The 517421-nt window shown below is 42.3% G+C and overlaps 2 protein-coding genes and 1 long non-coding RNA gene across 3 annotated transcripts; all 3 read right to left on the reverse strand.

The window, feature by feature from the left end:
- Positions 1 to 1764: 1764 nt before the first annotated feature.
- Positions 1765 to 4311, reverse strand: LOC126235112 (uncharacterized). Its single transcript, XR_007544789.1, has 3 exons — positions 4216 to 4311; positions 1917 to 2068; positions 1765 to 1813 (listed from the first exon to the last, which is right to left on the reverse strand). It is a non-coding gene; the product is annotated as an uncharacterized LOC126235112 (long non-coding RNA).
- Positions 4312 to 43244: 38933 nt separating this feature from the next.
- LOC126237094 (short transient receptor potential channel 4-like) lies at positions 43245 to 361244 on the reverse strand. Its single transcript, XM_049946938.1, has 11 exons — positions 361044 to 361244; positions 347481 to 347809; positions 337756 to 337979; positions 295128 to 295273; positions 284807 to 285077; positions 261169 to 261274; positions 209424 to 209725; positions 122365 to 122604; positions 96280 to 96395; positions 57072 to 57230; positions 43245 to 43343 (listed from the first exon to the last, which is right to left on the reverse strand). The coding sequence occupies exons 1-11, from the start codon at positions 361242 to 361244 to the stop codon at positions 43245 to 43247; spliced, it is 2193 nt and encodes a 730-aa protein (XP_049802895.1).
- A 46872-nt stretch (positions 361245 to 408116) lies between these two features.
- On the reverse strand, positions 408117 to 462930 carry LOC126235120 (uncharacterized). The gene is made up of 3 exons (XM_049943857.1): positions 462800 to 462930; positions 420189 to 420407; positions 408117 to 409868 (listed from the first exon to the last, which is right to left on the reverse strand). Exons 1-3 carry the CDS (start codon positions 462836 to 462838, stop codon positions 409704 to 409706), a joined length of 423 nt encoding a protein of 140 aa, XP_049799814.1. The 5' UTR covers positions 462839 to 462930; the 3' UTR covers positions 408117 to 409703.
- Between the last annotated feature and the right edge of the window lie 54491 nt (positions 462931 to 517421).

The raw sequence follows: 517421 nt of genomic DNA on the forward strand, positions 1-517421 counted from the left end.
CTTCTAAAGCCCACCCCATACATTTCATCAAGACAGATTAATGGACTAGTCATAACTTTCTGGCATTTTATCAAAACCCCACTCTGGGTAAAAAATAAAGATTGCACAGAAATGCTTGCATGGGTATTTATATCTCCGAAAATCTTCACATATGCAATCTGGTATATCAAAGTTTACAACATAATTACAGTTTTTGGACTTTGCACTCTCCACACAAAATGAACCATCCGATCTCCTACTCACTGATCTTGCAGTTAACTCAACTTTTGCTGATGCATATCGCTGCATGACATGTTTCACAAACTTGTTTGTTTTTTTATGCAAAAACAGTGGAACATCATTGTTATAAGCTTTGATGGCAGAATTCTGCAGACAGTACTTTCTAATTAGGCTTGGAAGAAACTGGTTTATTATAACCTTAGTAACCCCAGTTAAAGTCCTGTCTGAATTGTGTTTAAGGAAAAAATGTTTTACAACCTTGTTCATGGCTCCAACTCCATTTGTAGTGTCAATAGTTGCAAATCTGCCCTTGTCCTCATACGCTTTCACCCATCTTTCACATACCGTTAGCCATTGCTGCTGAAAGTATGGCCATGCACGCTCGTTTCTCCGAGAAACCTCATGCGTACGCAACTCTTCTATGCGATCTCTAAATTCTCTCTCTGTTGGTGATTCTGAAATTTCTTGCCACATATCCAGAAATGTCTTCATGTCATTTGGTACACGTAGATTATCCTTTTTTTTTCAACCATCTTCCCCATGCCTGTTTTCGATGGAAAAGGCACAAGTAAACTTTTGTCTGAGGGAATGCTTGCTCAATTGCATTTATCTCTGACTCCGAGAAATCAGTAACCCAATAGAGGCGATTCCAATCCTTGTTCCAGTCCTTGAAAATGTCTAGTGCTTCATGAATGAATCTTGCATTTTCAATCTGAATGAAAAAAAAAAACCGACAACCAAATAGCCCACATTACTCTTCACAGCTATAAAAAATAAAGGAATATCATACGTTGTTGTTTTGTATGTTGCATCTAACAAACAACTACCCCCATACTTCTTCAAAAGATCTCTCTGCCAACTGCTCTGATAGCAAAAAAGTAATGGTTTCACTTCTCCATTGGCTCCCGTACAATGTCTATAATAAATCATGTGATTGTTCGAGTCTTTGTGCCACTCATCAACCTGATTCTGCAGTCTAGTCTCGTCAAACAATACTTTATTTGTACCATAAAGGGTCCGATAAATGTGACTGTAAATAGTTTTCTCTGTGGGGTAAAAGGTAGTATTCATTTGACCTGGCATGTGTGTCCCAGTGAAATTGATTTCAACAAATCTGTCTAGATCCAACTTAATGACTTTGAGAGATGTCATGCCACTGAGTACTAAGTTTTTGATTTCCTTTACAAGTGAAGGATGTATGTACCCACTTGCTTCAACACTTTCAGTAGCATGTGTGTGTGCACTTGCTGGGGAAGCAGTCAAATAATAACAGATAGCTCTTAGGCGGGCATGGCAATGCCAAATCTTTCTGTAGACTTGCAAGAACCTGTAAGACAAAAATGTATCAATTATTTAATTAAGAGCATTAAAAACAATAGATTTTAAAGTATACCGTCAACTGATCATGTAAAATTTTCTCCAAGCAGAACCCAAACTGGATACTTACTTTTGCCTTGGTATCCCTGTGTTCAGTTTCTGAGTGCATACTGTAATCAGGATACACCCTTATACACTTCATATTTAAAGTTGCTGGGCAGTTAGAATTTCTAGTATCCATGATCCTCAATCTCTTACGAGGAGTCACATGGTCTTCCTAAAGAGGGTAAAGAACTACTATAAAATTTATTTAATAAACTTTCCCTGTAACGAACTTGTTTTATGGAAAGTAAGTATATCTTAACACAGCATGATATTACCAAGTGCTCAGGTACACTAGACTCTTTACTTTTATAGTATTTTGGCCCCAAAACACAGTGCCTCGACCACACACTCTCCACTGCAAATGCACAACCAAAAAAGGGGATAGGGACATGTCCCTGCATTTGCTTGAAGAAATGCTTTGTTTTACCTGGAACAGTTAATATATTTCTCACAGACAAAAAAAACATTGTTATTGTTAAATAATTCACATATGTTATTTTAATTAACTAAATACAATGTGAGAAAACATTTCATTCATTTGACAGGTATTGTCAAAGTTCTGAACTGATGGAAGCAGATTATCTATCTACTTTACATAGTACTGGAGCAAACTTTTACAGGATGTCACACCTATTGTATCTAGCAAAGAAATGGAACTGTCTGCCATGTGCAATGAGGATACCATACTGATTTCGGGCAACTGAAGTGCTTTATTGTGGTTCCAATAAATGTGGAATTAATATTCTTTGTAAACAAAGGAGATGTGAAGAACACTTATGTAGAAAAATGTAATTACTATAAATGTGGAATTACAAAAAATAAACTTAACTAGGAGACAATAAAGCTAAACATGCCTGTCAATAGGTTTAATGAGCTGACTACTGTTTTACATATCAACACCACAATTATCGAAAACCATAGAAACCATTTCAACATATTTGTTAGTTGGCATCTGTCACTTGTTGCTAAAGTGTTGGCACACCGGCTGCTACTGTATTATAGGCAACAAACAGAGCAGGTCACTCAGCAAGTGCTGTTCAATTTAATTTTCATGTTAAAAAAAGTAGGTTTAGCTCAATAGAGGCAGAGCACAGGTTGGGATTACGAAAGGATGGGAGACGTATACATGTAACTCTGGACAGTTTTGGAAGTGGCCATTATGAAATAACATGAATATGACATGCTCTGCTGACAACTGGTTTTGGAGTGACCAATGGCATAACTGTGGCAGATACGACATTTTATAGCCCAGAATTTAAACTCATTTGATAACCTAACCATAACATGATGTGCAATATATCCTAGAAAATGGCATTCAGCATTCTACAGAAGAACTGTTAATCGTACTTTGTTCACAACAATTAATACACTGACCACGGGCAGTCGCAGCAGAGCCTCACACCTAATGCTGTTGCCTGGCCTGGCTTGATGGTGAAACATCCAACACTAAGCATGTGGCAGGAAACTAGCTGAAGCTATTCTCTATAAGCAAACTCAAGGGGAAAAAAAATATTGTATTTCAATGCTAAAAGCAAACTAATTTCTTCCTTTCATTAATTATGGCACCTGAAACTGTCCTCACACAAGCTGCATGGACTGCCAAATTACCAACTAATGAGCAGTCCTGGTTTGTATTAAGTTACAGGTTATAGGTGACAAGCTGATTTCAAATGAAATAATGATATGAAGAAGAAATATAAGGAATTAAAAAGTAAATACAATGTCGAAAATGACACAGCAGAGTGTTAGAAATAAAACTGCATCCAAACCTATTAACTAAATAAAAATAATGAAGTAATTTTGATAATATTTTGGTATAAAAAATATGAAAGAATCTGTCAAGACTCAAATCCACAACTTTATATGGATCAGGAATGTTTCTTATCCGTTGCACTATGCCACCACTCTACATTACACTAATGTAAGATTATTTGGTCCCAACGATCATGTGCTACCTTCAACCAGATCAGCCTTTCACATTATGTTACGATGTGAAAGCTAGCTCTAGCACCATAAAGATATTGTAAGGATACGTAGTTATGCCTACTGTCTGAAAATGTTGTTTAAGGCCAATCTTGTTGAAGGCAGCAAATGATTGCATGGCGTTCAAACACATCAAGAAAGGAAGTCAGACAAGAAAATGGAAGTGGATTTATCAGCTGTTGTGGCAGTCAGGAAATGGTGAACAGAGATAGTTTGGACCTGACGCATTCAGCACTCTGGAGGAAACCAGCTCCGACAGGAATTGTCAACCAACTAATAATTTTAACCAGCCTATTATCAAATGCAAGTGTGTAAAAATTACTGAGTGTATGGCTGTGAAAATGGATAAATGACAAATAAGTCAACACAGAGGAAAATAATTAATACAATTCTGCCTTGCATATCAACTATTAACAATAACAAAAACAGTCAATTCCATCAATTGTTAGTGCAGCTTAGAAAGAAATGTCCATTTAAAGTAGCCTATATATACTATCCCTAATTCCAGCAAACTAAGTTCTTCCTTCAAGTATACATATATGAACTAAAATGGTAAACCACAGAAAGTAATTAATGCAGCAGTTCACTTACTTTTCATAACATCTGAAGAAGGCTCTTTAAAACGACTACTTCTAACGCAGTATGAAAACCCCACAGTTTTCAGCTGATCGAGAAGTGTTTCCACCTGAGAATAAAGTGACCAGTAGCATAAACTGAGGGTAACTACACTTAAGGTTAACTGGGACACATGAATGAAGAGGGAAATTTTAGGCTTTACAAAATTCAGTTATTTAATGTTCACAGCCTTTCATCACATCTGATGTTTTTGACAGCTAAAGTAAGTAAGTGTTATGTTATTAATCATGGATGAGTTAACAAAATTGGGAGTTCATTTGTTTGCTCTTTTGCTTTTATTCCATTGTTATTCACTGACCACAAATTATGTTACTGTTGACTTCAGTTAAAATTGTGATCATAAAATGTTCTTTCAGTTGTGATTATGATGATGAAAAATATTTTCCAAGTGCACATGAAGTTTAATGACCTAGTTTTGGGGTTAACTGATCAGTGCTTCAGTTAACCTCATTTCAAGCACGCCTTGCCTTATGTCAACAAAAGCTTTATTAAGCATAATAATTATGCATACTATGAATTCCAGGTTGTATATACTAAGAATAAGACAATCACCAATCAAAACTATCCAGTACAACTGATGAAAGTTGAAACTGGTTAATACATCCATGAAAATTTTTTTGTAAAAATTACAAAATGATTTCTCTCCTATAATTGAAAAATATCAGTTTTCAGCTGTCAAACTCTTAACAAAAGTGGATGAAAGACCTCTGACTACATTACTTCAATACAACGTCCATTAAGCTTAATCACAAAATCTGCAAGCATCTTGGTACATTAATTTGCAAAGGGATTGAAATCTGTGACAAAGACCTGGGAAAGAGAGCATGATACGACGAATTGCTCACAGAATTCATGAAACTTCCATCACGTACATGAGACACTCCCCTCAAGGACCACAACTTATGATTCTGCATAATCATCATATGAAAAAAAAACAGCATAATTTTGCATACTCTGCCACATCATACAAGCCATAAGCTATGACTTCTTGTCTTGAAGTCTTACTTAAGTTATTGTATGATACAGGAAATTATCTAATGACAAATAGAGCAAAAACAATCACGATCTGGGCTGGTTAGCCAGAATTCCTCCTTATCACCAACAGAAATAATACAGCACTTTTAAGGCTTATTTGACTGATACACTCCAAACTTAAAAATAATTTGCCATCTATTTCTACTACTGGTATTCCTGACAAGGTTATAGATGCAGACCTCAACATTTCTCCTCCTCGAGAAGTCAACACTATCCAGTAGAAGAACTGAGATAATATCTCCAGAAGACATTTTGCCTCATCCCAAGTCCTATGTTGTGAGACGAAAAACTAAGAAAAATAAATAAATGACTTAATAACTCACTCCCATCATCATTATCTCCAGTAAAAGCCAGATCAATAGAAGAAATTAAAATAAAATCTAGCAGGGCAATAAGAAGAGTGTAGATGTGAAAGAACACCTGTAAGAGAAGTTTAACTTTGAGGGCTTCAAAGTGTCATAACGTTCTATACCCTATGAGGACCCATATTCACCAACGAGTATTTCTAAAGACTAAAACAGCTTACATTATCATCAAAATTTCAGTGTGGTGCTGAGAAAATTTTAGATCCTGACAGACTTTGTCTACCAATATAATCCAGGAATCCCAATAGAGTTCCAACATTATCCACACATACTTAAGCAGCCACCTAAGCAGTGGTAATAATTGAAACATCGTAACATGTATTAATTAAGTGGACAGTTATTACTGAGCAATGGTATCCTGAACAAAAAGCTCTCACTCAGCATCCATCAACAATACACCTTTGCTCAGAATTCAGTAGGGAGGCCCAACGTGGTCATGTTGCAACATTTGCATAAAGTGGCATTCATTACAGTGCTATTGATGAAAACAGTTGTTTCATAGTTGATGTCACTGACCTTGCTGAAACTTTGGTGAGAAACTAAGGATCTTACAGTCATTTGAATTACAGAGCTCCATATCCCTGCATAGACAGTTTTCTAGTTAATCTCTGAATTCAGTACCTCAATGAAATTCAGCTCAGTGCCAGCACAAAGAAAACAGCAGTAATGGATTTTTGCAATTATGCACTGGAGCTGATATTGCAATTAGAAAGAACTACGTAAAATTCCTGTGAAAATGCAGGATACATTTATGTGGAATACAGAGCCCACGCTCTGGCAATGACATTAGCTGCAAATATACTGCTTTTTATTTTCCTTTTGCATGATTGTTCCCAGGCCCTGAGCCCCATTTTCATGTGTGTGTCTTCTAAATTATGCCATTTACTCGAGACGACGTTTGCGCTTGAGCTGCTGCAATGTTCAGTTTCTCTTACTGTAATACATAGATGACGAACTCACAAACGGCGAATTTTGAAACAAAGTTGCCATTAACTCCCTAAACACCGATCATTAATTACAATATTCCACGTGTATATGTTACAGTAAAGGTAATGTAACAAAGCAGCACCTCACAACGAAAACAAAGAAAAAACTGCATAATACATAAAAAACTCACTTAAAAATTGGAATCAGATCGCGGAAAGCGACATATAAAATTTATTAAAATGAAATCTTAACTGGCAGCAGAAAAAAAGTTATTTTCTAAGGCGCATATTTTTGCCAGCCAATTCTAACATAAAATTATTATTACCTCCTCCAACACTCTGAAATCTTTCAGAGCGTCACGAAAGATGTTTTCATACACCTGAGACATTTTGCTCGATAGCGAAAACACAACCACTCAAGATACACGGTCAGTATGACAGTGCAGAACAAAGCAGACGCTTTTCCCACTAACTCGATTCGACCACAGATCTCGATCAGTCGACAAGTGTGCAGCGCGTTTGCGTACACGTCGTTTTGACGTCACTTCCGAGTGGTTTTGGACCACAATGATGTGTCTGTTAGGCTTCCCGTCTGTTAGGCTTCCCTTCTGTGTATTTTTTCCCCTTGGTGGTCTTGTCCCCAGCGGCAAAGAGATGTTAATTCATTAGCAACTGAAGGTCAAAGATAACACAGGTGCAGCCAGAAGTTTTTCACCACTATCCAATTAGAATCGTCTTCTGTAACAATGATGTCATTGTTATCTTAGTTATGTTTTCACATTATGGTGACTCGTCGAATTTTGAGCACATTGTAATAGTGTGGACATTGACTCTCCCTAAGAATATCGACTGGCATTTAGTAAAGGTTTTTAATTACAATAATAAAGAACGTTCCTGAAAAACTTTTATTTATATTGCAGATTGAGTAATAATATGTATCACTACCAAAGAACATTTCAAGCAACAATTACAAAACGGAATACAGTTTCACATTAATATAATACAAAAATCAAAGTTGTCTGTAATGAAGAAGTAAGTTGAATTAGCGCAGTCATTGTTTTGAAGAACCTGGCACTGCACTCACTGCCTCCAATTCATTATAAACAAGCTCTTGTATTTTAAGTTTCACAAACATTTGCCGCTGAACTGGAAGGGAGTTTATTGCACTCCTAAGACTCATGAGGAAGTGGTATGTATCATCGTTTTGGGTCATGTCTTAAGTGCCTTCATCACAGCTAATTTGTCCTTTTCGAGCTTTAAAAATTCTTCTTCAATATTTGGCCCACTACTTCTCTTTTTTTTTCCTTTGTGATACTGTGCTTGCCAGTGGCGACGTTTCATCAACTGCCACTAATGATGATATATCAGGCTGATCTCGTTCATCTTGTGGACTAGAGTGGTCGTTAGACGAAAATTCTGGAGATAGTTGAGATTGACTTGCTGGTTCTGTTTCTGATGACAACGAACTCTGCTTTGCTCTTGGAATTAAATTATCCCTTAGGAAATGCATGTGTTGGAACCAAGGCCAAGTGGAATTGCGTTTCTGTGGGCTTTTTCCTGGGTCACCTGATATAACGTTACCAAGTTTTTTAAGTTCTGCTCTGTAATTGTCTCTCAGATGTTTCCATTTAGACTTCGCCGTTTTAAGTGAAAGAACAATAAAATGGCGTAAGAAAAGAGTTTCCTTAGTTCCCTACTACCACAGAAGTATGAAAATAGACTAACTACGTAAATGTGTATTATATTCTCTAATAAAACTGTTAAAAAGCATTCCACGTTGCCCCATTTGAGTAGCAAGTTTATCAAGTTGCTTCTCAGGTATATTTCAACTGGGATATCCTATCATGCACTACCATGATAATTGTGAATAAAAATGTCAATTGTATCATTGGTTGTGAAAAAAAGATTGAAAGGCCATATGGTAAGCACGTACTCTTATTATTTTAGCAATGCTGAATGTACCCTGATTTAAAGAAATATTTCAATGCGTCTGACATAGGATTTCCCAAACTGCGTATGATATTTAGATGGGAAACACATACATACCCAGTGTCCTAAACATTCTGGCAACATGTTCTAAAATTACAAAATATGTTATTAAATTGTACTCCAAGCAGTTGCTGGTCACACATTTTTAGGCAGAAATATTGGCGTCTGTACTAAACAGAGTGATGGAGGTCTGTTCAAACAACGTGCTTAGTGTAAAAGGCCTACCAATGGAGAACTTCAAGAAATGTCACATGAATCACCATGTATTTTTGGAAGTTGAGGCTTATCCATTTTTAGAGAATTTGATGATACCTTTTCTTTGCATATAATTGAGCAACAGGAAGAGACTGTACAGAAAAATGCATTCCAGAGCGAGATAGGTTGTTCAGTGCACATCCGATAATATGAAAGATCCATGGAAACCACTGAAGAAGGAAACTAAAATACCCATTGACATTGCTGATCAAATATCTAAGTGCATTTGCCCTTTTAATATCGTCATCGATAGAGGAGGATGCATCATTGAAACTGAACAGTTTTCTAACAATGCTGGTATGCAAGCTGCTGGTACCACAATCAACAGACATTCTACATTATGTTCGAAGGCAGTCAGAAACTCGTTCGTTGAACATTTATTTACAAATAGAAATTAAAACATTGCAATAATCCACAACAAAATAGCTCATAATATATACTAATTTATTACATTATATCTGCATATCGGTTCATTATAAATAAAAAAATTAAGAATAAAGAAAGAATTTGTTTTCATGCCTACCATCTGAACAGCACTCCTGTGCCACTTCATTCCATAAACTGGAAATTACGTCACGGTTGTGGTATTCGCCCAGCCTCTGGTCCCAAATAGCTGGGCGCAGCTTAACTTCATTTATAAGTTGCTCCACATCCATGATGACAAGAGCAGTATGAAGCACGTAACAAAGAACAATGATGTTGACCTGCTACTGCCTGACTGCAACTGGATCGAATGGCTTTCAGGGAGTCCCCACCACCTCCAAACCCTCTCCCCACCATGCACGCACGCCATACACACATGAACCCAATAAAAAACCTAAATGTATCGTCTGTATGTGCGCGCGATTGCGCACATGTACAGGTAGAAGTGTCAATGACATAGGTCTGATAAAATTTGGTGTAAAACTAATCACAAAAACAAACTGGAGATTTGTGATACGTTTACTGCAGAAACTGAAGCGCAATTCTGCAGTCTCGTTGTCTACTTTGTCAGAAAAAATAATGGAGAGTTAATGTAACTACTGTACATCGACACAGATGTGCGTTTCATTGTTCTTCATTGTTTTTTTTTTTCTTCCTTGGCGGGCTGCTCTGCACTGTCAAGGTAATCACCACTCTTTGGCTAAATGGCTGTCAGCTGCCGGAGGCCAAATAAATAAATTTAAAAAAATCCCCACCCTTCCACAGCTGACAAGCAAGTCAGTAGAAAACGCAGCTGCAGCCAACAGCTGCTCGCCTTTAGCCAGTCTGTGCTGTTTTGTAGAACAATGTCTCCACTCTTTTATTCGTATTGTTTTGAATCTGCTGTAACTCGTCGAGTTTTGAAGTACAGAAAAACTAGGAGATTATGGATTAATCCCATAAATAGCGACAGACATTTAGGAGAGTTTTTTTCTTTACATGAAGAACTTAAAAACTATCCTGAAAATTTTTAGTAATATTACAGAATGAGTCATAATACATTTCAGTATGTGCTGCAGAACATTCAAGACAAAATTTCGAAACAGAACACAAATTTTCGCAGAAGTATAACAGCAGAAGAAAAATTGTGTATAACGATAAGGTAAGATTCGTTAGTACACCCTTTTTGGTCTGCAGTAGAACTTTGTACAGCATTCACTACCTCCAATTAATTGTAGTCATGCTTTTGTATTTTAAATTTCACAAATGCCTACCTCTGAGGCGAAGAGAGTTTATGGGACTCCTGAGAATCATTAGGAAGTGATTAGCTTCGTCATTTTGGGTAATGTCTTGCTGTGTCTTCAACGAAGATGCAGCAATTATAGATTGATGCAGCGCTTGGCAATGGTGATAGTTCATCATGTGGATCCACTGATGACCTCACAGAATTCTTTTCAATACCTTGTAAGATAGGCAGATTGATAGGTGAAGAGTTTTGAGATAATGCCCTTTGACTCAGTGGTTCTATTTCCACTGATAAGGAATTGTGCATAGCTCTTGGAACTTAGGAAAATCATATGACAGAACAAAGCCTGAGTGGAATTGAATTTTAATATACTATTTCCTGGATCACATGATCTATTTTGCCAAGTTATACAAGTTAACCTCTGTAACTGTCTCTCAGCCTAACGCTTCGATTTCCTTATTTTAATTGAAAGAAGGGTGCAAGAAAATGTTTCTTTAATTATTTATTGTCGTATAACTGTGAAATGACATGGACTAAGTAAATATCTACTGTGCAAACAAAACTGTAAAAACTTCGCCCAACACCACACTTGAGTAACACATTTTACGATTTTTTTTGCTCAGATATATGTCCACTGGCATCTCCTTTCATGCAATGCATACGAGATGGGGATTTCCAAACTGTGTCGGATGTATAGACGGGAAGCACATACGTGTCCAATGTCCTAAACTTTGTGGCAGCATGTTTTACAATTACAAACAGTATTATTCGATTGTACTCCAAGCAGTTGCTGACGCAAATTACAAATTTATAGCTGTAGATGTTGGTGCCTACGGTAAACAGTCTGATGCAGGCGTGTTTAAAGAAAGCATGTTATATAAGAAACTTACAGATGGGGAGCTGTTATTACCGCCACCAATAAGACTTGAAGGAATGTGTCAGGAACTATCGTACGTCATTTCGGGAGATGAAGCTTACCCCTTATTAGAGAATCTGATGAGACCTTTTCCTCGCAGAAATTTTGACAACGAAAAGATTCTATACAATGATATGCATTCCAGAGCAAGAAAAGTTGTTTAATGTGCATTTGGTATAATGACCAATAAATGGAGACTACTGAGGAAGGTAACTGAAACATCTATTTACGTAGCTGATCACATAGTCAAGTGCATTTGTCTGCTTCATAATATTGTCATTGACAGAGAAGGATGCAATGTTGAAGCTGAAAAGTTTTGTAACAATGCTGATATGCAGACAGCCGGTGCCACATTCAACAGAAATTCCACATTATGTTCGAAAACTGTCGGGAACACTTTTGTTGAATATTTCGTTAAAAATTCAACTTAAAATAATTAAAAACCCTTTCAACAATAAATTTTGGAATTGAAAGTACTTAGCTATTTGCTGTATTTTTGTGTATCTCATTTCATTGTAAATGAAACAAATAAAATTATAAAGGAAAATAATTTATATTTGTGCGTACTATCTGAAACACACTCCTTGGTTACTTCGTTCCATAATCTGGAAACTGCATCATTACTGTCATACTAGCCGAATTTCTTATACAAAATTGATGGATACAAGTTAATGTCATGTATATGTTATTCTGCATTCATTAAAGTAAGAACATCGCAAAAAGATGTCAGACAACAGCTTATAGTAACATGCCACAGCATGACTTTACAATGCATTGTCATCTGGTAGGGACACATTTCCGTCCCTCAGTGACACTCATATCTGTCTCCGTTTACAAGTAATGCGCCGCGATCGCTGGCAAGCTATTGTTGTAAATGCATGTAAATACGGTAGATTAAATAAGTGAAATAAAAGTAATTTCTCATGTATCATTATAATAAACGTAATTTTTCCTCACTGATTGTGAAATGTGAGGTAACATCTTAAAATAAAAGACGTGTGCAGTCACACTTGTGATGAAAGCAGAAGGGAGACGTGTGATGCGTGTACTGCAGAAGCTGTAGTGCTGCTCCACAGGCTCGCGCCTGCGGTCGCTCGCGCCGGCAATATTAAACACTCGAGATGTCGCCGGCTCGGCTCCGGGAGGCTGACACCATGTCGACACGGCCCGGCCGCCAGTGTGAACACCGCAATTCAAAACCATGTGTTTGATATCAAAGCGGGCGGCGGCCCGGCCAGGCTCGGCTCGGCCTGGCCGGCAGTGTGAACGCAGCCTTAGAATTCATCGTCTTCCAAGAGTGTAGTCGTGACGTCATTCTCGGATGGGCCTTTTTGAAAGCTTCTCAGGCAATTATAGATTGTGGTCGCTCGAAGATTATACAAGACGAGATGCGATACTGTGGACAGGAAGATGCGCATCTGAGTGTGTGGAGACTATGTGTGCTGGACGAAGTGATCATTCGTGCAGTCAGCACTAGAAAGGTAACTGTCATGTGTCATGCCATGCATCAACCCACTCTTACATGTAGTGGAATGTAAGAGAAGAATACCACTGAAGAATAACTTGGTTATACCAGCCTCTGTCGTCTAGTTTAAGACAGATTTGGTGAATTGTGGATGGTTAACTGTAGCTGAGAACCACAGATCCTTCCAAGATGAGCGTCATAGAAACCTCCGATGCTGAGTCTGTGGGTGAAATTAGCACTATCACTACTAGACAAGATCTTATAGCTCGACTATCACCAGATCTCACTAAAGAACAACAGAAGAAGCTACTTGCCATTCTTCAAGAGTTCTTTGAATGCTTCAAACCACAGGTGAAGCATTGACAAATCGACAGTGAAGCACCGGATTAGCACTGGAGACCATCAAACAATAAGCCAGAGAGCATACAGTGTGCAGCAATGGAACATCGAATAATTCGCGACAAGGTAGAGAAATGATGAAGAATAACATCATTCAGCCTTCGCAGAGCCCATGGTCATCACCAGTAGTTCTTGTCAGCAAGAAGGATAGCAGTTGGCGCTTTTGTGTTGATTACAGGAAGCTTAATAAGATAACTAAAAAGGGCGTTTACCCTCTTCCACGAATGGACGATACACTAGATTGTCTGAAGGGGGCTAAGTTATTCTCAACCATGGACATGAACTCGGGATACTGGCAAATCGAAGTAGATGAGGCTGATCGTGAGAAAACTGCATTCATCACTCCTGAGGGCCTGTATGAGTTTAAGGTGGTGCCATTTGGTTTATGTGATGCACCAGCAACTTTTGAACGGATGATGGATAATCTTCTAAGACACCTGAAGTGGACAATGTATCTTTGTTATTTAGATGACATTATAGTGTTCTCAGAGACATTTGATGACCACATAAAAAGACTGAGGGCCGTTCTTAAGTGTCTCCAACAAGGTGAACTGAAACTTAATCCAAGAAAGTGTCTCTTTGGAGCAAAAGAAATCAAAATACTTGGAGACCTTGTGTCAAACAAAGGTGTGCGGCCAGACTCAGAAAAGGTGAGACCTATAACAGCATTTCCTATTCCTAAAAGTATTAAAGATGTGAGAAGCTTCCTCGGATTATGTTCTTAACACCGTTTTATCAAAGGCTTTTGTATCAATGCCAGGCCACTCCAAGAGTTGTTAAAAGCTGATGCTAAATTTATCTGGGGTGGTGCTGAACAAGATTCTTTCGATGTACTGTGAAAAGATCTGATGACTGACGCTGTACTTGGTCTGTATGATGAGAGAGCACCTACAGAACTACACACAGATGCCAGGGGGTATGGGATTGGTGCTGTTCTGGTGCAAATTTCGAATGGAAACGAGAAGGTTATATAGCCTATGCTTCTAGGACACTTACAAAAGCCGAGAGAAACTACTCAACTACAGAAAGAGCATGTCTTGCTGTGATCTGGGCCATGTGCAAATTTTGACAGTATCTCTATGGAAGGTCATTCACAGTTGTTACAGACCATCACATTCACTTTGTTGGTTGACAGGTCTTAAGGATCCAACAGGACGACTCGCCAAGTGGGCACTACATCTTCAAGAGTATAACATTACAAAGTGTACAAAAGTGGAAGGAAACACCAAGATGCCGACTGTCTGTCAAGAAAACCTGTCCAAGACCATCAAGACTTTGATGAAGATAGTACTGTCTCACTACACTCCAGGATCTCTCTGCTGAGCAGAAGAAATACGCCAAGATATCTCAAATTACGCTTGCTTTAAATCGGTCAGAGGATGTGAAAGGACAATTTAAGGTAGTTAACGGATTACATTTTCCAAGAAAAACTTTGATCCGTTTGGAAAGAGTTGCTACCAGTGATTCCTAAACACATGCGCTTAGATGTTCTACGGAAATTCCACGACACACCTGAGGCTGGACATTTAGGATTTGTTAAGACATACGATAGGATCCACAAGAGATTTTTCTACCCAGGTTTATTTAGGAGTGTCCGTCACTACGTGTCGCACTGTCAAGAGTGCCAGAGGAGGAAAGCAGTTCCTCATAAACCACCTGGCCAACTCATACCAATTCCATCAGCCGAAACGCCTTTCCAGCGTGTTGGGATTGACCTTCTCGGACAAATTTCAATGTCTGCTGGTGGCAATAGATGGATTATCGTTTGCACTGATTATCTGACACGCTGTGCCTCTACAAAAGCTGTGAAAACAATTGAAGCATCCGAGGTAGCCAAATTCATCATGGAAGACACTGTATTAAAACACGGTGCTCCAAGGTCGTTAATTACGGAAAGTTTTTCAATCGAATCTTGTGACAGAGATAAATCGTCAGTGCAACATTACTCATCACATGACGACTTCCTACGATCCACAAACTAACGGGCTTACTGAATGCCTTAATAAGACGTCGGCCGACATGCTATCAATGTTCATCAGTTTTGAGCAGAGCAACTGGGATGAGGTGCTACCTTTCGTGACGTTTGCCTACAACACTGCCAAACAAGACACCACAGGATTTACGTCATTTTTCCTGGTGCAAGGGCATGAAGTGACTACGACGATGGACACTGTGTGGACTGATGATGTGGATGACAACTACATTGGCCAGGTGTTAACCAGAGCTGATGAAGCTCAGCAGTTAGCTTGACTCCGCATGCCGATCGCTGAAGGTATGACACGAGCCACCGCCCTGTTATCTACCAGCCTGGTGACCTTGTCTGGATCTTCACTCCTGTTAGGAAGGTTGGTCTCTCTGAAAAGCTCCTCAGGCGCTATTTTGGATCTTATCAGTTTGTAAGACAGTGGTCTGATGTTACTAATGAAGTTGAAGATTTCGACCCCAACACAAGAAGACGAAAGATCAGAGATATGGTCCATGTCCTTCGAATGACCCCCTATAAGGATCCTGCAACCCAGGGTAAATTCGAAGCTCCAGCGACAGGCAAGAAGCGGAAAGGTGACGAAGAGCCTAGCGACAAAGTAAGTTCTAAGAAGATCACCACCAGGGCGAACATCAGTCATCAGGAGTTGGAGTATAAAGGACCAATGACTCGTTCCCGGACTATAGTCTGTCGGTAAACTGAAGAGCGAGCGAGCGAGTCCCCACTCTGCCAACCCAGCTACGTCACTGGGCTCTTCTACAGGCTGTTTCACAACGTAGTACCGGCCCTGCCGCGGCGCGCGCTTTAAATATGTGGCGACGCCGTGTACAAATACTTCGCGGCTGCGTTTATTTTTAGACAAATGCATTAAGACCATAAGGAATACAAAAAATTATAGCTTCTTTCGAAACACAACATTATAGAGTAAATAATATTAACATAAGAACGGAAGTGACGATTCTACTACAAACATAGGACCAAATGGCTGTTCATGTGAATGTATGTTCGTCTATTGCTATTCGTAATGCAATCAATATGTAGAATTTAAGGCATGTTCCTACTTTGTGTTTCTACTAAGAGGTAGAAGTTTTCTTTGAAGGACTGCGAGGTGGCGCAGTGGCTAGCACAGTGGACTCGCATTCGGGACGACGACGGTTCAATCCCGCGTCCGGTCATCCTGATTTAGGTTTTCCGTGATTTCCCTAAATCGCTCCAAGCAAATGGCGGAATGGTTCCTGTGAAAAGGCATGGCCGACTTCCTTCCCCGTCCTTTCCTAATTCGATGAGACTGATGACGTTGCTGTCTGGTCTCCTCCCGCAAACAACCCAACCCCAACCCAACTGCACTGAAACTTAACAATCCTTGCAACACGAAGAGTGTTTAAAAAGTAAGCAGAAATTTATAATTTTGTGTGTTCTATTAGTCCGAATCGCACTACTTTTTTTTCACTGTCTTCGAAAACATGTCTCAAAAGTATGTGTACAATGTTATGCGTATTGGGTATTTCCTCTGTTGTCAGCTGTCAAAAAGGTTACATGTGTTGTGGTAGCATCAACGAATATTTGTTTTGTATAAAAATAGATTAGAGAACCTGCATTAAATTTTGTTGTAAGAAATGAATAAAGTGTATGAATTTTTTAGAAATGTTAAATATTGCTTTTAGTGAACCTGTTATGAGTAAACCAAGCGCATACAAGTGGTACAAAAATTTCAAAGCAGGCCTTAAAGGACAGCGGTTTTACAAGCATGGATGAGATCAAAAATGCACGATTAAGAGACCTATAAACTAGCCTGAAGAAACAGTTCGTAAAGTGTTTCAGGAATTGGGAAAAGCACTGGCATAAGTGTACAGTATGTAATGAGGAATAGTTTGAAGAGGATAGCATTGCTGTAGATTACCAAAGTTCCTACCAAAAAAGTAAAAATTAATATGTGAACGCACCTCGTAGGTCAAGCTTTTTACTTAGAAGTCCAGAATCGGTGTATGTGTTTCGAAGAAACTTTCAGCAATGTTTGAAATAGCTATTGGGCACTTGTTTTAACCAATTTGTCTTAGAATCAGGTGAATAATGACCGAGATAGAGATTTAGTGTCCCGTAAGCATAAAATGTTTTACATGATTTTGAAACTGTCTATAACGATGGTTTTTCTCCAAAAAATTATTAGTTTCCTTTCGTGGCGATTTCAGTAAACCATGCGGCCTATTTTCACGTTCCTTCCTTATGCGTCCTACTGCGCGAGGCTGACGTTAGATAAATTGCCGCCCTTTGATTGAGACTGGTAATATTATTATAGTTATAGTTCCTTTGGGGTCGCCTCTTTAATGCATGCTGTAATAACATTAGAGACGATTGAACGCTCGTTACTCCGCAAATACCTCCTCTTCTTCGTATTCTACACATTTTCTTGCAATGCTAGACGATTCTTCATCACCTCCAGATATCGAAGCATATCAGTAAGTATACAAAGTTAACTGACTGACACTGGCAACTAACAACGGAACCTCCCCATCGCAGCCCCCTTAGATTTAGTTATAAGTTGGCACAGTGAATAGGCCTTGAAAAACTGAACACAGATCAATCGAGAAAACAGGAAGAAGATGTGTGGAACTATGAAAAAAATAAGCAAAATATACAAACTGAGTAGTCCATGCGAAAGATAAGCAACAACGAGGATAATATCAGCTCAAGAGCGCGGTGGTCCCGTGGTTAGCGTGAGCAGCTGCGGAACAAGAGGTCCTTGGTTCAAGTCTTCCCCCGAATGAAAATGTTTAATTTTTTATTTTCAGACAATTATTATCTGTCCGTCCGTCCGATGCGAGATAACTGCGCCGTAGTATGGGGACGCTACAACTAAACAAACATCGAAACACACGACGTCAGTCGACTACAGCGCACGGAAGAGAGAGTTTTCCTGCTAACGAGGCTCCCTGGCTGGCAGTTGACTGTTCGCTACTTTGGACGAGAGTGCATTAAATACGTGAGATGTATTTCGTGGGCAATATGTTTTCGGTTCCCATTGGAGAGGCACGTCCTTTCGTCTACTAATCACACGGTTTTGCGGTGCGGTCGCAAAACACAGTACTGAACTTATTACAGTGAACACAGACGTCAATGAACGAACGGACAGATCATAACTTGCCGAAAATAAAGAAAGTAAACTTTTCACTCGCGGGAAGACTTGAACCAAGGACCTCTTGTTCCGCAGCTGCTCACGCTAACCACGGGACCACGGCGCTCCTGACCTGAGATTATCCTTGATGTTACCTATCTTGCGCATGGACTACCCAGTTTGTATATTTTGCTTATTTTTTTCATAGTTCCACACAACTTCTTCCTTTTTTCTCAATTGATCTGTGTTCAGTTTTTCAAGGCCTATCCACTGTGCCAACTTATAACCAAATCTGAGGGGGGTGCGATGGGGAGGTTCCCTTGTAAGATCCCACTAACAGAAGCGACGTATATCATCGCACGCCGATCTACACCGCTAGACAGGTAACGGGCCACAGATTTTTGGTGCCCCTGTAGACCGGTGGCAGCGTTCTTCCGGGAAAGGCCGCTTCCCCCACCAAAAGCGTTGCTCGCTCTTCAGTTTACAGACAGATAGGAGGAAGTAACACCCTTCTTAAGGAGGGGGCAATGTCGCAGAAGAAGCTGTGGTGTAATGGTTATGATACTAGACAGTTCCGTTTCAGCTGTGCTCGCGAGTGGCCGCTGTTAACTGTTGCGCTGCACGTCAGTGTTTACATCGCTGTACTTGTGCTTCACCGAGTGCCGTCCGTCCGTTAATCTGCGTGTTCATTCCTATTCCTTGTGATCTGATCGCTCTTTCTGGTCTTGCTGCTGCTACTTGGAATTTCGGTTGTTTAACCGAAATTGCTTCGCTGGATTAACCATGGCTACAAACCTCAGGAAGAATACTTTCGTATTTGCTTTTGACAAGAAATCCCGTCTTGTTCAGCTGACATCCCTGGAAATAGATGACTGGATTACACAGGTCATTGGTCTAAATTCTGAAACCGTCCATACCTGGCAACTGGATCAGGATAAATACTATGTTTTTGTCAAGTTAATCAGTGCTTCGACTGTTGATAAAGTGTTACGAAAGTGGGGCTATGAAGTAGGTTTGTACATAGGAATGGTTATAAAAGTAAGGTTTCCATCTATAGAGCGGACATTCATTACAAAACCGTTCGTGTCTTGAATCTTCCCATTGAAATTGAAAATGATAAGATTACGGAAGCTCTTTCAAACTACGGAGACGTTAAATCAATTGCAAATGAAAGATGGTCGCCTCGCTTTAAACTGCAGTGTTTCAACGGGGTCCGCTGTGTACAGATGGACGTTAAGACGAGTATTCCGTCTCACATAACTGTTTGTGGGTATAAGGCACAAATTGTTTATACAGGTCAGGAAGCTACATGTCATATATATAACGAAACCGGCCACTTCAGACAGGAATGTCCGCGGTGAACTGTTGTGCTTAAAAGTAATTTGATACAGCGTCAGAAGCTTACCTTAAATGATCTGTTACCAAAGAATAGCCCGGAACAACTGGTTGAGGATGTTAACGCAGCGGGCCAAGCTGATGTCTCCCTTCACGATAACAGTCAATTTCCCCCGTTAACAACAAAAGGAAACCCTGTTGCCACTATTCGTGAAACTGAAACGCAACCGAAAAAACGACCTCTGGAGATAACTGATAGTTGTTCAGAGGACGAGCTGTCTTGTCCCACTCCCTCACTTCGCCAGCAGAAACAGTGCGATGAGGAGGCAGAGGAACATGAAGGCAAAATGCGAATGGAAACTAATGAACAGAAAGATAATACACATACGGTACCAGAAAATGAAGGGGGTGTAAGCAGCATTAATTTTCAAGAAACAACAGGTGCAATAGCCGATTGTAAAGATCAGAATCTATCTGTTAATAAACAAATTCAGGGAGAGGTTGGAAAACTGCGGTCTCCAATTGTTTCCCTCGATAAGGAAGTGAGTGAAATTAATAAAGAACGAGGAAGTGGTGGCCAAACTGAAATCACGGTCAACACCTCAGGGCAGGCGCCGGCAACCGAAATTGCGAAAGCGTCTGCTGCTGCTCCAGATAAGCCGCGAAGTAAAATACTGACGCAACCAAATGAGAATGTAGCTCGTATACAAGGGAAGGGAAAATCCAGTAGGGGCGCCCCAGCCCAAAGAATGTTCAGTCCGAAACGGTCGTACACGAATCACTGGAGGAAAAATCAGAAAGTTTACCAGGAAATCAGTCTACTTGCGGTACAAGAGAAAACATCAGAAGCAGAAAAAAACGGGACAGTAACTAATAAACTGATTGAAGTGTTATTCCATGTTCAGCCTTCCGAGAAAACTATTACAGCTTAACTGAACCCTGAACCACAGGAAACTAAATTAGTTCATCAAAACAACTACATAGTGCACAGCACAATGACGCAATCTTATTCTGTCACCACTATAAACATAAATAAAATCAAGACCGGTTTGAAATTTTCGGCCCTTAAGGAATTTTTGTACGAATCCGCGACTGATATTGCCCTATTACAAGAAGTTCTAATTTCGGATTTGGTAATTCCCGGTTTTGTCAGTTACATGAATGTGTCTCCCGAAACAAGTGTTGGAACAGCTATTTTGGTGAGGGAAGGGATTACTGTAAGCGAAGTGGAACGACTGGAATCCAGAAGGGGAATAGGACTAAATATCTATGATGTAACTATCATCAACTAGTACGCCCCTTCAGGAAGTTCTCATCGAGCTGACAGGGCACGTTTCTTCGAAGATGACCTGATATATTTGTTAAGGAAATCGCCAAGACAGTAATTACTTGGAGGTGATTTTAATTGTGTTTTAAATCGAGAAGATCAGTTACCTAATTTTAATTTCTCAAGTGAACTAAAACAACTAGTTACTGGTTTAGAATTAAAGGATATATGGGAAATCAAATACCCCTCCACTGTTGAGTTCACTTATGTCACGGCAACATCACGTAGCAGGATTGATAGACTATATATTTCTAAAAATCTTGAAACTTCCGTGACGAAAGTAGAAACCATTCCTACGTACTTTTCAGACCATTCAAGTGTCTTAGTTTGCATAAATCTAACAAGACAGCCGGTTCGCCGATTCAAGAATCAGTGGAATTTGAACACTTCCTAGTTAGTAAATCATGATTTAGAAGATCTGATTAAAGAAACATGGGCAATATGCCTGCGAGCAGGTAGTAGATATGCCACTGCTATTGACTGGTGGGTTAGTTGAGGAAAGTTCTTATTCAATACAGTGCCCAGAGCGCAAGGGAAATGAAATGCACTATAGAGTATTACTATTCCGTTTTGAGAGATCTATCAAACCAGTCTCAGCACTGAAGACAACAACAACTTGATCAAGTCTTCAGCAGGTTCCTCACTTCGGATAGCAGACATCAAAAAAGACAAAGCCAAGTTACTTAATATCAAGAGAAGTCAAATGGAAGGGTTGAAAATAATATCGAAGGGAAATTCGGTGTCAGAAGATGAAACTACTTCCCTATATCATTTAGTGAAGCATTCGAAAAACAGGAGAAGGACTTTTATTGATGAAAGTCGAACAAAACACGGTACGATTCTCAGAACCCAGCAGGATATCATGGGCGAGATTTATCGCTATTATTGCGAGCTATATTCTGTACATCAAAGTAGTGATGCTTCCTTGGAAGAATTCCTTGACATCCTAGCCCCACAGCTGACAGAAGATGACAACGAAAATTTTTGCGAGGTTGTCACTGAAGAAGACGCGTATGAGACTCTGTGCACCTCACCACCAAAAAAATCCCCAGGACCGGATGGTCTGCCAACAGAGTTTTACATCCGTTACTGGCCAATAGTAGGTGCGAAAATCACGGACATTGTAAATGAGGTTATTCAAGGTAAAATGATTCCGGCTGAGTTTAAGGAGAGTAGAATTGTTCTGGTGCCAAAAAATAATGGAAACAAAGATTTAAATAATTTTTGTCCAATTTCACTGCTGAATTCTGATTATAAATTAATAGCTACAATAATAAACAAGAGAATTTCATGCCTTACAGATAAAATTATTAGTCAACATCAGAACTGTGCGCAAGGCAGAACCATTTTTCAAAATCTAGCGGAATTCAGGGATATCATTGCAATAACTTCTGTAACAACCATAAAGTGTGCTTTATTGTTTTTAGATTTTTATAAAGCGTTTGATGTAGTAAATCATGAATATCTTCTACAGACATTGAAGAAAACAGGTTTCACCGATAGGGTCATACAGTTGATTAAGAACATAGCTGAATTGTCAACATTCCAGGCCGATGCAAATACAACGAGGTGTTCCTCAAGGAAGCCCTCTGTCCATGTCGCTCTTCGCCATTTCGCTGGAACCTTTCCTCCGTCATGTCCATGCTAGATTAAAAGGCTTAACATTATCAGGAAATAAAACAGTTATAAGAGCCTATGCTGACGATATAGGGGTCATTATAAGGAATAATGACGAGGTAACCACGCTAGCAACAGTGATTGATTCGTACTGTGGAGCATCTGGAACCAATGCAAACGAAAAAAAAAGTAAGATGTAAAATGTCAGAGGTTTTGGTAATATCAACGTCGAGTGGGCAAAACTGTCCGACAACAAAAAACACTTGGGATCACCCTGACAGCATGCCCTATGAAAATGACGGCTTTAAATTGGAAAGTTGCAGCAGATAAAGTGCAAGGAGCCATTGTAGAGAATTTAACTCGATATATGAACCAAGTTCAAAGAACACAGTATATCAACTCATGCATCCTTGCTAAGGCTTATTATACTGCCCAGCTGTTTCCAATACCGAGAATGATAGCGAGGAGAATAATGTCCAAAATCACCAACTTTAGGTGGAGAGGTGAAGTGTTCAGAGTACCTGCTAAAGTAGCCACTTTAGATCCTAAAAATGGTGGACTAGGATTAACTGATATAATGGATAACGCCTCTGCTCTTTTTATCAAAAGGCAAGTTAATTTAATAAGAGACTCGCGAGAAAGCATAACCAGCCAACTTTTCGAGATCATTAAACCTCCAAGCCTGCTTCCCCCAATTGTCGTGCAGAATATCAACAGTCGCTTACAGCACGTGAGGATTTTCTATGTTGAGTTTAGTTATGTCAGTGTCGAACTCAGGCAGTCCTGACACTTGACATCGAGAGCCATAATGCGGAAACGAAAGAAAAGCGAAGGAAGAAACAAAATATAACGACAGTTTCCAAACATTGAGTGGACTGAGATTTGGAAAAACATTAGTTCTAATGTGCTCACGTCTAATATAAAAACGTCATGGTACAAGACAGTTGACAACACAGTTAGCACCAATGAAAGACTGCACGCAATCGGACTCTGTGAAACAAATTTATGTCAACAATGCCATCTAGTTGACACAGTAATTCATAGATATACTTTCAGTGGTCACGTGAATAGTTGGAAGTGGATCCGGGAGTAAATAGCTCTGATTACAAGAACATCCCCTGAGTATATATCGCTGTCATTGATACACATGCCTGGTCTCTCCCGCCGTCCTTCCTATGTCACCATCCATAACACAGATTCCTACACCTTTTTCCCCTCTGCCGGTGTGCCCCAAGGCTCCGTCCTCTCCCCCCTCCTGTACCTTTTGTACACGGCGGACATGCCGCCGCCGTCAGCCCCCGTCCACCTTCTCCAGTTTGCCGATGACACCGCCTTCCTTGCCCTTGCCCCCACCCTACAGCGCTCCCAACACCTTCTCCAATCCCATCTTGACCGGTTCACCGCTTGGTGCAACCAGTGGTTGCTCAAGGTCAATCCCTCCAAAACCCAGGCGATCATTGTAGGCAAAACCACCCCTTCCTTCCGCCTCCTTGATTTCTATCTCACCATCTATGGCCGTCCTATCGCCCTCACTCCCACCCTTAAGTACCTTGGCGTCACCCTCGACCGTTGCCTCTCCTGGACTCCCCACCTCCGGACAATCCAAGCCAAGGCACGCTCCCAACTCAGTCTCCTCAAGCTCCTCTCTGGCCGTACGTGGGGTCTGGACCCCTCCACCATCCTCCACACCTATAAGTCCCTCATCCGCCCTATCCTTTCTTATGCCCATCCGGCTTGGATCTCCGCCCCTCCTACCTTTTATAAATCCCTCCAAATCCTTGAACGTCATGCTCTCCGCCTCGCCTATCGCATCCGTCTCCCCTCCCCCACACGGATCCTGTACGATCTCATCCCCTTCCCCCACCTCCTCCTTTTCCTTGAAAGGATACAGATCCTGTACACCTCCCGCAAACTCGATCCTCCTCACCCGCTCGTCTCCCCGATCATCTCCCACCCCCGCCCGCTGCCGCACCTGTATTCGCACGTCCCACCCGGTCTCCATCTCTCCACCCTCCTTACCCTCTCCCAAGGTGGCTTCCGCCAGCTCTCCCTCCCTGATGATGCCCTCCTCCCCTCCATCTACCCCTCCTACCAACTTTGATCCTCCCTCCCTCTTCCTGTTTCTGTTCCCTTGGGCGCCCTCCATCCCTCCTCCCCTTCTCCTCCCTCCTCCCCCGGGCCTCCCCTCCCCTGTCCTTCTACTCCTCCTCCCATCTCCTCAGCCATTGGCATCTCTGTTCTCTCCTCTCCACCCTCTCCGCCCACCCTCACCCTTCTTCCCCTCTTGGCAGGTCCCCGGACTCGCACACGCTACGTGGACTTTCGCGCGCCGGAGATCATCGCCTTCTGTGTCTCGTGTGTGTGACGTCGTTTGTGTTTTTAGTGTCCGCCGTCACGCTTCTACGTTCACTTGTGCCATCGGATTCATCAGTGTTATGTGCGCCGTGCCAACGTGTTTTCAGTGTCTTTCTCGTCGAGTGTGAACGGCTCCGTGTTTTTTGTGTGTCTGTGCCTACTATTTTTTGCCCGTCACTCTGTTCATTTTCATTCTCCATTATTGTACTGTGATTGTCAACTCTATGGCTGAAGAGCGGCGTAGCATGCCGCTGCCAGCCTACCTGATTGTTCAGGTGTCGCTATTTCCCATAAGCAAAAAATAACGCTGTGTACTGGTTGCTGGGAAATTTTGTTAACTACATCCTTAACAAATTAGGATCCGATAGCATCATAGAATTCAAGGTACACATGCTGTGTGAGTTCCACAAAATTGGAAGGTATTCGAATCACGATAAAAAGTTTGGTAATATGTTAAAAATTGTATTTGAAAGAATGGGCATTGGTTAATATAAAAAAGAAGACTGTGTTGACAGTGATGTATTGTAGTTACCTTAACATATGTGACATTGAGATTGTGTGTCTAATAGTGTCAAAACACAAAACATTAACGGTGCATTATTGGCTTATACTAGAAATTTGGAAATAGACAGTTTTTATAGAAATGTCCTTATTGATTGGTTAAACCCGTAAGATTCTATCTGATAAATGTAATATTCAATGGCTGGCACATTGCCCTGTTCATTTTTGCACTGTGATGTGTAAGTCAGTTTCGCAGTGAAAGACTGATTATATAGATCTGATCACTTCAGATACTTAAGATTCAATTAATATCCAGAAAGTGTAGTTGGAAGGCTAGTCAACATTATTATATATCTCCTTTCCGCCATTCTCAAGTATTTCAGAGATTGTCCAATATGATTATTAAATTGTTTTATATTTAAAATTATCCCACCAACTTGCTGATATCCATCATAAAGAACTAATTATGCTTCTGTAAAGATTGGAGCTCATGTAATTCAAAGTGCAGATTTTACTTCTTCAGGTTGAAGTTTGAATGTCTTAAAAAAAAAAAAAAATCATGATGTTTAACTTAATTCTTTCTGGTAATTTAGTTGTCTTTCCTTTACGTCAGCATAATTGAAACTATCAAACCGTTTTGTTTAAATAACTTCATGTATGTATAACTGAGTATGTATTTGGAATGTGTAACATTGTTTCTTAAATAAATGTTAGAAAGAAGAAAAAAAAAACTGTTGCATGGAGGGTGATGAGTTCAAAACTCAACCTCAACTGTAAAATTTTTATTTCTATATTCGGTTCGAGGACATTCTAGAAGTATCTACAAGTATCAAGAATCATTGTACTGGAATGTTCTGTAACTGTATATATACCACATGTGTTCTGGCCGGAGGCAGTTTTCTCCATGCTCTTGTATGTGCAAGTGCTGAATAAACCTTCATTAAGTGAAGTTAGTGTTTGTCACTCATCTAATTACACCTTCCTCTACATGAAAATATTATGTGTGAAATCTTAACTTCTCTTGCAACTTAGTAATCTTCGAGACCAATATTATATGTTTAAGCTTTGCTTTTCTTGTAGCAACACTGTGTATATTAATTTAAACCATTAACTTTTCCAGTTTGTTTATAAGCGCTACTTAACAGTGATATTGATATTGGCTGATTACATCTTGTGTCCTATGCTCTGAATATCTGCTGTCATCGCCTGGCGAGATCACATGATATGAGCTATGACTGGCTAACAAAAGCACATTGCAGTCTCGATTTCAATGCTTCAGGAAAGTAACATGTGGTGTTGGTGGAATTCAAGTTTATACTTTTGTGACACAAAAATACGCAGCATGTTGCTGCGCATCAAAGATCTTTCGAAAACTTTTTTTTTTCTGAAGGGCCGGGAAATTCTATGCTTGTGTACAAAACCATAAACATTCAAAGGGTTAATAAATTTTACAGTTCCGAGGAAAAGTATACCGTCACTTAACACTGAAGAAAAAAGTATTTCTAATTGGGAAATCTGGGAATTTTTTCTCCTGTCTGTGTATACACCATGTATATAACTTGTTTAAAATAACGTTGTATGTAATACATATATATTCTTCAGAAAACAAAAAGATAATTCTGCTTGGTTTGTTGTTTTGATCAGCTGTAGAACACATACTTGTCACAACAAGTGTTTTTGCTTGACTGAGCAAAGTGGGTGGCTAATTTTTAATTTATAAATTTTTTAAATGTGCTTGATTTAACAACTAGTTTAAAAACTCTTAATCATTTTTTAAATTGTAGTGTAAGATAGTTTAGATAAGACTTGCGATTTTTGGATTTCTCCCACAAATAAAACATGATACCTAGGGAGGCTGTTATTTTTCAAGTTTGCTTGGTTTGTTTGTGGTACCCCTTTTGTATTTACTTCTTATCCCAAAAAATATTGACTAAATATTTTTTACTTCCAACTTAGTTATTAATGCCATACTGTTGCATTAACATTAATAATATGATCTATGGCTGTACTATTTATATTTCTACATTAACTTTAATAATACAACCTTTAAACCTACTCTTTACTAAGTGTGTGAGGCAAATATGACAAGAAAATCAGATTTTATTTGAAGTATACGTTTTCTTTGATAAAGTCTCTTTTTTTTTTTACCCTGTAACATACTCAGACACAAACTTAAGTACCGGTATATATATATATATATATATATATATATATATATATATATATATATATATATATATATATATATATATATATATATATATATAATAGAGGGAAACATTCCACGTAGGAAAAATATATCTAAAAACAAAGATGATGTGACTTACCAAATGAAAGTGCTGGCAGGTCGACAGACACACAAACGAACACAAACATACACACAAAATTCAAGCTTTCGCAACAAACTGTTGCCTCATCAGGTAAAAAGGGAAGGAGAGGGAAAGACGAAAGGATGTGGGTTTTAAGGGAGAGGGTAAGGAGTCATTCCAATCCCGGGAGCGGAAAGACTTACCTTAGGGGGAAAAAAGGACAGGTATACACTCGCACACACACACACACACACATCCATCCACACATATACAGACACAAGCAGACATATTTAAAGTTTGGGCAAACTTTAAATATGTCTGCTTGTGTCTGTATATGTGTGGAAGGATGTGTGTGTGTGTGCGAGTGTATACCTGTCCTTTTTTCCCCCTAAGGTAAGTCTTTCCGCTCCCGGGATTGGAATGACTCCTTACCCTCTCCCTTAAAACCCACATCCTTTCGTCTTTCCCTCTCCTTCCCCTCTTTCCTGATGAGGCAACAGTTTGTTGCGAAAGCTTGAATTTTGTGTGTGTGTTTGTGTTTCTTTGTGTATCTATCGACCTGCCAGCGCTTTCGTTCGGTAAGTCACATCATCTTTGTTTTTAGATATATTTTTCCCACGTGGAATGTTTCCCTCATATATATATATATATATATATGTTCCTCATTCTTTTCCTAAATTATTTAATAAGGTGTTCCATGAGTTTGACAACTGTCTCACCAGGTTAATTTATCACTTTTAGTGTAGTAACAAGGTGCAGAGGTTGATGACATTTTCCTTTTCACATCACTGTGAAGAATGGTTTAATGAATTTCGTCACTCAAATCAAATCTTTTTAAGGATACTCTTATTTTACTACACACAAACTGTTCATACTCAATAGCCATAATTTTTGGGATTTGATTGATTTCTCCTTGAATTCTTATATAATTTTGTCTGTTGATTGGGCTTCACAGTTTAGTGTAGTGATTGTTTTCATTTTTGATTTAGAAGATTAGGGCAGCAGGACAGGAGGCAAGAACCATAGATGATTTTTCAGGTTTTCTGAAACCGTATGCAGAGTATCGATTACCTGCTATACATGTATAGAGTTTTGAAAGAATTCTGACATACAAATAGGGTTCTGTGGCTTCTGTAGCACTACAGCCTCCTGTGTTGACTTACATACTGGTAAGGAAAATACAAATAGAACAAATTGCAGTCTCTTCGTGTGATCACGATTCAACTTCTTCACAGATCATAAACTTCTTCAATACACAAATGGCTTTCACCATTCACCTAGCATTACGGATACCCTTGGAACATGGAAAGATACTCCATGAGATGATTCTTTGAGTAGGGAGTTCACAGTTAATTCAAAGCTATCAATATAAATCTCGTACAAACATTTCGTACCTGCAAGGTAAATACAAGACCCTTCTTCCAAAATGTTTTCAGTCAAAATGCACACATCTCTAAAAGTGGTCCTATTATATGCTGTTGGGGTGGTGGTGGGGGGGGGGCGAGGGGAGGGGGGGGGGGGACTTATTTAACTAAACAGCTATTCAGCACAAGTTTCATCGACAACCTTGTCCTGCCCATTTCCGTACTAAGTTAAATGACCGAAATATGTGAAAAATTATCGGCATTGATCTAGTGATGTTTTATTTTATTTTCAAATATATTTGTGTGTGAAAATTATGTTTTAAGCACATTTATGTGTATTTAATGAATTGTTGAATTTCATATTTGTTTTTGGCTGTGTATGTTCGCTCAGAAGTTCTCTACATCTACATGCATACTCTGCAAGCCACCTGACGGTGTGTGGCGGAGGGTACCCTGAGTACCTCTATCGGTTCTCCCTTCTATTCCAGTCTCGTATTGTTCATGGAAAGAAGGATTGTCGGTATGCTTCTGTGTGGGCTCTAATCTCTCTGATCTTATCCTCATGGTCTCTTCGCGAGATAGGAGGGAGCAATATACTGCTTGACTCTTCGGTGAAGGTATGTTCTTGAAACTTTAACAAAAGCCCGTGCCGAGCTACTGAGCGTCTGTCCTGCAGAGTCTTCCTCTGGAGTTTATCTATCATCTCTGTAACGCTTTCGCGATTACTAAATGATCCTGTAACGAAGCGTGCTGCTCTCCGTTGGATCTTCTCTATCTCTTCTATCAACTCTATCTCGTACGGATCCCACACTGCTGAGCAGTATTCAAGCAGTGGGCGAACAAGCGTACTGTAACCTACTTCCTTTGTTTTCGGATTGCATTTCCTTAGGATTCTTCCAATGAATCTCTGTCTGGCATCTGCTTTACCGATGATCAACTTTATATGATCATTCCATTTTAAATCACTCCTAATGCGTACTCCCAAATAATTTATGGAATTAACTGCTTCCAGTTGCTGACCTGCTATTTTGTAGCTAAATGATAAGGGATCTATCTTTCTATGTATTCGCAGCACATTACACTTGTCTACATTGAGATTCAATTGCCATTCCCTGCACCATGCGTCAATTCGCTGCAGATCCTCCTGCATTTCAGTACAATTTTCCATTGTTACAACCTCTCGATACACCACAGCATCATCTGCAAAAAGCCTCAGTAAACTTCCGATATCATCCACCAGGTCATTAATGTATATTGTGAATAGCAATGGTCCTATGACACTCCCCTGTGGCACACCTGAAATCACTCTTACTTCGGAAGACTTCTCTCCATTGAGAATGACATGCTGCATTCTGTTACCTAGGAACTCCTCAATCCAATCACATAATTGGTCTATAGTCCATATGCTCTTACTTTGTTCATTAAATGACTGTGGGCAACTGTATCGAATGCCTTGCGGAAGTCAAGAAACATGGCATCTACCTGTGAACCTGTGTCTATGGCCCTCTGAGTCTTGTGGACGAATAGCGCGAGCTGGGTTTCACACGACCATCTTTTTTGAAACCCATGCTGATTCCTACAGAGTAGATTTCTAGTCTCCAGAAAAGTCATTATACTCGAACATAATACGTGTTCCAAAATTCTACAACTGATCGACATTAGAGATATAGGTCTATAGTTCTGCACATCTGTTCGACGTCCCTTCTTGAAAATGGGGATGACCTGTGCCCTTTTCCAATCCTTTGGAATGCTACGCTCTTCTAGAGACCTACGGTACACCGCTAAAGAAGGGGGGCAAGTTCCTTCACGTACTCTGTGTAAAATCGAACTCATCGAATTCATTGAACGCCTCTCGCATAGCCCTCCTCACACTACATTTCGCTTCGCGCAATTTTTGTTTGTCTGCAAGGCTTTGGCTATGTTTATGTTTGCCGTGAAGTTCCCTTTGCTTCCGCATCAGTTCTCTAACTCGGTTGTTGTACCACAGTGGCTCTTTTCCATCTCTTACGATCTTGCTTGGCACATACTCATCTAACGCATATTGTACGATGGTTCTGAACTTTGTCCACTGATCCTCAACACTATCTGTACTTGGGACAAAACTTTTGAGTTGAGCCGTCAGGTACTCTGTAATCCGCTTTTTGTCACTTTTGCTAAACAGAAAAATCTTCCTACCTTTTTTAATATTTCTATTTACGGCTGAAATCATCATTGCTGTAACCTCTTTATGATTGCTGATTCCCTGTTCTGCGTTAACTATTTCAAATAGTTCGGGTCTGTTTGTCACCAGAAGGTCTTATATGTTATCACCACGAGTCGGTTCTCTGTTTAACTGCTCAAGGTAGTTTCCAGATACAGCACTTAAAAAAATTTCACTGGATTCTTTGTCCCTGCCACCCATTATGAACGTTTGAGTCTCCCAGTCTATATCCGGCAAATTAAAATCTCCACCCAGAACTATAACATGGTGGGGAAATCTACTCGAAATATTTTCCAAATTATCCTTCAGGTGCTCAGCCACAATAGCTGCTGAGCCAAATAACTGGTGACTGATAAAATACATGAGCCTTGGGGCCCTCTAAACAAGTGAATGATCAAAAACTGTTTACCTTTTCAGCTGTTAAGATCTTCAAAGCAGTGATGTGATCTAAGTCATGAAGTTTTTTTTGTTATTTTTTTCTTTTCTTTTCCTTTTTTATCCCTTTTCACTTACAAAGTTCCAATGGCCTCACAGCATGTTTATATAGTTGCCATCATTGCTGATACAAAGCTTCTAATTTTAGCACACAATTTCTCCTCTCCTGTGTCGGAAGTAGTGATTTTTCCAAATAAATATTCACTTCCCCTGCAGATACTATGGTTTGAAGCATAGTTAATTTACACACCCATACATTCTAAAAGAGAACTTGTAGTTGTTGATAAAAGAGAAGAAGAGAAGAAAAGAAAAGGTTGAAAATGTGGGAAGAAATGGTGTATAAAAAGGGGTTTTAAAATCATTAATGACCGTGAAAAAGGGAAAGAATTAAATGCAAATCGGACTTCGTATTACAGAAAAGTTATCAGACTTCGTGATTCGGAAAAGCTATTGTTGGGGTGGTCCTTGTGACGTTTCTGAGCAAAAGTCAAACCATTCCACTACAAAAATTATTTGAAAAAGAACAGAGAATAACAAAATGTGATTAACAGGGGGAAATGGCGTAGATAAGAGTTCATTCTTTACCATGTTAACATGTCTTCTTTCATGTGACGTCCAGCTCTTCAAAAATCTCCTCCTTCATTTCTGCATGAAAAGTAGTAGCTGCTCCAAAATCTTGCAATCATCAAGGAATCACTAATTTATACAAATCAAAATCATCTTGATATTAAATGCAATGTATTTTATGTTGCTGCTTCCATTCTCCAAATTTCACACAAACGTCCACAATACGTCTGCACAATAATAAGTTTTTTCATCTTAATTCGACCAAGACTAGCTAATAAGTAAGTTAAGCTTCCGCTCTCAAGAGACAAAAGACTGATAGAAAACAAAAAGGGTTACAATTTCAGTACCTTAATTTTCTTATATATTTTCTCTGCCGTCGAGTGCTCATACAGCTGCAACAGTGTAATTTATATCTGAGGGAACGAGTGTAGCGCGACAAAATTCAGAGTCCTGCTACAAACTGTTAATTGTTGGTTTGACGATTGACAGTTTACTTCCAGTTATTTTGTGCTAATGGTGCAGAAACACATGTGTACAAGTGATGTTCTATAAAGACTGCCACTAATGCTCAACACTAACGCTCATACAACAATTTATTGTAAAAAAATAACTTGTACAGGCTTTTGTCTCCCTTGCTAGGCAGGATAATAATGAGTAGTGTTACAATTTATTTGCAGAAGGTGTGTATAATTACTTAAATCAGTGGACAAAACAATGTCACCATTAGTCAGTAACATCTGTTGGCAGAACATCTCACTATTTGAACAACTATAAAAAGGCTTTGGCAGACAGTTACAATCTGAAAGATAAGCTCAGAAAAGTGGTACAGCAAGGGCAAATGCCACGGTGAGAGTGGAATACATTTTAACTGTTACGACAAGTGTGGATTGGTCTAGACATCGTTAGAAAATGGGTTACTTGCAAAAAGTTTGGAAATAAACAAAAAGAACCTGTACTGTTATCCTTTTGAAACATTTTTCCTCTTAAATTTGAACAACTTTAATATTCATGAAGTAATGAGAGACTCTTTTTGTATTGGGCAACACTGTCAAAATTCTTTCAGCAACAAAGCATGTGCTCTCTGTTAACCATCCTATACCCATGTCCAGTCACCACAAAATTAAGTTATAAAAGGGAGTCTATAAAACCTTTAAACTTTGTCATATTAATTAAGAGTTGTCTCGAAGAAATTGGATGGAGATAGTTATTGGCACTTGTTACTTACATAACCTGTAATTTCCTTAACCTAAATTTACAGATCAGAAAATATATTTCAGTCTTTGCCAATGTGGGTGTTTTAAGAACTCATACATCACTATTTACATTTATACAACTTAAAAAAGCTGTAACACTGTAGTGCGAGCACATGTAACCAAACAGCACATGACACAAGTGCCTTCACAGCTGGCCCTGAGAGGTCACTTCCCAACCTGGACAGATGGCGCAGCAAGCACTGTGTCTTGTGCAGAACAGCCCAATATAAGCCCGGTGTGCTAGGGCCTCAGCCTCACTTATGTCCACTTACTTTCTGTATGCTCAACTACGGGACTGAATATTGGTGTGTTCTGTAGTTGTGAGACTTTATACTGTTCTGTACTTCATTCAGTGTTACTGTGAATCTTCCCATGTGGAAGCACAACTACTCTTGGTTGGCATTAATTCTGATATTGTGTTTGTACCATGTTATAAGACACCTGATGATGAGTACGAAACATTTCAGTGAAAGAAATTCTTCAATCGCTTGCCAGCCAGCAGCAGGCTCTCTCTGTGACACTAAACAATTTGGTAGCCCCAGTGATATGCCAGGTTCCACTATTGTTGATGCAACCCCCACCATTTCCTCTGTATGATGAGTCTGCAGAAGACTGGGACATACATGAAAAATGCCTTCAGCAACATTTTCAAGCTTTGGAATCACCTAACCCAACTTGTATAGTGCTTTATTTCCATCATGGATTTCTCCTCCTGTTGATCACCTTTTGTGTCAGTTAACTCATCTTCAGGAACCTGCAGGTCTCTCTTTTGATGAAATTTATCATTTGCTTTCCAATTGTCACTGCAAACACGTTCATGTTGTTGGTCCTTGCATAGAGTTCTACGATTGTCAAAAGTGGCCCCAGCAGTCAGCAGTTGGGCGATGGAGCTTCATGGCCTTAGCCACTGTTGCCAGTTTGTTACTGAGGCCCACTGGGACTCATATGCTGATGTGGTGGTTCGAGATGCTATAATACGTGTGGCCACTGATAGTGAAGTTTATGAACATGCTCTACAATGTGAAAATCCCTCTCTCACAGATGTACTGAAAATTGCTCAGTCTTTTGAAGTATCTAGGGCAGCAGGAAATCAGATAGAAGCATGGTGTGAAATAGCTGCTGTTGCTTTTTCTCCTCCTCGGTTGCCGTTGGTTAGCTCACTTGGGGAAGACGACGACATGCCCATGTAACCACGGCCTCCATGCTGCATGAGGCAGTGCTGTGCTAAGCAGCAGCAGAAGAAGTCAGTGTCTCAACTGCTGCCACATGCTCCTCTTCATTGTGCCCTTATTGTTTTGTTCAACAGGAGCGAGCTGTGTGCCCAAAGCATTGGGAGACATGCAACCATTGTTAAAAAAAAAAGGGGGGGGGGTGGTGGTGGTGGTTGTTGTACCTGTGTGCAAATCTCAATCTCTTTCACCAGAGAGGAACATCAATATGAACAGTGTTTCCCAAATGATGGTAGGCCCAAACAAACACTTTATTAAAGTAAGTGTGATGGATAAGATGCTAAAAGTGCAAGTGAACATGGGTGCAGCAGCGACTTTGTTAAATTCTCAAACCTATGTGGATTTTGTATCACCAGTGTTGGCCCCTGTCTCTTGTTGGTTGGTGAGTTATAAAAAACAACACTCTGGAACAGCTTCCTGCTCAGTATACGAAGCAGTTGTTTGGCCTTTCGCCTTTTTAGTAGTGTATGATGCCAACACTGAAAACTTACTTGCTTTAGACATCTTCAAAACTTTTGTGTTTTCTACTTCTGATGAAGTGCATCTGTAATCGAATCAGGTTCCATACAAACAACTGGACATGCTCTGCTTGGAATATTCCTCCTTGTTTTATGAATGTTCAGGGTGTGCTACCAATTTCTAGGCGCACATCACAATGAAACTGACGGCATGCCACTGTTTCTTTTATGCCCGTCCAGTCCCAATAGCTTTGTTATCAATGGTCTGTTCCATTTGCAATTGTCAAAAAACCTTACAGCAACCTTCAGCTCTATTGTGATTTTTAGAGTGTATGTAAATTCACAATCTATAATTGATACCTAATCCTTACCCCACCAGAATGAATTCTTAGCCCAGTTTTCTGAGGGCTGATATTTTTCCAAATAGACTAGTCAGAAGCCTACTTAGAACTGTCTCTGGATGATGATTCCACGTGTGACCTTGTAGTGAATATTCCATTCGGGTTTCATCAATACCAGTGCCTGCCATTCAGCGTGGCTAGCACCTCTGCCATTTTCCAATGATTTCTGGAGTAACTCAGGCATCCTTGCTGTGGTGCATTAACTGCCTGGATGGTATTGCAGTCTCAGGTTCCTCAACAGATGAACATTTGCGGAACCTTCGCACCTTATTCACGGTGCTATAGGCTGTGGGCTTGAAATATGACTTGGACAAATCTCAAATTTTTCAGCCGTCTATTGTCTACCTTGGTTTTATAGTCTCATGTGATGACATCAGGCCTTTGCATATTGATGCAATTATAGCTTTGCTGCATCCTATATCATTGTCAAAGAGCTGCAAGCCATTCTTCCAAAGGTTGCATACTGAAATAAATTTCTTCCTCGTGCAGCTATGTTAGCCTAGCCACTTCATGCTCTCTTCCATAAAGATGCTTCCTTTTCACTGGTCTCCACCTTGAGTGTGCTTTTACCATATTAAGGTCAAAATTACACTCAGCACCTTGCTTGGTTATCTTCCAACCATGCCAACATCTTGTTCTGACCACAGATGCCTCCCAGTAGGGCCTTGGGGCCATTCTTGTGCACAGATATGGAGATGTTTCCAAACACTCTATTGCGTATGCTTCCAAAATTCTGAATCAGGTGCAACAACGCTACTTGCAGATAGGAAAAGCAGCCCTTGCTATTGTGTACACACTAAAAAAATTTCACATTTTCCTATAAAGTTCTAAATTTCATTTGATTACTGATCATAAATCTCTGGTTTCTCTTTTCAATCCTTCAGCATCTTCACCAGAGAAAGTAGCCCATTGTCTGCAATGCTGGTCTTTGTTTTTGTCACGCTATAACTACAAAATTCATTTCTGACCCATAGCATAAGAAACTAATGTGAGTGATCTTTTGCGATTGTGGATTGGCTCCCTTCTAGCTTTTGATCGGAATTAAGTACTGTGTTTCCATGAAAATGCCGTAGCCCAAAACAGCATGGATGGTTTTCCCACTAATAGTTCTCGAATTTCAGCAGGGGTCATGGCTGGTCCCATCTTATGTCAGGTTGTTCAATTTGTGCACTGTGGCTGGCTAGATAAACCATTGCGCCAAGCATCGTACCCTTTGTGTAATTATTATGCTCTCTGCCAGCGCCTCTTGGATCTTGATGGTGTGTTACTGTTGGCTACTGAAGGGTCAGTGCTCAGGGCAGTGAACTTGTCCGCATTGCAGCAGGATGTCATGCATCTTCTCCACTAGACCATCAGGGCGCTTCTCGTACAAAATTGTTGGCCAGCTGCCACATCTTTTGGCTGGGTATTGACAATGAGATCAGGTACGTTGGACAATCTGCCCACAGTGAGCCACCCACCAAGTGGTAACATGGGCCTCTCTCTCCCCGTGCCCCCCTCCTTCCCCACCCATACACCCCTGGGAGCTATTCATGCTGATTTTGTGGGTCTGTTCATTAACTCCTTTCGGCTTGTAGTGGCTGATGATTTCTCAGGATTTCCTTGTGTGTTTGTTGCCTGTCCACATTCATGGCAGCTATTGTTACAGCCCTCGCAAATATTTTTTTGTTAGGGGACAGCCATATAAACCATGATGGACAACAGCCCACAGTTTGTGTCTCAAGATTTTGAAGATTTTTGTACAAAGAGGGGCAATGTGGCATATGATGTGTTACAGCCCCTCCCTTTCACCCCCCCCCCCCCCCTCCCAGTCGAATGGAGAGGTGAAATGGTGGGTGGTCTGTATATCCAAAACCCAGATGAATTTTATTTATTTATTTACACGTCAAGTTCCATAGGACCAAATGGAGGAGCAAATCTCCAAGGTCATGGAGCATGTCAGTACATGAAATTACAACATAAAAGTAATAACAGATAAAAAGAAAATGTTTTATGAACCCGAAAAAAGTCAAGCTATAAGTTTAAGTAAACACAATCAACAATAGAACAAGAATCAGCTTAATTTTCCAAGGAACTCCTCTACAGAATAAATGGACTGACCCAAGAGGAAACTCTTCAGTTTTGATTTGAAAGCTCATGGATTACTGCTAAGATTTTTGAATTCTTGTGGTAACTTATTGAAAATGGATGCAGTAGTATACTGCAAACCTTTCTGCACAAGAGTTAAGGTGATCCAAATGCAGGTTTGATTTCTGCCGAGTATTAACTGAGTGAAAGCTGCTTATTCTTAGGAATAAGCCAATACTGTTAAAAAGTGTATATCACTCAATCTTCTCCCAAGGAAGCCTTCGATAAGTTCTTGAGTTCATATAGATTAATTCCAGTCAGTGACCATGGCCCCCTGGAAGTGCTTCATGGTTGCCAGCCGTGTATGCTACTTCATCTGCTCTGGCTAATGCTTGGCCAACTGCTGGTACCTGCCTTGCAGTGATTCCATCTATGCTCCACCATCTGGCCCACAGGTTTGTCTGGTGCCCTAAGTCCAAACCAGCAACCGTCCATCACTGCCAAGGCCATCACCTGTGTCATGCGCCTCAGATGGCGTGGTGTCATGACACTACAACCAGCTCTGTCCACGCATGACGACTGTGCACTGGCCCCTGTGGCATAGTCCACATCTCTTCTGGCTCCAGTGTAGTCTTCGCTCTGCATACCCCAGCTGCCAGATAGAGTATTCAGTGCTGGGACACCTCTATTTCCACAGCCCTTGCCTCTGTCATCTTCTCTGCTGCCTACATCACCAAGTGCCTTCCCGGATGTGGATATGGATACAGCACCAAGATGACCAGAACTCCATTACTGCCTAATGTCTGCACCATTTCAGACAGAATTCTCCTGTGTCAGCATGACACCAGCTCCAGCAGTTGTCACCTACTGATGAAGACATCAACATTTCCACCATGAACACTTTTCTGCAAGCGGGAAGAAGTGTTGTAACCCTACAGCGTGAGCACACATAATCAAGCAGCCCACAATACAAGTGCCTCAGTGGCTGGCCTAGAGGTCTCATTGCAACCTGGACAGATGGCACAGCAAGTGTAGTGCTGCATGCACAACAGCCCAATATAGGCCTGGCACACTGGGCCATCCTCCTCACTTACATTTACTTACTAATTTTATGCTCACCTATGAGACTGTATATTGATGTGTTCTATAGTTATGACAGTTTTTACCATTCTATACTTCATTCAGTGTTATTGAGAATCTCTTTATAAGAAAACAGAATGAATCTTGGTTGGTGTTACTTCTGATATTGTGTCTGTACAATGTTACAAGAAAAACACAATCCATTCCTTTATATTACAGTATCAGTAGTTGTGATCTGATGATTGTAATTGAACTTCAGCTTCTATATCTGCATCTATTATCTACATCTATACTCTGCAAACCACTGTGAGGTGCATAGCAGATGGTATATCCCACTGTGACAGTTGTTAGGGTTTCTTCCCATTCCCTTCACATATGGAGCTCGGAAAGAATGACTGTTCGAATGCCTCTGCATACGGAGGAATTATTGTAATTTTTATCCTCACAATCCCTACGTGAGTGATATGTAGGGGGTTTTAATATATTTCTAGAGTTATCATTTAAAGCCGATTCTTGAAACTTTGTTAATAGACTTTCTCAGGATAGTTTATGTCTATCTTCAAGAGTCTTCCAGTTAAGCTCCTTCAGTATCTCTGCGACACTCTCCCACTGATTAAACAAATCTGTGATTATTTGTGCTGCCCTTCTCTGCATATGTTCAATATCTCCTGTTAGTCCTACCTGGTATGGATCCCATGCACTTGAGCAGTATTCCAAAAGTGGTCACATTAGTGGTTTGTAAGTAGACTGATTGCACTTCTCCATTAGTCTACTAATAAACTGAAGTTTACTGCCTGCTTTACCCACAACTGAACCTGTGTGATCATTCCATTTCATATCCCTACAAAGTGTTACACACAGGTATTTGTATGAGATGGCAGATTCCGACAGTGACTCATTGATATTATAGTCATAGGATACTACATTTTTTTCATTTTGTGAAGTGCAAAATATTGCATTTCTGAACATTTAGAGCAAGTTGCCAATCTATGCACCACTTTGAAAAGCCATCAAGCTCTTACTGAATATTTATGCAGCTTCTTTCAGATAGTACTTAATTATATACAACTGCTTCACCTGCAAAAACCCTGTTTTACTATTAATACTGACTGCAAAGTCATTAATATACAATAGAATAGCAAGGGTCTCAACACATTTCCCTGTAGCACACCCGAAGTTACTTCTACATCTGAAGATGACTATCCATCCAAGATAACAAGCTGTATCCTCCCTACTAAAAAGTCCTCAATCCAAACACAAATTTCACTTGATATCCAATATGATCATACATTTGAAAAGCATAGGTGTGGTACTGAGTCAAATGCTTTTAAGAAATCAAGAAATACTGCATCTACTGGTTGCCTTGATCCAAAGCTTTCAGTTTGACATGTAAGAAAAGTGTGAGCTGGATTTCACATGATAGGGATTCCATCAGGGCATGAAGTTTTGTTCAATTTTAACGATTTCAGCTGTTTCTCAACATCACGGACACTAATACTTATTTCATTCATCTTTTCATTGGTATGAGGATTAAATTATGGTAATTCTCCCCGTTTTCCTTTGTAAAGGAACATTTGAAAATGGAGTTAAGCATTTCAGCTTTTGCTTTGCTACCCTTGATTTCAGTTCCTGTCTCATTTGCTAGGAACTGGGCACTAACTTTGGTGCCATTACCAGCCTTTACATATGACCAGCATTTCTTTGGGTTCTGTAAAAGATCACTTGACAATATTCTGCTGTGGTAGTCATTGAAGGCATCACACATTGCTCTCTTGACAGCCAAACACATTTCATTCATCATCATCATCATCATCTCTCTCTCTCTCTCTCTCTCTCTCTCTCTCTCTCTCTCTCTCTCTCTCTCTCTCCCTAGCCCTATGCTTTGTTTTACATCTATTATGCAGTAATCTCTGTTTCTTTAGAAGTTTCTTTACATTGACTGTATATCATGGAGGTTCCTTCCTATTATGAACTGTTCTACTGCATACATATCCATCCATTGCCTTCTCAACTATTCTTTTGAAGCTGAACCAGAGTTCCTCTACATGATTCTGCCCTGTGCTGAAAGTTTCAAGTTCCTCATTGAGATATGACACTGATGATTTTTTTTATCAAATTAACTTAACATATGTACCTTTCTGCTTGTTTTAGTTGTCCTTTATACTTTGGTAATCACTGTTGCTACAACTGCGTCATGTTCACTGATGCCAGTTTCGGTGTGGACATCCTCAAAGAGGTCAGATCTATTTGTTGCCATTAGATCCAATATATTTCCATCATGAGTAGGGTTCGAAACTATATGTTCTAGGTAGTTTTCAGAGAAGGCATTTAGTAAAGTTTCGCAGGATGACTTATTACACTCACCACTAACAAAACTTTAATTTTCTCAATTAATTGTTGGATGACTAAAGTCTCCACCTACGATTGCAGTATGATTGGGAAACTTATGTATAAGTGAACTGAGGTTTTCTCTGAAGTTTTCAGTTACATCAAAAGATGTGTCTGGTGGGCAACAGAAGGATCCAATTATCATTTTATACCCACCCCTGGTACTAAGCCTTGCGCAAACAGTCTCACATGCAGCTTCAATTTCTACCTTGGTGGATCTGAGTTTCTTGTATACTACAACAAATACACCACCTTCATTTCCCATTTGCGTACCATTTCAATGTACACTTAATTTTTCCCCAAAATTATTAAGTGAGCTTCACTGCTTTTGATGAGCACTTCAAACACTGACACTTTGTTGCAAATGCTTTGGCAATTTACCATTAGGAGTTTAATACTCTCACCTGTGGGAGGCATTTCTTTCGCTACTTCTGGGTTTCCTACAGCTATTGTTATCTGGACTGGATGGAGAGTTGCTTAATCTAAAATACCTTTGTGTGCACCCCACACACTTGAGTTGAACAGTCAAAGCTGATTGCATTTCATGGCGAAATAATACTTTTTCGCTTCTCTAAGGTAAACTGCTTTATATAATCAGCCCCAAGTCTAGTCATTACCTTAGTGTATGTCTTGCCTTGCAGATTTCTGATCTGAAGATCATTTTATATACTGTCAAATTCTTATGAAAACTGGAATGACCTTTGCTTTTAGCCAGTTTCTGGAAATTTTCATTTACCTGTTGGGTTTGTAAGGGAATTGTAAGTGCTAGTGCATGCCTGTTTTGATAGTGCTGATGGCAGTCACTAGAAGTGATGAGTCAGGTAGATATTGGGAGTAAAATGTTTTGGTATGGTACTCAATTTATTTCAGGACCATAGTGTGATGGTAAGTTAAATGTTCTGTATAATTTTAAATTATGAGACCAATGTATTGTTTACCTCACATGCTTAACTGCAATCTTGATTTATTTCTGGGAAAGGAATCTATAAAATCAGATTACTTTTCCTTCTGTTGGCAACCTCAGCTTCTAAGCGATATAACATGCTGCAGCTTTGTAGGCACTGTGAATGCTATGGTGATTATAGTATGCTGTCTGCCCAATGAGAAAGAGGCAGGTTGTGGTTCTTCTACACCTCTTCTCTCTTGCAGCAGCCTATAAACTAAATGGTGATAGCATGCTTATGCTCCCAGCATACCTTGCAAAAGGGTAAAGTTACACTGTACATATAGTATGGTTCAGTAATTGTAGGTTACTAAACTTTGGAATAAACTGCATTTCACTGTGAGATTTTTGGGATGTGTAATCAGCTGTTTGTATCCCAGGATTTTTTTTTAAAGGGAGACTGGAGCAACTTGCACTCAGCCTTATGAGACCAAATGGGGAGCTACTTGCAAGAAAAGTAGTGGCTCCAAGCTCTGGAAAGCTGATAGTGGCTCTGGGAGAGCCATATAGCTATATGTTGCACTTATTCCCCTCCGTACCAATTTGAAAGATACCATTTTGCCGAGACTGACACAATGATCTGTCAGCTTCACGTGTCCTTTGTTCTGACTTCAGGGCCTTTGTTTTTTACTTTACATGTGTTTAACACTTTTGTAAATCCTTTTATTTTTGGTTTCATAGAGCTGAAAATGACTTGTTTCAAAACTCGTAGCCAGTAAAACTACTGTATGAACAAGATAAACTGTTATTCTGTAATAAATTCCCCCGTGAACACAGTTTCTCACTGAATCAGTGTATATTTAAAAAAAATAGACCTTAATTATTGTTACAAAACTGAAACAACTGTTTTGAATAAAAATCCATATAGTCAATGATGCAAATGCATAGCAGAGGCAGATCAGATTACAAGGGGAGTGCAATAACATGCTTCAGTATGAGATATTTACTATAACGGATCCTTTCCACCTACAGTATGCCTAAGTATAACTTATTAACATATATTTCATCAAAGCTATTTAGCTTTGTGCACTAGTATATAAAAGTCCTGCATCATGTTTCAGTCATGTTTCTCTGTCTCGGAAATATCTTTGTGCCAGCTGAGACATCAGCAATCGAAACTCCTTGTCTTGCTGATCATCAGGTAATCCCTTTTCTTCCTCCTAAAGACAAAATAGCAAAAAAGGTTATAAGAATTACAGACCTTCAGACAAATTTTAATCACAAAACTGTCGGGCTGCTACTGTGTAGCATAAGTGACCAATTGAGGTAGTACACAGATCAATTGTAGATGAACTGTGATGTAAACAGCCATGAGATAAGATGTAGACATTGCCTAAAACTCATATTGGGCTTTGCAGTGATTCTAAATGTACAACAGAACGGAAATTAAAATTTATCTGGGGAAATTTTTATGGTTGTTTTGGTTTTACATTTATTTTAATACTGGTAGTGAATCCAGAAAAAATTGTAAAGAGAGAATAATTTGTTTTGTAACATCAAGTGCTTATTTTTGAGCACTCACCTTTCATTTGTATTGGGAACTCTTACCGTTTATAGTAAAACTTCCAATTCAGTGGCATATGTGGTCATACGAAAAGTTTCAGGTAGCAGAAAAACTGTAATCTCTAAAAGAGAGTATTGGAAAATGAATCAGATGATATGGCATTGACAGTAGCAGCTGTTTTCAGAGCAGGTTCAGTAGGTGTAAGTAAAGCAAATTCCCTTGATTACTGTACCATGAGCAGGCCGCCATTAACACTAAAGTAGCAGATAGAAGCAGCTTACACTCAAGAGCAACTGATTTAAAAATAGTTGCTGTTACTGTAGCAATTTTTTTAGCTTGCTGCATGGGTTGCTCTATTTTGTCCTCGACATCAATTAACACCCGAGCACAGGGTCGGAAGAAAGATAATAACACATTTTATCAGAACCAGATGGTGGGTGTATGACACATGGTACACTGCATCTGAGGTCATGCAAGCACTGGGTTTTCATCATGCCCTCATCTCAAATATGTTTCATACGTAACAGGGAAAACTGTTGCCACCATAATGAAAGTGGACTGCTGTTGCAACAGTATGTTGACATGTTTACAGTTAACTGTCATTGCAGTAACAGAAGATCACAGGGCAGGAACTGCCACTTCAGTGCTGGACAAGAACTAGCTATGTTCATGTGTATCATCTGTAACTCCTCGCATACTATAGCTTTATTGGGGTCATAACCTCTGCAGCCACAGTTATTTCCATTGAAATAGTATTTATGGAAATTGGTGCAGTTGATCTTTCACTTTTCACAGCTGTGCAACATGTTGGGTGACCTATCTTACTCCACTCTTTCACTCCAGCCTTTCTCACAATTAACAAAGTTTCAACTTTTTGTGTGTGGGTGACATCTAGATGTGGTTTTTAGGTGGTTTTCCACATACACTGAGGTATATATGAAGTTCGTTCGCACATCTTGCCTCAGATACAGGATGCACAAACATTCTGAAAAGTGATGTCACATTTGACATTGTGATTACACTAGATACGACAGAAAGGGGTACGTGGATTCCTCTCTGGGTAAATTGGCAGTAGCTTAAAGAAAGTCTTTGGGAATGGCAATTCCATTATAATAATAGCCTATATACAGGTGTGGTTGCTTCTCCGTGAATTTGGAAAGTACCATTACCAGTGCCAACCCAGCAATGGTTGGTTAAAGGACAGTGGAAAGGAAGGAAGGAATTAGAGAGTGACTTACACTTTCTTCTTGTTTTCTGTTTCCTTACCTAAGCAAGATGGCACAATGGTTAAGATCTTGACTCTTATATTAGTAGTATTCAAATCACCATCAGCCTTTCAGATTTAGGGTTTCTTTATTTTCTTTAAACTGTATAAGGTGAATGCTGCTGTGTTTACTTCAAAAAGGACATTGACAATTTATTTCACCTTCCTAGTCCAGCCTAAGCTCTTTCTCTAATGACCTTGTTAAATCTGAAACATTCTTCCTCACTTTTTACTTTCATCCTTGTCTCTCATTGGTCACCAATTGTAATTAAGATGGCCGTGCACTACTATTTTCTTCAGTATCTAGTTTTTGGCTCTACTATCTGTTCCTTTCAGCTCTTTTTCTGTGAGTAAAGTCCCACCTACTGCTGTTGTTTGTGAGAAGGGCATTCATTAACTAATTAGGCAAATTCTGAGAGTTTTAATTTTGTATATTAATAAATCTGAAATAATTTTTTCAGGTATAAGTTTGTGTTATGATTATGACTTTTTCCTCATCTCTGTCCTAGTTTTGTTACATTGGTAATTCAAACTTCAAAGTGTTCTATTTGATTACATCTACAAATTCCTTGAAAGGGTCTAACAAAGTGTAATAATATGAAGTTTCCAAACTAATCATTCAAAAATCCCAGTAATTAACTGAGCAGAACACAAGAAGTATCCTGGAGGAAGAGCACTCGTTTCCATCCTAACTCTTCTACAAAACTGAAATATGTTTTCTTTATGATGCACTATTACTAAAATTTCTTGTTGAGGTTTCAGTTTACTGAAGGTGAACAAACAGGTGGAGATGACTGGACATTAGGTTCCATTATCATTTACCAATGAAATATGGTGGCAGATGTATTAGGGGCTGCATTTCTTTCCATATAAACACCTCTCACATAAAAGTAGCTCCATCTCATGTAGTTTTTAACATACATATACCTGCCATCAGTCTGTACCATGAGTCTTCAATCCAGGTTTCTTTATCCACACTTAAAACATGCAAAGGATGGTGCCTTTGACAACTAGTAGTGATGTGATGGTTCTAGGTATTATAGCTTATCAGCTTTTGTTGTCTAGCATTGAATTAGCGAGTGATTTTCTGCACAGTTAAAGCAGTTACTGTCATCAACATGTATGTGGTTGCCCACAGAAGCTGACTCTGACAGCTTCAGCTTTCTCCAAATAGATGAGATTAGATTCAACTTTTGTTCCATAGACTCAAAAATGAGTGTGGAACATGTCAAAGAGCATAACATAAAAAATCAAGGTAGCACATTGCTGACACAGTGGGATACGATGGCCCAGTGTCTGAATGACTTTGAAGATTAAGTGTCACATATTTTGACCATGGCCAGATTTGCTGAAATTGCATGTTTTGCTCACCCTGTGTTTGACTGTCATGTGAGGTGACCAGCATGTGGTCTGAAGGCATTCCAGACATGATAAGCTGAACTACTCCATTTGCAAAGGCAACAGAAGTGTTTTCTCCACAACACAGTAGGTGCCCCTAAATCAATTACTCCTGTGTGAATATTAGTTCATCGTAAAATTGACAGCTTTACTATGAATTTTCTCTAATAGTGTACCTGGAAAACCAATGAACAATTCATGAACTTGTCCAACAAGAGTCTTGAAATTTGAATACAGTCCTATTGAGATGTAGGCCACATCATTCTGGAATACTAAGAACAACTATAAAACCAATGTTACGACTGTCTTTGCAGTGGCACTCTTTGCGAATAAACTGCTGCTTTTTGAGGATAGCCTTCATTATGTACTGTCCTGTTTATGGCAACTGAATGAGATGGCCCAGTGATAAGACACTGGACTCACATCTGGGAGGCTCACATCCCCATCCTGCAATCCAGAATTATGTTTTCCATGGTTCCCTAAGTTTCTTAAAGAAAATGCTAAAATAGTTCCTTTAAAAATTCAAACCTGTGCTTCATCTCTAATGACTATTATTGATGGGGTGTTAAATCCTGACCTTCATTCCCTCCCTCCCTCCTTCCTTCCTTCCTTCCTTCCTTCCTTTTTTCCTTCCTTCCTCTTTTCCCTTCCTTCCTCTTTTCCCTTCCTTCCTCTTTTCCCTTCCTTCCTCTTTTCCCTTCCTTCCTCTTTTCCCTTCCTTCCTCTTTTCCCTTCCTTCCTCTTTTCCCTTCCTTCCTCTTTTCCCTTCCTTCCTCCTTTCCCTTCCTTCCTCTTTTCCCTTCCTTCCTCTTTTCCCTTCCTTCCTCTTTTCCCTTCCTTCCTTCCTTCCTTCCCTTCCTTCCTTCCTTCCCTGTACTACCATCTAAACAGTAATAATCATAAGTTCTTGATAGAATCTGACCATCCCTCTCCAGAGGACACTGCCTTGGTGTAGCACTGACTGTGCAAGTGGAGAGGTTTGCATCTTCACTTGAAGCTGAGAGCTTGCTGGCTGTACTGCAACTACTGCCAGGGTCTCCAATGCTGAACAGGCCACAGCAGATGAACCAGATGAAGTGTGGCCCACAACATCCCATCCGTTCCCACATTCATTCCCATAGTCCTTCTCCAATTCCCTAGGTACTCAACTGAAGGTGTAATGTTATCTGTGCTGATGGGCGTGTGGGTGTGGCACATACGGGTTGTCCTGGTGCATCCCCAGTTTTTCCCCAATTTTTGTGGGACTATAATGGAGAACACAGAAAACAACATGAAAGCTGAAGGACTCGATGAGACCTCATATACCCAAGCATCAGGGTTGGAACGGATGGGACCTGTCTCCGCAACAAGATTGGATGATAGGTGAGTCCAAGAAATGGGAAACGTCAATTCAGGAGGGTCTATCTGGACAAAGGTGCCCTAATCTTTGTCTGTGATGAGATGGGAACTATGGATTGGCTTAATGAGATGATGCTCAAGATATCTCCATGGGAGGAGGTGAAGCTACTGGTTAAGACAGCAGCTACACTCTTCAAGACTGCAAAGATATTGATGTTCCTCTGAAGACTCGTTCAAAAATTTATGGTTGCAGTACCTGAAGACCTCAACAGAGGAGTGGAGGGCAATCCACTGGAAGGTTGCATCTAATGGCCAAACCCTTGTGGTGGAAGTTGGTGAAGAATCCCTGAGGGAAATGCAAGAACGAGACCTAAAACTGAGTTCAGTGTTCTTGCAGGTTACCATCAGGGTAATTAAGGATACTGGAATTGACCAAGGTGGCAAGTTGGTGGCTGGAAGTGTTGCACATAAACCTCCTTGAGTCATCTTCTGGGAAGAAAGGAGGTGGATGAGGCCCTGCTTGATGAACCCTGTTTATATATAAGAGGGATATATCAGATCTTGGCAGAACTTGAGGTTAATGGTAGACTTCCGTACAATGGATTTAGTGACTATCAGGATGAAACAGCATAAGGAAGGAAGCTTGAGGTAATTTGTATTTGCCCTGGCTTACCTTCCTTTCAAGGACAGTGCTCCACTTTCCCAGGTAGTGAGGAAACTGATAGAGAACTGCTCGCACCTGTACGAACAACTATTGGTTGGTTGTGATGCTAATGCTCACAACCTTCTGGTAGGGAAGCAATAACACCAATAGAAGAGGTGAACACCTACTTGAATTGGAGAGCAATGTAAAGGTCTTCAATAAGGGTAGAGAACCTACCTTCAGAAATAGATCAGAAGAAATGATTGCCACAACTTTTGGCTCCATTTAATGGGTAGCTGGATCAAACAATGGCATGTGGTGATAAAACCACCCTAATTTCACCATGTTTATATTAAGTTTGGGGTTGAAATTTATGTTGAACAGACCATGGCTTATAGGAATTCTAAGAAAACAGACTGGGGCTAATACAAGAAAAACTTAAGCTCATGCTTATCTGAAGTTAAAACTTTGATAAGAAATTCAGATCTTGAGGAACTGCAGATGAAGTGATGTCCGCCATTATGATCTCTTACTTAGAAAATGGTCCAGTCTCACTAATAAGCACACAAACAGAAATATATCCTGATGAAATAATAATCTGGAATTGCAAAGGAAGCACGTAAAAAGTCTCTTCAACTTTGCAAGAAGAAAAGGACAATGGGCAAAATATTGGGCGGCCTTTGTTAAATACAATCTTGCTATTGAGCAAGTGAAACTATCATCCTGGACAATACCCTGTAAGAAGGTGAAAGGTACAGTTACTAGGGCTAGACTTCATAAGAAATCTCACAAGAATGTCAACAAATTCAGAAGGTACCCTGAGGAAGGGGGATGGTGGGTATACGACGACAGCACTTGAGATACTTGATGTGCTCTTCAAGACTCACTTCCCTCATTGTACTCTGGCAGATCTCAAAGAACTGGGAACCTGTCAGAGAATGTGTTGATTTTTTTTTTAAGAAAACGTCTGGTCAGTAGGAATGTTTCAACTGTTCAACTCACCTGGTACAGTTGGAATCTTTCTGGCTCTATTGCAACAGGCAGGGGAGGGATCTAGCACACTCCTATGCAAACTGTTCAGTCAGTGTAGGAGAAGGAGTCATCCCTAATGTAGTAACACTGTTCATGTTTACGTCGCACTTCACTTAGCGTAGACCGGGACTGTGTCCTAGGCATGCCCGATGTTAACTGACTGGGCACGGCCCGTGCTGCTGGAGTTGTTGTTGTTGTTCTTGTTGTTACGCTGGCAGAGGTCGCGTCCGAATTCTCGCGTGCCCTCTGGTGGACGGGACTCTACTTGCGGCAACTACCACCCGTGACGCGCCGTGCCAATGTGCGCCTCCCGCGATCTTTCTGGTGGCTACTACACTCCTCCTCCTTCGGGGGGTGAAGCCACTGTGATCCACTGCGTCGGAAGGTGGAGCGTCGGGCAGGAGCGATGACCTCCACATCCATTGGATGGCCGGAGTCGAGGGGATCTGCCAACCCTCGAGCTGGAACCTTCGAATACGGCTGGAAGTGACCCACACGAAGAGGCCCCCGTCGTCCCACAACCGGAGCTCGGGACAGAACGGGTGACAAGCTGTCGAACTCCGGATCCCGTTCCACCTCGGGAGGGGCAAGACCCAGTGGTGGGGACGAAGGGGAAGGGACAACCACAGGTGAACTAGCCCCCTGAGAAACCGAACCTGCTAGGGGGGCCGGCTCTCGCTGGGGCATCTCGAATGATGGCGATGCCGGTGCTGGAGCTACTGGAGGCTGCCAAGGCTGAGAACCATCGCAGTGCGGCAGAGTCACAGCGGGGAGAGGAGGTAACGTCCCCTGTGAAACCAATACAGGTGCCGGAAATGGGGAAGCCGGTGTCCGAGAGGTCGGAGGGTAGGTGCCCGAACGTGGACGTAGCTGATTTTGGTGACGACGTACCACCCGATCCCCCGCCTGCAAGGTATAGAGCCGGCGGCCATTTCGGCGCAGGACCACCGCCGGTATCCAACGTGGATTGCGACCAAACCCACGGGCCCAGACCGACATACCCAGTGGAAAGCCAGGTACTTCGTTTTGTGAAGACTGGCGAGGACCAGGCCGGAGGAGGTGCAGCAGAGTCCTAGGTTGACGCCCATGGAGGAGCTCTGCGGGGCTGCGGTCGCCCATTGGCGTGGTCCGGTATGCCGTCAAGAAAAACGTCAAGGCTTCCTCAGCAGGAAATTCGTGCACATACTTTTTCATGCCACATCCAAATGAAAACACATAATCTCCTCTCGATCGAACGTAGGATCCGGGCCCACCGGAAGACGGGAAAGAGCGTCGGCGTTGGCATGCTGTCCTGTAGGGCGAAAATGAATGTCATAATGGTACTTAGAGAGGAACAAGGCCCAGCGCTGTAGTCTGTGGGCCGCCCTATCCGGAATCCGAGAGGCGGGGCCAAATAACGATATTAACGGCTTATGGTCAGTGATTAACTGAAACTTCGTGCCGTACAAGAAAGGGTGAAACTTGGTAACAGCGTAGACAATGGCCAAAGCCTCTTTTTCCACCTGGGAGTAATGGGCTTGCGCGGGACTAAGCATTTTAGACGCAAACGCCAGTGGTTGCTCGGAACCGTCTGCGTTGCGATGGGCCAGGACCGCCCCCACCCCATACTGCGAAGCATCTGTAGCCAGGACCAACGGCTTACGGGGATCAAAAGTAGCCAAACAAGGGGCTGAAGTGAGGAGGCCCTTCAACGAGGTGAACGCTCGCTCGCATGCAGGCGACCAATCAAAAGGAACACCCTTGTGCAGAAGGCAGTACAGGGGGTGGGCTATAGTGGAAGCCCTGGGAATGAACTGGTGGTAGTAGGCTATCTTGCCTAAAAAAGCTTGTAACTCTTTCAGCGAAGTGGGCCGAGGAAGGTTGACGATACCTTGGACCAAACTTCCTAGTGGCTGTATGCCATGCCGAGATATGGTGTAGCCCACATACTCAATGGACGGTTGGAAGAAGGTTGACTTATGCAGGTTGCAACGCAAGCCCACAGACCTGAATTTGAGAAAGAGGGTGCGAAGGTTGTGCAAGTGTTCCTTCGTGCTGTGGCCTGTGACAATTATGTCATCCAGGTAATTAATACAATGAGGGATTGTCGACGTGACATGCTCAAGATAACGCTGGAATATCGCCGGGGCACTGGATATTCCAAAAGCCAACCGCTGGTATTGGTAAAGGCCAAACGGGGTGTTGACGACCGCCAGCCGTTTGGAGTCCTCATCAAGAGGTATCTGATGATAAGCCTCCGACAGATCGATTTTCGAAAAATATTGGTCACCCGCCACAGCGGAGAACAATTCATCAGCACGAGGCAAAGGATAGGTGTCCACCACCAATTGGGAATTAATGGTGGCCTTGAAATCGCCACAAAGACGTAAGTTTCCTGAGGGCTTCTTGACAATAACGAGGGGCGAAGCCCACTCACTGGAAGAAACGGGAAGAACGACCCCTAGGGCTGTCAACCGGTCTAGCTCTTCCTTTACCTGAGGGCGGAGAGCCAAGGGGATCTGTCTCGCGCGTAGAAAACGCGGGCGAGCCGACGCCTTCAACGTTAAGTGAGCTTCAAAATCGGAAACACGCTCCAGGCCCTCCTCAAAAATATCTGGAAAGTCTGAGATCAAAGATTCCAATGAGTGATAGGGAACGTCTTCGGAGACCAACTGTATGGTGTCAGCAATAGAAAAACCGAAAGCTTGAAAGGCATCCAGGCCAAAAAGGTTAGCGGAGCTCGCATCACTGACAACAATAAAAGTAATAGGCCGAGTGACTGATTTGTAAGTCACGTCGGTAGTGAATTGACCCAGTAGGGGAATGAACTGTTTACCATAACCGCGTAGACGCTGGTAAACTGGCGCCAACGAGGGCGATCCAAGGTCGGAATAAGTTTGTGCATTCAACAACGAAACTGTCGCCCCCGTATCTACTTGCAGTTGTAACCGGCGCGACCGAACCGACACCTCGATAAAGAGTTTGTGGGCCGATGCGTCGGGAGCCTGGCCCGATGAAACTTCCTGAATGTCAACGTCCATGTCCTCTGTACTTGCTTCCTTCGATGCCTTTGAGGCTGAGCGGCGAACTTTAGCAATGTGACCTTTTTTATTATATTTGCGACAAACGGCCCAACGCTGGGGGCACTCTGACCGATCGTGATGCATATAGCACGACGCACAGGACGGCAACAGGGGCCGGCGGCCGGAATTCTGTTTACGCGATGTGCGGGAGCGGCCGTAACGGCCGGATTGTACCGCTCGCACGTCGTCCACCCCGGACACAGTGGACGCGGCCGCGCCACCCTGAACCTCCGCGACGTCGCACCACGCTTCCAGCTGTTGACCTGCCGCGTGAGAGACTTCATACGATTGAGCAATGGACAGAACTTCCTCGAGGGAAGGGTCTTCTAACTGCAGGGCCCGTTGCCGGACCTCCCTATCAGGGGCCGAACGAACAATGACGTCGCGTACCATAACGTGGGCATACGACTCTCGCGACTGCTCCGTGACAAAATGACACTTGCGACTAAGACCGTGCAGGGTAGCGGCCCACGCCCGGTAAGACTGATGGGGCTGTTTCTTGCATTGATAGAACTCGACCCTAGCTGCCACAACATGCGTGCGGCGGCGATAATATGAAGACAGCAACGAACACAATGCGTCAAAAGACAAGGACGAGGGTTCCTGCAACGGAGCTAGCTGCCGCAATACTTGATACAGCGAGGGAGATATCCAAGACAAGAAGAGAGCACGACATACCTCCGCATCGGCAACATGAAACGCCTGGAAATGCTGCCGAAGGCGATGTTCATATGCGTCCCAATCCTCCGCCGTCTCGTCATACGGGGGAAAGGGAGGAGGGAACTGCGCCGGAGCAGACGGCGTGGAGAGCAACGCCGGAAGCACTTGTTTCATGGTGGCCATGAGTTCCGTCTGCTGCGCAACCAAAACTCGCACCAAATCCTCCATGCCGTGGAGAAACTGCGAAACTGGAACAACGACGCAACACGCGAAAGAACGACCCTACTCGTCGCCAATTGTGTAGTAACACTGTTCACGTTTACGTCGCACTTCACTTAGCGTAGACCGGGACTGTGTCCTAGGCATGCCCGATGTTGACTGACTGGGCACGGCCCGTGCTGCTGGAGTTGTTGTTGTTGTTCTTGTTGTTACGCCGGCAGAGGTCGCGTCCGAATTCTCGCGTGCCCTCTGGTGGACGGGACTCTACTTGCGGCAACTACCGCCCGTGACGCGCCGTGCCAATGTGCGCCTCCCGCGATCTTTCTGGTGGCTACTACACCTAATGCTTGGAGGACAGTTATGGTTATTTTCATTTCTAAGCCAGAGAGAACTGATCATACAAAAGCTATGGTTATGAGAACGATCACTCTGTCCTCCTTTCCAATGTGCACATTAGGTAAATGATGTTATCTAAGGTTCCTGTACATGTAAAACAATATGCATACCAAGAAGGCAAATTATGTGAAACAGCACATCACCAACTTGTAGGAAAGGTCAAAAAAGCTCCACACTTTCAGGAAACTGCTCTCTACATCTTTCTGGGTATTGAGGGGGCTTTTGGCATCACTGCTGCTTAGTCATAATAGGTGAAATTAGCAGCACAACCACTGCTGGGTGCTGTACATGTCCCCATTACACCTTTGGGTTATGATGAAAGCAGCAACAGGGGCATACAGGTTAAAAACTGTAAATAACTGGAAACCTTTAGAATATCCAGAGTCCCACACCATTATAATGAATGTGGCAAATGCAGGAATGGTCAGGGAAATGCCAGTTTATTAGACAGTAACTTCCAGCAGCTTCAGTAAATCTGTCAAGGTAACAAATGGATGCAGGAAGCAGTGGCACAATGAACCACAGTATCATTCAGTTGATGCAGTCTGGTTTCCTGATGGGTTAAAAACAGACAAAGGTGCTGGGATGTATGGCTTACAGCCTGGACTAGTGAGAGCAGTATTTCTGGGGAAGTTGGTCACAGTATTCCAGGTGCAAATATTTGCTATCAGAATGTACATGAAGGAGCATCTGCATAGTTGCCACAAGGATCGTGGCATCTGCATTCATTCAGACAGCCAAGCAGTTCTGAAATCTATCAGTCCCTGCTATGAGATTGAAGTTCATTGCAAAATGTCATGAAGCACTTGTGAGGTTAGGGAAAAGCAACAGGGTAATCCTGCTGAGGGTCACTAGTCATTCATGAATAAGTGACAATGAACAAGCAGATAAGCTGGCCAGGACAGGAAATTGCCCTAACCATCAGCAAGGTGATGGTAAAATCAAAATTACACAGATGGATCAGTAGGCAGCATGCAAAATATTGGACTAAGATACAAAAACAAAAACATGACAAGCGAATGTTGCCAAAGCTGCATTTTAAGATAAGTGCTCCAGTCCTGGGCTTGATCAGGAGACAGATTAAACTCATGGTAGAACTAACGACTGACCATGAGAAATTTAAGAAACACCTGCACATGATGGGTATGGAGAAACAAGCCCATAATTGTAGGCTCTATGAAGAGGGGGTGAAATCCCACCATATTTAATCTTCCAGGGTCAAGCATTGGAGGCCAAAAGACACAGAATATTTTGGCCAATCATTCGTGGAGAAATTGTGTCTAATAAAAGAGTCTCCTACTACTCTTTAAGGGTACTGGCTGATTAACTGGAATGATGGGAAGAGAAACCGCACAATAAACTCAATTTTGGTGTGGACAATGATGGGCTAAGATCATTATTGTTTTGTCTCCCTGTGCAAATCAGATCAAATAAAAATCTGAACATTCCTCTTTGATGCACTGTCATGATGTTTTCCTTTTACTCAAAGGATAAATTTTTATGCAAATAAAAACCTATTGTAAGAGTGTTTGTAAAATATTAGTTTAGAGATTTACAGACTGTCATTTATTGGTTATTTGTGTAACCCTTTGCAAAATATCATCTTGACAGAAATTTGATGACAAACTGAAAGTCAGAAAGTGCCAGAGTCATGCAGATTTAGCTATTTTGTAAAAAGCAGAATACTCTACATAAATCTGTAATATACATGTCACATTCTGATAAATTCAAAAAAGAGTTAGCAAAGTCAAGAGAAAATGAAATAAAGAATGAACATGAAAAATGTGCAGAAAATATAAGACTACATGTAAAAGTTTGATAAGAAACCCTGAAGGAAAATGAGCTGAATATTGAGTAAAGAATAAAATTAGAGAAAGGTAAAGTAAGAACTTAGCATTTACTCTGCCCTGGAGTGTGTGCTATTAGGGAATCTTGCTGATTAAAGCCGTGAGGTTCATTGTGAAGTATGCCATGGGAGCTCACTCTGTAATGGCATTGTTGCCAAAAGCAGAGGTCTCGGTTTGTGTTGTTGATTTCATCACAGAGTTTTAGTGATCAGTTATTTAGCAGCTTCAGGACACACTGCTAGCTTATAATTCACAGTCTGTCTTTTTATCACACATACAGTAGGTGGAATGAAATTATAATATGTTAAATAGAAGTCACACAGTCACCTGCCATTGGGCAGTTAGTTCTTGTACTGGTTTAGGAAGTGAGCCTCAAAACTGCCAATGCCATGTATTTAGCACATGTTTTGCAGATTAATGAAATGCTTTCCACTTGAAACTCTCCTTTGCAACTATAATTTATCATCATTCTTTATTATTCTTTTTTAAATCTTGTCCCATTGCAGTGTGGTGGGATTCACATAAAGGAAATTATCATTAGCTGCTTCTCTTCTTCCTCTGGGTTTATTCACATTATAGTGGAAAATCCCAGATAGAGTATAAGCAACTAAAAGTATTCTCTCTCTTTATAGTTGAGACTGAGTGGTGGGTAGGTACAAAGACAATAACTGTCCTGTCATTGTGGTCTATCTGGAGGGAGGGTGTAATATATCTTCATCTGTTTTTATCCAATTTTCAGTGGCTGCTAAGCTGGCTGTCCTTGAAACTATATCAATATGATTATAGCATTCTCAGAAATGTAGGCATTGTATTTATGGTATAAACTTACATTTGTTCTAAGTGAAATAAGATACAAATTTGACTCGGCTGCAGAGCTGTATTTAGGTCAAGTGAGTGCCTAATCAATTTTCAGAACAAAAAAAGTAATAAAGAATAACACTGCATAACAACCACAAAAAAGGACTTTGTTATATTGCAACCAGTGGAGGCATGATATTACAAGAGGGGAGGTGAACTTGGAATAGGTGAGAAGAATGGAGCATTGCAGGAAAGAGAGGGGCAAAGGAGAACAGGAGAAGGGGATGAGGGCATGACAGAAGAAATGCTGGCTTTCTTTGCTCAGCTGACACTAGCAGTACCCTGTTACTTAAACTAAAAAGCAATAACCTTTGCTGAGGAGTCACATGTATCTCATATACTTTTAAATCGTGCACCCTGTGTCCTTTGTATTTACATATTAAACTATTGGTATTTTATATTTTAAGACTGAAATGAAGAAAAAGAAGAAGTAGTGCAGTTTCATGTACCAATATAAAAATGAACTTTTATCATACAAGTTACTGGAAATCTGAGTGGGATACTGGGCCACTAGTTGCTCACTCAGATTTGAACTTTATCTGGTTCATCAACCTCTCATGAACTAACAGCTTCATCCACTTATCTGTCCGAGTGAATGATTCTGTCTTGAAATATTATTACTGTATCAAAATATTGGTTTAAAAAAGGACAGTAAGAAAATACTCACAAGATAGCAGCAGTTTGTCATAGAGCAGCCTGCCTTCTCTCCAGGCCGTGGACTACACAGCGCACGCATCCAGCGACCAGCCAGCTGCATTCCTCTTAGTGTGGGCAATAGGTTGAATGGTGGGGGAAGTACTGTCTGTGACATGTACCTCAAATAGACCTGTGAGAAATAAACATGCTTAAACACGTACACAAAATAATACTGCCAATCATAAATTAAGGGAAAACTAGACCAGGACCAAAAAGTCACCATATTTGAAAAACATGATTTACATACAACTGAATGAACATTATGCACACTGTTGTTTACGAGTTTTTCCACTACATCAATAAAAAATTGCATAATTTGACTGTTTATTTGCTCAAAAGAAGTTTCATTTGATGTATATTGCTCAGCATCAGTTGTAAATCTCTCTGTGTTCTCAGAGAAGTCCAGAATTTGTGATATATAGTCTTCTGGATATTCTATGTCCAGTCAAATCTAGAACAATCCAGGCATATTTTAAGTTTTGAGAAACAGAAGTGGTCTCTAGATGACAAATTTGGTGAATGAAATAGAGGCTTGGTCCTCAGTGAAGAACTGGCAATTCATTGCTGTCTAATGAGCTGTGTTATTACTGTGCAGCAGAAAAAAATTAAATGAGATGAAGAGTCCTGAGAGGTTTTTTGAGTTTGAGAAAGCAATCATTTTTAACACTTGCTGATAGAATTCCCTACAAGCTACTATACCTTGCCACACAAGGTCCTTGTGATCAGTGGCACTGCAGTCAGGAAACATAATCAGACTGCATGTTCTTCATCTTTGATTTGAAGATATTTCACTGACCCATTTTAGAAAATTTTGTTTCAGGATGTTAGGCAAAGCATCAAGTTTCATCACCATTAATAATGAAACAATGGAAAACCTAGGAAGGAATGTTACAATATTATGAAAAGGAAAGTAGCTACTCACCATATAGGGGAGATGCTTAATCACAGATAGACACAACAAAAAGACTGTCACAAGTAAAGCTTTTGGCCAGTAAGGCCTTCGTTAACAATAGATGACAGACACACAGACACACACACATGCTCACACAAACGGAACTCACAACCACAACTTAGCATTTCTGCTATATGGTGAGTAACAACTTTCCTTTCACAATATTGCAACATTAATAATGTTGCCTAAAATGTTCTTGTCATGATGAGTCATGTATATCAAGTCCCAACAAGACTTAACTCAATCGTCTATTTTTCTCTTATCAGAGCACATGGAAAGAAAATTGCAGATTACTTTTGCTTGTTCAAAACTTCATGCAGGATCTGAAGATATCTTTGAATCTTTTTTAGTCAGTTCAGTGACTTATGCATTGTTCTCACTGCTCACTGTGTAAATTGTCCTTAACTGTTTCTCAACCCTAACGGAAACATTGTACCACTCAAAAATGGTTGTCTGGCTCAGTGCTGCCTTAAACATACACTTTCTGAATCAGTCCACATCTTTTTGCAATTCAAATGAGTTTTGTAGCAAATTTAGTTACTACCTGTAGTTTCTTCTCCTTTTCTACCTCCTCAGTCTGACATACATCTTACATTCATACAGTCCAGGGACAGCATCTATAATGATGCCCCAGAACACGGCTGTTCAAAAGCTTTCAGAATACAAAAGGCATCCACTAAAGAGGGTTAATGAAAAAAGAAAAAATCAGTCCAAGGACCTAAACTACACTGCATATATACAAAATGCATCGATAAAAAATTAAATAATATTTTTAATAGAAAATAATGTTTAGTAAAGCTGACTACTGTGGAAATCATGGTCTGATTTCATATGCATTATTGTCTTTGTGTCTGCTTTTGTCTCATTGCTTTCGGATGATTTATCTATTGTGATAATCCAAACTTATATTTATATGGGGGTAATTCAGAAAATAAATTTCTTACACTACCAAAACATGATACAATAACCATTGTAATAGAGAAAGCCACAGTATGAGAGATTCTGGAACTGATTATCTTTTGACACTTTCCTGCCGTTTGCACTGTTGCTTTTGTACAGGTGAAAATAGTGATTATGATTCTTCTCCCATGAGCTGCTAGATGTGTGCCTCAGTGACATATGATGTTGGATGGCAAACCCAGTGGTTCAGACTCAATCCTCAGTCATTTGTAGGATTTTTCTGACACTTGTCACTTTTTTCACATCTGACAGAGATTAATGTATGTGAAAAAAAGGCCAAGTTGTGCAGTAGTTTGGAATTCTTGTTAAACTGTAGGTCTCTCTGCATCTGGATGGGTAAGTCAGTTCAAAGGAAAGTCTACGTTTGAACACCATGATTTGCAATTGTGTGCTGTGGCTCTGTGCAGTACATAATTTGGTTACATTTGAATGTTGTCTCTGGCCAACAAGTAAGTTTATGGAACTGCAAGTAAAATGTCATTCTTGAGAAGAATAACCTTGAAGGTCTGCCTTGAAAGGAATACAGGAAAGCCTTGTCCACAAGCTATTCATAAACGATTAATAAATTATGTAAAGTTGCTTGATGTTGAGGTAATACATATTGAGATTAAAACACTGTTAATGGTGTATATGTAAAACATATAAACAATCAGATATTTGAAGGTCTAGCTAGGAACACTAACAACAGCATTAAATTTATGCCATAATGGGAAGTTCATTAGATTAGGTCAGACAATATGAAACACTTCATATTGTTACAGAAAAAATATCTACATCTACATCCATACTCCGCAAGCCACCTGACGGTGTGTGGCGGAGGGTACCCTGAGTACCTCTATCGGTTCTCCCTTCCATTCCAGTCTCGTATTGTTCGTGGAAAGAAGGATTGTCGGTATGCTTCTGTGTGGGCTCTAATCTCTCTGATTTTATCCCCATGGTCACTTCGCGAGATATACATAGGAGGGAGCAATATACTGCTTGACTCTTCGGTGAAGGTATGTTCTCGAAACTTTAACAAAAGCCCGTACCGAGCTACTGAGCGTCTCTCCTGCAGAGTCTTTGACTGGAGTTTATCTATCATCTCCGTAACGCTTTCCCGATTACTAAATGATCCTGTAACGAAGCGCGCTGCTCTCCGTTGGATCTTCTCTATCTCTTCTATCAACCCTATCTGGTACGGATCCCACACTGCTGAGCAGTATTCAAGCAGTAGGTGAACAAGCGTACTGTAACCTACTTCCTTTGTTTTCGGATTGCATTTCCTTAGGATTCTTCCAATGAATCTCAGTCTGGCATCTGCTTTACCGACGATCAACTTTATATGATCATTCAATTTTAAATCACTCCTAATGCGTACTCCCAGATAATTTATGGAATTAACTGCTTCCAGTTGCTGACCTGCTATTTTGTAGCTAAATGATAAGGGATGTATCTTTCTATGTATTCGCAGCACATTACAGTTTTCCACATTGAGATTCAATTGCCATTCCCTGCACCATGCGTCAATTCGCTGCAGATCCTCCTGCATTTCAGTACAATTTTCCATTGTTACAACCTCTCGATACACCACAGCATCATCTGCAAAAAGCCACAGTGAACTTCCGATGTCATCCACCAGGTCATTTATGTATATTGTGAATAGCAACGGTCCTATGACACTCCCCTGCGGCACACCTGAAATCACTCTTACTTCGGAAGACTTCTCTTCATTGAGAATTACATGCTGTGTTCTGTTATCTAGGAACTCTTCAATCCAATCACACAATTGGTCTGATAGTCCATATGCTCTTACTTTGTTCATTAAATGAATGTGGGGAACTGTATCGAATGCCTTGCGGAAGTCAAGAAACACGGCATCTACCTGTGAACCTGTGTCTATGGCCCTCTGAGTCTCGTGGACGAATAGCGCGAGCTGGGTTTCACACGAGAATCTTTTTTAAAACCCATGCTGATTCCTACAGAGTAGATTTCTAGTCTCCAGAAAAGTCATTATACTCGAACATAATACGTGTTCCAAAATTCTACAACTGATCGATGTTAGAGATATAGGTCTATAGTTCTGCACATCTGTTCGACGTCCCTTCTTGAAAACGGGGATGACCTGTGCCCTTTTCCAATCCTTTGGAACACTACGCTCTTCTAGAGACCTACGGTACACCGCTGCAAGAAGGGGGGCAAGTTCCTTCGCGTACTCTGTGTAAAATCGAACTGGTATCCCATCAGGTCCAGCGGCCTTTCCTCTTTTGAGCGATTTTAATTGTTTCTCTATCCCTCTGTCGTCTATTTCGATATCTACCATTTTGTCATCTGTGTGACAATCTAGAGAAGAAACTACAGTGCAGTCTTGCTCTGTGAAACAGCTTTGGAAAAAGACATTTAGTATTTTGGCCTTTAGTCTGTCATCCTCTGTTTCAGTACCATTTTGGTCACAGAGTGTCTGGACATTTTGTTTTGATCCACCTACCGCTTTGACATAAGACCAAAATTTCTTAGGATTTTCTGCCAAGTCAGTATGTAGAGCTTTACTTTCGAATTCATTGAACACCTCTTGCATAGCTCTCCTCACACTACATTTCACTTCGCGTAATTTTTGTTTATCTGCAAGGCTTTGGCTATGTTTATGTTTGCCGTGAAGTTCCCTTTGCTTCCGCATCAGTTCTCTACCTCGGTTTTTGTACCACGGTGGCTCTTTTCCATCTCTTATGATCTTGCTTGGCACATACTCATCTAATGCATATTGTACGATGGTTTTGAACTTTGTCCACTGATCCTCAACACTATCTGTACTTGAGACAAAACTTTTGTGTTGAGCCGTCAAGTACTCTGTAATCTGCTTTTTGTCACTTTTGATAAACAGAAAAATCTTCCTACCTTTTATAATATTTCTATTTACGGCTGAAATCATCGATGCAGTAACCGCTTTATGATCGCTGAGTCCCGTTCTGCGTTAACTGTTTCAAATAGTTCGGGGCTGTTTGTCACCAGAAGGTCTAATATCTTATCGCCACGAGTCGGTTCTCTGTTTAACTGCTCAAGGTAGTTTTCAGATAAAGCACTTTAAAAAATTTCACTGGATTCTTTGTCCCCGCAACCCATTATGAACGTTTGAGTCTCCCAGTCTATATCCGGCAAATTAAAATCTCCACCCAGAACTATAACATGGTGGGGAAATCTACTCGAAATATTTTCCACATTATCCTTCAGGTGTTCAGCCACAACAGCTGCTGAGCCAGGGGGCCTATAGAGACATCCAATTACCATGTCTGAGCCTGCTTTAACAGTGACCTTCTCCCAAATTATTTCACATTTCGGATCTCCGTCAATTTCCTTCGATACTATTGCACTTCTTATCGCTATAAACACGCCTCCCCCTTCACTGTCCAGCCTGTCTCTGCGGTATACATTCCAATCTGAGTTTAGGATTTCATTACTGTTTACGTCTGGTTTCAGCCAACTTTCTGTCCCTAGTACTATATGGGCGTTGTGACCGTTTATTAATGAGAGCAGTTCTGGGACCTTTCTATAGATGCTCCTGCGGTTTACTATTAGCACATTAATATTGTTATTCCCTGTTGCATTTTGCCTACTCCTACCTTTCCGCGGCTCATGTGGCGTCTTGTCGGGCCTAGGGAGGGAATTCTCTAACCTAAAATATGGTCAGAAAGCTTTTGCCATAGAAAGTTAAATACAAATTAATCAGCACAGACAGACTTACTAAACCATCTTCCATCATATGTGACTGCATTCAATCATAGGGTGTACTTTCTGCAAGTTAATCAAACCCTTTTGTTTAGAACAATTGATGGAAAACTGTGACCACAGATGATCAGTGAAACTGCCCATTGAAAGAAGTCAGTTAAGAGCAATGATGAAAGTAATTCTTCTCTTAGAGTGAAAACTCCACCACACAAACATCAAACCTTTTAAAGTGCGCATAATACTGCCAAGAGCTGTGATGCATGTAATGTGGTATAGTGGTTAGCATCATTAGCTGGTGTGCTATTGGTCACTAGTTCAAACCCAACCACCAGCTATTATTTGTTGTTTAGTATTTATTATTTCTAGAAAGTTCTTAAAATTTCTTATGTTTCTAATGGGGATATAGTCTCGAATATTTGATGTCTGTATAAACAGCAGCACTCCTTGTTCAGGAGTTCAGCTTGTTCTGTCTGTATGTTGGGGTTCATAATAAACATGTTTTTGGTGTTAAATGTTACTCCTCATTGGTGACCTTGCTCTAGGATTTTGACCTGATTGTGGTTATGAGGTGACACTGTTTGGCGGAGATGCTGAAAAGTGTACATAATCATAGTTACAGTTATGCAACATAAAAGACATCACCTACATAAGCAGTAACTGAAATACAAGCAGTATTTTGTTCCCAGTGTCCATATATTCAGAAAACCATTGGATTCTAAAATAGCAACAAGTCAGCTACCATTAGACTTCCATCAGTGTTTTCCACAGACGCTGATCGGGATCCACCAAACTTGGTGAGACGATTTGACCAAGTCATCAAATACAAGAAGTAGGATGACTGATGTTTTTGGCAAATGTGTATTTTTGCTTGAATAATACAGCCCAGCAGTGGTTCAAGAACAATGAAGAGAAGCTCCATAGTTTGAAAAAATTCCAGATCTAACTGAAGAAAACATTTGGTGACAGTCAGCAAAAAGCCTGCTTAGTGCAGAAACAGAGCCGAACACCATGCGAAAACAACATAGTCTTGCATGCAGAATGTTTTGGCCCTGCGTCACATAGTGAATGCAAATGTAACAGCAACCAACAAAATTTCACACTTGATGAAAGGAGTCATACAAGACATGTACCAAGCTCTTCTGGTAATTGATGTCACAACAACTGAAGAATTCATCAAGTGGTGCCAAGACATCAAGAAAATGCAACATAAAAGAGTCAAACATAAACAGTGGAACCTGTAATAGATTCCCTTTGGCAGTTGTAGAAGAATACCATAACCTCACCTCTCTTATACACCAGCTAGTGAGAGAAAAGACACAGCAGTTTATGGTAGGCAGAACTGTTGGTCCAAGTAAGCAAGAGATAGCGGCCATGAATTGTGATCTTGTACATCAGCAGGTAATAAAGAATGATGATGAATGTGTATACTGAGTTTTAGCACTCATATAATCTCTGATCTTTCATGGTCTTGTATTGGGGTCGAAATCTTCAACTTCATAAGTAACATCAGACAACTGTCTTACAACCTGATAAGGTCAAATGTAGCACCTGAGGAGCTTCTCAGAGAGACCAACCTTCTGAACAGGAGTGAAGATCCAGACGAGGTCACCAGGTTCACAGACAACAGGGCGGTGGCTCGTGTCATACCTTCAGCGATCGTTTTCTTGAGCCTACAGTGAGTTGAGTTGAGCTAACTGCCAAGCTTCCTCAGCGCTGGTTAACACCTGGCCAATGTAGTCGTCGTCCATGTCATCAGGATGTAATGGAAACACAGTATCCATCGTCGTCATCGCGTCACACCCATGCACCAGGAAAAATGGGCATAAATCATGTGGTGTCTTGTTTGGTGGTGTTATAGGCAAATGTCACGAAAGGTAGCACCTCATCCCAGTGGCTCTGATCAACATTGATGAACATTGATTGCATGTCGGCCAAGGCCTTATTAAGGTGTTCAGTAAGCCCGTTAGTTTGTGGATGGTAGGCAGTCATCATGTGACGAGTAATGTTGCACCAACAGTTTATCTGTCACGAGATTCAATTGAAAAACTTCCCTCAATCTGTAATTAACGACCTTGGGGCACCGTGTTTTAGTACAATGTCTTCCACGATGAATTTCGCTACCTCAGATCCTTCAGCTAATTTCATGGCTGTTGTAATGGCAATGTGTGTCAGCTGTTTTCGTGGCTTTTGTAATGGCATAGCGTGTCAGATAATCAGTGCAAACAATAATCCATCTATTGCCAATAGCAGACATTTGAAATCGTCTGAGGAGGTTAATCCCAACACGCTGGAAAGGTGTTTCAGCTGGTGGAATTGGTATGAGTCGGCCAGGTGGTTTTTGAGGAACCGCCTTTTTCCTCTGGCACTCTCAACAGTGTGACACATAGTGATGGACACTCCTAAATAAACCTGGCCAGAAACATCTCTTGCAGATCCTATCACATGTCTCAGTAAATCCTAAATGTCCGGCCTCAGGGGGGTCATGGAATTTCTGTAGAACATCTAAGTGCATGTGTTTAGGAATCACTGGTAGCCACCTCTTTCCAAACGGATCAAAGTTTTTCTTGCAAAGTAATCCATTAACCACCTTAAATTTTCCTTTCACATCCTCTGACTGATTTAAGGCAAGCATAATTTGAGATATCTTGGCATCCTTCTTCTGCTCAGTAGAGAGATCCTGGAGTGCAGCAAGACAGTCACTATCTTCATCAACGTCTTGATGGTCTTGCACAGGGTTTCTTGAGAGACAGTCGGCATCTTGGTATTTTCTTCCACTATTGTACACTATGATAATTACATAATCTTGAAGACATACTGCCCACCTGGAGAGTCGTCCTGTTGGATCCTTAAGACATGTCAACGAACAAAGTGAACGATGGTCTGTAACAACTGTGAATGACCTTCCATAGAGATACTGTTGAAACTTGCACATGGCCCAGATCACAGCAAGACATGCTCTTTCTGTAGTTGAGTAGTTTCTCTCAGCTTTTGTAATTGTCTAGAGGCAGAGGCTATAACCTTCTCTTTTCCATCCGAAATTTGCACCAGAACAGCACCAATCGCATACCCCCTGGCATCTATGTGTAGTTTGTAGGTGCTCCCCCCTCATACAGTCCAAGTACAGGGTCAGTCGTCAGAGCTTTTTGCAGCACATCGAAAGAATCTTCTTGAGCACCATGCTGTATAAATTTAGCATCAGCTTTTAACAACTCTTGGAGTGGCCTGGCTTTCATACAAAAGCCTTTGATAAAACTACGGTAATAAGAACTTAATCCGAGGAAGCTTCTCACATCTCTAATACTTTTAGGAATAGGAAATTCTGTTATAGGTCTCACCTTTTCTGGGTCTGGACGCACACCTATGTTTGACACAAGGTGTCCAAGTATTTTGATTTCTTTTGCTCCAAAGAGACACTTTCTTGCATTAAGTTTCAGTGCGGCTTGTTGGAGACACTTAAGAACAGCCTCGGTCTTTTTATACGTTCATCAGATGTCTCTGAGAACACTGTAATGTCATCTAAATAACAAAGACACACTGTCCACTTTAGGTGTCTTAGAAGATTATCCATCATCTGTTCAAAAGTTGCTGGTGCATCACACTACCTTAAACTCATACAGGCCCTCAGGGGTGATGAATGCAGTTTTCTCACGATCAGCCTCACCTACTTCGATTTGCCAGTATCCCAAGTACATGTCCATGGTTGGGAAAAACTTAGCCCCCTTCAGACAATCTAGTGTATCATCAATTTGTGGAAGAGGGTAAATGTCCTTTTTAGTTATCTTATTAAGCTTCCTGTAATCAACACAAAAGTGCCAATTGCCATCCTTCTTCCTGACAAGAACTACTGGTGATGACCATGGGTTCTGCGAAGGCTGAATGATGTCATTCTTCATCATTTCCTCTACCTCATCACAAAATATTTGATGTTCCATTGCTGACACACAGTATGCTCACTGGCTTACTGGTTGATGGTCTCCAGTTCTAATCTAGTGCTTCACCATAAGTTTGTCTAATTTGCTCTTCACCTGTGGATTGAAGCATTCAGAGAACTATTGAAGAATGGCAAGTAGGTTCTTTTGCTGTTCCATAGTGAGATCTGGTGATAGTTGAGCTAGAAGATCTTGTCTCATAGTGGTACTGCTAATTTTGCCCACAAACTCGGCATGGGAAGTTTCTATGACATTCAGTTGTTCTGCAATTTACGGTTCAGAATTTGCTATGCACATGCGCCTTGGAAGTATCTGCGGTTCTCAGTGACAGTTAACTATCCACAATTCACCAAATCCATTCTTAAATGAGATGACAGAGTCTGGGATAACCAAATTAATTTTCAGTGGTATGCTTCTCTCACATTCCACTACAAGATCCATTGGTTGATGCAAGGCATGACATGTGACAGTTACCTTTCTAGTGATGACTGCAGGAATGATCACTTCATCCAGCACACAGTCTCCACACACTTGGATGCGCATCTTCCTGTCCACAGTATCTCATCTCATTTAGCATAATCTTCGAGCGACCACAATCTATAATTGCCTGAGAAGCTTTCAAAAAGTCCCATCCGACAATGACGTCATGACTACACTCTTGTAAGATGATGAACTCTAAGGGCTGTGTATGGCCAATTATACCCACACTAATAGTACATCATGCTGTAGGTTTTACATATTTCTCATTAGCCACCTTCACCAGAGCTGTTTTGTTGTCAACGAATATGGTTTTCTGCAACTGGCGATTGTTCTTCTCTGAAATGATAGAATATGATGCTCCAGATTCCACGAGCTTGGGCTGGTCATGAGGATATCAATGCAGTTTCCTATCATTTTTGTAGTGATTGACAGGGGAGGAGTTTTCTCTTTGGTTTTCCAGGTTGGGGTGATTAGGTGATTGGCTGGAGTTTCTAAACTGTGTTGGAGACCTGGATCGGCATGTTGGGGAATGTCCTCTCCAGCGCCTAGCTTGTGCCGATGGTGACATACGTCGTCCTGCACCCACATCTTCTTGTTCATCTTCGTCGTTCCGGAGTTGACGTCAGCTAAGATCAGTCTGTTGTCTTCTGGCACGGGCATAATCAAATATGCACTACCTTTCTCAACAATAGTGCACCACATCTCGGTCGTCTGCAGTGGAAACATACTGGTTGGTTATCTTGGGTCCTCCAGACATCAGTCTTCCTTGGTGCCCAAAAAGGTTGCTCACACGGCATTGTAGGAATGTAATTCTGCTGGGGGGTCGACATTTTTACCATTTTTAAATGGAAATGAAGGACAAGAGATTGGGTTCAATATCTGCTCCACTTCCTCTCTTATGACCTCTTGAAACGTCTCAGTTTTTTGCTCGTCGTGCAATCCAAGTGCCTTCTGAACTTCCTCTCTCACTGTCTGACAAAGAACACTTGTGGAATCAGTTCCTCCCTCCATCATAGACATCGATACGACATTTGGAAGCTGTTCAAACTTCTTACATGTAATTCTTTTTTGATGCATTGTCTCGATATACTGGCACCACTTTGTGAAGTCATCTGCTGTCAAAACCTCCTTCAGGAGTAGGGCTTGATACGTGTCCTCAGCAACACCCTACATGAGATGTGCAACTTCATCTTCCTCCTTCATTCTAGGATCCACTATTTTACACAGCTCCAAGACATCTTGAATGTAGGATGCTGCAGTTTCTCCTGGACGCTGTGCCCTGCATTTTAATTTATCTTCAGCCTTGTACTTCTGTCACTGTGTGTCACTGAAATACTTGCACAGTTCCACCTGGAATACTTCCCAGCTTGTGAATTTCTCCTCGTTGTTCTCATACCATTGCTTGGCAGCGCCCTCCAAGTAGAAAAATACGTTAGCCAAACACACGGTGTCATCCCAGTTGTTAAATGTTGCTGTATGCTCATATACCTTCAGCCACTTGTTTGGATCTTGGCCATCGTCACCAGAGAAGCCGGAAGGATGTCTCATGTGGTGGCACACAGCTGCTGCCATCGTAACATCCTCTTCTTCTTCTGTTACTGATAGATTGCAATCTGTTGAATATGGCTCGAACTCAGGTTTCTTACCACATAAACAGCGGCCCTGTCGTGGCCTGATGGGAGCCACTGTGTCATCGATAATGTGCACTATCACAAGTTCCAATACCCTGCGCCTCCACCAGATTAATGCCAAGTAGAAGAAGGTGTAATTAGATGAATGACGAACACTAACTTCACTTTACGAAGGTTTATTCAGCACTTGCACAAAAAGAGCGTGGAGTGAACTGCCTCTGGCCAGAACAGATACAGTATATATGCAACTACAGAACATTCCAGTACAATGATTCTTGACATTTGTGGATACTTCTAGAATGTACTCGAACCAAATATAGAAATTAAAACTGTACAGCCCAAGTGAGTTTTGAACTCACAACCCTTCATGCAACAGTTTAGTTCATAATCACTACACCATGGTGCTACTCGGCTTCTTCTGTGACGGTATGGTGTACTGCATGTATTTCCACTTTTAAGTGCATTAGGTTATCAGAGTATCTCATGCTACACTTTATGCTTGGCTTTCACTCATGTGCTAAATGGCAGTCACTGAAGGTTAATTGATGTGTGTCTGCACAACTTCAAATGTATGTAATGGAATGTTTCTTCCCTCACCTCATAAATTCATAAAAATTGTGGGATTATTCTGATAACTGAGGACGGAGTGTATAGAACTCACCACGTTCTTTATGAGACAGGAAAGCTCATTCACATGCATTTGGCATCTCTTTAATAGCAGAAGCCGGTATGCAACACTCTTATCCAAGCACAGAGGTGTCCCGGTATCCACCTCACCCTTAAGATGTTAAAATCTAACCTACATCAGAACAGATTCTGACCTAACCTAATCTCCTTGACTCTGCCAAAAACTGACAAATGAAATTGGATGCACTATGATCATGTTGTCAGCCGATGTTATTGGGGGACCTCTGGTGTTGGTGTCTGATGACCGTTGTTGGAGCCACTGTCAAATGCTGCCTTGGTGGTTTGAGCTGGGTGATGGTGAGTTGGTGAACCAGTCTGGCCCTATTCCAGCCCCTTAGTGGTCGAATCTCCAAAAATACTTTAGTAGCTCTTTAACAATGATTTATTTTCAAACAAACTTTCACCTACCAATCTGCCCCCATAGGGTCTAAATTTCCAAAAAAGCGCTGAAACACATATTTCTTTATTTCTGATCGAGAAACCATATATCGATTTTCATAGGTCTAGCATCAAAATTGCCTTAATAGTGACATGTTTTCAAGAAACCTTTCATCCTATATCGCACACCCCATAGGGGTGGAATTCTGCAAAATCCCTTCTTAAAAGATGCCTACAGTACAAGATCAACACCATCTGCAAATTTCAAGTTTCTGTCCTTAAGTTGTTTGGGCTGGGCGATGATGAGTCGTGAGTGAGTGAGACGATCAGGACATTGCTTTTTATACAGGGTGTCCCACCTAAACCTTTCACCACCAATACCTCTGGAACCACAATAGATATTGACAAACAGCTTTCATGGGTATGAGTGTATGACAGTGCCTCACGGAAGAAAATAGAATGCGACATTCTAAACTTGTGTAAATATTGGTTTCAACACAAACTTATGTTTTGTTTTCAATGGACACTCCATATTATTTCATATGCTAACAGTAACATGAGAAATCACAGTAACAATGGTGTTGGTTGCATCGCAATGCAATTGTTACATCCCAAGAAATTGAAATGTGGGGGAAAAAAAAGAAGAAATGTGTGGCTAGGGCTTCCCGTTGGGTAGACCGGTCACCTGGTGCAAGTCTTTTGAGTTGACACCACATCGGCGACTTGTGCATCAATGGGAATGAGATGGTGGTGATAAAGACAACACAACACCCAGTCCCTGAGCAGAGAAGGTGACGCGTGAAATAAACAAAATGTGTTGCTATTGCAGTTCCCGTGATGCAGGCATGAACTGCATATTACTTGTAATCAAGATGTGATTGATGTTCGTATTCTTACGTTCACTGTTACAACAGGAGACAAAAGTAATAATATGGATCCCTGCCACAAGCACTGATATGTACATAAAGGAGTCCCTCATGCATGTTGTACTTATCTACGTATAGACTTCAGAACAGTACCGGCCAGTGTACGCCGCCCCGTTACACCGCACACGTCAACCCTTTGCCTGTGTAGCTGTATAGAGGAACGGGCCGCAATTGGCACTGTGTGTGGGAATGGCTCACTATGAAGCAGGTTGTTCTGTGTGGAAGTATGGTGTACTATACACTGTAATTAGTGTCACTGTTGTAGTTGTGGTATTAATTACCCTGTCCATCTTTTGTAGGTATTCAACATGGTATTCACAAATGAGGAAGTGGTCAACATAATATTACTGTATGTAGAATGTCACAAAAATGGCACATTTGCGGCACAGGTGTATGTACAGTGGTATCCTAATAGACATCATCTGACCCGCCCTACCTTCATGATTATTGTTAGCAGGCTTCGTGTGACAGGGCAGTTGTCTCCATGAACGCAGATCCAGAGCAGAGGCATAACACATGAAGGAGCAGAGGTAGCTGTTCTGGTGGCCACTGCAATAAACCCTCACCTCATGCAAGTGTTTGTGAAATAGAGAGAGAGATACAAATCCCTCGAACAAGTGTGATGCGTATTCTGCATAGGCATATATACTACCAATGTCACAAGGCACTACATGAAGGCCTCCATGGCAATGACTTTCTCAGTCACCTGGAATACTCATAGTGGATTCTGTGGCAAGGCTGTTGACTTCATATGTAGGGTACTGCTTACTGATGAGGCAATGTTTACAAACCATGGAAACATCAACTTACACAATAGGTCCCACTGGTCACCAGAAAACCCACACTGGATTCACTGGGTTGAATGCCAACGTCAGTGGAGTGTCATTGAATGGTATAGTATTGTAGAAAACCACATCATTGGCCCATATTTCATTGATGGCACTGTTCACTAGTGACAGTATGATCAGTTCCTGAGGTATACCTTACCTGGACAGGTGGAAGACCTACCCCTTCATTTGCATCAAATAATGTGGTATCAACATGATGGATGTCCTGCACATAATGCCATAGTGGCATGACAGGCACTAAACGTTTCCCACACCGGTGGATTGGACCGGGCAGTCCCATTCAGGAATTTCCAGCATGGTTGCTGGACGTCACCCCCATGGACATTTTTCTCTGGGGACATGTGAAAGATGTGGTGTATCAGCAAGTCCAAACACCAATGGTCAACACGAAAGGCCATATTACTGCAATCACACCACAAACACTGATGGCCATAAGTGGGTCCATGGTGGAGAGCACACAGTGGTGTTGCCAAGAAAATGTTAATCTCTTCAAATATATGTTGTAGAGTTTCAGCTGTGAGATGTGTTGATTGCACACCAGGGTACATTTTGTGTATTATTGAGAAGACGTATGTTTGTTTTGCTGGTACTACTGCACGTTTATGTATGCGTTGCACTATTTGCAATGGTTGAATTGTGTCACAGTCATTAAAGATGTTCAATGACATGTACCATTGCGTAACTGATGTACAACTATCCACAAATAGCATGTATCCCTCTGTGCAACCCTTTGACAGCCATTAATTTTGTTTACTCTGGCTGGTGGTTGTCAGTATTTTGTTACTGTTATATCCATTGTAGTACTGACGAAAAGTTCAATAAAGCACATACAAGTAAATCGTGCCCTTGTTTTCATTGTAGGTGACTGGGCATCTGTACGTTTCCTAGGCCACGTACTAACAGTGTACATAGCAATATGCAAGTACAGTGTTTGTTGCATTGTAGTACATCAATCACATTGTGATTACAAGGAATGTGTAGATCATGCTTACATTGCATGTTTCATTCATTTCACATGTCAAATTCGCATTTCAATTTCTCGGGATGTAATGGACATATTGCAATGCAATGAACACCATTATTATTGTGACTTCTCATATTTTTGATTGTGTATGGACTAACATGGGGTGTCCATTAAAAAAAGACAAGTTTGTGTTGAAACCAATATTTGCACATGGTTTAAAATGTCTCATATTATTTACTTTCATGAGCCCCTGCTGTACTCTCATACCTATGGAAGCCGTTTGTCAATATCTCTTGTGGTTCCAGAGATATTGGCAGGGAAAATTTAAAGTGTGACACCCTGTATATAGAGATTACATTCATTGTGGAAAGGGACGTCATGATGTTATGAGTTGTAAATGTTGTGTGACTAGGGTCTCCCGTCGGGTAGACCGTTCGCCGGGTGCAAGTCTTCCGATTTGATGCCATATCTGTGACTTGCACATTGATGGGGATGAAATGATGATGATTAGGACAACACAACACCCAGTCCCTGAGTGGAGAAAATCTGTGACCCAGCTGGAAATTGAAACCGGACCCTTAGGATTGACATTCTGTCATGCTGACCACTCAACTACTGGGAGTGGACTATTGTGAGTTAACTTTTTGGGTTAAAGTGGAGTAGCCATTCATGTTTGTGGGAGGGCATTTGGCTACAAAAATGCTCATTATGAACTACCATCAAGAAAATAAAAATGACTGATATGCTAGAAGATTTATGATAATATTGAGTGTGTAGCTTGTAAGAAATAAACTGCAATAGGTGGAACATATTGCTTTGACATTAGACATTTGGATGACAGCTAATAAAAAATGTATATGTAAATTGAAGGGGGATTACTACTGTCAGCTGCAGCGAGACATTAAGTGGAATCAGCAGCAATGAGCGAAAATGGGTACTGGACTGGTATTCAAACTCAGTAACTCTTGCTTACTAGGCATGTGCAGTAACCCCTGCGCCATCCGATACACAGCATTACCGCAACTGCATGGACTATCTTGGCACACCTCATGGCCGATTCACACTCCCACCAGGACAGGGAGTGTGGATACATAATCGGTGCAGTTGTGATAATGCTGTCTTGCGGATGGCACAGTGGTCACTGCACCTGCCTAGTAAGTGGGAGATCCTGGGTTCAAATCCCGGCCTAGTACATATTTTTGCTCATCGCTTAATGTCCCACTGCAGCTGACAGCAGTGACCCCTTTCAGTTTACATATAATGTTTCACAGCTGCAGATTTGCATGGTGTCACCATGCATTCATATTTAATAATAGTAAAAAAAAAGTGTTTTCACTTCCGATTTCATATAAGGAACAGAACTGCAATCAAAAAGGTATGCAAACTGTGCAGACTCTAAAAAGAAAAATGAACAATAGAAGAATTTTTCTACCAACTCAGTTTGGTTACTGTATGTTAAGAGAAAACCCGAGCAGATGTGAATGTGACAAATGATTTCAAATGTTAATTTTGCTTTCCCTGCCAACTTGGTCTGAACAAGCTTGGGCTCAACTCAGGTTATGCAATGGGTTAACTTGCATCGGATTATTATAACTCGAGTTGAACGCATTGCATGGTGGGCAGTGCTGAGTTACAGTTTGTTTCATACAAGTTGAGAGCTCTCCTCCACTTTCGCACTGACTGGATCCGAGTATCCAAGTCAGATGTCTATATCTTCATTAATGCGTGTGAACTGAACATTATCAACAAGTCTATCTTCAAAATTTGAAGCCAAAAGGTGAAAAATTGCGCCCTGTGCAGGTTCCATCACACTTGTGACTGAAACATATGTAACCATCGACTGGGAAATGGCGAATCTCAGGTTGGGCAACTGAAATGAACCATAATCTGCTCAGAACTGAAAGAGAGATGGCGTTGAATGTTATCTCAGTTTTCTTTTCATCCCAACTCAGTTTGAACTTGGTTTATGCAAACTTTCAACTCTGTTAACTTGGTTTGGCATATCCCTGGTTGGCCCATCACTATAGTCAGTGCTACACGATAAAAAAAAAAAAAAAACACACACACACACACACACACACACACACACCTGCACCACGAGTACTAAAGAGAGCAAGACAAGTTCCAAAGAGAAGCAGTGATTTTTTATGGCTGGCACCTTCACTACCACAGCAACTTCAAGTGGATAAACCTCCAAGTTAGGCCACAATACAAAAACCCAGCTCGAAGTGAACCAGTGAAAGATGGTGCATATGTAGAAAAGGGCCATCGTCAGGACAGTGAAGGTAGCTCAATCAATCTTACCATTTTTTGCCAAAATATCAGAGGTCTCAAAAATAAATGAGATGTTTTATGTCTTACTGAGTGCCATATGACAGTTGATATTGAGGGGTTGCAACTTGATGGGTATGGTTTAGCTACTCACTATTGCAGATCAAGCAGAGAGAAAGGTAGTGCTGGAATATATACATACAAGGTGTGATTGGAAAGTTTTAAGAATGGGCTTTTAATGATACAGTGGTGGTACATACGTGCTACTGTGATGCATCTCCATCAAAATAGTCCCCTTCTGACTGAACACACTGACTCCAACGGTGTTTCCTCTTTTGGAAACATCCCTGGAAATTTATTTCCTGAAGTGTGTTAATGACGTTCTCTGTATTTGCCTGGATGTCTTCAGTTGAGTCAAATCGCTTCCCTTTCAGTGAAAATTTCAGTTTAGGAAACAGGTAGAAGTCCACAGGGAAAAAATCAGGGGAATATGGTGGTTGTGAAAGCACAGGAATTTTGAATTTGGTAAAAAATTCAATGATGGAGAATGCACAATGAGCCAGAGCATTGTCATGGTGTAGTACCCAACTCCTGTCTTTCCACAATGCAGGCCTTTTCTTCTGAACCTTTTCGCACAAACACTCAAGGACACATTTTTAGTATTCCTGGTAAATTGTCTGTCCTCCATGATGCACAATACCCCTAGAATCGAAAAAAGTCGCCAACATTGTCTTCACCTTTGACCAACTTTGCCGTGCTTTTTTCAGTTGTAGTGAACTTGGGAGTGCCTTCCACTGTGAAGACTGCACTTTGGTTTCAGGATCATATCCATATACCCATGGTTTGTCACCTGAAATCTGGGTCATTTTTAGTCCAATTCATCAGTTCTTGGCACACTTCAAGTCGGTACTGTCTCTGGTCATTTGACAACATTTTTGGAATGAATTTTGCGGACACTTGATGCATGTTCAGATCTTCAGTTAAAACTGACTGAACTGCATGGAAACTTAAATTAAGTTCATCAGTCATCTCCCTATTTGTAAGTCTACGATCAGAGTGCACTAAGTCACAAACTATCAAAACATTTTCATTCGTTTTTGAGGTGGAAGGACGGCCATACCGTGGTTCATCTTCCAAAGGTTCATGGCCATTTTTAAATCTGTTGAACCAGACAAAAACATTTGACTCACTCATACAAGTATCTCCAAAAGCCGTTTTTAATAGTTCGTAAGTCTCAGAAGCTGATTTCCCGATTTTAAAACAAAATTTCACACAAACTCGTTGCTCCATTTTTACGCAGACAGAATCCAGCAACAAGTCCTAACAGACCCGCACTCAACCAGCTGCCACAACAAACTGAATTAAGGAAACACAGTTTCCTGTCAGAGGGCGTTCAGGGACCCACTCCCCGTCCTCCGTGTACCTGCCTGCCAAACCAGTAAGCAGTAGTGGATCCATTCTTAAAACTTTTCAATCACACCTCGTATAATACACTTATTTATAAACTGCTAGATTTAAACAAATATTGTACAGATCAACACTTTGAAGTCTGTGTTATTGAAATTACCTCATAGGACATATTGGTCACAGTGCTCACAGTTTACAGAGCTCCGGCTGGGAAGTTTTGTGTCTGTATGAACAAATTAGAATCTCCTTTGGCCAAACTTTTTTCCAGAACCAGAAAGTTACAGAAGACTTTAATGTTAACTTCTTAACTGATAACAACTGTAAGACTGACTGTGATGGAGCAAGTTGGGATAATTTTAATTCCCCTCTTGTTTTTCCATCTGCCTCCTTAAATTCATTTTGTTACTTTTAACTATTTAACATTAACATACGTGAATATAATCTGCATTTTCACAAAAGAAAAAGGTTGGTCCTTAGTCTTAATGAATATAACAGCAGATCTAATTTTGTGCTTAGATTTATGTACATTATTGATTTTCTAATTTATTTTGGCTATTACTAGTTAGTACCTTTCATTATAGGGTGAAATCAGTAATTGTTTTGTAACTTAAATTATATTGTTGACATATAAACAAATATAAATTTTGTACTAGTTACAAACATTTGGAGGAACAACTACTAGTAATCTTAATGTATCTATTTGGCTCTACTCAAAAACATATTAGCAAAGCCAGCTCTTAATTAATTCCAAAGTAATTGATGGTTTTGTCAAAGGTATTGTTTGTGTAATGATATTTGTTAATTTCATGATTTAAACAAATAATTCAGCCTAACTCTTGTAGTAGAAGAAGCTAATAAAAAGATGGAATTTTTCGATGTATACAGTTAATCAACTTAGTTAAGTTTTAATTGTAATTTCTGTAAATTTAACTTCAAACAATAAGTAGTTTCAGCACCTATTATTGTGGCGATATATAAGGGCCCGGTTTTTGGTCACGAGACAGTCAGTCCATGGCTGAGTTTTAGACGAGAAATCTGTGTTTCTTAGAACGACAACAATGCATCAATTTAACAGTGAAATAAGTGTTACACCAATAGGCTGTGTGTTAAAAACGCTGACAGTGTCTGCTCCATATGTTCCTTTCTATTCTTCAAGAACTGTGAACTTTGTGGTTATGTTTTTACTGCTCGTAGATGTTCAACAGAAAACTATTGTAGCAGTATGTGGAGGACTGCTTGCAAACTAATAATGAGGCATATGGAACGTTTAAACAATAGTGCACTGGCCATACATATATAACTGTGTATTATTGGGGGGTTGTGCAAAGTGAAAGTAAAAGACAGTGAAATGCAACTGAGCATCTGTTGGCTACATTATTTACCATAGTCAGTGTCCAAATTACAAACCCCATTTTGCAACCAGTGTAGCAACGCAGTACGTTGACACCGAGGATGATCAATGAGAGAAATAAAGCAGGTGGAACCACTATTTGATGTTGAGCATTTAATGTCCCCATGAGAGTTACAGAAAATTGCAAAAGTCTTATAGACAATATTTTTACTGACAAGAATAGAATAAACAATGCAAGTATAAGCCAGGTGATAAATGGTCTTTATGATCATGATGGCCAACTACGTAAGGTCAGAAATATCAATGTGTGCAACAAATTTTCCCACGCCTAGATGTATAAACACTGAAACTCTTTCAACTTTTAATCATCATTTGACACAGACTGATTGGGATTCAGTGTATAGGATAACTAATATATATGACAAATTTAATATTTTCTTAAATGAATTCCACTCTATATTTGAAATGACTTTTCCAGGAAGAATTTTGACGAAGACCATTAAAGTTTCTTCCAGGAAGTCATGGATTACCGTAGAAATTAAAATTTCTTGTAGGACTAAGAGAGAATTACATGCCTCATTAAGACCATAAAATTAACCCCTTGAAAGATCCTATTATAAATTGTACTGTAAAGTAGTAAAAAGGGTGATAAATCCAGAAGCTTACATATTAAATCTGAAATTGATGACACTAGGAACAAAATAAAATCAGTCGGGAATATCATAGAGAGTACGGCAGAACAATAAGAATGAAAAGACCATATAGGTAATCTATAATGACAAAGGTGATGTACGATCCTGTATCAATATCTAGCATATTTAACCATCATTTCTTAACTGAACACAATATGTGGGCTGTAAGGGCTCATTAAATATGGCCATTAATTTATTACAACAAGGTGACCAAAACTGGTAGGTGGATTGCATCATATCTACACAATAGAGAGTAGAAGGCGGTACTTGATGGTACTGATGGCTGTCTTGTTTCATATGACTGGAGCACATTAAAATGTGGAGTGCCACAATGCTCCATCTTGGAACTGTTTCTTATTCTCATCAATGATCTTCCACTTTTTACAAACACTAAGAGCAAATTCACTTTAGAGATTAGATTAGATTAGATTAGATTAGTACTTCTTCCATAGATCATGAATACGACACTTCGTAATGATGTGGAACATGTCAAGTTAATAAAAGGTGTCTATACAAGGTATTACATTGCACAAAATATTACATGACAATATGACATTTATTTTTTATTTGTACTTTTTTTTTGGGGGGGAGGGGCACTTGGGGAAATTGCCCACTTACTATAGCCAAAAATTCATCTAATGAGTAGGAGTTGCCATTAAGAAATTCTTTTAATTTCCTTTTAAATGCTATATGGCTATCTGTCAGACTTTTGATGCTATTAGGTAAGTGACCAAAGACTTTCGTGGCAGCATAATTTACCCCCTTCTGAGACAAAGTTAGATTTAACCTTGAGTAGTGAAGATCATCCTTTCTCCTAGTGTTGTAGCCATGTACACTGCTATTACTTTTGAATTCGTTTGGATTGTTAATAACAAATTTCATAAGTGAAGGCTACAGTGAAGATCTCTAGCTCTTTAAATAAGTGTCTGCAGGATGATATTGGATGAGCTCCAGCAATTATTCTGATTACACACTTTTGTGCAATGAACCCCAGAATATGATGCCATACGAAAGCAGAGAATGAAAAGAGGCATGGTAAGCTAATTTACTCAGATGTATATCGCCAAAATTTGCAATGACTCTAAAAGCATAAGTAGCTGAACTCAAACGTTTCAGCAGATCCTCAGTGTGTCTTTCCCAGTTCAGCCCTTCATCAATGCATACACCTAGAAATTTTGAATATTCTACCTTAGCTACAGATTTCTGATCGAAGTCTATATTTATTAATGGTGTCATTCCATTTACTGTGTGGAACTGTATATACTGTGTTTTGTCAAAGTTCAATGAGAGCCCATTTGCAGAGAACCACTTAATGATTTTCTGAAAATATATACTTGTATCATCGGCAAAAAGTAACAGCTTTGCATCTTCGTGAATATAGAATGGCAAGTCATTAATATATACGAAGAACATCAGAGGACCCAAGACTGAACCTTGCGGCACCCCATTCTTGATTGTTCCCCAGTTTGAGAAATCACCAGTTTTTTTGCATATTATGTGAACTGCTTATTTCAACTTTCTGCACTCTTCCAGTTAGGTATGATTTAAACCACTGAAGCACTGTCCCATTCACAGTACTTGAACTTTTTGTTGATGCCACTACTATTCTGCTTGAAAACCAAACAATGAGCGGACTATAAAATAAATGTAATTCTGTACTTGTAGACATCTTACACCAGTTAAAATTGATCGACTTAATTCTAAATACTGAAAAAACTCAATATATGCAATTTAATGCATCTTGACAGGAAAATGAAGTAATCCACTTGAACTGTGATAATCAAAATATATTACTTTGTGAATCTGCAAAGTTCCCTCGGCATTCTAATCTATGGCAAGTTAAATTGGTCTGGGCATATTCTTCACTTTCAAAAAACACTCTGTGCAGCAGCTTATGCTCTACATGTAATTACCGCTGTTGGCAATATGAATGCTATGAAAGCTGCTTATTTTGGCTATTTTCACTCTGTTATGTCATATGGTATAATTTTTTTGTGGTAATTAACCTTCAGCCATAAAAATCTTTATTGTATCAAAAGAGAGCAATTAGAATCATTAGTGGCATTTACCCAAGATATTCTTACAGATACCTGTTCCATAATCTCCAAATATTAACAACCACTTTTAAATATTTATTTTCTCTGATGATTTTTGTCTGTAATAGCCATTCATTCTCTGTTTACGTCTAATAGTGCATACCATGACTACAAAACAAGGTCTAAAAATGATTTACATAGGGATCTAAAACATCTAAGTCTTGCACAAAAAGATGTTCACTATTCTGGCACATAAGTTTTCAATTCTCTTCCGTCAGATATTAAATTCCACATTAATGACCCACCTGCATTTAAATCTAAATTAAGAAAACATCATACAGAGAAGTCAGTTTACTATTTGATGAATATATGAAGATTAAACAGTGATAGTCTTCATAGTATTGTCATTTGTATTTATGTTTTGAGATTTTTATTTTCTAATGTGCTAACCATTATTTGTCTTCCTGGCATATGATAGTCAATGTATAAACAGTCTTTTCTTTTTGTACCTTAATATATTCTCAGTAATGTACAATATTTTATTGTTCACTGTTTATTGTATCTATATAATAACATAAACCTAACTCATTCCACATCCTTGTGATTCACCACAATATGGATCTATGTAATTTGAAATAAATAAATAATTTCAGTGCTTATAATGATTTGAGCATCAGTTTTTTTCTGTTAATACTTAGAGTTCTGGTACTTTTCCAACATAGCTATGACAATTTACAAGTGTTAAACCAATTGTAGAGATCTATGTTCTTCCTGTGTTCAACCCACATCCTATGAGACTGGAGCCTTTTCTGTTTTTCCCTGAGGCCCTCCAAAAACTAAATCATCAAACAGCCCTCAACACAACATTTCATTTTGAAGCTGCTGAGGTGGGCTGCAATTTGGTGTAAACTGGCCCTCACATTTCTGTTGAAGTTGTGGTTTATCATATTTTGTTATTATCATGAAACTTTCCATGAATAGGTCAGCATTTGTAAATTAATTTTAATTATTGCATAGATGTGTAAGTATAGACTACAGCTTCTAAATGCCTAAATAATGTAGGGAAATTATTTAACCAATAAAAAGAACAAAATTCACCAAAAGCATACTATGAGGTACAACTTTGCACCACCGGTTTTGCTCCATTCTTCACAACTGCAGCTCCCATTTTCAACAAACAGTTTTCATTATGTTGCAGTCCACTTATAAAATATATAGCACTAAAAATTATTACTCTTTCATTATTAATATTTGTTATTATTGATTTTAATATTAATAATAAATAGTTATTAATGCCTACTTGTTATTATTCATTACGCCCTACAAAACTGTATCTGGTAAGAGAACTACAAGGAAAATTTGTTCACTTTCTTATGCAAATTACCCCAAAAAGATTGCAGAAGCTCTTAAAGAGATAAAAATTGGCTAAACTGCCCACAGCGTTGCAAATGCACAGTATAGCATACCAAAGTGCATGTTAAATTATAAAGATGAAAAATTATGGTTGTTTCAGTAGAAGGATCTGCATTTGTAGATCACATTAAAGCTGTCAGCAATTTTGGATTTTCTGTTGATGAATATGATTTGAGATCCATTGTCAAGAACTACTTGGACCGATTAGGTTGCACAGTGAAGGGATTCAAGAATAACTTTCCTGGTATGGGTTGGATCAGATTATTTTTGCTGTGGCATAGTAATCACTTGCCCCAAGTAATGAGCAACAACATAAAATTAGCACATACTGCAGTTACCAACAAAATTCTGAAAACATATTTTGAAAACCCAAGGAAAGAGCTGGATGAAGTGCTAGCTACAAACACCTGGAATTATGATGAAACCTGTCTTGTGGATGATCCAGGCATGAGAAAGGTGCTCCCAAAGCTTGGAGTAAAATATCTTGAACAAATTTGTAATTCACCCAAGGCAAGTACATCAATAACGTTCTGTGGCAATGCAAATGGTCAGGTGGCCCCACCACATGTCAGCTATAAGTTGGAAATATTATGGAATTTGTGGACCATGGCTGGCCTTCCACAGACGAGGTACAACCACACTAAAAGTGGGTGCTTTGATAAAGAATCAGATTGGTTCTAGACAGTAGTGTCCTTTAAGAAGAAACTGGATGAAAAGACAGTCCTAGGAGACAACCTTAGCCACTATATTAACCTCAATTGTTTCAAACTTCGCAAGGAAAGAAATATTTCTTTTCTGTATCTCGTGCTGAACTCCACTCATTTAACATAACTATTGGAGAATAGTGTTTTTTGGCCCATGAAAATTGCTTGGAGATGTATCCTAGAGGTGTGGAAAGCCAACCCTTCAGGAAGATGCTGCACCATAGTCGCAAAATGTAAGTTTCCACATATCAGCGCACACTCTGCTACAGAGTTTCCACATTTTCTTCATCTGCTGGTGGAAGAACTCAACACTCATGTGACCACAAATTTGAAGTCAGGCTTTCTAAAGGCTGGAATTCATCCACTTGGACCTGATATTGCAAAAATCAGCGGCTAGAAGTGAACTCATGAACATCTCTCTGTTATATGTTCACTACCATGTAAAATATGTGTTTAATGTCTGTAGTTAAAATATGTCAGTCTGGTAAATTACATACCGAGCTCCCAACATGTATAATTTTTTGTTCATTATCGTGATCCATGATGCATGAAATTGTCACTAAGCACCTGCTGTTCAAGAAATTGTATGCCAGGTGGCTGCTGAAAAAACATAACACCCAAGCACAAAACTGTTTATTCATCCAGCATACAGTCCTGATCTTTCTCCCAGTGATTTCCATCTTTTCTTGCACCACAATAAATTTGTGTCCTCTGGCCAGTATTTCATTCACAGGCAGCAGACACAGGAATACAAAAGTTGATCCCATGACCTAGTGTCTCAATTCTTTTGGTGACTATGTCAAAAAATAGCTCAAACATTGCTGTACTTGTTGCCAATAAAGCTTTTCATATAACTATGTTGTCTGTGTTTAAAAAAAAAAAAAAAAAAAAAAAAAAAAAAAACGGGAAACTTACTTTCCTGTTGTGCCTTGTACAATCAACTGTAATTTCTGCTGCCAGTGAAACGGCATCTCTTCAAGCCAACTGTGAGATGTTTGTAAAGGAATAAAACATCCAAAATTACACCAATTCATAGAGAAGAATCAGAAGAACAAGTCAGATTGTGTGCCTGATACAACATTTGATGGGCTACCATGTGTGAGGATTTCTCAGCCCCCAGAAATATCTCAAAGAAACATAAGAAATTGACAGGAGAGCACAGTAGTAGTGGCAGATCAATCACTCAAAGTATCTGTAACAGCAGCACCATCATCAGTGAAAACAAAGATGGAAAAAAACAGCAATGGCTGCAGAAAGCTACTTGCTGCAGCACAGAGAATGACCTGTGAGGTGCAGGAAACCTGTGCTTCTCAAGGATTTTTTGGAACCTCGCCAGGACACACACACTGAGATTACAAAAGTAGTGACCAAGTTCTCAAACTCTAAGAGCTTGGACTACTCTTCATTGTTCAATTATACAAACATCAAAAAAAGTTTTGCATTACCACATTTCTCAGAACTCCTGAAGATAGACATTGAATGTGGATATTGTATCACAGACACAGTCCCTTTGACTGTTCAGAGATGTCACTAAACCCACCCAAAGATGTAAACAACCATGCATGAGCAGCACCTATTAGACAGAGGGGGTCTGACAGCCAATCAGTTCCAGTCGTTCCACCAACAGGGAGGTACATGGCTCATGTTGTCTTTAGTTTAACTATGCCTAGACAGTCAGTACCATGGTTTGATTGCATCTGCATTGTTACACTACTGGCCATTAAAATTGCTACACCATGAAGATGACGTCGTACACACGCGAAATTTAACCGACAGGAAGAAGATGCTGTGATATGCAAATGAGTAGCTTTTCAGAGCATTCACACAAGGTTGGCGCCGGTGGCAACACCTACAACGTGCTGACATGAGGAAAGTTTCCAATCGATTTCTCATACACAAACAGTAGTTGACCAGTGTTGCCTGGTGAAATGTTGTTGTAATGCCGTGTGTAAGGAGGAGAAATGCATACCATCACATTTCCGACTTTGATAAAGGTCAAATTGTAGCCTATTGCGATTGTGGTTTATCGTATCGCGACATTGCTGCTCACGTTGGTCAAGATCCAATGACTGTTAGCAGAATATGGAATCGGTGGGTTCAGGAGGGTAATACGGAACGCCGTGCTGGATCCCAACGGCCTCGTATCACTGGCTGTCGAGATGACAGGCATCTTATCTGCATGGCTGTAGCGGAGCGTGTAGCCATGTCTCGATCCCTGAGTCAACAGATGGGGACGTTTGCAAGACAACAACCATCTGCACGAACAGTTCGACGACGTTTGCAGCAGCATGGACTATCAGCTCAGAGACCATGGCTGCGGTTACCTTTGACACTGCATCACAGACAGGAGTGCCTGCGATGGTGTACTGAATGACGAACCTGGGTGCAAGAATGGCAAAACGTCATTTTTTCGCATGAATCCAGGTTCTGTTTACAGCATCATGATGGTCACATCCGTGTTTTGTGACATCGCGGTGAACGCACATTGGAAGCATGTATTCGTCATCGCCATACTGGCATATCACCCGGCGTGATGGTATGGGATGCCATTGGTTACACCTCTCGGTCACCTCTTGTTCGCATTGATGGCACTTTGAACAGTGGACGTTACATTTCAGGTGTGTTACGACCCGTGGCTCTACCCTTCATTCGATCCTTGCGAAACTTTACATTTCAGCAGGATAATGCACGACCATATGTTGCAGGTCCTGTACGGGCCTTTCTGGATACAGAAAAAGTTCGACTGCTGCCCTGGCCAGCACATTCTCCAGATCTCCCATGAATCGAAAACGTCTGGTCAATGGTGGCCGAGCAACTGGCTCGTCACAATACGCCTGTCACTACTCTTGATGAACTGTGGTATTGTGTTGAAGCTGCATGGGCAGCTGTACCTGTACACGCCATCCAAGCTCTGTTTGACTCAATGCCCAGGCATATCAAGGCTGTTATTACAGCCAGAGGTGGTTGTTCTGGGTACTGATTTCTCAGGATCTATGCACCCAAATTGTGTGAAAATGTAATCACTTGTCAGTTCTAGTATAATATATTTGTCCAATGAATACCCGTTTATCATCTGCATTTCTTCTTGGTGTAGCAATTTTAATGGCCTGTAGTGTACTTTGTGCCAGAAATGGCTCTCAACAAGGGAAGTGTTCAGGTGTCTTGGAGTGAACCAAAAGGATGTTGTTCAGACATGGAGGAGATACAGAGAGAGACAGGAACTGTCGATGACATGCCTCGCTCAGACTGCAGTGGTTGACCATTAACTATGGATTATGGCTTGGAGGAACCCTGACAGCAACGCCACCATGTTGAATAATGCTTTTTGTGCAGCCACAGGATGTCGTGTTATGTTTTAAACTGTGAGCAATAGGCTGCATGAAGCACAACTTCACTCCTGATGCCATGGCGAAGTCCATCTTTGCAACCACGACACCATGCAGCATGGTACAGATGGACCCAACAACATGCCAAATGGACTGCTCAGGATTGGCATCATGTTCTCTTCACTGATGAGTGTCACATATGCCTTCAACCAGACAATTATCGGATATGTGTTTGGAGGCAACCCCGGCAGGCTGAACGCCTTAAACACACTGTCCAGTGAGTGCAGTAAGGTGGGATTACCTGCTGTTTTGGGGTGGGGCTGGCATACGTCGGTGGTGGTCATAGAAGGTGCTGTAATGGTTGTCCCATACATGAATGCCATCCTCCGACCGATAGTGCAACCATATCAGCAGCATATTGGTGAAGCATTCATCTTCATGGACAATTGGTGCCCACATCATGCACATCTTGTGAATGACTTCCTTCAGGATAACAACATCACTCGACTGGAGTGGCCAGCATGTTCTCCAGACATGAACCATATCGAACATGCTTGGGACGGATTTAAATGGGCTGTTTATGGACGACGTGACCCACCAACCACTCTAAGGGATCTATGCCGAATTGCCATTGAGGAGTGGGACAATCTGGACCAACAGTGCCTTGATGAACTTGTGGATAGTATGCCACGATCAATACAGACATGAATCAATGCAAGAGGACGTGCTACTGGGTATTAGAGGTACTAGTGTGTACAGCAATCTGGACCACCACCTCTGAAGGTCTCGCTGTATGGTGGTACAACATGCAATGTGTGGTTTTCATGAGCAACATGGAGACTACAAGTTCATGGCATTTTTTAAACTGTGCAATGACAGTATTACAACCTTCAAGTACATTTACCATGAAATTCAGCAACATTTTGTGTGGTCAAAAGGAAAATACAAAGTGCTTTGGACGCATCTACACTGTCAATCCAGCCCACACTGAAAGATATCATTGGATGTGAGACCCGCCTGTTATGCAAAACACCATTTTTTCTCAGTACCCACTTCATTAAGGTGTTCCTGTATTTGTTGTAGAGCTTGCTAGGGAATGCCTGGCTGGGCAACGAAATATTCATCATTTTGTTTTGCAGGTCCTTATATTGGCCATGTTTGCAGTTAAAATTGTTGGATGTGAGGTCCACCAGTTATGCAAAACATTGTTTTTTCTCAGTACCCAATGCTGTTGGCTGGGTACTAAGAAAAAACAGTGTTTTGCATAACTGGCAGACCTCACACCCAACAATTTTAGCTGCAAACACGGCCAATATAAGTATCTGCAAAACAAAATGCTGAAAGATAGTACCTCCAAGTACTACTTCTGCACATTGAGGACATGCAGCCATTTGACAATATATGCACAATTGATGGAAGACTCTGGGACTCATTTCTCCAAGCTGCAGAAAAATTACATTTAGTCATTAATGATACCAAATGGAAAGAATGGTTACAGGAGGCTGTCATACACCAAATGCCGACAAAGTTGAGATGGCTATTCGCCATCATTTATATATGAGATTCCATTCTCCTGCTAATATACTTGTGTTGCAGACAAAACTTAAGGATGCATTTTAAGAGACAGCACATGTCCCCTGAAACCCACAACCTACTGCTTCTAGAATTGGAGACTGTTTCTGAATATAATGGAAAAGCTTTCCAACAATTCAGCTGGCCAAAGAACAGACAGCTTACGAAGAGCTAAACAGAGAATAGAAGGCAATAGCTGACAGAGTCTTACATTCAGTAAGAAATAAGATTCCAAATTGTTACTTCACTGACTGACTAGGAGGCTGCAGTAAAACGTTTGTTTACAATACTTTGTATCACACGTTGGGATGAAAACAAAATTGCTTTAACAGTTAAATGGACAGGCATTACTGACAATCTACAACTGGGGGACGCACATAACATTCGATTTTCAAACTACCTGTACCCATCATGAAACATCAGTCTCGTCTGTTTGCACTCACACCAAGGACGCACAACTTCTCCATGACTCTGATCTCATCATTTGGGACAAGATTTCAGTGTTCCCAAAGATGCGCTAAGTGCTATAATCTTTTAAGGGACATTATGAATGATAATCTCTCCTATGGAGGCAAAATAATTCTGTTTGGTGGAGATTTCTGTCAAGTATTACCCATCATCAGACATGCCAGTAGAACAGCAATTGCCAAAAATACAGTTAAATGATCACCCTTATGGTCTCATGCTAAAATTCATAATATGACTCAAAATATGAGGGCAAATGGTGATCCCATTTTCACTTGGTCTCTTAAATTGGATAACAGTGGTTTGGAAACCCAAACAGATTACTTTAATAAAGTGATCAAAATTCTTAAACAATGTTATTGTAATTGCAAAAGTTTTATTTCTTTCAGACTCTATGCCACAGAAATCAATGAACACAATTTTTTGCAGTTCTACTCAATGGTGATTCTTTGTCCAAAAATTGTGATAGTAGAACAATTAATGAATATACTTGAAAAGGCAGTTCTGACTCTGTCCGATTTGAAGAAACGACCTATGTTCAATTGTATAAAGTAAAAGTTTTGAATTCTGTGAATCCATCTGGTTTATCATGTCAGCAATCACTTTTAAAGACAAATGCTGTGTATTACATTAATTAGAAATCTTAATACTAATCATGCAATAAATAGTGGTATAAGATTAGTAGTAACTCCCTTAGATGAGTATATTGTCACTGCTAAATTCATTGACACTGATAAAACTGAGCCCATACCCTGCATAACATCACTTCTTCTGATCCAGCCATGCCTTTCCAAATGCTAAGAAAACAATTCCCATTAAAAGTAACCTTCACTATGACCATTAATAAAGCACAAGGTCAGACACTTCAAAGGGCAGTATTGTATTTTCTAGAACCTGTTGTTTGCATGGACAGTTATACATGACTTTCTCATGAATTTGCACATTCAGTGATGTTTACATTTATCCTAAAGACACATACAGCCAGATAGTAAAAAATGATCACATTATAAATGCTAATGTTATTTTCAAATAAGCTTTTTAAAGTAATTTAAAAAATGATTAATACCTGTTTTTTATATGTTTTACAATTAATCATAATGCATATAATGATATCGACTTTTTACAAGGAGACTAATATTTGTCACTACTACTCGAAATATAATACTTTTTATTATATTTGTCACTACTACTCGAAATATAATACTTTTTATTAATAAGTACTTGCATTTACTTATTTCTCCATTACTATATTACCTACTTGTAACTGATCAGTGTATAGTGCGAATTACTCTCACGGGTCAACTAGATGATGAGAATTAGTTATTTCATGACATCTTGATTCATTCCATGAAGGTGTAGGTAGTTGATATCATTGATAGGCTACATCCTGTCTGCATGAAAATAAAAATGTGTTGAATATAAGAAAAGTATTCATATTCTTTTCTATTCATCCAGGAATGATCCAATTCATAGGGAGCCAATAGAAATTGGAGGCAAGCCAACTGAACAAGAGAGTCTAAACAAGAAAATCTAACTTTGTTTCTCTGTGTGTGGATATTAAAATGAAGTGCAGTTTTCATGAGGAAGAATTACCAAATCTTCTTCTCCCTGAAACGTTTCTTCTTCTGTGGGTCATTCACTGAGCCTCTTCCAAGCATCTCTTTTCTTCCACAGTCTATCAGGCAGTATCTCCTCCCACAGCAGACCTCCTCAGTTCACATCATCCTTCACCTTGTCCCTTCATCTTGTTTGTGGTCTTCTTATTGGTCTATGCCCAGATTCTGTCCATTCTAGCGATCTTCTTGGCAGTCTTTATTGTTCCATTCTTTTAATGTGGCCACACCATTTGAGCCTATTGCTTTCCATAGTTTCTTTTAGGGGCTTGATCTGGAGGATGTTTCATTCCTTACCTGCCCCTTCTCATCTAACCCAGGATACCTTGTAGAAAGTCCAGATCTTTCTTTGTTCCAATCAAACATTCTGATCCATGGGTCAAAATGGGCAGATAACATGACTTGTATATCACAATCATTGCTTTGGCAGGTATTTTCCAATTTCCAATTGAAGGGGTCAGAGAGATATAGTCATAAGCCACATCAAACTAGGCCTGAAGGAGGTCTGAAAATATTTAATACAAAATAGAAACCTTATTTCTACTGCAAACACTTGCTTAATACTTGCAAAGCATGTTGTTAAATAGTCAACTCTCTGCTTGCTATAAAATATTAGTTTTAGAATGATTCTAGTTAAGATGTAGTCAATGTTTGCTTATGACTATATCTCCCAAAAATTGTTTAAAACATAAAGTATGAATTTGTAAGGATTTATTTTAACTACTCTTACACAGCAAGCAGAATATATAATTTTTACACATCAGGTATCTGAGATGTATAAATTACTTTTTCATTGATACAGTTACATCAAGGAAGTTCCTCTACCTCATCATTGTACACGTTATTTCCAGTACATGACCGAAAGAAATCTTGATTTGCTGCAGGTATGTACGGCATAAGAGACAGTACATCATCAATTTTTTTCTGGTTAATTGGTAGTGGTTTTCTGAACTTTATTGGCAGCTGATATGGATTTGGTTCAACTAGCCTTCCTTTCTTTTTGACACGAATATCAACTGACATGAAAGCTCCTATGTCTGAATAAGAGTGCTTTACACTTAGCTTGAAGGGATCTTCAGACTCAGACTTAAGCTGAGTAGCTTCACTGAAATTGTAGGGATCTCCAGACATGGATTCTGTACATTTAGAGATCAATGTCTTCAGGCTTTCCAAACTTCTGAAATCTTCTCTTTCCATTTTAGTTACAATGAAATGTTTTGAACTCGCAGATTTAATTACTTCTGCCCATTCATCTGGAGTGTACACTATTGGACGTCTGTTTCTTGCATACCATTCAATGCTACCAAAATCATGAGCGCAAGGTAGCATGATGTCACCTACCACAGGGAAGTAATACTGGACAGAATCAAATCTTTTGGTAGCAACAAGGGACCTTTTCAAAGCAATAATAGTCCAATTCTTTGCCTGACCCTTGCAGTTGTCTATGATTATGTGGAGATGTTTTGTCTGAGGATTAGTTATCTCCAAGTACTTCAATAAGCAGCTCCCAACCTCATCTGAACCCCGTCCTCCATCTTTCTCGCTCCACAGAAACATACAACCCTTATCTGATCCACAGTCGTGGATACCATAGTTGTATGTCCATGTTTTCCTCTTGTAAAATGCTGGACCAACTGTTAGTTTAGGTGTGGGGAACGTTTGCTGCATGTCCATTGCTATCACATGATGCTCTTTCAAATTTTCTTTAACCAGAGCAGTTAAAGACGCAATCATATTTTGTCCTTTGTCAGCCTTTTTGAGATGCAGTACATATTGTTGTTTCTTTTCTGTGACTTATTCTGCACATAATTCTGGGTTATTTATTGCAATTAAACATCCATCACATTTTGAACAGGTGTCACTTTTTGGTAGTTTGAAGCCTATGTTAAATTCAGATACGAAAATTTCTCTGAATTAACTTTCAGATACTGCAGGATCCTGCTTTTCCTTGCAGTATTATGAGTATTTATCTTGAAATAAGGAAGCAATTGTGAGATCACAATCAAAATACACTTTATTGGGGTTCTGTTGCCTACTGTAATGACTGTTATACTTCGGTATGGCATTGAGAAATTCTCTAACACTTTGTACAGCTTCGTCTTGAAATTTATGTGGGTATTTTCCATGTTTTCCTGGAAAAAAAAAAAAAAAAAAAAAAAAAAAAAGAAAAAGATGAGCTTATATCCTCTTCCTAATAGAAATATTTGTATAGTACTCAGTTCGAGTACATCCCTAACTTATAGCACAGAGTAACATACAAACCTCTTCCATCTTCTTTTGGCACTGCAAATCCCTGCTTCATTTGATATTGCAAATTCCTCACTCTTCATGCATGTATCTGTAAGCCATGAACCCTTAGGAAAGCTTCCTTGCAGATCATGACTTCTATTCCGCATACCCTCACATTATAAGAAAATGTAACATCCCTGGATGATATTTTCTTGGAAGTCTTTTTTGGATAGCTTTGAAAGAAATTATGACAAATATAACAAAATGAAATAAATATACAAAATATTAAACCATTTGTATTTAAATAGTGAACAAACCTCCACTTTTTCGGTTCCATTTTCATACAGCTCATCAGGTAAGTATTCTGGGCATTAAAGTTTCCTATGTCCCAAAATGAATGAAAAATGTTTTCTTCATCTCCAAGCAGTTTTGTGAAGCATTTATTTAAACAAGTACACGGACTTCCTATAGTAGCAGCCTGAACAGTCTTGTGGGTTTTTAAAGACTTATACTGCTGACCAGCATTTCGTCGACATTTTGCTTTATGTTTCTTCCACTGATCAATATTTTGCTTTCTTTTCCGTGAAGGCTTTGGTCTTTTAGATGATTCTTCATTTATTCTACTTATTTCAAGCTCACACAAAACATTAAATTTTGCTAAAATCACATTAATGAGAAAATATTTTTTACACATCTTTTGCCTTTGAAACTACATTATTGCACCATTAAGCAGTAATATAAATGTGCCCATCATGTTTCATCATTAACACACAAGATGGCTGTCAAATGCGTTGGCAATGTTGAGAGAAACAAAGTCACAAGCCACAGGAAATTAATCACCAGAAATAAACCGTTTTATATACTTACCAAAACATCATCTGAGCTGGAACTGCTGGTCGATGGATACCAAGATTCGTCACTGTCAGGATCCAAAGGGTAAAGCTCTTCACTTAGACTACTGTCTGTGTCAAATATGCGTTGAAGACCCGAAGACGCTTCAGATTTTCCTGACCCACCTGCCATTTTGCCGTGGCTAGTGACTATGTATCTTCTGAAACGACCACCAGATGGCACAGCATAGAACTGCACTCCGTCATAGCCTGCCATCTGTTGCAGTAACACAGAACTTTTTCAACATGTTGTGAAGAGGACATTGTTAAGAATGCCGCAACATGAAAACTCAATTTCGTGGAAGATGTGGCTTATGACTATATCTCTCCGAGCCCTTCAATTATGTCCAATACACAATAATAAAATTTCGAACAATTTTCTGTTCTCTCCACATTTAATCCTTGATGTTTCCTTTCTTGTTTAATTTACTTCCTAAATACTTGAAAGCATCTACTTCTTTAACAAGTTTTCAATTATAACTTACATTCCTCATTTTTTCATTTTTCCTGCTGATTTTCGTAACTTAACTTTTTGTTAAGCTTACTTTCATGTCTGCTTTTTCAATTACTATTATCTCTGCCAGGTATTTAGGTGGTCTTCCAATTTATGTTCATTTTCTTCCCAAATAATCACATCATCTGCATACGCTATGATTTTCATACCATCTACCATTGACCATTGATGAACCTTCCTTGTGATGATGTCCATGACAATATTAAAGAGAACAGATGAGAGCACACTTCCTTGCTGAACCATTCTATCCATTCCAAACCATTGTGATTGTTTTTCATCTATTACAACACAGTTCAGCAATTTCTTGTACATGTATTTGATTCTCAGTTGCATTCCTTTGACAATTCCACTCTATCCAGATCTTGCCATATCTCTTCCTTTCTAAAAGTGTTGTGAGCCTTTTTTTATATCTATGAATGCAGCTATGATGCCTTTCCCAAATTCCTTCTTCTTTTCTACAACCTGCCTGGCTGGAGATATGGCATCTATTGTTGATCTTCCTCATTGAAATCCTTGTTGTTGTTCTCTTAATTGTGGTTCTATCCTATTCCTGATTTTCTGTAAAATTATCTTTTCATAAATCTTCATGCAGTGACACTGTAGTACTATGCCTCTGTGATTCTCACAGAAGATGTTGTTACTCTTCTTAAAGATAGGTACAATAATTGCCTTTGTCAAATCATCAAGAATCTTTCCAAATGCCCATACTATCATTGTTCTATATAGCCATTGGTTCCTGAGCAGATGCTTTAATCATTTCCACGTAATGTCATCTACTCCAGGAGATTTGCCATTTTTCGTTTCTAATATAGCTTTTCTACATGCAACATCCGCAGACCCTCTCTTCCTATTTCCTCTATGATGGTGTTATTAAATATATTGAATAATTTCCATTATTCATTCAGAATATTCAGTCAGTCCTGTGACAGTCATTATGGCATAGAATGATGAGTCCTTTGATATGGTTTCACTCTCTGAGGTTCAACATAAAAATATTTTTGTAAATAAACAAGTAAATAAAAAATAAATTCAAATGAAAAATGAAATTCTTAAACTTATAAAAAATATGCATCCACAAGTTGTCATTAAACCAGTTTTCTGTGGCTAATTTCATTGCCTGTTTCTTGCAACCATATTTAGGGAACTTTTTAAATTTAGAAAAACTTCAGTTGTTTGATGTAATGAACGTAAGAATATATACAGTCATAATATGCACCAACTAGAAACTTAAGTAATTATCAAGCTGAAGTGAAAAATTTGAACACTCTGATTTATAACAGACGTCCCATCACAGCCAAAATGAGAAAGAAGCATTAGGGAAACGCAATTTAAACAGTCCTCTGCTGCTGAGTCACTGAAGAAATATTCTCTATGTCATGCAGTTACAATATGTAAAATCACATTAAAATATGTTTGTTTATTGCACACTTAATCCATTTTTTGTAACTTGTATTTCAGTTTGTTACTTTTTTGCATTAGTGTAACAGTTATTATACAGTGCTCATTTTTAAGGATTACTTTATTTTTGGGTTGCTAAAACAAAAAGATATGGGATGTTCTAGATCTAATTTAAGCCCATATTGCATAATAATTGAAGAGCTGACGTGGAAAGTGATGTAAGTGCCAAAAAGTAAATTTTTCAGACGCTAAGAAAATAAATGGGACTTAAGAAATGGTTCATTTCTTCTAATTTTTAGGTACAATCAGTTTAGTTATGTGTTTTGAACAACAATCACTAAAGATATTAACGAAAGTTATTGAAAGAATTGTTATACGCAACAATAAAAAGTTAGGAAGAACAGATGTCCTTGTAGAACTGATGATATTTTGGATCTAGGCAATTTCTTCAAATTTTCCCTTCTTGAAAATAGTATGATGCTCCCATGCTTCCATTTCATTGAAGGTTTTCTTTGTTTTAATTCGTGGTAAATCTGTCACAGACACTTTGATCCATAATTTGTCAGTAATCTTTAATGGCACTGTGTTCATAATCTCATCACAGGCATGGAAGACATCAAAGAAATCAGATTTTGTCATTGTCACCACCTGAAATTGTTTGTGTAACAGGAAGTTCTTCTGGCACCATGGCTTTGCAAACACATTTTCGTTTCTCAATAATGCCAAAATCTCAATCACAAGGTGTATAAGAATGTTCAGAGACCTGAAATTCAGTTCAATAGAATCGTAGTATCCCCTCTCTACTGGATACACTGCACCATCTTGTTCTTATTCTGACCAGCGCAGTTTTCACACCACTGACCAGCGCAGTTTTCACACCATATTTACAGCTGGCGCTTAGGTGTGAATCGATATCTCCTTTCTTTAAACATTCCAAGAGAAGTTATTTTTCTTTTTCAATATTCTGAATACTGCTAGGAAGGTATTATTACAGACCCGCACGGTACCTTGCTGTGTTGGAATAGTATACGCAGCTGACAGTTGTCTTCTGCTGTCTGCTGGGTCTTCATAGCTTCCGTGGCATCTTATTGCAATGTTCGTCAAATGAATATGACTCAGTAAATACATGCCTTGGGCATCTTTTGATAAATGTGAGAAATCCTCATACAGCTTCTGGATGTCGCTATTGCTCAATAATAGACATACATATCGGCATTTGCAGGAAGCCTGGATAGAATGAACAAAGCAGAGTCAGCAATAATAATGAAGGAGTTTAATACAAACAATGAGTTGGTTATGTCATTATATTTAACAAAGAACTGATTGACGCATACCTTGTCTGGAGGTTTATACACTTCCTTCACTTTTGGGATGTCCCTTGACATCTTAGCTCTACACAATTCTTTAGAAAATGTCAAAATACGCTTAAATGAGTGGTGAATATAACTCAACTTGCAGACTTCACCAAGCACAGCATCAACTCTCACTGAATACTGAATGACATATAACCTTTTCCATGCCAACAACTGTGGAGTTACATCAGATGCCATCTATCAGTGTCAGTGGGAACTACAAGTAATCGCTCTTCACTTAGATCTCTCTCAAGGCCATTGGCAATGGCATGTAGGACATTTTCAATGCAAAATTGGAATATTGACCAGTTTGGCACTTACAACCTTTTCCATTTCAGCTCTTTAGTTATTGTATAATTTTCATTTAATTACGCTTGTTATTGTATTTGTAAAAGTGGTGTATAAGTTGTTCTGTATCTTGTACATATACACAACATTAGATGCTAGATGCAACTGCAAATGAATAAACATTATTACTGGTTAGCTTCATACTTCAGTCTTGCCAAAAGTCCACTCGATGGCAACATTGTCCGTCACCTTCTGGAAAGTATTGGACATCGTAGCGATGAGCATGTTGAGCATCACGATAACTGAAATGACTTCAAACACTGTGAAGATAAAACACATTGTTTAAGCACCATTATCTTTATCAACTATTTCTTTTTCATAAAAATATATTGACAGTTCTCACTTCATAAAATAATCTCTGTAATTTCTATGAAGTGGCATATAAACTATATAATCAATGTTATTTTTTGAACTGTTATATTAACTAAACTATTCAGTTAGGTGTGGTAGTATGGGGTTGATGTTTCAGAGAGATGTGATGTTGTTTCATATTTTAGTAACTCTGTTGATATTGTTCTTACAGTGTTTTCCTAACCAGTTCAGAAGTCTGTTGTGTTGATCACCAGGCAAGGGCATACACAAAAAATTAACCGAGGGATGTGTTGTGTGTGTGGATGTGGCGGTGGTTGGATAGGGGAAGGGAAGAGGAGGGGGGGCGGTGGGCAGTATTCTAAAATTGTCATTTTTGTATAACTGGGTCAGTTAGTCTGAAAATACACCATGCCTCCAGAACTTAATTTTGCATGGAACACACAAAACTTATTATACCCCAAAAAACAGACTAATCTACACAATATTTTGTAGCTGAGATATTTAAAAAGTTATATGTCATTAACAAACATTTACACAAAGTATATCTTTTTTATATGATTATTCCTCATACCAGTAAATATAGCAAATATCCAACAAAAGTTCTGAAAGTTGGTAAATAGTTATTGACTAGCACTCTTCAAAAATAGAGAAGTAGGAATTAAATGAAACGAAATGGTGATTGAGCTTTGATGCAACCTATAGATTGTTTCAAAAATACTTTTAGAAACATTGGGTGGCATGCGTCGAGAACCATTTGTTATTGAGTTATTATGAATGTTTAAGACTAATGTGTTCTTTATGAAATGTAAAAATGGAAGTTGGTAGCCAATACTTAAAACTAATTTTGTTCGCTATTCTAGTGAAAATACTGATACAAGTGAATGTGTTGAAGCACTCATTGCAGCATTAGTGGTGATTTATTGTTATGCAGACAAGTTTATGTTTGACATTTATGTAACTTCGAAATTAATCTATCTTGAATGTATCACTTTCCAAATGTGAGTTACCTGATAAGTGTTCCAATTAACCATCACAGAATCTTATTTTAATGAGTAGGTAGAGATTATTTTTATTTATGAGTATGCAAGTGGTGATGGTTGTGAAGCTTCACAACTGTATCAAAATGCATATCCAGAGAGAACACAACCAGGTCGTTTAACCTTTGTGCTGCTACTTATTGCCATGTAGCTGAGACAAAAAATGCAGTACCACAGATGAGGTGTAAACATAGAATAAGTTTCGCTAATACACTCGACCGAAAAAAAACATGTTCTGCATTCAGTTTAAGAAGATCCAGATTTTAGTATGTCACATGTTAGCACAGCATACGATCCATCACTTAATACAACAAGGGGGGAAACTTCACAGACATTTTGACGTACTGTACCTGAATCATCTTCAGTATGTGCAAGGTCTTTAGCCTACCAGTCACTAAACATGGAAGATTTTTTTGTCTACTGCTTTTGCTTAAACTATTCGGTTCACAGAAAGTTAGAAGATGAAAACAGATTTAAAGTAGAATTTAAAGAATTTCTACTTGAACAATGTTTTACTTGGTAAATGACTATTTAGGCCAATAAATAATTCTAATAATGTTTATATTAAGGCAAAACTGAAAACACTGTCTTTCATCCCCTAAGGTTTCTGTTAATTTTTAAATCTGATGGACAGTTGTTGAGTGTTTAAAATCTGTACTGAATTATTGTAGTGAATATAAGGGCTTTCTGTTTAGGGAAGACAAAAGTAAAGTCTTAGGGCAAACAGACAATGCACTTACAATACAGTTAGTATACAAGTATAAAAATTTGTATTACTGTATCTTGTATGACAAAGTATTATTCTGTGTACATTTTTCTGTACAATTTTGTATGTATTATTCTTTGTACTACTTAATGTAAATTTTGTATGTTCCTTTTGCACAGATAGTTTCCTATAAGTTCACATGTACTTTTGGACAACATCCATACAATATTTATTGTTTATGGATGGATAAATAAATAAATCTTCAGTCTTGTTCACAAATGAGGCAACATTTGGAAGATATCAAACAGCACGTTTTCACATCCAGTTCTTGTGTATGAATGAAAATCCTCAATGTACAATGCTGGCTGGACATGAGCACCAGTTTAAAATTAATGCGTAGGCTGGAATTGTGGATGACTATCTGCTAGATTTAGACTGTCTTCCAACATCCTGATGGTGCTGTCAAATAAGAATGAGCAAATTTCCAAATTTTGGACACATTGTTTGGGATGCACAAGATGATATCTTTGATGACAGTTGGTCCAGTTCCTTGATTTAAACAATCTCCTGATCCCACTTCTTTGTAATGTAATCACTGGGGTAATTAAATAAATTGGTTTATGCAGCAGATATTCTTAAAGCAGAGGTGCTTTGCCAAGCTGTCATGGGAGGCTACGAAGCCACTGACACAGTGCAAGGAATGTTTCAAAATATGCAACAGTCCATAGTCCAACAAGCACATGTGCATGTGTGTAGAGGCTAGAACAGACCACTTTGGACATTTAGTATCAGTTTCTGGCTTCAGAATTTTGAAAACTGTTCTTTCATTAGTAGCAGAGAATTGAAGGATTCTTGGATATGTGTTTCTACGAATTTTCTTCACCTTTTGGTGTGAGAAATCTGTATCTTGACGTTTGTATGGGTATTTCTGTCACACACTGTATTAAACATTGACAAAAATTAACGTGTTGAATATTCCATAATGTTTTCCTACTTCTTCTGCAAATAACAGTATGTACTATTTACAACTGATCACATAGGATCTGTAGACAAATTACAAAAGAGAACTCTTACTGTATCACGTGGGCATATTCTGCAGATTCTACTACATGTTTTTCTGTCATGTAAAAAACTGAATGTAGTTTCAGCAAGCTTCCACAGATTTGGGCTGTGAATGGAAAGAGTATACATAATTACGGTGATATAAGTTGTACAGGGGCAGAGAGAGTTTCATGGGAATTGCTGACAGAGGGTTATTCTGGTATATTGTTATGATGATTCTGTTGTACTGGTGAGGGAGGAGACAGATGTGAAAGGAATTGGTGACTGACTCAATATGCTGGGTGTTTGACCAATTGGGAATTGCATGATCCTATTTTTGTTGAAGAAATCAGAGATGCAATAACACTGAATGCTGCATATTATTTTGAAATGCTAAACGTTTTTTTCTGCACAAACAACTTATATCAGTCCAGTCAACATGAAAGAAATGTGATTCTGAGAAGATAGAGCCATATGTAGAAGATAATTTTTTTTAATACCAAATATTAATAAAGTTATATCTAAATGAAAAGTGAACATTCACTTTGCACTGTTTAGCTGAATGAAATGTTATTTTTATTGTTTTGTTTATAAACTTCTTAGTTGGCAAGCCTTTCAGCACTTGTATCTAACTGATTAACCATAAATATTTAAATTATTTAAAAAGAAAGGTTATATATATTGCAAAGTTACATTGCTATTACCTCCTATTACCCAGAGTACCTGCTATTTGCAGTACACATAGCAGCTAATAAAGCTAGATGTGACTTGTCCAAAGATCTCTGGAGGTACTGGGAACCATGCAATCTGGGTGCATATGGTGGAGTCATGTAATAAACCCAATGATCATAGTAGTATCATAAATTGACAAATTGCCTGTTTGTTTCTGTTCAAAAATGGTTCAAATGGCTCTGAGCACTATGGGACTTAACATCTGTGGTCATCAGTCCCCTAGAACTTAGAACTACTTAAACCTAACTAACCTAAGGACATCACACACATCCATGCCCGAGGCAGGATTCGAACCTGCGACTGTAGCAGTCGCGCGGTTCCGGACTGCACGCCTATAACCGCTAGACCACCGCAGCCGGCGTTTGTTTCTGTCCTGGATTCTTTGGCTGACATTTGTTTGATGATTTTTCTGATGTTTTGCCAACCCAAACAGCTGGCACTGTCAAAGCTTCACCCTCTATTGCTGGTGGTGGACTGGAGTCAAGCTCATAGCCACAAATTATATCTACCTGGCATGTCAATGTCCAAGGGCTTTTCTATGGACGTTTCTCACTTTTCTACCTGCAATGGTTGTGTGCCACAGCACAGGAATCCAGTATCAGTTTGCCTTGAGGCATTCTTCTTTTTTCAAGGTGGACAGATCCTGGATTCTTGTGCAGGTAGCAAGGGGAGAGCCCCAGTAGTAATGACCGTGGTAAAGCCCTTGGACGATGGGACATCAGGTACCTATCGTCTGTGTCCATGAGCTGATTCCAGTCCATCACCAGCAATGGAGGGTGAAGCTCTGACAATACCAGCCACTTGTGCTGACAAAACATCAGGAAATTCATAAAACAACCATTGGCTAAAGAACGTGCATCAACAGGCATTTTGTCAACAAGTTGCCGTGAAACCATTAACAATTTTGTACTTCCAGCTTTGTGGAAAGGAACATCGTGTTGCTGATGTCATGACAATAAATCGTACCTCAGTGAACCATCCCATAATCCAGCTGCTGCAACAATATACAGCGAGTCACATTATCATTTTATTTTAGTGTTGGTTAATGAATGCATACTAGTAGAAATTTAAATTGTTTTCTACACTACATGAGGATGGCCAGATGTAATCTTCGCAGAGTTGATGGCCATGCAGCAGAAGAAGATGCCTGATGCTGAATTTAATTTCTGTGATGACTGTTATAGTAGTGTGGACAAGCCACATGGTGGGAACCCAGCAACAGCCACTGACAAGGAGACTACAAGAGCAATTGTGGGATTGTTAGTGAAAAGTCCACCTCGCAGTACATGCCAGTTATCAGCAATATCCAGTGTATGTCAGTGTTCAATCCTGCTTTTGTTGTGCACACACTAAGGCACCCATAAAAGCTACAGTTGCAACATCATCTCTTGGAGGATGACCACGATCGATGGTTGCAGTTTTCAGAATACGCTCTGAACCAGTGTAATAGGAATCCAAACTTCATATGACAGTGTTGTTCACTGATGAACCTAATTTTTATTTGCAAGGAGAAGAAAACAAAGTGGTCAGATGCAAACCCCTTGTGGGTGGATCCCTGTAAAGGTGCTGGTGGTGAAAAAGTGATGGTTTGGTGTGGGATTTTGGACAAAAGAATCATGGGTCCAGTGTCTATTGATGGAACCTTGACTGGGGAGAGGTATCTTAACATGCTCTGTGGTTATGTGCTTCCAACACTGTTGAATCCACAGGGTGATTTCCCAACGTTCTTCCAACATGACGGTGCACCTCCCCACCATGATACTGAATTAAGGTAGTTTCTGGACGAACAATGCTCCTATCAAATGGCCACCACAATCCCCTGATCTTACACATCTTGACTTTTATCTGTGGGGATATTTGAAATCAATTGTGTATAAGATAAAAGTCAAGAATTTAGGCCATCTTTGCTGGCATAAAGAGGAAGTGTGTGCCACCGATTGAGCAACATGTGCAGCAGGACCAGCAAAAAGGACTGTGATTGTGTGGCCAGTGCAAAGGCAGTCATATTGAGCAGTTGTGCTGTGATGCCGACTCTGACAGGTGTTCTAAACTTTAACAGGTCATAACTTCTACACATGTAAAAATATCTTAAAACAGATTTCACATGTGCGTTCCTGAGAAAGAGACAGTTCAAAATGATGTACCACATGACCCCTTCCCATCCGAAACATGTAACCCAAATCCAAGATGGCAGATTTCAGTATGACTGCTGCTGCCACCATAGTAGCAGATGCCACTATGATTCCTCATACTGTTCAACTTTTACAGGGGTGTATCCAGACTTTTGTCTAACTCTGTAGATAGCACCATGAGTAATTAATGCCTATGAGCTATCATGAATATTAAAAGGAACATAAAATAATCTGAAAAGTTAAGTCTAGATATGAAATTTTATGAAAAGTGCAAGATCACTAAAAATGAAATGATCATGTGGCATTGTTGGCCGGGAGGCCCCAGATGGGGAAGTTTGGCTGCCAAGTGAAAGTCTTATTTCATTCGACACCACATTGGGCAACTTGTGTGCCGAGGTTGAGTATGAAATGATGATGACAACACAACACCCAGTCCATGAGCGGACAAAATCTACAATCTGGCTGGGAATTGAATCCGCACCCGCTGCATTGTAGGCAAGCACGTTACCACTGAGCTAAGCAGGCGGACACAAGATTTGTAATATATTTGAGAATCAAATATTAGATAAAAGCAAGTTTTCGTCAATAAATGGACATTTAATAGAATGAAGAAAAACAATGTGTGTTCTGCTTGAAAAGTTACAATAATTGTTAATTGATAACAGTGATTAAAGTAAAAACAGGGTCTATAAGTATCAATATAAATGTATTTGAAATCAGGAATTTCAAATATTTGGGCACAATTAAGGGGCTTTATTCTTAAAACAGAAACTTTTTTGATAGCTATCAGCCTGTTCTTAAATTGACATAGTGGCTGTATCAGGCTTTCTGTGGTTTTTTGAGATATTATTTTCTCAAAGACACACTCTGTCATTAACCTATTGTAATGTGCATCGTAGTTTTGTTCAGCACTTGCATAGGTTTATACAGTTTTTTATAGGTTTTGTTGTGTTACTATTTCTGTGATATTATTCTAATGTAATTTTATTAACATGTCAGCTATCTTTTGTGGTTGGCACTGCCTCCTATGTGAGCATCACCTGGGCATAAGTTTGGTGCTGGGTTGTCCCTCCTCTCCTTTAGTTGTCCGTTTATGTGTATGATGCACATGGCCTTAGATTTTAGATGGATCATCTTAAATGTAGACTACGCCTTATGGCTATGCCATGGCATTTCTATGGATCATTTTACTGCTAATGAAGCCTTATGACTCATCATCATCATCATCATCATCATCATTTAAGACTGATTTTGCCTTTCAGCGTTCAGTCTGGAGCATAGCCCACCTTATAAAATTCCTCCATGATCCCCTATTCAGTGCTAACATTGGTGCCTCTTCTGATGTTAAACCTATTACTTCAAAATCATTCTTAACCGAATCCAGGTACCTTCTCCTTGGTCTGCCCCGACTCCTCCTACCCTCTACTGCTGAACCCATGAGTCTCTTGGGTAACCTTGCTTCTCCCATGCATTTAACATGACCCCACCATCTAAGCCTGTTCGCCCTGACTGTTACATCTATAGAGTTCATTCCCAGTTTTTCTTTGATTTCCTCATTGTGGACACCCACCTGCCATTGTTCCCATCTACTAGTACCTGCAATCATCCTAGCTACTTTCATATCTGTAACCTCAACCTTATTGATAAGGTAACCTGAATCCACCCAGCTTTCGCTCCCATACAACAAAGTTGGTCGAAAGATTGAACGGTGCACAGATAACTTAGTCTCGGTACTGACTTCCTTCTTGCAGAAGAGAGCAGATCGTAGCTGAGCGCTCACTGCATTAGCTTTGCTACACCTCGCTTCCAGTTTTTTCACTATGTTGCCATCCTATGAGAATATGCATCCTAAGTACTTGAAACCGTCCACCTCTTCTAACTTTGTTCCTCCTATTTGGCACTCAATCCGTTTATATTTCTTTCCCACTGACATTACTTTCGTTTTGGAGATGCTAATCTTCATACCATTTCTGATCTAGCTATGAAATATTACTTTGCAAACTTTCAATTGAATCTGCCATCACAACTAAGTCATCCGCATATGCAAGACTGCTTATTTTGTGTTCACATATCTTAATCTCACCCAGCCAGTCTATTGTTTTCAACATATGATCCATAAATAATATGAACAACAGTGGAGACAGGTTGCAGCCTTGTCTTTCCTCTGAAACTACTCTGAACCATGAACTCAATTTACCGTCAACTCTAACTGCTGCCTGACTATCCATGTAATGACCTTTAATTGCTTGCAAAAGTTTGCCTCCTATTCCATAATCTCGTAGAACAGACAATAACTTCCTCCTAGGAACCCGGTCATATGCCTTTTCTAGATCTATAAAGCATAGATACAATTCCCTATTCCACTCATAGCACTTCTCCATTATTTGTCGTAAGCTAAAGATCTAGTCCTGTAAGCGGCCTAAACCCACACTGATTTTCATCCAATTGGTCCTCAACTAATACTCGCACTTTCCTTTCAACAATACCTGAGAAGATTTTACCCGCAATGCTGATTAAAGAGATACCTCTGTAGTTGTTAGAATCTTTTCTGTTTCCATGGTTAAAGATTGGTGTGATTACTGCTTTTGTCCAGTCTGATGGAACCTGTCCTGACTCCCAGGCCATTTCGATTATCCTGTGTAGCCATTTAAGACCTGACATTCCACTGTATTGATGAGCTCCGACTTAATTTTATCCAGCCCAGCTGCTTTATTGCACTGCAATCTATTGACCATTTTCTCCACTTCCTCAAATGTGATCCTATTTCTATCATCATTCCTATCCCATTCTACCTCGAAATCTGAAACATTACTGATCGCATTTTCACCTACGTTGAGCAGCTCTTCAAAATATTCCCTCCATCTGCCCAAGGCATCCACAGGATTCACCAGCAGTTTTCCTGACCTGTCCAAAATACTTGTCATTTCCTTCTTACCTCCCTTTCGAAGACTGCTAATTACACTCCAGAATGGTTTTCCAGCAGCTTGACCCATAGTCTCCAACCTGTTTCCAAAGTCTTCCCAAGATTTCTTCTTGGATGCTGCAATTATCTGTTTGGCTTTGTTTCTTTCTTCAACATAACTTTCTCTGTCTACCTGAGTTCTAGTATGTAGCCATTTTTGATACGCCTTCTTTTTCCTTTTACAGGCTGCCTTGACTGTGTCATTCCACCAAGCTGTTTGTTTCATCCTACTTTTACACACTGCTGTTCCAAGACATTCTTTAGCCACTTCTAGTACTGTGTCCCTGTACCTTGTCCATTCCTTTCCCAATGACTGTAATTGCCTACATTCAACTAACTGGTACCTTTCTGAGATCGCTGTTATGTACTTGTGCCTGATTTTCTTATCCTGAAGTTTCTCCACTCTTATCCTCCTACATATGGACCTGACCTCCTGCACTTTCGGCCTCACAATCCCAATTTCACTGCAGGTTAAATAATGATCAGTGTCATCAAAGAATCCCCTGAATACACGTGTGTCCCTCACAGCCTTCCTGAATTCCTGATCTGTTATTATATAGTCAATGACAGATCTGGTTCCCCTGCCTTCCCAAGTATACCGGTGAATGTTCTTATGTTTAAAAAAGGAGTTTGTGATTACTAAGCCCATACTGGCACAGAAATCCAAGAGTTGTTGCCTGTTCCTGTTGGCCTCCATATCCTCTCCAAATTTACCCATAACCTTTTCATACCCTTCTATTCGATTTCCAATCTTGGCGTTAAGATCACCCATGAGCAGAACACTGTCCTTGTCCTTTACTCTAACAACTACATCACTGAGTGCCTCATAAAAACTATCTATCTTATCTTGATCTGTCCCTTCACAATGCGAATATACTGACACAATCCTAATTTTCTTGCTAGACACTGTCAAATCTATCCACATCAGTCGATCGTTTACATACCTTATTGCAACTATGCTGGGTTCCATTTCTTTCCTGATGTAAAGCCCTACACCCCATTGTGCTATTCCTGCTTTGACTCCTGACAGGTCGACCTTGTATTCTCCCACTTCCTCTTCTTTCTCACCCCTTACTCGAATGTCACTAACAGCTAAAACGTCCAGCCCCATCTTACTTGCAGCCTCTGCCAGCTCTACCTTCTTCCCAGAGTAGCCCCCAATGATATTAATAGCTCACCATCTCATTACCATTTGTTTGCCAAGTCGTATCTTAGGAGTGCCTGGTTTGTCAGTTAGAGGTGGGACTCAGTCACCTCCAAAGGTCCGAGGCATTTTGCTCTGATTGTTGCCAGCATCATATTTAAAGTACCAGGGAAGCAGGTTGCTAGCCTTACTTGCCCCGAGTCCCATTGGGTTTTACCCCTAACGGCTGAGGGACTAACCGGTGGATTTGGTAGTCTTTGCCGTATGAGCACAAAGGTGACCACGACTCAGAATATGTCCGAGATGCCCAGCCTTATTCCAAGGTAACTGGTATCCCGACTGTCGGGACCACTTACTTGGCCACTCATACGTTGCCCGTGGTTCATGAACTAGGACATGACTACAGGAACCCACACCATGAACCAAACCTTGACTTTTCACACAATATATAACACATAATTTTATTTTACATTTCCAATGTATGTAATTTCTGATGTTCATTTTGCACATATGGCTTCTTGTACTAGTTATAATATATGCTATTTTCAAGTGTTATTACTTCTTCTGAGAGAGACAGGTTTATATATGTCAAAGGCTGCATGATTCCCATTGTATCTATAATCCTATCGTTTCTTAGTGGTGCCCTGTTCAAGATTTTAAAGAATAGATCTTGGTAATATAAAAGTACAGTTTAAAGATCTATATATGCTTCAAGAGCAAGAAGTTGGTTGGAATTAAGAATAAGCTCCAAACATTTAAATGTAGCAATAGGGTACACAGCATTGTGTTTTTATTAACATTTGATGCTGCTTTTCCACCCTGGTGGAATAATAGTACAGAGATTCAATTTGCTATAGGGTATTTATGGGGAGATGTCTCAGAATGGTCTGTGTTGAACCAGTACTAATTTTGTAGATATTTAAAGAAAAATATCGATCCACAGTGGGACAGCAGAAGCTGTTCAGAGAGTTAACAGATTGAAGTCCACATGGAAAGAAATGGGGAAGATATTACTTTGAATAGCATATGAATAAAGTGAAACTACAAGATACACCCATTGCTGAAAGGCAGTTAGTAGGGGTATTGATAAACTACCTGCCCATTCAAGTGAGGAAAAATATGTTAGGGAAAGATCTGAGCAAAGTAAGCAAGTTATTAATCAATCTAGAACAACTCGATGGTTTGGATACATGAAAAGACAAGTGGGCCCACAGGAACAAATATGGGTTTCAAAATGGAAATGGGAATCTAAAAAGGAATTCAGAAGTAGTGAACAGTTGTTACTGTGAAACAAAAAGAACAAAATTTAACCACTAAGGACTCATAACCAAAATAACTATAACCATTACATACAATATCACTGAAGCCCCTCCAACAATCAGCATCCAGTCAGGATGATTATTACTGAAAATTCAGAAATGAAATGTCACTCACTAATGAAGCCATGCAATGCTTCTCAGTCAGCAAGATACAAGTGTGGTTATCAGCTGGCATATTCAGTGTGCTGGTCCACTGTAGCATGACAGTTGGTCTTCATGTACTGTCTTAGTATAGGTTCACCTTGGATATTAATGGGATTTGTATAATGGCAGTTATGTATAATAGTTGCTTTAGTTAATTTATGATATAATTTTAGTAGATAGACATGCAAACTTCTCAAAAATTTTTGCTTTTCATAAATATTATCCCTTTGTATTGAAAGCCAGTAACTGTCCCTCTTTTGCATCTTGGACGAATTTCTTCAATTACACATGACAGTCCTCTTGGCTCCCTAGCTTTCTGCCTGAAGGCATTAGGCAATCCCCAATCACTTATGTCAGTATCTGTCATTCTGGCTTTTGTGCAGTCAGCATTTATGTGATGATTGGTAGAAGAAATCATGGTACAGTTTTCCTCAGTGACAAAATTCTGGAAAATGTGGCATTCTATGTTATGGTGCCAGTATGCTCGCATGTGATGAAACTCTCTTTGGTTTTATAGGAACTACCTAATGTGACCATTGTACCATGGATTTTCATCCCTGTCCTTCATTAACTTACTCAGCAAATGTCATCATCAGAGGGATAACAGTTAGTGGTATGCAGCTCTTGACTACTACTTTGTGTACAAATGTCCTTCGTGTACCTTTCCACAATATTTTATGTTGTGAGGACATGTGACCTGACAATGATTAATCGATTGGATGAACAATTTAGAAACCCTGACAGACATGCAAATGTAAGATACGGATGTATTGATGTGTGTAACATCACCCATGTCTGGTAAGGGCATATATGGCAGGAATGTCACTGAGAGCACAGACCATTCACATAACTTCCATAGCGGGCAAATATATAGCCACCTTGCGGCAGATTCTCTCAGTTGCTATTACCTGACTTCACCTTTACAAGTGTCACTGCTATTTACTTGGACCAATTTAGACTTGTGTAAAATGCAAACTTTCATGGCTGGAAATGTCACAATTAATCCAGGCTATTATGCCATGGTCAAATGGATTTTACTTTAAAACCTGACATTTCATCCCCATCTGTGGAGGACATTTTCAAGGGGGATTGTAGCTTTGTTGAATGTCTGAGTCACACCCTGGATTGCTGATGACTACAGCAATATTTCGCTCCCACAAACTTCTGCACAGTGGTGTGATGTCACATGTTTTGAATACATGATCACAACTGGCCATTGTTGACTGCCGTTGTCTGCTGTTGCTATCATCCCATGGTAGAAGACTGGTACACACCTTCTTCAGCACTGGAATCCAAATGTTATTCAATTTCATGCCCTCCACCTTCCTACTGAAATTCCTGGTGTGTTTTTCAATCTCTGTGGCCTCTCTGTATAGTTTTTCATGGTATCCACTTGTGGCTGCCAGTACTTGAGTCCTATCAAAATGAATGTAGTGGTCTTCTGACTGTAAGGTATGTTCTGCAACAGCTGATCCATCTATCTCCCCTCTTTTGCAATTGCCCTTGTGCTCTTAAAATAGTTTTTTGACAGTCCTTTTTGTAGTACCCACGTACACCTTCCCACAACTACACAAAATCCTATAAATTCCAGGTTTTTTTCAGCAGTTGGCAAGCATTCTTGGCCGATTTTAGGTGATCTTGTATCTCCTGCGTGGGTATGTAGATTACCAGAATGTTCTGCTTGTTCAGGATTTTTCCTTTGCCATCAGTCACGTGCTTAATGAACGGCAGGAAATCTTTAGATTTCACTAGTGCTTGAGCATCGCTATAATTTCTATGTGGTGGTCTTAATGCTCTTTTCACCTCAGTGAATGAATAACCATTCTTGAACAATGCATTGGTGAGATGTTTTAATTCTGTATCAAACAGCTCTGGTTCGCAGATTTTCCTTGTTCCATCCACCAGCATTTTTATGACGCCTTGCTTTTGTTGTGGGTGGTAGTTCAAATCTCAGTGTAAGGAATAGTCTGTGTGCATGGGTTTTCTGTAAACTGTGTGGCCCAAGCAACCATCTCCTTTCTTGAAAACTAGTACATCAAGAAACTTTAATCTTCCATCTGCCTCCGTCTCCTTGGTGAACTGAATCTTCAGATTGATCCTGTTCAGATATTTGTGAAATGATCCCCTTGCATTGCCAACACAGAACAAATGTACTGTCCACATAACAGAACCAGATATTCGGTTTCTTGTTCACAGTTTCCAATGCCTGCTCCTCGAATTTTTCAATAAAGAAATTTGCCATAACCAGGCTTAAGTGGCTCCCAATAGTGACACCTTCCACCTGTTCATAGAACTCTTCATTCCATTCAGTAGTGAGCCAGGTTGTGAATTGGACATTCAACAAAGCTATGATCCCCCTTGGAAATGTCCTCCACAGATGGGGATGAAACATCCGGTTTTAAAGTGAAATCCATTTGACCACGGCATAATAGCCCATGACATTTTATTAATTGTGCATTTAGACTTGTGTTGTATAGTGCTCTGATTTATGAGCATGTGGCTTCCACCACTGCTGACTTAAGGGTTTAGATCCTACTTACAATGTAAGTACATAGTGAATTAGTAGTGCTTGGACAAGTTTCAGTCAGGAACTTTTGCACATTAATTTCTGTTTGGAATTATGACTTATATTGGATTCCATCAAGAACTATTATTGTTCAGTATCAAGGAATAATAGACAATTTTCATCTGTTGTTATAAATGTTTATTTGTGTTCAGTTCATGTAGTTAGCTGTAAGGAGATGGTTACAATGTGGCAAAGAGGAGGTACCAGTTTTGGTTCACCAAGCACTATTAGAGATGCAAAATTTCTTGAGTTTTGCCAGCACAACTAAACTAGTATCAGCAATTGCTAAAGCAGTTAACTAGTTCAGTGTTGCAGTGGACACTAGTGCTGCCAGCTGATCACACATTTCAGCTATTCAATAGCTGAGAAGTATATTCAAAACATTTTGACAAATGATATCAAAATTAATATCCGGATTGTCAATGGGCCTTTTAGCTGTCTATGAATACACAGTTATATTACTTTGTTCTAAAATTTGCACTGTTGCTCCATCTGTGTTACAACTGTCTCACATATTCTCTTTATTATCCAATTATTTTTCCAACAAAATGTGTGAAGTAGTTCTCCTTATAATACTGCAAGTTAAATACTGTGAGTTATGTATCTAGGATTGCAGATGTTGCATAGAAAAACACAAATTGCATTTTTGTGTGGTAAATCAGAAGCAGGAAGTTTGATATGTGGTTCAATGATTCTTTTAGTCTCAGGTAAGGAGATTTGCACAAAACCTTTAAGATAGTCTGACCTCTCTCTGGCTGAAGTGCTGCAAATTGCATGTGCATTTGCAATATTGTAAGCTGTGCAGCTAACTTTTTCAGCAGAGTTTGATGTTTCACATGTGGCCCAATGCTATAGTAATGCAGTGTAGCAGGTTTTCATAACAGAATTTAAAGTGGTAGACAAGTTACATTTGGCTGCATTCACCCAGCTGCATTCTCTGCAATTGCAGGCTAATACCAGGTGTTGTCCACGGCGATACGTTTTTTTCCAAGTTGCCGGGACTGTTTTACTGAACATTCCAGACAGGAATATCCTCATAATGAGGATGAGTGTTATAAATGTTTATGTAGAGCTCATATTGCAGAGGTATGCCATTACATTGTCAGCATCAGGCATCAGCAACAGCCAATTCACATCAATAACATATCAGGCAGTGATCATGTGCTAGCACCATGTAAAATTTTATTACATGGAACAGTGCAAGACATTTCAGTGACTTTTCTTTCCAATAGTGGTGCTTTGGTTTTAATTATTAATAAGTCTTTGTACTTTAATGTGGGTGTTCCCTGGCTTAGCAAAGTGTGACCAAAGTTTTGGGCATACAACCATCATGGGGTGCTTTTTGAGGGAGTTAATCTAGAAGAAGGTATTAGCAACCATAATGTCATTGTGGCTTCTATGTCAGTGGGGGGGTGGGCGGGGGGGGGGGGGGGGGGGAAGCATAGAGTTTTCCTGTTTGGGAAAGCAAATAAAAGTGTCATTAATGAATATCTTCACAGTCAGCTCCAAAAGTGTCATTAATGAATATCTTCACAGTCAGCTCCAAGTATTCACCACGCGACACAAAGATATTGAGCATCTTTGGTCGGAATTTAAAGGTATTGTCCACCATGTGCTAGAGAAGTTTGTGCCTAGCAAAAATATAGGGGAGGGAAAGGATCCACCTTGGTACAACAAACGTATTAGGAAGTTGCTGAGAAAGCAGAGAATTTTGCACAGTCATTTTAAATGTAGTCACTGCCCCAATGACAAACAGAAATTATACAAAATGAAAGCAGCTGTCAGGAGGACAATGAGAGATTGTTTTAAAAAATTTGAAAGCAATATTTTATCTGCAGATTCTAAAAATAACCCCAAAAAAATTTTGTTGTACATAAAATCTATGAACGCTACAAATAATTCAATACCTTCTCTTGCTGACAGTATGGGTAATGTAACTGATGATGATAAACAGAAGGCCAAACTTCTAAACCTAGTTTTCATAAACTCATTTTTGGAAGAGGACTGCAGAACCATTCCTCCTTTCAATTATCAAACACAAGGATGGCTGACATAGTGTTTAGTGTATCTGGGATTGTAAAACAATTAAGATCCTTAGACCCCAGGAAGGCATCTGGCCCTGACAGTATCCCTGTAAGATTATATGTTGACTATGCCATAAATATAGCACCATTCTTATCCATCATCTATTGGAAATCGTTGGAACAGCAGAAAGTTCCATGGGACTTGGAGAAGGCCCAGGTCACAGTAGTCTATAAAAAGGGTAGAAAATTGGATGCACATAATTACTGGCAAATTTCACTGACATTGATTAGTTGTAGAATCATGGAACATATTTTGTGTTCAGACATAATGACCTTTCTAGACTCTGAGAAGCTCATCTGCAGAAACCAGCATGGTTTTAGGAAACAGCAGTCATGTGAGACACAGCTGGCCCTCTTTGTGCATGATATACAACAGGTTCTAGATACCGGATCCCAGGTTGATGCCATATTTCTCGACTTTCAAAAGGCGTTTGACTCAGTTCCACGCTGTCACTTGCTCCAAAAAGTGTGCACTTACAATCTGTCCAATGACATATATGGTTGGATAGGAAGTTTTCTAACAGACAGGGAGCAGTATGTTGCCCGAAATGGGGTGACTTCAATAGAAACAAGTGTAACTTCAGGTGTGCCCCAGGGCAGCATAATAGGTCCGCTGCTTTGTACGATTGACATAAACAATCTGGTTGATGGTATTGACAGCGGCATTAGACTGTTTGCTGATGATGCTGTAGTCTACAGGAAAGTCGTATCACATGAAAGTTGTGAACAAATCAATGAGGATTTGCAGAAAATATATGCGTGGTGTAATGACTCAATATTAGTAAGTGTAACCTACTGCGTATAATAAGGCGAAAATCCCCATTAAGGTACGAGTAGAAAATAAATGCCCAGTCTCTGGAAGTTGTAACGTCTGTCAAGTATCTGGGTGTGACTATTTGATATGATCTCAAATGGAATGATCACATTGCACAAGTAACGGGTAAGGCAAACTCTAGATTGCAGTTTATTGGTAGAATCCTGAAGCGATGCAGTCCTTCAAGAAAGGAAATAGCTTACAATACATTAGTTTGTCCAGTCTTAGAGTACTGTTCGTCTGTATTCGACCCTTACCAGTTGGGTCTGATTCAAGAGTTTGAGAAGGTCTAAAGAAGAGCGGCAAGATTAGTGACTGGTACATTTAGCCATCGCGAGAGTGTTACAAATCTCATAGAAAGTTTGAAGTGGGACACACTTGCAGATAGACGGCGCGCTAAACGGAAGGGGCTGCTCACTAAATTCTGAAATCCGATCTTCACCGAGGATGTAGAGCATATATTATTACCACCAACTTACAAATCACGCAATGATCACCATTCAAAGATAAGGGAAATTGAAATTACAGCTCGTACTGAGGCATTCAGACAGTCGTTTTTCCCTCGCGCACGATCCTCATGTGGAACAGAGGAACAGTGGGGGGGGGGGGGGGGGGGATGTGACTTTGGTGCGAATTGTGGAGTATATATGTAGATGTAGATACTATGGTGTGCAATAGGTGGTCATTTATACAGGCTATATCCTGAATGAAGAAGGCATTTGACCCACCAAAGGAAATGTGGATGCTATTCAGACCATGCCTGTGGCTAAATCCATTAAGTACCTTCAAGTATTTATAGGAAAAGTTAATTACTATGTGCAGTTTGTTCCACAGTCAGCCTCCATACTCCACCCACTAAATAGTGTCCACAAAAAGCCATCCTCTTTCAATGGTCAGAAGAGTGGCATCTGGCTTCTCAGAAGTTAAAATTGGCCCTCCATTCCTCATTCTGCCTTATGACTTACCAGCCCCATTTTCTGTTGTTGTTGGTGGTGACAGATGCATCCCACACAATATTAGGGCTTTTCCACCAATAGTCATAGATACTTCCTCCACCTCAATGACATCATTTACAGAGCAAAAAGGAAATGTTGGCCACCTATAAACTTTGCATTTTGTTATATGGTCACATATTTCATTAGATCACAGAGCATAAACTTCTCTCGTCTTGTTTTGGACCTAAGGAAAATTGCCAGAGTGTATGGCGTATTGCCTTCATTGTATGGCATACTGCCTTCATTGATGAGCTCTCTGTTCCACTAAATTCCCATACTACATTCACCCCTAGCACACCTATGGTCACGACTCTAATACTGATACACTTTCTTGCCTTCTGGTAGGTCTGGACCTCAAATCCAACCATGAGGAGATAGTTTGTTTTCAGTTAGATAGCCATCTGGACCAATCACTTGATGAGTTCCCTTTAACTTATTGCAACATTGCTACAGTGTCTAGGTGTGACATGCTTCTTCAAAGGATTCTACAGTAATTCCACTTGAGCTGGCTTACCAACCTCTGAGATGCAGAACCACCTGCTCTTTACTGTTTTCTTCATGGCACCAACTTCAGGTTTTGCAAGTTGTGATGCTCCTTATGGAAGAGGAACAGAGCTGGGTTGTGGTGCCATCCTCCTGCAGGGTTTGCTGCTCCAAACCCTACACCCTATCTGCAGCTCGTGGCCTGGCGGTCGCATGCTCGCTTCCCAAACACGTGGTCCCGGGTTCGATTCCCAGTGGGGTCAGGGATTTTCACCTTCCTTGAGATGACTGGGTGTTTGTGTTGTCCTCATCATTTCATCATAATTCATGAAAGTGGCGAGATTGGACTGAGAAAAGGTTGGGAATTTGTACGGGTGCTGACGACAGTGCAGTTCAGTGCCCCACAAACCAAACATCATCATGAACCCCTACACCAGTGTTACTGGGGAATTCCCAAGATAAAGCAGCTGGCACATTGCTAGATATATTGGCCTTGAATAGATGATGATGTTGCATGGATGGTTTGACAATATTCCATTTGTCAGGCACACTAGTCAGCCAGGGAACCAAGTTCTGATTGACTTCAAAGGTTTTTCTTTGTGTCCATGTGGTTGACTGTCATGATCCCCTTCTCTCAGTTACTGAATGCCATCCACCTCCATCAGGCAATAATGACATCCAATAAGGGAGCCTTGGAGCAACAGAGGGTCCACCCCGAACACTGGTGGCCAACAACAGCCCCAATTCGCAATTATTGATTTAAAAATGTTTAGCACACTGTAACGTGACATCTTTGAATCCATAATTAACTATGAGATACATAACTTTTAAAGTAATACTCAATACACAACTTTTAATGTAATACCCAATACATTCTATTGAGTATTAAAATGTCTCATGACCACATTTTACATTTTATTTTTCATTATTTAATATGGAAGAATTGTAGATTATATAACAACTGATACTAAACACACTATCATCAACGTCATAAATTTTAATAACCTGTAAAAAGGTTTTTGTAATTTTATAGTTTTCTGAAACAAGACAGTCAAATCTAAAGGAACATTTTACTTGATTTTGTAGTACAGTTGCTTTCATATGAAATTATCATTTTGGAAGTTCTAGATTATACTGGCATAGAAGTTTCAGTAGTGTTTAAAAATGCATAACATAAAGTATTAAATGTTAGTAATTGAAATAACTATGAAATTTAATAGCAAATTAGAGATTTTTTGTACTGGTTGTTAATAATTCATATTTTTATCAATCTATATATGAATAACTAATCGTTTAACCCTTGACTTCCTAGGTTACTTTTTGGTCACACACTGCACCAGGTGCAGTCTGACTGCCTGCTATATTTAATCAGCAATAAAAATTGCATTCAGCAATTCAGTGAAACTGTTCAGATTTTATGTAAAAGGTTACATTGATAGCACACAACAAGAAACATGTATTCAAATAAATTATAAAGTTTATTAAAAAAAAAAAAAAAAAAAAAAAAAACATTTACACAGAAAACTACATGAAATGAACATAATATTAATTACAAGATAACATTAATGCTATGGATATGCCATGTACTCCAAATTTTACTTTTTACTATATTTTTATTGTTTATTACACATGTAAAAATAGAAACATAAAAAACTTCCACACAACATTTAAAAATGAAAATTGCACTAATACTTTTTAGGTGTTTAGTTTTCTTCTCAGAGGTTTTCTTTGTCCTTGCTGGAAATGTTTGTAGAGATTTTAAGTCGGATTGGTTTCTTGCAGCAATGGCAAATATAAAGATGTCTTGAAATTCCGTGGCAGATTAAAACTGTGTGCCGGACCAAGACTCGAAACCCGTGAAGTTTGGAAGGTAGGAGATGAGGTACTGGCAGAATTGAAGCTGTGAGGATGGGTCGTTAGTCGTTTTTGGGTAGCTCAGCTGGCAGAGCACCTGCCTGCAAAAGGCAAAGGTCCTGAGTTTGAGTCTCGGTCCAGCACACAGTTTTAATCCGCCAAGAAGTTTCATATCTTCGCACACTCAGCTGCACAGTGAAAATCTCACGCTGGATACGATGTCTCTCTTTTCTTTTTTGGGTCACAGGTGGAGCATGTTTTGTGTTTTTCCCATCATTCTACAATGAATTCTAGTTTTGGTTTTGCTACACCCAAAACACAGTGAAGGAAAAAAGAAGTTCATGGGGTATGTGATACTTGTTGACTTGCTCTTTATCTGTGGTGTCACCAACGAGTTTACAAGCTTCTTCAAAAATTAAAATGGTTCACCTGAGTATTGTCTTTGTAGGAACTGTGAAGGAAAATGCATTTACCTCACTTATGTCCAACACGCTGAAAAATAATGTCATTGGCCGTCTTTGGAAGAGGCTTCAATGTGCAGTAATATTTGTTTCAACCTAATGTATTTCTAACAGATCTTCTAGCTACAGATTGTCTCCACACTTCTGTCATCATCACTTTGATCACTTATTTCACGCAAGGAATTCACAGCTGGCAAAGTAACTTTGTCTTTACTTTTGCACAGTTCCTATACTGTATTATGTTTACTTTCAATTTTGTTAGCACTACCTGATCCAGCACCACTTCCTACACTGTCCTTATACTGTTTTCAAACATTATCCCCAAAGTTAGGACCCGTTAAACATGAATAGTAGATGTAGACCTGTCTACTGAATCCATAACGCAAAGTCTCAGAGACCACTAGCACAAAAGCAGCAGTAATAGTATGGGTCCAAATCATATTCGAGTGGCTACTGACAAAGGAAACCATGGCAGCTTCAGCAAAGAGTAACTACACAATGCTGTAATCTCCTATCCCATCATTATGCATTAGCAACAGAGGAAAATAAATGCTAGTGGTCTGTGAGACTGCAGCTGGGACATTAAGGGTTAAGAAAACAAACTGTATCGAACATTTTCCTCATTATTGTAAAGCATAATATTACACTTAAATGTTTGTGAATATGTAATTTTCATTATAACTTTACAAAAGTATTGATTCTAATAAGGAGTATCGCAATAGAGATTGTTATGTTTTCATAGAGGGCTACTATAAATGATTCATTTTCAAAGATCTGCATTTTCCAAAGTACATGTACAAATATTTTTTGGATTAAAGCTCTGTCTCTACATGGTGACATCTGGACAAACAGTGCCAATGCTCTGTTTTATGGCAGGTGAACTGGTTATGGTGGGTAGTGTCGGGTAGGGTGTGTAGTGGGAGAGGAAGCCTGGGATACGGACTGGGGATGACTGGCTAACAGGTGGAGGGGAGCAGTTGGTTTGCTGGCTAGGAATGCAGGAGCGAGGTTAGCAGGTATATGGACTAGGCATGTAATGCACAATTGTAGGAATTGGTGGGTAGCAGCACATATTAAAGGTGATTTTGGGACTGAATTGGTTGTGGTTGACAAGATGGAGGAAGGGAAAACTATTGGGCGAAGGGTGCGGGGACAATGCGTTACGTGAGATTGAGGCCACGACAATTACAGGAGCAGATGGTGTGTTGTAAGGATAATTGCCATCTGTGTAGTTCAGAGAAGCTGGTGGTGGAGGGAAGCACCCAGATAGCGAGGGTTGTGAAGCAGCTGTTTAAACTGAACATTTTGTAGTCAGCTGCATGTTGTGCCACTGGGTGGCCAACTTTGTTCTTGGCAATAATGTGGCGGTGGCCATACAATCTGGTAGATAGCTGGTTGGTAGTCTTACTTACAGAAAAAGTTAGACAATATTTGCAGTACAATTGGTATACATTGAGATGACAAAAGTCATGGGGTACCTCCCAATATCATGTTGGACCTCCTTTTTACCAGCATAATGCAGCAACTCGACGTGGCATGGACTCAACAAGTTGCTGGAAGTACCCTACAGAAATGTTGGGCCATGCTGTCTCCATAGCTGTCCATAATTGTATAAGTGTTGCAGTGCGGGATTTTGTGCCTGAACTGTCCTCTTGATTATATCCTGTAAATGTTTGATGGGATTCATGTCAGGTGATATGATTAGCCAAATAGTTCGCTTGAATTATCCAGAATGTTCTTCAAACCAAACACAAACAATTGTGACCTGGTGACATGGCGCATTGTCATCCATAAAAATTACATAATTGTTTGGGAACAAATGGTCTCCAAGTAGCTAAACATAATGATTTCAAGCCAATGATCGGTTCAGTTGGACTGGAGAACCCAATCCATTCAGTTGTTCCAGTCCAGGGTGATACTGGGTGACAAAGTGGCACTCTTTTGTCATTAATTCTTGGGAGTGGTGAGAGGATAGGGTGTGTGTGAGGATTGGCACTGCCCCCAAGGATCAGCTGCAAAAGAGTGCCCCCTTGTCACCCAGTATCATTCTGGACTGGAACAAGTGAACCACATCCTTCACCAAGGATTTGATTATCTCTCATCCTATCCTAATTAGGGACATCCTACTCAAGATCCTTTCCACCCCTCCTCAAATGGTGTTCCACATGCAGATTGGAGTTATTCTTACAACATATCTTCCGCTTGTATAATCATCCTGGCCCCAATTTCAAGTTACCCACTGTCCCTGCACCCTCCACCTAACAGTTTCCCCTTCCACCATCCTGTCACCCCCTACCAGTTCACATCCCACATTGCTTTCAGTGTAGACTGCTCCTCCCTTCCCCTACAATTGTGCATTACTTGCCTAGCCCATATACCCACCACCCTCCCCCCTGCATTCCTAACTGGCAAACTGACTGCCTCCCTCTGAGCTGCTAGCCACCCACTTACAGTCCCTCTCCCTCTACCCACCCCACCTCACACTGCCCCCCAACAACCATCACCTGCTGAAAAACAAAGCATTGGCACTGTTAGTCCAGCTGGCACCATGCATGTATATGCATGTGTGTGTTTTCTGTGTGCATTTTACTCTAGTTCATCAAAGGATAACTCTGGAAGCTAGCAAGTTTTCTTTCTTTTGCATATGCCTAACAACTACTCAACAATTCTGCTTTCTGTTGACTGGCCTCCTTTAATCCAAAAGCATTTACATTCTAAAAGAATTTTCCTACAACACTTGCACAAATGTGACTGGTACATGAATAGGACTGTAAAGTTGCCAAGTTTGCATTTTGCGTTCTACAATTGTTTTATAAGTGCTTCCCTGGCATGTGACACGTCCAAGCAGTAGTCAAGTTCATTCCATACCTTATGTATCAACATCATGTCAATGCTCATCACAGCAGCATTGATGCATTCTCTGAGATGTTCCAAAAGCAGTGAGGTACAAAAATGTGATCCCAAAGGGAAAAGTCACACGGTGTTACGTTAGGCGACATCAAGCGGGATGATGGCAGGGCAAGGGAATGGAGCTACATCACCTTCACCACTACACCTAATCCGGCGAAGTGATAATTCATTGTTTAGGTAGTGACAAACATTGATGCTCCAATTGTGGGGTACTCCGTCTTGTTAGAAGATGAGTTCTCAGAATCAGCAGTCAGTTATGAAAACAATCAAAACTGCAACATATCAAGGTAGGAAGTAACTGTCACAGTTTTCTCACAGAAGAAAAGCAGCCCATACAGCTTTGTCTGTTACAATATCTCGTTAATGTACCACAATTTCATGATGCTGTTCAGTGCCTCACCCTCTCACACTGTTATGATTAATCTTTTCAGATAAATAGGTTACTTCATTGCTGAATGTCAGCTCTGAGATGAAATTATCATCCTCCAGTGCTTCCTGCATTATGATATAAAATTGAAGGAACTGGCCATAATCTTCTGGTTTTAACTCTTGCACAGGCTGCAGACAGTATGGTATGAAATGTAACTGCTGTTGTGAAATCTTCCACACAGTTTGCTGCAGTATTCCATGGACCATTAATTTTTTGAACTGCATATGCTGTAGTATTTCAAGTTTGTGGCTTGCATGGACCACTGATTGTTTTTGGATTGCATATTCACCCTCTCCATGGTTGCATCACTTAGTCAACGGGTACTATCCTGCATACAGAGAAAAAACGGCACCCCTGCCTAGTTGCTGATACCAATGCACAATGCTCTGTTTCCATGTCAGTTTTTTTCCCATAATTCTTTCTGAATGCCAGTGCACTGTTGTGACAGTGCAGCGTGCCATTAGATCAAATTCATCAGTGTTTCCCTTATCCACTACATGTTGGACTACCAGTGGTTAATAGATCTCTACCCTTTTACATCTACCTCCCCTTGACATGGGATACAGCATGTTACACAACTTGGGTCTCACTGGCTCACTTTCAGTGAAAGACAACATCTCGAGCTTGTTGTTTAAGGGGACTGGTGTAACACCCTGCATTCTCCCTGGTCCCTGACTCCCCTGTACAGGGTGCTTAGCCCTAACACTGACATGCCACTCACAGTCGAGTGGTCTAGTAATGACAGACGCAGTACTTCCTGTCAATGGGAAGGTATTTACAAGAGGGGGTAGTACTTGAGGTAGCTTTAGTATATTTTGAACATGACTTTCAGTAGCCCTTCCAAAATGCCCACCCCAACTGCCTTACAGTAGTCAGGGCACATCCAGCTGAAGTCACTCATTGTTGAACAGATCCTACAGAGCTACCAAACTACGGGGATGTCGACTGCTGTGTTTCACTTGTTGCTTTTAAAAGTCCCAGACTTTCAAATGCCATTAAGATTGCATGATTTAGGGTGCCAGCTGACGTGCATTAGAGTGCCTGATTTCTCATCCACTCAGGAACATATTTTTGCAGCCCTGTGATCATAGCTGTTATCACTTGGAAGTTGTTAGTGCCCATAGCATACTCATCGTGAAGATGTAGACAAAAAGGCTACAATTGGTCACCAAGAATGTTGAAATAAACGTTCTGGTTCACATTCATGAGTAGATCCATACAGCACGGAAGCTTTTTCTGCCCGAATGACATATTCCACATACTGCGGATTCAATTCATCACTGGGCTTTTGGTGCACTCTGCATCTTATGTCATTTGAAAAGAGTCAAAATCAGAACTCATTGGACCACACTATATGACTCCAGTCAGCTACTGTTCAGTTTCTGTGTCATTTGGCCCACTGGAGACATGCTGCTTTATGTGCCACTGTGAGGAATAGCCATTTGTGAGGTACCTGATTCCAAATGTCCATTATATACAGTCCCCTTTGCAAAGCTTTCTCAGATACTGGTTGAGATGGATCTACATTCACTGAGAGCAGCAGCTTCTGTTGGTTTTGAAACTGATTGACACTGACAATACATGACACTTGGCTCTGGTCCCCATGAGTTACGATCTTTTTAGGACCACTGTTCCTACCCATGTTACATGGCTTTAAGTGCTACTACATTCCTTAAAGATATGTTAGACAGTCCACATTGATATACTAATAAACTAGGTAAGCTCTTCACAGTGTGACCGTGCACTTGCAAACAGGATGGCTCCTCTATACCTTACAATAAGTCAGTCACAGTTTTACAAATGGGATGTAGTTTCTCCCCTTTATTTCATTTTGTCACATCTCTGTGTTGACCCATGTTACTGAATTGATTCCACACAACTGGCTGGCACATGGACACCACTTCACTGTCATGAGTGCCTGGTACCAGTTTTACACCATCTATAGTGTTTCAGAGAAACCAATGTACTCTATTAAGCAGGTGTTGAATATTTACATTCCACACAACATGAAATAGACAATGGTATACTGAAATCAGTAGTGGATCCCATCATTATACAATATACAGCATTCTGTGAAATACACGTGTAGATAGAGATACTTACATGCAAAAGCTATGTATCCAATGGTCTCAGTGAAGTAGTGGCGGTTGATGACGTCTGTGTCTGGCAGGTTCTGTATCACAACATCAGCCGATTCCAGGGGTGACATGGTGAACAGCGCCCAGAAAAGCGTCTTGAGCGTGGCTGTGGGGTTCACGAAGCTGCTGATCTGTGCCGTGGTTGTTTTGCTGACGGGATCCACACGCACCATACCCTCATAGTACTGGTAGAACCGGCACAGGCCTACAACAGAGTGAGGGCTTAGCTGTATGGTGCTTTGAGCCAGTGGTGGAGGGTAGTTAGTTGTCTGTATAGTCTAACAATCAATACACTAACAGTTATTGGATATGATCAGTAAGGCACTGGAAAACTCGTTTGTGCTAAGACAGAGAAGAAAGTTTAAACGAAATGAATGTAAGCAAAGGTTTCAAACAAGAAGAACGTAAGAGCCAAAATGGGATCTGTGACATTCACACAGTTTTCAGTTACATTTCATGTTGTGTTGTTGCCTTCAGTCAGGGTACTGGTTTGATGCAGCTCTCCTCCTTTGTCCTGAGCAAGCCTCACACCTCCGCACTACTACTACCACCAGCATTCATTTGAACCCTCTTACTGTAGTCAGACTCTGGCCTCCCTCTGCAGTTTTTATCCCCAACATTTCACTCCATTAATTTATCTATTCTTTGGAGCCTCAGGATGTGTCTGTCAAGATATACCTTCTTTTAACAAAATTGTGACATAAATCCCTTTTCTCCCAATATGTCTCCATTAATTATCCAATTTGCCCATTTAATGTTCAGCAATTTTCTGTAGTACCACATTTCAAAAGTTTAAATTCTCTTTAATAAGGTGTAAAGATTAAAAAGACAAAATAATAAATGACATTACATATCAGTGTGTTGTTACCATTGATGTTGGGCTCCTCAATACCTGTGTCATAACCACTCATGTATGTGTAACGTAAGATAAGCACTCTTAAAGGTATAACATAAAGATACACAAACTTTAGAAGTTTGTAGAAAAGTGAAGAGTTTAAAACAGGTTTCTCTTTAATGAGATAGCCTTCTTTCTATTTGTTCATTTATTTGGTTTTTGTATTATATTATTCATTTACTCATCATGTTCCATGGATACCACCATGATGGAGAGCATTTAAGGATGTGGAAGTAACAAAGAAAAACAGCTGTTAGAAGTCTTAACAACTGTTCATTAATCTGCTGGTACTTACTTTGTCCACACAAACTAATTTTAACACAGAAAAATCAACCAAAGGTGTTTGTGTGCTTTAAGAATAGAAGCTTGTTTACAATGGACATTGTCATATAGCTAACAAGATTCCTCAGTCCGTGAACATAGATAATCAGTTAATTTGGATATGGAGTGGTTAATAAGTTAAGTTATTCAGTTTCTTTTGAACTGATAGTCATTATCAGTTTCTTTGTTTATATCACATGGAAAATTGTTGAAGAACTTTTGATCAGAATACAGAGCATACTCATAACCCTACACAAAGTGACTACAGGCACATTATACCTTGTATAATGGTTGCACGAATCTCAAGTGATCAAAACTGATTTTTACTATCATAAACAAATACAATTAAGAGAAAGTTTATGGGGAAGTGAGTCTAAGAATTCCAAGATATTCAATGAGATCTCTTACTTTATTCAGTTTTCATACTGCTTACATTTGTCTAATGAATACTTTCCTTGCTTTAGTTGCATCCCCCAGCAGCAGATAATTCCGTAAAACAACAGGGAGTGAAAGTAAGGTTCAAATGGCTCTGAGCACCATGGGACTTTACATCTGAGGTCATCAGTCTCCTAGAATTTAGAACTACTTAAACCTAACTAACCTAAGGACATCACACACATCCAGGCCCGAGGCAATATTCGAACCTGCGACCGTAGCGGTCGCGCGGTCCCAGACTGAAAGTACGGAAAATAAGACAGTATTATGAAAAGAATAGACTGCTACTCATCATAAAGTGGAGAAGCTGAGTTGCAGGTTGGCACAACAAAAAACTGTCAATGGAAGCATCCGATTCCACGCGTCTCTTTTGACCTAGTGGTGTTGTAGTGTGTGACGTCACTACGGCATGGAGTTTATGAGCTGATTGTGTTTGTTGATGTCATCTTGTGCCTGATGGTGTCCTCTGGTGGTGCATGTGTATATGCTGAGGGTAATGTATTTTATTGTGTTCATTTGAGCCTTGGTGTTGGATGTGTGAAGTCGTTGGCAGTATTTGTATTTCAGGGCATAAGGTTTGGAAGTTTTTTCAGTGAGTTATCAGTTTTTTTGTTTTAGTTTTTGTGTTTGGCTTTTTCGTTAGATGTTATTGATTTGCTGTTTGTGGTGCAGTAAGACGTTGTGTGGCTTCTGTTGTTAGGTATGGATATGTCGATGAAATATAACAATGCTGCAGACAGAGATGGGGGAGGACATGTCCTTTTGTAGTTGATCTACACTCCTGAAAAATGAAAAACGTCAGTGCTACTCCCATGTGTATCCTCCTTTTGCAGCAATACAGGCTGCAATTCTTCCATGGAGACGATAACAGAGATGCTGAATGTAGTCTTGTGGAATGGCCTGGCATGCAATTTCCATTTGGTGCCTCAGTTTGGCCAGAGTACGTGCTGAACATGCAGACTGTGCAAGATGACGTTTTATCCAGTCCCAAACATGCCCAATGGGGGGCAGATCCGGGGATCGTGTTGGCCAGGGTAGTTGACGTACACCTTCAAGAGCACACTGGATGGCATGGGATACATGTGGACGTGCACTGTCCTGTTGGAAAAGCACATCACCTTGCCGCTGGTAACATGATTGGCTGGATGAGGGTTTGAATGTACCGTGCATTTTTCATTGTCCCCCCGACGATCACCAGAGTGGTACGGCCAGTATAGGATATTGCTCCCCACACCATGATGACAAATGTTGGCCCATTGTACCTTTGTCATATACACTTCAGATTTTGGCGCTCACCTTCACGACGCAACCATGGAGATGGTTGCAAACGGTTCTCGTTGATACTTCTGGAGCAACGGTCTCCCTAAGTTATTGTGAAGCGACAGTGCATTCCAGTATGGCACTTCATATGATGCGGCAGTCTTGGCGTGCACCTGTGTGTCGCTGCTGCCCGGACCTAGGTCGATGTGTATGTGCACCTTCTGCTGACCACTGGCAACAACATGGATGCACTGTGGAGACCTCACGCCCCATGTGTTGCACAATTCTGTGGTACGTCCGCCCGGCCTCCTGCACGTCCACTATACGCCCTCGCTCAAACTCCGTGAATTACCCAAACAGTTCACGTTCACCCTGCTAACAATGTTGCAGATACAGATGGAGCTCTGTACACCAAGGCAAACTGGCTCTGGCGGTGACCAACCGCTGCGCAGCTAGCAACATTCCACAGCTGATGAAGGGGTTTCTGATGCGTCCGCAGTGCTGAGCATTTGATCATCGCATGTACTGCCGTCTTGCAATATTCAGTGCAAGTATGAAGGGTCTTATTCACTCGCGTCAATGTGTTCAGTTTTCATCTTCCAGGACTGTATATATGTAAGGGAAATGACCAATTCCAATTTTTGTAGCTTTAGTTGTACGTATTGGTGTTTTGGTATCGTCAGCTGTGGTTGACCTATATAGCTCAAGGGAAATGTTCAATTCCAATTTTCATAGATTTATCTGTAGGTGTTGGATTTTGGTATCGTCAGCTGTGGTTGACCTATATAGGTCAAGAGAAGAGTAGATTTGGTTGGTGTAGTGGAATGTTTTTTTTAGCATTTTGGGATCATGGTGTGTTTTGTTTTTTGTTATAGTTAGCTTGGCCCCACCCTAAAACCGCCAATTTCCCATGGTTGTCCTATTAATTTGAATGTATTTTTGGAGGGAGATGTTATTTTCTTATTTGTATGTATTTTATTGTTCGTTGTTGTTGTGTGTGTAGTGACGTCATAGGTGCCACATTGGAGATACTTAGAATAGCCATTTCCCCCATATTGATGGCGTCGAGGGACAAAGTAGATGGGTGATATCGAACACTTCTGTAATCTTGTAAGCTTGCGGTCAAAAAGGCCTTGGCAGCCACAAACTGTGGTCATGTCTGTGTCAGTTGTGTTTTCATGAGTATGTGCATGTGTATATGTTGTCTAATTCTGATGAAGACCTATTTGGCCAAAATCTTTCTTGTTTGACAGACTTTTTGTTGTGCTTACCTGCAACCCAGCATCTTGGCTAGATGGTGGGTAGCAATCTATCATTTTCGTTATACTGTCATTATTCATTTCTGTATTTTCCATTGTTTGAAAATAAGACATGGCATGAGTAATTGCTGTTAGATATTAAATTTAATGTCTTACACTTACCAAGCATACATTATTGTGGTGCATTATGTTCTGCAGCACCATCATTCCCAGGACACGGCTATTCAAAACTCTGTGTTTGTCATTAGAAAGTATGCACACATCACATGTGAATAAGTGTAAAGTGCAGACAAAATTTGAATAACTATATGTGGTGCAGGATTCTCATCCCCATCAGCATGCATGGTGTCTTGATGACGGAGATTTTACAATATAATTGTAATTTTTATTGGTCCCATGAATTATGATTTGTACAGATATGTAAATTTAACATGGAACATATTATGCTTACAATCTAAAATGTATATACACACGTAGTAGCTTACACAATAAATGCATATAACAGCATAATCACAGTCTAACATAAAAGTCATGACACTGCTGTAAAAGTTACCGTTTGACAGCTGAAGTGACACTAGTGCTCCAAGCGGCAAGAAAGGAGTATGTCAGATGCAGTGTAAGCATAATGTTTGTTTTGCATCCCTTTCCTACACTATTTATGAAATATTTGAATTATTTTTTTGTCTCCAAGAGTTTGTGTAATATCAGAAGACACAAATGTTACCAAAAATGATTCTAAAATAATCGCAAGTAGGCATTGCGATGTTTGGGGGAGGAGACCAGATAGTGAGGTCATCGGTCTCATCAGATTAGGGAAGAACGGGGAAGGAAGTTGGCCGTGCCCTTTCAAAGGAACCATCCCTGCATTTGCCTGGAGCGATTTAAGGAAATCACGGAAAACCTACAACAGGATGGCCGGACGTGTGATTGAACCGTCATCCGCCGGAATGAATCGCAAGTAGGCATAAAAATCTTGACTCCAGTGGCAAGTTACAACACATTCACAAAGAAACACTTGTGATGCTGGATAGAACTGCAGATTACAAAGTTGATATCAATGGAATATAAACATATCGATTCACATGTAAGAAACTCAGATATGCACCTCTACGTGCAAAAGGGATTGACGCCCCATTTGTCATTCCGTAGGCCTACTGTGTTTCAGCCATTGTCACCTGTTGCTACAAGTACGACCTTCAGCTTTATATTATTCTAATTGGGACAAGCAACTGCCAAATAGTGGGAGAAACATACTGTGAGTGTAAATCTCAAGTCCTCAAAGCCAATGACACTGTCAGAAATGCTGTCATATGTTAAATTTGCCATTAGAGAGTTTTCATCTAATGACATATGCACTAGTTTATCAGGATCAGAGAAATGCTGTACGTTCTGCTTTGAAAGGTGGAACTTATTGTCACTTACCCCACATTTTATTTGTATGCCTTCCACGTACGTCTGTAATGTACGAATTGATGGAGATATCTGACAAAATCTCTATGCCTGAGTGCTGTAATATAATAAATTTAGTGCAAACAGTTCACTTTTGTCTTTCCATCTTGCAGATGGCATGCTAATCTGGCTTAACAAGAAGTCACAGGCATCTTTCTTTAAATATCTGGATTCTTGTCATGTCCTAGTTCATGAAACACGGGCAACGTATGAGTGGCCAAGTAAGTGATCCTGACAATCAGGATACCAGTTACTTTGGAATAAGGCTGGGCATCTTGGACATATTCTGAGTCATGGTCACCTTTTTGCTCAGACGGCAAAGACTACCAAATCTACCGGTTAGTCCCTCAACCGTTAGGGGTAAAACCCAATGGGACTGGGGGCAAGTAAGGCTAGCAACCTGCTTCCTTGGTACTTTAAATATGATGCTGACAACAATCAGAGCAAAATGCCTCGGACCTTTGCAGGTGACGGAGCCCCACCTCCAATTGACAAACCAGGGACTCCTAAGATACGACTCGGCAAACGAATGGTAACGAGATGGGGAGCTATTAATATCAATGGGGGCTACTCTGGGAAGAAGGTAGAGCTGGAAGAGGCTGCAAGTAAGATGGGGTTGGACGTTTTAGCTGTTAGTGACATTCGGGTAAGGGGTGAGAAAGAAGAGGAAGTGGGAGAATACAAGGTTTGCCAGTCAGGAGTTACAGCAGGAATAGCACAATGGGTTGCAGGGCTTTACATCAGGAAAGAAATGGAGTCCAGCGTAGTTGCAGTAAGATACGTAAACGAACGACTGATGTGGATAGATTTGACAGTGTCTAACAAGAAAATTAGGATTGTGTCAGTATATTTGCATTGTGAAGGGACAGATCAAGATAAGATGGATAGTTTTTATGAGTCACTCAGTGACATAGTTGTTAGAGTAAAGGACAAGGACAGTGTTCTGCTCATTGGTGATTTTAATGCCAGGATTGGAAATCGAATAGAAGGGTATGAAAAGGTTATGGGTAAATTTGGAGAGGATATGGAGGCCAACAGGAACGGGAAACAACTCTTGGATTTCTGTGCCAGTATGGGCTTAGTAATCACAAACTCCTTTTTTGAACATAAGAATATTCACCAGTATACTTGGGAAGGCAGGGAACCAGATCTGTCATTGACTATATAATAACAGATCAGGAATTCAGGAAGGCTGTGAGGGACACACGTGTATTCAGGGGATTTTTGATGACACTGATCACTATTTAATCTGCAGTGAAATTGGTATTGTGAGGCCGAAAGTGCAGGAGGTCAGGTCCATATGTAGGAGGATAAGAGTGGAGAAACTTCAGGATAAGGAAATCAGGCACAAGTACATAACAGCGATCTCAGAAAGGTACCAGTTAGTTGAATGTAGGCAATTACAGTCATTGGGAAAGGAATGGACAAGGTACAGGGACACAGTACTAGAAGTGGCTAAAGAATGTATGGAACAGTAGTGTGTAAAAGTAGGATGAAACAAACAGCTTGGTGGAATGACACAGTCAAGGCAGCCTGTAAAAGGAAAAAGATGGCGTATCAAAAATGGCTACATACTAGAACACAGGTAGACAGAGAAAGTTATGTTGAAGAAAGAAACAAAGCCAAACAGATAATTGCAGCATCCAAGAAGAAATCTTGGGAAGACTTTGGAAACAGGTTGGAGACTATGGGTCAAGCTGCTGGAAAACCATTCTGGAGTGTAATTAGTAGTCTTCGAAAGGGAGGTAAGAAGGAAATGACAAGTATTTTGGACAGGTCAGGAAAACTGCTGGTGAATCCTGTGGATGCCTTGGGCAGATGGAGGGAATATTTTGAAGAGCTGCTCAATGTAGGTGAAAATGCAATCAGTAATGTTTCAGATTTCGAGGTAGAATGGGATAGTAATGATGATGGAAATAGGATCACATTTGAGGAAGTGGAGAAAATGGTCAATATATTGCAGTGCAATAAAGCGGCTGGGCTGGATGAAATTAAGTCGGAACTCATCAAATACAGTGGAATATCAGGTCTTAAATGGCTACACAAGATAACTGAAATGGCGTGGGAGTCGGGACAGGTTCCATCAGACTGGACGAAAGCAGTAATCAATCTTTAAACACGGAAACAGAACAGATTGTAACAACTACAGAGGTATATCTTTAATCAGCATTGTGGGTAAAATCATCTCAGGTATTGTTGAAAGGAAAGTGCGAGTATTAGTTGAGGACAAATTGGATGAAAATCAGTGTGGGTTTAGGCCTCTTAGAGGTTGTCAGGACCACATCTTGAGCTTACGGCAAATAATGGAGAAGTGTTACGAGTGGAACAGGGAATTGTATCTATGCTTTATAGATCTAGAAAAGGCATATGACCGGGTTCCTAGGAGGAAGTTATTGTCTGTTCTACGAGATTATGGAATAGGAGGCAAACTTTTGCAAGCAATTAAAGGTCTTTACATAGATAGTCAGGCAGCAGTTAGAGTTGACGGTAAATTGAGTTCATGGTTCAGAGTAGTTTCAGGGGCAACACAAGGCTGCAACCTGTCTCCACTGTTGTTCATATTATTTATGGATCATATGTTGAAAACAATAGACTGGCTGGGTGAGATTAAGATACGTGAACACAAAATAAGCAGTCTCGCATATGCAGATGACTTAGTTGTGATGGCAGATTCGATTGAAAGTTTGCAAAGTAATATTTCAGAGCTAGATCAGAAATGTAAAGACTATGGTATGAAGATTAACGTTTCCAAAACTAAAGTAATGGCAGTGGGAAAGAGATATAAATGGATTGAGTGCCAAATAGGAGGAACAAAGTTAGAACAGGTGGACAGTTTCAAGTATTTAGGATGCATATTCTCACAGGATGGCAACATAGTGAAAGAACTGGAAGCGAGGTGTAGCAAAGCTAATGCAGTGAGCGCTCAGCTACGATCTACTCTCTTCTGCATGAAGGAAGTCAGTACCGAGACTGAGTTATCCGTGCACCGTTCAATCTTTCGACCAACTTTGTTGTATGGGAGCGAAAGCTGGGTGGATTCAGGTTACCTTATCAATAAGGTTGTGGTTACGGATATGAAAGTAGCTAGAATGTTTGCAGGTACTAGTAGACGGGAACAATGTGGCAGGAGGGTGTCCACAATGAGGAAATCAAAGAAAAACTTGGAATGAACTCTATAGATGTAGCAGTCAGGGCGAACAGACTTAGATGGTGGGGTCATGTTACACGCATGGGAGAAGCAAGGTTACCCAAGAGACTCATGGGTTCAGCAGTAGAGGGTAGGAGGAGTCGGGGTAGACCAAGGAGAAGATACCTGGATTCGGTTAAGAATGATTTTGAAGTAATAGGCTTAACATCAGAAGAGGCATCAATGTTAGCACTGAATAGGGGATCATGGAGCAATTTTATAAGGGGGACTATGCTCCAGACTGAACGCTGAAAGGCATAATCAGTCTTAAATGATGATGATGATGATATAGTCTTCAAAATTGTTTGTCCTCCGTCAATTGATCCTTCTCATACAGTTTCTGTTGCTTAAAATGAATAGGGGATCATGGAGCAATTTTATAAGGGGGACTATGCTCCAGACTGAACGCTGAAAGGCATAATCAGTCTTAAATGATGATGATGATATAGTCTTCAAAATTGTTTGTCCTCCGTCAATTGATCCTTCTCATACAGTTTCTGTTGCTTAAAAAGTCTAGCAATCTGCACATTCTAGATACTCCACATGCTTTTTCTAGACACGAATAACTGCACTTAATTTCATTTCATCGTCAAAGCAGGTATGTTGGCAATTCAGATGAATCTGGCATTGATATATGGAGAGTTGAACTCGCTGCTTCTGTGCCACAGGAGTGTTTTACAGCTTTACACGGCTTGTCTTTGTGGCAGTTTCCTCTTCATCGTCAGTTGAGGTGGCTTATTTGGGATGTCAGCCAGTGTGGTTACTGCATTCCACAAGATTTTATTACTGTCTGCATTCATGAACTGGTTTTGTTCGATGTGTGGCGAATAAAACTTAAAATTATTATAAAGGTAAACAGGATCTTTTTCATAAGATCTTGTCTGCTATTGACTAGCCATTTTCTGCTCCTAAAACGAAACATTAATCATTAATTTAAAAAAAGACAGATGTGGTACCTTCTTCTTGTTACTGCTGCAATTTATTGCACTATGCTACGCCCTCATTTGTAAAAACCGTTGTAAAAATCAAAACAAACAACTACTCTTCGCTTTCGCTTTCCCGACCGCACCGAACTCAACTGTTTCGCTTATGGACCGATTGGCGCGCCGCTGGTGCAGTAGGCAACAAAATCGAGGCTAAGTGTTGCAACTGTTATGTTAGGCCGGTATTACACTATCAAATTTCTTTGTCAAAGATCTTTGATGTGGTGCTAAAAAGGCGTATTACACTGTCATTTTTCGTCAAAGTTGAAGATGGCTGAAACCAAAAACAACAACTTGTTATTAACCACAGCAGTTGTATGTAGCACAATTGCACAGTGTGCACATGTGGAAGAGAAGTGGGGGATAAAAAGGAAACTTACGTGGGTGAAGCCGTGGGTTTCAGGACGTGACGATAAAAGCATTGAACAAAACTTGTTACATGAGCTTGTAGTGGAGGACGTCGAGTCGTACATCAATTACATAAGAATGGATGAGCATACATTTCAGTATGTGCTCAGTGAAGTGTGTCCTCATATCACAAAGCACAATACTCACTTAAGAACTGCTATATCGGCAGAAGACAGGCTCACTGTAACACTCCGATTCCTTCCTACACGAGAGAGTTACTCTAGCTTACAGTACAGCACTCGAATACCACAGTAAACATTAACGAAAATAATATTTGAAACGTGTGCAGCAATTTATTAAGCACTAAAGGACCAATGTTTGAAGGTACACTCTTTGACATAAAACTTGACCGGCGGCCGGCCGCTTCAGAGGCTAAGTCCGCGCCGATCGCGACATGGGACAAAAAAACTGGCCAACTCGCTAATTCTCTAAGTCCGGTTATCTGCACAATCTGGCAACACTGTAGACTGCAGCACTTCCTGGAGGAAAACTTGTCCCATGATAGAGAAACTCTAGGCTGATTACGCCTGTGGTCTAGCGGTAGCGTGCGTTGTTTCCGTTCATAATGTCAGTGGATCGAGAGCAGCTGGTATAAAATATTTTTATAGCCTCTTCTGTCTGAATGCTGAAGACGTGAATGTAATGGTAGTGCAGATTCAATCTATTTCGCTTTGTGACACACCGATATCAAAATTTTATCCAGTAACGATTTTGCGGCAGATTTCCTGCAGACTGTCCTCCTCTGGACGCCGTATGCGGCAAAGCTCCGGGATCCATTTGCTGGCTACTGGCAGCGGCCGTGGCGACAGCAGCGGCGCTGCACTCTCCCGTTCTTTATCGAAAGCGCCTGCTACCACTCATCGCTTTTGATGATTTAAAACGCTTTATTATTAAATGTTGCTCCACAGAAAATTTCTACAATTTCCATTCACGCTCAAAAGCAATGGAGACAGACGCCCTGATTAGTAGGCGGGTATTATATTACATTAATCGGCAAGAGCTGAGTATGGCCCGAAATTAATTTTATAGACTGGGACGAAATTAAACCACCTCACTACATTCGATGAATTTATAAATGCTTCATACCTCGTTTCTTTTCCTTTCAAACTCAATTATTTGTGCAACTTTTGGTCAATGTTTGGATGTTTTCGTCAAGCTAGAGTGAGCGTCTGTGGTGTAAAGTGTATTACAGTTCTTGTTTCATTCCTTATGGTAAGTCTATGCGATAAACTGTGTGAATACCTTGCAATGTATGCTCTGTAGCAGTGCAGGAACACTGCACATTTGGAGTTCCATGTATGGGTTCATGAAGTATTTATTGTTGATCGGAAGTGATAGTTAAGGTCATCAGATTTAAACCAGAAAAATTTGTCGTTTTGAAGGTTTCAGAGAACGGAAAGGAATTGCTGACGCCGGTGTGAGAAAACGTCTACAGTTAAATGCTATTGCAAAAATTTAGAAGAAAGGAACTACATTAATGAACATGTGCACTTCATAAACAACCTTCTGACATGTTAGACCTATATGACGAACAAAGCTCAAATTTATATCGTTGACAGTCGGTTTGAATCTTTTCAGGGTCTATTTTACAGTGAAGCACCTTGGAATTTGCAAAGCAGAAATCCATGATATTAACTTAATTTACTAAGTCGAAATCGGACGAAGATTGATGTTTAAAGGCATTCTTCAGATTTCGCATAAGAAATTTTTACTAGCAGTTTGCAACTCCATTAATTAAAATGGAAAATAAAAGGTTGTAGTCAGCGGCTTCTACCGTGATTCGAACTGCTATGTCTTATAGTACAAGCACTGCAACGCACAAGGGAACCTCTTTTTTTTTTTTTTTTTAATAAAACCTTTATTAAAAAACAATGTTACACATTGCAAATACATACTAAGTTATACATACATGAAGTTATTTAAACAAAGCGGTTTGATCATTTCAATTGCGCTGACATTAAGGAAAGGCAACAGAAGATTGTGTTACTGACTAAATCACCAGAAAAAATTAAATTAAACATAAATACTTGAGAATGGCGGAAAGGAGATATATAATAAAGTTGACTAGCCTTCCAACTACACTTTCTGTACATTAATTGGATCTAAGTATTTGAAGTGATCAGATCTATATAATCAGTCTTTCACTGCAAAAATGAACAGGGCAATGTGCCAGCAATTGAATATTACATTTATCGGATAGAATCTTATGGTTTTAACCAATCGATAAGGAGATTTCTATAAAAACTGTCTATTTCCAAATTTCTAGTATAAGCCAATAATGCACCTTTCATGTTTTGTGTTTGGCACTATTAGACACACAATATAAATGGCACATAAGTTCTGTACATTAGCTTATAAATTTAAAAAAACTACTCTCTGAAGTAGAGAAAGCACACATCATAAATATACTATAAAATCTTAAATAGTATCCTTAGGGTAACTACAATACATCACTGTCAACACAGTCTTCTTGTTTATATTAACCAATGCCCATTCTTTCAAATACAATTTTTAGCATATTACCGAACTTTTTCTTGTGATTCGAATAGCTTCTAATTTTGTGGAACTCACACACCATGTGTACCTTGAACTCTATGATGCTATCGGATCCTAATTTGTTAAGGACGTAGTTAACGAAATTTCCCAGCAACCAGTACACAGCGTTATTTTTTGATTCTGGGAAATAGCGTGCTTCAGGCCTATGTATCAATGACAGCGATATATGCTCAGGGGATGTTCTTGTAATCAGAGCTATTTGCTCCCGGATCCACTTCCAACTATTCATGTGACCACTGCAAGTATATCGATGAATTACTGTGTCAACTAGATGGCATTGTTGACATAAATTTGTTTCACAGAGTCCGATTGCGTGCAGTCTTTCATTGGTGCTAACTATGTTGTTAACTGCCTTGTACCATGACGTTTTTATATTAGACGTGAGCACATTGGAACTAATGTTTTTCCAAATCTCAGTCCACTCAATGTTTGGAAACTGTCGTTCTATTTTGTTTCTTTCTTCGCTTTTCTTTCGTTCCCGCATTATGGCTCTCGATGTTAAGTGTCGGGACTGCCTGAGTTCGACACTGACATAACTAAACTCAACATAGAAAATCCTCACGTGCTGTAAGCGACTGTTGATATTCTGCACGTCAATCGGGGGAAGCAGGCTTGGAGGTTTAATGATCTCGAAAAGTTGGCTGGTGATGCTTTCTCGCGAGTCTCTTATTAAATTAACTTGCCTTTTGATAAAAAGAGCAGAGGCTTTATCCGTTATATCAGTTAATCCTAGTCCACCATTTTTAGGATCCAAAGTGGCTACTTTAGCAGGTACTCTGAACACTTCACCTCTCCACAAAAATTTTGTGATTTTGGACATTATTCTTCTCGCTATCATTCTCGGAAACAGCTGGGCAGTATAATAAGCCTTAGCAAGGATGCATGAGTTGATATACTGTGTTCTTTGAACTTGGTTCATATATCGAGTTAAATTCTCTACAATGGCTCCTTGCACTTTATCTGCTGCAACTTTCCAATTTAAAGCCGTCATTTTCATAGGGCACGCTGTCAGGGTGATCCCAAGTGTTTTATGTTGTCGGACTAATTTTGCCCACTCGACGTTAATATTATCAAAACCTCTGAGATTTAACATCTTACTTTTTTTTCCGTTTGCATTGGCTCCAGATGCTCTACAGTACGAATCAATCACTGTTGCTAGCGTGGCTACCTCGTCATTATTCCTTATAATGACCCCTATATCGTCAGCATAGGCTCTTATAACTGTTTTGTTTCCTGATAATGTTAAGCCTTTTAATGTAGCATGGACATGTCGGAGGAAAGGTTCTAGCGAAATTGCGAAGAGCGACATGGACAGAGGACTTCCTTGAGGAACACCTCGTTGTATTTGCATCGGCCTGGATTGTTGACAATTCACCGCTATTTTAGCATTTATTCCAGTTGCTATGTTCTTAATCAACTGTATAACCCTATCGTTGAAACCTATTTTCTTCAATGTCCGTAGAAGATATTCATGGTTTACTACATCGAACGCCTTATAAAAATCTAAAAACAATAAAGCACACTTTATGTTTGTTACAGAAGTTATTGCAATGATATCCCTGAATTCCGCTAGATTTTGAAAAATGGTTCTGCCTTGCGCACAGTTCTGATGTTGACTAATAATTTTATCTGTAAGGCATGAAATTCTCTTGTTTATTACTCTAGCTATTAATTTATAATCAGAATTCAGCAGTGAAATTGGACGAAAATTATTTAAATCTTTGTTTCCATTATTTTTTGGCACCAGAACAATTTTACTCTCCTTAAACTCAGCCGGAATCATTTTACCCTGAATAACCTCATTTACAATGTCCGTGATTTTCGCACCTACTATTGGCCAGTAACGGATGTAAAACTCCGCTGGCAGACCATCCGGTCCTGGGGATTTTTTTGGTGGCGAGGCGCACAGAGTCTCATACACGTCTTCTTCACTGACAACCTCGAGAAAATTTTCGTTGTCATCTTCTGTCAGCTGTGGGGCTAGGATGTCAAGGAATTCTTCCAAGGAAGCATCACTACTTTGATGTACAGAATATAGCTCGCAATAATAGCGATAAATCTCGTCCATGATATCCTGCTGGGTTCTGAGAATCGTGCCGTGTTTTGTTCGAATTTCTTCAATAAAAGTCCTTCTCCCGTTTTTCGTATGCTTCACTAAATGATATAGGGAAGTAGTTTCATCTGCTGACACCGAATTTGCCTTCGATTTTATTTTCAACCCTTCCATTTGACTTCTCTTGATATTAAGTAACTTGGCTTTGACTTTTTTTATGTCTGCTATCCGAAGTGAGGAACCTGCTGAGACTTGATCATATAGATCTCTCAAAACGGAATAGTAATACTCTATAGTGCATTTCATTTCCCTTGCGCTCTGTGCACTGTATTGAGTAAGAACTTTCCTCAACTTTGGCTTTGCCATTTTAACCCACCAGTCAATAGCAGTGGCATATCTACTACGGGCTCGCAGGCATATTGCCCATGTTTCTTTAATCAGATCTTCTAAATCATGATTAACTAACAAGGAAGTGTTCAAATTCCACTGATTCTTGAATCGGCGAACCGGCTGTCTTGTTAGATTTATGCAAGCTAAGACACTTGAATGGTCTGAAAAGTACGTAGGAATGGTTTCTACTTTTGTCACGGAAGTTACAAGATTTTTAGAAATATATAGTCTATCAATCCTGCTACGTGATGTTGCCGTGACATAAGTGAACTCAACAGTGGAGGGGTATTTGATTTCCCATATATCCTTTAATTCTAAACCAGAAACTAATTGTTTTAGTTCACTTGAGAAATTAAAATTAGGTAACTGATCTTTTCGATTTAAAACACAATTAAAATCACCTCCAAGTAATAACTGTCTTGGTGATTTCCTTAACAAGTATATCAAGTCATCCTTGAAGAAACGTGCCCTGTCAGCTCGATGAGAACTTCCTGAAGGGGCGTACAAGTTGATGATAGTCACATCATAGATATTTAGTCCTATTCCCCTTCCGGATTCCAGTCGTTCCACCTCGCTTACTGTAATCCCTTCCCTTACCAAAATAGCTGTTCCAACACTTGTTTCGGGAGACACATTTATGTAACTGACAAAACCGGGAATTACCAAATCCGAAATTAGAACTTCTTGTAACAGGGCAATATCAGTCGCGGATTCGTACAAAAATTCCTTAAGGGCCGATAATTTCAAACCGGTCGTGATTTTATTTATGTTTATAGTGGTGACAGAATAAGATTGCGTCATTGTGCTGTCACTATGTAGTTGTTTTGTTGAACTAATTTAGTTTACTGTGGTTCAGGATTCGTTAAGCTGTAACAGTTTTCTCGAAAGGCTGAACATGGAATAACACTTCAATCAGTTTATTAGTTACTGTCCCGTTTTTTTCTACTTCTGATGTTTTCTCTTGTACCGCAAGCAGACTGATTTCCTGGTAAACTTTCTGATTTTTCCTCCAGTGATTCGTGTACGACCGTTTCGGACTGAACATTCTTTGGGCTTGGGTCGCCCCTATTGGATTTTCCCTTCCCTTGGTTACGAGCTACATTCTCATTTGGTTGCGTCGGTATTTTACTTCGCGGCTTATCTGGAGCAGCAGCAGACGCTTTAGCAATTTCGGTTGCCGGCGCCTGCCCTGAGGTGTTGACCGTGATTTCAGTTTGGCCACCACTTCCTCGTTCTTTATTAATTTCACTCACTTTCTGATCGAGGGAAACAAATGGAGACTGCAGTTTTGCATCCTCTCCCTGAATTTGTTTATTAACAGATAGATTCTGATCTTTGCAATCGGCTACTGCACCTGTTGTTTCTTGCAAATTAATGCTGCTTACACCCCTTTCATTTTCTGGTACCGTATGTGTATTATCTTTCTGTTCATTAGTTTCCATTCGCATTTTGCCTTCAGGTTCCTCTGCCTCCTCATCGCACTGTTTTTGCTTGCGAAGTGAGGGAGAGGGACAAGACAGCTCGTCCTGTGAACAACTATCAGTTATGTCCAGAGGTCGTTTTTTCGGTTGCATTTCAGTTTCACGAGTAGTGGCAACGGGGTTTCCTTTTGTTGTTAACGGGGGAAATTGACTGTTATCGTGAAGGGAGACATCAGCTTGTCCCGCTGCGTTAACATCGTCAACCAGTTGTTCCGGGCTATTCTTTGGCAACAGATCATTTAAGGTAAGCTTCTGACGCTGTATCAAATTACTTTTAAGCACAACAGTTCGCCGCGGACATTCCTGTCTGAAGTGGCCGGTTTCGTTACATATATGACATGTAGCTTCCTGACCTGTATAAACAATTTGTGCCTTATACCCACAAACAGTTATGTGAGACGGAATATTCGTCTTAATGTCCATCTCTACACAGCGGACCCCGTTAAAACACTGCAGTTTAAAGCGAGGCGACCATCTTTCATTTGCAATTGATTTAACGTCTCCGTAGTTTAAAAGAGCTTCCTTAATCTTATCATTTTCAATTTCAATGGGGAGATTCAAGACACGAACGGTTTTGTAATGAATGTCCGCTCTATAGATGGAAACCTTACTTTTATAACCATTTCTATGCACAAAATCTACTTCATAGCCCCACTTTCGTAACACTTTATCAACAGTCGAAGCACTGATTAATTTGACAAAAACACAGTATTTTTCCTGATCCAGTTGCCAGGTATGAACGGTTTCAGAATTTAGACCAATTACCTGTGTAATCCAGTCATCTATTTCCAGGGATGTCGGCTGAACAGGACGGGATTCTTTGTCAAAAGCAAATACCAGAGTATTCTTCCTGAGGTTTGTAGCCATGGTTAATCCAGCGAAGCAATTTCGGTTAAACAACCGAAATTCCAAGTAGCAGAAGCAAGACCAGAAAGAGCGATCAGATCACAAGGAACAGGAACGAACACGGAGATTAACTGACGGACGGCACTCGGCGAAGCACAAGTACAGCGATGTAAACACTGAAGTGCAGCGCAACAGTTAACAGCGGCCACTCGCGAGCGCGGCTGAAACGGAACTGGGGTAAAGCAGAAATCCATGATATTAACTTAATTTACTAAGTCGAAATCGGACGAAGATTGATGTTTAAAGGCATTCTTCAGATTTCGCATAAGAAATTTTTACTAGCAGTTTGCAACTCCATTAATTAAAATGGAAAATAAAAGGTTGTAGTCAGCGGCTTCTACCGTGATTCGAACTGCTATGTCTTATAGTACAAGCACTGCAACGCACAAGGGAACCTCTGAGCTAACGACACACTGGCGGCCAGAGGCGGAATATAGTCACTGCGATGTTGCCTGAGCCTCAAAACGCAACCTTAAACACACGAACAGAGGAGGTGGAGATTACTGTTTCAACGTCCCGTCGACAACGATGTCATTAGAGACGGAGCACAAGCTCGGATTAGGGAAGGATGGGGAAGGAAATCGGCCGTGCCCTTCCTAAGGAACCATCCCGGCATTTGCCTGAAGCGATTTAGGGAAAACATTGAAAACCTAAATCAGGATGGCCGGGCGCGGGATTGCACCGTCGTCCTCCCGAATGCACACACAAACAGGTGTTACTTATGTGAAGAACGCCGTTCTTGGAGTCCAGAAATTAAATATACTTTCTAATTGTGTCATCTTGCAGTGGATTATATCGTACGAGTCTTCGATGTGGAAAACGAATGTCAAGTGAATTTAGCGAGGTAACGCCGACCTACACCCGGAAGTAAATGCACTATCAGGGTGTTGACAAATACTTGCTACGACGCTGCCATTTCTAGGCTCTCTGACGAGGCAGCTCTTCAGCGAAATGCTTGCCGTGATTCTCCGATACGGTTCTTCAGAGTGGAGACGCGCGCGCACGTTTGGTTTTTATGCGGCGTTCTCCCCTGATGGTTTCTGACGTCGCCTTGTGGGCTATGTATACATATGAGACATTCAATTATCATTAATCCAGAATGATACAAGTTGCAGCTTCCGGCGTGGAAAAAGGCTGTTGACGCCGACATTATATCATTTCAACGTAGAGAAAGCAAAACGGATCATTCAATGTTTCTCATTCAACATAAAGCATGTGAGATAATTTTCCGTAACGTTCATAATCATCTAAAAATACAAACGAAGCTTATTCGAATTGAATATAACGCTTTGCACCTCGATGTCGAATTTGTCCACTTGCAATCTTTTGCAGCATACACATAGAATGTCATGATTACCACGAAAATGAAGAAATATGTTGGTAAGGATGGAAGCAAGAAGAGACGCAGTCAACAAATATTCTATTCCTCATGGCATTCATTTCATTTGACACGTAAGAAGAGGTAAAGCGGGAATTTACTTTCGTTAACACGAAAGATATGCCGCACATATTGATAACGAGGAAGTCTGCGTCTTCATACGTTTCCTCCTTGAAATCTGTATGCTCTATTATATACTAAGTAGCCCGATCATTGTTTCAGTAATGTTACCCTCTTGTTTGACCCCGTAACGATGAACAGATTCCAAATGCATGTCTCCATTCCTGGGTTGTTTTTTGTGTTTTATTGCTTGGAATTCCTGAAGCAGACCACTGTGCCTTCCCCACTCGTGGGTTAGGTCTCAAAACTAAACCGCTTTGTATCCAATGGCATAATTTATTCAGACAGCATCAGCATAAGACTATCAACCAAAGCCTTCCATTTACAGTTGCAGCACTCTAACCAGCACTGACCAAAGTGTAATCCACGGTCATGGTCCTAAATTACCAGCTGTCTGCTACTGTGGCAAAGTCCGTACTACACTGTCGATTCCGCAGCACCATTTTATACGGTAACACTGTGTAGTTGCACAGTTGTGCTACCAGGTCTGTCCTCACACTGTCAACTTTATGTATCTCACTTCTCCTGTAGCGTAGATCACGAGGAGCCGAAGTAAATGAGTGTATTCTGCATGACGTAACATTCAGTATTCCCTTCTTTCATAGCCACTCTTCATGTGCATCGATACCAAATAGGAATGCGAAAACTCTTGCGAGTGAGTGAATGACAATAACAATCGTAACAAGAACAAGCAAATAATGAATGATGTTTATTCCAACGCAGAACGAGAATGGCTTTAAATATAAAAATCTGTATCTATATCTATATCCATATCTATTGATCTTTGAGTTGGCACAATGCAAATATATTCTTAGCATTTAGTTACTGAATTTAGTTCTGGATGTTTGCAGAGAAAAGGAAATGTCGGTACTTCTCGCTAGTGTAATATAATGTGAACCAGCAACTACCCTTTCCTTAGAACACGACTCAAGCAGGTCCTCAAGTAGGTAGCAAGGCACTGCTGCATTCTGTTCCCTGACATTGCTCTGATGACGGTTAATGCAGATAGTTACAAAACGTATTGCAGGTTAGTTCCTAGGATAGTAACATTAAATTTGCGTTGTAGACGGCACATGAACGTGACGACTATCCATATTACTCAGCAATATAAAAAGACATTATTTTGGGAATTTAGCAGGATTACTCAAAATGAATTCTGAAATTGGGTGACTGACTGCACAGGTGCTAAACGTCGTCAAGAGTATACGATGTCCTAATCGCATTATGAATATGAAGATCGTCTTCGACAGTTCGCAACTTTCACATTGCTATCTCCACCCTACTCCAGACAGCCCTCGGTGGAGTTGCACTACGTTGCAGATGTTATGGAAGGCCTTCAAACCGACAACAGTCCACATATTGAAAAATACAAGCGAATTCTCTTGCAGCGTAAGCTTATTGTAACTAATCTAAAAATTATTGGAGAGGAACATTGTCCTATTCAAAAAAAGTAAAATGTTACACACTGTTGACGTCAAACGGACATTATCTATGTCCTGTCTTGTGTCCTACTCATCTATAATATCAAGTGTACTATGAAAATGATTATATATATGGAACCGCGTGACCGCTACGGTCGCAGGTTCGAATCCTGCCTCGGGCATGGATGTGAGTGATGTCCTTAGGTTAGTTAGGTTTAAGTAGTTCTAAGTTCTAGGGGACTGATGACCTTAGAAGTTAAGTCCCATAGTGCTCAGAGCCATTTGAACTATTTAACACAAAATGACATTAAAAATTAAAGTTATTCACGAGCAGCTAGTTGAGAATATGTATGAACATTAAATGACACGACGAACTGAAATAATATGACGAAGAGTTCAGCGCTCACTGGGAATAGAGCCCCACACATATCGTTGTTGACTACACACAAAGAGACGTCAGCTACCGAATTTTTCTCCACCAGCTGCTCAGAATAGCATCTTGAACTTACAGTCATCTCGCAAATAGTTCTGTGTCTCACTGGGAGTTAAAAACGTCAGATATCGTTAGTGTTGACAACGAATGAAAATACATTAAAAATCAAAATTATTATCCACCAGCAGATAGGTGTTCTCATGATAGAGCTTGATAATACATAATTAAATCTTTAGTGCCGGGCCAGGATTCGATCCCATTCACGCGTAATATGTGAAGGTGTTGAGGAATCTGCAGTTTTGAACAAACAACAAATTGTAGCCGAGCTGTATTGCAACGAAGGGATCAAATTCCGCGTTAAGGGCGGTCTGAGTTGCATTCCCAGTTTAGAACCAATTTTATCGACATACAGAAGCTCAAATAAAAGATGGAATAAGTGTCCTGTGACCATACATAGCGTTTGTGTCGTCACTTGAAATAAATAACTAGTATAAGAAAGGTTACTGGTGATAGAGTTTCTACATGTCGCCACTCCAGACTTTATTGTGGTTCAACCTACCATCTACTTGGTAAAGAAGGAATATCATCTTTAATGTGAATTTTCAGACCACGCAGCCATTATATCTCCTTCACTTGGTGTAGCCAGGAGAGAATGGAATCTGTCTCTCCCTATCTAAAATCATTGACGGAAGTGGGAATCGAACCCAGACCATAGGTATAACAACCTACCATCCGTCCAACAGACTACGAAATCCTCTTCTCTGCGAGTCATTTTCCTATCGTAACGCAGTTGCGCCACACTGGATGAGAATTCTGACACACAGGCTCCCTGTAGTAATTTGCAGCATGTTCAGTAAATTCATTTACTTGGTTGACCGAATCACCATGAACTAGCTGCCTCGGCTACCCAGTGCATACATTCGACTATTTTGTAATCACAGAAATAAAATCACGTAGCTGCCACCTACACACAACTGCCAACAGTGTAGGATGCAGAAGTTTAAATAGGAAGTGTTCCTTTCCACTTGAGCTATTCTATTGCGCTATCTGTTACTAGAAAACGTCGTTCAGTCCAAAAGAAAAGCTGTAACTGTTTGTCTCTCGGAAGTCAAGACCTGGCCATATGCATAATCTCACAGTGCTGTGGAATCCAAAAGTTCTGGAGGAATAGTTGCCGAGCTCTGGAGCTGCTGTAGCTACGTGTCAGCTTGTAGCATAGATAAGATGTCGCGAGTTCGAATACATTCAGTGCTACATTTTTTAAAACGCAATTCTGCTCTCTGCTGAAGGTATCAATCTAATGGAACTTTGAACATAATTCCCTTCACTTCTCAACCCAAAGTAGTCGCATGTGGAAAAAGGGCTAACTACTGTGACATTTTGTTCTATTCAGGTTTAATAGACAGCAGGCAGCAGATGCATCTCGAAGATGTGCAGGGAGAGCGCATCGTGCCATAATATGTCAGAAAAGTATTTTCTACATTAGCCGTCGTGTGGTAGTGATATTTTATTCTTCTTCAAACTTTGTTTGACAGCTTTAACTCAGAACAAGTTTTCTACATGCATGTAATCAATAAACTGCATGTGCATTGTCAGACTGTCATAGGTAACATCAGAGAATTCGCATATATCGTTGATGATTAATTTCTCTCTCATGTTTACTATTGTTTTAACAACACTAAAGGAAACCTTACGAAAATTGTGCACTGTATTATAAGAAATGAAATAAAACTAACCATGATAACCTTACGACGAAAGTATCTGTACACAAGCATGCCTCTATCGACACGAATTAGTAAAATACTACTCACATAGATTTTGATTGGGTCTGTGTTTAATTGGTATGCTGTGTCATACTCAAGAGGTATGCAAATGTGGCATTTCATAAATATAGTTACGTATTCCTAGAAACCCAAAATTCGCTTGTCAGCAGCGGAAAGAGGCCTTACCTGTTGTGCAGCATTGTAAGTTTTTCAACATTGCACTATGAGCTGAAAGCATTTTCTTGCGATTTCCTTATTGATGTTTGATCTGACTGCTTATAGCTCTTTCACAGAAGGGATAAAAACGTTACGGTCAGTGAGACTGGAACTGCGAACCGTAACAGACGCTTTTTCACACGTCAGCACGTTACCACAGAGCTGGCGAGGAGGTATGGGTCTTAGTTTCCTATTACGAGGGCAATAGTAACTAGAACTCGTAAACCGCTATTTGAAGGTCGAGATTAGTTGCGGTTTCCACCTGCAACGACGTTCCTGGGCTGAAAACCGTAAATTTTCAATCTTTTGTTACCCTTCAAGCGATAATAACTCAGATTATTCAATGGAAATGACAGGTAAAATCAAGTGAACTTTGAGGCTTAATTCCGTGCACACCAGGAAGTAACTCGTCGATCACAGAGTTGCCAAACATACGTTGCCTTGTTGCCAAATCTCAGTTACAGTACCAGCAGGAAGAAGACGAACCGATGTGATCCTACAGCGGTCTGGGAAGTGACCATAGCTGGTGTCTCCAAGTCGCGGCTGCTACGGCCTGGAATACGTAATGCGTCTGATTCGCTTTCTGTAACTAGGTTTAGGGACTGGAGCGTAGTTACTAATAATACTCAGAACTGACTGCAAACTGAGCATCATAAATCAGTAACTCTCATTGTTGTTTTTATATTTCTTTCGTAAGTGTACTCAAAACTAAGAAAGTCATTCACAGGCGTTTTCGTGCCTCGCCGATAGTCGAGCACAACATACAAATAAAAATAAAAAAGAATGTGTGTGTGTGTGTGTGTGTGTGTGTGTTTGTGTGTGTGTGTGTGTGTGTGTGTGTGAGAGAGAGAGAGAGAGAGAGAGAGAGAGAGGGAGAGAGAGATAAATAAAAAGCAATGAGAGAGAGTGTAAAAAATTGTTGTAAAGAAATTGAATCATGGTATTTAAAGAAATCTTTCATTAAAATGACACGTTCCACATCATTACAAAATGTCGTATTCATGATCTATGGAACAAGAGTTAATCTAATGTAATCTAATCTAATCTAATCACATCATATTGATGATTAGCCATGAAGAGTCATGAATTACCGAAATTTTGGCCAATACCAGTAACCAAATCTAAACTTGAAAATAAAAGACGACAATTTTTGTAATAAACCGTGACTCCTATCAAGACCCTTTCGTCCCTGTTATCTAACCACGAAAGATGTCTGATATACCTCCATTCTGAAGTAACAAAGTGTGCATGCATTTAAAGATGAAGTGCATGATGTGAAGTTCTGTGACGGAGATACGAACCCAACACGTAATCCGATTGTTAACTAAGAAAAATCAAATGTTACGTATCGGTTTTTCTTACGAGCCGCTAGGTGTCTGAATCCAAAATAAGGATACAAACTTTTGTGCCTAAGCGACAATCGAACTGCACACCTACCGTGCATCCACGAATTTAGCGTAAGTATCAGTTGCTTACTCATGAACAGTAAGATGTGTGCGTGTTTGACCAGAAATAACACCTGTTGCGATTGTTGGAAACACATGAACAGACATTGAAATTGCGCGTTAATTTTCACTAGCAGGTGGGTGTGCACTTGATAAAGCTAGAAATGAAATTATGAATATTTTTGTACTGGATCAGGTTTCAGACCCACATAATTACCTTTGGAGGAGACCTAGAGAAGATTGCAGTCTTGGGAAAAGGAACGAAATGACTGAACTATACTGTTCCGAGAGATTCAGATCCTCGAAAGAGGAAATACGAATTCGAATCACAGTCCAACACCAAATTTTTCAACGTCTCTATTTCAATCAAGTACAAGTAAAATAAGAGCCCTGTCCCATTAAATGGCTATCGGTTCATCAAATAAAATAAAATTTTCTAATGTAAGTAAGCTTACTGGCGACTGTATTTCTGTTTACCATGACTTCCGCTGTGTCATTTCCCAACGTAAACCGGCTCTGCCCAGTTGGTAATGAAGGAACGTGATGTTTAATGCGGATTCTGGATTATAACGTCTTTCTCTTGAGGTTACCAGAGGTAAAATAAATCTGTTTGTGCCTCTTAAAAGTAAATGCCTGAACCCACGCATTGCACCTGTGATAGCTCGTTCCACCATACCATTGTGGCCACATTACCCAGCCCCAAGAGTGTGCTGTAACGGATGATGTGCTTAGCTTACAAAATTAGTCACGGTGGAAAAAATGCGAGTCTATTAAATGGTCAAGTAGAAGCAAGCTTCTGACGCAGAGATTATGCTATTCTCATGTCAGCAGGATGTAAAGACTCTTCTAGGCATCATAGGCTGGATGTGAAGCCATTTTGATTTTTCACAAATTCAGCAAATTTCTTAGTTCGAGAAAATCCACTGTGAAGTGTGAAGTTGCCGGATAATTCGATTATTACTGTTATTATTACTATCATTTTATTCACACCGCTGCTGGAACACGACCGTAGTCTTCAGGTAAAACGCGAGACCAGCTAATATGACGTCTGGCGACCGAAAGCACATATCGACAAAATTTTTATCGCCCCTTTCCTCTCGGTGCTGAAGCTATGAGTGTAATTCAAGCGAATCTACAATATCATATTAGCTGGTCTCGCGTTTTACCTCAAGACTACGGTCGTAGTCAAGAGTAATGTACTAAGGCTGGAGTCAAGACTTCCTCTGGGAAGTGCCGCAGTCTACATGTTGCCAGATCGAGCATATTGCCAGACATTGAATTCTGAGAGGAGCATGACTGTATTGTCCACCTTACGTGAACGACTCGGCGGTCAATTTTTTGGTCTGAGACTGTATCTACAACACATATTGCACGCTGAAGACCCAGAAGAATTTTAAAAAAAAGTAGTTTATGAGAGCAACGTTAACCATAGCGTTCGAAGTATTCATAGTATTGTATACGTGTGTGTAAACGCCTTCCAATGACCACTCAAGAAAGACAAGGATACACAGTCTAGCTCCAAGATTATAAATACGCCTCAGTCTGTGGATGAACTCAGACTTAGGTTGATAATTGTGAAAATTTAGCAGCACTGTACCCATTGGTGTTAAACTCGTTTTCAACCAATGATTCCCACAGCTACAGGGATACTACTTGTGATACCTCTTAGACAAAATACTTAAGCAGTGTTATCAGACGAGAAGATCAACCTGACACAAACTGTAGGAAGTTTGTTTTACAACCTTCGTACCTGGATATTCAGCTTTTTCCTATTTGAGATATCTGTGAACGTTGCTGCTTAAGACGATTTAAGCAGAAACTAAATTCCCTCAGCTTCGACAATGTTTAAAGAAATCGTCTTATTGGCACTAAATCGTGGTTTGTGAATTGTTTACCGGCCGTACTCTGCCGTATTTTGCCGGTTGGAAGGCAAAAGCTTACTGACAAATTTCACACAGAAATTACTGTTACAGTGTACTTATGGAGCCAAATGAGTGAATTGCGTATTTTCCGGTGAGAAAGAGCACTGGCAAACAGTCTTCGCTACATTAGGTTATTTAAACTGGTGTCACTCTGAGCTAGAATTTATGGTCAGCGACTAAGTGTAAGGTAAACGTTTCGGATGCGAGTTTTGCGACTGTGAAATACTTTCCTACATTATAGAAGCGAATATTAAATTTGAATTAATATTGCGAAAATTTTGTACTTGGACAGCTTAGAATGAAAATACTTCTGTTTATTTCAAAGGGAAACAATAGATTTTCTAAAACACTGTCTGTCATACACAACTTGAAACAGGTCATGTCGACCAAATCATGTGGAAGAACTAACAGCAACGTATATCGGAAGGCAGTAAGATCTCTTGCCTTTTGGTTTGTCAGTACACGATAGCCATTTCTAGGCGAAAGTAAATGAAGAAAGGCAGTGCGTTTTTGTTACCAAGTAACGTCTTCGTCAATTACTTTAGTTTCAAAGTAATCTACGAGTAATTGCTGGTGTTTGATATTAACATGAAAAGGATTCCGTAGACAGGGAAAGAACCTGTTCTTGGGAAACATCTACAGTGACCAAAAGGCATTAAATGATGTTCAAGCACTTGTGTTACAGCAGCGGTATGAATAAAATGATATTAATAATAACAGTAATAATCGAATTATCCGGCAACTTCACACTTCACAGTGGATTTTCTCGAACTAAGAAATTTGCTGAATTTGTGAAAAATCAAAATGGCTTCACATCCAGCCTATGATGCCTAAAAGAGTCTTTACATCCTGCTGACATGAGAATAGCATAATCTCTGCGTCAGAAGCTTGCTTCTACTTGACCATTTAATAGACTTGCATTTTTTCCACCGTGACTAATTTTGTAAGCTAAGCACATCATCCGTTACAGCACACTCTTGGGGCTGGGTAATGTGGCCACAATGGTATGGTGGAACGAGCTATCACAGGTGCAATGCGTGGGTTCAGGCATTTACTTTTAAGAGGCACAAACAGATTTATTTTACCTCTGGTAACCTCAAGAGAAAGACGTTATAATCCAGAATCCGCATTAAACATCACGTTCCTTCATTACCAACTGGGCAGAGCCGGTTTACGTTGGGAAATGACACAGCGGAAGTCATGGTAAACAGAAATACAGTCGCCAGTAAGCTTACTTACATTAGAAAATTTTATTTTATTTGATGAACCGATAGCCATTTAATGGGACAGGGCTCTTATTTTACTTGTACTTGATTGAAATAGAGACGTTGAAAAATTTGGTGTTGGACTGTGATTCGAATTCGTATGTCCTCTTTCGAGGATCTGAATCTCTCGGAACAGTATAGTTCAGTCATTTCGTTCCTTTTCCCAAGACTGCAATCTTCTCTAGGTCTCCTCCAAAGGTAATTATGTGGGTCTGAAACCTGATCCAGTACAAAAATATTCATAATTTCATTTCTAGCTTTATCGCCGGCCGCGGTGGTCTCGCGGTTCTAGGCGCGCAGTCCGGAACCGTGCGACTGCTACGGTCGCAGGTTCGAATCCTGCCTCGGGCATGGATGTGTGTGATGTCCTTAGGTTAGTTAGGTGTAAGTAGTTCTAAGTTCTAGGGGACTAATAACCACAGCAGTTGAGTCCCATAGTGCTCAGAGCCATTTGAACCATTTCTAGCTTTATCAAGTGCACACCCACCTGCTAGTGAAAATTAACGCGCAATTTCATTGTCTGTTCATGTGTTTCCAACAATCGCAACAGGTGTTATTTCTGGTCAAACACGCACACATCTTACTGTTCATGAGTAAGCAACTGATACTTACGCTAAATTCGTGGATGCACGGTAGGTGTGCAGTTCGATTGTCGCTTAGGCACAAAAGTTTGTATCCTTATTTTAGATTCAGACACCTAGCGGCTCGTAAGAAAAACCGATACGTAACATTTGATTTTTCTTAGTTAACAATCGGATTACGTGTTGGGTTCGTATCTCCGTCACAGAACTTCACATCATGCACTTCATCTTTAAATGCATGCACACTTTGTTACTTCAGAATGGAGGTATATCAGACATCTTTCGTGGTTAGATAACAGGGACGAAAGGGTCTTGATAGGAGTCAAGGTTTATTACAAAAATTGTCGTCTTTTATTTTCAAGTTTAGATTTGGTTACTGGTATTGGCCAAAATTTCGGTAATTCATGACTCTTCATGGCTAATCATCAATATGATGTGATTAGATTAGATTAGATTACATTAGATTAACTCTTGTTCCATAGATCATGAATACGACATTTCGTAATGATGTGGAACGTGTCATTTTAATGAAAGATTTCTTTAAATACCATGATTCAATTTCTTTACAACAATTTTTTACACTCTCTCTCATTGCTTTTTATTTATCTCTCTCTCCCTCTCTCTCTCTCTCTCTCTCTCTCTCTCTCACACACACACACACACACAAACACACACACACACACACACATTCTTTTTTATTTTTATTTGTATGTTGTGCTCGACTATCGGCGAGGCACGAAAACGCCTGTGAATGACTTTCTTAGTTTTGAGTACACTTACGAAAGAAATATAAAAACAACAATGAGAGTTACTGATTTATGATGCTCAGTTTGCAGTCAGTTCTGAGTATTATTAGTAACTACGCTCCAGTCCCTAAACCTAGTTACAGAAAGCGAATCAGACGCATTACGTATTCCAGGCCGTAGCAGCCGCGACTTGGAGACACCAGCTATGGTCACTTCCCAGACCGCTGTAGGATCACATCGGTTCGTCTTCTTCCTGCTGGTACTGTAACTGAGATTTGGCAACAAGGCAACGTATGTTTGGCAACTCTGTGATCGACGAGTTACTTCCTGGTGTGCACGGAATTAAGCCTCAAAGTTCACTTGATTTTACCTGTCATTTCCATTGAATAATCTGAGTTATTATCGCTTGAAGGGTAACAAAAGATTGAAAATTTACGGTTTTCAGCCCAGGAACGTCGTTGCAGGTGGAAACCGCAACTAATCTCGACCTTCAAATAGCGGTTTACGAGTTCTAGTTACTATTGCCCTCGTAATAGGAAACTAAGACCCATACCTCCTTGCCAGCTCTGTGGTAACGTGCTGACGTGTGAAAAAGCGTCTGTTACGGTTCGCAGTTCCAGTCTCACTGACCGTAACGTTTTTATCCCTTCTGTGAAAGAGCTATAAGCAGTCAGATCAAACATCAATAAGGAAATCGCAAGAAAATGCTTTCAGCTCATAGTGCAATGTTGAAAAACTTACAATGCTGCACAACAGGTAAGGCCTCTTTCCGCTGCTGACAAGCGAATTTTGGGTTTCTAGGAATACGTAACTATATTTATGAAATGCCACATTTGCATACCTCTTGAGTATGACACAGCATACCAATTAAACACAGACCCAATCAAAATCTATGTGAGTAGTATTTTACTAATTCGTGTCGATAGAGGCATGCTTGTGTACAGATACTTTCGTCGTAAGGTTATCATGGTTAGTTTTATTTCATTTCTTATAATACAGTGCACAATTTTCGTAAGGTTTCCTTTAGTGTTGTTAAAACAATAGTAAACATGAGAGAGAAATTAATCATCAACGATATATGCGAATTCTCTGATGTTACCTATGACAGTCTGACAATGCACATGCAGTTTATTGATTACATGCATGTAGAAAACTTGTTCTGAGTTAAAGCTGTCAAACAAAGTTTGAAGAAGAATAAAATATCACTACCACACGACGGCTAATGTAGAAAATACTTTTCTGACATATTATGGCACGATGCGCTCTCCCTGCACATCTTCGAGATGCATCTGCTGCCTGCTGTCTATTAAACCTGAATAGAACAAAATGTCACAGTAGTTAGCCCTTTTTCCACATGCGACTACTTTGGGTTGAGAAGTGAAGGGAATTATGTTCAAAGTTCCATTAGATTGATACCTTCAGCAGAGAGCAGAATTGCGTTTTAAAAAATGTAGCACTGAATGTATTCGAACTCGCGACATCTTATCTATGCTACAAGCTGACACGTAGCTACAGCAGCTCCAGAGCTCGGCAACTATTCCTCCAGAACTTTTGGATTCCACAGCACTGTGAGATTATGCATATGGCCAGGTCTTGACTTCCGAGAGACAAACAGTTACAGCTTTTCTTTTGGACTGAACGACGTTTTCTAGTAACAGATAGCGCAATAGAATAGCTCAAGTGGAAAGGAACACTTCCTATTTAAACTTCTGCATCCTACACTGTTGGCAGTTGTGTGTAGGTGGCAGCTACGTGATTTTATTTCTGTGATTACAAAATAGTCGAATGTATGCACTGGGTAGCCGAGGCAGCTAGTTCATGGTGATTCGGTCAACCAAGTAAATGAATTTACTGAACATGCTGCAAATTACTACAGGGAGCCTGTGTGTCAGAATTCTCATCCAGTGTGGCGCAACTGCGTTACGATAGGAAAATGACTCGCAGAGAAGAGGATTTCGTGGTCTGTTGGACGGATGGTAGGTTGTTATACCTATGGTCTGGGTTCGATTCCCACTTCCGTCAATGATTTTAGATAGGGAGAGACAGATTCCATTCTCTCCTGGCTACACCAAGTGAAGGAGATATAATGGCTGCGTGGTCTGAAAATTCACATTAAAGATGATATTCCTTCTTTACCAAGTAGATGGTAGGTTGAACCACAATAAAGTCTGGAGTGGCGACATGTAGAAACTCTATCACCAGTAACCTTTCTTATACTAGTTATTTATTTCAAGTGACGACACAAACGCTATGTATGGTCACAGGACACTTATTCCATCTTTTATTTGAGCTTCTGTATGTCGATAAAATTGGTTCTAAACTGGGAATGCAACTCAGACCGCCCTTAACGCGGAATTTGATCCCTTCGTTGCAATACAGCTCGGCTACAATTTGTTGTTTGTTCAAAACTGCAGATTCCTCAACACCTTCACATATTACGCGTGAATGGGATCGAATCCTGGCCCGGCACTAAAGATTTAATTATGTATTATCAAGCTCTATCATGAGAACACCTATCTGCTGGTGGATAATAATTTTGATTTTTAATGTATTTTCATTCGTTGTCAACACTAACGATATCTGACGTTTTTAACTCCCAGTGAGACACAGAACTATTTGCGAGATGACTGTAAGTTCAAGATGCTATTCTGAGCAGCTGGTGGAGAAAAATTCGGTAGCTGACGTCTCTTTGTGTGTAGTCAACAACGATATGTGTGGGGCTCTATTCCCAGTGAGCGCTGAACTCTTCGTCATATTATTTCAGTTCGTCGTGTCATTTAATGTTCATACATATTCTCAACTAGCTGCTCGTGAATAACTTTAATTTTTAATGTCATTTTGTGTTAAATAGTTCAAATGGCTCTGAGCACTATGGGACTTAACTTCTAAGGTCATCAGTCCCCTAGAACTTAGAACTACTTAAACCTAACTAACCTAAGGACATCACTCACATCCATGCCCGAGGCAGGATTCGAACCTGCGACCGTAGCGGTCACGCGGTTCCATATATATAATCATTTTCATAGTACACTTGATATTATAGATGAGTAGGACACAAGACAGGACATAGATAATGTCCGTTTGACGTCAACAGTGTGTAACATTTTACTTTTTTTGAATAGGACAATGTTCCTCTCCAATAATTTTTAGATTAGTTACAATAAGCTTACGCTGCAAGAGAATTCGCTTGTATTTTTCAATATGTGGACTGTTGTCGGTTTGAAGGCCTTCCATAACATCGGCAACGTAGTGCAACTCCACCGAGGGCTGTCTGGAGTAGGGTGGAGATAGCAATGTGAAAGTTGCGAACTGTCGAAGACGATCTTCATATTCATAATGCGATTAGGACATCGTATACTCTTGACGACGTTTAGCACCTGTGCAGTCAGTCACCCAATTTCAGAATTCATTTTGAGTAATCCTGCTAAATTCCCAAAATAATGTCTTTTTATATTGCTGAGTAATATGGATAGTCGTCACGTTCATGTGCCGTCTACAACGCAAATTTAATGTTACTATCCTAGGAACTAACCTGCAATACGTTTTGTAACTATCTGCATTAACCGTCATCAGAGCAATGTCAGGGAACAGAATGCAGCAGTGCCTTGCTACCTACTTGAGGACCTGCTTGAGTCGTGTTCTAAGGAAAGGGTAGTTGCTGGTTCACATTATATTACACTAGCGAGAAGTACCGACATTTCCTTTTCTCTGCAAACATCCAGAACTAAATTCAGTAACTAAATGCTAAGAATATATTTGCATTGTGCCAACTCAAAGATCAATAGATATGGATATAGATATAGATACAGATTTTTATATTTAAAGCCATTCTCGTTCTGCGTTGGAATAAACATCATTCATTATTTGCTTGTTCTTGTTACGATTGTTATTGTCATTCACTCACTCGCAAGAGTTTTCGCATTCCTATTTGGTATCGATGCACATGAAGAGTGGCTATGAAAGAAGGGAATACTGAATGTTACGTCATGCAGAATACACTCATTTACTTCGGCTCCTCGTGATCTACGCTACAGGAGAAGTGAGATACATAAAGTTGACAGTGTGAGGACAGACCTGGTAGCACAACTGTGCAACTACACAGTGTTACCGTATAAAATGGTGCTGCGGAATCGACAGTGTAGTACGGACTTTGCCACAGTAGCAGACAGCTGGTAATTTAGGACCATGACCGTGGATTACACTTTGGTCAGTGCTGGTTAGAGTGCTGCAACTGTAAATGGAAGGCTTTGGTTGATAGTCTTATGCTGATGCTGTCTGAATAAATTATGCCATTGGATACAAAGCGGTTTAGTTTTGAGACCTAACCCACGAGTGGGGAAGGCACAGTGGTCTGCTTCAGGAATTCCAAGCAATAAAACACAAAAAACAACCCAGGAATGGAGACATGCATTTGGAATCTGTTCATCGTTACGGGGTCAAACAAGAGGGTAACATTACTGAAACAATGATCGGGCTACTTAGTATATAATAGAGCATACAGATTTCAAGGAGGAAACGTATGAAGACGCAGACTTCCTCGTTATCAATATGTGCGGCATATCTTTCGTGTTAACGAAAGTAAATTCCCGCTTTACCTCTTCTTACGTGTCAAATGAAATGAATGCCATGAGGAATAGAATATTTGTTGACTGCGTCTCTTCTTGCTTCCATCCTTACCAACATATTTCTTCATTTTCGTGGTAATCATGACATTCTATGTGTATGCTGCAAAAGATTGCAAGTGGACAAATTCGACATCGAGGTGCAAAGCGTTATATTCAATTCGAATAAGCTTCGTTTGTATTTTTAGATGATTATGAACGTTACGGAAAATTATCTCACATGCTTTATGTTGAATGAGAAACATTGAATGATCCGTTTTGCTTTCTCTACGTTGAAATGATATAATGTCGGCGTCAACAGCCTTTTTCCACGCCGGAAGCTGCAACTTGTATCATTCTGGATTAATGATAATTGAATGTCTCATATGTATACATAGCCCACAAGGCGACGTCAGAAACCATCAGGGGAGAACGCCGCATAAAAACCAAACGTGCGCGCGCGTCTCCACTCTGAAGAACCGTATCGGAGAATCACGGCAAGCATTTCGCTGAAGAGCTGCCTCGTCAGAGAGCCTAGAAATGGCAGCGTCGTAGCAAGTATTTGTCAACACCCTGATAGTGCATTTACTTCCGGGTGTAGGTCGGCGTTACCTCGCTAAATTCACTTGACATTCGTTTTCCACATCGAAGACTCGTACGATATAATCCACTGCAAGATGACACAATTAGAAAGTATATTTAATTTCTGGACTCCAAGAACGGCGTTCTTCACATAAGTAACACCTGTTTGTGTGTGCATTCGGGAGGACGACGGTGCAATCCCGCGCCCGGCCATCCTGATTTAGGTTTTCAATGTTTTCCCTAAATCGCTTCAGGCAAATGCCGGGATGGTTCCTTAGGAAGGGCACGGCCGATTTCCTTCCCCATCCTTCCCTAATCCGAGCTTGTGCTCCGTCTCTAATGACATCGTTGTCGACGGGACGTTGAAACAGTAATCTCCACCTCCTCTGTTCGTGTGTTTAAGGTTGCGTTTTGAGGCTCAGGCAACATCGCAGTGACTATATTCCGCCTCTGGCCGCCAGTGTGTCGTTAGCTCAGAGGTTCCCTTGTGCGTTGCAGTGCTTGTACTATAAGACATAGCAGTTCGAATCACGGTAGAAGCCGCTGACTACAACCTTTTATTTTCCATTTTAATTAATGGAGTTGCAAACTGCTAGTAAAAATTTCTTATGCGAAATCTGAAGAATGCCTTTAAACATCAATCTTCGTCCGATTTCGACTTAGTAAATTAAGTTAATATCATGGATTTCTGCTTTGCAAATTCCAAGGTGCTTCACTGTAAAATAGACCCTGAAAAGATTCAAACCGACTGTCAACGATATAAATTTGAGCTTTGTTCGTCATATAGGTCTAACATGTCAGAAGGTTGTTTATGAAGTGCACATGTTCATTAATGTAGTTCCCTTCTTCTAAATTTTTGCAATAGCATTTAACTGTAGACGTTTTCTCACACCGGCGTCAGCAATTCCTTTCCGTTCTCTGAAACCTTCAAAACGACAAATTTTTCTGGTTTAAATCTGATGACCTTAACTATCACTTCCGATCAACAATAAATACTTCATGAACCCATACATGGAACTCCAAATGTGCAGTGTTCCTGCACTGCTACAGAGCATACATTGCAAGGTATTCACACAGTTTATCGCATAGACTTACCATAAGGAATGAAACAAGAACTGTAATACACTTTACACCACAGACGCTCACTCTAGCTTGACGAAAACATCCAAACATTGACCAAAAGTTGCACAAATAATTGAGTTTGAAAGGAAAAGAAACGAGGTATGAAGCATTTATAAATTCATCGAATGTAGTGAGGTGGTTTAATTTCGTCCCAGTCTATAAAATTAATTTCGGGCCATACTCAGCTCTTGCCGATTAATGTAATATAATACCCGCCTACTAATCAGGGCGTCTGTCTCCATTGCTTTTGAGCGTGAATGGAAATTGTAGAAATTTTCTGTGGAGCAACATTTAATAATAAAGCGTTTTAAATCATCAAAAGCGATGAGTGGTAGCAGGCGCTTTCGATAAAGAACGGGAGAGTGCAGCGCCGCTGCTGTCGCCACGGCCGCTGCCAGTAGCCAGCAAATGGATCCCGGAGCTTTGCCGCATACGGCGTCCAGAGGAGGACAGTCTGCAGGAAATCTGCCGCAAAATCGTTACTGGATAAAATTTTGATATCGGTGTGTCACAAAGCGAAATAGATTGAATCTGCACTACCATTACATTCACGTCTTCAGCATTCAGACAGAAGAGGCTATAAAAATATTTTATACCAGCTGCTCTCGATCCACTGACATTATGAACGGAAACAACGCACGCTACCGCTAGACCACAGGCGTAATCAGCCTAGAGTTTCTCTATCATGGGACAAGTTTTCCTCCAGGAAGTGCTGCAGTCTACAGTGTTGCCAGATTGTGCAGATAACCGGACTTAGAGAATTAGCGAGTTGGCCAGTTTTTTTGTCCCATGTCGCGATCGGCGCGGACTTAGCCTCTGAAGCGGCCGGCCGCCGGTCGAGTTTTATGTCAAAGAGTGTACATAAATGTTCAATACACTTTATGTGCATTAAGAACTATTTTTATTTTATAAACACAGCAATTACAATTGGTGTCCGAAAACTACAAAATTAATAGGAATGTATGAAGCTGATGAGGCGTTTTACAACGTGAGGCATCCTGAGTACAAAAGTGGTATATATCAGAGGCGGACGGTTGTGCATGTCGAGATGTCGCATGCAGCAAATCCCACCTGGCCATAAAATACCGCTGCAAACCATGAACGGTGCCCGTTGTGAATTCTTTACCACCCACATTCTCCATCTCTCGCAGTTCAGCTGCGATGTGGGTGAGAAGGGCACTACAGCGGTCTTCTTGGACAGTCTGGGGCTGAGGCCGATTTCTGGCCACATCAGCCACAGCCTTCAACGTGAATTTACAGGCCATTCTTTCTGTAATCCGCATTTTCAAATTTGAAAGCCTACTTCTTTCAAATTTCCAGAAACCAAGAAGCAAGTATTGGAGTACTAATGCCTATTGCACGTTTTCAGAAACCGAATAACTTTCTATACTACTCATAGAAAAAATACGCAGCTGAATATACCTTCCATACACTAAGTTTTCAGTCACAACAAAAACTTTTGTCCTTATGCCATTGACATTTCGGAGACGTTGAAGTATAATTCAAGTATTTGTCAGGATTCTCCATCGTCACAGAATTCTTGGAATATCATATGGCTTTAGATATACGGCAAGAAGTTGGATAAAACAAGCTTACTGCACAAGTAAGCAAATACATGAATGTAAACAAAACACAGCAGTTACACAAAATATGTAAAACATATACACCAATAATCAATCTTTTTTGTGGTATGTGCATGTGTCTGTACCAGGTAGAATTCCGAAAAGAGATTCAGTACTTGTGTAGCTTTTTGCCTGCCATGCCATCGCAGTGACATTGCGATTTTTGTGGTTCGTCATAGTAAGATTCCACTGATGTATTTCTTGCTGGTAAAGCTCCAAAACTCAAGAATTTGCACGTTATTCCACGTAATGTTCATGCGGGTATGGATGGAACAGGGTGAGGATTGTATAAGCGAGTATATTCACTAATATGTCAAAGTTCAAAAGTCATAGAGAACGTAGCTTTTCCTAAGAGAACTAAGTGCTCCACATCGCTCGCTACATTGAGATACCTGCCCAAGGCATGCGATATTGGCTTCGCGCGCAGACTGCTGGCGAAACAGCGTGACAACATTAGCAATACGGGAAGTGAGAAGCGGAAAGAGTGAATACTACACGTGCACTGTTAATGCAAGCATTCAGATCCCTGAGTTGAAAAAAGTAGAATGCAGTTGCTTGTTACCTGTTCTTCTCGCCGGTCAATTTGTAGTAGAAATCAGTGTGCTATTGCTGAATGCAAAAATGCTTTTTATGAAACTGCGAATGTCGCTTACCTCTGATTTCCAAACGATAAGAGAACGACAGCGCATATTGGTGTCACACTGTAAAACAACTGATCCTGTTAATGTGAATAATGCAATATCTTGTTGAGTTCATTTCCTTCCCAAAGATTATGAATGGGAATTTAAAAAAATGGAGCGTTTGGTGTTTTCCTTGAGATAATTGAAGGGTGACTTTTTGCCATCACAAAAAATCTAAATTTCATCGAGATGAACCAGACTTGTCGCAAGCAATAGCAAGGACAACGTACATGCTAGATATTCATCCTCTTTAGAAACACGTTTCTATGTACTATCGACTTTGGAACTATTCACACATTGTTTTTCACATCCGATGTGAAAAGAGAAGAGTAAGCCGTCTGTTTTACAAGTTTTATCCCTGAAGAAAATTAAATTAGATCAGTCGACCAGCACAAAGCTAGTCGTGACCTGCATGTTATTGCTAAACGCGAAATAGGTTAAAAACTAAGATACAACTGCTAAGGATAGAAAACTACGCTTTGAAAAGCAGTAACAGGTAGTGCGACCAAAAACTCTGAAAATATTAGAAACATAATAGAAACATTAGGCGCAAAGTGGGAGGCGCTGTGCACTGCGGTGGGTGGAGCAATTGGACCAGTGTACGGTGTTGCAGGCCATGTAGAAGCCGGCGACGGAACCGTTGGCTGTACAAAACTGTTAAAAGTTCTGAGCCTTAAACTGTGGTCCGTTGTCTGTAACCAATACTTCAGGCGAAACTTCCAAGCAAGAAATAGATGACAAAGCTGTTATGGTACTGTGCGATGTAGTCGAGTTCATGGGCACTGAAAACGGATATTGACTACAAGAGTCCACAACAATAAGCCAACGAGTGTTCCAAAAGGGACCAGTAAAGTCAATATGCACTTGTTGTCTCGGTGATTGAGACTTTGGCCAAGCTGAAAACATTTGCGGCGGGGCCGACAGATTCTCAGCACAAGTGTTACCTATTGACGTCATCTTGCCCGGGCGAGTACAGTCAACGCCACCTAGAGAGGTGGTACAGTGCCGACGCGCTAACTGTTTTGTGCGCACAATTCCTCAATGTCATTGTTGGAGCAACTGCAACACATATTTTTGGAACACTTTAGGAATTAGCACACATGATTGTCCAGAATCATTTTGCAATAAAATCACACCGTCCTGGACGGAAAGGCTATGCCGACGAGCAAAATATCGGGACACAAGAAATTCTGAATGATTTTTCACTGAACGATGCCAAGCAGTATGGATGTAGAGCAGCAAAAGGTTCAAGTCATGGTCTGCTTCTGTCGCCTGTGCAATTTTCCTTTAGTTCAGTGGAGGAGTCTGTAAAAGTTCAGTGCCCTGCGCATTAATATGACAAGATGTGGCAGCAGCATCGAATTCAGAATTAGGACCAAAAGGAAGGTGAGAAAGAGAGTCAGCGTTTATATGCTTTGACGTTGGCCAGTACAATATTTCGTACTGACACTGTGACAATAACAAAGCCCAACGTTGCGGCTTCTGAGCCGTTAATTGTGGGACAGGATTGGATCGATGAAAGAAAGACTGAAGTTATTTATGGTCCGTCACTAGATACAACTTCTGGCCAAACAGATAGTGGTGAAATTTGTCACGCCATAGATAAAAGCGAACGCTTCCTTCTCGATTTGGTTCAACATGGTTCAAATGGATCTGAGCACTATGGGACTTAACATCTGTGTTCATCAGTCCCGTAGAACTTAGAACTACTTAAACCTAACGAACATAAGGACATCACACAAATCCATGCCCGAGGCAGGATTCGAACCTGCTACCGTAGCGGTCACGCGGTTCCAGACTGAAGCGCCTAGAACTGCACGGCCACACCGGCCGGCTTCTCGATCAAAAATCTGAGCAATCATAAATGTGTGTTGACTACAAACACTTTCGACTCCTCATCTAGCGCAATTTGCAAATACTCATCGCGTAAGTCAATTTTTGAAAAATAGCACTTGCAACAAGCTTAGCCATTAATTATTCAGGGGGAGGCAATGGATAAGTACCAATTATTGTTTGTGGATTCACAATGGATTTAAAGTCAACACAAAGACGAGGTCTTCCAGAACGCTTTGGTAAGATGACTAAGGGAGAAGCCCATTGACTAGCCTGGAGAGGAGCAATAACACCATTGTCTTGCCATTCTTTAAGTTCCTTTGCAGCTTCGTCTGTAAGGGCATGAGGGATCGTACGCACCCAAAAAACTTAGGTTGCATTGTCCTTCATTGTAACATGCGTCACAAAGTTATTTGCTCTGCCAAGTCTTTCAGAAAATAAATCAGGGAACTCTTCAATCGAGTAATACTGTTTTTTGAGCTGAAAGCAGTAACAGAAAGTACATTGTCTTGAATATGGAGACCAAACAAATCAAATTAATCTAATCCAAAAATATTTTCAGAGTCTCTCAAATACAAAATTGTGAATGTCATTGTTGTGATGTAAGACTGCAATGTGGTAGGCAGACTACATGTACCAAGCACTGGAATGTCCTGTCCCTTATACACAGTAAGTCGCGTGCAAGATTTTGTTAACTGTGGCGAGCCCCATTGGCCAAGTGGCACTATTAAGCAGCGTACCAGAAGCACCAGTGTCCAATTGAAGTCGCACACAGCGTCTGGCAGTGACTAAGTTCAGAAACAGTTTGTTTGGCCGTCGTTGTACAGCACTTGGGTGGCGTGAAGGCCTGAATTTGGTCGTTACTAGTACCAGCAGCCGGTTTAGAAAAAACTGCATTCACTGTGTGAGAAGATGCGCTGCACTTTCGAGAGCGAACGTGGGAAGAGTTCTTTTTCTATTGCAAGCACACATACTGTACATGACTTGGCTTTCCACAGGCAAAACAAGTCGTGTTTTCTGGAGAGCAATGTTGTCATTTATGCGTGGGAAAGAAGCGGAGACACGATTTCATAGCAGATACATGTGTTGACACTTTTTTACTCTGGCCATAGCACGGTGGCCTGTTAGCGCGTGGTGGGTGGTTGCAAGGCCATATCTGAAACTTCGTGGCAAATTAAAACTGTGTGCCGGACCGAGACTCGAACTCGGGACCTTTGCCTATTGCAGGAAAGTGCTCTACCATCTGAGCTACCCAAGCACTACTCACGACTCGTTCTCACAGCTTTGCTTCCGCCAGTACCTCGTCTCCTACTTTCCAAACTACACATAAGCTCTCCTGCGAACCTTGCAAAACTAAAGCTGTGAGGAGGGATCGTGAGTCGTGCTTGAGTAGCTCAGATGGTAGAGCACTTGCCCACGAAAGGCAAAGGTCCCGAGTTCGAGTCTCGGTCCGGCACACAGTTTTAATCTGCCAGGAAGTTTCATATCAAAAAATTGTTCAAATGGCTCTGAGCACTATGGGACTTAACTTCTGAGGTCATCAGTCCCCTAGAACTTAGAACTACTTAAACCTAACTAACTTAAGGACATCACAACCATCCATGCCCGAGGCAGGATTCGAACCTGCGACAATAGCGGTCGCGCGGTTCCAAACTAGCGCCTAGAACCGCTCGGCCACTCCGGACGGCTAAGTTTCATATCAGCGCACACTCTGCTGCAGAGTGAAAATCTCATTCAAGGCCGTACCTGTTTGTCACTTTGCGTTGCACTGCAAATGGGAGCTGTCTAAACTTTTTCTCACAGCACTATCACTTTAGTCTTGATGTTCAATAATTTATATTACTTGTTTCAAAGTAGGATCAGAATGTTTGAGAATTTGTTGACGAATCCTACCGTGTAGCACACTGTAAGTAATTGCATCACGAATCATTGCGCCGCTATAGTACTGTCCACAGCTGCATTGAAAACGACACTGTTGCGTCAAATCCTGAAGTTCAGTGGCCCACCGACAGTGTGTCTATTCTGGCTTTTTCGGCAATTGGAACTTGTAACAACCTGCAGCAAACTGTACCTGATCCATGTAATACTCGGTGAGGGCAGAAACTAAGTCTTCAAAAGTTAGCAACTCTGGCCTACTAGTCGGGAATAGCTTCTGAGCAAGACTGTAAGCTCCTGTACCGGCCGTTGACAAGAAATAAAATTTCACAGTACCTTACACTTGATGTGTGGCACAATGAGCATCGAACTGAATGTAGTACTCGTTCCATTCCTCTTGTTGTTCACTGAAAGCTTGGAACGGTGGAATGCACGGAGGTAGTGGCGTTGATGCAGCATTAGCTTGAGCATTAATGAGCTGCTGGACTACCGTCATCAACTGTGACGTTTGGTGGTTCTGAAACTGAATAAAGTGCATTAGATGAAAGCCAGCAGGAACCGGAGGCGTTGGCACAGGTGGTGCAGGAGGCAGGTTAGAGGTGGTGATAATGAGAGGAGCGCCACAAGAAAGTAGTTATGGGCAAATCAAATAAATAGTGGAAACGTTGCGGCTAGTCTGCAAGAAATAACACAATTAGTAGCAACGCGCCTCTGAAAGAAACGAGAAATATTAGTGACGCTTTGTGACAGAGCGTAGAGTGAAGGCAGCGTTGGTTCTGTAATCCTTGTCGTCAGATATAGTGTCGGCTTCTTTGGGGGTCAGTACCAACAAAAACAAGGAAGGAGAGAAGTTGCGATGGCCGTGGCAGGAATCCAAAATGATCTGTGCATAACACATGAAGATTAATAGAAAACTTTATTTCGATTAAGGGAAGAAACAATGCTTAGCTTCCTGTGCTTCGTGCTTGCAAGTACTGTACTCTCTATTACAACTCACAGGCGCAGGCTAAATAACATCTTCCTATTATTCTGTCTCGAAGACTGCGACCGAACTAGGACCGACCAACGATGGCCGACCTGTTAAATCAGTGTTGACAGAGAGTGCTGAGCTCAGTCTTCCTGGAGGTGTGCGACTGCCCGCTCTTTCCCTTGGTGCTTGGGTCAATGCCTTCTTGATGTCGTTTTGCAGCGCTGTGCTGAACGGTGTGCAGTTGAAGGACTGCCTACAAGTATCAATCAACCAAAGCAGCTCCATACAACCCTAAAAATTATTGGGAAATTGAAATTGAAGTTTTTCGAGCAATTCGAAGATCCTAAAGCAAGACTGACGTTTTGACAGGCAGTGTGGATCTGTGGTAGAACGTGTGCGTGCAACATAGGTGGCATGCGTTCAGTTACTGGCTGCAGTAAACTTGTAAACAAAGGTATGTGTTCTACTGGCATTTCTGTGAAGCGTAAAATACATAAAGATGAAAAAGAGTATAGCTTGTAATGTCTTCTTAATTTAAAGCATCTTTATTAACGATCTTTAATAAAAGACCAGTAATTAGGAATTTATATTTACCAGGAAAACCGGATTGTTTAGTGCCAAGGAAGAAGAAGTTGATTTTCAAGAAAAATGAAAATTAGGTACGTGTTAATGAGCATGAATTTTGTATTCAAATGACGTAGGTATTAGAAATAAACGAAAAAAAAACACTGACCAAAACAATCTCCATCTTTATGCACTTTACACTTCCTGGAAATTCTCGTAGAACATGCATTTTGGTACAAACATTTGCATCGGCTAGGAATCGAACCCAGGCATCTCTAGCCATTCACGTGGCAGCTGGCCACACTACCACCGTGCCGCGCTACCTGTCAAAAGAGCGACGTTACCTCACGCTATTAAAGACACTTGCGAAACTTCAAAGTCAATTTTCTCGAGAATTTTCGTGAGCTGCATCGAACTGCTTCGGAAAATTGGTACTTGTGTTCTGAACATCATGTACCACAAATACAAAAAACTAGCTGAATGACCTGGCGGAGCCGGCCGGGGTGGACGAGCGGTTCTAGGCGCTACAGCCTGGAACCGCGCGACCGCTACGGTCGCAGGTTCGAATCCTGCCGCAGGCGTGGATGTGTGTGATGTCTTTAGGTTAGTTAGGTTTAAGTAGTTCTAAGTTCTAGGGGACTGATGACCTTAGAAGTTAAGTCCCATAGTGCTCAGAGCCATTTGAACCATTTGACCTGGCGGTGCCTGGGTCAGTATATATGGCATGGGAGAAAGCATGAGTACCATTCTAGAAATGAGATGCATACAGATGTATATCTCATTAAGGATATTATGAATGCAGTTACCATGCTAGTGTGGTAGTTTGGTTGCGGTGCGTGGGAGTGGGTGAGGGTGGTAGACAAAATTCCGAGAAATGTGGAGGAATAAATACTCTTAGGTAAAGCTAGATAATATATGACTTACGAACTTTATGGACATGTGGAAACGTTCTTATAGTTTCGTTCACGATGCATGTAATGCTGATAGAATTATCAACGTGTTTCAACCATACTGCATGGGGGTGAAAGTGGGCGATAGTGGTTGGCAGATAACATAGATTGCGATATGGAACACTTAACTCTCTTAGAAAAAACTATATTCTCTATGACTTTTGAACTTTACCATATTAGTGAATATATTCGCTTGTACAATCGTCACCTTGTTCCATCCATACCCGCATTAACATTATGTTACGCTGACATATTTAACCGCGGGTAACACGATGAGGCAAATCCTAGCTTAGTAATTTTGTCTTAACGTAATAGTATTAAAATGAAGCTGGAAAGGAATGAAAGTTATTTTATTTCATTGTGCGTTTACTTATCATTGCATATATTATATAAGCGTAATATCTCGTTTCACAATACTTGCTTATAGACTATATTTGCAGTGATCGACGAAAACGTGCTAAGTCGTGAAAAGGATTATAACCAGGAAGAATAAGCGAAATGTTTATCCGAAGTCACTGTAGAGTGCCGTTTGATTATTCATTTGTTAGTTACTAGTATTTTTATCTGTATAATAGTACGAGGTGCATTCAAGTTCTAAGGCCTCCGATTTTTTTTCTAATTAACTACTCACCAGAAATCGATGAAACTGGCGTTACTTCTCGACGTAATCGCCCTGCAGACGTACACATTTTTCACAACGCTGACGCCATGATTCCATGTCAGCGGCGAAGGCTTCTTTAGGAGTCTGTTTTGACCACTGGAAAATCGCTGAGGCAATAGCAGCACGGCTGGTGAATGAGCGGCCACGGAGAGTGTCTTTCATTGTTGTAAAAAGCCAAAAGTCACTAGGAACCAGGTCAGGTGAATAGGGAACATGAGGAATCACTTCAAAGTTGTTATCACGAAGAAACTGTTGTGTAACGTTAGCTCGATGTGCAGGTGCGTTGTCTTGGTGAACCAGCACACGCGCAGCCCTTCCCGGACGTATTTGTTGCAGTGCAGGAAGGAATTTGTTCTTCAAAACATTTTCGTTGGATGCACCTGTTACCGTAGTGCCCTTTGGAACGCAATGGGTAAGGATTACGCCCTCGCTGTCCCAGAACATGGACACCACCATTTTTTCAGCACTGGCGGTTACCCGAAATTTTTTTGGTGGCGGTGAATCTGTGTGCTTCCATTGAGCTGACTGGCGCTTTGTTTCTGGATTGAAAAATGGCATCCACGTCTCATCCATTGTCACAACCGACGAAAAGAAAGTCCCATTCATGCTGTCGTTGCGCGTCAACATTGCTTGGCAACATGCCACACGGGCAGCCATGTGGTCGTCCGTCAGCATTTGTGGCACCCACCTGGATGACACTTTTCGCATTTTCAGGTCGTCATGCAGGATTGTGTGCACAGAACCCACAGAAATGCCAACTCTGGAGGCGATGTGTTCAACAGTCATTTGGCGATCCCCCAAAACAATTCTCTCCACTTTCTCGATCATGTCGTCAGACCGGCTTGTGCGAGCCCGAGGTTGTTTCGGTTTGTTGTCACACGATGTTCTGCCTTCATTAAACTGTCGCACCCACGAACGCACTTTCGACACATCCATAACTCCATCACCACATGTCTCCTTCAACTGTCGATAAATTTCAATTGGTTTCACACCACGCAAATTCAGAAAACGAATGATTGCACGCTGTTCAAGTTAGGAAAACGTCGCCATTTTATGTATTTAAAACAGTTCTCATCCTCGCCGCTGGCGGTAAAATTCCATCTGCCGTACGGTGCTGCCATCCCTGGGACGTATTGACAATGAACGCAGCCTCATTTTAAAACAATGCGCATGTTTCTATCTCTTTCCAGTCCGGAGAAAAAAAATCGGAGGCCTTAGAACTTTAATGCACCTCGTACTTTATCAGTATAACTATATTTTCTTCTTTGTGTATCCATTGATCGTCGGTGAAGTGTGACTGACGAAAACGCGCTGAGATATTAAAAACTGGCCTATTTAGTAGCAAACGTCGTAATAAAAGTCTGAATGGCGAAACTGCGCAAGCATCACATCATTTTGGACGAATGAAACAATAAACGCATTTCATATGTACGTAAAGTTCGTAAGTCACTGAGCTTGTAGCTTTTCCTAAACATATTTTTTGCTCCAAATCTCGCGCATTTTTGCTCGCCACAATCACTCACTGGCACACATCGCGACCAAACTCCCTTACTAGCAGCATGAGACCCATGGCAATCTTCCTGCACAACCAAGAGTGGGTGGCAATGGGTGCTCATGTAGAAAACTCTGTCTGTACATACACAGACAAGCCTTTTATATATCATCATCATCATCAGCCAATTCAATCATTAGATGATGTGGCCTCTTCGAGTTGTGGATTCAGGTAGGCTTTCAGAAGTCTTCTCCAAGTGGGACGGCCTTGGGCAGTTCTCTGCCAGGTGTTACCAGCGATCTTCTTGATGTCTTTGTCCCATCTGTCTGGTGGTCTTCCTCTAGGCCTCCGGTGCTCTCTCGGACTCCACTCCAGTACTAGCTTCGTCCATCTTTTGTCTTTTCTTCTTGCAACGTGGCCAGCCCACTGCCATTTCAAGGAACCTACTCTCTCTAACAAGGGAACCTCCCCATCGCACCCCCCTCAGATTTAGTTATAAGTTGGCACAGTGGATAGGCCTTGAAAAACTGAACACAGATCAATCGAGAAAACAGGAAGAAGTTGTGTGCAACTACGAAAAAATAAGCAAAATATACAAACTGAGTAGTCCATGCGTAAGACAGGCAATATCAAGGGTAATATTTGAGCTTAGAAGCGCCGTGGTCCCGTGGTTAGCGTGAGCAGCTGCGAAACGAGAGGTCCTTGGTTCAAGACTTCCCTCAAGTGAAAAGTTTAATTTTTTATTTTTAGTTTATGTGACGAACTCTTATGTTTTCATCACTTTTTTGGGAGTGATTATCACATCCACAAGAAAACCGAAATCGGGTAAGGTAGAAGAATCTTTTTACCTATTCGCCAAGTGTACAAGTTAGGTGGGTCGACAACATATTCCTGTCATGTGACGCACATGCCGTCACCAGTGTCGTATAGAATATATCAGACGCGTTTTCCTGTGGGGGAGTCGGTTGACCTATGACCTTGCGATCAAATGTTTTCGGTTCCCATAGGAGAGGCACGTCCTTTCGTCTACTAATCGCACGGTTTACCGGTGCGGTCGCAAAACACAGACACTAAACTTATTACAGTGAACAGAGACGTCAACGAACGGACAGATCATAACTTTGCGAAAATAAAGAAATTAAACTTTTTACTGGAGGGAAGACTTGAGCCAAGGACCTCTCGTCCCGCAACTGCTCACGCTAACCACGGGACCGCGGCGCTCCTGAGCCCTTTTAACCTTGATGTTGCCTATCTTGCGCATGGACTACTCAGTTTGTATATTTTGTTTATTTTTTCATAGTTCCACACAACTTCTTCCTGTTTTCTCGATTGATCTGTGTTCAGTTTTTCAAGGCGTATCCAGTGTGCCAACTTATATCTAAATCTGAGGGGGGTGCGATGGGGAGGTTCCCTTGTAAGATGTCATTAACCTTCGTCACAGACCGGATGTCATCTGCCCTTTTCCTGTCCTTTCTTGTATAGCCCAGCATTGATCTCTCCATGGCTCTCTGTGCTGTCCTAAGTTTCCCTTTTGTGAATAAGTTCAGTGTCCATGTCTCGCAGCCATACGTCATCACAGGAAGAATGCATTGATCAAATACTGCTTTCTTCAGATTTACTGGCATTTTTGATCTGAATACTTTTGAATTCTTCCCAAATGCTTGCCAGCCAAGCTTGGTGCGTCGATAGATTTCTGGCCTTATGTCTCCCTTCATATTTATAATCTGGCCAAGGTAGACATATTCACTGACCTCTTCTAGTAGACTGTCCTTGACTTTCACATCTCCAGCTGGGACCCATTTGTTGGACATTACTTTTGTTTTGGAAAGGTTCATGTTCAAGCCAACCAGCTGACATTCCGATGCAAGATCTGTAACTAAGTTTTGGAGCTTTGCGAAGTCTTTGGCCAGTAAGGCAATATCATCAGCAAATCTCAAGTTGGTAAGCCTTTTTCCATTAATTCTAATTCCCTTACCTTCCCAGCTCAGCTTTGACATAGCTATTTCCAATACAGCAGAGAACAGTTTTGGGGAGATGGGATCGCCTTGCTTGACACCCCTCATGATGCGGAATTCTTGAGTTGATTCGCCGATGTTAACATAAGCTGAAGAATTCTCGTAGATTTTCCTGAGCACTTCAATGTATGCTGCTTCCACTCCTTGCTCACTCAAAGCTTGGAGGACAGCTACATGGCTAACGGAGTCAAATGCCTTTTCAAAGTCAACAAAGGCAATGCAGAGAGGCAGTTGGTATTCATTCGCTCTGCTTATCACTTCACTAACGGTCAGAATGTGGTCAATAGTGCTAAAATTGCTTCGGAATCCAGCTTGTTCTATAGGTTGGGCTGAGTCTAGGGTGGAACTAATTCGGTTTAGCATGATCTTTGTGAAAATTTTGTACAAAATTGAGAGCAAGCTGATAGTTTTTAATATTGTGAATACTTCCTTTCTTGTGTATCAAAATAATCTTAGCCTTGTTCCACGATAGTGGGATTGAAGCATAGTGCAGGCAGGAAGTAAATACTTTTGCCAAGTGATTTATTGTTACCCCTCTGCCAGTTTGAGGATGTCAACGCTGAGCTCATCATCACCCGGCACTGTTCCCTTCTTCATGCTATCTAGAGCACACTTGACTTCTGATGGGAGTATATCTGGAACACTAGGTATATCATTTAAATTAGATACACTCAAATTTTCCCCTGGATTGCTATACAAATTGCTATAAAAGTCTCTGATGAAGTTCAAAACCGCCTCCTTTTCAGTGATTCGACTGTCATTTCCATCGAGTGCGATAATCTGCTTTTTATATATAGACAGGGATTACTGCCGTGTGGTCTCCTTGTTAGTAATGCAGATTTGGGAAGTGCAATCTCTTTTGTGGGAATCGACTGAAGTAATTCAAGTCACTTTCTTCGTCCATGAAATCCAGAAAGCACTAGATGCTGCTGAAGACGATGCTGCATTCCAAGATACAGTTCCACGCTGTCGCCCAAAGAGCAATAGACCAGCTTACGAAATATCATGCAGCTACGTGACTGGGTCGAGGACTCCCTAGTACGCGGAACTCAACATATGGTGTAAAAATAACCTCCACAATATTCCAATGTTACTGTTCGCAGTAAACCAAGTCATGCGAGTTCGAAGAATTTGTTGATGACTACAGGAAAGACGCAACCTCAGAAATCTGTAATGCTGTGGAGGACGATATGCAAAGGACCCTCAGCATAAATAGACTGCAGCTAAATATTGTAGTGGTACATGTTACTGTTAAGCATAGCAACACGTGTCACTGTCCTTTTAGTAGACCGATGAAGAATGTGCGTGTGAAAAGACATAACTTTAATTGTTAGTACCGTAAAGAACATCTACTGTGCCAGGTTTGTTGGGAATTTATGTGGAGATATGACAAAGAAAGGAGAGGTCTGACGACAGTGGTCAAGCAATGAAGAAAAATGAATGTTGTTATATAGAACCAAGCCAATGTCATCTCGGGTAATGCTCATTTCTCAACAATTCCCGCAAACGTGACGCCATTTTTACTATCGCTTGATAGGCTATCGGCTTTGTGACAAGGAAGAATATGAATATTATTGCTCCTCGATCACTCGCAGCAATTTAAGCTGTCCTCTTAGGTTCCTACCTAACCACCCGCTCGCAAGTCGCTACATATTCAGAAATAAAGACACAAATATTTCTCAGAAGAAAAAAAAATAATTTTTATGGAGCTTGTTTTAGCCGCAGCTCTTAAAGCTGTACACCTAAGTTTCAGCCTAACCACACACTCGGTAGTCGCCACATATTCGGAAATAAAGAGCCAAATATTCGTGAAAAGAGAGAATATGAATATCATTGTTGCTCGTTTCAGTCGCAGCAACTTAAATGAAGTTGTCCTCTTAGGTTCCTGTCTAACCACATACTCGGAAATCGCTAAATATTTATTTTATCCTTCGCTATCGGGTAATATTGCAGAACGTACTTGTATTACATTCATAAGAAAGGAACGGAACATGTTAACAACACTGATATAACCAAACCAAAAAACTATAGTTTGCATTACTCTAGCAGTTAACCGTACAATATTTCAATCTGCTCTTGTCTGTCTTGGAGGCTTGTATCGTTGATACGTTATCAGATGACGTTAAATGTTTATGGTGATGTGTCTGTGATAAATTTTCAATGCTCCGTTACACGGCATACTGCAAATTATAAAACAAGTGTGTTTCATCCTTAGACCGATATTACATATCATATTTCTTTGACAAATAAATATGATCAAATATTCGTCAAATTTCTTTTACAAAGATCTTCGAAGCGGCACTCAAAAGGGGTATTACACTGTCGTAATACTTTCCGTCAAAGTTCAAGATGGCGGACAACAACAACTCGTTATTATGCGCTACAGTGGTTCGTACCACAACTGCAATGAGTGTGTGCATTTGGAAGAGAAGCGGCGGAAAAAAAGGAAACATATTCGGGTGAAGCCGTGGGATTTACATCGAGATAATAAAAGCATTCAGCAAAATGTTTTACGAGAGCTGCAAGTAGAGGACGCCAAGTCTTAAAATTACTTAAGAATGGATGAGAGTGCATTTCAGTATTTGCTCAGTAAAGTGGCTACTTATATTACAAAACAGAATACTCAGTTCAGAAATGCTACATATGCACAAGACGGGCTCACCATAACACTGCAATTTCTTGCTACAGGATAGATAGAGCTGTTGCAGTTTACAATACATCACTCAAATACCACAGAGCACGTTAACCAAAATAATTCAGAAAACGCGTGAAGCGATTTATAAAGCAATGAAGGAGGAATATCTGAAAATAAATAAATGTCTAGTACAAACAATATGGGCAGTAAGAACTATTTTTATTTTTGAATAATTTAATTAATGGAATTAGTGTTCCAACAACAAAAATCTCAATAAAAACTACGAAACACATGAAGCACTTTTTAGCTTGTGGCATCCAGAGTTAAAAAAAATAGACGAAGTAGAATGGAGAGCTAAGAAATATATATTTTTTTAATTTTAGAGTTTCCTTCTCCTACTAGCTTCCGGCTAGCTAAAAACCTGCCTTGATGTTTCCAGATACAGAGGTGGATGGCTGCAGCTGTGATTGTGGATTTGAAGTAGCGGAGCATATCCTATCTGTCCGTCATCACACGATTAATAGCATTTTTGTTACGCCCCTTGCTCATCCCCCACCCCATTCGAAGCAAGATTATTAAAAAGAGTCGAAGGAACACACCAACTAAACTACTAAGTCGAGGGCCTAGATTTGATCATATTTCTTTCACGAAAGGCGAGATTTGATAAAGTTCTCTATTACACTATCAAATTTCTTTGACAAAAATATTTGACGTATCAATTTTGACAAAGAAATATGATAGTGTAATACCTGTGTTAGAGGCCCTATCGAATGCTAATAAAATTCGGAAGCCGATAATGCGGTCGTCGATATTGTGTGTGATTTCAAAATGACGTCACTTTTGGAGGAATTATTGTGAAACGACCGTTAACCTGCTATCCCGAGTTAAGTACTAACTTATGGCTTTGGTCAAACATTGAAGCATCATGCATGAACATGTTGTCTGAAAAGCTTTGTTGATTATCAGCTGTTGCGAGTTGAGAAGTTATTTTAACATAGAAGAATTACGGAAACCTTTTTTTGTGATTTCGTAGTGAATTGTTTAAACGCAGAAGCTCTCTTATAGCCCTCGCCCCTTCGCAATCGTAAAAGAAGTCAGAGATCAAATACGTGGCAATGCATAGCAGGAGCACATCAAGAGAAAACAAGACGGCGACCGGGAAATTTAGAAAAGAATGTAACTTATTACAGGGAACAAGTAAGGACTTGGCATCTCGGAATACATCAATCACTTCATATCGATTCACAAAAAGAGAAACATCTCAATAGACTCATTATTTTTCGATTACACTGTTGAAAATCAGTCATTAGAAGCAGCAACAACGGCAGCATAATGTAGTACATGTCGAGAAAATCTATAACGGGAAAAATTAGAGAAGTTCGACCTCATGTGAAGTCTTTCCGACAGTTATTCTTTCCAGGCCAACAGCGAGTGATACAGGAAATGGGAGAAATGATAGTGGTAGTCGTTATATCATTCGCCAAACGTAGCAACTGGCTTGCGGAATATAAATGTAATTGTTGATTGGTTCAGTCATGCCAGCGTGGTACCTTAATTTCTGCAGGATACGTAGCTAAAGGATGTGGAACATGTTCTTTGGCGACAAGGTTTGAAACGTACTTGTACCAGAATGGCGACCCTCCTCATTCTTCACGAACAGTGGTGCAACACCTCAGTATAAACTGTATTTTGTGTTGGGTGGATCGCGATGTAGACGTTACACGGTCCCCATCATCCCACAACCACTCTCCACTAGATAATTGTTTATACTGTTAGCTAAAGACAGAAATATACACGCAAACATTGTAAAGGATGAAGAAATTTCTTGCATTTTAAAAGCATGTGTCTAAATTAAACAATAATATAACAGCTTCTTCGATTAACAAAATAACGGCTGTGTACATTACACTACTGGCCATTAAAATTGCTACACCACGAAGATGACGTGCTACAGACGCGAAATTTAACCGACAGGAAGAAGATGATATGATATGCAAATGATTAGCTTTTCAGAGCATTCACACAAGGTTGGCGCCGGTGGCGACACCTACAACGTGCTGACATGAGAGAAGTTTCCAACCGAGTTCTCATACACAAACAGCAGTTGACCAACGTTGCCTGGTGAAACGTTGTTGTGATACCTCGTGTAAGGAGGAGAAATGCATACCATCACGTTTCCGACTTTGATAAAGGTCGTATTCTAGCCTATCGCGTTTGCGGTTTATCGTATCGCGACATTGCTGCACGCGTTGATCGAGATCCAATGACTGTTAGCAGAATATGGAATCGGTGGGTTCAGGAGGGTAATATGGAACGCCGTGCTGGATCACAACGGTCTCGTATCGCTAGCAGTCGAGATGACAAGCATCTTATCTGCATGGCTGTAACGGATCGTTCAGCCACGTCTCGATCCCTGAGTCAACAGATGGTGACGTTTGCAAGAGAACAACCATCTGCACGAACAGTTCGACGGCGTTTGCAGCAGCATGGACTATCAGCTCGGAGACCATGGCTGCGGTTACCCTTGACGCTGCATCACAGACAGGAGCACCTGCGATGGTGTACTCAACGACGAACCTGGGTGCACGAATGGCAAAACGTCAATTTTTCAGATGAATCCAGGTTCTGTTTACAGCATCACGATGGTCACATCCGTGTTTGGCGACATCGCGGTGAACGCACATTGGAAGCGTGTGTTCGTCATCGCCTTACTGGCGTATCACCCGGCGTGATGGTATGGGATGCCATTATGCCATTGGTTACTCGTCTCGGTCACCTCTTGTTCCCATTGACGGCACTTTTAACAGTGGACGCCACATTTCAGATGTGTTACGACCCATGGCTCTACCCTTCATTCGATCCCTGCGAAACCCTACATTTCAGCAGGACAATGCACGACCGCATGTTGCAGGTCCTGTACGGGCCTTTCTGGATACAGAAAATGTTCGACTGCTGCCCTGGCCAGCACATTCTCCAGATCTCTCACCAATTGAATACGTTTGGTCAATGGTGGCCGAGCAACTGGATCGTCACAATACGCCAGTCATTACTCTTGATGAACTGTGGTATCGTGTTGAAGCTGCATGGGCAGCTGTACCTGCACACACCATCCAAGCTCTGTTTGATTCAATGCCCAGGCATATCAAGGCCGTTATTAAGGCCAGAGGTGGTTCTTCTGGGTACTGATTTCTCAGGACCTATGCACCCAAATTGCGTGAAAATGTAATCACATGTCAGTTCTAGTATAATATGTTTGTCCAATGAATACCCGTTTATCATCTGCATTTCTTCTCGGAGTAGCGATTTTAATGGCCAGTAATGTAGCTGCAAAGTTCTCTGAAGATAATAGTGGTGTGTTTGGATGTAAGTTTGTCTAATAAAACACAAGCAAGAATCGATTATTTTGCAATCACCTACATCATTTCCATTATAACAGCATCAAATAGCTTCTCCTGAAACTCATCGTAAACGGAGCGTAGTCTTGTCTATATCTAACTTTGACGAGTACAACTTCCATGCAAACTTAGGCTTGCTCGTTCACGTACTGCACTTTACGACACATAATGTTTTGTGTATAGGTCACTATGTGACATGTAACGTCGTTATCCTGTGTAAGAAGGCGTAAGCACCATTAAATTTTTTGGGGTCAGAGATGAAATTCCTCTCATGTGTTCAGTCTTCTAAGAAAGTGCTTAGAAATTTCGCTGTACGAGCACATATCTCCAACTGCTACTGAACATATAAGAGTTGGTGTTGTAAGAGGTCCGAGCAGATGTAATTTCGATGTATTGCTCATGCGCTGCCTGCGATATGCAAGGTCTCTGACCAGAGAGCAGTGTTGACTGCAGTAGGAACTGTGTAGCTGTAGCAGTAAGTTGTTGCTAGTCTGCAGTCTGCTCTGGTCTGGTCTGGTGTATCGTGTTGGGCGGCCCGGTCGCGGTGCAGCGATGCCGGAGCCTGAGTATTATTGTATAAGGTAAAAAGCAGCCTCGCGCATATGTAGTAATGTTATCTCAAGTCCCATGTAAATGTTTTAAAAATCTCGTAATAATAATCTTCCTCATAAAAAGTAACTTTTAACAACCATTCATTTCAATTTAAAGAATTTCTAATTTCTCCAATCCATGATCATCCCGATTATTGCAATAGAAAAATCAGTTGTTTCCCTTTCATAAATGACAAATCTATCGGCCAGCATTGCACAGGGCTGTGCCAGAAAAATTTATTGTAAGAGCAGATATATATGCGTTATCCGGCGACTTCATTGAGGTAAGAATTTTTCTCTTTTGTATTCAGAATGATCTTTCAGGGCCATGACGCAGCACTGCTGTCGTCCAAAATTTACCAGGTTAAATTCACAGTGAATTATTGAAAAGTCATAAGTGAGCGACAATTTAATTGAGAGGTTAGTTACATTGTATTATTACCAGGTTACGGATTTTTTTTTATTGGGACGTTACACTGAATGTGAACGACATAATTATAATTTTTTACTGTTGAGAAGTTTAGGAATTTTTCTGTTTTGAGCTTACATTAAATGAGAAAAGAATTTTGTGGGAAGGTTAAATGTGAATGAATTTTGTGGGGAGGTTAAAATGTGAATAAGAATTTTGTTTTGAGGTTACATACACTAAATGTGAATGAATTTTTGTAGGGAGGTTATAAAATGGGAAAGAATTTTGTGGGGAGGTTACACTAAACGTGAATATTATTTATGTTAATATTTTCTGTTGGGAGGTTACGGAATTAATTTTGTGGGGAGGTTACACTTGGCGACAACCGGCCAGGATCGTATTTTCTTTGTGAATTTCTGGGAAGTAGTTATATATCTGCTCTTACAATAAATTTTTCTGGCACAGCCCTGTGCAATGCTGGCCGATAGATTTGTCATTTATGAAAGGGAAACAACTGATTTTTCTATTACAATAATCGGGATGATCATGGATTGGAGAAATTAGAAATTCTTTAAATTGAAATGAATGGTTGTTAAAAGTTACTTTTTATGAGGAAGATTATTATTACGAGATTTTTAAAACATTTACATGGGACTTGAGATAACATTACTACATATGCACGAGGCTGCTTTTTACCTTATACAATAATACTCAGGCTCCGGCATCGCTGCACCGCGACCGGGCCGCCCAACACGATACACCAGACCAGACCAGAGCAGACTGCAGACTAGCAACAACTTACTGCTACAGCTACACAGTTCCTACTGCAGTCAACACTGCTCTCTGGTCGGAGACCTTGCATATCGCAGGCAGCGCATGAGCGATACATCGAAATTACATCTGCTCGGACCTCTTACAGTGTAATAATCATGACACAAACGTTCAGTTTATGTAAGTATCCAAAGATGAGAACAATGCTCTCGAAATAGTCTGTTTCATTTGATAAGAATCAGTCAGTTGAAGGTACAGCGAAAGACCTCTGGCTCCCTCCCAACGATGGACTAGATATGGTTATTTACAAACAGCCATTGACGTCAAAAAGAAGTACGCTATTTTAGGATCCGAAATGAGAGCAGATGTTCTGTTACGACACCGTCACACGGCAGCAGCTGCTCGATACGCATAATGTACGGCACACGCCGTGTAAGAGACGTGAAAGTGATGTAACTCTCTCATCGCGCGGCAAGCAGTAGGCGACGGGGAATACTCGCAATTACAAATGTGTTTGCTGGAAGATTTTGGAATATTTTCTGAAATGTTGTTTCTAAAAACAAGGAGTTTATCGCAGAATTCAGCCTCTAGAGCACCGAGCTTATTCCTTTCCTTCACAAGTTGTACCGACTGGCCGTACATCTGTGGTAGTACAGAACCACGATTCAGTGGTGAACACAATGCGGCGCGATTCCTCAGCAGTCAATGCTTCCTGGTCATGACACCGTATTAAACGCAGCCATTAGTATGGTTGTGTTGATAGCAGCCTACGCGTGGGACGGTAACTACGTAGCTCCGCTGCCGCTAATCTCTGATTAATGGTGCCGGGAGTCCATTACTTGTCTTCTGATGAGAAGTGCAGATGTGAAGGGGTTATGATCTGCTTGTTACACAATATGGCGATATGGTGGTCAGACATGGTCGACCAGTATCTTGGCGAGTAGTGTGCCTACCCTCACATTCTCGTGCTGTCCAAACATCGGGCCATTGTCACATCTGAATGCCCCTTAAATCTGGATATTGCGCGATTCGACCAGCTGGCCAAATGAAGACTCACAATGAGGTTCTTTTCGAGGCCAGGTGATGATAATGCTGTCTCAACGAGTACACAGCATTTCGACGCCCTTCACAGTGATCACTCAACATCTGACGCTGCCCCTCTCCCCTTTTGTATACCCTTTCAGGCCTCGTAAAAACACAAAATACAAACAACACTAATGCACTTTGGTGGCGGTTCTGGTTGTCACTGAGCATTGCAGCTTTAATCATATTCAGTCTGACGATGGTGTGTACGTGTACATTGACTTCTGACCATGTCTTTTGGGTGCTTCACTTTTTTTGCCAGGCAGTGTTGTTTGTCTTTTTCGCTGCTTCTTCTGCCATTTGACTATTCATATTTTTCAAATTTTGTGAAGTGGGCTTGCTCTCGGGCACTAGGACTGAAACTTGGCACCTTGGCCACCCGTGTATCTGACTCACTTTCCATTAGTCCTTCATTCCAGGCGCCTACAAAAAATACGTCAGTGACTATGAAACACACTTAAACAATCATGGATACGCTTTTAATAATTATTTGTATCTGAACAAAGACTGCTCTAGGAAATTACCGGGGCTGAGACACCTGAATTTATTTATTTTATTTACACGTCAAATTCTGTAGGACCAAATTGAGGAGCAAATCTCCAAGGTCATCGAACGTATCAGTACATGAAATTACAACACAAAAGTAATAACAGATAAAAGTAAAATGGTTATGGACCCGAAAAAAGTCAAGCCATAATTTTAGGTAAACGCAATCAACAATACAACACGAATCAGCTTAATTTTTCAAGGAACTCCTCAACAGAATGGAAGGAGTGACCCATGAGGAAACTCTTCAGTTTTGATTTGAAAGCGTGTGGATTACTGCTAAGATTTTTCAATTTTTGTGGTAGCATATTGAAAATGGATGCAGCAATGTACTACACACCTTTCTGCACAAGAGTTAGGTAAGTCCTATCCAAATGTAGGTTTGATTTCTGCCGAGTATTAACTGAATGAAAGCTGCTTATTCTTGGGAATAAGCTAATATTGTTAACAATAAATGACAGTAAGGAATATATATATATATATATATATATATATATATATATATATATATATATATATATATATCGAGAGGCCAATGTCAAAATAGCCAGACTCTTGAACAGGGGTCGACAAGAGGTTCGTGAACTTACCCCACTGATTGCCCGAAACGCCCGTTTCTGAGCCAAAAATGTCGTTTTAGAATGGGAAGAGTTGCCCCAAAATATAATGCCATACGACATAAGCGATTGAAAATAAGCAAAGTGGACTAATTTTCGTATCAAACGGTCACCTACTTCAGATACAGTTCGGAAAGTAAAAATGGCAGCATTAAGCCTTTGAACAAAATCCTGAACCTGGGCTTTCCACGACAGTTTACTACGAGGGTTGAATGAAAAGTAATGCCCCCACCTTCGTTAATTGGGTTTGCATGGGAATATTTTAATAAATCAAACGCAGAAATAATCCTTAGAACGTGATCTTTAATTATCAATTACCCACTTTTCCACATAATCACCAGCCAACTGGGTACATTTCTGCCAACGATGAACAAATTTTCTGAAGCCGTCACGGAAGAAGTCGACATTCTGTTTACGCAACCACAGTCTCACAGTTCTCTCAACGTCTTCATCAAAAGCAATTTGATGTCCCCGCAGATCGTCTTTCACTATCGGGAACAGATGGAAGTAAGACGGTGCTAAATCTGGACTGTATGGAGAATGCCATACGGTAGTGAGATTCAAGTCTGTGCGCTTTCATTTCAGGAGTCTTCATCCGGGGTACCCATCGTGCAGAGATCTTCCGATAGCCAAGCAAAGCAATAATGTGACCCACACGTTCTTGTGAAATGCCGATTGTGCTTGCAGTTTCTCTCTGGGTGATAAGGCGATCGTCCTGAATCAATCTGTCAACATTTTCCTTGTGAAACACGGTGGTCGCTGTCACAGGACGTCCAACTCCGTCACGCGGGTCAGATGGTCCCTCCTCAACAACTTACTCGCCCAACGTCGCACAGTACTCACATCAACACAGTCACCATGAACTGCTTTCATTCTCTGATGAATCTCGTTTGGGGTGACACCTTCTGCTGTCAAGAATTCAGTCACTGCATGTTGTTTAAATCACATTGACCGAACGTCTGCGCAGGGTTCCATACTTTACACAGTAACAACACAATCGTTCAGTGCTAAGGCTTCCTGCCAACTTGAGCCACAGAGAAGAGGCTACGGAACAAGCCAGTACCTGCCGCATACCAACGCTGTCAACCATTGAAAAGTTACGAAGGTGGAGGAATTACTTTCCAGTCAACCCTCGTATCTATCTGAACACTTAGAAATTTGAACTGTTCAGTTTCACTATGCATACGCCAATTCTGTGAAATTAAAATGCCAGGTTTTGTTGAATTGTGTATTAGAAACTGTAAAAACTGAGTCTCACTATGATTTAGCGTTAGTTTATTTTCTGCAAGCCATGAATTTATGTCATGAACTGCACTATTTGAAATAGAGCCAATATTGTACACTACCAACCTAGTGTCATCAGCAAACAGAAATATTTAAGAGTTACCTGTAATACTAGAGGGCATACCACTTATCTAAGAAACAGGAGTGGCCCCAACACTGATCGCTGGAGCAGCCCCCATTTGACTGTACCCCACTCAGACCCCATCGTCATTATAAGATTTAGTTTCAATGGACAATTAGGAAACTGAATTAAAGACAGGTGAGTGTCGATCAAAGCCCTGAATAATACTACCTTCCTAGCAATTACATTGACTCATATCGTTTAACCACTTCCAGAAGTTGGTATCACACGACTCCGATTGGAGCCTGTCTACTTGATAGCGGTCTGGCTGTATCAAGGAGACAGGCGAATAGGCAATGCAACTTAGGGTATGATACTGTGGGAGTAAGGGGGTGTACTTATACTCCAGAGGAACTACATGAGAAATATCTGCTGCACTAGACGAGAGAGAGAGAGAGAGAGAGAGAGAGAGAGAGAGAGAGAGACTGTCACCGTGCTGGATGGAATAGTTCGGCGTGTAACGTGGCTTGGATATCGTAGGGCCTTTGTTGGCCTTGGGTGTGACTGGTGCGCCACACCGTCCATCGCAAAATTTCCGAGCCTGATTTGATATTAGCACGCTTGATTACGGGCAGGTCATGACAGCCTAACACATTCCTTTCGTGTAAGCGACGTCAACGTTGTAACTGCGGTGGTAGCTTGAACTAACAGTTGTAAACAACGTACGTGCTTCCACTAGTCAGCTCTCAGCAGGCAGTGTTAAGCAGTGATAGTGTGGTCATAGTTTGTCAATGTTGTTGTTTCATAAATCGCAATGGAGCAACATCTTTGAATCAATGTTCAGGACATTCTCCAGGATACTTTGAAGGAGAGAGAAGTATGTGCAAAGTTTGTCCCATACACTGACTCCTGAACAAAAATAACGACGCGGAACGCCAGTTGCGACTTGATAGAAAAGCAAAACGTACGCAATACTTTACTGAAAAAAAATGGATGACGAGCGTTGGTCTTATCAATAAAAGCCTACCACAGAAAGATTAACTGCAGAAATTCACATGAAGAGTCAAAGCTTTGATGACATAACCGACATTCCAGCCAGTGTGACTCGTGAGATGAACAATATTAGGACTTTTTTGACAGTTTCATATGGTAGTACCAACGTTTGTGCATTGTTATCAAGTGGAGGGAGACTACTTAGAACACTTGAAGCAATAAAATCACCTTCTCAACTTTTCTCCATTAATCCAGTCTCGAAACTTTATGGACTGAGTGGTTGATGTATGATATTAGCACGCTTGATTTCGGGCAGGTAATGACAGCCAAACACATTGGACACTCCACCTTCGATATGGCACAGGCACTGGGCTTTTCACATATCGCAGCATCAGTGATGTACTGTAGGTACCTAGATTCAAGGAAAATCACCTCTGACAGTCAACTATGAGAGTCACAGTCAACTATCAAGGAGTGTAACAGTGGATAGCCAGGTCATAGTGCAGCAAATGACTCGTTATTCTTGCTGGCGGTGGTTAGTCATGCCATTCAGAACCCTACTGTTATTATGGGTCCCATAAGTCATGGCCTCACCCATGTGCCACTGTTCGCCAAACTGTGCCGTGGTCAAAGATCAACATGGACGCAGGAACACGTTCGTTGGAAGAACAAAGAATGATTATGGTCGACCTGGTAGTACGTTACCAGTGTGTCGAAAACTGCATGAGTATGGCATCACACTTGCAAAGAGTCCGTTGTTCAAATTGGTGGTGGTGGTATTCTCGTCTGGGGGAAATGCACACTGAATGAAGTGGGATCTCTACTATTGTCCAGCCATGTCTATCGGACTGATCACTTACAGCGTAACGCAAAAAATGCACTGCCCCTTAGCTCCCGATTTGTGCCAGCGTAGTTTGAGGAACACCCAGCCTCAGTCTTACCGAGCACCATCTGGGAAGTAATACATGGTCCCTGAACCCATCTCCTGCCAGTCTGAGTGAATTATGAGTGGCAGTTGAGAAGTCGTTGATCAGGATGACATCCCAACGCTTAAGCCTTTCTCTCAAGGGACGTGGAAATGTACATGGACGAGGAGCTAGTGACGTCACAGCGTGTAATTCTACATTCGGCTAGACTGTGAAATGAAAAATCTGGCAAACCAGATTTTTGACTCGTGGTGAGGAACGTGGCCAATGAGATGCAATGTCGTTTTTATATCACAAGCAGAACTTAGGAACCGCCATATTGTATAAACTCCGTGTTTGGAGTATTTTTTTTAATTACAGAGTACGTGGTTTACATATACGAGTAAGCTGTTTCAAAGCATCAATACACTGAGGATCTCTCGAAAATGCATCGTTTTAGGTACGTTTTGTTATAATAAAATGACAAGATAGTACATATCACTAGTTAAAGACTTTCAGTATTTGATGCTTTTAGTGTTATAACTTTTGTGCTATGAAAGTATACCGTTTCAATGCTATGGCACTAGCTCTGTCGAAAGCGCGTCGTTTTGGTACGGTTTGTTGTAGTTAAATATCAAATGCTGACATTTGGAGATATAGCCTTGACACAGTGTATATCACATACGGAGGAAACGTGCCAAGTCGGAGCTGTAGTGTAGTTCGTGGTGTTACGAGCTTTGAAGTAAACGGTAGCAGACTCGCTTCTAGTTACTTCTAAATTTTTTCTTAGCTGCTGTTTTCTAAAAGATTCTGCGTCTTTCCTATCAATTTAATAAAAGTATTAACTGAAGTGGTGGATGTTATTTGTCATAAATAACGCATTTGCTGCAATTCTTGACGCATAGGTCAACTTTGTGTAAAATACATGTACCTATCTCGCGATTTTATGGACTGCCTCATGTTTGTTTCTTGCCAGTAAATATGTTTTTCAGTATGGTGTGCAGCTCCGAAAAAATCTCCTTTTCCATTCAAGCCGGCCGGAGTGACCGCGCGGTTAAAGGCGCTTCAGTCTGGAACCGCGCGACCGCTACGGTCGCAGGTTCGAACCCTGCCTCGGGCATGGCTGTGTGTGATGTCCTTAGGTTAGTTAGGTTTAAGTAGTTCTAAGTTCTAGGGGACTTATGACCACAGCAGTTGAGTCCCATAGTGCTCAGAGCCATTTTTTTTCCATTCAAATGAAATTACGAAACAAATTCAAATTTTGAAATCTATGACATGAAATGCGTTACTTCAGTGTGATGATAGTCAATAAAATATCGAGAATATGGATAGTATACTTGTGCAAACTGACATTAAACAATATGCTTTAACTACGATGGTTGCCAACAATTCTTTATTGAACGTAATGAGAATTACACACACGTAAGAATGGTGTTTCATCTATACATCCTATTTTTCCACGTAATCCCCATCCTGTTAATGGCCTTCCTCCAGCGCGAAACAAGGGTGTGTATGCCCTGTCGTTACCAAACCTTGCCCTGGAGGCGAAGCGAGTGCTTCACTGTGCGAATCACCTCATCGTCCTCAAAATGTCTACCACGAATGGCACCCTTTAATGGCCCAAACAAGCGGAAGTCCGAGGGGCTAGGTCAGGGCTGTAGGGTGGAGGGGGTAACACTGTCCAATCCTGTTTTGCGAGGCGTTCACAAGTCTTTAGACTGTGTGGGGCCGAGCGTTATCGTGTTGCAGCAAAACATCTCTTGGGTTTCTGTGGCGCCGAAGTCGCTGGAAGCGCGTCATCAGTTTTGTTAACGTGTTGACATGTGCGTGTTGACATGCCTCTTGGCATCACATCAGTGAGAATCACACCTTCAAAGTCCCAGAACACGGTGATCATGACCTTACCGGCGGAATCAGTTGCTTTGAATTTTTTCTTCTGTGGGGAGTGGGAATGGTGCCATTCCGTCGACTGTCGTTTTGTTTCGGGCTCAAAATGGTGTACCCAGGTTTCATCACCTGTCACAATCCGGGACAAGAAGGCCTCCACCTCAGCTTCAAAACATTGCAACAAATCAAGACAAATGTTTTTTTTTTGTGCGATTTGTGATACAGCGTTAGATACCAAGGGACTCATCTTGCACACACTTTTGAACATACAAGGGTGCGGATAATGGCATCCACACTTCCTTTGCTGATTGATAGATGCAGCGCCAACTGCCAAGTCGTAATGCGTCTGTCCTCGCGAGTGACATCAGCTCGCTGCAGCAGGTCAGGTGTGACAGCCGTGGATGGTCTCCCCGACCGCTGCAAATCGTGGAGCTCCGCCGAACCGCCTTCTGATGACCTCACTCTCCGTAACCGGCGACTAACTGTACTTCTGTCGCCAGCAGATGCTCCATAGGCTTTGCACAAGCATTTGTGAATATTCCCCACAGTTTCTTTCTCTGCAGTGAGAAATTCGCCCGCATCTCGTGGTCGTGCGGTAGCGTTCTCACTTCCCACGCCCGGGTTCCCGGGTTCGATTCCCGGCGGGGTCAGGGATTTTCTCTGCCTCGTGATGGCTGGGTGTTGTGTGCTGTCCTTAGGTTAGTTAGGTTTAAGTGGTTCTAAGTTCTAGGGGACTTATGACCACAGCAGTTGAGTCCCATAGTGCTCAGAGCCATTTGAACCATTTTGAGAAATTAAATGATAGCACATTGCTTGTAAGGTACAACTTTGACAAAACACAGTATATACAGTTCCACACAGTAAATGGAATGACACCATTAATAAATACAGACTTCGATCAGAAATCGGTAGCTAAGGTACAGTATTCAAAATTTCTAGGTGTATGCATTGATGAGAGGTTGAACTGGAAAAAACACACTGAGGATCTGCTGAAACGTTTGAGTTCAGCTACTTATGCTATTAGGGTCATTGCCAATTTTGGCGATATAAAGCTCAGTAAATTAGCTTACCACGCCTATTTTCATTCTCTGCTTTCGTATTGCGTCATATTCTGGGGTAACTCATCATTGAGTAAAAGAGTGTTCATTGCACAAAAGCGTGTAATCAGAATAATTGCTGGAGCTCATCCAAGATCATCCTGCAGACACTTATTTAAAGAGCTAGAGCTCTTCACTGTAGCCTCACAATATATATATTCACTTATGAAATTTGTTATTAACAATACGAACGAATTCAAAAGTAATAGCAGTGTACATGGCTACAACACTAGGAGAAAGGATGATCTTCACTACTCAAGGTTAAATCTAACTTTGGCTCAGAAGGGGGTAAATTATGCTGCCACAAAAGTCTTTGGTCGCTTACCTAATAGCATCAAAAATCTGACAGCCATATAGCATTTAAAAGGAAATAAAGAGAATTTCTTAATGGCAACTCCTTCTACTCATTAGATGAATTTTTGGATGTAGTAAGTGGGTAATTTCCTCAACCCCCCCCCAAAAAAAATTAAAAATATTAAGTGTCATGTAATATTTTGTGTAGACACCTTTTATTAACTTGACACGTTCCACATCATTACGAAGTGTCGTATTCATGATCTGTGGAACAAGTACTGTAACGTTGTTACTTTAATTTGCTATGAAAGCGGTACTGATAGACAATAAAAGCAGGTTAAAGCTGTGAGCTGTCTGGGGAAGTTAACCTTGCATTACTGAGCAACTGTTTCACCAGGTATCCAGTCTAGCTTACCAAATTCCCAACCAGACTTACATTAATTATAATCTTTTAATAGTCATACGACAACCGATGATATGTATATAAAAAAGAGAATTTAAATAAAAAGAAATAAATCAGTTTATATTTGGAAATTTATTTTAACATTGATCATTGAAATTTCAGCATATTAAACTCGATTCATAACTAAGCTGGTGCCGTATTTAGGATTGTGAAAATGTGAGATTGTAATCTTACGGAACACATCAAATATGGAGCCAAGATTGGGAGACTGCATACAACACTGCATTCATAAAATAACACACGAAGAACGTTGAAACATATGCAAGAGCAAATTAACCACAACCAACCCACTCAATTTTCACCCAAAGAAGTTACGTTCGTAGCACAATCCTGTCCGTCATGTAATTACCACACACTGGTATACTAAATTCATACTAACTCTCTGTGAAATCTTCCCGAAAAGAATAGCTGAGGGCTACTTTGATGATTACACCACATGCTTCACGTGGTCAACTTGGTTTACACAAAGAGTGTAACTCCACAATAATTTTGATATTTTTTTTTTTTTTTTTTTTAACTCCGTCTACAGGCCGCAAGCGACCCATCGGGACCATCCGACCGCCGTATCATCCTCAGGTGAGGATGCGGATAGGAGGGGCATGGGGTCAGCACACCGCTCTCCCGGTCGTTATGACGGTTTTCTTTGACCGGAGCCGCTACTATTCGGTCGAGTAGCTCCTCAATTGGCATCACGAGGCTGAGTGCACCCCGAAAAATGGCAACAGCACGTGGCGGCGGGATGGTGACCCATCCAAGCGCCGGCCACGCCCGACAGCGCTTAACTTCGGTGATCTCACGGGAACCGGTGTATCCACTGTGGCAAGGCCGTTGCACAATAATTTTGATAATTAAAATAAATTAGATCGAAAAGCAGTTTACAAAAGAAAAACCTCGAACTGGTTACTATCGTCTTACTATTAACCTGATGGGTCAAACAGTTATATAAGCACGTGGTACTGGTCTCGCAAAGTACACCCCACGTGCGTTGAACATAAAGAAAAGTTGCTATATTGAAAAATATTGTCAAGACGGGACGTTATAATCACACAAGCATTCGCATTTAAGATTGATGATCTTAGTTAGAGTTACTGATCAACACGTGGTTCCACTTTACTCACAAAGTAGTGACAAAGCAACTACCGGAAGATATTCTGAACTTCACACGCGAATTACACTGCGTTGCAATTTACGATAACATTAGATATTTTAGAGATAAACCTGAAATAAAGGTGGTTAAATTTTCAGTTAGGCTGAACTTAAGAAATCCATTGTCCTGCGGACTTTGCAGACACGCGCTTAGCCGGAGATCTTACCACTTCAGACGCTCGCCCCGGACAGACTGACCTGCGCTCCTACCGAGCGTGCTTCCTGAGGGTGGCTCTCAAATACAAACGGAAGTGGCCAGAGGGGCAGCTTCCTATACCAACATGACAACGGACGGACAGGACCATACTAAGCATAGAAACCTCTCTGCTTTTAGAAAGCGTAGCTACCTGTTCCGACGCTGGTCCTACTGTTCTCTAGCAGACAGGCTTGTCTGCTACCATCCAGCATGCAACTAGAAATACATTTGCTCATTCATTCTTTCACACAGAAGGGAAGGGGGTTGACAGTATCTTATCATATACAGTATATAAAAGAAAGCGGATGTAAGTTCCGTATGATACTGTGTGACATGAATTACATATAAACTGTGTTTTAAAGTGTAGTACTGTGACAGATCGTTCTTGTTTATGTGTAAAAGTAACTCGTTTCACTGCTCAGTCTCCTCCCAGATAGTCAGAAACACCACAGTAAAATTTAGAAGAGGAATTTATGCCGAAAATGACAACATATTTAAGAAATTAACATGAAATGAATCCAACAGAGACCTTTCAGTACTAATCTAATCTCTAATCTAAACATAAGCTTCAGACACATTTTGAAATTGTCCTGCAGCTACGCTATCTGTCGAAAGTGATAGAAATTTGGTGCGCTCACTCAGGAGACTTCAAATAATACATACGTAACGTTTCGCATTCGTAGCATTGTGTTCAGCCAAGAAAAAAAAGCGGTGCATTACTTTCTGGGTGACCCTCGTACATTCAGCATAATACCGAAAATGATATGGAGATTCGACTGAGTTAAGGAATAACTTCGACCAGTATTCCTTTACCAGGAATTCGCTCTGAGAGCCATCGATAAATTCAGAATTTTCTTCACGGTTTTCTCCGCTCTTCTTAGACAATTGGTAACGATTTTAATGCAACTACTTTCCGTGCGTCCATGACCGTGAGAAACCGTGTGATTTACTCGCCTGGAGAGCGCTACAGTCGCAAATCGTGATGAGGAGCACATTCCGTGAGATGTGGCAGGTCGTTTCAGAGCGTGAAGCAGGCACGTCGTACACCATCTCTGGCGTACTTCGTGATGAGAAAAACATCCCTTCTGAGGGTGGCTTCACAGTGCTGCATGTTGCAGCGAACTGATGTTGTCATTCGCGTGGACAGACGCATTACGACTCGGCAGTTGGCGCTGCATCACTGCTGTCATGAGGAGGTACGAGAATAAAACTAGTTATATGTCTCTGCACGTGACTGTAATATTGAGAAGGCAGTCGGCTGGACAAAAAAAGTTAATAAGTGTTTTTCGTGCTGTTTAAGAAATTTTGGACGAATAAATGTTGCTAACGCAGACCTACTCTTATAGGTCTACATGAAGTGTGCTTGCTGGCGAGACTGGGAGGTGAGCGAGACCCAAGTCGAATCCTCATGGTGGATTAGCGACCACAGGCTGCTACATCGCCCAGCATGAGTGCGGTTTTTAGGTTGTTTTCCACCCTCACTTAGGCAATCTCCACCTCAGCATTAGTCAGTTTTGCGTTCCATAGATCATTTTGTATGATAGACCATAATGATGTGGAACCACTCACTTTAGATTCACATCGCAAATTAATTTGTACATATGGTTGTATTCTGACATATCTATTTTTTTTTAGAAAGAAACGAAGATATATGGATGTGAGTTAGTAATTCCTACCCACCATCTTTTACACGTTACAGTAATGGAAATTTTTCTACAGAATAAAAGGAGTTGTCAAGGACACACTTTTTTAGTTTGTTTTCAAATTTTATTTTGCTGTCTGTGAGACATTTTATGTCACTGGTTAAGTGGTCAAACATTTTTGTTGCAGCACTGGCACCCCTTTTCTGCTAAAGATCACATTAATCTGGAGTAATGAAGGTCATTTTTCCTTCTGGTATTGTAATTATGTACATCATTGTTCCTTTTGAACTGTAGTGGATTATTTACAGCAAATTTTATGAGGGAATAAGTAGACTATGAAGTAGTAGTCAGAATACCCTACTCCTTAAACAGATGCCTACAAGTGATTGTGGGTGAGCACTACATATTATTCTTGCAGCACGTTTTTGTGCAATGAAGACTTTCTTTCTTAAAGATGGGTTACCCCAAAACATTATTCCATATGACCTTATTGAATAAAAACATGCAAAATATGTCAACTTACTGATTTGTCTCTCCCGAAGATCTGTAATGATTCTAAGCGCAAATGTGGCTGAACTAAGTTGTTTTAGGAGTTCCAGAATATGCCTTTTCCAGTTTAAATTCTCATAAATATCGACACCTAAGAATTTTAAGGTTCCCGCACCAATTTTTATTTCTTCAAGATTTGTCATACTTATCATTGGCGTTGTAATTACCTCTAGATGCGTAGAACTGTGCACTTTGTGCCTTTCTAAAATTGAGGGAAGAACATTCGCAAAAAATTTAATCATATGATCCTTTTAAGAACATTGTTTACCAATTTTCTGTTGCTTTATGTATGCTTGGACTGATTGAAATACTAGTATCATGCGCAAAAAGAACTAATTCTGCTATTAGACGGAAGATCATTGACATATACACTGATCAATCAGAAAATTATGACCACCGACCTACTATCGATATAAACCAGTCCAGGCGATGGCAGTTTCACTTGGCGAGGAATGACTGCTAGTCAGACACATGCACGATGCATGCAGCATCGCCACAAGAGGGCGCCACAAGCATTCTGGAAACTGCACAACTTATCGGGTGTTCGAGGAGTGCTGTGGTGAATCTCTTCAACCCGCTGCGAAACCAAAGTCAAACCACGTCCAGATGTCGTGGGGTTGGGCGGCCACCCCTCATTATAGACGTCGGACGTGAAAGGCTGGGCAGACGGGTACAACAGGACAGGCAACTAACTGTGGTGGAACTACATTACTGGCCACTAAAATTGCTACACCAAGAAGAAATGCAGATGTTAAACAGGTATTCATTGGACAAATATATTATACTAGAACTGACATGTGATTACATTTTCACGCAGTTTGGGTGCATAGATCCTGAGAAATCAGTACCCAGAACAACCACCACTGGCCGTAATAACGGCCTTGATACGCCTGGGCATTGAGTCAAACAGAGCTTGGATGGCGTGTACAGGTACAGCTGCCCATGCAGCTTCAACACGATACCACAGTTCATCAAGAGTAGTGACTGGCGTATTGTGACGAGTCAGTTGCTCGGCCACCATTGACCAGATGTTTTCAGTTGGTGAGAGATCTGGAGAATGTGCTGGCCAGGGCAGCAGTCGAACATTTTCTGTATCCAGAAAGGCCCGTACAGGACCTGCAAAATACGGTCGTGCATTATCCAGCTGAAATGTAGGGTTTCGCAGGGATCGAATGAAGGGTAGAGCCATGGGTCGTAACACATCTGAAATGTAACGTCCACTGTTCAAAGTGCCGTCAACGCGAACAAGAGGTGACCGAGACGTGTAACCAATGGCACCCCATACCATCACGCCGGGTGATACGCCAGTATGGCGATGACGAATACACGCTTCCAATGTGCGTTCACCGCGATGTCGCCAAACACGGATGCGACCATCATGATGCTGTAAACAGGACCTGGATTCATCTGAAAAAATGACGTTTTGCCATTCGTGCACCCAGGTTCGTCGTTGAGTACACCATCGCAGGCGCTCCTGTCTGTGATGCAGCGTCAAGGGTAATCGCAGCCATGGTCTCCGAGCTGATAGTCCATGCAGCTGCAAACGTCGTCGAACTGTTCGTGCAGATGGTTGTTGTCTTGCAATCGTCTCCATCTGTTGACTCAGGGATCGAGACGTGGCTGCACGATCCGTTACAGCCATGTGGATAAGATGCCTGTCATCTCGCCTGCTAGTGATACGAGGCCGCTGGGATCCAGTACGGCGTTCCGTATTACCCTCCTTAACCCACCAATTCCATATTCTGCTAACAGTCATTGGATCTCGACCAACGCGAGCAGCAATGTCGCGATACGATAAACCGCAATCGCGATAGGCTAGAATCCGACCTTTATCAAAGTCGGAAACGTGATGGTAAGCATTTCTCCTCCTTACACGAGGCATCACAACAACGTTTCACCAGGCAACGCCGGTCAACTGCTGTTTGTGTATGAGAACTCGGTTGGAAACTTTCCTCATGTCAGCACGTTGTAGGTGTCACCACCGGCACCAACCTTGTGTGAATGCTCTGAAAAGCTAACCATTTGCATGTCACAGCATCTTCTTCCTGTCGGTTAAATTTCACGTCTGTAGGACGTCATCTTCGTGGTGTAGGAATTTTAATGGCCAGTAGTGTAACATCAGACTTTAATGCTGGGCAGCGTACAAGTGTGTCTAAACACACAGTGCACCGAGCGCTCCTTACGAGAGGTGTACGCAGCCGACGATCCATGCGTGTGCAATGTTAACACCACGACATTGGCAACTACGACTGAAATGGGCACACGACCATCGGCACTGGACGTTGGAGCAGTGGCAGAGCTCTGCATGGTCTGAGGAATCCCGACACCTTCTTCATCAAGCCGGCGGGAGGGCGCGAATCCGTCTTCTCCCAGGGGAACAGCTCCTTGACGCCTGTATTGCGGGACGGAGACAAGCTGGCAGCGGCTACACTATGCATTATGTTCTGGGGAACTTTCAAGTGGGCATCCACGGGTTCAGTGGAGCTCGTGCAAGGCACCATGACGGCCAAGAAGTATTGTGCACTGATTGCAGATCACGTACTCCCTCCCTTTCATGACAATCACGTTCCCCGATGGCAGCGACATTTTTCACCAAGACAATGCGCCACGTTACAAGGTCAGGAGTGTGATGGAGTGGTTCGAGGAACATAATAGCGAGTTCCAATTGCCGTGCGGGTCCCCCAATTCGCCAGATCTTAACGCGATCATACACATCTGGGATTTAACTGAAAGTGACGGCAGAGTTCATCGCCCCCTCCCCGGAATTTACGGGAATTGGGTGACTTGTGTGTGCAGTTGTGGTGCCAACTCCCTCCAGTGACCTAGCAAGGCCTCATTGCGTCCATGCTACGACGTGTCGCCGTTGTTGTCAAAGGTGGACATACCGGCCTTAGGTAGGGGTCATATCGTTCTGGCTGATCAGTGTATGAGGAGCAATAGCGGACCTAAGATTGAGAAAATACAATACACAAACAGTTAAAATACGAGGGCATACAGAGCAAAGAAGTTCACACGTTTCATAGAAATGTGGCTCATATGACATCACTTTATTGGTGAGCGGCTGACTTTAGGCTGGACATCCTACTGTCTATGTGGAAAGAAACGGGAAACTACCACATTACATTCCCAAGCAGTACATGGTATGCCTCTCCATGTGAAAGATTACGGAAATAAAATTTCCCCTCATTTGGATCTCCGGGAGGGGAACACATTGAGAGTAGACATATTTGAAAGGAAGAAAGGGACAGTGAAGGAGGAAAGATAAGGATTGGAACAAGGAATGTGAGGACACTACTGCAAGCAGGAAAGCTAGATAATACAAAACAGGAGATGAAAAGGAACAGATTAGATGCCCTCGGTTTGTGTGAAATGAGATGGTGAGGGAATGGGGCGATAGAAAGTGGAGATTATAAGCTCTTTTACTCAGGGGAAACCAAGAGTGGTGAAAACGGAGTAGGAATATTGATAGGGCAAAAGTTGAAAAATAAAAAAAATGGTTCAAATGGCTCTGAGCACTATGGGACTCAACTGCTGTGGTTATCAGTCCCCTAGAACTTAGAACTACTTAAACCTAACTAACCTAAGGACATCACACACATCCATGCCCGAGGCAGGATTCGAACCTGCGACCGTAGCAGTCGCACGGTTCCGGACTGCGCGCCTAGAACCGCGAGACCACCGCGGCCGGCAGTTGAAAAATAAGGTAATGCATGTACAATATATTGATGGAAGACTGATGACGATACGACTGAAGGGTAGTTCAAAAGATTTGGTGTTAATACAGGTATATATGCCAACCAGCCAGCATAGAGATGAGGAAGTGGAAGGATATTATGAGAAAATACAAGAACTCATCGAGAAAGTGTAAGTAGGCTGTTTAGGTTTTTTTATTGATAACGCCACCTCAGTATGAAAATCACCGGCTGTGCCGTGTGCAGTCTATGGCTGCTTTGCATTGTTGTAATACTCAACCATTGTAGTGTTAGGCAGCTGGCTGTGAACAGCGCGTAGCGCTGGGCAGTTGGAGGTGAGCCGCCAGCAGTGGTGGATGTGGGGAGAGAGATGGCGGAGTTTTGTAATTTGTCATGATATCAAGGTAAATACATTGTTTGTTCTCTATTAATATCTTTCATTTGCTAACTATCCCTATCAGTAGTTAGTGCCTTCCATAGTTTGAATCTTTTATTTAGCTGGCAGTAGTGGCGCTTGCTGTATTGCAGTAGTGGGAGTAACCAAGATTTTTGTGAGGTAAGTGATTTCTGAAAAGTACAGGTTAATGTTAGTCAGGGCCATTCTCTTGTAGAGAATTTTGAAAGTCAGATTGCGTTGCGTTAACAAAATATTGTGTGTGGAAAGTCAGATTGCGTTGCGCTATAAATATTGTGTGTCAGGTTAAGGACAGTCGTGTATATTGTTCAAAAGGGGACGTTTCATATGGCGACCCTGCCAGGATACCTCACTGGAATCTTCTGATTTTTTCCTTGTAGTTTGTGTAATTAGTGTAGATTTTGTTTATTGCTAGCGCGTAATTATAGAGAGAATTTCCTTTGTAGTTGTAGTTTTTCATTGTTGTACAGTAAAACAGTTGTGGCATGCATGTAGATTTGCAGCAAGTATTTCGCAGCTGCGCTTGCAATTAACTAGATATTATTTTCAGTGCTATGTTAATGTGTTTTCTTATTTTTGCTCTTCAAATTGTGTTTTTCTGTGTTGTCGTGTGAAATACTGTGACAATAATGGCGTGTGAAAAACGTAACACTAGGCTCCAAAGCAAACTGAGAAATAATAGTGACGACGAGCGTAGCTTGCCAGCACCACTGTGTAATGAATTAACAGATGTTCAAAGTAATAATTTGGTAGCTGTGCATAGGGAAATGGAGCGGGCTGCAAACAATGGTGTAGACAGCGAAACAATTAGAGAACAGGGAAGCATTATCGATCGATCGGTCGGCGACAGCTCGCCTCAGGAATCCGAAACGACAGGAAACAATCTCGCAAATGCTGTGAATTCAGGATTTGGGTCCTCACCGTTTTCTCAAATGAGTCAAGACACATTTTCTGCTTGTCAAAATGTGAATGTTTCCGGTGCAAATTCACTGCCGAAAAGCACTGAGGAACATGTTCCAGACACCAGTGCATTGTTATTACAATTAATACAACAAATGGGACAAACACAACAAAAGCTTCAAAAGTTAGACGCAACGCTCGAACAAAATCAGAAACAAATGGGACAAAATCTTCAAAAATTAGACACAATCGAACAAAATCAGAAACAAATGGAACAAAATCAGAGTCAAACACAGCAACAGCTTCAAAAGTTAGACTCATTGGAGCAAACTCTTGAACAAACACGTGAGGATTTAACTAATGAGTTACATCACATTGAATCGAAATGTCAAAAAGTCTGTAACGACGTAAAAACACAAATTTGTGAGCATTTCCAACCTATTTTTTCGCGGCATGAAAATGCACTACAGAATCACGAAGTAGCCATAAAAGAACTGCAAACTACTGTTCATGAAAATCATGAGACCTTGCAAGCTAAATTTGACTCAGTTGCATCTACCGATTCGGTTACGCAACTTGCAAAAACCCAGGAAAACTTAAAAGACACAGTAGAAAGACACATGGAGGAAATTAGTACATTATCAGAGAAAGTAGTTGAACTTTCGGATCAGCTAAATAATTTATCTACGAAGGTAGATGATAATCTGAATGACACAAAACCGGTAGTCTTTAATGACACAGAAGAGTGCGAACAAATTAGGAAATTCAAACAAAATCAGAATCAAATTAATACGCAACACCAAAGAGAAATCCGCGAAGTACAAGATCAGCTGACACAGGTAGTACAAGAATTACATATTTCGGAGGACACTCGCGCCCCAATACGGGAAGAGGGACTTAGCAATATGGAACAGCCACAAAATAATAACACAGGACACTTCGGAAATTATGACAGAAATTGGCAAGGCACACCGAATTTTGAGATGGAACCGCCGAAACGACGTAATAATGACCGATATGCGACTCGCCGACATGATGACTTTGACTATAAGCTGTTCATTACTACACGTAAATTCAAAACGTTTAAAAATTCTGCCAACGACATTCATCCACAAGCGTGGCTCCATCAATTCTCTCATTGTTTTCCCCCTAACTGGTCGTTAGAACACAGATTAGAATTTATGTGTGGCTATTTAGAGAATGAACCAGCTGTAAGAATGCGTTTGGTCATTCACGATTGTCATAGTGAAGGAGAATTTTACCATGCCTTCCTCTCAGTATATTGGTCTCAAGCCACACAAGACCGAGTAAAACATGGCATCATAATGATGAAACATTTCAAACAATCTGAATTCTCCAGTCTTGTGAAATATTTTGAAGACATGTTGCACAAGAATCAGTACCTGTCAAACCCATACAGCCCCTCAGAACTCATCCGCATTTGCTTAATCAAACTGCCTGAACATTTGCGACATATTATTTTGGCAGGACGTTGCAAAGACGACATTGAAGCAATTCAAGGACTCTTACAAGAACTAGAAATTGACACTGACAATCGCGGAACGCACGAGCACAACAATTACAGATCACATCCGTCGCAATTCCGCGATGAAAGAAATAATAACTGGACGCGACAAGGCTATTCTCACAACACAAATCGTGACCGAAACAGACACCACCCGTATAACAACCGTTGGCAGAGTAGTAATAATTACAGGGAAAGATCACCTCTCCGCGGTAATGACTATCACAGAGACAATCAGAGAAACAGACAATTTGGGAACCAAAATAATTATTATCAAGGGAGACAGAATAACTTTAGACGCAACGGTCCAGCGCGCAGTTACGATTCAGGGAGAAATTCTCCACCACGTGACGGACAAGGAAGAAACTACGGAATCTACCGACATGACGACAGACGATATATTCGTAACGACAGACCTGAATTGCATCAGAACTGGCGGGATTCAAACAGGGCAGGGCCTTCTCGTCAGAGTGAATTTGTAGAAGTTAGGTCTCCTAATCCCAATAACGGCGCGCGCCAAAAAAGAGACAGACAATGACTCGCACACCAGGCAGCCGCGTGCGCCCGCTGGCTCCGAGAAAAATAACATAAGACGCTAGCCTTGAGAAAAATTTTAGCATTCTTTACCGACGTATACTGCATAATAATTACGTTCAAGTTGAAACTCTGAGTACTGTGAAGAGCAAAGGTTTACACCACATTTCACATGTAATACCGTTTATTGAAAGATAATCTGCTTTATAACTTAGTCTTTGCCATAAAATTTTTCACTTCACGTTACTAGTATGCTTTGTCAGACTTAGAATCTGTTAATATGCAACAATGTTTGAAGTTAAATATCCAGTCAAGAACCAAGTGAACTTATTTAAACAGAAATTATGAATGCATTGTTATTGTGAACAGACGACACAGTGTTATTGTGTGTGTACATTCTTGCCTGTTAGTTGCACGATTACGTACCGACTATAAGGCTCACATTCTTAGAACATTTACCAGTACTGCTAATGAAATTTTAATGCAACATTTTGGTTTACTTGAAAATACATTCTGGATTTAAAGTACTTTCTGTGAGATACCAGACGACACAGTGGTTAGTTTATGTGACAGCTACACGATTTTTATCACGACACTACTAATGAGTGACAGTTTACAATGTTGCTGTTGCAGTGTTTCTGTTTTATATCTGCACAGTTTTTCTGTATTGTTCTGGAAAGTAAAACATGTTTTAGTAGTAACTTTTGTGGTATAGCAACAATGAGACAGCCTTTTTCGTGGCACAACAATACGTTACTGTACAGTACTTTCTTCATCACGCCAATAAGCGTAATAACTACGATATCTATACACAAAGCATTTCACTTTTGTTTATCATGAGGTAAGTACATTGACTTCTGCAGAACTTAGCTTTCGGAGGACGATAACTACGACACTTCCACAGAGATTATCTTACAACATGACGCACAGGTTAGCGCTACAGGACACGTATTTGAGTGATTAATTTTGTACTTCAAACATTTATTTTTTAAGATTTTTAAATTGCAAAGAAAGTTTTCCGTCATACATTTCATTCCATTGCTGTAATTTGTAACACCTGAGGGTATAATTACATTTATCCTCAGGGGGGTACACGCTTACTTTGTGTATCATGTGTTTAGCACGCACAAGGAGCCCTAGCTAATATGGTATTTGCTTATACAACTTTACACATCGGTACCATATTTCTCTAACACAGAATTACACAGCTATCTGATTATTTACCTGAGAGAGACAAACATTTATTTTACAACATTAGTGACAGATGTTTACGTAATTACACCGTTGGATAACTTCACACTTACGAAATTGTATTTTGTCTGTACTTTGTCAACTGTTCATACTTTTTCAGAACCATTGTGATACTATGAGAGCGTTGAATGATGTATTTGGTATGAGATCATGATTTTTAAGGTACGTTTGAGGTAGATGACACTTTTGACATGAGCAGAGAATTTTTTTAGGTTTTGAAACTGTTGGAGGAAGCTACGACGATTTTGAGAGTTGACTGAGGTATTATGATGTTATTTTTACGACGACGATGTGTATTATGCTGTTGAGGTATGTTTATGATTAATAAGCTAATGTTATATGAAGAATTTGATTATGCTATGTATCTAATGATGAAGTATTGAAGAAGCGTCGACGAATTTATATATGTGTAATAAGGTAAGGAATAATGAATAGTGATTAGGGCACTCTGATTTGTGGAAAAGGTTGTTGGAAACCAAGATCGTACTTTAAGAGTTATGAAATGTGTGTAAATGCGTGAATGTATCACAATGCCGACGAAAATTTTTTTGGACACTGCTATATCAATAAGATTTTGTTTCTACAGATTGGTAACGCAAATTCTCACCCTGTGAATTTTTGTAATATAAGACTGCCATTGTAGTGAAAACTGCTGTCGTAAATATTTCCGTACGAAAATTAAGTGACCACCTGCACGTAATGCGTCGCGGGCACACAGCTGTGTCAGACGCCTGGAAAGAAATAAAAAAAAAAAAAAAAAAAAGCCATTATTAGGAGCGACCCCTTTTTCAGCGGCACAGGTAAAAAAAAAAAAAGGGAGGCCATTACCCTTCCTTTGTAGAGAGCATCGCAAAAACGACAGGGTCGAACTTGAAAACGATGAGAAACATTTCACGGCTATTGTCGTGCTAATTGAGAGAAATGCCATATGGCTAGTGAATGACGTTTCACGCCTTGCTTTGCCCATTTTGTTTAATATCTAGTTTCTAGCTGCACTGCAGCATTGGTAAAAATAAAATTTTATAGATGTATTAATGTAAATATTTTCTGTCTACAGATCGAATAAATAAAAAAAAAACGAAGGAGCATAAAAAACAATATTTCACTTCACAGGAATTGCATACGGAATTTTCTTTTCAACTACTGGGTAATTTTTTTTGGTAGAATAACTTTTTGTGGTGCACCACTTTAATTACATAGACATTAAGATGTGATTATACATTTCCCTTATCTGCATTGTTGTCTTTACTGTAATATTTTTCTGCTTGAGCGTTGTCATGTTTAGATATAATTTATTGCTTTTGCTTCTGCTGTTTGCCAGGCATAATGTTACTGAATTTGACTTTGTATTACGCTGTTAAGCCAGTTTTACTAATGATTATTTTATTGTTTGCTGCGCATTGCCTCATATTAGTTGTAATGTTGAATTGCTTGGTAATCGAGCTACAGTAATGTAGCTTGCTTTGCCAGTTTGAAATTTTTGTCATTGATGTTGATTGTTTTATGTGATGCTGCATTGCCTCGTCCCTTGGTATATATATCTGAGCTCAGTAGATTTAAGTTAGCTTAAGAGGGGGTAGACTATATAAGAAACTAACTATGATGAATTGGAAGCAATGCATTGACAAGGTATATAAAAAAAAGATTTGGGCCTAAATGAGTATTGTACAATGAGCCATATTTATTTTGAAAGACTTATGGTTGGAATACAGAAAAGAGGTACAGATAGGACTTTTTGGGAATAATGATGAACACAGGGAGATCTCCAAGAACAAAAAAGGTTTTGTTCGCACAATACTGCAGTACCAAAAGTTACACTGAAAACGAACCCTATCCATTCCTTTTGTGTCAGCCCTCTATGTGTTTGTGTACCCTTGTGTATTTGTGTTTTTCCTGTCTTTATGTGTTTAGCTGATTAGAGCTATGTTGTAGAATTTTTCTAATACTATGTTATTTACTTGGTAAATTCTGTTTTGTTGCTCATATGTGGAGGTGATGTTTCAAAAGTTATTCTGATCTTTATGTAAGTACTTATGTCATTATTTTTGTAACACTGATGTATATGTTTATTTCTATTCTTTTGTAAAGCCCCTATTACTACGAATGTTATCTCTACTATTATGTTTTTAATGATGTTTTCTGTACCCTTGTAATTGTATTCTTATGTTATAAAATTGTAATTGACACCAGGTCATCAAATTAAGTAACTTGTAAGTTACATTTCACTGCACACGTTTCTGTTGGTCATAGTATATGGACAATATGTGAGAAGTAGGGAGTGATAGTGTTTGCATGTGATTTAATGATTCAGCAAGGGACTGGATAACAGCATTGCTGGTTCTGAGGACAATTCCAAAAACTTTGTGAGTGCACAAGTGGTGGTTATGGACTTGCTACATTATCCGCAAGACTCTTCGATGGTGATTGTGCACCTGCACAGTCACAACAGATGGTTGCTGGCCATCTCTACAAGGACTACAGTGGGTCTGCACCTCTGGTGGCCCACCAGTACCGTCATTTCTACAAGGACTACAGTGGGTCTGCACCTCTGGTGGCCCACCAATACCATTATTTCTACAAGGACTACAGTGGGTCTACATCTTTGATGTTGTTTGCTGCTCATTGCCTTATATTAGTTGTAATTTATGCTGCTTGCTTCGCCATTTGTATTTTTGATCATTGCTGTTTGTGTTAATTGTTTTGTGCTGCTGCATTGCCTCGTTCCTTAGTTTAGCATCTGAGCTCAGTAGATTTAAGTTAGCTTAAGAAGGGGTAGACTATATAAGAGACTGCGTTGCGATGAATTGGAAGAAATGCATTGAGAAGTTATACAAAAAAAGTACAGAAAGCAGGTATAGATAGGACTTTTTGGAAATAATGAAGAATGAAGGGAGATCTCCAAGAAGTAAAGAAAGTTTTGTTTGCAAAATACTGCAGTAAAACAAACCCTGTCCTTTCCTTGTGTTATCCCACTATGTTTCTGAGTACCCTTGGGTATTTATGTTTTTCCTGTATTTATATGTTTATCTGATAAGACTCATGTTGTAGAATTTTTCTAATACTAAGCTACATTCACTATGATGAGGAATACTGTTATCATCAAATATAATTTGCATTAATAATAAGTTATTTACTTTGTAAAGATGTTTAAACATTATTTGTTCTGTTTTGTTTTAATGCTCATGTGTGAAGTTGATATTCCAAAAGTTATTCTGATCTTTCATGTATGTACTTATGTCATAATTCCTGTGACACTGATGTATATGTTATTTCTATTCTTTTGTAAAGCCCATATTACTACAAATGTTATCTGTATTATTATGTTTTTAATGATGTATTTTGTACCTTTGTAATTGTATTCTCATGTTATAAAATTGTAATTGACACCAGTTTATCAAACTAAGTAACTTGTAAGCATTCATTTCACTACACACATTTCTGTTGGTCATAGTATATGGACAATATGTGAGAAGTAGGGACTGTTAGTGTTTGCAAGTGTGTTAATAATTCAGCAAGGGACTGGATAACAGCATTGCTGGTTCTAAGGACAATTCCAAAAACTTTGTGAGTGCACAAGTTGTGGTTATGGACTTGCTATATTAGCCGCAAGACTCTTCAATGGTGATTGTGCACCTGCACAGTCACAACAGATGGCTGCTGGCCATCTCTACTAGGACTACAGTGGGTCTACATCTTTGATGATCCATCAATACCATTATTTCTACAAGGACTGCAGTGGGTCTGCGCCTCTGGTGGCCCACCAATACCATAATCTCTACCAGGACTACAGTGGGTCTGCTCTGTGATGACCTACCAAACGATATTCTTCAAAACTTCGATAGACTACGCTGTGGGTTTGCTCTGTTGTGGCCCATTACGTGTCAGCATGTCAAGAGTCAGCACTGTCTTTCCGTTGGAAGGACAACGATACTTCTTCAAGACTGCATGGAAATCCACTACGTCTATGTGCATTTTCTTTTACTGCTCAGACTTTGAGAAAAACACTGCAATGTGATGAATGATCAGGACTGTCTTTATGGACTGTGAGAAAATTTTAGCTTTTGACCAACATTGTATCAATAAGTGTGTGCATTTGATTTCTTAGTTATTGTAATTATGAAAAATTTTTTTCAAATCTGTATTGGGCACTGCCCAACCCAATTTGTAAAATTTTTTGTGGGGAGCATGGGGGCTATGTAAGTAGGCTGTTTAGGTTTTTTTATTGATAACGCCACCTCAGTATGAAAATCACCGGCTGTGCCGTGTGCAGTCTATGGCTGCTTTGCATTGTTGTAATACTCAACCATTGTAGTGTTAGGCAGCTGGCTGTGAACAGCGCGTAGCGCTGGGCAGTTGGAGGTGAGCCGCCAGCAGTGGTGGATGTGGGGAGAGAGATGGCGGAGTTTTGTAATTTGTCATGATATCAAGGTAAATACATTGTTTGTTCTCTATTAATATCTTTCATTTGCTAACTATCCCTATCAGTAGTTAGTGCCTTCCATAGTTTGAATCTTTTATTTAGCTGGCAGTAGTGGCGCTTGCTGTATTGCAGTAGTGGGAGTAACCAAGATTTTTGTGAGGTAAGTGATTTCTGAAAAGTACAGGTTAATGTTAGTCAGGGCCATTCTCTTGTAGAGAATTTTGAAAGTCAGATTGCGTTGCGTTAACAAAATATTGTGTGTGGAAAGTCAGATTGCGTTGCGCTATAAATATTGTGTGTCAGGTTAAGGACAGTCGTGTATATTGTTCAAAAGGGGACGTTTCAAAAGGAAATAGAAATACCTGCGTTATCGTCATGGGGGACTGGAATGCAGTGGTGGGTGAAGGAAGAGCTGAAGATGCAGTAGGAAAATTTGGATTAGGTATAAAAAATGAGAGAGGTGAGCGACTAATTAGTTTCTGTAAAGAAAATTCATTAGCAGTGGGTAACACATTATTTGAACACCACAAAAGGAGACTTTACACATGGATATCAAATTTGAATAGGGAAAGGTATCAGTTGGACTACATCCTGATACAAAAAAGGTTTAGGAACTGTTTGAAGCATGCTAAAGCTTATCCAGGAGCGAATATAAATTCAGACCACAACCTAGTAATGGGAGAAATACAAGTGAAGTTGAAAAAAGTCTGGAGAGGTAAACCAAAGGAAAGACTAAACATAGAAAGACTGAAAGAGGCAGGAAAGGCATCAGATTTGGAGAACAGATTTATGGAAAAATGGCAAAGAGTTAATTTTGATGAAGGTGTTAATGACAAATGGATAAAAATGAGGGAACGACTCATGGACTCTGCCAAAGAAGTACTAGGAATTAGGGTATCCCAAAGCACCAGGAAAGAATGGATAACAGAAAACATGTTGAAAAAGATGGAAGAGCGGAGAAAGTGGAAAAGTGTAGAAACTGAAAAATGCAAAAAGAGGTACAGGAAACTGAATAATGAATTAAGAAGAGAAACTGAAGAAGCAATGGGAAAATGGATGAAACAGAAATGCGACGAAATAGAGAAAATGGAGAAACAGGGAAAGTATGAAATGATGTATAGACTGGCTAGTGAGATAGTTTTTGAACGTAAAAGAAAGAGGAATAACATGGAAATAGAAAGAGCGGATGGTATTCTAGCAGAAGAACCACAGGAAGTTTTGAACAGATGGCAAGAATGTATTGAATGTCTCTATAAGGGGGATGAAATGCAAAGCGAAATTAAGGTTGAAGAGAAGCAATATGTGCCGGAAGATGGAAAGGGATTCACCATCTTGGAAGCAGAAATAGAAAAGGCGCTGAAGGAGATGAAGAATAGGAAGGCATGTGGAATTGATGATTTGCCAGCAGAACTGTTGAAGAGTCTGGGAAACAAGGAAAGAAAAGAATAGTAACGAGATATATGACAAAGGGGAATGGCCTGAGGACTTCCTTGCAACAGTTATGATACCAATAGAGAAAAAGAGAAACACTAAAAAAATGTGAAGAGCATCGGACCATCAGTCTAATTTCTCATACAACTAAAGTCTTGCTGAGAATATTGAATAGAAGTCTATATGGCAAGCTGGATAGAGGGATTGCAGAGGAGCAGTTCTTATTTAGAAGAGGAAAAGGAACAAGAGATGCTATTGGCCTGTTAAAGATATTTGGAAAAAGGTAGAGAAATCTTTGCTGTTTTTATAGATTTAGAAAGGCTTTTGACAGAGTTCAGTGGAACAAGTTGATGGATATTTTGAAGAGTAAAGGAGTAGATTGGAAAGAGAGACGACTGATATAGAATCTATATTTACACCAGAAAGTAAGGATAAGGATTGGAAATGAAATGTCAGAAGGAAGCAGCATTGGACGAGATGTTAGACAAGGTTGTTGCTTTTCCGCACTGTATTTAATGCATACCTTGAACAGATTATTGCGAAAGGCTTAGATGGAAAGAGAGGAATATGTATTGGTGGAAAGATAAGAGAATGTATAAGATTTGCTGATGACATGGTATTAGTGGCAGAAAGTGAGCAGACAGTGAATAACATGCTGAAAGATCTGAATGAAGCTTGTGTGGAATATGGGATGCAAATAAACACATAAAAAACAAAGAGAATGGTCATCAGTACAAGACGCAGACTGTCCAATATTAAAATAGGACAATCTATTATTAGCCAAGTAAGTGCATTTAAATATCTTGGAAGCACAATAACTGAAGACTTGAGATGTCACCAGGAGGTGAAAACTCGAATTGCCATAGCGAAGGAGGCATTCAACAGAAAGAGGAGACTCTTATGTGGAAAATTAGATAAAGGGCTAAGGAAAAGGCTTGGCAAATGTTTTGTCTGGAGTGTGGCACTATATGGGGCAGAAAAATGGACGCTGAGACGAGAGGATGAAAAAAAGTTAGAAGCATTTGAGATGTGGATGTGGAGGAGAATGGAGAGGATAAGCTGGATGGAAAGAGTGAGTAATGAAAGAGTACTGGAAAGGGTTGATGAGAGAAGATGTCTGCTGAAGGTTGTAAGAGAAAGGAAAAAGAACTGGTTGGGACATTCATTGAGAAGGGAGTGCTTGCTAGCAGATGCTTTGGAAGGATTGATTTGTGGGAGAAGAGTGAGACGAAGAAGGAGACACAAGATGATAGATAAAGGGAAGAGGAAATTATGCAGACCTGAAGAGGATGGCAGAAGACCGGACAGCCTGGAGAACTACCATGTGAAAACCTGCCTTTTGGCAGAACACTGATTATTATTATTATTATTGTTGGCGGATTTTCCCTAAAAGGAAATCGTTAAGCTTATGACTTTGAAGGCTTGTTCTTCTTGTCCTTCCAGTACTCCTTCATTCTCTTGGAGAGGGCCTCTTTTCTCTCCTCAGACCATTCTTGTTTGGTCCGCTGTTTTAGCGCTTCTGACTTTACTTCCCAATTGTCTATGTGTTTTCGGAAGGTGCTTCTGTCTGTGGTGTTTGTGGTGCCAATTGCTTGTAGGTCTTTTCGGACTCCTTCCATCCAGGGTGTCGAGACTTTAAGTGTCTTGATGTGTTCTAGAATTTTCTTGGTGAGTCTTGTTTCAGGGAGTCTATCTAAATGTCCGTAGAATTTAAGGCGCCTTTTTCTCATATCGTTCTCGATGTTCGAATATGCTTCTACTGGTGAGTTCTTCTGTAGTCTGTAGCCATCTGGTGTGGGTCTTCCTCCTAAAATTTTCCTCATGATTTTGCGTTCTTCTTTTTTGATTTCTTCAATTTTGATTTTCCTGTTGAGTGCTAGTGTTTCGCTGACATACAGTACGGCGGGTTTGATCACTGTGTTATAGTGTCTGATCTTGGTGTTTCTGGAAATGCATTGTTTGTTGTAGACGTTTCGTACCATGCCTCGTGATTTCCGTGTCTTCTGTTGTCTGTCTTCGTAAGCCAGTTTCTCTGTTCCGGTCGGTTCGATGATTTCGCCTAGGTATCTGAAGTGTGTGACCCCTTTAATTTTGCCGTACTTGGTTGTGATGTCGTCGCCTTCTCTTGTTAGGACTTGCGTTTTTTTTTTTTTTATTTTCAACTGACCACTGCGGCGATAGTGAGGGCATCCGTATGAGAATAAATTTATCAAAACATGAAAATTGCGGTCCTCGTGAAAAGAGATAAGTTCTAGGAAAGGGAAAACTGTTGCTGAGGTTCGTAGCAGATGATAGATAAAGGGAAGAGGAAATTATGCAGACCTGAAGAGGATGGCAGAAGACTGGACAGCCTGGAGAACTACCATGTGAAAACCTGCCTTTTGGCAGAACACTGATTATTATTATTATTATTATTATTATTATTATATCAACTGACCACTGCGGCGATAGTGAGGGCATCCGTATGAGAATAAATTTATCAAAACATGAAAATTGCGGTCCTCGTGAAAAGAGATAAGTTCTAGGAAAGGGAAAACTGTTGCTGAGGTTCGTAGCAGATGATAGATAAAGGGAAGAGGAAATTATGCAGACCTGAAGAGGATGGCAGAAGACTGGACAGCCTGGAGAACTACCATGTGAAAACCTGCCTTTTGGCAGAACACTGATTATTATTATTATTATTATTATTATTATTATATCAACTGACCACTGCGGCGATAGTGAGGGCATCCGTATGAGAATAAATTTATCAAAACATGAAAATTGCGGTCCTCGTGAAAAGAGATAAGTTCTAGGAAAGGGAAAACTGTTGCTGAGGTTCGTAGCAGTTGTTCCCAACAGGTTCGCGAAAACCATGCCAGCAAATGAACGTAACCACGTTGACTACAAAAGGACAAGCAACGAGAGAACTGAGGTGCTACTGTACAGAGTTTTCGGAACTATCCAGTAACACAAATGACTGTTTGCACTGTTTTTTATCAAAGTGTCGTGATAACATGGTCCTGGGGCCTGAAGACCGTTGTGCGTCACACACGCACTCTTGTTTCGTAGCAACGCTAAAGCGTCTGCTTGGGTCTTCCACCAACACCCGACATCACTGCCTGGAGGTGGCGAGTAGTACTTCGTCGGAATATTGCCCAGTTTAAGTGAGACCACTCTATAAAACACAAGAACTTCAGTGACAACAGTACATAGTACGGAAGTTCCCGACATTTGAATTTTGCACGCAAATGGTTACGAGTACACTGAAATACCGCTGGGTGTACCCCCATACATCATTCCTGATTCGGTGAGGTAAGAAATTGTGAGATGAGTGGTTTGGTTGTTTGTTGGTGAGCATATTTCCATTGCAGTGTTTCAGTGTTTTGGATTTTGCGAAGGCTGACGGGAAAGAGCAGCTTGTTGTTTTAATCTTACGAAACCGCTGCTTCTATGCACTAATGTTAAAGCAAGCTTTTGGAGACAACGCTTTAGTTTAGACATAAACTTACGACTGGTGTAAGACTTCCGAAACAGGCGAATTTCAACCGATGACGATGTCCTGTCTCGTCGGTCGTCAACTCGGGTCACACCAGAAAATGTTCAGTAAGTGAGGGATCTGATTGTGCAAAATCGCAAAAAGACTATCCAAGACCTCTACCACACCTTGCGAACAAGCTATGTTCCATGTGAACGTATTCTTTCAGGAGAACTGAGCATGAGAAGGACTGTGGTGAAATCTGTGCCACGACTACCTCAAGATCAGAAGCACCATCGCGTGGAAGTCTGCAAGGAACGCCAACAACTGTTTCAAGGCGATCCAAACTTCCTTTCAAAGGTCGTCAATGGTGACGAAAGTCTGTTTTACGGCTGTGACCCTGACATTAAGCAGCAATCGTCGCAGTGGAAGAGTCCTTCTCTACTTCGGCCACAAAGACCTCAACAAGTGAATAGTAACATTAAGTTCTTGGTGATCCGTCTTTTTTTCTTAACAATGACAGATTGTTCAAAACGAGTTTATTCCTCTTGGTCAGACGCTGAATAAAAAGTTGTATTCCGATGTTCTAAGACGTTTTCGGAAGGTCACAAGTGAAAATCTACAGAAGTGGCGTACGAGCGTGTGGCCAATACTCAGAAATTTTTGATTAAAAACAAAAAGACAGTTCTTTCTCGTCCACCATACTCACAAGACTTACCTCCATGTGTCTTCTTCTTCCCCAAGATTAAAATCAACCTGAGGGGGCGAAGATTTGATACAGTGGTTGCTTTTCATATGCAATCGGAAACGGTAGTAAACATCCATAAAAAATCAAAATGGCCGAAAATCTAGGATAGGTACGTTTGTTCACGAGGAGACTACTTTGAAGGTGATGGTTCGGAATAATATTTAGGTAAAATTAAATAATTTTAGTTGATACATTGCGAGAACTTTTCGGTAGCCCCTCTTATTTTTGTCAAGAAAATTAGCTGTACCTGCAGTGAAAGCGAGGAAGAAGAGGGCGAAGATGGCTGTGTACTTGGCGATGTCGCGCGTCATCTTTCCGACGGAGACGAGCAGCGGGCCCAGGTGGTAGTTGAGCTGGAAGAGCAGCAGCAGACGGCCGAACGCCATGATGGTGGCGATGGCGAAGAGCCCCTCCGCCACCAGCGTGGGGTCCAGGTAGTGCCAGTACGCGCGCTCCAGCGTCTCCTGGTCCGAGGCCTGGACGTCCAGTAGCGCGCACAGCCACGATGTGAATGTCGCCACGAACAGCAGGTGCGTCACCACGTCGTACCTGGGCGCACGACACGCCGTCAGGCCAAAAATTGCTGCTGGGCTGTTCATCTAACGTTTAGCTTACTTCGGGTACATTCGATGCGGGCGTTACCGCATTTTCAGGCACGGCCAGACATCCAGGTATTTCATATTCAGTCGGGAGTAGTACAGCCTGTTAGTGGTAACGTCTGTGAGGGGCGTCCAATAAGTAATGCGTTTTTTTCTGAAAGCGGATTGGCTTTATTCAGGATTTCAGTACTGTTGAGTGGTACTTAAGATAGGTAAATAAATTAGTGAAATAAATGTGAAGTGAAGTAGAAATTAGAAAATAAATAAAAACTTAGTTTAGTTTAGAAGAATTACACACTGGCAAACAGCGGACAGAGCAGCAGTGACAGAAGAGCCAATGACCGTGAAGTCAGCACATTCAGAAGAAGTCATCGTCCCACATAAGTGGACGCTGTCGATTCAGCTGTCAGGGCATCACCCGACCGGCTCATGTGTTTCTCAATTGTCACATGTGATCAAAGGCCCTTGCCTACATTCCAAGGGCCAATGACCGACGTTAAGAAGATTCTTCGAGAAGCTTTTCAACGTAACAGGAGAGGAAATGACCGTGAAGTCGTTCACCTCCAGTGAACTGAAGTAAATAAATACACGAGACGCAGTGGGCCTGACAGTAGTTTTCAGTTCAGTTCCAGTACAGTTCAGTCGGTGCTGAAGACCGTCATGCAGGAAGAGACTACATCGTACACAGAAGCACCAAGTCCGCCGCTGTAATGGAATAGCAAGCAGCAGCCTCGCCGCCAGAAGACAGAAGTTAGAAGGTAATTGAAGACTGATTTTTACGTACCCGGGTGACTCGTGAGGACGGGAAGGAGACGGCCTCACATCAGCAGTCACCTGTGAGCTGGGATGAAGACCTGACAGCTGAAGAAGACTGGCAAGCTGGAGTCCGTTGTTCGAGTCCGGGACACTGGCCTTCCCCCGCCGCGCCGCTCCGCTGGCCGACGCCCAACACACGCGGCCACATAGAGAAGAGAAACACTGGGACGCCACATCCAAGGTATCACCATCCGATTCACGACTTCGTTCTCAATAATTAAACGGGCCGCTTCACGATGCGCGTCTCCAGTCAACTGGGCGAGACGGCGACACGAGATACACACCGCTAGGCGTAGTCAGACGCCGCCGCTGCCACAGCAAGAAGGCTTCGCAGACGACACAGCTGCCGCTCTCCCAGTCAGAACAGTCCAGTAAGGAAACCGTTGTACAAAACTTTCAATAAAAGTTACCTTATGTAAAAATGCTGTTTCATTCTACCTCATACCCGAGCCAAGGAAGAACCCACCCTGCCCACATGTTGTTAAGAGAGAAAAAGTAATTTACTTAGTGTTTTTCGCCCTGACATAATGCTTTAGAATCAAATGCCCTTTGCAGTAATGCTCATCCTGACAACCGACTAGCATCAAAAAAGAAAACTCAGCTACAGCACGTCGTATTATTAGCTACAAAAGCCTATTTCCAACATAATCTCTGTTCAGTGCGACGGCCGTACGCCACCTTACTGGGAAGGCCTATATGCCTGTATGGTACTACCCTACTGGTCGACGCCCGAGCCAACATCTTGCTGCATCAACAACTTCCCCATCATCCACGTACTGTTTCATGTAGAGTGCATCCTTCATTGGGCCAAACAGATAGAAGTCGGAAGGTACGAGGTCCAGGCTGTAGGGTGGACGAGAAAGCATATTCCACTAAAGTTTTGTAACCTCCTCTCGGATGCCCAGACTTGTCCGAGGCCTTGCGTTGTCATGGAGAAGCAGAAGTTCGTTTGCATTTTTGTGGCGACGAACACGCTGGAGACGTTCCTTCAATTTCCTGAGGGTAGCACAATACATTTCATTGGAGGAGTACTGGTGTGGTACCACTCCATGGATTGCCATTTTATTTCCGGTTCGAAGCGATGAACCCCTGTTTCATCACCTGTGACGATGTTCGAAAAAAATGATCACGATCAACTTTGTAACGACAAGCAGTTTCGCACAGATGGTCCTTCGTTGCTCTGTAGGGTCCTCTGTTAGGCAGCTAGGAATCCAGAGGGAACACACCTTTACGTATACCAACTGGTGGACGAGTGTGTCAGCACTGTCAACAGAAACGTCCAATTTAGCAGCGTAGTGTTTGTGATCTGTAGATTACATCGAACGAGAGTGTCCGCACGTTCCAACATTGCAGGAGTCCCAAGTGTGGGCAGCCGGCCAACACGCGGGAGGTCGGACAGGTTGTGGTGATAACAGACGCCTCGCCCAACGACTCACAGTAATGTTTTTTACGGCCAGGTCTCCGTAGACATTCTCCAAGCGTCTATGAATATCTGCAGCCCTCTGGTTTTCCGCTAAAAGAAACTCTTTGACGAACGACTCTCCGTTACAGACGCCATTTTGAAGGCTACGTATAGCGCTGCCACCAATCGGAACTTGATGGAACTAAAGGGGCTCAAGCGGGAATATTCCACGACGTCTCACAAGAACTTCCGTATTTTTTCAACCGGAACTGGCCAAGAATAAAAGTTTATTGCATTACTTATTGAACGCCCCTCGTATTTAACAAAATATACCGAACTAAAATACCCTTAATTGCACTTCGCTCACTATTTCAGATGAGCTCAGGTTTCTTTATAAAGCTTTGAACTGTGAGCATAATTTATTTGTTGTTGTTGTGGTCTTCAGTCCAGAGACTGGTTTGATGCAGCTCTCCATGCTACTCTATCCTGTGCAAGCTTCTTCATCTCCCAGTACCTATTGCAACCTACATCCTTCTGAATCTGTTTAGTGTATTCATCTCTTGTTCTCCCTCTACGATTTTTACCCTCCACGCTGCCCTCCAATACTAAATTGGTGATCCCTTGATGCCTCAGACAATGTCCTACAACCGATCCCTTCTTCTATTCAAGTTGTGCCACAAACTCCTCTTCTCCCCTATTCAATACCTCCTCCTTAGTTATGTGATCTACCCATTTAATCTTCAGCATTCTTTTGTAGCACCTCATTTCGAAAGCTTCTATTCTCTTCTTGTCTAAACTATTTATCGTCCACGTTTCACTTCCATAAATGGCTACACTCCATACAAATACTTTCAGACATGAATTTCTGACACTTAAACCTATACTCGATGTTAACAAATTTCTCTTCTTCAGAAACGCTTTCCTTCCCATTGGCAGTCTACATTTTATATCCTCTATACTTCGACCATCATTAATTATTTTGCTCCCCAAATGGCATAACCCATTTACTAATTTAAGGGTCTCATTTCCTAATCTAATTCCCTCAGCATCACCGGATTTAATTCGACTACATTCCATTATCCTCGTTTTGCTTATGTTGATATTCATCTTATATCCTCCTTTCAAGACACTGTCCACTCCATTCAGCCGCTCTTCCAGGTCCTCTGCTGTCTCTGGCAGGATTACAATGTTATCAGCGAACCTTCAAGTTTTTATTTCTTCTCCATGGATTTTAATTCCTACTCCGAATTTTTCTTTTGTTTCCTTTATTGTTTGCTGAATATACAGATTGAGTAACTTCAGGGGTTGGCTACAACCCTGTCTCACTCCCTTCCCAACCACTGCACTGCTTCCCTTTCATGCCCCTCGACTCTTATAACCGCCATCTGGTTTCTGTACAAATTGTAAATAGCCTTTCGCTCCCTGTATTTTACCCCTGCCACCTTCAGAATTTGAAAGAGACTATTCCAGTCAACGTTGTCAAAAGCTTTCTCTAAGTCTACAAATGCTAGAAACGTAGGTTTGCCTTTCCTTAATCTACCTTCTAAGATAAGTCGTAGGGTCAGTATTGCCTCACGTGTTCCAACGTTTCTACGGAATCCAAACTGATCTTCCCTGAGGTCGGCTTCTACCAGTTTTTCCATTCGTCTGTAAAGAATTCGTGTTAGTATTTTTCTGCCGTAGCTTATTAAACTGTAGTTCGGTAATTTTCACATATGTCAACACCTGCTTTCATTGAGATTGTAATTATTATATTCTTCTTGAAGTCTGAGGGTATTTCGCCTGTCTCATACATTTTGCTCACCAGATGGTAGAGTTTTGTCAGGGCTGGCTCTCCCAAGGCTATCAGTAGTTCTAATGGAATGTTGTCTACTCCCGGGGACTTGTTTCGACTCAGGTCTTTCAGTGCTCTGTCATACTCTTCACGCAGTATAGTACCTCCCATTTCATCTTCATCTACATCCTCTTCCATTTCCATAATATTGTCCTCAAGTACATCGCCTTGTATAGACCCTCTATATACTCCTTCCACTTTTCTGCTTTCCCTTCTTTGCTCAGAACTGGGTTTCTATCTGAGCTCCTGATATTCATACAAGTGGTTCTCTTTTCTACAAAGGTCTCTTTAATTTTCCTGTAGGCAGTATCTATCTTACCCTGTAACACTGCTCTCGGGCGCACAATACTCATTAAAGCCTGTACTATGGTAAGTTGACGGGCTTCACCTTACGAGAAAGGATTTTTGTTTACATATTGACCGCGTGTACTTGAATGGAGGCAAATCAGACTTACACTCACTCAGTAATAACAATGATACGTCAAGCAAGTACAAAATGCAACTACACGTCAGGACGGACAAGAAACAACACAGAAGATGCTACCAATTTGTTAATAATACGGTCGCCAGCCTAATTAGGCATTAACTAAGTTTCTTTCCTGTCCAAGTTGATGTACGTTCATGCCAAACAATACGTAATAATACTGCATAATATGGTAAATTTTAGAACCAGAAAATCTACTGAACTGATAATTTCACTTTCTGTACCAATATGGATAAACCATAAATACATAACATTACACTATAATGTTCACTACAAAACTTCGTACTGTCCATAGATCTGATTAAAATCGGGCATAGGTTACCCTAGAAATAGCACTTTCGAAACACACACACAATGTCAATTTTGATAAATGTAAAACACTGATAAATTTTGGTTTTTATATTGGCTTTAACTTTGCTGGTCTAATCAGTTTAGAACAATTCAGAATTCAAGTGAAAAAAAAGGGGGGGACCTTGAAACTGTTATGACCACTGTATTAAAACAATTAATAATTGAAATCATTAAGCACTCAAGATTTCCAATATATGAATTACTACTCTTTTTATCTTATTTCCTGCTCATTTAAAATACCATTATATCTGCCTCAAAATAATTAAACTTCATTACTAATTCAATTTCAAAATTATCTTCCAACTTTGTCAGACCTATGTTATTCGTCTATTATTTCATTAACAACAAAGTTCTTTAAACATCATTCTAACATAGCTAGGTCTGCAGGTAATTATTATTAACATAAACTTTAATTCTTCATTTCGGGACACTCGGATTGCACAACATTTGGAAAGGACCCTGGCTAGGTTAGTTGTGAGGATAATTAAATGATAGGACAGTTCTGGTAAAATTTAAGTTGTTATTGAACAGTATGGAACAAAAGTAACACTGGTCCACACGAATACAGTACTAAAAGTTTCAACCTGTTCGTATCGATGCGGCGGTTGGCGGGTGGCGAGATGGCGAGGCACAGAGCACACATACAATCACAGCAATGGCTCTTGATGTATCGGCACTTTACTTCTTCATAGCGTCGCAATACTTTTCCATTTAGTGCCTATGGAATTTTGCCATGCTGTAAGGGCGTTGGGACGGCTTATCCGAGGCTCAATGAAACTGCGTCTTCCAGGAGAGCCCCCTCGATCCAGAACGTGTTGCTCAGACCAATGCCCAACTCCGACTACTACTGCTGAGCCCGTTATGCCGTGCAGCGCCCGTGTGCATTTTCCCGCGCTCGCCTGCCATCCACCTTTTACCGCTCCCCTACAGACAGGGTATTCACCAGAGGTTTTGCATTCTACATATCCTAATACATTGCCTACGTGTGGACCAGACGCACCATTACAACTTTGACATCTTACAATAGTTTCACGTTTCTTACATTTCAATTCTGTTATAATATTGCTTGAAATTTGACATAAACATTAATATTCACTTCGAAATTTGTTTATAGTTTCCTTTAACATAATGGCATGAAACAAAAAAAAAGAAATGAAATCAGAACATCGATTACACTAATTCGTCAAAAATCAGAAGAAAAAATTATTATATGTACAATAGTACAGCGTTGTTGTTGTTACAATCCCTAGTGAGATAAGTCTCTACATCATACATTTGTCCTCTAGCCATCCCTGCTTAGCCTTTTTGCACTTCTTGTCGATCTCATTTTTTAGACGTTTGTATTCCTTTTTGCCTGCTTCATTTACTGCATTTTTATATCAATTAAATTCAATATTTCCTCTGTTACCCAAGGATTTCTACTAGCCCTCGTCTTTTTACCTACTTGATCCTCCGCTGTCTTCACTATTTCATCTCTCAAAGCTACCCATTGTTCTTCTACTGTATTTCTTTTCCCTATTCTTGTCAATCGTTTCCTAATGCTCTCCCTGAAACTCTCTACAACCTCTGGTTCTGTCAGTTTATCCAGGTACCATCTCCTTAAATTCCCCATTTTTTGCAGTTTCTTAAGTTTTAATCTACTTTAAATGAGACACTTAAGGTAGTAAAGGAGTTTTGCTATTTGGGGAGCAAAATAACTGATGATGGTCGAAGTAGAGAGGATATAAAATGTAGACTGGCAATGGGAAGGAAAGCGTTTCTGAAGAAGAGAAATTTGTTAACATCGAGTATAGATTTAAGTGTCAGGAGGTCGTTTTTGAAAGTATTTGTATGGAGTGTAGCCATGTATGGAAGTGAAACATGGACGATAAATAGTTTAGACAAGAAGAGAATAGAAGCTTTCGAAATGTGGTGCTACAGAAGAGTGCTGAAAATTAGATGGGTAGATCACATAACTAATGAGGAGGTGTCGAAGAGGATTGGGGAGAAGAGAATTTTGTGGCACAACTTAACTAGAAAAAGGGATCGGTTGGTAGAACATGTTCTGAGGCATCAAGGGATCACCAATTTAGTATTGGAGGGCAGCGTGGAGGGTAAAAATCGTAGAGGGAGACCAAGAGATGAATACACCAAGCAGATTCAGAAGGATGTAGGTTGCAGTAGGTACTGGGAGATGAAGAAGTTTGCACAGGATAGAGTTGCATGGAGAGCTGTATCAAACCAGTCTCAGGACAGAAGACCACAACAACAACAATAATCTGCAGTTCATAACCAATAGCTTGTGATCAGAGTCCACATCTGCCCCTGGAAATGTCTTACAATTTAAAACCTGGTTCCTAAATCTCTGTCTTACCATTATATACTTTATCTGAAACCTTCCAGTATCTCCAGGGCTCTTCCATGTATACAACCTTCTATGATTCTTCACTATCTGAGTAATTTCTTTTGTCTCATCATACATTTCGCCAATCTCTTCATCGGCAGAGCTAGTTGGCATATAAACTGTGGTAGGAGTGGGCTTCGTGTCTATCTTGGCCACAATAATGCGTTCACCATGCTGGTTGTAGTAGCTTACCCACACTACTATTTTTTATTCGTTATTAAACCTACTCCTGAATTACCCCTATTTTATTTGGTATTTATAACCCTGTATTCACTTGACCAAAAGTCTTGTTGCTCCTGCCACCGAACTTCACTAATTCCCACTATATCTAACTTTAAACTATCCATTTCCCTTTTTAAATTTTCTAACCTACCTGCCCGATTAAAGGATCTGACATTCCACGCTCCGACCCGTAGGACGCCAATTTTCTTTCTCCTGATAACAACGTCCTCTTGAGTAGTCCCCGCCGGGAGATCTGAATGGGGGACTATTTTACCTCCGGAATATTTTACCCAAGAGGACGCCATCATCACTTAAGCAAACAGTAAAGGTGCATGCTCTCGGGAAAAATTACGGCTGTAGTTTCCCCTTGCTTTTAGCCATTCGCAGTACCTGCGCAGCAAGGCCGTTTTGGTTAGTGTTACAAGGCCATATCAGTCAATCATCCAGACTATTGCCGCTGCAACTACTGAAAAGGCTGCTGCCCCTTCTTCAGGAACCACACGTTTGTCTGGCCTCTGAACACATACCCCTCCGTTGTGGTTGCACCTACGGTACGGCTATCTGTATCACTGAGGCATGGAAACCTCCCCACCTATGGCAAGGTCCATGGCTCATGGGGAGGGGAATGGGATCATTTATTTATAGAACAGATAATATTTTTTGACAAGTAGATGATCCAGTAACGTTATGTTACTAATTTGATAAAACTGTCCCTTCATGAGAGAATTAATGGCTGTTTGTAGGCACACAAGTAGTCGTAACGTCCTTACTCGTTCGCTGTTCATCGAAGTACTGTATCGTTATTTTACCGGGAAAACGTTATCACTGGTTCTACACATTTAGGGGTAATATCTACTAGGCGTAGCTGCACGAATTTGTAACATTTCTTAGGCTGAACTAGTAATGATTTCATTTATTTTGAGAGTAGCTCTCCAAAAGTTGCTTTTGTGATTGGATATTTTCTCAGACATAAAGCACCACATCTTAACGCGAATTTAGCTGCTCGAAGAAAAATATTTGAATTGTAACGCAGCCGATATGCAGTAAGGCAAGCTATTTCGTTATTCTCATATTCGATTATGTAATTTGGGTGAACATTGCCCAAAATTTTGCCGTCTTTTCATTACAGTGAATTCGCACAAGCAATAAAAATGGAAATGTGTAACTTCTAACCCTGCACTTCAGTATATGACTCCGCTCTCCTAACCATTGCGCCAAGCGAGACAGAGGTAAGAGCAGTTTCCTTGAATGCCTAATTTCATATGCTAGTCGAAGGTAATTGGTGGCTTTTATCTGCGTTCTAAAACGTGCAAAATTATAATTTCAAATTGCAAAAGACAAATATGAACTTTGCACAAAGAACTAGTTGTTAATATTAGTCTTTCATTCTTAGTTAAGCCTGATCGGTATAAACGCATAAAAAGCTTTTATAGCGTTTGTGCTTCATATTTGTTGCTATCCAAATGCTGTCGCTGTAGTTCATCGAAATGCTGTCGCTGCAGTTCGAACATTCAGTCAGGTCCTTAGGTCCTTAATCTGTGTCGTAAAGTAAGCAATCTTTGGCACAGCGGGGAATAGGTGAATACAGAGTGATGCGTCCGATATCTCGCTCATTTTGAACCAATGACACTCTTCCTCTGACGGCACACCGTGCTCCAGTTTGTATGCTGCCATTGCCAAATGGTCCGATTTTTCTGCCATTTTGTCTACAGTGGCCCAGTTTTTCTGCTGTTGAGTGTATCTAAACCAAATAAAGTGTTTACTGCATAGAAGGGAGCAATGGTAGTGAAATCTTAAGGATCTTGGAATTGTTCACTTACTTTCTGATACATTTATTCTCCAATGGTCCTTCTTTTGCTGACTGTAAAAATCAGTTTCAGCTGAACTGTTATTAATACAGCCTCAATACAAGACAAAAAAATTAAAAATTGTGCTCATGCAGACTTTGCCTCCTAGTGAATGGTACAGAACGGAGTTACACAGTCTGATGGAAAAGTTTGCAAGAAGGTCATGTCTAACATAAAGAAAGGAAGGAAACTGGGAATCCCTACAAATCCTAAAGAATTAATTGGGCAGTCAAAGATCAACTAGTTCAAACAAATTTCGGGCTTGCAGCCGGTCGTCGTTCAATACCTCGCATGATATTTCAACAGGGTACCTGCTAAATCATCTTCAGGTAAGCCGTCACAGACTGGCGAAAACGTCTTTTTTTCTTTATTGTTATTTAACACCTTACATAAGGTGGGCTGGCAGCAGCACACTACGCTGCTCTTCAGCCACAAGTTTTACAAAGAAAATACAATGGAGACACAGAATATACAGAACAAAGTTTGGGGCAAAAAGCAGTAGACACAGAAACAAATAACACGTAGCCGTTCACATGCAAAGACACCTAAAGAAACTGTTGGCACCGCACATGGACACTGATAACGGAGACGACACGTGAACGATGGAGCGTGGGCGGCGAAAAACACTGAGGCACAAACACGACGGCACACACACTAAAACGATGGTGATGATCTCCGGCGCACGAATGTCCACTAATGTGTGCGAGTCCAGGGACCTGCCAAGAGGGGAAGAAGGTGGTGGGGGAGGGAGAGGGGAGAGCAAAGATGCCAATGGCAGAGGAGATGGTGGGAGGAATGAAGGGATGGGGGTAGGGGAAGCCTGGGGGAGGAAGGGGGAGAGAGGGAGGAGGGAGGAAGGGGGAGAGAAAGGAGAGAGGGTGCCCATAGGAACAAACACAGGAAGAGGGAGGGGAGTATTAAAGTTGGTAGGAGGGGTAGACGGAGGGGAGGAGGGCATCATCATGGAGGGGGAGCTGGCGGAAGCCACCTTGGAAGAGGGTAAGGAGAGTGGAGAGATGGAGAGCAGGTGGGACGTGGAAATACAGGCGCGGCAGCAGATGGGGGCGGAAGTGGATGGGAGAGACAAGCGGATGAGGAGGATCGAGTTTACGGGAGGTGTAGAGGATCCGTATCCGTTGAGGAAAAGGAGGAGGTGGGGGAACGGAATAAGGTGGTACAGGATCCGCGTGGGGGAGGGGAGACGGATGCGAAAGGCGAGGCAAAAAGCATGGCGTTCAAGGATCTGAAGGGATTTGTAAAAGGTAGGAGGAGCGGAGATCCAGGCAGGGTGGGCGTAGCAGAGGATAGGGTGGACGAGGGATTTATAGGTATGGAGGATGGTGGAGGGGTCCAGACCCCATTTACAGCCAGAAAGGAGCTTGAGGAGACGTAGTCGGGAGTGTGCCTTGACTTGGATTGTCTGGAGGTGGGGGGTCAAGGAGAGGCGACGGTCAAGAGTGACGCCAAGGTACTTAAGGGGGGGGGGGTGAGGGCGATAGGATGGCCATAGACAGTGACATAGAAGTCGAGGAGGCGGGAGGAAGGAGTGGCTTTGCCTACAATGATCACCTGGGTTTTGGAAGGATTGACCTTAAGCGACCACTGGTTGCACCAAGTGGTGAATCTGTCAACATGGGACTGGAGAAGGTGTTGGGAGCGCTGCAGGTTGGGGGCGGGGAAAAGGAAGGCGGTGTCATCGGCGTACTGGAGAAGGTGGATGGGGGGTGAAGGCGACGGCATGTCCGCCGTATGCAAAAGGTACAGAAGAGGGGAGAGGACGGAAACTTGGGGCATACCGGCGGAGGGGAAGAAGGTGTAGGAATCCGTGTTATGGATGGTGACGTAGGAAGGACGTTTGGAAGGAAAGGATCCAATCAGACGGACGTAGTTAATAGGAAGGGCGAAGGTTTGGTGCTTGAAGAGGAGTTCGGAATGCCACACATCGTCATAGGCGCGTTCGAGGTCAAGGGAGAGGAAGATGGTGGAGCGATGGGAATTAAGCTGTTTGGAGAGGAGATGAGTGAGGTGAAGGAGAAGGTCATCGGTAGAGAAGGACGGCCGAAAGCCACACTGGGTAACGGGAAGGAGGCGGTGCTGGCGGAGATGCTGGTGGATGCGTCGGGTAAGGATGGATTCCAGGACCTTGCTGAAGACCGAGGTAAGGCTGATGGGACGGTAGGAGGAGACAGCGGAAGGCGGTTTGTCGGGTTTAAGGAACATCAGGATGCGGGAGGTTTTCCACAGGTCGGGGTTGTAGCCGGTGGACAGGACTACATTATAGAGCTGGGCCAGACTGGAGAGGAAGGAGGCAAGAGTTTCAAGAAGGTGGCGATAGGTGACACGATCGTGACCAGGAGTGTAGCGATGAGATCCTGAGTAGTGATGGAGACATTGAGTTCGGTGTGTGCAATGTTGTCCAAGTGCGGAAACGTCCTCCGTTCCGCAATATATAGCGCGCTGCAACTATTCTGCGCATGGGTCGAAAACTTGATAGATGGACCACACTGCCCGCCGGCAACGCCCTCACTGGTGGAATAGCGGAACTCAGTCGCTGTCTGCGTTGCTGTTTGCCGCGGCCATCGGCGCACTCTGTCGTCTTCGATTTGAGCAAATCGTGGAGATGATGGGATTCCATGCACTGTCCAGCTGGTAGCCGCTGTCCCAGTTCAACAGATTTTCCGCCAGGCGTATTTCTACGGATTCTTTAATAATGGAATCCCAGTAAGATGTTGCTGTGGACAAAATCATTGTTTTCTCATACTCCATTAAATGTCCAGTGGAAATACAATTCACAAAGATCAACTAGGTTCATTGGCACCTAACGTTTACAGCATCAGTCGCGAGTGTGGCATGCAGTACATCGGCCAGACGTAGCTATGTATCTTGCAGGACTCTTTAGAACACGTGTGGTGAGTTCGACTCAACCAAACTGACAAATCTTCAGTGGCAGAGCGCAGCACCATTGAAAAACACATGTTCGTTTTTGAACAGAGAGAAATGCTGTGCCACGTCTAAGGGTTCAAGGATTCGATCGTCAAAGTGACTGTTGAAATAATACGAAGGAAGACTGAAAATTAATGCACAATAATTTAATTACGAAAAAGTTTAATAGGTAACAAAACAAAAATATCACAAATAAACTTACATGTTTTACCTACTTTTCTACACAGTCACCAACGTTCTCACCACATTTCTCACATCGTGGTACCAGTTTCAAAATGCCCCGTTCGTAGATGCCTGTTTGGCTGGAGTATAGTTATAGGGAATTGCTGATTTCACTTCCGTATTTGCGGCAAAGCGTTGGCCGGTCAGGAATTTCTTCGTGGGACGAAACAGATGAAAGTCGGACGGTGTAAGTTCCTAACTGTACGGCAGATGCTGGAGCACCTCCAACCCAAACTTCAGGAGCAGCAACATGGGGGCGAGCACTGTCATAAAGAACTCTGACACCGTCAGCATTAATTTGTGGCGTTTGTCACGAAGGGCAACATGTAACTTAACCAAAATTTTAATGTAGCCTGAAGCATTCGCAGTGGTCCCTTGTTCAGCAATTTCCACTAATAACACACCCTGAATATCCCAGAACACTGTCACAGGCACTTTCCTAGCAGAGTGAGTCACTCTGAAGTTTTCTGTTACTGGAGAACCAGCATGTTTCCATTCCATAGAGGCCTTCTCGGTTTCGGGCGTGCAGTGGTACGCCCACGACTCATCACCAGTGACGATTCCTTTCAAAAAGTCCTGTTCTTCTGCGACGTAACGCGTTAAATGATCCAAGCTTGTCATCATTCGCTAGGCCTTGTGCTTCCCTGCCAAGTTCTTAGGCACCAAACGAGCACTAATTTTACGAAATTTCAAATGTTCAAATGTGTGTGAAATCTTATGGGACTTAACTGCTAAGGTCATCACTCTATAAGCTTACACACTACTTAACCTAAATTATCCTAAGGACGAACACACACATCCATGCCCGAGGGAGCATTCGAACCTCCGCCGGGACCAGGCGCACAGTCCATGACTGCAGCGCCCGCTCGGCTTATTACGAAATTTCAACGTGTCGTGAACAATATCGTACACTACGCCATAGGAAATGTTGAACTACTGCGGTAAGGTTTGCACTTGCACACACCGTTCTTTCAGAATCGCTGTCGCAACGGCTCCGACATTCTGCGGGGTTGCAGCTGTTACCAGCCGCCCGGAGGGTCGCTAATTACTAACGTTCACACGGTCCTCCTGGAGGAACGCACACCACATGGAGACATTGTTGCTACGATCCAGACAGTCGTCCTCGTACAAGCCACACATATCCCTGTGAATTTCACTCGGTTTATGCCCTCTGGCCCACAAATATCGAACTCCACTTCGCTGCTCTTCACAATTTGACGACAGTAACATGTGCGCTAATTTTGTTTCGTAGTTCAGGCTTTTCCCTCTAGTGCTGCACATGAAAACAAAAGACCCTCCGTAGCGCAGACTTCAAGCTACATCGTCGTGAAATTTCAACATTCCAGATCCACTACCAGGAGAGAAAAAATTATGTGCGTTACTTTTCGATCTTCCGTCGTAGTACATGACGAATTTGTCAACCAGGACAGTGGTTTCCAATAGATCTACGCAAGGTATGCGGTAGTAGCAAAAATACGTCAGGAACGCTCGGATGTGAAAGCGATTGAGGCAACGCATGGAACAGACAAGCAGCATCGGGTCTCGATGCCCGGACCCCTCCACTCCGCTGGAAGGAACCTTCCCTCCCTCAACCCCCTTCCCCGCCTCTAGTCACCGGCCGCGACATCTCACCCATAGGCACATGACTGGTCCATCCGTTTGGCCTTCGGCAGAGGAGTCTGTGGTCCAGCAGCTATAAATAAGTGAACTGGACACGAGTCCGACATTTCACCTAAAGATGAATGGTAAACTCGTCGAAACGTTGAGACAACACGGCGCCACAACTCGGCTGACAGATCAAGAAAAAACATAACAAAATTAAAAACGTAACACATCAGCCACTGTTTCCACAAATTATATGAATATCTCGATTCAGTAACCACGGTAAGCAGCCACTTTCATTGATCTGCGTGACCAGTAGTAATGTAGTGTAAACAGGATTGGCTAAAATGGCTCTAAGCACTATGGGACTTAACAGCTGAGGTCATCAGTCCCCTAGAACTTAGAACTACTTAAACCTAACTAACCTAAGGACATCACACACATCCATGCCCGAGGCAGGATTCGAACCTGCGACCGTAGCGGTCACGCAGTTCCAGACTGAAGCGCCGTGAACCGCTCGGCCACACCGCCCGGCTAAACAGGATTCAATATTTACTGTTAGTGTAGTTAAATACTTCCTTTGAAAAATACGGTTGTAAACAAGTGAATAAGTTGCCGTATCAGATAAACAGCAACTACACTCATGCTCATAAACTAAGGATAATTGCAGAATGTGGTGCCACACAAAGTGGCACTACACAAAACTGGCGCTAATAGCATAGGCACATAGGGAACACACACGACACAGATTTGTAAGTCCGCGGTATTGGTGATAAGTTGACAAAACACATGTGCTACAAAACGCCACTGTTTCCTGCGCATGTACCCCAACATCAGTATGGGATATGATCACCATGCACACGTACACAGGCCGCACAACGGGTTGGCATACTCTGGACCAGGTGGTCGTGCAGCTGCTGGGGTATAGCCTTCCATTCTTGCAGCAGTGCCTTTCGAAGCTCCTGAAGTGACGTAGGGGTTTGAATACGTGCAGCGATACGTCGACCGAGAGCATCCCAGACGTGCTCGATGGGGTTTACGTCTGGAGAATAGGCAGGCCACTCCATTCGCCTGATATCTTCTGTTTCAAGGTACTCCTCCACGATGGCAGCTAGTTGGAGCTGTGCGTGATCATCAGTCAGGAGGAAGGTGGCACCCACTGCACCCCTGAAAAGGCGGACATACTGGTTCAAAATAACGTCCCGATACACTTGACGTGTTACAGTTTCTCTGTAAAAGACATGCAGGGGCGTACGTGCACTAGTCATAATCCCACCCCACACCATCAAACCACGACCTCCATACAGGTCCCATTCAAGGACACAAGGGGTTGGTATCTGGTTCCTGGTTCACTCCAGATGAAAACCCGGCGAGAATCACTGGTCAGTGTATACCTGGAGTCGTCCGTGAACATAACCTGGGACCACTGTTCCAATGACCACGTACCGTGGTGTTGACACCAGGCTTTATGGGCTCTCCTGTGACCAGGGCTCAGTGGAATGCACCTTGCAGGTCACTGGGCGAATAAACCATGTCTGTTCAGTCGTCTGTAGACTGTATGTCTGGAAACAACTGTTCCAGTGGCTGCGTTAAGGGACCGAGCAAGGCTACCTGCAGTACTCCGTGGCCGTCTGCGGGCTCTGATGGTGAGATATGGGTCTTCTTGTGGTGTTGTACACTGTGGACGTCCCGTACTGTAGCGCCTGGACACGTTTCCTGTCAGCTGGAATCGTCGCCATAATCTCGACATCACAGCTTGTGGCACACGGAGGGCCCGTGTTACGACCGCTGTGTTTGACCAGCCTCCAGTCGCCCTAGTATGTTACCCCTCATAACGTCATCAATAAGTGTTCTTTGAGTCATTTTCAACCACACAATCACCATTAGCACGTCTGAAATCGTCTGCACACTTACTCGCAGCACCTTACTCTGACATGCACCAACACACCTCTGCGTATATGTACTACTGCCAGCGTCACCGTGCGACGACCGCAGGTCAAATGTACCGCATGGTCACACCCCGATGTGATTTAAACGGTCAAACCGCCCACCACAGCGCTGTTTCACCATGTATCAACATTATCATTAATTTATGAGCATGAGTGTATTTAGTACAGCTGAGGCGGTCGCAGCCTTTATCTTAAATTTCCTTTTTTTAAATTTAACTGCAATAATCACGAATAGCATTAAGTACTATGTTGTTGTTGTTGTTGTTGTGGTCTTCAGTCCTGAGACTGGTTTGATGCAGCTCTCCATGCTACTCTATCCTGTGCAAGCTTCTTCATCTCCCAGTACTTACTGCAACCTACATCCTTCTGAATCTGCTTAGTGTATTCATCTCTTGGTCTCCCTTTACGATTTTTACCCTTCACACTGCCCTCCAATGCTAAATTTGTGATCCCCTGATGCCTCAGCACATGTACTACCAACTGGTCCCCTCTTCTTGTCAAGTTGTGCCACAAACTCCTCTTCTCCCCAATTCTATTCAATACCTCCTCATTAGATCTACCCATCTAATCTTCAGCATTATTCTGTAGCACCATATTTCGAAAGCTTATATTCTCTTCTTGTCTAAACTATTTATCGTCCACGTTATTGTACATGTATATGTTGTACAATAGTACAATAGTACTGTCGAGAGATTCCGTTTATGCTTTACATAACTGAGCAGTGTGTGCAGCACGGACAAGTAAGTGATTTGTAGAAAATGCGACAATACTCTTCAAGATGTGTATTAGAGAACGACTGCAAAGGGAAGCAAGAATAAGATTTAAAGTCCCGTCCATGATGTGTTTATTAGAGTCAGATTTGTCGAGGATGGGGAAGGAAACTGGTCGTTTCTTTTCGAAGGAACCAGCCCTGCATTTATCTTAATTAATTCAGTGGAACAATTGAAATCCTAATTAACGATGGCTGGAAGTGCGATTGTCTCCGGAATATGAGTCGAATATTTAAGCTACAGCGTCACCTCGCTCAGCAGAATGAGTGTGTACGGGAATGAAGCTGAATGGTATGTTGTTGGCCTCGATGCTTGGGTCGGATAAATTATCAGTAGATAATAGAAGTGGATTTTCTTAATAATATGTTGTTGTTGTTGTGGTCTTCAGTCCTGAGACTGGTTTGATGCAGCTCTCCACGCTACTCTATCCTGTGCAAGCTTCTTCATATCCCAGTACCTACTGCAACCTACATCCTTCTGTATCTGCTTAGTGTATTCAACTCTTGGTCTCCCTTTACAATGTTTACCCCCCAAGCTGCCCTCCAATACTAAATTGGTGATCCCTTGATGCCTCAGAACATGTCCTACCAACCGATCACTTCTTCTAGTCAAGTTGTGCCACAAACTCCTCTTCTCCCAAGTTCTATTCAATACCTCCTCATTAGTTATGTGATCTACCCATCTAATCTTCAGCATTCTTCTGTAGCATCACATTTCGAAAGCTTCTATTCTCTTCTTGTACAAACTATTTATCGTCCATGTTTCACTTCCATACATGGCTATACTCCATACAAATACTTTCAGAAACGACTTCCTGACATTTAAATGAATACTCGATGTTAACAAAGTTCTCTTCTTCAGAAACGATTTCCTTGCCATTGCCAGTCTACATTTTATATCCTCTCTACTTCGACCATCATCAGTTATTTTGCTCCCCAAATAGTAAAACTCATTTACTACTTTAAGTGTCTCATTTCCTAATCTAATTCCCTCAGCATCACCAGACTTAATTCGACTACATTCCATTATCTTCGTTTTGCTTTTGTTGATGTTCATCTTATATCCTCCTTTCAAGACACTGTCCATTCCGTTCAACTGCTCTTCCAAGTCCTTTGCTGTCTCTGACAGAATTAGAATGTCATCGGCAAACCTCAAAGTTTTCATTTCTTCTCCATGGATTTTAATACCTACACCAAATTTTTCTTTTGTTTCCTTTACTGATTGCTCAATATACAGATTGAATAACATCGGGGAGAGGCTACAACCCTGTCTCACTCCCTTCCCAACCATTGCTTCCCTTTCGTGCCCCTCGACTCTTATAACTGCCATCTGGTTTCTGTACAAATTGTAAATAGCCTTTCGCTCGCTGTATTTTACCCCTGCCACCTTTGGAATTTGAAAGAGAGTATTCCAGGCAACATTGTCAAAAGCTTTCTCTAAGTCTATTAATGCTAGAATCGTAGGTTTGCCTTTCCTTAATCTTTCTTCTAAGATAAGTCGTAAGGTCAGTATTGCCTCACGTGTTCCAACATTTCTACGGAATCCAAACTGATCTTCCCCGAGGTCGGCTTCTACCAGTTGCTCCATTCGTCTGTAAAGAATTCGCTTTAGTATTTTGCAGCTGTGACTTATTAAACTGATAGTTCGGTAATTTTCACATCTGTCAACACCTGCTTCCTTTGGGATTGGAATTATTGTATTCTTCTTGAAGTCTGAGGATATTTCACCTGTGTCATACATCTTGCTCACCAGATGGTAGAGTTTTGTCAGGACTGGCTCTCCCAAGGCTATCAGTAGTTCTAATGGAATGTTGTCTACTCCCGCGGCCTTGTTTCGACTCAGGTCTTTCAGTGCTCTGTCAAACTCTTCACGCAGTATCATATCTGCCATTTCATCTTCATCTACCTCCTCTTTCATTTCTATAATATTGTCCTGAAGTACATCACCCTTCCACCTTTCTGCTTTCCCTTCTTTGCTTAGAACTGGGTTTCCATCTGAGCTCTTGATATTCATACAAGTGGTTCTCTTTTCTCTAAAGGTCTCTTTAATTTTTCTGTAGGCAGTATCTATCTTGCCCCTAGTGAAATAAGCCTCTACATCCTTACATTTGTCCTCTAGCCATCCCTGCTTCGCCATTTTGCACTTCCTGTCAATCTAATTTTTGAGACGTTTGTATACCTTTTTTCCTGTTTCATTTACTGCATTTTTATATTTTCCCCTTTCATCAATTAAATTCATTATTTCTTCTGTTACCCAAGGATTTCTACTAGCCCTCGTCTTTTTACCTACTTGATCCTCTGTTGCCTTCACTACTTCATCCATCAGAGCTACCCATTCTTCTTCTACTGTATTTCTTTCCCCCATTACTGTCAATTGTTCCCTTATGCTCTTCCTGAAACTCTGTACAACGTTTGGTTTAGTCAGTTTATACAGGTCCCATCTCCTTAAATTCCCACCTTTTTGCAGTTTCTCAGTTTTAATCTACAGATCATAACCAACAGATTGTGATCAGAGTCCACATCTGCCCCTGGAAAGTCTTACAATTTAAAACCTGGTTCCTAAATCTCTGTCTTACCATTATATAATCTATCTGATACCTACTAGTACCTCCAGGATTCTTCCATGTATGTAAGTGCTTCCATGTATGTAAGTACTATAGTGATAATTTATTGTTAATGTGATTTACTATGGCCGAGCGGTTCTAGGCGCTACAGTCTGGAACCGCGCGACCACTACGGTCGCAGGTTCGAATCTTGCCTCGGGCATGGATGTGTGTGATGTCCTTAGGTTATTTAGATTTAAGTAGTTCTACGTTCTAGGGTACTGATGACCACAGCAGTTAAGTCCCATAGTGCTCAGAGCCATTTGAACCATTTGTGATTTACTGATTAAGTTTCTATGATTTGTTTATCTTTCGTTTATCGAGATCTTTACTCGATTCTCAATCTCGATGGGATCTACGGAGAACGATGAATAATTGAATGTATAAATGGACGAACGTCACGTTGTTAGTAGAGAGGAAGAACATTTGAACGTTTAGGATTTTATAAAGGGTGTAACAAATATGTACGGCACGGATTGCAGGACACATTCCTCACACGCAGACGAACAAATTATGATGTATGAACATGGGTCGGGGAACGCTTTGTTTCCATGTTACAACTCATTTTCTCCCATTTATTAATTATGGGTAACACACACTAACAAAAGGCACCAGCATACCAAATGCAACTCTTTCTCACAGGAGATATTTAATATCCCCTCCGTGTGCACCGATGAATGCGTCAACCCGCAAGTCATGTGGTCATCATTAAGCTACATGTCTTGTACTGACGCTAGGGTCGTCGTGAACTGCATGAAGAATTGCAGCCTTTCGTTGGGGTGCCCTCATCCTTCTAGACCTTTCCCGGTCGCCAGTATCAGGTTTAAATGCCCCGTGTTCCCTAACACGACGTTTTCCTGTCGGGGCACCTTCATCCTTAAAACCTCTCCTGATACAAACGTCGACTGCGGGTGTCATTACCGTCAGCTAATCCCTATATCACATGGGCATCTGCCATCTCTGCATTTGTGTACACTGCCACTGGGCGACCCAAGAAGTAGCCAATGTACTTGCAACGGTCGTACTGGTCGCTGAAACAGTTGATGTTACCTGTAAACAAACAATGACGTACGTCTCATCGCAACAGGGGTATGTACAACACTGGCGGTGCACGAAGTAACCAGAGTGCACGTTCCCCGTGATTCTAACGTTCTGTTCGTGTGTTTCCCATGGTTAATGAGCTAGAGAAAATGAATTGTAACATAGAAATAAAGCGTTTCCAGACCCATTTTCATATAACATATTTCTTCGTCTACGTATGAGGAATGTGTCCTGCTATTTGCGAACGTACGTTTTTCTTACACCCTGTATTTTGTTGACGTCATTACAAACAGACCACATTCTCAGATCGCACAGGACTGAGACAGGTTTCTTGGAGGTTATCACCCCCGGCGTCCTTGGAGATTCCGTCGTGGATGTAGCCTGAAGTGGTTCAGGAAACCCTGCTTCTGGATGAGTATTCAGGGATTTGAATGCATTCAGTCGAAAAGCAGAGTCCATTGACTCAACTACCGCGTCAGCTCGATCTGTGATCTGTGATTTCATGAAAAATGGAACATTATCTTCGGCTGAACGAGGACAGGGGAAAGGAATCGGGTGCAGAATTCTTGAGGGAAACGTCCTGGAGTTCGCCTGAAGTGAATTAACAGCCTCAGAGTATTGTGTCTTCGCACCGTAAATGGACTACAAAAATAGTACAGCCATTTCCACACCTAAAGCTTCTGGGACGCAGTCGCTGAGGAGACGCTAGAAATTTGGTAGCCTGATGATGTTATCAACAGAGCTACCTGATTTCAATTACACATGGTGATTCAGAATTGTGGTTACAAAGTTATAGGTGTTATGCGGAGGACTCAGGATAGCAATTTTTGGTACTAAAACCATGTCCGGAAATGCACCGATGGAAGGCAATACACATCGACAGAGGTCAGTGTCTCATGAGTGGCTTGTGTGATGTCATATCACGTGTAATCAGAGAACAATCAAATGAGATGAAGCGCAATACCTGTAACTGTGTTATTATGAATCGCCCTGTATAAGGATTAGGATTGAATCATATTTAAGGCATCGGCATAGAACTAGTTATAATCCTGGACGATCTCATGCTAAGCTACCGCCCAGGGTAATCCCAGAAAACAAGTCTAGAACATAAAACGAAAACTAAAAAAAACTCGAAATTTATCTTTTTAAAATGTGAAGTATTTTTGTAGTACTTTAAAATACCAAATATATTTTATTTGGCAAAACGTTGTACAGCTCATACAAAATACGGTTCATGGGAAACAAGAATGAAAGAAGATTAGAGAGGGAACATAAGCCCGGAATCGAGAGGGTTGGGAAGGAAATCAGTCACGTCGTTTTCAGAGAAACCACCATGCCTTTGCCTTAAGCATGTTAGGGCAACCACGAGTAAAACGTAAACTCGACGACCGGACGTGTATCTGGACCGTCGTCTTCCCGAACTTGAGTGTCATCTTTTACCACGCTCCACCTCGCTCGGTAACATAAAAAGAGACAAGCGATCATCAGTATCAATATAGAGAAACGTTTCTGAGGTATCGCGGAAGTCTGAGAACATACCATTTCTTCAACTTCAGCTACACATTCTGAAATATAAACTACTTTCTATGCTGTTCGAAATTCGTTACTGTTGGCTCCTTCTGTGTGTCGTTTATACTGAAGAGCCAAAGAAACTGGTCCACCTGTCTGATATCGTGTAGAGCCCCCATGAGCACGCAGAAGTGCCGCAACACGACATGGCATGGACTCGATTAATGTCTGAAGTAGTGATGGAGGGAACTGACACAATGAATCCTGCAGGGGTGCCCATAAATCCGCAAGAGTAAAAGGGCGTGGAAATCTCTTCTGAACAGCACGTTGCAAGGCATCCCATATATGCACAATAAAGTTCATGTGTGGGGAATTTGGTGGGCAGCGGACGTGTTTAAGCTCAGAATAGTATTCCTGGAGCCACTCTGAATCAATTCTGGACGTGTGGGGTGTCGCATTGTCCTGCTGGAATTGCCCAAGTCTGTCGGAATGCAGAATGGACATGAATGGATGCCGGTGATTAGACAGGATGCTTACGTACGTCTCACCTGTCAGAGTCGTATCTAGACGTATCAGGGGTTCCATATGACTAGAACTGCACACGCCCCACACCATTACAGAGTCTCCACCAGCTTGAACAGTCCCCCGCTGGCAAGCAGGGTCCATGGATTCATGAGGTGGTCTCCATATCCGTACACGTCCATCCGCTCGATACAATTTGAAACGAGACTCGTCCGACCAGGCAACATGTTTCCAGTCATCAACAGTCAAATGTCGGTTGTTGACGGGCCCAGGCAAGGTGTAAGGCCTTGTGTTGTGCAAAGTGGGCCTTCGGCTCCGAAAGCCCATATCGATGGTGTTTCGTTGAATGGTTTGCACGTTGACACTTGTTGACGGCCCAACATTGAAATCTACAGCAATTTGCGGATGGGTTGCACTTCTGTTACGTTGAACGATTCTCTTCAGTCGTCGTTGGTCTTTTGCCGGCCGCAGCGATGTCGGAGATTTGATGGTATACCGGATTTCTGATTTTCACGGTACACTCGTGAAATGGTCTTACGGGAAAATTCCCACTTCATTGCTACCTCGGAGGTGCTGTGTCCCATCGCTCGTGTGCTGACTATAACACCACATTCAAAGTCACTTAAATCTTGATAACCTGCCATTGCAGCAGCAGTAACCGATCCCGCCGGCCGGTGTGGTCGAGCGGTTCTGGCGCTTCAGTCTGGGACCGCTTGACCGCTACGGTCGCAGGTTCGAATCCTGCCTCGGGCATAGATGTGTGTGATGTCCTTAGGTTAGTTAGGTTTAAGTAGTTCTAAGTTCTAGGGGACTGATGACCATAGATGTTAAGTCCCATAGTGCTCAGAACCATTTTTGAAGTAACCGATCTAATAACAAACGCATGCCTGTACCAGTTTCTTTAGCGCTTGAGTGTAAGTGGTAACAGAAATAAACTCCTGCAACTTTTAATGTCTATAGTTACCACATTCTTCTGTCGACCACTTCCACTGCCCTGTTGTTATACGCAAAAGCGCCAAAGAAACTGGTACAGGCGTGGGTAATCAAGTACAGCGATATGTAAACAGGCAGAATACGGCGCTGCGGTCGGCAACACCTATATAAGACAAAAAGTGTCTGGCGCAGTTGTTAGATCGGTTAATGCTGCTGCAATGGCAGGTTATCAAGATTTAAGTGACTTTGAACGTGGTGTTATAGTCGGCGCACGAGCGATGGGACACAGTATCTCCGAGGTAACGATGAAGTGGGGACTTTTTCCTACGACCATTTCACGAGTGTACCGTGAATATCTGGAATACGGTAAAACATCAAATCTCCGACATTGCTGCGGCCGGAAAAAGATCCTGTAATAATGGGACCAACGACGACTGAAGAGAATCGTTCAAAGTGGAGAAGTGCAGCTCATCCGCAAATTGCTGCAGATTTCAATGTTGGGCCGTCAACAAGTGTCAGCGTGCGAACCATTCAACGAAACATCATAGATATGGGCTTTCGGAGAGAAAGATCCACTCTTGTATCTTTGATGACCGCACGACACAAAGCTTTATGCCTCGCATGGGCCCGTCAACATCTACATTGGACTGTTGATGAGTGGAATCATGTTGCCTCTTCGCAAGAGTCTCGTTTCAAATTGTATCGAGCGGATGGACGTGTACGGGTATGTAGACAATCCTTATGAATCGATGGACCCTGAAAGTCAGCAGGGGACTATTCAAGCTAGTGGAGACTCTGCAATGGTGTGGGGCGTGTGCAGTTGGAATGATATGGAACCCCTGATACGTCTAGATACGGATCTGACAGGTGACACGTACGTAAGCATCCTGTCTGATCACCTGAATCCACTCATATCCATTGTGCACTCCGACGGACTTGGGCAATTTCAGCAGGACAATGCGACACCCCACACGTCCAGAATTTCTATAGAGTGGCTCCAGGAACACTCTTCTGAGTTTAGACACCTCCGTTGGCCACCAAAATCCCCAGACATGAACATTATTGAGCATATATGGGATACCTTGCAACGTGGAGTTTCAGAATAGGTCTCCACGCCCTTGTACTCTTACGGATTTATGGGAAGCCCTGCAGGATTCATTGTGTCAGTTTCCTCCATCACTACTTCAGACATTAGTCGAGTCCATGCCACGTCATGTTGCGGCACTTCTCCGTGCTCGCGAGGATCCTATACGATATTAGACAGGTGGACCAGTTTCTTTGGCTCTTCAGTGTATGAATTGTAGCTACATATTTTTTGAACACGGAAAACAATTACAGAAAAATTCACGCTACTTGCATCTGCATTAAAAACGAAGCAGAGGTAGGAAATGGTTTGTTAAGGCGTCAATGCGATATACACTGAAGTGACAAAAGTCATGGTATAGTATCGCATACACAATGTATAAAAGGGCAGTGCAATGGCGGAGTTGTTAATTGTACTCAAGCGAATCATATAGAAAAGTTTCTGACGTGTTTGTGTTCGCACGACGTGAACTAACACACTCTGAACGCGAAATAGAAGTTAGATCTCGACGCTTGAAACATTACGTTACAAAAATTGTTAGGGAATGCAGTATTCAGAGATCTACAATGTCAAGAGCGTGCCAAGAATATCACATTTCAGGCATTACTTTCTACCACGGTCAAAGCAGTGGCCGATGGCCTTCACTTAACAACCGGAAGCAGCGGCGTTTGCGTAGAACTGTCAGTGCTAACAGACAAGCGCGAAATAATCGCAGAAATCAAATGTGGGACGTGCAACGAACGTATCCATTAGGACAGTGCGGCGAAATTTGGCGTTTAAGGAGTACGGCAGCAGGCGACCGACGCGAGTGTCTTTGCTAACAGCACATCGTCTGCAGCGACTCTCCTGGGCTCGTGACCATATCGGTTGAACCCCAGACGACTGGAAAACCGTGGCCTGGTCAGACGAGTCCCGATTTAAGTTGGTAAGAGCGGACTGTAGCGTTCGAGTGTGGCGCACTTACCACGAAACCATGGACCCGAGTTGCCAACAAGGCACTGTGGAAGCTGGTGGTGGCTCCGGCTCCTTAATGGTGTGGGCCTTGTTTACATGGAATGGATTGGATCCTGTGGTCCAACTGAACCGATAATTGACTGGAAATGATTATGTTCGGTTACTTGGAGATCATTTGTGGACTTGATGATCGCAAACAATATCACCGGGCTACAATTATGCGCAACTGGTTTGAAGAACGTTCTGGACAATTCGAACGAGCGAATGATTTGACCACCCAGATCGTTCTACGTAACTCCCCTCGAATATTTATGGGACATAATGGAGAGGTCAGTTCGTGCACAAAATCCCGCACCGGCAACACTTTTGCAATTATGGTCGGCTAAAGAGCCAGCATGGCTCAATATTTCGACTTGTTGAGTCCATGCCACGTCGAGATGCTGCACTACGCTGGGCAAAAGAAGATCCTAAACGATTTTAGGAAGTATCCCGTGTTTTTTGCCACCTCAATGTAACTCAATTTTTTGCTGCTATCATCTGTTATACCTTGTAGCAAAACCTTGGGTTACATTCTGGTAGATGTATGTGACCGACTGCTTACATCATGAACGTGGGAAATGCTCTTAAATTCGTATAAAAATATTCCTAGTCTTTTTGCTGAACCATATGTGCATAAAACCTCTTGCGTTAGACGACTTCTTCCAGCATCACACAATGTCTACGATTAAGGTGTGGTGTCACCGCCAGACACCACACTTGCTAGGTGGTAACCTTTAAATCGGCCGCGGTCCGTTAGTATACGTCGGACCCGCGTGTCGCCACTATCAGTGATTGCAGACCGAGCGCCGCCACACGGCAGGCTAGAGAGACTTCCTAGCACTCGCCCCAGTTGTACAACCGACTTTGCTAGCGATGGTTCACTGACAAAATACGCTCTCATTTGCCGAGACGATAGTTTAGCATAGCCTTCAGCTACGTCATTTGCTATGACCTAGCAAGGCGCCATTATCAGTTACTATTGATATTGATTCATGTACCGTCAAGACCGACGTTCTTCATTAACGGATTAAAGTTAAGTATTCTACCAGCTACGTCCGTTTTTCTAAATTCTAATTACCTTGTCCTGTTCCAGACCTCACGCCAGCCTGCGTGAGCTAAAACGCGTGCCTTTCGGCCTCCTCTAGTAACACGGTGTTGGCTCTCCTGCCAACCAAAACATTGCGACGAGGCACAACCGCGTTCTTATAGATATTGCCCTGATTTACTTGTGTAATGGCTTCGCCACAATCTCCAGATGTACTGTCCGAATTTTATCGCTTACAGAATCAGCAGACGCAGGCCTTACTGGATGCCCTTGGACAGCTCGTCCAGGGTCAACGGGCAATGCAAAACGATGCGGTAGGCGCCGCTTCACCGCTAACGCCGCCACAACACGCTGTTGCACCAACCTTTCGACCTTTTGATGCTGCACTGGAAAGCTGGACGGAGTGGTCACGCCAATTTGGATTCCATCTCGCCACCTACAGAATTCAGGGTAACGAGAGGCAGCCTTTTTTGTTATCATCTGTCGGGGTGACCACGTACCGTGTGATAGTCAAATTATTTCCCTGACGCGACGTAGCAACTCTGTCCTACGACGAAATTTTGTCTGCATTAGATGCATATTTCAAAGAATCAGTCAATGTAGTTGCAAAAAGGTATACCTTCTTCCGTACAAAACGTACGGCAGGTCAGACTAATCGGGAGTGGGTTGCAACTTTGCAAGGCCTTACTAGGGATTGTGCTTTTGAGTGTCAATGTGGACTCCCTTATTCAGATACTATGGTGCGTGATGCAATTGCACAGAACGTTTCTGATGTTCGTATATGGGAACAGATTTTGAAACTAGTCAATCCCTCCCTTCAACAAGTGATGGACATATTGGATCGGCAGGACACACTTGACTTTGCTCAGGAATCATTTGAAACTTCACCAGCCGTGTGTCAGGTTACCTGGCCCGCCGGGCGAGCTGCACGGAGCAGTAAACAGCCCTCGCGCTCGGCCGCGCCGCTGCTGCCAGGCTCTCAGCCACGTGTGCCACACAGGTAAGCAAATGCAGTGCTAAAACCATGCCCGCGGTGTGCTACTAGACATTCGCGTGAGAATTGCCCGTCACGCCAGGATATTTGCTTTTTCTGTAATAAAAAAGGACATGTTCAGAGTGTTTGCCAGAAAAAGCTCAGATTGGAAACTCACAACCATTCCAGGCCCTTTGCTTCACGCCGAATTCGAACCAAGGATACTCAGGCTCGTGAAACTTCGCCCATGGAAATTCATGTAGTTCATTCCACTCCGCTCAGTGCCACTCTCTCTAACAGTGACTGTGTTCGTCCCACAAATAGTGTGCATCGACATCGCCGGAAATCCCGTCAAGTCGCAAGTGATTATGTACCAGTGTCAGTTCACGTTGCACGAGACAGTCGCTCTTGTCGTCAGCAGGACAATAAACTTTTTGTAGACTTGGACATTAACGGCAAAGTGATACCATTCCAGCTCGATACCGGAGCTGCAGTTTCACTGATCAATCAAGACATGTACAAACAGCTGGGCACACCTCCATTGCGTGCCGCAAATGTTAAGCTACCTAGCTATTCAGGTCAAAAGATCCCTGTGTTTCTCGTCTATGTGAAGAATTTGCAGACATTTTTGCACTGGGCCTTGGTTGCGCTAAGAACTATAAAGCACATTTGGAACTGAAAGTAAATGCGCAACCGAAATTTTTCAAAGCGCGCAATGTTCCCCACGCATTGCGTGATGAGGTCGCAAAAACATTACACGATTTGGAATCACAAGGTGTAATTGAACGTGTGCAGGCTTCTCTCTGGGCATCACCCTTAGTAATTTTGCCAAAAAACTTCGGGAAAATTGAGACTTTGTGTGGACTTCAAGGCAACAGTGAATCTGCAACTAGTGATTGCAACTTTTCCTTTACCCCGCCCGGAAGATCTTTTTGACAAACTGTGCCTGGGTAAATATTTTCCGTATTTGCCACAAAGCGTTGGCCAGTCAGGAATTTCTTCATGGGACGAAACAGATGAAAGTCGGACAGTGTAAGTTCCTAACTGTACGGCAGATGCTGGAGCACCTCCAACCCAAACTTCAGGAGCAGCAACATGGGGGCGAGCACTGTCATAAAGAACTCTGACACCGTCAGCATTAATTTGTGGCGTTTGTCACGAAGGGCAACATGTAACTTAACCAAAATTTTAATGTAGCCTGAAGCATTCGCAGTGGTCCCTTGTTCAGCAATTTCCACTAATAACACACCCTGAATATCCCAGAACACTGTCACAGGCACTTTCCTAGCAGACTGAGTCACTCTGAAGTTTTCTGTTACTGGAGAACCAGCATGTTTCCATTCCATAGAGGCCTTCTCGGTTTTGGGCGTGCAGTGGTACGCCCACGACTCATCACCAGTGACGATTCCTTTCAGAAAGTCCTGTTCTTCTGCGACGTAACGTGTTAAATGATCCAAGCTTGTCATCATTCGCTAGGCCTTGTGCTTCCCTGCCAAGTTCTTAGGCACCAAACGAGCACTAATTTTACGAAATTTCAAATGTTCAAATGTGTGTGAAATCTTATGGGACTTAACTGCTAAGGTCATCACTCCCTAAGCTTACACACTACTTAACCTAAATTATCCTAAGGACGAATACACACATCCATGCCCGAGGGAGCATTCGAACCTCCGCCGGGACCAGGCGCACAGTCCATGACTGCAGCGCCCGCTCGGCTTATTACGAAATTTCAACGTGTCGTGAACAATATCGTGCACTACGCCATAGGAAATGTTGAACTACTGCGGTAAGGTTTGCACTTGCACACACCGTTCTTTCAGAATCGCTGTCGCAACGGCTCCGACATTCTGCGGGGTTGCAGCTGTTACCAGCCGCCCGGAGGGTCGCTAATTACTAACGTTCACACGGTCCTCCTGGAGGAACGCACACCACATGGAGACATTGTTGCTACGATCCAGACAGTCGTCCTCGTACAAGCCACACATATCCCTGTGAATTTCACTCGGTTTATGCCCTTTGGCCCACAAATATCGAACTCCACTTCGCTGCTCTTCACAATTTGACGACAGTAACATGTGCGCTAATTTTGTTTCGTAGTTCAGGCTTTTCCCTTTAGTGCTGCACATGAAAACAAAAGACCCTCCGTAGCGCAGACTTCAAGCTGCATCGTCGTGAAATTTCAACATTCCAGATCCACTACCAGGAGAGAAAAAATTATGTGCGTTACTTTCCGATCTTCCGTCGTAGTACATGAAGAATTTGTCAACCAGGACAGTGGTTTCCAATAGATCTACGCAAGGTATGCGGTAGTAGCAAAAATACGTCAGGAACGCTCGGATGTGAAAGCGATTGAGGCAACGCATGGAACAGACAAGCAGCATCGGGTCTCGATGCCCGGACGCCTCCACTCCGCTGGAAGGAACCTTCCCTCCCTCAACCCCCTTCCCCGCCTCTAGTCACCGGCCGCGACATCTCACCCATAGGCACATGACTGGTCCATCCGTTTGGCCTTCGGCAGAGGAGTCTGTGGTCCAGCGGCTATAAATAAGTGAACTGGACACGAGTCCGACATTTCGCCTAAAGATGAATGGTAAACTCGTCGAAACGTTGAGACAACACGACGCCACAACTCGGCTGACACATCAAGAAAAAACATAACAAAATTAAAAACGTAACACATCAGCCACTGTTTCCACAAATTATATGAATATCTCGATTCAGTAACCACGGTAAGCAGCCACTTTCATTGATCTGCGTGACCAGTAGTAATGTAGTGTTAACAGGATTGGCTAAAATGGCTCTGAGCACTATGGGACTTAACAGCTGAGGTCATCAGTCCCCTAGAACTTAGAACTACTTAAACCTAACTAACCTAAGGACATCACACACATCCATGCCCGAGGCAGGATTCGAACCTGCGACCGTAGCGGTCACGCAGTTCCAGACTGAAGCGCCGTGAACCGCTCGGCCACACCGCCCGGCTAAACAGGATTCAATATTTACTGTTAGTGTAGTTAAATACTTCCTTTGAAAAATACTGTTGTAAACAAGTGAATAAGTTGCCGTATCAGATAAACAGCAACTACACTCATGCTCATAAATTAAGGATAATTGCAGAATGTGGTGCCACACAAAGTGGCACTACACAAAACTGGCGCTAATAGCATAGGCACATAGGGAACACACACGACACAGATTTGTAAGTCCGCGGTATTGGTGATAAGTTGACAAAACACATGTGCTACAAAACGCCACTGTTTCCTGCGCATGTACCCCAACATCAGTATGGGATATGATCACCATGTACACGTACACAGGCCGCACAATGGGTTGGCATACTCTGGATCAGGTGGTCGTGCAGCTGCTGGGGTATAGCCTTCCATTCTTGCAGCAGTGCCTTTCGAAGCTCCTGAAGTGACGTAGGGGTTTGAATACGTGCAGCGATACGTCGACCGAGAGCATCCCAGACGTGCTCGATGGGGTTTACGTCTGGAGAATAGGCAGGCCACTCCATTCGCCTGATATCTTCTGTTTCAAGGTACTCCTCCACGATGGCAGCTAGGTGGAGCCGTGCGTGATCATCAGTCAGGAGGAAGGTGGCACCCACTGCACCCCTGAAAAGGCGGACATACTGGTTCAAAATAACGTCCCGATACACTTGACGTGTTACAGTTTCTCTGTAAAAGACATGCAGGGGCGTACGTGCACCAGTCATAATCCCACCCCACACCATCAAACCACGACCTCCATACAGGTCCCATTCAAGGACACAAGGGGTTGGTATCTGGTTCCTGGTTCACTCCAGATGAAAACCCGGCGAGAATCACTGGTCAGTGTATACCTGGAGTCGTCCGTGAACATAACCTGGGACCACTGTTCCAATAACCACGTACCGTGGTGTTGACACCAGGCTTTACGGGCTCTCCTGTGACCAGGGCTCAGTGGAATGCACCTTGCAGGTCACTGGGCGAATAAACCATGTCTGTTCAGTCGTCTGTAGACTGTATGTCTGGAAACAACTGTTCCAGTGGCTGCGTTAAGGGACCGAGCAAGGCTACCTGCAGTACTCCGTGGCCGTCTGCGGGCTCTGATGGTGAGATATGGGTCTTCTTGTGGTGTTGTACACTGTGGACGTCCCGTACTGTAGCGCCTGGACACGTTTCCTGTCAGCTGGAATCGTCGCCATAATCTCGACATCACAGCTTGTGGCACACGGAGGGCCCGTGTTACGACCGCTGTGTTTGACCAGCCTCCAGTCGCCCTAGTATGTTACCCCTCATAACGTCATCAATAAGTGTTCTTTGAGTCATTTTCAACCACACAATCACCATTAGCACGTCTGAAATCGTCTGCACACTTACTCGCAGCACCTTACTCTGACATGCACCAACACACCTCTGCGTATATGTACTACTGCCAGCGTCACCGTGCGACGACCGCAGGTCAAATGTACCGCATGGTCACACCCCGAGGTGATTTAAACGGTCAAACCGCCCACCACAGCGCTGTTTCACCATGTATCAACATTATCATTAATTTATGAGCATGAGTGTATTTAGTACAGCTGAGGCGGTCGCAGCCTTTATCTTAATTTCCTTTTTTTAAATTTAACTGCAATAATCACGAATAGCATTAAGTACTATGTTGTTGTTGTTGTTGTTGCGGTCTTCAGTCCTGAGACTGGTTTGATGCAGCTCTCCATGCCACTCTATCCTGTGCAAGCTTCTTCATCTCCCAGTACTTACTGCAACCTACATCCTTCTGAATCTGCTTAGTGTATTCATCTCTTGGTCTCCCTTTACGATTTTTACCCTTAACACTGCCCTCCAATGCTAAATTTGTGATCCCCTGATGCCTCAGCACATGTACTACCAACTGGTCCCCTCTTCTTGTCAAGTTGTGCCACAAACTCCTCTTCTCCCCAATTCTATTCAATACCTCCTCATTAGATCTACCCATCTAATCTTCAGCATTATTCTGTAGCACCATATTTCGAAAGCTTATATTCTCTTCTTGTCTAAACTATTTATCGTCCACGTTAGAGTCAGATTTGTCGAGGATGGGGAAGGAAACTGGTCGTTTCTTTTCGAGGGAACCAGCCCTGCATTTATCTTAATTAATTCAGTGGAACAATAGAAATCCTAATTAACGATGGCTGGAAGTGCGATTGTCTCCGGAATATGAGTCGAATATTTAAGCTACAGCGTCACCTCGCTCAGCAGAATGAGTGTGTACGGGAATGAAGCTGAATGGTATGTTGTTGGCCTCGATGCTTGGGTCGGATAAATTATCAGTAGATAATAGAAGTGGATTTTCTTAATAATATGTTGTTGTTGTTGTGGTCTTCAGTCCTGAGACTGGTTTGATGCAGCTCTCCACGCTACTCTATCCTGTGCCAGCTTCTTCATATCCCTTTCATATCCCAGTACCTACCTTCTGTATCTGCTTAGTGTATTCAACTCTTGGTCTCCCTTTACAATGTTTACCCCCCACGCTGCCCTCCAATACGAAATTGGTGATCCCTTGATGCCTCAGAACATGTCCTACCAACCGATCACTTCTTCTAGTCAAGTTGTGCCACAAACTCCTCTTCTCCCCAGTTCTATTCAATACCTCCTCATTAGTTAAGTGATCTACCCATCTAATCTTCAGCATTCTTCTGTAGCATCACATTTCGAAAGCTTCTATTCTCTTCTTGTACAAACTATTTATCGTCCATGTTTCACTTCCATACATGGCTATACTCCATACAAATACTTTCAGAAACGACTTCCTGACATTTAAATGAATAATCGATGTTAACAAAGTTCTCTTCTTCAGAAACGCTTTCCTTGCCATTGCCAGTCTACATTTTATATCCTCTCTACTTCGACCATCATCAGTTATTTTGCTCCCCAATTAGCAAAACTCCTTTACTACTTTAAGTGTCTCATTTCCTAATCTAATTCCCGCAGCATCACCCGACTTAATTCGACTACATTCCATTATCCTCGTTTTGCTTTTGTTGATGTTCATCTTATATCCTCCTTTCAAGACACTGTCCATTCCATTCAACTGATCTTCCAAGTCCTTTGCTGTCTCTGACAGAATTAGAATGTCATCGGCAAACCTCAAAGTTTTCATTTCTTCTCCATGGATTTTAATACCTACACCAAATTTTTCTTTTGTTTCCTTTACTGCTTGCTCAATATACAGATTGAATAACATCGGGGAGAGGCTACAACCCTGTCTCACTCCCTTCCCAACCATTGCTTCCCTTTCGTGCCCCTTGACTCTTATAACTGCCATCTGGTTTCTGTACAAATTGTAAATAGCCTTTCGCTCGCTGTATTTTACCCCTGCCACCTTTGGAATTTGAAAGAGAGTATTCCAGGCAACATTGTCAAAAGGTTTCTCTAAGTCTACTAATGCTAGAATCGTAGGTTTGCCTTTCCTTAATCTTTCTTCTAAGATAAGTCGTAAGGTCAGTATTGCCTCACGTGTTCCAACATTTCTACGGAATCCAAACTGATCTTCCCCGAGGTCGGCTTCTACCAGTTGCTCCATTCGTCTGTAAAGAATTCGCTTTAGTATTTTGCAGCTGTGACTTATTAAACTGATAGTTCGGTAATTTTCACATCTGTCAACACCTGCTTCCTTTGGGCTTGGAATTATTGTATTCTTCTTAAAGTCTGAGGATATTTCACCTGTGTCACACATCTTGCTCACCAGATGGTAGAGTTTTGTCAGGACTGGCTCTCCCAAGGCTATCAGTAGTTCTAATGGAATGTTGTCTACTCCCGCGGCCTTGTTTCGACTCAGGTCTTTCAGTGCTCTGTCAAACTCTTCACGCAGTATCATATCTGCCATTTCATCTTCATCTACCTCCTCTTTCATTTCTATAATATTGTCCTGAAGTACATCACCCTTCCACCTTTCTGCTTTCCCTTCTTTGCTTAGAACTGGGTTTCCATCTGAGCTCTTGATATTCATACAAGTGGTTCTCTTTTCTCTAAAGGTCTCTTTAATTTTCCTGTAGGCAGTATCTATCTTGCCCCTAGTGAAATAAGCCTCTACATCCTTACATTTGTCCTCTAGCCATCCCTGCTTCGCCATTTTGCACTTCCTGTCAATCTAATTTTTGAGACGTTTGTATACCTTTTTTCCTGTTTCATTTACTGCATTTTTATATTTTCTCCTTTCATCAATTAAATTCATTATTTCTTCTGTTACCCAAGGATTTCTACTAGCCCTCGTCTTTTTACCTACTTGATCCTCTGTTGCCTTCACTACTTCATCCATCAGAGCTACCCATTCTTCTTCTACTGTATTTCTTTCCCCCATTACTGGCAATTGTTCCCTTATGCTCTTCCTGAAACTCTGTACAACGTTTGGTTTGGTCAGTTTATACAGGTCCCATCTCCTTAAATTCCCACCTTTTTGCAGTTTCTCAGTTTTAATCTACTGATCATAACCAATAGATTGTGATCAGAGTCCACATCTGCCCCTGGAAATGTCTTACAATTTAAAACCTGGTTCCTAAATCTCTGTCTTACCATTATATAATCTATCTGATACCTACTAGTACCTCCAGGATTCTTCCATGTATGTAAGTGCTTCCATGTATGTAAGTACTATAGTGATAGTTTATTGTTAATGTGATTTACTATGGCCGAGCGGTTCTAGGCGCTACAGTCTGGAACCACGCGACCACTACGGTCGCAGGTTCGAATCTTGCCTCGGGCATGGATGTGTGTGATGTCCTTAGGTTATTTAGATTTAAGTAGTTCTACGTTCTAGGGCACTGATGACCACAGCAGTTAAGTCCCATAGTGCTCAGGGCCATTTGAACCATTTGTGATTTACTGATTAAGTTTCTATGATTTGTTTATCTTTCGTTTATCGAGATCTTTACTCGATTCTGAATCTCGATGGGATCTACGGAGAACGATGAATGATTGAATGTATAAATGGACGAACGTTACGTTGTTAGAAGAGAGGAAGAACATTTGAACGTTTAGGATTTTATAGAGGGTGTAACAAATATGTACGGCACGAATTACAGGACACATTCCTCACACGCAGACGAACAAATTATGATGTATGAACATGGGTCGGGGAACGCTTTGTTTCCATGTTACAACTCTTTTTCTCCAATTGATTAATTATGGGTAACACACACTAACAAAAGGCACTAGCATACCACATGCAACTCTTTCTCACAGGAGATATTTAATATCCCCTCCGTGTGCACCGATGAATGCGTCAACCCGCAAGTCATGTGGTCATCATTAAGCTACATGTCTTGTACTGACGCTAGGGTCGTCGTGAACTGCATGAAGAATTGCAGCCTTTCGTTGGGGTGCCCTCATCCTTCTAGACCTTTCCCGGTCGCCAGTATCAGGTTTAAATGCCCCGTGTTCCCTAACATGACGTTTTCCTGTCGGGGCACCTTCATCCTGAAAACCTCTCCTGATACAAACGTCGACCGCGGGTGTCATTACCGTCAGCTAATCCCTATATCACATGGGCATCTGCCATCTCTGCATTTGTGTACACTGCCACTGGGCGACCCAAGAAGTAGCCAATGTACTTGCAACGGTCGTACTGGTCGCTGAAACAGTTGATGTTACCTGTAAACAAACAATGACGTACGTCTCATCGCAACAGGGGTATGTACAACACTGGCGGTGCACGAAGTAACCAGAGTGCACGTTCCCCGTGATTCTAACGTTCTGTTCGTGTGTTTCCCATGGTTAATGAGCTAGAGAAAATGAATTGTAACATAGAAATAAAGCGTTTCCAAACCCATTTTCATATAACATATTTCTTCGTCTACGTATGAGGAATGTGTCCTGCTATTTGCGAACGTACATTTTTCGTACACCCTGTATTTAGTTGACGTCATTACAAACAGACCACATTCTCAGATCGCACAGGACTGAGACAGTTTTCTTGGAGGTTATCACCCCCGGCGTCCTTGGAGATTCCGTCGTGGATGTAGCCTGAAGTGGTTCAGGAAACCTTGCTTCTGGATGAGTATTCAGGGATTTGAATGCATTCAGTCCAAAAGCAGAGTCCATTGACTCAACTACCGCGTCAGCTCGAACTGTGATCTTTGATTTCATGAAAAATGGAACATTATCTTCGGCTGAACGAGGGCAAGGGAAAGGAATTGGTTGTAGAATTCTTGAGGGAAACGTCCTGGAGTTCGCCTGAAGTGAATTAACAGCCTAAGAGTATTGTGTCTTCGCACCGTAAATGGACTACAAAAATAGTACAGCCATTTCCACACCTAAAGCTTCTGGGACGCAGTCGCTGAGGAGACTCTAGAAATTTGGTAGCCTGATGATGTTATCAACAGAGCTACCTGATTTCAATTACACATGGTGATTCAGAATTGTGGTTACACAGTTATAGGTGTTATGCAGAGGACTCAGGATAGCAATTTTTGGTACTAAAACCATGTCCGGAAATGCACATCGACAGAGGTCAGTGTCTCATGAGTGGCTTGTGTGATGTCATATCACGTGTAATCAGAGAACAACCAAATGAAATGAAGCGCAACACCTGTAACTGCGTTATTATGAATCGCCCTGTATAAGGATTACGATCGAACCATATTTAAGGCATCAGCATAGAACTCGTTATAATCCTGGACGATCTCATGCTAAGCTACCGCCCAGGGTAATCCCAGAAAACAAGACTAGAACATAAAACGAAAACTAAAAAAAAAAACTCGAAATTTATCTTTTTAAAATGTGAAGTATTTTTGTAGTACTTTAAAATACCAAATATATTTTATTTGGCAAAACGTTGTACAGCTCATACAAAATACGGTTCATGGGAAACAAGAATGAAAGAAGATTAGAGAGGGAACATAAGCCCGGAATCGAGAGGGTTGGGAAGGAAATCAGTCGCGTCGTTTTCAGAGAAACCACCATGCCTTTGCCTTAAGCATGTTAGGGCAACCACGAGTAAAACGTAAACTCGACGACCGGACGTGTATCTGGACCGTCGTCCTCCCGAACTTGAGTGTCATCTTTTACCTCGCCCCACCTCGCTCGGTAACATAAAAAGAGACAAGTGATCATCAGTTTCTGAGGTATCGCGGAAGTCTGATAACATACCATTTCTTCAACTTCAGCTACACATTCTGAAATATAAACTACTTTCTATGCTGTTCGAAATTCGTTACTGTTGGCTCCTTCTGTGTGTCGTTTATACTGAAGAGCCAAAGAAACTGGTCCACCTGTCTGATATCGTGTAGAGCCCCCATGAGCACGCAGAAGTGCCGCAACACGACGTGGCATGGACTCGATTAATGTCTGAAGTAGTGATGGAGGGAACTGACACAATGAATCCTGCAGGGGTGCCCATAAATCCGCAAGAGTAAAAGGGCGTGGAAATCTCTTCTGAACAGCACGTTGCAAGGCATCCCATATATGCACAATAAAGTTCATGTCTGGGGAATTTGGTGACCAGCGGACGTGTTTAAGCTCAGAATAGTATTCCTGGAGCCACTCTGAATCAATTCTGGACGTGTGGGGTGTCGCATTGTCCTGCTGGAATTGCCCAAGTCTGTCGGAATGCAGAATGGACATGAATGGATGCCGGTGATTAGACAGGTTGCTTACGTACGTCTCACCTGTCAGAGTCGTATTTAGACGTATCAGGGGTTCCATATGACTAGAACTGCACACGCCCCACACCATTACAGAGTCTCCACCAGCTTGAACAGTCCCCTGCTGGCAAGCAGGGTCCATGGATTCATGAGGTTGTCTCCATATCCGTACACGTCCATCCGCTCGATACAATTTGAAACGAGACTCGTCCGACCAGGCAACATGTTTCCAGTCATCAACAGTCCAATGTCGGTGTTGACGGGCCCAGGCAAGGTGTAAGGCCTTGTGTTGTGCAAAGTGGGCCTTCGGCTCCGAAAGTCCCTATCGATGGTGTTTCGTTGAATGGTTCGCACGTTGACACTTGTTGACGGCCCAACATTGAAATCTGCAGCAATTTGCGGATGGGTTGCACTTCTGTCACGTTGAACGATTCTCTTCAGTCGTCGTTGGTCTTTTTCCGGCCGCAGTGATGTCGGAGATTTGATGGTATACCGGATTTCTGATTTTCACGGTACACTCGTGAAATGGTCTTACGGGAAAATTCCCACTTCATTGCTACCTCGGAGGTGCTGTGTCCCATCGCTCGTGTGCTGACTATAACACCACATTCAAAGTCACTTAAATCTTGATAACATGTCGTAGCAGCAGTAACCGATCCCGCCGGCCGGTGTGGTCGAGCGGTTCTGGCGCTTCAGTCTGGGACCGCTTGACCGCTACGGTCGCAGGTTCGAATCCTGCCTCGGGCATAGATGTGTGTGATGTCCTTAGGTTAATTAGGTTTAAGTAGTTCTAAGTTCTAGGGGACTGATGACCATAGATGTTAAGTCCCATAGTGCTCAGAGCCATTTTTGAAGTAACCGATCTAACAACAAACGCATGCCTGTACCAGTTTCTTTAGCCCTTGAGTGTAAGTGGTAACAGAAATAAACTCCTGCAACTTTTAATGTCTATAGTTACCACATTCTTCCGTCGACCACTTCCACTGCCCTGTTGTTATACACAAAAGCGCCAAAGAAACTGGTACAGGCGTGGGTAATCAAGTACAGCGATATGTAAACAGGCAGAATACGGCGCTGCGGTCGGCAACACCTATATAAGACAAAAAGTGTCTGGCGCAGTTGTTAGATCGGTTACTGCTGCTGCAATGGCAGGTTATCAAGATTTAAGTGAGTTTGAACGTGGTGTTATAGTCGGCGCACGAGCGATGGGACACAGTATCTCCGAGGTAGCGATGAAGTGGGGACTTTTTCCCACGACCATTTCACGAGTGTACCGTGAATATCTGGAATACGGTAAAACATCAAATCTCCGACATTGCTGCGGCCGGAAAAAGATCCTGTAAGAATGGGACCAACAACGACTGAAGAGAATCGTTCAAAGTGAAGAAGTGCAGCTCATCCGCAAATTGCTGCAGATTTCAATGTTGGGCCGTCAACAAGTGTCAGCGTGCGAACCATTCAACGAAACATCATAGATATGGGCTTTCGGAGAGAAAGATCCACTCTTGTATCTTTGATGACCGCACGACACAAAGCTTTATGCCTCGCATGGGCCCGTCAACATCTACATTGGACTGTTGATGAGTGGAATGATGTTGCCTCTTCGCAAGAGTTTCGTTTCAAATTGTATCGAGCGGATGGACGTGTACAGGTATGTAGACAATCCTTATGAATCGATGGACCCTGAAAGTCAGCAGGGGACTATTCAAGCTAGTGGAGACTCTGCAATGGTGTGGGGCGTGTGCAGTTGGAATGATATGGAACCCCTAATACGTCTAGATACGACTGACAGGTGACACGTACGTAAGCATCCTGTCTGATCACCTGAATCCACTCATATCCATTGTGCACTCCGACGGACTTGGGCAATTTCAGCAGGACAATGCGACACCCCACACGTCCAGAATTTCTATAGAGTGGCTCCAGGAACACTCTTCTGTGTTTAGACACTTCCGCTGGCCACCAAAATCCCCAGACATGAACATTATTGAGCATATATGGGATACCTTGCAACGTGGAGTTTCAGAATAGGTCTCCACGCCCTTGTACTCTTACGGATTTATGGGAAGCCCTGCAGGATTCATTGTGTCAGTTTCCTCCATCACTACTTCAGACATTAGTCGAGTCCATGCCACGTCATGTTGCGGCACTTCTCCGTGCTCGCGAGGATCCTATAAGATATTAGACAGGTGGACCAGTTTCTTTGGCTCTTCAGTGTATGAATTGTAGCTACATATTTTTTGAACACGGAAAACACTTACAGACAAATTCACGCTACTTGCATCTGCATTAAAAACGAAGCAGTGGTAGGAAATGGTTTGTTAAGGCGTCAATGCGATGTACACTGAAGTGACAAAAGTCATGGTATAGTATCGCATACACAATGTATAAAAGGGCAGTGCAATGGCGGAGTTGTTAATTGTACTCAACCGAATCATATAGAAAAGTTTCTGACGTGTTTGTGTTCGCACGACGTGAACTAACATACTCTGAACGCGAAATAGAAGTTGGATCTCGACGCTTGAAACATTCGATTACGAAAATTGTTAGGGAATGCAGTATTCCGAGATCTACAACGTCAAGAGCGTGCCAAGAATATCACATTTCAGGCATTACTTTCTACCACGGTCAAAGCAGTGGCCGATGGCCTTCACTTAACAACCGGAAGCAGCGGCGTTTGCGTAGAACTGTCAGTGCTAACAGACAAGCGCGAAATAATCGCAGAAATCAAATGTGGGACGTGCAACGAACGTATCCATTAGGACAGTGCGGCGAAATTTGGCGTTTAAGGAGTACGGCAGCAGGCGACCGACACAAGTGTCTTTGCTAACAGCACGACATCGTCTGCAGCGACTCTCCTGGGCTCGTGACCATATCGGTTGAACCCCAGACGACTGGAAAACCGTGGCCTGGTCAGACGAGTCCCGATTTAAGTTGGTAAGAGCGGACTGTAGCGTTCGAGTGTGGCGCACTTACCACGAAACCATGGACCCGAGTTGCCAACAAGGCACTGTGGAAGCTGGTGGTGGCTCCGGCTCCTTAATGGTGTGGGCCTTGTTTACATGGAATGGATTGGATCCTGTGGTCCAACTGAACCGATAATTGACTGGAAATGATTATGTTCGGCTACTTGGAGATCATTTGTGGACTTGATGATCGCAAACAATATCACCGGGCTACAATTATGCGCAACTGGTTTGAAGAACGTTCTGGACAATTCGAACGAGCGAATGATTTGGCCACCCAGATCGTTCTACGTAACTCCCCTCGAATATTTATGGGACATAATGGAGAGGTCAGTTCGTGCACAAAATCCCGCACCGGCAACACTTTTGCAATTATGGTCGGCTAAAGAGCCAGCATGGCTCAATATTTCGACTTGTTGAGTCCATGCCACGTCGAGATGCTGCACTACGCTGGGCAAAAGAAGATCCTAAACGATTTTAGGAAGTATCCCGTGTCTTTTGCCACCTCAATGTAACTCAATTTTTTGCTGCTATCATCTATTATACCTTGTAGGAAAACCTTGGGTTACATTCTGGTACATGTATGTGACCGACTGCTTACATCATGAACGTGGGAAATGCTCTTAAATTCGTATAAAAATATTCCTAGTCTTTTTGCTGAACCATATGTGCATAAAACCTCTTGGGTTAGACGACTTCTTCCAGCATCACACAATGTCTACGATTAAGGTGTGGTGTCACCGCCAGACACCACACTTGCTAGGTGGTAACCTTTAAATCGGCCGCGGTCCGTTAGTATACGTCGGACCCGCGTGTCGCCACTATCAGTGATTGCAGACCGAGCGCCGCCACACGGCAGGTCTAGAGAGACTTCCTAGCACTCGCCCCAGTTGTACAACCGACTTTGCTAGCGATGGTTCACTGACAAAATACGCTCTCATTTGCCGAGACGATAGTTTAGCATAGCCTTCAGCTACGTCATTTGCTACGACCTAGCAAGGCGCCATTATCAGTTACTATTGATATTGATTCATGTACCGTCAAGACCGACGTTCTTCATTAACGGATTAAAGTTAAGTATTCTACCAGCTACGTCCGTTTTTCTAAATTCTAATTACCTTGTCCCGTTCCAGACCTCACGCCAGCCTGCGTGAGCTAAAACGCGTGCCTTTCGGCCTCCTCTAGTAACACGGTGTTGGCTCTCCTGCCAACCAAAACATTGGCGACGAGGCACAACCGCGTCCTTATCGATATTGCCCTGATTTACTTGTGTAATGGCTTCGCCACAATCTCCAGATGTACTGTCCGAATTTTATCGCTTACAGAATCAGCAGACGCAGGCCTTACTGGATGCCCTTGGACAGCTCGTCCAGGGTCAACGGGCAATGCAAAACGATGCGGTAGGCGCCGCTTCACCGCTAACGCCGCCACAACACGCTGTTGCACCAACCTTTCGACCTTTTGATGCTGCACTGGAAAGCTGGACGGAGTGGTCACGCCAATTTGGATTCCATCTCGCCACCTACAGAATTCAAGGTAACGAGAGGCAGCCTTTTTTGTTATCATCTGTCGGGGTGACCACGTACCGTGTGATAGTCAAATTATTTCCCTGACGCGACGTAGCAACTCTGTCCTACGACGAAATTTTGTCTGCATTAGATGCATATTTCAAAGAATCAGTCAATGTAGTTGCAAAAAGGTATACCTTCTTCCGTACAAAACGTACGGCAGGTCAGACTAATCGGGAGTGGGTTGCAACTTTGCAAGGCCTTACTAGGGATTGTGCTTTTGAGTGTCAATGTGGACTCCCTTATTCAGATACTATGGTGCGTGATGCAATTGCACAGAACGTTTCTGATGTTCGTATATGGGAACAGATTTTGAAACTAGTCAATCCCTCCCTTCAACAAGTGATGGACATATTGGATCGGCAGGACACACTTGACTTTGCTCAGGAATCATTTGAAACTTCACCAGCCGTGTGTCAGGTTACCTGGCCCGCCGGGCGAGCTGCACGGAGCAGTAAACAGCCCTCGCGCTCGGCCGCGCCGCTGCTGCCAGGCTCTCAGCCACGTGTGCCACACAGGTAAGCAAATGCAGTGCTAAAACCATGCCCGCAGTGTGCTACTAGACATTCGCGTGAGAATTGCCCGTCACGCCAGGATATTTGCTTTTTCTGTAATAAAAAAGGACATGTTCAGAGTGTTTGCCAGAAAAAGCTCAGATTGGAAACTCACAACCATTCCAGGCCCTTTGCTTCGGGCCAAATTCGAACCAAGGATACTCAGGCTCGTGAAACTTCGCCCATGGAAATTCATGTAGTTCATTCCACTCCACTCAGTGCCACTCTCTCTAACAGTGACTGTGTTCGTCCCACAAATAGTGTGCGTCGACATCGCCGGAAATACCGTCAAGTCGCAAGTGATTATGTACCAGTGTCAGTTCACGTTGCACGAGACAGTCGCTCTTGTCGTCAGCAGGACAATAAACTTTTTGTAGACTTGGACATTAACGGCAAAGTGATACCATTCCAGCTCGATACCGGAGCTGCAGTTTCACTGATCAATCAAGACATATACAAACAGCTGGGCACACCTCCATTGCGTGCCGCAAATGTTAAGCTACCTAGCTATTCAGGTCAAAAGATCCCAGTGTTTCTCGTCTATGTGAAGAATTTGCAGACATTTTTGCACCGCGCCTTGGTTGCGCTAAGAACTATAAAGCACATTCGGAACTGAAAGTAAATGCGCAACCGAAATTTTTCAGAGCGCGCAATGTTCCCCACACATTGCGTGATGAGGTCGCAAAAACATTACACGATTTGGAATCACAAGGTGTGATTGAACGTGTGCAGGCTTCTCTCTGGGCATCACCCTTAGTAATTTTGCCAAAAAACTTCGGGAAAATTGAGACTTTGTGTGGACTTCAAGGCAACAGTGAATCCGCAACTAGTGATTGCAACTTTTCCTTTACCCCGCCCGGAAGATCTTTTTGACAAACTGTGCCCGGGTAAATATTTTTCGAAGTTGGACCTAGCAGATGCGTACTTGCAAATACCGGTGGACGAAGAATCCCAGCGTGTTTTGGTGGTTAACACACATCTCGGTTTGTATCGATTCAAACGGCTGCCATTCGGGTGTGCATCCGCCCCTGCATTGTTTCAGCAATATCTGCAAACTGTTTGTGCGTCGGTCCCTACTGCAGCAAACTATCTGGACGATATTGTGATCTCCGGAAAGATGGAAGAAGAACATTTAGCCAATCTTAGAACATTATTTCAGGTCTTGCGACAAAATGGTCTTCGCTTGCGGAAGGACAAATGTGTGGTTTTTGCTCGTGACTTGCCCTACCTGGGACATGTACTCAATACCCAAGGCATACATCCAGTCCCGAGCACCTCCGTGCCATACAAGACTTGCCTTCGCCGCAGAATTTGAAGCAGCTACAGAGTGTGGTGGGAAAAATCAACTATCATCATAAATATGTGCCGCATGCCTCTTCCATTTCAGCTCCGCTTCATCGCTTACGCCGTAAAGGTGTTCCATTCGTCTGTACGACGGAATGCGAACGCGCCTTCTCCAGTTGAAATCGGCGTTGCTTTCCAATACTTGCCTTACGCCATTTGATCCCCAGAAGCCCCTTTTGTTAATGGTGGATGCGTCGGATTTCGGGATCGGTGCTGTGCTTGCGCACAAAGATGGATCGCACGATCGCCCTATTGCCTTTGCGTCCAAATTGCTCTCGTCTGCGCAAAGAAATTATTCACAGATCGAGAAAGAAGCATTGGCTCTCGCATTTGGTGTTACAAAGTTTCATGATTTCTTGTATGGTCGTCACTTTACCATAATCACAGACCACAAACCTTTGACATCGCTTTTTCATCCGAACAAGCCTGTACCTCCATGTACAGCGCAGAAATTCATTCGCTGGTCTATTTTCCTCTCGCAGTACCGCTACGATATCTTGTATCGGTCCACTGCTAAGCACGGAAACGCCGATGCGTTGTCCCATTTGCCTGTTGCTGAGGATAGAGCATTTGATTCCTCCGAACTTGCTTGCATGTTCATTGATTCGGAAACCGATGCCGTGGTCGAATCGTTTCCGATTGATTTTCGTCATGTAGCTACTGCCACAGCTGCCGACCCTGTCCTTGCTACCGTTCTGCGTTTTGTTGCTACGCAATGGCCCTTGTCAAAGTCACGGATCGGGGATCCGTTGGTTCGCCGATTTTTTGCTCACCAGGAGAGACTTTTTGTTCGATGTGGTGTTTTGCTGTTGCGTTCTGATAATGATCAGTCCAGGGTCGTGGTTCCACGTTCGTTACAGTCCTCTGTCTTACAGCTTCTCCACCAAGGACATTGGGGTATAATGAGAACGAAGCAACTTGCTCGTCAGCACTGTACTTGGTTCGGAATCGATGCCGCGATTACGAATATGTGCTCTTCTTGCATGATGTGTGCCGAACAACAATCAGCCCCACCGCGGAAATTCTTTGCATGGCCAAAAGCCACTTCCCCTTGGCAACGCTTGCACATCGATTTTGCTGGTCCATTCTGGAATGCTCCATGGGTGGTTGTGGTAGATTCATTCAGTAATTTTCCTTTTGTTGTCCGGATGTCTTCCACGACGTCATCTGCCACCATCCAAGCGTTATCTGCTATTTTTTTGCATTGAAGGTCTTCCACAGACTATGTTTCCGACAATGGCCCACAATTCATGTCCGCAGAATTTCAGTCATTCTGCAAGGCCAATGGTTTTCAACATCTGACGTCCGCGCCGTTTTCGTCACAGTCAAACGGTGCCGCTGAACGATTGGTCAGGACTTTCAAGTCACAGATGTTGAAGTTGAAAGAGTCGCATTCTCGGGAGGACGCGTTATTTCTCTTTTTGTCCTCGTATCGCTCTCAGCCCCGAGATGGTCGCTCGCCAGCTGAGTTGCTCCACAGTCGCCTTCATCGAACCTTGATGTCTTTGCTGCATCCGCCGCATCAGGTTCCCGTGCAGCGGCAGACACCTGCTTTTGCCCCAGGCGACGTTGTCTACTATCGTCACTACCGAGGTTCATGGCGTTGGCTCGAAGGGCGCATTCTTCGCTACCTCGGACGCGCTATGTATCTGGTTTTGGGGGCCTCTGGTGAGGTGCGCCGGCATCTCAACCAGCTGCGCCTCTGTCATCGCATGGGATCTGCCGCTCGCCGTCTGCTTTCAGTGACGGTGCCGTCCGGTCAGCGCCCTGGGGACCCATCTACTGGCTCGCCTCAGTCCCAGGTGTTACCGACGCTGCCTTCCATTTTGCCCCATGGCGCCGCGCCGCCGCCACCGCCGCCGCCGCCTGTTCTCCCGCCGGCGACGCCCGATGGAGGTCGACCCTTCGGCCCCTCCTGTCTCTCTGCGGGCGCATACACCGCATGTTGCCGTGCACCCTGGAGCAGGTTTTCAGGCGTTTCCTAGCTCCCCGCGGTCCGAATGGCAGGGTGCGGGTGGCATAGCCTCGCCTGTTGTTAGGCTCCCCACCTCGTCGCATACGTCAACATGGGGTCCTCCCCACGGCGGGCGGAAGCCTTATGCAACAACCGTACGCCGATTTGCGGGGGAGGAATGTGGTGTCACCGCCAGACACCACACTTGCTAGGTGGTAGCCTTTAAATCGGCCGCGGTCCGTTAGTATACGTCGGACCCGCGTGTCGCCACTATCAGTGATTGCAGACCGAGCGCCGCCACACGGCAGGTCTAGAGAGACTTCCTAGCACTCGCCCCAGTTGTACAACCGACTTTGCTAGCGATGGTTCACTGACAAAATACGCTCTCATTTGCCGAGACAATAGTTTAGCATAGCCTTCAGCTACGTCATTTGCTACGACCTAGCAAGGCGCCATTATCAGTTACTATTGATATTGATTCATGTACCATCAAGACCGACGTTCTTCATTAACGGATTAATGTTAAGTATTCCACCAGCTACGTCCGTTTTTCTACATTCTAATTTCCTTGTCCTGTTCCAGACCTCACGCCAGCCTGCGTGAGCTAAAACGCGTGCCTTTCGGCCTCCTCTAGTAACACGGTGTTGGCTCTCCTGCCAACTAAAACATAAGGAACCTGCCCTCATGGAATGTGAACGACATGCTCCGTTTCCCTTTAAGTCCCTCTACGCCGTGCTCTGGTGACACACACAAATTAAGAATACCGAAAGTACCCTACATAGAGTCATTGCTGTAAGTTGAGAATTCAACGGCCGCTATGATAACAATCAGTGTTGTGCGACAAAGTTTTCGAGTCTTCAAGCATAATTTTACGCTTGTTTGTTCGCATAAGTTCACCATCTCATGATCTGCTGATGTTTCTATATTTAATGAGTCGTTGGTGTTCTGCAAGTCGCCTTAATCTCCTATGTACATGTATATTGCTTGACTTCTTTGGCGTCACAGTGACGTAATCGCCCAGTGACAGATCGACTACTGGCTGTAACAGGAGACAAAAGTAGCAGTCACGAAGGCGGTATTCGAAAATGTGGAAGGTCGCATTTTTACTCCAATTTGACAGAAGGAAATCAAGAATAATTTATACAGAATTGTCGCCACGATGAATTTCATTCCCACAGTTTGATCTGGCTTTTAAACTGGAGTGTCTGGATCGATATCAGGGCTACGGACTCACACCATTCCAACACATTCGATTGTGACATTCACTCTGTGCAGAATAGCACTGGTTTGTGTGGAAGAAGAAAGCTTCAAATTTTGCCAGTATTGGCGTCTAGATTACGGCATTGTTGGTCCAAGGAACTGAAATCAGTGGTCTAAGCCAGAGGTTTCCAAACACTTATCTCAGATGGAGGAGGATATTAGGTTTATCGTCCCGTCTACAACGTCGTCATCAGAGACGGAGAACAAGTTCGGATAAGGGAAGGATGGGGCTGGAAATTGGCCGTGCCCTTTCAAGGAACCATCTCGGTATTTGTCTAAGTGGTTTAGGGAAATCAAGGAATGCCTAAATCTGAATGGTCGGACATGGATTTGAACCATCGTCCTCCCGAATGTGAGTCGAGTGTGGTAACCACTGCGCCACCTCGCTCTGTACCTCACCTGGGCCACAGTGGAAGAAGACAATTTATTTATGGTTGCACATAATGAGCTCAACAATGACATGAGATTTTTTTACCGATCGTGTGATACAAAAATGGCTCTGAGCTCTATGGGACTTAACATCTGAGGTCATCAGTCCCCTAGAACTTAAAACGACTTAAATCTAACTAACCTAAGGACAATATACACATCCATGCCCGAGGTAGGATTAGAACCTGCGACCGTAGCAGTCGCGTGGTTCCGGGCTCAAGCGCCTAGAACCGCTCATCCATCGCGGCTGGTTGATCGTGTGATAGATCTCACTTCTTGGGCCTCATTGATACTTGTTTTCGGTCGCATGTGGCCCGAAGGTTGGACACTTGTGGTCTAAGCATTCCACACCATAACATGTGCTTTCCATGGAAACTTTACATCTGTCTTCAGTCTTAAGATTTGGATTTTTTTATTTATTTCATCATCTTGTGACAATGAAATTTCTTTTTAAGAGAAAATTGTGTCAGAAGCTGTATGTATCGTGGTTTGTGCGGATTAAACGACTTTCTGACAATGTGTTCCCTGTTAGTTAGGAACTGAAGTTACTAATTACCCTCATTGCTGAATTATTTACGTACTTGATAATGGAACTTTTAGCAAAAGAAATTAAAAAATTTTTGATTGATTTACTGGAGCGTCCAATAAGTAATGCAACAGTTTTTTTACCGGCCAGCTTCGGTTGAAAAAATGCGGAATTTGTTGTGAGACAACGTGGAATATTCTCGCTTCAGCCCCAACAATATCACGAAGTTCCGACTGATCTCGGCACTATGCGTAGCCTTCAAAATGACGTTTGTTACAGAGGTGCGTTTCAAGCAGAGAACTGCCATTGAGTTTATTTTGGTGCAGAACCAGAACACCGCAGATATTCATAGGTGCTTGCCAAATGTCTACGTAGATCTGTCAGTGAACAAAAGCATGGTGAGCCGTTGGGCGAGGCGTCTGTTGTCATCGCAGGGTTGTGCAAACCTGTCCGATATCCCGCGTGCCGCGAGTCTGCACACAACTGTGACTTCTGCTATGTTGGAACGTGCGGACGCTCTCATTCCAGATGATCGACGCATCGCACTCAAACACCTCTTTCCACTATCGGACATCTTGTTGGTAGTGCTGACACACTGGTCCACCTATTGGGGTACTCAAAGGTGTATGTGCTTGATGGATTCCTCATCGCCTAACAGAAGACTATGGAAGTGAGCGTTTGGCGTCATTGGCTGGGAGGCTCCTTGCGGGGCAGGTCCGGCCGCCTTGGTGCAGATCTTATTACATTCGACGACACATTGGGCGACCTGCGCGCCGGATGGGGATGAAATGATGATGAAGGCAGCACAACACCTAGTCCCTGAGCGGAGAAAATCTCCGACCCAGTCGGGAATCGAACCCGGGCCCCTAGGACAGCAATCCGTCACGCTGACCACTCAGCTATCGGGGCGGATAACACAAGACCATAATGAGCAACAATGCGGAATTGCTTGCTGTGCAGAACTGCTTGCGTGTTGCGAGGATGATCGTAAGAAGAACGTCTCCATGGCAACGCAATGTCTCACACAAGTCTATGCACCAAAGAGGAGCTCACAAAACTTCTTTGGACTGGTCCTCCTCATCCACCCTACATCCCAGTTCTCGCCCCTTCCGACTTCCATCTGCTTGGTCCAATGAAGGATGCACTCCACAGGAAACCGCACGTGGATAATGGGGAGGTAACTGATGCAGCAAGACGTTGGCTCTGACATTGGCCAGTAGAGTGGTACCATGTGGACATATAGGCCCTCCCGCCCTCCCAGTAAGGATGCTGTTGTGTACATAGTTCCGCCTAGTCAGCGTGTACACAACTTTCCCAATAGAACGCGTCCCGCTAAGCACAACAGCGCAGGTGCAGTGCTCGTCCGTCTCCCCACTACGAGATGGCGCTGCCATAGAGACGGACCAAATTCTGCTTCCGCCCAACTGCGTATTAATATGTAACACAGCCAATGAGATTGCTGCTAACGTAGAACCTTTTCTCCTCGCGAATCAGACTTGCGCAGTGATACCTGAACGCGCGAGGTATTATAACTAGTGTACAGACCTCAGATTAGTCAGTCTGCATTTGTCTGCACCAGTCTGTACCAGTCTGCATCAGTCTGTACCAGTCTATAGTCAAGTTTCAGTCTGCACCTAATAAGATTACCATATTCCTGTATATAGCCATGAAGATAAATGTATAGACACTTCTGTCAAGTATCAGAGATATATGTGAGAATAAGATTAACGTCCCAATACCAAAGGAACTTCAGATTGTCAATTGTAAATAGCATCCAGAACCAGGTTAAGTAATTTTTATGCTTGTTATTATTTTAATAAATGTGTGTGAAAATTAATCAAGTTCTGTTTAAAGTTGGTCACCGTCAATCTGCTACTTTAAGCGTACAAGTGGCATTTCTATCGTCTGACCTAACGGCAGAAGATAAACACGCCACGATAAGACCACGAGACATATTGCTGACACTCGCCTACTTCGTTAGAGCGACAAGTCAAAAAATCTGATGGTGTGTGTACTGAAGGTCTTACAGTAAGCTCACCACAGATGCATAAGACCATCGCATTGAACTTAGATTATGTTGAAAAATAGGGTGTTGCAACCAAAAAAGTAGGTAATAATATGGTGCATTGGAATCCTGAATAAAACCAACTGGCTTTCAGAAGAAAAGTGTTGCTTGTATTATTGACCCCTTCGTATTAAATTTAGTGGTATATCACTTATTTAGGCACCAAGAAAAGCAATGGAGCAAGAAAAGAACCTTGTCGTATCGCCAACTTCACAGCACAACATGCAGATTTCAATACTTCCTTGTTCGTTGATACTAGATTGTGGTGTGTGGAGAGGGACGCAACGGTCGTTAATATACAAGTAGTGCTTCTGCGTGTGAAGATAATTGTATCAGAGTTATATAGGAAACTCTTTAAAAATGGTTCAAATGGTTCTGAGCACTATGGGACTCAACATCTTAGGTCATAAGTCCCCTAGAACTTAGAACTACTTAAACCTAACTAACCGAAGGACATCACACACACCCTTGCCCGAGGCAGGATTCGAACATGCGACCGTAGCAGTCCCGCGGTTCCGGACTGCAGCGCCAGAACCGCTAGACCACCGCGGCCGGCGGAAACTCTTTATGTTAAGTATAATAGGTCCTGTGACTGACCAGTTGGTGAGCACCTTGAAGTAGCGGCGCGGCCCTTGCAGCAGACACATCCTCACGTCGCTCCAGACGTGTGCTCCCACGAACACCATCAGCACTGCCTCAAGACCTGCACAGGTACAGTTAGATTAGTTTAGATTAGATTAGTACTTGTTCCATAGATCATGATTACAACACTTCCTAATGATGTGGAACGTGTCAGGTTAATAAAAGGTGTCTATACAAGATATTACATTAGACAAAATATTACATGACACACAATATTTTTCATTTTTTTGTGGTTGTTGGGAAATTACCCACTTACTATATCCAAAAATTCATCTGATGAGTAGAAGGAGTTGCCATTAAGAATTTCTTTTAATTTCCTTTTAAATGCTATATGGCTATCTGTCGGACTTTTGATGCTATTAGGTAAGTGACCAAAGACTTTTGTGGGAGCGTAATTTACCCCCTTCTGAGCCAAAGTTAGATTTAACCTTGAGTAGTGAAGATCATCCTTTCTCCTAGTGTTGCATCCATGTACACTGCTATTACTTTTGAATTCGTTCGGATTGTTAATAACAAATTTCATAAGTGAATATATATATTGTGAGGCTACAATGAATATTTTTAGCTCTTTAAATAAGTGTCTGCAGCATGATCCTGGATGAGCTCCAGCAATTATTCTGATTACACGCTTTTGTGCAATGAACACTCTTTTACTCAATGAAGAGTTACCCCAGAATATGATGTCATACGAAAGCAGAGAATGAAAATAGGCGTGGTAACCTAATTTACTCAGATGTACACTCCTGGCAATGGAAAAAAGAACACATTGACACCGGTGTGTCAGACCCACCGTACTTGCTCCGGACACTGCGAGAGGGCTGTACAAGCAATGATCACACGCACGGCACAGCGGACACACCAGGAACCGCGGTGTTGGCCGTCGAATGGCGCTAGCTGCGCAGCATTTGTGCACCGCCGCCGTCAGTGTCAACCAGTTTGCCGTGGCATACGGAGCTCCATCGCAGTCTTTAACACTGGTAGCATGCCGCGACAGCGTGGACGTGAACCGTATGTGCAGTTGACGGACTTTGAGCGAGGGCGTATAGTGGGCATGCGGGAGGCCGGGTGGACGTACCGCCGAATTGCTCAACACGTGGGGCGTGAGGTCTCCACAGTACATCGATGTTGTCGCCAGTGGTCGGCGGAAGGTGCACGTGCCCGTCGACCTGGGACCGGACCGCAGCGACGCACGGATGCACGCCAAGACCGTAGGATCCTACGCAGTGCCGTAGGGGACCGCACCGCCACTTCCCAGCAAATTAGGGACACTGTTGCTCCTGGGGTATCGGCGAGGACCATTCGCAACCGTCTCCATGAAGCTGGGCTACGGTCCCGCACACCGTTAGGCCGTCTTCCGCTCACGCCCCAACATCGTGCAGCCCGCCTCCAGTGGTGTCGCGACAGGCGTGAATGGAGGGACGAATGGAGACGTGTCGTCTTCAGCGATGAGAGCCGCTTCTGCCTTGGTGCCAATGATGGTCGTATGCGTGTTTGGCGCCGTGCAGGTGAGCGCCACAATCAGGACTGCATACGACCGAGGCACACAGGGCCAACACCCGGCATCATGGTGTGGGGAGCGATCTCCTACACTGGCCGTACACCACTGGTGATCGTCGAGGGGACACTGAATAGTGCACGGTACATCCAAACCGTCATCGAACCCATCGTTCTACCATTCCTAGACCGGCAAGGGAACTTGCTGTTCCAACAGGACAATGCACGTCCGCATGTATCCCGTGCCACCCAACGTGCTCTAGAAGGTGTAAGTCAACTACCCTGGCCAGCAAGATCTCCGGATCTGTCCCCCATTGAGCATGTTTGGGACTGGATGAAGCGTCGTCTCACGCAGTCTGCACGTCCAGCACGAACGCTGGTCCAACTGAGGCGCCAGGTGGAAATGGCATGGCAAGCCGTTCCACAGGACTACATCCAGCATCTCTACGATCGTCTCCATGGGAGAATAGCAGCCTGCATTGCTGCGAAAGGTGGATATACACTGTACTAGTGCCGACATTGTGCATGCTCTGTTGCCTGTGTCTATGTGCCTGTGGTTCTGTCAGTGTGATCATGTGATGTATCTGACCCCAGGAATGTGTCAATAAAGTTTCCCCTTCCTGGGACAATGAATTCACGGTGTTATTATTTCAATTTCCAGGAGTGTATATCGCGAAAATTTGCGATGACCCTAATAGCATAAGTAGCTGAACTTAAACGTTTCAGCAGATCCTCAGTGTGTTTTTTCCAGTTCAACCCCTCAACGATGCATACACCTAGAACTTTTGAATATTCTACCTTGGCGTTGGTGGGAAGGCTGCGTGCCTCAACGATACAGATAGCCGTACCGTAGGTGCAACCACAACGGAGGTGTATCTGTTGAGAGCCCAGACAAACATGTGGTTCCTGAAGAGGGGCAGCAGCCTTTTCAGTAGTTGCAGGGGCAACAGTCTGGATGATTGACTGATCTGGCCTTTTAACACTAACCAAAATGGCCTTGCTGCTCTGGTACTGCGAATGGCTGAAAGCAAGGGGAAACTACAGCCGTAATTTTTCATGAGGGCATGCAGCTTTACTGTTTGCTTAAATGATGATGGCGTCCTCTTGGATAAAATATTCCGGAGGTAAAATAGTCCCCCATTCGGATCTCCCGGCGGGGACTACTCAAGAGGACGTTGTTATCAGGAGAAAGAAAACTGGCGTTCTACAGAATGGAGCGTGGAATGTCAGATTACTTAATCGGGCATGTAGGTTAGAAAATTTAAAAAGGGAAATGGATAGTTTAAAGTTAGATTTAGTGGGAATTAGTGAAGTTCGGTGGCAGGAGCAACAAGGCTTTTGGTCAGGTGAATACAGAGCCATAAATACCAAATCAAATAGGGGTAATGCAGGATTAGGTTTAATAATGAATAAAAAAATAAGAGTATGGGTAAGCTACTACAAACAGCATAATGAACGCATTATTGTGGCCAAGATAGACACGAAGCCCACGCCTACTACAGTAGTACAAGTTTATATGCCAACTAGCTCTGCAGATGATGAAGAAATTGATGAAATGTATGATGAGATAAAAGAAATTATTCAGGTAGTGAAGGAAGACGAAAATTTAGTAGTCGTGGGTGACTGGAATTCAAGAGTAGGGAAAGGGAGAGAAGGAAAGATAGTAGGTGAATATGGATTGGGGCTAAGAAATGAAGGAGGAAGCCGTCTGGTAGAATTTTGCACAGAGCATAACTTAATCATAGCTTTCACTTGGTTTAAGAATCATGAAAGAAGGTTGTATACATGGAAAAACCCTGGAGATACTAAAAGGTATCAGATAGATTATATAATGGTAAGACAGAAATTTAGGAAGCAGGTTTTAAATTGTAAGACTTTCCAGGGGCAGATGTGGACTCTGACCACAATCTATTGGTTATGAACTGTAGATTAAAACTGCAGAAACTGCAAAAAGGTGGGAATTTAAGGAGATGGGTCCTGGATAAACTGAAAGAACCAGAGTTTGTACAGAGTTTCAGGGCAAGCATAAGGGAACAATTGACAGGAATGGGGGAAAGAAATGCAGTAGAAGAAGAATGGGTAGCTTTGTGGGATGAAACAGTGAAGGCAGCAGAGGATCAAATAGGTAAAAAGACGAGGGCTAGTAGAAACCCTTGGGTAACAGAAGAAATATTGAATTTAATTGATGAAAGGAGAAAATATAAAAATGCAGTAAATGAAGCAGGCAAAAAGGAATACAAACGTCTCAAAAATGAGATCGACAGGAAGTGCAAAATGGCTAAGCAGGGATGGCTAGAGGACAAATGTAAGGATGTAGAGGCTTATCTCACTAGGAGTAAGATAGATACAGCCTACAGGAAAATTAAAGAGACCTTTGGAGAAAGGAGAATTACTTGCATGAATATCAAGAGCTTTGATGGAAAGCAAGTTCTAAGCAAAGAAGGGAAAGCAGAAAGGTGGAAGGAGTATATAGAGGGTCTATACAAGGGCGATGTACTTGAGGACAATATTATGGAAATGGAAGAGGATGTAGATGAAGATCAAATGGGAGACTGATATTGCGTGAAGCGTTTGACAGAGCACTGAAAGACCTGAGTCGAAACAAGGCCCCGGCAGTAGACAACATTCCATTAGAACTACTGACAGCCTTGGGAGAGCCAGTCCTAACAAAACTCTATCATCTGGTGAGCAAGATGTATGAGACAGGCGAAATACCCTCAGACTTCAAGAAGAATATAATAATCCCAATCCCAAAGGAAGCAGGTGTTGACAGATGTGAAAATTACCGAACTATCAGTTTAATAAGTCACAGCTGCAAAATACTAACGAGAATTCTTTACAGACGAATGGAAAAACTGATAGAAGCCGATCTCGGGGAAGATCAGTTTGGATTCCGTAGAAATGTTGGAACACGTGAGGCAATACTGACTCTACGACTTACCGTAGAAGCTAGATTAAGGAGAGGCAAACCTACGTTTCTAGCATTTGTAGACTTAGATAAAGCTTTTGAAAATGTTGACTGGAATTCTCTCTTTCAAATTCTGAAGGTGGTAGGGGTAAAATATAGGGAGCGAAAGGCTATTTACAATTTGTATAGAAACCAAATGGCAGTTATACGAGTCAAGGGGTATGAAAGGGAAGCAGTGGTTGGGAAGGGATTGAGAAAGGGTTGTAGCCTATCCCTGATGTTATTCAATCTGTGTATTGAGCAGGCAATAAAGGAAACAAAAGAAAAGTTCGGAGTAGGTATTAAGATCCATGGAGAAGAAATAAAAACTTTGAGGTTCGCCGATGACATTGTAATTCTGTCAGAGACAGCAAAGGACTTGGAAGAGCAATGTCTTGAAAGGAAGGTATAAGATGAATATCAACAAAAGCAGAACGAGGATAATGGAATGTAGTTGAATTTAGTCAGGTGATGCTGAGGGAATTAGATTAGGAAATGGGTCACTTAAAGTAGTAAAGGAGTTTTGCTATTTGGGGAGCAAAATAACTGATGATGGTCGAAGTAGAGAGGATATAAAATGTAGACTGGCAATGGCAAGGAAAGCGTTTCTGAAGAAGAAAAATTTGTTAACATCGAGTATAGATTTAAGTGTCAGGAAGTCGTTTCTGAAAGTATTTGTGTGGAGTGTAGCCATGTATGGAAGTGAAACGTGGACGATAAATAGTTTAAAAAAGAAGAGAATAGAAGCTTTCGAGATGTGGTGCTACAGAAGAATGCTGAAAATTAGATGGGTAGATCACATAACTAATGAGAAGGTATTGAATAGAATTAGGGAGAAGTGGAGCTTGTGGCACAACTTGACTAGAAGAAGGGATCGGTTGGTAGGACATGTTCTGAGACATCGAGGTAGCACCAATTTAGTACTGGAGGGCAGGGTGGAGGGTAAAAAATCGTAGAGGGAGACCAAGAGATGACTACACTAAGCAGATTCAGAAGGATGTAGACTGCAGTAGGTACTGGGAGATGAAGAAGCTTGCACAGGATACACTAGTATGGAGAGCTGCATCAAACTAGTCTCAGGACTGAAGACCACAATAACAACACCTTAGCTACCGATTTCTGATCGAAGTCTATATTTATTAATGGGGTCATTCCTATTACTGTGTGGAACTGTACATACTGTGTTTTGTCGAAGTTTAATGAGAGCGCATCTGCAGAGAACCACTTAACGATTTTCTGAAAAACATCGTTTACAATTTCATCAGTTAATTCTTGTGTGTTGGGTGTGATAGCTATACCTGTATCATCAGCAAAAAGTACCAGCTTTGCATCTTCGTGAATATACACTCCTGGAAATGGAAAAAAGAACACATTGACACCGGTGTGTCAGACCCACCATACTTGCTCCGGACACTGCGAGAGGGCTGTACAAGCAATGATCACACGCACGGCACAGCGGACACACCAGGAACCGCGGTGTTGGCCGTCGAATGGCGCTAGCTGCGCAACATTTGTGCACCGCCGCCGTCAGTGTCAGCCAGTTTGCCGTGGCATACGGAGCTCCATCGCAGTCTTTAACACTGGTAGCATGCCGCGACAGCGTGGACGTGAACCGTATGTGCAGTTGACGGACTTTGAGCGAGGGCGTATAGTGGGCATGCGGGAGGCCGGGTGGACGTACCGCCGAATTGCTCAACACGTGGGGCGTGAGGTCTCCACAGTACATCGATGTTGTCGCCAGTGGTCGGCGGAAGGTGCACGTGCCCGTCGACCTGGGACCGGACCGCAGCGACGCACGGATGCACGCCAAGACCGTAGGATCCTACGCAGTGCCGTAGGGGACCGCACCGCCACTTCCCAGCAAATTAGGGACACTGTTGCTCCTGGGGTATCGGCGAGGACCATTCGCAACCGTCTCCATGAAGCTGGGCTACGGTCCCGCACACCGTTAGGCCGTCTTCCGCTCACGCCCCAACATCGTGCAGCCCGCCTCCAGTGGTGTCGCGACAGGCGTGAATGGAGGGACGAATGGAGACGTGTCGTCTTCAGCGATGAGAGTCGCTTCTGCCTTGGTGCCCATGATGGTCGTATGCGTGTTTGGCGCCGTGCAGGTGAGCGCCACAATCAGGACTGCATACGACCAAGGCACACAGGGCCAACACCCGGCATCATGGTGTGGGGAGCGATCTCCTACACTGGCCGTACACCACTGGTGATCGTCGAGGGGACACTGAATAGTGCACGGTACATCCAAACCGTCATCGAACCCATCGTTCTACCATTCCTAGACCGGCAAGGGAACTTGCTGTTCCAACAGGACAATGCACGTCCGCATGTATCCCGTGCCACCCAACGTGCTCTAGAAGGTGTAAGTCAAATACCCTGGCCAGCAAGATCTCCGGATCTGTCCCCCGTTGAGCATGTTTGGGACTGGATGAAGCGTCGTCTCACGCGGTCTGCACGTCCAGCACGTACGCTGGTCCAACTGAGGCGCCAGGTGGAAATGGCATGGCAAGCCGTTCCACAGGACTACATCCAGCATCTCTACGATCGTCTCCATGGGAGAATAGCAGCCTGCATTGCTGCGAAAGGTGGATATACACTGTACTAGTGCCGACATTGTGCATGCTCTGTTGCCTGTGTCTATGTGCCTGTGGTTCTGTCAGTGTGATCATGTGATGTATCTGACCCCAGGAATGTGTCAATAAAGTTTCCCCTTCCTGGGACAATGAATTCACGGTGTTCTTATTTCAATTTCCAGGAGTGTAGAATGGCAAGTCATTAATATATATTAAGAACAACAGCGGACCCAAGACCGAACCTTGCGACACCCCATTCTTGATTGTTCCCCGGTTTGAGAAATCACCAGTTTTTTGCATATTATGTGAACTGTTTATTTCAACTTTCTGCACTCTTCCTGTTAGGTATGATTTAAACCATTTGAGCACTGTCCCATTCATACCACAGTACTTGAACTTATCTAGAAGTATTCCATAATTTACAGAATCAAAACCCTTTGATAGATCACAAAAAACACAAATGGGTGACTTCCAGTAACTCAGAGCATTTAATATTTCATTAGTGAAAGTATATATACCATTTTCCGTTGAAAAACCCTTCTGGAAACCAAACTGACATTTAGTTAAAACTTTATTTTTACAAAGGTGTGAAGCTACTCTACAATACATCACTCTCTCAAGAATTTTGGATAAGGCAGTCAGAAGAGAGATTGGACAGTAGTTGTTGACATCAGACGTATCCCCTTTTTTATGCAGTGGTTCGACAATGGCATACTGCAGTCTATCTGGGAAGATACCCTGCTTCAGAGAGATATTACATATGTGGCTAAGAATCCCATTTATTTCTTGGGAACAAGCTTTTATCTTCATGTCGTTGAGTCTGATGTGACGCAAACGTCATTACACAAGATAGGCTTGAACTGATCTGTGTAACAGTAACTAAAATATTGAGCAATGGATGCAACAAACTTCCATTATGCACTATCAGATCATAGGTTTTCGTATACCTCTATGTAAGGCGGAACTGACCAGTAAATGTCACGAGAGGCGGACCTGTCTTTGTAACAGCAAGCGGTGGCTACTGTTTCGTCAGCAGAGTAGCAGTAAAAGCAGAATGGTTGTTTGGATAGCTCACAGACTTCGAACGTGGACTGGTTATTGGACGTCTCTTGACCAACAGATCTATCAGTGAAATTTTGACTTTTCGAAAGCTGTCCATATCGACTGTTTGTGACATGCTCGTAAAGTGGAAACGCGAAGGAACAACCACAGTTAAACCAAGACCAGGGAGACGTGATACACTGACGGCCAGTGACTGTTGAGCATTGAGGAGGGTGGTTGCAAACAATTGCAAGAAATCATCAGAAGGAATCACTCGTGAGTTGGACTTCTACCAGCAATCCAGCTAGCGTAATGTTCATAGGGAGATAAAAAGTAAGTTTTAGTTATGTCATGTTCCGTAGATCATTTTCCCAATTGTTTTATCGACATGATGTGGAACCAATCACATTACAAGATAGATATATACATACACACATATACATATACATATATATTTATACACATATACATACATATATACATATATATATACAGGGTGAGTCACCTAACGTTACCGCTGGATATATTTCGTAAACCACATCAAATACTGACGAACCGATTCCACAGACCGAACGTGAGGAGAGGGGCAGGTGTAATTGTTTAAACAAACCATACAAAAATGCACGGAAGTATGTTTTTTAACACAAACCTACGTTTTTTAAAATGGAACCACGTTAGTTTTGTTAGCACATCTGAACATATAAACAAATACGTAATCAGTGCCGTTTGTTGCATTGTAAAATGTTAATTACATCCGGAGATATTGTAACCTAAAGTTGAGCTTGAAACCTCCGACGGTCAGTTGCGTGTTGTAACAAACACGGGCCACGGTCGGCGAGCAGCATCTGCAGGGACATGTTTACGATGACGACCGTGTTTACGAGTATGGCTGTAGTGCACTGTTGTGGTTTGGTCTAGCTGTCGCAGTGTCCGCATGTAGCGCTTGCTGCTATTATTATTCTGCATTCGTCTCCGCACGCAGACCAACTGCAGTACACCGTGTTACCAGACATCTGAGATAGTGTAGTGTTGTAGGAACTGTGACCATGGTGTATTCGAACTCTGAAAAGGCGGAGATGATACTCATCTATGGCGAGTGTCGACGAAATGCAGCTGAAGCCTGCAGGGTGTATGCAGAACGGTACCCGGACAGAGAGCATCCAACGTGCCGCACATTGCAAAACATCTACCGCCAACTGTATGCAACAGGTATGGTCCTAGCACGCAAACGGGTCCGTAAAATTCCCGTCACAGGAGAAGCGGGTGCTGTTGGTGTGTTAGCTGCTGTTGCCATGAACCGACACATGAGTACACGGGACATTGCAAGAGCCGGTGGACTGAGTCAAAGTAGTGTCATGCGCATACTGCATCGTCACCGCTTTCACCCGTTTCATGTGTCGCTACATCAGCAATTACATGGTGATGACTTTAATCATCGAGTGCAATTCTGTCAATGGGCATTAACAGAGAATGCGTTGCAGTTCTACCTGTTTACCGATGAAGCGGGTTTCACAAACCACGGGGCAGTGAATCTACGGAACATGCATTACTGGTCCATGGACAATCCTCGCTGGCTCAGACAGGTAGAGCGACAGCGACCGTGGACTGTAAATGTATGGTGCGGAATCATTGGCGACCACCTCATTGGTCCTCACTTCATTGCAGGGGCCCAAACAGCTGCAACATACATCGCGTTTCTACAGAATGATCTGCAACGTTGCTCGAAAATGTCCCACTGGAAACGCGTCGACGTATGTGGTATCAGCATGATGGTGCATCTGCACATTCCGCAATTGGCCAGCCCGTTCTCCTGATCTTACACCTTCTTTCTGTGGGGTACGTTAAAGGAGAATGTGTACCGTGATGTGCCTACAACCCCAGAGGATATGACACAACGTATTGTGGCAGACTGCGGCGACATTACACCAAATGTACTGCGGCGTGTACGACATTCATTACTCCAGAGATTGCAATTGTGTGCAGCAAATGATGGCCACCACATTGAACATCTATTGGCCTGACATGTCGGGACACACTCTATTCCACTCCGTAATTGAAAACGGAAACCACGTGTGTACGTGTACCTCACCCCTCATGGTAATGTACATGTGCGTCAGTGAAAAAGACCAATAAAAAGGTGTTAGCATGTGGACGTAATGTGCTGTTCCAGTCTCTTCTGTACCTAAGGTTCATCCCCGTTCCCTTTGGATCCCTACGTAATTCGGTGCTCTCCGATACACACGATCGAACAGCGGAGGAGTGGTACTCAAGCGTCAACTTTAGGTTACAATATCTCCGGATGTAATTAACATTTTACAATGCAACAAACGGCACTGATTACGTATTTGTTTATATGTTCAGATGTGCTAACAAAACTAACGGGGTTCCATTTAAAAAAACGTAGGTTTGTGTTAAAAAACATAGTTCCGTGCTTGTTTTTATGGTTTGCATTAACCAATTACACTAGCCCCTCTCCCCGCTTCGATCTGTGGAATCGATTCGTCAGTATTTGATGTGGTTTACGAAATATATCCAGCGGTAATGTTAGGTGACTCACCCTGTATACTACTGGCGATTAAAATTGCTACACCACGAAGATGACGTGCTACAGACGCGAAATTTTACCGACAGGAAGAAGATGCTATGATATGCAAATGATTAGCTTTTCAGAGCATTAACACAAGGTTGGCGCCGGTGGCGACACCTACAACGTGTTGACATGAGGAAAGTTTCTAACCGATTTGTCATACACAAACAGCAGTTGACCGGCATTGCCTGGTGAAACGTTGTTGTGATGCCTCGTGTAAGGAGCAGAAATGCTTACCATCACGTTTCCGACTTTGATAATGGTAGATTGTAGCCAATCGCGATTGCGGTTTATCGTATCGCGAAATTGCTTGCCACGTTGGTCGAGATCCAATGACTGTCACCAGAATATGGAATCGGTGGGTTCAGGAGGGTAATACGGAACGCCGTGATGGATCCCAACGGCCTCGTATCACTAGCAGTCCAGATGACAGGCATCTTATCCACATGGCTGTAACGGTTCGTGCAGCCACGTCTAGATCCATGAGTCAACACATGGGGACGTTTGCAAGACAACAACCATCTGCACGAACAGTTTGACGACATTTGCAGCAGCATGGACTATCAGCTCGGAGACCATGACTGCGGTTACCCTTGACGCTGCATCACAGGCAGGAGCGCCTGCGATGGTGCATTCAACCACGAACCTGGGTGCACGAATGGCAAAAAGTAGTTTTTTCGGATGAATCCGGGTTCTGTTTACAGCATCATGATGGTCGCATCCGCGTTTGGCGACATCGCGGTGAACGCACATTGGAAGCGTGTATTCGTCATCGCCATACTGGCGTATCACCCGGCTCGATGGTATGGGGTGCCACTGGTTACACGTCTCGGTCACCTCTTGTTCGCATTGACGGCACATTGAACAGTGGACGTTACATTTCAGATGTGTTACGACCCGTAGCTCTACCCTTCATTCGATCCCTGCGAAACCCTACATTTCAGCAGGATAATGCACGACCGCATGTTGCAGGTCCTGTACAGGCCTTTGTGGATAAAGGAAATGTTCGACTGCTGCCCTGGCGAGCACATTCTCCAGATGTCTCACCAATTGAAAACGTCTGGTCAATGGTGGCCGAGCAACTGGCTCGTCACAATACGCCAGTCACTACTCTTGATGAACTGTGGTATCGTGTTGAAGCTGCATGGGCAGCTGTACCTGTACACGCCATCCAAGCTCTGTTTGACTCAATGCCCAGGCGTATCAAGGCCGTTTTTACGGCCAGAGTTGGTTGTTCTGGGTACGGATTTCGCAGGATATATGCACCCAAATTACATGAAAATGTAATCACATGTCAGTTCTAGTATAATATATTTGTCCAATGAATAACCGTTTATCATCTGCATTTCTTCTTGGTGTAGCAGTTTTAATGGCCAGTAGTGTAGTTTTAGTTATGTCATGTTCCGTAGATCATTTTCCCGATTATTTTATCGATATGATGTGGAACAAGTCATATCACAAGATATATATATATATACACACATTAATACTGCTAATATTAATGTTACTGAAATTTTTATTTCTACACATGCAACTACATTTAGAGGTACTTTTTTTACCATTTCTGAAACAGGAACTTGTCCATGGAGTAGAAGGATTGGTCCAAATGAAATCATTTTAAGCTAGGTTTAAAACTTGATCTGCTACCTGCCAGACCCTTTATGTTGCTTGGGCAAATGATCAAAGATTTTTTGTTGCTGAATAATGTACTCCTTTATGAGCAACTGACAGCCTCAATAACAGATAGGAAAGGTTATTTTTCCTCTCTAGTGTTGTATGTATGAACATCACTGTTCTTCGCGAATTGAGATGGATTATTTGTAATGAATTTCATTAGCGAATATATGTACTCTGTTGGTGCAGTTAAAATACCTAACTCCTTGAAGAGGTGCCTACATGACGTCCTTGGGTGAACACCACTAATAATTCTCACTGCTCTCTTTTGTGCAATCAATACTTTATGTCTAAGTGGTGAGTTACCCCAGAAAACTATTTCATAAGACATTATTGAGTGGAAATATGCAAAGTACATTAGGAGGCTGATCTGTTTATTACCAAAGCTAGCGATTATATGAAGCGTGAAAGAAGCTCAGTAACATGCATCTTCCAAAATGGTTCAAATGGCTCTGAGCACTATGGGACTTAACTGCTGTGGTCATCAGTCCCCTATAACTCAGAACTACTTAAACCTAACTAACCTAAGGACATCACACACATCCATGCCCGAGGCAGGATTCGAACCTGCGACCGTAGCAGTCGCGCGGCTCTAGACTGTAGCGCCTAGAACCACTCGGCCACTCCGGCCGGCATGCTTCTTCCAGTTCAAGTTGTCAGCAAAGTGAACACATAAAAATTTGGAGAAATCTACCCTGTTAACTGAGCCCCGTTCATATGCTACATCAACTGTCGGTATGACTCATTTGGTGTACAGAAGTGGATATAGTGAGTTTTTTCAAAATTAAGGGAGAGTCCATTTTCTGAGAACTGCTTAATAATTCTTCGAAAGACATCCTTAACAATATCTTCAGCTGCTTTTTCTGGAATGGGATTTATTATAACACTCGTGTCATCTGCAAAAAGTACTAGTTCCACTTGCTGAACTTTAAGTGGGAGGTCATTCACTTGAATAAGGAACAGCAGAGGACCTAAAATTGAACCCTGTGGGACTCCCTTTGTGATAACTCCCCATTCACTAGAATTTACTACCCTCCCAACATTATTTGTGTTATTCAGCACAACTTTTTGCTTTCTGTTTATTAAGTATGATTCAAACTAGCTGTGTGTATAGCCTTCAATTCCATAGAACCTGAGTTTTACTAAGAGTGTGACATGATCCACACAAAATGCCTTGGAGAGATCACAAAAAATACCAACTGGCGAGAATTAGTTATTTAGGGCTTGTACTATTTGATGGGTAAATGTGTAGATAGCATTCTCAGTCGAGTAACCCATCTGGAATCCGAACTGTGACATGCTGAGTAAATTATTTTCACTTAAATGTGAGACTACTCTTGAATACAGGTACAATGCTCAAGCAACTCCTCATAAACCACACATTTCTGTAGTCAGTGCTAAGTGACTTTTGAAGTGGAGCAAAGAGCGACGCCAATGGACAGTGAGTGGCTGGAAACGAGTGATTTATAGTGATGAGTCACGCTTTACCCTGTGGCAATCCAATGGAATGGGCTGAGTTTGGAGAATGCCCTGAGAATGTTACGGCCACCGCGTGTAGTGCCACCAATGGAGTACGAAGGAGGTGGTTTTATTGTATGGGAGTGTTTCTCATGGTTAGGGAGTGATTCCTTTATTGCACTTAAGAAAATGCAAAATTCGGAAGGATGTGGACATATTTTACAGCACTGTGTACTGTGTACAGCAGAGAAGAGTTTCCAGACGAGTGTTCGTATCAGCATGAAAATGCGTCCTGTCATGAAACTGCGACTGTGAGGCAGTGGTAGTGGACAACAGCATTCTTGAAATAGGCAGCCGTACCCAGTGTCCTGATCTGAACCCAATGGAACACTTTTGGGATGAGTTAGACCTACGATTTCCTTCTACACTCATGCTCATAAATTAAGGATAATGCTGATGCATGGTGAAACAACGCTCTGGTGGGCCGTTTGCGCGTTTAAATCACCTCGGGGTATGACCATGCGGTGCATTTGACCTGTGGTCCTCGCACGGTGGCGCTGGCAGCAGTCCATATACGCAGAGGTGTGTCGGTGCATGTCAGAGTACTGTGCAGCGAGTAAGGGTGCAGACGTTTTCAGAGGTGCTAATGGTGACTGCTTGTTGAAAATGGCTCAAAGAACACATATTGATGACGTTATGAGGGGTAGAATAATAGGGCGACTGGAGGCTGGTCAAACACAGCAGGTCGTAGCACAGGCCCTACGTGTGCCGCAAACTGTGATCTCAAGTTCATGGAAACGATCCCAGCAGACAGGAAACGTGTCCAGGCGCTACAGTACGGGAAGTCCACAGTGTACAACACCACAAGAAGACCGATATACCACCATCAGTGTCCGCAGACGGCCATGGAGTACTGCAGGTAGCCTTGCTCGGGACCTTACCGCAGCCACTGGAACAGTAGCCTCCAGACGCACAGTCTACAGACGACTGAACAGACATGGTTTATTCGCCCGGAGACCTGCAAGGTGCATTCCACTGACATCTGGTCACAGGAGAGCCCGTAAAGCCTGGTGTCAAGAACACAGTACATAGTCACTGCAACAGTGGTCCCAGGTTATGTTAACGGACGAGTTCAGGTATAGTCTGAACAATGATTCTCGCCGGGTTTTCATCTGGCGTGAACCAGGAACCAGATACCAAAGGCTTAATGTCCTCGCAGGGGACCTGTATGGAGGTCGTGGTGTGATGGTGTAGTGTGGGATTATGATTGGTGCACGTACACCCCTGCAAGTCTTTGACAGAGGAACTTGTCAGGTGTACTGGGACGTCATTTTGCAGCAGTATGTCCGCCTTTTGAGGGGTGCAGTGGGTCCCACCTTCCTCCTGATGGATGATAACGCACGGTCCCACAGAGCTGCCATCGTGGAGAAGAGTCCTGAAACAGAAGATATCAGGTGAATGGAGTGGCCTGCCTGTTCTCCAGGCCTAAACCCCATCGAGCACGTCTGGGATGCTTTCGGTCGACGTATCGCTGCACGTCTTCACACCCCTAAGACACCTCAGGAGCTCCGACAGGCACTGCCGCAAGAATGGGAGGCTATACTCCAGCAGCTGCTCGACCACCCGATCCAGAGTATGCCAACCCGTTGTGTGGCCTGTACACGTGTGCATGGTGATCATATCCCATATTGATGTCGGGGTACATGCGCAGGAAACAGTGGCGTTTTGTAGCACATGTGTTTCGGGACGGTTTTCTCAACTTATCACCAATACCGTGGACTTACAGATCTGTGTCGTCTGAGTTCCCTATGTTCCTATGCTATTAGCGCCACTCTTGTGTAGTGCCACGTTGTGTGGCACCACATTCTGCAATTATCCTTAATTTATGAGCATGAGTGTAGATCCAAGGTCCAACATCACTACCTTCTCTGGTTTCAGCTGATGAGGAAGAATAGGCTGCCATTCATACACAGACATTCAGATACCTCACTAAAAGTGTCCCCAACGGAATTTAAGCATTCATATTAATATCCAATAATAGGTGTACGGGTGCTGTTGATCAGATAGTGTGTGTGTAATATCTCTCGCCTCTGTAGTTAACGAGTAGTATCTCTGGTTACTGACGCTGAGGTTCCGAATTTGCTTCATGGTGATCACCTCAGGAACTTCTGGTATGGTTAAGGAAAAATGAGAGACTGTTTCAAGTAATTAAGAACAAAATTGACAGAGAAATCGTTGAGATGGCGTCAGATCTTAATGTTTGTACAAGGCTGTGGGCCACACGACATTATTTACTGTCATTTTAAAACAAAGAAAGGCAGAAAATTAACCTAACTCTTGCTATTATTACCGATCATGTTGGTGTCTGAGTTGGGCCATTGAGGAGAGTCTAGCAACTGACCCAAGCCTTAGATGACGTAGTCGAATGATGGCAGATAGCCTCCTATTACTTCATGGCACTATGTCAGCTCTGAGAATGCCATGTAGGAAAGGTAGTCAATATTCATAAGCAGATGCACTTCATCGCCTAGCAGCTAGCGATTGCCCCTCAGTTCAGTTTCATCACAGAACGAAAAAAATGACATGAAAATATCCTCTATCTCACTGTCAAAAATGACTTTGTAAGGTAACACGTTCGACTCCAGATATGTACACATTTTATACCGCGCCGTAACAACGTGTACCTTGGTTGTTGAACAGAGCGTCCTGTAACGTACAACTAAGCTTCGGTGTCCTTTAGATGTTCTAACCATATTACTTAATCAGACTTCCCGAAAGTAGTTTCGTCCCTAACACTCTACTTAAAATAACTGAGTGTCTCCTTCGCAGCCGAGGTCTCTAACGTTCGTTAAGACAACGGCTCCGAACATCGAGATAGGTGTATCAGTATGAGTTGGACAGCTGTCACACTTGACGCACGAACAGTGCTAACAGTACAGTATTTAGGTGAATTCGACAGGAATTATAGTGTGGAGGCACACATCCTTTTATAAAGGCGACGAGGAATCTTGTGTATTCTTATACGTACAGGTATGACTTGAAGTAAGTTAAAATGGTTGGCATGGGGACAATGTCTTCCTAACAGTAATGAACGTGGACTGTCACACTTCACAGTGGGCTATTATTTGAAAACGGCACATATACCGAAATCCCATCATAAATAAATTTAGGCGCAACATTTCCTTGCTGTAATATTGTAGGTCTATGAACGCAAACAAGCACAAAATAACCAAGAATTATGCATATTTTTGTATATAGAAATTACGTTTTTTGTTCTTTACCTTTAATCCTTGACATGTCCAATAATCTTGTGAAAGTAATCCAAGGATGAATAAAACTACTACTGCTATACATGCTCTAGTTCTCATTAATTAGAGGAAGAAATTTTTCTATTGTCGAAACAAACAAAATAATCTCATCCGCTAAGAGAAAGTGATTCACATAAGATCCGATGTGCCTATTCCTGTTTCATCCCAGTTCAACAACTCAAAAACATTTTCTGAGGCTGCAGAAAATGGTTAAATGGAATCTGTTTGCTTTGCTCCTTCTTGAAGTATAATCGAGGCTGTCGCACTGTTGAAGATATAGCTTAATAAATATTTTGTTTATCTTGCACCACTTCTGTTTCAAGTTCTCTGCAGCATCTTTGTCGAAACTGAGTGAAAAACTTCGTAGTAATGAGTAAAATTCAGTCAAGTGGTAACTTGTATCCGTGGCGTGTCAGATATGGTCATATATGCTACAGGACGTGCCCCAGAGCTTGAATTTTGTTTCCTTTTCTGAACAGCCTGTACACTATCCACATTCTCAGACCTTCACTTCCACTTACCTCCACGAATGTTCTAACGACATCGCCTACCTGCCGTCTCTAACGGCCTCGTCGTCAACGGAACGCTAAACCACAATTTTCCTTCCTTCGCCTATCTAGCTACCTGCGATATCATCTTACTCTTACATGTGTCCCTCCACACATACGTGTCTCAAAAAATGTCTCTGAGCACTATGGAACTTAACATCTTAGGTCATCAGTCCCCTAGAACTTAGAACTACTTAAACCTAACTAACCTAAGGACATCACACATCCATGCCCGAGGCAGGATTGGAACCTGCTACCGTAGCGGTAGCGCGGTTCCGGGCTAAAGCGCCTAGAGCCGCTCGGCCACAGCGGCCGGCATACGTGTCTCAATCAAGTAGTATAACAGATGGATAATCCACAGACAAGCAAATGCGCACTCTTTGGCCTCACCTCTCTATTCTACTGCTGTACTGATTTTCACTTGTTCATCTTCTCACTAAGAGGGGCAAGTGCTCAGAACTAACCACGATGAAAAGCTAACCCTGGAATGCACACCTTACTATCCATCACAGAGCCTGACCCCGGCTATAACTGCTGTTAGGCTACACCTGTGTCCACATCCTTCTACCATTATCCTTACCTACAAGTCTCTAATTTATCCTATCCAAACCTACATGGTATGTCACGGTTGACTGGATGTCTGCCTCTTAAATTTTACAAGTTACACTCCTGGAAATGGAAAAAAGAACACATTGACACCGGTGTGTCAGACCCACCATACTTCCTCCGGACACTGCGAGAGGGCTGTACAAGCAATGATCACACGCACGGCACAGCGGACACATCAGGAACCGCGGTGTTGGCCGTCGAATGGCGCTAGCTGCGCAGCATTTGTGCACCACCGCCGTCAGTGTCAGCCAGTTTGCCGTGGCATACGGAGCTCCATCGCAGTCTTTAACACTGGTAGCATGCCGCGACAGCGTGGACGTGAACCATATGTGCAGTTGACGGACTTTGAGCGAGGGCGTATAGTGGGCATGCGGGAGGCCGGGTGGACGTACCGCCGAATTGCTCAACACGTGGGGCGTGAGGTCTCCACAGTACATCGATGTTGTCGCCAGTGGTCGGCGGAAGGTGCACGTGCCCGTCGACCTGGGACCGGACCGCAGCGACGCACGGATGCACGCCAAGACCGTAGGATCCTACGCAGTGCCGTAGGGGACCGCACCACCACTTCCCAGCAAATTAGGGACACTGTTGCTCCTGGGGTATCGGCGAGGACCATTCGCAACCGTCTCCATGAAGCTGGGCTACGGTCCCGCACACCGTTAGGCCGTCTTCCGCCCACGCCCCAACATCGTGCAGCCCGCCTCCAGTGGTGTCGCGACAGGCGTGAATGGAGGGACGAATGGAGACGTGTCGTCTTCAGCGATGAGAGTCGCTTCTGCCTTGGTGCCAATGATGGTCGTATGCGTGTTTGGCGCCGTGCAGGTGAGCGCCACAATCAGGACTGCATACGACCGAGGCACACAGGGCCAACACCCGGCATCATGGTGTGGGGAGCGATCTCCTACACGGGCCGTACACCACTGGTGATCGTCGAGGGGACACTGAATAGTGCACGGTACATCCAAACCGTCATCGAACCCATCGTTCTACCATTCCTAGACCGGCAAGGGAACTTGCTGTTCCAACAGGACAATGCACGTCCGCATGTATCCCGTGCCACCCAACGTGCTCTAGAAGGTGTAAGTCAACTACCCTGGCCAGCACGATCTCCGGATCTGTCCCCCATTGAGAATGTTTGGGACTGGATGAAGCGTCGTCTCACGCGGTCTGCACGTCCAGCACGAACGCTGGTCCAACTGAGGCGCCAGGTGGAAATGGCATGGCAAGCCGTTCCACAGGACTACATCCAGCATCTCTACGATCGTCTCCATGGGAGAATAGCAGCCTGCATTGCTGCGAAAGGTGGATATACACTGTACTAGTGCCGACATTGTGCATGCTCTGTTGCCTGTGTCTATGTGCCTGTGGTTCTGTCAGTGTGATCATGTGATGTATCTGACCCCAGGAATGTGTCAATAAAGTTTCCCCTTCCTGGGACAATGAATTCACGGTGTTCTTATTTCAATTTCCAGGAGTGTATTTGACATACAGTTCGCCTTGCCTTCATCCGCCTGCCTCTCTTAACTCGCGTCCTCTTCAACTCAACCAGTTCCTACACTTCTCTTCCTGAAGGACATAGAAAAGGATACATTAATTGCGAAATCGAGTCCTTGCATCAAAAATTTACTCCATAATCACCAGTTCCACTACTCTTCTCCATTACACTTACGTCACGCATATCGGAACTTCTATACACCTCTAGGACTTCTCTGTTCTACCCTAACTGAATGTTAACCGACTGCCTTCCTCAACGATGAGACCCGTCCTGAAATACAGTATATTCTATCAATCATGCCTGACCAAGTCTCGTCCTACATTCATCCCAGCCTGTCCTTTCGCTTCTTCCTCCTCTTCGCCGGCCGTTGTGGCCGAGCGGTTCTAGGCGCTTCAGTCCGGAACCGCACTGCTGCTACGGTCTCAGGTTCGAATCCTGCCTCGGGCATGGATGTGTGTAATGTCCTTACGTTAGTTAGGTTTAAGTAGTTCTAAGTCTAGGAGACTGATGACCTCAGATGTTAAGTCCTGTAGTGCTCAGAGCCATTTGAAGCTTCCTCCTCTTCCCCTACACGTAACCCATCGGAAAGGTACTTTCGATTTAAGCTTGCGTATTTCTCTTTCATAGTCCCATATATAATATTTATATTTTTTCCTCTGTCATGAAAATAATGGTTCTCATACACCACCATCAGCATCGTCTCATAGCAGCCTCAGTCTCATCATCAATGTGCCTTTCCAATTGTTGTATAAATAGGGTGACCAGATGCAGTTGTTTAAAAAGGAGGACAAACAGCTTCAAAAATGAGGACAAAGGAAGAAAAAAGAGGCCTCATCAAACGGGTCAACTGCAGATGATAATACCACCCGTCAGCTTTGGACAAGTCACGTGACTATCGGGAATTACCGGTAAAACTAGTAGTTAATTGTTACTGGTGCTCAGGTGGTGATTCCCAGAGCCATATTTTTTATTTTAAATTAAAAGCATTGATTGTGGTGACAGTGTGGCGTCAATTGTTTTGTTTTGTCAACAACACGGAATTGTTTACGAAACGAAAAACGTAAGACTATTCACCTCCCGTCATTCGACGCACCGCTACCAACATCTACAATTCAAGCAGCAGCTGACGACATGTAAACTGCACTTTAACCTTCCGAATACAAAGAAATTGAATGACCACGAAACAATTAAATAAAACCATGACAGTTAATCTGTAGAGTTATTTCTTACCTTTATTGGCCACTGAAACGTACGTTTCAGCTCCACATATCTTACATTCCGCTTCAAATTCATTTCTCCCTTTCTTGAAAGCCGGATATTTGCAGGAAAGGACATCAGAAAATGTACGCTTTCGTTTAGGCATAGCCGAATATTTTACGCAACTCACTCGGTTAAAAATTGCACTCAAAACTCACACGTGCACTACAGGAAGCCAAGCCAATAGAAAGCGAAGATACGAAACGAAAATTTTAAATAATCGATATTTGCATTCGCTTATAGGTCGATCAACGATAACATCGATGAGCCACCTACTAACACCGCCTTCGTGCGTGTTTGTCACGAAGGCTGTGGCAATAGTTCAAGTATTTAAGAAAAGGGCAAAAGAACGGGACGAATTGTAAATTTAACTGTATTACGCTCAACTTTGCGAAAAAGCCGCACATTGTAAAAATCCGTCCGGACCCCGGACAAAGAGCTAAAAAGGAGGACATGTCCGGATTAATCCGGACGTCTGGTCACCCTACGTATAAATCACGAGTCTTCTGCAGAGTTGTTGTTTCCATTTTATGTAAAAAATGGAAACAATTCGGCAGAACACTCAGAAATGCACTACTAATCAATCGAGCAAAAAAAAAAAAAAAAAAAAAAAACCCTGAGAGATAACACTAGCCTGTAAAATTTAAAAAATTATAAAATTACGTTATTTTAAGCCGGCAAATTGTTATCTATTTTCAGTTTTAAACTCACAGTTATAGCTTCATTTGAATAATTTTATCGTCGCTATGTCTTTGTTTTGTTGCGAGCCTGCCTTCTCGTGAGGAAGTGAAAGAAAGCAATAGAGAAAAACATCATGCTATAAACACGTTGTTACCTACTGCAGTTCAACTCAGTTTTTTCCCGAATATTTATTGAGAATTTGCAGTGACTAGATGGTGACTGAGCTCTTGATATCTTGATATCGAGAGCTCAGATGGAAACCCAGTTCTAAGCAAAGAAGGGAAAGCAGAAAGGTGGAAGGAGTATAAAGAGGGTCTATACAAGGGCGACGTACTTGAGGACAATATTCTGGAAATGGAAGAGAATGTCGATTAAGACGAAATGGGAGATACAATACTGCGTGAAGAGTTTAACAGAGCACTGAAAGACCTGAGTCGAAACAAGGCCCCGGGAGTAGACAACATTCCATTAGAACTACTGACGGCCTTGGGAGAGCCAGTCCTGACAAAATTCCACCATCTGGTGAGCAAGATGTATGAGACAGGCGAAATACCCTCAGACTTCAAGAAGAATATAATAATTCCAATCCTAAAGAACGCAGGTGTTGACAGATGTGAAAATTAGCGAGCAATCAGTTTAATAAGCCACAGCTGCAAAATACTAACGCGAATTCTTTACAGACGAATGGAAAAACTAGTAGAATCCAACCTCGGGGAAGATCAGTTTGGATTCCGTGGAAATATTGGAACACGTGAGGCAATACTGAACTTACGACGTATCTTAGAAGAAAGATTAAGGAAAGGCAAACCTACGTTTCTAGCATTTGTAGACTTAGAGAATGCTTTTGACAGTGTTGATTGGAATACTCCCTTTCAAATTCTAAAGGTGGCAGGGGTAAAATACAGGGAGCGAAAGGCTATTTATAATTTGTGCAGAAAAGAAGATGGCAGTTATAAGAGTTGAGGGACATGAAAGGGAAGCAGCGGTTGTGAAGGGGGTGAGACAGGGTTGTAGCCTCTCCCCGATGTTATTCAATCTGTATATTGAGCAAGCAGTAAAGGAAACAAAAGAAAAATTCGGAGTAGGTATTAAAATCCATGGAGAAGAAATAAAAACTTTGAGGTTGGCCGATGACACTGTAATTCTGTCAGAGACAGCAAAACACTTGGAAGAGCAGTTGAATGGAATGGACAGTGTCTTGAAAGGAGGATATAAGATGAACATCAACAAAAGCAAAACGAGGATAATGGAATGTAGTCGAATTAAGTCGGGTGATGCTGAGGGAATTAGATTAGGAAATGAGACACATAAAGTAGTAAAGGAGTTTTGCTAATTGGGGAGCAAAATAACTGATGATGGTCGAAGTAGAGAGGATATAAAATGTAGACTGGCAATGGCAAGGAAGGCGTTTCTGAAGAAGAGAAATTTGTTAACATCGAGTATAGATTTAAGTGTCAGGAAGTCGTTTCTGAAAGTATTTGTATGGAGTGTAGACATGTATGGAAGTGAAACATGGACGATAAATAGTTTGGACAAGAAGAGAATAGAAGCTTTCGAAATGGGGTGCTACAGAAGAATGCTGAAGATTAGATGGGTAGATCACATAACTAATGAGGAGTTATTGAATAGAATTGGAGAGAAGAGGAGTTTGTGGCACAACTTGGCAAGAAGAAGGGAACGGTTGGTAGGACATGTTTTGAGGCATCAAGGGATCACAAATTTAGAACTGGAGGGCAGTGTGGAGGGTAAAAATCATAGAGGGAGACCAAGAGATGAATACACTAAGCAGATTCAGAAGGACGTAGGTTGCTGTAAGTACTGGGAGATGAAGTGGCTTGCACAGGATAGAGTAGCATGGAGAGCTGCATCAAACCAGTCTCAGGACTGAAGACCACAACAACAGATGGTGACTGACCGGTGTCTGGCGGTCCCCGATGCAGCAGCTTCTTGTCGGTGTTGGACTCAAGGAAGAGCAGGGTGAGGAAGACGACGTAGGCGGCTACGCTGGAGATGAGCCGGTTGATGGGCAGCGACCACTGGCGCACCATGCGGCTCTGCGGCGCCACGACGCAAAATCCCGCGATGATGGGCAGCATCGGGATGCGGGTCACCACGTCCAGGGCCCGCATCGGCAGCGACCGCGTGCGCCACTCCACCCAATCTCCCGTCCACTCCCACGCCAGCACCTGTCGTTACCAAAGAACCACTGCCGCCATTCTATCAAAGGGGGCACTGTTGATATGAGTTAACAAGAAGGGCAAAAGAAGTGATTCACAAAACAATCGGCCAACATCAGTGAACATGTTCTTCGCTCAATATAATATCCCAAACAGAATGACCTTCTCCATGCTGACTGGCAGGTTCCGTTGTGCGCAAAGGTCAGAAAAACTTTTCCAATCAGGTGGCTGTACCTGCCCTTCAGGCTCTCCCAGAAAACACTGCTTTCCGACTTTAATTACAGGGTGTCCCACTCAAACCTCCCTGATTTCAAAGACCCAGGAAAAAAACTCACAGTAGATACGACAATGAAAAATGCCCGACATTGTAGAGCATCTCAAAGAATTTATTTATTTATCATCAATACAAGGAAACAAAAGAAAAATTCGGAGTAGGAATTAAAATCTATGGAGAAGAAATAAAAACTTTGAGGTTCGCCGATGACATTGTAATTCTGTCAGAGACAGCAAAGGACCTGCAAGAGCAGCTGAACGGAATGGACAGTGTCTTGAAAGGAGGATATAAGATGAACATCAACAAAAGCAAAACGAGGATAATGGAATGTAGTCGAATTAAGTCGGGTGATGCTGAGGGAATTAGATATGGAAATGAGACACTTAAAGTAGTAAAGGGGTTTTGCTATTTGGGGAGCAAAATAACTGATGATGGTCGAAGTAGAGAGGATATAAAATGTAGACTGGCAATGACAAGGAAAGCATTTCTGAAGAAGAGAAATTTGTTAACATCGAGTATAGATTTAAGTGTCAGGAAGTCGATTCTGAAAGTATTTGTGTGGAGTGTAGCCTTGTATGGAAGTGAAACGTGGACGATAAATAGTTTGGACAGGAAGAGAATACATGCTTTCGAAATGGGGTGTTACAGAAGAATGCTGAAGATTAGATGGTTAGATCACATAACTAATGAGGAGGTATTGAATAGAATTGGGGAGAAGAGGAGTTTGTGGAACAACTTGACTAGAAGAAGGGATCGGTTGGTAGGACATGTTCTGAGGCATCAAGGGATTACCAATTTAGTATTGGAGGGCAGCGTGGAGGGTAAAAATCGCAGAGGGAGACCAAGAGATGAATACACTAAGCAGATTCAGAAGGATGTAGGTTGCAGTAGGTACTGGGAGACGAAGAAGCTTGCACAGGATAGAGTAGCATAGAGAGCTGCATCAAACCAGTCTCAGGACTGAAGACCACAACGACAACATCATCATCAATACACCTCTACATGTGAACCATATGTAGCATGAAGAATATCGAGTCTATATTCAGTTTCTTGCCAAGTTCTTTGTAACATTTCCTCTGTTATTGTTGCAATCGCATTAGTGATACGATCGCAACGTAGGAATATCGTCCACTTTGGTCGCATACACACGGTCCTTCACTAATCCCCACATAAAAAAAATCAATGTCGGGTGAACGTTGGGGCCAGGAAATGGGTCCTCCTCGTCCGATCCAGCGATTGGGAAATTTCCTATCTAGGAACTAGCGAAGAGCTGTTGACCAATGTGGCGGAGCTCCACCTTGTTGAAAAATGATGTTGAGTTGCAAGTCTTGCATCTGGGGGTACACTAACTGCTTCAACATGTCCACACTGACCTATTCAGTGTTTTTTCCGCAAAGAAGAACTGTCCAGCAATCCTGTCGTGTATTAGCCCGCACCAGACGTTTAGGGCTATCACGAACATGTTCAATGACAATGTGCGGATTTTGCGAACCCCAAATACGAACATTATGCCTATTAACCCTTCCTGATAGATGAAAGGTTGCGCCATCTGAGAATAAACATCTTTCCAGGAAGCTGGCATCCATATCAATATTCTGCAGTATATCTGCAGCAAATTGTTGTCGGCGTGGTTTGTCGTTTGGCGTCAGATGTTGCAGAATTTGCACTTTGTAAGCACACATACGAAGACGCTGGTGAACTACACGATGCAATGTTGATCGAGGTATATCAAGTTGCCTAGATTCTTGACGATTGACTTGCGTGAGCTTCTGAGAAAAGTTTGTTTGATGTCCTCCACTGTCTCTTCTGAAACTCCGTAACGTGCACTGCTAGAATGTTTCAGGGCACTTGCTGTTTCCAGAAACGTCCTATACCATTCCTTAATTGTTTTCATATCAGGTGGATCACATTCATACACACGACGATAATTCCTTTGCCCAGTAATGGACGATTTTGTTTCTGCAGACCACACTACTACTTGTGCGCGCTGCTCTGGAGTCGCCATTTTCAAAAAAATGGTTCAAATGGCTCTGAGCAGTATGGGGCTTAACTTCTGAGGCCATCAGTCCCCTAGAAATTAGAACTACTTAAACCTAACTAACCTAAGGACATCACACACATCCATGCCCGAGGCAGGATTCGAACCTGCGACAGTAGCGGTCGCGCGGTTCCAGACTATAGCGCCGAGAACCGCTCGGCCACTCGGGCCGGCCGCCATTTTCACTTCATGCGTCTATTCTGCACTCTGGCGACAATACTTGCACTCCTGGCGCGGGAATATAAATTCTTTGACATGCTCTACAATGTGGTGCATTTTTCATTGGTGCACCTACTGTGGTTTTTCTCTACTGCGTTCTTGAAATCAGGGAGGTTTGAGTGGGACACCCTTTATTTTAATGGTAGAGACGCTAGGCGGTACACTTTGCCTCATTGGTAGGGTGTTGGGGAAAACAATGAGTCTACGAAGCAGATTGGTTACATAACACTCATGCGAGCCAGCCTAGAATATTATTCACATGTATGGGACGCATAGTAACAGGGGATATTGAACGTATACAGAGAGGGCAATACGATTGGCCACAGGTTGGCCCGACTCATGGGAGATTGACGGAAATCAGTCAAATGAGATGTTCAAAAAAATTGCAACTGGTGTTGTAATTTGTTGTTAATTAATTAGTACAGTTACGGATACTCTGAACTATAGTGTTCAGCATACTGCACAAATAAGTTCCAGAAATGCTGCAAAACATAAACTGGCAGACACTTGAAGATAGACGCCAACTTTCCTGCAAAAGTCTACGTATAGTGTTTCAAGAATCAGTGTGAAGCGAATATACAACAGTCCCCTACGTTTCGCTACCATAGGAGGTGCGGAGACAACATTAGACTTATTACCTCGCCGAAAGAGGCATTTAAGTACTCATTCTTCTTCATTCGTCTGACCGTGCTTATCCGAGTGCAATAGGAAGGAACATTAATCCATAGTACAACTGGAATTACCCTCGTAGATGTTCATAGTTGCAGATTTACCTTCCCATAAGACCCCATACTTCCGTGTGTATAGGAAGGAACAGTTCTACATCTATCAACAGATGGGGTTTCACTAGGCGTGACCTACACCTAAACAGGACTGGGAAGGGAAGGTTGGTACAGGTGATTCATGAAAGTATAGGGGGTGGATCTCGGGCCACACATGGTTAAATACCTGTTGTCATAGGTAGGTAAAGTAGGTCTTTTTAAGATAAATCCAGACAACAGATTCCCCTGCCTAAAGAGTATCTCTAGCACTTTGAAAAATATTAAAACAATCACACACAAGACAGATTTTAACACCTCAAATATCACATATACCAGATGTCACAAAGAAAAACAAACCATTGGAAAGAGTAACATGGGGCATTTCACAGACTTAACAATCCTCCATAAAAACATGTAATCAATAAAAAATAAAATGCAACTCTTAGAAGTTGAACTCCAATCTTTGAACTGCACTATAGTTTGTATTACTGAGCACTGGTGTAGAGAGACAGAAATCCAACATGTAGTGTTATCATCGTATCAAAGGGCAAACTCTTACTGCAGAACTGCTTCAAGGGGTGGAGGATCATGCATTTATATCAGAAAAGGAACACAGTTCAAATCAAGACCTGACCTCAACACCGTAAATGAAGACAAACACTTGGACATATCAGCTATTCAATTAACAGGGCTTGATATCATTTTATGTGTGTATAGATCTCCCAGTGATAGTGTGGATACTTTTTTCAATAAGTTAACAGAAGTTCTAGATAAAGTCTAAAGTACAAAGGTCAACATAATTTTGTGTGGGGACATTAACATCAACACTAACATCATAAATGAATCCAGCAGTACCTTCATAAACATCCTTCAAAGTTTTGGCATGTCCCTATTGGTCAATAGTGCAACAAGGTTTTTTCACTACAACTTCATCAGTAATTGACAATGTGGCCACAAATACGAACAGGGAAAAATGTGATGTAGCTGTAAAAGATCTCGGGCTATCAGACCATCTCTGTCAAATAACAACAGAAAAGTCAGGCATCGAATCATTTCCTAAACTACGAGCCTACAAACGACATCTATCAGAAATCAAAATAAAAGATTTTTCAAAGGAACAAGAAAAACAAAGCTGGGATGAAGTGTATAAGGAAACCAATGTGAATATGAAATTTTCTAAATTCTCCCCGTTGTTTAAATTGAACATCGAAAAGGCATTTCCAAAAGTGTGCATGTCTGTATAAACATCCCACAAAAACAGATGGATAACAGCAGGTATTAAGAAGTCCTCCCAAACACATAAACACCTCAGTTCCATGAAAAAGATTCACAGTGATCCAGAATTCTCAAATTTCTATCATAGGTACAAAAAGATATATAGGAAGGTGCTGATTGCTGCAAAAATATCATTTAATGACAAAATGATATATAATACAGAGAATAAAAGCAAAGCGGTCTGGGAATGTTATAAAAAAGGAAACGGGGGAGGCAAACAAATGCAGAATAACATACTGCTAAGGGAGGGGGATAAAGTAATAAATGATCCACGGCACTTAGCAAACTATGTAAATGAGCATTTTTCAAGTATTGCAGAGAAGTTACAGCAAAAATTCCACCAAACAAATGTAACACCTGTAAATAATGTTGCACTAAATACAATGATGTTACTTCCAACCACAGAGAATGAAGTCAGTAAAACAATTGAAAAACTAAAAAATGAAAAGTCAGTAGGCTTAGATGAAGTACCAATGTGTCTACTGAAACAATGCATAGAGATTATACAAGGCCCCTTAACAAATATAATAAATGAATCCTTCACATCAGGGACATTTCCAGAGCAGTTAAAACAGGCAAAGGTGATACAGCACTGTATGATAGATTCTCATTTTACCGCGTTTTGCGTGTGTGCGAGGGACGTTCAATAAACAATGCAGGACTATTTTTTCTGAAAGCAGGTTGGTTTTATTCAGGATTACACTACACCATATTATTCCCCACTCTTTTGCCTACAAAACCTCATTTATCAGCATAATCTCTGCTCGAGGCGACTATATTACGCCACCTTACTGGGAGGGAGGAGGGGGCGGGGGCTGTATGTCCGCATGGTACCACTCTACCGGTCGACACACCTTATTGGGGGTGGGGGAAGGGGGGGGGGTTGCATGTCCACATGGAACCACTCTACCGGTCGACGTCGAATCCAACGTTTTACTGCAACAAAGACCTCTCCATCATCCACGTACTGCTTCCCCAGAGTGCATCATTCATTGGACCAGACAGATGGAAGTTGGAAGGTGTGGCATCCAGGCTCTAGGGTGGATGAGGAAGAACAGTCGAATGAGGCTTTGTGAGCTCCTCTCGGGTGCATGGACTTGTGTGAGACTTGCGTTGTCATGAAGAAGGAGAAGTTTTGTATTGTATGTTAACCGGGGGCCTTGAAACGACGGAGTGGTTCCGTCCCCGCCGCAGCCGGAGTGATTCACAACCCCACGACAACTACAGCAGTCAACTTTACCCCTCCGCTACCCCACACCGAAGCACTCTTTCAGGGTTATTGTGCGGTTCGGCCACCGGTGGACCCCTCGCCCCCTCCCCCAGGGAACGTCACACACCAGACGATCGTAACCCCTATGTTTGCGTGGTAGTGTACTGGTGGTGTACGCGTACGTGGAGAACTTGTTTGCACAGCAATCGCCAACATAGTGTAACTGAGGCGGAATAAGGGGAACCAGCCCACATTCGTCGAGGCAGATGGAAAACCGCCTAAAAACCATCCACAGACTGGCCGGCTCGCCGGACCTCGACACAAGTCCGCCAGGCGGATTCGTGCCGGGGACTAGGCGCTCCTCCCCAATTCGGAAAGCCGTGCTTTAGACCGCAAGGCTAACCGGGCGGGCTAAGGAGAAGTTCATTTGCATTTTTGTGGCGACGAACACGCTCCAACAATGTAAGACCCACAGCTGTAAGCAGTAGGCCTACCTGCGGGAGATCGGACATGTTTGCGCGACCTTGTTGCGGTGATGACAGGCGCCTCGCGCAACGACTCATCGTGCTTTGTTCAGTGTAGGGTCTCCGTAGACATTCTCCAACTGCCTATGAATATCTGCGATGCTCTGTCTTCCTGCAAAAGAAACTCAATGACTGCTCTCTGTCTGTAATGCACCTTCGTTGCGGATTCCATTTTGATGGCTACGTATAGCGCCACCAGCGGGTATATCCCACGATGTTCAAAAACCAATTCTGCTTTTCATCTGATATTTACCTAAAAATTTGTTGCATATCTTCCTGAACGCCCTTCGTGCTTTTTTCGGAAGAAGCCTGCTTTCACGAGAGACGGAGTGTCTAATGGTTGTAATCGTCATTTATGAATTATTGGGAACCACTATGCTACAATTGCGAAGAGTAGTCAACCCAGGTCTGCAGTGAACCTGTGAAAGGACATAGTCGATGAATGGCTAATAGCCTGGTACCTAGAAAGAGATTTTCACTCTGCAGCGGAGTGTGCGCTGATATGAAACTTCCTGGCAGATTAAAACCGTGTGCCGGACCGAGACTCGAACTTGGGACCTTCGCCTTACGCCGGCAAGTGCTCTACCATCTAAGCTACCCAAGCACGACTCACCACCCGTCCTCACAGCTTCAATTCTGCCAGTACCTCGTCTCCTACCTTCCAAACTTCACAGAAGCTCTCCTGCGAACCTTGCAGAACCAGAACTTCTGGAAGAAAGGATATTACGGAGACATGGCTTAGCCACAGCCTGGGGGATGTTTCCGGAATGAGATTTTCACTCTGCATCGGAGTGTGCCCTGATATGAAACTTCCTGGCAGATTAAAGCTGTGTGCCGCACCGAGACTCGAACTCGGGACCTTTGCCTTTCGCGTGCAACTGCTCTACCAACTCAGCTACCCAAACACAACTCACGACCCGTCCTCACAGCTTCAATTCTGCCAGTACATCGTCTCCTACCTTCCAAACTTCACAGAAGCTCTCTTGCGAACCTTGCAGAACCAGCACTTCTGGAAGAAAGGATATTACGGAGACATGTCTTAGCCACAGCCTGGGGAATGTTTCCAGAATGAGATTTGCACTCTGCAGCGGAGTGTGCGCTGATATGAAACTTCCTGGCAGACCAGAACTGTGTGCCGGACCGAGACTCGAACTCGGCACCTTTTCCTTTCGCGGGCAAGTGCTCTACCATCTGAGCTACCCAAGCACGACTGACGACCCGTCCTCACAGCCGAGTTCGAGTCTCGGTCCGGCACACGTTTAATCTGCCCGGAAGTTTCATATCAGCGCACACTCCACTGCAGAATGAAAATCTCATTCTGGAAACATCCCACAGGCTGTGGTTAAGCCATTTACCTGCAATATCCTTTCTTCCAGAAGTGCAAGGTTCGCAGGAGAGCTTCTGTGAAGTTTGGAAGGTAGGAGACGAGGTACTGGCAGAATGGAAGCTGTGAGGACGGGTCGTGAGTCGTGCTTGGGTAGCTCAGATGGTAGAGCACTTGCTCGTGATAGGCAAAGGTCCCGAGTTCGAGTCTCGGTCCGGCAAACAGTTTTAATCTGCCAGGAAGTTTCAGCCTGGTATCTGTTTTCTCCTTATTCAACTGAGCCTACGTCCGCTATGTTCCCAGTCACACACTCCCCTACGCTGTTATGAAGACACCCCACTTGATATCCGTGTACGTATGTGGTTTCAACATGGTACAGTTCACTCGATGCATTTTTCTACGACGTCATTAGTTCCCCTTACAATATTTCGGTTGAAAGCCACCCAAGCATGGTCAAAGGTAGTCGAGAACTGACTCCCGAACATGCCTATTTGTTCGCCGAGACGACAAAGCATATGACTCGAAGTTCGATGCACATGTGACACAAGTGTTATAATTAACGCTGCATCTCCACCCGCCCCAGTTCTGTCTAGCCAAGAGCGCGGCGTGGTACGATCTGATTCGAAAGGCTGTTCCTGCGCGTGTGTGTGTGTGCGTGCGTGTGTGTGTGTGTGTGTGTGTGTGTGTGTGTGTGTTTGTGTGTGTGTTTGCAATTTACTTGCGCTCAACGGGAAACCTGTCAGCACCCATACGAAAATTAGTAGGAACGAATGGGATTAAAATGGCTAAGAATGTCGTCAAACAATGAGGAGTAAGCTTGCAGAACTATATTCATTTCCAACCTCACTCATGGTCACCCACACAATCACACTCTCTCACATCCCTTAAGATAACGTAAACTTGGCGAAATGTGCTAAACTGTAATTAAAACACATGTAATAAAAGAGAGGAGGTAAAATACCTACACAGGGAATGTGACTAGCGACAATTCACAAAATACATGGATTAGCCCAGCAAACACACAACGGATGCTGTATACTCCAGCACTGTCCGTTCCAGTGCAATTGTTTATAAATAAGTAATAAAATGCCACCACCTCGAAATACAAATGGACGGCCTTCAGATATATATAAACACCATTCTAGCTTAGGATAACTGGAGGAAATCCGCCATCTTGGATTGGGAGAGGGAGAAAGGGAGTGAGGAAAATGTGAGAATTGTGGGACATTTTTAAGCAGCACATATGTGCAGTCGCCAATATAGTAGTAAATGCAATTAATTAGAACAAGTTAGTTAGATCAGCCACTGTGGACTGAGCAGAGAGTTGTGTTAAATGTGGATTTTTTTAAATAGCACAAGTGTGCAACATCTGCCATAGTGGGAAACATTTTGATTTAGGATGAATGGGTTACATGTGCTAACTAGGGCTGCAGTGAGAAAGAGGGAGAGGGGGAGGACAGGAAAGAGGAGGAGAAGGAGCGAGTGAGGGTGGGTAGAGGGAGGGGGAAGGGGTGACCTTGACCCTGACACTTATGAAACTGATGTAGATGGAACCCTACAGTGTGCACTCGAACTCCACATCCTACACTACTGTCATAGACTTGGCACAACTTTGACTGTAAGAGATCAAACCTAAGAGGTAAAGATAAAACGTAACAAAGGAAGATTAGCGTTTAATGTCCAGTCGACGATGTGGTCACTAGATACCGGGTACAAGGCCCAATTGACGAAGAATGGGGAGGGAAATCGAACATATCATTTCAGAGAAACCATTTCAGCATTCGCTTTAAATGATTTCGACAAATTACGGAAAACCTAAATCTCGATGGTCGGAGGGTGGTTTGAAACACCTTCTTCCAAATACGAGTCCAGTGTCTTAACTACTGCAGCATCTAGCTCAGCATTGGAAGCGCCACTATGAACAACACAGGGTCAATCGAGGACCTGCAAACAAATTGTGATTATCAGAAACATAGTTCGTTGTTTCAACTGGTAACAACTGCCAGAACGCCAGCCTGGGAAGACTGGCATTCCTGTGAGTGCGAATACTGAAATAATAGGATTCCACGAAGTCCCCGTATCACAGTTGATCAGACTGGCTGGTAGTAGTATTTTCACTACTTCCTTGACCACAGAAGGTATCAACAATTAAAAAAAAAAAAATCGTGGGTGTGAATTCCTAAGGGACCAACCTGCTGAGGTCATCGATCCCTAAGCTTACACACTGCTTAAACTAACTGAAACTAACTTGTGCTAAGAACAACACACACATCCAAGCCCGAGGGAAGACACGGACCTCTGGCGGGAGGGGCCGCGCAATCGGTGACATGGCGCTTCTTACCTCGCGGCCACTCCACGGCGTTGTTCCCTCTCTCGAAAACTAAGCTACTGTTACATATGGTCAGAATAGTGAGACGGAATACTATATACACACCGTCTGCGTGTTGGGATGAGCGACGAACTCTTTCTGAACGAGATCCATGGCGAGCACAAGGCGAGGGAAGTCCACGGTGCCCGGGATGTTACACCCTTCGCGTCGTCGCAAGATCAATTGCACTTCCTCTGAGCTCCGACAGCAAGCTGTGCATATGCGGAGCAAACATTACTTCGTGAAACAGCAATTAATTACGAACAATTTTAGTCTAATATGAATAATAATTACTAGCTTAGAGCCCGCTTCTTCGCTCGCGTAGACTGTTTGGCCAGCACAGGTTATTTTGTGTTTCTTTAATCGTGTTTTTATGTTGTTTACAAATTGCAACACTTTCTAAACTTTTCACGCTAATTATAACCATAGAAGAATACTCTTTTCCGAACGTACTTCTCACCAAAAGTAATTCTGATAGTTGGAGTTCAAGGTTTTCATCACGCACTTTGCGTTCTTGTGGTGACATTTCCACAGAAACTTTCGTCTCCCACACATGTTTCTTTATATCTGACTGAGAAGTTAAATACTAGCTTTCACAGAATTAGCTTTAAAATTTTTTTAATATCAAGAATTATTTTCTTAAAAATTTCAATCTCCTATTTCACCCCCTTAGTGTTGACTTTCTAAAAGCAGTATATATATATATATATACTTGGATTCTCTGTTATATATTACTATGAACATCGTGTACAGTTCTGCCACTGGGCACAAGAGAAATTACGGAAGGATGACAGATTTTTTGCACGGGTTCTATTTAGCGACGAAGCGTCATTCACCAACAGAGAATCCAAGTACGAATTTCCATAGATTTGGCTTTCAAAGTACTTTCATAATGAAATAATCCCCTTTTAACACCATTGAATTATTCTTCAATATATAGGGTGGTCCACTGATAGTGACCGGGCCAAATATCTCACGAAATAGGCATCAAACGAAAAAACTACAAAGAACGAAACTCGTCTAGCTTGAAGGGGGAAACCAGATGGCGCTATGGTTGGCCCGCTAGATGGCGCTGCCATAGGTCAAACAGATATCAACTGCGTTTTTTAAAATAGTAACCCCCATTTTTATTACATATTCGTGTAGTACGTAAACAAATATGAATGTTGTAGTTGGACCACTTTTTTCGCTTTGTGATAGATGGCGCTGTAATAGTCACAAACGTGTAAGTACGTGGTATCACGTAACATTCCGCCAGTGCGGACGGTATTTTCTTCGGGATATATTACCCGTGTTAAAATGGACCGTTTACCAAATGTGGAAAAGGTCGATATCGTGTTGGTGTATGGCCATTGTGATCAAAATGTCCAACGGGCGTGTGTTATGTATGCTGCTCGGTGTCTTGGACGACATCATACAAGTGTCCGGACCGTTCGCAGGATAGATACTTTTTTTTACGGAAACAGGAAGTGTTCATCCGCATGTGAAACGTCAACCACGGCCTGCAACAAATGATGATGCCCAAGTAGGTGTCTTAACTGCTATCGCGGCTATTCCGCACATCAGTAGCAGACTAATTTCGCGAGAATCAGGAATCTCAAAAACGTCGGTGTTGAGAATGCTACAGCAACATCGATTGCATCCGTACCATATTTATATGCACCAGGAATTGCATGGCGACGACTTTGAACATCGTGTACAGTTCTGCCACTGGGCACAAGAGAAATTACGGAACGATGACAGATTTTTTGCACGCGTTCTATTTAGCGACGAAGCGTCATTCACCAACAGCGGTAACGTAAACCGGCATAATATACACTATTGGGCAACGGAAAATCCACGATGGCTGCGACAAGTGGAAAATTAGCGACCTTGGCGGGTTAATGTATGGTGCGGCATTATGGGAGGAAGGATAATTGGCCTTCATTTTATCGATGACAATCTAAATGGTACAGTGTATGCTGATTTCCTATTAATGTTCTTCCGATGTTACTAAAAGATGTTTCACTGCATGACAGAATGACGATGTACTTCCAACATGATGGATGTCTGGGACATAGCTCGCGTGCGGTTGAAGCGGTATTGAATCGCATAATTCATGACAGGTGGATTGGTCGTCGAAGCACCATACCATGGCCCGCACGTTCACCGGATCTGACGTCCCCGGATTTCTTTCTGTGGGAAAAGTTGAAGGATATTTGCTATCGTGATCCACCGACAGCGCCTGACAACATGCGTCAGCGTATTGTCAATGCATGTGCGAACATTACGGAAGGCGAACTACTCGCTGTTGAGAGGAATGTCGGTACACATATTGCCAAATGCATTGAGGTTGACGGACATGATCTTGAGCATTTATTGCATTAATGTGGTATTTACAGGTAATCACGCTGTAACAGCATGCGTTCTCAGAAATGATAAGTTCACAAAGGTACATGTATCACATTGGAACAACCGAAAAAAAATGTTCAAACGTACCTACGTTCTGTATTTTAATTTAGAAAACCTACCTGTTACCAACTGTTCGTCTAAAATTGTGAAACATATGTTTGTGACTATTACAGCGCCATCTATCACAAAGCGAAAAAAGTGGTCTAACTAAAACATTCATATTTCTTTACGTGTTACACGAATAAGTAATAAAAATGGGGGTTCTTATTTAACAAAACGCAGTTGATATCCATTTGACCTAAGGCAGCGCCATCTAGCGGGCCAGCCATAGCGCCATCTGGTTTCCCCCTTCAAGCTAGACAAGTTTCGTTCTTCGTAGTTTTTTCGTTTGACGCATTTTTTGTGAGATATTTGGCCCGGTCACGATCAATGGAATACCCTGTATGTATTGAACAGCGAAGCCAAATACATATTTTCATAGATTTGGCTTTCAAAGTACTTTCATAATGAAATAATCCCCTTTTAACACCATTGAATTTCCAAAAACACTGAAACACGTAATTTTTATTTCTAATCGAGAAGCCAAATACAAAGTTGTAAGAGGTCCATGAATAAGAAATTTATTGCTAGTGCACTCGAACAGTTGTAACGTCGATGGATTGCTCATGCGCTGCCTGCGATATGTGAGCTACAATAGAATTGCAGACCAGAGACCAGTGTCGGCTGCAGTAGGAGCAGTGTCTGCTCGGCTGAAGCAGTAGTAATAGTAGTAGTAGTAGTAGTAGTAGCTTGCAGTCGGGTGGTTGGGCCGGTCGTGGAGACCGATGGTGGTGCCTGAGTGATGTAGTATAAGGTAAAACCAAGAATACTATTCATAGCCGCGTGCATATGTAATCTGTAACAACTGATTTTGTATTATTGTTATATCAAGTCCCATGTAAATGTTTTTAAAAATCTTTTAATAATAATCTTTCTTATAAAATTAACTTTTGACAATCAGTCATCTGAATTTAAAGATTTTATTAATTTCTCCTATCCATGGTCATCCCTATTATCGTAAAGAAAAATCAGTTGTCTCTTTTTATACCCAATAAATCTAGTGGCCAGCATTGCACTGGGCTGTGCCAGAAAAATTCCTCATAGGAGCAGATATATACGAGTTATCCGGCGTCTTCATTAAGGTAAGAATTTTCAATTTGTTCAGAATGATCTTTCAGGGCCATGGCGCATCACTGCTGACGTCCAAAATTTACCTGTTTAAATTCACAGTCAGTTAATGATTGAAAGGTTATATGTGAGCCACAATTTTATTGAGAGGTTAGTCACGTTTTGTTATTCCGAGGTTACGGAAGTAAACTGTTGGGAGGTTACACTAAATGTGAATATTATAATTATTTTTCATGTTGGGTGGTTACAATTATCGGAAATACAGAAGCGTCCGATCTTATTCATGACGTCACAAATACCGCGGAAACGACCATAAACAACAATTCCAATATGGCGGATATAAAAACATCGAATACGTATTGTAAACACTGAAATACACAAGTTTCACAAAAAGCCTAATGACTGTAACGGGACAAGCGTGGGAAATTGGGGGTTTTTGGGTGGGGAGAAACTAAATATGTCGTTATGCGGTGGGGGGACTCTGCAGTGCCCCCCCCATCCCCCCACAGACTTCATTAGTGTCAAATCAATATTTTCGAATCATAGGCGGCCGCTGCCGCGGCCGCATTCAAAAAGAAAAACTCCCAACCTAACCTTAAGTGGGCTACGCTACAGATCAATATGTTCATCAAATTGCTTCATATTACGTATACATGTTCTTTAAACAAGAGTACATCAAACCATGTATTAGGTTTTCCGCGCCGTAATGACGTCACACACCACAACCCGCTTACGTCACGGGTCAAAGCCGACGAGTAAGATCGGACCTTTCTGTTGACCCCAATTATCGACAGCCGGCCAGGATCGTATTTTTTTGTGAATTTCTGAGAAGTAGTCAGTTATATATCTGCTCTTATTTACCTAATGTTAAATGTAGTTTGCGTCTGGTGCAACGCATTTACTAATTTGTCTCTCCTTCTTTCACAGATCATCGGCAATTTATTGCTCTTTGTTGTTAATGTATTTGTTCCATTTTGCTTTGTCTTTGTTTGATTTTGTGCCTACCTTTGACTTGTGAAAATGCCGCGAAAAACTGCTAACAGTACATCGCGATGCGCAATGAGTGAAAAAGCCGACTTGAATAATTTGACTGATAATACTACCGACACTCAGTATCCTAATGATAATCCTACAGTTACAGATAGTCAGTGCGTGGCGACCACCAGTAATGATCCTAATCTAAATGATGAGCAAACAAATTCAATTATGTCCACACTAAATTTAACAACTGATGACGCGGCACGTTCCGCTACAATGAACGCTGCCCAGTTTGACACACCTGATTTGCAAACTTTACACAGTGAACAGATAAATGTTTCTAACAAGGATGAACAATATACTCAAAATACGTCAGATTTATTTGCTTCCGATGTAGTGACCGACAGTGTACATCCAATTAGCAAACCTTTTCAAGAATCAGACAATGACCAAATGGTTATACAAAACGTGACAAATGCAGATACACCATCACACAGCACAGAGAATAGAGTCGCTAATTTTGGCATGGACCAAGTTATGGCTGTGTTGCTACAACCTAATGAAAATCTCAAACAGTCGAATGAAAAACAAGACAACAATTATAAACAACTTAATGAAAAACTCAAACAGTCGAATGAGAAACAAGACAACAATTATAAACAACTTAATGAAAATCTCAAACAGTTCAATAAAAAAACACGACAACCTTAATGAATCGAACAAACAACTTAGTGAATCGATTACAGCCATTTCCGCGCGGTGTCATGATACTAAAGAACAATTACGTGAGGAAATTAAGGCTTTTGCTAGGAATAGTAGTGAAGAAATTAGACCTGTTGCACAAGAATTACGTAATACACATGCAGCCACAACCAAATTACTTAGAGACGAAATCAGTGCAGTCGCTAAACAATGTTCAGAAAACGCAACACAGTTACGCGACAAGTTTAATGTCAGCAGAACTTTCGCGCACTCTGGATGCGAAAGTCGACAAGAAATTAGAACAACAGAACAGCCAAATTGACGAACGTTTTAATCACCAGCTACAAAACAGTGAAATGCGTTACCGTAAATTCATACAGGAACAGAACAAAGTAAAGAAACAAGTCATGGAAACAATTACTGCACAGAGACAGGAAGACAAGCGTTAAGTTGTTTACGAAAGCAAAAAAATACGTAGACAACAACATTGCTGCAGTATCAGACGAAATTAATACTATCAAACAGTTGAACACAGAATTGCATGGTGAAATCTCCGAACTTAAAACAAAAACAGACAGTAATATTCAGAGAAAATAAATACACAGAAGATTTTCAGACAGTGACCAGCAGACTCGAACAATTGGAATTAGTACAGGATCCCGGTTCCATTAAAGCAGACGTTAAGAAATTGAACAAAACTACACGTAAAATGCAAAAAGAAAATGCTTGTGACACTAAAACTGACGATCCTGTTAAAGCACTGACTGAAAAATTTGATGAGTTGGCCAGTCGTATTGACGTTATCGAAAATAACAATGACACCAAATCAGACGATACGTCACCAGTTTCGTTCAATCAAACACCCGAATTCCAAAACATACAGCAGACAATCAGTGAGATAGGTTCGTCCAGTAACACATTACGTAGAAAATTGTCATCTTTACAGCAAGAAGTGACAGAAATGAAAAATGTTTCAGCCTCTAACAGGTCACAGCATATGCCACATTCTGAACATTTGTCACATTCACACAGCCAGTATAACTTAGATAATTTATAGAGAGTACATGACTTAGATTCCGAACAGACACAGACAAACAGATTATCATGCAATCCTGAACCTGCTCAGACATTCAGAGACGATAATTTTGATTACAAACACTTTCTATCTGTTAGGAAATTTATAGTATTTAAAAATGATTGCACACAGTTTCACCCTTTGTATTGGATACAACAATTTAGTTTTGCATTTCCACCAACTTGTCCCGTAACACACAAACTTGAATTTATTTGCAGTTTTTTGGAAGGCGAACCGGCAACTCGTATGAGACCGATCGCGAGACAATGTTACTCGGTAGAAAAATTTAAGGATGCTTTTCTGTCGGCGTATTAGTCGAAGACGACACAGCGCAGAATCAAGGATCAGTTAATTAGCTTACCGAATTATGAGAACTCAAAATTTCCCACTGTCACGCAATTTTTTGAACACACGGTACAGCAAAACCAATGTTCATATGAGCCGTTCAGTGAGTCAGCTCTAATCCAATTATGTATTTCAAAACTACCACGATCGTTAAGAGTGTCACTTTTAACAGGACAGCAGAAAGATAGTATTACGGCGTTTAGGGATCTGCTACAGCTTTTGGAAATTCAGCAATCAGACAATTCCTTCATAAGCAAAAATTTTTCACATCATAACCAAGGCCAACAAGCGTACAGTAATTACGAGCAGCCACGCTATTTTAATAGCAAGGGTGACAGACGCTCTAGGAACGACAACCACCAGAACTTTAATACGAGAAAAAAATTTTAATTATCAGTATCGTCAAAATTATCAGCAACATCAAACACGTTTTGGCAACAATAGAGGCTTTTCCACACAACAGCAACAAAACCAGCCAGTTGGCATACCTAACCAACAATGTGGTTTGCAAGGTCAACCAACCTTCAATGTTTCGCCGCCTACATTTATAACGTCGGCTCCACCAAATAGTAACGCACAGCAACAAGGCAATCACTACGTACAGAAGGCACATCATTTCAACTCCTATCGCAACGCGTCGTATAGTAATGACTACCATGATAGACGTAAAAGTAATGAGCACAGTTTTCAGCGCACGTATAATAACAGCAGGTTTTATCAACAGCAGAATCATCCACAACCACAGATTATCATGAATGAACCAGACAGTCGATATCATCCCCAACCTAATACGTCAGGACGAAATAACAGAACAGTACAAACAGTCGAAATGCCACAGCATCCTCCTGCAAATAACAGCACGTCAGAAAGGATTTGACTAAATATAGTACATGCTGCATCTTCCATACGCGCGCGTATCGTAAGTAAACAGTGAGTTATATGTAATCACCAGTTTTTTTATTCAGTACTCTTTCAACTTATTTATATCTGCCTGAATAGTTCTAGGGTCCTTTGTTTACGTTTTAGTCACTACTTAAATCAGCTTATACGATTTCTGTTTATACCATGAGTGAGAAGTGTGTGACATGCCGTAGGATCGTTAGTTTTGGGGTATGGTGTGATGGGTGCTGTAGTTTCTTTCATTGGGGCGAATGTAGTGGCGTGGGAAATGGGGACATAAATGAGGCTCACCAGTGGTATTGTAGGATCTGCAGTAGAGATAGGAAAATACTGGAACAGGAAGGGAAAATTGCAGCTCTTCAAGCTGACCTAGACAAAGCAAGGGAGGATCTGGACAGGTTAAAGAGGGAGAAGGGTGAACAGAGGTGGGAAGTGGCGACAGGTAATAGGGGGAACAGGCAAAGGAGAGCATCAGACAGCTTTGTCATAAATCTTGAAAATAGATTTGACCTGTTGCCTCAGTCAGAATCGGATGAGCCTCATGTAGCTGAAGCTGTAGAAAGGGCACAACAAGCTTTCAAGGACTTGAAAAAGGTAGGGAAATTTGTAAAGAGAAAGAAAGTTCTGTTGTTAGGTAGTTCCCATGGTAGAGGTGTTGGCCAACTGCTGCAGGAAAATCTAGGTCCAGAGTACCAGGTCACAAACTTTTTCAAGTCTAGTGCAGATCTGGGTCAGGTAACAGAGGATGTAGGTGCTTTATGCAAGGATTTCACAAAGGAGGATGCCATGGTGATAGTGGGTGGTCCGGAAAATAGCATTGACAGAGACTCAGAATATTCCATAGAGAGTGACGTGGCGAAGATAGCATCAGCAACGAAGCATACGAGTGTGGGATTTGTGTCTGTGTTGAGACGCCATGATCGGCCTCATTTGAACTCTTCCGTAGGGAGGGTGAACTTGGAGTTGGAGTGGCTGCTTAGGACGGATATAGGGTCCCATATTGGTTTGATTCCTGTGGATGCTATCGATAGGTGGGACTACACTAGGCATGGCCTTCACCTCAATAGGAAAGGGAAGGGAAAACTGTGTGGGTTGATTGCAGAAAACATAAGGGGGGACAAGTGGTAAAATACCAGTGGTCACAGGTGTCAGAGGGATGCCTTCTTTAGGATAGGGAAGGGCGAAAGAAAACGAGTTTTAAGAGAGATTGGCAGACACACTCAGTTTGAGAAAACAGATGAACAGGAGTCAGATTTTGTCATACAGCCTCCATTTAAACAGTGTTTAACAGAAAGTAATCAGAAACTGCCAGTTCATCTTCGCCAAAGCAGTTACAATCCCATTAGTATGCAGTATCAGTTTTCTTTATTACACCAGAACATTCCGGGACTTAGAAATAAAGTTGTTGAACTACTCATTTGTATCGATGAAATGAATTCATCTAACCAAATTGACATAATCTGCCTCTCTGAACATCAAGTGACCACTGATATAGATATGTTAGACATTCCAGAATTTAAGCTAGCTTCCTATTTCTGCAGAGTAGATATGGATGGAGGAGGAGTTGCCACATTTATCAAAAACTGCCATAAATTCAAGAACATTGACAATAATAAATTCTGTTTAGAGCAGCATCTAGAAGCATGTGCAACAGAAGTAGAGTTCCATAACAGATCCTATATAATAATAACCATTTACCGAGCACCTGCAGGAAATTATAATCTATTCTTAGATAATCTAGAAGCTCTTTTGGGTTATTTAAAAGGAAGAAACAAAGAAATTTTGATTGCTGGTGACTTTAATTCAGATTTTCTAATACAATCTTCCAGTAAACATTCACTGCAGTTAGTAATGTTGTCTTTCAATCTAACTCACACTGTAAACTTTCCAACTAGGATCACTAAATCCTCAAGGACAGCAATTGATAACATTTTTATAGACAAATCAAAGGAACAAAATCATATCATAAAACCTGTTATAAATGGACTATCAGATCATGACATGCAGCTCCTTGTTTTAGATGTAAATTCTAAGCAGATTATCAATACTGCTAAATCTGAGTACAGGAGAGTAGTCAATCAACCAAAAATTGAGTGTTTTAGAAAACTGCTCAAAGATATGAACTGGAAAGATGTTTATAGTGCTCATGACATGAATGAAAAATATAACACATTCGTGAACAATGTCAGTACCATGTTGGAAAACTGTTTTCCTCTAAAAGTTACTCAAATTAAACAGAAGTCTATAATAAAACCATGGATTACACAAGGAATAAAGATTTCCTGTAAGACAAAAAGGAAAATGTATCTGTCGACCAAGAATAGCTCCAATGCTGATGATTTAGCTAATTACAAGGAATACTGTAAAACATTATAAAAAGTAATTCAGACGTCTAAACAAATGCACTACGAGAAGAAGATAACAATGTCAGGGAACAAAATAAAAACAATATGGGATATAGTGAAAGGGGAGACTGGTAGAACCAGAAAGGAACAGGAGCAAATAGCACTAAGGGTAGATGACACATTAGTAACTGATGGGCATAGTGTGGTAAATCTGTTTAACAAGTACTTTATATCCGTTACTGATAGAATGGGACTTTCAGGATCAGTAAATAATGCCCTTGAATATCTGAAACTAGCCTTTACAAATAGCTTCAAGTACATGAATATATCACTCACTTCACCAAAAGAAATAACTTCCATAGTAAAATCTTTAAAAACAAAGCATTCTAGTCGGTACGATGAAATATCAACAAAGTTAATTAAGGCATGTTCTTGTGAGTTTAGTACAATTCTAAGTTACTTGTGTAACCAGTCAATTATAACTGGGACATTTCCTGACTGGCTAAAATATGCAGATGTTAAGCCTCTATTCAAGAAAGGGGATAAAGAGATACCATCAAACTACAGACCGATTTCGCTTTTGCCAGCATTCTCAAAAATTTTAGAAAAAGTAATGTACAGGCAGCTACTCAACCATCTGACCACAAATAACATATTATGAAGAACACAGTTTGGATTTCTGAAGGGTTCTGATATCGAGAAGGCTATTTACACCTACAGTGAAAATGTACTTAATTCATTAAATAATAAATTACAAGCAACAGGTATTTTCTGTGATTTGTCAAAGGCATTTGATTGTGTCAACCACAACATCCTTTAAAGTAAATTAGAATTCTATGGTGTCACGGGCAGTGCTGCAAAATGGTTCAAGTCATACCTCACTAACAGGAAACAAAGGGTGTCAGTGCAAGGGACTAGTGAATTAAGTCATCAGTCATCATCAGAATGGGAAGAAATTACATGTGGTGTCCCACAAGGATCCATCTTAGGGCCATTGCTTTTTCTTGTGTACATTAATGATCTGTCATCAGTTACACTGCCTGAAGCAGAGTTCGTTTTGTTTGCAGATGACACAAGTATTGCAACAAATAGTATGTCAAGTGTAGTTCTAGAAAGATCTGCTAATGATATTTTCATGGATATTAATAAATGGTTTAAAGCCAACTCACTGACATTAAACTTCGAAAAGACTCACTATATGCAATTCAAAACCTGTAAGAGGTTTCCACCCAGCATATGCATAAAACACGAAGAAGAGCAGATAGAAGAGGTTGATAGTCTTAAATTCCTGGGATTACAACTTGATAATAAATTCAGTTGGGAAGAGCACACCACAGAACTGCAGAAACGCCTTAACAAATCTGTACTTGCAATTCGAGTGTTAGCAGACATAGGCGACACAAAAATGAAAAAGCTTGCATACTTTGCCTACTTTCATTCCATAATGTCATATGGTATAATATTTTGGGGTAACTCTTCAAGTCAAACAAAAGTTTTCAGAGTCCAAAAGCGTGTAATATGTATTATTTGTGGAGTAAATTCACGGACGTCCTGTAGAAACCTCTTCAAAGAAATGGGTTTACTAACTACTGCCTCTCAGTATATTTACTCATTAATGAAATTTGTCCTAAATAATTTATCTCTTTTTCCAACAAACAGCTCAGTTCATCCATACAATACCAGGAACAAAACTGATCTGCACAATGACTTAAAAGCACTTACTTTAGTTCAAAAAGGGGTCCACTACTCAGGAACACACATCCTCAATAATTTGCCAGTAAACATAAAAAATTTAGTTACAAATAAAGATCAGTTTAAAAGGAACCTGAAAGACTTACTAGTAACCAACTCCTTCTACTCCATTGACGAATTTTTTAATAGAAACAAATGATGTATTGTATATATTCATACTATTAGTATGGTTATTTCAGCTTAAAAAAAATAAATTGACATGTTCCACATCCACGAGGATCTCCTCAGCACGGATCTATGGAACGAAAAACTAATCTAATCTAATCTAATCCCAGCAACGTAAGCAACACTTTTGATACACAGAATCTTGTTCATGAAAATGTTATTACTTTTGACGACATCCGAGACACACTTTTACATGAAAAACCAGTTATATAAAAAACCATTTCCCACCCAGTTATTGAAGTAAAGGTAGGGTCATCCACATTTTCAGCAGTAATCGATTCTGGATCACCTGTGTCAGTTAAAAATGAAAAGACTTTCAACGAATGTAACAGAGAGAACACCTATCCTACGTTACCATTAGGCAAAACTAAAGTAAAAGGAACAGTATCTGGTAAAGGAGTAGATGTAAAATTACAGACACACTTATAATTTTGTATTGCAGGTCACACGCTCCACACAAATTTTTGGATTGCTCCTTTATTGACAACAGACCTTAGTTTAGGTACGAATTTTTTGGTGCAACATGACGCAGTTATTGACTTTCAAAATTCCTATGTAATGTTGAAGGATGAAAATTTACAACTGGCATTAGAATTTCAGCAAGCTTTATCTGCAGAAGAACAAGCAATTAATCGAACAGAGGTCATTTCCACATCGCGTAACATAGACTGTCATTCCACATTGTTCACAGATACGTATGTACACAGCCACAATACACCAGACGAAGCCGACTATGGTGTTATGCAAATGATTTCTAATAAAGTAAAACAGAGCCGTGCAAATATAGGTGACGAACGTACTCAACTACTCAAAATTCTTTTACAGCAAGCTGCAGTTTTTGACAACTGGTACTATGTCCGGTTTTATGTATGAATTTCAAGTTAAACAGCATGACACATTTAAAGCTAAACATTATCCTATTCCTTATATCCACAGAGAACAAGTTAAGAAAGAATTGCAAGCTATGCTTGACCAAGGAATTATTGAACTGGCAGTTAGTCCGTACATTAACCCGTTCCATATTGTTACGAAAAAGGATGGCTCACTTCGCCTCATACTTGATTCGGGTCATGTCAACGACATTATTAATGAAACAGATCGTCCACAGACACGTGAAGAACTTCTACAGAAATTTCATGGTACTGCTATTTATTCCACATTAGATTTAAAATCGGGATTTTGGAAAATTCAGCTCCATCCGAACTGCAGAAAGTGCACAGCATTTCTCTGTTTTGGTGATTGTTATGAATTGCGCAAATTACCGTTCGGCCTAACAATTTCTTCAGCAGCATTTATTTGCGGTTTGAATACTATACTTCCGACAGAACTTAAAGACAAAATCACAAAGTATGCAGACGACATCCTTATCGCAGAAGCTAACTGGTCTGAACACTATTTGATGCTTGAACAACTGTTGCAAACTTTTCGTGCACAAGGACTTACAGTTAATCTTAGCAAATCACACTTCGGCAAAACTTCCATAAAACTGAGTTCTGCCAAGCAAATTTTAGTCTCATGTATATTCAACAAGTTGCTTTTGAAAATTTCATTTCGTCATCATTACGAGACATAGCACAAGAGCAGAGCAAAGACGACGTATGGAAAGAGATTAAACTCCTTTGGCAAGATAGAAATAACGTTACCATTAGAAACCATTATACTGCACGCAACAACATTCTTTTTTGCCGCTCTCACCCTGACAACAACAACTGGTTATTATGCATTCCTGACGAACTTGTTAACAAATTAATATGGTATACTCATTTAAGTTAGGTGCATTATGGAGCCAGAAAATGTTTTCTTGTACTGAGACAGAACCGTTATTTTTCCAACATGGAGAAACGTATTCGACGAATTTCAGCGTCATGTAAAATTTGCCAGAAAGATAAATCAGACACGACTTCACATATTCCTCCATTACATCCCATTGTACCCATTAAATTGAGACATATGGCAGCTGTAGACATTTTTGGACCGATTCCTAGATCTAATAGAGGTTTTTGTTACATATTTGTCGCTGTTGAACTCACTTCGAAACTTGTTACCTTCACTCCGTTACGCAAAGCTACTGCTAAATCTATTTCGAATGCATTTGTAAAACATTTTCTATTTCATGTTGGGTATGTATTGAAAGTAATTTCCGACAATGGACCACAATTTCGATCTGCGATATGGACACATATGTTACGAGCTAGAAACATTTCTCCGATCTATAAATCCAGGTATCACGCTTCTTCGAACCCTTCTGAACGATTGTTGAATAAATTGGTAAACTATGTAGAATATCTCGTCGACTACGCCACCATGAAATAAGTGACATTGCTCTCAACAACATCAAACGTGCTGCAGAACGCCGGAGAATACAGGAAAAACAGGTTTGTACAGGCCGTGAATTTCACATAGGACAGAAGACTTTTAGCATGCACACACTATTTACCCAACAGAGGAAACAGTAGATGCAGTAAATTTGAGCTTCTATACACTGGTCCATATAGAATTCGCAGCATTCCTCACCCCAATGTGATACAAGTCGAAACTTTGAGAACCAGAAAAACCAAGGGCAATCACCATATTTCCAATATTAAACCCTTTATTGAATGCACATATTGCATGATTTATCACACTGTAATGCCATTTCCAGATACTTATATTGCAAGATGGCAAGTACTATGCCCCTTACATGAAGTCATTAAAGATCACCTAACTCACGTTGAGCGAACAGTAGGGCTGAACAAAAATGACTGACAAGGCACAATGCATCTTGTAGAGGGTATAGTATGGACGTATGAGAATAATTAATCTCGGGTGATGGTTTTAAAGTAATTCACACGACATGAAAACTTTGTGAAACGCGTCGATTTACTAGAGGCTAGTTTACCCCAGGGAAGTACTCAGAACTGACCGTGGCCGCCGGGGGAGCGGCTAAGGGAAGCAACAATAGGCAGCTCAGGGCGGCTCAAGCTCTGAGAAAGTGGTAACGCGGCGCGGCCTCCAGCCGCCTTAAGATGAGTGACAGTGAGTGGGTGGTTGACCCTGACTCCATGCTGGCGTACCGGGAAACAGACGGAGAACTTTACGCCTGTTGATAAATGTCTGTCATCCCATTTTCTGTGAAACATGCGAGAAAGCCGCGCAAAGCTACGGTGGAGCGGTCAACAGAGGTCAAAATATGCGTGTTCATGACTATAGCAACTTCACGGTGATTTCATGGTCCGCAGAGCCTGAAGTAAATCAGGTGAAGAGCGACAGCATGAAATACGCCGGCCTCTAATGGGAATGTACGACCAAGGAATTTGAAGTACTCTCCTGGGAGTCAGAATTCCGGAAACATTGGTATTTGTGCAGACGCTAACCTTGATGGGTGGCCTGGGAGGAGCGAAATAGCAGAAGTTGAGAGGAAGGGAAATTTTGTGGGAATTTGTTCACTTCCCAGAGCAGGCATTGGTCGGCGCTGGGAAGTGATGCATAATTAACGCGACTTGCGCTGCAATTGGCGTAAGTGATTTTGCTGGAGGGGAAACCGAGGCGAAGAGCAGAATGTGAGAAGTCTTCGTAGAGGTCTTCCGTTCCCAGCTTGCCTAGAGTGCGGACGTGGCGTTCTTTACTCAGCTTGCCTGAGAAAGAGTGAGCGAGCATCTCTGCAGTTTAGGACTTAGCAAATGGAACAATTTAGCTTGGAGATAGAAAGTTTTGGTTCAGCTATGTACTGAGCAAGATAGCTAGGAGTGAATAGACGAGCGCAGCCTTGCAGCACCACGAGATCGGCTGACGTCCACACAACGACGCCGCTCCGCCACGTTGTATTCGGTGATATTGCGCCCGCTCCAACCACTGATTAATTCGTTGGATCACATCGGCAAAGTTTCCACGAGGGTTTCATGGGCTGTGTACTGTAGAATTCTTTTCACACTTCGCATTACGCCTGGGTCAGTCGATAGGAATTACTTTTGAGTTATCGAGCTTTACTCCACGCAAACGCAATTTATTACCACTGCCTGGTAGGAGAGTCATGTAATGTGATGATTGAAGGTCGTGAGTTAAAATAAATTTGTGATAATCGACTGCATCTGTTTTCAATCAAGTAGTTGAAATCCCAAGTCACTTTCTTAATTAATTTTATGTTCAACATTTGCATCTGGTGTTCAATAGCTGCATATAACATCAATGTGCACCCCTTTTTAATTAAAAGTGATCCATTCAGAATCAATTAATGTCAACACTGCCACCGCAGTTCAATCAGGAGTCACATGACCTTATTACTTTCTTTGCGTGATCCGATATTGCAGCATTTTTGTACTCTCTGTTGATCTGTTAGTCAATTACCTGGGGTGAACACACGCCAAAACCAGATAAGTGACGGGTGGGGTGTTACAATATGACTACTTACTGAACATGATTATATTTTTCTTGGCAAGTGCTTGGCTAGGTAAGGTTAGCAGGTCGCTTTTCTTGTTGTTATACCTGAGACTGTGCATATTTTTCATTTTTTTGATGTATATATATGATGGTTTCCCTATCGAAAGTAGAATTTTCTCTGAATGCACTATGAAATCTTTAAGATATAACAAACACCAGTTGACTTTGACATTCTGCCTTATGATATCCCAATATCTTGACTATTCTACATTTTTTGCTAATAAATTATGATATTGCGTGTACATTTTTGCACTTGAAAATTGTCTATGGTTTTGATCTAATACGTTTTCTGTCATGCTATTCTGTATGCTTAGTTGTATCACTAGAAACAAGTTTTCATTTAAAAGGTATATGATTTAAATGCAAGATATTAATCCATATTCATCATTTTCAGAAAGCAATACCATGTAAAAGAAATAAATTAAACAACCACAGTGGTTTACTATGAAATGTAAATTTTACCATAAGAATGGGAGAAAGAAGATGCAATACTTTGTCATGAAATGTAAATGGATTGGAATTAACAAGCATTAACAAGAATGTACTATACACACCGTATAATAGTAGTCTTGACTAATTATTTTTCTTTCAGAATATGAGGCGATTGTGGCAGGCTGTCAGACCAACTACACATGTTAATTTTAGTGATGAAATATGCTAGCAGTAAGAAACTCTATAATATATGTAATAATGAATGATAATGAATAGTTGTATGAAGAATATGATAATATTAACAATGAATAATGAAGTACCTATTTTTGCAGATGATAATAAATGATGAATAGTTATATGCAGAATATGGTTATATGAACAATGAAGTTTTTCTTTGCAGATTATGATAATGGTGAAATTTATATATTTTCTATTAGTTAAGAGGTGCTATGTTGTTATTTAAGTATTTGTTGCAGTTCTTTTTGACAGTATGTCATATGTCACATAGTATAATGACTGAATGTTCTGGGAAAGACAGCTATAGTACATACATATTAAGTACACGTTTCATTACCCGTTAATTCGAAGTTTACTACTTTTCAGCATAATATGAATACATTTCTTCACTCAAATTAATAATCCACTTTGTATTTTTTTCCAGGAAAAGCTTTTCATGACATCAAAAATGATTCCTGAGATACGTCGTTATGTTATATGCTACAGGCAATTAGTTATAGAACCTGTTCCAGTACTTTTTTTTACCCAGTTGTCCCTATCATTTATGAATGTGATCACATATACTCTAGTTGTTTCATAACCTTGCTACAGCTGACTCATGACGACTGACATTGATAATCCTTATCTCCAGCTATAAATCAAAAGCAAATATTTTAATGCCCCAGCAATTGACTATTGATCCCAATGCAATGCATTGCTAGCACAAAAAAATTATTACTAGCCCCAACTACCAGTATGTAACTAAAGAATGCTACCAGTTTAAGATATATTTCTAGTCATAAATATATTGCATATTTTTCTGATGTATTAATTCCATTATGTCTATGTATTATTGGCCTAAACATCTTGAGTACTAGTTACAATGACTTACATTTTAATTATGTCTTACATCACTTGCATGATATCAAAAATAGTCACTAGCAGCTTGTTGCTACAGGCAATAACTTCTGTTTTGAATAATGACTTCTGAATAACGCATAATAAATTATTTGTTACTGACCACCGAGTGCCAATAATTACTGTAATGAGATGACTTATGGATAATGTTTTGCAATACACCATAAATGATATGCCAATAACTACTGAAATGAGGTGACTTATGAATAACGTTTTGTAATACTGCATATATGCTTTGCCAATAATATATATAATGAGATGACTTATGAATAATGTTCTGTAATACTCCATATATACAACGTAAATAAACTAGCCAGTGAGTGCCAATAATTATTGTAATGAGATGACTTTGGAATAATGTTCTATAATACTACATATATGCTTTGTAACTGGCCAATGAGTGCCAGTAGTTACTGTAATGAGATGACTTATGAATAATGTTCTGTAATACTCTGTACATACCACATAAATGCTTTGTAACTAGCCAATGAGTGCCAATAATTACTGCAATGAGATGACTTATAAATAATGTTTTGTAATACTCATACATACTACATAAATGCTTTGTAACTAGCCAATGAGTGCCAATAATTATTCAAAGCAGATAATCCACTAGTGTAATTCTGAGTGATGACTAGCATGAGACGTAATGTATCCTTCACCTTCTGACCTAATTACCACCAATTACTGCCATATCCATATGTCCTGTCCGTCCTCATGATCATGGAGCACTCTATTTGGTTTTTGCACTAATTCTACGTTGGTGTAAGAGTACGGATTCTACAAGAATGTGGTGTTGACATATCAAGCTGTCCACCACCTTGAACGACGGAGATGTTATTATGGACCTACTGTTTGGTGTACCTAATGTACTACCAAAATGATAACATACAATATTAATAAAACATTTCAGTATCTTGGCTACACTGATAAATACTTCAGATTGTCTCACTTGGTGTTGTGGTTCTGTGGAAAGATAAGGACTTTTAGTGCAGCTATGTGCAACCCACTGTGCTACAACCATGATGCTATCCTTCCCATTCCTTTTCTACTTCTTGTAAAAATGCTGAAGACTTATACAGTGCGTGTACACTTTATGTCATGAATGATTGTCAAAACTTATTCTTATAAGAAAGATTATTATTAAAACATTAAAAAAACATTTACATGGGACTTGATATAATAGTAGTACAAAATCAGTTGTTACAAATTACATATACGCGTGGCTGCTTTTACCTTATACTACATCACTCAGGCACGACCAACCCAACCGCCTGACTGCCAGCTACTAATCCTACTACTGCTCTAACACAGCTCTCTGGTCTGCGATTCTATTGTAGGTTACATATCGCAGGCAGCACGTGAGCAATCCATCGAAATCACATCTGCACGAGTGCACTAGCAATAAATTCCTTAGTCATGGACCTCTTACTAAGTTTTATAGCTAAAGTTTTAAAAATGCTTTAATAGCTTTTTATTGATGACTTTCAAAACAACTTTCGCCCACTATTTTACGCTCTTAGTGGTTGAATTTCCAAAAATTCTTAAATACGTATTTTTTAAAATTTCTGACTGAAAAAGTAAATACCAGTTTTCGTAGTTATAGCTTAAAACTGCTGTAATAGCGACATGTTTTCAAAAAACCCTTCATCTCTTATGTCACCTCCTTAGAAGTTGAATTTCCAAAAGCAGTGATATGTGTATTTCTTTTAAATTTTTAACAGAGAAGTCATATACAAATTTTCGTAGGTTTAGCTTCAAAAATGGTTGCATGATGAAATATTTCCATAAGAGTTTCCATTTCCTGTTATACCTCCTTATGGGGTGAATTTCCAGAAACGGTAAAATGCTTCTTTTTTTCTAGCTGAGAAGTCAAATTCAAATTTTCATAGATTTGTCTTTTAAAGTGCTTTCATAATGAAATATTTTCATAAGACATTTCATCCCCTATTTTACATCCTCAGAAACTGACTTTCCGAAAATCAATGAAACAGGTATTTTTTATGCAATTTTGTCATAAGATGACATGTTGGAGACCGTGGCTGTTGTTTGAAGACAAATGTTGATGGTACTAGGACAGCAACCAGCCACAAATTTACTTTGAGTTCCTCTATTCAACGGAAACCGTTACCGGTTTCGAATCGTTGTGATTCATCATCAGACGCTTTACACACTTTCTTTCTGACATTTTGTGTGTTTTTATAGATTAATTGTCCTAAAATATAAATAAAACATAATTATAAACACCCCACACACAGATGGTTGCTTTAACAGATTTTCGTTGCATGTGGCAAGTCACATGCAACGAAAATCTGTTAAAGCAACCATCTGTGTGTGGCGTGTTTATAATTATGTTTTATTTATATTTTCGGACAGTTAATCTATAAAAACACACAAAATGTCAGAAAGAAAGCGTGTAAACCGTCTGATGATGAATCACAACGATTCGAAACCGGTAACGGTTTCCTTTGAATAAAGGAACTCAAAGTAAATTTGTGGCTGGTTGCTGTCCTAATACCATCAACAGGTATTTTTTATTTGCAACAAATACGTCAAATAGCAGTTTTCATAGGTGTAGCCTTAAAATACTTTTATTAGTTTTTAAGCAATGATATATTTAAAAAAAATCCATCCACTGTTTCACCCTCATAGGGATTAAATTTCCAAAAACGCTGTAACATGTACACTCCTGGAAATTGAAATAAGAACACCGTGAATTCAGTGTCCCAGGAAGGGGAAACTTTATTGACACATTCCTGGGGTCAGATACATCACATGATCACACTGACAGAACCACAGGCACATAGACACAGGCAACAGAGCATGCACAATGTCGGCACTAGTACAGTGTATATCCACCTTTCGCAGCAATGCAGGCTGCTATTCTCCCATGGAGACGATCGTAGAGATGCTGGATGTAGTCCTGTGGAACGGCTTGCCATGCCATTTCCACCTGGCGCCTCAGTTGGACCAGCGTTCGTGCTGGACGTGCAGACCGCGTGAGACGACGCTTCATCCAGTCCCAAACATGTTCAATGGGGGACAGATCCGGAGATCTTGCTGGCCAGGGTAGTTGACTTACACCTTCTAGAGCACGTTGGGTGGCACGGGATACATGCGGACGTGCATTGTTCTGTTGGAACAGCAAGTTCCCTTGCCGGTCTAGGAATGGTAGAACGATGGGTTCGATGACGGTTTGGATGTACCGTGCACTATTCAGTGTCCCCTCGACGATCACCAGTGGTGTACGGCCAGTGTAGGAGATCGCTCCCCACACCATGATGCCGGGTGTTGGCCCTGTGTGCCTCGGTCGTATGCAGTCCTGATTGTGGCGCTCACCTGCACGGCGCCAAACACGCATACGACCATCATTGGCACCAAGGCAGAAGCGACTCTCATCGCTGAAGACGACACGTCTCCATTCGTCCCTCCATTCACGCCTGTCGCGACACCACTGGAGGCGGGCTGCACGATGTGGGGGCGTGAGCGGAAGACGGCCTAACGGTGTGCGGGACCGTAGCCCAGCTTCATGGAGACGGTTGCGAATGGTCCTCGCCGATACCCCAGGAGCAACAGTGTCCCTAATTTGCTGGGAAGTGGCGGTGCGGTCCCCTACGGCACTGCGTAGGATCCTACGGTCTTGGCGTGCATCCGTGCGTCGCTGCGGTCCGGTCCCAGGTCGACGGGCACGTGCACCTTCCGCCGACCACTGGCGACAACATCGATGTACTGTGGAGACCTCACGCCCCACGTGTTGAGCAATTCGGCGGTACGTCCACCCGGCCTCCCGCATGCCCACTATACGCCCTCGCTCAAAGTCCGTCAACTGCACATACGGTTCACGTCCACGCTGTCGCGGCATGCTACCAGTGTTAAAGACTGCGATGGAGCTCCGTATGCCACGGCAAACTGGCTGACACTGACGGCGGCGGTGCACAAATGCTGCGCAGCTAGCGCCATTCGACGGCCAACACCGCGGGTCCTGGTGTGTCCGCTGTGCCGTGCGTGTGATCATTGCTTGTACAGCCCTCTCGCAGTGTCCGGAGCAAGTATGGTGGGTCTGACACACCGGTGTCAATGTGTTCTTTTTTCCATTTCCAGGAGTGTATTTCTTTATTTCTGCCCTATAAACCAGGTACCAATTTTTGTAGGTCTAGCTTCAAAATTGTCTTAATACTGACATATCTTCCAAAAACCTTTCATCCCCTATTTCACCCCCTTAAGGTTGAAATTTCGAAAAATTAACACCTTCTCCAGCTTTCAAGTTTCTATCCTTAGCGGTTTGGGCTGGGAACTGATAAGTCAGTAAGTGAGTCAGTCAGTTGGGACATTATCTTTCACATGTAGATTAAACTTAGGATTTCTTACTCAGATGACGCAAAATTGGCAGTGTTTTATGGCAATGATGAAATGTTTACATTTCAGGCTCACTGAACACACACACACATTAGTAATTAATTGATAATAGCACACATTAGTAATTAATTAAACTCTACAAGTTCGTTGAATTGTCTCAGAAAATAAATGAAAAAGGAGTTAAAAGCAAATACCTTTTACTGGTATGCAAAGTAATCACCATTAGCTATAACCCACTTCAGAAATCGGTTGTAAAGCTGTTGGAAACTGCCAGGAAACGCTTCTTGTAGAACCGTTCGAAGCAGAGATAAGCAAAGCATCATTCACTGATTTACACAGTTTTACCTGTGCTCCTGATTTTTACACATTTATAATGAAATGTGAATGACGCAAAGAAGGATTACTGATCAAAATTTATAACATATTTCTCGGAATCACAGTCATGAATCGTCATGAATTAAATAGTAGAGGAGGTCTTAAGAAAAACGCGATGTCCTTCCAAACCGAGGCTATTCGCCAGGGTCAAAGTGGTCTCTTTTTAAACTACGGTATAATCTCATAATCTATGTACAGTATATATATGTGAAGAAAATATTTAACACATTTCATTCTCTAAATAGAGCGGGCTGTTCAAGCAATAATGCAGGGGCTTTTTAACCAAATACCAGGAGAACTGACAGTCATCAGGAGGAGGTCGCAAATAGGAGTGTGTGGGATGGAGTTTCGAGACCCCGAATTTGTCTTACAACCAAGGAAAACCTTCGGAAAACTTTGGTCAGAACGAAGGTATGGGAACTAATTGTAGTTGAATTACGGGATAATATCTCTCAGACAAAAGTGAAAACCTAGTGTATGCGAATGGGTATTTGTTTGTTAATATACAGACTAAAGCAGACGACTTTGTAGACATCTGCAGTATACATATGTCGCTATCGAGTAGGTGTAAAAGCTAGTTAAGTATCAACATAAAAAAAAATTTAGTCAGGAGAGAGAGTTAACTCCTTCGTACAAAAGATTAAAGGGCTCTTATCGCAAAGAAATAAGAAATTAAACTTGTTGGTAAAGCGGACACAAGCGTAAAATAATTTCCTACGGAAACATGGATATCCAAGACTAACAGAAAAAAAGAAACATAATATTTCCAGATGAGCATTACAAATTTCGTAGTCATGTAATTTTTTTAAGTAGGCCTATATAATTTTTAACTGTTTTTCCGTCAACATATGGGGTTAATACTGAATCTGTAGAAGCTATAACGACGTGGCAGAATGGAGAGTTTGACGTATTGTTAGCTTACGTAAGTAAACAGCAAACCCCATTTGCGGATGGACAGTTGTCAGCAAACCCGAATAATTTTCAAATAATACGACTAATAAATCTGTTTCAATAATAACACTCAGAAACTGCAGGACCACTGCACCGTCACTTGTCAGTAACGACAAAGCTTTCCAATTGTACAAAATTTCTTCAAAAAAACCTTCTATGTCTCTCCACACATCTGCCTAAAGCTATCGTTACGACCTATACTTTGGGGATTTTGGATGACTCACTTTATATAGTTCTTTTCATTCGCACGATATTTTAACAGTATCACCGATAACTTGATACTTGAGCACTTTATCAGACAATCATTATCACAAACATCATCACTGATATCAGTAAATGACTCAGAAAGGAAATTATAAGGTACTAAAGGCATTTGGAACTACCAGAAGCGGTAACAGATCTTATCCTCTACCTTTCCTATTTTCAAAGCAGAACATGATCAAATACATAATTTATCGAGGGTGTGGTGTAGATGCATGTGTTCGCTCTGATCTAAAACCGAAAATATTAATCGCTAAAATGATGTAAGAGAAGCAGCGTTTTTCCCGAAAAAAAAAATGTATCAATTTTTCTTTTGAGTCATCAGTCTTCTGCCTGATTTGATGCGGCCCACCATGATTCCTCTCCTGTGCCAACCTTTTGATAACCAGAGTAGCACTTGCAGCCTGCGTCCTCAGTTATTAGCTGGACGTGTCCAAATCTCTGTCTTCCTGTACTGTTCTTACCCTCTACTGCCCCCTCTATTACCAAGGAAGTTATTTCCCGATGTTTTAACACGTGTCCTATTATCCTGTCCCTTCTTCTTGTCAATCTTTTCTATGTATTCCTTTCCTCGCCGCTTCTGTAGAGAATCTCCTCATTCCTTACCTTATCAATCCAGCTCCCTAATTTTCAGTATTCTTCTGTAGCACCACATCTCAGATGCTTCCATTTCTTTCTGTTCTGGCATTGCCACAGTCCATGTCTCACTGCCATACAATGCTGTGCTCCATACGCACATTCTCAGAATTTTCTTCCTCAAATTGAGACCTACGTTTGATACTAACAGACTTCTCTTGGCGAAGAATGCCCCTTTTGCCAGTGCTAGTACGCTTTTTACGTCCTCTTTGCTCCGTCCATCATGGGTTATTTTGCTGCCCAGGTAGCAGAATTCCTAAACATAATCTATAATCTACTTATCACCAATTATTATGTTAAGTTCGTCGCTGTTCTCATTTCTGGTACTTCTCATTACTTTCGTCTTTCTTCGATTTACTCTCAATAGATATTCTGTACTCATTGGACTGCTCATTGCATTCAACAGATGCTGTAATTATTCAGAAAGTCTGGTGATATATCGCCAGTCCCATATATTCTACACTCCAACGTGAATAACTGTTTTGTTGCCACTTCCCCCAATGATTTTAGAAATTCCGATTGCATGTTATCTACCCCTTCTGGCTTAACTGGTTTTAAGTCCTGCAAAGCTCTTTCAAATTGTGATTCTAATACTGGTTCCCCTATCTCTTCCCTATCGACTCCTGCTTCTTCGTCTATCATATCATCAGGCAAGTCCTCTCCCCAATGGAAGCCTTCAGCGTAGTCTTTACATCTATCCTCTGTTTTCTCTACGTATAACAGTGGTATTCCCATTGCACTCTTAATGTTACCACCGTTACATTTAATTTCACCGAAGGCTGTTTTGACTTTTCTGTATGGTGAGTCAGTCCTTTCGACAATCATTTGTTTTCGATTTCTTCGTGCCGTTCATGTGGCTATTTCGCCTTAGGTTCTCTGCACTTTCTGTTTATTTCATTCCTAAGTGAATTGTATTTCTATATTCCTGAAGTTCCCTGAACGTGTTTGTATTTCCTCCTTTCGTCGATCAGCTGAACTATTTCTTCTTTTACCTATGGTTTCTTCACAGTCACCTTCCTTGTACCTACGTATCCCATCAGACATTTTTAACTGGAAAAATCTATAAACCATCAAAAATGGAGCAGTATAATCCATCGAAAACGCCTCGTCCTCGCTAGTGCACAGTAAGAGCATGCAATGGTTATGATAGACACAAATACAGACTTGCTATTAAACTGTCCATCTGCAGAGAATTTAGGGAGACTGTTCCACTTTTACTATGTGAGTCGAATAGCGCTGAAGCTAGCCAATGACCACATAACCACACTCTTATAATACTGACAATAGCAACAAAGAGGTCAGATAAAGCGGTTCCTGCTGATCAGTCTTCTTCTCCAGGCCTTTCTGTCCATGATATGATACAGCAAGATCTCACCTAAAGAAACTTAAATCAGGTTAACCATGGTGTCCCGCAAAAGCACTCTTCAGATTTACCATGGAGGGATATACGCAACGAGCCGACGTTAGAGAGTAGAGTTCAAGAATTCAGTCGCAGACTTACTTTAGTTTGCTAGACAAACATGCCCCTAAACGATTTGTGATACCCGATTTGTGAGAGTTAAGAGACCTTTTGTTCCATGGCCGGCAATGGAAATACGTCGGAGATTGTATGCAGCGAGTGTCATACCGCAGCAACGTGGAAAAATGCTGCACATACACGATTCAAGAGAGATGTGACAACTCAACTGCATGAAACATACAGCAAGTTGAGGAAAAAAGCGAAGCAAAAAGCGCGCAGTGTCAAAATGAGACATGGCTGCTCTATTGTATACAGAGAGTGTCAACCTGCAGCACAGTGGAAAAATGCTGCACAGCTTCGGCAAAGAAAAGGCAAAATATGATTCTGTTTTTCTTTCAGTCTATGCAGATCAGTTAGATGACTTTTACTCAACAGCAATTAGCTCTCAAGTTACGATAAAATATCAGCCACAAGATAATCTCTCAGTCGTAGGGGAAGCAAAGCTTAATTCGACCAGTACCCTCAATGAACATCCAAAAATCACCTGGTGACCATACACTATGTGATCAAAAGTATCCGGACACCTGGCTGAAAATTATCTTACAAGTTCGTGGGGCCCTCTATCGGAAATGCTGCTATTCAATATGGTGTTGGTCCACCCTTAGCCTTGATGACAGCTTCCACCCTTGCAGGCATATATTCAATCAGGTACTGGAAGGTATCTTGGGGAATGACATCCCATTCTTCATGGAGCGCTGCACTGAGGAGAGGTATCGATGTCAGTCGGTGAGGCCTTGCACGAAGTCGGAGTTCCAAAACATCCCAAAGGTGTACTATAGGATTCAGGTCAGGATTCTGTGCAGGCCAGTCCATTACAGGGATGTTGTCGTCGTGTAACCACTCCGCCACAGGCCATGCATTATGAATAGGTGGACGATCGTGTTGAAAGATGCAATCGCCATCCCCGAATTGCTCTTCGGCAGTCGAAAGCAATAAGATTCTTAAAACATCTATGTAGGCTGTGCTGTGATAGTGGCACGCAAAACAAAACAAGGGGTGCAAGCCCCCTCCATGGAAAACACGACCACAACATAACAACACCGCCTCCGAATTTTGCTGTTTGCACTACACAAGCTGACAGATGACGTTCACTGGGCATTCGCCACACCCACACCCTGCCATCGGATCGCCACATTGTGTACCGTGATTCATCACTCCATACAACGTTTTTCCATTGTTCAATCGTCCAATGTTTACGCTCCTTACACCAAGCGAGGCGTCGTTTGGCATTTGGGGAGTGATGTGTGGCTTATGAGCAGCCACTCGACCATGAAATCAAAGTTTTCTCACCTCCCGCGTAACTGTCATAGTACTTGAAGTGGATCCTGATGCAGTTTGGAATTCCTGTGTGATGGTTTGCATAGATGTCTGCCAATTACACATCACGACCCTCTTCAATTGTTGGTGGTCTCTGTCAGTCAACAGACGAGGTCGGTGTGCACGCTTTTGTACTGTACGTGTGTCTTGACGTTCCCACTTCACTATCACATCGGAAACAGTGGACCTAGGCATATTTAGGAGTGTGGAAATCTCGAGTATAGATGAATGACACAAGTTGTAATGTCTCTTGCAGTGGTCTCTCCGCGATATTTTCAGAAATTTTATAAATTATATAACTCAGTACATATCTCGAAATATCTCTTCTTATCTTACCGATTATCAATGCAAAGTAGTTTCAAGCCCAATTATTCCTTGGAGCGTCCATTTACTCCATGGAATAGCTTCTCTGCTATCTATGTTTTCTCTTATGAAAAGAAAGGGGACTTCTTGCCGATTAGTCGTGAAAGAAGGATGTATATGTATGTATTGTTGAGCTAGTCGCCATCTTGATGAAATTCTGTATGAGAAGGAATTTAATACATGAACTAAACTAAAGTAATTGTGTTCGCGTATTATTTAACTGTTTATTATTGACAGTGTCTGCTTACTACGCTGTGTTGCACGGGATCAGTGGGGAACGTCTGATTTACACTGGACGAACCTGCCGTTTTGTATGCTCAAGATATCCAGTTACTTCAAATAAATAGGCTAACACGGTCTAACCAGCAGATCTCCGGTCTTCCCCATGTGATCACCGAAAGTTAATAATTATTACAAATGTTTCCAGGAGATCGACTGACAATTTTCGTCGCACCGAGACTTCGAAATTGCTTAACTGCCTTATGGAATTTAAGTTAAGCTCAATTTAATCAGAATAGAACAGTATTGAACTGTGTGAATGTGATAAGCCTGCTTTGTGAATGAAAATTCCCTTAATATACGCATGTTTTTACTATCCTGATCAGTGAAGCTAAATCAGGCCGGTGTGAGAGAGGTTTTTAAATTTTAGAAATATTAAATTTGGCTTCACTGTGACAGGACACATTTTTGAGCATTACTTAAACATTGTGTGAATTTTATGTTGCATGTGCACGAGAGAAAGGAAGACGAGGCCTGTTCCAGAAGTCACAATTTCGCCACAACCTACGAGAACGTCGTTCAGGCCAGACAATATACAATTAAATTTTTGTAGATAGAAATTTAGAATAACTATTTAAATGTCTATCGGTCTGAATCAGATTCATTAAGAGAATGTTGAGTTGAACTTTAGACAGGAAGTGTTTATTATAAGTGAGTATTATGCAAAGTTTAGGTCAGTGACATTATTAACTCAGATGTGAGTGACTTTATATATTTGTTGTTCGGTGTATTAATGGTTCTTACTCGGGCGGCTTATAAAATGGCAATGCAACAGCAGAGCGAATCACAACAGCCCTCAGCTCTTTCTGAGGTTAGTGAAACATTAGACGCTAGCTTAACTGAAGTAATGCCTAGCGGCAGTATTAATCAGGCCCCACAACAAAGCTTAAGTGTTTCGATGTCATCTGAGCAGGACGAAATAAACCCATTGACTGTAATCATGCAGCAGTTTAACACTGTTAGCCAAAAATGTAACAGACTTAACTAAAGCGCAAATAGAGACTAAAAGGGAAATGAATGAACAATTAGCAGCCAATCAAGTGAAAGTGGAACAATTAGCAGCCAATCAGGTGAAAGTCCAGGAGCAATTACTAGCTAATCAAACAAAGTTGAATGAGCAATTAGAAGCTAATCAAGCGGAATTAAATAATAAATTAGTAGAGAGTTTTCAGAAACTTGATGATAAATTAAATAAAACTGCGGAAGACTTGAAAATTCAGAATGAAAAGACAGAATTAAAATTAGCTGCTCAAATTGAGCAAGTCACTCAGCAGTGTAATGAAAATGCGAATTAGTTACGCCTAGAGCTAACCGAGTATGTTGCTACTAAGCTTGATACTATTAAAGAGCAGGTCGAGTGAATCCCACAGATAGTTCAAGCACAAGAACAGATGCAATGTTCTATGGCGGTAATTCCGGTATTAGTTGAAGTGCAAGATGAATTAAAGCAACAAGTTCAAATGGCTCTGAGCACTATGGGACTTAACATCTGTGTTCATCAGTCCCCTAGAACTAAGAACTACTTAAACCTAACTAACCTAAGGACGTCACACACATCCATGCCCGAGGCAGGATTTGAACCTGCGACTGTAGCAGTCGCGCGGTTCCGGACTGAGCGCCTAGAACCGCTAGACCACCACGGCCGGCAAGCAACAAGTAAATCAGATGTTAGTAGATATGCAAGATTTGAGACAATCACAAGACAAGATTCCGAAGGACATCCAAAATTTGGATAAATCCATAAATAACATAAAGGAGAGACAAGACGAGGTTGATCATAAGGTAAACATTCTCGCAGTTAAGTTTGGAAAGGCAAAGCATTTCTTCAGACAATATTGAACATACGGTCAGAGCATCTATACAATCTATGACCGAGAGTTCTGCAGAAAATTTATTGAAGAAAGATTTGCGAGAAGCCAGAGAACAACTAGGCGAAGAACCAACATCAATCACAACACTATGAGGGTAGTCATAATGACTATAATTGTAAAAGCATCTATACAATCTATGACCGAGAGTTCTGCAGAAAATTTATTGAATAAAGATTTGCGAGAAGCCAGAGAACAACTAGGCGAAGAACCAACATCAATCACAACACTATGAGTGTAGTCATAATGACTATAATTGTAAAAGCAATACTGAGGAGAAAATTCTGAAAGAACGCCGATTCCAGATCTACAACCCAGACAAGAAAAATTGTTCATCCCGTAGTGTTTATAAGAAGTTTTAGGGGAGTATTGCCAAAAAATTGGAGTGAGTGGCAAAAGGTTAGTTTCGTGACCGGTTATGTTCAGGGGTCAGGAGCTATATGGGCATCTGATATCAACTTGGGAGACATATGAAGATTTTGAACTAGCATTTTAATCCAAATACTGGTCCGAAGGAGTACAAGAACGTTTAAGGCAGGAGGTATTATACTCGGAACCTTTTTCCGTTTCACGTGGGTCTTTAAAGAAATACTTTGAGAAATATATAAACAAATCGCGGTATTGGGATAAGCCTATGCCTCTACAAGACGTGATTGGCATATTAAAATCTCGACTTCCGGCCAGCATCAGAAATAGAATGCTGTATATTAATGAGCATGACCTTGACTCTTTCGTGACTACGCTTGACACTATAGATAGGAAGATGAACATCGGCCAAGGCAACCGGTTATGCAGAGGAGAGCGATTGAGGCGCCAAACGCAAACCGGAACGGAAACGGATTTAATAATTATTATACTAGGAATAGCCAGAGATTCAATGGAAACAATTGCAACGGAAATGGAAATTTCAATAACAGTGCTGCGAGGGGCAGATTCAGAGACAATCGAACAGGTCGCAGATACAACCCAATGTTTGGAAATGCAAGAGATTATCAGAACCAGCAGTTTTCAAACAATAATAACGTGTACAGAAATTCTGACCCTCGATTTGAAGCAAATAACACAACCAGTCATCAACAACAACGAATCATAACAGAAGTAGTAGGTGATACAAGAGGAAATAATAATCGACATTTAAACTGAAGAGGGCCGCTTTATGCTCCGTCAAGTCGGCCGGGGAATACAAAAGGGGCAAACCTGTTTTAAACGAAATTAATTCCGTGGCAATGTTGAGATATAATGTGGGCGGTTTAATGACAGATGAAGTGACGAGAGACTTAGAGGCCTGTGTAGTGGAAGGAATTTTAACCAATGTTGTATTGGACACAGCATCATCTACAGACGTAGTATCCGGAACTTTGTTTCGCAGAATTAGTAAAATTAAGAAAATCCCTGTCCTACCAGTACAAAATTGCCGAGTTATAGGTGCAGTGGGAGCAAAATCCCGGAACGTCAAGATACAAACGCTTATAATTGGGAAATGTAGCTAAACAATGCACATTCCTCGTAGTGGAAAAGCTGTTAGTACATTGTATTCTTGGCATTGGAACTTTGCAAGCCTGCAGTTGCAAGTTGGACTTGGCAGAAGGAAAGGTGCATTTTAAAATCGAAGATCAATTTGTTACACTGATCTTACTGAGAAAGGAGGCAGTGTATGAGCGATATTTCCGTGGTGCTGCTGTGCAGTTGATTTGTGCTGAAAATAATAATATGTACCGACTACCGATCAAGTCAATTCAAGTAGAGGATTTCAGACAAACAGTCGAACAGAAGATTGCTGAGTCAGATTGCCTAACGGATAGTCAGAGGGAACAATTGTTCAATATATTAACAGAATATGAGTCAGTTTTCGATGAAAAGCCCGGAATTATTAGAGGATATGTTTGTACATTACACATTAAGCCCCATAAGAAATTTTGCCGCACACACTATCCCATTCCCTGGCGATTAAAACAACCAGTTCAGGAAGAGATACAAAAAATGTTAAACTGGAATCTTATTGAACCGTCGAACAGCCCATATTGTTCTCCGTTGCTTGTTGTACCAAAGCCAGGAGGAAAAGTTCGATTGGTATTAGATGCAAGGGAAATTAACAAAATTATAGTACCTGTGCGCAAACATCCGGAGAACATCGATGAGTTAATACAGAAATTTCAAGATGTATCCTATTTAACCAGTATTGATTTGAGAAGTTCGTTCTGGCAAGTCCAGTTAGACAAGGACTCAAGAAAATATACTGCTTTTATACACTCATGGAAATGGAAAAAAGAACACATTGACACCGGTGTGTCAGACCCACCATACTTGCTCCGGACACTGCGAGAGGGCTGTACAAGCAATGATCACACGCACGGCACAGCGGACACACCAGGAACCGCGGTGTTGGCCGTCGAATGGCGCTAGCTGCGCAGCATTTGTGCACCGCCGCCGTCAGTGTCAGCCAGTTTGCCGTGGCATACGGAGCTCCATCGCAGTCTTTAACACTGGTAGCATGCCGCGACAGCGTGGACGTGAACCGTATGTGCAGTTGACGGACTTTGAGCGAGGGCGTATAGTGGGCATGCGGGAGGCCAGGTGGACGTACCGCCGAATTGCTCAACACGTGGGGCGTGAGGTCTCCACAGTACATCGATGTTGTCGCCAGTGGTCGGCGGAAGGTGCACGTGCCCGTCGACCTGGGACCGGACCGCAGCGACGCACGGATGCACGCCAAGACCGTAGGATCCTACGCAGTGCCGTAGGGGACCGCACCGCCACTTCCCAGCAAATTAGGGACACTGTTGCTCCTGGGGTATCGGCGAGGACCATTCGCAACCGTCTCCATGAAGCTGGGCTACGGTCCCGCACACCGTTAGGCCGTCTTCCGCTCACGCCCCAACATCGTGCAGCCCGCCTCCAGTGGTGTCGCGACAGGCGTGAATGGAGGGACGAATGGAGACGTGTCGTCTTCAGCGATGAGAGTCGCTTCTGCCTTGGTGCCAATGATGGTCGTATGCGTGTTTGGCGCCGTGCAGGTGAGCGCCACAATCAGGACTGCATACGACCGAGGCACACAGGGCCAACACTCGGCATCATGGTGTGGGGAGCGATCTCCTACACTGGCCGTACACCACTGGTGATCGTCGAGGGGACACTGAATAGTGCACGGTGCATCCAAACCGTCATCGAACCCATCGTTCTACCATTCCTAGACCGGCAAGGGAACTTGCTGTTCCAACAGGACAATGCACGTCCGCATGTATCCCGTGCCACCCAACGTGCTCTAGAAGGTGTAAGTCAACTACCCTGGCCAGCAAGATCTCCGGATCTGTCCCCCATTGAGCATGTTTGGGACTGGATGAAGCGTCGTCTCACGCGGTCTGCACGTCCAGCACGAACGCTGGTCCAGCTGAGGCGCCAGGTGGAAATGGCATGGCAAGCCGTTCCACAGGACTACATCCAGCATCTCTACGATCGTCTCCATGGGAGAATAGCAGCCTGCATTGCTGCGAAAGGTGGATATACACTGTACTAGTGCCGACATTGTGCATGCTCTGTTGCCTGTGTCTATGTGCCTGTGGTTCTGTCAGTGTGATCATGTGATGTATCTGACCCCAGGAATGTGTCAATAAAGTTTCCCCTTCCTGGGACAATGAATTCACGGTGTTCTTATTTCAATTTCCAGGAGTGTATATGGAGGGGGAAGCTATCAGTTCAAGGTCGTTCCGTTTGGTCTCAATGCTAGCTCTGGAGTTTTTATTTCTGCGTTGAACTATGCCCTTTGACCAGAACTACGTAGTCGAATAACAATTTTTGTGGACGATTTATTAATTGCCTCTAAACTAGGGAGGAACATGTACAGCTTATTATGAGGATTTTTTGCTGTGTTCAAACAAACTGGTATAACTGCAAATCTAAAAAAATCCCAATTTTCTCTACAGAGAATTAAATTCTTAGGACCTATGATTAATGGAAAAGGCATTCTTCCAACAGAAGCGAAGATTAGTGCGATAAATTTTCCAACTCCAAGAAACCGAAGACAACTGAAAGGCTTTATAGGCTTGGCTTCATTTTTTCGTCGATTTATTAAAACTCAAGCAATGAACTCTGAAGCACTAAACCGGCTCCTGAGGAAAGATGTACCATGGCAATGGTCTAATGATTGTGAAAAGGCTTTTTGTGAAATTAAGGATCAACTGATAAATGCTCCGTTATTATACCACCCTGATATGAATGTCGGATTCTGTTTAGCCACTGATTCATCAAATGTGGGATTAGGATCTTGTTTATTTCAAATTAGGTACATCGATGGTGTAAAAACCTTTTGTCCAATTGCATTTGCTAGCAGAGTTTTATCCACCTGTGAAAGAGCATATACCACTACGGAATTGGAAGCTTTAGCAGTTATTTGGTCTTTGAAAAGGTTTAATTATTATGTATATGGCTCAAGGATAACCGTTTATTGTGATCACCAATCACTAGCCTATTTACAAACTTGTAAGTTGCTGCATCCTCGCTTGTCAAGGTGAACGCTGGCGCTGCAAGAATATCAGTTTCAAATTATTCATGTAGCCGGAAAAGAAAATATTATAGCTGACGCGTTGTCAAGATCTCCAGAAGGAATAACACCTGAAATGGATGTAAATAATAAGGCAGAATTTCCAGTGCTTCTTCTTCAAGAAAATAATTACAAGTTATATTATATTCATTTATGTAAGACAATGGCTTAGCTTCAGAAGAAGGATCGACGATGGAATGTTATAATACGACGGTTCAATCAACAAAATCCTACGGTCAATGTGGAATACTACCAGCTTGTGAATAATATTTTATTTTTTAAATCTGGGAAGGCTGAGAATCCAAAGCGGTGTGTCTGCATACCCGAAGAATATGAAGAACGATTAATTTGGTTTACACATTTGACCTGGGGTCATGTTGGTGTTGTAAAGTGTGCTAATAAGATTAGATATTATTGTTACTTCCCAAATATAAGGCGAAAAGTGCACAAAGTCATACAGAAATGTGTTCTCTGTCAACAGGCCAAGCCAGACAACAAGGGAAATAAAATTGCGCTTCACTCAATAGTACCTGAAGCACCAAGATCACTTATATCATGTGATATTTGTGGACCACTTCCTAGAGCCAGAGGTGGTGTTAAGTACATTATTGGATTCTGTGATGTGTTTACAAAATATGTTAAACTATATCCTATAAAATCAGCAACTGCAAGAGCTGCCGCAGTAAAGTTTGTAAATGACTACATTCCTCATGCAGGGATTCCAAAATCTGTAATCTCTGACAATGCGAAGATATTTACTGGATATTTATGGAGAAAATTAGTATCACAACTAGGAATAAAACAGATATTTACATCTTATTACCATCCACAAGGGAATTTAATTGAACGGGTTTTCCGAGAACTAAACAGATTCATGAGAACGTACTGTCATGATAAACAAACTACCTGGATAAACTATTTGACCGAATTTGAGCAGATTTATAATAATTTACCACATAGTTCTACAAACTTTACCCCGAATGAACTGATGTTCAGAGATAACGAAAGAAACTTCTGGGTAGACAACTTGCTTAAACTCGAGGACACCAAAATGTCATGGGAAAAAAAATCGCAATACTCTCATTAATATTACGGAGAAAGCAAGACAGCGAAAGGAAATCCATGATAGAAACATCAAACGGATTCAGACTTTCAATATCGGACAGAAAATTTTTTTAAGAAGACACATCAAGTCATCAAGGTTGAAGAAGACCATCAGAAAATGGTCCGTATATAATAGTTGATATACCGAATCCTGGTGCGTATTTATTAGCATATCCGGATTCTGGAAGAATAAAAGGATTATATCCCCATGTAGACCTAAAGAGGTACTTTTACGGAAAGTGTTTCAAATTAATTGAAAAGTCTGTATGAAGTATTTGGTTGTTGAAAAAAAAATTGAAGTGCGAAGGACAGTATTCCTCAGCTACTGTGATAGGTTAAATGACAGCATGCCAAGCATCTGTGATAGTTTAATGAACAGTAAGCGATTGCTTCTGTGATAATATAGGAATATTTAGAAAAGTAAGTGGAACTGTAGCTATTGCTGCTGTGAAGACTTACGGATTATCTGTCTACGCGATGATCACCAAAGAAGCTTGTGCGTGTGAAATAATATACATTCAGGGAGTGTTAATCTCCAGTGATAATACGTTTACTGAAACTACACTCCTGGAAATGGAAAAAAGAACACATTGACACCGGTATGTCAGACCCACCATACTTGCTCCGGACACTGCGAGAGGGCTGTACAAGCAATGATCACACGCACGGCACAGCGGACACACCAGGAGCCGCGGTGTTGGCTGTCGAATGGCGCTAGCTGCTCAGCATTTGTGCACCGCCGCCGTCAGTGTCAGCCAGTTTGCCGTGGCATACGGAGCTCCATCGCAGTCTTTAACACTGGTAGCATGTCGCGACAGCGTGGACGTGAACCGTATGTGCAGTTGACGGACTTTGAGCGAGGGCGTATAGTGGGCATGCGGGAGGCCGGGTGGACGTACCGCCGAATTGCTCAACACGTGGGGCATGAGGTCTCCACAGTACATCGATGTTGTCGCCAGTGGTCGGCGGAAGGTGCACGTGCCCGTCGACCTGGGACCGGACCGCAGCGACGCACGGGTGCACGCCAAGACCGTAGGATCCTACGCAGTGCCGTAGGGGACCGCACCGCCACTTCCCAGCAAATTAGGGACACTGTTGCTCCTGGGGTATCGGCGAGGACCATTCGCAACCGTCTCCATGAAGCTGGGCTACGGTCCCGCACACCGTTAGGCCGTCTTCCGCTCACGCCCCAACATCGTGCAGCCCGCCTCCAGTGGTGTCGCGACAGGCGTGAATGGAGGGACGAATGGAGACGTGTCGTCTTCAGCGATGAGAGTCGCTTCTGCCTTGGTGCCAATGATGGTCGTATGCGTGTTTGGCGCCGTGCAGGTGAGCGCCACAATCAGGACTGCATACGACCGAGGCACACAGGGCCAACACCCGGCATCATGGTGTGGGGAGCGATCTCCTACACTGGCCGTACACCACTGGTGATCGTCGAGGGGACACTGAATAGTGCACGGTACATCCAAACCGTCATCGAACCCATCGTTCTACCATTCCTAGACCGGCAAGGGAACTTGCTGTTCCAACAGGACAATGCACGTCCGCATGTATCCCGTGCCACCCAACGTGCTCTAGAAGGTGTAAGTCAACTACCCTGGCCAGCAAGATCTCCGGATCTGTCCCCCATTGAGCATGTTTGGGACTGGATGAAGCGCCGTCTCACGCGGTCTGCACGTCCAGCACGAACGCTGGTCCAACTGAGGCGCCAGGTGGAAATGGCATGGCAAGCCGTTCCACAGGACTACATCCAGCATCTCTACGATCGTCTCCATGGGAGAATAGCAGCCTGCATTGCTGCGAAAGGTGGATATACACTGTACTAGTGCCGACATTGTGCATGCTCTGTTGCCTGTGTCTATGTGCCTGTGGTTCTGTCAGTGTGATCATGTGATGTATCTGACCCCAGGAATGTGTCAATAAAGTTTCCCCTTCCTGGGACAATGAATTCACGGTGTTCTTATTTCAATTTCCAGGAGTGTATATGATCGAATACGGCGCTTGCGTGTGAAGTTAGCGTTTGTAACCTGACAGTTCACAGGAGAACAAATGAACCGCTTTAGGAAATTCGAATCGATTGCAACTGTCCACAGACATAAAGACTCGCTGTTTTTTTTTTTTTTTTGGGGCGAGCTAAATTCTATTCAAGAGAATTTAATTAACTAGCTTAGTGTGTGTTTATAAAATTAGAGTTAATAAGAAAGTTCTTCATTGAATTTATAATAATGTGTCATTTTCCAATTGGATTTGTTTATTGTTATATTGCATTCATATATATTCATCAGAAAACGCGGCAATCGGAGTATAAAAGAGAAAAATTTGATCGTCAATCACAACCAACAAAGATTAATTTCAGCTGGAGAGGTCATGCAGCAAGACTTAATTAAACGTTCTCTTTCAGCAAAATTTCATTGTAATCGTGTGTGAATAAGATATAATTTTTTTTTGGAAATTGTTTCAAATAATAAAGTTTTTAATATTCTGACATGCTATCCACATTCGTTCTTGAAACCAAATTAGAAAAGATTCAGATCTACTTCCACCTGGAAAAGCCAACGAAACAAAAAAATAAAAAAATTAAAACCAGGATTAGAACCTTTCGGCTCACTCAAGAAGATGGATGAAATTATCCATGTTTTCAAAAATTGTTTTCCGATCTGGAGTTGTGATATTGTGCAACTACAGAATCGATTAAGACACCTAGGTGTGGAAAGTATAAGACGAATGGATTTTCCCATTCCTCAGATGGAAGATTGGATGGATCAGGTCCATATTTGAGTTCAAAATGAATCTGGAGAAATTCGACTAACCCTTCTCTTCCAGGAATCTTTAATAGTTGACCATTCCTTAGACGAATTTCGATTGTTTCATGCCACAATCCTGAGTACCTGTTCCTGAGGTGGTCTCTCAAATCCTTTACGTCTCCTGTCCGGTACGCCAATGCGACGCCTGTCCTCCGTGCCGTGTCCCATGTTCCTGTTCGATCAGTTACACCGTAGTTCAGCAAGACATCGATGAAGAAAATTTTTCAGAAGATTGCAAAAATTTGCATGTGTAAAGATTTTTTTTTCTTGGCTATGAGGCAGATTTTATCTTTCCTATGAATTCTAGAATCTCTCAAATTTCTAAATTATTCTGTCTTTCCTATCATCTGTGATACCTAGTTGGGGTCTAAGCCTCCAGGTTTTCCGGGGTTTCCCTGTGATGGCCAGTTCCTGAATAGGCAGACCTGATTAACAACTATATAAGTCCATCTTCCCTGGTTGTGTACGTGGGATGCGGGTGTGCCCCCGTACACGTGAAAGCAACAACTAGGTATCTAGGTAACGAAGATCGGTGTTACCTATACCAAATCTCTTTCAGTTCTTATAATCAAAAAATCTTACTAACTTCTTAAAATTTATAAGAACGTATGTTCCACAAATTCCAACGAGTTAGCTAAGCCAATAGTTAGCTCGCAAAGTGGATACATATAAACTTTGCTCGCTGCGAGGGGCGATGTAATGTCTCTTGCAGCGGTCTCTCCACGATATTTTCAGAAATTTTATAAATTATATAACTTAGTACATATGTCGAAATATCTCTTCTTATCTTACCGATTCCTAAACTTTAATATACGATGATTATCAATGCAAAGTAGTTTCAAGCCCTATTATTCCTTGGAGCGCCCATTTACTCCATGGAGTAGCTTGTCTGCTATCTATGTTTTCTCTTATGAAAAGGAATGAAGGAGATCTTGCCGATTACCCGTGAAAGGAGGAGGATGTATATGTATGTATTGTTGAGCTAGTCGCCATCTTGATGAGATTCTGTATGAGAAGGAATTTAATACATGAACTAAACTAAAGTAAGTGTGTTCGCGTATTATTTAACTGATTATTATTGACAGTGTCTGCTTACTACGCTGTGTTGCACGGGATCAGTGGGGAACGTCTGATTTACACTGGACGAACCTGCCGTTTTGTATGCTCAAGATATCCAGTTACTTCAAATAAATAGGCTAACACGGTCTTACCAGCAGATCTCCGGTCTTCCCCATGTGATCACCGAAAGTTAATAATTATTACAAATGTTTTCAGGAGATCGACTGACAATTTTCGTCGCGCTGAGACTTCGAAATTGCTTCACTGCCTTATGGAATTTAAGTTAAGCTCAATTTAATCAGGATAGAACAGTATTGAATTGTGTGAATGTGATAAGCCTGCTTTGTGAATGAAAATTCGCTTAACATACACATGGTTTTATTATCCTGATCAGTGAAGCTAAATCAGGTCGGTGTGAGAGATGTTTTTACATTTTTTGAATACCACAAAAAATATTAAACCAGGCGAAGCAAGCCAACGGCCACGATGGTCTTTCTTCAGGGTACCAAAAATATGGAAATCGCATGAGAGAGATCGGGACTTAACGGAGGGTGTGTAAGGGCTTCCCATCGAAACTTCGCAGAGTACTCGAAACAACCTTCTTGTCTCGCGGTGGAATAGATGTATTAACAGTTATGGTGATTAATTTTGAAATAATAAACAGTTCACGTACGAGAGTTGATCCAGAAGTAAGCCTCCCAAAGAGCTCCAGCCGCACGGGAAGGTACTGGCGAAATCCGTCAACACTGCTGTGCGCGCCCGTTCCCGCACTCTCGATTTCGCCCGGCCGCAGCTATGCGTAGCAGTTCATCATTGGCTCAGCCGCCGTCCCCCGATGGAGGTGACCATTGTTGATCCCTCCAAGTGCGAGATTCGTTCCGTAATTCGTTTTTTGTACGCGAAAGAAACTCTAGCCGTGGATATTCATCGTCAGTTGGCACAAGTGTATGGTGACAAGTGTATGTCCATTCAACACGTCCGAAAATGGTGCAGGGAGTTTAGCGACGGTCAGGAGGAGGACCACGATGAAGAACGGAGTGGAAGACGTTCAGTTTCGGAGGCGGTTATCGAGATGGTCCGACGCGAAGTGCTTGAAAACAGGAGGATCAGCGTCCTTGAACATGTTGCTTGGATTCCTGGGAGTTCTTGAGATACAGTCGAAAGAGCGTTGACGGAAAAATTGTGGTATCACAAGTGTTATGCTCGATGGGCATCGCGTATGCTGACAGCAGAACACAAGGAGAAACGCCTTCACTGTACTCGCCAGTTTCCTAAAAAGTGTCAAGAAGATAAGGAAGGATTGTTGGACTCCATTGTTACCGGAATCGACCATAGGTGTTTCACTTCTCTACCGAAACAAAAGAAATATCCAAACTTTATGCTGGCGAAGTAATGGCCACTGGGTTTTGGGATCGTAAGGGGATACTGGTGATCTATTTCGTGGAACCTGGGGCAACAATCAAATCACTACGAAAACTCAGGCGAACTGTCCAGAACCGCCGGAGAGGACGACTGACAGAGGGTGTAACGGTGCCTCGCAATAAAGCCCGACCTCACGTCTCCCGCCAAACCCAGGAACTTCTGACAAAATTTGGTTGTACTGTCATGCTTCACGCACCTTGCAGTCCGAACCGCGCGCCTAGTGATCGTCACTTGTTCCCCAACTTAAAGGAACTCTTGGGTGGCCAACGCTTCCAGAGCGACGATGAAGTCAAAGAAGATGTGAAACGCTTCCTTAACGGGCTGGCGGCGGATTTCTGCGACATGAGGATACAGAAATTGGAGCACCTTCTACAAAAATGCATACAAAAAGAGGTGACTATGTAGAAAAATAGAGCTAAGTTTTTTCCTTCCAACGGCGTAAATTTCTATGAGAATAAACAATGATGTCTGTTTGCAAAATTGAAGGATCAACGCTTGTACTTTTTTCCACCTGTCAGGTTTTCACTTGACTGCACCTTATATTTGTCCTAAGGCTAATATGAGGAAGAAAGTTCTGAGAATGCACGTTTGGAACACCGAATCGTATGCAAGTGAATCGTAGTCTGTTGCAAAACCGAAAAATAAGAGAATCGAAGCGTCTGAGATGCTGTCTGTAGAAGGATGTTGAAAATTAGCGGGATACAGTTCCCCACAGTCGTTTAATGAACAAAGTAAGAGCATATGGACTATCAGACCAATTGTGTGATTGGATTGAAGAGTTCCTAAATAACAGAACGCAGCATGTCATTCTCAATGGAGAGAAGTCTTCCGAAGTAAGAGTGATATCAGGTGTGCCGCAGGGGAGTGTCGTAGGACCGTTGCTATTCACAATATACATAACTGACCTTGTGGATAACATCGGAAGTTCACTGAGGCTTTTTGCGGATCATGCTGTAGTATATCGAGAGGTTGTAACAATGGAAAATCGTACTGAAATGCAGGAGGATCTGCAACGAATTGACGCATGGTGCAGGGGATGGCTATTGAATCTCAATGTAGACAAGTGTAATGCGCTGCGAATACATAGAAAGAAAGATCCTTTATCATTTAGCTACAATATAGCAGGTTAGCAACTGAAAGCAGTTAATTTCATGAATTATCTGGGAGTAGGTTTTAGGATTGATTTAAAATGGAATGATCATATAAAGTTGGTCGTCGGTAAAGCAGATGCCAGACTGAGATTCATTGGAAGAATCCTAAGGAAATGCAATCCGAAAACAAAGGAAGTGGGTGACAGTACACTTATTCGCCCACTGCTTGGATATTGCTCACCAGTGTGGGATTCGTACCAGATAGGGTTGATAGAAGAGATAGAGAAGATCCAACGGAGAGCAGCGCGCTTCGTTACAGGATCATGTAGTAATCGCGAAAGCGTTACGGAGCTGATAGATAAACTCCAGTGGAAGACTCTGCAGGAGAGACGCTCAGTAGTTCGGTACGGGCTTTTGTTGAAGTTTTGAGAACATGCCTTCACCGAGGAGTCAAGCAGTATATTGCTCCCTCCTACGTATATCTCGCGAAGAGGCCATGAGGATAAAATCAGAAAGATTAGAGCCCACACAGAGGCATACTGACAATCTTTCTTTCCACGAACAATACGAGACTGGAATAGAAGGGAGAACACCGTCAGGTGGCTTGCGAAGTATGAATGTAGATGTAGACTATTAATATAAAAATGAGGAAGGATAAAAACTGTAGGGTAGACAGAGATTGGAATACATCCAACAAATAACTAAGTACAGTGTGCAAGTGCTACTCTGAGATGAAGAGGTTGGCACAGGACGCAGGAGAAGAAATTGTGACGTGCCACAACAGACCATTTAGGAGCCTGATGACTAAAAACAAATAAATAAATAAAAATTACGTAGGCTCATATCGCCTCAGAAGCTCAGTGCTAGTATGTGTCCATATTTAACGCAGAAAGCTCGCGTGGAACTAAGAGTTACAAGCAAGTATGGCGCAGTATTGGAGTACGTACCCAGAAGCTCCACAGCAAAGCGTCGCACCTCCTTGGAGAGACTCGTGTACTCGATGCGGAACTCCTCCACAACCTTGGCCCACTGGCGCAGCTCTATGCACAACTGGAAGGCCGTCAGGATGGGATCCTCCGAGGAAAGGCAGATGAAGGCCGGGTTAATGACAGCGCGGTACTGGTTCAGTCGGTTGGTCGCTCGCACCAGGGAGTCCTCCTCCAAGTCCCTCCTGCAAAAGCCTTACATGCTGTTTTCCAGTGCACAATACAGTTGCCATTTCACAAAGTCCAGGAAAAGTTGTCGATTCACAGTGGAGAGAAACCAGGTGAAGTAAGCAGATGTACCTTTACCACTAGTGAGGACAGAGAGTTCCAGGATGCATCTGGGGGATCCCGAACATATTCTATTGGAATCAGGCCTGGACATCGAGACAACACTCCAAGCGATGAATGGTTGGCTGATGAAGGTCTTCACCAAAAATTCGAGCCATCTAAGGCCGAATGTTGTCGCCTTGTTCGATAAATTAATTATATTTTGGACCTGAAGAATGGTGTACTTGAGCAGCAGTCGCAGTCCAGGTGTAAGAGGCCGCTGTGCGTCTACCAAACAGCATACCGCTCGTGTTATAATATTTATGGAGGTCGAAATCTCCTCCACTGATCCAAATGGATTCCACAAGCGAAGATCGTGTGAAATCCAGCGCACTCTATTCGTCTGGATACCAGACGGCTGCAGATTCCGACTCCCACGCTCATACTCTCTTCTTTGACTTCCGGGAGCCATTCGATGTAGTTCCACACCGTCGCCTAATGAAGAAAATTAGAGGGTGTGAAATATCAGACCAATTTGGCTGCTGGATTGAGAAGTTCTTAGTAAACAGGCTGAGTATGTCATTCTTAACGGAGAGAGATCTTTAGACATGAAGGTAATCTCGGGCGTACCACAAGGGAGTGTTATATTACCATAACTCTTCACAATATACACTGAGCGGACAAAAGTCACAGAATAGTGGTATGCACATATACAGATGGTGGTAGTATCACGTACACGAGGTATAAAAGGTCAGTGCACTGGCGGAGCTGTCCTTTGTACTCGGGCGATTCATGTGAGAAGGTGATTATGGCTGCACGACAGAAATTAATAGACTTTGAACGAGGGGTGGTAGTTGGAGCTAGACGTATGTGACATTCCATATCGGAAATCGTAAGTGAATTCAATATTCCGAGATCCACAATGTCCAGAATGTGCCGAGAATACCACATTTCAGGCATTACCTTTCAACATGGACAACGCAGTGGCCTACGGCCTTCACTTAACGACCGAGAGCAACGGTGTTTGCGTAGAGTTGTCAGTGCTAACAGACAAGCAACAGTGCGTGGAATAGCCGCAGAAAACAATGTGGGACGTACAACAAACGTACTCGTTAGGACAGTGCAGCGAAATTTGGCGTTAACGGGCTATCGTAGCAAACTACCGACGCGATTGCTTTTGCTAACAGTACGACCATCTCCTGTAGCGCTTCTGCTGGGCTCGTGACCTTGTCGGTTGCACCCTAGACGACTGGAAAACCGTGGTCAGATGAGCTCCGATTTCAACTGATAAGAGCTGAGGGTTCGAGTGTGGCGCAGACCCCACGAAACCATGGACCCAGGTTGCCAACAAGGCACTGTGTAAGTTGGTGATGGCTCCGTAATCTTGTGGGATCTGGGTCCTCTGGATTCGGCCACTTGGAGACCATTTGGAGCCAATCACGGACGTCACGCTCCCAAACAACGATGGAATTTTTGTGTATGACAATGCGCCATGTCACCGGGCCACAACTATTCGCGGTTTGTATAAAAGAACATTCTGGACAAATCGAGAGAATGTTATGGCCACCCTGATCCACGAATCCCATCGAACATTTATGGGTCATAATAGAGAGACCGGTTCGTGCACAAAATACTGCACGGGAGACACTTTCGCAATTATGGACTGCTATTGAGGCAGCATCGCTCAATATTTCTACATCGGACTTCCAGCAAATTGTTGAGTCCATGCGACTTCGAGTTGCTGCACTACGGCGAGCCAAAGAAGGCCCGACATGATATTACGAGATATACCAAGGCTTTTGTCGCTTCAGTGTATATGTAAATGACCTTGCGGAATCGGAAGCTCCAGAGAGCTGTTCGCAAATGATGCTGTTGTATATCGTGTTAGAAAATTGTAGCAAAGTGCAGGAAGACCTGCAGAGGGACGACGCATGGTGCAGGGAGTGGCAGTTGACCTTCACATAAACAAATGCAACATATTACTCATAAATAGGCGAAAATCCCCGTTTTCGTATGATTACACTATTGCCGAGCGATCACTGGAAGCAATCTCAGGAAGACCTGCAGAGGGACGACACATGGTGCAGGGAGTGGCAGTTGACCTTCACATAAACAAATGCAACATATTACTCATAAATAGGCGAAAATCCCCGTTTTCGTATGATTACACTATTGCCGAGCGATCACTGGAAGCAGTCTTATACATTAAATGCTTGGGAGTATGCGCATGGTGTGATTTGAAGTGGAACGACCATGTAAATTAATTGTACGAAAGGCAGTTGCCAGATGAATTATCAGAAAGTGCAATTCACCTGTAAATGCGATAGTTTACAAAAATCTCGTTCATCTATTACTTGATTATTGCTTCTCAGTATGGAAACCGTTCCACTATATTTGATACAGGAAATAGAAAAGATCCAAAGAACAGCATCACGTTCTCTCACAGGCTCATTTAGTAAGCCCGAAGTCATCAAGGAGATGCTGATCCAGCTCTAGACCGAGCGAGGTGGCGCAGTGGTTAGCACACTGGACTCGCATTCGGGAGGACGACGGTTCAACCCCTCGTCCGGTCCGGTCATCCTGATTTCCTTAAATTGCTTTAGGCAAATGCAGGATGGTTCCTTTGACAGGAGACGGCCGACTTCCTTCCCCATCCTTCCATAATTCGATGAGACCGATGACCTCTTTGTGTGGTCTCTTTCCCCAGGTCAACCCAACCCAAACCCAACTCTAGTGGAAGGCGCTACAAGAGAGGCGTGTGCATCACGGTGTGACTGTTAAAATTCGTTTTTCTTAGAACAGGACACTAGTATATTGCTTCTTCCTATGAACAAATCGTGCAAAGGCCATGAAGATAAAGTTAAAGGAATTCGAGGCTTACCAACAATCGTTATTTCCACCCACCATTCGAAACTGGAACAGGAAAAGATGCAATGAAAGTGATATGCAAGTACTTTTACACTGAAGGAACAAAAGTCAAAGGACAGCGGTATGCACTTATACAGATGGTGGTAGTATCACATATACAAGGTACAAAAGGGCAGTGCATAGACGGAGCTATCATTTGTACTCAGGTGATTCATATGAAGAGGATTCAGACTTGATTATGACCGAACTGCGAAAATTAACAGATTTTGAATGCAGAATGGCAGTTGCAACGAGACGCATGGGACATTCTGTTTGGGAAATCTTTGGGGAATTCAGTATTCCAAGATCCACAGTGGCAAGAGTATACCGAGGACGTCAAACTTCAGGCATTACCTCTCACCATGGACGACACAGTGGCTGACGGCCGTCACTTTGTCCTGGAGCACGGGCGTTTACGTAGAGTTGTCAGTGGTATAGACGAACAACACTGCGTGAAATAAGCGCAGAAATCAATGCGGGACATTTGACGAAGGTATCCGTTACTATAATGCTGCGAAATTTTGCGTTAATTAGCTGTGGCAGCAGAAGATAGACGCGAGTGTCTGTGCTAACGGCACGACATCACCTGCAGCGCCTCTCTTGGGCTAGTGACCGTATAGATTGGACCCTAGACGACTGGAAAACCGTGGCATGGTCGGATGAGTCCAGATTTCAGTTGTCTCCCCTACTGGAAAAAGTGCCATTGATGATTCGAAGGGTTATGTGGGTGATTCATAACGGTGCTCGGGCCACTTCGCCGTTAACACTCGGACGCATCTCCATCGTGTCTTCCCTGGTTGATGGATCGAACGACGGGGTCCAGTTGCATGGCCTGTTCGTTCACCGGATCTCCGCCCATGCGATTTCTGGTTAAGGGGGCCATCTCAAAATTATCGTATATGCAGAGCCCATTCCAGATGTGGAGACACCAGCGTATTCATGCTACCTTTGACACTGTTCGGATGCAGCCTGGCCGATGTGAACGTGTGAGACAGAGGCTTTGAGGCACGCGGAAACCATTTTCAACACATGCTGCAACTGTGGCAGCATGGTACAGCACGTATTAGACCGCAGTCTCTGTAACGATGTATGATTGAATAAATGGTCTCTAGCTTGGAAACCATGCATTTACCTTTTTTGTTCTGTATCCTTTCATCGATCAGTCTCTAGAGTTTGTACAGGGTAGGAAAAATCAGTCTGTATTGTCGACAAGGCACTGTACAAGAAGCTGGTGGCTCCACAATGGTGTGAGCTGTGACTGGCGGGAATGGACTGGTTCTTCTGGTCCAGATGAGCCAATTTCCAGCAATTCGTGGACTTTATGTTCCCAAACAACCATGGAATTTTTATGGACGACAATGCTCCGTGTCACCGGTCCACAATTGTCCACGATTGGTCTGATGAACATTGTGGACAGTTTCAGCTGATGATTTGGCCGCCAAAATTGCCCGACACGAATCCCATCGAATATTTAGGGGCCATAATGGATTATTTATGGCACATATTCGAGAGGTCAGTTCTTGCCAAAATTCCTGCACCATCTACATCTACATCTGTATGGATACTCTGGAAATCACAGTTAAGTGCCTGCAGAGAGTTCGTCGAACCACCTTCACAATTCTCTATTATTCCAATCTCGTACAGCGCGCGGAAAGAACGAACACCTATATCTTTCCGTGAGAGGTCTGATTTCCCTTGTTTTATTATGGTGATCGTTTCTCCCTATGTAAGTCGGCGTCAACAAAATATTTTTGCATTTGGAGGAGAAATTTGGTGATTGAAATTTCGTGAGAAGATTCCTCCGCAACGAAAAACGCCTTTGTTTTAATGATGTGCATTTCAAATCCTGTATCATTTCAATGACACTCTCTTCCCTATTTCGCGATAATACAAAACGTGCTGCCCTTCTTTGAACTTTTTCGATGTGCTCCGTCAATTCTGTCTGGTAAGGATCCCACACCGCGGAGCAGTATTCTAAAAGAGGACGGACAAGCCCAGTGTAGGCAGTCTCTTTAGTAGATCTGTTACATTTTCTAAGTGTCCTGCCAATAAAACACAGTCTTTGGTTAGCTCTCCCCACAACATTTTCTGTGTGTTCCTTCCAATTTAAGATGTTCGTAATTGTAATTCCTAGATACTTAGATGAATTTATGGCCTTTAGATTTAACTGATTTATCGCGTAACCGAAGTTTAACTGATTCATTTTAGCACTCATGTGGATGACCTCACATTTTTCGTTATTTAAGGTCAACTGGCATTTTTGCACCATACAGGTATCTTTTCTAAATCGTTTTGCAATTTGTTTTGATCTTCTGATAACTTTACTAGTCGATAAACGACGGCGTCATGTGCAAACAACCTAAGTCGGCTGCTCACATTGTCTCCTACAACGTTTATATAGATAAGGAACAGCAAAGGGCCTGTAACACTACTTTGAGGAACGCCACAAATCACTTCTGCTTTATTCGATGACTTCCGTCAATTACTAGGAACTGTGATCTCTCTGACAGAAAATCACGAATCCAGTCACATAACTAAGACGATATTCCATAAGTGCACAATTTCACTACAAGCCGCTTGTGTGGCACAGTATCAGACTCTCTGTCCAACCAGACCTTGGAAGGCCCAACGGTACCGACTGGTCGCCCTGTCATCCTCAGCCCACAGGCGTCACTGGATGCGGATATGGAGGGACATGTGGTCAGAACACCGCTGTCTCGGCCGTATGTCAGTTTCCGAGACCGAAGTTCCTACTTCTCAATCAAGTGGCTCCTCAGTTTGCCTCACAAGGGCTGAGTGCACCCCGCTTGCCAACACCGCTGGGCAGATCAGATGGTCACCCATCCAAGTGCTAGTTTAGCCCAACAACGCTTAAATTCGGTGATCTGACGGGAACCGGTGTTACCACTGCCGCAAGGCCGTTGGCAAAGAGAAGGGCTCAGCCGGGATTTGAACTCGGGACCTCCTGCACCCAAAGCAGGAATCATACCCTCAGACCACTGAGCCCGTTAGACAGCGTCAAAAGGCTTCCGGAAATCCAGAAATACGGAATCTATTTGAAATTCCTTGTCAATAGCACTCAACACTTCGTGCGGGTAAAGAGCTAGTTGTGTTTCACAAGAACGATGTTTTCTAAATCTGTGTGTCAATAGACCGTTTTCTTCGAGGTAATTCATAATGTTGGAACACAATACATGTTCCAAAATCCTGCTGCATCTCGACGTTAATAATATGGGTCTGTAATTTAGTGCATTATTCTTGCTATCTTTCTTGAATATTGGTGTGACCTATGCAATTTTCCAGTCTTTGGGTACAAAAACTGACTGCATCTGACGAGATCCGAACCCACAACTTCCTGTATGCCAAGATGTTATCCTATCAATTATACCACGCAACCTTCACAATTCTCTATTATTCCAATCTCGTGTAGCGCGCGAAAGAACGAACACCTATATCTTTCCGGGCGAGTTCTAATTTCCCTTATTTTATCATGGTGATGGTTTCACCCCCATCTAGGTCGGCGCCAACAAAATATTTTCGCATTCGGAGGAGAAAGTTGGTGATTGGAATTTCGTGAGGAAGTTCCTCCGCAATGAAAACCGCGCCGGCAACAATTTCGCTATTATGGACGGCTACAGAGGCAGCATGGCTCAATATTTCTGCAGGGGACATCCAACGACTTGTTGAATCCATGCCACATCGGGCTGCTTCTCTACACCGCGCAAAAGGAGGCGTTGTGCCGCGATATTAAGAGGTATTCCACGAGTTTTGTAACCTTAGTCTATGATGAGTACGAAATAACATTCACAATGTGATCAAAAGTATCCAGACACCCCCATAAACATACATTTTTCATATTAGGTGCATTATGCTGCCACCTACTTCCAGGTACTCCATAACAGCGACCTCAGTAGCCATTAGACATCGTGACAGAGCACGATGGGGCGCTCTGCGGAACTCACGGACTTCGAACGTGGTCAGGTGATTGGGTGTCATTTGTGTCATACGTCTGTAGGCGAGAGTTCCACACTCCTAAACATCCCTAGGTCCACTATTTCCGATGTGCTAGTGAAGTGGAAACGTGAAGGGACACGTACAGCACAAAAGCGTAAAGGTCAACCTCGTCTGTTAACTGACAGTCGAAGAGGGTCGTAATGTGTCATAGGCAGACATTTATCCAGACCATCTCACAGGAATTCCATACTGCATCAGGATCCACTGCAAGTACTATGTCAGTTAGCTGGGGGGTGAGAAAACTTGTATTTCATTTTCGAGCGGCTGCTCATAAGCCACACATCAGTAACTGCCAAACGACGCCTCGCTTGGTGGAAGGAGCGTGAACATTGGACGATTGAATAGTGGAAAAACGTTGTGTGGAGTGACGAATCACGGTACACAATGTGGCGATTCGATGGCAGGCTGTGGGTATGTCGAATGCCCAGTGAACGTCATCTGCCATCGCGTGTAGTGCCAACAGTAAAATTCGGAGGCGGTGGTGTTATGGTGTAATCGTGTTTTTCATGGAGGGGGCTTGCACTCCTTGTTATTTTGCGTGGCACTATCGCAGCACAGCCTACATCGATGTTTTAAGCACCTTCTTGCTTCCGACTGTTGAAGAGCAATTCGGGGAAGGCGATTGCATCTTTCAACACGATCGAGCACCTGTTCATAATACGCAGCCTGTGGCGGAGTGTTTACACGAGAATAACTTCCCTGTAATGGACTGACCTGCACAGAGTCCTGACCTGAATCCTATATAACACATTTGGGATGTTTTAGAACGCTACTTCGTGCTAGGCCTCACCGACCGACATCGATACCTCTCCTCAGTGCAGCGCTCCGTGAAGAATGGGCTGCCATTCCCCAAGAAATCTTCCAGCACCTGATTGAACATATGCCCAGGAGAGTGGAAGCTGCCATCATGGCTAAGGGTGAGCCAACACCACATTGAATTCCAGCATTACCGATGGAGGGCGCCACGAACCTGTAAGTCATATTCAGCCAGGTGTCCAGATACTTTTGATCACATAGTGTATTTATTTCAACAATCTCGGTGACCAAGTATTGTCCTTTCTTCTACATTTTCACCATGAGTGTGCTATGTACACTCTCGCCCTCCAACGTGACATCAGCTGAGTTCAGAGGGCTGCATGCATACATACCTGGTCTGTGTGTGTGTGTGTGTGTGTGTGTGTGTGTGTGTATGTGTGTGTGTGTGTTGGGGCTTATGGGCGCTCAACGTCGAGGTTATCAGCGCCCTGACACACATTAAAGGGAACGAATGTGGACAGACCTAATAAAACTGAAACACACACGCAAAGAAAGCAGGAAAAGAAGGAAAATGCGACTTAAGAAAGTAGAACGTAAGGAAAGGGAAAACGTAGCAACAAGAATGCTACAGTAAATTGTCATTGGCTGGCCACTTACATAAAATATGGGCGAGCTTGTCACACAGTGAGCAAATTAAGATCCTCTCCCTAAAATCTTTGTAAAAACATTTGACATGGCACGGAACTTTAAAACTTTAGCCACATTCGTCCGAGTGTTACCTAAAAGAGATGGCAGGTCCGCTGGCAAGTCAGCCGTGGTCCGCTGGTCAGAAAATAAAACGCAATCCATTAAAACGTGGCGCACAGTGACCTGGACGCCACAAGCACCACACATTGGAGGGTCCTCCCGCCGGAGCAAGAAGCCATGCGTCGTAGGGCTGTGGCCTATCCGAAGCCGAGTGAGGAGAACCTCGTCCCGTCGACGGGGCTGAAAGGGAGTACACCACACACGCATTGTGGGCTTGACTATACGGAGCTTATTGTCAGTTACTTCCAGCCACTCACAGCGAGGTGAGTGCGTGCAGGGGGATAGCACACTGAGATACTTGTGGATCGAGACACGCCTCCTTGGCTGCGAGATCTGCCCTTTCATTCCCAGCAATGCCGACATGCCCCGGAACCCAGCAGAAAGCCACCACCTTCTCCAGTCGCTGTAGTTGGAGGAGGGTCTCCTGGATGGTCTGGACTATTTTATCTGCTGGATACAAACGTTGCAATGAGTGAAGGGCACTTAGTGAATCGGAACAGACAAGAAATTTAGGACAGGAAGAATGTCTCATCTGCTCCAGTGCCCGCTAGATCGCAGACAATTCTGCATCAAAGACAGTAAAAGTCTGAGGGAGTCTACCTGGTCTGGCGAACAGCACTACTAACTCGCTAAATCAACCGATCTTAATCGGATAAAAAATTGTGGGATTATTTGGAATAGTGGTGAAACGAAGCTACGAACATCCCCGCCATTTGGTATTTTTGCGGGATCTAATCGTCGATGTGTTGCTTCAGCTGGAGATGGCACACCTGAAGGAGACTGTGGACTTTGGACTCTGTTCCTCCCCGAATTGTAGCCATTGTTAATTCTAGAGGTTTGATGTATCCTGGGGTTTGTTCAGTGTGTTTAAACATTTACTGCAGTGGACAGAAATTGGAACTGGATTGATTGGTGAGCGGGTGAGGTGCACTCACTGGCAGATCTCCTCGCAGTAGCAGTCTGGTGGGTGCGGGGGCTCTAAGCGGTGTCCGCGCTCGAGCAGCATCTCGATGAGCTCGTAGTGACCGCACTGGGCGGCCAGCATGAGCGGCGTCATGTTTTCCGGGAAGTTAGGGCTGTCCAGGCAACCCGCCTGCTCCAGGTCCGGGTTGTCTATGTGCTTGAGCAGCACGTCCAGAATCCGTGGTCGGTTGGAGCGCACCGCATGTAGCAGGCAGTCCCCCACGTTTGCGCCGTGTGAGAGCAGCGCCTCCGTCAGCTCCACCGAGCCGCTCTCCACAGCTTTGTGCAGCGCCGTAGTCCCCTGTCCGCCAGGTACAAGAATCAGTAGGTGCTCATTGTTACAGGTAGGTGGCGGAATCCAACAAATAGCGTACCATACGAGGTTCGTCAGGAAAATACGTATAAAAGTTGAATAATGTCTTTATGTTACAAGTTGCAGTCACCGCCAGGTACGACTACTGCTGTAATCAATCCCATCAACGCTCAGTTCGAGTCAGAGCACTCTCCGTGAAGGTGGGAGTGTGCGGCGGCTTGTTGACAGTTACCCTTTTTCACCTGCCGTCGGCATGGAGCTCTCTCTGATTGAGGAACAGCGCGTCAACATCAAGTTTCTTGCAAAGCCGTGAGATTTTTGAGTGTTTGAAACAGGTTTACGGAGACAATTCTCTGAAGGAACCAACCGTGAACAAGTGGTTAAAAAGGTTCCGGGATGGCCGAGAAGAAGTGAACGATGACCCTCGCCCAGGGCCGGCCGGGGTGGCCGTGCGGTTCTAGGTGCTACAGTCTGGAACCGAGCGACCTCTACGGTCGCAGGTTCGGATCCTGCCTCGGGCATGGATGTGTGTGATGTCCTTAGGTTAGTTAGGTTTAATTAGTTCTAAGTTCTAGGCGATTGATGACCTCAGAAGTTAAGTCGCATAGTGCTCAGAGCCATTTGAACCATTTTGAACCTCGCCCAGGACGCCCGTCGACATCGAGTTCCGATGCAAATGTTGAACGAGTTCGGGCTTGTGTTCTTAAAGACCGTAGATTGACAGAATGATTGCTGACGAGCTGTCAATCCCCAAAACAATCGTTCACGAAATCCTGACACAAAAACTTGAAGTTAAGAAATTGTGTGCGAAAATCGCACCGAAGCTCTTGACGTCAGAACAGAAAGTAAAGAGGGTTGAGTGCTGTGAGGATTGGTTGGAAGCAGAGGAACGAGGGGACTTTCTCAACCGAGTCATCACTGGAGACGAGTCCTGGTTTTACGAATTCGATGTGGAGCTCAAATCTCAAAGCAAGAAATGGAAACTAGTAGGAGAACCGAGAGCAAAAAGGTCGCGATATCAAGGTCCAATGTGAAGACAATGTTGATTGTTTTCTTTGATTCTAGGGCATTGTTCACAAGGTATTTGTCCCTCCCGGCCAGAAAGTGAACGGAAATTTTTACGTTGAAGTTCTGACACGTCTCAGAGCTCGTGTGGCCCGAGTTCGACCGGAGTTGGCGAAAGGGGGCAGGTGGATCCTTCATCACGACAATGCGCCCGCTCACACGTCGCTCGTTGTGCGCGAGTTTTTGGCCCGAAACTCAATCACCGTGACAGACCACCCGCCTTATTCACCCGATTTAGCCCCGTGTGACTTCTTCATGTTCCCGAAATGCAAAATGGTGCTTCGGGGGCGGCACTTGGAAGATGTGGAAACCATCAAGGCGGAAACGACACGGCAATTGAACAACATCACAACTGAAGACTTTCAGCAATGTTATCAACAGTGGAAACGGCGTTGGCAGAAGTTTATCGCGTCTCAGGGCGAGTACTTTGAAGGAGACCATATTGTAATGGTTCAAATGGCTCTGAGCACTATGGGACTTAACATCAATGGCCACCAGTCCCCTAGAACTTAGAACTACTTAAACCTAACTAACCTAAGGACGTTACACAAGACCCAGTCATCACGAGGCAGAGAAAATCCCTGACCCCGCCGGGAATCGAACCCGGGAACCATATTGTAATACCTGAATAATAGTAAAATAAAGTTATTATTCAACTTTTATACGTATTTTCTGGACAAACCTCGTATAGCAGTGTGCTCGCCACTACCCTATTTAACACTCGCATTATCTGATCAAAAGTTTCCAGACACCGCTATGGAACTCCGAATTGAGCACTACACTAGACATCACGAGATGTGGAACCGCCTATATAAAAGGAGGCTGAGAGTTTTTGTTTTGTCAGTAGGGAAGCACCAATAATAGAACTGGTCGATCAAGAGAGCTCAGTGACTTCGTACGTGCACTAGTCATTGGACGTCACCTCAGTAACAGATCCAACAGGAACATTTCAACCCTGTTAAAGCTTCACAAATCGACTATTGGTGGTGTGATTATGAAGAGGGAAGCCACAGCTAAACAAGATCAGGCTGTCCTAATGTACCGATGGTCAGAGATCGTCAAGCATTGAGGAGGGTGGTTGTAAAAAATTGCAGGACTCAGTGGTAGGACGCACTCGTGAGTTCCAAACTTTTACCAGCAGTCCTGCTAGCACAATGACTGTGTCTAGGAAGTTAAACTGGATGGTCGAGCAGATACATATTTCTGTAGTCGATGCTAAGTGACACTTGAGGTGGTGTAAAGAGTGACACCGCTGGACGGTGAACAACTCGAAACGAGTGATTCGGAGTGATGAGTCAAGCTATACCCTGTGACAATCCGAGGGAAGGGTTTGGGTTTAGGGAGTGACTGAAGAAATTAACTGCCATCAAGTTGTAGAGGAAACAGTGAAGTACAGAGAAGATTGTGTTACAGTATGGGAATATTTTTCTTGGTTTGGTTGTGGTCCCCTTATTACGCCTAAGAAACATCTCATTGGAAGTGTCTTCAGAAGAGTCGACACACCCCATGTTAACGTCCGCTAATAAGAGGCCGAACACTTTTGATCAGGTAGTGTACACTAAGCCTATGTGCAAAGGAAAAATAGCTATATCTATCTAGGCGACAGAGAAATATCTACACAAACGAGATCATTTATGGAGATTCAACAAAAGATTGTGTACACACTTGAAATTTTAAATCAGCACCTAATCCAAATCCAACTAATACAGAAACAGAAAGAGTCATGGTACTGTTGGCTTAGAGACCCAATGTGTAAGTTCAGAAGCCTGATCGGAATGGATTTTCTTCATCGATGCATAATGGATGGTTGAATTGTTTCCTGTGTTTATCTATTGAGCATAGGTAACTGTAAGGCTCGTTTCACACTGGGACACTGGTGACGGTCGCCAGTGATGGTCACTGGTGATTCTGGTGAACACTCCTGGATCACTGGTGTCCTAGACTGCAGGTATTGCCAACTGATTAGTTAGTGAAATGGACTCGTACAGGGGTAGCAACTAAATTTCGCTAGCGTTTCATGGTCCGAAAAATAAGGTGCTAAATTTGAAAAAAGAACATACAACTTATCAATTTTGTTTTTCTCATCCATGCTCTTCTCATTGAAATCAGGCACAAACTCCGTTATAATTTCTTGCCACGCATTCGTTTTCATTACTTTGTTACTAAAGTCATGCCTTTTCGCATCCCAAATAGCAGGACGACTTTCTACTTCACTTATAAAGTCTTTCATGTTAATCAAATCTAAAGTCATGGCTACAGTGTGTACAGTATAATGTACAATGAATGTTCCGCGTCTCTGTCTCAGAAATGACTGCCTGTCGCTTGGCAAACCTGCAGCGCTGTGTCTGTGATCTGTGTCCCAGTGCAGACACTCCAATGCAAACTAATGTATGTCTGGCGGTGACTGCTGTGAACACCTTGTCCGTCACATGTGGGTGAGTCACTGCTGGGTCACAGTGGCTCGGTGAGACAGTGTAGTGTCCCGGTGTGAATGCTCAAGTTCAAACGAATGTCACTCTGTCGGTGACCGACGCTGATGACCGTCAACAGTGTCCCAGTGTGAAACGGGCCTAGTGGGTGTATGTATAACGTGGTGTAATGTTTGTAGTTTGTGTTGACGAGAGAAGAGAGAGCGCAGAACTCTTGCGAAAATATAGCCTAGTCCTCTAAAATAGAACCAAGGCTCTTACCGAGCTTAACGTCCTCATTCGACAGTACCGCATAGCCTCAAGCATGAGACACAGCGGAGAGGTTTGAAATTTAAACCGGATATTGGCTCAATGTCTAGCAGTAAGGAATTTTACGCCACCGTTTCTCCGTTTGTCGGCCAAATACTGGCGATATACATTTCTTCCGTCACTAACAATAAGTTTAAAACCTCTGAGCCATGCGCTACTGTATGGCGTGCCTTTGCAAACCCGGCTACGGAGGTGGGTGCTGAAACAACGGTTTTCCAACCGCCAAGCCTGGAAGATGATCGTAATCTCGTGGTTACGTGCTGTACTGTAGCACTGTGTCAGTCCCACTTACTTGGGAGTTACCTTAGATGGAGTAATAACGTTCCAGAAACATTGTTCTAACATCAAGATGGCGCGCAGTGATAGAAATCACACACTTCGAAAATAACCACTACAGCTTTAATGTCCACACAAATGAAAATACTTGAAAGCCGTCCGCCTCAGTAGCGGTAGCGTTACCGCCTACCACGCAAGGGGGCCCGGGTTCGATTCCCATCATTATTTTCATCATCATTGACACGCAAGTCGCCGAAGTGGCGCCAATTAAAAAGACTTGCAATACGGCAGCCGAACCCCAAAGTGATCACAACCATAGGTGGAAGCATAAGCGGCCAAAGACACTACTGGCAAGCTAACATAACCAACAAGCGACAAACGTCGGCAAACCCCTGCATATCAGCAACGTTGACTGGTTATGCCAGCTGCTATTAAAGTCGACCAACAGGCTACAGCAGCGAAACCTACGAGCTCGCCCAGTGACGCAAAAATCTCCAACATCACCGCACACTGTGCATCTGATATATGACCTATCGGACACAAAACAATGATAACCTAACTGTTACAGGTATGCTGGCGCTGACCAAGAGATCAACACCAGCATCCACTGGCAGCCGAGTAACAGCATCGCACAACGTCAAAGGCATCGACATGCATGATACCCACTACTAACAAAACCTACCCTTGCATGAACTGTCGCAGGTAGTAAGACATCCGCTACTGTTCTTACTACCCAACCTAACTATCGCAGAGGCTTTTTTCCCTTGGCTCTTGCCTTGGCACCTTTTTTCCTCCGCCCTTCAAACCGCTACCCTTCGTTCGACATTCGACCAATCTATCTCCAGATGAGCGAGTATTAACCTTAACCAGACGTACGCAAACATCGCAGTACCCACATTCTGCGACACCTCACTTTAGTGAAAACTAACCCTTATGCAAAGATGGCAATAGACCTTTTGAGTTGGCCATCATGCCGGTGTGGGCGTGGAGGGGCTCCACCTCCTATTAAAAAAAAAAAAAAAAAAAAAGGTCTGAACCCCGAAGGGGATATCCCGACCAATAAATGCCATACGATAATTTCCATTTACTTGAAAGCTTGAATCGGTACTATGTAGCTAAATCAATTCGACCAAAATCGTACGAAAACAACGATTTGCGTTGTCAAGTTTGTAATCAGCAAGCCTCAAGGAAGCTGACAATCTCTTGACGAGCACTGTACCAACTCAGCTTACTCGGAAGTGGAACCTAGTCAAATTCTAACTTTTTAGAAACATTTTTGCATCAGTATCAGTGAAGGTGAATAACATATTTTGGGAAGTAACCAGTACAAATTTGGGGGTCGAACCATCCGTTGTCAAAACTTCAAACTTAGCAATGTGTTTCTTCACTAGGAGTATGCCATCCCGTGTGGTATAGACAGCATGTACCAAGACTCGACTGCGCCCAAAATGGAAGCTACTAACTGACAGCTGACTGGCTACCACGAACCCCAACTAAAAATTTTTCTTACTTGACTAGCAATGCACCACCCCAATTAGAAACGAGAGGCAGCCTACTAGGAGAGACCCAACGATCTACTTCCACACGACACCCACTTCATGTCACTCAAACAGCCCGTCCACGACCATATCACAGCCTCTTCTCGACTGGAGATATGAATAAAATCCAACAACAGGAGAGCTCACAGCTGAAACACAGAGAGTTTGGTCACGCGGAAACCTCTGAGCTGGTTTTGGGCTGGTGTTGTAACGAAACTCTGTGTAGCTGGGATATACTAATTTATTATTTAGCAGTTAACAATGAAATATGTATGACTTCGGCTGTGAAGGTTGCAATACAGTAAATAATAATAATAATAATAAAAACTCTTACAGGCAAACAAACACCTTGTGATATAAACATTAAGAATCTAATTGTAAGGCTGTATTGGTTAATAAACTGCTGGATAAAAATATTTTCGTCGTCTACGAGATATCACGTTAAGTGGAATGAAACCGTTTATACGAATACTACAGAGAATACCAAGAAAAATGTGGCATACACATATTACAATACAAAAATATCTCGATGCATTGGAGTTTCTTGTCCATTGTGACAAAGAGATTACCTACACCGGCGCGCGTAGTGGCCGCGCTGTTTGAGGCGCCATGTCACGGGTTGCTCGGCCCCTCCCGACGGAGTTTCGAGTTCTCCCTCGGGCATGGGTGATATGTTGTTTTTAGCATAAGTTAGTTTAAGTTAGTTTCAGTAGTGTGTAAGTTTAGGGACCGATGACCTAAGGTGTTTGTTTCCTTAGGATTTCACAGACATTTGAACATCTTGAAGATCACCTACACTTCCGGTTAGCCTATTCTTTCTATATACACTTAGATTTACCCCAAAAATTCACTACTATCAATTTCAGTTTTTAACCAGCTTTCGGTACCTAGTGTTATGTGAGCTCCACTGGCTTTTAGGAACCTTTCAAACTCTGGTGGTTTGTTGTTACGGCATTTGATCACCAGGATTTTAGCAACCTCGTCTGAGGACGGCATTTCTTTTGACCTTGCGCTAATACTACAGGGTCTGCTACAGCTATCATAATCTAGAGTGGATGGAGACTCATCTAATCTACAAAATCCTTAAGTGCACCCCATACACAGTCAGCTGTCTGGGCAGCAGCCTATGATGTGTAGGAGACCCTACAGTTGTGAACACTATGTGGCAAGTCTAGGAAGCCGCAGACTAACTTATCACAGGACCTTTGAAGTCACTGGTTCATGCCTCCACTCGACTCAGTTCTAGGGACAATGCTGCAAAATTTGAACTTCTTTGAAATTCCATGACTAAGGACGGTCTTTTCAATATTCTTTGTCAGTCGCTGGAATGACCCAAGCTTGACCTTGGAGTCCAGACAACAGGTTTCTTCCAAACAGCACACTCTGGTACCTCAGTGGCTGCCGGAACAGCCTCATTAATGTGTTGAATCGGGCTTCAGGACGTATGCACTAAGCGCATACGGTGGTCGTTACCGTTCCTTGCTGTCATTACCCTAAGGGGTACCCTTATTCGACACATATTTCAACTGTTGACGATTGGCGGACCGCTGCCGTTGTGCGGTTACTTTCACCGGACGGGGGATATAGCAGGTTTCCAAAAAGTGAAGTGAGTCTCACTGGTTCAGTTTTAGTTTCGGTGAAAGGTAGCACATCATACACTGATGAGCCGAAACATTACGACCATGTGGTTAATAGCTTGTTTGTCTGCCTTTGGAACGAAATACCTCACTGATTCTGCGTATCATGGATCCGACAGTTTGTTGGTGGCTTTCTGGAGGTTTGTGGCATTAGATGTCTATGCACGGATCATGTAATTCACATAAAAAACGGGCCACTGATTTGGGTAAGCTGTGATGACGTTCGATAGCGACCCAAACGAGCTCTATGGGATTTCTATGGGCGAATTTGGGCGCCGAGACATCAACGTGAGTTCACTATAAAGCTCCTGAAACCAGTGTAGCACGGTTTGGGCTCCGAGACACGGACAATTATACTGCTGAAAGATGACATCGCTGTCGGGGAAGACATCAAGCATGAAGGGATGCAGGTGGGTCGCAGCTGTCAGCGTGTCTTCGATTACTACCATAGGTCCCATGCAACGCAGGAGAATGTCTCCCACAGCATAATACTGCTCACAACAGAGTGCGTCCGTGGCGTGCTGAACGTTTCGAGCCTCTCTTCACCTCGATGACGCCGTTTGTGTAGACGACCGTTGACACCCAGTGTAGCAAAAATGTGATTCACTCGAAGAGCTGACACTTTTCCTTTGATCGACGGTCGAATCCTAACGGTCCCGTGCCCACTGCGATGTAGTTGACGATGTCGTGGGGTCAACATATGAATACGTAGAGGGGGTTTGCTGCGGTGCTCCATGTTCAACAACGTACGATGAACGGTGTGCTCTGAAACACTTGTGTATAGACCAGCATTGTGCTCTTTCGGCAAAGATGCCACAGATCATCTATCCCACTTTACACAGCAGACAGGCCCCCGAAATGCACTTTCTGTGAAGAGTCGTGTACGTCCAACCAACCATTTAGCGCCTAGTGGTTGCTTCACTGTCCTTCTACCTCGAAAGAGGTGGAAATTTGACCAGGTTCACCGTTTTTGAAATACTCGTTCACTAGCTCTGCATAATAATAATCCGACATTTGTCAAAGTCGCTTATCTCAATGTATTTTCCCATTTGCAGCCCATATCTTGGCCTGTGTGATCCCCCGTCCTGTCTGCTCCGGTTACATGCTTTTGTTACCGCTTCAAGTGCCCGCAACGTCACCAGATGGAATCCAACGTCGCTGTGGGCAGTAGTCGTAAGTTTTGGCTGTTCAGTGTAGTTGTTATCCAGTGGGATGGGAGCAATAGCCTGAGTTCCCCCTTACCACTGCCTCCCATGTACAGGGTCTGTAGACCTACTACTAATATAACACTCACAGTCGAATGGGTGACTGGTGATACATTCTGTTCTTCCCACAGAGGAAAAAGTATCCAGGGTAGTGGATGGAACTTGAGGTACCTTTGCTATCTATGGTACACGCCTCTTGGCAGTGTGGTTTTTATATGCCCATGTCGACCCACATTTCACTAAATTTCATCATACGGTGTAGAAAGGCTTAAGGTGCTATACAGCAGTAAGCAGTCAGGATCGGTACCAATCCCCATCCCATAAAACGACAGATGGTCACGGAGCGTGAGAACGGAGGCGTGAGAAGGATCAGTGTCATACTGGAGCAGGCAGAGAATCCGGCGATTCACACTGCTAGGCTTGGCTGCAAACGCAAAATTTTGTTTCACAATGTTAACTGTTTCAATGTTTACATACGACCCCAATAGACTATTGACATTATCCACACTGACAGCATCCTAGTCACGATATCATTACCTTCGAAATAAAGCTTATCTTTTAATTAGAATTTTATTTAAGACTGTCGGTCATTGTCCGATTAGACAGACCAGTCAAGAACACGCCCTATGCAGTTAGTTGTGAAACCCTGAACCTAGCTCACTAGGCAGCCTCGAACTAATTTCTGGAGAGGTACCACATATGTGGAGTTGACTGAATATGTTTTGGTGTAAAAGTGAGTTAGTGAGTTTAGAAGTGCCTCGGAAATCGTTTATATTCAAATTCGCGAGTGTCAGACTTCAAAGTGTCATTACATTTGTGGGAAGACAATTTCATGAACTTGAAATGGTGCTGGATATGTCCCTAAAACTTGTTTTTTCCTTGATTTCTCTATTAAAACACAAGGTGGCATCCCATTATTTCGAGACTTTGATGATAATAGCGCTGAGATTTTCCTGCTTGCCATTTCATTATTCACAGTCGACTGTATGCTCGTACGTAGCCACGACCGGCGGAAAGAAACCCAGTTGGGACATCGAGACAACTTTACAAGACACGTGGTAAGTAAATCTTTAGGCAGTCAGTTAGGAAACTGGCAAGTATGCTGGACTTTCTCTTCACGAGTTAGTCAACGTAGTCCTTCACATGCAACAATTCGCAGGAACAGGTTGGGCCGTTGGCATATTCAGCATAGTAATGTGACACAGCAGGAACCCTCCTTATGTCACACTAATTAATTAATTAGTTAAGTAGTGGAGTAAAATTTATCCAGAAGGGATTTGCTATAGTAACTCTCTGAACACACCATTCGTAACAGCTTTCAATCGTGTGACAACAATCAGGGCGATTTACAGCTTCTTATGAAAAGCAGCCAACTTGTCGCAGCCCGAGAACAGCGTTCACAATGAGGCTGAATTGCGGTTGACGCAATGTTTTACAGAACAGTAAGCAGTTAACTTTAAACAAGCTTGCTGATTCTGTTTCAATTTCTGTGTCTGTTATGCTAGAAGAATTACAAGTGCCTGTAAGAGCGGTAGCGATTAGCCGCCAACAAAGAGATTTCTGTCATGAGAATGGAGAAACCAGTTATAAAATTCACTGATTCGCTGAAGTTACTTAGCACTTTTTGAGGTTATGGTCACTAACAAACTCAACGTAACAAACACCAAAATAGTTGAAATTTACGATAAAGTCAGGCAAGATACAGTGCTGCTGAAAGGGAAAACTAAATGGAACACTGTTAGATAGTTATAAAATACGTCATAGCAAATATATTAAGCATGAAATTCTTAACTTCCGAAAATTCTTAGATTTATACCTTTATTCACACAGATACAAACTGCAATTTGGTGTTATGGTGTTACTGGTTTTTGAACGAAATTAAACGAATGGCATGATACGAAATACGTTTTTCACGACACTTAGAAAATACGAGGTACAACACGAAAAACTTTAGGAACCAGGTTTTCAAAGCGAATTTATGTCACAAATATTAATTTACTCGGACGCAAAGGAAATACCGGAAATCGGCTCATGTATGAAACTAAACATGCGAAGTGCATACATTTTGCACTGGACGGATTAAGTGGCCCCTCCTATACTACAATGGCAAAGATGAACACTGTAGCATTAGTTTGTTCCATAAAAAACAACAAAAATCGTGGAGAAAAATAAAGCATTTCTTCCATATGAGGTGGATAATAGGCCTAATGCTAATTTGGAATGAAGAGGGAAGACAAAGTCAAGAAGAAATTTTATTTGCTCTGACAAACAGAGTTTCTAGAGTATTGTTGACTGGAAGTTTACCTGCTGCAAAAAAGATAATAGGCCACCACACTTGATGGTTGAGGACTAAAATAAAACAGACATATATTTAATTTTTTATTCTGTATTCGTTATTGTACATGTATATGTTGTACAATAGTACAACAGTACTGTCGGGAGATTCCGTTTACGCTTTACATAACTGAGCAGTGTGTGCAGCACGGACAAGTAGGTGATTTGTAGAAAATGCGACAGTACTCTTCAAGACGTGTATTAGAGAACGACTGCAAAGGGAAGCAAGAATAAGGTTTAAAGTCCCGTCCATGATGTTTTTATTAGAGTCAGATCTGTTGAGGATGGGGAAGGAAACTGGTCGTTTCTTTTCGAAGGAATCAGCCCTGCATTTATCTTAATTAATTCAGTGGAACAATTGAAATCCTAATTAACGATGGCTGGACGTGTGATTGACTCCGGAATATGAATCGAATATTTAAGCTACAACGTCACCTCGCTCAGCAGAATGAGTGTGTACGCGAATGAAACTGAACAGTATGTTGTTGGTCTCGATGCTTGGATCGGATAAATTACCGATAGATAGTAGAAGTGGATTTTCTTAATAATATGCTTCTAATTAATCTCTTCTTGATTCTTGGTTGGTGCCTTTTCTCAAGTCTCTGAGGCCTGTTACAATACTGCTATTATTTGGATCCAGGTGGAAGGACGATGTCTTTCCTTTCGTGAATGGCTCACGGGTCCCTTCAATAAATTCTGATTAGAAATGTAATTTACACCAAGACGACAGGGTCACAAAGATAAAGATGATGTCATTAACTCCAAAACTGAAAAACTAGGTACACTAAGTGCATAAATTCTCAGTTTACAAATTCTGAACAAGATCGCGGACATTCGCGTCTAAAATCAATACGAACAACAATCCTCGACTATAGTTTCAGTGACTGTCCTAATAACTTTCCTCACTTACAAGGAGACGGCACGACCGTGGGGTCGGGGATTTGTGCGAAATTTTGTGTGGTGGAAGAGGACCTCCAACACCTCACGTAGTTAAAAGTATTAGGACGCACTACTCGGAAAATCCTTGGAAAAATCGATCCCAAGTTTCTTTGGTGCCATATGAGTATAAAATGTTACTGAACTGCCGAGCCGGCCTTTGTCCTAGAACCGGCACGGTAGCTCAACCGCCGGCACGGTAGCTCAGCGTGTTCGGTCAGAGGGTTAGCTGCCCTCTGTAATAAAAAAAACTGAGTTACTCGATCAACAACGAACTTAAAAAGGGATGTCTTACGACGTCCGCCCCGAGCAGATTCATCGAACAAAATGAGATTAAAAAAAAAAAAAAAGAAAAGCGTGTTCGGTCAGAGGGTTAGCTGCTCTTTGTAATAAAAAAAACTGAGTTAATCGATCAACAACGACGTTAAATGGGTGCTTACGACGTCCGCCCCTAGTTGATAAAGCGAACAAAATGAGATTAAAAAAAAAAGTTTTGGGCTCGGACTATTACGCCAGAGGTCTCGGGTTCGATTCCTCCTCTGGCACTTTTTTTTCTTCTGTTTCATTTTCTTTTGTTATTCCACCAATTATTCAGAAAGTTTCCCAAACCTATATTATCTTTAACAAATTAGTTGCATTATTGAATAAAAATTATTTTCTTTATGTCTAACACAATTCATGGCGGTGGGTTTTCCATTTTTCATTGTAAAGTATAAGAGGAAAAAGCATTGGGTTTTTAATCAGAATAACAAAGTCGATTGGGAAACATTCGATTTTTATACATATAATAATTATAAACAAGAACCGCAGTGGTAATTATCGTAAAAACAAAGCAATAATTTTTGTGACATCTTGCGCAACATATAAAAGCGGATTTTTTACAATCACAGGGCGTTTGCAATCAATCTGTACAAAAATATGCCCCATTAACATGTACGAAAATGTTTTGAGTTTCTGATAATTTTGAGGCAAACCAGGAATATTGAATCATGTCTCGGAATATTGGTGACGGTAATTGATGGTGAATTATAGAATGAATTTTTATACAATCTTCCCGGGAATTAATTTCACTATTCTCCTGTAACAATGTGCTGCAATTTTGCAAGCAACAGAAGAAAAAAAAAAGTGCTGGAGGAGGAATCGAACCCGAGACCTCTTGCGTAATGGTCCGAGCGCTAACCATGTAGGCCAAACGGTGACTCGGGAATGGAATGGACTAACATTTTATACTCATACGGCACCTAAGAAACTTTGGATCGATTTTTCTCGGGATTTTACGATTAGTGCGTCCTAATATTTTAACCACGTGAGGTGTTAGGGGTTCTCTTTCACTACACGAAATATCGGACAAATTCCCGATCCCACGGTCGTGCCGTCTCCTTGTTAGTGCAATGCAATGCATCTATACAGCCTATGGCAATGCTGATAGGAACTCCAGTAGTGAAGCAGAAAGTAATTTCTCAAGGCTAAGCGACAGCGGCCGCTGAACGTACCTGGAAGTTCTTGCAGTTGATGTTAAATCCAGAGTGACTGCGCAGGAATTGCTGCACAGCGGCGACATCGCTCGCGTCGATCAGATTGAAGAACTCGCGCTCACTCTGCTCTAGGGACGGCAGTATGATACTCCGGCGCGGCTCTTCTGCAGCTCGCTGCAAGCAGACCACAACCACGTACCAGGAAATTCCTAATTCCATCATAGGCAGTGTAAATCTTCATCAATGGAAAAATGCTTAATGAAATCGTAGAAGCACCTTGTGAAGACATCGTTATTTTGCGATAGGTATATACAGGGTGTTACAAAAAGGTACGGCCAAACTTACAGGAAACATTCCTCACACACAAAGAAAGAAAATATGTTATGTGAACATGTGTCCGGAAACGCTTGCTTTCCATGTAAGAAGTTCATTTTATTACGTCTCTTCAAATCACATTAATCATGGAATGGAAAAACACAGCAACAGAACGTACCAGCTTGACTTCCAACACTTTGTTACAGGAAATGTTCAAAATGTCCTCCGTTAGCGAGGATACATGCATCCACCCTCCGTCGCATGGAATCCCTGATGCGCTGATGCAGCCCTGGAGAATAGCGTATTGTATCACAGCCGTCCACAATACGAGCACGAAGAGTCTCTACATTTGGTACCGGGGTTGCGTAGACAAGAGCTTTCAAATGCCCCCACAAATGAAAGTCAAGAGGGTTGAGGTCAGGAGAGCGTGGAGGCCATGGAATTGGTCCGCCTCTACCAATCCATCGGTCACCGAATCTATTGTTGAGAAGCGTACGAACACTTCGACTGAAATGTGCAGGAGCAGCCATCGTGCATGAACCACATGTTGTGTCATACTTGTAATGGCACATGTTCTAGCAGCACAGGTAGAGTATCCCGTATGAAATCATGATAACGTGCTCCATTGAGCGTAGGTGGACGAAACTAAAATGAGCTCTAACATGGAAATTAAGCGTTTCCGGACACATGTTCACATAACATCTTTTCTTTATTTGTGTGTGAGGGATGTTTCCTGAAAGTTTGGCCGTACCTTTTGGTAACACCCTGTATATTTATCTTGCTTTTTTTTCGTCTGTTCATATATCTTTGATGTTGTAGCGCATTTTTCTTTTGTCCTGTAATACAGAGATAAAAGTTGTTTTCTAGATGTAATATGTAACTGGAAATTATTTCTTTTTTGTAAGTAGATAAATATGTTTAGAGTTTATTGATTGTGGAAAGCTTTAATTTTTTTTTTTGTTTATCGTTTACTGTAATAAGTTTGGTAGAAAATAGTTGTGTAAAGATATATGTAATTTACTTTGATGTTGTATAAACTGTGGGCGAGAGTATTGAGAGAGAGAGAGCAATATCGATAGTCGATCCAACAAAGTGGGGGTGTGTGTTGTTGGGTAGCTAGAGAGGACACATGTTTTACTGTGGGAGTCGTGACTTTTACGAGCTGGTGAAGATTGAGTTTAGCGGCAAGCGATGTACGTTTTTAATGACTGTTTCATACCAGGACGTGATATGATAATAATGAGTGTAGAAACTGGGCGAAGAAAATACTGAGACTGTGCCGTGAAACGAAGTAACTATGACAATGCAACGGAGAATGGACGGTATTGTAGGTCTGTGTCTGTGAATTAAACTGCACTTGTATTTTGACTGTGTTTTCGTTCACTCAAGTACTCTGAACTTATGTATTTATTCGCGTTTCGATGAACTACCGGACGCCTATAATCAGTAACAGTTGTTCTGAACTTACGCGAACTGTCTATTGTGTGTGAGTACATTCCCGCCCAGGACGCTTTTTCGCGATCGCGGCACTCATAATACGAATTGACTTTCTACAGAATTCGCGGTCGGCAAGTTTTATAAACTGTGTGTGGCATAAGTGAATTTAAATTGTGTGCGCCAGAAACATTAAAACTGTGCACATACGGACATCAGTAACAACAATTACATCGACCAGCCTGTGGCCTGTAAAACGCCACTGTAATCAGATTTGCAGCTTAATGAATACCACCGCCCGCCCAATTACGAGGAAAAAATCATCATCTGCAATCACACGACCGTGGGAGCAGATCTCGGCGTTTCACCAGGACCAGCCAGCTGCCGTCGATATCGCGACCATCATCACAACACGCAAGATAAGATTAATTAAAAGCAGCGCTCTCCTCTCAAAGACTCAAAATTATTGCAAACAATTTTAATTTGTAATTTCTTTTCCTTTTGGCTGACATTCACATAACATTCGTCTTCTTTAGAATAAAAGTGTTCTCCACGAAGTGGTGTGTTCTATGTAGACATTGTTGACTTTCATTAGCAGTAGCCATTTCCCTTTTAATTATTTCCATTTTTTTACATTTTAAATCCGCTGCCGCTGCATGTGTATTTTTTATAGCTTTTGGAGGGTATGTGTCTATAACATTTACCTGAAGTATTGTAATGCTTTGCTACTTGGACAAGGGCGCCCGCCATTTATTTCTTAAACGTCGACCAACGACAGTGAAGCTCGCTTGCTATTGGTGCTAAAGTTCTATAGTGGGTAATTCAAAGGTGGGTAGCTGTCAAACCACACGGGTTGTGATTACTTTGAATGAGAGTCGGAGTCGTGTAAAATTGTGGGTTCATCACTCAACTGTGGCTTCTAACAGAAGCAAATTTTTTTTTTCAGTGTCCTTAAATCTTATTTAATATGGTTATTCTATGCTAAACTGGGATAAATGCACGGTCAGATATTGTGTTGGGAAGTAAAATTTGGAGAAACGTCTATTTAGATACGACTTGATTTTGACTGCATTAGTTAACACGGTACTTTTCGGGTATTTTGGCGATACTTAGTGACAGGGTAGAATCGCAGTCGTCACAACCTCAAAGGGCATGGGAAAGTCGATCGATCTGTCTACAGCTAGAAATTGTCCCGAAGCGAATGCGTGCAATTAGCAAATTGTATCAGAACGAACATTCTCGAAGCTTCGCAGCAGTTTGTGTCGGAACACTTATCTGGCGTTATTACTTACGCAATGCTCCATCTCTCTTTCCCTCTCGTTTGTAAATCTACACCGTTACCAATAAGACTCACTGCGGCAGGTAGCAGTCTCAACTGAAAAGTAACGTTTTGCGGAAGAGCTTGTGACCATGTCCGAACTCTGCTCTTTGCTGGACGTATTAAGTCACCGTATCGTCAAAATAGTTCAGGTCAACCAATTTCGTTAAAAATACTACTATCGGTAGATTTAATTTCAGTACGTTTGAAAGGGTCTGTCTCATTTGCCATGACAATTGTCAAGAAGCTTTGCCCATAAATGCGAATGAAGTTGCGAATTTGTTAAATGTGCTCAACCTATGTAGTATCGATATAACATATTCTTTGTAAGTCTGCTTTTGAGACCACAGATATTAGTGAGGTTACTTCATTTGAATAGAGTAGTAGGTTGTGTGTGTTGGACAGTTTGACCATGTTATTGGTCTGAAAAGGATGGAAGCTGATATGCCGTGTAGTGGAGGCGGCATCATTTAAAAAGGGATTTTGTTAGATTATGTTTTATGAAAAATTATTGATGAGACTGTGTTAGTGGAAGAACGATAAAACCAACTGTTAATCTAATTATATATATATATATATATATATATATATATATATATAGAGAGAGAGAGAGAGAGAGAGAGAGAGAGAGTGATCAAAAAGTCAGTATACATTTGAAACCTTAATAAACCACGGAATAATGTAGACAGACAGGTACAAATTGACACACATGCTTGGTATGTCATGGGGTTTTATTAGAACCAAAAAAATACAAACGTTCAAAAAATTTCCCACAGATGGCGCTGGACAGCAAAACTGCAACCGTGACCGGTGAGAGGTACGCCGATATGCTACAGAATCGCATCATCCCCAGCCTGGCTGATAAACACCTGCTGGAACGTACGATGTTTATGCAGGATGGCGCTCCACCCCATATTGCTAGACGCGTGAAAGATCTCTTGCGCGCGTCGTTTGGTGATAATCGTGTGCTCAGCCGCCACTTTCGTCATGCTTGGCCTCCCAGGTCCCCAGACCTCCTTTCATGCGATTATTGGCTTTGGGGTTACCTGAAGTCGCAAGTGTATCGTGATCGACCGACATCTCTAGCGATGCTGAAAGACAACAACCGACGCCAATGCCTCACCATAACTCCGGACATGCTTTACAGTGCTGTTCACAACATTATTCCTCGACTACAGCTATTGTTGACGAATGATGGTGTACATATTGAGCATTTCCGTAAAGAACATCATCTTTGCTCTGTCTTACTTTGTTATGCTAATTATTACTATTCTGTTCAGATGAAGCGCCATCTGTCGGACATTTTTTGAACGTTTGTATTTTTTTGGTTCTAATAAAACCCCATGTCATTCCAAGCATGTGTGTACCTCTCCATTTACATTATTCCGTGATTTATTCAGTTTTCAAATTTATACGACTTTTTGATCACCTGATATATAAAAAACAGTGTAGTTTCTTATTGTTACAACATTACATATGGTTGAAGTTTGCTGTAGAAATATTGTAATGCAACATACGGTTTTGTCTTATAGTTGAAACAGTGTCAAGGAAAGTAACTGTACACAGGAAAGCTATTAACAACTATTTTGTTTACTTGTCTAGGTGTGAGAACTTTATGAAAATGTGCATTGTTGTCATGACTTAATGAATCATGGTTAAACTTGGAGCCTTGTTATTTATCAGTCGTTAAGATTAGTTCCACATTTTCGTTTACTTTCATGACAGTGTTTGTAAACTCGCATTACACATCGCGAGTTGTGTACTAAGAAGCTTTTTTATGAAAGTCGGTATGATACCGTCTTTCATTGCACACCGTAAGTCCGACAAATGATATTTGGTTTTGGACAGTCGGGGTAGTAATCCTAATAGTGACAGGTTGCAGAGCAGACGAGGTTCCGTGAGCACAGATATGCCAATAACTTCAATTACCATCAGAGTTCATGTTCATTGTAAGGCACGATGATTGTCAGAGTGTATTTGTGAAAATAATATTTTATTAGTTCAGAGACTTAATATCACTAAAATATTTAAGTAAAATGCTATCTTGTGATTTTTCAAGCAGTTTTTTTTCAGGAAGTCAGATGCGTTCATTTTTATCTTGATTTGTTCTGTAATTACAATAAACGTTCTGGTACAGCGAATGTTTACAAGACTAAGAAGAAGACTAGCTATATTCAGGGTCAACATTTGAATGTGAAGCGTTTCGTTTTGCAGTCAGACAGCATATGTAAATTTTATTGAAAACGGATTGCTTTCTCGCAGACGAATTGTTTGATTTACAGCCTAGCGTGGATTTCGCATCGTATAGTGTGAGGATCACATATTTCCATTCATAAATAAATTTTCACGTGGTTTCATGTGGTTCTCTTGCCCTGGACTGAGATTTACGTATTCCGCTATCAAAAATAAGTATTATGCATTTCTCAGATACCAACCTGACACTTACAAACACGAGTCTAGAAACATTACAAATTACCTGTACTTTTAATAGAATTCTCTAGGTACTTGAGGCGCCACGGTGTGACCCAAGAAAGAGTATATGATCGCTGATAATTTCAATACACATAAACAGTTTATCAGATGGGGTGGGAAACACATCACATTTTTCGCTGTCGAGGCTGTTGTATACAGAGGTTTCAGAAGTGATAGTCAACAATTCACATATGGAAAGTACAGCCAAAAGCAGCTAAAAAGCTCCAATAAACATGAGTCCACAAATCAACCTTTGTCGAGATACAGCTCATTTTCTGTTGCAGTTCATCAGCGTCTAGGAACACACGGCATCTCTAAACATTAAAGTATGTGTTCGAAATATTGTCCACGCGTCTGAATGCGACATTGAACTAATCAGTGAAATGAGTAGCTAATCCTCTCCGGCAGTCCTTGGGAATTCTGTAAATGCTGGAAGGCTGCTTCGATCTGTAAGCGTAATTCCTCAAGAGTGTTGTCTTCGATAGCGTAGACCAGGCTTTTGACACGACCTCACACAGAAATCCATGGAATTTAAATCTGGAGACCTTGGAGGCCATGGCACAGTCCCTTCTCTACCTATCCAATGTTGACCATACATCTGAGTTAGAAGGCGGCGCACTCGTAAATCAAAATGTGCTGGGGCACCGTCCTGCATGAACCATATGTTCAGCCGTTGGTTCAGTGGGAACATCGTCATGTACATCTGGAGGTTCAGACCGCAGAAACCGCATGTACTGCTGTCCGATTAGATTCTGTGGCAGGAAATGTGGTCCACTTATGCGGTCTCTGAGCAGTCCTGCCCAGACATAAGTGCATGTCTGCGCAACTGATTGTGAGGCCGGTACGACACAGTGGAAAGGGAAGCAGTTGCGCATGCGTAAACAGAGAGTCGATCCCAAGCCTTAAGATACCAACGTAAATACTGTGGTATCCTAACTCGAATTAATGTGATAACTCGGCACCGATTGATTTACAGAGCCATGTTTATTGGAGCTTTTTAGCTACTTTTGTCTCGTTTTCCATGTGTGAATTACTGATCATCACTTCTGAAACACCCTGTATAGGAAAGTATCGCTCCCGGATGACCATAAGGAAATGCAGAATGAATGGGTCAGTATTTCCACATGGTCTAATGAATGAAAATTCTCTTTAAATGTTGGCAAATGCAAGATAATGCACATAATAAATGGTCTGACACTTCACTCCTTTTTTCTTTCGTCAGAGGTCAGCATAAACACACTCTGAGTGCGTTAACATCTTTAGAATAAATGACTAGGGTAAGGAGTGGACCCTTATTCTATGACAGAGCACAACAGTGTTTAATCTGTAAACAAATTTGTTTTTAATGCGGTTATTTTTTCAGAAAACTACACGAATTTACACAGTTTGCAATGTGACAATGTTGGGACAGTTGTTAAGATAACGCATCTCGTCCTGAGTAAGTGAAATAACTCTAAACACAACAATATCAAATTTTAACTAGAAGTTTCTTTACAACATTATTCTTACTACTACGTCCTGAAGTTGTCCAATATTACGATATATCATCTGAATCCGGTTTTAAGTTCGGTACTATTTAGGATGATAACAAAGTCTAAAGAGGATGGTTAGTTTTGTGACAAGCTGAGCAAAAGATTACCCAAGATTGCTCGAGTTCACAGTGATCGCAAGCTGGTGAACGAACGAGTTACGCCTCTGCTCACGGTATTTACCTTAGCTGCGATGAGCTCTCGTCTGAAAGGCTGATCTAGTCCTCTGAAATTCCTATAAAAGTTAATCAAAACCTTTGTTGATTTTATCAGCAGAAACTCTCCTACGTTTCTCGTGAAGCGAGAAAACATGCACTCATCCCTAGTCTTGGAATATGACGATATGCACGTGCATATTACAATGCCCTCTCAGTTCTCGCAAGAACAATTAACTAAGTGGTTGGTTCGTTTCTCCGCAGTTAGAGCTCAACGACGCTACAGCTAATGCCTAGCCGAATGTCAGCTGCAGTAAACTCAGTGTTCACACAGATTTCTCCTCTGCATTGTATAGAGCATTATACGCCCAGTTCTGCACTTGACGCCAGTTCAGAGGAGAGTGCCCTGCAAATTTTCTGTCTTGTCTTTCTCGTAGCAAAACTGTCCCCGATCTGGATCTTTTCGTGCTCCACATAACGGCTTTTTCCGACCAATAGGAGCGTTCCTCTTATTTTGTGGAAACTCTCTCCGCCAGTCGCAAAGGACCTACCAATAAACTGCGTCGAAATCTCGGCATTTTACTCCTTCCTAGTTCACTTCAACCTATCGGATATTTTATGCCTGCTTCAGATGCCTAAAAGTTACATGCATCCAGCACGAGCATACCACGTGCTGTTCACACAATCAACTGTGTCACTGGTTTGTTTGTATCCATTTGGAAATTCTGAAATGCAGGTTTCTAAAGCTTCTTTCCATCCCAATCCGGTGGCCCACTGCTTGCTCTCCTGCATGAGTCACTTGGTGCCCGTTCCTTGACTCTCACTGTGGGACACCCCTAAGAGCTTCCTGTTGTGCTGTGGTGTGCCCTTTGCACCTGCTTCCAAACAAAACGTTTCCTCTAGCTGCTTGTTTCACCTCTTGCTCATTGACATGCAGTATATAGGATCGGTGTGTTGCTACCGCCAGTTGAGAGTCATCCCTTTGCATTACATACTTATAGGCAAATCTGTTCATTTTCGCCAAAGTAAGTTAGGTGTCATATTCACCTTCCTGTTACTATGTATAAAAACTCTCATGTAAGGTGCGAAATTGACCTTCATTTAATCTGACATCTTACACTCGAAAGAACCCAACAGTATCCAATTGTAAGCTTAATGGTGAAATTCTGGAGCCTATCACATGTTTTAAATACCCTACCCGACAAAGAAAGTGAAGTACCCAGAAGGGGAGGAGGAAACTAAATGATACTTCACAGGATGAATAGGTATGTGATGTTATTTCAGTGATTACAAAATAGAGTCATATTTACAAAGAAGGTAATAGTATGAACCTACTTGTAAGTATGACGTTGCACCCACTCTCTTATGGGTGCACATATTGACTCGATTAGGACAGATACCATAAAGCCATTGTAGGCAAACTGGCCTGCAACTGTTGTAACTGGCACTGGATACTGGCACTGGGACGGTGTTGACGTCCGAGCTGGACCCACACATGTTCTAGTGGGGAATACCTAAACATCGCGCAGACAGTTCATGGATGCACGTGCCACGGGTGGATGAGTGTTGTCCTGTGAAAAGTGACATCACAGTACTGTCACAAGAAGGGTAACACACGAACAGACATGTCTGTAAAGTCATGCTATACCACCGGAGTTCCATCAATTACTACGACCTGGAACCTTAAGTCCTAACCAATGGCTCCCCACACCATGATGCCAGGAGTAACACCGCTGAGTTTCCCCAAGACATTGAAAAAATGGGGTCTCTCACCAGTTCGCCACCATACTCACCGAAGATAGTCATCCGAGGTAGTGCAGAACCGTTATTCATTGCTGAACGCAATGCGACGCCATTTATCATGCTTCCTGGGCACAGAACTGCTCCAAACTCAGCCTCCTGTGTTCTGGTGATAACGGCATCCTACGTATGGGACGGTAATTCCCTAGTTTGGCAGCTGCTAGTCTCCGACCACTGGTGCCAGATGAGACAGAACGTTGCAGGGAGCCCAGATAACAGGCACAGATGTGGAGGCGTTACGACGTGCTTGGCGCGCAGTACGGCGATCCTCCCTTGTGTGGTCAGACATGGTCGACTGGGACATTGTTGACGAGTTTCACTGCCTTCCCGTTCCCATGCAGTCCAACATCGGACCACTGTCACACCCAAATGGCCCAGAACTTTGGCTACGTATGACTTGAGCAGCCAGCCAAATGGAGATACTGCTGATAACACTGTCTCACAGGAGTATGCGGCATCTCTGAGTCCTTCACAGTGAACAGGGACAACACTGATGCACTCTTGTGGCCGTCCTACCTACCACAGAGAACTCCAAGTATAATTGTTTACCTATCCGTCGACTGTGTCTACTTGTACGAATATACAGTAACATCCGTCCATGACTTCTGTTTCCTTCATTTCTTTTGTCGAGAAGTGTGTTGTTGTTGTGGGCTTCAGTCCTGAGACTGGTTTGATGCAGCTCTCCATGTTACTCTATCCTGTGCAAGCTGCACAGTACTGCAGCCTACATCCTTCTGAATCTGTTTAGTGTATTCATCTCTTGGTCTCCCTTCTTCTAGTCAAGTTGTGCCACAAGCTCCTCTTCTCCCCAATTCTATTCAATACAACCTCATTAGTTATGTGATCTACCCATCTAATCTTCAGCATTCTTCTGTAACACCACATTCCGAAAGCTTCTATTCTCTTCTTGCCCAAACTATTTATCGTCCATGTTTCACTTCCATACATGGCCACACTCCATACAAATACTTTCAGAAACTACTTCCTGACACTTAAATCTATACTCGATGTTAACAAATTTCTCTTCTTCAGAAACCCTTTCCTTGCCATTGCCAGTCTACATTTTATATCCTCTCTACTTCGACCATCATGTTATTTTGCTCCCCAAATAGCAAAACTCCTTTACTACTTTAAGTGTCTCATTTCCTAATCTAATTCCCTCAGCATCACCCGATTTAATTTGACTACATTCCATTATCCTCGTTTTGCTTTTGTAGATGTTCATCTTATATCCTCCTTCAAGACACTGTCCATTCCGTTCAACTGCTCTTCCAAGTCCTTTGCTGTCTCTGACGAAATTACAGTGTCATCGGCGAACCTCAAAGTTTTTATTTCTTCTCCATGGATTTTAATACCTACTACGAATTTTTCTTTTGTTTCTTTTACTGCTTGCTCAATATACAGATTGAATAACATTGGGGAGAGGCTACAACCCTGTCTCACTCCCATCCCAACCACTGCTTCCCTTTCGTGCCCCTCGACTCTTATAACTGCCATCTGGTTTCTGTGCAAATTGTAAATAGCCTTTCGCTACTTGTATTTTACCCGTGCCACCTTCAGAATTTGAAAAATAGTATTCCAGTCAACATTGTCAAAAGCTTCACTAATTTTACAAATGCTATAAACGTAGGTCGAGCAGTGTATGTAACGTAATTCTGTGAATTAATATGAAACAGAACGAACCAGTAAAATCAGGCATAGATATGACAAATGGGAAGGTTATATTTCTTGGAAGCGTTGTGGTAATATGCGGTATATCTGTAACGGAAATCGCGTACAAAGCACTAGTACGACCGATGGTAGTGTGCGATTCACGTGTTTTAAGTTCATATCGAGTAGGGGTGATGGCAGACATCGAAAGAATGGAAAGAATGTAGAAACGCACTGTTAGGATCGTAATAAGTTGGTATAGTCCATACAAAAATTTAACAGAGGTTTTTAGGGGTGCTGATGTGACGGACAAGGGCGACAATGTTCTCACCGCACACAATGGGGAAAGTTTAGAAAACCAGTACTCCAGATAAACTGTGTTACAACTCTGATGCCTCCATTGCATATCTCGCCCAGATTCAGAGATAAATACAGGATGCCCGTAAATTCCCGTTACAGACTTCTAGAACTTATGGAGAGGAGTGAGTATATAATATTTTCAATAGGAACTCATGTTTCCGTGATAGAGCCGTTTGAAAACATGTTTACTAGGTAGGTATGCAACGGGGTACTCGTGGTGGGGGCTGGTTACTTTGAATCGGCTGATGTCATTTGACGTCTATCCTATCTCTCTGACGCCGGCCGAAGTGGCCGCGCGGTTCTGGCGCTGCAGTCTGGAACCGCGAGACCGCTACGGTCGCAGGTTCGAATCCTGCCTCGGGCATGGATGTGTGTGATGTCCTTAGGTTAGTTAGGTTTAAGTAGTTCTAAGTTCTAGGGGACTAATGACCTCAGCAGTTGAGTCCCATAGTGCTCAGAGCCATTTGAACCATTTGAACCTATCTCTCTGACCTGGTTCGAGCCTCTCATTCACATGTCTGCAAGTGTTAGAGCAACATGGTTGAGTACACATTTGCAGAATAGATTGACATGATGCATCTTTACGGCAAAGTTCATACTTGCTTTCCTCTACAAGTCTTACTAGTTTGTAACGGGAATTTCTGTACACCCTGTAGATAAGTGAGATTAAGGCATGCAGTGAGCTATACTGATATTCGTTCGAAAGGAATAAGACAGAAATTCGCAAATATTGGTATTATACAGTATCATGAGAAGTTTATAATGTAGAAGTAACTGCACATTTCGTCGGAGATGTCGTTCATTCCGCTAAAGCAGCAATGATCATTTATCATCCGAGCAGTTTGGTCATCCCGCAGGAAGCAGTTTTCAGACGCCCACAGAAAGAGATGTCACAGCCTTGCTGGCAGGCGACCAGGAAATCCGAGAGAAGCCTCAGCAACCGTGGAGCAGGTGTCCCCTGCAGATACCGGAGCTAACAGCATAAGCCGGATAGCTCAGGCCGCTTACCAGGTGCGGAGACCGGACCGCCGAGCTGCTAATGCAGCTCAGGAGCCAACTGCTTCGTGTACTATGTACCCGGATGTACTGCGTACCCGGAGGGCACTACTATCCGTCAGGATGGGAAGCAGCAGAATTTAACGCTTGTACACGGTGATTCAAAGGCAAAGAACAGATTTCCATTGGTTATTATAGAGAAACTATAAAAAATAGAAACACATTGCGCGTGTCACTAGATAGAGGAAGGTTCAAAGATTTACATTCACACAGTCACTATACTATACACTCAACATGAGCGTAATGCGTTGATCTAGAATCACGGGAACGACAGTCCATTTCATTCCACACACGAATCAAAAGGTCCCTGTTTATTGAATTAACAGCTTCAACAATTTGATTTCTCAGCTCCTGAAGCGTAACTGCCATAGGTGGGTCAATGACTCTGTCTTTTATATACTCCCACAGAAAAAAATCGAAATGTGTGAGTTCTGATGACATGTGAGGTCAAAGGAAATGAACAAGATCATGTTGTCGACCTCTTCCAATCCAGTATTGTGGGATGTTGTTGTTAAGATAACACCGCACCTCAAGTTGAAAGTCAGGCGGGGAGCCGTCATGCATAAAAATGAAATAATTGGAATCTGCCTGAAGTTGAGGATACAACCATTGTTGCAGCATGTCGGGTATGACACTCGTGTCACACTTTCCTCCGTAAAACTGATAGGTCCGTAAACTATGTGAACAGAAACAGCACAAAACGCATTCAGTTTCAGGGAGTCTCTTCCATGTTCGAGGACGACACCAAGATCTTGTGACTCCCAAATTGTTACTTATGGCGTTTTAGTTTATCCGATAGGTGAAACGTCGATTCGTCCGAAAAGATGAGTCGTTCTGAAAAGTGTCCTTTGCTATATCCTGGATCCTCTGCCATATCTTGGAAAGCTGGAATGCAAAATTCTTACCTTCTGCTATTGTCTGTGGGACGCAATTGCTGCGTAACTGCAACTTGTACTGCTTCACATGCAGGCGTTGTTTCAGAATACTCCGCACAGTTGTTTGAGCAAGCTGAAGTTCCTGGTCTGCCCGCCTTGTGGACTTCCGAGGGTTCCGTGTCAACGCTTCTCGGACACGCTCGACATGTTCATCGGACATACGTGGCCGACCAGTGTTCTTCCTTTTAAATATGCAGTCCGCTCCGATACGCCGCACGGTAGCTCAGCGTGTTCGGTCAGAGGGTTTAGCTACCCTCTGTAATAAAAAAATTGAGTGAGTGGATCAACGCACAACCTGAACAGCCGGCGCGGTAACTCAGCGTGTTTGGTCAGAGGGTTAGCTGCCCTCTGTAATAATAATAAAAGAAAAAACTGAGTTAATGGATCAACGACGAACTGAAAAGGATGTCTTGCGACGTCCGCCCCGAGCAGATATATCGAACGAAAACGAACAAAATGTGATAAAAAAAAGAACGAGTGTCATCGGACGTCCGCCACGAACAGTCAACGAACAATATAGAACAAAATGAGATTATAAAAAAATTATCTGAATGGTCAGCGTAACGGACTGCCGTTCTAAGGGGCCCGGGTTCGATTCCCTGCTGGGTCGGGGATTTTCTCCGCTCAGGGACTGGGTGTTGTGTTGTCTTCATCATCATTTCATCCCCATCCGGCGCGCAGGTCGCCCAATGTGGCGTCGAATGTAATAAGATCTGCACCAAGGCGGCCGGAACTGCCCCGTAAGGGGCCTCCTGGCCAATGACGCCAAACGCTCATTTCCATTTTTTTTAAAAATATGCAGCCACCGTCCAAGAATTTTGTATGCCAATCATAAATCTTCTTGTGCAGAGGAGTCTTCTTGCTGAATCGACGGCGGAATGCACGTTGCACTTGAATAATGGATTGACTTCACGCAAATTTCAACTCACAGAATGATTTCTCTTTCTGTGCAGTCGCCATGTTGCTACAAACAGACAACAGCGCAGCTGTGTCAAAACTTCGAGCCTTCCTCTATCTAGTGACATGGGCGCTGTGTTTCTATTTTTTATAGTTTGTCCATAATAAACAACTGAAATATGTCCTTTCTTTTTGAATCACCCCGTACATTATTAACAATGAAGCAGAGACTGCTTTTACCTTATTGTGTTACAGGAGGAATCTGACATGGGTTGAAAATTGAGAGCATGGACCATTTTGATTATCATATTGTAAGGCGACCATATCTTTGGAAACTTAGTTGTCAGTTTAAAGTTTTTTAGTAATTTCCGAATAACTAAAACTACCGTGTAGGTGAACAAATCCACCCTGAACTCAACCCAATTTTTGTAAAAAATTGAAGAACAAATGCCATGAGAGTGCTGTAGAGAAACTGAAATATATCACAGTTCTTAAAAGTTCAAAGAAGGACAGCTCGTTTTGTCTCATCACGAAATAGGGGAGAGAGTGTCACTGAGATGCTACGCTGATTTGGGGTGGCAATTTTTAAAACATAGGCGTTTTTTTTTAAGCGAGATTATCTGGCCAAGTTTCAATCATCAAATTTATGCTCCGAATGCGAAAATATTTTGTTGGCGCCCACCTGCATAGGAAGAAATGATCATCGTAATAAAATAAGAGAAATTAAACCTCGCAAGGAAAGATTTAAGTGTTTGAATTCCCGCGCGCTGTTATAGAGTGGAACGCAAGAGAGGTAGTCTGAGGACGGTTGAATGAACCTTCTGTCAAGCATTAAAGTGTTATTGCACAGTAGTCATGCAGATGTAGATGTAGTTTTAGACAGAATACTGAGCGCGTAACATACGAATGGATACTGAATAAGAAAATTATTGAACAAGTTTTGTTTCCAAAGTTCTGAATATAATGAGCTAACTTAGCACGATCAGTTGTAAAGGAATACGGTAACAGTTGCTGCCAAAAACAATAAATTCCAAACAATAAGTGATAACTGAAAATAAAAAAAATGTAATTCAATTATTTCGTTTGATTAGTTATACGAGTATATGAAACAATTTCAAGAAAAGATTACTTACTCAAGCATGGTTGCAGTCACAACATCTCTTTTACAGTATTCTATGGAGGCCAGTTCAAAATATAGACCACTGATGGGATCGTGTATACGACTGGAGTTTGCCCCCTCAGTGTCAGGTAAGGCGTGAAGTTGGAGTACTGAGTCACTGAACCTGCCTGTAATATAACAGAATAACATCAAAACGACGGCTGCAGGTATGTCATTTATTACGTAAGTGAACGGCCAAAGTCCCGCAGATCATCATTGACAAGGGACTTGCTAAGACTCGGTGTAAATATAGTGGGGACCAGTGAAATGAAGTGGAAAGAAGACAAAGATTTCCGGTCAGACAAGTATATGGTAATATCGACAGCAGCAGGAAAAGATTCGCTATGGATAGGAAAGTAGGGCAGAGAGTGAGCTACTGTGCCGCGCGGAGTGGCCGCGCGGTTTGAGGCGCATTGTAACGGATTGCGCGGCCCCTTCCACCGTAGATTCGAGTCTTCCCTCGGGCATGGGTGTGTGTGTTGTTGTTAGGATAAGTTCGTTTAATTTAGTTTAAGTAGTGTGTAGGTATAGGGACCGATGACCTCAGCAGTTTGGCAATTTGTGGTAAGGGAGGATACGAACCTCCGACGGGGGGCTCAGCAGTTTGGTCCCTTAGGAATTCACACACATTTGAACATTTTTGAGCTACTGTCAACAGTTCAGTGAGGGTTGTTCTCATCAGAATCGACAGCCGTTCAACACCGACAACAATAGTTCAGGTGCACATGCCGTCGAGCCAAGCAGAAGACAAAGAGATAGAGAAAGTTTATGAGGATACTGAAAGGGCAATTCAGTACGTAAGGCGGGATGAAAATGTAGTAGCTGAGGGCGACCGGACTGCTGTTGTAGGGGGAGGACCAGAAGAAACGGTTACGGGAGAACATGGGCTTGGAGTAGGAATGAGAGAGGAGAAAGAATAAATGAGCTCCGCAATAAATTTCGCTAGTAATAGCGAATACTCTGTTCGTGAATCACATGAGGAGAAGGTATTCTTGGAAAAGGCAATCACAGATTTCGTTTAGATTACACCACGGTCAATCAAAGATTCTGAAATCAGATACTGGATTGTAAGGAGTACTCAGACGCATATATTGTAATTATGAACAGTAGGGTGAAGTTTAAGAGACTAGCCTGAAATAATCAATGCACAAAGAAGTGGGATACGGAAATGGTAAGGAATGAGGAGATACAGTTGAAGTTCTCTGAAGCTATAGATACTCAGTAGGCAGTTCATTTGAAAAGGAATGGACGTCACTAAAAAGGGCAATCACAGAAGTTGATGTGGTATATAGGTACAAGGCAGATAACTGTGAAGAAATAATTGGTAACAGAAGAAATACTTCAATTCATCGACGAAAGAAGGAAGTACGAAAATGTTCAGGGAAATCCAGGAGTACAGAAACGCAATTCATTTAGGAACGAAATAAATAAGAAGTACGAGTAGATGGAAGCTAAAGCTACATGAATACTTGAAAATACGTGAAGAAATCGAAAAAAGAAAGGTCAAACCATCATTGCGTGAAATTAGAGTCAAGGGTGGCAATATTAACAGTGCTATGGGAATGCCACTGTTAAATGCGGAAGACAGATCGGATAGGCGGAAAAAGTGCATTGAAGGCCTCTATGAGGGAAAGGAACTGTCTGATTATATGACAAAAGAAGAAACAGAAGTTGACAGGGAAGAGATAGGGGATCCAATATTAGAATCAAAATTTAAAAGAGCTTTGGAAGACCTAAGGTGATATAAGGCAGAAGGGACAGAAGAGATTCCATCGGAATTTTTAAAATCATTGAGGGAAGTGGCAACAAAAATACTATTCACGATGGAGTGTATAATTTATGAGACTTACAACGTATGGGCAGACTTTCGGAAAAACATCATTCACACAATTGCGAAGATTGCAAGCGTTGACATGTGCGAGAATTATCACACAATCAGCTTTACAAGCTATGCATCCAAGTTGTAGAGAAGAATATTACACAGGAGAAAGGAAAAGAAAATCGAGGATCTGTTAGATTACCATCATTTTGGCTTCAGGAAAGGTAAGGCATCAGAGAGGCAGTTCTAACGTTGATAATGGAAGCAAGAATAAAGAAAAATCGAGGAACGCTCATAGGATTTGTAGACCTGGAAAAATGTTTGGCAATGTCAAATGGTGCAAAATATTCGAAATTATGAAAAAAAATAGGGGTAAGTTGTAGGGAATGACCGACAACGCAAAATATGTGCAAGAACGAAGAGGTAAGTATAAGTGTGGAAGACCAAGAGTGAAGTGTTCGGATCACAAAGGGTGGAAGACAGGGATGTAGTCTTCCGCCCCTACACTCTATACGTCGAACAAGGAATGGCGAAAATAAAAGAAAGGTTCAAGAGTGCGACTGAAATTCAAGGTGAAAGAATGTCAGCGATGAGATTCACTGATGACATTGTTATTCTCAGCGAAAGTACAAAAGAATTACAGAATGTGTTAAATGGAATGAACAGTCTAATGTATACAGAATGCGGTTTGAGAGTAAATCGAAGAAAGATGAAAGTAATGAATAGTAGTAGACATGAGAACAGCGAGAAACTCGACATCAAAGACGGATGGAGCAAGGAGGCAATAAAAAGCAGACTAGCACTGGCAAAAAGAGCATTCCTTTCCAAGAGAAGTCTGCTAGTATGACGCATAGACCTTCATTTGATGAAGGAATTTCTGAGAATGTGCGTTTCCAGCTGAGCATTGTCTGGTAGTGAAACATGGACTGTGGGAAAACGGGAACAGAAGAGACTCGAAACATTTGAGATTTGGTGCTACAAAATAATGTTGAAAATTAAGGTGTACTGATACGCAAGGAATGAGAAGATTCTCCGCAGAATCGGGGAGGAAAGAAGTATACGGAAAAATGAAACTAGAGGGAGCAGTAGAAGGTAAAACTGTAAATGAAGACAGAGGTCGGAATACATCCAGCAGATAACTCAGGATGTCGGTTGCCAGCGTTATTCTGAGACGAAAAGGTAGGCACTGGCGAGGAATTTGCGGCGGACCGTATCAAACCAGTCAGAAGACTGATGACTCAAGAACAAAATTCCTTCACTACAGTCTGAGATCTTAGCAACAACAGTACCAGAACATGTACTAGTATTAGAACGATTTTCGCTTATGACTTCCGACGCTGCCGTTTCCTGCGAAATGCGTCTGGAACGCAAATAAAAATTATGTTTGATGTGTGCACATTGACCTAGTGGTTATCGATCCCGTCTAGCGTAAAGTTTGCCTATATAGCGCGCGTCTGAGGCGAGGTACAAAGGGAGAGAGTGAACACGGAGCCGCTAGGAGGCGTGAGGCGCGCAGGCGCCGTGTTTGGAAGCACGCTGGGCGGCCTTATAAGCTGGCAATGCATAGAACTGAGACTGTTGGTACTGGCGTTGATGATTCTGACGTTCATTGGTTGACGGGACCCTGAGTGGACAGCCTTGTTTCTGCTCACGACGGCAATGGAACCATGGATAGTTTTTTTTTTCATCATCATCATCATTTAAGACTGATTATGCCTTTCAGCGTTCAGTTTGGAGCATAGTCCCCCTTATAAAATTCCTCCATGATCCTCTATTCAGTGCTAACATTGGTGCCTCTTCTGATGTTAAGCCTATTACTTCAAAATCATTCTTAACCGAACCCAGGTATCTTCTCCTTGGTAACCTTGGTTCTCCCATGCGTGTAACATGACCCCACCATCTAAGCCTGTTCGCCCTGACTGCTACATCTATAGAGTTCATTCCCAGTTTTTCTTTGATTTCCTCATTGTGGACACCCTCCTGCCATTGTTCCCATCTACTAGTACCCGGTATTGAACGGTGCACAGATAACTTAGCCTTGGTAATGACTTCCTTCTTGCAGAAGAGAGTAGCTTATAGCTGAGCGCTCACTGCATTAGCTATGCTACACCTCACTTCCAGTTCTTTCACTATGTTGCCATCCTGTGAGAATATGCATCGTAAGTACTTGAAACCGTCCACCTGTTCTAACTTTGTTCCTCCTATTTGGCACTCAATCCATTTATATCTCCTTCCCACTGACATTACTTTCGTTTTGGAGATGCTAATCTTCATGCCATAGTCCTTACATTTCTGATCTAGCTCTGAAATATTACTTTGAAAACTTTTTTTTTTTGCGTGAGCAAAATTTCGGCCCATGAACTGTGGTAACAACGTGATTTAATGTATTACTGCCTCTTGTTGCCTCATTCGAAATTCTCGTCAGGTATTTCAATCTGTGCTATGGGTATTGCCAACTGCCAGTCCTGAACGATTTCCTTAGTAGTGAAATGCCCGTGTTTTGATGGTTTATCAAGTGTGGTTAAATTTTTTATTTTATTTACTGGACTAATTGGTTGCTTCAAGTTTTCCAGGCCATAGTTTAAATTGCATTATGGTCTGGCCTGTATTCCCTGAAGCACGTATGAACATGTTTTTGCGGCTTGTTGAATTAACACAATCTGTTTGTGTGTTTTAGAAGCTTGTCTTATTACTTTGTGTTCCCTTCCGTGCGTTTACAACGACCTGCCTGAGGAGACGAGCGAACTGGGCCTGTTGGTTGTTGGAGAGTAAAAGGGCTCGTACCAAGAGCGGCAGTTCATGTGTAATGAAAGGAAAGCTGGGTAATCCTGCCTCTCATTATAACCATTATCTCTTGACGCATTTGTAGTTGCGTGAGTGGTGGCTTAATTTTAAAACCACGAGTTTGTTTAATGTTGTTCAATGATCCTGTGTTGAACTATTGCAGAAGTTAACTCTAAAGTCATTTACTTGCCAACTTGAATTTGTTTTAGAGATTTCTATATTTAATTAGAGTAATGTTTGTATGAGAAACTTTGTCTTAAAATTTTATGCTCTGTGTCTTTTTTTTTAAACATGAGCTCATTGGTAGATGCCGGCTTAGAGTAAGACGAAAGGTTATATTCTGGTCTAGTTGTTTTTCTAGTCGAAGTACCAGGCTTGTTGGATATTCTGATTGCTTTGGTAGTGGTAGTTTAAATATTACTGCTTGGTGAAATATATTTTAGTCTTTTATTATTTTAATAGCGTGCTTAAAAGTTTAATTATATATATATATATATATATATATATATATATATATATATATATATATATATATATATATAATAGGGTGTTACAAAAAGGTACGGCCAAACTTTCAGGAAATATTCCTCACACACAAAGAAAGAAAATATGTTATGTGGACATGTGTCCGGAAACGCTTAATTTCCATGTTAGAGCTCATTTTAGTTTCGTCAGTATGTACTGTACTTCCTCGATTCACCGCCATGATTTCATACGGGATACTCTACCTGTGCTGCTAGAACATGTGCCTTTACAAGTATGACACAACATGTGGTTCATGTACGATGGAGCTCCTGCACATTTCAGTCGAAGTGTTCGTACGCTTCTCAACAACAGATTCCGTGAGCGATGGATTGGTAGAGGCGGACCAATTCCATGCCCTCCACGCTCTCCTGACCTCAACCCTCTTGACTTTCATTTGTGGGGGCATTTGAAAGCTCTTGTCTACGCAACCCCGGTACCAAATGTAGAGACTCTTCGTGCTCGTATTGTGGACGGCTGTGATACAATACGCCATTCTCCAGGGCTGCATCAGCGCATCCGGGATTCCATGCGACGGAGGGTGGATGCATGTATCCTCGCTAACGGAGGACATTTTGAACATTTCCTGTAACAAAGTGTTTGAAGTCACGCTGGTACGTTCTGTTGCTGTGTGTTTCCATTCCATGATTAATGTGATTTGAAGAGAAATAATAAAATGAGCTCTAACATGGAAAGTAAGCGTTTCCGGACACATGTCCACATAACATATTTTCTTTCTTTGTGTGTGAGGAATGATTCCTGAAAGTTTGGCCGTACCTTTTTATAACGCCCTATATATACAGGGTGAGTCACCTAACGTTACCGCTGGATATATTTCGTAAACCACATCAAATACTGACGAACCGATTCCACAGACCGAACGTGAGGAGAGGGGCTAGCGTAATTGTTTAATACAAACCATACAAAAATGCACGGAAGTATGTTTTTAACACAAACCTACGTTTTTTTAAATGGAACCCCGTTAGTTTTGTTAGCACATCTGAACATATAAACAAATACGTAATCAGTGCCGTTTGTTGCATTGTAAAATGTTAATTACGTCCGGAGATATTGTAACCTAAAGTTGACGCTTGAGTACCACTCCTCCGCTGTTCGATCGTGTGTATCGGAGAGCACTGCAACATACATCGCGTTTCTACAGAATGATCTGCCAACGTTGCTCGAAAATGTCCCACTGGAAACGCGTCGACGTATGTGGTATCAGCATGATGATGCACCTGCACATTCCCCAATTAACACTTGGCTGACCCTTGACAGGATGTTCGACGGGCATTTCATAGGACGTGGAGGACGCATAAATTGGCCAGCCCGTTCTCCTGATCTTACACCTCTGGACTTCTTTCTGTGGGGTACGTTAAAGGAGAATGTGTACCGTGATGTGCCTAGAACCCCAGAGGATATGAAACAACGTATTGTGGCAGCCTGCGGCGACATTACACCAGATGTACTGCGGCGTGTACGACATTCATTACGCCAGAGATTGCAACTGTGTGCAGCAAATGATGGCCACCACATTGAACATCTATTGGCCTGACATGTCGGGACACACTCTATTCCACTCCGTAATTGAAAATGGAAACCAAGTGTGTACGTGTACCTGACCCCTCATGGTAATGTACATGTGCGTCAGTGAAAAAGACCAATAAAAAGGTGTTAGCATGTGGACGTAATGTGCTGTTCCAGTCTCTTCTTTACCTAAGGTCCATCACCGTTCCCTTTGGATCCCTACGTACTTCGGTGCTCTCCGATACACGATCGAACAGCGGAGGAATGGTACTCAAGCGTCAACTTTAGGTTACAATATCTCCGGATGTAATTAACATTTTACAATGCAACAAACGGCACTGATTACGTATTTGTTTATATGTTCAGATGTGCCAACAAAACTAACGGGGTTCCATTTAAAAAAACGTAGGTTTGTGTTAAAAAACATACTTCCGTGCATTTTTGTATGGTTTGTATTAAACAATTACACTAGCCCCTCTCCTCACGTTCGGTCTGTGGAATCGGTTCGTCAGTATTTGATGTGGTTTACGAAATATATCCAGTGGTAACGTTAGGTGACTCACCCTGTATATTGTATAAGTATCAAGGAATGAAACTTGCTCAGAGAGTTATATTGTAATAAAGTCAATCATGTTTGAGAATTGTGGCTTAGTCCTTTCATTAACTGAGCCTTTCCTGTGCTAGCGTAAAGTTGCGCTACAATATTGCGGAAAAGAAAAGGGGTGCTTGACAGACAGTGGCTATTGTGTTCGAGCACCTGGTGGCTGGGAATCTAGCGAGGTGGAAAGGAGGCGGGCTGTACCTGCGGTTGGAGACTCTGCGAGGACATGCGGCTGGGCTGCTGCGGCACCTGCAGGTGGGGTGCGGACGTGGAGGCTCGCCGGCCAGCCTTGCGGGTGAGCGGCGCGCGGTCCGACAGCTCGCGAGGGTCGTCCTCGTCCTCATCTTCGGCGTCCATGTCTTCGTCCAACCGCTTACGCCGTGACATCCTCTCCTCCTTTCGCTACCTGTAATGCATTACTTTATAGCCTAATCGCTCTCCTCTGTTGCATTTATGGTTATTTGGCCTGGGCCGTGCCATAATATGTGCATTATAAGTACTACTACTGACAAGGGAACCTCCCCATCGCATCCCCCTCAGATTTAGTTATAAGTTGGCACAGTGGATAGGCCTTGAAAATCTGAACACACATCAATCGAGAAAACAGGAAGAAGTTGTGTGGAACTATGAAAAAATGAACAAAATATATAAACTGAGTAATCATATGCAAGATAGGCAACATCAAGGGTAAAATAAGTACAGGAGCGTCGTGGTCCCGTGGTTAGCGTGAGCAGCTGCGGAACGAGAGGTCCTTGGTTTAAGTCTTCCCTCGAGTGAAAAGTTTAATTTTTTATTTTCAGTTGATGTGACAAACTATTATGTTTTCAGTTTTTTGAGAGTGAGTATCACATCTACAAGGAAACCTAAATCGTGCAAGGTAGAAGAAACTTTTTACCCATTCGACAAGTGTGCAAGTTAGGTGGGTCGACAACATATTCCTGTCATGTGACGCACATGCCGTCACCAGTGTCGTATAGAATATATCAGACGTGTTTTCCCGTGGAGGAATCGCCTGACCTATGACCTTGCGATCAAATGTTTTCGGTTTCCATTGGAGAGGCACGTCCTTTCGCCTACTAATCGCACGGTATTGCGGTGCGGTCGCAAAACACAGACACTAAACATATTACAGTGAAAAGTGACGTCAATGAACGAACGGACAGATCATAGCTTTGCGAAAATAAAGAATGTACATTTTTCCCTCGAGGGGAGACTTGAACCAAGGACTTCTCGCTCCCTAGCTGCTCACGCTAACCACGGGACCACGGCGCTACTGCGCCTACACTCTCCTTGATGTTGCCTATATTGCACACGGACTACTCAGTTTGTATATTTTGCTTATTTTTTCATAGTTCCACACAACTTCTTCCTGTTTTCTCGATTGATCTTTGTTCAGTTTTTCAAGGCCTACCCACTGTGCCAACTTATAACTAAATCTGAGGGGGGTGCGATGGGGAGGTTCCCTTGTGATTAGCTGATGAGGGTCAGTCCAAAAGAAGTGCACACTATTTTTGTAAAAATACAGTTTTCATTCTGCATGTGTGAAAGTTTTACAGTGTGTAGAACCATCCTTCCCGCTTGTTTTCAAACTTAGTTCAACCTGTTCCCGTGTGTGGCGCTGTCACAGCATGTCTTCAAGATGGCTGCTACACTTGACGTTCGTCAGAAGCAACGTGCTGTCATAGAATTCCTGTGCTGTGAAAACGAGACAGTGGGAAACATCCACAAGAGGTTGAAAAAGGTGTACGGGGATGATGCTGTAGATCGCAGTATAGTTAATCGGTGGGCAAGCAGGTTACGTGATAAAAGCGGGCACGGCAAAATTGAGGATTGTCCACGCAGCGGCTGGCCTCGTACTGCACACACTCCAGACAATGTGCAGAGAGTTAACGAATTGATGACTGCTGACAGACGCATCACAGTGAACGAATTGTCACGCTACGTTGGGATGGGGGAAGGAAGTGTTTGCTGAATACTGAAAGTGTTGGCGTTAAAAAAGGTTTGTGCCAGGTGGGTTCCCAGAATGTTGACAGTGGCTCACAAAGCAACATGAAAAACGGTATGCAGCGAACTTTTGGAACAGTACGAGAATGGTGGAGATGAATTTCTTGGAAGAATTCTGACAGGTGATGAAACATGGCTCCATCATTTTTCACTAGAGACGAAGAGTCAATCAATGGAGTGGCATCATGCAAATTCACCCGAGAAAAAAAATTCTAAACCACACCTTCTGCTGGAAAAGTTATGGCTACGGTGTTTTTCGATTCCGAAGGACTCTTGCTTGTGGACATCATGCCAAGTGGAACCACCATAAATTCTGATGGATATGTGATGACACTGAAGAAACTTCAAGCTCGACTGGGTCGTGTTCGACCACATCGGCAAAAGCAGCATGTTTTGCTGTTGCACGACAATGCACGGCCACATGTAAGTCAAAAAACCATGGAAGCGATCACAAAACTCGGATGGACAACACTGCAACACCCGCCTTACAGTCGGCTCCATGTGACTTTAATCTCTTTGGGAAACTGAAAGACTCTCTTCGTGGAACAAGGTTTGCAGATGAAGACTCCCTTGTGCACGCTGCCAAACAGTGGCTCCAACAGGTTGGTCCAGAATTTTACCGTGCGGGTATACAGGCGCTGGTTCAAAGGCAGTTGAGAGGGATGGAAATTATGTGGAGAAATGAAAATATTGTTCCTAAAGGATGTATCTACAAACTGTAAACCTTTCAAACAGGTAGAATAAAAGATGGATTTAAAAGAAATAGTGTGCATTTCTTTTGGAGTGACCCTCGTATTTTGTCGAGGTCGCAAGCTAATTCTTGACTATTCACGTGCAGACAGCGTCTCCACCTCTCATTGGCTGTTCATAACCTGGCCTTATATGGTAATGCTGTTTACGTAGCATCTGATTGGTCAAAAGTGAAGTATACGAGACTCCACTACAGCTGACAGGGGGCTTGGGTGGCGTCTTCTAATGAGAGCGGTCGTGAATGCGATGCCTATGATATCAGAAATTCGTAACCTCATTAGAAGAGCATTTATTACTCGGCATATTTATTAGTGATAAAGTATTACTAAACTGTGCTCTGCATTATTTTCAACGAGTTGAGTTTGTTACTTGCGTCCCGATTAGAAAGTGAACAAAGCAGTCATTCGTGTAGAAGCATGATGTTTTATAATTATTGGTGATCGTGTTATGACTAGTGCTTCGGCAAGGATTCTAACGTTGAGAAAATTAGTGACATACCGTAAAAACTGATGTAATTATTACTGGAAAAGTGGACCTGCGTATTTCCCACAACAGTTTTAATGCCAAATCTTGAAGGGAACCACGACTGCGAATGATCTCTGCGAGAGAGACGTCAGCTTTAGAAGATACAAAGTGAGCAAGTAGAATTCTGGCGAAGTGTGCCTGACTTTGCACCTGTACACGTGCAACTGTCACACTAGCTCTAAGGCTGTTATAGCCAGTCACACTCTCACGACTATTAAAGTGGAGATGTTGCAGCTTGACTGAAAAAGTTCAGCTAATTCTTTTGCCGGGTGCTCAAGAAATAACTCAAAGTGCAGTGTGGTGAATGAAATGACAATTAGTTTTCTGGTACAGCTGACACTGTATAATTGAGAGTTCATGAAAGCAATAACTTTTTGTCATTTATCAGTTCTATCACTTAGAAGCGCCCCCTCTCACTTATAGTGGATGCCATTTATCCGTCTGTAGCATCCACAACTCACACATATTAAGGTTTAAGTAAAGAGGTGGAATGCGACCAGAAATGGAATTAAGAAATACTGTAATAGTTCCCAGTATAAATCTTTCATTTTGCAGCAGAGTATGCACCGTTTTGAAAATTGTTAATAGATAAACACCGTGCGCCGAACTGGAACTCAAGTAGCCTTACCTTTCGCGAGAAACGCTCTTACTAGTTGTGTTATTCAGGCACGATTCATGATCCTGCCCCAAAGCTGTACTTATCCCCTTATTTCCGCAGGTAGGACGGAGGCAGTCGCTGAAGTACAGCTGTGAGGACGGCTCGTGAATCGTTTCTGGCAGTTGTTGCAGTTCTGTCCTTTAATTTCTCTCACTTTCAGTTAAAAGCACTTCAAACAGTATATCAACGAAAAGAAGTTCTGCAAGTAGAAGTTAAAATCAGTTTACCTCATTTAAAAAGAAATTATATTCATGCAGTCCGCCGCTCTTGGTCTGGCGGTAGCGTTCTCGCTTCCCGAGCACGGGGTCGCGGGTTCGATTCCCAGCGGTGTCAGGGATTTTTCATGTGCCCCGAGACGACTGGGTGTTGTTGTGTCGTTTTCATCATTATCATTCACCCCCATTACGGTCGGACGAAGGCAACGGCAAACCACCTCCATTAGGACCTTACCTCGTACGGTGGTGTGGGTCTTCCGCACCGTTCCCCTACGCTCTGCCAAGAAGCATGGGACATCATTTCCATTTCCATATTCATGCAGAAGGTTCGCCGATGATATTGTAATTCTGTCAGAGACAGCAAAGGGCCTGGAAGAGCAGCTGAACGGATGGACAGTGTCATTAAAAGAGGATATAACATGAACATCAACAAAAGCAAAACGAGGATAATGGAATGCAGTCGAATTAAAACGGGTGATGCTGAGGGAATTACATTAGGAAATGGGACGCTTAATGTAGTAAATGAGTTTTGCTATTTGGGGAACAAAATAACTAATGATGGTCGAAGTACAGAGGATATAAAATGTAGATTGGCAATGGCAAGGAAAGCGTTTCTGAAGAAGGAAATTTGTTAACATCGAGTATAGATTTAAGTGTCAGGAAGTCGTTTCTGAAAGTATTTGTATGGAATGTAGCCATGCATGGAAGTGAAACATGGACCATAAATAGTTTAGACAAGAAAAGAATAGAAGCTTTCGAAATGTGGTGCTACAGAAGAATGCTGAAGATTAGATGGGTAGGTCACATAAGTAATGAGGAGGTATTGAATAGAATTGGGGAGAAGAGAGATTTGTGGCACAACGTGACCAGAAGAAGGGATCGGTTGGTGGGACATATTCTGAGGCATCAAGGGATTACCAATTTAGTATTGGAGGGCAGCGTGGAGGGTAAAAATCTTAGAGGGAGACCAAGAGATGAATACACTAAGCAATTTCAGAAGGATGTAGGTTGCAGTAGGTACAGGGAGATGAAGAAGCTTGCACAGGATAGAGTAGCATGGAGAGCTGCATCAAACCAGTCTCCGGACTGAAGACCACAACAACAACATTTACGCAGATACAAAATATGTTGGGTTGCGGGGGACAAACACAAGAATTTCTAGAGACTTTAAATAAAAAATTTGAGAATTATGGCATAAAACGCGGCATGGAGAAAAGCAAGACTTTGGTGGTAGCCAGACGAGAAAGAGAAGGGAAATGTCAATTTGATATTAAAGGACAGGACAATGAACTTGTGCACAACTGTAAATATTTAAGAAGTGTGATAATGCAGAATGCAAGGACGGAAGCAGAAATTAGGAAAAGTGTACAACAGAGCAATGCATTTTTCAGGTGTGTGACGGCCTCAGCTTGGGGAGGGGAGGTGTCAATGAAATATAAGGAAATGCTGTACAAGGCGTACTTTAATCCATACTTGCATATGCACTGGAGACCTGTACAGTGACAAGAAGAGAGGAGTAGAATCCAAGGCACTGAAATAAAACTCCTCAGAGGAGGAATTGTTAATAACGATTACGCTTGTATCACAATTTGTGCAACGCTGTATTTCGTTGTTTTCCAGCACAATAAAAGACTATCTGTTAAAAAAAGATAGCACATTTGTTAAGGCCATTGCCCACGAAAGGTAAAGTTCCCGGCTCGAGTTCCAATCTGGCCCACATTTTTAATCTGTCAGAAAATTTAAACACTGCAATAATTTTTAATATAGCTATAAAAAAAGTCGTGAGCAGTGATTCTTCTTCCTAAAGAAACCTGTTAGCTTCCTTCATATTTTTGTTTTAATTTTTGTGAAAGTTTTCTATGCTCATATATCTAATAAAAATTGAATGATTAGTAAGTCACAGGAAATTAAGAAAAAATACATGGGCTGTTTCCGAGATCGACACTTTTCAACTAATCCAACTTTCCAGAATGAGATTTTCACTCTCCAGCGGAGTGTGCGCTGATGTGAAACTTCCTAGCAGATTAAAACTATGTGCCCGACCGAGACTCGAACCCGCGACCTTTGTCTTTCGCGTGCAAGTGCTCTACCACTGAGCTACCGAAGCACGACTTACGCCCGGTACTCACAGCCGGCAGAAGTAAAGCTGTGAGTAGCGGGCGTGAGTCGTGCTTCGGTAGCTCAGTGGTAGAGCTCTTGCCCGCGAGATGCTAAGGTCTCGAGTTCGAGTCTCGGTCGGGCACACAGTTTTAATCTGCTAGGAAGTTTCTTAATCTATCTTTGTTCACTAAAGTGTTTACAAGGGAAATAATAACAATGAGCGTATTTGGTTAACCTTTCAAAACGTGCACAATGCATAGTATCTGTCATGGTATTAAAAATCTTTGTTCACTAAAGTGTTTACAAGGGAAATAATAACAATGAGCGTATTTGGTTAACCTTTCAAAACGTGCACAATGCATAGTATCTGTCATGGTATTAAAAAACTAACTAACCCATGAGAATAATTCGCACTCTATCCTGATAAGCTGCCAACAGGTAATACAGTAATCAGAGAATAAATAAATGCAGTATTTGTTAGTAAAGGGAATTATATTTTAAATAGCAGTAATAATATTATTGTTATTACAAAAAATCTATATCATTATAAAAATATGGCTAATTGTTAAAACATAAAATGCAGATATTGTCTTTGTCAGATTAACTTAATTTTTTTAAAAATAATTTGTTTTACAAACTTCTTTCAAAACAATGTTATAATGTAGATAATTTACTTTCTGGCTGTATGGTCTTTATTACAAATATAAATATCACTGAATTTCCGAACTTGTGAAAAAGCCATAACTGTCCATGCGAAAAAATAGGTTCCGGTAAATACAATCCTGGCCTATTAAGCGCCTGGCCTTGCACTTTATTATATAGCGAAGGCTACTTTTATTGGAGATTATTTTCTTATTCTTTGAAAAGCTGGTTTGTTCAGAAGGTATTTCGGGACACGCAGTTTTGTTCCTGCGTAAAATCAAGCGCTGGCACGCCGGTCAAGAACATTAGAGCAGAGCGGGCTGTGAGACGATGTAGAGAACATACGCGCCACTCCACCTTGGCCGCAGCCCAGTTGAAGACTAGCCTTTCTATGAACACCACAGCAGTGACTTATGAACTGTATCGTTTCACTTGTATTTGGAGTTGTATACATTGAAGAGAAGTCTTATTTGACTGTCGGCAATTGCTTGTGGCAGACCATCGTAAGTGCCCAAAGTTAAGTATTGTCATTTATCTTACTGTAATAGAAATTCATCAATACGATTTGCTTGAATTGTTGTCTAGCGATCCGAGACTGCAGGTTTCCTAGGCACCCTGTATTAGACTAATGGGCAGGACACAACATTGGTAATGAGGGGTCAACGGATTCCGTAGCGACAACCCGGAGCCTAGCTGCCAGATATTTTCTTTTGTGTTTTTCTGGCACCTTAATTCCCTCTTGCCTTTTTTTTGCAGGGGTGTTTTACTTGCTTTAACAATCTCTTATAGTGCTTTTGCTAATAAGCGTTTTCAGGAGGGCATTGTAGGAATTTTTTTGCGTTTGTACTTATTTTTATTGCTTGCATTGTCTGTTTATTATTCCCTTTGTATCTTCTGATATGAGCAACCTCCCCTCACCCACCCTGTGCACAAGTGCCTCAGCTGTAAGCGATAGATGTAGCACAGCTAAACAGACGTTTCAGTTTCAGACACAACAAGCTGCATCTCTACTCAGTACAGTACAACAGAACCTGGAGAATCAAACGAATGCAGTACGTCAGGCACCTACAGCAGCTCCAAGTGTTATTTCGCCTTGTCGGCAGTTTCATGACCAAGAAGAGGAATGGCTTGAGTCATTGCAAGAGTTCGAAGCCCACATAATTGCTCACAATGTACCAGGTACTACGAAAAGCCATTATTTTCTCTCAACAGTAGGAAGTCCAGTGTTTAGACTCATCCAGAAACTATTTGCTAACGCCACTCTGAGTAAAATTTCGTATGATCACGTTGTAGATTCGCTAACTAACTATTATGACCAACAAGTGAACGTGGTAGCAGCTAGGTACCAATTCTGCAATTGCCAGAAATGGTCGGGACAAACTTATCATGAGTGTGTAACAGATTTGCAGTCTGGTGAGGAAATGCTAATTCAAATGTGCTTGTGGTGCTCTATATTCAGATGTTATGTGATCGTGTACAATGTAACTGATGGCAAATTTAGAGAACAGATTTTGAAACAGCTCAATCCATCACTTCAACATGTAGTGCAAATACTTGATCAGTACGATTCAGGTGCCCTGTCGGCCGGTAAGTCTGAGCAGCCAGCAATTTGTCGGGTTGAGTCCCTTGTTCGTGACTGGTCCATTAGGCAGCAGCAGCTTGCGCCCGCCACCCTCCATAAACAATTGTCCACGCTGCCTAAGCATCTCGCTAAACAGGCAGCCACACAAGCGAACAGAATTAAGTCGTATCCTCGGGGCTATTCATGGCACGAATGTCAAGACTGCCCGTCCCGCGGAGAATAGTGCTACGCTTGTGGCAAGAAAGGACATGTAAATCCGTCTGTTTGCAACGGAACAAACGTAAGAATTCAGCCGACTCACAAAAATATAGTCACAAAGCCCATGTAATCAATGCAATACATTCAAAGCCTGCTGCAAGCATTAGCAAAACTAGCGAATGAACAGTTTCTTCGGTGCTACGCCAGTCCAATGAACTTTTTGTACATTTGCATGTTAGTGGTAAACGTGTGAAATTTCGGTTGAATTGTAACACATATAAACTGTTAGGTTCCCCACGCCTATCTAAAACTAGCATGCACTTGATAGCTTATAAGGGACTAGACGTTCCTGTTCTCAGAAAGTGTACTTTGCCTGCCACTTATCGCTTGCATATGCGAACTGTAACGTTTCTGTGCTACAATCACGCGATTGTGAGAACATATTTTGCCTCTTATTCATTTGATCTGTTTGGTTTTAAAATTCAGGTCAATGTGTTGTCAGTATCTGCATTCAATGCAAAAGGCAGTGTAGCTTGCTTGCTAAAAGCATTCCTGGAACTCTTTTTCTGAAGATTTAGGCAAGGATAACAATTTTGTTGCACATATTACTCTGAAAGACAATGCTCAGCCGAAATTTTGTCGGAGCAGAACTGTTCCCATTGGATTTCGGAATGAAGTCGCTGCTAAACATAAATACACTCCTGGAAATTGAAATAAGAACACCGTGAATTCATTGTCCCAGGAAGGGGAAACTTTATTGACACATTCCTGGGGTCAGATACATCACATGATCACACTGACAGAACCACAGGCACATAGACACAGGCAACAGAGCATGCACAATGTCGGCACTAGTACAGTGTATATCCACCTTTCGCAGCAATGCAGGCTGCTATTCTCCCATGGAGACGATCGTAGAGATGCTGGATGTAGTCCTGTGGAACGGCTTGCCATGCCATTTCCACCTGGCGCCTCAGTTGGACCAGCGTTCGTGCTGGACGTGCAGAACGCGTGAGACGACGCTTCATCCAGTCCCAAACATGCTCAATGGGGGACAGATCCGGAGATCTTGCTGGCCAGGGTAGTTGACTTACACCTTCTAGAGCACGTTGGGTGGCACGGGATACATGCGGACGTGCATTGTCCTGTTGGAACAGCAAGTTCCCTTGCCGGTCTAGGAATGGTAGAACGATGGGTTCGATGACGGTTTGGATGTACCGTGCACTATTCAGTGTCCCCTCGACGATCACCAGTGGTGTACGGCCAGTGTAGGAGATCGCTCCCCACACCATGATGCCGGGTGTTGGCCCTGTGTGCCTCGGTCGTATGCAGTCCTGATTGTGGCGCTCACCTGCACGGCGCCAAACACGCATACGACCATCATTGGCACCAAGGCAGAAGCGACTCTCATCGCTGAAGACGACACGTCTCCATTCGTCCCTCCATTCACGCCTGTCGCGACACCACTGGAGGCGGGCTGAACGATGTTGGGGCGTGAGCGGAAGACGGCCTAACGGTGTGCGGGACCGTAGCCCAGCTTCATGGAGACGGTTGCGAATGGTCCTCGCCGATACCCCAGGAGCAACAGTGTCTCTAATTTGCTGGGAAGTGGCGGTGCGGTCCCCTACGGCACTGCGTAGGATCCTACGGTCTTGGCGTGCATCCGTGCGTCGCTGCGGTCCGGTCCCAGGTCGACGGGCACGTGCACCTTCCGCCGACCACTGGCGACAACATCGATGTACTGTGGAGACCTCACGCCCCACGTGTTGAGCAATTCGGCGGTACGTCCACCCGGCCTCCCGCATGCCCACTATACGCCCTCGCTCAAAGTCCGTCAACTGCACATACGGTCACGTCCACGCTGTCGCGGCATGCTACCAGTGTTAAAGACTGCGATGGAGCTCCGTATGCCACGGCAAACTGGCTGACACTGACGGCGGCGGTGCACAAATGCTGCGCAGCTAGCGCCATTCGACGGCCAACACCGCGGTTCCTGGTGTGTCCGCTGTGCCGTGCGTGTGATCATTGCTTGTACAGCCCTCTCGCAGTGTACGGAGCAAGTATGGTGGGTCTGACACACCGGTGTCAATGTGTTCTTTTTTCCATTTCCAGGAGTGTAATTGCAAGACAGCAGAGCACTTGCGCCTGCCTATACGAGCTAGTCAATAGGCAAGTCCACTGGTTTTGCTCCCCAAACCTACAGGTCGCATTCACCTCTGTGTTGTCTACAGTCAACGCCAAACTGTGATTGACACTTATTCATCGCCACGGGTAGAGGATCTCATGGACAGATTAGGCGCTGGTCACTACTTTTCAAAAACTGATTTGCATGACGCATATCTTCAAATGCCACTAGATGAAGAATCTCAAAAAGTGCGTGTTCTGAATACTCATTTGGGCTTAAATATTTGCGTTTGTCTTTTGGCAGTGCTTCCGCACCCGCCATTTTCCAACGGTATTTGGAACAGCTGACTGCTGAAGCACCACACTGTCTAACTATTTGGACGATATTGTCGTAGTAGGCCGTACACCTGAAGTCACATTGCATATTTGGATGCTTTTTTCGTGCAGGACTAAAGTGTAGACTGAACAAGTGCGATTTTTTTAAACCAGAGTTGCAGTATCTTGGTCATGTCATAAACAGTCAAGGTGTACATCCTTTTCAGTCGCATTTGTTAGCCATACGAGGTTTGCCAGCTCCTCAAAATGTCAGAGAATTGCAGTCAGTTTTAGGGAAAATGAACTATTATATTCGGTCCATACCGAAAGCTGCACAAATCGCAGCTCCATTGCATCGCCTGCGTTTGGACAGCTGAGTGCCCAGACTCTTTTCAAAAATTTAAAGATGCATTGCTCAGTGACTGCTGCTTAGTTAACTTTGATCCTCACAAACCAGCTGTGTTGCCAGCTGACGCTTCCTCTTACGGAATCAGTGCAGCGCTTTCGCACAGAATTGGTGATACAAACAGACCTATTGCTTTCGCATCAAAAGTGTTGTCCAAAGCTGAGGTAACTATTCACAATAATAGAGAAAGAGGCATTGGCTGTTGTGTATCGTGTCATCAAATTCCAACACTGTTTGTGTGGGAGAAAATTCTGCTTAGTAACGGATCACAAGCCATTGCAGTCCTTGTTTCATCCGACGAAACCGGTTCCTGTACGAACTGCCCAAAAACTGCAACGATGGGCTTTGTTGTTGTCTCAATACCATTACGAGATTGTGTATCGTCCGACAGCTAAACGTGATAATGCGAACGCACTTTCACGTCTTCCGATTGGCCCTGATACAGACTTGGACGTTTCTACTGCATCTTGTTGTCACATCGATGCTCAGGATGTAAGGTGTCAGGCAAATCCAACACCTTCCATGAAAACCCTGACATGATAAGCAAATCCAGTAGTATGTCAAATAGCTCCGAATAAATCGTGACATTAAATTAACCAAAGTAATACGAGTAACGAGTGAGCAAACGGAATACCATAGACTAACACAAGAATGCCTAAATGCATGTCATACCTTCCCACCGTGAGACAGACGCAGTTCCGAGGGGAGAAACGAGAACAGAAGCCGAGAGCATAACCGTGTTAAGCTGAAGGCCCTACTATAAGGGACGGACACCCACGTCGCCAGATAACCGCTAGGACCACCCCCCAGCCCATGTTAAAAGCTAGAGCCCTCCAGAAGAACAGTATAGATCTTACGATAACACTAAAAGGATCACCCCAGCCGCAAGTTTTAGCGTGAGACTTTTTCGCGTCTAGGAGAAGTTAGGAGGGAGTTGCTTTCGAGACGGCGAGCTGGACGGAGCTGCGCCGGCCTCCGCCCCCTGACGAACACCGACAAGGTAATGAACGCACGCGATGCCGCATTTTTGAGCGCATAAGGCTTCACTCAGAACTGCAGAAGTCTCATCTGTTACATCCCCTTTTTACGTAATACCAGTGTCGATCGTCAATTGAAGCTCATGGTATTCACATTTGCTACATAAGTTAAAATCTGAAACGCGATGATTTTTCTGTTATATAGTTATTGAGAAGGCACATCAGCCACTGTAATTTACGACAAGTTAGATAAGTAATTAAAGATAATTGAGGGTCACTGTAGACCATTTTGATAGTGTTCTCTTTTGTGAAACTTAATTTAAACCTAGATTATAGATGTGATATGGCATAGGTCATCCTTCGATCCATTGTAGAACTTGGAAACCCATTCAGGGAATATTCGTTCACATTTTTGTTGAACGCAGTTGGTTTTTACCATCCTGTATTAAAACATTTCCTTTTATCAATAGTGCAATTTATAAACAATGTTTTGTGAGTAGAATAAAATTTCCAATGGTAAACTTAACTGCTTTTTCGACGTTATTTTACCAGCTAACTAAAAATAGGAAAACCTCGAACCCCTTCCACTAAATTTAGTTAGTATTAAGATTCTTTTACAGGGAGTGCAGTGGAGCTGACGCTGAAATCATTAAGTATTTGGTTATATCATCGCTAGTCTCACTGAACTCTTCTGAACTCTACATGTCATGTGTGGTCTGACGTCTCCTTACCAGCAACAGGTCCCAGGTTCAAACTAGTCAATTTCCTAAAAAACACGCTCAGAGCGTCGTTGCGCGAAAGTGGTAGGGAGACACGATATAGAACAAACAGACACCACGCAGAATGTTAGAAGGATTTTGGATTTCTTCAATCCTTTCCGCTGAACTACCGGAAAATTGCACAGGCCACGGAAGCTGATTCAAATTTGAACATTTTGCTAAAATACATTCGTACATCTTGGTCTCGTTCATTGCACAGCATAAAAAACTCTGTAGTGCGCCGATACTTCGCACGTCGGCATAGCGCTCGCTATACGGAAAGGTGTGATTCTTGTTCGAAATGACAGTGGACAGTCAGGTGTGTTGATCCCTAAAGCTTAGCAAAAAGAAGTGTTGCAGTTACTTCATCAAGGACACCGGCGGAGTGTTTGTACCAAACAGTTGGCGCGTCGACACGGTACTTGGCAGTGTATGAGAACCCCAATAGAACAGATGACGTCAGAGTGTAACGCTTGTGCGGAGGAAAACCAGTCCGCTCCGCCACAAAAATTCTCTGCTTGGCCTAAGTCGTAAACACCATGGCAACGAGTGCACAATGACTTTGAGGGACCTTTTTGGAACACCCGTTGGTTGATTGTGGTTGACTCGTATAGCAAGTTTCCTATTGCTGTGCAAATGAACTCGACAACGCCACGTAGCACAATTCTTGTGTTGTCCTCTATTTTTTGGCTCGAATGTTTGGCTGAAGTCATAGTGTCGGCCAACGGCCCTCAGTTCACGTCAAATAAATTTGAAACATTCTGTGAACGCAATGGCATACAGCCTCTACCTGGTGCATCGTTCCACCCACAGTCAAACAGCGAAGCGTAACTTTTTGTCAGAACCCTCAAACAGCAGATGGCCCAACTTCGCTCCGCATACGCCAGGGATCAAGCACTGCAACTGTTTTTCGCCTCCTATCGTTCGCACCCACAAGATGGACCATCGCCTGCGGATTTGCTTCACGGCCGCCGCCAACGGACACTGCTCCACCTGCTCCACCCTCCTCAGCATCCGGCGCCGAAGGAAAGCCGCAGGTATCGTTTCGCCACGCATGATATTGTGGTTTTCAGAGATTTTAGCAGCAACAGACGGTGGCCGCGAGGTGAGATCCTTCGTCGACTTGGCGCATGCATGTATCTCATTTCAGGCCAAGACGGACTGCAGCGCCGACATCACTATCAAATTATCCACTGTCCTGTGCACGATACTCCTTCTGTGTCTCTTCCCTCAGATTCACGGTCCCACGAGGGCAGCGGGCCACAGCCTCCTCTCTCTCCTACCGATGGAGCTGGACCCGCCAACGCCGCAGCAGCCGACGCCTTCGACATCTTGCTATGGGACTCAGGAGGTGCACGCGTATCCTTTGATCGTTTTCCAGTAGACGTTTCCGTCAGAGCAAAGGCCAGATGGCGGGGTACGAGCGGAAGCATGACGTCCTCTGCAGCCGCCATCTACCCGCGGGGGGGAGGGAGGGGGGGGGGAGGCGTTAAGTCAAGCGCCGACACGACGGTCAAGAACGTTATAGCAGAGAGAGCTGTGAGACGATGTTAGCCAATAGGGCGCTGACCGACCCCCTCTCTAGGAAGACACCGAGACAGCAGCAGCCTCTAGCTGTAGAGAACAGAAGCGCCTCTCCGCCTGGTCGCAGCCCAGTTAAGACTAGCCTTCCTATGAACACTACAGCAGTGACTTATGAGCTGTATTGTTTCACTTATATTAGGAGTTGTATACACTGAAGAGACTGCTTATTTGACTGTCGGCAGTTGCTTGCGACACACCATTGTAAATCCCCAAAGTTAAGTATTGATATTTATCTTACTGTAATAAAAATTCGTTAATGCAATTTGCTTGAATTGTTGTCCAGCGATCCGAAAAAGCAGGTTTCCTAGGCACACTATATTAGACGAGTGGGCAGGTCACAAGACGTTTTATCGGTGTCAATGAGTTTAGCAGTGATGGTGGACACGCATAAGTGAATTACCACTACTATTGCACCATTAATTAATCCCTGAGTAGCGTTAAGATTTCTGATTAGCTTAATACTGTCATTTTTCTTTAAAACCAATTTATGAAGTGGTAAATCGGACGCATTTAAAGAACTCAAGAACTCTGCTGGGTACTATTGAACTCTGTTTATTTCTTCAAGCTGCACAGAATCAGAAATGAGGTAAAGCTTTGCTCTCCGGCTAACAAGTTGGAAATGATATACTCGATGTACGGTTTTCAGTTTTTGGGCTTAGAATCGCAATTGAATAGTAGTGCGAAATAGTTTGTTAATTGTGATTCTTCAACTTCTCCCAACGTATTTCTAGCTTGAACAGTCCACGGGTGTACTGCCGGTCCATAGTGTCCAACGGGCACAATATTTCGGCGATCAGACATGTCGCCATCGTCAGGTGCGCTGACGAACTGTTCGTCAGCGCTCCTGACGATGGCGACATGTCTAATCGCCGAAATATTGTGCCCGTTGGACACTATGGACTGGCAGTACACCTGTGGACTGTTCGAGCAAGTTTTTTAATTGATTTCTGTGTCATTGAATATGGTAGCAACAGAACTAACGTAACCAAAATGTTTAGGAATTTCGATCGCCTCATGGAAGTAATCTGCCTGATTTTCTAAACCACCGTTACCCAATTTAAGTAATCATTCAGTGAAAAGGGGAGCACCATTTGCCCTCATATTTTGAGTTGACTTATGCATTTTAACATGAGCATGTCTAACGTCGGGTGATACTTGATGGAAATCTCCAACATAATTATTTTGCCTCCACAAGGGAGATTATTATTCATGATTTCCTTTAAAGTTGATCGGCAACACTTAACGCGTCTTTGTGCAACAATGAAATCTCTCACAAAATGATCCGGTCAGTGTCATAGGAAAGCTCTACATCCTTGGTGTGAGTACCAATGGATGACATCGATGTTTTCAGCACGGGTACAGGTAGTTTGAAAATCGAATGTAATGTGCATCCCTCTGGCAGGAGATTGGCAGCAATGCTTGTCCATGCTACTATTAATACAACCTGCTGTGACGAGTTGTCGTAAATGAATTGTTCTAAACAGGTGGTAAATGACATTATTATTGCACGCGTGAAAAGGTATGAATTAAAATGTATTTACAGTCGAGACGAACACGACGTCTTCTTCGCTTGACTGGGGGTCAGACCGTAGGTATATTGAAATACATAGATAGATGCACTCTAGCTTGTGATGAGATAGACTGTCGTTGGTAATAAAACTCGAAGCAATGTTCAATAGAAAATCTTTCTCTGATGAAAGATAAAGTTCACAAACATATGCATGAATCTGCAGATTAACTTGAAGAGTCTAACTGATAGTCTCTAACATTGTCGTCGCCGGACACGGTACTCTTCTCGATGCTTTCTGTGGACTGGGTGCTGAATGGAACGGAGCCTAGCCTAGAACATCATCATGTCATTGTGTCTGATTATTTCAAGAAAGGCCGCTGAAAGTGGCGCGGAGAACTTGTGTGGGCGTGTCATTGGTGTGGCCAACAATGCTCCGGTAGCAAGGGGCATCTTTGTGGTGTCGATAGGAGGCGCCAACGCTACGCCATTGACTACACCACATAAAATTGTTTTCATTTCGTAAAATATGACACAAAGTTTTGCAGTCAAATGTTTCATGCCGTTCGTACGTTCTTCTTCTACATTGTAGGCTTTTGTTGCGTGTTGTTCGACGATCACATCAGTGGCAGGCAGGTTGAATTGTTGGCAAGATATGCCGTGATATTTAAAAACATTATCCAGTTCTACCTTCGGTTGGTGTGTGCTGTCTCTGTAAACCTTCTGAAAGTGCGTTCTGAAATGTTATTCGCCACTCGGGCATACTGGCAGGACTACAGAATGTACAGATGAGGGCGAAAATCCAAATGCTTTCAAAGTAAAGTTTTTAACGAAAACAGCAACTTTAAACAATTTGCCTGCTTTTCGTCATTTGTAGTAAACGAAGCAGGCCGGTGTGGCCGAGCGGTTTTTTGGGCCTTCAGTGTGGAACCGCGCGACCACTACGGTTGCAGGTTCGAATCCTGCCTCGGGCATGGATGTGTGTGATGTCCCTAGGTTAGTTAGGTTTAAGTAGTTCTAAGTTATAGGGGACTGATGACCTCAGATGTTGAGTCCCATAGTGCTCAGGGCCATTTGAACCATTTTTTCGTAGTGAACGAAATCTTGAAAATGATGCATCAGCCATTAATTTTGATTAAATAGTACAGCAGATATGGCACACCGACAACAAACACGATTGAGAAATGATATATATGATAACTAAACATTCGATTTATCCAAATTCAGATTCGTACAGCAATCGACACACGAAGTGCCTCAAGTGGAACAATCATTTGAAGCAAAAAACTTCATTGGGACCTATTCCGAATGATTTCCGAAATAGAACAAATTTAATGTACGTTGTTATTTAATTCTATAAATTGTCAGGTTTACATAAGTGCACTATGTGATCAAACGTGTCTGGACATCCCCATAAACATACGTTTTTCGTATTAGGTGCATTGTGCTGCCACCTGCTGCCAGATACTCAATATAAGCGACCTCATTAGTCGTTAGAAATCATGAGAGAGCAGAATGGGTCACTCCGCGGAACTCACGGAATCTTCATACAATGGCATTTATAATACCACAGTTTGAATTCCAGAAGGACTACTTAGATGCTATTAAATTATTCATTCACCAAAGCATATAGTAATTAAGTAATAAAGTTGTTCCAAACGGTATTGTTTGCGACTTGTCCAAAACCTCAGACCATGCAGATCATATATGGAAATTATGGAAGTGATAGCTTATAAAATTATTGGTTCGTGTGATATATACGTAAGTGAACACATATTGGGTGTAGGATGGAGCATTCTGATTGCAAGTAAACGAGTAACGTAGACTGTAAGTCTCCTTGAGATCTCACTATTATGGGTTCCATCTCATGTAAACACCCCTGATCCACGGTGGAGCAAATGCCACCGCCAGCCTGGCTTCTCAACCTTCGCTTCCTCCCAGAATGTTTTTTCATGAATATTGCTTCGGTGGGATGTGGATAGTAACATGAACAACTTTTCACAAACCTCGGTACACATAAACATATTTTATTACTACATTGGAGTTTCCTGCAGCACACATTATCAGTTGGTTTCCAGCTTGCCGGACAGAAACTTGTGTTAAGCAGTCCACTTTTTATTTAACTGATAACTTGTTACGGACTACTTGAAGGAGACAAAACAGTATTTTCCAAAATATCATGTAAACCGTGTCAAGGCTATAAATATACGTATAGCATGACAAGGTTTATTTACTATTTCAAAAAATACTGTTTTGTCTGTCTGGATAATTTGAAAACTGGTTCAGGAAACCCAAAACCAAGCCTCAATTAAATAAAAAGGTGAATCTTGCAACTCTGGCTGTTTCTATATCGAACACGTTGTCAGGTTTCTGTTCTATGCTGAACATTTTACAAAAGTTACCCTCTGCTGTTATATCACATTCCAAAACCATATCGTTGAGTTTGAATACGATAAAAAATAACAATTCCAAGGTCTCTACTAAATGTGACAAGCAACCGCAGAACAGTTACCTCACTGAACTCTAAACGCTGTCTAACTTCAGCAAAAACACGATCGTTTTTGGACAATGGATCGTTATTCAGCTATAGAGAAAATTTTGCATACATATTCAAACAAAATGTAGCAGTTTACCGGTTTTACAACAAGAGACTGTCCCGTTATGACTGGTTATTGACTAATACTGAAATTTTACTATAAATTGTGATCTCGGCTCCCAATTTCTGATACATCCCTATGCTACCCTATACGCAGCTGTACGAGCAAACATTCACATGATATTCAGCTTCCCCATCCCTTACTTGAAAGTAGCAGCGTTAGACAGTCAGTTACGTCACTGCGGCTCCTAGGCAACTGGAAACGATCTCACTCCATATTTAAATGCAGTACTGTATTTGCGATCATATTTCACTAACAGAAGGAAAATGTCAAAAACGCCAAGTTTAGTTAAAGAGCTACTCATTCCACTAGATGGAAACTTGGGTCAACAACTATTACTGTATATAGGGTGTCACAGAATGATGATTTAAAAATTTGAGAGATTATAGATGATGAAATTTGGAACGTTTTGTTGTAAGGAACCTGTGGCCGGAAATGTGAATTATTTAAAATCCACGTACTACATGTACAAGAAGCTACCAAGACAGATTCTCAGTGAACAGTTGGGCTGAAATCCTTGGAGATCACCTTATTGGAGCACACATCTTACCAGTTCGTTTGAAGTGTGCGTAGTTGTTAAACTTTCTGGAGGATGGTTTGCCTAAACTTCTGGAAGGCCTTCACGTGCAACTGCACACTAGCTTGTGGTTTCAGGACGACGGTGCTCCTGTGCATTTTGAGGGTCGGCCCGGGGCATATCTCACAGGCAACTGCGGAGACCGAGTGATTCGAAGAGGATGCTCAGTCCCTTCACCTGTGTGCTTCCTTGACCTCAGACCTGTGGAGTCTTTCCTTTGGGACTATGTTAAGTCCCTTGTGTACTCAACACTAGTTGGAACAGTACCTCGATTGGGAGCATCTTTAAAGCGTCTGACGCCATCAGAGCGCACAGCGACATTTTACAAAGTATCAGACAAAACTCATTTACTCATTGCACATTATGTAACTAAGTTGATGGTCATCATATTGAACATACAATTTACAATAGTGAAGTCACAGATTCAGTTTACAGCATTTGCACTCTTCTATTAATAAAGTTTACAAATTTCAGTATTCTGGTGTTTTCTTTAGTCTACCGAATGCGTAAAAGGGCTTAGTGCTGTAGAAACCTTATTTTATTATTCCCGGCTATACGTTCCTTATATCAGAACATTCAAAATTTCATCCCCTACAGCCTACAGAGTTTTTAAACAGTCAGTCTTTAAAACTCCGTTTTTGACCATGTCACACTTTATAAAATCAACTTAACTTTAGGCACATCCTAGGATGATCGGAGGTGTCGCATTTTAATGAAGACGCTCTGCAGAAAGTGAGCGAGTGGTTGCCTAAAGGCTCAAAATAATGTTACATGCATACACGTTCGAAAACTTTCTTTGAGAATGGGGTACACATGTTTAACGGTAAAGAAGCCTTTTATGAGTGAAACGCAATTAAAATCACTTAAAAAGAGATGGAAGCCTATAATTGTTTCTCTAACGAATGCCCGCTTTTTGACTTAACCTGTGAAGATTTCTTAGGCAGTTCCGTGAAGGCTCTTGGGTAGATACTGCAGATCCTCATTAACCCGTCAACGGAAACTTATCTCTATGATATTATCATTTTCACCCCTATAACATTTTATTTAAATATGCTAATAAACAGAAATGACAGAATAGCTTTGTTACGTTGTTTATGCTATATCGTAATTTAGTTAGTGGCTCGACAAAAAATAACAGCGGAGGAAATCGTTTTGAAAGTTTAAAATCGAAGCTTTTCCTATAAGTTCGATATCAATTTGTAGGCAGCAATTTAGGGCATAGGAGTAAAGGAATTTTAGTATAAAATTGGAACTGAGGAATCATTTCGGTATCGTATGACTACAGTTAAAAATCTAAGCAATACAACCGATTTAGAGTAGGTCAGACTGAACGACTGGGAAAAAGTATCACAACATAAGAAAAGAGATAAGAAATTTAGAGAAAACGTGAAAAAAATCTTGGCAAACGATACAATAAGGGTGATTTAACAGTAAAAAAATCTTGGCAAACGATCCAATAAGGGAGATTTAACAGTACTCTCTCTCCACATAAATCTGAATCAAACGAAAACTGCTTTTCGGCCGTTTTTGGAAATCGTTACGTAAAGTTTAATTCTACTTACTTCTGATTTTGTTACGTTTTCGTGAAAATTTTTTCACATTCGTTATTTAAGACTTCTTGCGCTTGTTAACAGCAACAGAAACAGTGCAAACAACAATCGATGTGAATGTCAATAACTTGCGCTACTTAAATCGTCAATAGTCGCTTTTGTTTCTGTGATGGAATAGGATCTTTGGAATTAAAATAAACACGTGTAACTAATTATAAGAATATCTATGCTGCAAATTCGGTGAAACTGATAGATTTTCTTCGTATATTGTCGAAAATGAAAGGTCTTTACAAATCCAGGTTATATTTCAAACGATGTTTCGAAAAATGTTCCGCCTGGGAAAAATCCTCTGTTCTAAGGAATAAACCATGTTGTCCACAGCACACTTGCACGTTGTGAACAGCACACGCTTACAGCAGAAAGACGACGTACAGAATGGCGCACCCACAGACGGCGTTGTCTTCTATATCTTTCACATCACTTGCAGCGCCATCTGTTGTTGAAAATTGTAACTAATGTAATTTCGAAAGTTTGTCCGCCTGAAAATGTACTGTTGTCCCAAGCATATTGCAACAAACGGTGTATTTCTATCGCTGCTCGTTTAGTTTTTATTGCCGTTTCAAATATACCGGTCATTTTTGAAACACCCTGTAAAAATGAATTGGATTTGACTTGCCTTGTAGTCAAATATTAAGCTCGTTTGGATTTACGTTCAAATTCTGCATGATCTGCTGTGAAGTCGTTTTACAGTGCCCATAAATGTGTGTTTTACCTGTGCCATGAATATGAATAATGTTTTACAAAATGTCCTCAGATTTTTTTGTTACAGTGTTGCTTTTTGTGAAATATTTGAATTTTTTGTTCAAATTTTCGGTGTTCGTCGTAAACATATTCTTATTTACTCAACATTTTCTTTCTTTCCTTCGTGTCATCCTTGGGAAAGTTGTAGTTTGTGACGGATGTTGCTACTTACACGATCAGATCCGATCTTGCTACCGTCAATACATCAAAGGGGTCACACAGCTCTACTTTTCGTGGTTCATGGTGTTCAAAGTGATCGTTTTAAAGTGAATTCCATTATTCGTTACGTTTTCGGAAAGAGAGGAAGAAGTTCTTGGAAAAATGAAGAAGACTGTTCATACAATAATTTTAAATTAACCCGTTATGTGAACAAATTTGTGAATTTCGGAAGACGAACAACCGTTCTCAATAGCTTTTCTGTAAACAACTGAGAAAGTAACCGTATTTGTATTTAAATCCTAAATTTCCGATGAACTTCACACTTTAGGAGACAAAAAGAGGCTACATACCTTAGAATACTTTAGACGTATGGCAATCGTGAACTACGATAGAAAGGAATGAGAGAGTAGGACGCTATTGTATAGAAGCTGAAGAAAATTGATTATCATGGCATGTCTGTTGGAACTGAATAACTTAGCTATTAGAACTGAATTTTTAGTTTGTTGTTTTGGAACTGAAACAATGGAAATTTTGTTTTTATTTCTCTATGAGCATTTTATGTACCCCGAGTTATGTCACATTTTGTAACAATTAGGTAACATGGGAGGAAAGATGTCAAATACTACGGTAAATAATTAATGACAAATATAATAAAAAATAGGCGTAATCTGCGCGTGTTTATTTCTGCATTTTCCATGTTTTCAGAAGTAGTGATGTGGGGAAAACCTCGCTGAAACTAGTTTAAGTGAAACAAATAAAGTGGTTTCATGACGGCGTATCCACGTACTTTACATGGTGTTATGCTGAGTCGGACTAGTTAAGAGAAGAGTATGAAGTGCACGAGCCCCTCGTCCAGTCCTTGAAGGACCAGTGGATGTCGACCTGCCACCGAGGCGTCATGCAGATGTGGTGTGAAGGGGCATTTGGTGAGTACACCTCTCTGCAGGCCGTTTTACCGACTTTCCTACCATGGAGCCACTGTTTCTCAGTCACGTAGCTCCTTAATTGGCATCACAAGGCTGGATGCACCGTACCAGTCCTCCCGCCAAGGAAAAGTCCGTGCGGTATCGGTAATCGAACCCAGTTCCTCCTCATGGGAGCCATCTATGCAGACCACCGAGCCACGGAGGCGGACAGGAAGCGTACAGTAATCGTAAATCATCTTAAGTTTGGCATTTTTCTCCGTGTGTTCATACATTTGTTAGACGAGGAATGTATGTGAAAAACCAATGCAATCAGAGAACCATGTTTCAGATTGTAACATTCCAGGCTTATGGTTACTAGCCCTGCATTACGTATTATTAGATAAGTACTCTTATATCTCCAGCTATAATTAAATTCAATTTCTTTTCGATAATAGGAAAAAGGCTTTTAGAAGAATAATAGCAATACCAAACAATAGTAGTTACAATACCCTTTGTACCATAAACAATCAAAATCAGATCCAGAAAATTAATACATGGAAAATGTTTAGATAAAAGAATAATATAATTCGTAAATGGTAGGATTTAAATCTCGAGCCTAATTAACAAAATATAGATAATTGATCTTTTAGCATTGTTAAAATGCTTATTTCTGCAATTTCAATATTAATGTGATTTTTATGTGTTTAGAAAATGTCTTAAACTTGTTCTAACAAAGTAGGGACTGTTACAGAGTGTTCGATAATGTTGTTAAACTATTTAATATTATAAGCTTCTTTCAAATGCCACAGAACAAAGTGCATAGTTCCATAAAAAAAAAGAAAAGAAAAACGAAGTCGGTGTCGTAATTCGCCAACTATAAACGATAAAAATTGCCTGCGAATGTTAGGAAACTAGTCATAGTAGAAGGAGGGAGAAAACGTGGTCAATGAAGGAAAAGATATATTAACTGGAGAGTATGAAATACAGGGCGGAGGGAGAGAGAACGAGATAGTTGCTGTGTATGTGTGTGTGCGTGTGTGTATGTGTGTGTGTGTGTGTGTGTGTGTCTGTCTGTCTGTGTCTGTGTAAGAGAGAGAGAGAGAGATAATTTTCGTTCCTATTCTGTATCATGCGTAGAGACTCGTAGAATGATGGTTTGGGTATTTGTTGTTACAAAATCTTGCCGAAACCATTTTGGGTGAAGTAAAGTATTTTCGATCAACGGAATTCATAAACACATGACTGTGCAGGTGGACACCACGAATATATTTCCCAAGGTTTAGTGATATGTTTTCTGCCATTGTACAAAAACACTTATAAACGGTTTACAGCTTACATATCACGAAGTGTACTTTTGGATTCGTCTCTCGACACGAAGCCGAAGTACCTGGACATAACTGACAGTTTGTTGTTGTTGTTGTGGTCTTCAGTCCTGAGACTGGTTTGACGCAGCTCTCCATCCTACTCTATCCTGTGCAAGCTTCTGCATGTCCCTGTACCTACTGCAACCTACATCCTTCTTAATCTGCTTGGTGTATTCATCTCTTGGTCTCCCTCTACGATTTTTACCCGACAGTAAGCATCTGCAATTAGAAGCGGGGTTCTTTCTTAAATTTTTCTGTTGGGAACGAAGCATACAAAGCGTAAAAGTAAGGTATAAAACAGTTTCATATGTTCATAAACTTTATTTATTCACACATTTATACAAATGTGGTAAGCGTTAATTTCTGCAACCACTGGAATCAAATACAGAACACACGTATATACATTTAGGAGCAGAATATATAAGACAAATGGCTCCGTAAGGAATTTTATCTATGTACAACTTCCACATCACATGATGGAAATATTTTTTTTGAATAATGTGTTGAACTGGTTCAAATAATAGTCTCCGTTAAACAATAGAAGAGACAAATATGTGGGTATAGGTAACCAGTAGCACATTTTTAAGTATATTTCATTTTAAAGATAATACAGAAATCTACACTTACAGACTAAATTACTATCAGAATACGAAGAATGTCAGAACTGTTGTACAAGCTTTTGCTTCACCATGTATATTCAGACATATACCTTGGAATTTCCCTGTAAACGTTGTGTAAAATGGATGTAATGTGGGGCAAAAAGGATTGCAGAGAAACCAGACAGCATTCTTGATATTTAATTTGATTTGCAATAGGCAGGTATAGTATGGGAAGTTCTAGGAGTAACGTTACAGAGTTATATTGATGCTGAAAGCACAAGCTTGACTGACATGAAACATGAGTCTTTCCCCTTCTATCGCACCATTCTCATCTTCAACTATTTTCTTCTGCTAAACGCTATTTGAAATACTGAGAGGTTGTTGTTACCGTTACAACTACTGACTAGCATTAACAACCAATGCGTTTAATATAAGGTACTCATTTTAAGAAACAAAGCCACTTCACCTCTCCAGCTCAATACGGAATTCGTCTCGGATAGGTATTGAACTCTTCGAAAAAACATATTCAGTGAATCCTGGTGAAAGAGGGAAAAAACGATACTACTGAGGCGCATCGCTATTGAGTCATTGTTTCACGCTGTGCCCAGATTTTTAGTTGGCTGACGCAGTAATCCAGTTCGATGTAGAATTTTGAATTGTGTCTTGTTAACTACTTTGGTTTTTTTATAACAAAATAATATCAGTGTCTGATAACTTTCTCAGGTACAGTTCTATTCATGTTGTTTTCCATAGCTGCTTTTTTATTACTATCATCTTCAAAAATAATGAGTATGTCCTGTATCATGTCCAACATTGGTTATCCAGTACATTTCGTTATGTACAAAATATGAGCACAGATACTCCATCTGGCTTCTCTGTCACTCATACTTTGGAGGTTGAGTAATTCTGCAAAAATTTATTGATTGAACAATCACTGTTTCATTGTTGACATACTAGACGAACCAAAGTGCTACAAAGAAAGAATGGTTTCGACATCTTCTCCTTCCTCGTTCCTTGAGCTACGTCTCATCAAATCACCAACAATATACTTCTTTACTGTGGAAATTTTGCTGTCCTTATTGTCAGTGGGCCATATTGTTATTCTAGATTTTCTGTGAACTGTAGAATTTTTTTATTGTTTCTTCATTACGCTCCTCAAAGTTTGATGGAAATCTGTAGCACGCTGAACACCTCTGTTCTGGCGGAGTGCAGAGATTCGTGTAGCTCACAAGCAAGTGCGGCGACTTCAGAGTGCACACAGGTCGCGGAGCAGACGTGGGCTCGGAAGATGCGACCGCGGGGAAGTCCCGCTGGGTGCAGTTCTGACGTCACGTGACCAGAGGGCGCTGCTTCTGGGAGCAGCGGACAGGCGGCGCTCTCGTCGGTGCTCAGCCCGCTGAAGGTTTGGCTGTGTTCTCTGGAGGCGCGACGAACTTGACCGGAAGCGTGCTAGTCTTGGCCGGAGGTGCCTCCACGTCCACGTAGAGTGGCAGGTACGTCTTCCCGTCCAGCAGCCGCGTGCGCGCGGTCACGCAGTCAAGACGTGCGTACATCTGCAACAGTCAGAAAGGAAATTCAGTATCCCAACGGGCTCGCTTCAAGAGGATACTATCCCACGCTGGCAGCAGGACGAGCTGGTGAAGTAATTCTGAGGGTGGAACAAGTAAAATTGATTTCCTTCTGTGATTGTGTGATTAGTCGGAGAGCAGGGTTAGCAGAATTTGATGGAGCAACAGAGAATTAATTAATGGCGTGCTATGCATCACCTTGTAAATTCTCAATGGTAAGAATGTTTTATGCCAGATCAGAGTTTCTAAAAGGACCTGCACAGGTTCAACACTTGACAGTGCCAGTCTGTGAGACCTTTAATATATCGAGGTTACCTGTATACCATCAATAAACTGTCAATTGGCAAGGTGATTTCGAACACTGAGAAGAAATTGTGTGGTGCAACACTTTAACTGTAACAACAGAAAATAACTAAAAAGAGGAACTTGGTCAGAAAGTAGCGGAAAAAAGAGGAGCGACTTGTCGCACGTTAACGTACTAAATGAAATCAGAATTACGCCCCTGAAAGATTTCGTAAACTCTTTTCGGATAAGTCCTACATCCTACAAGAAATTATTGATGCTGATACGTAATAAAATAGAGAACAAAATTATGTTGATGAGAGATGAGTCGCTAACGACAAGAGTTTAGGAGAAACCTCGAAGTTTCTGGCGACAGGCAGGTCATAGGAATGCTTGAAGTTTAGTTGTGTAATATCAACAAACCCAAAAAATGCCATGTGGCTGGTTTATGAAGCTCTGTTACAACTGAATGGAGAATATTGTCAAACTATCAATATCTGACCTCACAAGTTCAGTATGTATTGATAATACTGAGAATAGTTTGAGAGTTACCAATACTGGTCGTGAATATTTCTAGTTGACATAAGACGGTCAGTATATTGACGGTTCGACAATATAACTGAACGTGTAACTTGACTGTACCTCATGCATGCGCCTGCATGTGTGTGTGCATGTGTGTGTGATTTATGAGTGTTCAATGGTGAGGTTCTCAGCGTCCCTACGAAAATTAGTAGAAATCAGTGTGTTTAAAAAGTCTAAAATGTTATGAAACAAATAAGAGTACATTTAAAAAAAATTTACTCATTCTCTCCCATTTTAATGCACTGTCACCCTCACAACCATACTATGTCACGCCCTCTGTTGTAGTATAAATGTGATCAGATGTTGTAAATTTGTCAACTAAAACACAAATAAAATAAGAAAAGCTAACAGAATTACATATGGCTCCGTGGTTGGCCGATCAGTTACACGTTAAAAACTTCTCCCTGAAATTTCTGGAAACAGGTCTGTTTCACAGAACCTTGGAGTCGTGCCATACTCGTGTCTTTGTTGGTTAAAACTGAGGACAAATTTATCCTCTTGTCTTTATGTAAAAGACAGTCTACTAAAACGTGGCGCACTGCGATCTCTACGGCACAAGAATTACACATCTGAGGGTCCTCTCGCTGGACCAAGAAGCTATGCGTCACGGTACTGTGTCCTATGTGAATACGAGTGAGAAGGACCGCATGTGCCCTGGAACCCCGCAGATAAACACCTCCTTCCTCAGCCTTTTTTATGGTAGAGAAGGGTGTTCTGGATATTTTGGACTGTTTTATCTGTTGGGCACAAGGGTGGGTTACAAGTGTCGTAGACAATTAAGGACACTCGGCGAGTCGGAACAGAAAAGAAATTTAGCAGTCGCAACAAATCTTATCTGCTCCATTGCCCCTAAGGTCCCGTATACTTTGGTATCCCATAGAGAGGATTCAAGAGGTAACCACATCTTGAAGACATGATCAGAAGAAACAATAGAGTAGCCAACGGAGTCCCCCTTTTTAGACCCCTTTGTGAATACAGACGCTCCTGGTGGTAATTTAAAATGTCGTAAAGGATCAGATATAGGGGTGCAAACTCTTCTGTAGGCCACTGAGTCTAAAATTAATGTGGTCCTTTGCAGTGACCAAGATGGCATTCGGTTTCAACCCTGAAGGGGGCGACTTCAGCTTATGCTTCACGCGGTTCCTAAAACTTTTGTTGCTGGTGGGCGATTTGAGAAACGGTGTTCCGTAGCTGGACGAGCAACAGTATTGACCTAACTGAGCTCTCTAGGTATCATGAAACAAGTCAATGTGTCATTGTACCAGCACCATCTCCTGAATACTTTGCTTGGGTAGCACCCTTGCAGTAAAAGAAATAAGGAGTGGCTTAGCCACAAGGTTAGTGGTAGTTCCAGACTGGATGCTAAGAGTTTTGCCAACGAAAGCCAAGTATGTGAGGTTTGATACCACTTTGGTGCGCAGTTATTTATCTATAGCCATTTTTTAACAAGTAACGTGGACGAAATCAATTTACTCTTATATTCGAAGCGCATTTGTGGATACGTGTCGTCTGTTACACAAATGTATAAACTACTGTAATATGAACGTGTAATAAAATAATAATTTTCTACATTTCTTCGTATAGTGCACTGGACAGTTATTCTACACAGTTCCTCGATTCCTCGTCCGTCTCAAAGCAAGTCAATCTTTCCAATTTGTTAATTAATTAGCAAACTCTACACAAAAGCGAAATAAAAAGGAAATAAAGTGGTAGGGCGTACACGTCCGTGGTTATCAAAATATCGTTTCTTTTATCAAATGGGCCTTGGCTTACCTGTTGCACTACCACCACTATTACCATAAAGGATAAAGTTCTTCTGCGTACTGCATTTACTGTGATGATAGAGTTGAAAATACTGTAACTGATTTTCAGAGTCGTCATCATCGAGTTATTTACATGTTCCATAGAGCAGTTACACGATTTTTATCAAAATGATCTGCTTCGAGTCGCTAGGGGCTACATGCGAACCACTTGTTATTTGAAAATTGTTGATCATAAATATGTTACTATTTGCTTTAAGTTTAATAAGACAGAAGATATCAGCCTTTAATACACTCCTGGAAATTGAAATAAGAACACCGTGAATTCATTGTCCCAGGAAGGGGAAACTTTATTGACACATTCCTGGGGTCAGATACATCACATGATTACACTGACAGAACCACAGGCACATAGACACAGGCAACAGAGCATGCACAATGTCGGCACTAGTACAGTGTATATCCACCTTTCGCAGCAATGCAGGCTGCTATTCTCCCATGGAGACGATCGTAGAGATGCTGGATGTAGTCCTGTGGAACGGCTTGCCATGCCATTTCCACCTGGCGCCTCAGTTGGACCAGCGTTCGTGCTGGACGTGCAGACCGCGTGAGACGACGCTTCATCCAGTCCCAAACATGCTCAATGGGGGACAGATCCGGAGATCTTGCTGGCCAGGGTAGTTGACTTACACCTTCTAGAGCACGTTGGGTGGCACGGGATACATGCGGACGTGCATTGTCCTGTTGGAACAGCAAGTTCCCTTGCCGGTCTAGGAATGGTAGAACGATGGGTTCGATGACGGTTTGGATGTACCGTGCACTATTCAGTGTCCCCTCGACGATCACCAGTGGTGTACGGCCAGTGTAGGAGATCGCTCCCCACACCATGATGCCGGGTGTTGGCCCTGTGTGCCTCGGTCGTATGCAGTCCTGTTTGTGGCGCTCACCTGCACGGCGCCAAACACGCATACGACCATCATTGGCACCAAGGCAGAAGCGACTCTCATCGCTGAAGACGACACGTCTCCATTCGTCCCTCCATTCACGCCTGTCGCGACACCACTGGAGGCGGGCTGCACGATGTTGGGGCGTGAGCGGAAGACGGCCTAACGGTGTGCGGGACCGTAGCCCAGCTTCATGGAGACGGTTGCGAATGGTCCTCGCCGATACCCCAGGAGCAACAGTGTCCCTAATTTGCTGGGAAGTGGCGGTGCGGTCCCCTACGGCACTGCGTAGGATCCTACGGTCTTGGCGTGCATGCGTGCGTCGCTGCGGTCCGGTCCCAGGTCGACGGGCACGTGCACCTTCCGCCGACCACTGGCGACAACATCGATGTACTGTGGAGACCTCACGCCCCACGTGTTGAGCAATTCGGCGGTACGTCCACCCGGCCTCCCGCATGCCCGCTATACGCCCTCGCTCAAAGTCCGTCAACTGCACATACGGTTCACGTCCACGCTGTCGCGGCATGCTACCAGTGTTAAAGACTGCGATGGAGCTCCGTATGCCACGGCAAACTGGCTGACACTGACGGCGGCGGTGCACAAATGCTGCGCAGCTAGCGCCATTCGACGGCCAACACCGCGGTTCCTGGTGTGTCCGCTGTGCCGTGCGTGTGATCATTGCTTGTACAGCCCTCTCGCAGTGTCCGGAGCAAGTATGGTGGGTCTAACACACCGGTGTCAATGTGTTTTTTTTTTTTCCATTTCCAGGAGTGTAGTTTCCACGTAGCTAGTGACACACTTCATTTATTTAGTTGCATATGCTACCAGATTTATTATTAAGTCTTTCTATACAAGAGAAGGAGTTATCCAAGAGAAACGATTTGATACTAAATTTAAAATTTAGTTTGCTATCTGACAGGCATTCTATGTTGTAGGGCAAATTATCAAAGACTTTTCTGGTTGCGAATTGAACTCGGTTCTGACCTACCGACAGCTTCGGGAAACAATAATACGAACCATTTTTTCTTCTAGTAGTGGATAAATGGATATCAATATTCTCTAATTCTGTTCTAGATTTGTGAAGAATTGCATTAAGAAATGTACATATTGTGAAGGTGAGGTTAGAATTCCTAACTCCCTGAGAAGGATCTGCAGGACGATTGTGGGTCAACACCATGTATCATTTTCACTGCCCACCTCACCTCTGAACAATCAATATGCTCTTCCTATAATACGTCGATCCTCCCTTGTAGTGGTCACAAGTGGTCGATCGAAATCTTGACGACGAATATTCCCATTTTTACGATCCAAGCAGACCACCAACGGGCCACTGTCACATCCGAATGCCCCACGAATTTGTATATTGTAGTATTCGACCTGCTGGCCAAATGGAGATCCACAACGAGGCTCCCATTCACACTTTGTCAGATGCTGATAACGCTGCGACAACGCTGCATCTCTGTGTCCTTCATAGTGTTCACTCAGCATCTGACGCTGCTCACAGCCCTTAGATACCGTATCAGGCCTGGTGACGACATTTAACAGGAACAACACTAAAGTTTTACCTGTCAGAGGGAACTTCAACGCTAATTCCTTACATACCCGCCACCGATAGTGCTTACGTATACGGAGCTACATTGACGTCCGACCATGTCTTCTAGGTGCTTCATTTTTCTTGTCAGGCATTGTATGATAAGATGTTGATTTTCCTGTTTCTAAAGCTGGGAATCATGCGAACTGCACAGTTTCCGGATCTTAGTTGTCTGAGCACTAGAACATCGAGTTAAGAAGCGTGTCAAAGTTTACGTTCATTACTTACTCTAGGAGCTCGGCGATAATTTAAGAGAAAATATGTGGGAAAGGATAAGCAAGAGTGAAAAAACCTCTTTATATTTTAAGGGTGAAATGAAGACTTCGTCTGTAAGCAGTGGTAAGTGACAGTCGACGGGAAACTGACTCATTGCATTTAAAAAGTAGTAAGTGATGTGCTTTAGCCTCATTAGTTGATAGTTCCACTATAATCCCAGGTATAGCGGTTTTATCTCGATATTCAGTTTCTAGCTACTGACGATTTTGGCAAGACGTGTGCATCTAAATAGTGGTAAGTGGCACAAACAGAGCTGCTTTAAAGCGGTAACGTGTGCGGTGGTCGTAATGTTTTTCAGTAACGAGCTGTAAGAATGTGGACACATATGACTCTGATAAACATCCTGTGTACATTCTTGAACGGTGCTACTAATCAGATAAATGTATACATTTCTTTAAGCAAATAAACAATGTTAAGTCGCGTGGCTTACCATAGTTTATGTGCATTTATGTTGCCCTGCGATGGCAGGCATATTAAACGCCATCCTTAACGTTGCTGAAGTGCTGTAATGAGGTATTTTCATTGGTTTCTTATAAAGCAATAGCTACAGCTGCACCCATACCTCGAAACCCATATGAACAAAAGTCAGTTATGTATTTACCTGCTTACGCACATTATTTTTGCATTTATACATTCTGTAAGGCCTGTGTTGTGTGTATATTTACATTTGGCATATTAATTAGCGTGTTAAGGAACAAATACTAACTAGCTATCGATGGATGTACACTCTAAGAAAAAAAAGCGACACACCACGAAAGAATTATCCGAAAAGGGATGGAAATCGGTAAACGTGTTCTACTACATATACAGACAAAACAGTGATTATATTTTCAGAAAAACTGGATGATTTATTCAAGAGAAAGTGCAAATCAATAACACGTTTACCCACCTGTGGCCCTTATACAAGCAGTTATATGGTTTGTCGTTGACTGACAACGTGCCAAATTCTGTCCAATTAGCGTGTTAGATTGTCAGACTCCCTTGATCGTTGGAGGAGCCTGCTCATAATGCTCCAAAGCTTCTGAATCGGTCGAAGATCCGGCGATCTTGTTGGCCAAGTAATAGAAAACGCTCGCCGTGCACGGGCAGCCATTATCTTGCTGAAGTGTAAGCCCAGGATGGCTTGTCATGAAGGGCAAAAGAATGCGGCGTAGAATATCGTCGACGTGTTGTAAGGGTGTGGCGGATGACAACCAAAGTGATCCTGCTATGAAAAGAAGTGGCACCCCGGACCATGACTGTCTGATGCCGGGCCATACGGCGAGAGACAAGTCGGTATCCCACTGTTATCAGGGGCGTCGCCAGACATGTGTTCGTTGTTCGCTGGGGCTCAGTTCGAAGCGAGACTCAAAATGGTTCAAATGGCTCTGAGCACTATGGGACTTAACTTCTAAGGTCATCAGTCCCCTAGAACTTACAACTACTTAAACCTAACTAAGATAAGGACATCACCACAAGCATGCCCGAGGCAGGACTCGAACCTGCGACCGTAGCGGTCGCGCGGTTCCAGACAGCGAGACTCATCGCTGGAGAGAATTCCGCTTCAGTCAACGAGATTCCAGGCCGAAGACGTGTCTGGCGACGCCCCAGACCACCCTGATTGTCCCCCACCATAAGGCCTGACAACCAGGAGTGATGTTCTGGGCCGGCCGCTGTGGCCGAGCGGTTCTAGGCGCTTCAGTCCGGAACTGCGCTGCTGCTACGGTCGCAGGCTCGAATCCTGCCTCGGGCATGGATGTGTGTGATGTCCTTCGGTTAATTAGGTTTAAGTAGTTCTAAGTCTAGGGGACTGGTGACCTCAGATGTTAAATCCCATGGTGCTTAGAGCCATTTGAACCATTTTGATGTTCTGGGGTGCCATTTCTTTATATAACAGGATCCATTTGCAGAGTGAGATTTTCACTCTGCAGCGGAGTGTGCGCTGATATGAAACTTCCTGGCAGATTAAAACTGTGTGCCCGACCGAGACTCGAACTCGGGACCTTTGCCTTTCGCGGGCAAGTGCTCTACCATCTGAGCTACCGAAGCACGACTCACGTCCGCTGCACTCTTACGGGACAGTGGTAAGTTGACGATATTCTACGCCCAGTTCTGGGCTTACATTTCAGCAAGATAATGCCCACCGAAGCACGGAAAGCATTTTCTACTACTTATCTTCGTGTTTGCCAAATCCTACCTTGTCCAGCAGGTCGCTAGATCTTTGACCAACTAAGATCGTCTGGAGCTTTACGGGCAGGATGCTCCTACCATCCCGGATTTTTGACGACCTAACGTGCCAATTGGATAGAATTTGGCATGACATCCGTCAGGAGGACGTCCAACAGCTCTATCAATTTTGAGATTAATGAATGCTTGCACAAGGCCCAGAGGTGGACCTATGTATTGCTGATATACTCAATTTGTAAAGCTGTTTCTCTTGAATAAATCATCCAAGTTTTCTTAAATTGTAATCACTGTTTTGTCTGTACATGTTCTACAACGCATCTACCAATTTCCGTCCCTTCTCGCGAATTCCTTCGTGCTACATCGTTTTTTCTTCTTGTCTGACAGTGTATTTTACTTTTGTGTGGAAAATAGAAAGCTTGTAAATCTGAAATTTCATAGGTTCACAGGAACAACACAAAAATGCATCCTTCCGAGGATGCATCAGGTCTTGACATTCTACAAGCAGATACAGCTGAAGCAAATGATCAGCGGAGCAGACAGAAAGCTCGGGAGAAGGTAAAACATGGAGGTATTCAGGAACAAACGAGGAAAAAGAGAAATGAGGGAAAGGAACATAAAACCTATAGGGACAAGGGGGCCGAGGAGGTGCTGTATTAAAACATGTAGGCCCTCCACGTCAATGCTCTAAAATTTTTTTCGAGCTTGTAAGTGAAGAAGTTAAGCACCTCATATTCAGGAATTTCTGGCAGCTGAAAAGCAATGATATGCAAAATGTGCACCTACAAAGTTGTTTACGGTCAAAACTATAAAACGACACTTTAAATTTTGGAAAGGTTTCTCAGTAATATTCCGTTAACTCGGCCAGTAAGTAAAGTAATAAATCTATGGAAACAGGTGTTAAGTGCACTAGACTTGCAAGTAAACAGTGTTCAGTAGCCACTGACAAAATTGTAGGAGTAGAATTGTGGATGGAATTTTCCACTATAAAAATATGCCATTGCGGTAGACTCATGCTCATAAATTTAGGATAATGCTGATACATGGTGAAACAAGGATCTGGTGGGCGGTTTACGGGGGTAAATCACCTTGGGGTATGACCATGCGGTGCATTTGACCTGCGGTCGTCGCATGGTGCCGCTGGCAGCAGTCCACAAAAGCCGAGGTGTGTTGGTGCGTCTCAGAGTACGGTGCAGCGAGTAAGTGTGCAGACGTTTAGAGACGTGCTAATGTTGACTATGTGTTGAAAATGGCTCAGAGAAGACATATTATGACGTTATGAGGGGTAGAATACTAGGGCGACTGGAGGCTGGTCAAACACAGCAGGTCATAGCATAGGCCCACTGTGTGCCACAAAATGTGATGTCAAGAGTATGTCAACGATTCCAGCAGACAGGAAACGTGTCCAGGCGCTACAGTACGGGACGTCCACAGTGTACAACACCACAAGAAGACCAATATCGCACCAGCAGTGCCCGCAGACAGCCACGGAGTACTGCAGGTAGCCTTGCTCGGGACCTTACCACAGCCACTGGAACAGTTGTCTCCAGATATACTGTCAACAGGTGACTGAACAGACATGGTTTATTCGCCCGGAGACCTGCAAGGTGCATTCCACTGACCCCTGGTCACAGGACAGCCCGTAAAGCCTGGTGTCATGAACACAGTACATGGTCATTGCAACAGTAGTCCCAGGTTATGTTCAAAGACGAGTCCTGGTATAGTCTGAACAGTGATTATCGCCGGGTTTTCATCTGGCGTGAACCAGGAACCAGATACCAACCCCTTAATGTCTTCGAAAGGGACCTGTTTGGAGGTCGTGATTTGATGGTGTGAGGCGGTATTATGATTGGTGCACGTACACCCCTGCATGTCTTTGACAGAGGAACTGTAACAGGTCAGGTGTATCGAGACATCATTTTTCACCAGTATGTCCGCCTTTTCAGGGGTGCAGTGAGTCCCACCTTCCTCCTGATGGATGACAACGCACGGCCCCACCAAGCTGCCATCGCGGAGGAGTACCTTGAAACAGAATATATAAGGCGAATGGAGTGGCCTGCCTGTTCACCAGACCTAAACCCCATCGAGCACGTCTGGGATGCTCTCGGTCGACGTATCGCTGCACGTCTTCAAATTCCTAGGACACTTCAGGAGCTCTGATAGGCACTGGTGCAAGAATGGGAGGCCATACCCCAGCAGATGCTCGAACACCTGATCAAGAGTATGCCAACGCGTTGTGCGGTCTGTGTACATGTGCGTGGTGATCATATCCCTTATTGGTGTCAGGGTACATGCGCAGGAAACAGTGGCGTTTTGTAGCACATGTGTTTCGGGACTGTTTTCTCAACTTATCACGAATACCGTGGACTTAGAGATCTGTGTCGTGTGTGTTCCCTATGTGCCTATGCTATTATCGCCAGTTTTGTGTAGTACCACGTTGTGTGGTACCACATTATGCAGTTATCCTTAATTTATGAGCATGAGTGTATGTGAAAACAATGCCCATGTCTGTATAAAAAAAATCACATTGGATGCACATGCAGTATGTTATTTATGATAATTTGACGATTCACTGCGCGATTTCTCGACACCACCAAAAGGTCGTCTACCACTCTTTACCACCGAGATCTTCAGATATCTGTGTTATTTTCATAGAATTAATCAGGCCATGATTTGAACAGAGCAGAGGAGGGGAAGGCTGTGTTACCTGCTTTCGCCGGGTGCAGAAGGCGATGCAGCAGCACATGAGGAAGGCGGCCACGGTGACGGCGCTGGCGATGTAGAACGTGTAGTGGCGGTAGTGGGAGTCGAGCAGCCACGGCTTGTACATCAGGTGCAGCGTCACGATCAGCGCCAGCACCGCCATGGCCGCCAGCAACAGCGGCGCGTACAGCAGGCCGATCATCCAGCTGGGGGCTGCCTCCGGCTGCAACAGGGCAAGCACGCCAGCTCAGCTCAAACTCCGAACCACTGTACTGGTGTTTTAGTCAAACGCTGGCAGACGAACAGTAAACAGATAGGCCGTACAGAGTGGATGTGGGGAACAAAATTGCCGACTATTTCGCTCCAGAAGCAGGACGACTTCAGGGAGGTATCATTTCTCCGGCCCTCTACACGCTATACACAACCGATATGCCATAGTGTGGTTAATAGCCCTCTACGTCGACGAAACGGAGTACTGGACCACAGGAAACCGAACAAATAGGATACAACAAAGGTCCAGAATCTACTTAGGCAGACTGGAAGAACGAAAGCATAAACACAGAATTAGGCCAAACTGTATCAAAACTCAAATGTTCTTTTCCAGCACAAAAACCTAACGGTGAAATATAAGCTTGATATCAGAGATACACAACTTATATTACTTGGAATATCTCTACAAGCCAGTGGAAACGTAAGATACTTAGCTCTCCATTAGGACAAGCACCTAAATTGGAAAATACACAAACAATACATATGCAGGGTATCGAAAAAATACGCCAGAGCGGACATGAGTTGCTACTGAGCCCGCCACAGGCAGGCGAGAGTATTGATCACTGAAAAGCAAAACACAGCTGACTGGTCTGTGAAATGGAGCCAGCTGGGAACTGTATAGCAGCAGCCGAAGCTGCTATATGCTATTGAAAGGATGTAAGCCTTTCCTCATTTGCCACCACGGAAGCGTTTAGAGTAAGTGCCTTAAGCTCAAAATGGCTCTGAGCACTATGCGACTTAACTTCTGAGGTCATCAGTCGCCTAGAACTTAGAACTAATTAAACCTAACTAACCTAAGGACATCAAACACATCCATGCCCGAGGCAGGATTCGAAACTGCGACCGTAGCCGTCGCTCGGCTCCAGACTGTAGCGCCCAGAACCGCACGGCCACTCCGGCGGGCTAAGTGCCTTAAGCCCTGTGGCCGAGGGGCTCTAGGCGCTTCAGTCCGGAACCGCGCTGCTGCTATGGTTGCAGGTTCGAATCCTGCCTCTGGCATGGATGTGTGTGATGTCCTTAGGTTAGTTAGGTTTACGTAGTTCTAAGTCTAGGGCAGCGTGGAGGGTAAAAATCGTAGAGGGAGACCAAGAGATGAATACACTAAGCAGATTCAGAAGGAAGTAGGCTACAGTAGGTACTGGGAGATGAAGAAGCTTGCACAGGATGGAGTAGCATGCAGAGCTGCATCAAACCGGTCTCAGGACTGAAGACCACAAGAACAACTACAAGTCTAGGGGACTGATGACCTAAGATGTTAAGTCTCATAGTGATTAGAACAATTTGAACCTTAAGCCCTAAATGAACATAGTCTGTAGGTATAAGTACTCACAAGGGAACCTCCCCATCGCACCCCCCTCAGATTCAGTTATAAGTTGGAACAGTAGATAGGCCTTGAAAAACTGAACACAGATCAATCGAGAAAACAGGAAGAAGTTGTGTGGAACTATGAAAAAATAAGCAAAATATGCAAACTGAGCAGTCCATGGGAGACATAGGCAACATCAAGGAATTTCTTAGCGCAGGAGCGCCGTGGTACCGTGGTTAGCGTGAGCAGCTGCGGAACGAGAGGTGCTTGGTTCAAGTCTTCCCTGGGGTGAAAATTTTTTATTTTCAGACAATTATCAGAGTTCAGGCACTCACACATAATCAACTTCGCTCTCCAAAATTCCAGGCCATGTTCAGATTTGCTTGGACATATGCATGATTTGACGGTCTACACACGGAAAAAATTGAAAACGTTAAAAACATATGTTTTGACAGAGCACAGAGAAAACTGTGCGACTGTGAAACTGTTGCATTCATTTGTTGCAGTTTATGTGACACACTCTTATGTTTTCATCACTTTTTTGGAAGTGATTATCACATCCACAAGAAAACCTAAATCGGGCAAGGTAGAAGAATCTTTTTATCCATTCGCCAAGTGTGCCAGTTAGGTGGGTCGACAACATATTCCTGTCATGTGACGCACATGCCGTCACCAGTGTCGTAAAGAATATATCAGACGTGTTTTCCTGTGGAGGAATCGGTTGACCTATGACCTTGCGATCAAATGTTTTCGGTTGCCATTGGAGAGGCACGTCCTTTCGTCTACTAATCGCACGGTTTTGCGGTGCGGTCGCAACACACAGACACTGAACTTGACAGACAGTGAACAGAGACGTCAATGAACGAACGGACAGATCATAACTTTGCGAAAATAAAGTAAGTAAACTTTTCGCTCGAGGGTAGACTTGAACCAATGATCTCTCGCTCCGCAGCTGTTCACGCTAACCACGGGACCACGGCGCGCCTGTGGTGACGTCATCCTTGATGTTGCCTATGTTGCGCATGGACTACTCAGTTCGTATATTTTGCTTATTTTTTCATAGTTCCACACAACTTCTTCCTGTTTTCTCGATTGATCTGTGTTCAGTTTTTCAAGGCCTATCCACTGTGCCAAATTATAACTAAATCTGAGGGGGGTGCGATGGGGAGGTTCCCTTGTCAGCCTTTCGTGAACTAAATCATTCTCGTCTCAGTATCAGCCTACACCACGAGCCTGTGGCAGCCAGTGTGACATCCCGAATGCAGTAAGGGGTCCGCTGTTTAACTGTGAGACAAGGCAGCCTGCCCTGAGCCACAAGGGAGCCGTCCGGTCGCTGGAGGAAGCTGACGGCCGTCGTCAGCTGCGCCACCACGTTGTCACCACAGTCACAGTGGGAGATGTCACTGATCAGTGACACCATGTTGGCCCCGCTCTTTGCACTGTCAGCAGTGCCGGACGTATATCGTTTCACATGAGAGGTAACTTGACGGCTCCACCAATCTGTTCCTGATGTACTATGGCCAAGGGTCAGAATGAAACAATTAACTGAACAAATCTATTGTCTTCTTGACATCTCATTTCACTCCCGATGGGTGGCAACCTTAAGGGCCATGTAACGCCTATAATCAGGAGGAGACAGGGAATAGTCTGGCAAATGCAAGACAAATTTCATGAATGCAGTGCTACAACGGCACTGCACATTAACAAAGCTTAAATCAGGCCAGTCACTGAACGAGGGCCACGTGACTGTGAGGCACGACAATGGCAGAAGAAGTATACGACACAGAAAGTAGACTACTTCGGAGCTTCACGAGACTCAACAACAGGATCCCAAGCGACGAAGTGGACAATACCACAAAGAAATCAGTCCTACAAACTAGTGAACCTAAGAACAAGATATATCCTGCACAACAGATCTTACATGGAGAACCGCCTAACTATAAATATGGGGACAACAAGTAAACCTAAAAAGAAGTTCGTTTGTCTCAGCAGAACCATGGCCCGAAACACCTCCAAAGTATTTCCAAATATCTGTCTAACAATCACACCACTCACTCAAAAAGCAGAAATACGATGGCACTAGATAGATAACCTAAAGTAAATGCAAGCACGTTAAAATCTTCGATCGGTGCCTCTTGAAACACTTCGGCTACCTTAGTTAGGGAAGCGCGCACCGTACTAACACCGACTGTTTTCCCAAGTTCGAATTCACACGATGAATGAGTGAATGGATGAGTGAACGAATGAGTGAGTGTCCCGCAGTTACATGTAGAGCAGGGCAGCCAGGAGTTCTGCTCGCAGCTCATGCATGTGTGCCAATCTCTTTTGCCCGAGTGCAGACTTCCGCCTCTAGCACTCCAAGCTCTCTTACTGGGAAGAGGGTGAAGCATTAATGATATTAAATCTACAACTTTGCTTCCAGCGTTTAGCAATAAACCTAGTAACAACAAGTGGTGGTGTGCTTCATTGGCCGTAAGTGTCATACAATATGCTTAGACATTTGTATACACAATGCCATCAAAATATTAATGAATTTATGCTTGCGACATAAAGCTATTCTCGATTTAATATATCAACTTCGCCCGCGTCTCGTGGTCGTGCGGTAGCGTTCTCGCTTCCCACGCCCGGGTTCCCGGGTTCGATTCCCGGCGGGGTCAGGGATTTTCTCTGCCTCGTGATGGCTGGGTGTTGTGTGCTGTCCTTAGGTTAGTTAGGTTTAAGTAGTTCTAAGTTCTAGGGGACTTATGACCACAGCAGTTGAGTCCCATAGTGCTCAGAGCCATATATCAACTTCGGAGCCCAGATCTCGTCATTTGCGGGAATTTTTATGTTCAAATCTGTGGCTGGGGCTCATAAAATGCTGGGTAAGAGCTATGGTGATGCACCTGTTAGTGAAATAACATGCAGAGAATGATTTCAACGCTTCAAGAACGGTGACTTTTACGTCGACGGTCGGCATGGCGGTGGAAGAGAGAAGGTTTGCGAAGCTATTGAAATAGACGAAAGCAATCACAGGAGATCGTTATCGACAGCAATTGATTCGTTTCAGCCGAGCACTGAAAGCCAAACGTCCACCATACAGTGATGGACGTGCGATTTTTCAGCGTGAAAATGCTCGATCTCACGTCGCAAAGCCCGTTGAAACATTCTCGGAGACGTTAAAATGAGAAGCCCGCTCCCCCTCCCCTCCATCCCCCCTCCTCACTCCATTATCCATATATTGCTTCTACTGGCTACCAACTTTTTCGATCACTGGCACATGGTCTGGCTGATCAGAACTTCCGGTCATATGAAAAAGTGCAAAATTGGATCGATTCATGGACCTCCTCAAAAGACACTCAGTTCTTCCGCCGCGAGATTCTTATGCTGCCCGAAAGATGGGAGAGAGTGGTGGCCCTCGATGTCCAATACTCTGAATCGCAAATGTTTTGTGTTTTTTCACAGTAAAGTCTCGAACTTCAAGAACAAACGGCATGCAGCACTGGACAGTCGTACGCAAGTAGTATCAAGCACTTAGCCACTAATACACGCAATGTGGCCAAAGTACACACATTATGGTGTTATGGTAGGAATTATGCAGACTGCTCGATAACAGGCAGAAGTCCAAAACTGGTCGCCATTTAAATAAAAACAAACTTCTGTGCAACTTCGACGGTTTTGTAGTTTCATCGAATCACAGTAATTTCCTGCCTACAGCAGTCCAGCATTCTGGAAGTGAACAAAACTCAAATGATCTTGTTTCAGCACAAAGACCTAACCAAGAAAAAAAATCATATCAGAGGTATGCGACATACACTATGTGGAATCCTTTGCAACTCAGTGAAAATGCAAGATTCCTGGGCGTCCATTACGATAAGCACCTAAACTGCAAAATGTATGAAGAATGCATCTACATCTTTCTGTCTATTCTGCAATTCACATTTACGTGCCTGGCGGAGGGTTCGTCGAGTGACTTTCACATAATTTGTCTACCGTTCCACTCTCGAATTGCACGCTAGAATAAAAAACGCTTAAGTCTTACCGTGAGAGCTCTGATTTCTCTTGTTTTATTACAATGTTAATTTCTCCGTATGTAGGTGGGTGTCAACACCTCCGCCCGCGTGTCATATCTGTGAGACTATCACCCCCCCTCCCCCCGTCCCCCAGTTGCCATTTAGTCGGTGCGACAGTTTTACCGAGATGTCAACAAACAAATAATAGCAAAAGCAGATGCCAGACAGATTCATAGGAAGAATGTTAAGGAAGTGTAACTCGTTAAAGAAGGAAATGGCTTATCAGGCGCTGATTCTACCGATTCCCTTGTACTGTTCACCGATATGGGATCCTTGCCAAGTGGGACTGACAGAAGAGATAGACGATCCAACGAAGACCGACACGTTTCGTCGCGAGGTCGTTTAGTCGGCTTGAGAGCGTAACTGAGATGTTATGTGCACTACGGAGAGGTTTACTATAGCACTTTCCGAAAAGACAGCGCATTATTTCTTCGCACATACAGCTCGCATAGTGACCACTACGAGAAAATTCGAGAAATTAGAGCCAACGCAGAGGCACACAGGCCCACTCGTCATTCGCGAGTGGAACTGAGTAGGTGGGATCAGTTAGTGGTACCGAAAGTACCCTCCGCCACACACCTTCAGGTGCCTTACGGAAGATGATGTACGTGTGGGTATAGAATATAGTCTAGATGACTGGCGCGCAGTCAGTTACACTGCCTCAAAACATGTACGCAGTTTCTAGCTTTAATACGTGACTTATGGTGTTAAACATTTAACGTAAAGTTATACCTCTTTGTAAATAAATTATAAGAGCATTTAAAACTTTAAAATTAAATTAATAACACTGAAAAAAAAATTGTTGCCCCTGCAAGGCGTCTGACGAGCAACCTGTAACTGCGACTCAGTGGCTGGTTTAGACCTTCAGTAATACGGATCATTACTACCCGTTGTTTCTTGGATGTGTGTGGGCAATGCAATGCTAGTGGTGGTGCGACTGCGGAAGTGACAGTATTATTTGTCATAGCTGGTCAAAATCTTGCTGTGCAGTCTACTGATGTGTTGGAATCTGATATAAGCTAGTATTTGCCTAATTTCACTCTAGCAAACACTATGTGTGATGTAATCGGAGGAAATAGTATCTTTCTCGACTAGCAATGGAACGGCGTCTCTCGGAACTTTGAGAATAAGGCTTTTCGCTTTATACAGCACCATTCTGCTTCTAGTGTGTTCTACTGGGGTTTGTTGTAGATCACGGTAACGCTTTCGCGCTTTTCTGACCAAACGCACGTTGATGTGAATCGTCGCTACACGCTCTAGATGTGAAAAGCCCATATCAGTGCCCAGTATATCCACAGTTAAAGTAAAAAGTAGAGTCATAATGCATGGTTGGCTGGGAGACCCCGATGGGCAGGTTCAGCCTCCTAATTGGGAAAGTTTTTCCTATTCTCCGCGCCCACGAGTACCTTTCCTTCGCGAAGTGTGTTGATTGTGTTCTACATTCATTGTCTCTTAATTGTAAGTCTAGGCGTAAGATTAATTCCGACGAAAAAAATTATATTTGGTCTAAAATAAGTGGTACATCTAATATGGAAGATTGTAAATTTGTTGGTGATTGTATGGTGTATTATCATTAATAAAAACTACACATTGATCTTGCCAAAAGCCGAGAAGCGATTTTATTCTTTTGTAGCACCAGTGGTGGTGTCCGCAGCTCGTGGTCTTACGGTAGCGTTTTCGCTTCCCGCGCACGGGGTCCCGGGTTCGATTCCCGGCGGGATCAGGGATTTTCACTGCCTCGTGATGACAGGGTGTTGTGTGTTCTTCATTATCTTTCACTCGCAAGTCGCCGAAGTGGCGTCAACTAAAAAGGACTTGCAATACGGCAGCCGAACTCCCCCGCATGAGGCCTGCCAGCCAATGATGCCATGCGATCATTTCATTTCATTTTTTGTTGAGTGGTGATGAGTGTAATCTCCTGCTTAGGCAAATGGATCAAATCGGTTGGTTCTTTTTTCATTTGATGTGGTCTACTGTGGGCTTGAGGGACTTATGAAGCCACCATTAGCTCAGGGGCGTTTCCTCTGAAAACCCTACAAAAAGTTTTTTTTTCCTTTTTCTATATTTTCGCCGTGACAAGAGGGCCAAACTCCACCCGATGATTCCAAGACAGCAAATGGCTGAAATTTTTACGGTATATTCCTAAGATCCTGATATTCACCAACCATGAATGTTTTCTTGATATTTTTCTCCGTTTCCAACAGACAGAGCATCAAATTTACTCTACTTCTACAAGTAAAATTCGGAATGAAACAAAATCTAAATAATAAATAACTGCAGCAAATTTCTCAAATTTTAACAGTATATTCTCTAGACATTTATCTAGAAGAGCTATCTGCCGTTTTTTGGGTACTAACATACGGCAGCGGATTCCGAGAGGTATATGCACATTAAACAGCTGTAATTTTTACTTCGTATTGCTAAGATCACGATCTCGATAACCTTGGAAATTGTCTTCAAATCTTTATCCGTTTCCGAGATATAAAGTTTCAAAGTTACCGTACTTGCACACGTAAAATACGTACGTAATATCCGGTGTGAGGCGAAAACGTAGTTTATAAAGTGACATATGCTGTAAAGTGTCTCCGTTATCATCTGAGAACCGCATGTTGTGGTCCTGAAGAACATGCACAATCTTTTTGCACGTACCATCCGGTCTGAGGTGTAAAATTAGTTTTGCGTTATTTGAATTTCACATAAGTAAACTATTTAAATTTTACCGACGAGTACATTTCTTTTCACGTGAGTTATATGCCCTGCTGTAGCAGGGAAAAGAATGGAACCAACAGAAAAATGTTCCTATCGCAGCACAAAAAATGTGAATATGTTCCTGTTTATTTAAAAGAATCTGACTAAAAGTGGGGTACCAACTGCCTCATTCTACCTTCCTCGGTACTTTTAATAGTTTTCCCAAAAAAATTGGCATGCGAACGTATTCGTACCTTTTTATGCTCAGGGAGTAGAAGACTGGCAGTGGAAAATAGACGAAAAAGTAATAAATACTGGGAGATAGACAATGGTTGTGTTATAGAAAAAGCGAAGGAGACAATGGCAGTCCTAGAGAAACAGAGGAACACAATGGCAGTGGAACTAGGTGACAGTGCTGGAAGAGAGTGAAGGAGACATTGCCAAGGGATTGGGGGGGAGGGGATTAGGAGAAAGAGAAAGTGGAAGTCTCTGAGAGCCAGTGATAGTGGGAGACAGAGTATATGACAATGACAATGAGAAAGAGAGGGGTAGTGGCAGCGAGGATAAACAGCAGCAGTTGGAAGGAAGGAGTGAGATACTAGCAGTAAGAGAGAGCAAGAGGGAGACTGTGAAAGTGAGCGGAGACTGTAGCGGAAGAACAGAATGAAGGGGACTGTGCTGTGATGGAGGAGAAATGACGGAGGGATACAAAGAAATAACGACAGTGAGTTCGGTTTAATAAGTGAGTGAGTATAATGGACAACTGGGATTGGAGGCTATGAGCGACTTACAGCAGCTATGGAATTGTGGGTGTGAGTGAATTATAGTTAGGGGAGCTGATGGGAGTTTGAGGTGAGATGCAAGTTAAAAAAAGCGCGAATATACTCATAAGCCACAATTTAAGGGAAATTTTTTAAATGTGTCGAGGAAGGTAGAATGAGGGAGCTGTATTCCACTTTTCAGTCATTCACCTTTTTGTGCTCCGTTAGGAGTATTTTTCCGCTGGTGTTTGTGTTGTTTGATGATGATGAATAAATCCCCTAGTAACTAAATTCATTAGAGCTGCAAAAATTATATTTATAATGTTCAGAAAATGTGTGACCTGTGCATGAACATCTGATAACATCTACAGCTACGTACAAGAAACTTTAACAGACGCTGCCACAGAAAGCGAATCAGTTTTGAACCAGCGCGCTATTAGGTGGGTGATCATGAAACTGCGAATCGTCAACGTATACTGTGCTGATAAACGGTTGAAAGCGAGTACGAGCTAGCCTGACACTCAGATCTGCGCTAAACGGATTTCCGCCAGCGTGGGAGCATTGCGAATCCTAGCTGATTACGAGGAAGCCCGTGTCGCGACCCGGCAGATTAGAGCAGCATCAGAGATTACGTCATAGGCGCCGCCGGCGCCATGTGAGTGATACCACGTTACACAACAACAACAACAGAGCGGCACGCGCCACTTGTGCTCTTAAAGGAGATGAGAACAGCGAGAGAGTTGGATCTTTTCCACGAATTAACAAAGATTCTCTGACGTCCCAGTTAACTGCACACAGATCAGAAATATAAAGCCTTGCATACCCAGAATCACACTACTGAATGAAGGTAGCGAGTTCCAGCCAGATACAGCCTGACACAGAACTATTATATTTTGGCTTAATTTGTACCACTGCTAATAGGCTGAGGAGAAGGCAACCAGCAATACTTCTGTACCTTTGGTAATTCACGCGACATAGTTCCTTACTTTTTAAAGAATACCATCAGGCGGAGCTATAAATGCGACGCAGACTACTCTTTAGCTGCAAAGAAACAAAAATTCCCTATATCCTAGTCCAGTATGTGTACAAACGGAGTTTTTGCAGATCCATGCATTGTAGGCCGTTGGGCATTTTAACATTTAACATTTAAGCCAAAGTACACATATGTTCTGGGACTGCTTCTCGTCCATTTTTGCAAATCTTACACATTATTTCTTGATAACCAAACAGGAGTGACATTTCTAGAAGGAAGCATGTTGCAGAGAATTTCAGATGATTTCCATTGCCAACGATCACATTAGAAGAGAAGCTCAGGGTCTGAATGAGAGGACGGAAAGAGAAATTGTCGATGCTCTCCTTGAATGTGGAAATGATGTAAACAGACCATCCACGAATGAAACACGTAATCGTCAGGGAGATCTTGAGTCTATCTGCGTTACTATCCGGCCAAGTTGGAGATGAGTTTTCATTACTTTCTCTTGTAGCTTTTACCATAGGGCAGCGAGGATGGGAAGTTCAACGAAGGAGCTACTTCGTTTTATGAGGGTTCAATGCGATGCTACGCACCCATCTGTACCTCAGCAGTATTCTGGCCCTTTCTCTCGTTCTCTGCCTCTTCGACAAGCACAAATGGTTCAAATGGCTCTGAGCACTATGGGACTTAACTTCTGAGGTCATCAGTCCCATAGAACTTAGAACTACTTAAACCTAGCTAACCTAAGGACATCACAAACATCCATGCTCGAGGCAGGATTCGAACCTGCGACCGTAGCGCTCGCGCAGTTCCAGACTGTAGCGCCTAGAACCGCTCGGCCACCCCGGCCGGCTCGACAAGCACGCTAATGATCCGATAGTTCATAGCGTTCGAAATAAAAGTAATTGGAGCAGTGACACACTTAATAAACTTCGAATAAAACAAAAAAAATCACGACACCAGCAGTATACATTGACCAGTCAATATACTCGTATCATGACCACTGTTGCGTTGTGGCTGACGCGGTAACAAAAGTGCAGAGGAGCAGAAATGAATGGGGAATGATTCTAGCGACGATACCGAGCGAAGATGGGGGAATCCGCTCACGTAATCGATTGAAAAAAGGGCACATTTTTGTTGCCCGGTGTCTGGGAACGTGCGTCTCTGTAACAATGAAACTTGTCGACTGGTAGTCTATGGAAAGCGATTGAAGGACGGTGAAGCCACTGGTAGAAGACACTGCGTTTGTCGTCCTTGCCTCGTCATAGAAGTTGCATGTAGAAAGTTTGCCCACTCCGTAAATCACCCTAAGTGGCGATCTTTGGCAGATCTGACGACAGAGTACAGTACTAGTGGTTCAAATGGCTCTAAGCACTATGGGACTTAACATCTGCTGTCATCAGTCCCCTAGACTTAGAACTACTTAAACCTGAGTAAGCTAAGGACACCATATACATCCGTGCCCACGGTAGGATTCGAACCTGCGAACGTAGCAGCAGCGCGGTTGCGGACTGAAGCGCATAGAACCGCTCGGTCACAGCGGCCCGACCGTCAATTACGATTGCAATGAGCACAGGATCACCGAGATTGATGCTTGAATCGATAGAGACGTGTGACCTGGTCGGATGAATCCCGATTCTTGTTGCAGATGGCGATGGTCAAGTGCGGATACACCGTCATACAGGCTAATGGCTGCTCGAAACGTGTCACCAGGCCGGTTGGGGCCGTATTATTCTACGGGGGACAATCATCTGCGCTTCCTTCGGGCTATGTTCGTAATTGAAGGCACCACGACAGCTGTGGCCCACATAAACTTTACAGTGGACCTCCTGCAGACCTTCATGCTTGAAATCTTCCATCGGCGATGGCATCTTCTGACAGGATAACTGTGTGTGTCACAAGGCCAATGGTTTGAGAAGCAAGATAGTAAACACACGCTGATGTCTAGGCTCCTGACCTGAACACGACGGAACATATCTGGGACGCTTCGGGAGCCAGCTCATTGCCCATAAGGCACCGGGTTGTAATTTCGCGGAATTCGAGACCTGTTTGCGGACATACCTTCAGAAACTTACCAAGGGCTTGATGAATCCGTGACACGCAGAGATGCTACAGTACTGCGTTCTAAAGGTTGACCAACAAGAAGCTAGTCGAAATGTTTTGGCTCATCAGTGTATCAGAACTTACATACAGGTAACTTATCAGACCTTATCGTTAGTGGATTTTACACATTAAAAACGTCGTGATGAAGATAATTTATACACTATCCAGTCACATTCATGTGACCACTTGTCAAAAAGCCTGAATAGCCACCTTTCGCAGAGCGGACCTAAGTTTAGTTTAGTTTTAGTTTTAGTTATGTCATGTTCCGTAGATCATTTTCCCGATTATTTTATCGATATGATGAGGAACAAGTCAGATTACAAGATATACATAAACACATGAATAGTGCTAATATTAATATTTACTTCTATACATGCAACTACATTTAGAGGTACAATTTTTTTAACCATTTCTGGAACAGAAACTCGTTTATGGAATAGAAGGAGTTGTCCAAAAGAAATGGTTTTAAGCTAGATTTAAAACTTGATTTGCTGCCTGCCAGTCCGGAACCGTGCGGCTGCTACGGTCGCAGGTTCGAATCCTGCCTCGGGCATGGATGTGTATGATGTTCTTAGGTTAGTTAGGTTTGAGTAGTTCTAAGTTCTAGGGGACTGATGACCTCAGATGTTAAGTCCCATAGTGCTCAGAGCCATTTTTACCTGACAGACGCTTTATGTTGTTGGGCAAATGATCAAAGATTTTTGTTGCTGAATAATGTACTCCTTTTTGAGCAACTGATAGCTTAAATAACGGATAGGAAAGGTCATTTTTCCCTCTAGTGCTGTACGTAATAACATCACTGTTCTTCGCGAATTGAGTTGGATTATTTGTAACGAATTTCATTAGCAGATATATGTACTCTGATTGTGCAGTTAAAATACGTAACCCCTTGAAAAGGTGCCTACATGACGTCCTTAGGTGAACACCACTAATTATTCTCACTGCTCTCTTTTGTGCAATCAATACTTTATGTCTAAGTGGTGAGTTACCCCAGAAAACTATTCCATAAGACATTATTCAATAGAAATATGCAAAGTACGTTAGGAGACTGATCTGTTTATTACCAAGACTAGCGATTATACGAAGAGCGAAAGAAGCTGAACTTAGTTGATTGAGAAGCTCAGTAATATGCTTCTTCCAGTTCAAGTTGTCATCAGTGTGAACACCCAGAAATTTGGAGAAATCTACCCTGTTAACTGAGACCTGTTCATATGCTACATCAATTGTCGGTATGACTCTATTCGGTGTGCAGAACTGGATATAGTGCGTTTTTCAAAATTAAGGGAGAGTCCATTTTCTGAGAACCACTTAATAATTCTTTGAAAGACGTCCTTAAAAATATCTTCAGCTGCTTTTTCTGGAATGGGATTTATTATAACACTCGCGTCATCTGCAAAAAAAAAAAAAATACTAGTTCCGCTTGCTGAACGTTAAGTGAGAGGTCATTCACATGAATAAGGAACAGCAGAGGACCTAAAATTGAACCCTGTGTGACTGCCTTTGTGATAACTCCCCATTCGATAGAATTTACTACCCTCCCAACATTATTTGTTCTATTCAGCACAACTTTTTGCTTTCTGTTCATTAAGTATGATTCAAACCAGCTGTGTGTGTAGCCTTCAGTTCCATAAAACCTGAGTTTTTCTAAGAGTGTGACATGATCCACACAGTCATATGCCTTCACAAAAAATACCAACTGGCGATAATTTGATATTTAGGGCTTGTACTGTTTGATGGGTAAATGTGTATATAGCATTCTCAGTCGATTAATACTACCGAAATGCGAACTGTGACATGCTGAGTAAATTATTTTCACTTAAATGTGAGACTACTCTTGAATACATAATTTTTTCCAATGTTTTGGAAAATGTAGTCAGCAATGAGACTGGTCTATAATTATTTAAGTCACTTTTGTCCCCTTTCTTATGAAGAGGTACTTCAATCAGTCTGGAAAAATTCCCTGTGCCAGCGAAGCATTACATATATCTCTAAGGACTCCACTTATTAAATTAGAACAACACTTCAAAATTCTGTTAGAGACTCCATCAACACCACATGAGCTCTTCTATTTCAGTATATTTATAATTCCTATAATTTCAGTGGGGGATGTTGGTGCTATTTCTAGAGGCCTAAAGTCCTGGGGAATGACATTTTTAACATATTTTTTGCTTCTTCAACTGAACCATTTAACCCTATTTTTGTTGCTACATTCAGAAAGTGATTGTTAAAAATAGTTGCAACTTGTGCATTATCACTCACAACATCATCATTTATCTTTATTGCTATGGTATGCTGTGCACTGTCAGGCACACCTATGCAAGACGTGAAGGAAGAGAGTCAATGAGTTTCTGGAGGGTACCGACAGGGATGTGGATCCATGCCAACTCCAGTGCCGTGGTCAGCTGCGCTAGGTTTTTCGGTGGAGGATCCATGCCGCGAACAGCCCGATCGAGGTGATCCCACAGATTCTCGACTGGATGTAAATCCGGGACGTATGGTGGCCGGAGCAGTACGGTAGACTCATTCAGGTGCTCTTCAAACCACTCAAGTGTACTGCATGCTGTATGACACGTTGCGTTACTCCGCTGGTAGATGCCTTTGTGCCGAGGAGACATGGTAAGTGTGGACATGGTCCCCAAAGATAGAGGCAAATTTGCCTAGATCCATTGTGTCTTCCAGAATGACATGATGGCCAGGCGAGTACGGTAAACTCACCATGGTGCTCTTCGAACCACGCACGTACGAGGGCGAGTGAAATGAAAACCTTAAATTTGTAATAACAAATGAAAATTTCGCGCCGTTATCCTGTAAGTTGGTAAGCGTGCAGAATGGCCTGTAGGTGGCAGCATAGTGCAGATGGATACATACCGTCGCAGTATCAGTATAAAGTGAAGGAAAACCACCGAGTGACACTGAATGACATTGCAGCATGTTTATAGATTAGTCATGGGTCAGCACACCACATTGTGCATGATATGCTCCAGTTTCACAAAGTGTCTGCAAGATGGATGTCACGGCAGCTGACTCCTGAAATGAGAGAACGACGTGTTGATGCTTATGAAGAACTACTTCGGCGCTTTGAACGAGAAGGTGATGGCTTCCTTGCAAGAATCGTTACCGGGGACGAAACCTGGGTTCCATTCGACGAACCGGAAACGAAGAGAGCGAGCAAGGAATGGCTCCATTCCTCATCACCAAAACCAAAGAAGTTTCGAACAGAACCATCAGCAGGGAGGGTTATGCTGACTCTCTTTTGGGACGACAAAGGCGTCATTTTGGAGCATTACATGCCTAGATGGACCACTGTCACCAGTGCATCATACACAGATCTACTTAAAAATCGTCTGCGGCCTGCAATCAAATCAAAGCAACGTCGATTGCTGTCAGCAGATGTCCTTTTGCAACATCACAATGCTAGGTCCCACACTTCCCGTACAACAGTTGCAACATTCACAGACCTGCATTTTGAGTGTGTTCCTCATCCACCATACTCACCAGACCTTGCCCCATGTGATTTCCATATGTTTGGACCACTCAAATACGCAATGGGAGGAAAGAAGTTCCATTCTGATGAAGACGTACGCCACGCGGTGCATGAGTGGTTGCGCGGACTACCAAAAGATTTTTTTCTAAAGGAATTAATGCACTTTGTATGCGCTGGAGGACTTGCATTGAGCGTGGGGGAGATTATGTTGAAAAGTGATACAGCTTTGTACCACTACTGCACAATAAATAATATTTAAAAAAATATTTAAGGTATTCATTTGACTCACCCTCGTACATTGAGAGCTGTGTGACGCTTTGCGCTGTCCTGCTGGTAGATATCACCGTGCCGAGGAAAAGCAAGCTGCGTGTAGGGGTGGACAATGATCGCCAAGAATATATGCACACTTGCGTCCATCCGTCGTGTCTTCTAGAATAATGAGATCACGCAGCTAATGACACGTAAACGTTCCCCAGACCATAACGCTGTCTCCTCCGACCAGGACCCTTCCGGCGATTGTTGCAGGATGTCTGCTTTCAGCCGTTTCACGCGTAAAACGTTATTTAGCTGAAAAGGCTCGGCACTCAGTGGAGGTCCAATTCCGGTACCCCTTGGTTCATCTGGACGATCAGCTGCTCAACAGTTACACGTCTATTCGCCCGTACACATCTCCGCAGCCGACGTTCACCGCTGTCAACACAGTTGCTTCAGCGCGTTTTTGGATAGCGCCATTTTGCCACGACGTCACGTGTACTGTTTACAAACTTAACCGTTTCGAAAATGATTCCATCCTTGACCGGAACGTTAATTATCACGCCCTTTTCGACGTCAGATAATTGGCTCCAACCGCGCGACTGCTACGGTTGCAGGTTCGAATCCTGCCTCGGGCATGGATGTGTGTGATGTCCTTAGGTTAGTTAGGTTTAAGTAGTCTTAAGTTCTAGGGGACTTATGACCACAGATGTTGAGTCCCATAGTGCTGAGAACCATTTGAACCATAAATGGCTCCGTTTCCGCATTATGACAACGACTGCACTATTTCCTGTGTACCCCCGGACACGCTTTACATACCCTCCACGCTAATGCTGCCACCTGCCATCTGTGAATGGTTATTGCACGTTGATCGCGAACAAAGCGGTGGTTGCATTAACGTGACTAGATCGTGCATTTCAATACAAACATCAGATTTACCTTCACTGTGTTTGCTTCTATCAAATGGTTCAAATGGCTCTGAGCACTATGCGACTTAACTTCTGAGGTCAACAGTCGCCTAGAACTTAGAACTAATTAAACCTAACTAACCTAAGGACATCACACACATCCATGCCCGAGGCAGGATTCGAACCTGCGACCGTAGCGGTCGCTCGGCTCCAGACTGTAGCGCCTAGAACCGCACGGCCACTCCGGCCGGCTTGCTTTTATCTTCTCAAGATAGACATGTGGTCGTATCCTGCTGGTATACACAGTAAGTTTCAGATCCATGCATGTGATGGGACTCCAAATGTCGACATTCTGTTTATGAAGCAGTGTGTCGAGGAAGGAGGGCAACACACAAATGACTAGATTGTACTTTCGACTGGTGCTGTAATAACCGTTTTAGGAAACAGAGATATACCTATTTTCTTTTCACTTCTTGACAACGGTAACGAAATAATCATCAGAGCTAGTCTTTTTGATATGAGACGTAATTTCCCTCTGCAGGTCCTTCAGTGCCAGCTATAATTTAAGATGCGGTCATCAAATAAAAAGGCTTGATCCTCATTTGCTCATAATGTTCGGGAGTAGTTTTTTTCCCATTGAACACCGTAGGAACTATAACAGTACAGATTTTTCTATTAATTGCAAATCCGTGATGGCCTTCTGGAACAGCCTTTAGAATTTCATCAGTTTGCACAGGAATTTTGGTTAACAGTTTTGACAGGAACCCCAAAATATAACTCCTATATTACTAAAATGAGTAACACATACAGAAGCTAATGCAACTGACGTCTGAATGACGTCTCTAATTGTCAGGACTGCAACTCCAAGTACGATATATCACGGACACATTGTTTCCTTGAGAAGTCGTAAGAGAGGAAAATAAAGAGCTTCAGCTTTCATTTGGCGTCCTTGCAGAAGCGATGACGCAGACAAACTGCTTGTTGTTTGGGGAACTTCTCCAATTTCCTTCCACTATCACAGTTGTTTTTGATATCACCCGTGATCCGTGACCGCAATGTTTTTGACTCTCTAGTTCAAGGATACGGAGATAAAACGCAGAGTAGAAAAATCCAGTTAATACTGGATATCCGTTTAACACGTACTCTCTGATATCGTGTCCACAAGCGCAAATTATTCTAGTCGACTGTAAAGTCTCGATGATTTATTGAAATGCTTCTGGTACCATGTGTTTCTTGTAAAATTGGCTGGAAAAAAAGAAGAAAGAACTGCTTTATACTTAATTTCGCGGTCAAGAACAAAAAGAAAGTGACAACAGGACGGATATAATTTTTCTTTGGTCAGAATTTATTCGTTTGTAGCACAGATTCCTCTTTTTCAGGATTTCACAAATGCTAATTTTATTAACTTTGTGGCTGGATATCCTTTGTGACGCCAAGTCGTCAAAGTAACCATATGTAGGCAATTCGTGTGCGCCATACCTCTGACGATGATTGTGGGACATAGTATGGTCACAGTTTCCGGTACTGTAGACGAGCTCTTACGATGGGATGAGCACTGCCTATTGAGGTACGCATCTGCCGAGCAGTATCCACGATGTCTCTCTGAGCTTGGTGCGTTTCAGTTCCTCCATTGCCTGGACACTGTCGTTGGTGATCGACGATGGATTTCCTTCTAGATTAGCATCACCGGCGTCTTGGCCACGTTGTTGGCACCAATTCTCTGCGGCTGGACGCGACTTTGCATTTGGTCATTATATCGCCAGAATTTCACGGCGAGTCTGTGTGAAATTTAGACGCTTTTTTCCCAAAAGAATCGTGCTGTCTCGAGTACTTTAACTTTGGAGTACATTCAGTTATCGCGCTATTTCTCTCACACTCTGTCATGTACTTGTTATCCCTATTGCAACTGAACTGCCTCTGCAGGAAAACAGGAACATATAATTTCGTCCGGCAATGCGCCACTCACGTTGCAGATGGCTCTGAGCACTATGGGACTCAACTGCTGTGGTCATAAGTCCCCTAGAACTTAGAACTACTTAAACCTAACTAACCTGAGGACAGCACACAACACCCAGCCATCACGAGGCAGAGAAAATCCCTAACCCCGCCGGGAATCGAACCCGGGAACCCGGGCGTGGGAAGCGAGAACGCTACCGCACGACCACGAGATGCGGGCACTCACGTTGCATAATTATCTCTACCTACACATCGAAATCGACTTTCCGGAATTGTGGCTTGTGTGTATTGAACCGCGGACCTAGAAACGACGGAGAGGCTTCGTCCCGCTTTAGCACTCAGTGGTTCACAACCCCACAACAGGCCACAGCGGTTCACCCAGCTCACCGCTGCCCCATACCGAACCCAGGGTTATTGTGCTGTTCGGCCGCCAGTCGACCGCCTCATACCAGACGACTGTAGCCCCAAATGTTTGTGTGGAAGTGTAGTTATGGGGTACGCGTATGTGGAGACAGTGTTTGCGCAGCAATCGCCGACTTAGTTTAACTGAGGTGGAGTAAGAGGAACCAGCCCGCATTCGTCGAGACAGATGGAAAACTGCCTTAAAAACCATCCACACGCTGGCCGGCACACCGGACCTCGACACTGAACCGCCCTGCGGATTCGTGCCGTGCCGCTCGGGAAGTAGCGCGTTAGACCGCGCGGCTATCCGGGCGGACAAAATTACACTTACAAGGGGAGGCCGCCAATTGTGAAATTCAGATTCGATTCATACTGCGCATAATAAAAGCTCATGGCCAGAGGTGTAATGTGGCAAAGCACCAAGATGCACTTCTCAGCCGTTGTCGAGAAAATCGACAGTTAAAAGAAACCGTTGCGGTGAAATACTCTCTACGATTAATAGCTTTCTACAGCGTCGTGGTGCAGCGGTAAGCGCTCGGCTTCGTAATCCAAAGGTCACCGGATCAAATCTCGCGCCATGCAACCCTTTTTTTTTTTTAGTATTTGTTTTTTGTAATTCAAATATATATATAATTCCCGGCAATCAGTTGCAACAATTATGCATATTATAAGTTGTTGAAAGTCGTTTGTCGTGGAAAAACTGGCGACTTCGAACATCATTATGTTTTCCGTAAACAAAGTTGTATTTCACAAATGTTATTAATTGTCTTCATAATGTTAACCACGTATAGTTAACGGAAGACGTAGAAACGATAATCCGAAACGAATACGTATAGCGTAAAGTCAAACGTTCGAATTAGAATAGAGACCCCACGAACACAAATTTGCTGTGGCAGGTATGAAATATAAACTCCGTTACTCGCTCGTTACACTTGAAGAACAGACGTTGAATGGGCCGGAACGAGCCGCCGCATAACTAGCGTAGTTGCCTGCTAACTTCGAAAGAAGGTGGATGCGGTCCCTAGCGCAACTTACAACATTGTCGAAAATCAGTGCGGACGGGAGAGCTTTGGTACACCCTATTAAACAAACGGAAAAATGGAGGCGGTACAATTGGAGAGCGATCCGCCTACACCAACATGCATAAGCAATTCATTAATAGTATTATATATATATATATATATATATATATATATATATATATATATATATATATATATGAATTACAAAAAACTAATTATAAAAAAAATTGCATGGCGCGAGATTCGATCCGATGACTTTTGGATTACGAACCCGAGCGCTTACCGCTGCGCCACGACGCTGGAGAATGTTAATAGTCGTAGAGAGAAATTTCACCGCAAGGGTTTCTTTTAACTGTCGATTTTCTCGACAACGGCTGAGAAGTGCATCTTGGTGCTTTGCCACATTACACCTCTGGCCATGAGCTTTTATTATGCGCAGTATGAATCGAATCTGAATTTCACAATTGGCGGCCTCCCCTTGTTAGACACGACTAATGCGCGAAACACTATCGCAATTATCACAGATTTGAGTCAGAGAGCATAACTCTTTAGCCGTTTAAGTTACGAGAACCAAAAGCAAACCCTCCACCGGTTTAATTCGATCTTTTTGAACTCCGTCCCTGTCTGCGCACTCTGATAAAAGAGTTACATGCCTAGAAACTGAACAAACGAGTTATCTTAACAAGGAAGAATCAACATGAAAAAAGTCACATGGTCTCGTTATGAAGAGCGCCATATGTCCTCATTCCGTGACATACTGATATTCTAACGATAAGACACTGCACACCAGTGCATCGCGGCCAACTATTACTCAAGGTCATTTCTTCCATCATCTGGACACGAATCTCTTACCGCCAGATCGATCGCCACCATTCTAGCGAGCACCAGGGACCTTGGCTGCGGAGGCAGTCCAGAAATGCGTCTACAACGTACACCACCTGATCAACACTATACGGACACCTAGTTGTCGACATTAATATCGGAGCCGGCCGCGGTGGTCTAGCGGTTCTAGGCGCTCAGTCCGGAGCCGCGCGACTGCTACGGTCGCAGGTTCGAATCCTGCCTCGGGCATGGATGTGTGTGATGTCCTTAGGTTAGTTAGGTTTAAGTAGTTCTAAGTTCTAGGGGACTTATGACCTCAGCAGTTGAGTCCCATAGTGCTCAGAGCCATTTGAACCATTTTTGACATTAATATCGGAAGTTTCCACACTTCGCCTTTATGACAACTTGAACTCTACTGGGATCACTTTCAGTGTGGTGTCTAAATATCCGTGGAAGAATGGCAGCCCGTTCTTTCTCAAGAGCCAAAACAAGAGAAGGTATTAATGTTGTATGCGGGGGGACTGGAGCGAAGTCGAGTCTGGAGCGAAGTCGACGTTGAAATTCATTCCAAAAGTGTTCCATTGGGTTCAGATTGGGACTACGCGCAGCCCAATTTATTTCAGGAATGTTATTGTCGACAAACCATTGCCTCACAGATGCCGCTTGATGAAAGTGTCCACTATCATACTGATATAATCATCGTCTCCGAAGTATTCCTCTACTGTACGCAGTACACGATACTGTAAAATTTGTTCATATCCTCCCGCATTTAGCGTTTTCGTAAGCGCAATATGGGGAATATACCCTGAACACGAGCCCTCCCCCCCCCCCTAATTATGCGTCACATCACCATTGGCACTACACATGGGGACATGTGAAGTTCTTCAGGCATTCACGAAACCCATACCGTTTCTTCGGATTTCCCTAGGGTATAGCCTGATTCATCACTCCAAATCACTGGTTTCAACTCATCTATCGGCCAGTGGCGTGGCTTACGAGCTTCTTCTTAAGTCGTTACGCACACTCATGGTGGCAGCTGGTCCGCTGGTGGCGCTTTGGAACTCACGAACTCATGAATTTCCACTGAATTCATGCGATTTCTTACAACCATCCTCAGCAACGCCTCATGGTCTCCATCCATCAATTCATGAGGTCTGGCATCCAGTGACTTATGCGCTTTTGAAGTCACTGAGTTGTCCTGATAGACCCATTCTGCGGTTAGTTTCTCTACTGCAACACAATACCTCCCGCCTCATTTTAAACTCTCGGGTCCGCCTCTTGTGACATGTAGTTGTCAAAACACACATTACATAGGAACGTCTTATTTCTCATCCGATAGTGCAAACAGCCCACAGCACTCGTAATTTTATGAAAGTTAAAGCTCTTCGTCGCTGTGTTCAACGATCCTTTCAGAAAGTAACTGGCATTGCTGGAAATTCGCATTTTACTTTAAAGTAAACCAAAAAATGTGTTTAATGTTATTTATTTGCCCGTGGCAATATGCTGATAAGACTCTAGAATGTTATGAACTTTTGAGGGTCATTACGTTCAACGATCATTCGACATCCGCTGCCTGACTTTCCTGTGAATCACAGTTTCCAGTAGTAAGTATCTTTTTCAGTCTCGCAAGTCTACACACCTTCGGATGAGTCGCTGTTAATCTCTCTTATGTCTTGGTCAGTCTACCTGGCTGCATGCCCCGCCCACTTACCCTTCAATGCAATACAATCGTAACTACGTCTTCTGCTCCTTTCTACTTCCAGATACATTTTATTTTCCAGTTTTTACTACTAATTTTCATCGCCCATCTCTCCGTTTGATAAAGAATGAATTAAAATGGTTCAAATGGCTCTGAGCACTATGGGACTCAACTGCTGTGGTTATCAGTCCCCTAGAACTTAGAACTACTTAAACCTAACTAACCTAAGGACATCACACACATCCATGCCCGAGGCAGGATTCGAACCTGCGACCGTAGCAGTCCCACGGTTCCGGACTGCGCGCCTAGAACCGCGAGACCACCGCGGCCGGCAAACAATGAATTAATATCTTTCTCCTGCGTTACATGTGTTTCGCGACGCTGAATGACACAAAAAAGACGAATATAAGGACGAAACTTATGCAGTTTGTAGCCAACAGTGACTGGAAGATGAGTGCTGATTTGCCTCTATAGTCGTCACACGTAAAGTATTGACCGGTACGTCTGAAGCGTCCTCTATTAAAGGTGACTGGTGTAACTCGTGGCTTAAAGCCGAAAGACTTCTCGCCGTGTCTGATGAAACAAACCGCGCGGCTACTTTCCCCCGACACTCAAACATCCCGAGCAAACGAGACAATTTGCTTACTAAATAAAAACAAGGAGGTGCAAACACAAAGCGATTGTATTCGGTGCGCCTGCCTGTTCGTACGCTTATCGCCCGGGGCTAAGGTCAACATTTGGGGACAAAGGGCGGACGGCGATGACGTACCTGTTGTCGGGGTTTCCATCGGTCTGAATGTTAAGGAACGAGAATGCTGCGCCATACTGTGGTGATGGCGACCCATACCGCGAGAGTTTAGTTCTGGGAAAAAGCATTCATACCTCCAGTGTTAACTACCGTGACACTGTCATGAGGCAGCCAGGAGATGGAACAGTCTCCCAGGCGGGCTAAAGACCTATGGCATATGGCTGGTTCAAATGGCTCTGAGCACTATGGGACTTAACATCTGTGGTCATCAGTCCCCTAGAACTTAGAACTACTTAAACCTAACTAACCTAAGAACATCACACACATCCATGCCCGAGGCAGGATTCGAACCTGCGACCGTAGCAGTCGCGCGGTTCCGGACTGAGCGCCTAGAACCGCTAGACCACCGCGGCCGGCCCTATGGCATAGCATCAGAATGTACGGACGAGCCAAAACATTACAACCATCTGCTTAACATCGTTGGTCAACCTTAGGAACGCAGTAAAGCTGCGTGGTTCAAAAAATGGCTCTGACCACTATGGGACTTAACATCTATGGTCATCAGTTCCCTAGAACTTAGAACTACTTAAACCTAACTAACCTAAGGACATCACACAACACCCAGTCATCACGAGGCAGAGAAAATCCCTGACCCCGCCGGGAATCGAACCCGTGAACCCGGGCGCGGGAAGCGAGAACGCTACCGCACGACCACGAGCTGCGGACAAAGCTGCGTGGGTTCGCCTGTCCTTGGAACGTTTCTTCAGGTATGTGGCACCTGATGTCTACGCAAAGGTTATGCAATTTCTACAACTACATCTACTTCCGCATATATACTCCACAAGCCACCGTGCGGTGCGTGGCGGAGTGTACCTTACAACACTATTAGTAATTTTTTTCCTGTTCCACTCGCAAACAGGGCGAGGGAAAAACGACTGCCTGTAAGCGACCGTATGAGCCCTAATTTCTTGTATCTTATCTTCTCAGTCCCTACGCGCAATATATTCGTATGTTGCAGGTGACAGAATCGTTTTGCAGCCAGTTTCAAATGCCGGTTCTCTAAATTTTCTGAATAGTGTTCCTCGAAAAGAACGTCGCCTTCTCTCCAGTGATTCCCATTTTAGTTTCCGAAGCATCTCCGTAATACTTGCCTCTTTTTCGAACCTACCGGTAACAAACCTATCAGCCCACCTCTGAACTATTCTGACGTCTTGTTTTAATACGATCTGATACACATCTCACAAATCCCAGCAGTACTCCAGAATAGGCTGCTCTAGCTTCCTGTATACGGTCTACTTTACAAGTGAACCACACTTTCCCAAAATTCGCCTTCCCTACCACAATCGTCAAATACTCGTTCCATTTCACATCGCTTCGCAACGTTACGCCCTGATATTTAAATGATGTGACTGTGTCAAGCAGAACACTACTAAAGCTGTATCTGAACATTACAGGCTTGTTTTTCCTGTTCATCCGTAACAACTTACATTGTACTACATTTAGAACTAGGTGACATACACCACACCGAGTAGAAATTTTGTGTAAGTCCTCTAGTATCCTCCTACAGTCACTGAATTTCGACACCTTCCCGTACACCACGATATTATCATCAAACAATTACAGATTGCCGCCCACCCTGAACGCCAGATCATTTATGTATATAGTAAATAACAGCGATGCCGTCTCACTTCCCCGGGGCACTCCTGACTATACTTTTGTCTGTGATGAGCACTCGACGTCGACGACAACATACTGGGTACTGCTACATAAGAAGTCTTGGAGCCACTCACATACCTGGGAGATAGAGAAGATCCAAAGAAGAGCGGCACGTTTCGTCACAGGGTTATCTGGTAACCGTGATAGCGTTACGGAGATGTTTAACAAACTCAAGTGGCAGACTCTGCAAGAGAAGCGCTCTGCATCGCGGTGTAGCTTGCTGTCCAGGTTTCGAGAGGGTGCGTTTCTGGATGAGGTATCGAATATATTGCTTCCCCCTACTTATACCTCCCGAGGAGATCACGAACGTAAAATTAGAGAGATTCGAGCTCACACGGAGGCTTTCCGACAGTCGTTCTACCCGCGAACCATACACGACTGGAACAGAAAAGGGAGGTAATGACAGTGGCACGTAAAGTGCCCTCCGCCACACACCGTTGAGTGGCTTGCGGAGTTTACATGTAGATGTACAACCCTCGTATGGAAAGACATCAAGCATTAAGCGATGCGTTCATGGGCCCTTCGATTACTACCACAGGTCACATGGAAGACCAGGCAAGGCAGGCCGTTGTGACCGAACGGTTCTAGGCGCTTCAGTCTGGAACCGCGCTGCTGTTACGGTCGCAGGTTCGAATCCTGCCTCGGGCATGGATGTGTGTGGTGTCCTTAGGTTAGTTAGGTTTAAGTAGTTCTAAGTCTGATGACCACAGATATTAAGTCTCATAGTACTTGGAGCCATTTGAACCATTTGAAGACCAGGTAAATACACCCCATAGAATAATACTGCCCCACTGGAATCTAATGTGGTGTAATGTATGTTTTGAGCAGCTGTTTGCCTGGGTGGTGGTGTATCCGGACATGACCATAGACCTGGTGTACCAGTACAGGAGATTCATGATATCAGATGACATGTATGCATTGATGGACTGTCCAATATCGATGATCCTGTGTCCTCTGCAATTCCAACTGACGATTCGTTCGGTTAAGGAGTCACCTGCTGAGGAGTTCTGTGTTCAAAAATACACTATCTGATCAAAAGTAACCTATCACCTATCAGTGGATATTAACGTTGGCTGATCCTACCCTTCGTCTTTATAACGGATCGAACTCTGCTTGGGACACTTTCATTATGTTGTCTGGGTGTCTATGGAGGAATGGAATGGAAGCTCATTGTTGTTAAAGAGCTGAAACCAGAGAGGGTAGTGATTCTCTACGCTGGTGTCTGGAGTGAAGTCGACGTTATAACTCATCACAGTGGTGTTCCATTGGGTTCATGTTGAGGCTCTGAACAGGCCAGTCCATTTCAGGAATGTTATTGTGCACAAACCATTGTCTCACAGATGCTGCTTTATGACAAGGTGTATTGTCATGCTGATGCACATAATCATTGTTTCTCAACTGTTCTTCTACAGTACACAGTACTCAGTGTTGTAAAATGTATACACATCGTTCCAATTTTAGAGTTTTCTAAGCGCAACACCCTAACCACGAAAACCCCCCACATACAGTAACCCCATTACTTCACTTTGGGGCTACACATGATGGCAGATAACTTTCTTCAGGCATTCGATCCATCGGATTGCCACAGGATACAGTGCGATGCACCACTCAAAACCACCCTTTTCCGCAACCACTGTCTAGTGTAGTCGCTATTTACCCCACTTCAAGTGTCAATTAGCACTGATTACAAAAATGAGTGGCTCATGGGGAGCTGGCCGCCCACAGTGCCTCGTCCTTTTTAGCTCACGACACACAATCATTGAGCTAGCTGCACTGCTGTTGCACTTTACAGCTCACGAGGAATTCTTTCCGCTGATAACATGTGATTTTTTAAAACCACCCCCTGCAAGTTTTGACGTCTCTTGTCCGTCAAGACTTGAAGTCTGTTTTATCTTGATTTAGTTACGGCTGTTCAATCGCCTTAGCACTTCACAATCACAGCATCAACAGTCTGTCTGGTCAGCTTTAGCAGAGTTGAAACGTACCTGGTGGATACGTTATTGGGGTGACATCGAGTAATAAGTCCATGTTAGAGGTCACTGAGCTCTCCTAACCAACCTGATCTGCTTTTAGTACTTCTGTACTGACACTACAGCCAGCACAGTACTCCCCGTCTTTTTTTATGTAGGCTCGTCCGCATCTCGTAACATCTAGAGATCAATTCATTATGTAATACATGTAATTATGGAATACTCTCTTTCAAATTCTGAAGGTGGCAGGGGTAAAATACAAGGAGCGAAAGGCTATTTACAATTTGTACAGAAACCAGATGGCAGTTATAAGAATCGAGGGGCATGAAAGGGAAGCAGTGGTTGGGAAAGGAGTGAGACAGGGTTGTAGCCTCTCCCCGATGTTATTCAATCTGTATATTGAGCAAGCAGTAAAGGAAACAAAAGAAAAATTCGGAGTAGGTATTAAAATTCATGGAGAAGAAATAAAAACATTGAGGTTCGTCGATGACATTGTAATTCTGTCAGAGACAGCAAATGACTTGGAAGAGCAGTTGAACGGAATGGACAGTGTCTTGAAAGGAGGATATAAGATGAACATCAACAAAAGCAAAACGAGGATAATGGAATGTAGTCAAATTAAATCGGGTGATGCTGAGGGGATTAGATTAGGAAATGATACACTTAAAGTAGTAAAGGAGTTTTGCTATTTAGGGAGTAAAATAACTGATGATGGTCGAAGTAGAGAGGATATAAAATGTAGACTGGCAATGGCAAGGAAATCGTTTCTGAAGAAGAGAAATTTGTTAACATCGAGTATAGATTTAAGTGTCAGGAAGTCGTTTCTGAAAGTATTTGTATGGAGTGTAGCCACGTATGGAAGTGAAACATGGACGATAAATAGTTTGGACAAGAAGAGAATAGAAGCTTTCGAAATGTGGTGCTACAGAAGAATGGTGAAGATAAGGTGGGTAGATCACGTAACTAATGAGGAGGTATTGAATAGGATTGGGGAGAAGAGAAGTTTGTGGCACAACTTGACTAGAAGAAGGGATCGGTTGGTAGGACATGTTTTGAGGCATCAAGGGATCACAAATTTAGCATTGGAGGGCAGCGTGGAGGGTAAAAATCGTAGAGGGAGACCAAGAGATGAATACACTAAGCAGATTCAGAAGGATGTAGGTTGCAGTAGGTACTGGGAGATGAAGAAGCTTGCACAGGATAGAGTAGCATGGAGAGCTGCATCAAACCAGTCTCAGGACTGAAGACCACATCAACAACAAGGGTGTCTGGATACTTTTGACAGGATCCAGTTGCCATACAAACAATATTTAAAGGTTTTCAGTGACACTAGCACCATTTGGACGCCGAAGTGAATCAATGGTAACAGGTGAAAGTTTGTGCCAGACTGGTACTCGAAACTAGATTTCCCACTTAACGCGAGCAGTCGCCTTACCCGCGTCGGACATCCGATTCCATTACCCATCTGGCCCAAATTCCTGGCCTGTTACTAACGTAGCGCTTCCTATCCATGTACCCCTCACTCGCCATTTCGGATTCTGGCAAGAGATTGGGCTTGGTGTGCATCCGCAGTGAAAGAATAATTCTAAGCGCAGAACTGTGGAAGTTTAGTGTTCAACGTCGAGTCGAATGTGAGCTCATTAGAAGCGGCGAACAAAATCGAAGTGGAAAAGTATGGGGAATGAAGTCGGCCGTATTCTTTTTATAAAAACCGTCCCTGCATTTACGTTAAGGGATTTAGGAAGTTGTGGAAAACATAAATTTGGATGAACGGTCCTTCCGGATGCGATTCCAGTGCCTTGCCACGGAATGGCATCGGTCAGCATTTTCTAAACTGAGTTCCTTGAGGTAACAGGCGTGTTTGATGGACAGTTTGCGAATAGAAATCAACGTTTCCGTCATACTTTCTAATGAGGCAAACCTATCTGAGACCATTCGCACTTGATGGTCGATCAGTCCAACCTGATAGCCGGCCTCGGTGGCCGAGCGGTTCTAGGCGCTTCAGTCTGGAACCGAGTTGCTGCTACGGTCGTAGGTTCGAATCCTGCCTCGGGCATGGATGTGTGTGATGTTCTTAGGTTAGTTTGGTTTAAGTCTAGGGGACTGATGACCTCAGATGTCAAGTCCCATATTGCTTAGAACCATTTGTTGAGTCCAACCTGATAAAATGATGTTTTAGTGTAGGCTGTATACGCGAAGTGCGTCATATATTTCCTAGTTGAACCGTTGAACCAAGCAAGATGGCGCCGCCTTTTAAAATACTCGTATTCGTCTCTAGGTGATATGTCCTGTTCTTAAGTGTGTCCCACGATTAATGTTAATACACTCTAACAAGTTATGAAAAATTATTTCTAATCAGAAATGACCACGTTCTCATATCCGCTACATGCAACATATTTTGTTCTTATATATCTGTGAGGAAAGTATTTTGAAAGTTTGGTGGAGTGCTTTTGTTTAGTCTTTCATAATAAGAAGGGGGAAAATCACATTTGTACAACTTCGAAACTATGTATGACATATGACTCAGGAGGACATCGTTATTGCAGAAAGTGCAGTGGTATTATAAAAACTGGGATATCTTGTGTCGTTATACATGCAGCAGTTTCTGTTCCATGTATGTGATCTTGTACATGTGCAGCACTAAAGCAGTACTCAATAATCGTTGCGATGTTTTGGTGTGGCGCTATCTACCGGCCACTGCATTAAACCAATCTGCAGTTCATAAGCATTTCGGAACGCAATGGAAGAATTAGATCTAAATCCTTCAGGCTGACTTACTCTAAAATCGATAGGCTATCTCGGAACAAGAATGACGGCGATAGGTCTAGGAAACGTCCTATCTCGTTAGCTGTTTGGCAGAGTATCACTTATCTAGCGAGCAAACAATGTCCCAACCCAGATTTTTCCGGAGGACTTATCGACTGTGTAGTTAGCTCGCACGTCTTTGTGGGCAAGCGAGTCGCGGCGCTACTAAGACATCGCCTTTAATGAGGAAATTTCAATAAGGGTTATGAGGCTATGTTCCAGATGTCGCTGGATATGAGCGGAGATAAAATCAGTGCACTTTTCCTTGTTCAGTAGCGGGTATTTTGAGATGTTGCTTATGGATAAAGTTCATAGTTCTCTGATGAATTTTTAATATGGGTTCACCCTGCATATCCCTGTTTAACATGTTACTCACGGTCTGCACTAAGCCTTTGCAACATAACGTAGAGTCTCATACTCAGAGAATGCATTTCAGGGAGAAGGTGCAGGAATACTTCATTGGCGTTTCGAACAGGTTCCTAGTGGATGTGATTTGTCGTTGCCTTCCTCCCTCCTGTTATGAAGTGTCGTGAGTGTATGTGTGTCGTGTGGATGACTGTAATGAGTGCGTGCGCAGTGTAGTGGTGGGTCTATGCTATTATGGATCAAGGAAATGGGGAGGGTGAGACCTGTTGTTGGCACATAGGCTACTCCTCTCGAATAGCACCAAGGAGGTGGCCTAGGTCAACGTCTCTGTCGATCGGATTCCACATGCTCTCGCATTTGGGAGGAGCGGGGTCCAAATCTCTGTTTCTTTGAAAATGTACTGCTCGAATTCTTGTCCCATCCTTGTGCTATACAAATTTGTGTCAAATGACCAATAACTCCTTTGTCAAAGAGACATTAAAACATAAGGTTCCTTATATGTAAAGGTTTTTTTTAAAGCACCGCTACCAGTCACAAACTTTATCAACTGTTGCATTACTTATTTATTTAGCGACATGTTTCGAGGGTTAAACCTCTTATTCAGGCTAAATGGCATTACAAAAACAACTTTACAATAAGACCATACTGATATTACATAGTCTTTTCGTCAATGCTGTAGTCATCCTGTGGAAGAAGAGAAAACCGAGTAAAAGGCGATGTCACTTTGGAAGCTGGACTGATGTTTGCACGAAAATGTTGTGTAACAGTCACTCACTTTGTTCTTCTGGTGTGTTGCGGTGTATCCACTTCCGTGGCTCTCTTGGTCACTGTTCACAAATTGTAACTAATATAGCAGTAACTTGGAAATACGATCACAAACAGTTCTGTATTGCAGTGGACAAGATGGCGGTCGAAATACAGCTGGTTTCGATTTCACTATCGATTTGTCGAGAAGAGAAATTTGTTAACATCAAGTATAGATTTAAGTGTCAGGAAGTCATTTCTGAAAGTATTTGTATGGAGTGTAGCCATGTATTGAAGTGAAACATGGACGATAAGTAGTTTGGACAAGAAGAGAATAGAAGCTTTTGAAATGTGGTGCTACAGAAGAATACTGAAGATTAGATGGGTAGATCACATAACTAATGAGGAGGTATTGAATAGAATTGGGGAGAAGAGGAGTTTGTGGCACAACTTGACTAGAAGAAGGGATCGGTTGGTAGGACATGTGTTGAGGCATCAAGGGATCACCAATTTAGTATTGGAGGGCAGTGTGGAGGGTAAAAATCGTAGAGGGAGACCAAGAGATGAATACACTAAGCAAATTCAGAAGGATGTAGGTTGCAGTAGGTAATGGGAGATGAAGAAGCTTGCACAGGATAGAGTAGCATGGAGAGCTGCATCAAACCAGTCTCAGGACTGAAGACCACAACAACATCGATTTGTCGATCCTTGTGGTGTCAGATGTTTACATGTCGTCTGCACGTCTTGTTACTGTATTACAGATGTAGGTTGACGAAATACATTACAAATTGAACGCCTGTTACAATATTGTTGACACATCATGATATAAACTATTTATTTTACATATTTCTAAGCTATTGCTGGGGCTAGAGTCAAACGACTGTCATGTTATGTATCTTTTATTCTAGGAGTATTGTAGTGAAATTGGAAAAGAAATGTGAATTTTTGAAGTCTGTCATTTCATTCAGGATCTCGTTATTCCCCATGTAGCCATGGATGAATATTTCCTTTTCTTCCAAGATGTCCATTTTCCAGCTCTTTTCTAAATTATGTAGTACTTTGAGATCGTTTTCTATTGTAACACTGTGTCCTGTTTCATTTATATATTTCGCTATAGCTGATTATTCGGTTTGCCAAGTCTGAAACAGTCAATGTGTCCCAAAGTTACATCGCCTCTTACTAAATTTTCTCTTCCACAGGATGACCACAGCATTTACGAAAAGACTATGTAATATCAGTCTGATCTTATTGTAAAGTTGTTTCTGTAATGCCATTTAGCCTGAAGATGAGGTTTAACCCTCGAAACATGTCGCTAAATAAATAAGTAATACAATAGTTGACAAAGTTTGTGACTGGTAGCGGTAATTTAAAAAAACCTTTACATATTTCTTGAGACAGTCACGGTCGAAAAATAGTCAAAATGGCTTCAAATTCAAAATAAGGTTCCATAGTATACTTTTATTAAGTGATGCGGTAAACGTAATGGACAAGTAGTTCTCAAATCACCGTCTAGCCCTCTCGATACGGCTTCGATGTGATTTTTGGAAAATTATTTCAAGTGGTTGCACAGATGGCTTCGTAACAGGGCAGGGTCTGTTCCTGCTCACGTCCTTGACATACTGAGGCAGCGCTCCGGCGTTGAAGGATAATTAAACTGTATCTGTCCTCGACATGTTTAGTGCTCACAACCCACTTTCGTTTCAGTGGAGTAATGTAACCCAGCATGAATATATAGCCTTACGACTTCTTGGGACCTGCACCTTATAACTGCACCACCTCATACATTGACAGAAAAAAAAAAAATCGCAGCACGAAGAAGAAGTTGTGCGACATAAACGAAAGTTAGTAGGCTTGTTCCTACATCTGAAAGGTGAGTTGACATTAATCAAGAATACCTTTAAGGTGACAAAGCCGCAATTACCAGCACCTCATCGAGTTTGGCTCAAATGGCTCCGAGCACTATGGGACTTAACTGCTGAGGACATCAGTCCCATAGAACTTAGAACTACTGAAACCTAACTAACCTAAGGACATCACACACATCCATGCCCGAGGCAGGTTTCGAACCTGCGACCGCAGCGGTCGCGCGGTTCCAGACTGTAGCGCCTAGAACCGCTCGGCCACCCCGGCCGGCTCATCGAGTTTGAGCGAAGTCGTGTGACAAGGCTACGAGAAGCTGGATGTGCCTTCTGCGGCACTGCAGAAAGTCTTGGCAGGAATGTAGCCACTGTACATTATTGTTGTCAGCATTAGTCTCGAGAATGTGCGGTCGCAAGAAGCTTGGGCTCCGGGCGGCCACGGGGCACTACCGAAAGAGAAGACCATCGTGTCTGGGGTATACCTCTAGCGCACAGTACTGCATCTGCAGCAGCTATCTGAGCAGCAACTGGGACGACAGTTACACAACAAACTGTTACAAATCGGTCACTTGAAGGACATCTCCACCCAGCGAGGTGGCGCAGTGGTTAGCACACTGGACTCGCATTCGGGAGGACGACGGTCCAATCCCGCGTCCGGCCATCCTGATTTAGGTTTTCTATGATTTCCCTAAAATCGCTCCAGGCGAATGCGGGAATGGTTCCTTTGAAAGGGCACGGCCGGCTTCCTTCCCTAATCCGATGAGACCGATGACCTCGCTGTTTGTTCTCTTCCTCCAAACAACCCAACCCCAACCCCAAGGACATCTCCGAGCCAGACGACCTGTAGCGCGTATTCCACATACATCAAACCACCACCATTTGGTTCAAATGGTTCAAATGGCTCTGAGCACTATGGGACTTAACTTCTAAGGTCATCAGTCCCCTAGAAAAATGGTTCAAATGGCTCTGAGCACTATGGGACTCAACTGCTGAGGTCATTAGTCCCCTAGAACTTAGAACTACTTAAACCTAACTAACCTAAGGACATCACACACATCCATGCCCGAGGCAGGATTCGAACCTGCGACCGTAGCGGTCGCGCGGTTCCAGACTGTAGCGCCTTTAACCGCTTGGCCACCACGGCCGGCCCACCATTTGGTGCCAAGCGAGAGATCATTGGAGAACAGGACGGAAGTCTGTTACTTTTTCTGATGAAAGGTGGTTCTGCCTTCGTGCATAGTGATGGTGTGTTGGTTACAAGGATTCCAGCTGATGGCCTGCAACTAATGTGTTTGCATACTAGATTCACTGGGCCTACACCTGGAGCTATGGTCTGGAGTGCGATTTCGTATGACAGTAGGAGCACTCTCGTGGTTATCCCACGCATCCTGACTGCAAATTTGTTCATCAATTTGGTGATTCGATTTGCTTTCCTGCCATTCACGAATAGCATTCCAGCTACGGTCGCACGTTCGAATCCTGCCTCGGGTATGGATGTGTGTGATGTCCCTAGTTTAGTTAGGTTTAAGTAGTTCTAAGTCTAGGGGAATGATGACCTCAGATGTTAAGTCCCATAGTGCTTAGAGCCATTTGAACCATTTGAATAGCATTCCAGGTATGTTTTCCCAGGATAACGCTTGCCAACATACTGATGTTTTAACTCAACATGCTCCACGGAGAGTATGCTCGATCACTAGAGCTGTCTCCAATCGAGTACATATAGAACATCATCGGACGATAACTTCAGCGTCATCCAAAAACAGTATCAACCGACCCTGTATTGACCGACGAAGTGCTACACCTATAGACCCCATTGCACGAATTGACAGCCATTACCTTGTACAACACAATGCAAGCACCTTTAAATTTTTGCTTTCAACATTGTGGCGGTTACATCGGTTATTAATGTACGAGCAGTTCACACTTGCAATGGCTTTTCTCGAGCTTACGTTAACCTATGACCTTGCCATGGTAAATATTTATATATATTTCCTAGACAAATGTATTACCGAAATTTCATTACTCTACATTAATGTAATTTAATAATGTTTTTATAATTTTTTCGTAATGTAATTTTTCATATTGCGATTTTTCTTCCATCAGTGTAGCTATTAGCTATTTAAGCAAAAATCCTATAACGTGACGACATGATTAAGCCCTACTGATGGAAACTCTTGGGAAATACTGAGATCAAACAACATTTACGTCAATATTCGATATATAGCTGACGGAATATATATTTTTAATATAAGAACGTTTGAGAAGTTGCTATATTCACATCAAATATTACCCATTTTTCTGATCCTGTTGAACAGCAAATAGCACAGCTTTCTTTTCCTCTTTTTGGGGTGGATTTGGTTTTTATTCAATAGCAAATTCATAATTCTTACAACTTGTCACTAGAATTGTAATGGATGTGATATTGACAGATAGAATGTACACTGCCTGATAATAACTGTGAAGCATACAGAAGACATGCTTGGGTCGGATGTCCATGTAACTTCGCACACATACACACCATCGGCGGATATGTAAATGGTTAGAGTTCAATTCTCTGAGAGACTGAGAACGGCCACCGGCGCATTAGTGGTGTTCGTGTTTCGTGCTGTTACCCGATCTGGTAGGACATACGCTGAGGTGGCAAAGGTCAGGAAATTCCTCCTAATAGCGTGTCTGACCTCGTTTTTCTCGGCGTAGTACAGTAACTCGACGTGGCATGGACTCAACAAGTCCCCTGAGGAAATATTGAGTCATGCTGCCTAAGCAGCCGTCCGTAATTGTGAGCGTGTTGTCGGTGCAAGACAGTGCATGAACTGACGTCGCCTTTATTCCAACAAATGTTCCATGGGATTCATGTTAGGCAATCTGGGTGGCCAAATCATTGGCTCGAAATGGCCAAAGTGTTCTTCAGACCAATTGCAAAGAGTTGTGGGCCGACAACATGGCTCATTCAAAATGGTTCAAATGGCTCTGAGCACCATGGGACTTAACTTCTGAGGTCATCAGTCCCCTAGAACTTAGAACTACTTAAACCTAACTAACCTAAGGACATCACAAACATCCATGCCGAGGCAGGATTCGAACCTACGACCGTCATGGCGCATTGTCATCCATAAAAATTCTACCGTTGTTGGGAACATGAAGTCCATGAAAGACTGCAAATGGCTTCTAAGTAATCGCACATAACCGAAAACCCAGTCCTTTCCATGTAAACATAGCCCACATCTTTATAGAGCCACCACCAGATTGCACAGTGCCTTATTGACAACCTGGACCCATGGCTTTGTGTGCTGTGCCCCATACTCGAACTCTGAGCTCTTGTCAACTGACATCGTGAACTCATCTGGCCAGGCCATGGTTTTCCAGTCGTCTATTGTCCAACCGATATTGTCACAAGCCCAGAAGAGGCGCCGCAGGCGATGTCGTGCTTTTAACAAAGGCGCTAGCGTCGGTCGTCTGCTACCATAGCCCATTAACGCCAAATTTCGCCGCACTGCTCTAACGGATACGTTCGTCGTGTGTCCCACGTTGATTTCTGCTGCTGTTTCAAGCAATGTTACATGTCTATTAGCACTGACAACTGTGTGCAACTGTTGATGCTCTGCCCGCATCTCGTGGTCGTGCGGTAGCGTTCTCGCTTCCCACGCCCGGGTTCCCAGTTCGATTCCCAGTGGGGTCAGGGATTTTCTCTGCCTCGTGATGGCTGGGTGTTGTGTGCTGTCCTTAGGTTAGTTAGGTTTAAGTAGTTCTAAGTTCTAGGGGACTGATGACCACAGATGTTAAGTCCCATAGTGCTCAGAGCCATTTGAACCATTTTTTTTGTTGATGCTCTCGGTCGTTAAGTGAAGGTCGTCAACCACTGCGTTGTCTTTGGTTAGAGGTAATACCTAAAATTTGGTTTCCTAGGCACAATCTTGACATTGTGGATTTCGGAATATTGAATTCCCTAACGAGATCCGAAATGGAATGTTCCTTACGTGTAGCTTCAACCACTATTCCGCGTTCAAAGTCTATTAATTCCCGTCGTGCGGCGATAATCTCTCCGCAAACCTACTCAGATGAATCACCTGAGTACAAATGCCACCTCAACTAATCAATCCACTGCTCTCTTATACTCTTCGGCATTGGCCCGTTACTGAACCTACATTTATCGCGAAATCTCTCGCCCAGGGAAGAGCCCCAGGTTCTAGCAGGTGATGCTGTTATATGAGAAAGGCAAAAGAACGGGCTCGTATAATTACATACCAATATCCTTAATATCGGTTTGCAGCAGAATTCTTGTACACATTTTGAGTCCGAATGTAATAAATTTCCTTGAGACAGAAGAGCTTCTGTCACAAACCAGCACTGGGTATTGCTCCAGTTTTGGAATTCCCACCAGGTCGGATTAAAGGAACACATCAAAGCAGTTCAGAGGTGTCTTGCTGTACGAGGTGCATTCAAGTTCTAAGGCCTCCGATTTTTTTTCTCCGGACTGGAAAGAGATAGACACATGCGCTTGTTTTAAAATGAGGCCGCGTTCATTGTCAATACGTCCCAGAGATGGCAGCACCGTACGGCAGATGGAATTTTACCGCCAGCGCCGAGAATGAGAACTGTTTTAAATACATAAAATGGCAACGTTTTCCTTACTTGAACAGCGTGCAATCATTCGTTTTCTGAATCTGCGTGGTGTGAAACCAATTGAAATTCATCGACAGTTGAAGGAGACATGTGGTGATGGAGTTATGGATGTGTCGAAAGTGCGTTCGTGGGTGCGACAGTTTAATGAAGGCAAAACATCGTGTGACAACAAACTGAAACAACCTCGGGCTCGCACAAGCCGGTCTGACGACACGATCGAGAAAGTGGAGAGAATTGTTTTGGGGGATCACCGAATGACTGTTGAACAGATCGCCTCCAGAGTTGGCATTTCTGTGGGTTCTGTGCACACAATCCCGCATGACGACCTGAAAATGCGAAAAGTGTCATCCAGGTGGGTGCCACGAATGCTGACGGACGACCACATGGCTGCCCGTGTGGCATGTTGCCAAGCAATGTTGACGCGCAACGACAGCGTGAATGGGACTTTCTTTTCGTCGGTTGTGACAATGGATGAGACGTGGATGCCATTTTTCAATCCAGAAACAAAGCGCCAGTCAGCTCAATGGAAGCACACAGATTCACCGCCACCAAAAAAATTTCGGGTAACCGCCAGTGCTGAAAAAATGATGGTGTCGATGTTCTGGGACAGCGAGGGCGTAATCCTTACCCATTGCGTTCCAAAGGGCGCTACGGTAACAGGTGCATCCAACGAAAATATTTTGAAGAACAAATTCCTTCCTGCACTGCAACAAAAACGTCCGGGAAGGGCTGCGTGTGTGCTGTTTCACCAAGACAACGCACCCGCACATCGAGCTAACGTTACACAACAGTTTCTTCGTGATAATAACTTTGAAGTGATTCCTCATGTTCCCTACTCACCTGACCTGGCTCCTAGTGACTTTTGGCTTTTTACAACAATGAAAGACACTCTCCGTGGCCGCACATTCACCAGCCGTGCTGCTATTGCCTCAGCGACTTTCCAGTGGTCAAAACAGACTCCTAAAGAAGCCTTCGCCGCTGCCATGGAATCATGGCGTCAGCGTTGTGAAATTGTGTACGTCTGCAGGGCGATTACGTCGAGAAGTAACGCCAGTTTCATCGATTTCGGGTGAGTAGTTAATTAGAAAAAAAATCGGAGGCCTTAGAACTTGAATGCACCTCGTATTTGTTACCGGTAGCGTCGATCAGGACGCAAGTGTTACGAAAGTGCTTCGTGAACACAAATGGGGATTCCTGAAGAGTAGAGGACGCTTCGCACGGCACTATTGCGGAAATTTAGAGAATCGACATTTGAGGCCGTCTGCTCATCGATTCTAATGCTGCCATCGTATATATCGCATAAGAAGCACGAAGATAAAATGAGAGAAATTAGGGCTCATAGGAGGCTTCTAGACATTCGTCATACACCGTACGGTGGTTTGCGGAGTATTATGTAGATGGACGCGGAGACGTCACGTACTCGTGTGAGACAGCGTTATTTGCACGTGACAGAGTTTGAGAGGGGCCTGATTGAGGGTCTCCATTTGGCCAGGTGGATATGTGTAGCATTCGGATGTGACAGTGGTCCGATATTGAGTTGCATGAGAACACGTGATGGGGGCCACACTCTTCGTCAAGGTTCTGGACGACCACGTCTGACCAGTACCAGGAAGGATTGCCATATTTTGCACCAACACATCGAAACCCTTTCACATCCGCATCTGCTGCGCGAGAACAAGTAACGGACTCCCGCACTATTGGTCCGAGACGAGAAGCAGCAACCGAACTAGGGAATTAACGTCCCATACACTGGCTGCTGTTAACACCAGAACACAAACTGGTGTGTTTGGAGTAGTGCCATGACCATGAAGTGTGGACTACGAATGAATTGCGTTCAGCGATGAACCGCAGTTCTGCACTAGTCTGGATGACCATGGTCGGTGAGAAACCTGCCAAGAGGTCCTGTTCTTCAGATGTGTTGAAGACACACAGCGGGGGTAGGCAGGCACTCGGTATGACTTCAGGTCACGGCTGGCATTGGTCGAGGGAACTCTGTATGTACAACGGTGTGTCACGGACGCGCTGCGCCCTCATATGTGACTCTTCAAGCTACAGTATCGTCGTGGCATTTTTCAACAGGATAATGCTCGTCCACACACGCCATGCGTCTCTGTGAACTATCTGCGTGATGTTGAGGTACTCCCATTACCAGGCAGATCCCCAGATCTCGGAGTCCAGCTGGGACGCCAACTCTGTCCCAGCGCCGTTATCCAGGATGTCAAGGACCAGTTACAACAGCTGTGAGGCTGCTTGCCTCCGAAGATGGCCTTACGACACCCCACCCAACCCAATCAGTGCGTGCATCCAGGCCAGAGAGGGTGCAACGCCATTCTGCTATATGTCGAATAGCCGCGATGATGATTCTATATTGGCAATTTTTTATTGGCAGAAATGAGACAACATTGTGAGATGTTGAGCAAGATGGTGTAATCCAAATAGAAACATCGCTCGATTCAAATGTATTATTTATTAGCGGAATGATTGCTATATTATGAGATAAGTTCTTTTACTAAAATAATAAATGAGAGCATGAACAGAGCATGCGAAAAATTGGCGTTCCTCATGATTTTCTTCAGTAGTTGCGCAAAGTAATGCAGAAAACCTGTAATTACGTATAAGTTACTTGGGAAGAGAACTGCCTATGAACTGTAGACATTGAATGTCATGTTGTTTACCATTAGAGGTTCTGATTTATGATTTTTTTTCATCCATCGACTTAAGGAGTAGCAATCGAGCAATTTAAGGCTGGTTTTAAGTCCAATAATAAAGAGAATTTCTAGTTATGCTTTATGTATATCTTCTATAGTTTTTTAACATCCATGAGTTACACGTACATAAGCAAAAGTAAGGAAGTTTGAAGTATCGACGCTAGGACATATCAGACTTCAACAATATTATAATATTTTTATTTATTTATTTTTCTAAATTTTTTTTAGAAGTGCATAGAAAGCGTGGCTCGTTTTATGTAGTTAACAGGTAGTAACATTTATGAGGGCTGAGTAAGTGGTTGACGATAGAGAATAGATGCAGGAACGTAGTTTATCTGGAAACATGAGCATTATCAGGATAGAGTTGTCCTCCGGCTGATGCGCTAAATTTATAAGTTGTACAATACTATAACTCTTGATTATGAAATTCATAATTCATAAGCAAACATTACTTTGCTTTCTTATAAAAAAGTCCTTTCTTCAGTATTGTATACACTGGGTCATTTGAAGTTTGTACGCAAGAAGTATGAGTCTGATGGATACTATCATGTACAAGGATTAATGACATATCATCGAAGCAACAAGACAATTGAGTGATGTATTGAAAATTTGTGGAACATAAGATTATTTTACATGACTAAGGGTCTTTTGTGCCTTGCTTTCAGTTCTCGGATGGAGCATGAGAAAAATGACTGCCAGATGCTTGCGTTTTCTACATCTTCCTTCGTCAACGACATTTACAAAACTGCAGGATACTGATACTAGGTCGTAAAATATCGTTTTTATATTCTGGAGGTTTAGACATCTCCAGTTCCGAAACGCTTCCATATTCGGTTGATCAATATCGTCACGACACTCTCGTATGAGAGACCCTCCTTTGTACACATTTGAAATCTTAGTCCCTCGTAGATAGACAGTACCGTACAAATAGACAGGAGCTTCGCAACATCTATTTCACAAGCTAAATTTAATTTATATTTCCATTTCGTAACACGTTTTCAGCGGTGACCAACTACAGAAAAGTTCAGAACCCAATATTTTTCTACCTGTAGATCTAGTTTCCACTCCCTATAGCAAATTGATATTTTGAAATGGAGAAAAATGACAGCAGAGTTTCGAAGCAACGTTTTCCGAAAGGTTATCCTGTCATCTACAAGAAAAATGATGTTCAAGTAATGTTTTGTACCAAATCGTCGACATATCAGTTCAATAGCAGTCACTCTATCCTTGAGAAATACCAAAAATTACTTCTGTGACCACTGATGATTATCCTGTGAGATTAAAATAACAAATTTCGCGCATAAGAAAATCTTAACGTAGCCATGAACTCAGGTAAATATTCTGTATGAATATATTAATTTCAATTGCTGATGTTGCATGCAGGTTCATACAGACTTCGTTTGCGTTCCCATATTGCCGGGGGAAGAAAGATTTTAGCGTATTATTCTTTGGGAATTGTATATGGAGAATGTGGAGGCGTAGTTTCATGAAATAAAACACTGATGCAGCACGTACTTGGCAAGAACTTCGCAACAGTGTAACAGAAGAAAATTTACTTAGAACCCAAAATCTAGCTAGTGTGCTGTATAGGCTTTTAAAACACACACACACACACACACACACACACACACACACACACACACACACATATATATATATATATATATATATATATATATATATATATATATATATATAATGTTGCAGCAAGAATCTACAGCAAGTCAGTTGACAAGTCCGAATATCTGTCTAGCATCGCTGTGAATGTGGACGAGCTAAAAAATTAGTAACTGAAAGGAAAAGATTTATGATGAGCTAATTTTGTCGCCACCGGAGAGTTACGGATATGCTTAACATTAATCGAAACATTCTGTAAGAAACCAGGAAGTTTAGACTTGGACGCATCGTCGGCAAAGTGGTCTATGAGGACACATTGCAGATGTCTCTTTTGGTGTCGGTCAGGCTAGTCGAAGGCCTAAAAACCACTTCGCTGGAGCAGAATTTGAGCTTATGTCCCTCGAGGTACGAACTCAGTGTGTTGCCTCACTCAGAGGACACTACATTGTAGAGAAAATTTTAAGACTGCTGTAACCTTATCTACCAAAAATATTTTAAAAGCATACGCTTCTCCAAACAAGTTCCCCAAAGATCACGAGAAAAGAGTAACGAAATAAAGATGTATACCGCAGGGTATACACAGTTAATTATTCCGCAAATCTTTCCTGACTAGATCACAAAGAGGCGAAGTTGATATCGATAGCATATGGAGTTGACTGTAAAAGGGAATTACAGGACAAAAATATGAGCAGCGGGTTATCAGACACAAAAGCGAACAGCAGTAAATAGGCGTTAGAAGAAGGCGTCTGGTAGGCGCTCACCTCGTCCTTCTTGCCGGAGCTTGCTTTGGTGTGGACCATCGTGTGCCGAGTAACTCGTCTTCGTCGGCGGCAGCCAGTGCACTGTCCGGGCGAGATGTCTGGCCGCGCATGACATACGCTCGGACCGACGCCACTGCGCATGCGCCTACTCGCGGGAGCTCGATAGCGGTTCTAGCAGGGACCATTCACAAGAATCGGGTGGTTGAGAAACACAAAGACATCGAAAAGCGCGCGTCCGAGAAAATGAATTTCTCGTTCCTCGACCCTTGCAATTGCCTTATTTTCTATTTTGAGACTAATTACAGCCATTACTGATTTTTTAGTTTTCTGAAGTCATATCGACTTGAAAGACATCGAGTGTAGAATATTTTGACGAAACAACGTACGCGTATGAGTCTCGAGCCACAAGTAAAATGTGTGTTAGAACTCGTTTATCCATTCCAGGACACTTCCTGACAACTGCAACTGAGAGTAATGGGTGCGTCATACAATTTCATAACCAGGCAGCTCTTACGACGTAATTTCTACGTTCGATTACATTTATAATTTTTATATGTATGTCTGTGTAAAACCTCTTTTTATGCTTTTAGTATGTTATCTACATTCTACTGTAAATATATTTTACAGTGCGCGCGCGCGCACACAGACAGACAGACAAACAAACAGAGTTACATAATTATTCACTTCTTAAATTTAGTTCCACGCTCATTCTGTATATATATTTCTGTTAGGTAACGGTATACGTCCTACTATACTGTCGCAGTATGAAAAGTTACAAAAAAGTCGACGTTAATTGTGAGTGGTATTTTTACAGTATACCGCACTGCTCTTTTACAAAACAAGAGTATTCTTTCTAAGAGTCATCTTGTACACTCCACTATGGATAAGAAGACCGAGTGAGGTGGCGCAGTGGTTAGCACACTGGACTCGCATTCGGGAGGACGACGGTTCAATCCCACGTCCGGCTATCCTGATTTAGGTTCTCCGTGATTTCCCTAAATCGCTCCAGGCAAATGCCGGGATGGTTCCTTTGAAAGGGCACGGCCGACTTCCTTCCCCGTCCTTCCCTAATCCGATGAGACCGATGACCTGGCTGTCTGCCGGCCGGTGTGGCCGAGCGGTTCTAGGCGCGACCGCTACGGTCGCAGGTTCGAATCCTGCCTCGGGCATGGAGGTGTGTGCTGTCCTTGGGTTAGTTCGGTTTAAGTAGTTCTAAGTTCTAGGGGACTGATGACCTCAGATGTTAAGTCCCATAGTGCTCAGAGCCATTTGAACGATTTGAACCTGGCTGTCTGGTCTCCTCGCTCAAACAACCCAACCCTATAGATGAGAAGAATCAGACGTGTGTAAACACGAGTCCAAAACCTCCTCCTTTTCACTGTTTTGCGGATCAGGGGGGGGGGGGGGTGGTTTCTGTAAGCATATACGAGTAGTTTTATGTAACGTATCTATATTCTACATGATCCACTAAGTAAAATGCTTATCTGCAGTGGTACCTTAACACATAGTACAGGCTATTTCTTCACTTCCTTCACTATTTTTTAAAAATATCTACATTACTCACTTCACACTATCTGCTCAAATGCTACATAAATTGTTTTAAAGCAGACATATATTTTTCTTTCCTCTGTTCAGAATTGCCTCATTTTCAGGCTCATCCTTGTCTGAGCGGTGTAGATACCTGTCACGTCATACACACACATTCTAAGTTTCTGATTAACAGTTTGAGCGACTGCATCAACATAATAAGTAAACAGTATTGGTCCGATATCGACACCTTGTAGGAAGCTGAATTTGACAGTTATAAAATCACATCTGTAACTAATCACATTCCTCCCAACATTATGTCTGATTTCTGTGTAACTATCTTCTCTTTGATGCGTAAGATTTTATAATAGAATAGCATTTTCATCGAATCCCGTATTGATATAATGTCATTATTAGTCTTAAATGGTCTACTTAGTCTAATGTATGAGACAGAGCTTACTGCAACCCATTATTCTGGTTCATTGGACAACATTATGTCTCAACAAATTACAAATAGTTTCGACAGAAGTTTTCGGTAAAATTGTGCTGGTTGCAAATCAAACACGGGAACTGATAATGGCTCCCATTTATGTCCAATTGCCCACTAACAGCTCGCCTGGTACTTCAGACAAGGGCATTTAGAAAATTCTCAGCAAAATCTCTTGCTGTCGATTTATTGAGTCTCCTCCACTTTGCTGTGTTGACGGTAGTATGTAGTTTAAGTCTGATATATCATGACATTATTCTACGGATTTTTCCAAGCGAAAACCAGTGGTATTGTTCTGTTGTTTTCCAATTCACCTCTATTGCCTAGCTTAAAGTCTGACTTTATTTTATATAAATTTAATGATTACGGAAGAATACCTCCGTGTGTTTCAATGGATGTATGAAGTGCTTTAATTCACTGTCGCTGAATTTATGTTATGGGATGTTACACCATCTTCTACGCCAATTGACTGTTTGACTTTTAATTGTTTTATTACGTTATAAATCTTGTTAGAAGGGTACTGTAAAGAGAGACAGCAGGCAACAGACTAGGATTTATAAAGTGTAAAAACTAACGATCATACAAATCGAACTCCCTCCACCCAGGAAAACAGAACGTTGTCTAGAACGATGAGGACTATGCAAGGTGTAATACGGAAATTATTAGCACGAGTGCCGATGATGGCGGGGAACCGTTAAACGTATCGTATTCAGAAGGGGTCTGATAATCTTCGTAAGTGGCATCTCTGCGAAAATAGCGTGTAGCATTTCGTACTGCGTTATTAAAATGGTGCACTCGGATATCATACGTACTTATTCTAAGCTTCGCATCAGTTCACTCAGGTAGTTTAACGTAGTAGCCCAACGTCTGTGCGATTTGACGACTTCACAAACATCAAGCTTTGCAAACTTACAAGCCACAGAGAAAGACTGACAGCGAACTCTGTACAATTGAACTAATCTTCCGAAAAGAAACATCCGATATGCCTATACATTGGTTACGACTTTCCTGTAGTCTGATACTCGATCTTCAAAAAATCACTGTTTGCAGCTTCGACACTTCATGTCGACGACGAACGCTAAGAACCTCAAGATTTGTTTTGTATTTAAAACAAAATTGTTTTGCAGAGATGCGGCAAACATTATGGTGTGCACGTCGTCCAACGAAAGATGAATTCACAAAGGAGATCGTGGCGCCTTCAACAGTGACCTCTGTAGCCAAGGCACTAGATAATATAAATCGAAGGCTCGAACCCCAATGGTCAAAGATATTTTCGTCAAAGACCTTTGGATAGCAAGGCGAGAGAATATATTGGCAATTACTCCATGACGACCACAATGTATTCCAAAGTACTCGATCCTTTTTGGTCTGAGATTTCGGCACTGTTAATGACGATTTCGTCTGATGGATGACGACACTGCACATGTACCCCGATGTCAACATGGGATATGATCACCATGCACACGTACACAGGCCGCACAACAGGTAGGCATACTCTGGATCAGGTGGTCGAGCAGCTGCTGGGGTATAGCCTCCCATTCTTGCAGCAGTGCCTGCCGGAGCTCCTGAAGTGTCGTAGGGGTTGGAAGACGTGCAGCGATACGTCGACCGAGAGCATCCCAGACGTGCTAGATGGGGTTTAAGTCTGGAGGACAGGCAGGGCACTCCATTCGCCTAATACCTTCTGTTTCAAAGTACTCCTCCACGATGGCAGCTCGGTGGGGTCGTGCGTTATCATCCATCAGGAGAAAGGTGGAACCTACTGCACCTCTGAAAAGGCGGACATACTGGTGCAAAATGACGTCCTGGTACACCTGACCTGTTACAATTCCTCTGTCAAAGACTTGCAGGGGTGTACGTGCACCAGTCATAATCTCACCCCACGTCATGAAACCACGACCTCCATACAGATCCCTTACGAGGTCATTAAGGGATTGGTATCTGGTTCCTGGTTCACGACAGATGAAAACCAAGCGAGAATCACTGTTCAGACTATACCTGGACTCGTCCGTGAACATAATCTGGGACTTACAATGACCATGTACTGTGTTTTTGACACCAGGATTTAAGGGCTCTCCTGTGAGCAGGGTCAGTGGAATGCACCTTGCAGGTCTCTGAGCGAATAAACCATGTCTGTTCAGTCGTCTATAGACTGTGTGTCTGGAGACAACTGTTCCAGTGGCTGCGGTAAGGTCCCGAGCTAGGCTAGCTGCAGTACTCCGTGGCCGTCTGCGGGCACTGATGGTGAGATATCAGTCATCTTGTGGTGTTGTACACTGTGGACGTCCCGTACTGTAGCGCCTGGACAAGTTTCCTGTCTGCTGGAATCGTTGCCATAATCTTGAGATCACACTTTGTGGCACACGGAGGGCCCCTGCTACGACCTGCTGTGTTTGACCAGCCTCCAGTCGCTCTAGTATTCTACTCCTCATGACGTCATCAATATGTGTTCTTTGAGCCATTTTCAACACACAGTCACCATTAGCACGTCTGAAAACGTCTGCACACTTACTCACTGCACCGTACTCTGACATGCACGAACACACCTCTGCGTATGTGGAATGCTGCCAGCGCCACCGTGCGACGACCACAGGTCAAATGCACCGCATGGTCATACCCCGAGGTGATTTAAACCCGCAAACCGCCCACCAGAGCGTTGTTTCACCACGTATCAGCTTTATCTTTAATTTATGAGCATGAGTGTACATATTTTCAAAAATAGTTCAAATGGCTCTAAGCACTACGGGACTTAACATCTGAGGTCATCAGTCCCCTAGACCTAGAACTACTTAAACCTAACTAACCTAAGGACATCACACGCATGCATGCCCGAGGTAGGATTCGAACCTGCGATCATAGCAGTAGCGCGGTTCCAGACTGAAGCGCCTAGAGCCGCTCGGGCACAGCGGCCGGCGTACATATTTTACGGGGATGTGTACTGTGTACAGCAGGGGGCAGTTCGGATACGATGACTGCTTGTTTCAACATGACAGTGGACAATGCGATGAACCAGCAACTGTGAGCATTCCTGAAATGGACTGGTCTGCCCAGAGACCCAACCTGAATCCAATTGAAAACTTATGGGATGAGTTAGAACCTGGACTTCGCTCCAGACCACATCGTCCGACATTTCTACCTTCTCTGGTTTCTGCTCTTAAAGAAGAATGGGCTGCCATTCCTCCACAGGCATTCAGACACCGCAATGAAAGTGTCTCTAGGAGAGTTCAAGCCATCCTACAGACGATGGGTGGACACCTCCCCAGACTGATGTCCGTTGATAGGCGTACGCACAGTTTTGATCAGATACTGTATCTTCTTTTATATTCAGTAAACACGTGTACACGAGTTGCAGACTGGCCAATACTTCACCAATAAACATATCCAAATTGTTGTGTATCACTGCTTATGTACAATTAACACTGCCGAAAAAAGAAATCTGGTACAGAACCGGGCAATACTGAATTAAAGCTTGAGATGGAAGAGTAATGTGGCCATTACTATTTCCAACAGAAAGTATGTGAGTGAGTGGAACATATTTCGTTCAAAGCCGGCACAAAGCGCATTTCATCGTTATATGCACTTGTGTGTAGATATGTTCAATGCAATACAGATAAAACGTAAGTGGAAGTAAGAAATCAAACGGAATTGAATTATACTACAGTATAACGAGCCGCCGGTGACCACGAGCCCCTGACACCAGAGTACTTAGGTCGGTGGAGTTCGGGTCGCCTTTTTAGATGTGGATGATGGAAGAAATATGTAGGCCCCGGGTGCGGATTGTTAGTAGTTTTAATCAGGTTTAGGCTTTGTGCACCTTCCAGGGTAGTTTTCAGTCAGAGGTTAGTCCTCATTACCGCACTGTGTTACTAGGAGGAATGGAATGGTTGAAGAGGAAGAGAGGGAAATTGGGAAGATATAGTTGGTAACTGAGTCCAACAGAGATGGTGGCTTGGCATTTCTGTCGTTTTGCTTGGCTTTTCCTGTAATCGGCTATGCAGCGATATCGAAATTCTTTCAAACACTTCCAGATCATCTGCTAAATCTTGACTAGACAGTAGAACAACTGCTCCAGTTCTCAGAGTTCATTATGAATGCTGTACGCTTGACGTTAGGCAGAAAAAATCCAGAATGTTGAGGTCAAGTGATATTGGAAGGCCAAGGTACAGGCTCTGTTAGACCTGCCCCTCTTGGACCATATTTACGCCTTAGGTATCTACATGTACACCATTACTCTGCAATTCACAATTACGTGGCTGGAAAAGGGTTGATCGACCATCTATGAGCTACTTCTCCACTGAAACGAACACTAAAATCTTTCCATGCGACCTTTGACTTCTCGTGTTTTATTATAATGATCTTTTCCCCTATGGGGTGGGCGCCAACGAAATGTTTTCACACTTTGAGGAGAAGGTTGGCGACTGAAATTTCATGAGAAGGTCCTGCCGCAGCCCTTGTTTTAATGACTGCCACCCCAATCCATGTATCATTTCCGAGGCACTCTTTCCCTAATTTTGCGATAATACAAAACGAGCTGCTCTTCTTCGAACTTGTTCGATGTCCTCCGTCAGTCCTATCTGATGCGGACCCCACACCGTAAAGCAATACTCCGGAAGAGGACGGGCTAGCGTACTGTAAGGAGCCTCTTCAGTAGTGCTGTCACATTTCCTGTGTTCTGCCAATAAACCGCAGTCTTTTGTTTGCTTTTCCCAAAAGATTATCTATGTGTTGGTTCCAATTTAAGTTATTGGTAATTGGATTCCCTAAGAGTTTAGTTGCGTTTACATGTTTAGATTTGTGTGATTTATCGTGTAACTGAAATTTAACGGATTCCTTTTAGTACCCATGGAGAATACTTCACAATTTTCATTATTTTGAGTCAATTATCACTTTTGAACCATACAGATGTCTTGTCTAAATCGTCTAAATCATTTTGCAATCCGAATTGATCATCTGATGGCTTCACAGGACGGTAAATGACAGCATCACATGCTAATAATATAAGAGGACTGATCAGATTGTCTCCTAAATCGTTTAGGTAGACCAAGAAAAGCAGAGGGTCTGTTCCTTGGGTAATGCCAGATATTACTTTTATTTTGTGCGATAACTTTCCATCAGGTATTACGAGATACGACCTTTCTGACAGGAAATCACGAATCAAGTCACGCAACTGAGACGATACTCCATAGGCACGCAGTTTGATTAGAAGCGGCTTGTGAGGAACGGTGTCAAGAGCCTTCTAGATATCTAAAAATATGGACTGAAGTCCCCTGTCGATAGCTGTCATTGCTTGTTGAGAATAAGGAGCTAGTTGTGTTTCACAAGAACGATATTTTCTGAATCCGCGTTAGCTGTTTGTCAATAAGCCGTATTCTTCGAGGTGATTCATAATGTATATATTTGAAAATACTGCTGCAAACCGACGTTAGCGACATGGTTCTGTAATTAAGCGGGTTACTCCTATTTCCTCACCCTCACTTGGATACTGATGCGACTTGTGCCACTGTAAGGGGATGGATCTTTGGTTGGTTGGTTGATTCGGAAGAGGGGGCAAACAGCGAGGTTATCGGTTCCATCGGCTAGAGAACGATGGGGAAGGAAACCGGCCGTGCCTTTACACAGGACCCATCCCGGTATTTACTTGAAGCGATTTAGGGAAATCACGGAAAATCTGAATCAGGATGGCCAGACGCGGGTTTGAACCGTCGTCCTCCCGAATGCGAGTCCTGCGTGCTAACCGCTGCGCCACATCGCTTGGTACGTATCTTTCTGCGTGCGAGTTGTTGTACGTGATTATTAAGTATAGAGCTTTTATAAATGCATACTCTGAAAGGAACCTGGTTGGTGTACAAACTAGACCAGAGGCATTGCATTTCTTATGCAATGCCTCTTTTAAGCTGCTTCACTACACCGAGCTTATCTACTTCCAAGTTACTTATGTTGGCAGTTGTTCTTGATCCGAATTCTTAATCAGCAGAGAAAGGAGAGTGTGTGTCATCAAACATGTGCCACAAGCGCCACGATTGAAACTGGAACCCCATTATATGGAACCTTAAACCGAAAAGTTTACAATTCGTTACTAGACATTCGCAGTTATCTTGGAAATGGCTCGTTTCCATACCGATGTTTACTAGAACTTTTTCACTTCTGTTAGCGTAAGGTGTTACCTGTGTCAGTTGTCGCTATTAATTATGATACATCCCGTAGGTACTACACGCGCAGTCCGCAGCTCGTGGTCGTGCGGTAGCGTTCTCGCTTCCCACGCCCGGGTTCCCGGGTTCGATTCCCGGCGGGGTCAGGGATTTTCTCTGCCTCGCGATGACTGGGTGTTGTGTGCTGTCCTTAGGTTAGTTAGGTTTAAGTGGTTCTAAGTTCTAGGGGACTTATGACCATAAATTGAGTCCCATAGTGCTCAGAGCCATTTGAACCATTTGAACTACACACGCACTTTGTGAACAAAACGTCTGAATTACGCCGAGTTTTGAGGCGGTGCCGCAGCTGGGTGTTTGGTTTGGACGCTGGGAGAGTACCGCGGCTGTTTGTGCCGCCGCACAGAGATAAGGAGCGTCCTGCAGACCAAACACCCGCCTCCGAGGCGCCCAGTGCTGCGTTCCGCCCGGCTGCGTCTGCCCAGATATCTCGTACTTCTCCGCAGGGACGCGAGCCGGCGCACGCAGCCACGCTGTTTACCAGCAGTACCCACACAGCCACCAGGACAGAGTCCACACAGCTCTGTAAACACACGCTGTCTGGCGGAGGAGAAGGCTACCGGGGGAACTACGTCAAACTGCACATGTAAATGGAACAAAAAGTAATCATCCTGATAGTAGAAAGGAAGGTAAATATAAAACTGAACTGAACCGATCTGGAAACAGGCCTCTACAATTCACGGGTAACCCTCATATCATTTTGTAACATATAGCTCCTTGTCGCGTCTCTGCGCTTTTCCGTTAGGCTATTGAGGACGCCAGAGTCGGTGCCCCATAACTGGTTTTGCCCAGTCCGGATTTAGTGACTGAAATCTCTTGAATTCTGCGCTCTTTTCGTAAAACTAAGATTAATTGACTAGATCTACATCTAATCGTTCGCTTCAGAAATAAAGAAAGCCCTTCGTACATCATTTTCCGAATTTTCGTTAAACATATTACTGGCCATTAAAGTTGCTACAGCACGAAAGTTACGTGCTACATACGCGAAATTAACCGACAGGAAGAAGATGCTGTTATATGCAAATGATTAGCTTTTCAGAGCATTCACACAAGGTTGGAGCCGGTGGCGACACCTTCAACGTGCTGACATGAGGAAAGTTTCCAACCGATTTCTCATACACAAACAGCAGTTGAGCGGCGTTGCTTGGTGAAACGTTGTTGTGATGCCTCGTGTAAGGAGGAGAAATGCGTACCATCACGTTTACGACTTTGATAAAGGTCCGATTTTAGCACATCGCGACTGTGTTTTATCGTATCGCGAAAATGCTGCTCGCGTTGGTCGAGATCCAGTGACTGTTAGCAGAATATGGAATCAGTGTGTTCAGGAGGGTAATACGGAACGCCGTGTTGGATCCCAACGGCCTCGTATCACTAGCAGTCGAGATGACAGGCATCTTATCCGCATGGCTGTAACGGATCGTGCAACCACGTCTCGATCCCTGACTCAACAGATGGGGACGTTTGCAAGACAACAACCATCTGCACGAACAGTTCGACGGCCTTTGCAGCAGCAGGGACTATCAGCTCGGAGACCATGGCTGCGGTTACCCTTGACGCTGCATCATAGACAGGAGCGCCTGCGATGGTGTACTCAACGACGAACCTGGGTGCACGAATGCTAAAACGTCATTTTTTCGGATGAATCCAGGTTCTGTTTACAGCATCATGATGGTCGCATCCGTGTTTGGTGACATCGCGGTGAACGCACATTGGAAGCGTGTATTCGTCATCACCATACTGGCGTATCACCCGGCGTGATGGTATGGGGTGCCATTGGTTACACGTCTCGGTCACTTCTTGTTCACATTGACGGCACTTTGAACAGTGGACGTTACATTTCAGCTGTGTTAAGACCCGTGGCTCTACCCTTCATTCGATCCCTGCGAAACCCTACATTTCAGCAGGATAATGCAAGACCGCATGTTGCAGGTCCTGTACGGTCCTTTCTGGATACAGGAAATGTTCGACTGCTGCCCTGGCCAGCACATTCTCCAGATCTCTCACCAACTGAAAACTTCTGGTCAATGGTGGCCGAGCAACTGACTCGTCAGAATACGCCACTCACTACTCTTGAACTGTGGTATCGTGTTGGGCAGTTGTACCTGTATACACCATCCAAGCTCTGTTTGACTCAATGGCCAGGCGTATCAAGGCCGTTATTACGGCCAGAGGTGATTGTTCTGGGTACTGATTTCTCAGGATCTATGCAATCAAATTGCGTGAAAATGTAATCACAATTCAGTTCTAGTATAATATATTTGTCCAATGAATACCCGTTTATCATCTGGATTTTTTCTAGGTGTAGCAATTTCAATGGCCAGTAGTGTAAAAGTTGATCAATAAGTAACATCGGCAGTTCGACCGAACCCCCATATGCAGATTCATTTTCAGGAACAATTTTCTGTACTTCTGTGGTATAGTATCGCAGAGAAGAAGTTGATTTGGCCTGTTGTGTTAGAGCATCGTCTTACATGACTCCGTTATCCATTGATGGAAAAAAAATTAGTACGCTATTTTAGTGGTTTCCAGTTCACTCAAGATTTATTGTTGCAACAGCGCATGTGGAGTACATGACATGATTACATTTACAGATCAATAGGACAAGCGGTTCTGAGGTACCGGATATCGACCGGTGCTGAAACGCCCATATTTGCACGTGGTGTAGCCTTCACGGGAGGCGATGCAGACGCTGACTCTGAGATCCAGTCGATCGAATTCTGTCCTGGGATACTTTATGTCACGCCTGCTCGACCTGTTCACGTAGTTTTGTATGAGTTGTTTGCTGATGAGCCAACGAGTCACTTGTCGTCCCTTCATATCCCACCCGTGCTCGATTGGGGATAAGTTCGGAGATTGTGCTGGCCAGGGAAGTTGCTGCACGTCCTACAGAACGCCTTTGGGCTTCACGGACAGTCTGTGGGTGAGAACTATGTTTATTCTCGGCCACAATGGCTATATATGTGAACGGTGAATGTGTGCGATAATCATTTATTTCTAATTTCTGCTACCAGTCACTTTTTTTATTTTATGTTTAATCTAACATAATACAATGCGTTTCGAATATGTTCTGTTCATATTCAGGCCTTTATACATACATACATACAGAGAAATGTTACTTGAAAATAAACAGTCTTAAACTAGATTAATCTAGAACTCTTTGTCCATTGTTTTTTACTTTAGCGACTGGTGTGGCATTCGGGTGGTGGTGATGGGGGTGGGGGGGGTGGGGGGGGGGTGGGGGGGAGGGGACAGTGGATGGCTAAAAATCGATATCAGTGATGTCTTCTGCCGGTTTTCTTTCTTGTGGTTGACTATGTATGATATCACAGCCTGTATAGGACGCAGGTAGATTTGCATCAGCTATGTGTTACGAAAATAGTGTGAAAGGCTTTTATATGACAGTTGATCACTTACGATTTCATCATGTTGCTGCTTCACTTGCATCACTGGTGTAATGGCGGAGCTGTTGATTAACATTACACTATTGCACATTGTCTTTTGTCACTGACTGCCAACGTAACTCACTGCACAAATTGCTTAGACATATCCGTAAACATTATGCACACAACACAAGATGGCGGACTGTAGCATGTGAGTCTGTATCGATTATCGACGTTTTGTATCGATATTCCTGGTACTGACGGATTTGTAGTCAATTATTTACATTGATACATCTTGAATCTATTGCGTTAGAACTGGCTTAAGACAGTTGAAGAATTTTGAGTTTTTGAATTCGATTGTCTCATTAAGAATGTTATCTCCATGCTTTGTATTATGTATGAAAATTTCCATTTCTTCCATGATATCCATTTTTGTACTTTTTCCTATTTTGTGTAAAATTTCGAGGATTTTCAAAGGGTGACCTGCGTCTTTAATGTGAGTTGCTACTGCTGATTTGTTACATGTATCAAGCCTGTAGCAGTCTAAATGTTCTTTGAATGGGGTTCTGAAATTTCTGTCTGTTTGGCCGATATAATATTTATTACATTGGCTGCAGGTAATTTTGTAAATGCCAGATGCATCAAGACTTGTATCTGGTGGTTTTATGTTGTGAATAAGCTTCCTAATTAGGTTGTTGTTGGTGCTCAAGCTGTTGCAACAACACTCTGCACATAACGAGCGTTGGTTGGCGTCCCCTTCATTGACACCAAAGGTGAAGGACAGTTGTAGCCTATTGCACCCCAGACCATAAGGCCTGGGATGGGGCCACGGCGTTTTGACGAATGCACTCTAAGAGACAGCGTTCACCAAGTCTACGTAATATGCGCAAACGACCATCACCTGTGTGCAGGCAGAATATGCTTCCATCGACGAAAACCGCAGCGCGTCATTCCATTTTCTAAGTGAACGAGCCGTGCACATCGATGCTGTGGCGTGTCTGGAAGACTGGCTACAGTTATGCGTGCTCATAGTCCAGCTGCTAGTAGCCGGTTTGCAACAGTTCGTGTTGATAAGTCTGGGCTTACAAGCCATCTTACCTGTACTCTGGTAGCTGTACGGTCTACCCATACAATATGACGATCCTGGTGGGTTTCTGTGCTGCAGTGGACGTTCAGAACCTCGTCTACGGGTATGGGAATGTTCAGGTGACCACTGATACCAGCATCGTTGCACAGCTGAAGTTGCACGTCCAGCTTGCGTGGCAATTCCGTGAAAGGACCATCCAGCCACTCGGAGGGTCACAATTTGACCTTTTTAAAACTTGCTCAATTGGCCTCTAGGAAGAACGAGTGCGTCTCCGTGGCATGGTGCCTGCTTGCTTCACACGTTTGACCACGCTCAGCCTTAGGGCTGAGAGCATCCGCTATTGAAGGGTAGACACAGATGGCGCTCTGGTAGCTATGACATTGCGACATTGCGCTATCTGTTCGCGGACGATGTTGAAACCATTATCAGTACATCAGCTATCGCGAATGATGCCATCGGGCCACAATCGAAACCGTCTTGCCAGATGTACTAATTTTTTTCCGACAGTGTCTTTACTTTCTTGAAAACAAGCTTCTAGCATTCTTGGAAGAGATTATTTGTGGCAATAAGGATGGGGACGTTATCACGGTATGACGGGACTCCAGAGCATTCTAATCGCCAGGTGACACATCATCGAAACCTAATGCTACGGAAGATGGATCAGTAGAAATGGACACGTTTCTTGACCACTAAGGTCCCCGGACCTTACCTTTTAGATGGTCCAATGGCTCGGTTATAAGGTTCGTATCACAGAAATGTCCACTCACGTTGCGGTGATCTTCTGCAACTCGAACACGTGCCTACCCTATTAGAGAACGAATAATGTATTTCCACTGGAAAAGCTGTAGTAGAACCAGTCGCACTATCCGTGTCTAGAGAGTGAAACAAATGTTTTCCAATTTCAGGATTAATGAGCTATTAATTGGAAAGTTGTCGGTGAGTGAAAACTTAGATATACTATCACTTCTTTTACACAAAACACCACCAGGTCCATGCTAAGCTTAAGTTACAATTTCGGCATTTACACGCAGTCATAGTCATTCGTAATAGCTAGCTTATGGTATACATCCGAACCTGTTACTGGAAATATTATAAAACGGATATTCTGTGACATAATGTTCGCTCAAATACTCCATAATTCGATCCCTTTGAGTATTCAGTTCTCGGTCCCGACTTGCGCAATATGCCACGCGGATTTTAGTTAGTCCAAACGTCGTAGTTAACATGTAAAATGAGAATTTCGCTTTCTAGTTTTTCATACACGCTCTCGCTCACTTTGCGGCACTCTATGGTAGATTTTAACATATTATTTCACAAAATCATCACATGTATTCAGAACTCCTTATACATGCGTCCGATCATGATAAAAGCTGAGCTCTGAACTGTACTTAGACTTCACAAACCAATTCTTTAGCTCCCAAAATACGCCCTCTGATTGGATGATATACTGCTCCATCAATTCAGTTATTAAAATGCGCAATCTCATGTCTCTTACATTTGACCAATCACATCAAAATATCTTTTATGAACAATTAGATGAACAAGTTTAGAAAATTCACAGTTATGAAAACAGCTCCCTCTTCAAATAACATATTTATGGCAAAATGTTTCTTGTTTCCCATCATTCCCATAAACTGGCTAATTACACCTTACAAATTTTCCCCAAATGTATGATTTACCCTCTCTGTACAGCGACAGTTACCACTCTAGTTAATAGACCTAACACCATTCATTTATTACATTGCTTCGCATTCACACCTACATTCACGTTAATATCTAAATCTGTTTTATCAGAAATAATTAATAAAAGTCGGAATAGTCACAAAAGATACAGCTTCATTTTCAAAATATTTATTTACACAGTTCAGGAATTCGATCTCTAATGTGCTGACACCTTTCGACCAGTGATGTAATTGCTTGAAATTGCTGCTGGATCAGAGCACATATCTGTCATGCTAGAACCATGACTCATTGTGGTATCTATCTGCTCACTTCTGTCCGACTTACGTATGTACACCGCGCGGGGTAGCCGCACGGTCTAGCCACCTTGTCACAGTTCGGGCGGCTCCCCCCCACCCCCGACGGAGGTTCGAGACCTCCCTCGGGCATGAGCGTGTGTGTTGTCCTTAGGTACGACACAAGACACCACACTTCACACTCCCTATGATTATAAAAATAATTAAAAATAATTAAAAAATAATTATAAAAATGATTAAAACAATTTTCAATAATTATACAACGTAGTGACTATTTTTTAAAACATCATAATTTTCCAAAAGAAAACTCACTTCGGACTTGTCAGTTCTAAAACTTAGCCTATTTCTTACAAAATCTTATTTTGTTCAAAATTCTTTACAAAATTATATACAATAATTTTTTTAAAAACCACCAGTCAATTTATGTTTTTAAAATATTTCAAATTATTTAACATGTAGGTTTAATGATTCTAAATCTTTCCTGCACTTTTCACTTTATTGCATGTCCACATCAATTTTTAGGCCCATCCTACCATATATTTAGCACAGTACTGAAGTCCTTTTACACTCTTATAATTTTTCATTCACCTTTATGGTAACCTGTCTGTGTGGCGTCCATAGCTCTCCACCTTCAATTTAATATAGTCCACGCTACAGTTACATTGCGAACTCTCCTGCAAACATAGTTTCGTCTAAGAATAATATTTTATGCAATATCTTCCTGAAAGATAAGTATTAGTACATACACTTCTTCTAAAATTATTATTTATCTTTAAATAATGGATTAACATTTAAATATTTTAATTAATATCCTGAATGGAAGTAAATTAACATAGAATTTTCTTTAATTGGTATACTCAAGTGCCAATGAAACCAAAAGGAAAATATTACTTTTCAGCTTGAGAAAAGGTCGAGGACTTAAGCAAAATAGGTTGCGAGTGAAAGCATCTTCTGCATTTAACTAATTCAGACTATTTACTTTATATTGGTTTTTCAAAAAAATCTTAAATCTTAAAACAAACCATTCTTTTATGGAGTTTACAACATAACATAATTACTAAAGTTTTCACCAGATTCTTCATCAAAGTTTATATGTAGTTCCTTATACTGAAGATAGGTGATAACGCCTCCAAAAACTTTCACAATAAAACTTTAATGTAAAACATCAAAATATCTTGAAGTTATTTGTAAAAACTTCTCTTGGCACTCTGTATCACTCTCAGCCTTTCACACCTGTGTTTAGTCATATCATTATTAGTGGATCCACTCTATGTTCCCACTAAAGCTCCAAGGCAGCATACTACTCAGTTTGCGTTAACTAGTTACATCCAGTAATTTTGCATGACATTACTTCACACCCCAGTATACATATTTCATCACAACAATGCATCTTCTGCAATTAGTTACTTTTCCCTCATTACTTTCCAAACATTAATTAGTTCTTTTTATTAATCACATCTGGTAAATCTTATGTCACTATTCAGACTCTATTAATCACTTTTTATCACAACAGCTCATCATTCTGCTACTAATCACCTTAATCTATTACTACTTCCTACAGCCTAGTTATTTTACAAATTAGTCACATCAGGTAATATTTACTTCAGTTTCTCTAAACTTCTGTATGTTTTCCAACATCGTAACACCTTCTTGTACTACAAGTTACATCATTCCTTTATTAATTACTTTCCTCACCAGTCACATTTGGCGTACTCTCCAAAATCCATTAATACTTCCTCTTTACTCCGAAATTCTTCACACTTCCATTGTCAACTTCAACGTGACAGCATCCCCTAATAATCTACTTTTTCCTAGATGGCGAAGAATATTAAAGATTATAGATATTGTTCGGAATGATATTAGAAAAAGATTAACAATATGAGAAGAAAATTGAGGAATATTGCCAATAACTCGAGTCATGGTGATCACCAGTCACCTGGCACTGCAAAGAATGGAATGCTCTCTAAAGGTCTTTACCCTCAGCTACTGTCTAACGACGTAAATCCTCCACTTTTACCTGTTTCATTATGAATCCTTTCTAATCCTTCAGGATCACCCAACTTTTTCACCATCTTTATTGTAAACCTCCAAACTTTTCCCTACAATACCTTTAAAGAATATTGCCCCTTTCCTTATTTATCGGTTTCTTCTTCCTGGAAAATGGTATACTAACTATTCCCCCATTTATTTCCATAACCACAGAACCATTAAAATCCAACTTCGATTGGTTGCTGATAAAGAAGTCTACCAGAATCGACATGGCAATGCATAATTCGAAACAATAAAAATGTTGTGATACAACTGGATAATACGCATTTGTAGAGGTAACATCACTTCATATTTAACAAGCTCCTTTACTTTTCCAGTGGCTACAATTATTTGGATAACAATTTTTCTTGAGTTATCAGTCTTCTAACTGGTTTGATACAGCCCGCCACGAATTCTTTCCTGTGCCGATATTTTCATCTCAGAGTAGCACTTGCAACCTACTTCCTAATTATTTGCCTGATGTAGCCAAATCTCGCCTTTCTCAACAGTTTTTGCTCTCTATAGCTCCATCTAGTACAACGGAAGTTATTCCCTGATTCTTAACAGATGTCTTATTATCCTGCCCGTTCTACTTGTCAGTGTTTTCCGTATATTCCTTTTCTCGCCGACTCTGCGGAGAGCTTCCTCATTCCTTACCCTATCAGTTCATCTAATTTTCGACATTCTTCTGTAGCACCACATCTCAGATGGTTTTATTTTCTTCTGTTCCAGTTTTCCCACAGTTCATGTCTCACTGCCATACAATACTGTGCACCAAACGTAAATCCGGAGAAATTTCTTCCTCACATTAAGGCCTATGTTTGATACTAGCAGATTTATCTTGGCCTGGACTGGCCGTTTTGCCAGTGCTAGTCTGCTTTTTATCTCCTCCGTACTCTATTCGTTATGGGTTATTTTGCTGCTTAGGTAGCAGAATTCCTTAACTTCGTCTACTTCATGATCACCAGTTATGATGTTAAGTTACTCTCTGTTATCATTGTTGCTACTTCTCATTACTTTCTTCCTTCTTCGATTTACTCTCAATCCATATTCTGCATTCATTCGACTGTTCATTTCATTCAAGAGGTCCCATAATTCTTCCTCACTTACACTGAATACAGCGATGTCATCAGCGAATTGATATCATTTGCCTTGAATTTTAATTCCACTCTTGAACCTTTCCTTTATTTCTGCCATTGCTTTTTCGATGCACAGACTGAAGGTCAGCGGCGAAAGACAAGATCACTGTCTTACACCCTATTTAAGCCGAGCACTTCGTTCTAGGTCTTCCACTCTTATTTCCCTCTTGGTTCTTGTACACACTGTATACTACCCGTCTTTCTCTGTAGCTTACTCCTATTTTTCTCAGTATTTCGAACATCTTGCACCGTTTTACATTGCTGAACGTCTTTGCAGATCGGCAAATCCTTTGAACGTGCCTTGATTTTTCTTCAGTCTTGCTTCCATTATCAAGCGCAATGTCAGAACTGCCTCTCTGGTGCCCTTAATTTTCTGAATCTAAATTGATAGTAATTTCAAAGATCCTCAATTTTCTTTTCCATTAGTCTGTATATTACTCTTGCACCAACTTAGATGCATAAGCTCTTAAGCTGATTTTGTTATAATTCTCGCACTTGTCGGCTCTTCCCGTCTTCGTAATTGTATGGACAATGTTTTTTCGAGAGTCATATGGTATATCGCCAGGCTCATACACTCTACACACCAACGTGAATAGTCGTTTTGTTGATCTTTCCCCCAACGATTTTAGAAATTCTGATGGAATGTTATGTCTCCGTTCTGTCTTATTCGATCTGAAGCCTTCCAAAGCTCTTTTAAATTCTGATTCCAGTGCTGGATCCCCTATTTCTTCCCTATCAACTCCTGTTTATTCTTCTATCACTTCATGAGATAAGTCCTCCGCCTCATGGAGGCCCTCAGAGTACTGTTTCCAACTATCCACTCTCTCCGCCGTGTTTAACAGTGGAATTCGCATTGCACTCTTAATTTTACCGCCCTTGTTTTCAATTTTACCGAAGGTTGTTTTATATTTTCTATATGCTGAGTCAGTCCTTCCGACAACCATTTTCTTCCTATACACCTTACAGTGTAATATCTTATTTCGGAATCTCTGCTTGAGCATGATGTAATCTAACTGAAATCTTACTGTATCTCCAAGCCTTTTCCAAGTATACATCTTACTCTTGTGATTCTTGGACAGAGTATTGGCTATTACCATCTAAAATTTATTGCAGAACTGTATTAGTCTTTCCCCTCTTTCATCTGTACTACCAAGCACATATTCTTCTGTAACACTTTCTTCTGCTTCTTCACCTACAACTGCACGCCAGTCTCCCATGACTACTAGATTTTCATCTTCCGTTACGTACTGTGTTACCCTTTCATTATCTTCATATACTTTTTATATCTCTTCATCTTCAGCGTACGACGTCGGGATGTACACCTGAACTGTCATTGTCGGTGTTCGTTTGCTGTCGATTCTGATAAGAACAACCCTATTACTGAACTGTTCACTTTGAATCCTACTTCCATTATGTCTTTTTTTGCTACCCTATTTGCGTCTGACCAGAAATCCTTGTCTTCTTTGCATTTCACTTCACTGACACCCACTGTATTTAGAATGAGCCATTGCATTACGCTTTTCAGATTTTCTAGCTTCCCTACCACGTTAAAGCTAACATTCCACACCCCGACTCATAGAACGTTATCCTTTCGTTGGTTATTCAGTAGCTTTTTCATGGTCACTTCGTTCTTGGCAGTCCCGTCCCGGAGATCGGAAGGGAGACTAGTTCGCAATCTTTTGCCATGGGAGAGATCATCATGACACTTTTTCAGTGACAGGCCACATGTCCTGTGGATACATATTATGCCTTTAATGTAGTGGTTTTCATATCCTTCTGCATCCCCACGCCGTTGATCATTACTGATTCTCTTACCTTTTAGGGGCAGTTTTCCACTCCCAGGGCAAGAGAGTGCCCTGAAACTCTGTCCGCTCCTGCGCCTTCTTTGACAAGGCTGTTGGCAGAATGAAGGTGACTTTTTTTTGCCGGAAGTCTGCAGCTGCCATTGTTGACAATTTTTTTTGAAAATTGAAGGAGTGGCTCGGTTAGAACCTGAGACCGAGGACGTTTTGATTAATAATCAAAGACGGCACCCCTAGGCCACGGGCGCAGACCGTGTTTTTGATACCCATAAATCAATAAGAAGCACTACTACCAACTCCTCCTTATCATGTTTGCTTCTAACCATGTCTGACTAACGGGTTGGTGATCACTGCCATTGTTAGCTAAACACTGCACTTCTTCACCTTATACCCTCAAACTAATTATTAGCTGTAGTGTCTTTTCACCACTGTTATTAAGATCAAAACCTATAGGTCTACAATTTCCCTTCCATCAAAACTTTCTCTGTGTCTGAAGATTACTCACATATTTGCAGAGTTGCTTCCACTGTTCACTCACTTAGCATTTATCAATCTGTCCACCAATTACAGATCAAAAGGCTTCTCCAAATCTACCTCCTCTCTCTTCACTGTAATTAAGTTTTTCAATAATTCTTCAAATTCCCTATCCCGGTCATCTTCCGTCGAAGGCTCAGTAAGAGACTGATCCCCTTAATGGGGAGGTGAGAAATCTTGGGTTTCATGGTCGAGCGGCTGCTCATAAGCCACACATCACGCCGGTAAATGCCAAACGACGCCTCGCTTGGTGTAAGGAGCGTAATCATTGGACGATTGAACAGTGGAAAAACGTTGTGTGGAGTGACGAATCACGGTACACAATGTGGCGATCCGAGGCAGGGTGTGGGTACGGCGAATGCCGGTGAACGTCATCTGCCAGCGTGTGTAGTGCCAACAGTAAAATTCGGAGGCGTTGGTGCTATGATGTGGTCGTGTTTTTCATGGACCCCTTGTTGTTTTGCGTGGCACCATCACACCACAGGCCTACATTGATGTTTTAAGCACCCTATTGCTTCACACTCTTGGAGAGCAATTCGGGGATGGCGCCTGCATCTTTCAACACGATCGAGCACCTGTTCATAATGCACGGCCAATGGCGGAGTAGTTACACGACGACAACATCCCTATAATGGACTGGCGTGCACAGGGTCCTGACCTGAATCCTATAGAACACCTTTGGGATGTTTTGGAACGCCGACTTCGTGCCAGGCCTCACCGATCGACATCGATACCTCTCCTCAGCGCAGCTCTCCGTGAAGAATGGGCTGCCATTCCCTAATAAAACTTCCAGCACCTTATTGAACGCATGCCTGCGAGAGTGGAAGCTGTCATCAAGGCTAAGGATGGGTCACCACCATATTGAATTCCAGCATTACCGATGGAGGGTGCCACGAACTTGTAAGTAATTTTCAGCCAGGTGTCCGAATACTTTTGATCACATAGTGTAGCTCCTGCAATCCCACGTTACCTGTGTTCTCCCCTTCTTCATGTTAAGGTTCGTCAACAGTTTCACTGTACACGCCTTCCTGTGTATCACTTTTCCTTACACCATCTACCGAATTCTCAATACTACAGTGTTTACTTCGGACTTTCCTATTAAGAAATTCTTCCAACCTACCGTTAACCACGCACATTCTAACTTCATTAGTCTCATAGCTTCAGCTGTATCACTCCTTTCATCACTAGTAGTATTTCGTTGTTGTATGCAAAGGTATGGCGAGCGGGTTCTGATTACTGTTATCTGTTCTGCAAATGCTAGCCACATTACAGACGAGTTGTAATTTTCTGTTCTCTCTAAGTCCAATTCATTTTCCACTCTTACTCCATCCTGTTGTTTTTTCTGAAAATCGTCACGTCTTGGAGAACGCGATCTCTGTACAGGCCCTTGCTCCCTGTTAATTGGTCTGTTTGTCAGGGAATGACGACGGCCTCTTGCACCTCTCTCAATATTATTATTCCGGAACATGCCTATTTTGTTTACATTTACGTTCTCTCGGTTTTCCACATTACTTTGGGGTCTTAAGTTCCAACTAGCTTGGTATTGTTGTTTCAATATTTTTTTCCATTCTTCCCAAATAATAAATAAACCCATTAATGTCATCCCTGTGTGCAGCAATGATTTTACCCTGACGGGAGAAAAGCCATGTGATACCTGCTAATATGCTGTCGGGCCTCCTTCTGTACGGCGTAGAGCAGCAGCTCGACGTGCCGTCAACTCAACAAGCCGTTGGAAAACCCCTGCCGGAAGATGGAGCCATTCTGCCTCTACAGCCGTTCATGATCGCCAAACTGTTGCTGGTGCCGGATTTTGTGCGCCAACTGACCACTCGATTATGTCTCATAAATATTCGATGGGATTTATGGCGGACGATCTAGGTGGCCAAATCATTCGCTCGGTTGTCCAGAACGTTCTTCAGACCAATAGCGAACATTTGTGGCCCAGTGAAATGGCACATTGTCATTCATGAAAATTCCATCGTTGTTTGGGAACATGAAGTCCATGAATGGCTACAAAAGGTCTCCAAATAGCCGAACATAACTGAGAACCCAGTCCATTCCACCGAAACACAGCCCACACCATTATGGAACCACCAACGGCTTGTACAATGCCTTGTTGACATCTTGGGTCCATAGCTTCGCAGGGTCTGCGCCAACTCGAACCCTCCCTTCAGCTCTTACCAACTGAAATCCAACCACGGTTTTATAGTCGTCTAGGGTCCAACAGAGATGGTCACGAGCCTAGGAGAGGCACTGCAGGCGATGTGCTGTTAGCAAAGACGCTCGCGTCGGTCGTCTGTTGCCATAGCCCATAACGCCAGATTTCGCCACACTGTCCTGAAGGACATGTTCGTCGTACGTCCCACATTGATTTCTGCGATTATCTGACGTAGTGTTGCTTGTCTGTTAGTACTGACGACTCTACGCAAACGGCCGAGCGGTTCTAGGCGCTACAGCCTGGAACCGCGCGACCGCTACGGTCGCAGGTTCGAATCCTGCCTCGGGCATGGATGTGTGTGATGTTCTTAGGTTAGTTAGGTTTAAGTAGTTCTCAGTTCTAGGGGACTGATGACCGTAGAAGTTAACTCCCATATCTACGCAAACGCCACTGCTCTCTGTCGTTAAGTGAAGGCCATTGGCCACTGCGTTGTCTGTGCTGAGAGGTAATGCCAGAAATTTAGTATTCTCGGCACTCTCTTGACACTGTGGATATTGGACCACTGAATTCCCTAACGATTTCTGAAATGGAATATCCATTTCTTATATTGAAAGGTGGCTACACTGAGCTACAGCGCCAGAGATTGCGCCAAAGAGTATTATTCAGCCGCCTCCACTGGCAGTTCTTGTCGAGAAGTCGTAGTGGGCAGTGCTTATTGAGAAGTAGCAGTAGGCAGTGCTTGTTGAGATGTAGCAGTGGTGAGTCGTTGTTGAGAAGTTGCGGTAGTGAGTGCTTGTTCAGAACTTGTAGTATTGTTTTGATGGGCTAGACACCAGATGTTGTTGGATTGGGGATGCTGTATTGATCAGAGTGTATGTTTCGTCAATATATATGAAGGTAAAAAAATTCATTTTTTTATTATATCAATGTCTTAAACAATAATGCCTCTTGGACACAGGTTCAGTCAACAAAGCATCTGGCTCGTGTTCTTGTATTAGACTGTATTTCTGGTTTCTATGTGCAATTATAGTATTTCTGGTTTTTTAATTACTTCAGTATAAATGGTATTTAAAATATCTTGTCTTATTGAGGAAGAACCGTGCCAGATGTGTACGTTGAATCACACTTCCACACACAGAACAGCGACACTTGTGCCTTGTTGTTTCGTAGCTTTCATAGTTGCTGGGGACTTAATTAATTAATTGTGTTAACGGAAGTTTTCTTTCGTTCTTTGTTGTTATTCTATGCAGTCAGATTGCGTACTATACCAGACAGGGCCAACCGGTTACGAGACTGCGTAACCGAACAGACAGCTACTAAATCAGAAAATTTAAAAGTATTTGCATTCATTAGATAATTAAGCGCCCATGCAATATCTCCAACTACCATTCGGCTTCGGAACCTGTTAATTCCCGCTGTGCGGCTATAGTCACGGAGGAAACCTTTTCACACGAATCGCTTTAGTACAAATGGCAGTTCTGATAATGCACTGGTCTTTTATATCTTGTGTACACGATACTACCGCCATTTGTGCATGTTGCTATGCCATGACTTTTGTCACCTCAGCGTATTACGCCAATTGATAGGTAATTTCACACCCAAATCCATTATAATTTGCCTAGGCTCTAATTTATTCATCAAATGTGACACGCTAGTAGCGCAATTTAATGCAAACATGCTTACAATTTCCTTTCTGGGTTTTTCTTCACCTGCCGAGCAACTGTTTTGTAATTCCACTAGTTTCCCTTTTCCACAGCATTATTTGTAAAAGGCTTCTAGGCTTTCTAGTTCCACTCGAATAATTTGGGTTTTGTGGTGGAAAACCTCTAAACCTTCCTGCTTCGTTTGCATGGTGATCATATCGCGAATTATAGTTACCACCATATTTTCTGGAACGGAAGCCATCATTGTAACTCTGTGGCTCACCAAAACGATAATTATTGTTTGACATCTGTGAGCTGTCATAACGATAGCTATTATTATTCCAAGGGCAATTTCTGTTCTTCCCAAAACGATTACCTTTCCCAACCTTACCATTGCCAATGTAAGCATTATTAAAGGGGGAGTAAGCGGTTCCCGATTTCTTTGTAAAATTTTCTGACTGTCAAAAAATGATCATTAGCAAATTTCTCTATTGCAGCATATGGCGTTTGTATTTTCGCATCATTTCCCATGACCTTCAATTGCGTCACGTTTTCCGTTATTCGTTCTACCACATTTGGATCCTAGGACGACATATTTGAGTCCCATCTAGCATCGCATCTACCCAATGGTGTGCAATTATCTACACCGTACCTTTCCTCGCGTATCGGAGTGAAAGTTACGTTTAAATTTCCCGTTACTGGATCAATGTTTTGTCTTCGTACTTGCTTAATATTGAGCGTGGTATATGGCCCTTGTACTCTAACTCGTAAACTGAGAGTTTGGTACGTGTGGCGCAGTAAACTGCTCTGTTGTCGCGTCATTCGCGTACGTTCTGAGGGTCGACTGCCGCTCTGTTGGTATGCGCGCAGTTACCACTTCTTGCACCATTGTCGGCTGTGAACGCACATTGCCTGCTTTGGTCACCTGTTTCAACTGTACTTCTACCATTTGTTTCTGTTTCGGTTCGGAAAATATTGACGCAACATCTTATGGACATACAAGTGGAATCTCATGACTTTTTTGCGTTTCCTCAACTGACACGGAAGATTGCACAACGGGCTTAGTTACATCTGGTCTTCTTTCCACCACTACGTCAGATGATGCTACCGATTCCGTCCCCTCACTGTTTCTTTCTGCACGGTTCTCAATATACTGCTTCAGTTCTGTACGAAGCTGTTCATACTGCTGCTTATTTTTCGAGACGATATTTACAATGCGTGTATCGAATCTTTTTAAGGCGGCTCGTTTTCTGGCATTGAGTTCTTCCACGATTTGTTGCGCATTACCAGACGCCATACGAAATAATTTATCATCTCTGTGGTTGATATTAGACACTGCATCCTGCACCTGGTCAATGTCAGTACGCATCCTTTTCTGGTCGGCCACAAGCGATTTAATTAGTTCGCCCGAATCTCTCGCGTTTTTCAGGATTTCAGTACTCTGTTCATTAGCTTCCGTTCGCAACTTTTGCTGATCTTTGCGAACTTTTTCGAACGCAGAATTGGTTTCAATTTAGAGACCATTTAAAGCAGCATTTGTTTTGGCTTTTAGATTCGCCGTTTCGGTTTTTAAAGCCGCCAACGCCGCATTTGTTTCTAACAAGGAGACGGCACGACCGTGGCGTCCGGGATTAGTCCGAAATTTTGTGTAGTGAAAGAGGACCCCTAACACATCACGTGGTTAAAATATTAGGACGCACTACTCGGAAAATCCTGAGAAAAATCGATTCAAAGTTTCTTAGGTGCCTTATGAGTATAAAATGTTAGTCCTACATGGTTAGCGGTCGGACACTTACGCTAGAGGTCTCGGGTTCGATTCCTCCCCTGGCACTTCTTTTTCCTTCTCTTGATTGCAAAATTGCAGCGCATTGTTGCAGGAGAATCTTGAAATTAATTCCCGGGAAGACTGTATAAAAATTCACTCTATAATTCATCATCAGTTATCGTCACCAATATTCCAAGACATGATTCAATATGCCTGGTTTGCCTCAAAATTATCAGAAACTCAAAACATTTTCGTAAATATTAATGGGGCATATTTTTGTACAAACTAATTGCAAACGCCCTGTGATTGTAAAAAATCCGCTTTTATATGTTGCACAAGATGTCGCAAAAATTATTGCTTTGTTTGTTTTTACGATAATTACCACTGCAGTTCTTGTTTATAATTATTATATGTATAAAAATTGAATGTCTCCCATTCGAATTTGTTATTCTGATTAAAAACCCAATGATTCTCCTTATATACTTTACAATGAAAAATGGAAAACCCACCGCCATGAATTGTGTTGTTGGATAAAAAGAAAATAATTTTTATTCAATAATGTAACTAATTTGTTAAAGATAATGTATGTTTGGGAAAATTTCTGAATAATTGGTGGAATAACAAAAGAAAATGAAACAGAAGAAAAAAAGTGCCAGAGGAGGAACAGAACCCGAGACCTCTGGTGTAAGAGTCCGCGCCCTAAACATCTTTTTATTTTTTTTATTTTTTTTAAGTCTCATTTTTGTTCTATGTTCATCGTTGTATTTGTTCGTAGCGGACGTGCGATGACACCCGTTCAGGTTGTTCGTTGATCTGTTCACTCAGTTTTTTTATTACAGAGGGTAGCTAAACCCTCTGATCAAACACGCTGAGCTACCGTGCCGGCGATCTAGGCCAGACGGCGGCTCGGCAATAGACTAACATTTTATACTCATAAGGCACCTAAGAAACTTTGGCTTGATTTTTCCCGGGATTTTCCAGGTAGTGCGTCCTAATATTTTAACCACGCGAGGTGTTAGGGGTCCTCTTTCACCACACAAAATTTCGGACAATTCCCCGACCCCACGCTCGTGCCGTCTCCCCTTAAGTCTGCTAACCCTGTGCTCATCGTTTCACTTGTTTGCTTGACAACGATAGTGAGTTGCTTCAACATTGCGAACACACTATCAGACCCTTCCTCATCGTCATCTGTCACCATTTGGTCCAAATTTTGCCGTTCGCGTATTTCATGTGACGTCTCACCGACTTTTGTGCATAGCGCTGACGCACTTACACACATTCTTTCCGTAGGAAACTGTCCCGTTTGATTCAGAATTACAACATTTGGTTCAACGTACCGAATCTGCACGTCCTCTGATTCTGTTTCTGAACTACTAGATCCGTCATCTGCTCGGTTTTGTGTGGTTTCAACCTGAGATACCGATTGCGAAACTGTTACCATTCCCTTTGCATTCGTTCGGTTTCGTGACGCGCATTCGATACATTTTGTTGTACGTCATTTTCCATCCTATCAAGATCTTCAGTTTGCCCTACATGCGATGATCTACGTCCGTCTGCCATATCACATTGTGTAACTGACCTCTGTCTTCCAAAATTTGCGCGCGCCTGAGCTCTAGTCAACATGAAGTTACACGCTCTGACACGTCTCCAAAATATCATAGAATGTCTCTTGTGACATTAACACATGATTATCAACGCCATTCACAGTTTGTGGCTATTGAAAATCAACTCAACAGCGCAGTGAATAACTTCGCGTGCGCCAGAAAGGTCATGCACAAGCCACTTCTACTCAAAAACACAAAAATTTTTTTGTACTCGTTAGCACAACCTTTTCTACTCTGTGGATCACACATTTATAGTAATGTGACCATTACGCAGACATATACATTGAGTAACATTGTCACTTTCTTTTCAAAATTTTTTTTCTTAATACCACTTTTAATTTCTCCTTCTAATTTGACTAATTGCCATCCTGTCATACCAATTGCCATCCTGGCAGGGTAGCCATTATTTGACACTCCATTTCTTTTCACATTCGTCAGGCATCAGCAAAAACACTCTTTAAGTGCGTTAATGTCACTAGAATAAATAACTAGGGGTAGCACTGGAAAAAAGCGCAGGTGACGCCTGTATATGAGAAGGGTAGAAGGATGGATCCTCAAAATTACAAGCCAATATCCGTAACATAGGGTTGTTGCAGGATTCTCGAACATAGTATCAGTTCGAATGTAATGAATTTCCTTGAGACAGAGAAGCTGCTGTCCATGCATCAGCACGGCTTTAGAAAGCATCGCTCCTGCGAAAGGCAACTCGCCCTTTTTTCACACGATATCTTGCGAACGACGGATGAAGCGTATCAGACGGATGCCATATTCCTTGACTTTCGGAAAGCGTTTGACTCGGTGCCCCACTGCAGACTCCTAACTAAGGTACGAGCATATGGGATTGGTTCCCAAGTATGTTAGTGGCTCGAAGACTTCTTAAGTAGTAGAACCCAGTAAGTTGTCCTCGATGGTGAGTGTTCATCGGAGGTGAGGGTATCATCTGGAGTGCCCCAGGGAAGTGTGGTACGTCCGCTGTTGTTTTCTACCTACATAAATGATCTTTTGGATAGGGTGGATACCAATGTGCGGTTGTTTGCTGATGATGCTATGGTGTACGGGAAGGTGTCGTCGTTGAGTGACTGTAGGAGGATACAAGATGACTTGGACAGGATTTGTGATTGGTGTAAAGAATGGCAGCTAACTCTAAATATAGATAAATGTAAATTAATGCAAATGAATAGGAAAAAGAATCCCGTAATGTTTGAATACTCCATTAGTAGTGTAGCGCTTGACACAGTCACGTCGATTAAATATTTGGGCGTAACATTGCAGAGCGACATGAAGTGGGACAAGCGTATAATGGCAGTTGTGGGGAAGGCAGATAGTCGTCTTCGGTTCATTGGAAGAATTTTGGGAAGATGTGGTTCATCGGTAAAGGAGACCGCTTATAAAACACTAATACGACCTATTCTTGAGTACAGCTCGAGCGTTTGGGATCCCTATCAGGTCGGATTGAGGGAGGACATAGAAGCAATTCAGAGGCGGGCTGCTAGATTTGTTACTGGTAGGTTTGATCATCACGCGAGTGTTACGGAAATGCTTCAGGAACTCGGGTGGGAGGAAAGGAGGCGTTCTTTTCGTGAATTGCTACTGAGTAAATTTAGGGAACCAGCATTTGAGGCTGACTGCAGTACAATTTTACTGCCACCAACTTACATTTCGCGGAAAGATCACAAAGATAAGATAAGAGAGATTAGGGCTCGTACAGAGGCATATAGGCAGTCATTTTTCCCTCGTTCTGTTTGGGAGTGGAACAGGGAGAGAAGAAGCTAGTTGTGGTACGAGGTACCCTGCGCCACGCACCGTATGGTGGATTGCGGAGTATGTATATAGATGTAGATGTAGGAGTGGACCCTTGTTCTACAACAGAGCACAAAGTTTAGCTGTACAACATTTGTTTAATTTCTGTACTGTTGTCAATAAAGTACACTGGTTTACATAGACTGTGACATGACAATTTCAGGACAATTGTCAAGATAATGTATCACGTCCTGATTAGTAGAAATAACACTGAATACAACAATATCAACTCTAAATAGAAGGTTCTCTACAAGATTTTTCTTACATGTAGACAGTGAAGCACTGTCTGAGTAAGACAATATTACATCAAATCATCCAATTCCAGTTGTAAGTTCGGTACTATCTAGGATGACAATCAAGTCCACGGAAGTTGGTTAACATGCAAAAGATTACTCAAAGTTGCTCATATTCACAGTGGATGCAAGCTGGTGATCCAATAATTTTACGCCTCTGCCAGCAGCATTTACCTTTAGCTGTGACGGGCTGTCGGCCGTACGGCTGCTCTCACCCTCTAAAAATCCTATGAAAAGTAATCAAAATCTTTACCGATCTTATCAGCTGAAACTGCCCTATGTTTCTCATTAGGTGAGAAAACATGTACTCATCGCTACTCTGGAACATATGGCGATATACACGTGCATAGATGGAACAGCATGCATTCTTCAAAGCCCTCTCAATTCTCACAAGAAGAATTAACTACGTGGCTGTTTCGTTTCTCCGCTATCGGAGCTTAACGACTCTTCAGCTAATTTGTAACTCAATGTCAGCCAAATTGGATGCAGTGTTCACACAAAATTCCTCTTTTGGCGTCATACAGAGCGTGATGCATCCTGTTCTACGCTTGACGCTGGTTCAGAGGAGGGGCCACGAAGTTTTTGGTGTTCTGTCTTTCGTAGCAAATTGTCCCCCTCCTGTATTCTTTCATGCTTCGCGTCATGGCCTTTTCAGACCAATGGGAGCGCTTCTTTCATCTCGTGGAAACTATCTCCTCCAATCGCAAAGGGCGTACCTTCAAACTGCGCCTTACTCTCGCCACTTCTACTCCTTCTGAGTTTATTTCAACCAATCGGACATTTTGTGCCCGCTCCTGACGCCTAAAAGCTACACGCATACATCATGAGAGCACCACGGACCTTTCACATGATCAGTAAATGCCTCTCTCTTTTAACTGCATCTCAGGCCGGTTTGTATCCATCTGGAAATATCCCAAAGCAATTTTCTAAAGAATTTCTCCGTCGCAGACAGCGCTGAGCCGTTACCTGCTCCCTTCAATGTATTGCCTGGTGCGTTTGTTGTCTCCCTTGCCGTGGGTCACCGACCCCTGTTAGAAGCCTTTCGTTGTATGTGGGCCGTGGATGTGCAACTCGAGTCTGTCCCAAACTAAAGCATTTCTTCCAGCAGCTTTTTTTCACCTTTTGCTCATTGGCATGCAGGATTTGAGTTTGGTGTGTTAATACCGTTGAATTGAGTGTCATACCTTTTTGCATTACATATTCTACATTTTGATAGGCAAATCTGCTCACTATCACAGAAGTATGTGAGGTGAAATATCCTTCTATTTGTTATGATGTATAAAACCTCATGTAAGGTGCGAAATTAACATTCATTAAAGCTGTCACCTTACAAGTAGTCAAACATGGGGACTACGCTCCCGCCCCCCACTCCACCTCCACACACTGTCATTTTTAGAAACAAATCTTTGATGCACTCCAACCTTTGCTGCACAAATGTTGCATGGATACTCATGCCACCTGAGTTCTACAAGTTCCTCCAGATCTTTGAACGCCATGCTTTCCATGTCTGCTTTCCTTCCCCCACAAGATCCCTTTACCAACTTGTCAAATTCCGACCTCTCCTTACTTACATTGAAACCTCCAAAGAACTTACACCGTCCACAAACTCGACTCCAACAGTCGTATTATGTCCCCTCTCCTTTCCAACCCTAGTGTGGTGCTGTGCCTCTACCTGCAATTCCCACCAAATCTCCACCTGTGCACCCTCCACATCCTTTCCCAAAGAAATCTGAACTGTCTCCCTTTCATGGACCATGAACTCTGCCCCAGTACGTACCCAACCGCCAACTCTGAATCCACCCACCCTATCATCCTCCTCCCAAGGGCTCCCTCTTCATCCTCTCCCCATACCACACCTCCTCCTTTTCCCCTTCCCTGTTGCCTCTACCCCCTTTTCCTTCCAAATTTATAGAGCACAATATCAGCAACCCTTCTCTCCTTGTCTCCTACAGCCACCCCTGTCTCATTGCCACCTCTTACCAGTCGTCAGTCCGCATCACCACCATTTTCCTACCTCCCTCCATACCCATCTTCTTTTTCAGCAACAATTTACCAGCTCAGGGCAGGTCCTTCTGCAGTTTTTGTGAAAATGTACAGTGCTCCATTTTTAAATTTTTAATGGTCAGTGTTCCGTACTTTTCAAGAGTGGCGAGAAAACATGCACTCATCCATAGTCTGGAAAATATGGCGATACCCACCTGCATAGATGGAGCAGTGTGTATACTTCAATGCCCTCTCAGTTCTCGCAAAAACAATTAACTACGTGGCTGTTTCGTTTCTCTGCTATCGAAGCTCAACGACTCTGGTCATAGGACCGTATTGTGTCAACGTTGTTGCGTCACAAATATCAATGGATCTGTACCTCTATATCATTCTCTAGAGTGTTTTGAAGAAGAGAAAGTGTATGTATAGATTGTCCCGCACCCGTTGACTCCAGAAGAAAAACAAAGACGCGTGTACGCCTGCCCCGACTAGACTGAAATGCAAATCGCGGACATTTCTTTCTTGTAAAAATCGTCACTGGTGACTAGACCTTGTTTTATCAATACGGACCTACCACAAAACAAAATTCATATGAAGGGTGAATGGGCTCTGAGCACTATGGGACTTAACATCTGTGGTCATCAGTCCCCTAGAACTTTGAACTACTTAAACCTAAGGACATCACACACATCCATGCCCGAGGCAGGATTCGAACCTGCGACCGTAGGAGTCGCGCGGTTCCGGACTGAGCGCCTAGAACAGCTAGACCACCGCGGCCGGCAAGGGTGAATGCTTTGGCGACTTAATAGACATTAAAGTTGAGCATCCGGAATAAGGGGAAGCAGCCCCATTCGCCGAGGCAGATGGAAAAACACCTTTAAAACCACCCACAGACTGGCCGGCACGCTGGACCTCGACACTAACTCGCCGGGCGGATTCGTGCCAGGGACCGGCACGTCTTAACGCCCGGAAAGCAGTGCGTTAGACCGCGCGGCTAACCGGGTGGGCTTGGATAGGGTCACTTCTAGTACCACTATCTGGTCCCCACTTTCCTATTCCAGTCACGAATGGTGGGTGCGAAAAATGGACGTGGTTAAAACTTCGTAAGAGATCTAATTTTTTCGCCATGATCATTTCGCGAAACGTATCTGAGAAGACGTAATATGCAAACTCGCATCCTGTCATGATGCAGATGTTTCAGAGACGATAAGATTTGGCCCAATAGTTACTGATATTCTATCATGCCTCACCCTTCGCGTTATTTCCAAATCTGGATACCGTTTGTGTATAGCGGATTCCCGACAAGTTAAAGTGATATAGTGCCTGCTTCTTATTAAGAGTATAAAAGTAACGAACTGAGCGATGTTGCGCAGTGGTCGGCACACTGGACTCGCATTCGAGAAAACGACGGTTCAAATTCGTGTCCGGCCATCCAGATTAAGGTTTTCCGTGATTTTACTAAATTGCCCCAGGCAGATGCCGCGATCATTCCTTTCATAGGACACACCCGATTTTGTTCCTCACAAATCCGAGCTTGTGGTCAGTCTGTAACGACGTCGTTGACGATGGGACAGTAAGCTTCCTTATTTCCGAAGTGGCGAATATCGAAAAAGTAATTTAAAAAAAGCTGCAAATGAGGCTTTAGGAAAGCAAAATAAATAAATATCGCCGAAAGCGCAGATTAAACATTTAGCCAACATAAACTGTGTGAAGCAATACAAGAAAAACAAACAGCACGTAAAAAACATCGTTCAGAGTCTACACTGGAAAATAAGGAAATCTGTAAATAAACATAGAAAAAGAATTGCACAAATGAAATAGTCAACAGAGTCCACAAGCGAGTATGGGACAGATACATTAACAACGTGGAATATGATATTCATGGCCATTGTCAGATAGTATAAAGCCATGAAAACATTAATTAAAACAGGAAAGGATACAGTTCGTTTGGATAATATTGCGAAAGGAGAGTGGATTAAATATTATAAAAACCTATGGTATTATGCTAACATAGAAGAGAAGAAAGAAAAAGACCCTGAAATAGATGTAAAAGTGTAGATCACATAACTATAAAAGAACTCACAACAGCTTTGAAAACAACGAATTAATGCAAAGTTAAATATCGAGGATTATCACTACAACTTATGTTCTTACCTTTTTTTATATGTGCTGGAAGCAAAAGTACTTTCCACGAAATTGGAAGAAAGCAAGAGTTATTTCGATATGTTAGAAATCAGAAAAAAGTATGCTGTGGCGCGCCTACCGCAGAGCATCGCGGCCGTTTGTTTGCAGGCTGCACAATACAAACGCTTGTGGCTCCACTCCACCCTCGACAGCGCGAGGTCAGCGAGTAGACTACAAGAGGATGAAGCCGGCGGCCGCGCAAAAATCTCAATTGTCGAGCGCTGCTAACATCGGCGTGCGCCGATCAAGACTATGTTCTGCTTCCGCTTCCAGGCCACGCAACAAAGCAGACAAGCAGCCTGACGTATTGTTCACAACGATTGAGCTCCGTAGTGACTTGTCGGAACATATGTTCTACATCTACATCTACATCTACATCCACATGGATACTCCGCAAATCACATTTAAGTGCCTGGCAGAGGGTTCATCGAACCATCTTCATAATAGTTCTCTATTGTTCCAATCTTGAACAGCGTGCGGAAAAAACGGACATCTGTATTTTTCTATGCGAGTCCCGATTTCCCTTATTTTATTACGATGATCGTTTCTTCAGAGGAGAAAGTTGATGATTGAAATTTCGTGAGAAGATTCCGCCGCAATGAAAAACGCCTTTGTTTTAGTGATATGTATCCCAAGTTATATCGTCCAGGAAGGGACGTGATATATTTGTTTTCCAGTTGTTTTGCAAGACTATGTTGTTGAATACTGTGTTCAAGAATAGTTCTTCTCACCAAAGTAAATTTTCTGAAGAAATCTTAATTTCTACGGTGTTAACTGATTAGTTCTGGAAGACACTTCAAGAAGCACTGCTTTTGGGTTAATATTTAGCTAAAGGCTCATAAGTGTGCGTATTCAACATAATTGTGTCAATAAATATTTTTCCAGTTTGGGTACTGTGTATCAGTCGGACATAATAAAATGTGAGTACTACAGAGGGATCGGCTTACTTGGCAGAGGATATAAAGTGTATTCAAGAAATTTAAACAGAGGATTGAAAACAATAGCAGAATGTTTACTAGTGGAAGAACAGGTCGGGTTTGAAAAGGAAAGATCGACGATTGATGCAGTTTTTAGTTTACGACAGTTTGCTGAAAAGAAGAGACTTTCATAAAGAGACAGAGATTGCTTTTATAGATGTTAAGAAAGCGTTAGATAACGGGATAAGAGAAAAATTATGGAAAATAACGGAGCACAGAGGTACCCCTTTGTAGCTTATATCAGCTAACAAAAGTGTGTAGGAAGAAACGCCAGTAATTCTACAAGTAGGAACCATATATACAGAACCAGTGAAATAAATAAAAGGGTGAGACAAGACTTCGGTTTATCCCCTACGTTATTCAATTTACATATTGAGGAAATAGTTCACAGATGGAGTTCTAGGATAAATACTGGGGTACAGCTGAACTATTCGGTAAAGCTAAAATCACTTCTATATGGCGACGACCTTACGTTGCATTTTTTCAAGTAAAGGTGATTTACAAACAGAAATTAAGTAATATTTGTAAAGAATACAACATGAAAATATTTCTGGTAAAACTAAGCCAATGGTATTTTGTATAAAATACTCAGTGAAAAATAAGTAGTAGTTAACGAAAAACAACTGAACAAGTAAAATATTTCACCTATCTTCTACGTAGAACGTAGCATGAATACGAAGATGAGGTACAAATTATGCGGAATTGATTTGGAAGTATCTGGGGAACAATTAATGGGATTTTAATGCATAAAACTCAGAAAGAAAGAGACAAATTTTATAAAACGATCCTATTCTATGGAACAGTATCGTGGGTACTGTAGAAAAGACAAGAAAACCAATACAGAGAATAGAAATGACATTGCTTAGAGTGTTGAAGGGGTGTAAAAGAACAGACTAAAAAACGAAGATATCCGAAAGCAGTTAAAAATTTGAAGTTTGGACAAAAAAAAAAGACTCTGGATGGAAACAAAAAGAAAAGGGGTGAACATCTACAAAGATTGGATACAGAGAGGCAACCACGTCAGATAACGAACTTTAAATCAAAAAGGAGAACAGAGCCTGGCAGATCGAGAAGAAGATGGGAATAAAAAAAAAAAAAGTTCAAATGTGTGTGAAATCTTATGAGACTTAACTGCTAAGGTCATCAGTCCCCAAAGCTTACACACTACATAACCTAAATTATCCTAAGTACAAACACACACACCCATGCCCGATGGAGGACTCGAACCACCGCCAGGACCAGCCGCACAGTCCATGACTGCAGCGCCTTAGACCGCTCGACTAATCCAGATGGGAATCATAACAGGCAACAATTCGTCCAATACCGAAACAACAGAAGAAGAAGAAGTTGTTCAGTATTTCTTTCCAGTCATTATTTCCTCTTTGTCATCGAGGACAGGAAAGAGAAGCTGACAGTGGTTAAATGGAGTCACATATTATTACTGTCTCTGTTGAACGTTACTGCCGACGGCTAATCGTAGAATGGTGGCAGAAACCCAGCTAAGCAAGTAACATCCCTGGTGTGAATTTTAGCATATTGTGTGTCGGATCGCAGCTTTTGAAACGAACCGACGAGTGTTTTGAATGAAGGCTAAAGAGGATGTAAACTTATCTACATGGCGCCTCGCGCTCGCTATAAATAGACTCGGTGCTTGTACACTGACCGAATATCAGCTGACCTTGCAAGGCGTGTTATTCTAACTGTCTTCTGATACGCGCCACGCGGCACGGAGTCGCTGAAACGTCTCGACAGAGATAAGCCGAGGACGCAGCCTATTCATCGTCACCGTCTCCTACTGCAGCCGTACGATATCACATTTTAACGTCATTCGCAACCTATATGCAATACAAACCTTGAAGGATGGTTTCTCTGTCAGTTCCAGTTTTCGCTTTCGTCTAAGTTTTTCGGAAGTGTGATGGGCCTGAAGGAAACAAAACAGTTATTGAGATTAGTACGTGGAAACTCACTGCTCTACATCTACATCCATACTCAGCAAGCTGCCTGACGGTGTGTGGCGGAGGGTACCTTGAGTACCTCTATCGGTTCTCCCTTCTATTCCAGTCTCGTATTGTTCGTGGAAAGAAAGATTGTCGATATGCCTCTGTGTGAGCTCTAATATCTCTGGTTTTATCCTCATGGGCTCTTCGTGAGATATACGTAGGAGGGAGCAATATACTGCTTGACTCCTCTGTGAAGGTATGTTCTCGAAACTTCAACAAAAGCCCGTACCGAGCTGCTGAGCGTCTCTCTTGCAGAGTCTTCCACTGGAGTTGATCTGTCATCTCCGTAACGCTTTCGCGATTACTAAATTATCCTGTAACGAAGCGCGCTGCTTTTCGTTGGATAGTCTCTATCTCTTCTATCAACCCTATCTGGTACGGATCCCACACCGGTGAGCAGTATTCAAGCAGTGGGCGAACAAGTGTGCTGTAACCTACTTTCTTTGTTTTCGGACTGCATTTCCTTATGATTCTTCCAATGAATCTCAATCTGGTATCTGCTTTACCGACGATTGATTTTATATGGTCATCCTATTTTAAGTCCCTTCTAATGCCTACTCCCAGATAATTTTTGGAATTAACTGCTTCAAGTTGCTGACTTGCCATATTGTAGCTAAATGATACAGTATCTTTCTTTCTATGTATTCGCAGCACATTACACTTGTCTACGTTGAGATTCAATTGCCATTCCCTGCACCATACGTCAATTCGTTGCAGATCCTCCTGCGTTTCAGTACCATTTTCCATTGTTACAACCTCTCGATATACTACAGCATCATCCGCAAAAAGCCTCAGTGAACTTCCGATGTTATCCACAAGGTCATTAATATATAATGTGAATAGCAACGGTCTTACGACACTCCCCTGCTGCACACCTGAAATCACTCTTACTTCGGAAGACATCTCTCATTGAGAATGACGTGCTGCGTTCTGTTATCTAGGAACTCTTCAATCCAATCACACAATTGGTCTGATAGTCCATATACTCTTACTCTGTTCATTAAACGACTGTGGGGAACTGTATCGAACGCCTTGCGGAAGTCAAGAAACACGGCGTCTACCTGGGAACCGGTGTCTATGGTCCTCTGAGTCTCGTGGACGAATAGCGCGAGCTGGGTTTCACACGATCGTCTTTTTCGAAACCCATGCTTATTCCTACAGAGTAGATTTCTAGTCTCCAGAAAAGTCATTATACTCGAACACAATACGTGTTCTAAATTTTACAACTGATCGACGTTAGAGATATAGGTCTATAGTTCTGCACATCTGTAGAACGTCCCATCTCGAAAACGGGGATGACCTGTGCCCTTTTCCAATCATTTGGAACGCTACGCTCTTCTAGAGACCTACGGTACACCGCTGCATGAAGGGGGGCTAGTTCCTTCGCGTACTCTGTGAAAAATCGAACTGGTATCCCATCAAGTCCAGCGGCCGTCCCTCTTTTGAGCGATTTTCATTGCTTTTCTATCCCTCTGTCATTTATTTCGATATCTACCATTTCGTCATCTGTGCGACAATCTAGAGAAGGAACTACAGTGCAGTCTTCCTCTGTGAAACAGCTTTGGAAAAAGACATCTAGTATTTCGGCCTTTAGTCTGTCATCCTCTGTTTCAGTACCATTTTGGTCACAGAGTGTCTGGACATTTTGTTTTGATCCACCTACCGCTTTGACATAAGACCAAAATTTCTTAGGATTTTCGGCCTAGTCAGTACATAGAACTTTACTTTCGAATTCATTGAACGCCTCTCGCATAGCCCTCCTTACACTACATCAATTCGCTTCGCGTAATTTTTGTTTCTCTGCAAGGCTTTGGCTATGTTTATGTATCACATTTTTTGGTACTAATTAAGCATTCCATTCTAACGGGTCTTTGCATTAAGATTTTACATACGTTACTGGACTGCTTCCAAAAAAACACTCACGTAGCAACTAGTACAGTTCTGGCATTTGGATTATAATCATGGAAAATCTGCCATCTTGGTGGAAACCGCTGGCAGGATACTTTTTTTTTTTCACAATGTATACCAGACAAAAATATGAAGGCAAGGAAAGCCCCATAGCTCAAATGAATAAAACTTTACAGGAGAGCTTCTGTAAAGTTTGGAAGGTAGGAGACGAGTTACTGGCAGAAGTAAAGCTGTGAGTACCGGGCGTGAGTCGTGCTTCGGTAGCTCAGTTGGTAGAGCACTTGTCCGCGAAAGGCAAAGGTCCCGAGTTCGAGTCTCGGTCGGGCACACAGTTTTAATCTGCCAGGAAGTTTCATATCAGCGCACACTCCGCTGCAGAGTGAAAATCTCATTCTGGAAACATCCCCAAGGCTGTGGTTAAGCCATGTCTCCGCTATATCCTTTCTTACAGGAGTGCTAGTTCTGCAAGGTTCGCAGGAGAGCTTCTGTAAAGTTTGGAAGGTAGGAGGCGAGGTACTGGTAGAAGTAAAGCTGTGAGGACGGGGTGTGAGTCGTGCTTCGGTAGCTCAGTTGGTAGAGCACTTGCCCGCGAAAGGCAAAGGTCCCGAGTTCGAGTCTCGGTCGGGCACACAGTTTTAATCTGCCAGGAAGTTTCATATCAGCGCACACTCCGCTGCAGAGTGAAAATCTCATTCTGGAAACATCCCCCAGGCTGTGGCTAAGCCATGTCTCCGCAATATCCTTTCTTTCAGGAGTGCTAGTTCTGCAAGGTTCGCAGGAGAGCTTCTGTAAAGTTTGGAAGGTAGGAGACGAGGTACTGGCAGAAGTAAAGCTGTGAGTACCGGGCGTGAGTCGTGCTTCGGTAGCTCAGTTGGTAGAGCACTTGCCCGCGAAAGGCAAAGGTCCCGAGTTCGAGTCTCGGTCGGGCACACAGTTTTAATCTGCCAGGAAGTTTCAAACGATTACCATTTCAGAAGAAAATGGGTTCAAATGGGTCTGAGCACTATGGGACTTAACATCTTAGGTCATCAGTCCCCTAGAACTTAGAACTAATTAAACCTAACTAACCTAAGGACATCACACACATCCATGCCCGAGGCAGGATTCGAACCTGCGACCGTAGCAGTCGCGCAGTTCCGGACTGAGCGCCTAGAACCGCGAGACCACCGCGGCCGGCCCATTTCAGAAGAAATGGATGATTTGTTCAAGGGGATAGAACTTCACAAATTGAGCATCAATGTCATGGTGGTCCACCTTTGGCTCTTATTAAAGCAGTTTTTCTGCTTGATATTGATTGACAGAATTGTTGGATGTCCTGAGGGATATCAGGTCAAAGTCTGTGCAATTGTCGGGTTAGGTCTTAAAGTCCCGATCTAGTTGCAGGACCGTGCTCATAATACTCCAAGCTTTCTCAGGTGGGGAGATATCCGGCGACCTAGTTGGCCCATGCAGGATTTGGTAAGCATGAAGACAAGTAGCAGAAACTCTCGCCGTGTGCGGGTGGGCATTATCTTGCTGAAATGCAAGCCCAGGATGGCATTCCAGGAAGGGCAACATAACGGGACGTACAATATAGTCGGCGTACCAGCAAGGATTACAACCAAAGGGGTCCTGCTATGAAATAAAATGCTACCCCAGACTATCACTCAGGTTGTCGTGGCCAAAGGCGGGTGATAGGTTGGTATCCAGCCACTGTCCGGAGCATCTCCAAGATCGTCTCCCTCCTGGAATCTCATTGACTGGAGTAGAACTGTCTTCAGGGATGAGTCCCGCTTCTAACTTATCCCCGATGATCAGCAAGGACACATGTGAAGATGCTCTGGGCAGCGTAGGGATACGAAACAGACTGTCGCCCACCATATGGCCCGACAACCAGGAGTAGTAGTCTGGGCAGCCATTTCTTTTCGTTGCAGGACCATTTTGGTTGTTAGCCACGGCATTCTTACAGCACAGCTGTGCTTCAACGATATTCTGCAACTCGTTTTGGGAAGCCATCCTGGGCTTACATTTCAGCAAGTTAATGTCCGTCCACAGAGGGCGAGAGTTTTTACTGGTTGTCTTCGTGCTTGCCAAACCGTACCTTGGCCAGCAAGGTCGCCGTATCGCTCCCAATTGAGAACGTTTGGAGCATTATGGGCAGCGCATGCCAAGCAGCTCGGGATTTCGACTATTTAACGCGCCAATTTGACAGAATTTTGCGCAATGTTCCTCAGAAGGATATCTAACAATTCTATCAATCAATGTCTGACTGCATAAAGGTCCAGCGGGTGGTGGATCAAAGGGTTATTGACCTTCTCAATCTGCGAAACTCTATCTCTTGAATAAATCATCCAATTTTCCTGAAACTGTAATCATTTCTTTGTCTGTATATGTATATCACATCTACCGATTTCCGTCCAATTCGGATGATTCCTTCGTGGTTTGTGTTTTTTTGTATTAGCATGTACTAGTCCTGGAAGAAAAATGAGCAGGACGTTTAATGGGTTAAATTTTGTATTGGGATTCGTTTTCGCTAGAGATTGTAATTTTCGACTAATTAAAAAAAAAGTACAAAGGTAAATTTCAAACGTCCACCCCACCCCACTCCCACACTCAGCCCCAGACGCATCTCCATCTCCATACTCAGTCCGCACGTATCAGGATTTCTCGTCTGTTGTTCATGGCACTCCGCACTTACCATTATACAAAAATTTGCGACTACGGGAATTATTTGCCATATTTGATCTTTCTTGGACTTCATTGACTGGCCTTACTCGGCTTAGTCGAGCACTTACAAATTGTGAAACTGAAGTTTGTGTACAGCACAAAATAAATAATCACATCCTTGTATTGGTCAGGGCTTTCGACTACGAAACTACTGTGTCTGTAACGGTTTACTTCGAATCGAATTGTCAACGTAATTAGTATTAGCGTAATATTAAGAGAGTCGTTTTTCTTTCATTACCTTCAAGAGCACGTTTAAATTAATAATGTTGCCCGCATCTCGTGGTCATGCGCTAGCGTTCTCGCTTCCCACGCCCGGGTTCCCGGGTTCGATTCCCGGCGGGGTCAGGGATTTTCTCTGCCTCGTGATGGCTGGGTGTTGTGTGATGTCCTTAGGTTAGTTAGGTTTAAGTAGTTCTAAGTTCTAGGGGACTGATGACCATAGATGTTAAGTCCCATAGTGCTCAGAGCCATTTGAACCATTTATAATGTTAACGAAATAGCCGACTATGCTGTCGTCGTAAGAGGCCAATCAACAGAGACCAAAGAAGGTCGAATACTGCGAATAGTTCGTGTAGTTAGTAACTTTTGTCCAGTGGGAGAGAGTGCCACGGACAATATGCTAGAGATATTGAGTGTTGATGGGTAAGTGTGGGGATGAAGGTGCGTTTGATAGTTACTTTTGTACGTTTCTCTTGAATAACTCGGAAACGGTGGTCTCCAGCGAAAACGTATCACAGTACGAAATTTAACTACATGAAATTTCCTACAAAACGTCCTGTTAATTTTATCTGTGGGGCTAATAGTTTGCGCGTAGCGAACTAGAGAATATGAAATCTCGAGCGTGGTTGATTAGGGCCAGAGATAACACTGCAGGTTACATAAAACGCTGTCGATAGAGGCAGTTGAATCACCGTGTATATACGGAGCACAGACGAATAGAGAAACATTCTAACGACGACACACTGATATAAGCGACTTTGACAAAGGGCAATTTCCTCCCCGGCGCTTGGGAACCAGCATCTCGGAAACGGCGAAGCTGGGCGGCTGTTCCCACGCTGCTGTCGTGAGCGTCTATGGAAAGTGGTCGAGGTACGGTGAAAGCAGAGTAGGCGATAAGGTGTTGAACACCCACACCCCGTCACAGAACATAGAGGTCTGAGGCTTGCCCGCTCTGTAAAGCGAAATAGGCGACTACCTGTGGCAAATGTGGCGACGGAGTACAAGTGTTTTGGAGCATGCCCTTCAGCGAACATTGTTGAACATGGGGCTCAGCAGCGGACGACCCCTATGAGCTCCCATAGTGACCCAACGACATCATCAGTTACGATTGTAGTGGGTACGAAATCATTTCGACAGGGACGCGGATCAGTGGATATCTATCGTCTGGTCGAATGAATCATGTTTCTCATATGGTAAAGTACGGATAAGCGAGTGGTTACCCAAAATATGCGGCGCCCCACGAAAGCAGGCTGTTGGGGTGAGAGGCACTATTGTGCTATTGGGGACATTCACATATGGGAGCTGTAGTTGTAATCGAAGGCACCGTGACAGCTGTGGACTACATGTCATATATTATATATCATGTGTTCTTCTTACATCCCTTCAGTCATGAAGTCTACCCCGACGATGCTGGCACTTTCATTAGGATAACCGTCCGTGTCGGAAGGCGTGAGACATATTATAGTGGTTTGATGACAATATAGGGAACTCACGCTGATGTGTTAAGGGATGCTACGGGACGCCAGCCCCCGCGCCTCTTTACCACCGGCCCGTTGCTTACAGAAATTGTGCGACCTGTGTGTTAAACATCTGGTGCCGCTTACTTCCGGAAATCTACCAAGTTTACGGCCGGCCGGAGTGGCCGAGCGGTTCTAGGCGCTACAGTCTGGAACCGCGCGACCGCTACGGTCGCAGGTTCGAATCCTGCCTCGGGCATGGATGTGTGTGATGTCCTTAGGTTAGTTAGGTTTAATTAGTTCTAAGTTCTAGGGGACTGATGACCTCAGAAGTTAAGTCCCATAGTGCTCAGAGCCATTTGAACCATTTGAACCAAGTTTACACTGAACCGCCAAAGAAACTGGTATAGACATGCATATTACAGTATGTAAACAGGCAGAAGACAGCGCTGCGGCCTGCAACGCCTATATAAGACAACAAGTGTCTCGCGCAGTTGTTAGATCGGTTACTGCTGTTACAATGGCAGGTTATCAAGATTTAAATGAGTTTGAACGTGGTGTTATGGTTGGCGCAAGAGCGATGGGACGGAGCACCTCCGATGTAGCGATGAAGTGGAGATTTTTCCGTACAACCGTTTCACGAGTGTACCGTGAATATCAGAAATCCGTAAAACATCAAATTTCCGATTGCTGCGGCCGGAAAAAGATCCTGCAAGAAGGGAACCAACGACGTCTGAAGAGAATCGTTCAGCGTCACAGAAGTACAGCCCTTCAGCAAACTGGGGTGCAGATTTCAATGCTGGGCCATCAACAAGTGTCAGCGCTCGAACCATTCAACGAAACATCATGGATGTAGGGTTTCGGAGACGAAGGCCTTCTCGTGTACCCTTGATGACTACACGACACAAAGCTTTACGCCTCGCCTGGGCCCGTCACACCGACATTGGACTGTTGATAACGGGAAACATGTTGCCTAGTCGGAGGAGTCTCGTTTCAAATTGTATCGAGCGGATGGACGTGTACGGGTACGCAGACAACCTCATGATTCCATGGACCCTGCTTGCCAGCACGGGACTGTTCAACCTGGGTGGAGACTCTGTAATGGTGTGAGGCGTGTGCAGTTGGAGTGATATGGGACCCACGATACGTTTAGATACGATTCTGACAGGTGACACGTACAAGAGCATCCTGTCTGATCATCTGCATCCGTTCACGTCAATTGGGCGCTCTGATGGACTTGGGAAATTCCACCAGGACAATGCGACAACCCACACGTCCAGAACCGCTACAGTGTGGCTCCAAGAAAACTCTTCTGAGTCTAAAAACTTCCGCTGGCTACCAAATTCCCCAGACATGAATATTATTCAGCATATCTGGGATGCCTTGCAACGTGCTGTTTAGAAGTCATCTCTACCCTCTCGTACTCTGTCGTATTTACGGACAGCTGCGCAGGATTCATGGTGTCAGTCCCCTTCAGCACTACTTCAGACATTAGTCGAGTCCATGCCGCGTAATGCTGCGGCACTTCTGCGTGGTCGCGTGGGCCCTACACGATTTTAGGCAGGTGTACCAGTTTATTTGGCTCTTTGGTGTGTGTTCACGATTATCAGTGTACAAACTGTTTTGCTCTCTATTGGCGCTCCACGGTTTTTTCTTATCTCGCCTAATGATAATTTCTGTTATGGTGTTATATTTCTTGTTGCCTAGTAACAAATATTTTATTTTGAAACACGTTTTCTCTGCAAAATGAAATCAGGACTTTTTCCCGCTTTGCTGTGCATAGCTGATCGTATCATCTAAACAAGTACTTTACGTCCTACAGATTCATTCCTTAACTGGCTCATCCTGTCGTAACATTGTAGAACACTGTGCAAGAAAACAGTGAAATTTCCAAGTTCTGTTACCTGCACAATCACACTAATTTCAAATGAATTGTCCGATTTTTGCAAGCACCGGCCATGCTCAGATCTGCGAGACAAACATTGAGTTCGCAAGGGGTGCACGTTTTAATGTTTTTGGCGGCTTCTCCTGGGAGTGGCATGATGCCAGGCTCTAAAAAATGTAGCACTCGATCCAGAGAAGATAATTTATTAACAATTTTCTGCAAAGTTCTTACGAATTTCTTTTTGAGAAGTGAAGTTGAAAAAATGGAAGCAAAAGAAAAAAAATACCAAAGAATCATCAATATCTGAAATCTAGACAATTTTCAATTAAGGCCTGAAAGGCTCGCGTTGCTTCGAACTTCTGTCAAAATAATTTCAGGAAAACACAGTTTGAAAATTCCGCCGTTACTAGAACACATAGAAAATTTTCAGTTAACACATGTTCCAAAAAAAAATTATATCAATAGTCAACACAGTTAAGACATGTAAGCCACTCAAATCGATCAGTGGGCAGCCATAAAATATAGTCCTTACGTAAATCGGAAATACTGAAACTCTTTAGATAAAATACAAATCACTTTGGCTTATAGCGTAAAAGAATGTAGAAATAGAACTTAAATAGCAACACCCACAAGGCTTCCACTATAGCAACAAGCAGTTACATTAGTCTCTAGTACCAAATTAAAGCCGGCCGCTGGTGGCCGGGCGGTTCTGTCGCTACAGTCTGGAACCGCGCGACCGCTACGGTCGCAGGTTCGAATCCTGCCTCGGGCATGGATGTGTGTGTTGTCCTTAGGTTAGTTAGGTTTAAGTAGTTCTAAGTTCTAGGGGACTTATGACCTCAGCAGTTGAGTCCCACAGTGCTCAGAGCCATTTGAACCATTTTTGAACCAAATTAAAGGCGACACAAATATCGGTAAATTAAATACCGGGGTCAACCCCACTAAACAAGAATGACTGTGCCTTGAACAGACAGAAAACTGCAGCAATTTTGGCTAGCCACCAGTGAAGAATAAACGTAACTCAAACCTAAAAGACATAATAATCTCACAATACAGCAAATAGCTCTGAATACTGGTACAGTCTACACAATACTGTCCTCATCATGTTAGTCCATCGGGCGCCAATGACTTTTATTCAATAATTCCACTTTATCTGCGCATTTTGTAGCCAAACAAAGCGGGTTAAGTTCCATAGCCGTCATCCACATCAGAGTGTCGTACTTCCCGGTCGTGTAAGATGCAAGTATAGCACCACACACTCGCTCGAAACAATATTCAATTCCAGCAACTGTTAACAACGTGGCCATCCTCCAGATGTCGGTGATAAACGACTGAGGGCATACTCAATAAGTCGTCTCGGTAGAAATGGCATATGCCACTCGGCGGGTATCAAAGGAAGCTATTGTTTCGCTGCAGAGGCAAACAGGTAAAATCACGCTTTCGACACATATCGAAGAGCCACGCGGTTCACATCATTTCCCGTCAGATCGTCGAAGTTAAACAATGTCGGGCGTGCCAGGTACTTGGATGGGCAACCATCTGGGTACGCTACGTGTTGCTAGCAGGTCTCCCTTTGCCTTTCCGGCAAAGGGCAGGATGGGTGGTGATACAAAATTCCTGATTACCAGACATCGAGCCAATGTTCTGGATTAAATTCCAAAGCCTCTCCGCAGCGTCTTATGGAATGAGCACACGTCGCACTGTTGATGGTGATGCGGCCATTGGGTGGGGACGTCCAACTCGTCAGCCTCCTTGGTGCTACTTGAGAGGGATGGGCACTGGGCTTCACCCTCTCCCTCCTCTCATCAACATCCGAGACAACCGTGATGCTACACTACACACACACACACACCCATTACAGTCATCTACACGTATCAGATACATTTATCACACAATCCTCACACTCTGCGAAAGAAAGGTACGAGTGTGTGTGAAGGACAAGCAGCTCAACCTGCCTTGGGGAGTCTCCTAGCCAAATATGCCATACGACTTTACTTTTAGCACTGTACGATCGGACAGATTGAAACCTTCCGGTCGAATAAATAAAAGAAATAATGATTGAACTTAATGCGTTTAGAGGATAACTTTCCCGTCTAGAATAAAATAATGTAACTTAATTTCCGTCTAATGAAAGAAAGAAAGAGAACTGAAGTTTTTGTGCCTTGCAGCTTTCCTGCCTGAACTTGCTTTTGACAACGTATCTGATCTGATAGTCTTTAGTGTACGCCTTGTGCCTTTATTGGTAACAATATTAATGTGACTGATCAAAAGAAGATTATTTCGATGTGGACACATAAGCTTACGCCCTGGCCCTTAGTATTGCTTGTCTGTGCAGTGAACCTGAAAACATACATATATATTTTCCTTACCTTTTATTTTACTGGGTCGCCTCTGGATAACGTCATCTGACTGCATGTCTGAATGTACTCACTCTGACCTATTGTTGATAATTATTTGGCTTGGCATTCATTTAGTAGGATTGAAAATAGGTGAGCTAAAATTGTACTTATTATTCATTTTCTTTTTTGATTGAAGTTACTGGTGCAGAATTCAATGTCATTATTAAATAAAAAATTGAGAAAACTCAACAAAAGTTAAATCTTGTGGTTACTGGGTTTAGCGAAAAATAATACGATATTGACTGAGATAAACTGATCTGGCTGGCTCTAAGCACTATGGGACTTAACATCTGAGGTCATCAGTCCCCTAGAACGTAGAACTACTTAAACCTAACTAACCTAAGAACATCACACACATCCATGCCCGAGGCAGGATTCGAACCTGCGACCTTAGCAGTCGCACGGTTCCGGACTGCGCGCCTAGAACCGCGAGACCACCGCGGCCAGCAAACTGATCTATTCTGAAAATGATTGAATATAAATTTTTAACTCTTTATAATGATTCAATTGATAAAACTTTGGTTTGAGGATCCTTTACATAAGACAGATTAAAAATGTAACAACGAACTTACAATATGCAGTTAGCGCTTAAATACCTTTGATGTCTTCATGATGTCGATTTTTAATAATTCATGAATAATTACCCTTTTATATAATTATAGTATTCTTCAAATAATATGTAGCTGGTGGCGAACAGGCTCACCGCTCTGTCTCTACACACAACCTCACTGCAGAAAGGTTGACTCAGGAGTGCTCTATCGGCAATGCCGCGCGCTTCTCGCCGCGCTCCCTATGTATCACTGCGCGGGCTCTCCCGCCAACAAAGAGCTTGGTGCGGATACTTCACTGTCGCCATCGCTATACAAAGAATGTAAATAAATGTTAGAAAACATTTTTATTAACATTTTTCTTGCATACTATAATTGTAATTTACCTATTTCTTAGCTTATCAATATTTTTCCTGAGTTTGATTTATTTATGTTTTGGCCTGGTTGATTTTCTATTGACATATTTCATTGATATATTTCAAGGTTAACGTCATCAACGCCTAAATTCGACGACAACGCGCAATAATCTGTCACAGATGGCAGCTCGTAGCACTAGCAGTGGACGGTATATAAAGAGTGTCGGAGGACGCGGGGAACAGTGCAGTCGTTATCATAATGCGGAAACAAAGCGATTTATCTGACGTCCGAAAGGGCGTGATCATTGGCTTTCGGATCAAGGTTGGAAGCATTTTCGAAACGGTTAAGTTTGTAAATTGTTCGCGCGCCACCATGCCTTAAGTTTACCAAGCGTGGCAAAATGGTGCTATCCCAAACCGGCACCAAGGCAACTGTGGTGTACCATGGGCCATAGATGACTGGGCGGCGAATGTGAAGACCGCGGTTTCTGTAGTAAAAATCGCGGCAAAGTGGCAGTCGAGAATTTGGCGTGTGTACATCTAAGATGGGTTGTAAGTAGGCTGTTTAGGTTTTTATGTTGGTAACGCCATGTAGCGCTCTGTATGAAAATCACTTACTATGCTATGTGCAGTCTGTGGCTGGTTTGCATTGTTGTAATTTGCTATTGTAGTGTTGGGCAGTTGGCTGTTAACAGGGCGTCAGTGTTGCCAATTTAGCGACTTTGTCGCTAGAAATGGCGACTTTTGCCTTCGTCTTAGCGACAAAAAAAAACTTTTTAGCGACAAAAATTATTTAGCGACTTATCTGGCGACTTTTGGAGTACTGACGACTTTTGAAGTACAAATCGAAACTATTTTGGGCCAGTATTTTCATTAACATAACAAATACTTTCAATATAGAATGGGTACTACACTGACTTTGTTCTAGATTTACTAAGTTAGATTAAGTTCTTAGCAGATCATGTAGCATTGTTCAGCATTTATTAAACCTGAATGAGGGAATTGCCTACAGAGTAAGAAAACCTTGACTATAGAACAATTCATTATTCATTACCCACTAGCCTGTTACCGTCTATAGTGTATCGATCTATGATTCTTCAAGTTTTGAAATTCCTTTATTTTTCGAATTGCAAAAAACATAAGTAATATTAAGTATACTAAAACACATTTCCGTCCAGCAACCTCCAATTTTTCGAAATGTTAACTCGCAGTCAAATTATTACCACATGCACAGTGGTAACGCAAGAACAATTTGGTGGGGGTATCTCAGACATTATTACGTTTTATACAATGAACAATAGGACTGATATCGAGTTACCGAGTGAGTAGATTCATGACCTCTTGTTCGCCTGAGTTTTAATGTATTTTCAGTGATTATAAATTGGAGAAACTTATGTTGACGTGGCTTACATAATGGATTTACCGCAGAAGAAAAAGCAGTATGCTCAAAAATATCGGGATGCGTGGGAAGCAGAACCTGAATTCAGTGGGTGGATGGAACCAGTCGTTGGAGACTTATCCAAGGCAAGCTGTCAAGTATGTGCAACAGAGTTTTATGATAAATTGTGTGATATTAGAAAGCATTCGAAAACTATTACGCATAAACAAAAAATTGATTAAAAAAAACACAAACCACCTTACCTCGGAAAATTGTTCCGAAAACTAAAGTTAGGATAGCAAGCAGAGCGGAAGGCGCCGTTTATTTATTGCTGAACATTGTTCTATTTTAGCTGTAGATCATTTAGGGATACTGTGCAAGAAGGTGTTTTCCGGTGATGAGGGCGCTAAAAACATGCAATTACATCGTACAAAGTACACTAACATTATAACTGAAGTTTTGGCTCCATATTTTACACAATCATTGGTTGAAGAAATAGGTAACCAAAAATACAGTGTACTAATAGATGAATCCACATATGTATTAATATCTAAAATGCTAGGTATCGTTATACGGTACTATAGTGTAAACAACCAAACCATTAGATCAGCATTTCTCAAACTCGCTGTAGTAGAAACTGCAGATGCAAGGAAACTGGCTGCTGTTCTTGTGAATTCTTTGAAAGATCTCAAACTTCCAATTGCTAATATGGTAGGAATTGGCACAGATAATGCTTCTGCAATGGCTGGAATAAACAATGGGCTTTTCGAACAACTCAAGAGAGAATATGGTTTGAAGCGTTTGGTATTGATCCGTTGCATTTGTCACCCTCTTCAGCTTGCAGTTTCGCACGCCTCAGTGAATACCATACCTAGAAACATTGAGTTTCTTGTACGGGAAATCTACAATTGGTTCTCCATTTGACGCAAAAGACAAGAGGAATATAAAAAGGTTTATGAGACAATAAATTGTGGAAAACAGCCACTAAAAGTTTTGAAGGTCTGTGCAACACGTTGGTTTTCAATTGAACCAGCAGTACGAAGAATTCTTGAGCAGTGGAAAGAACTAAAGCTACATTTTTCACTTGCAATGGTTCAAGACAATTGTTACACTGCCAATATTTTGTACAAGATGTATTGTGATGACTCAAATCATCTTTACATGTTTTACCTTAAAAGTGCTTTAAAAGACGTACAAATAGCAATAAAAGCATTTGAAGGAGAAGATAATGACCCCACTAAATTACTAGATACACTTATATTTCTCATGCAGTCACTCGGACAAAACATAGTTTTTCCAACTGTTGATTTGTTGACAACACCAGTTACAAGCGAAAGTATGTACGCAAATCCGAACCATGGCTTTATGTTTGACAGAAAGTCAAGTTTGTCTGAAGAAAATAAAGTTTATTTGAAGAAGAGACGCATTCAGTTTAGTCTGAAACTCATAAACGAAATTCAAAAAAGACTGTCAAGTAACGTTACGATCCTGAAAAGAATGTCAGTGCTCAATGTTGAAGAAACACTAAAAGTGAATAAACATAATGCTGTAGCGGATGTAGCCAAAAAATTGGGTTTTAGTTGCGATTTCATAGACAGTATGCTGCAAGAATGGCATAATATCAACTTCATTAGGTGGAATAACACTACTAACACCGTTCGATTTTGGAGTGAGGTTTTGCAGTATAAAAATGCCGCAGGGGAGAATCCTTTTTCTTTGATTTCACAGCTAGCAATGACTGTTCTATGCCTACCGCATTCAAATGCAGAAGTGGAAAGAATATTCAGTTCTATGAACATTATAAAAACTAAACAACGTAACAGATTATCGTTAAAGACAATTAATGCTTTGATCATATTGAGAGACCAGCTGAAGAAACAAAATAAAGATTGTGCATCTTTTGACATACCGTCGGACGTATTGGAGCTTATTGGAACGAACAAAAGTTACTGTTTTGCAACAAAACCAGTCGAACTGGAACATCATCTTCTGAGAGACGTTCAACCCTCTACATCAACTACAGTTCTGTCAGAGCAGGAAACAGAAGAGTTATTCGATCTTCTGAGTGACGACGATGAATAGCTCACATACCGGTGTGTATGTATTTTGTAACCTAATTTGAGTTCTTGCTTTCTTTTGCTACAAATATAGTTGTATATTTCTAGTATATTTGACTACTGTGATTGAAACAACAATTTATATGTTGCTTCAATTATGATAACATGTTTAATTAAACGTTAGCGTATTTTATATGTATGATGTTGCAAGCGATGGGTCATTTAATTAAGACAATATAGCAATTACGTATGAGACAATTTTTATTAATATTTTATTACACCCCCCCCCCCTCCCACCACTGGCTTATTGCACCATTCACAGCACGAAATTTTTTTTCAGTATACCCCTACTAAAATCAGTTTCAGCGACTTTCTAGCGACTTTTGATATTGAATCTAGCAACTCGGGTTTTTTAGAGTTGGCAACACTGCAGCGCGTAGCGTTGCGCAGTTGGAGGTGAGCCGCCAGCAGTGGTGGATGTGGGGAGAGAGATGGTGGAGTTTTGAGAGCGGATTATCTGGACGTGTGTCCATCAGAGACAGCAAATTTGTAAGACTGGATGTCATGAACTGATATATATATATATATATATATATATATATATATATATATATATATATATATATATATATATATATTACGACTTTTGACCACTATTAAGTAAATACTTTGTTTTTTCTCTATCAAAATCTTTCATTTGCCAACTATGCCTATCCGTAGTTAGTCCCTTCAGTAGTTTGAATCTTTTATTTAGCTGGACGTAGTGGTGCTCGCTGTATTGCAGTAGTTCGAGTAACGAAGATTTTTGTGAGGTAAGTGATTCATGAAAGGTATAGGTTATTGTTAGTCAGGGCTATTCTTTTGTAGGGATTTTTGAAAATCAGATAGCGTTGCGCTAAAAATATTGTGCGTCAGTTTAGTGTTGATCAGAATAAGTAAAGAGCGAAATGTCTAAGTACGTTCAGTTCTGCTCAGCTGTTTGAAAATCAAATAACGTAAGGGATTTACCAGCACAGTAATTCAATAATTTTTCGAAGGGAACGTTCCAGGGTGTGTGTCAGCCGTCTTGACAGCAGCAGAATCGTCCTAGTTTTGGCAATGGCCGACAGATGGCGGTACTTTAAAATGAGTCCGCTCAGTTTGGCGTCCAACCATGTGATGGCGAAACTCAACGGCCGACACTCTGGCTCATGGCGGGCTTTCTCCGAGCCGCTTTTAGCATAGAGCTAAAGTGAATGTATGATGTAGAAATAAATAAAAACTGATTCCATCTCATCATTACGGAAGGCACAATGAACCAACACAAGTGTGCACTGTCCTTGGGACCATCTCCAAATGGTTCAAAATGGCTCTGAGCACTATGGGACTCAACTGCTGTGGTCATCAGTCCCCTAGAACTTAGAACTACTTAAACCTAACTAACCTAAGGACATCACACACAGCCATGCCCTAGGCAGGATTCGAACCTGCGACCGTAGCAGTCGCACGGTTCCGGACTGCGCGCCTAGAACCGCGAGACCACCGCGGCCGGCCAGGACCATCTCCGCACCCTACATGCAGTTTGTATTTCCTCGACACAATGGCGTATACCAGCAGGACAATGCAACGTGTCACATTGCTCGCTTTGTACGTGCCTGATTAGAAGAGCACCAGGATCAGTTTACAGTACTCCTCTGGCGATCAGACTCCCCAGATTAAAACCCAGTCGAGAATCTGTGGCACCACTTCGACCTGGCTGACTGCGACATGGATCCTCAACTGAGAAACCTTGAGCAACTGGCTATGGCATGGGAGTCAGCTTGGTTCCACGACCCTGTCGGCATCTTCCAGAACGTCACTGACCTTTTTCCAGCACGTCCACGCTGCAAAAGGTAGTTCTTCAGGCTTTTGGCAGACGGTGGCTTTAAAGTGAGTGGGAACTTTATAAACAATTTTACCATCATCATTGTTCTAACCTGACATTCTGAAGCAAGTTTCCGCTCTGCTCGTTGTTTATATGTTACATCTGAAGCATACCTAGTGAAAGACCTGTAGCAGTCTGCCGAAATAGCAGCAGTCCACTTCTCTGCATATCTCTTCGCGATGACTATAGTATCCTGCTGAAATCGGTGTCACAGTTCACATCCATCTGAAAAGAAAATCGCTTTAGAACTAATCACAACAATAAATTACGATGACTGTCACATACAATACTATCCGAAATGAGGTATTAAACAGATATGACCTGAGCGCTGAATAATATTATTATAAGATATTTTTTCATTCTTGTGATTAAAATAATGAGAAAAATAAATGGAAATTACAAAATGAATGAAAACCTTTGTAATACGTCATCCATAGTTAAGATTAATTCATACTATCCATCAGTCCATGTAATTAATAAAAATTAGCTAGTTTCGTGTCATTTAAATCTTCACCGTTCCCGCAGGGAATTCGAGTCCTACCTCGGGCATCAGCGTCTGTGTTGTTCTTAGCTTAAGTTAGTTTTAGTAGTGTGTAACTCTAGGGTCCGATGACCTCAGCAGTTTCACCCCTTAGGAATTCACACACATCTGAACATTTTCTTCACCGTTACTGACCCTCGAAATCTTCATTTTCGACCCACACTCGATTCTTGGTGCTCATAACGATTTTACTGGTTAGAGCGACTAGAACGAATGCACTCAGTCTGGATAATTTACTGGTTACTTGATGGTGAAGTCCGCTCCGGTGTGAAGAAGCCGACAACATGAACGATGCGTTAACCACATGCCCTTCTGAGCTGACGAGCATAGAAGCCTTCGACAGACGGTGACACAGTGGTTCGCCGGCTGTGCATAGCGCATTGCACATATGAATAACAGTAATAACAATAATGAGAAAGAGATTTCCACTCTGCAGCAGAGAGTGCGCTAATATGAAACATCCTGGCTGATCAAAACTGTGTACCGTACCGAGACTCGAACTCGGGATCTTTCCCTTTCGGAGGCAAGTGCTCTACCGTCTCTTTTTTATGGCCACAATATCTATCCCTCCCACTCCTGGCGATGTGGTACAAGGGATGCAATGGTTTTATTGTTTTGAATGTTTATTTTTTAAATTAATTAATTTGTTTTTTTAAGCAGTAAGTAACTGAAACTAATAATGGAATTGGGGA

The sequence above is a fragment of the Schistocerca nitens genome, chromosome 1 (genome assembly GCF_023898315.1).
Source record: "Schistocerca nitens isolate TAMUIC-IGC-003100 chromosome 1, iqSchNite1.1, whole genome shotgun sequence".
NCBI lineage: Eukaryota > Metazoa > Arthropoda > Insecta > Orthoptera > Acrididae > Schistocerca > Schistocerca nitens.

Bases quoted from the DNA above. Each gene is read 5' to 3' on its own strand.
- LOC126237094 (XM_049946938.1), bottom strand. From the start codon at position 361,244: ATGGAATTAGGAATTTCCTGGTACGTGGTTGTGGTCTGCTTGCAGCGA. The intron at 347,810-361,043 runs GTACGTTCAGCG...CCTGGCGGACAG, and splicing joins TCAACTGCAAGAACTTCCAG to GGGACTACGGCGCTGCACAA. The intron at 122,605-209,423 runs GTACAGCTAATT...ACTCTGTTGTAG, and splicing joins CTTCCTCGCTTTCACTGCAG to GCCTGTGCCGGTTCTACCAG.
- LOC126235120 (XM_049943857.1), bottom strand. From the start codon at position 462,838: ATGGTCCACACCAAAGCAAGCTCCGGCAAGAAGGACGAG. The intron at 420,408-462,799 runs GTGAGCGCCTAC...GCCCTGTTGCAG, and splicing joins GCTCCGGCAAGAAGGACGAG to CCGGAGGCAGCCCCCAGCTG. The intron at 409,869-420,188 runs GTAACACAGCCT...TGACTGTTGCAG, and splicing joins TCTGCACCCGGCGAAAGCAG to ATGTACGCACGTCTTGACTG.